This window comes from Schistocerca piceifrons, chromosome 3, assembly GCF_021461385.2.
Source record: "Schistocerca piceifrons isolate TAMUIC-IGC-003096 chromosome 3, iqSchPice1.1, whole genome shotgun sequence".
Classification (NCBI taxonomy): domain Eukaryota; kingdom Metazoa; phylum Arthropoda; class Insecta; order Orthoptera; family Acrididae; genus Schistocerca; species Schistocerca piceifrons.
This window is the reverse complement of record NC_060140.1, coordinates 930779192-931355907: the sequence shown is the minus strand read 5'-3', so window position 1 is coordinate 931355907 and position 576716 is coordinate 930779192. Positions and strand designations below refer to the sequence as shown.

Sequence of the window (576716 nt, the reverse complement as noted above, 5' to 3'; positions counted from 1 at the left end):
CATGCGTGGTTTTGCGTCAGGACTATGCTGCGTGCATCGTGTAATCGGGCGACGGAATCACTTTGCAGTTCGAAACTTGTACCTTGCGATGCTGCTACATAGGTGTATACCTTAGGTGTATCGTGTAATAGGGGGTTTATGGTACAGATATCGGTATCAGTTGCCTGATATCAAATCATACCCTTATTAATCTGTGCCGTAACGGAGCAGCACAGATGGTATGGGGGTGCCCCATGATCCGAAACAAGTAGGGGTTTGGTGCTTGACGACTGGACGCGTGCGAATGAGTCAGTCAGAGCTGTAATCTGATTCATGAAACATGACGGCTCACGCTTGAAGCAAAGACGGGGATTCCGATGTTGTCTGTACAAATAGACAGTTGCGGAACGCGCGTAAACGTTCTTTGCGCTTAAAGAAAGAGCGTATCCTGCAAATTATGTCTGACGCTTGCTTATGTAGAATTTGACGCTTACCACCATCATCATCGATGACAATTGGCAACAAATGGAATAAAAAAACAATAAATCACTCGCTGTGATCACTTTTAGTGCTCGCACTGGTTAAGACATTCACAGCAGAGCACTCATAATACCACTGAACGCTCATTGGCTGTCGGAGAGTGCATGACGCGGGTGCGCAAAACAAGTCCAAACTCCACAGCCGTCGTTAGAGAGTCCAACTACTGCCTAAATAGAGGTCACGGATGTGTGAGATTGTGCATCGAAATGAGCAGAGTTTTGCGAGAACATTAATGTCTGTGGATTCTCTACTAATCGGGACAAGGCGGAATATTTCATGCTGTTAGTAGCAGACAAGCAGTAGTCGTGTCAGTATGAGATACATGCGTGTAAAAGTCTATGACGTCACATCCAAACTATGTGTCGTCCGATGATAAACAGGTACATTCATTGATACATGCGGATACTGTCTGCAAACCGTGAAGCAACAAAGTCAGTAGAAAAAAATGGCTCTGAGCTCTATGGGACTTAACTTCTAAGGTCATCAGTCCCCTAGAACTTAGAACTACTTAAACCTAACTAACCTAAGGACATGACACACATCCATGCCCCAGACAGGATTCGAACCTGCCACCGTAGCGGTCACGCGGTTCCAGACTGTAGCGCCTTTAACCGCTTGGCCACACCGGCCGGCTAGTCAGTAGCAAAGAAGCAGTAGTAGACTAGAACGTCGCGTCTATTGCATGAACAGCGAAAAGTGTAGTAAGCAACATACTTTTTCCCTTTATCACTTTTTAGGGGGTATCAGCAAGAAAAACATTTCGAACAGGTTTGAAATTATGTGTAAAGTTTGTTGAAAGTCGCTATGAGTGTTCTCATTCTGAAATACTAGATTATTAAATTCCGGGTATTTGCACGCCATCAACACTTTTTCTAACTGTAATACATGTATTATTGTGTTAAACTTCACTTACAATTATGCCTCTTAATGAGTAAATTATGACAGCATTTTAAATTTTTAAATTCGATCAATAAGTACACGAATATTGTGAACCAAATTTTCCTTTCCTCAGGAATCTTATGATGTGCCTGTACTCTACGATATAAAGGCTTTTATTGTGACACATGTAGCTACTGTTCCGCTGTTAGTGGAAATAAGGCATCGAATACGGAGATGAATGCTCACCGACAAAATATGGGTACTTACTACCTGAACGTCAAAAATTGCAACAAATTAAAATCCCATTGTAGTTAGTCGCAATTCTGAACTCCATAATTTTATATGAATGGATTTAGATAGCAGAATAAAACTTTCCAGCTCAAAAGAAGACCACACGTTATTTGGTAAATGACTGTAATGACATTGAAATCACGTCAATATCAATTGGCAAAGACACAGCAGGAACTTCGCAAAATGAACATGTGCTACCTGATACGTAAAAAGACGCGTGTGCCATGGAAACAAAAGACATTAGTTTGGAACGAAATGGTGTTAATTACTTTAATGATCACCAATAACAGGCAATGACTAACAAAACTTTATGAAAAGTTTTCTGTGTTACCTAACACATAATAACGCTACTGATCGAAAAAAATGTCTAAACGTGACAAAGACTGTTTACCGTTCTTTACTTATTACTTTGCAAATGACTGAGTATCAGGAAATACCGTAATAGCTTTCATACATGACTACAATTATGTTTGGGTAGTAACGTTACGTAGACGTACACACATATTATGTACGAAATACAACATAAAATTCTAAAACTACTTTGACTGCTAGAAAGCCACGGTACTTTTGACATATAAAATAAATTTCAGTTAAATCACTTTTAATTGATTGTCTCCAGTAATAGTGCAGTACTATCTGAACCACTAAAGTTACTACTACTTTTAGACATAGTAAATATTTGATTCAAAATCAACTGTAAATTTAAGAGATCTGGCTCATTTTGACTATATCTTTCACTTGTGACTTTCCCGGAATTTATAATGAAAATAATGTTCCAAAAAGTTATTAAGACGCTGGAATACCTATTACACAGCTACAGAATACTGGCTGGATCTTACTTTGTGATGCGTTGCTTGTGGTGTGACGTACCGCCTATTGTGATATCCATTATTGGCAACACGCTCTTCTTGATTAGCGAGCAGCTTGAATATATTTGGGTCTTCATTACTTCCAAAATTTTCTTGCAGCCATATACTGTGCCCGTATACAAGGTCACTCATTTGTAATTTACCTGGCTACATATTACAACAAGATTTGCGACGGAAATTACTGTGGCATTTGCGCGGCTATATATCCGTTCCATATCACAGGCGCATCGGAAGTGCTTATCTGCCTTCATTTCTACGACCGCGCGCACTCACGCCAACGATGTTATTGTTTCACGGAAGATATTTTCTATGCTTCAAGTAATATGGCCAGCGTGTTTACAATGATGCGACGAAAGTAATCCTTACTTACGCTGTCAACAAGAATTACATTTTCATAAACACTAGCTGCTGACAAAATTCGTTAACACATAGCCTATTTTTTTCAAAAATGGTTATAAATTCGACAAAACAAGTAGCTGAAAAATACGTGAGGCACTGGGATTTAGTGTTACAAGCTGTTAGATAGGCAAGCTGCAACGGGTACAAAGTTCTGAGATACTCGATTAGTGGACTGCTTCAAAGGGGCATTGGAGGGGCGGGGAGAGGTAAGGCTGTGACGAAAATCAATATGCAGGACAACTTGGAAGACGCCGTCTTGGACGCAAATGTAAAAGGGATTATGTGACATATCAAATATAATTACTCGAGAAAAAATTGTGTCATTCATTTGAACATAGCTTTATTTTTTCTAGAGTTGTGTTGCGCTTTGCACAGCATAAGGAAAATGCTGGTAATAAAGACTAGTGGGTGCTCGCCGCATTATCCATCATGTGTTAATGTTTTTGTTATAACTTTGATCCACTGCTTGTCAACAACACCAAGCGCTAGCACGAACTGAGTGTTCGTCGTTTCTGATCATCACCACGTAAATAATTGCATTCGTACGTCCCCAAAGAGAGAAATGTGGCTACGGGACCTCTACGACATATCCATCTCCTGGGAAACTAGATATCCAGGAAACCCTGGCGATTAGCCCGTTATGGTGTGGGACATCGTCTTGCTGAAAAGAAGGTGACAAATATCTCGTCTTCCGGCAGCAGCAATGCAGCGGATCTTCGTCTAACAACTGCAAAAAAGAATTGCTGTTAGTATGCCCTGTATAAAGAACGGTTCAGCAATATGAGCATCCCTTATTCCACATCACTTTGGATGCGCCAACTTTCTTCGGTGGAGTCATCCACCGATGTTCGGCCTCTGACCAATATCTGTTATTCTGTGTATTTACCTCTCCGTAAACATAGAAGTTAACGTCATCTGTAAACAGTGGGTCATAGGGGAAACGGCAGTTTACGTCCAGCTTGCGTGTTGCCCATTCTCTGTGCTGAACCTCATGATCTGGATCGTCCATGCTGATATGTTTCAACTTTTGCATTTTGTAAGGGTACCATTTATGTGAGGCCAAAATTCTGATTATTGATGTATGGCTGACGCTAGTCTGGTATGAGACGCAGCACGTGCAGCACTCTAGACCTCACTGAACAATGTCAGAAGAGCAGTTGACGTTGCATCATCCGTAGGCGTTTTCGATCATCCACCCTTCAGTTTGTCTGCGGAAGAGCCAGTATGACGGAATTTTGCGAGTTCACTCACCGCCGTGCTGTAGGTAATGGGTGGTCTGTCTGGGTGATGTTGGCTGAAGTCTTCCGCGGTAACACTGGCGCTCTTCTCTCTCGATATCAAAACGATTTCAATGTGTTTACTTTATCAGTGATATTTCGAGAATGAATAAAACTATGCTCAAATAAAGGCACCATCATTTTTCCCGAGTAATTATCTGTTTGATATGTCAGATCAACAGGTTACCATCCAGAATACCCTCCAAGTTGGTAACACAGATTTACTGATTTTTGCCTTCTCCCCATCTTGTACTACTTGACTTCAAATTTCTGTTTACCCAGGTGTTTTTGTTTTAGGGAAGTGGGAAACACGTATGGACACCCTGTGTAATACTCTAGAACATCACTACCCTGTGATATGGAACACCTGTACAAGGTTTCGTCACAAAATTTAGTCATCACTTCGAAGAAAGTATGTTAAATAATTACTTTTAATAATTTTAACGTCTTTGTACAACACACTGATTCCACTTGATGTAGCAACTAAATGAAGTGCAGATCATAATAAATTATTTATTTTACTACTGGTATCCGGTTTGGGTCTATAAGGCCATCTTCAGACTAAAGTCTCCAAATAGCGGTAGGAGTTGGCTGACAGAGCCACTGTACAGTAGCTACTGGTACCTGTCACTGACTACGCAGTTCGTGACAGTTACCACTCTAAGCTTTTGGAAAGAGCTACAAGTCGCACTTTGTATTTTTATTGTCTGGTTTCGCTCTTCAAATAAACAGAAGTATCATCATATTTGTGTAAAAGATGCAAATTGAGATGATAAAGGAAAACTTACACTGACATTACGTATAGTACATATTCTACGTCCAATATGGTGAGTTAAGTTTAAAGATCGCCTTTAAAGTTGGCTGACAGTTCTGAAGATTAAACCGGCTGTGCTACAGTACTTAAACTTAGTATTGTAGTAAATTATGACACTGACAGCGCCAAAGATGAAATTGACTGTACAACAGTACTTGTAACGACCATGGTACAGTATATCCAAAGATAATTTACAACTACAGAAAACGAAATTTAAACTTTGATCGCCTCTCCCAAGAACCATGGACCTTGCCGTTGTAGGGGAGGCTTCGGTGCCACAGCGACACTGGTAGCCCTGGTACCGTAGATGCAACCAAAATAGAGGGGTATCTATTGAGAGGCCAGACAAACGTTTGGTTCCTGAAGAGTGGCAGCGGCCATTTTTAGTAGTTTCAGGGGCAACAGTTTGAATGATTGACTGATCTGGCGTTGTAACATTAACCGAAACGGCCTTGCTGTGCTGGAACTGCGAACGGTTGAAAGCAAGGGGAAACTACAGCCGTAATTTTTCCCGAGGGAGTACAGCTTTGCTGTATGGTTAGAGTCGAGGGACACGAAAGGGAAAAAGTGGTTGGGAAGGGAGTGAGACAAGGTTGTAGCCTATCTCCGATGTTGTTCAATATGTCTACCGAGCAAGCAGTGAAGGAAACAAAAGAAAAATTTGGAGTAGGAATTAAAATCGATGGAGAAATAAAAATGGCTCGGAGCACTATGGGACTTAACTTCTAAGGTCATCAGTCCCCTAGAACTTAGAACTACTTAAACATAACTAACCTAAGGACATCACACACATCCATGCCCGAGGCAGGATTCGAACCTGCGACCGTATCGGTCGCGCGGTTCCAGACTGTAGCGCCTTTAACCGCGTGGCCACCACGGCCGGCTCGATGGAGAACAAATAAAAACTTTGAGGTTTACCGACGACATTGTAATTCTGTCAGAGACAGTAAAGGACGTGGAAGAGCAGTTGAACGGAATGAACTGTGTTTTGAGAGGAGAATATAAGATGAACATAAACAAAAGCAAAACGAGGATAGTGGAGTGTAGCCGAATCAAATCAGGTGATTCTGAGGGAATAAGACTAGGAAATGAGACACTTCAAGTAATAGATGAGTTTCGCTGTTTGCGGAGCAAAATAGCTGGTGTTGGCCGAAGTAGAGAGGATATAAAACGTAGACTGTCTAACAACCCTACCACAACAAAGGTCAAAATTTTAATAACGATTGTGGTGTTGCTCACGCTGTTAAATACTGCATTTTCGGGCAACATCAGTCATATTATGTGGCAAGTGTCATTAGAGCATTGTTAATAGTCATTTCATGTAGTAATAAAAAAGTAGGCACTCATCTTTTTGTGTTTCCCACGCTGCTCTCGTATTATCATGGCTCAATCGTTGAAAATCTAGGTGATTATGATTCCAACCTCGGATGCAAAGAGGCCTAGGTTTTATTCTGCTATATTCAAAAGTTTTGTAGATGCGCTTCACAAACCATTCTTGGAGATTAAACCTTTCAAAGTTAGCACAATAGTGATGTAAAAATTTAAGTTACACTTCCTTTTAATTGCTTTTATTGCAATATCACGTGACACACAAACACCACTTCACAATGCAAAACATACTTGAAAACATCTTCCTCACAGTCACTGTTGAAGTTCACATTTTATAAGTTGACTACAATATGCGTCTTTCCTACATTACTTCCAAGAGGTACGACTCTCTAACAACTCAACAAGTAACTAACAATCGCTTACGCGCCCAGAAATCAGAGTTACAAGTACGTGGAAGATCATAGTGACAAAAGAAAGAATACACATAAGAATAATATCATTACAATATAAACATATCGATGTATCAAAAGTGAAATCAAATCTGAATGTTGTCTCAGAAATATGTTAAGTAGTTAACAGAAATACAGTAGAATATTACTGGTATCGAGAGGTTCAGGTGAGGTACCATAATGGTTACGTAATTCAAGTACCATTACAACTGGCAATGGCAAGGAAATCGTTTCTGAAGAAGAGAAATTTGTAAACATCGAGTATAGATTTAAGTGTCAGGAAGTCCTCTCTGAAAGTATTTGTATGGAGTGTAGCCATGTATGGAAGTGAAACATTGACGATAAATAGTTTAAACAACAAGAGAATAGAAGGCTTTATAAATGTGGTGCTACAGATCACGCAATTAATGAGGAGGTACTGAACAGAATTGGGGAGAAGAGGAGTTTGTTGCACAACTTGACTAGAAGAAGGGATCGGTTGGTAGGACACGTTCTGAGGCATCAAGGGATCATCAATTTAGTATTGGAGGGAAGCGCGGAGGGTAAAAATCGTAGAGTAAGGCCAAGGTTTTACACTAAACAGATAAACAGGAGATTGGTTGAAATAGTTACTCGGAGATGAAGAAACTTGCACAGTATAAAGTAGCATGGAGAGCTGCATCAAACTAGTCTCTGGACTGAAGACAATAAAACAACAACAATCGTCACTCTTCTGGCATGTGTGTAGACACCTCATATCTGTACATAGCTGCTTAACCTTAAAAAAATACCAGTACATCTGTAAAAATGGGAGACGGTCTAGCGATGGAAACAATTTATCCGGCAACGCATCAGAGAATTTTCTTAATGACTTGGAATCTAAATTCCCCGATATAAAGCAGAGAATACTGTACAGGGCTATTAAAAATGATTGAAGCGATTTCATAAATTCACTGTAGCTTCATTCATTGACATATGGTCACGACAAACTACAGATACGTAGAAAAACTCATAAAGTTTTGTTCGGCTGAAGCCGCACTTCAGGTTTCTGCCGCCAGAGCGCTCGAGAGCGCAGTGAGACAAAATGGCGACAGGAGCCGAGAAAGTGTATGTCGTGCTTGAATTGCACTCACATCAGTCAGTCATAACAGTGCAACGACACTTCAGCACGAAGTTCAACAAAGATCCACCAACTGCTAACTCCATTCGGCGATGGTATGCGCAGTTTAAAGCTTCTGTATGCCTCTGTAAGGGGAAATCAACGGGTCGGCCTGCAGTGAGCGAAGAAACGGTTGAACGCGTGCGGGCAAGTTTCACGCGTAGCCCGCGGAAAATTGGCTCATGCCACAACTGGAGACAGACAGCGCCGACTTCATCTATCAACAGGATGGTGTTCCACCGCACTTCCATCATGATGTTCGGTATTTCTTAAACAGGAGATTGGAAAACCGATGGATCGGTCGTGGTGGAGATCATGATCAGCAATTCATGTCATGGCCTCCACGCTCTCCCAACTTAACCCCATGCGATTTCTTTTTTGTGGGGTTATGTGAAAGATTCAGTGTTTAACCCTCCTCTACCAAGAAACGTGCCAGAACTGCGAGCTCGCATCAACGATGCTTTCGAACTCATTGATGGGGACATGCTGCGCCGAGTGTGGGAGGAACTTGATTATCGGCTTGATGTCTGCCGAATCACTAAAGGGGCACATATCGAACATTTGTAAATGCCTAAATAAACTTATTGAGTTTTTGTATGTGTGTGCAAAGCATTTTGAAAATATCTCAAATAATAAAGTTATTGTAGAGCTGTGAAATCGCTTCAATCATTTGTAATAACCCTGTATTATCACCGGCATGTTGATGACAGTATAGTTCTATTTAAAGGAACTAAGCAAAATTTAAATGAAGTAACAGACAAACTGAACCAAATACAACAAAAATTAAGTTCATATTTGAACCTGAAACTGATACTGGCATAAATTTTCTCGATTTGTCAGTTAGTATATCGAAAAGGAGACAAAATTTTAAAGTTTACAGGAAGCCTACACATTGATAGGTGTCATTTGAGTGTTAATCGATTGTACAATATTGTCACATCTTTCCTCTCGAGCAGTTACATGCGAGCGAGCAGCGATGTTGTAAGCTGTATCGCAGGGTTAGGTTATCATTTTTGGTGTGCGTGTAGGAGCAGCAGCACATAGTGGTTCACTGCGTTCAAGTGAGGAAGCAGCTGTAATGCGTAAAGAAATATTATAAGGTAAATTTTGTAAGTCACTCTTTTATTATTGAGCGCCATTTTTACCTACCTTTCTCTTACAATTTTTAATTGATCGTAGTTCTTTTTTTTTTTTTTTTCAAAAGTAGAAAAGGGACCAAGTGTGTTCCGAAAATTCTCCGATTTGCAACTGACAGAGAACTCATTGAACCTCATGAGTTCCTGTGTGTAGATATAGTAATTTCCAGCTTTAGCATAGAGGCGCGCAAGGCAGAGTAGTACTGCAACGCGTTATCCAGATTTCCGCAGATCAGACGTAAGGACTAAATATTTTGATTTGTCTTTTTTATTCAATCTGGGCCAACTTTTGTCATTCAGACATAAGAGGTTTTTCTGTGTTGTGTATCAGTTTTAGTTCTGGGATCTGTGATCAGTTTCGCAAAACTAATTACGCAGATTTTATGTCAAAGTTCATTATTCAGGCAGTTTATAGCGTTCAAAATTCTTGCTGTCCGATTGTTCACTTTACCAGCATTAAAAGGTTTGCCTTCTCATTACAACAGTTCAGTTTTCTATGATGAGTCAATATTATTTCTGTACAGCCCTTATTATTCAAAACAGAGTATGTCAGTCGTATTTTTATTATTTAAAGAGAACTTTCACTTGGTGATATCCTTGTACAGCACGGGCGACGTAGGAATATTTTGAGAAAAGGTCAGAAACTGAGTACTGCTCCGTCTTACTTATTATTATAATTTTGGCGCAACGCGAATTTCTCGACTAACATTGTACATCTGTTTTCAGATTTGACATCTATTGTTCTCGACGTTGTCTTTTATATTTGTGATTTGTCTTTACAAGTTGATTCAATAAAGCTGAAGCCTCATTTCGCACAAGTGGTCTTTCAAGCGTATTATTGGCATTATTATGATAAACTTTTTACCATTTTAATTCCTGATTTCATGAAAGAAAGAAGTTTATCCCAGTGCTGTATAGAAGCAGAGAAAAAATATAAAGGTTTGCACTAAACTGAAAAAGGAACATGCTTCCCGACAACATCTTGCAGCACTAGTGCCGACTAAATTCAAAGAATGTGCTGCATAAGGCACATAATGCGTTTCGGATTTCGTTCTTTAATGCGTGCCTCAAACCAGTGTAGGTTCCTGACTTATTGATTGCGTTGTCATATGACTGGCTTCTAGAGTAAGTAATGTCAATGGAATTTGTAGACAGGACATATAGTACGGCCTCAGCTAAGTTTTCGGACTTGTGTTCCGGGTTTACTAAAAACAGAAGGAAACGTTCAACAGGTTCACCATTCTCGTTCACATATCTTAATATGAAAGATAATTGATCAATGTGTGAAATGTCCACAGTAGAATCTACTATTATAGTGAAATATTTGGCCTGTTTTATTTCACTTACGAAAATTGTTTCTGTTTGTTCCGAAAGGAGCTCTATTATTTCATCACAGATTGTTGAAAATGAAATGATCGTATGGCATTTTTGGCCGGGATATCTCCTTCGGCCGCCGTATTCCAAGTCTTTTTAGCTGACGCCACCTCGGCGACTTTCGTGTTAATGATGGTGAAAATGATGATGGACACACAGCACCCGGTTCCCTGCCGGAAAATCGAACCCGGGCCCCTTGCATGGTAAGCGGTAACGCTACCGCTGTGCTTTGTAGGCGGATACAGATTGTTGAAGAAAGATAACTTGTATGTCCCTGCCATGGATTTCCATATCGTTCAATGTTCTCTGTGAGAAAAGTTTGAAACTCGGCTGTAAGTTCAAGAAACATAATGAATTGACCATTATGTAATGAATGGAATCTTTCAACGTGTCCACGTAGGGGGAGTCCACGACTTGTTAGCTTCTTCACTACTGCAAACGACCTTTTCAACACACTGAGCCTGTACATTTTTTCTGTATGAACATATGACTCGAAATAGTTAACTATTGTTTCAAGTGACTTTTTTCTTGTTCAGAGTGATAACTCAGAATTTTTGTGTCCAAGTGAATTCCCATGATGAGATAAAATATTAGACGTATTTTCCCAATGTAAAACACCATTAGTATCAATCGCGGCCTTACATCCGATCAATTTACGTGGTGCACCGGTGCTACAGAAGTATATTAGAAAATCACGCAAAGTTGATTCACCGTTTAAAAGTTTATGGTGAAATACATTTTTGTTCAAATATCTGGTTTTATCGCATATTGATCTTCTCGAATTAGAAAAATCACCGTTCTAATTTTGATTAATGCCACGTTGTAAGAGAATGTCGATTGTTGATTCATTGACGCACCATTCTGCAGGATCATCACTGACGAGATAATTTCTTTTTGTAATATCTGACTCGACACTTACTTTTTCGTGAAACTCAAAATCAGGAACAATTTGCTTTTCTTCATTTTTAACTTTTGTTTTGTCTGTATTTACTTCTTTTACAACAGCTGCAGTGCCAGAAGCGTCATCCGTGGTACTTGAACTCGAAGTTGAACCGGCAACATTTCTTGCGAAAAATTTATCTACCCTGCCAAGCGTTTTTAGAACATTGGTTTCTAATTCTCGCCTTTCCTTCAATAATTTCCGAAATGCCACCCCACTTAATATTGCACGTTTGCCTTTTTCACTGTTATTCAAATGTTCATGTTAAGGCACTTAACAAAATTGTCAACCAACTGTCGAAACAAAAGAAAAAAATTGTAAAAGGAAAGGAAGAAAGACTGTATCCAGTTCCACTCGTATTACACCACACAGGAGCACAAAGCTTTTTACTTTAAACACGGAACACGGGCACAAAGATTTTTTCTTTAAACACGGAGCGATGAACTCACCAACTCGGATTACTCGGAGTAATTGTGCTATGAAAGAAGAACAGTGCAGAATAATTTAATTTAATTGTCACCTTTTTCTCTGTTGTCAGTGAACAGTAGAAGCACACCTGCCGGCTGGAATTCGTCTCATAAAGAAAACAGGACAGTCCTTTTTTTGGCTTCTGTTTCCCGCATCGCCGGAATTTTACCTGGGGCGAAAATATGTTCCGAATATTCTTGACACTGTCTTACTAATTTAAAAAACAAATAACTTTTGAAATTTCTTGCATCTAGGTGTGCTAGATCGACTCTTATCCCATTTATCCTTGTAACATTTTAGAGGTTTCTTTGGGCGGAGAAGACTGACTACAAAGTTTAAGTAGTCTTGTTGGCAGTTGATGTGGTGTTTTGTCATTTGTGTGAACACTGCTGTTATGTCTACATGCAAATGCACCTTTTGTTCCAACATGAAATAAAAATAACCTTTCCTCGAAGATAAAAAGCTTAGTTAAGAAGTTTAATATTAAATTTGTTATGCCACGCACTATTTAATTGTACCGTGTGGGAACTCTGATATCGTGCAGGCTGCAGCACAATAAATGAGACAAACAAATGTTGGTTTCTTCTTATTTTTTCGCCAAATAAAGTAACTAAGTAAATAAATAAAAAAAATTTTTAACTTGTGTGAAGTGTGTTTTACACATTATTAGATATTCTGCTTACGTTCTTTTCGTATAAACATGTGTCTAAACATGTTTAAAAAAATGGTTCAAATGGCTCTGAGCACCATGGGACATAACTGCTGTGGTCATCAGTCCCCTAGAACTTAGAACTACTTAAACCTAACTAACCTAAGGACGTCACACACATCCATGCCCGAGGCAGGATTCGAACCTGCGACCGTAGCGGTCGCACGGTTCCAGACTGTAGCGCCTAGAACCGCTCGGCCACGCCGGCCGGCCTGTTTAAAAATGTAAAACATTTCCAGGATCAACATGTTTTTCATCAAACGGGTGTCATTAAATCAAAGCTCAGATACTGAAGACCACAGAGCTTTCACATTAATTACAGTAATGGGGGGCTGACATACTTGCCCGTAATTTCTACGAGAAATTTAAGTACAGCCGGGTTTTACATACTGAGTCCCACACATGTTACGGTATTTAAGAAAGTGCTGATTAGTTTATCACAGCTTTTCAGGGGTCCCGGTATTTTCACGGGGGAAATGTCGTAGGGGTAAGTAGAAGCCGACAACATTCCGGAATAATTTTTCAAACATATTCTCGGAATAATAACGTTTCAATCATTATATTATAGATTGCCGTCCTGACAGCTTACTTCATACTATTTTGAAGAATCGCGAAGCTGATACCGGACAAAAGCCCAATTCTAAATTTCCATTCAGTCACCAAGTAAACTATGTATATTTCCAAGCTTCTATTGTCGAATTTCGTTCTTAAGGCTTACGTAAACTAGCAATATTAAAAATTTTTTTCTTTTGTAAGCGCAGTTATTTTAAAACGTAAAAGGCTAAAATGAGTACAGAGCAAGAAATACCGCCCCCCTTAAGGTGCCGCTTATAGGCCCGTGCTTAGTGGGATTATACGTAAATCAGTCTTTTTCTCAAACAGATTTTGAACCTCCTGTTGCAAGCTATTAAGACATTATCTGACGAAAACAATAAACGTTTTGACGAATAATCCACTCGTTTTGCTGAGAAACTTAAAGAAAACAGCAAGACACTTATGAAACGTTTTCATGAACAATCCACTCGTTTTGACGAACTTAAAAATAGTAACTAGTCCCTACAAAGCAATTTCAAGAATTCAATGATACACATGCTAAAAACCATGAATCTCTTACAGAACGTTTTGTAGCACAGGCTGCTCATTTGGAAGAGCTTAATCAAAAATTCGAAGAGCATAAAAAATATTTAGATGCACCCCATGACAATCAGAAAGCACTCTCTGACGAATTAAAAGACAGCCAAAGAACTTTAACAGACCGTATAAACAATGTTTCAGCCGAGGTTATCAATGTCACAACTCGTTTAAGCGAACTAAATACAGCTCATGACAACTTTAAACAGCGTTTGTCAGACATAGAAGTAGACATTGATGAACAACTTAATACAATTTCTGAAACTCAGAGGCAAAACAAAGCCCTACTTATTGCTAAAATTAGAAAGTCGTTACCCAGTGAAATTGTTGCTACCCTGAAAGAGAAAATGCGTATTCGTGCTGTACAGTTACAGGCACTTAAAGCTGATATTAATAAAATCCACAACCAATACGACAAACTGAAAACGGAATATGATGAACTCACCGATACAGTAGCGCAATTAAAATTAAACGATGACAATCAGTCTGAAGGCACACAGCCGGTACACTTCACTGACACTGAAAAATATCAATCACTTGAAAACTTTCGACAGGAACAAATGCAAATTAATCGCCAAATAAAACAGGAACTTAATAAAATTAATGCTCTCCTTTCTATCAGAATGATTCCATTTCTCAGGACTGCTCACATAATTTTGCAACGCATTGTACCGATCAGAATGTAGAACATTCTCCGCAATCTCAGCTTACTAAACCGGACAGAGAAAGAGACGTTCTACAATCACGTGACAACTCGCTTACCTTTTCATCGCACACCTTTCCAACTGACAGCATTCTTTTAACAGTTTCAGAACTGGATTCGACTACCGGCATTTTTTATCTGTCAGGAAATTCAAAGTGTTTCGTACTAGTCCTGACTGTCTACATCCCTTGTACTGGATTCAGCAATTCACCTTTCCTTTGTCGCCAAACTGGCCTGTCTCTCATAGATTATTTGCAGTAGAGATGGGCTGTTTCGAAACAAATGAAACAGTACAATGTAATGTTTCGATACGCTGTTTCGAAACAGTGAAACAGTTTGTGTTTTGTAATCTAATAAACGTAGACATTTAATCATCTTGAATGTCTATTGTATAAGTATGTCCATATAAACACAAATGAGGTGCGAGAGCGCTAATCATTTCGCAGAAAGTATGAAACTATCACCTGGGCGTCTTGGCAGTTTCGTATTTCCTGCAGCAAACGCGCTGCTTTCGCGTCGTGTGACTTTCATACTCTTCAATTGGCTGAGGACAGCCATAGCTGAAGACAGAAGAACCACCACGAACGGAACTGGAGGTGGGAGCAAACTGCAGAAACAACGGATATGCTACTGGGATTCCCACATTCCGTTAGTATGGGTAATATACCCATCCTGCTAATTTCCATGCACTCAAAGGGAATCATTGTGGATAATAGGCACAGTGACTATAGACTCACAAATAACGCCAAAGAATTCGAATAAATAACAAAATATAACAGAAAAAGATTTTGTCTTTCAAGGTGTTTCGAAACTTTACTATAAAGTCACCATGCTTCCCAGCCCTTCCGTTCACCATTACACTATCAGTGATATTTCAAACAGATTGCTTGCAACTATACCTAGATCAAATTTATGTATATGTCTAATAACTGTCACTCTAAGCCTTTTTTTATTCCAAATGTTGTAGCTCACTTGCGTTTCTTAATACGATTACTGTACATGAAAACAGAAGCGTATGTTATAAAAAAAGTGTAAATTAATCGAATGATTTTCACATATTTATTATTTTGAATGGGAATAGTATGCGTCGTTTCATTGTTTGGTTAGTGTTTATAAAGCAGATGTTACGCCATTTCGTAATAGGACAGTCAGCTAGAAACGAAGCTTTATTTTCGGATATCTTAAACTTCATTCTATTGCTTGTCAAAAAGAATTCGACACTCTTGAAAGTGTTTCATGAAGTGTTATGTTGTGTTTCAATATCTGTGCCGAGCCCGAATCTCGCACGACACAGAGCGGAATGAAACATCACTGTTTCGATACAATTAGTCCGTTCCAAGCGCAGGTGGACTGAACAGCCTTATTTTGAAACAACGATACAGTTTCTGTGTCTGGCTCGAGATCGAATCTGGTGCGGTTATCCGAAACAAGGGCGGAATGAAACACCACTGTTTCGAAACAGTGAACCACAGCCGTTCCGAAACGCTGAAACAGTTCCACGTATCGATGCACTGTATCGAAACATAGAAACAGTGGCCAAGTCTAATTTGCAATTTTTTGGAGGGGGAACCGTCGAGGAGAATGCGACCAATCGCACGCCCATGTTTTTCGGTTGAGGAATTCCAGAGCACTTTCTTCGCAGCCTGCTGGTCAGAGACGACATAGCGTGCAGTAAAAGACAGACTAGTTAATGTCCCAAATTTCAACAATTCCTATTTTCAGACGTTAACATAATACTTTGAATGTGTGGTACAACAAAACCAGCATTTAATTGAGCCATTCGGCCCGTCAAGTTTGATTCACTTGTGCGTTTCAAATCTTCCACGAAGTGTTAAAAGTGCGTTAAGAGCAGGTCAACAATCATCTAACATACATATGTTTCGCGATGTTTTACAATTACTTGAAAGTGATCAGTCATTTTCTGAACAGAAGAATAATGATAACTTTTCTAACAACACTCGTAATTTTCACTACAGACACAACGGTGCTCATTCTGATACGTTTTTCAATCGCAATAAGGTTAACTGTTTTGGGAATGAAAGACAGTAATTTTGACAACAACAACAAGAATTTTAATGGTAATCAGCAGCGGCGAGTTCAGCAGGATCAAAGTTTTCCTAATGACTACAAACAACAGAATCACCATTTTCAACGGTTTAGTCAGCAGTATGGTAATTCAGGACAACAGCCGTCACAGCAGCAATCAATTTCGCAAAACGATTCTTGCAATAATTTTGTGCACAGGAACAACTTCCATAGCAACAGACAGCAGCCGTACCAGCAAAACTCCTATGGCAATGCCCAGCATTTCAAGGTCACAATGGGAATAAACCGGGAAATAGAAAATTTAATCATTAGTACAGGAATAAAGGGTACTTTAATAACAAACCTTCTTTATACTTAAATGAACAAGATTCACATTTTCATCCACAGCAAGGTAATCAAAACAATTCAGAACTCCAGCGGACTGTTGAAATCATTGAAGTCGCATCTGCAAACGCACCGAACGGTACAGACGCTACGTAACAATGACTAGCGGATCAGCCGTCAGATTATACCGACTGCAACTAAGTTTGCGCATTACACTGGATGAAATGGAATATTCCCATGCTGTTTGTGTGTACTGTGACATATTGTACTTTATGTATATTCTTTTCTTGCTGATGTTACTACACTGTTTTCATTTGCTTAGTTTTAGGCCATTTCTTTAGTGTTAAGAAAAAAATGGTTCAAATGGCTCTGAGCACTATGGGACTCAACTGCTGAGGTCATTAGTCCCCTAGAACTTAGAACTAGTTAAACCTAACTAACCTAAGGACATCACAAACATCCATGCCCGAGGCAGGATTCGAACCTGCGACCGTAGCGGTCTTGCGGTTCCAGACTGCAGCGTCTTTAACCGCACGGCCACTTCGGCCGGCTTAGTGTTAAGATGTACTATATTCTGATATTATTGCTCTTTAAGGTCAAAGATTCTTGTCACACAGCAACTAAGTTTACACATTACTCTGGCACGTGGGCTTTGTAAATACTTTTGAAAAACTGATTATTTGCTTAGATTAAAGCCTTTTCGTTAGTGTTAAGATGTACTGTATTCTGGTATTGTTTCCTCTTTAAGATAACGTCTTTCTCATTTCGTTTCTCAATATAACATGTATGGATTTTCACCATTGTATTTAATTGCCTGGACATACCCTCTTGTATTATATGAAGTGTTTTACTGTATTGGCACTCTGCGTAGATATTGAAATATTTTCATTGGGAGCAGCTGTTGGCTCTTGCATTTCATTTGATCAGATATGTAGACTCTTATACCTTGGTTGTGATTAGCCTGTACTGCACTTAAGGTTTTAAGTACTGTGAATGTTCTCATGGAGACATGTTTCTAATGAGTTCAGTTCGGATGGACTATCTCTTTAGCACATTTTGAGCTTGCTACCTCTTCATTACTCCGGAAAATTTAACATTAATGTCACACAACATAACTCGAAGGTTGAACATGAACCTTTCCGAAACAAAAGTAATATCCAACAAATGGGTCCCAGCTGGAGATGTGAAACTCAAGGACAGTCTACTAGAAGAGGTCAGTGAATATGTCTACCTTGGCCAGATTATAAATATGAAGGGAGACATAAGGCCAGAAATCTATCGACGCATCAAGCTTGGCTGGCAAGCAGTTGGGAAGAATTCAAAAGTATTCAGATCAAAAGTGCCAGTAAATCTGAAGAAAGCAGTATTTGATCAATGCATTCTTCCCGTGATGACGTATGGCTGCGAGACATGGACACTGAACTCATTAACAAAAGGGAAAATTAGGACATCACAGAGAGCCATGGAGAGATCAATGCTGGGCTATATAAGAAAGGAAAGGAAAAGGGCAGATGACATCCGGTCTGTGACGAAGGTTAAGGACATCTTAGAGACAGTAGGTTCCTCGAAATGGCAGTGGGCTGGCCACGTCGCAAGAAGGAAAGACAACAGATGGACGAAGCTAGTACTGGAGTGGAGTCCGAGAGAGCACCGGAGGCCTAGAGGAAGACCACCAGACAGATGGGACAAAGACTCAAGAAGATCGCTGGTAACACCTGGCAGAGAACTGCCCAAGACCGTCCCACTTGGAGAAGACTTTTGAAAGCCTACCGGAATCCACGACTTGAAGAGGCCACATCATCTAATGATTGAATTGGCTGATGATGATGATGATGATAACCTCTTCATTACTGCCACTACCAAATTTTTCTGATGTCAGTGCCAGTGGGACTGCAATTTGTCCTTCATTGGTCAAGTATAGCATATATTTCCGATGACTGTGCCAGTGGAACTGGAAGATTGTCTCATTGTGCTTTTCTAATAAAGCATAGGTCATTGTCTGTGGGAGTGAAAGACTTTCCCGCAAAGTGTCGTATATTCTTCCTATGCAGTTTTGGTTGGCAATTAAGTAAAAGTTATACTGTTCAGAGGACATTCTTTGTGCCATTTAGTTCACAGGTGTGGTGCAACCTATGGTGGTGATAAACACTTTCTTAGCATTTAGGACCTTATTATGTGCAGTACATATATGTAAGCTATCGCTTCTATTTTTCTCTCTGTAGTTAACAGTCTACACATTTAATGTAGTGTGCACTATGAAAGGTGGCTACACTGAGCCACAGCGCCAGAGATTGCGCCAAAGAGTATTATTCAGCCGCCTCCACTGGCAGTGCTTGGGGAGAACTCGTAGTAGTCAGTGCTTGTTCAGATGTGCTAGTGAAAAGTGCTTGCTGAGATGTCATACTGGAAGGTTCTTGTTGAGATGTGGTAGTAGCGAGTCGGTGTGGAGATATATTGTAATGATTAGAGTGATTTTCGTCAATATATGAAGGTAAAAGAAAAAAAAATTTCCTTTTCTTTTTATTATCTCAATGTCTTAAATAATGTAGCATTACAGGTTCAGTCAACAAAGCATCTGGCTTGTGTTCTTGTATTAGAGTGTAATTCTGCTTTCCTTACGCAATTATAGTATTTCTATTTTTTTAATTACTTCAGTATAAATGATATTTAAAATTTCTTGTCTTAGTGAAGAAGAACCGTGCCAGATGTGTACGTTGAATCACACTTCCATACACAGAACAGCTACACTTGTGCTTTGTTGGATTCGTAGGTTTTATAGTTGCTGGGGACTTAATTAATTAATTGTATTAACGAAAATTTTCATTTAATTCTTTGTTGTTGTTCCATGCAGTCAGATTGCGGACAAAAACTAGTCAGGGCCAACCGTTTACGAGACACAGCGTAATCGGACATACAGCTACGAAAAATAAAAATCATTTTCAAATTTATAAATAATTAAGCCCCCATGCACATGGCGACCGCTGCTTCGGATCGTCCCTTGGAATTCTTCTGATTGTAAAAATAGTAGACAGTAGTATTGTTGTAGTAATTTGTAGTTTAGTAATTGTAGTCTATTTTGCATGTGTAGATTTGGTAGTTGTCATTCTTCTAATGGTATTTTTTTGCAGAATTTAATTTTGTTGTCTTGTATACGCGTTTGACAATCTAGTGCAATTATTTCAATTGTTCGTTAATCGTGTTTGAGGGAAACATCTCGTGTGAATGGTATTGTTGAAGATGAGGAGTCATTGTGTGTAATTTTCGTACAGTGACGAATTTTTTATGTTTTGTAAATGATTACGCGGTCAATGAAACAGGCAAAAATGATGAATAGTCAGAATAACGTAATTGTTAACATGGCGAACTCGCCAACAGAGGAAAACAGTGTCATGAATAATGTAGTGGAAAACAATTTAATAAGTAGGGAAAATAGTCCGGAAACAGTTCAAAATTTTTCACAATCGAAAAATTCTCAGATTGCGTGGTTAACGACAGAAGAAATGGAGCAGTTGATGGATGCTATACTAAATTTGGGATCTGAATTAATAACATATAGGGGAACAATGGAGCAGTTACGATCTGAAATTAAAACAGAAATGAAAGCAATGACAACACGGTTATGCTCACAAATAGGATCAATTAAAACCGGGATGAAAGCAGTGGGATCACAGTTACGATCTGAATTAGAAACTGATATGGGAACAATGGAAATACAGTTAGGCTCACGAACAGGGACATGTTTCAAATACATGAAAGACGAATCAAATAAAGAAATTAGAGAAGAAGTACAACCGATTTTGAAGGCTCACAATAATAGTTTAATTTCAACAGAAATCAGACAAGAGGAACAGGGCAGGGAACAGGAAGAAAAAGATTGCGTGATAGTACAGAAATTTTCAGAGTTAAATTTACAATGTGCACACGATAAGGAAGAAATACTTGAGAGAATCGAGGAGTCTGTGTCAAATGACAGATTAAATAACCTAACACAACAGTATGAACAGTTAACTACTAAATGTGACAATACTGAAACCCGAGTCGCGACACTTACAGAAGACGTAAATAAACAGAGAGAACAAATAGGTGATTCATCGGAAAGAGTTGAGGAGATATCAGATAAATTGACAAGTGTTAGTTTAGCAGAAGGGTTTGAAGAAAATAATTTGTTTCATTTACGGGATGCAACAAGAGAGCGCCATGCGCGCGAACTTGATAATAATCGACATTGGGACTGGGACAGGCGCGGTAGGTCTTTGTCGCCACGAGGCGAAAACTTTGACTATAAACACTTTTTGACTGTTCGGAAATTTATGATCTTCCGCAACTCTAAGAATGACATACATCCATGTTCATGGTTAGATCAATTTACGTACGCACTTCCACTAAATTGGCCATTAAGTCATAAACTAGAAATTATGTGCGGTTATTAAAGTCCTCAGGGGATTCACTACTCTAAGTGAATATGTGCCGTAGCGAGCATAGGACCCCGAGCTGTAGTGGTGCTATTTCCCTTTTAGTTTTCTGCACCGCTGCCTACTCTTTTACTATTCTTTGCATCTGTCAAACCAACTCTTCGACTATCAATCTATCTAGAGAGTAAGTAAACATTAACCGGATATGACTATTTACCCAAAACTGATATCGGAAATTACCATGTGAAGTTACTGTACCTTCAGCAGCATTCATTCGTAGCTTAAACGAAATTTTACCTGTTTATCTTCGTGACAATATTACTTCATATGTTGACGATATTCTTGTTGTTAAACATTCTTGGAGTGAGCATAACAAAATTTTGGATTCATTATTACGTATTTTTGCAAGAGTTGCCATTACAGTGAACTTGGAAAAATCTGAATTTGGTCGTTCTCAGGTGAAATTTCTCGGTCACATTATTTCTACAGAAGGTATTCTTCCTGATCCAGAGAAATTAGACGCTATTTGTAATTATGCTGTTCCTACCACAAAACGTGAGGTTCGTAGTTTCCTTGGTGTCTGTAATTTTCTTAGACGCTTTGTTAGATTGGACGATTTGGCCACACCTCGTTTTTGCGAACTATCTGGAAAATTCTTTTTACACGAAAATCGGTCGACAACTCTGTTTGGTTAGTTTGTATTCCTGATGAGTGGGTTAATAAATTGATTTGGTAAACACATTTCAGTTATGCACACTTTGGTCCCAGAAAATGCTTTCATAAATTACGAGAAAATTGCTACTTCAGTAATATGGAAAAACGTATTCGATCTGTTCTGGCCTAATGCAAATTATGTCAAAAGGCTAAGCCGCCAACAATTTCTCACAGAGCACCGTTGTTTCCTATCATTCCAGCGAAATTAAAGGACATGGCTGCAGTCGATTTGTTCGGTCCAGTGGTTCGTTCTACTAATGATTTTGCGTACATTTTCGTAGCAGTGGAATTGACATCAAAATATGTGTGTTTTACACCTTTACGCAAAGCAACAGCTCGTTCAGTTTCTAGCGCTTTCATCAAACATTTTCTTAAAGAAGTGGGTCATGTTGATAAGGTTATATCAGATAATGGATCACAGTTTCGCTCTAAAATTTGGCTTCGTACTCTACGGCGTCGTAAAATTAAAGCAATTTTCATTTCACTCTTTCACCCTCAATCTAACGCTTCAGAGAGATGGATGAAGGAAATCAATAAATTGTGTCGTCTTTATTGTCATCAGAATCACAGAACGTGGGATCAGTATCTTCATATTTTTCAAAACATTCTGAATGAACTTCCTAATGACTCAACTTCTTTACCGCCACACTGATATTAAAAAACAAAGCACCGACAAACCGCATATCTGACATCGTTCCTTTTCCGCCTTCACGGAAACTGCGGCATTCTGAAGTTGTGAACATGGCTCTACAAAATATTGCATCTGCGGCTGCTAGAAGAGAGAAATCAGCTAAGCGCCCTGGTCGTTTAAAAATCTTGTCAGTTGGTCAAAAGGTGTTAATTAAGTCTCATAGTTTGTCTCACAAAGGAAAAGGCTTGTGTCGCAAATTTTTTCTGCTTTATAACGGTCCATATAGAATTCGCAAAATTATTCATGATAACACTGTTGAAGTAGAAACTCTTAAATCACGACGCTCTAAGGGAATACATCATATATCAAACGTTAAAATTTTTGTGGAATGACATACTTTTGAGAAACTAACAGCTACATGTAAACATGCAGAGAATACAAGGATACCGCGCTGTGTTTTGGCGGCGGCATATACTCAAAGCAACAGTCAAGTCTGCGCGCCGCACAAGGCAGTCGTTGACCGCAAACAATTACTTCCTACGTCACGCGCCTACAGCTGATCGAGCGCTCAGTGCGAATGCACTGACAGCCGTAAACAAATACACAGTTTAATTTCTCCGATTAAATTCAGTATAAAGTTATAGTGACTTGATGAATTATGTTATTAACATTCAGTATTTTTCAAGATACGGTTCTATAAAATATTTAAGAACTTCAGGTAAATTCTGTGCGTGTCCGACGTTAAGACGACTTGCTATGGAGAAAATTTCAGAAAGAATGTAATTTCCAAGAAGAAACTAATAAACTAAAAAGGTAACTATTAATTGAGTTTATGTTTTCAGGTAACATATTTCCACTTAGGTACGTACTTTAGACATAATTTGCTGCTCGCGATTACGTGATTCATACTTTGTGCTAAATTTTATTTTCTATGAAATTACTTGTGAAGCGACGTGCTTGCGTACGTTAACTGATTTTGACAGTGATTATTAATGAACTGGGTTGTAACTTGTGTATATTATACATCGCTTGGCTGCACTGCTTTTTCACTGATGTCATATTTTTCTATTATGTGCCTGTTGTGCTTATTTATTTAAATTATAATTGTAACCCTATTAATTGTGCTGACTGTGATTATGTATGTAAGTTATACTTTGTGATTTATCTGCTTGCGCCTTCATGTTCACTTATTAAGATGACATATGAACATTTATTTGCTTATGCTGATATGATGCTAATGACCTGTTTATTCTGTTAGATAACATATTTGCTGCCTTGCTTATGGATTGCATATTTACACATTTCTGTTTTGTTGTCATAACTACTCTTTAATTTGGTATATAGAAATGCTGATATACTATGTATGAACATATAGTTTAGGTCACACTATTGTATTAATTATAGATTATTCGCTTGGCAGAGCCTCGTTGTAAGAATTGTGCTGCATCCACTTATTGACATTCTGTTCTCTACTGGTATATTTACTCGCTATTGCTTGTTTTGCTTACACTCAGTGCCTTATATTTTTAAGATAAGAAAATGAACTGCTATAATCCGACGAACGACATTAGTGCAAGAAACTTCATAGAAGTCACATGAGCTGGAGGTTTTATGGAAGCTGTATAAATTTATGCCAATAGGAAGGAAGCTAACGACATGACGTACCAAAACTAGGTTTAGACCATTGACAGTTATTACACTGCATTTTTCGTGAACAATTGAAATAGGAAGTGACACTTGACACAAGAAATACTCCACATGTTTGCTTCTGTTTGCCATAATTCTTGAAGTGGTGTAGACACTGTGAAATATTATGATCATTCACACTCCGTAATCGTACTTAATTACTGAGAGTTATTCGAACTAAGTCTGTTAGAGGTCATGTATGCATTTCTTTTGTTTATAATTCATAATGAGTAGAAGATTTGGGTCAGATGGATTACACAGAGGTTGTGTGTTGACAATGTGTCTTCGGATTGTATGGGATGATGAGGTTTGCATTAGGATTTTATCTGTACTTGTTCGAGGAGACTGACTAGAGGAAAGAGTTGTTATGGAAGTGAAATGATATTGGTAATAAGGTTTATATGTATCGACGTATTGAAGAGGTATTATTGAGGCATTATTGAGATTATGTGAAGTTGATGATTATTGGAGTTTTTGTGGACAAGAGGTAAGGTAAATGATATTGATGATAGGATTTATATGTATCGACGTAAGAGGTATTATTGAAGTATTGAGATTATGTGTTGCTGATGATTATTGGAGTTTTGGTGTATAAGAGGTAAAGTAAGTGAGGTGCATATTTTTTTTTGTTGGTCTATATGGAACAAGGAGGATGAAGATAGCAGACTAGAACACTAAAGTGGAAGGAAGATTGTCTACACACACTTTGTTAAATCAATAAGCAGTACATATTTTTTTTTGGAGAGAGGAAGTAATTGCATATCTTGGCTCACTGACAGTTGTTCAGCAACCGTACATTTTGATCTGGCTTGGCAAACATTGGTCTTGACATGATGACTATGATGTTGACTTAACTATTTTTGACTGTTATACATTGCTGCCACTACTACTTGATACGCATGATGAACATCAAATTTTGACAGAATTGCATTTACACAGTTAACACTATTCAATTACACAGTAGTACTTAATGTGGATGAAAGATGAGTGAGTGTGTTTTGTGTGTTTTCCTTTCCTAATCCTACCCACCTATCTCCTAAATATTATTTTATTTGTTTGTAGTGGCTTGCACTGACACCCATAAATATTGTAGGTTTACTGGTATTTGAGTATTTGTAATAGTTAATATGACAATTACCTGATATCATTTGTGTGTTTATTAGAATTTGTATGTTTAGTGTAAAAGCATTTGTATGTGCATTCAAACTATTGTTCATGCCTGAACTGTCTGATTAGTGATGGTGAACATTATGGACTGTTATCTGCACTTCTTCAACATAATGGGTGCCACTTAGAAATGTTTAATTTCTGCTGATGAACTGTGCGATTAGGATAGTAAATATTATGGACTGTTACTTGTACTTTTTCTACATGATTGGTGCCACTAGGACACATTTAATTTCTGCTTATAAACTCTGATGAACAGTGTGATCAGTGATAGTGAATATCATGGACTGCTCTCTGGACCTGCTCATCATTGCTAGGTGCGGACTGCTTCTACTGACATAATGTCACTTGTTGGTGTCTGCACCTGCTCAACATTACTGGGTGCCACTGATGGACTGTTTTTTACTGAAATAATGTGACTTGTTGCTGTGTGTACCTGTTCAACATTGCTGGGTACCACTGATGAACTGCTTCTATTGAAATGATGTCACTTGTTGGTGTCTGCACCTGTTCAACATTACTGGGTGCCACTGATGGACTGCTTCTACTGAGATAATGTCACTTGTTGGTGTCTGCACCTGTTTAACAATGCTGGGTGCCACTGATGGACTGCTTCTACTGAAAAGGTGTCACCTGTTGGTGTCTGTACTTGCTCAACATTGCTGAGTGCCACTAATGGAACTGCTTCTACTAAAATGATGTCACTTGTTGGTATTTGCACCTGTTGACCATTGCTGGGTGCTACTGCTGGAACTATCAACTACTTGTTATTTTTTTAATCATTGAAAGCATTTTATGTGAACATTTACATAAACTGATTTTTTGTGTATTGTGTAAACTATTATGTAAAGTCACATGTATGAAAGAATTTGTACTGCTTACTGTATTTCATATATTAGGTTATTGAAAGGTCAGTGCAAAGCCAAAATTTTAACTAATTATGTGATATTTAGGTATTAATATTATGTTTTATTTTTGTCTGCATTTTTGTGGACGAATTTGGTGGTATTTTCACAACCAATGCTGGCAAAAATACCATCAAATTCTGGCCCGTGGAGGAGGGACATATGAAAGGTGGCTACACTGAGCCACAGCGCCAGAGATTGCGCCAAAGAGTATTATTCAGCCGCCTCCACTGGCAGTGCTTGGGGAGAACTCGTATTAGTCAGTGCTTGTTCAGATGTGCTAGTGAAAAGTGCTTGCTGAGATGTCATACTGGAAGGTTCTTGTTGAGATGTGGTAGTAGCGAGTCGGTGTGGAGATATATTGTAATGATTAGAGTGATTTTCGTCAATATATGAAGGTAAAAGAAAAAAAAAATTTCCTTTTCTTTTTATTATCTCAATGTCTTAAATAATGTAGCATTACAGGTTCAGTCAACAAAGCATCTGGCTTGTGTTCTTGTATTAGAGTGTAATTCTGCTTTCCTTACGCAATTATAGTATTTCTATTTTTTTAATTACTTCAGTATAAATGATATTTAAAATTTCTTGTCTTAGTGAAGAAGAACCGTGCCAGATGTGTACGTTGAATCACACTTCCATACACAGAACAGCTACACTTGTGCTTTGTTGGATTCGTAGGTTTTATAGTTGCTGGGGACTTAATTAATTAATTGTATTAACGAAAATTTTCATTTAATTCTTTATTGTTGTTCCATGCAGTCAGATTGCGGACAAAAACTAGTCAGGGCCAACCGTTTACGAGACACAGCGTAATCGGACATACAGCGACTGATAATTTAAATTATTTTCATTTATTTAATTAAGCCCCCATGCAACTATTGTGAGTGACCCTAATATTCAACAAATACTGTACTTGGAACAAAATGTTTATGTCCAGCAACAATATGCACTTATTTTCTGTCATGTTTACGTTTATTATTACCCGTGTACTCATCTGTGGTATCTTTAAACTTTTGCACTAACATTTGTACATGTTTTTATCAGAATATTGTTTTTGTAAAGTACAATTTTCCAGTCTCAGCAACGTCACTGACATCACCTCGTCTGTGAAATAATGGTCCGCCAGACCGAGGCGTAATGATAGGTGCTATTTGAGTATTTAACGATTGTACAATAGTGTCATATCTTTGCTCTCGTGCTGTTGCATGTGAGCGAGCAGCGATGTTGGAAGCTGTATCGCAGGGTTAGATTCTCATTTTTGGTGCTCACGTGGGCGCAGTAGCCGATACTGGTTAGCTGTGTTAAAGTAGAAAGCAGTTGTAATGTTATGTTTCAAATATGAAGTCTCAATTTATCGATGTGTTTAATTAAAATGATTATGTAATGATTTGAATTCACTCTTTTATTATTGCAGCGCCATGTTTTACGTACCTTTCTCTTACAATTTTTAATTGATAATGTTTTTTTTTCAAAAGTAGAAAAGGAACCAAGTGTGTTCCGAAAATAATCCGATGTGCAACTAACAGAGAACTCATTGCACCTCATGAGTTCCTGTGTGTAGATATAGTAATTTCCAGCTTTAGCATAGAGGCGCGCAAGGCAGAGTAGTACTGCAACTCGTTATCCAGATTTCCGCAGAATAGACGTAAGGACTAAATATTTTGAGGTTTTTTTTTATCTGGGCCAACTTATGTCATTTAGAGACAGATTTTTCTGTGTTGTGTATCAGTTTTAGTTCTGGGATCTGTGATCAGTTTTGCAAAACTAATTACGCAAGTTTTATGTCAAAGTTCATTATTTCAGGCAGTCTATACTGTTCAAAATTCTTGCAGTGAGATTATTCACTTTACCAGTATTAAAGGCTTGCCTTCTGATTACGACAGTTCTGTTTTCTATTACGTTTCATTCTTACTTCTGCACAGTTCTTATTATTCAAAGCAGAGTGCGCCAGTCATATTTTTATGTAATAAACAGAACTTTCAGTATCCTGGTATAGTTTTTGGAAGTAATTGAAATCATACAAGAGAGCACAAAAAGAGTATTTCTATTCAGCTTTGTACAGAATGTTACAGTTACCACTCACAGAGATTCAGAATTAAAGACAATCAGAAAGATGGCACTCAGGAACAATTTCAAAGAACGTGATATAGTGAAATTTTAACACACTATGCAGAAAATGTAAAGTGGAAAAAAAACTATAGTATAGGCAGGCCTGTAGAAGAAGAAAAGGTATAATACACTCACATACAAAGATTCTGTAACGGATCCTACTGCGAGATGTTTCCCAATACAAAGGTGAAAGCAGTATTTCGTGCTAGTAACTCCCTTAGGCACGCAAGGAGAATGTTCGTAGGGACAAATGCGGTAACTTATCAGGAGTGTGTAAAGTGATGTGCCAAAATTGTCAGAGAACATATATTAGCCAAAAAGTAAGAACGTTTAAAACACTTTATAAGAAATATTGCAATTTAAATTTAAATCGTACAGCACTGGGTGAACATTCGATAACAACTTAACGTCCATTAGGTTAAATACAAGATAGTATGAAAATTATCCACACTGCAGATAAAGATCCTCTTTTAAATATTGTGAAAGAACTAGAAAAAAGGAAAAACCCACAAAATTTATTAAACCAACAAAACGAATATAGTTTACATGTGTTCTTCCAGTTGTTTGATGAAGTTCTGCAGGTAATCGGCCAAAATATAATGCCTGCCGTATCATCCTAACAGAAATAGTTTTGAAAACGCATTTTTGTGTAGACATTTTTAAATACGTATTTTTGTGATATATTTTGAAAGAACGGAATGGACAGTGACTTGAAAGGAGGATATAAGATGAACATCAACAAAAGCAAAACGAGGATAATGGAATGTAGTCAAATTAAATCGGGTGATGCTGAGGGAATTAGATTAGGAAATGAGCCACTTAAAGTAGTAAAGGAGTTTTGCTATTTAGGGAGTAAAATAACTAATGATGGTCGAAGTAGAGAGGATATAAAATGTAGACTGGCAATGGCAAGGAAATCGTTTCTGAAGAAGGGAAATTTGTTAACATCGAGTATAGATTTAAGTGTCAGGAAGTCGTTTCTGAAAGTATTTTTATGGAGTGTAGCCATGTATGGACGTGAAACATGGACGATAACTAGTTTGGACAAGAAGAGAATAGAAGCTTCCGAAATGTGGTGCTACAGAAGAATGCTGAAGATAAGGTGAGTAGATCACGTAACTAATGAGGAGGTATTGAATAGGATTGGGGAGAAGAGAAGTTTGTGGCACAACTTGACTAGAAGAAGGGATCGGTTGGTAGGACATGTTCTGAGGCATCAAGGGATCACCAATTTAGTATTGGAGGGCAGCGTGGAGGGTAAAAATCGTAGAGGGAGCCCGAGAGATAAATACACTAAACAGATTCAGAAGGATGTAGGTTGCAGTAGGTACTGGGAGATGAAGAAGCTTGCACAGGATAGAGTATCATGGAGAGGTGCATCAAACCAGTCTCAGGACTGAAGACCACAACAACAACAACTACTTTTTGAAAGAGGTTTTTATTTTTACATATGTACTCGTATTTTTTTTTTAAAGATTAGGAGGTATGTACAGATATGAGATGCTGTACACATGCCTATAAACGAGACGATTAAAGCGTAAATTTCGTTTTCTGTAGTTGTACATTATGTTTGGAGAGAGTATACCATAGACGTTACAAATACTGTTCTACTATAAATTTCATCTTTGGCGCTGTCAATGTCATCATTTACTATTGTACGTTAAACGCACGTTAAACGCAAGTACAGTCAGTTTAATCTTTAAGAGTTGCCAGCCAGCTTTGAAGGCAATCTTTAATGCTGTCAGCCGATTTTAAAAGTAAGTCACCATACTGAAAGTAGGATATGTACTATACGTAATGTTAATGTAAGTTTTCTGCATTATCTCAATTTGTATCTTTTACAATGTATAATCTGATGCTCCTGTTGATTTGAAGAGCGAAACCGGTCAATAAAAGATACAAAGTGTAACTTGTGACTCTTTTCATAAAAAACTTGGTTTATACCCGCTTTTGGTAGGTATCACTCTGTTGTACACAGAGGCTCTGTGAACCAGCTCCTCGCCCCGTCTGGAAACTTGTAGGCCGAAACAAGTCACCAGCAGTGAATTAAATGAAATGAGCGCACGGCATCGTAGGTCGTGGGGTTCCATCCGGGGGAGTTCGTCCGCCAAGTGCAAGCTTTATTTCAGTCGACACCACATTGGGCGACTTGCGCGCCGGTGATGAGAATGAAATGATGATGAGGACAACACAAGTCCCCGAGCCGAGAAAATCTCCAACCCGGCCGGGAATCGAACCCGGGCTCGTTTGCATGGGAGGCGAGCACATTACCACCCAGCTAAGCAGGCGGACTCCAGCAGTAAAAATTCATTATTTGTTCCGATATAATCTGTATGAAATTTAAAATTTTTGTTTGTTTGTTAGTAGATACATTTCTGTAATCCTTGCAAACGATAGTGTAACCCATCACTACTTTATCAGTGACATGTCCCATTTTGTTTTCATTCTTCTAGCAGCGTGCTAGGGTATGTGGCTTGGGAGTTTCAGTGCTTTCCAAGACAGCAGACATGTACCTGAAACAAACAAAAAATTAGTTACATGTCTTTCTTTTTTCAGAGAGATACTTAAAGCTTTATGCCCACCATCGGTTTTATTCTAGAATGACTGGTGTGTTACAATCTGCACCATACTAACATTTACAACATACAAGCAACCCCGTAAGATTGTACACTTAAGACCCTCTGTTTTGCTACATAGTCAAAAATCTTATATTTATTATTTACCGAGACTCCAAATCAGATATAGTTATTTTATAAGCAACGATGTGCCTTTTCATGGTATTAATTAATGAGACTCTGAAAACTATATTAATGTACGAGCAACAGAAGACATTATTCACAAATAACATTTTCTCAAAGAATACCATGAAAAGTGCTGTAAGTGAGACCATTTCCCTCCAGACCAATTGAATTATTTTGGAAACGGACTCCCAGCGTGCTGGAATTATTGTAGGTCAGCAACTTCTGTTAATCAGTACAACAAGAAACCAGCCAGAGTTGCAAATTTAACTTTTTTTACTCACTCAGTGACTAGTTCCGCGGCGACACATTTTCATATCACCCTTCAGGGCAGCAAACAAAAATTACGTTCGTGTACAATACACGTGTAGCCAAATTTTATTAGTACAGATAATTTATTACTTACATTTTGGCCATTTTGCCTACTTGATTCTCCTTCCTCGTTCATCTTCATATTCCTTACGCTGTGTTTCCCTCAGGAAAGTGGGTGTCTTTGTGGTGCGTTGTGAAAGACAACTTTGTGGTATAATGTCTGTTTTACCTGGGCACGTTTTATCTTCATATATCTTGTAAAGCTTGTGATGGTAAAGTTTTTATGCCTGTAAAGGATTGGGAGTGATGAAGATTTGTTAATTTGTTATTATTTTGGTTTATTTTAATCCTAATGTTATCGTTCACGTTTAATGATTTTTACGTGGCAACAAAGCATATAGTTTTGTAATACGCGCCGTATGTGTCATTGCCGTGTTACTGTTCAATGATTTTAAGTATTTGACTGTTTTTGGTAAATATTGTAAAAGTATTAACTTGCACTGTTATTGTATTAACACCTGTATTTTTAACGGTTGGAGAACGATTTAGTAAATACAAAATGATTCCTTATCCTGATAGGGCATCCACTTTTAGAGGTTTCCTTACGGTAGCTGAAGGAGCAAACTGCCGGTTATCTGTTTGCGTTGTAACTGTTCGTTTGCAAATTTTTGACATGGTTTTTGAATTTTCGTAAATATCGTTTTTGACTATGTTACGTAAGTCTTCTGTGTGTTTGGCAAGTGTTGCAAAAATATGGTCATGGCCGTAGTGTACATTAGTGTGCACTTCCCTAGTGCTGCGGTAGTGCTAGCGGCTACCACGCAAGGAGGCCCGAGTTCGATTCGCAGCATTCCTGGGTATTGTGATATGTCCTTCATTGTCATTGACACGCAAGTCGCCGAAGTGGCGTCAACTAAAGAGACTTTCAACTTAGTGGCCGAACCGCGAATGGGATATCCCGGTCAATAAATGCCGTACGATCATTTCTTTTTGTACATGAGTGTATATTTTGTTTTCTGTCCTGTAGGATAATTTAAAAATGTATCCCAGCTCGAAACTAATCATCGAGTGAATAAAAAACGTGAAATTTGCAACTTTGGCTGCTTTTTCGTTTTACTGGATTCTTTAGGATCATCAGTCATCTGACTCGTTAGATGCAGTGCGTCACGACTTCGTTTCTTGTGCTAACTTCTTCATCTCAGAGTAACCTATTACACTACACATCAACGCTCATATGCACTTCTGAGGTGCTGTGGTTTCTGTTTTTAGCGTCAATATAGAACTGGTCCCGGGTGACAACCACCCCCTGCTCCTTTTCACCTGCAAGGTGGGTGACCTAGCGCCTTATCTATGGTGACTTAAACTGGAGTATGTTCGCATCAGTAGGCAGTTTGCACACAGTGCAGAGGTGCTGTATGTGTTCGTTCCTCGACTGCCATGTAGGGGTTTGTCACTGAGTGGCCCTCATGGCCTATATCTGCTTGCGTAAGATTCCCTTCGAAATGAGGTCAGACTGTGTCCAATTTCACGGTATGTCTTACGATAGAGACCTAATGCCTATATAATGAACCAGGCAACCGTTGAGACCTACTGTTGAACTTGTACACATGACACATCACTATTCTTTTTAATACTTGGGTTCTGCGAATTCCAATTAGACATCGACCGACGTATTCATGTAATGAGTATGCAATACGATAGCTGCGGGTGTCCCATATACATCATTAGCACCCTTCATTGTTCATGATGCTTATTTGTATATCAGATGTAAATGAATATAGTAATCGTATGTTTCTCTTGATTCAAATCATGTCATTGAACGACAAGGGAAACTTATGGCTCGATAAATATTTGAAATGATATAATATAGTAATTCTCGATTATTGATTTAGATTTACAAAGTATACAAATAATGTATTGTATGTACAAAATATATAAATAATGCTTGAGATCCTGCATTTTTGGGCGTCATCAATCTTCTGACTGGTTTTATGCGTCTGGCCCGGAATTTCTCCCCTCTTCATCTCAGAGGAGCGCTTGCAACCTACGCCCTCTATTATTTGCTGGATGTATTCCAATCTCTGTCATCCTCTACAGTTTTTGCTCTCTGCACTTCCCTCTAATATCATGGAAGTCATTCCCTCATGTCTTAACAGATGTCCTATCGCCCTGTCTCGTCTCCTTATTAGTGTTCCCCACAAATTCCTTTCGTCTCCGATTCAGCACAGAACCTCCTCATTCCTTTCCTGCCCGCCGCAGTGGCCAAGCGGTTCTAGGTGCTTCAGTCCGGAACAGCGCGACCGCTACGGTTGCAGGTTCGAATCCTGCCTCGGGCATGGATGTGTGTGATGTCCTTAGGTTAGTTAGGTTTAAGTACTTCTAAGTTCTAGGGGACTCATGACCTCAGATGTTAAGTCTCATAGTGCTCAGAGCCAGCCATTCCTTACCTTATCAGTCCACTTAATTTTCAACATTCATCTGCAGCACCACATCTCAAATGCATCCATTGAATTTTAATTTGTGGTTGTGATGTGTTGAGAAATTCTGCTGTATTGCTTAAGCATTGTCCGTGCATTTACAAGTGCTGAGTGTGCAGGCATGGATGTACGGATTTTATGTTGCAAACGCTACTGCTGCTCGCAGAGTACCAGTTTTAGAAGTGTTTGTTTGCTCGTGTTCTCAGTAAACTGCGTGAAACTCGTGCAGGAATCGAACGTGCAAATGAAGCAGTTGTGGATGAAGTAGAGGACATTTCTCAGCGTGTAGAATGTAGTTCTTCAACGAGCACGCGCACAGTTTTTACGCGTATCCGTGTTTCACACAGAAAAATGCGGCAGACATTATGTATGCAAAGGGACACGCCTGGAAAGCATGTCGTTGTTTAATTGCAGTTCGTGGAGATTTCCGACGAATGCTGTTTGCTGATGAAGCCAAATGGTTCAAATGGCTCTGAGCACTATGGGACTCAACTGCTGAGGTCATTAGTCCCCTAGAACTTAGAACTAGTTAAACCTAACTAACCTAAGGACATCACAAACATCCATGCCCGAGGCAGGATTCGAACCTGCGACCGTAGCGGTCTTGCGGTTCCAGACTGCAGCGCCTTTAACCGCACGGCCACTTCGGCCGGCCGCTGATGAAGCCACTTTCATTCGTGAGAGTATCAGTAACACACGTAGCTTACATAGGTGGTCTAACGAAACCGACATGCCTTTTTGGAGACACGTTTCCAACAACGCTTTCTTGTAAATGTGTGGAGTGGCACGATAGGCAATCAATTGACTGGGCCTCTTGTCTTACTGCATCGTCTCGCAGGAGTCCTTTATGAAGACTATCTCGACAACGGGCTTCTAGCATTATTGGACGAGGTTTCTGTGGCCACAAGGATGGCTATGTTCTTCCAGAATGGCGGAAGCTCTGCACATTCTAGTTATCACGCAAGACATCACCTAAACCTAACAGTCCCCTTTTGATGGATCGGCGAGATACGGTGTCGTTTCTTGGCCACCAGGGTCCCCGCACGTTACGCCTTCAGTTTTTATCGGTGGGGATGGTTGAAAAGGAAAGTCTACTGAAGACAAGTAAACATAAGGGACTAATCGGTCGTTCGGCTTATGAGCTGTGCTGCCTTCGTAAAATAGCACCAAGATGACCGCAGAAGAGCTACAGTTGTTGGTGTCAAGGGAATTCGAAAGTGCGTTGAAGTCAGAGATGGATTTAATGAAAATCAACTTTGAACCAATAGATTTGTCTGTGCTCAACTCTTTTCATGTGTAATTGTTTAGGTTACATTCTAACAGCTGTGTCTTTGCAACCAATAAAATTTTGACACATGTTATATGGATTGTTTTTCTTTCGAATTAGTCTACACTACCACTTTCTAAAATTTTTGCAATTTCTCCTCCAATACCCAGTATTTCGGGTGGCGTGTCTCAGTTGCCTCCTTGTGTGTAGGCAAACAGAGCTTGTTAGTGTGTTTCATCAGAAGTGCCAGCTGAAAGGAAAAGTTGTAGGGGACGTGATACACAGGGTCATTAAGGACTGGGAATTACATGTGCAGCTTGTATTTCCCTGGATGCATTTTTTAGATATATTCCAGCATAAAAAAGCTCTTGTATCATACTGTGTCTCAATCTATAGTTAGTGTTAGTACTCTGTTACTTGACTAACAGTAAGTATTGATACTGAAGGTATTTTTGGAATACAAAGGTGCTGTGATAGGTGAACAGATATGTACAGAAATCACCCAACGTGGTAGCGTAAATACACATCATGTGAGTCATTTTCCAATATCTTTCTCTCAGTCTTTATCCCTCTAAAAGAACCGATGAATCTGAGACCTACAGTGAAACTCTAGTTAGCCCTCATTGATTTTTTAATTTGTGCGGATTTGAGTGTGTTATATGGTGCTCGGTGAGGGTGTGTACTATAGGAACAATGTCGACATCTCTTGTCATTTAAGGTGGACTAACTCTAGCTGAGTTAACTTCGTTCCGGCCGCAGTGGCCGAACGGTTCTAGGCGCTTCAGTCTGGAACCGCACGAACGCTACGGTCGCAGGTTCGGATCCTGCCTCGGACATGGATGTATGTGATGTCCTTAGGTTATTTATGTTTAAGTAGTTCTAAGTTCTAGGGGACTGATGACCTCAGATGTTAAGTCCTATAGCGCTCAGAGCCATTTGAACCAGTTGACTTCAGTGAAGTAGCAAGTACTGTACTATTATTAAAACAAAATGTGTTATCGACAATACTGTCAGTATCACGTGAAGTTTGAGGAGTGTGTTTTGGAAAGTAAGCGATGAAAACGAGAAGTCAGTTCGAAATAAGCGATTTTAAACTGCCTTAATTAATTAATAAGTGAATGCCTCTCTTTCACGCTCGGAGAAAATATCAGGTACATTGGTTAGAGGTTACATTGCAGACAGACTTTAAATAAGCGATTTTCCTTTCCCATACTTATAAAGGGAATGGTCTAGTCTATGTACCTGCAATGTAGACTGCACTGTAAACAGAGGGATGAGAGTGCAAGTGTTGTGGTGTTACAACTCGCCTGAACACCACTGCCGCTAGCAAATGGCACCCAACGAAGGCGATGCCACACCGTATAGTCTCGGAAGCGTCTGACTCGATACTGCTTGCAGATGTGAATCAAACAGTTACTTTCAGAATGGATTAATCAATGATAGTTATGGAAATGCAGGTGAAGAGGAAGGGTAACCAAAATTTGACTCCATAATTGAGATACATTCAACATTCCAGGATTCCAAGGTGACACAAAAATATAAATTACCGACGTTGGGAGAAAAGAGTGTTCAGTATCAAGAAGACGTACTCAGTACCAAGTTCACAAGTTATCGAGCACCAGTTACAAAGGTCGTTACAAAATTCAATTAGTGAAGTACCTATAAAACGGGAAAACGAATAATCCACTGAATTACAGACCCATATCACTGACGTCGATTAGCAGTAGGATTTTGGAACATATACTGTGTTCGAAAATTATGAATTACCACGAAGAAAACGGTATATTGACACACAGTTAACACCGTTCAGAAAATGTTGTTCTTATGAAACACAAATAGCTCTTTAAATTCATATAGTAATGAGTGATATCGAGAGAGTATCTCAAATTGATTTCAAACTTCTAGATTTCCAGAATGCTTTTGATTCCGTTCCACACAAGAGACGTTTAATGAAATTGCGCGCCTGTGGATTATAGTCTCAGTTATGTGATTACTTTCGTCATCTCCTGTCAGAGAGGTTACAGTGCTCAGTAATCCACTGAAAGTCATCGAGTAAAACAGAAGTGATATCTGGTTTTTCCCAAGTAGGTGTTATTGCCCCTCTGCGCTTCCTAATCTGCACTATATGATCAAAAGTATCCGGACACCTGGCTGAAAATGACTTACAAGTTCGTGGCGCCCTCGATCCGTAATGCTGGAATTCAATATGGTGTTGGCCCAACTTAGCCTTGGTGCCGGGTTCCACTCCCGCAGGCATACATTCAATCAGGTGCTGGAAGGTTTCGTGGGGATTAGCAGCCTATTCTTCTCGGAGTGCTGCACTTAGGACAGGTACCGATGTCGGTCGGTGAGGCCTGGCACCAAGTCGGCGTTCCAAAATATCCCAAAGGTGTTCTATAGGATTCAGGTCAGGACTCTTCGCAGACCAGTCCATTACAGGGATGTTACTGTCGTGAACCACTCCGGAACAGGACGTGCATTATGAACAGGTGCTCTATCGTGTTGAGAGATGCAGTCGCCATCCCCGAATTGCTCTTCAACAGTGGGGAGCAAGAAGGTGCTTAAAACATCAATGTAGGCCTGTGCTGTGATAGTGCCACGCATACGCTGGCAGATGACGTTCACCGGGCATTCGCCATAGCCACACCCTGTCATCAGATCGCCATATTGTGTACTGTGATTCGTTACTACACACAACGTATATCCACTGTTAAATCGTCCAACGTTTGCGCTCCTTAGGCCAGGCGAGGCACCGTTTGGCATTTACCGGTTTGATGTGTGGCTCATGAGCAGCCGCTCGACCAAGAAATCCAAGATTTCTCACCTCCCGCCTAACTGACATGGTACTTGCAGTGGATTCCGATGCAGTTTGGAATTCCTGTGTGATGGTCTGGATAGATGTCTGCCAATTACACATTACCCAATCACCTGACCACGTTAGAAGTCCGTGAGTTCCGCGGAGCGCCCCATTCTGTTCGCTTACGATGTCTAATAACTACTGAGGTCGCTGATATGGAGAACCTGGCGGAAGGTGACAGTACAATGCACCTCATGCCAAAAACGTATGTTTTTGGGTGCGTCCGAGTACTTTTACTCACGTAGTGTATGTAAATGATTTAGGAGGCAATCTGAGCAGCCCTCTTAGATTGTTCGAAGATGATCCTGTCATTTACCGTCTAGTAAAAGCTTGCAGAAGATCAAAACCAATGGCAAAATTATTTAGACACTATACCTGTATTGTGCGAAATGTGGCAGTTTCCTCTAAACAGGGATAGGTGTCAGGTCATCCATATAAGTATCAAAATAAATCCGTTAAATTACGGTTACACAATAAATTACACAAATCTAAAGGTTGTCATTTCAACTAGATACCTAGGAATTGCAGTTATGAATAGCTTAAATTGGAACGATCAAATATATAACATTTTGGTGGAAGGCGAATCCAAGACTACGTTTTATTGGTAGAACATTTAAAGGATGCAAGAAATCCGAAAGGATACTGCCTACAACACGCTAGTCCGACCTCTGCTAGAGTATTGTTGTGCAGTGTGGGATTATTAACCAGATGAGATAGAGGGAGGACGTCAAAAAATTGACAGAAGGGCACCTCGTTTTGTATTATTCTCTAATAGTGGATAGCGTCACGGATATGATAAGCAAGCGGGCGTTTATCGTTGCGATGAGATATTTTCACGAAATTCCGGTCATAAATTTTCTATTTTGAGTGCGAAAATGTTTTAATGTTGCCTTTCTACACAGGGAGAAATAATCGTGCTAACAAATTATGAGCTCGTAAGAAGCGATTAGTGTTCATTTTTCCCATGCTCTGTTCGAGTGTAGAACGCAAGAGAAGACTCCGAAGGAGGTTCGATGAAGCCTTCGTCAGGTACTTTAGTGAGAATTGGAGAGTATTCATGCGGATGTCGACGTAGATAACGCTGAGATGAGCATGAGAGCTGAAACGTGGCAATAAGGAGCAACAGTGGAGTATGATTGGGCGTTACCCAGACTGTAGGCCGCAGTGCCTCTCCGTGTTGTGCCGGCAGCGGCTGTTAGAAGTCCACCAAGTCTTCGGTAGGACTGAGCGATCCTGCTGGGTCCTATTTAAAAACTCCTTTCCAGCAAGAAAACAGAAAACTGTCAGGGCAGGCACCGTATTCTACTACCAACCTAAACGGCCGCTACTACAAAAAACTACGTGTATTTCCAGCGAGACCTGATGGAACTTTCCAGATCTGTTAGGTTGTCATTCTCTGGCTGGTACCAACCGCTAACTGTATACCAGGACTATAACCTTACGCTTCTGGCCTCCTCCTTCAAACCAAGTAGCTTCTCTAACGGTCACCGCTGTCTTGTTGACCACCAATAACTACAGTTTGAAGGGCATTCCTTAAAATTAAGCTGGCCCAAAAATCACTGATGTACAGAGGGAATAATGTTAAATACTGTCTGTCATTCTCTCGTCTTGTGGACAGACAGAAAATCTGGAGGCAGGGTTTTCAATATTTTTATGTTAACTATCTGACATTTGTAACCTCCCCGTAAAAATATGAAAATGAAAAGAATTGAATAGAATTGCTAATAGTGCCAAATGTTAGCTTCCCACAGAAATAAAACTCAATGATAATAAAAATGTGCAAAAATATTAAGTCCCCACAAAGTTAACGTTAAGGTGAACCTGATAAATTTTATAAGGGCAGCTGCGCTGACCTTAGGTCCTGTGCAATAATTAATCTGATAAATTGATTCTGGGAGGAAAAGCATAGAAAATATTGTTTCAATTGGAATGATTCTTTTCTTAAAATCGATTGCTTTGAAAACAAAATTATTATTGGGGCATTTCTTGAACAAATTAATTACAATTAACAGATGTTATTGGCTGAGCGCAATGCTGCTTCTTTACCTTATTTAACAATATACCTCGTCCCGAATCGTGACCAGAGACCCATGTCGACGCCTGCCGACTCCTCACACACAACTCCGACCGAGTCCAACTCTCAACTGAACTCTCGCGCAGTCAAGCGCAGACTAGCAACGATAAACAACTCTCTGGTCAGAGATTCTGTCATGCCTCGCCATCGCTGGTAATGAAAACATATGAAACGTACGCGTTTCATAACCCTCCACTGGGGCGGGCAAAAATTTGGCAGCGATGGTGAGTCATTTGGACTTGCCATGAGCAACAAATTTTTTTTTTTTACTAATTAACTTTACAATCACAGAATATACAGATGTAGAACATGAAGTAAATGTGGTGCACATGCACCGAGTACAAAACATATTAGACAATAACAAAATGTGAGTATAAAACATATTAACAAGTGACATAAGTGCACATGCACTGAAAAACTCTTTAGCATTTTCACAACAAATAAACGTAATGGCAAAATGCATGTTGACAAGTGACATAAGTGCACATGCACTGTAGTTCAGAACATATCAGCAAATCAAAATGCACATACAATGAGTAGAAATCATGTTAGAAAAATGACAAAAGTGCACACGCACTGAAATTCAGATTATGTACCGAAAAAAATGTATAAGCCATGAATACAAATGATATTAGCAAAAAATGATTTTCAATATGTTACAAGAATTAGGATAGGAAAGGGAAGGCTTGCATCATGGTTGTAGCACTTTAGGTTGCACGCAGCTGCACTGAAAGTCCATATCTTTACACAGAAGTACAACACCAAATGAGACAATCTGAAGTTATTTTCCCAGAAGTATTTATCAGCGTACCCAAGACACTGAAATGTCGTAGTAATATTCCATGTCACCATTTTGGCAGTACATCAGGTACACCAAACAGTGGGACCATAATCACGTCTCCATCGCTCACGGTGGTGAACAGCATGTCGTGTCAACACCACGCTCTCACAAGGCACACCAACGTAGAATTAGTGCAAAAACCAAATATAGTGCTCCATGATCAAGAGGATATACAGGACAAATGGATATTGCAGTAATTCAGGGTAGTTAGGTCAGAAGGTAAATGACATTAAGTCACATACGAGTCTTCATTGGGAATTACATTAGTAGTTGCTGGCATTCAGTGCCCAGTTATTGAACATTTCTGTACCATGTATGTAGTATTACAGAAAAATGTTCATAAATTGTTTTACAGAGAACATTGGCATTCATTGCCTAATTACAAATCATCAGAAGTCATTCGTTTTACAGAGAACATTGAAATTCATTGCCTAGTTACAAATCATCAGAAGTCATTCATTTTACAGAGAACATTGAAATTCATTGCCTAGTTACAAATCATCAGAAATCATTCGTTTTACAGAGAACATTGAAATTCGTTGCCTAATTACAAATCATCAGAAGTCATTAGTTTTACAGAGAACATTTTACAGAGAACATTGGCATTCATTCCCTAATTACAAATCATCAGAAGTCATTAGTTTTACAGAGAACATGGAAATTCGTTGCCTAATTACAAATCATCAGAAGTCATTACTTAAAACAGGAGGTAGTCAATAACATAGTATTATAGAATAATGTTGATAATTAATCATTGGTCATCCCAATACAGTAATCAGTAGCATTCATTTCCCAGTTACAAAGCATTATTAATTAATCATTGGTCATCTCAATACAGTAATCAGTAGCATTCATTTCCCAGTTACAAAGCATTATTAATTAATCATTGGTCACCTCAATACAGTAATCAGTAGCATTCATTTCCCAGTTACAAAGCATTATTAATTAATCGTTGGTCATCTCAATACAGTAATCAGTATCATTCATTTCCCAGTTACGAAGCATTATTAATTAATCATTGGTCATCTCAATACAGTAATCAGTAGCATTCATTTCACAGTTACAAAGCATTATTAATTAATCATTGGTCATCTCAATACAGTAATAAGATTATGCGCATAGTATTTATGCATTCATTATTCAAGTGACATACTAAGTGTAACCTCCCCATAAAAATATGAAAATGAAAAGAATTGAATAGAATTGCTAATAGTGCCAAATGTTTGCTTCCCGCAGTAATAAAACTCAATGATAATAAATATGTGCAAAAATGTTAAGTCTCCACAAAGTTAACGTTAAGGTGAACCTGATAAATTTTATAAGGGCAGCTGCACTGACCTTAGGCCCTGTGCAATAATTAATCTGATAAATCGATTCTGGGAGGAAAAGCATAGAAAATATTGTTTCAATTGGAATGATTCTTTTCTTAAAAACGATTGCTTTGAAAACAAAATTATTATTGGGGCATTTCTTGAACAAATTAATTACAATTAACAGATGTTATTGGCTGAGCGCAATGCTGCTTCTTTACCTTATTTAACAATATACCTCGTCCCGAATCGTGACCAGAGACCCATGTCGACGCCTGCCGACTCCTCACACACAACTCCGACCGAGTCCAACTCTCAACTGAACTCTCGCGCAGTCAAGCGCAGACTAGCAACGATAAACAACTCTCTGGTCAGAGATTCTGTCATGCCTCGCCATCGCTGGTAATGAAAACATATGAAACGTACGCGTTTCATAACCCTCCACTGGGGCGGGCAAAAATTTGGCAGCGATGGTGAGTCATTTGGACTTGCCATGAGCAACAAATTTTTTTTTTTACTAATTAACTTTACAATCACAGAATATACAGATGTAGAACATGAAGTAAATGTGGTGCACATGCACCGAGTAAAAAACATATTAGACAATAACAAAATGTGAGTATAAAACATATTAACAAGTGACATAAGTGCACATGCACTGAAAAACTCTTTAGCATTTTCACAACAAATAAACGTAATGGCAAAATGCATGTTGACAAGTGACATAAGTGCACATGCACTGTAGTTCAGAACATATCAGCAAATCAAAATGCACATACAATGAGTAGAAATCATGTTAGAAAAATGACAAAAGTGCACACGCACTGAAATTCAGATTATGTACCGAAAAAAATGTATAAGCCATGAATACAAATGATATTAGCAAAAAATGATTTTCAATATGTTACAAGAATTAGGATAGGAAAGGGAAGGCTTGCATCATGGTTGTAGCACTTTAGGTTGCACGCAGCTGCACTGAAAGTCCATATCTTTACACAGAAGTACAACACCAAATGAGACAATCTGAAGTTATTTTCCCAGAAGTATTTATCAGCGTACCCAAGACACTGAAATGTCGTAGTAATATTCCATGTCACCATTTTGGCAGTACATCAGGTACACCAAACAGTGGGACCATAATCACGTCTCCATCGCTCACGGTGGTGAACAGCATGTCGTGCCAACACCACGCTCTCACAAGGCACACCAACGTAGAATTAGTGCAAAAACCAAATATAGTGCTCCATGATCAAGAGGATATACAGGACAAATGGATATTGCAGTAATTCAGGGTAGTTAGGTCAGAAGGTAAATGACATTAAGTCACATACGAGTCTTCATTGGGAATTACATTAGTAGTTGCTGGCATTCAGTGCCCAGTTATTGAACATTTCTGTACCATGTATGTAGTATTACAGAAAAATGTTCATAAATTGTTTTACAGAGAACATTGGCATTCATTGCCTAATTACAAATCATCAGAAGTCATTCGTTTTACAGAGAACATTGAAATTCATTGCCTAGTTACAAATCATCAGAAGTCATTCATTTTACAGAGAACATTGAAATTCATTGCCTAGTTACAAATCATCAGAAATCATTCGTTTTACAGAGAACATTGAAATTCGTTGCCTAATTACAAATCATCAGAAGTCATTAGTTTTACAGAGAACATTTTACAGAGAACATTGGCATTCATTCCCTAATTACAAATCATCAGAAGTCATTAGTTTTACAGAGAACATGGAAATTCGTTGCCTAATTACAAATCATCAGAAGTCATTACTTAAAACAGGAGGTAGTCAATAACATAGTATTATAGAATAATGTTGATAATTAATCATTGGTCATCCCAATACAGTAATCAGTAGCATTCATTTCCCAGTTACAAAGCATTATTAATTAATCATTGGTCATCTCAATACAGTAATCAGTAGCATTCATTTCCCAGTTACAAAGCATTATTAATTAATCATTGGTCACCTCAATACAGTAATCAGTAGCATTCATTTCCCAGTTACAAAGCATTATTAATTAATCGTTGGTCATCTCAATACAGTAATCAGTATCATTCATTTCCCAGTTACGAAGCATTATTAATTAATCATTGGTCATCTCAATACAGTAATCAGTAGCATTCATTTCACAGTTACAAAGCATTATTAATTAATCATTGGTCATCTCAATACAGTAATAAGATTATGCGCATAGTATTTATGCATTCATTATTCAAGTGACATACTAAGTGTAACCTCCCCATAAAAATATGAAAATGAAAAGAATTGAATAGAATTGCTAATAGTGCCAAATGTTTGCTTCCCGCAGTAATAAAACTCAATGATAATAAATATGTGCAAAAATGTTAAGTCTCCACAAAGTTAACGTTAAGGTGAACCTGATAAATTTTATAAGGGCAGCTGCACTGACCTTAAACCCTGTGCAATAATTAATCTGATAAATCGATTCTGGGAGGAAAAGCATAGAAAATATTGTTTCAATTGGAATGATTCTTTTCTTAAAAACGATTGCTTTGAAAACAAAATTATTATTGGGGCATTTCTTGAACAAATTAATTACAATTAACAGATGTTATTGGCTGAGCGCAATGCTGCTTCTTTACCTTATTTAACAATATACCTCGTCCCGAATCGTGACCAGAGACCCATGTCGACGCCTGCCGACTCCTCACACACAACTCCGACCGAGTCCAACTCTCAACTGAACTCTCGCGCAGTCAAGCGCAGACTAGCAACGATAAACAACTCTCTGGTCAGAGATTCTGTCATGCCTCGCCATCGCTGGTAATGAAAACATATGAAACGTACGCGTTTCATAACCCTCCACTGGGGCGGGCAAAAATTTGGCAGCGATGGTGAGTCATTTGGACTTGCCATGAGCAACAAATTTTTTTTTTTACTAATTAACTTTACAATCACAGAATATACAGATGTAGAACATGAAGTAAATGTGGTGCACATGCACCGAGTAAAAAACATATTAGACAATAACAAAATGTGAGTATAAAACATATTAACAAGTGACATAAGTGCACATGCACTGAAAAACTCTTTAGCATTTTCACAACAAATAAACGTAATGGCAAAATGCATGTTGACAAGTGACATAAGTGCACATGCACTGTAGTTCAGAACATATCAGCAAATCAAAATGCACATACAATGAGTAGAAATCATGTTAGAAAAATGACAAAAGTGCACACGCACTGAAATTCAGATTATGTACCGAAAAAAATGTATAAGCCATGAATACAAATGATATTAGCAAAAAATGATTTTCACTATGTTACAAGAATTAGGATAGGAAAGGGAAGGCTTGCATCATGGTTGTAGCACTTTAGGTTGCACGCAGCTGCACTGAAAGTCCATATCTTTACACAGAAGTACAACACCATGTGAGACAATCTGAAGTTATTTTCCCAGAAGTATTTATCAGCGTACCCAAGACACTGAAATGTCGTAGTAATATTCCATGTCACCATTTTGGCAGTACATCAGGTACACCAAACAGTGGGACCATAATCACGTCTCCATCGCTCACGGTGGTGAACAGCATGTCGTGTCAACACCACGCTCTTACAAGGCACACCAACGTAGAATTAGTGCAAAAACCAAATATAGTGCTCCATGATCAAGAGGATATACAGGACAAATGGATATTGCAGTAATTCAGGGTAGTTAGGTCAGAAGGTAAATGACATTAAGTCACATACGAGTCTTCATTGGGAATTACATTAGTAGTTGCTGGCATTCAGTGCCCAGTTATTGAACATTTCTGTACCATGTATGTAGTATTACAGAAAAATGTTCATAAATTGTTTTACAGAGAACATTGGCATTCATTGCCTAATTACAAATCATCAGAAGTCATTCGTTTTACAGAGAACATTGAAATTCATTGCCTAGTTACAAATCATCAGAAGTCATTCGTTTTACAGAGAACATTGAAATTCATTGCCTAGTTACAAATCATCAGAAATCATTCGTTTTACAGAGAACATTGAAATTCGTTGCCTAATTACAAATCATCAGAAGTCATTAGTTTTACAGAGAACATTTTACAGAGAACATTGGCATTCATTCCCTAATTACAAATCATCAGAAGTCATTAGTTTTACAGAGAACATGGAAATTCGTTGCCTAATTACAAATCATCAGAAGTCATTACTTAAAACAGGAGGTAGTCAATAACATAGTATTATAGAATAATGTTGATAATTAATCATTGGTCATCCCAATACAGTAATCAGTAGCATTCATTTCCCAGTTACAAAGCATTATTAATTAATCATTGGTCATCTCAATACAGTAATCAGTAGCATTCATTTCCCAGTTACAAAGCATTATTAATTAATCATTGGTCACCTCAATACAGTAATCAGTAGCATTCATTTCCCAGTTACAAAGGATTATTAATTAATCGTTGGTCATCTCAATACAGTAATCAGTATCATTCATTTCCCAGTTACGAAGCATTATTAATTAATCATTGGTCATCTCAATACAGTAATCAGTAGCATTCATTTCACAGTTACAAAGCATTATTAATTAATCATTGGTCATCTCAATACAGTAATAAGATTATGCGCATAGTATTTATGCATTCATTATTCAAGTGACATACTAAGTGTAACCTCCCCATAAAAATATGAAAATGAAAAGAATTGAATAGAATTGCTAATAGTGCCAAATGTTTGCTTCCCGCAGTAATAAAACTCAATGATAATAAATATGTGCAAAAATGTTAAGTCCCCACAAAGTTAACGTTAAGGTGAACCTGATAAATTTTATAAGGGCAGCTGCACTGACCTTAGGCCCTGTGCAATAATTAATCTGATAAATCGATTCTGGGAGGAAAAGCATAGAAAATATTGTTTCAATTGGAATGATTCTTTTCTTAAAAACGATTGCTTTGAAAACAAAATTATTATTGGGGCATTTCTTGAACAAATTAATTACAATTAACAGATGTTATTGGCTGAGCGCAATGCTGCTTCTTTACCTTATTTAACAATATACCTCGTCCCGAATCGTGACCAGAGACCCATGTCGACGCCTGCCGACTCCTCACACACAACTCCGACCGAGTCCAACTCTCAACTGAACTCTCGCGCAGTCAAGCGCAGACTAGCAACGATAAACAACTCTCTGGTCAGAGATTCTGTCATGCCTCGCCATCGCTGGTAATGAAAACATATGAAACGTACGCGTTTCATAACCCTCCACTGGGGCGGGCAAAAATTTGGCAGCGATGTTGAGTCATTTGGACTTGCCATGAGCAACAAATTTTTTTTTTTTTACTAATTAACTTTACAATCACAGAATATACAGATGTAGAACATGAAGTAAATGTGGTGCACATGCACCGAGTAAAAAACATATTAGACAATAACAAAATGTGAGTGTAAAACATATTAACAAGTGACATAAGTGCACATGCACTGAAAAACTCTTTAGCATTTTCACAACAAATAAACGTAATGGCAAAATGCATGTTGACAAGTGACATAAGTGCACATGCACTGTAGTTCAGAACATATCAGCAAATCAAAATGCACATACAATGAGTAGAAATCATGTTAGAAAAATGACAAAAGTGCACACGCACTGAAATTCAGATTATGTACCGAAAAAAATGTATAAGCCATGAATACAAATGATATTAGCAAAAAATGATTTTCAATATGTTACAAGAATTAGGATAGGAAAGGGAAGGCTTGCATCATGGTTGTAGCACTTTAGGTTGCACGCAGCTGCACTGAAAGTCCATATCTTTACACAGAAGTACAACACCAAATGAGACAATCTGAAGTTATTTTCCCAGAAGTATTTATCAGCGTACCCAAGACACTGAAATGTCGTAGTAATATTCCATGTCACCATTTTGGCAGTACATCAGGTACACCAAACAGTGGGACCATAATCACATCTCCATCGCTCACGGTGGTGAACAGCATGTCGTGTCAACACCACGCTCTTACAAGGCACACCAACGTAGAATTAGTGCAAAAACCAAATATAGTGCTCCATGATCAAGAGGATATACAGGACAAATGGATATTGCAGTAATTCAGGGTAGTTAGGTCAGAAGGTAAATGACATTAAGTCACATACGAGTCTTCATTGGGAATTACATTAGTAGTTGCTGGCACTCAGCGCCCAGTTATTGAACATTTCTGTACCATGTATGTAGTATTACAGAAAAATGTTCATAAATTGTTTTACAGAGAACATTGGCATTCATTGCCTAATTACAAATCATCAGAAGTCATTCGTTTTACAGAGAACATTGAAATTCATTGCCTAGTTACAAATCATCAGAAGTCATTCGTTTTACAGAGAACATTGAAATTCATTGCCTAGTTACAAATCATCAGAAATCATTCGTTTTACAGAGAACATTGAAATTCGTTGCCTAATTACAAATCATCAGAAGTCATTAGTTTTACAGAGAACATTTTACAGAGAACATTGGCATTCATTCCCTAATTACAAATCATCAGAAGTCATTAGTTTTACAGAGAACATGGAAATTCGTTGCCTAATTACAAATCATCAGAAGTCATTACTTAAAACAGGAGGTAGTCAATAACATAGTATTATAGAATAATGTTGATAATTAATCATTGGTCATCCCAATACAGTAATCAGTAGCATTCATTTCCCAGTTACAAAGCATTATTAATTAATCATTGGTCATCTCAATACAGTAATCAGTAGCATTCATTTCCCAGTTACAAAGCATTATTAATTAATCATTGGTCACCTCAATACAGTAATCAGTAGCATTCATTTCCCAGTTACAAAGGATTATTAATTAATCGTTGGTCATCTCAATACAGTAATCAGTATCATTCATTTCACAGTTACAAAGCATTATTAATTAATCATTGGTCATCTCAATACAGTAATAAAATTATGCGCATAGTATTTATGCATTCATTATTCAAGTGACATACGAAGTGTAACCTCCCCATAAAAATATGAAAATGAAAGGAATTGAATAGAATTGCTAATAGCGCCAAATGTTTGCTTCACGCAGTAATAAAACTCAATGATAATAAAAATGTGCAAAAATGTTAAGTCCCCACAAAGTTAACGTTAAGGTGAACCTGATAAATTTTATAAGGGCAGCTGCACTGACCTTAGGCCCTGTGCAATAATTAATCTGATAAATCGATTCTGGGAGGAAAAGCATAGAAAATATTGTTTCAATTGGAATGATTCTTTTCTTAAAAACGATTGCTTTGAAAACAAAATTGTTATTGGGGCATTTCTTGAACAAATTAATTACAATTAACAGATGTTATTGGCTGAGCGCAATGCTGCTTCATTACCTTATTTAACAATATACCTCGTCCCGAATCGTGACCAGAGACCCATGTCGACGCCTGCCGACTCCTCACACACAACTCCGACCGAGTCCAACTCTCAACTGAACTCTCGCGCAGTCAAGCGCAGACTAGCAACGATAAACAACTCTCTGGTCAGAGATTCTGTCATGCCTCGCCATAGCTGGTAATGAAAACATATGAAACGTACACGTTTCACATTACCTAGGCTTGATTTCGCCAATTTTCTATTAGAAACAAAAACAAAAAATGAACTGTTCTTGTATTATAATATGGAAAAAATTTCATTCTCATGCATTCGTGCAATCGCATTTGAAATAGTGCAATAGTCGTACCAGGAAATATGAATAATGAACATATGTGTAAGTACGGCACCCAAATTAAGGAACAAGGTATGCAAAATAAAAGTACTCTATATGCTTATTTAACTCAGAAATTGATTACAAAAATATTTCTGTTTACAAGCTTGGAAGTTACGATTAATGGAGTTAGTAGCAAAGAGGTAATAAATTTGAACATCATATCTTCCAGATCTGAACTATGGTAGGTACGTGGTTCTTATCTCCATACCGATTGTTGCCTGATAGTAAGGGATATGTGTACCAAGTTCGATTAAAAGCGGTTCTGTGATTTAGGGGGATTTGTGGAACAGAGCGCCGGCCGGTGTGGCCGAGCGGTTCTAGGCGCTTCAGTTTGAAACCGCGCAACTGCTACGGTCGCAGGTTCGAATCCTGCCTCGGGCATGGATGTGTGTGATGTCCTTACGTTAGTTAGGTTTACGTAGTTCTGTTCTAGGGGACTGATGACCTCAGAAGCTAAGTCCCATAGTGCTCGGAGACATTTGAACCATAACGTACTTTTGACGAAGTGGTCAAGAGACATGGAAGAGTGACAAGAAAATACAGAGAGGTTGGGGATGGAGCATATTGAAATAACCATCCAAACATTTACCCTGCATGATCTATGGAAAACACCTGTATCGTAATGAAGTTGCCTAACAGGGATAAGAAATCTGCTCCTTCCAAACGTGGTTTCTTGCTTTATTAAAATGATGCTTGAATTTATTAAAAGGTATTTAAAATTGCCTCCAACCCCAAACGCTACTGTTTCACATAAGCATATTGTTACACATTAAGAACGTAAGTGAACCAGACAGTTAAATTTCTAATTCTGAACAGAATGGCATAGTTCAAGCACACAGAAGTATTAGCACGAGCCACCTACCAGGTATAAACATTTCGACGGCAGTAATCAGTCGCCAGAGTGCGACATAAACACTTCTGTGGGTGAGTACGAGCGAGGTCAGCGGAAAAGGGTTAGACGAGTGTAGATCATAATGTCTCCATTACTCTTGTGACATTACGTAACAAGCGCTAGGGAAGACGCAACAACACTCTTCAGGAGTTTGACATACAGATATGACATGACGCAAATTGGTCAAGCAAATGTAGCAGAAGGGAGAACCACTGACAAATCTTAAAGAGCAGGACTGGGTCAGTCAAGATGAATGAAGTCAGAAAGCACAGCCTGTCCTCAGTGCTATGAATACCTCACAAGGCTAGAGTCGATTGATCAGCAGGATCGATGGGATTCATGTCGTTTGCAGGATCGATGGCATTCATGTCGTTCGCACTCGATTCTATGATAACTGTTCTGTATCATGTTGATTATGAGATTGTTCCAGTACCAGGCAGACTCCTGCTGTCTTATGAGATGACCACCAACTGCAGACATCGATGACAGACTCCAGTCTCCAGTACCAACTGCCACTGATGGTAGTGCAGGGGACTACCAATAGCGCTTTATTTGTTCATGAGACCCAGAAAATATTAGATACAGGCTCCCAGGTAGATGCTATTTTTCTTGACTTCCGGAAGGCGTTCGATACAGTTCCGCACTGTCGCCTGATAAACAAAGCAAGAGCCTACGGAATATCAGACCAGCTGTGTGGCTGGATTGAAGAGTTTTTAGCAAACAGAACACAGCATGTTGTTATCAATGGAGAGACGTCTACAGACGTTATAGTAACCTCTGGCGTGCCACAGGGGAGTGTTATGGAACCATTGCTTTTCACAGTATATATAAATGACTTAGTAGATAGTGTCGGAAGTTCCATACGGCTTTTCGCGGATGATGCTGTAGTATACAGAGAAGTTGCAGCATTAGAAAATTGTAGCGAAATGCAGGAAGATCTGCAGCGGATAGGCACTTGGTGCAGGGAGTGGCAACTGACCCTTAACATAGACAAATGTAATGTATTGCGAATACATAGAAAGAAGGATCCTTTATTGTATGATTATATGATAGCGGAACAAACACTGGTAGCAGTTACTTCTGTAAAATGTGTGGGAGTATGCGTGCGGAACGATTTAAAGTGGAATGATCATATAAAATTAATTGTTGGTAAGGCGGGTACCAGGTTGAGATTCATTGGGAGAGTGCTTAGAAAATGTAGTCCATCAACAAAGGAGGTGGCTTACAAAACACTCGTTCGACCTATACTTGATTATTGCTCATCAGTGTGGGATCCGTACCAGATCGGGTTGACGGAGGAGATAGAGAAGATCCAAAGAAGAGCGGCGCGTTTCGTCACAGGGTTATTTGGTAACCGTGATAGCGTTACGGAGATGTTTAATAAACTCAAGTGGCAGACTCTGCAAGAGAGGCGCTCTGCATCGCGGTGTAGCTTGCTCGCCAGGTTTCGAGAGGGTGCGTTTCTGGATGAGGTATCGAATATATTGCTTCCCCCTACTTATACCTCCCGAGGAGATCACGAATGTAAAATTAGAGAGATTAGAGCGCGCACAGAGGCTTTCAGACACTCGTTCTTCCCGCGAACCATACGCGACTGGAACAGGAAAGGGAGGTAATGACAGTGGCACGTAAAGTGCCCTCCGCCACACACCGTTGGGTGGCTTGCGGAGTATAAATGTAGATGTAGACACAAAATGCTCTAAACTGCAGCTTTGCTTGGGTCAGGCAGCCTGCCAAATTGGTGAGCCAGGATCAGCATCCAACGCGACATCATAGCATTCGACATTGGACTACATGGAGATTGACGTGGGAGGGGCAGAGTACTCCCAGAAAGGCGTGTGAGACACACCATACGCATGTGCGATGGTTATCACTATCTCTGAGCAGAGCTTCCGACTGGGCGCGCCTTCCACACCACGGATGGCAACAACTTACCCCAGAAGGCACTGGCATGAGCACAAGGCTGATACAGTGAGGTACGGTGGCCTGATCTGACCAATGGCTGCCAGCAGATTCCTCACTGACTTGCTAAGCCACCAGCTGCTGCCGACGATTCGGCTGTGACATGTATTTAGAGGAAAAGAATTAAGTAATATTTAATCCTGTTATATTTCATCTAGCGACGCCGCCACACGGGTTCCTCAGCCTTCCTCCTGACGAATGGTAGCGGTTTACAGCCTTGGAATGGGCGATAAATACAGTATGATTGTTTTATAACTGCGGCCTTCTGAGCCACCGCAATGACAGGTCTAAAATAAAAATGACCTACAGAATTTTTGTTACATTAGACTGTGTTGTAAATATTCCGCCGCCACTAAGGATACCTCTCATGAACAAATGAACACAAAATGAAAATAGAAGGAACAAACATTTGTCTCTGCTTCACTCAGTGGACTATAACTGTACGCGCCAAACTACCAAAAACAGAGTGTACGCTTTCATACAGTTTTAATCTGTGAATTGAACCATTGTCCACTGAAAAAAAAAAAAAAAAAAAAGAACAGGCACTGCACCTCACAGAAATAAGTTCCTAACAGGCTTTGAAAAATATCAGTGATAAATCCAATTATAAATCCCTCACTCCAGAATGAATACAATATGACAACTGACTTTTACAAGATCCAAATTGTCTTCCTTTCTTCGTGAAAACGGTTGTGGATGCCATGTCTCTTAAATCATTGTTCCACGTCACCGCCAATGGCTCAGACCTTCTTTGCAGATTACATGAAGCAATTTTTTTATTTATTTATTAATAATAAAATTTTTTTCCCATTTGTCTTTCTCCTTCCATTACTCATTAACAGATTGATATTCATTATGCTAGCTTTACACTGAAATTTAATATTTTAGTAAGGAGCAATAAACGTATGTAACTGTACCGTTATAAAAATACGAGTCAGGTGCTTCAGTCCTGCTCCATCTCCTTCGGTCGTGTTTCACTGTGGTCTGAGATAGAATCAAGAAAGAAGGGTGGTAATAAATAATGCAATTAACATTTTTTGCGAACACAGAAATCTGGGTCCCAAAAAAATTTCCGTAGAGTTTAAACAATTTAGAAAATGTAATTATTTTATTTGCTCAGAAAAATTCTGACTTTGCATAATATTCGTTTACGGCACTGGTCGTTTTCGGAACTTTATGTCATAATCTTTTATTTTCCATTTCAAGCTTTTTTCCTTTTCTTGTTCATTTTTGCTTCCCAGTGACCGTCCCAGTAAAGAGGTAATCTTGTTCGTTACTCCTTCAACTTACTATTCATATGTTCTAATGACAGTGTTTAATGTGATGTAGTTACCATTCCACACTTTTCCATATACTGAACCATGATGATACTCCGTGAGCCGTAAAACAACAAGCATAGCTGCTACCACTGACGAAACTTTTCTCCAGTTCTTCTCTGCACTTTAACTTTCGTCTCTTCATGGACTATAATATGGTTTCTGCTGTGTGATGCTGAATCCACGTTCCATCTGGAGCTGAACTACAGAGAAATTATTCTATTACGCCTCTACTTTCCAAAATCGTCTTTGAAATTTCCTTCCACAAGTGGTTTTGTGCGTGAAGTCTTTAAACTAGGTACCCGCGCTGTTTCATCTTTTACTCAAATGAGATACCTACCATCTTAAGGTTACCCATATAAAAAAAAAAATTATGAAAATTTCGCTTTTGGGGTTTTTGTGTAATACAGTAGCAGAGGTATTACACTTAAAATGATGTATGTCTTTTTAATTAGCATAATATTAGTATTTTCAATTTATTTTCTGGGAATATGATGACATAGTTCGTTGCGAAGTGTTCTCTGAAAAAACCTTATTCAAGCTCTTCAAAGCTCCACAGATAATTTATGTATGCAACATGTTCCCACAGTTGTATAACATGATACTGCAAGCAGTTCTTTAAGTTTCAAATGGCCAGTTACAAGAATAGTACTATTGTTGTTGCTTTGTGATTAGTAATGTTAGTTAAGTGCAAACACGATGCAATTCAGTATGCGAATCGTGAGTAACGTACTTCCTCTTGCGTTACGGCCTCTGTAGGACCACGGGTAGCCCCTTCGTGGGGTGCATTTTCCTCTTCTTCCCCCAGAACCCTTTCATTTTTTTGTGTTAGCAGAAGAGCCAACACCGTGTTACGAGTGGAGGCCGAAATGCACGCGTTTTAGCTCACGCAGGCTGGCGTGAGGAGGGAAGAACTATACTGACGTGGGGTGTGGAACATAACAAGGAATGAGAATTCAGGAAGCGGAAGTAATTAGTTTGATACTTAACTTTAATCCATTAATGATGAACGTTGCTCTTGACGGTACATAATTCACAATATTATCTGTTCAGAATACATTCTTGAAGTTATTATAGTAACTGAATATGGCGCCTTGCAAGGTCGTAGCAAATGACGTAGCTGAAGGCTATGCTAAACTGTCGTCTCTGCAAATGGGAGCGTATGTAGACAGTGAACCATCGCTAGCAAAGTAGGCTGTACAACTGGGGCGAGTGCTAGGGAGTCTCTCTAGACTAGACCTGCCGTGTGGCGGCGCTTGGTCTGCAATCACTGATAGTGACGACACGCGGGTCCGACGTATACTAACGGACCGCGGTCGATTTAAAGGCTACCACCTAGCAAGTGTGGTGTCTGGCGGTGACACCACACATTCTTTCTCTTCTTCTCTCCCGGTCTTCTTCCGAGATCTTCAGTTTCCGTTTCTCCTGTCGGCTCCACTGGTGACACTAATCTTTTCCTGTATTCTTCTCTGTCATTGATCTCCGGCATATTGGTCGGTGTATATTTGTTCCTCCAATTTTCCTTTCCTTCGACCTAGATCCCCAATTCCAACCAGTCGTTCCGAAGTTCAACAACCCACTTGGTTCCTGTCTTTCCCCTTGTCCTCCCTGTTGTTTCCCACACTCTCTTCGTCATTATGTCCATACTCATCCTAACTACATGTCCAGCAAACCTTGCCCTTTTGAGTCTGATTTCCCCAGATATTGTTCTCATGTTCCGGTACAATTCTTCCCTAGGTCTTCGCATCCACCTCTCTCCACCTCTTTTGGGACCTAGTATTTTTCTCAGTATTTTTCTCTCTTCTTTCTCTAGTTGTTCTGCCCCATTTCTTCCTAGTATCATCGTCTCATCAGCATATAATACGTCATTCCTCACCGTTGCCTTGTAGTGGCTTATCTTTGCCTCTGTGGATATATTCTTTTTATTGTATATCTCTCTCGTCATGCAGAAGGCTGACCTCATCTTATTTACCCTCGCTGTTATTCCCTCCATGCTCCTGTTCCTTCCTGTTATAAATTCTCTCAGATATTTAAATTTGTCCACCATTTGCACAGTGCCTTCCGGTGTTTCCCAGTCTGCAGTGGTATTTAATGCCTTTGTCTTGTTATAGGCGATCCTCAGTCCCACCTTTCTGGCTACCTTACTTAAGTTGTCGAGTTGTGTCTTTGCGTCTTCTTCCGTCTCACAATTGCTATGTCGTCTGCAAAGGCTAGACAGTCCACTTGAGCCCTGTTGTCCTTTTTGTCCCCCACATGGTTCTTTGGTATTCCCATTTCCTCGTTTATTGCTCTCCACTGCCTGATCACTTCGTCCAGTGCTATATTGAACAACAATGGTGACAATGTATCTCCCTGTTTAACACCAGTCTTGATCTCAAATTCTTCTGACCGTGCTCCTCGGAATCTTACCCTTGATTTTGTGTCTGTCAGAATTTCTTTTATGAGTTCTTGTGTAGTTCCATCAATTCGTTATTCGTGAATAACAAATATTATTCAAAACATTATTGACTTATTCGTCATCTGCGAAAAAAAAGTTTTAAGGGTAATTTATTGTGTCATATAAATATTAGAGTTTCTTGCCATCCCAGTCATGGATGGAACGTGCGAGAAATGATTACGTTAACGGCTCGCTGCGAACTGTTATTTCCTTAACAGTATGTGCATGAGTCATGGTTCAAATGGCTCTGAGCACTATGCGACTTAACTTCTGGGGTCATCAGTCGCCTAGAACTTAGAACTAATTAAACCTAACTAACCTAAGGACATCACACACATCCATGCCCGAGGCAGGATTCGAACCTGCGACCGTAGCGGTCGCCCGACTCCAGACTGTAGCGCCTAGAACCGCACGGCCACTCCGGCCGGCTGCATGAGTCATGCTAGGCAGATAAATATAGGGCTGAAAATTATTATTTTCTGTCCTGAAAGATGATTCTAGCAATTTTCAGAAATACCTCTAGCGTCTTCCTTAGAGTCTCCGAAATTTAATATTTTTCAGCGTTTCTGTTCTACTAAATTGCCGCTCAAGTCTGACGTTCCCACTGTCCCATTAGTGCGTACCCTCCTCTCCCCTGTTAGGGCGGGCAGATACGTAAGTGCAAGATTGACAAACATGTCCTACCAAGCACCTTGTGCAAGCATGCTTCACCAACAGTTGCGCGTTATGTCTGTTCAGGCTGTTTTGACACTTGAGCGATCTCCAATCCCGCAGGCTTGTGTAAGCACACCAAAGTACACATGCTGGAGTGTGTGTGCTCCGACAATGTGCAGGCTTGTACAAGCAAACGTCGGTAGTGAGGCAATTCTCACAGCGGCCTGTTGTCGAGCAACATGAATCAAACAAATAGCAAATTGATGCAAAAGCTTATTCGCGTTTATGAAAGCAATTTTCCTTTCAACTGCATTAAATCGAAAGCATACCATACTTACGCAAAAAGGGATGTTCTATATCTTATAACTTTAACGAAATGCAAAGCAATCAACCTTGTCACAAACAAACATGCCATTATTAAAACGATAAATTCGTCAAGAAACAGTTACAGGAGGGAAATAAAATCCAAAACATAGGAAATTTGTGGTAAGGACTATGGGTCCAAACTGCTGAGGTCGTCAGTCCCTAGGCATACGCAGTATTTATCTAACTTATGCTAAGGACAATACACACCCACACACACCCACACACACACACACACACACACACACACACACACACACACCCATGCCCGAGAGAGGACTCCAACCTCCGACGGGGGTAAGCCGCGCGAACCGTGACAAGATGCCTTAGACGGCACGGCTACCCCGGTCTGCTAAAATCGAACAAAGAGACGAAGTATACTCGTCAACGCTCATGTATTACAGTTTTGTGTAGATGCGTATCTGAACCTTTCGTAGCCTATTGTATGTTGGTACTTTCCGTAGTGGGTCGTTTTAATCCAACATATCACGTTTCCAGTTTCTTTTCTTTTCCGAATCACAAAGTCAAAGCCGGCTAAAACTATCATCTCGTCTTCGACGGAGCTCCACTTAGTGAAAGCACACACTACTGCTTGCATAAGTATGATCAGGCCGTGTAGAGACTAAGGATATACGTGTATGCTTGCACAAAACGCTTGATCATGTGTGCTTGTCGCCGGCCGCTGTGGCCCAGCGGTTCTAGGAGCTTCAGTCTGGAACCGCGCGATCGCTACGCAGTTTTTGTAGGGCCGCCTAAATTCCAACTTGATACGGGTCCCACACACATGGGCCGTACGAGTGTTCTGTATGCAGTATCAACTTCGCTCTGCTCGGTTGAGTCACAGTTCATTTAAAAAAAAAATGTTATGTCATCTTACGACAAGTTCCTTATTTATTTCTCCTAAACGTTTGAGACGGATCACTAGGGTGACCAGACGTCCGGATGAATCCCGACATGTCCTCCTTTTTAGCTCTTTGTCCGGGGTCCTCGAGGATTTTTAGTGTTGGCTTTTTCGCAAAGTTGAGCTAATACAGTTAAATTTACAATTCATCCCGTTCTATCGCTCTTTTCTTAAATATTTTAACTATTGGCACAGCCTTCGTGATCAACGCGCACGAAGGCGGTGGTAGTAGGTGGCACCAGGATCGTCGATGTTATCGTTGATCGACCTATAAAGCGAATGCAAATACCGATTATTTAAAATTTTGGTTTCGTATCTTCGCTTTGTATTGGCTTGGCTTCCTGTAGTGCACGTGTAATTTGTGAGTGTAATTTTTAACCGAGTGAGTTACGTAAAATATTTGGCTATGCCTAAACGAAAGCGTATATTTTCTGATGTCCTTTCCTGCAAATATCCAGCTTTCAAGAAAAGGAGAAATGAATTTGAAGCGGAATGTAAGATATGTGGAGCTGGAACGTACGTCTCAGTGGCCAATAAAGGTAAGAAATAACTAGACAGATTAACTGTCATGATTTTATTTCATTGTTTCATAGTCATTCAATTTATTTGTATTCGGAAGGTTAAAGTGCGGTTTACATGTCGTCAGCTGCTGCTTGAATTGTAGATGTTGATAGCGGTGCGTCGAATGAAGGGAGGTGAAGGTCTTACGTTTTTCGCTTTGTAAAAAATTCCGTGTTGTTGACGTAACAAAACAATTGACGCCACAGTGTCACCACAATCAATGTTTTTAATTTTCTTTATATTGCTTAGTTAACCACCACCTGACCATCAGTAACAATTAACTACTAGTTTTACCGGTAATTCCCGGCAGTCACGTGACTTGTCCAAAGCTGACGGGTGGTATCCTCATCTGCAGTTGACCATTTTGATGTGTCCTCTTTTTTCTTCCTTTGTCCTCCTTTTTGTAGCTGTTTGTCCTCCTTTTTAAACAATTGCATCTGGTCACCCTACGTATCACGTAAGATAGCTGTTAACAAAATCTGCAAGTTGTATCTGCGTGAAAGCTATCTTCTCACGTTAAACACCTATCATCATTCCACAACAGCAATACCAGATCGGATACGTCTAGCATCTTGGCTGTACCTTTACATAACACAAAATCTTTCTCCGTGAAATTCTCCATCTCAGCCATACGACTATGGAATGCGCTCCCCTGTGATCTGCGTCTTATCCAGAACCACTCAACATCCAAGAGGGAACTCAAGACTTACATATTAGGGACGGTATAGCCACCATTGTTGTGCCCCTCTCATCTCATTCTTTCTCCCCTCCATCATAGCTTCGAATTATTACCATTCTATTTCTCTTCCTCTAACCTATCTACCTCTTCTATATCTCTTTCACCCCATTCTATCTTCTTATGTCTCTGCTTGATGAGAATAACTCACAAGCTGCAAGAATATAACGAGAAAATTCCCAACTAGCAATAGGACTGACATTCATAAAAGAAAAATGTGTTTACTTTCATATACATAGTCATTACTACTATTATTATTATTATTCTTGATTGTTATAATTATTTTTGGATCGTTATAAATATCGTTGTACTACTTTTATAATCTCTATTTTTTTTCTTTAACATTAATACTGTATAGCATGTTATATGTTCTTAATGTTCCCGTAGAAACTGAAATTTGTTGAATCTGAGTATGCCTGGTTAGGTGTAAGAGAGGGCCTGAAGGCCCTAATCTTGCCAGGTAAAATAAATCCATAAATAAATTAAAGAATCACTCTTATCGACAGTAGTGAAATTTACAAAAATTTCCAGTTAATTACTAGAAACTACCTGGAGTTACTGATCCATTGTCATGGATGTGTTTAACAATCAAACTTCAGTTAAAACCATATTGAAAGTCTTTCCTACTTAAGTAACCCGTGTCAAATTGCTATTCTGTTATTTCCCAACGTGTACGGATTCACTGGATTCACTTTTTCTAAAAGGTTATACGTTTGACGTATAATATAACGTTTAACTGCATGAAAAAAAGCCTTCTAAAACGCTTGCATGTGTAGTCAAATCGTAAAAGGTAAGTGTTTTCTTAACATAACTGTGGTTAATAAGGGAAGTGCCAAATCTTGATTTTACATCAGAGTTTAATGGAGCCAGATTCTCAACAATAACACGCTATATTTTCGTGCTGTTCTTGTAACATTACGTAACAACCCAGTGTGTTTCCAATGCGATGTAATTCAGTTCACAGTAACTACTCGTATAGTTACGTCATTGTAGCACAACAGGCGACCGCATCAAGTAGTGATACAACAAATAATAGAACTAAATCATCAGTAGCTTAGACCACAGAAATAATAAAATTATATGCAAGGGAGTAACAGTAAACAACGTAAAACGTAAGAAATGTTGACGAGAATTGTCAGAAGAAAGAAAATGTGGAGAATATGAGACGCTGGAAATACAGAAAACAAAGAAAGAAAAGGAACTGAAACATTAGTGCAACTCTCGTTGATTATTACGGAAAAAATTGTGTAAAATAAATCTACGATTGTGGGTGTAGCAAACAGATGATCTGTCCTTAAGAAACCGCACAGTTTTGGTAACTTATATCGACTACAAATCTTACTGTACAGTGTTCGTTGCACAATCATTCTCTTGAACGCGTCTGGACGAACACATAAACATTTCTGCCGTCGTAAACTAATTTGCTGTCTGCAGCCCAGGTAGTAGCAGCATTTCTCATACTGGGGCTTTAAAGTATAAAATCGTTTAGAAACGTGATTACTTCTATTGTGGGAACTGTTGTGAGTGCTGACGTCTCTATTGTGGCGAGAGGATCGTTTATCGGCAAGTGAATTTCCATTAATTCAAGGATCTCTTTCACCAAACTGTAGCTGGAAATGAACACTCCACTGGCGGAAGAAAGCCAGTAGAAGAGTATTCATTCCCCGACGAATCCCTATTGCTCCACACATCAAAACGGTTTTCTTTCCCTAATTCGAACGTTCTGCGCCGTTTTATTGAGGTAGTTGAGTGGAAAAGTATAGAGCCATTTCTTCCCCTGTCGATCGTTGATTGAAAATCTGGAAGTGATTTTTGCCAACAAGCTCTCTGTTATCCTCCTTTGAAACCAGCAGCGCATTTAATATTACGCTGTACGCTTCCAGACGAAGGCAGATGGAAAAGCACGCAGTATGTACACGAGGGTCGACATTCCATCCCGTCGTGTTCGTGTTATAAATGATCTTATTCATTATATTGATATTGTGGATAAATGTTTCTTTTACAGGTGATGCAAGCACCATAAAGGAGCTATACACAGATGAATTATAGGAAACAATGACGAAATTCTCGGTAAAAATTATGAACTCATTATCTGGTAACTGTTACTAACTCGTATGCTTCAAAAACGTAAAAACTATACGCTTCTGTACGAGGCAAGAAGTGACGTCAGTTCATTAGTTTACGTTATAAAATGGATTTGTAAGGGGAAGCAATACGTAGCACAGAAAGTTCAAATTTCTGGCTCGCAAGTCTCAATTCGCGTACCGGTACGTTGGCTTGCGAGAGATTCATTACTTTGATAATCAATGTGTCATGACATTAGCTTACTTTGCCTGTCTCAAATCATTGCAGTCATGCTTCATATTGTAATCAGCTTCTTCCACGACCGTAGCGGTTCACTTTCTGTTTAGAGCGGCATGTTGCGATCTTCTTTCCGATCAAGGACGCTGTCACCGAGCGCATATATCGCTGCTACCTGTGTTTTCTTCATTTTCAGTTCGGATAAGATGAAGCTTTAAAGACGTTTCATTTAATTCACGCAATAAAATATTTCTCGAGCGTCGACATTTTCTCCTCCCATACTCCCGGAATCTGGAGGCGAGATCTTTGTTCATTACAGACTTCTCATAAACTTATAGGGATGATTTCCTACGATTCCGCCAAGCCTAGCCAGTTGTACCTATAGCCTTACGTGGATGATCACAGACAATACTGTGGCTTTAGCAATTCCTGAATAATAATGGTTTGGTTGTTATGATGTTTATGGAAAACTGTGCCATTTTTTCCGTCGTAGCTGGTTTTTGTGCTGACTTAAACTCACAACAAATACAGACCTTTTTGCAGGACAGTGATGAACTAGACTCGAAAATCTTTTTTCTGTCGATTCCTCATACCTGCGCTCGTCGTGGTACAGATAAGGCCCGTTAAAACAGATTTGCAAACATCTATTGATCACTGATATAATAGATGAACATACACAGTTTTTTCCTATTATAAAAAAGTCTCTATGAATAGCTCTTCCTGTGGCTCCAACTACATGCACAATTAAACGATCCTTCAGTATTTTACCAATAGACCACTCGTACAACCCCTTCCTGAGTACTGATTAAAGGAAGACATCGAAGCATTCCAGACACGTGCTGCTAGGTTTGTTTCAACTTCGATCAACACGCAGCGTAACAGAATTACTCCCTGAACTCAAATGGGAATTTTTGGAAAGAATCATTACTTGCATCAACAGCTGTACAATTTAGTTTACTCACTACCTGCTTCAGTGCTGGTTGCTATTTTCACAGGCGATTCTGCAAGGAACAAAACAGGATAATACAAGTATGTGATTTCCTGCTATCTTACAACATGAAAGTAGATGCAAACGTTTTTTTGAAGGCTCGGATACTGACAACCTGTATATCAGTTGGTAAAAAATACATCTCTGCCAAATACAGAAACATCAAAGGTAATATATAACGAATTATTACAATGAATGTTTCATTGAATTTCCACTGTAGTAGATCAATACACTCGCAGTGTGATTTTTTATATATATATACTTGATATTACCATCAAATAATCACTAACGTTCACTCACAGCGTGATCCGTTGAAGAAGACTCTATGTCGCCGATACATAGTACTCACGTCACAGTACAATCCAAAGATAAAATTGCGATATTAAAAAGAAGGAGATGTTCATACATATCAAAGAACTTTAATTAATGGTTCAAATAGCTCTGAGCACTATGGGACTTAACTTCTAAGGTCATCAGTCCCCTAGAACTTACAAGTACTTAAACCTAACTAACCTAAGGACATCACACACATCCATGCCCGAGGCAGGATTCGAACCTGCGACCGTAGCGGTCACGCGGTTCCAGACTGTAGCGCCTTGAACCGCTTGGCCACACCGGCCGGCTTTAATTAATGAGAGGGTCGGAAAGACAATATGATATTTATGATCGACCACTGTAGATTTTATGTAAAAAATGACACTGATTTCTTGTATGTCATTTTGTGAAGTTGACATAGTTATTAGTAATGTAATGAAATTCAGCGTTTACAGCAATATACGTTACTAATAGTGCAATACATAATGTGCTTCAACCTAGTTCCATTATATGCAAATAATCCCACGTCCTATACTTAACTATTTGATAGTGTAAACATAATGTACACTTGAAAGTAAATGTTTCTCTCCTTTGATTAGCAAATAGCTTGGTGGTTCTGTTTCATATACATCTGGTTATTATGTCAGGTTAGGGTAATAATATTAGAGTGTGCCAACAACAACAGAATACACTGGACTGTTTAGTTTTTCGATTTGTTGTAATATAAAGTTACATCTAAAATACTTTCCAGAGATCTAGCTTGTGGGTCAAAATTAGATAATAAGTTTTTCAAGGTATAATCTTAAATCAAACAATTTTTGATATGTTCCATTGAGGTTATGGATGACTTACATAAATTTTATGAATACGTTATTTGCTAATCGTTTTACTGTTATTATACATGAAACTTGTTATCATCACAATTTTTGCAGAATGCTGTATAACTTAGTAAACACATAATACATATAGAATATTTTATTACTGTAGTTTTCTGTAGCTTGGGAGTGAAAAATATCTATGGTGCAGGATTGAATTTTTTTTTTTAAATTTGGAAATTTGTGGTGAGGTCTTATGGGATCAAACTTCTGAGGTAATCGGTCTCTAAGCTTACGCACAGCTTAATCTAACTTAAGGGGCCCCGGAAAGGCTCAAAATTATGAAAAGTTCAATTTTTACTTTTTTGCGTTTTCTGAATCTGCAGACTATTACATTTTAATAGATATATAATTATTCAATTCCGAAGACTACAACTATTTTTAAATTTTTTTTGAAATGTGTTCTATATGGGCGTGACCCACTGTGGCGCTGTTAAACTGCTGTCAAATGGTGTTATTATTAACGTCCGTGTTCATCAGGTACATTTTAGTGATGTGAGATAAAGTATGTGTTGTGGCTAACCTGTGATGGTTCAATATATATCGCTGGTGTGATTGTCGATTGTTTCATGTTTATTTACTCTGTCGTCATCTCGAAAATATTCGTAATTAATTCTGTTTCTTGAGTCTCTGTTTTGTTGAAGTATAATAATGAGTAAACCATGCTCAGCTAAGGCTGATTTGTTGTGATAGCGTAGGCGATAAAACCCCCCTTTCTCCAAATGCGTTGTCCCAAACTGCCGGCTCCTCCCGCCGGAGGTTCGAGTCCTCCGTCGGGCATGCGTCTGTGTGTTGTCATTAGCATAGTTAGTTTAAGTAGTGTGTAAGTCTAGCGACCAATGACCTAAGCAGTTTCGTCCCTTAGGAATTCCCACACATTTGAACATCCCACTGCGGTGACGATACAGATGAATACACACAAGAGGTAGACAGGCACAAATAAAAAACACGGCGACAGTCTGTTTTCTGTTCGCACGAGATAAAAAACACAACTAGCGACAGTACGGCGGCTGTTCGCAACACTGACAGGGGACGCACAACACTGAACACTCACTTATAACAGCACTATACAGGCGACACGGCGGCAGATGGGGGGAGCAGCGTTGCCAACCCCAGAAGATAAAATTATGGCATTTTGTATTTAAAATTATCGTTTTTTATCTAAAATTATCATATATTGATAATCTTAAAAAAACAAAAACAATAATGCTGATAATATGACGTACACAATATTCGTTTTCAATCGCGAATGGCAAAGTCTTCTCATCTTTTAAAATTTTTATCCGTAAAACTTCCTAATTACGAACCAAAACGTCTCTAATCGCGATGCTAAGTACTAAAAATACGTTCAGAACCAGATAAACTCGGAAGTGTCCAAAGCATCACAGATTTTATGCAAGGAAAATTCGCTAACCCCGATCGACAAGTAGCACTGTGTACGTAATATAATTAAAAATAATAATATAATTAAACTCACCCTAATAAGCATCGTTGTCGAACTCCACATCGGCGAAATCGGCGTCACTATCCCGATGAGATTCCTTCTTCTTAGCATAAATGTTCGACGTGTTAATTGACGCAATCATTGCACTGGTTGATTCGAACTGTACACAATTCTTCACACGCTGGGAAGTGAGCATTACTGCGCTGACTGTACCCGAATGTAACTTATTTCTCAATGGTGTCTTCACTAGATTCATTTTTGAAAAGACCCGCTCACAATCAGCACTAGAATGTGGTAAAACTAATATATCTAGCACAAAGATTCCTATTTGGAGGAACTCTTGGTTACCATGAAGGTCCCTACCGTTCTGTATGAACACCCAAAATTCGTCCACCTCTTTAGACCGTAGATTTTCGGGAAATTCTGCATGTGGCAATGCTCTTCACTGATCATCAATCATTTGCATAAGCCTTTTGTCTTTTGGAGAAATTCTCTGAACCGACTTTATAAGTGGAACAAGCGTTGACGGCCTTGCAGAACTTTTTGACAGTGCTATTTCTGGTGTTAACCAACTCAACATTTTTAGAACAGAATTGTTGAAATCATACCGCTTTTTTGTCTCACAACAAGATACTATAAGAAACTGTTGCACTCTGTAGTAGAAATCAGTCACTTTAGATTTTTGTGAGATGTTTTCAGATTGGCTCATGATATCCATCACACCTACACCTAAATACATTTGCGGATAAGGCACAAGTTGGGCTGGCTTTGCTGGATCTATGTCTGTCAAATCAGTTTTATTGATATAATCAGGAGACATATAGCAGAGAAGGATTTCTTTGTACGTTTTGCACATTCTATCATGCAAAGAGCAAATTAATAATTTCTCGCTTTGAAAATATTGATTCAGAGACACAAATTTCGGTTGAATCCACTCGAGAAATATAAAAAATACACGTACGAAGTTGTCCCTGAATGCCTTTGCTAACTGTTCAGCTGCATACAGTCTTTCTTCTTCCCACTTGCAAGTGAAAAATAATTGCAATGCATTCCATTGTTCTAGAATACGTAAAACAACAGTTAACAAAGATAACCATCTTATTTGAGACGGATTCAGTATCTTGTGAGGTTCGAGATTACAAAACTGTTGGAATTCCACAAACTGGGCTATTCTTTTTAAACTATGCTTAAAGAATGAATATGTATCCCTTGCTGTGTCTTCACATAGTCTTGGTAATTGTTTGCAAGCCTCACTTGCACATAGGTGCAATGAATGACATATACATTTTTGTATAAAAATACCAGGAAAATCTCTAATTATTTGACTAGCAACAGAATTATCTTTCTCCATTATTGTGTTGCACCCATCCGAAGCAAATCCTACTAAATTTTTAGGAGGAATATTATGTACTGACAAGACTTTACGCACGAGATCGTAAAAACGATTAGCAGTGGCACCTTCATGAGCGGCCTCTGGATTTTTCTCGTCAAACAGCTGTAACAACTGCCAAAATTTGGTATGTATTTTGGAGCTATCTTCATCAAAATACCGCACACAAATACACCAATTTTTCGTAGCAGAAATGTCAGTAGATTCATCAATTATGAAACTGAACTTTTGTCTCCGTAAAACTTCATTCAGTTCATCCAAATGACATTTACCTAAGACATTCTTTATCACCCCTGCGGCTTTTGTTCTACCCAACTGCAAGTTCTCAACTGTTTTAGAATCTGGAAAGGCACTTTTAATTACAGCTGTTAAGTGATTGGCTATATTAATGGAGATGTTATGTTCTGCCAAAAATCCACATAGCAATGTTTCAGCCCTCTTGCCCTGCTTATCAAATGTATCAGACGATTTTGGAGTCAAGTTTCGTTTGTAGAGGCCCGACACGTTTTACGGCACCTAAGTATTTTTTCCCTTTAGCGTGATTTTTCACTACAGTCAACTCAGCACTGAATTCACATCTACAAACTTTACACCGAGGTTTATATGCATCATCATTAACAGGTTGTAGCCAATCTTCGAAAGATAAATCAGTCAACCATTCCTTTCGGAACTTTTGTTTGAAACGTTTTAATTTCAACTCACCACGCAGCCTCAATTCCTTCTGTGCGGTCCGCGGAGAATCTACAACACTGTTGTCACTTTCCATTATTTATATTTGAATACACTACTACAGTATTTATTTAAAGAACACCACACTTTAACTTCCCTTAAGAACAAAAAATTAATATTCTTTTAAGAGCACAAAGACAACTACCCGTGCATTGAAGTCCCAATTTCACCAGCAACTGATGACGATGGCCTAGTCCTAATAGCCCATATTGTTAGGCGGTAAGGGTATTCCCCGGAAGCGAATATACAGTGTTAAGAGTCGTTGGACTGTTGCGGGGAGTGGACGAGAGAAAAAGAGGAAATTGCTTATATTGAATGGAATATGGACTTAAATACAGGGTGATACAAAAAGATACGGCCAGACTTTCAGGAAACATTCCTCACACACAAATAAAGAAAAGATGTTATGTGGACATGTGTCCGGAAACGCTTAATTTCCATGTTAGAGCTCATTTTAGTTTCCTCAGTATGTGCTGTACTTCCTCGATTCACCGCCATGATTTCATACGGGATACTCTACCTGTGCTGCTAGAACATGTGCCTTTACAAGTACGACACAACATGTGGTTCATGCACGATGGAGCTCCTGCACATTTCAGTCGAAGTGTTCGTACGCTTCTCAACAACAGATTCGGTGACCGATGGATTGGTAGAGGCGGACCAATTCCATGGCCTCCGCGCTCTCCTGACCTCAACCCTCTTGACTTTCATTTATGGGGGCATTTGAAAGCTCTTGTCTACGCAACCCCGGTACCAAATGTAGAGACTCTTCGTGCTCGTATTGTGGACGGCTGTGATACAATACGCCATTCTCCAGGGGTGCATCAGTGCATCAGGGATTCCATGCGACGGAGGGTGGATGCATGTATCCTCGCTAACGGAGGACGTTTTGAACATTTCCTGTAACAAAGTGTTTGAAGTCACGCTGGTACGTTCTGTTGCTGCGTGTTTCCATTCCATTATTAATGTGATTTGAAGAGAAGTAATAAAATGAGCTCTAACGTGGAAGGTAAGCGTTTCCGGACACATGTCCACATAACATATTTTCTTTCTTTGTGTGTGAGGAATGTTTCCTGAAAGTTTGGCTGTACATTTTTGTAACACCCTGTATATGAAAACAGATTATTAACGTATGAAACTACTACAAGTATCAATTTATTTTCATTTTAAATCTTCACAAAAATTATCGTAGATTCCGCAATTATCATCAATGTATTATCGTATATCGTGTTCACGTTGTAATTATCGTATATCGCGATAATTTATATTTATCGTATGGCTGGCAACTGTGGGGGGGGGGGGGGGGGGGGAGGGAGTCTCCACTGCTGCTGTGGTGGCCTAATATAGCCCGTGGACGGCTTCTGATTGGACGGCTTGTGATTGGTCGGCGATTACGTACTGCTGTCGCAGATGGTGTCAATGTCTGCGCTGGTGGCGCCAACGCTTCCGTGGGAACGTAAACCTTAGGAGGACTGTCTCTGCTGCTTCTCTGTATCGACCACTCGTTTTTCACGCACCGCTCGGATAATATCCGCTATCACAGTTAAAGTCCTCCTCGTTCATTCTTATATCAACAGCGTCCTTAATAACATAATCACACTATGTGGGGGCATTGGACAAAATTTTTGTTTAATCAAACAGTATTTTATATTTGTTACTGATGCTGTGCTCCGCAATTGCTGATTCTCTAGTTCTCTATTTTCAATATGCTGTTGGTGTTCTGCACAGCGGTCGGAAACGGTACGAACGGTCTGACCTACATAATTACACTCCTGGAAATGGAAAAAAGAGCACATTGACACCGGTGTGTCAGACCCACCATACTTGCTCCGGACACTGCGAGAGGGCTGTACAAGCAATGATCACACGCACGGCACAGCGGACACACCAGGAACCGCGGTGTTGGCCGTTCGAATGGCGCTAGCTGCGCAGCATTTGTGCACCGCCGCCGTCAGTGTCAGCCAGTTTGCCCGTGGCATACGGAGCTCCATCGCAGTCTTTAACACTGGTAGCATGCCGCGACAGCGTGGACGTGAACCGTATGTGCAGTTGACGGACTTTGAGCGAGGGCGTATAGTGGGCATGCGGGAGGCCGGGTGGACGTACCGCCGAATTGCTCACACATCGATGTTGTCGCCAGTGGTCGGCGGAAGGTGCACGTGCCCGTCGACCTGGGACCGGACCGCAGCGACGCACGGATGCACGCCAAGACCGTAGGATCCTACGCAGTGCCGTAGGGGACCGCACCGCCACTTCCCAGCAAATTAGGGACACTGTTGCTCCTGGGGTATCGGCGAGGACCATTCGCAACCGTCTCCATGAAGCTGGGCTACGGTCCCGCACACCGTTAGGCCGTCTTCCGCTCACGCCCCAACATCGTGCAGCCCGCCTCCAGTGGTGTCGCGACAGGCGTGAATGGAGGGACGAATGGAGATGTGTCGTCTTCAGCGATGAGAGTCGCTTCTGCCTTAGTGCCAATGATGGTCGTATGCTTGTTTGGCGCCGTGCAGGTGAGCGCCACAATCAGGACTGCATACGACCGAGGCACACAGGGCCAACACCCGGCATCATGGTGTGGGGAGCGATCTCCTACACTGGCCGTACACCACTGGTGATCGTCGAGGGGACACTGAATAGTGCACGGTACATCCAAACCGTCATCGAACCCATCGTTCTACCATTCCTAGACCGGCAAGGGAACTTGCTGTTCCAACAGGACAATGCACGTCCGCATGTATCCCGTGCCACCCAACGTGCTCTAGAAGGTGTAAGTCAACTACCCTGGCCAGCAAGATCTCCGGATCTGTCCCCCCATTGAGCATGTTTGGGACTGGATGAAGCGTCGTCTCACGCGGTCTGCACGTCCAGCACGAACGCTGGTCCAACTGAGGCGCCAGGTGGAAATGGCATGGAAAGCCGTTCCAAAGGACTACATCCAGCATCTCTACGATCATCTCCATGGGAGAATAGCAGCCTGCATTGCTGCGAAAGGTGGATATACACTGTACTAGTGCCGACATTGTGCATGCTCTGTTGCCTGTGTCTATGTGCCTGTGGGTCTGTCAGTGTGATCATGTGATGTATCTGACCCCAGGAATGTGTCAATAAAGTTTCCCCTTCCTGGGACAATGAATTCACAGTGTTCTTATTTCAATTTCCAGGAGTGTACTTCCACACTCACAGGGGATATTATAAATTCCAGGGACCCTGAGGCCGAGACCTTAACAGGGCGCATCATCTCCTTAATTTTCTTAGAACGACGAAAACTTTACCCCGTCTGCCCAGGACTCTTTCTATTTTACCGGATATAGCACCACAAAAAGGAAGAACCGCAATCGGTGGTTCATCCTGCGAGTGTGCAGCATTTTTACGTTTCCTTTTCTTGGAGAACGGTGCCTTTATATCGCGTGCACCATAGCCATTTTTTCGGAACACGTACTTCAGATGGTTAATTCCTCGTCGAAAGAGTTTTTACTCTATATACCAGCGTGTTCAAAACTGCTCTCTTCTGACCAGGATGCTGGAAGATCTGTACATTAGAATATAAATTGTTATGTGTTCGCTTGCAGTTTATGGCTATCGTCGAAAGCTCGAGATTTTATCCCGAATTGGCGCGGCAAGAAAACACAGAATGATTTACATATAATTTTTTGTGTCGTATATAAAATTTAGTTCTTGCGGCATGCACGTTTCGAAGCTGACTGACTCACTTTAATCAAAAGTGGCGAACACAGAGTCTCTTCCCCCCCCCCCCCCCCCCCCCCCCCCATCCCAACCACACACACACTCACCCGGATAAATTTGACCGGACGATTATGATTAGTGTTCACCGTATTTAATGTAACGTTGGGGTTGCGAGATCGTTATTTAAATATTGAGTGCATGATGTTATATGTTGCAGTATTACTCTTCCCCTGTCTCATGTCCAAGGAGTTTAAATAAAAAAGATTACAAGGAAAATGAAAGTAAAGAGAGAGGCAAGATATGTTATAAACTGGTGAGGCAGTATAGTATAGCGACGTATAATTTTCAGATTGTCTATTAATTGGAAATCAGTTAATGACTTGGAGAATACGATCCTGTCTGTTAGAAAGAAGGGAGAAATGTAACACAGTGGCCTCAGTTATGGATGCAGGTTGCGTTCCATTGACAGTCATTCTCCTTTCCACATTTCCGAACACGTTGCTCTCCCAGGCAACAAAGGACGACGTAGGAAAGGAAACTTCCATTATTGCCTTTTCGCCATAGTTTTGTCAAGTTAGACGTAGAGATGGGCCGAACTCGTTCATTCCCGTGAACTACTTCATTCATTTCACTCTTTGCCGTGAAGCGTTCAAATGAAGTAGTAGTTCATTCATGAAGTACGGAAGCTTGGCGAAGTTGCCCAGTTCGCCGCTCAGCCGCGGCTGCGCTCGCTTCGCCTCGCTCGTACAATAAAGCTTCGTAATACTTCATAATTTTACCAACAGATGGTCGAACTATGCAGTAACGAGCACGCAACGTTTTACGCTTTTACAGCGTCTGAGTTAACTTAAATAGAGCATGGTCGAGGGGGACAAAGGAAAGATAAACAGATGAGCCTGTCACATATAAAGAAGGTATTACATTTAATCTTGCTCGACATTTTCTCATGAAGCGCCCAAAAAAGTCTTTATCTGCCAAATGAAACATTATTTGTTGTATTCGTGGACTGAAAACTAGGGCTACCAACGAAATGCAGTCCAATTTTATGTTCCTTTTAAAACTTAATCCAAAATAGAATGAGTATGTTTACCACTGTCACAAAGTCTATATACCTACGTTAAGTAATTATTCAGAAGTTTTCCTGTAGATTTTATTTTTGTTGAGAATAATAACCCTCCAGATTCAAAACGTAAACTGTCACCTGTAGTCATTGGTACGATTTCACGTAAAATCCCTCGTTCAATGTTACTAACATACCTCTTATTTTCATGTTGGCTGTACATGCTCACACAGCCAGCCTCTTTGTTTGTATCTTTAATATTCATTTGTCTGCAAGCGCTGCCAACGGTAGGCTACTCGTAGACGCGAAGTTTAACTGCACAAATAGTCACGGGTAATGATGTCAGCACTGCAGGAAGCAGCTGACGCTGCCTTCCTCTCGCCCCTCACCTCCCCATCCCCTCCTAAACCTATCGTTTCCCCACAAACACCGCGCGGTTCGTCGACAGGCAGTAGAGGGAGGACTGAAGTGAAGGGAGAATAAGTGACGTAGCGCCGATGTAGTGGGAGAGGGGGAGAGAGCGAGTGAACTAGAAAAAAGTGTGGAGTGTGCTATCTGTGAAGAGTTTGAAGTACCAGTTCATTGAAACTGAGTGGTTAGTTCACACTTCACTGGAGTGAAGCGTTCATTTGAACGACTCATTCACGAGCTCCCCACCACTAGTTAGACGTAGCCCGGCTGTTGTGCTAACCACAGTCTCTGTGTTTCGCTAAGTCATAATATGGAATACAGTCGGACTCTAAATTCTACATGCACCGCCATTGTGTATCATGTTGCGTACAGCCTAGATGCACATAGGTAGACGTGCAACTCTGTGCCTGCGTCCACGTCCACAATAACATACACCAATGTCTTCAGAAGCGTGATAGATGCAACAGTGTTTGTTCACTGTGGTACAGAAGTCAATATACGAGGGCAGTTCAATAAGTAATGCAACACATTTTTTTTCTGAAACAGGGGTTGTTTTATTCAGCATTGAAATACACCAGGTTATTCCCCAATCTTTTAGCTACACAACACTATTTTTCAACGTAATCTCCATTCAATGCTACGGCCTTACGCCACCTTGAAATGAGGGCCTGTATGCCTGCACGGTACCATTCCACTGGTCGATGTCGGAGCCAACGTCGTACTGCATCAATAACTTCTTCATCATCCGCGTAGTGCCTCCCACGGATTGCGTCCTTCATTGGGCCAAACATATGGAAATCCGACGGTGCGAGATCGGGGCTGTAGGGTGCATGAGGAAGAACAGTCCACTGAAGTTTTGTGAGCTCCTCTCGGGTGCGAAGACTTGTGTGAGGTCTTGCGTTGTCACGAAGAAGGAGAAGTTCGTTCAGATTTTTGTGCCTACGAACACGCTGAAGTCGTTTCTTCAATTTCTGAAGAGTAGCACAGTACACCTCAGAGTTGATCGTTTGACCATGGGGAAGGACATCGAACAGAATAACCCCTTCAGCGTCCCAGAAGGCTGTAACCATGACTTTACCGGCTGAGGGTATGGCTTTAAACTTTTTCTTGGTAGGGCAGTGGGTGTGGCGCCACTCCATTGATTGCCGTTTTGTTTCAGGTTCGAAGTGATGAACCCTTGTTTCATCGCCTGTAACAATCTTTGACAAGAAATTGTCACCCTCAGCCACATGACGAGCAAGCAATTCCGCACAAATGGTTCTCCTTTGCTCTTTATGGTGTTCGGTTAGACAACGAGGGACCCAACGGGAACAAACCTTTGAATATCCCAACTGGTGAACAACTGTGACAGCACTACCAACAGAGATGTCACGTTGAGCACTAAGTTGTTTGATGGTGATCCGTCCATCATCTCGAACGAGTGTGTTCGCACGCTCCGCCATTGCAGGAGTCACAGCTGTGCACGGCCGGCCCGCACATGGGAGAGCAGACAGTCTTGCTTGACCTTGCGGCGATGATGACACACGCTTTGCCCAACGACTCACCATGCTTTTGTCCACTGCCAGATCACCGTAGACATTCTGCAAGCGCCTATGAATATCTGAGATGCCCTGGTTTTCCGCCAAAAGAAACTCGATCACTGCCCGTTGTTTGCAACGCACATCCGTTACAGACGCCATTTTAACAGCTCCGTACAGCGCTGCTACCTGTCGGAAGTCAATGAAACTATACGAGACGAAGCGGGAATGTTTGAAAATATTCCACAAGAAATTTCCAGTTTTTTCAACCAAAATTGGCTGAGAAAAAAAAATGTGTTGCATTACTTATTGAACTGCCCTCGTACACTTCGAGTCTGTCGTTAGTTACAAGAGAGACCTTCCAGTGAACACAGAGCAAGATGACGTGGTTTGTTGATATAATAAACGTGTACTGCAATATACAATTCAATCGCGTTACGTGGATTCAAAAAGAAACGAAATACCAGTGGAGGCGAGGAAAAATATTATTGTGCTCCGTAAAAAGGGCGTTTCACTGCGGAAAATTGGGGAAATTGTTAGAAGGAACCATGCAAGTGTCCAAACCGTAATAAGAAATTACAGGGATCGTGAAAGTGTAGAAAACAAAGCTAGATGTGGACGAACACCAAAATTATCTAACAGGGAGCGCCGATACTTCATGAGAAAAGTGAATGAGGAGCCCAGAATTACAGCTACGGAGTTGGAATTGGATGTCGCAAATACTAGATTAGATTAGATTAGATTAGATTAGATTAATACTAGTTCCCTGGATCATGAATACAATATTTCGTAATGATGTGGAACGAGTCAAATTTTCTAATACATGACATAATTAGGTTAATTTAACAACATACTTAAGTTAATATAACAACTTTATTTTTTTGTGTTTTTTGTTTTTCTTTATTTTTTATTTCTATTATTTTTTTATTTTTTAAATATTTTTTTCTTTTTTTTCTTAATTTATATCTAAAAATTCCTCTATGGAGTAGAAGGAGTTGTCATTCAGAAATTCTTTTAATTTCTTCTTAAATACTTGTTGGTTATCTGTCAGACTTTTGATACTATTTGGTAAGTGAGCAAAGACTTTAGTGCCAGTATAATTCACCCCTTTCTGTGCCAGAGTTAGATTTAATCTTGAATAATGAAGATCGTCCTTCCTCCTAGTATTGTAGTTATGCACACTGCTATTACTTTTGAATTGGGTTTGGTTGTTAATAACAAATTTCATAAGAGAGTATATATACTGAGAAGCTACTGTGAATATCCCTAGATCCTTAAATAAATGTCTGCAGGATGATCTTGGGTGGACTCCAGCTATTATTCTGATTACACGCTTTTGTGCAATAAATACTTTATTCCTCAGTGATGAATTCCCCCAAAATATGATGCCATATGAAAGCAATGAGTGAAAATAGGCGTAGTAAGCTAATTTACTAAGATGTTTATCACCAAAATTTGCAATGACCCTTATTGCATAAGTAGCTGAACTCAAACGTTTCAGCAGATCATCAATGTGTTTCTTCCAATTAAATCTCTCATCAATGGACACACCTAAAAATTTGGAATATTCTACCTTAGCTATATGCTTCTGATTAAGGTCTATATTTATTAATGGCGTCATACCATTCCCTGTACGGAACTGTATGTACTGTGTCTTATCAAAATTCAGCGAGAGTCCGTTTACAAGGAACCACTTAGTAATTTTCCGAAAGACAGTATTGACAATTTCATCAGTTAATTCTTGTTTGTCAGGTGTGATTACTATACTTGTATCATCAGCAAAGAGAACTAACTTTGCCTCTTCATGAATATAGAATGGCAAGTCATTAATATATAATAAGAACAACAAAGGACCCAAGACTGACCCTTGTGGAACCCCATTCTTGATAGTTCCCCAGTTTGAGGAATGTGCTGATCTTTGCATGTTACGAGAACTACTTATTTCAACTTTCTGCACTCTTCCAGTTAGGTACGAATTAAACCATTTGTGCACTGTCCCACTCATGCCACAATACTTGAGCTTGTCTAGCAGAATTTCATGATTTACACAATCAAAAGCCTTTGAGAGATCACAAAAAATCCCAATGGGTGGTGTTCGGTTATTCAGATCATTCAAAATTTGACTGGTGAAAGCATATATGGCATTTTCTGTTGAAAAACCTTTCTGGAAACCAAACTGACATTTTGTTAGTACTTCATTTTTACAGATATGTGAAGCTACTCTTGAATACATTACTTTCTCAAAATTTTTGGATAAAGCTGTTAGAAGGAAGATTGGACGGTAATTGTTGACATCAGATCTATCCCCCTTTTTATGCAAAGGTATAACAATAGCATATTTCAGTCTATCAGGGAAAATGCCCTGTTCCAGAGAGCTATTACACAGGTGGCTGAGAATCTTACTTATCTGTTGAGAACAAGCTTTTAGTATTTTGCTGGAAATGCCATCAATTCCATGTGAGTTTTTGCTTTTAAGCAAGTTTATTATTTTCCTAATTTCAGAGGGAGAAGTGGGTGAGATTTCAATTGTATCAAATTGCATAGGTATGGCCTCTTCCATTAACAGCCTAGCATCTTCTAATGAACACCTGGATCCTACTATATCCACATCATTTAGAAAATGATTATTAAAAATATTTTCAACTTATGGCTTTTTGTTCGTAAAGTTTTCATTCAATTTGATGGTAATACACCTTCCTCTGCTCTTGGTTGACTTGTTTCTCTTTTAATAATATTCCAAATTGTTTTAATTTTATTATCAGAGTTGCTGATTTCAGACATGATACACATACTCCTGGATTTTTTAATAACTTTTCTTAATATAACACAGTAGTTTTTATAATTTTTGATAGTTTCTGGGTCACTACTCTTTCTTGCTGTCAGATACATTTCCCTTTTCCGGTTACAAGATATTTTTATACCCTTAGTAAGCCATGGTTTGTTACAAGGTTTTTTACGAGTATATTTAACTATTTTCTTGGGGAAGCAGTTTTCAAATGCATTTACAAAAATGTCATGAAATAAATTATATTTTAAATTGGCATCAGGTTCACGGTACACCTCATCCCAGTCTAACTGCTGTAGGCTTTCCCTGAAATTTGCAATTGTTAAATCGTTGACTGAGTGTACTACTTTGGAGGACTGTTTAGTATTGCTGAATGGAGCTATGTCATATATTGTAACTAGCTGTGCACCATGATCAGAAAGACCATTCTCAATAGGCTGAGCATTTATCTGGTTAAACTTATCTTGGTCTATAAAGAAGTTATCTATCAGTGAGCTGCTATCCTTTACCACCCGAGTAGGAAAATCAATAACGGGTGTCAAATTGAAAGAACCGAGTAATACTTCAAGGTCATTTTTCCTATTACCCTCTTTCAGAGAATCTACATTGAAGTCGCCACAAATAATAATTTGCTTCCCCCTGTCTGACAGATAGCACAACAAGGAGTCCAAATTTTTCAGAAATAGATGAAAATTTCCTAATGGGGACCTATATACAGTTACAATTATAAATGTGCCTTTATTTAATTTAAGCTCACAGGCACATGCTTCTATATGTTTCTCTACACAAAACTTTTTTGTTTCTATACTTTTTGCACAATGATAACTTTTGACATATATGGCAACTCCTCCTTTCTCCATATTTTCTCTCATTACATGTGCAGAGAGCTTATATCCACTTACATTTACCTTATCCATATCAGTAACAATGTGATACTCAGACAGGCATAGTATATCTATTTCATTCTCAGCTTCTAAATCTTCTAAACAAACCAGAAGCTCATCTACTTTATTCTTTAAACTCCCAATATTTTGATGAAATATACTTACATTATTTTTAATTATACTTTTATGAGAACCTTTCCTTATTCTAACATTTGCAGTACTCTCCTGTCTGAGTTTCTCATTGTGCTTAGGCCTAGTTCCTATACCAGTGGTCACATGGTGTTTAGAGAGGCAGATTATGTCAACTGGGTTGGGTGACTTTAATTCATCAATGCAATTACCTAGGACTGAGATACAACTTGGTGGAGATAAAATTTCTGGTGATTGGTGAAAATTTATAATTGATAGCTGTGATTGGTGATCAAATGTGCTAGAATTGTGCTGTTTAATTTCTTTCCTAAACTGAAGATTTGTTTCAATCCTGACCTCTTGTAGAACTTGACATCTTTCTGTCTTACCTATCCTAAAAAAGGTGCTGCTCCAACACCTGTAACCACTGGTATTTTACCATTCATGGCAGTGCCTCCCCCCCTTAAATTTCCTGCTATTACCCCAGCCAGTTTCCCCTTCCCTTTCCTGTTGAGATGTAGGTCATGCCTGGTATAGTCCCACCTACTGAGATAATCAACAGGAACCACACCAATATGAGCCCCCGCACCCAACCCAAGTAGCTGTTCCAACTCCAAATCAACTCTCCCAACAGAAGAGTTCAAATGAGGCCGGTCATGGCGTCTCAGGACAGATACAAATTCAACATTGGTGTGTCTTGATGTCGACGCAATCTTTACCAGGTCACACTCTATACTGTACCCAGGATCTCTGTCGATGCTGTTCCCTGGCCCTCCCACAATAACCACGGTGTCTTCCCTGGTAAATCCTTTACAGAGTGAACCTAAATCCTCTGTCACCTGATCCAGACTAGCACTTGGTTTGAAAAAAATTGTGACCTGGTATTCTGGTCCTAATTCCTCCTGCAGAAGTTGGCCTACACCTCTGGCATGAGAACTGCCTAACAACAAAACTTTCTTCCTTTTCGATGACTTTCCTACATTCTTTTTCAATTTCCTATTGAAAGTTTGTTGTGTCCTGTCTACACCTACCTCTGCTTGAGGCTCATCAGTTTCTAACTGAAGCAACAGGTCAAACTTATTTTTGACATCCACCACAAAACTCTCAGACTTAGTTCTAGGCCTGTTCCTTCTGCTACCTGTTGCCACTTCCCACCTCTCTTTGCCCTTCTCCCTCCTTAACCTGTCCAGATCTTCCCTAGCCTGATCTAGCTCAGCCTGAAGGGCACCAATTTTCCCCTCCTGTTCCACTATCTCCCTATCTCTGCTGCAAATCCTACATAACCACTGATGAGCCTGATCCACTTTCCCAACACCCACGCCACTGCAGTCCCCCCAGTGAAAAAAACTACTGCATCCATCACACCAAACCCCGGAACTAACAATTCTACGGCAAGTCAGGCACTTCCCACTCATGGCAAAAATAATACTTTAGCTAGAATAAATCAATTAAATTACCGAAAATCAAAAAAAGACGTTACAAGAATTAAGCCTATTCACAAATGTATATAAGCAAGTTTCTGATTTAAAATTCCGCTGTTTTTCTGAGATCTGTATTAAAACAATGAAGGTATATGCTATTTATTATATATTTAGCTCGATGGAATGAAAAAAAAGGACAATTAAACGAGATACTTTAACTTTGATTCTCCAAAAACGTTACGAGAACTAGTCGAAATAATGTTTATCCCATAACAGTTCGAAGACTGCTGCACAATAGTGGATTTGAAAGTAGAACAGCAAGGAAGAAAACATTCATAAGCAGGGTAAATGAATAGAAGCGCCTAGAATTTGCAACTCTGCACCGAAATAAATATTCCACGTTTTGGAATACAGTACTTTTCACGGATGAGAGTAAGTTTAACATATTCCAGTGTGATGCACAGCAAAAGGCGTGGTGAAAAAGGAATGAAAGTTGGAAGAAGAGGAATCTTGTCCCATCAGCGAAATATAGCGGTGGAAATATTCTTGTGTGGGGTTGCATGTCTGGAGCTGGAGTAGGAAATTTAATATTTATTAAATGTATTATGAGTTAATGGAAGAATCTCTCCATCTTAAAGGATCGTCTGAAGCGATCTGTGGAGAAACTGGGACTAAAAACAGACTGGGTGTTTCAGCAGGACAATGACCCCAAGCATACGGTCATGGTCATAAAAGAATGGCTACTTTACAATGTACCAAAACAGTAGCATTCACTTCCCCAATCAGCAGACATTAACCCAATTGAACATCTTTGGGGAGAGAACTAAAGCGTAGGGTAAAAAAATACAACATCAGAAGCAAAGATGATTTAAAAGCAGCCTTAGTGAAAGAATGGAATAACTTTCCACATGCGTACACAAAAAAGTGGTGCAATTTATGCCTCGATGTTTGGAAGCTGTGATCGAAGCAGGAGGTGGCAATATAAAATATTAAATTGGGACTGAAAGTGAAGAACATCACTGTGTATGTCTACATTTCCAACTGACCGCTGTTTCATTTGTATGCTCAAGATGTCAGGATATGGAACTGTTATTAATTATGCACTGTATATGTTGTTTTTCAGTTCCTAACAGGTCTGTTTGTGTCACAGAAGTATTATTTTTATTGTGTATGTAAACTTTAGTGTCCAACTGTATAATGCAGCCCCTTGTCCTACGAGTTTTTATAATGTATGAATTGATTGTTGTGCGCATATTATGTATGCAGTGTAGGAAGACACTCGGCGAAGTTGGTGATGGGTCTATATGAATCATCTTCATCTACATGTATGGTCCACTCTAAATGGTAACAACAGGATTTCACACGAACTGTGTGTTCTTGCCTCCAGGTCTTCTTATTTAGGATCCCTGATCATTTCAGTTAAGGGGCTCTCACACGCTGTTAATGCGGCAATGTTTTGACTTTCTGCGGATGAGTATTGGCGTATTGTCAATACCAGAAATATTGACAGAGCAGTATTGAAGGGCCGAAAAATATTCCCCAGTTTGACAATATTTGCTGTTGAGTTGTTTGCTGTGTTTTGCGAAACAGACGCAAGGCGCTAGCGTCTATCACAGAACTATTGTTTACTTTAGCACCTCCTGTCAATCTTGAATCCACGTTGAGAGCTAGGAAGAGAAACAAACAGTTTACAGTTTACTGAATATTACAGGAATAATCCTTGTACATGGAACCAAAAGTTTTTCGTTTTTGAGCATCAGCCTAAAAGTGATTATACCTTGCCCGGCCTGTTTTCTTTTATTGACAGAATAACGTCCAGAAATCATTATTTCATTTCAAAATTCGTGGCATTCAGTACAGCATCGTGATGTATCATTTACCAAAAGTCATGGTATTTAGTGCTGTGTCGTAATGCAGAAGATCAGCTGAACGCGATGAGAGTATCTTGAAAGGAGGATATAAGATGAATATCAACAAAAGGAAAACGAGGATAATGGAATGTAGTCGAAATAAATCAGGTGATGCTGAGGGAATTAGATTAGAAAATGAGACATTAAAGTAGTAGATGAGTTTTGCTATTTGGGTAGCAAAATAACTGACGATGGTCGAAGTTGAGAGGATATAAAATGCAGACTGGCAATGTCAAGAAAAGCGTTTCTGAAGAAGAGAAATTTATTAACATCAAGTATAGATTTGTCAGGTAGTCTTTTCTGAAAGTATTTGTTTGGAGCATTGTCATGCATGGAAGTGAAACATGGACGATAAACAGACGAGAATAGAAGCTTTTGAAATATGGTGCTACAGAAGAATGGCGAAGATTAGATGGGTAAATCATTTAACTAATGAGGAGATACTGAATAGAATTTGTGAGAAAAGAAACCTGTGGCATAACCTGACTAAAAGAAGGGACAGTTTTGTAGAATACGTTCTGAGACAACAAGGGATGACCAGTTTAGTTCTGGAGGGAAACCTGAAGGGTAAATATCGTGGAGGGAGACGAAGAGATGAGTACAGTAAGTTGATGCAGAAGGTTTTAGGTTGTAGTCGGAGATGAAGGGCCTCGCACAGGATAGAGTAGTATGGAGAGCTGCATCAAACCAGTCTTCGGACTGAAGACCATAGCAACAACAACGACGTAATCTAAGCATCGTGGCTAGGCACTTTCCTCTAATTAACAACATAACTTGCACAAATATTTATTTCACTTCTAAATTCATTACATTTGGTACGGTACAGTAATGCAAGCACCCGAAACCACATCCCCGTATGTGCCCTGCAGCCGTTTGAATAGGTTGAGACAAGGCTACTGTTCAGTTGTTTAACAGCGCCTGCCAATTCTTGACGAAAGAGGAACTGATGAAGACATTATTGTGGAATTTTGGGCATTAAAACTGAAAATATAAGATCAGATGATGTATGCCGAAAAACATATAACAGATATTTTGCTTGATGATCAGATGGCCACGTTATCCATTGTCTATGTACCATCCAAACAGGAGTAACACATAACACCTGCACAGAGTAGTGCTGTACGTACATCCCAGTGTCAAAATAGTTTATGTTCCATGTCAGTAACAGGTCACAGCAGCACACATGGTGAAGCCTAATTCTGCAGGTGCCCCCAGTGTGTGTGTGTGTGTGTGTGTGTGTGTGTGTGTGAGTAGTGAACGAGGATAACTGGGCCAATGCAAAAAGCTTGAGGACAGCTGGGCACACTGCGAAAGGCTTATGTACATTCAATGCTACTTCAACCTCAGGATTATGAAAAGAGTTCAACACCTGTACGTATTTCTGTTGGTAATCATGTGGAATCACTGCACAAGAAAACAGACCTTTAAAAATAAATAGCATTTTTAAAGTAAATGATATTCAGATTGTAAAAGTGCATTTGTTCCTGTTTCACCTCAACATATCCACGGAGTGGCCCTAGAAGTTCCATCGAGATATTTTACAGAAAAGCTTTATGTTCAATATTCTGGATGTGTTCAGTTATGTGTTGGATTGCAGGCAGTTCTTTGAACAAATCTGAATTTAATTTCCTTGTTGTTTAACTGAAGTTTTCTAACGAATTCGGCAACAAGCGGAACATTGCAAGAACTGAATTCTTCCCGAAATTATGTTTACTTTGTATTCCTACATACGCAAATTTATTTAAGTGGTATTTCATGCTCCCTGTGTATAATCATGTCTACTTGTAAGAGAGAAAAGTATCAGCCTAGCCATGGAATAGTACTGAATAGTGCAGCTAAAGAAATATGACTGTTACACTGTACAACTTCACCTTATGAAGTGAAGTTTTAACACACTACTTAGAGGACTAACTGAAAATACAATACAACACTTGGCAGCAATACAGCAAAGCCCCAGTGTCAAATGAACTGCAACATTAAAACAGTTTATATTTAGACAAATTTTTCGTTGCAGTTACACTGAAGGTGGCAGATGTAACATCTAATTATTCTTATTACAATGATGAATATCGTACATTGCCACATTTAATTACGTTTTCCGTATTATCTCATAAGAAATAAGCATTGGAGTTGCATGGCTATATGCGAGGAAAATGATATTTATGACTTTGGATGACTTACTTGGAGAATTCTGGTAACACTGAGTTTTACTTTCAAAACAATATTCGGTTATCAAATTTCCACGCAATACATTTGGGCTGCTTTTGCTTCGAAAATGACATTATAAAGCCTATACGCAACGACGTATACCAAAGCGGTAAATGTCTGCTGGTGGATTTTATAAGATGTACATTTCTTTTTTGAGGTTGAAAAAATATATTAGCTTGCAGAATTTCCACACAGTAACGTTGCAGACTGAAAGTGCGAAACTAAAATATTTCTACTTCGAAGAGTACAACATATGTACTCTATGCCTGCGAAATACATGTCACTCTCACTAAATTATCACACCATAATAGAAAAGGATATTTTTTGCTTTACATTGCCAAAAATCTTGAAGTTACTCCTAATCTTTCGTCGGCAGGATGTGCGGGTCTCATAAACGTCTTTTGTTTTTCGATTTTGTCTTGGGTCATCATAAGTAATTTGTCGTATAATTCAGGGCTCATCCGAAAATAGTTTAAGAAACCTTTTCGGTCAGTGGTTCGGATTTCCGTCAACAGATTCACATGTTATAAGTCACTCCTTTTCTTTAACAACTTACGAACCCCTCTCCCCTATTTGTTTTCGATTGCTTTTTGCCAGTGCTAGCATAATTGTGTCACACACTTTATCCTGGTTCTACATGTTGTCTTGACGAAATCGTATCGCCAACTAAAAATAATGACATTATTACTGACGGTGTAAGGATCACTCAAATGTATTGGGGGTCTGACATTACGTTGTTGACAGTATTACTGTCAGCAAATAATGAATATATGCGAGTCCCTTTCCACGTTCATGTCGGCTATACGGAACGGTTAGGATCTTAGCAGTTCATCTATAAATGTTTTCGAAATCGCTTGTCATGCTTCCTTCGTAAAGATTCTAAGCACTACAACAATAGAACTGATCGCACTAGCGTCTTGTACGCGAAATTCTTTAGTAGTGCACTGCGTTTTCCCAGAGTCCCACCCATAAAATGTAAGTCTTCCACTCGCCTTCCCTGTTACTGATTTTACGTGGCGATTTCGTATCACTTCTTGACTGAACTGCTCTTAATGCTGTATCGCGGCTTTTCAGATGGATGCTGCTGCAGGCAATTCGTTATCGTTGTTCATAGCCAATCAGTGATACTATATGTTAGTCGATGAGACTCTTTCAGTCTTATAATCTTTTTACAAATATCTCGCAGTTTTTTTCCGACGGTGTGGTTAGATTCTGACCTAACAGCCCAGCTTAAATTGCTGCGAGTGAAACAAAATAGTAGCTAATTTCATTTGCAAATCATAGGAAATTACGAACGAACTATGTGACTGGTAACTTTCAACCTTCATCGGACCCATGGTTTGTCGGGATCACTTCCAGTCATTCGTCTCACGAATCATTACCAACAGCAGCACGCAAAGGAAGAGTCGCGGTACGCCTTAAGTGCACTTTTACACAGAAATCTAAACACATACATAAACGTCTCTAGCTTAAAACGCATTCACGTCACATCTATGTTATGCATGCTTATGTCGTATTAGTGTCTTTATCTATCTCATCTTGTATTGCCATGAAATATCAATCCAATCGAGCTTTGTGTAAGCTTTGTCCACTTAACATTTGCTGTTTTCATCGACGGGACACAATGTGTGTGCGGGAAAATAGTTCTTGGATGTTTACATCATACCGTTTTACTAGTCCAGGCGGTTTATCAAAGATATCAGCATAGATGGGTTGGGGAGGGGGGGGGGGGTCCCGAATAGGCGAAGCGGTGAGAATATACCGGGTGATCAAAAAGTCAGTATAAATTTGAAAACTGAATAAATCACTGAATAATGTAGGTAGAGAGGTACAAATTGACACACATGCTTGGAATGACATGGGGTTTTATTAGAACCAAAAAAAATACAAAAGTTCAAAAATGTCCGACAGATGGCGCTTCATCTGATCAGAATAGCAATAATTAGCATAACAAAGTAAGACAAAGCAAAGACGATGTTCTTTACAGGAAATGCTCAATATGTCCACCATCATTCCTAAACAATAGCTGTAGTCGAGGAATAATGTTGTGAACAGCACTGTAAAGCATGTCCTGAGTTATGGTGAGGCATTGGCGTCGGATGTTGTCTTTCAGCATCCCTAGAGATTTCGGTCGATCACGATACACTTGCGACTTCAGGTAACCCCAAGGCCAATAATCGCACGCACTGAGGTCTGGGGACCTGGGAGGCCAAGCATGACGAAAGTGGCGGCTGAGTACACGATCATCACCAAACGACGCGCGCAAGAAATCTTTCACGCGCCTAGCAATATGGGGTGGAGCGCCATCCTGCATAAACATCGTACGTTCCAGCAGGTGTTTATCAGACAGGCTGGGGATGATGAGATTCTGTAACATATCGGCGTACCTCTCACCCGTCACGGTAGCAGTTTTGCTGTCCAGCGCCATCTGTCGGACATTTTGTGAACTTTGTTTTTTTTTTGTTCTAATAAAACACCATGTCATTCCAAGCATGTGTGTCTGTTTTTACCTCCCTATCTAAATTACCCCGTGGTTTAGTAAGTTTTCAAATTTATACTGACTTTTTGATCACCCGGTACTTCTAGAAGTGACTGTCTATGATTTCGCTAAACCGCACCAATTCTAGCACAGGGTGGATGATCACAATGAGAAACACTATGACCTTATGCGTGGCTTATTTTTGTTTATAGTTACACTGTTCAAGAGAAATAATTTCGTAGCTTTCGGAGCAGTTGCGTTTATGCTATGGCCTAACCTCAAAGCAATTCTGAACCTCTGAAGAACTGTGATCATTCTTATGTCGATTCCTCGCTGTTGTTTGGTACACACTGGGCTCCTGGTGACTATTCTGTTGTGAATGACAGGTCGTTAGACTAGCGACTGCTGTAGAATATGATAATGTTATTATGTAGGTGTACTTGTTTCCACCACAGCTAGGCCATTGTGGAAAATCGTCAGTCCTGTTTTCTTATACAATCATAAACACGTTATTATCTAGTTCACAGTCCATATTATACAAAAGCATTAATTTTTCCTGGTTTTCAGAAAAATGAGTCGTTTAGTACTTGCTTCATTACAGTTTTGTAGATTCTACCCCCCCCCCCCCCCCCCCCCTTCCCCAGTCGTTTTGCTCACAGCAACAAATTAGACACTCCGGGGTTTCGTTCACATTTTTTGAAGGTGTATAAGTGAGCTTGATACAACAGTTCCGACAAAAGAAGCACTCTTTATAACATAATACGTTATTTGAGTACTACAGTAGTATAGGGTGATCAGTGCTTAAGTCAACTACGAGGTGGCCAGTTTTTTGCTCCACCGGCAGCTAGGCGGCGACGGTACTGGCTGGGAGTATATTTCCCCTCAGCCACGAGACCGTCGTTAGTATAGAACTATTGCGCAGGTAGCACGTGTTTGTTAGGCGGTGGAATCCAGTGTACGGAGTGAAATTGCTTCAAGTGAAATGGCGAAATACAAGTATTCTAGTCGCCAAAGGATATTCATGTATGATTCATAAGTGCGTACATAACAGTTGTTCTGTAAGGAGATTAGTTCAAGAGGAATGTCCTGAAGTTCAGGTTCCTAATTTCGTGAGAGGGAAATGTTCTTGACACGGAACATAGACAAGCATGCACAGTAATCACAGCAGAAACACTCGATAATATTGGGCATGGTCCTGAAAGGTCTCCTAGAAAATCAGTTCGACGTCTTTCTCAACAAATGGTAATTTCCTATGGGTGAATACAAAAGGCTGCAATGTTACTGAAGTTACAGGTCTACAGATAACTGCAGTGCAATAGCTTAAACCGATTAAAGCTGAAAAAATTGCGGTTTGTTAATGGATTGTGAATGGAGTGCATGACAGAGAAATTACCTCTCACCTAATTTTATTTTCAGATGAATCATTGTTCTACCTAAGTGGGTACATAATGAACAAAATAACGGTTACTGGAGTTTTGAAAACCTAACGTAATACACGAGGCAACTCTGCGTGATCAGAAAATAGGAGTGTCGTGTGCTATTAGCGGCGAGAAAACAACAGGTCCTATTTTTTCCAGGAAACAGTTAACAGCGAGAGATACGTATGAAACATTTTGCGGCCTTTCTGGGCTAGTTAACTGTGAGAGAACGTGCTTTCGCGATCTTTTAGCAGGACTCTGCGACGGCAGATACAAGCAACTTCTCTTTACAGGAAATTCGTGGCTTGTTTGAAGATAGAGTTATCGCTAAGAACATATGGCCTTCTCGTTCCCCAGATTTAACCGCCTGCGATTTTTAACTCGGCGCCTGTTGCGGGAGGGGGGGGGGGAGGGGGGGGGGACGAGTAAAGAACTTCTGCACTCTGGCAGTTTCAAGTTACCTACAAGAGATTTTTGGTACACATCTACTAGTACTAATTGATCTGCTATTGCAGTAAATCGAGACTGTGATTACATACCTCTTTCAGTTTCTTTCACTTTGTATTTGGCAAGAAAACTGAACAAAGAGTCGAGTGTTACTTTTGGCAAATATTACTATGTTTCCTGCGCCGGTATTTTGAGCAAAGAAACATTGATGGCTTGTCTGTTGTATCCAAAAGTATTAGACAAACGTCCAGTTTTCGTGTGAAAAATCGTTTGTGGAAATTATTTGTCTTGGCTTTTTGGGATATAAGGAATGACGTTTTCCTTCAGCTGAAAGAACAAGTTTCAAATAATCCTCCTATCGATAATCACAGCCACCAATTGAAAACAGTTGTACTCAATGAGTATTTTAAAGTAAGGCTGCATCATGAAGCGAGACTCCACAGACAGAAACTGCAACATGCTCTGATTAGGAGTTCCCACACAAAAATAGTTTTGTTTGATAGCTGGTATCTTTATATTTGTTTTGAAAGCAGTAATGCGTACATATGTGGGAGCACCTACAGGAGCAGAAGTTCAGCCACCTGCAGCTGAACTGTAGTTTTTTTGTTTATTTGTGGGAATTAGATTAATGAACTTGAGTGTCATTCTTTAAACTTTCTCTGAATGTTTCTTAAACGCTATTGTTGAGAAGTGAGAAATTAATGACTTGTATTTGTTTCATTGTGTAAATCAAAGTATCAGTTTCCAAGATTCCTATGTTTTAAAATTGTGTTATCATCAGTTCTTAAGACGACAGAACTATTTTTCGTTCTTCCGTCTCATACAGTGTTGCCACAGCATCAAAGAATTGGATTAAATTAAAGTTGATTCTAAAAGGTCATGGTCAAATGATACAGTAATAAATTGTTACATTTCATGGATATAAGTTTGCATAAGCGCTGTTTTTCTGTGACGGCAGTAATGATAAATTTTAAAGGAGGAAGGGCTAGATAACAAAACTCTAACACTGATAAAAGAAATGTTAACTGACACTAGCTCTAAAGTTAAATTCATGGGAGAAATTTCTGAACTATTTGAGATAAAGACTGCTGTTAGACAGTGAGATGGACTCTCCCCATTACTGTTAAAGTGTGTTTTGGAAAAGGCGATTACAGAATGGCGAGAGCAGAAGTCGAGTCAAAATATAGATCAATCAATCATGTTAAGCAGAAGTAATATTAGAGTAGATTGCCTCGCCTTTGCAGATGATCTGACAATTTTAACTAGGGATATTACCACAGCTCAAAAACAAATTGAAATTCTTATATAAGTTGTGGAAGAATGTAGGATTAAAATCTGATTCGATGAAACGAAGTATATGACATGCAACAAACAAGTACCCAAGTTTTTGAACACAAAATATGAAAAAATAAAAAGGTTTTCTCTCAGTTTAAATACCTTGGGGAAACCATACAAGAAAACGGTCTGTAAAAACCTGAAAACGAAATTGCTGTCAAAATATGGCAAACTACATTCAGATTAACACAAAATATTTATAATAAAAAGTTAATTTCTGAATTCAATATACTTTGGCATTAAAGCACTGTGATCAAACCTGAATCTCTTTATGGAGCAGAAACTAATTTCAAATAGAAAAGAGGGAAGTTGAAGAAATTCAAAAGAAAGGAAGAAAGATTATAAGGAAAATATTAGACACCAAAATTGCTGATGGAGAAACATACAGACTGAGAAGTAATAATGAAATAGAAGAATACACAGACATACTTGATGACATGAGAAATCGAAGACTTAAATTTTAACTGAACATTAAAAGAATGGCACCCACTAGAAAGTAAAACCAAAACTGAGCCAATTAAATGGATCGCTGCGATTAAAGAGGATGTTAAAGTAGCAGGTACAACTTACGCAGACGCTGCAGATAGAAAAACATTCAGGCAAAGGATATTTGGTTGGAAAGTTGGTCAGATGGAAATTAGAAAATGGACTGGAACACAGTGGTCTGATGAAAGAAAGAGAATTCATTCTGAAAGGATGAAACAAATTTGCAAATTTGGGCACAAAGAAAGGCCAACGATCGAAAGTGACATTGATGAATAGTACTTCGCATAGTTCTACTGGGCCTATACGTGAATAATAATAAATTAGGTGCTTGTATAGCTACCATCAATTCTTTCATTTATTTGTTGTGTTCACTGCTGACCTAAGGAATCTGCTGAACTTCTCTGGCACTAGATCAGGAAGCGTAAAGTTTCAGTTACCAGATACCATTAGTACCTGACAACACACCACAAAAAAGCAGCAGTTGCATCCTATAACATATTATATAGCCCACTGCAGATCTAAATAAATTAATGTATTTCTATGACACCGATAATAATCCTGTTAAACACATGCTGTTTACCTAATAATGAATTGTCTTCGGTGGTAGGGCACTTACAATTAGTCACGTGCTCATTCACCAAGATTAGTACATAAAGCAGATAACCACAAATAATACGGAATGCTTCTTAAGGTACTTGTAATTGTTCACTTACTCCTCAATACTTGTACTCTATAATGGTTTTGTTATGGTCGGAAAAACAAGCTTCAGGTGAGCATGATGTACACACCGTAATGCAAGACATACAAAATAGATTTCATGTAAACTTTGCCTCTTTGTCCAGGGTTCAGAGTGGATTTATGGATTCTGCTGCAAAGGTGTGGTATTCAACAAGCTCTCATCTCATATAAAGCGAGAAATTGTGAATTCCTACCAATTGAAACGAAAAATTTATGTAATTAAGCACTCTTTTTAATAATTGAAGGGTTCAGAAAAATATGGTTCAACTGGCTCTAAGCACTATGGGTCCCCTAGAACTTAGAACTATTTAAACCTAACTAACCTAAAGACTTCACACACATCCATGCGCGAGGCAGGATTCGAAACTTCGACCGTAGGAGCAGTGCGGTTCCGGACTGAAGCGCCTAGAACCGCTCGGCCACAGCGGCCGGCTAAGGATTAAGAAGTTCTGTCTGTTAGATAGCCGGTTAAGGGGACATAAAATGACTGAAATATTCGAAAACATTTTTTGCCACCATCTGAAAGACAATTTTATCCCGTTTCAAAAAATGTATTTTTTATCTACTACCCAGTTGTTGATTTGGTCTTAAACGTTCTTTGAGCAAATGTCTGCAAACCAGCCACGCTAATGCGACAGTCAAGGAATAACACCATAAACACTTCTTGCCTGCCACAGTCATGGAAACAATAAAGCCAATATACAGGGACTTTGCGGATACAAAATTACTTGACAAATGTCTACATGGCCGTACACAAAACGCTAATGAGAGTTTCAACAGCTGCGTTTGGTAGCGAGTACCAAACACAGTGTTTGTTGGATGGACAGTACTCAAAATGGGTGTGATGGATGCTGTCATCCGTGTCAATGATGGCGTAATGAGCAGGAAAAAAGTAATTGGCAAATTAGACATCGAACCAAAAAAATATTTGATAGCTGCTCTGACTACCATAGATCGTCAGCGACTAGTTGAGGCTGAAAGGGATGTGGAAGCCACTAGTAAAGAGTCCAGAGTGAGGAAAACGCTCCTGAAGTATGTCTACATAGGATGAAGAAGCGGCTGGTCAGCAAGATTATGCTGCTGGAATGTTCTGAAAGAGGCATTCGGTGAGTCGAAAACACTGTGAACATTCTTTTCTCATTTTCTCGAAACTACATTTTTGGAACATTAGGTACATATAACTTCACAATACTTTTATCCATGTTCACCAAATTTATCTCAAGTGAAGAATGGTATAGTATCTTTGTATTATGCCTAATACATCGCAGAAATGATCTATGTTTGTCATTCTGTATATAATTTTAGCGGTATTGTTTTAGACAAACTAGCAATGTGGTATAGTAAGGGTTTTTCTGTTTCCTCATATATACTCCAAACTACAAAACGAGAGGCGTAATGTGTTCCTATGAATGTTGACAGCAGCCTGCCACAGTTTGAATGCTATTATACTGCTGATGGACCAGAAAATGGTACCACCATGGGAATGTGTATTATAAAAATATCTATTAGGGAAAATACTGTAATTGTTAAACTATAACAAATATTTCAATAAATTTCCTTTTACAGCTTGAGTCAATGTTCATTGTTGGTAAGAAAGCACAACTTCAAAAATGGTTCAAATGGCTCTAAGCGCTATCGGACTTAACATCTGAGGTCATCAGTCACCTAGAACTTAGAACTACTTAGACCTAACTAACCCAAGGACATCACACACATCCATGCTCGAGGCAGGATTCGAACCTGCGACTGTAGCCGCAGCGCGGTTCTGGACTGAAGCGCCTAGAACCGCTCGACCAAAGCGGTCGGCACCACAGCTTCCTCTGCAATGTAGATCAAGAGTAATGTGCACTGAGAGCGAAGTATAAAAATGCAGCCCGTTCACGTCGAGGTCCCCTTAAGGGCGCTCTTTGGTAACACTTCAGGTTGATCAGCCGCCAACGGGCAACTACTTTCAGACCGTGCGGGCGGCTGACGTGGCCGGCTGCTGTGCCCGCAGTGCCGCTGACACGAGGTCTGCAGTAAACACAGTACGGTTTGTCAAGTTGCTTCTGACATACATAACATAAACACTTCAAAAGGGAACTCAATTACTCGCGTTTATTAAGCAAGGAGGTACTGGAACTGCCCCCCTTTGTTGTTCAAACTGTTCTGACATCTGCTTATAAAACTGCGAGTAGACTCTGCAGTTCCCTCTGAGAAATGACAGCCATTTCTTGGCTAATGTTAGTTTTAAGTCCATCTAAAGCGAGTGGATTTGATTTGTACATTTCCTCTCTTAATGCCACCCAGAGATAAAAATGGCAGGGTGTTAAATCAGGGGAATGATGAGGCCATATATTGTTAGTAATAACTCTGTCTAGAAGCACGTCATGAATGTCCAGTAAAGAGAAGCTGGATGTGTTTGTCATGAGGACTCCAGCAGGAAGATCGCGAAGGTGCGTTCTCTCTCAATAAATTGGCCAAAAAATGCCGCAAAATGTTTTCCACATATCTCTCGCCGTTAACTCTTTCCTGGAAAAAACAGGACCTATTATTCTCTCATCGCTAATAGCGCTATAGTACTATTTTCTGATCACCCGGGGTGCCTCGTGTATTACGTTAGGTTTCAGAACTCCGGTAACGGTTACTTTGTCAATTAACTTGGGTGGAACCATGATTCATCTCAAAATAAAGTTAGATGATAATGAATTTGCCCGTCAAGCACCCTATTCAAAATCCATTCATAAACCCGCAACTTTCAGTTCTTGCAGTGCAGTAATTTTATACGGCTGTAACTTCAGTAACTCTGTGGCGGTATGAAGACAGCCATAGGTAATTTCCATTTCATGAGAAAGACTTGGAACTGATTTTCTAGGGGGACGTTTCTATAGTATCACGAGTTTCTTCTGTGAGTGTTGTCAAACGGCTCTGAACACTATGGGACTTAACTTCTAAGGTCATCAGTCCCCTAGAACTTAGAACTACTTAAACCTAACTAACCTAAGGACATCACACACATCCATGCCCGAGGCAGGATTCGAACCTGCGACCGTAGCGGTCACGCGGTTCCAGACTGTAGCGCCTTTAACCGCTTGGCCACACCGGCCGGCTGAGTGTTGTCCCTGGTTGTCCATGTTTCCTGTTGCTTTTCATGAAAATATTTATTTCAATCTATCAATCATACTCTGATTATGAACTCGAACGTCAGGTAACTCCTATCGAAATAATCTCCTTATACCATACGCTGATTCTGTACGCACATGTGAATCACACATGAATACTCGTTGATGACCAGAATACGTGTATTTCGCCAATTCACTTGGAACACTTTCACACAGTACATTATATGTTGCCGCCTAACAAATATGTACTACATGCACAACAATTCTACAAAAACAAAGGTCTCGTAGCAGAGGAGACGTACAGGGTGAAAAGTATTTAAACCGACAAGCTCTAGGAGGTTGTAGGGGGCATCAAAACAAATATTTTTCCCTAACGTCGTTTTTTCCTATGAGGAGTATACAAACCGGTAGAGGAAGATTTCTCTGGTGGCAAATTAATTAAACCAACAAACGCTTTTCCATTTTTTTCGGACAAAGAGACAACGCAATACACAACCCAATTTGAATTACAGTAGATTTTCAAAAATGCCTCCATTGACACGTAAACAATGGATACACCGTCGGATCATGCTCTGTCTGACACGGGCAAAAACCCCAGGAGTATCCTGAATTGTTCCTACTGCTGCTACTATCCGGGCAACCAGATTCTCTTCTGATGCAACAGGAGTTGCGTAAACAAGGTTGCGCATCTCTCCCCACACAGAACAGTCAAGAGGGGACGTATCTGGGGATCGAGCAGGCCAAGGTACAGGACCACCTCTGCCAATCCACGTTTATGGGAACCGTCGGTCCAGGAATCGACGCACACGACGACTGAAATGTGCCGGCGCCCCGTCATGTTGGAACCACATGCGTTGTCTTGTAGGGAGCGGGACGTCTTCCAGCAATTCTAGCAATGCTCTGGCGAGAAAATTGTCATAGTGCCTGCCATTTAATGGCCTAGGTAGCAGATACGCCCAAATTAAACAGTCCCCAACAACACCGACCCACACATTAATGAAGAACCGCACTTTATGAGCGCTAGTAACTGTAGCATGTGGGTTATGATCACTACAAACATGCGAATTGTGCATGTTGAAGACTCCATCACGCCCGAACGTTGCTTCATCGGTGAAAAACACAGAGGATGGAAATGTAGGATGCATTTCACACTGTTCCAGGTAGCACTGCGAAAACTGTGCTCTGGGTGGATAATCAACTGGTTCCAGGTTTTGGACACGCTCTAAGTGAAATGGAAAGAACAATTGCTCTCGAAGGACTGTTCTTACATTCGTCTGATTCGTCCCAATGTTACGCGCAGTTACGCGAGTGCTGATTGAAGGATCCCGCTCCACACGCTGCAAGACAGCTTCCTCAAATTGCAGCGTTCTTACCGTGCGACGGCGTCCCTGTCCAGGCAATCTGCTAAAAAAATGGCTCTGAGCACTATGGGACTTAACGTCTGAGGTCATCAGTCCCCTAGAACTTAGAAGTACTTAAACCTAACTAACCTAAGGACATCACACACATCCATGCCCGAGACAGGATTCGAACCTGCGACCATAGCATCAGCACGGTTCCGGACTGTAGCGCCTAGAACCGCTCGGCCACTCCGGTAATCTGCTACGTGACCCTGTCTCACGCAGATGTTGGTACACAGCGGCTAAGGTCGTATGATGCAGGATACGGCGATTAGGATATTGTTGTTGATAAACCCGCTGTGCAGCTCGTCCGTTGTGGTGCGCTACGTAGTACGCACCAACCATATCACTGTACTCACTCCAGGTGTATCGCTCCATTAGTAAACAGAGACAATGCACTACTACACTGGTGGACAGCAGTTGCCTACAACCGACGAGCGTAATTCGGCCTCCACCGGTTTAAATAATCCTCATAGGAAAAAATGGCGTTTGCGTTAAGGACCGATCACGCTGTATATGTCAAGCAGTAATGCACTGTAAACAAGACTCAGTATTTTCAGATGGAAGGAACGATCCTGTTTGATAAATGCTGGTGTAATTAAGTAAGTATTAAGCTATCAGTTGGATATAAACAGGTACGGTTTAGTATCACTGTGGAGCAGCAACTTTTCTCGAAGTAGCACCTCTTTTTCATTTCCTTGATTGCATTTAGCTGCTTTAAGAACGAATAATACTGAGCAATTTAGTGGTAGGTAAATTAATGTTAATACAGTGTAAAGTCTACAATTTTCTTGTCATTTGATGTTAATCTTCACTCATTCTGCACACTTGAAAGTTTTCCTTCTTGATGCAGTTTTCTCTCAGGGAGGATTTTGTGCGTTTTTCAGTAAACAGTGTGGCACGATAGCATTCAGACACTCTCAACCTCTTCGGTCGACATATAGCATATGCTACATCTAACTTTTCTAGCTTACAGAATAAGCTAAACTCGTTGTGGCTGATTCTAGTATATACTTATCTGCGCGTGTTTTCTGTACATGACTTGTTTTCGTTTCTGCATGTTCTCAGTACTGAGCAGCATCTGCCTGAGAAAAGCTGTTTATCGCATTGTCAGCATGGCTTCGGGAAATCTGTTTAGTAATTTTTGGACTAGAATGTGTTTGCAATACGCTGAAATTTGCTGACATGCCTTGCAGTATCGAATAAGTGATTGTTTATTTCGTCACAAAACTACAGTGATCCATTTTTTTCGATGTGGCTCTGGGTCAACATTTAGACACGCTCTACACTTTCGAATTCCAGTGACATTGTTCACATAATTTTTAGGTGTTTAATACTGCGTTTTCGGATCAGTTGAACACGTTCAAATTGTTTTCCAATGCAAATGTTATTTATATTGAACGTGTCCCAAAATTTTGATGAAACACATCATCTTGTGTTTTACTCTTCATTGTCCCAGATCAATGCATTATTCACCAGTATAAACTTTCTATTTATAAAATCTAAGCTCAGGGTTGAGGTCTTTAAGGGATGCAAGGTTTATGATAAAGCGTAGGGTACGTTAGGTTGAACAGTACTCTCTCTCGGAAACGGTCCAACGTAAAAATCACTCTGCTACCTCCCACGGGTCCGTTTCTTGTGTTTCGTTGGTCCTTTCGTTACAGAACGCATATGATTTTTCATTGTACTGATACTTGCGTGAGTTATATCTATAAGCCTGTACACTGCATGGCGTGTGAAAATTATTTGTAAAAATGTTGTTGATCTGCCGCGCCCGATGAAATTAATTTGCTGTACGTAATATCTGAGATGAATCCAGAAGCTAGTTAGCGACAGCTGGAGTCAGAAATATTGGCGAGAGAGTCGGAGACACGTTTTCAAAAGGGTACAACAGCCAAATCAAAAGTAATGGATTAAAACTACAAGAGTTTTTCAATGAATGAAACATAATTACTTTTCAGTTTCATACTTACTTTTGGTTACGAAGAAAGACCGGTGTGACTACCAATTATTCTAAAACAATTCTCAAGGCACATATTAGAAGAAAATGAGGAAAAAACAAATGAAAGTATCAAGGATGTTTACAATTAGCCATTGTGCAATAAAGGGACACTGGACACAAAAAGAACGCTGTAAATTTCAGTTAGAAGAAGGAAATGGCGCTGCTAATCAAATATAGATGGTAACAAACACAAAATTTGTAGGAGTGAATGTTGATTCTCAGTTAAAGTAGTGTCAACACAAAAAGGTACTTGCAAACAGAGTCTGCCCGCATCTCGTGCTCGTGCGGTAGCGTTCTCGTTTCCCACGCCCGGGTTCCCGGGTTCGATTCCCGGCGGGGTCAGGGATTTTCTCTGCCTCGTGATGGCTGGGTGTTGTGTGATGTCCTTAGGTTAGTTAGGTTTAAGTAGTTCTAAGTTCTAGGGGACTGATGACCATAGATGTTAAGTCCCATAGTGCTCAGAGCCATTTGAACCATTTTCTTGAGCAAACAGAGTCTCATCAGCCTGTTACGCCATTAGAGTCCTATAATCAGTGTGAAACCTCCAGTGTTTTTCAGTTACGTAACATTCATATGACAGTTTCTAGCTGTGACATTCTTTTCTGTGGAACGACTACACAAAAAATGAACACACAAAACGGCCATAAGAAAGCAAAGCCAGTTCAAGGGCAAGAAAACCCCGGCTGCTATAGCCCATTCGGGCGCTTAATTGCTACCGGCATCAACAGGTAAAGAAAAAACGGTAGAAAGACTTCCTATGATTCTGTGAGATTAGGTGCTTAACAACTTCTTGGAGTGCCTGGACTTCGATCTGCGACTGGAAAAGAAGCGTCTATGGCTGCCTATGGGTGTATTAACAAACTGACTCTGCAGTCCTATGTTATAGCGTTAGTTTATGACACGACATTATCCAATATGGGAACTTTTGAAGCTGCGCGCGTTTTTAATTGAAAACGTTTTAGAGAAAGAGCTGTTACATTTACTTTGCCGCCATCAAAAGTGTTTTTGAGGGAAATACATGACAGACTATAATAACCTTTAAAATGTCAAAACGCTTGGTTTGAAGTTGACATTAATAAATTCCAAACTGGAATTGACTACTGAAAGGGAAAGAAGTATTTGAATCGTGTGGATGGGTCCCGAATTCTCAATTTTGTCCGCGATACTTTGAGAGAACAGTAACCTAGAAAGGACTATGGGGAACTTTTACATTTAACTGCAATATTTTTTGGAACAGCTCTATCGAGTGGAATATCTCTCCGTGATTCAGGGATGACGTATCACACGAGGTGGATGGCAGAAGTTATTCATTGATGGAAAATATTTGTGTTCCGTGATGAATCTGAATTATCACAACAAGAAGTGAACGCAGTCTAAGATATTTGTATTTTTCTCGCCAACGTGTGTGACGTAGCGTTGCTGTCAGTGCCTTAAGCAGCCAAAATATCGTATACGAAATTGAACAAGTTTTATAAATAATATCAGGTTGTTGCTTGTGATGTCTTTCGAGTGATTTCACACAAACTGGAAAATCATCTATGGTAGCTGTTTCCTGATTCTACCATTTAATTCTTTGATCCTAATTTGTCTTCTGATTCAAAAATGAGTTGGTTCACGCACTGAATGGTGGAGCGGGTCCATCAAACGAAAATACTAAAATTATTCAGGTAGGAAGCGACCAAAACCCATAAATAGTCAGTAAAGGGGTCAAACAGATTGTTTATAGTGAAAAAGAGGCAATTTTTTACCAGATTTGACTCGAGTGACATGGTTCTTAACACAAATCCCTCCGAGTGGCGTGAGGATGCAGATTTCATCATCACTGTGGATCTGGCAGTAAACTAAAAGTTATGAATGATATGCAGAAAGAATATCAAGTTTATGAAGGACTCCAACAAATTAGTTGCAAATAAAAAGAGTAACAGTAGCAGTATCTATTTTCTGTAGTATCACAGCAAAGCCGAAGTTCCCAGGGAATAATAGACTACAAGTTTGCAACGAATGGAAAACAGCCTGTCAAAGAATAAGAATTTTTAAATGAAAACTTTAGTTTAACATCGCATTTGTCTCAGAAACAGCGTAGCTGTATTAAAGATGAAACTATTCTCAACTCCATATCAGTATTTCACAGCACTGGGGCACTTTAAATTGAAATTAAATTTCCTCTTCGTAGTACTGTACTTGTGATTTGTGCTGTTCTCCTGCCAGTCTGTGTAAACATACTTTCTGTACAGCAAAAGTATTCTGCTTTTTACACAGTTCTTTACACATCATTTATTTCCGAGATTTATAGATTTAGTTCGAAATCTTTCTATTTAATTTTGACAACCCTTCTGCAGCATCGCATTCCCATTGCTCATAGTGTTTCACAACTCGGTTCACCTACGGAGTATGATTCGTTTTCATATACCAGTGTGTTTCAGATATACATTTACAGGAATATCTTCACCCGTTTCATGTCAGTCACCAGTATTTCGTTGCAGAAATTTTTCTTCCTTGCTGTGACCTCATTGGAGAACTCATTTGCCAATCCCTATGGTCCCACCCAACTATGGGGTTTTCACAGTTCTCCAGACAATTGCGGACAGTTAGTTGTTTCGTAATGTTTACAACAGTTTTCGAATACATGCACTTGGAGAGGTTTCTGCCTGATTTCAGCTTCATCCGATTACAGAGCTTCGAAGGCTTTCTAGTAAAGTCTGGTTGTATTCGAAGTCACAGCGTACGGGTTGGAGCAGAAATTCACTCAAAGTGTCGACGGTGTCAGTATTGAGAGATTGGGATCAGTGATATTGATGCCATCATAGCGACGATGTTTACTTAAGTTAGTGAATCCCTCAAGGAGGCTAGGAAAGTATTCTTGCCAGAAGGATCAGATAAGCAGCTGCTGGCATCACACTCAGAAAATGAATGAACATCATTTACACTACTGGCCATTAAAATTGCTACACCACGAAGATGACGTGCTAGAGACGCGAAATTTAACCGACAGGAGGAAGAAGCTGTCATATGAAAATGATTAGCTTTTCAGAGCATTCACACAAGGTTGGCGCCGGTCGTGACACCTACAACGTGCTGACATGCGGAAAGTTTCCAATCGACTTCTCGTACGCAAACAGCAGTTGACCGGCGTTGCCTGGTGAAACGTTGTTGCGATGCCTCCTGTAAGGAGGAGAAATGCGTACCATCACGTTTCCGACTTTGGTAAAGATCGGATTGTAGCCTGTCGCGATTGCGGTTTATCGTATCGCGACATTGGTGCTCGCGTTGGTCGAGATCCAATGACTGTTAGCAGAATATGGAATCGATGGGTTCAGGAGGGTAATACGGAACGCCGTGCTGGATCCCAACGGCCTGGTATCACTATCAGTCGAGATGACAGGCATCTTATCCGCATGGCTGTAACGGATCGTGCATCCACTTCTCGATCCCAGAGTCAACAGATGGGGACGTTTGTAAGACAACAACCATCTGCACGAACAGTTCGACGACGTTTGCAGCAACATGGACCATCAGCTCGGAGACCGTGGCTGCGGTTACCCTTGACGCTGCATCACAGACAGGAGCACCTGCGATGGTGTACTCAACGACGAACCTGGGTGCACGAATGGCAAAACGTCATTTTTTCGGAAGAATCCAGGTTCCGTTTACAGCATCACTATGGTCGCATCCGTGTTTGGCGACATCGCTGTGAACGCACATTGGAAGCGTTTATTCATCGCCATACTGGCGTAGCACCCGGTGTGATGGTATGGGGTGCCATTGGTTACACGTGTCGGTCACCTCTTGTTCGCGTTGACGGCACTTTGAACAGTGGACGTTACATTTCAGATGTGTTACGGCCAGTGGCTCTACCCTTCATTCGATTCCTACGGAACCCTACATTTCAGCAGGATAATGCACGACCGCATATTGCAGGTCCTGTACGGGCCTTTCTGGATACAGAAAATGTTCGACTGCTGCCCTGGCCAGCACATTCTTCAGATCTCTCACCAACTGAAAACGTCTCGTCAATGGTGACCGAGCAACTGGCTCGTCACAATACGCCACCCACTACTCTTGATGAAGTGTGATAGCGTGTTGAAGCTGCATGGGCAGCTGTACCTGTACGCGCCATCCAAGCTCTGACTCAACACCCAGGCGTATCAAGGCCGTTATTACGGCCAGAGGTGTTTGTTCTGGGTACTCAGAATCTATGCACCCAAACTGCGTAAAAATGTAGTCATGTGTCAGTTCTAGTATAATATATTTGTCCAATGAATACCCGTTTATCATCTGTATTTCCTCTTGGTGTAACAATTTTAATGGCCAGCAGTGTAGTTCCAGTATGATGGACGTAGCGGAATTATGAGTAAAGATTAAATGGACAGTAAATCGCGCCCTGGAGGAGAATGTCCTGAATAAGTGGATTAAGGACGGAAAAGATACATTGTGGTTTAATAAAAGTAGGATATTGTTGAGGAAGCACAGACTGTTGCGCTCTCTGTTCAAGAAAGAACGCGAAATGACGACAGCCAAAAGTTGAAAGAAATTTTTGCGTTTGTAAGAAGCATACTACCTAGTATTGCTGTCCTGTGTGGATAGAAGCGTCCATGTTTAATAGGATCGATGTTCACTTGTACGATACAGTGAGATAAACACTCTTACCCTAGCTTCCAGATCTCACTAATATGACACCTCAGTCTCTTCGATGCCAACAGGCTGTGTTTCATAACTGGAGAAATTAAACAATCCAACTTTCCCAAACAACCAATTCACGAACTACTTCATACCTTACGACGAACTCATTTAAAGTCTCGGGAGCCAATGTGCGAGGGCACACCCGGAGCACAGCCGGCAGCCTTCACCCCACAAGAAGAATGGAAAAAAGCTGTAGAACTGCTAAACGCACACGAGCGAACTGCACAAATGGCTTCCCCTCCCACGAATGAACCTTCCAAAAAACGTATGGCAGGTTGAGTTTAACTCCCGTCGACATCGAGGTCATTAGAGGTGGAGCACAAGCTCGGGTGTGTCAAGGATGGGGAAAGAAATCAGCCGTGCCCTTTCAAAGGAACCATCCCGAGATTTGCCGGAGCGATTTAGGGAAATCACGGCAAAGGTAAAGCTGCATGGGTGGACGTGATTTTGAACCGTCTTCCTCCCGAATGCAAGTCGTGTGTGCTAACCACTGCGCCATCTCTCTCGGTGAAACATATGAAGTGCTCTCAATTATATCAGAAGCGGACACGCCCGATCCAAAGAAACTCTGTATAGGTGGAAAATGGTCGACGACCCCAATGCGACTGTGGAACCAAAGAACAATCAGCAACGCATATCATAGAGGAATGAAATTACAATGAAATCCTAGAGGTGTTAATAAATATCAGCGTGGGCAGTTGAAAATGTGTGTCCCCGACCGGGACGTGAACCGGGGATCTTCTGCTTACATGGGAGACGCTCTATCTGACTTCTTTTTTTTTCGTGTAACAGGAAGCCAGGGTAAACAAACAATCTTTATTGGTACAGCTGTGCTATCCTATGGACAAGAAAGGTATCGAGACAGAAAATACAATTTTGAAACCATGAAATCATTGTAAATGCCGCCCTTTTTTTCACATGAATAAAGTAAATGACAATCCTTGTCACGGGTGGGAGTGAAAACGGAGTAATCATCTGCATCACAATCCCCACAGCACGTTGTGTCGCATCATGAATCTGGCATCCAGCCGTATAATCTTCACTATATCTGTCATTGTTGACGGCAAGTTTTTCTTCTGCGTTGACCAATCTAAGGACCATTATCTGAGGCGGTTTCGGTGTTTACCATCGTCTTTTTTTTTTGACACGTTAACATAATCCACTCTTATCTGGCGCCAACAGGTGGCGGCCAAGTTGTCTTCTCAGTGTGCAATATGCCAATATATTTGAACCGTGCAGTACTGTTTCTAGTCGTTCTGCTGCAGGAGTCTTCTCAGTTCTGGGACATCCTAGCTGTCGGGCGGGTTGTGAAAAACACTTCCTAAGAAACTGGAAAAGTAAATCCTGTATTTAGTACGACTCCGTATGAGCTAGTGTCATTCTTCTAAGTACACTCCTGGAAATTGAAATAAGAACACCGTGAATTCATTGTCCCAGGAAGGGGAAACTTTATTGACACATTCCTGGGGTCAGATACATCACATGATCACACTGACAGAACCACAGGCACATAGACACAGGCAACACAGCATGCACAATGTCGGCACTAGTACAGTGTATATCCACCTTTCGCAGCAATGCAGGCTGCTATTCTCCCATGGAGACGATCGTAGAGATGCTGGATGTAGTCCTGTGCAACGGCTTGCCATGCCATTTCCACCTGGCGCCTCAGTTGGACCAGCGTTCGTGCTGGACGTGCAGACCGCGTGAGACGACGCTTCACCCAGTCCCAAACATGCTCAATGGGGGACAGATCCGGAGATCTTGCTGGCCAGGGTAGTTGACTTACACCTTCTAGAGCACGTTGGGTGGCACGGGATACATGCGGACGTGCATTGTCCTGTTGGAACAGCAAGTTCCCTTGCCGGTCTAGGAATGGTAGAACGATGGGTTCGATGACGGTTTGGATGTACCGTGCACTATTCAGTGTCCCCTCGACGATCACCAGTGGTGTACGGCCAGTGTAGGAGATCGCTCCCCACACCATGATGCCGGGTGTTGGCCCTGTGTGCCTCGGTCGTATGCAGTCCTGATTGTGGCGCTCACCTGCACGGCGCCAAACACGCATACGACCATCATTGGCACCAAGGCAGAAGCGACTCTCATCGCTGAAGACGACACGTCTCCATTCGTCCCTCCATTCACGCCTGTCGCGACACCACTGGAGGCGGGCTGCACGATGTTGGGGCGTGAGCGGAAGACGGCCTAACGGTGTGCGGGACCGTAGCCCAGCTTCATGGAGACGGTTGCGAATGGTCCTCGCCGATACCCCAGGAGCAACAGTGTCCCTAATTTGCTGGGAAGTGGCGGTGCGGTCCCCTACGGCACTGCGTAGGATCCTACGGTCTTGGCGTGCATCCGTGCGTCGCTGCGGTCCGGTCCCAGGTCGACGGGCACGTGCACCTTCCGCCGACCACTGGCGACAACATCGATGTACTGTGGAGACCTCACGCCCCACGTGTTGAGCAATTCGGCGGTACGTCCACCCGGCCTCCCGCATGCCCACTATACGCCCTCGCTCAAAGTCCGTCAACTGCACATACGGTTCACGTCCACGCTGTCGCGGCATGCTACCAGTGTTAAAGACTGCGATGGAGCTCCGTATGCCACGGCAAACTGGCTGACACTGACGGCGGCGGTGCACAAATGCTGCGCAGCTAGCGCCATTCGACGGCCAACACCGCGGTTCCTGGTGTGTCCGCTGTGCCGTGCGTGTGATCATTGCTTGTACAGCCCTCTCGCAGTGTCCGGAGCAAGTATGGTGGGTCTGACACACCGGTGTCAATGTGTTCTTTTTTCCATTTCCAGGAGTGTATATCCAATAATCCATCTTGGTGTGAATATCGTACGAAAACAAATATTTCGTCGCATGTCCAGCGATCCAGGTGTCCGCATACGTCTTTTGTTTTGGATAAAAAGTCTTGTCCGGTAGAAAAAGTACATCCGATGTGATTCCTGTGTAGTTAGTGCGCCGGAGGAAGGCCAGTATTCGACGCGTCAGCATCCAGACGTCTCTCGCTGCACCACACACTAAACCATGTTCTTCCGTTGCTAACAAACCACAGTTTGTGCAAAGAGGAGAATCGACCATTTAAACTGTATGTAATCGACGTCTGGTCACAAGTTTACGGTTTATGAGACTATACCACATCGATCTCGCTGCTGTTGAAAGTTCTCGTTGGTTATTTGAATTCCATTATGTTGCGGCTATGGTGATCCATCAAGCACCGACAGATCTCCAGAGTCGTGGGTACTCTCGTCGGAGGTACTTTCAGACGAGCATAACTATAATCAACAAGAAATGAGGCAACGTGTGCAAGAGAAGGCGAAATGTTGCCCACCGCTATCGGGGGTTCGTACGAAGGCGGAACAAGTACTTCTATCGGAGCTGATGTTATGGTATGCTTTCGTTGTTGCCAATTTCGTATCATCGCTCGCACGTAAAGCGCCAAAGCTTTATTTCGCACGTTTGTGAGGTTGAGCCCATCGTTTCGAAGCTGTAGGGTTAACGTGTCATATTTGATCTTAAATAACATCCCAGTACTAACAGGATCTGCGCTAAATGGGGCAGTCTTGATGCTATGTGAACGTTGGTGTATGCCACACGTTGAATCATGTCAAAGGCTCTCAGTGAGTTGTTGCGTATCGTCAGACGAACATTCTGCAGAAGCGGCCGAGATCTCGCGGCTGCCAAACGCCGTAGTAAACGGATAAATGTGATCCCCAGACATCTCAGCGATTCCACCGTCTGGAACGGTCCCGGTACATTTTCCAGACCTCGTCCAGTGTGCTTAATTTTGGATTTAGTCATGTTAACGACACTGCCGCTGTCCCGTAAGAGTCTAGATGTTCGACAGACTGACGCACTTCATGTCCTTATCTGACAAGAAGGATCAGGTCATCCGCATATGCGCGACAAACGACAGAGTTCTCATTAAGTGCCATCCCAGTAAGTGAGCGTCTCATAACACACATCAGCGGCTCGAGTCCTGTCGCAAATAGCATCATGGAGAGTGGGGACCCTTGTCGAACCGAGCTGTTAATGGGAATCGAGCTCGCTTCCCGACCGTTTGCAATTACCTTTGACGTAGCCCCTCGTATTAGCCTCATAACTATGGAGATGAAAACAGCTGGAAATGCCATTCGGCTCATGACTGACGCCAAGAACTCATGGTTTATCCTTTAGAACGCACCATCGAAGTCCACAGATATCATCGCTGCTCGCATTTCTACATGTTTCCGCAAGGGCGATAACGTTACGGTTTCGAAGGTAGGAGACAAGGTACTGGCGGAAGTAAAATTGTGAGGACGGGTCGTGAGTCGTTCTTGGGTAGCTCAGTTCGTAGAGAACCTTCCCGCGAAAAGCAAAGGTACCGATTTCGAGTCTCGGTCCGGCACACAGTTTTAATCACTCAGGAAGTTTCAACGTTACGGTATTCAGTTAACGCCGAAGAGACGTTAGTTACCCCTACGCAAGACTGATCAGGGGAAATTGTCCTGGATATCGCCATTTTGAGAAGAGACGCTAGTAGTCGTGCAAAGATTTTGTAGTCGGTGTTTAACATAGCGAGAGGCCGGTATTGATGAACACTGTGACTCTCCGCCATCTTCGTGATGGGAAGAAGAAAGCCCGTCACAAAATCCGACAGTAGGCGCATGTCAGAACGCATCATCTCATTGTACATCGACACCCACTGTGAACATCATCATGTCCGCGAATTCCCAATAAAACTCTAACGTAATCCCATCTAGCACTGGTGATTTATGGGGCGCTCCTTTTTTGAGCGCCACCTTTATACCGTCTTCTGTGAGTGGCTCCATAAGTGCTGCCTTAACCCGTCTCCGTCAATGTCGTTTGCAGATGTTGCAATATGTCTTCCCCCACTCGACGGTACGTCGGTGCTCCAGCATATAGGTGGCGGAAATGTTCCAATGTCCTGTTATGTTGTCAGTTGACGGCCATCTAAACCGTGGAGCACTGTGACCAATGTCCGGCGGTAACGTTGGTGTTCCAAAAATGGTTCAAATGACTCTGAGCACTATGGGACTTAACATCAATTGTCATCAGTCCCCTAGAACTTAGAACTACTTAAACGTAACTAACCTAAGGACAGCACACAACACCCAGTCATCACGAGGCAGAGAAAAATCCCTGGCCCCGCCGGGAATCGAACCCGGGAACCCGGGCGTAGGAAGCGAGAACGCTACCGCACGACCACGAGCTGCGGACCGTTGGTGTTTCCTCGACACATGGTGCATTGGGGTACGTTCCTCAGAGATGGTGTCGAGAGATCTTGCCACATAGTCGTCGTCACATGATCGACAGGATTTGTGCCTTGACACGATGAACTTCTGCATGGTGTTCTGCAGACGGCACCTGGAATGACAGTCATGAAGCATGGTGTAATAACCATCAAGAGTGTTTCTTTGCCATCTTGTCTTACCCCGACCGTACTGTATTAGAGCTCTTCTTATTGCTGGCTTAGTACACTCGAGCCACCATTGAAGCACGGAGGTATATGTTGGTAGACGGCGTTGACATGTGGCCCATACCTCCTCGAGTCTCTGACGACATTCGGGGACCGCCAAAAGTGACGAATTGAGCGTCCATGTCCCGCGGCTTCTCCACACACTTTGCCGAGGGAGTGATATGGTACAAATGTAAGCCAGATGACCAGTAAATGCCGCAGGCCATCGTTCCGCGTCGACCACCTTATCCGGTAGGCCAACCGAAACATATGTTCGATCAAGTCTGCTCGCAGAGTGACTGGTAAAAAAAGTATATCCCTCACAGTTCGCATGAATCCTGTTCCAGGTGTCGCACAGCTCCAGGTCGCGGCATAGAACTTGCATTTTACGACTGGTAATGTAATGTGGAGTCTGGTCTTTTTGGGCTAAAACAGAACTGAAATCACCACCAACAATGAAATGATCGAATCTGCCGGTAAATGAGGGCACCGTCTCTTCCGAATAATATCTCGCACGCGCCCGTCTGTTGTCTGTGCCGAAAGGGACGTAAACCTTGAGAATATGAATTCCAACAGTTATCGCCAGTCCGCATGCCGAAGGCAGATAAGCCAGGTCGCGAACCGGAATCCCGTCCCGGACCAATATCGCAGTTCCACTGTCGTTGTCTGAGTGAGGCGAGGTGTAGGAGATGTAGCCATGCACTTCATGGAACTCAGGAATGTAGATTTCCTGCACCATCAGTATATCCAAATCCGACGCGTATATCATGTCCCTAAACAATTGCTGTTTCACGGGCGATATAATGGTATTTACGTTCACTGTACCTATTCTGTATGCCTGGGTTCGATTAGCTGTCACCTCCGCATAACGTTGAAATGACGAATATTCAGTGGATCGATAGTCCCTTTGCACATCCACAGAGGGTCTTCCGACCGACGACTCCCTGCGGCATTAGGTTTCTTGAGATGCGGACGGATGCGAGTCCCCACCAATGGAAGGATCCGCATCGGTGATTTCTTCGTCCTGCGTATCCCAGCTGATATTACTGGGGTGCTCCAAACTGCCCTGTGCTGCACTGATGTGTGGCATCTGTGGATCTTTCGCAGCTTTAGACTCCGCCGTAGAATGGGTGTCGGGCCCCTGACACGACACGACACGACATCTTTTCACTGTCCGGATTCATATGTTCAGCGACATTCGAAGCTTGTGGTTCCACGTCAGACAGGTCCATAGTGTTAGACTCATCAGGGCTGCCAAGAAGCCGGTCGCTGTGGCAGAGCGGTTCTAGGTGCATCAGTCCGGAACTGCGCTGCTGCTACGGGCGCAGGTTCGAATCCTACCTCGGGCAGGTTAGTGTAAGTAGTTCTAAATCTTGGGGACTGATGACCTCAGATGTTAAGTCCCTTAGTGCTCAGAGTCATCTGAACTATTTTTGATCTCCCAAGAAGAGAAGGGAGCGTCTCGGCAGAATTTAGTCAGTGCTTCTTGCGGCGCTTCGGCGGGTCTTGCCTGCGGGTCCTAACCTCGGCCTCTAGTGTTGTCGAATATTGTATCTCCTCCTGTCTCGCCACCGCCACAACGCCCTGGGGCCGTTCCACTTCAGCGTCCATGCCTTGCATGATGCTGTCGTCCCCTTTCTCCACCACCTGCAGTGACTGAGATTGCAAGTTGGTCGGAGCCACTCCTTCTTCAATAGTATAGTCCGGCCTCGGCGTCACCTCCCCGCGAAGCGCCGTCACGTAAGTCAGCGGCAGAGAAGTTGGTGTAGCCGGATTCTGGAAGTCTCCGTTGGGGAGTTGCACGAGTGTCCTCTGCATACACGCAGATCGAAGATGTCCTTCACCACCACACCCGGAGCATGTCCGGGGCTGTCCATCATAGATGACAATAGCTCTACAGCCTTCGACGTTGATGTACGATGGCACATATTTCGTAAGGGCAATTCGCACCTGTAGGACACCATTGAGCACTGGATACGTGCTAAAACTTGCCCAACTTTCTGCCGTATGACTAATAACTCTGCCATATGGCTGGAGTGATTCAGTGACCAATGATTCGGGTACCTCGAAAGGCAGCTCGAAGATTCGAATCGTCCGCACGTCCAGGCCTTCCTGTTCCATGGAAAAAAAAGAAGTCAGACAGAGGGTCTGCCATGCAAGCAGAAGATCCCCGGTTCGAGTCCCGGTCGAGGGCACACATTTTCAACTGCCCACGCTGATATTTATTAACCCCTCTAGGATTTCATTGTAATTTCATCCCTCTATGCTGTGCGTTACTGGTTGTTCTTTGGTTCCACAGTCGCATTGGGATCCACCTATATAGAGTTTCTTTGGATCAGGCATGTCCGCTTCTGATATAATTGAGAACACTTCATATGTTTCACCGAGCGAGATGGTGCAGTGATTACCACACTGGACTTGCATTCGGGAGGACGACGGTTCAAAACCGCGTCCGGCCATACAGATTAGCTTTTCCGTGATTTCCCTAAATCGCTCGGGCAAATCTCGGGATGGTTCCTTTGAAAGGGCACGGCCGATTTCTTTCCCCATCCTTGACACACCGGAGCTTGTGCTCCACCTCTAATGACCTCGATATCGACGCGAGTTAAGCCCAATCTTCCTTCTATACGTATTTTGGGAGGTTCATTCTTCGGAGGGGAAGCCATTTGTACAGTTCGCTCGTGTGCATTTAGCAGTTCTACAGCTTTTATCCATTCTTCTTGTAGGGTGAAGGCTGCCGGCTGTGCTCCGGGTGTGCCCTCGCACATTGGCTCCCGAGACTTTAAATGAGTTCGTCGCAAGGTATGAAGTATTTCGTGAATTGGTTGTTTGGGAAAGTTGGATTGTTCAATTTCTCCAGTTATGAAACGCAGCCTGTTGGCATCGAAGACATTGAGGTGTCATATTAGTGAGAACTGGAAGCTAGGATAAGGGTGCTTATCTCACTGTCTCGTACAAGTGAACATCGATCCTATTAACATGGATGCTTCTACCCACACAGGACAGCAATACTCCGTAGTATGCTTCCTACAGACGCACAAATTTCTTTTAACTTTTGGCTGTCATTATTTCGCGTTCTTTTTTGAATCGAGAGCGTAACAGTCTGTGCTTCCTCAACAATATCCGAATTTTATTAAACCACAATGTGTCTTTTCCGTCCTTAATCCATATATTCACGACGTTCTACTCCAGAGCGCGATTTACTAACCATTTAATCTTTGCTCATAATTCCCCTACGCCCATCAAACTGCAACTAAATGATGTTCATTCATTTTCTGAGTGTGATGCCAGCATCTGCTTATCTGATCCTTCTGGCAAGAATACTTTCCTAGCCTGCTTGAGGGATGCACTAACTTAAGTAAACATCGTCGTTATGGTGCCATCAATATCGCTGATCCCTATCCCTCTATACTGATGCCGTCGACATTTTGAGTGAATTTCTGCTCCAACCCGTGCACAGTGATTTCGAATACAGCCAGACTTTACTAGAAAGTCTTCGAAGCTCTGTAAACGGATGATGCTGAAATCAGGCAGAAACCTATCCACGTGCATATGTTCCAAAACTGTTGTAAACATTACGAAACAACGAACTATCCGCAATTGTCTGGAGTACTGCGAAAACCCCATAGTTGTGTGGGACCATTGAGATTGGCAAATGCGTTCTCCAATGAGGTCACAGCAAGGAAGAAAAATTTCTGCAACGAAATACTGGTTACTGACATGAAACGGGTGAAGATATTCCTGTAAATGTATATCTGAAACACACTGGTATATGAAAACGAATCATACTCCGTAGGTGAACCGAGTTGTGAAACACTATGAGCAATGGGATTGCGGTGCTGCAGAAGGGTTGTCTAACCTTTTCAATGTTATGTGATTTTACATCTATGTGCAGTTTACAGCGTGAAGTTTAAAAATTTGTAATTAACTGTATATCTGTTAGTAACAAAAAAACGGGACATCCCCCTCTAGCATTACTTTTCCTCAACAGCAGCTGTCGATACCAGTATTATTATTCGAACTTTGGATTTTATAAAATATTTTAGTTTCGGTGCTATGATCGATAGGTACTAGTTTTGAATGTACAGTTAAAAGTATTTTTTCAGAAACATTTGAAATTACGAATTATTTGCACATTTAAAATTTGTATTATTAATTACGCAATCCTGTACTGTTTACTATGTTTATTTCTGGATTCATTTATGAAATAATAATCTAAATTAATACTTTAACGAAAACTAGTTGAAATTCATTTGTTAAGAAAAATTGTAAACCCTTTGGGACGTTGTTATTTCCGCAGAGTGTAATAGTCGCAAGCTTTCCTCTGATGTGATCGGACGTATTTTTGTATAATAGGTGCGAACAATGTAATTTCGGCATTTTTAATGTACAATGTACAATGTTAATGTACTAAAAATCGAAATAATGTATGATACACTATGATGTGACAAAATCAGTGGAAAACATACACTCCTGGAAATTGAAATAAGAACACCGTGAATTCATTGTCCCAGGAAGGGGAAACTTTATTGACACATTCCTGGGGTCAGATACATCACATGATCACACTGACAGAACCACAGGCACCTAGACACAGGCAACAGAGCATGCACAATGTCGGCACTAGTACAGTGTATATCCACCTTTCGCAGCAATGCAGGCTGCTATTCTCCCATGGAGACGATCGTAGAGATGCTGGATGTAGTCCTGTGGAACGGCTTGCCATGCCATTTCCACCTGGCGCCTCAGTTGGACCAGCGTTCGTGCTGGACGTGCAGACCGCGTGAGACGACGCTTCATCCAGTCCCAAACATGCTCAATGGGGGACAGATCCGGAGATCTTGCTGGCCAGGGTAGTTGACTTACACCTTCTAGAGAACGTTGGGTGGCACGGGATACATGCGGACGTGCATTGTCCTGTTGGAACAGCAAGTTCCCTTGCCGGTCTAGGAATGGTAGAACGATGGGTTCGATGACGGTTTGGATGTACCGTGCACTATTCAGTGTCCCCTCGACGATCACCAGTGGTGTACGGCCAGTGCAGGAGATCGCTCCCCACACCATGATGCCGGGTGTTGGCCCTGTGTGCCTCGGTCGTATGCAGTCCTGATTGTGGCGCTCACCTGCACGGCGCCAAACACGCATACGACCATCATTGGCACCAAGGCAGAAGCGACTCTCATCGCTGAAGACGACGCGTCTCCATTCGTCCCTCCATTCACGCCTGTCGCGACACCACTGGAGGCGGGCTGCACGATGTTGGGGCGTGAGCGGAAGACGGCCTAACGGTGTGCGGGACCGTAGCCCAGCTTCATGGAGACGGTTGCGAATGGTCCTCGCCGATACCCCAGGAGCAATAGTGTCCCTAATTTGCTGGGAAGTGGCGGTGCGGTCCCCTACGGCACTGCGTAGGATCCTACGGTCTTGGCGTGCATCCGTGCGTCGCTGCGGTCCGGTCCCAGGTCGACGGGCACGTGCACCTTCCGCCGACCACTGGCGACAACATCGATGTACTGTGGAGACCTCACGCCCCACGTGTTGAGCAATTCGGCGGTACGTCCACCCGGCCTCCCGCATGCCCACTATACGCCCTCGCTCAAAGTCCGTCAACTGCACATACGGTTCACGTCCACGCTGTCGCGGCATGCTACCAGTGTTAAAGACTGCGATGGAGCTCCGTATGCCACGGCAAACTGGCTGACACTGACGGCGGCGGTGCACAAATGCTGCGCAGCTAGCGCCATTCGACGGCCAACACCGCGGTTCCTGGTGTGTCCGCTGTGCCGTGCGTGTGATCATTGCTTGTACAGCCCTCACGCAGTGTCCGGAGCAAGTATGGTGGGTCTGACACACCGGTGTCAATGTGTTCTTTTTTCCATTTCCAGGAGTGTATTTACGTAAAAAAAAAAATCTGCAGCAACAAGCCTTAAATTTTTTAGTTCGAACCAACAGCGAGGACCTGATGTTAGATTCTCAGCTTCAAGAATCAGACCCCTAGACAAGTAGAACTTCAGCCATCTCCACATGGTAAGCTAAGTAAACTTAAAAGTTTATTCTAATCTTCGTTCCTCTCGGATCTTCATAAAAGATTTTGCTTATTAATGACATGGACTGAGCATTGTTTAATGTTGACAACAGATGCATGAAAGAAGGACGGGGAAGATTCCGAACATATGATTCTGTAGAGATGCCATACGCTAAATAAATAAAGTAATAAAAGCTACCACCATCGCACCTTAGCAAAAGATCTAGCCGAGAACCCATAAAATCGCTATGCGGATCGACGGTTTCTGTCTGGCCACTGATTGACCAGTGACAGCAAAGGGGAAGCCGAAGTTTTGATTCTCGTGCTTAAGAAATCGTTCTCGGTGGAGGATCGTACAAACACACTGTCATATGACCGTCGTACAGACTGCCGTGTGTAGGATATAGCAATATAATAGAAATCTTGGAATACAGAAACTCATATGATATCATTAAGACCATGGATGTGGGGCAAGCGGCAGGGTCCATATTCTTAGTTTTCCGGAAAGTGTTTGACAAGGTGCCCCACTGAAGACTGTTTGCGAAAATACGAGCACACAGAATGGATTCCCAAATATATGAGTGGCTCGAAGATTTCTTAAGTAATGGAACCCCGCACATTGTTCTGGATGTTGTAATATCCACGACACTATGTTCTAGCCACAAGATGTTAGAGTGAACTAAGTGTACAAACTTCGATCGATACTACGTACAAAAAAGACTGTATCGTGTAAAAATTACGATAATTATTTCATTATTTCTGTACTAATTTAATTTCTGAGTGACTTAAAATTCTTATCAGAGAACTACATTCATAGACAATTATCTGTGATAATTGTGGTTCAGTTGTTCTTCCTGTGCTAACCGATGAACTGTTCGGACGTGAGACGTGTGAGGTCTGTAAAGAGAAAACCTGTAACTATATTGTTAATTATTATTTGAAAAATAGAGTCGCTATTGTCTAGACGTGGATTTGTATTTATTTCAATTGTAATCTAATCTAATTAATGTTTTTAAGTGTTAATTTTCAGCTCCGCAAGTAGGAGCGCAGCCATTAGCCTTAGTTTACTAGTAGCTGGTATAAAAAAATATGAAACATTTTTCATTGAGAATAATTTTAAATACTAAAGAATAGAGAACAAAAGGATTAAAGACTTTTATCTGAATATATTAACTTGATTTAAGAGGAATCGAGAATAACAATAGACAAATTGACTATCGTCTGTCTGTCGCCATCATAGCAAAAATATCTCCGCGGTAGTTTTGAATCGAGAATTTTAACAAACATAAATGTTGTTAGAAATAAATGAATGGAAATAAATGTGCACCGGTGGTCCCGAATCTACTTTAAGAGACAGAATTCAACTCGGATTGAATCTTTAAAAATAGCGCTCACAGCACGTTACGTAATATCAATTTCTTATTTGCTGATGTACAAAGCCTAATTATTTCGGACGATTTACATGAAATATTTTAATAGGAGACATACGTCAGTGTTGTGTGCGGGTAGTATTTTGTGATTAAATGTTCCTTTTGCTAGAGAAAAGTGCTTCCATATTAAGTAATAGTTGTGTAAAATCTGATAAATGATATGCAATTTAGTGTCACTCGCACGATTTTACAGACAACATTTGTGCACAACGTCAAGTGGAGATTTATTTATCAGAGGGCACAAATATTAGCCGGGATAATCATTTTTGAGATCAAACGAATTGTTACGCTGACAGTAGATAACTGGTTTTATATTTTTTTGATCTACCTGAAATATCATTTATAAGCAATTAGTCACGAAATACTGTAAACCGGTCCCGCCACAATGGCGAGTGTTCATCAGAGACAAGAGCATCGTCAGGTGTGCACGAGGGAAGTGTGACAGGACCGCTCTTATTTTCTGTATACGTAAATGATGTGACGGGGAGGGTGAGCACCAGTCTCCGACTGTTTGCTGGTGATGCTGTGGTGTACAGTAAGGTGTCGTCCTTAAGTGACTGTAGGAGGATGCAAGATGACTTAGACGAAATTTCTAGTTGCTATGATGAATGGCACATAGCCGTAAATGTAAAAAAAAAAAAAAAATGGTGAGTTAATCCAATTGTGTAGGAAACACAATGCCGTAATGTTCGAATGCAACATTAGTAGCCCGCTACTTCACACAATCACGCCGATTAAATATCTAGGCATAGCGTAGCAAAGCGATATGAAACGGGACGAGCACGTTAGGGAAGGCGGGTGGTGTTATCGACAGCAGTTTAGGAAAGTGTGGTTCATCTGTATAGAACACCACTAACACTTACTCTTTAGTACTGCTCGAGTGCTTGGGATCCCCACCACGTCGAATTAAAGCAAGACGTCAGAGCAACTGAGAGGCGAGCTGCTAGATTTGTCACTGGTAGGTTCGATCAACACGTGAGTCCACGGGGACGCTTCCTGAGCTAAAGACGACTATCTTTTCGCGGAACACCGTTGATAAAATTTAGAAAAGCGGCATTTGAAGCTGACTGAAGAACGATTCAAGTGGCGCTAATCTATATTTCGCATGACGACCACGAAGATAAGAGAAATTACGATTCGCACAGAAGCATATAGGCTCTCGTTTTTCCCTCGCTCTATTTGCGGATGGATTAGGAAAGGAAATGACATTTAGTAGTGGTGCAAGGTACTCTCCACCATGCACCATACAGTGGCTTGCGGACCATGCATGTTGATGTACACTACTGGGCATTAAAATTGCTACACCAAGAAGAAATGCAGATGATAAACGGGTATTTATTGGACAAATATATTATACTAGAACTGACATTCATTACATTTGCACGCAATTTGGGTGCATAGATCCTGAGAAATCAGTACCCAGAACAACCACCTCTGGCCGTAATAACGGCCATGATACGCCTGGGCATTGAGTCAAACAGAGCTTGGATGGCGTGTACAGGTACCGCTATCCGTCCAGCTTCAACACCCGATACCACAGTTCATCAAGAGTAGTGACTGGCGTATTGTGACGAGCCAGTTGCTCGGCTACCATTGACCATTCAATTGGTAAGAGATCTGGAGAATGTGCTGGCCAGAGCAGCAGTCGAACATTTTATGTATCCAGAAAGGCCCGTACAGGACCTGCAACATGCGGTCGTGCATTATCCTGCTGAAATGTAGGGTTTCGCAGGGATCGAATGAAGGGAAGAGCCACGGCTCGTAACACATCTGAAATGTAACGTCTACTGTTCAAAGTTCCGTCAATGAGAACAAGAGGTGACCGAGACGTGTAACCAATGGCACCTCATAGCATCACGCCGGGTGATACGCCAGTATGGCGATGACGAATACACGCTTCCAATATGCGGTCACCGCGATGTCGCCAAACACGGATGAGACCATCATGATGCTGTAAACAGAACCTGGATTCATCCGAAAAAATGACGTTTTGCCATTCGTGCACCCAGGTTCATCGTTGAGTGCACCATCGCAGGCGCTCCTGTCTGTGATGCGGCGTCAAGGGTAACCGCAGCCACGGTCTCCGAGCTGATAGTCCACGTTGCTGCAAACGTCGTGGAACTGTTGGTGCAGATGGTTGTTGTCTTGCAAACGTCCCCATCTATTGACTCAGGGATCGAGACGTGGCTGCACCATCCGTTACAGCCATGCGGTTAAGATGCCTGTCATGTCAACTGCTAGTGATACGAGGCCGTTGGGATCCAGCAAAGCGTTCCGTTTTACCCTCTTGAACCCACCGATTCCATATTCTGCTAACAGTCATTGGATCTCGACCAACGCGAGCAGCAAAGTCGCGATACGATAGACCGCAGTCGCGATAGGCTACAATCCGACCTTTATCAAAGTCAGAAAGGTTATGGTACGCATTTCTCCTCCTTACACGAGGCATCACAACAACGTTTCACCAGGCAACGCCGGTCAACTGCTGTTTGCGTATGAGAAATCGGTTGAACACTTTCCTCATGACAGCGCGTTGTAGGTGTCGCCATCGGCGCCAACATTGTGTGAATGCACTGAAAAGCTAATCATTTGCATATGACAGCATCTTCTTCTTGTCGGTTATATTTCGCGTCAGTAGCGCGTCATCTTCGTGGTGTAGCAATTTTTATGGCCAGTAGTGTACATGTAGATGTAGAAAGTTGAATCCAGAATTTTTCAGTGTTGCACTGTTACGTTAATTCGCTGCCAACAGTTACAACAACATAGTCACTATCGCAGTGGTGACTACATTATGGATGATGAATAGTAGGATAGTCGGCAGGAACAGCAACAGGCCGTATACTACGCGAGGAGAATTGTTTCATTCGCCACGGTAGCTTGAAGGTACACGGCAATTAACCTCTTCCAGGATGCGTTAAATGGCCCATGCTGTTTCATGAAACTGCATGCGCGTAGATATATGCACACATTATAAACCACCCGCATACACACCCGCTCACGCCGGCACACGTACACTTGTGTTTCTACTGAGAAGCAAGAACTTCATAGTTTTCGTTTATAAAGAAAAATATTTTCACTCAGTGTCAGGAAAGGTGAATTTCATCTCGAAAATCTGACGTAGGTAATACTTTCATAAGCTGGTTTCACTCGCATAAACCTCTCATTAAATTACCTTAATGTTGACAACTGTGACTGCCTGCTTGCTAGTTATTATATGTATCAAGCGGCGCCGCTTGAACAGTTGCTTGCGTTATTCCATTTATGAGCATGGCTTAGTGGTAGAGATATTTACGATTTAAAATGGTATAAATTAACCTGTATGCTAGAGACTTTACAATAATGTAATCATATTATCTACGCGCGGATGTTTTGGACGAAAAACACTTCTCTTGTAGCTTTCTTACAGTTGCACCACCGACAATTTTTTTAACTGTTATTTAGTTTCACGCTAGTGGAAACTAGCTGATAGTGGCAAAACTGCAACAACGAAACAAACATACCAAATTTAACCAGACCCAAAATCCCCAAGATTGGCAATCCTTTACGGAAGCTCGAAACTTAGCGCGGAGTTCAATGATAGACGCCTATAACAGTTTCCACAACGAAACTTTGTCTCGAAACCTGGCAAAAAATCCAAAGAGATTCTCGTCGTATGTGACGTATGTTAGCGGCAAGAAACAATCAATGCCTTCTCTGCGCGATAACAATGGAGATACTATCGAAGACAGTGTTGCCAAAGCAGATTTACTAAATACAGCCTTCCGAAATACCTTCACAAAAGAAGACGAAGTAAATATCCCAGAATTCGAATCGAGAACAGCTGCCAACATGAGTAACGTAGAAGTAAATATCCTCTGAGTAGTGAAGCAACTCAAATCACTTAATAAAAGCAAGTCTTCTGGTCCAGACTGTCTACCAATTAGGTTCCTTTCGGAGAATGCTGATGCATTAGCTCCATACTTAACAATCATATACAACCGTTCGCTCGATGAAAGATCCGTACCCAAAGACTGGAAAGTTGCACAGGTCACACCAATAATCAAGAGACGTAGTAGGAGTAATCCACCAAATTACAGGCCCATATCGCTAACGTCGATATGCAGCAGGATTTCAGAACATATATTGTGTTCAAACATTATGAATCACCCCGAAGGAAATGGTCTATTGACACACAGTCAACATGGGTTTAGAAAACATCGTTCTTGTGAAACACAATCAGCTCTTTATTCACACGAAGTGTTGAGTGCTATTGACAAGGAGTTTCAGATCGATTCCGTATTCCTGGATTTCCAGAAGGCTTTTGTCACTGTACCACACAAGCGGCTCGTATTGAAATTGCGTGCTTATGGAATATCGTTTCAGTTATGTGACTGGATTAGCGATTTCCTGTCAGAGAGGTCACAGTTCGCAGTAATTGACGGAAAGTCATCGAGTAAAACAGAAGTGATTTCTGGCGTTCCCCAAGGTAGTGTTATAGGCTCTTTGCTGTTCCTTATATATATAAACGATTTTGGAGACAATCTGAGCAGTCGTCTTCGGTTGTTTGCAGATGACGCAGTCGTTATCGACTAATAAAGTCTTCAGAAGATCAAAACAAACTGCAAAACGATTTAGAAAAAAATATCTGAATGATGCGAAAAGTGGCAGTTGACACTAAATAACGAAATTTTTGAGGTCATCCACATGAGTGCGAAAAGGAATTCGTTAAACTTTGGTTACACGATAAATCAGTCTAATCTAAAAGCCGTAAATTCATCTAAATACCCAGGTATTACAATTACAAACAACTTAAATTGGAAAGAACATATAGAAAATGTTGTAGGGAAGGTTAAACAAAGGCTGCGTTTTATTGGCAGGATACTTAGAAAATGTAACAGACCTACTAGGGAGACTGCCTACACTACGCTTGTCCGTCCTCTTTTAGAATACTGCTGCACGGTGTGGGATCCTTACCAGGTAGGACTGACGGAGTACATCGAAAAAGTTCAAAGAAAGGCAGCACGTTTTGTATTATCGTGAAATATGGGAGAGAGTGTCACAGAAATGATACAGGATTTGGGCTGGAAATCATTTCTTTTAGAAAGGCGTTTTTCGTTGTGACGGAAACTTCGCACAAAATTCCGATCACCAACTTTCTCCTCTGAATGCGAAAATATTTTGTTGACACCGACCTACATAGAGAGAAACGATCACCACGATAAAATAAGGGAAATCAGAGCTCGTACGGAAAGATATAGGTGTTCATTCTTTACGCGCGCTATACGAGATTGGAATAATAGAGAATAGTGAAGGTGGTTCGATGAACCATCTGCCGGGCACTTAAATGTGATTTGCAGAGTATCCATGTAGATGTAAATGTTGATGTAGATTGGGTTGTATAGTTTACAATTCCAATATAAAAATTAAGAAGTGATATTTATGACAAGATGACGGAGATGCGGTGCACCTTTCTTCATTATTGGGGTGTATGATGAGAGATTCCGGGAGCAGGGATCGATATGTGCGGAGTATTGGAGAGCCTATTATATCGAAATGATGTGGAGATGTATATTTGGAAACGAACCGACAGGTGGGATTCAGTGTTAGGAGATGGCTGGAGTGCTGTCTTTTAACCAGTGTTGTGGATATGTAAGTTTAGCAGCGTCCAATATAAATATTTAAATATGTCTACAGTTCTAAATTGTCATTCAATTACTGCATTACCCCGCTAGAATATGACATGAGCATGAATGTGAGCTAAATTGAAACTCACAACCGTTTTCATATGTTGTCTGTAAACAAGTGTATCTGTTTGAAATTATTCAATTAGATTCGTGGACTACTTTCATACAAATTTAGTTCACTATTGAATATAACTTCACTTTTATCGCCGGCCGCGGTGGTCTAGCGGTTCTAGGCGCTCAGTCAGGAACCGCGCGACTGCTACGGTCGGAGGTTCGAATCCTGCCTCGGGCATGGATGTGTGTGATGTCCTTAGGTTAGTTAGGTTTAAGTAGTTCTAAGTTCTAGGGGACTTATGACCACAGATGTTGAGTCCCATAGTGCTCAGAGCCATTTGAACCATTTTTTCACTTTTATAACACGGACACACATAACACTGGAATTGGCGAATTTCACTGAAAAGATTTCTGAGCTTTAGCTGAGAAAGTTTCATGCTCCGACAGCATCAAAAAATGGTAGAATGGTTCAAATGGCTCTGAGCACTATGGCACTTTACGTCTAAGGTCATCAGACCCCTAGAACTTAGAACTACTTAAAACCTAACTAACTAAGGATATCACACATATCCATGCCCGAGACAGGATTCTAACCTGTGACCGTAGCGGTCACGCGGTTCCAGACTGTAGCGCCTAGAACCGCACGGCCACCCGGCCGGCTTTCATGAAATAGCGGCAGATAAATGAACATCGATGTATCACCGAATCGGTCTGTTCCGATTACATGAAAATAACTGACTGAATTCGATTTGAAAAAAAAAAAACATTAATCAGCATTAAATAATTGTTCTCAAGATTTTTAAGCTGAAATAAAAACTATAACTCTTGCCAATAGAATCTTATAAATATATTACCACTAAAGGCAGCGTTGCAGCTCATCCGAAGTGAAGCGAAGATGGTATGCAGAAGATCAAGATTAGTAATATTCTTACAGAGAATATGAGATAAACTTGAATAACATTGAAACTTCCTGGCAGATTATAACTGTGTGCCGGACCGAGACTCGAACTCGGGACCTTTGCGTTTCGTGGGCAAGTGCTCTACCAACTTTTTTTTAAAAAATCTTGTTTTGTTCGTTTTCGTTCGTTGGATGTGCTCGGGGCGGACGTCGTAAGACATCAGTTTAAGTTCGTCTGTTCGTCTTTGATCGGTTAATCTTGTTTTTTTTTTTTTTTTTTTTTTTTATTACAGAGGGCTGCTAACCCTCTGACCTAACACGCTTTATCTTTTTTTTTTTTGTAATTGGAAATTATTTTCGCTGCCAACCTTATATATATATATATATATATATATATATATATATATATATATATATATATATATATATACTCCTGGAAATGGAAAAAAGAACACATTGACACCGGTGTGTCAGACCCACCATACTTGCTCCGGACACTGCGAGCAATGATCACACGCACGGCACAGCGGACACACCAGGAACCGCGGTGTTGGCCGTCGAATGGCGCTAGCTGCGCAGCATTTGTGCACCGCCGCCGTCAGTGTCAGCCAGTTTGCCGTGGCATACGGAGCTCCATCGCAGTCTTTAACACTGGTAGCATGCCGCGACAGCGTGGACGTGAACCGTATGTGCAGTTGACGGACTTTGAGCGAGGGCGTATAGTGGGCATGAGGGAGGCCGGGTGGACGTACCGCCGAATTGCTCAACACGTGGGGCGTGAGGTCTCCACAGTACATCGATGCTGTCACCAGTGGTCGGCGGAAGGTGCACGTGCCCGTCGACCTGAGACCGGACCGCAGCGACGCACGGATGCACGCCAAGACCGTAGGATCCTACGCAGTGCCGTAGGGGACCGCACCGCCACTTACCAGCAAATTAGGGACACTGTTACTCCTGGGGTATCGGCGAGGACCATTCGCAACCGTCTCCATGAAGCTGGGCTACGGTCCCGCACACCGTTAGGCCGTCTTCCGCTCACGCCCCAACATCGTGCAGCCCGCCTCCAGTGGTGTCGCGACAGGCGTGAATGGAGGGACGAATGGAGACGTGTCGTCTTCAGCGATGAGAGTCGCTTCTGCCTTGGTGCCAATGATGGTCGTATGCGTGTTTGGCGCCGTGCAGGTGAGCGCCACAATCAGGACTGCATACGACCGAGGCACACAGGGCCAACACCCGGCATCATGGTGTGGGGAGCGATCTCCTACACTGGCCGTACACCACTGGTGATCGTCGAGGGGACACTGAATAGTGCACGGTACATCCAAACCGTCATCGAACCCATCGTTCTACCATTCCTAGACCGGCAAGGGAACTTGCCGTTCCAACAGGACAATGCACGTCCGCATGTATCCCGTGCCACCCAACGTGCTCTAGAAGGTGTAAGTCAACTACCCTGGCCAGCAAGATCTCCGGATCTGTCCCCCATTGAGCATGTTTGGGACTGGATGAAGCGTCGTCTCACGCGGTCTGCACGTCCAGCACGAACGCTGGTCCAACTGAGGCGCCAGGTGGAAATGGCATGGCAAGCCGTTCCACAGGACTACATCCAGCATCTCTACGATCGTCTCCATGGGAGAATAGCAGCCTGCATTGCTGCGAAAGGTGGATATACACTGTACTAGTGCCGACATTGTGCATGCTCTGTTGCCTGTGTCTATGTGCCTGTGGTTCTGTCAGTGTGACCATGTGATGTATCTGACCCCAGGAATGTGTCAATAAAGTTTCCCCTTCCTGGGACAATGAATTCACGGTGTTCTTATTTCAATTTCCAGGAGTATATATATATATATATATATATATATATATATATATATATATATATATATATCTATGGGCAAAAGGCGTCTTTCAGTTACGACAAACAAAATTAGAAAATTACAGCCATAGCAACAACAGAACAAGAGTTCCTTCTAAACTATGAAAAAGAATTTGAAACTAATAGTGTGATGATAGATAATAAAGAAAGAAAAATGTAACCAAATCCCGCATCCCATTCTATGTGCTTGTCCCATCTGCGTACAGATTCCATGTTCCAAATTGGTACAACATTTCGCGGCGTGTGGAGCCGCATGTCGGCGGCCATCCTCTGCCCGGTACTCCCCATCTGTGAGGTGTGTTATCGAAGACACTGCGCAAATAGTTCGCAAATAGTTGTCGGTATCGGGGTGTACACTCACGTGTGCTATGACTGTCCTGGAGAAATTGCCAGTAATCAGGTACCATCTTCTCATTATCTCGAAAGAGGTAGTATATGGACATGCCTTTAAACCATGTGAGAGCGTGAGTCTTCGCAGGTGTGAAATAAGTATCCTCTGGACAAAGGAGGAGCCGTGGCTCAATTGTGCGAGGCGCGATACGTAGGTAGCAGGCGAGGATCTTCTGCACTAGCAGCCATACCTCTAACGGCGATCCACATGTTAAGCGGTGTTCATCAGTATCCACGAGGTGGCAACGTGGGCAAAAGGGGGAATCCGTCATCCCAATAGCGTGCAGCCTTTGTCGTGTTACAACTTTCCCGTTCACCACCTGGTACCACGCGGCTCGTACCCGCGTGGGGAGGAACGGCTTCTGGACCGCTCTCCACACTGCAGGCCATAGGGTCGTAGGGCTCTTCCTCTCAATCACATTCCGAGGTATGGACCTTAGCAGCAGTCTGTAAACATCTCTCGCCTTGGGAGTGCGAGTGTTGGGAAGGTCTGGGCGCACGTAACTATACTCAAGAATAAATGCCGAGAGGTGCGAGAGTGAAGGTGTAATGTGCGCAACCGTGACAGGTGGCAGAAGAGACGCCGGCAGCAATTCCTCTAACAGACGTCCGGTAAGGGAAGCATCTTTGTGGGTCCACAATTTCATCATTGTGCACAAGTATAACGCTGGATCTCTCGCTCGTACATTTATAAGTCCCAGTCCGCCATCACGCGGAGGGAAGGTGAGTGTTTCGTAGCGGACTTTGAATAGGTGTCCGGCGGTAAGGTAATATCCAAACGCTGCTTGCAATCTGTGTGCCATCGCTGTCGATATCGGTAGGACCTGCGCCATGTGGATCATCTTAGACGCCACGTGAAGTTTGAGGTATTCCACACGCTGTAGGAGGTCCATCCGTCGAAGTAAGTTCCGGCGAACTTCTGTGCGTATGGCCTGTAGTAATCGTGCATAATTCATGGCAGCCGTGCGGCGCACATCCTGTGTAAATGTTATGCCCAAGAACCGGATCTTGTTAACTAGTGGGAGTGGGGCTAAAGCGTCCTCCTGTAGACCTCTCCCAATCGGCATCGCTGCCGACTTGGCCACATTCATGAGGCTGCCCGCTGCCAATCCATAGCGATTGATCCATTGTATCACCGATCGTACCTCGTCACCAGATCGGACAAGTAATGGACGGTCATCAGCATATACCCTGCAGTGAAAGGTGTGATCCCTCAATGACATTCCCGAGAGCCTGTTTTTCAACCCTCCGACAAGTGGTTCGAGTGCGATCGCGTAAAGGATCATGGAGAGTGGGCATCCTTGGCGAACTGACGGTCCGATCGGAAAGGGAGCCGCAATCCGTCCATTCACCAGTACACGGGATGCAGCTCCACGGAAAAGGTGCTGAAAGATGTCGAGAAAGCCAGGCGGGAAGCCCATGCGGGCCATAACGGACAGAAGGAACTTGTGGTGAACTCTGTCAAAGGAGTGGTCGAAATCAATGGAGATCAGAGCAGCTCGAAGGTGACAGCATGTGGCGATGGCTACTAAATCCCTGCATTCGCTGGTTGCCGTTTGCATGTTGGTCACTTCGGCCTGTGTCGTTTGCTCCATTGAGAGGAGTAGGAGCAGAACCTTCTTTATGCGGCTGGCGAGTAGTCAGGCGAAGACTTTATAGTCCGAGTTGAGCATTGTAATGGGCCTGTAGTCCACACGCTGTAGGAGGTCCATCCGTCGAAGTAAGTTCCGGCGAACTTCTGTGCGTATGGCCTGTAGTAATCGTGCATAATTCATGGCAGCCGTGCGGCGCACATCCTGTGTAAATGTTATGCCCAAGAACCGGATCTTGTTAACTAGTGGGAGTGGGGCTAAAGCGTCCTCCTGTAGACCTCTCCCAATCGGCATCGCTGCCGACTTGGCCACATTCATGAGGCTGCCCGCTGCCAATCCATAGCGATTGATCCATTGTATCACCGATCGTACCTCGTCACCAGATCGGACAAGTAATGGACGGTCATCAGCATATACCCTGCAGTGAAAGGTGTGATCCCTCAATGACATTCCCGAGAGCCTGTTTTTCAACCCTCCGACAAGTGGTTCGAGTGCGATCGCGTAAAGGATCATGGAGAGTGGGCATCCTTGGCGAACTGACGGTCCGATCGGAAAGGGAGCCGCAATCCGTCCATTCACCAGTACACGGGATGCAGCTCCACGGAAAAGGTGCTGAAAGATGTCGAGAAAGCCAGGCGGGAAGCCCATGCGGGCCATAACGGACAGAAGGAACTTGTGGTGAACTCTGTCAAAGGAGTGGTCGAAATCAATGGAGATCAGAGCAGCTCGAAGGTGACAGCATGTGGCGATGGCTACTAAATCCCTGCATTCGCTGGTTGCCGTTTGCATGTTGGTCACTTCGGCCTGTGTCGTTTGCTCCATTGAGAGGAGTAGGAGCAGAACCTTCTTTATGCGGCTGGCGAGTAGTCAGGCGAAGATTTTATAGTCCGAGTTGAGCATTGTAATGGGCCTGTAGTCCTCGACCGTCCGACCTCTGGAAGGCTTGTGTATCGGTATAAGGAGACCTTCCACGAATGCAGGTGGCACGTGGGAACCGGGGGTCATCAGTTCTTGGTACATGCTGATCCATCGGGGCATCATTAGATCGCGGAAAGTCCGATAAAACTCGAGCGGCAGTCCGTCTGGCCCGGGAGATTTGTTGAGTGCTCCCTTGTTAAGCGCGTCCTCGATATCGTCCCGTGTAAGTCCAGCTAACAGCGTCGCCGCTGCTGCATTGTCGAGGGTGTGCGACACGTGCTGCAGTATGTCGTGATCGTCCGCTCCCTCGTCCTCTGTATTCACCTCGTCGTAAAACCGGCAATAGTGATCTGCGAAGGCTTCTGTAACCGCCGCCTGAGTCATTACGACCCTACCACCTGGCAATACGAGGTCCGTGATCAGCTGCTGTCGGCATCGGCGGCTGTCGAGCACGATGTGATGCATAGACGGGTTTTCTCCTTCCGCTCGATCTTGACGTCGCGATCGCACGACGACCCCCTCCAAACGTTTCCTCGTAAGAGACAATATTTGACCTTTAATTCGGCGGCTTTCCATTTGTCGGTTTGGAGATGGTGGTTGGCTGTCGAGTTCGCGAAGCATCGTGTAATAAAAGTCCAATGTGTGACGATGCCAAGCTGCGATATCTTTACCGAATTGAGTTAGCACACGCCGAAACTCTGGTTTTGCACAGTCCACCCACCATGCTAGAGTCGAAGGGTATCGGGGAAGACGACGTTCGCAGTCCAGCCAAGTGTTGGCGATAATCCGACGGCATTTCGGGGCTTGAAGATGTGCCACATTCATCTTCCAGGGTCCCCGGCTGCGCCATATCCGCTGCTGTTGTAGAGTGAGTGTGCATATGAAAGCGCTATGATCGGAGAAGGCAAGCGGCCAGCGTTCGGCGTCCAATACTCCCGGCGCTAGAGCTCGTGAGACACAAATGCGGTCTAGGCGCCTGGCTGAGTGACTAGTAAGGTATGTCGGCCCGGGACGGTGACCGTGCACTGTCTCCCACGTGTCGGTGAGAAGCAGATCACGAACCAGGAGTCGAAGTTCTTGACAAGTCGAGAAGTGTGGGACTTGGTCTTTGGGGCACACAGTTAAAGTTGCCGCCGAAGATATATTGATCGAAGCGGCTGATAAAGAGGGGGGCGATATCCTCCGAGTAGAACAGCGATCGTTCGCGGCGTTGGTCAGTTCCTGATGGAGCGTAAATGTTAATGATGCGCGTGCACAGTGCTGTGATCGCCAGCCCCCTTCCTGACGGAAGGTAAGTCACTTCTTCGATGGCAATTCCGTCGCGCACTAGTATTGCCGTTCCGCTGCCATTCCGGTCCGCCGGTGACACATATGTCACATAACCGTGGAAAACGGGGAGCGCCGCTATATACACTTCTTGCAACAGGGCGATGTCAACATCCGAAGAACGAAGCATCTCACGCAGCAACTGGATCTTCACTGCCGTTCGTATCGTGTTGAGGTTAAGCGTGGCGATACGATAAGCGTGTTGCCGAACCGCAGGTGTTAAGTTATCCATTAAGACTGGAATTGCCTATGGCGCTTCTGACTCTATTGACACCTCCGCATCGCCACAAACCTCACCTGCCGTCCTTTCTAGAGAGCCGGCGCCAATGGCGTGAGCCCTGTTGGCGTAACTTGCATGGTTCCGTCGTCGTCGTGGTCATCAGCCAACGTCGGGGAACTCAAAGCAAGGTCGGCTTCCTTAGCTTCCTCAGGACTCGGCATGGGTGCTTGCACTCTAGAAGGTGGTGGGCAGCATCTGTCCTGCATGTCGGCATCCGATGTTGCCACTGTAGGTATATGTGGTTTGTCCTCAGTTCCGTTCGGTGGTGTCACACTGCAGCAAATGGCGGCTGCCTCTGTAGTAGCGTCGTCATCGAAGGTGGAGTCGTCGTCCTCTGGAGGCTGCGTCGCATCCCGTTCGGAAGTTGCTCTACGCCTCCGCTTCCGTCGCTTCGGGGAGCGTTGCTTCCTGGTGTGTCCTTCTGTGTCAGACGACGGCAAAGATTCCCGACGTTCCGGCACAAAGGCAGCTGTAGGCACAATAAGGGAGTCTACGGCCATGCTATCGTCATGTATGTTCTTATCCGTCGACGGGGCGGCGGCATCGGAATTGAATCCGTAGCTTGTGGAACGGGTGTGTCATCATCGCCCTGTATTGGAGGATGGAGCCGCGACCCAAACAGTGGATGTCGGCTGTCGTGGTGAAGTGGTAGCTGTCGTGAGGGCTGCTGCATAAGTCACGGGAAGCAGCGTCGGCTGCGATGGCGGGTCTGCGTCAGCCGGCGGCAGTTGAGTGATTCGACGTTGGAGACATTCTGATCTGAGGTGTCCCTCCTTCCCACAACCAGAGCAGGTCTTCGGTTGCCCATCGTAGATGACGATGGCACGGCAGCCACCGATATTCAGATATGAAGGTACATGTCTTTTAAGTTCTATTCGGACCTGGCGGACTCCGTTCAGCACAGGATATGTCTGGAATTGCGTCCATTTTTCCGCAATATGATCATGGATCGTGCCGTAGGGGCGCAGCGCTGTCATGACGTCCTCCGCCGGTAGTTCGAAAGGAAGTTCGAAAATTCTGATCGTGCGAAGTCCCACGCCAGAATAATCGACGTGCACAGTCCCCACATTGCCATCAGCATGGCAGAAACGGAGGCCCTGTTTCGTGTCCCGAAGGATCCGTTCACATGTTGCGTCGTTGATGATCTTGACATATACGATACTACTCACAATGGACAAGTGAATGCCGAGAATGTTGGTCGCCGGGATTTTAACTTCTTCTCGTAGAAATCGTTCGACTTCGAGTGCTTTGGGCCGTGCAAATTCGTTGCGGAACGTAAATTTGAGCTTCGATTTTCTGTATTGGTGCGCCATGGTGATCTACACTCCTGGAAATTGAAATAAGAACACCGTGAATTCATTGTACCAGGAAGGGGAAACTTTATTGACACATTCCTGGGGTCAGATAAATCACATGATCACACTGACAGAACCACAGGCACATAGACACAGGCAACAGAGCATGCACAATGTCGGCACTAGTACAGTGTATATCCACCTTTCGCAGCAATGCAGGCTGCTATTCTCCCATGGAGACGATCGTAGAGATTCTGGATGCAGTCCTGTGGAACGGCTTGCCATGCCATTTCCACCTGGCGCCTTAGTTGGACCAGCGTTCGTGCTGGACGTGCAGACCGCGTGAGACGACACTTCATCCAGTCCCAAACATGCTCAATGGGGGACAGATCCGGAGATCTTGCTGGCCAGGGTAGTTGACTTACACCTTCTAGAGCACGTTGGGTGGCACGGGATACATGCGGACGTGCATTGTCCTGTTGGAACAGCAAGTTCCCTTGCCGGTCTAGGAATGGTAGAACGATGGGTTCGATGACGGTTTGGATGTACCGTGCACTATTCAGTGTCCCCTCGACGATCACCAGTGGTGTACGGCCAGTGTAGGAGATCGCTCCCCACACCATGATGCCGGGTGTTGGCCCTGTGTGCCTCGGTCGTATGCAGTCCTGATTGTGGCGCTCACCTGCACGGCGCCAAACACGCATACGACCATCATTGGCACCAAGGAAGAAGCGACTCTCATCGCTGAAGACGACACGTCTCCATTCGTCCCTCCATTCACGCCTGTCGCGACACCACTGGAGGCGGGCTGCACGATGTTGGGGCGTGAGCGGAAGACGGCCTAACGGTGTGCGGGACCGTAGCCCAGCTTCATGGAGACGGTTGCGAATGGTCCTCGCCGATACCCCAGGAGCAACAGTGTCCCTAATTTGCTGGGAAGTGGCGGTGCGGTCCCCTACGGCACTGCGTAGGATCCTACGGTCTTGGCGTGCATCCGTGCGTCGCTGCGGTCCGGTCCCAGGTCGACGGGCACGTGCACCTTCCGCCGACCACTGGCGACAACATCGATGTACTGTGGAGACCTCACGCCCCACGTGTTGAGCAATTCGGCGGTACGTCCACCCGGCCTCCCGCATGCCCACTATACGCCCTCGCTCAAAGTCCGTCAACTGCACATACGGTTCACGTCCACGCTGTCGCGGCATGCTACCAGTGTTAAAGACTGCGATGGAGCTCCGTATGCCACGGCAAAGTGGCTGACACTGACGGCGGCGGTGCACAAATGCTGCGCAGCTAGCGCCATTCGACGGCCATCACCGCGGTTCCTGGTGTGTCCGCTGTGCCGTGCGTGTGATCATTGCTTGTACAGCCCTCTCGCAGTGTCCGGAGCAAGTATGGTGGGTCTGACACACCGGTGTCAATGTGTTCTTTTTTCCATTACCAGGAGTGTATATGCTGAGTACGGCACGCGCGAAACGGCCGAGTACGATGTAAACAAACACGAGCGCTCGCTCCGCAGCAGGAACACAAACAGCGCGTCCTCACCGCAGCACAGCCAAAGGCCAACTATCCACTCGGCTGCCGCCGCTTCAAGGTGAAAGTGGCCACGCACAGGTATATATTTGACGACCGAAATTATCTTGCGATTTTCTCAATAACGCTTGAGAAGTACGCGCTGCTGCTTACACGTTTTGTTGTCCTCATGGAGTACGACGAGTGTACGAAGTTTGCAGTAAATCCCCGTTCCAAACGTCGTGGCCTCCCCTTATGAGTGGAACGGCTTGGCACCCAACGTGAACAGTACTGCGGGTTGCATAGCTGTCAGGCTACCATCTATTCGCTTACTAGTGCTTTTGGCCGGTTAGAACAGGCGTCACGGGAGGGTATGGAGGAAGGGCAAATCCCAATGCACGAAAGATACATGATTTTGTCAGTCCGCTTAACGGGTACAGGAGGGGAACCGCTTCGCGCTGGTTTGTATGGACGCATTACCTTTGGAGCGTTAAAACGACGATGAATATGAAATGTCTTACTGGAATTTTGGTTACGGTTCGACTGTGTTGAAGGGGGAACAAATTCGTGCAGCTCTCGCGGATGCGTGTACGCGTTTTGTTGGTTAGTGCCCACTAAGGCAATTTCTGGTATTCTAGATCGTGTTGAAGAGGAACTGATTTACACTGGTTTGAGTGTGCGAGTGTACGCGTTTTTTTTATTAATCGCCATTAAGGAAATGTTCGGTATTTTTAGGCCGTGTTGAAAGCGGTGGAGGAGGGGGGGGGGACGATTTGTGCTGGTTTGAGTAGACGCATTTTGTTGGTCAGTCCTCATTAAGGGAATGTCCTTTACTTTTACGCCGCAGTGAAAGGGGGGGGGGGGGGGCAGACCAATTCGTGCTAGTCTGCGTGGGCCCAAACACGTTTGCGTTTCATTCCGTTAATCTCCGCTAGCAAGGTGAATGCACCGACGTTTATGAAATGCCTCATGAGGACTTTTGGTACATTTGGACGTGTAAAAGTGGCATACATTCTCGCGTTAATTGAGCTATCCGTTTTACACTGCAGTCGTGAAGCGCACAAGGATATGCCAGTCAGTCTGATGTTTTGATTCAAACTTAAGTCACCCCTCAACCATATGTGAGCTTTGAATGATTTGTGGGTGCAGAAGCACTGCACAAATCTGGGAAATGGGGAAATGGGCTAGGAAAAATGTGAAAATACATCATAAAAAGACTGCTTGGCATTAAAATGTAGACAACCCACATCACTGACGCCAGATGATCGGATTTTTGTTAAATATCTTGGGGCAGATAGCAAGGTGACTGATAAAATGATGGACAAACTTTTGTTCCGTTTCAGGGTCCTGTCCAATCTGTATGGTTCATCATTCATTTGACCTTACTCGTAACGGATCCAAAAAGTAAACTTTTTTACGGTCCATATCTGCCATACTAAGCCACATCCGGAGAGGCGACTTTTTCTCAATGCAACGAAGATTTTATCAGAGTGTTCTTATTGTACCGTATATATTCTTTCTTGATCATGCGCCGGAAAGTTTCTCTGTATTTATTGATACAGTTTTGTCAAATTAAGATCTCTTGTGTACTCATGTGTTTCCTTGTATAATCGCAAAGTTGTACTGGCTGTGTGCCTTATGGCAGCTTTTGATATTGGATGAACTTGCATATGCGAGTTTCCAGCCACAGTCCTTCTCCTGGGGCCTTGAGCTCTGTGCGGAGAGGATGTACCGACATTAGACGTCACATGTCCTCGGCAGTCCGAAGGGCAGCCCGAGTAGAGCTATGGCCGCGCCAACGCTGCAGTTCGAGGGCGCTGCTAGAGGGAGCTAGCCAACGTGGTAGACCGCTGTATACTACAGGGAGAGCGTCGAGTACCTCCACGGGGGTGAAACTCGTACAGGGACTTCTGGTAACACGCCCTTGGTTCTCTACCACGCCACTTGGAGAGCGGCAAGTTTATCAGTCCATCGTCTCGCTTTATTGTTGGTTGATTTTTAGTCCTCCACCTTTGTTTTCGTTTCGTAGTTGACAGACTTTTGAGTGATCACAGTGTGTTCCCGATTACGACTTATCATGTGTATTTGCACTGTTTGAATTGTGTTGTGAATATGTTACACGTATTCTGATTGAATTTGTCTCACATCCATAGTGTTGGGTGGGATAAATGATTCCAAATTTGGTTTTGTTTCAGGTAAAACAGAAGCTGCTTTCGTTGTTCGGTGTTCTGCAGGTTTATTTGTATCTATTATTGCTTACAAACTGAATTGTGAACCGCTCGATTTAAATGCATTGTACGTTCGTTGCTCGTATTCTATGCTATATTTGTTTACGTGGAGAACTCTACGCTGGCAGGTTTTGACAGTGTGGTGTCACCGCAAGGCACCACACTTGCCTGGTTGTAGGCTTCAAATCTGCCGCGGTCCGTCAGTACGCATCGGACCCGCGAGCCGCCACTGTCGACGCTAGCAGACCGAGCGCCGCCACTCAGCTGTTCTTACAAGCTAACGCTCTGGCCAGTTCTACAGCCGACTTTAATACGAATGGTCCACTCGTTATAGCTTCAGAGATCTCATTTGCAGAGACGCTAGTTAGCATAGCCTTCAGCTAAGTCAGTAGCTACGACCTAGCCAGGCGCCACATACACTTTTGTTGTTGTGGTCTTCAGCCCAGAGACTGGTTTGACGCAGCTCTCCATGCTACTCTATCCTGTGCAATCTTCTTCATCTCCCAGTACCTACTGCAACCTACATCCTTCTGAATCCGCTTAGTGTATTCATCTCTTGGTCTCCCTCTACGATTTTTACCCTCCAAGCTGCCCTCCAGTACTAAATTGGTGATCCCTTGATGCCTCAAAACATGTCCTACCAACCGATCCCTTCTTCTGGTCAAGTTGTGCCACAAAATCCTCTTCTCCCCAATTCTATTCAATACCTCTTCATTAGTTATGTGATCTACCGATCTAATCTACATACACTTTATGCACTGACAATTGATCTATATGTGTGAAGCAATCAGAATTGTAAAGAAGTATTCGCATTTCAGTCTATAACTGCACCTGTAAGTATTATTGTGCAAAGTCAAGATCAACGTTCACCACTGATGCTGAATTAAAGCTAAGCATTTAATTGTATTCCTGTCTATTAACTTTCTAATCACCTAAGATGTTCCAGATACAGCCCGTCAAGTATAGTTCATTGACCCTCACGTCAGCCTACGTGATCAACGCGTGCAGTTAATGGCCACACCTCGTGATCAGACTAAGAGTCAAATCGCGTGACTCGGGGGGGTCACCCTTTTTGCATGAGGCCCGTAGTTCCGCCCCATACATAACAGACAGTACTGATGTTAAACTTTATCATATACTGCCACGGAATGAGTATGTAATTCTGCTTTAGATGCTGTTGCTCCTTTCCACTAAGTGTCATGCATATCACAGTGCCTTGCAGAGTGTGGATGTAGATGTAGATGGAGATGAGTAGGCCCTACGCTTCGTAGTGTTGGTGACTAGAGCACCGTTACACGGAAATGATAATAATGTGACAATTTGATTCTTGAGTTTCTCCCGGCGTATTTGATAATCACAATATCCACGGGTATGCTGCCGGTCTATAGTGTCCAACGGGCACAATATTTCGGCGATCAAACATGTCGCCATCATCAGGTGAACTGACGCACTGAGCTCCTGTGAACGTGCCGGCACGGAGATCCGTACGCTATGGCTGCTCAGAGGGAACTGGGTTCGGTCGCGGCGGCGGCCGATTTAAATACCCTCCGCCCGCGGCGCGCTCCCGCCGCCGTCCGCGCCCAGCGCCACGGTCGCGCGGTGGAACAGATTGCAACGGCGTCTGAGATGACGTCGGTGTGATGGCTCTGTCTGCCGTGGTCGTCACAACTATACGTTTGCTCGATTTACTCTTGATTAACCCGATAGCTGGTTCCCAAGCCTTGCTAAGATTATAGCCACAGTCACGGTTTATGAGGTCGTCATTGGTGCGAATTTCGATGGCCTCTCTAACAACGCTGTCCCAGTATCTCGCCGTCTGTACCAGAATCCTCGTGCGGTCATACTCCATGGCGTGATTTTCCGACAAACAATGTTCAGCGACCGCCGACTTGCTCGGATACATCAGTCGAGTGTGCCTCTGGTGTTCACGGCATCGATCCTCGACGGTACGCATCGTCTGACCAATATACGACTTGCCACATTGACACGGAATCTGGTACACGCCGGCCTTCCTCAAACCGAGGTCATCTTTGGCGCTCCCCACCAGTGCACGAGTTTTATTTGGAGGACAAAACACAGTTCCGACCCGGTGTTTCTTCAGAATGCGGGCGATTTTCCCCGAGAGTGCGCCTGTGTATGGAATAAATGCAGTGCCTACCTTCTCCCTCGTGACTTCATCCATCTCAACAGGTTGTGCTGCAGTGGTTGGGCGGAGAGCACGTTGAATCTGCCACTCTGAGTACCCATTTTTTCGAAATACAGTTCTCAGATGTTCCAATTCCTGGGGTAGACTCTCTGCGTCAGAGATAGTGCGCGCCCTATGTTTTAGAGTTTTAAGTACCCCATTCCTCTGTGAAGGGTGGTGGCAGCTGTCTGCGTGCAAATACAGATCAGTGTGCGTAGCCTTCCGATACACCCCATGACCTAGGGTGCCGTCAGCCCTTCTCTTGACCAAGACGTCAAGGAAAGGTAATTTACCCTCCGTTTCAGTCTCCATAGTGACTATGGAACATCTGAGAACTGTATTTCGAAAAAATGGGTACTCAGAGTGGCAGATTCAACGTGCTCTCCGCCCAACCACTGCAGCACAACCTGTTGAGATGGATGAAGTCACGAGGGAGAAGGTACGCACTGCATTTATTCCATACACAGGCGCACTCTCGGGGAAAATCGCCCGCATTCTGAAGAAACACCGGGTCGGAACTATGTTCTGTCCTCCAAATAAAACTCGTGCACTGGTGGGGAGCGCCAAAGATGACCTCGGTTTGAGGAAGGCCGGCGTGTACCAGATTCCGTGTCAATGTGGCAAGTCGTATATTATTCAGACGATGCGTACCGTCGAGGATCGATGCCGTGAACACCAGAGGCACACTCGACTGATGTATCCGAGCAAGTCGGCGGTCGCTGAACATTGCTTGTCGGAAAATCACGCCATGGAGTATGACCGCATGAGGATTCTGGTACAGACGTCGAGATACTGGGACAGCGTTGTTAGAGAGGCCATCGAAATTCGCACCAATGACGACCTCATAAACCGTGACTGTGGCTATAATCTTAGCAAGGCTTGGGAACCAGCGATCGGGTTAATCAAGAGTAAATCGAGCAGACGTATAGTTGTGACGACCACGGCGGACAGAGCCATCACACCGACGTCATCTCAGACGCCGTCGCAATCTGTTCCACCGCGCGACCGTGGCGCTGGGCGCGGACGGCGGAGGGAGCGCGCCGCGGGCGGAGGGTATTTAAATCGGCCGCCGCCGCGACCGAACCCAGTTCCCTCTGAGCAGCCATAGCGTACGGATCTCCGTGCCGGCACGTTCACGGGAGCTGAGTCCGTCAGTTCACCTGATGATGGCGACATGTTTGATCGCCGAAATATTGTGCCCGTTGGACACTATAGACCGGCAGCATACCCGTGGATATTTTGAATGTGACAATAGGTACACGTCTGTTTTCACACGTTGTTAACAGGAACTACAAACACTACATTCTAGCAGAAGTCAAAGAGAATTTCGATGGCCTCCATTAAACGTCAGAGTATGAAAAACTGGTAGTAACAAAAGTAACGTAGGATACGAGCAATATACTTACAGTGCATTTAAATCGAGCAATTCACCCACGGATTCGTAAGCAGCAACAAATGGACGTGAGTCCCCAGAACATCATGTGACGCAACCAGTTCATATTTCATATGAAACAAAACAAATATGTAATCGTGTATCCCACCCAGTATTACGGATCAGAGAAAAAATTAAGCAGAATTCTAACAACATACTTACGTTGCAATTCAAACAGTCCAACACGCACGAGAAGGTCGTAATCAGGAATGTAATTTTTGCCTGCTAACAGCAACACGGTCCAAATTGCAAAATTGGCTTTTACTTAACCACCAGACTACCAGAACACCCATAAAGTATAAATGAAAAATATTGTCATATAGTACTCGAACTTCGAAAAATAGTAATACTGATTACTGTGCCGTATTTCTCGTATTCAAAGTTCAATGCAACGCCACTCGGAGCGCTGCTGTCGTTCTGTTTCCTTGTCGTAACACGGGCCTTGCATTTCTGATGTTTTGGTGTTCTGTGACGATCACAGAGAAAAGTCCGTTGTCCACCAGGAGGCAGAGCGGAACGGTCAAACAGAAAGCATTCAAAGGTACACTTGAATAGCAGTTGGCTTGCGGACGGATGGGTAGAAGAATATGTTGTTTGAAGGAAGCAATTACGGCACGTCCTATGTCATTTTCATGAAAGCAGCCTGTGCTGTGCGTTTACTGGAGTGTGTAAACTGAGGATTGAGGTGTGTGTGTGTGTGTGTGTGTGTGTGTGTGTGTGTGTGTGTGTGTGCTTGTGTGTGCGTGCGTGCGTAACTGTTTAGCATGTTGCTCTCTCTCCACGCTCAGACGCATATTGTGAACCTACCTGTGGAACAAACGATATCCTGTTTGCAGTAAATAAGAGGCAGAACTATGTGTGAGTTTGGCGATATATTAATGTACACTCCTGTTAAATATTTGCGGGACTGATTTAAGAGGCAGCTTTAAGCTATATTGTAAATTTACATGCCGATGATGAATGAGTTATATTGACTTTGCCTTACCGTTCCATATGCACCTGACGAATAGACTGTATGACATACGTGAGGCATAGTGGTAATTCTGATTAATTCACAATGTATAATTAATCAGGCTGCAGTCTATATTAAATTTAGCTGAACTTCTTGTGTATTCTACTAGCTAATTTCATTTGGCTCCGCTTTCATTTCCATTCACTGTAATAGTATAAATTTATTTTATGCTTTCAATATTTTAATTGTTACTGAATATTACACATTTTCTACAGTAGAATTCTGTCTGGCTTTCCGTTCTTTTTATAGTACGAACTCATTACCTGATTCTAATGTTTTTTTGATTATTAAAGATATTACTCTTTGTGGTTGCACAATCGCCGTGAATCTGAATTACTTGTTATTGTCTCTTGCTGTTGGTTTCTGTTGAGGAAACGTTATCTTCTCAATAAATTCTTGTTGTTTTGGCTAACCAGGTGATTAACTCTTAATTAAAAACGTGTTTGACGACATTTTGTAAACTAAGATTTTGTGTGTTCAGTTAATAAATGGTGAAAGGCGTACAGTCACTCACAGCTCAATCCAGCCCTACGACTCCCACTGTCACCATTACAAAGAAGATACTGAGTTAGTCTGGAGAAAAGTTACACAGATATGTACTCAAACCTTGAAATGATTTCAAGTTGGTGCAGAGAATGGTAATTTTATTTAAACGTTCAGAAATGTAAAATTTTGCACCTGAAGACTAAAAACACTTTAGTGTACTATGACTACAATACCAGTCAGTCATAGTTGGTAAAGACCAACCCATAAAAACACCTGGGGTGAGCAGTTTGTACAGATGTGAAATGGAATGTCGACATTTTGTCAGTTGTAAGCAAAGCAGGTAAGATTTTGGTTCACTGGTAGGGAACTTGGAAATGTAGTCAGTTTACAGAAGAGATAGCTCACAAATCCGTTGGACAATACTGTTCAAGTGTGTGGAACACACACCGAGTGGAACTATCAGAAGATTTTGAACGGATAGGGAGGAGGGTCTGTTCAGCATCGTGGATCGGCGCAGCCTGCTTTCTGGAAGTCCACCTCCCGTTCTGGAGTCTGAAGATTATCCTCAAGGACTGAAACCGGTCACTCCGATAAAAAGAAATTTGCGATAAAGACTGTTCTTTAATTAATAGAGCAGCGTGCCAAGAATGGTCGCAGGTTTGTTTGATCAAAGGGAGAACGTCACAGCTACCATGAAAAACCTGAACTGACAGACACTTGAAGATATCTACTATACCTATTCTCTAAATAAACACCGTGAAGGGCATGGCAGAAGGTACGTTCCACTGTAAGGCTTCTTCCCATTCCATTCCAGTATGGAGCGCTGGAGGAATAATTGCTTATTGGCCTCTGTGTGAGCTGTAATTAGTTTAATGCTCTCTTCGCATTCCCTACGGGAGCGATGCGACGTGAGCTGCAGTATTTTTGAGATTCTTAACGTAATGGAATGTAGTCGAATTAAGTCGGGTGATGCTGAGGGGATTAGATTAGGAAATGAGACACTTAAAGTAGTAAAGGAGTTTTGCTATTTGGGGAGCAAAATAACTGATGATGGTCGAAGTAGAGAGGATACAAAATGTAGACTGGCAATGGCAAGGAAAGCGTTTGTGAAGAAGAGAAATTTGTTAACATCGAGTATAGATTTAAGTGTCAGGAAGTCGATTCTAAAAGTATTTGTATGGAAGTGAAACATGGACGATAAATAGTTTGGACAAGAAGAGAATAGAAGCTTTCGAAATGTGGTGCTACAGACGAATGCTGAAGATTAGATGGGTAGATCACATAACAAATGAGGAAGTATTGAATAGGATTGGGGAGAAGAGAAGTTTGTGGCACAACTTGACCAGAAGAAGGGATCGGTTGGTAGGACATTTTCTGAGGCATCAAGGGATCACCAATTTAGTATTGGAGGGCAGCATGGAGGGTAAAGATCGTAGAGGGAGACCAGGAGATGAATACACTAAGCAGATTCAGAAGGATGTAGGTTGCAGTAGGTACTGGGAGATGAAGAAGCTTGCACAGGATAGAGTAGCATGGAGAGCTGCATCAAACCAGTCCCAGGACTGAAGACCACAACAACAACAACAACAACGTAATGCTGGTTAAAAAAAATTTGTCGTGTGACTAGGGCCTCCCATAGGGTAGACCGCTCGCCTGGTGCAAGTCTTTCGATTCGACGCCACTTCGGCGACTTGCGCGTCAATGGGGATGAAATGATGATGATTAGGAAAACACAACACCCAGTCCATGAGCGGAGAAAATCTCCGACCCAGCCGGGAATCGCACCCGGACCCTGAGGATTGACATTCCGTCGCGCTGACGTGGGGTGGCGGAGGCAAGGTGGGCAGGGGTCGCAACCCGAGGCCTGGCCACGATGTCTCCCCCCTCCCATCCTGGGGATGTGCTACAAAGGATGCAGTTGGTGTATTATTGTGAATTTTTTTGTTATTTTATTTATTCATTTATTTATTTTTAATTTTTTTTAATTTTTTATAACAGTAAGGAACTGAAAACTAGTAAGTGCACTCGTTGCGTCGAGTAGGGGACGTACATAACTAAAAACATGCTAATAGTTGTAGAAAAAAGCATAAAGAAAGACAGCAAAGTGCGGGGCTAAGCAAACCGTGAAACAAAACCGAAAGGTGGAATCCATACCACCATTAACCAGTGCTACATCTTGCACCGGATGGGAAACAAAAACTGTGAAGACCTTTTCGCACCGGGGACAAAAAGAGGAAATGGGGCAAATACTGCTACAGAGTGTGAGGGTTCACGACGAAACTCTCCATCTGCTGTATCATCCAGGTATGACTTCTCGTAATAACCAAGGCAGATCCCACGTTGTACCGTGTAGTGTTCTATCATCGTCTTGTATACACACACACACACACACACACACACACACACACACATACACAGACCCCGCCCCCCCCCCAAAAAAAAAAATAAAACAAAAAAACGTAACACCAAAATACAGACAGACACACACACACACAGCACAAAAAAGTATATATCACACCAAAACACACACACACACATACACAGGACAAAAACAAAAATAAATAAATAAATACAATAAAATAAAATTAAATTAAATTAATACCACACCAAAAAACACTCACACACACACACACACAAACGCACACACAAATGCATACACGAACAGACCACAGATACTTCAATAGTTACACTCATAAGTTTGGCAGTAATATTCGATCTTTGGCAAAAACATTTGACAGTCGGCAACAGAAACCAAAACATTGCATAAAAACAAACGTTCAGTGCATAGTGCTGTGGAATGTGGAAAAACAGCAAATTGGCGCTCATAGGAAGAAGAACAACACCAAAAATGCAACAGGAGCGTAATATGTAAGAAACTCTCTACGCAACCTGTAAGTACAGTTCAAAACATTACTACTTAATAGGAAATACCAACCACCAGAACTGTTTATAACCTATAGGCACATTGACAAAAATGTAAATAAAATAGCTAACATATGTACATATTCCAGGCCACTGATGATGCCTTGCAGAAAATAAAGGCGAAACGCGTATGGCACTAAAATTGTGTTTTATTCAGTTGCTGTCAGACGGTCCATAAGTGAAATTTATCAATATACCGTAGTATTACGCGCAGCTGAGGAGGACAGGACCACAAAAGTTGAAGACATCGTCTTGTAATTTTAGCTTCTCTTACCCGTGATGTTCCAGCTACGTGGTGGGTCGTGGAACACACTCCACAAATAATTGAAAAAATATTGTCGACAGTTTGGGTTACGGAGGATTTTGCAATGTCGAACAGCTACCAGGGACAGACATGCTGGTTCTTGAAACTTATTAAGTACGCTTTCACGGGAGAGTTGGCGTCTCCCGTGAAGCGTCTGACGGTTCGTCTATTTCAAGATCTGTGTGACACTCTCCCATGGGGTCAACAAACTGTTGACCATTTCTGCTGCTCTGCCTTATATGCATTCAGCATTCGATAACGCTCTTTTTTTATGAAGGCCCCACACACCTGAGAAACAAGCTAGAATGTGTCCACTGGCGTTTGTTAAGCCATCTTCTTTGTAGCGTAAGAGCACAGTGTCTGGACATTTGTGCTCTTCGGTTCAGTGTGCTTCAAACGGTGCTCCTTACCTTCCAGCACGTTTTGTTACGCGCCTCTTGAGGCGGCTGGAACGTTGTCGTGTCGTGCTGCAGTCAGTAGCGGTTTTGGATCAGATGAGTTAACATCGCGGGGAAATTGACACGAGAAAGTTAAATTAGGAAGTATTCAAACAGTTATAGTGAGTGTCATAATATTTCTTGCATGAAGGTTAATGAGAAGATGTGAATTTGATTGTATTTCGTGCTGAGCAGAACTACATTAAGGTACCAGAATACCAATTGTTAACGTGAATACAGACACTCGGAGCTTACGATACTTGTCACCACACTCATACTGAACGAACGGGAACAAATTGTGGCTTCTCTAGAGCAAGCGGACATTGATTAGTGAATTGTGAATGAGAAGGACATAGGCATGTTCTACTGTCTGCAGATTAATGAAATAATTCTCTGATTCTCTTGAAGTATAAAATAAAAAATAAAAAAGCAAAAGTTTAAGTATTAGAATTTACCTGTTTTTCAGGTAAGGTTATTTAAGATTTGTGATGATAAATCTAATTTTAATAAAACTTGAAATGTTTATTTCTTTTGTAAATAGTTTCATTGTGTTTCTCGATGTCAAGAAAACACTGATGTGACATACGTGCGTGACAACAAAAGAAATAATAACATCGGACTGGACTTAAACGCGGAGTGTAAAAATTGTAAACTGTGCTCTTAACCACTACACTACTCGCGTGTGAATGGATGAAGTAGCATCAAAACTTTGATCGTCATTTTCTTGGAAACTATTGAGTGTTGGCTCCTAAGACAAAAAGTGCCCCTCTATTTACGCCATTCTCTCACCAAGAGAAGTGTTGACTGTGCCAGACAATAATTTATAGCTGTTCCCCCTGTAAGACTTATTTTCAGGTATGTGCTGATGCAAGTCCAAGGCCATCCAAGGAACATGGAGTTCTTGTGCTAATTACGCACCAGAAACACAGCTCGGCCAGTCCCTTCAGGGCCCAAATGTCTGCCCTGAGAAACTAATGTACTATCGAAATTAATCACCACGCCCTGCATCCCTCAGGCCTACTATGATGGCTTAAGCTTTTTTCAAGTAAATTAAACCATACTGAGACAGTATAAAATGAAATGTTTCTTTTCCTGTGATTTGTGGACTTGCTTTATTCTCTCCTTTTGACTCGCTTCATCAACCTGTATCATTGCTGATCTTTTCCATGAAACTGTAGGGTGCTAGTTGCGGATTGCATCGCTCTGGGATTTGGATGACGACACTATCTGGTTACGTACACTCCCTACTGCCACCTTGAATTACCGAAGTGTTTAAAACAACATGCCAACATTTTCAGTGACTCGTATTTGGAATTTCTTTCCCGTGTAGGGCGATTTCAAAACGGGAATGCTTAGGGGAGCAATTGTAACGCTGCGCTAATGCACAAGATACTCTTTAAAGCCGATACTATGATAAGTTGACGAGCTTCACCTTAAGAGAAAGGATTTTTGTATAGATTTTGACCGCGTGTACCTGAATGGAGGCAAATCAGACGTACACCCTCTCAGTAATAACAATGATACGTCAAGCAATTCCGGAGTGCAACCACACGTTAGAACGGACAAGAAACAACACAGCAGATGCTACCAAATTGTTAATAATACGGTCGCCAGCCTAATTAGGCATTAACTGAGTTTCTCCCCTGTACAAATTGATGTACGTTGATACAAAACAACACGTAATAACACTGCATAATATGGTAAATTTTAGAACCAGAAAATCTACTGAACTGCTAATTTCACTTTCTGTACTAATATGGACAAGCTATAAATACACAACAATACACTATAATGTTTACTACAAACTTCGTACTGTCTATTGATCTGATTAAAATCGGGCATAGGTTACCCTAGAAATAGCACTTTCGAAACACACATACAATGTCAATTTTGAAAAAGGTAAAACACTGATAAATTTTGGTTTTGTGTTGACTTTAACTTCGCTGGTCAAATCAGTTCAGTACACTTCAGAATTCAAATGAATAGAAAAGAAGAAGGGGGGGGGGGGAGGGACCCTGAAACTGTTGTGATCACTGTATTGAAATTTTGATTATTGAAATCATTAAGCACTCAAGATTTCCAATATATGAGTTACTACTCTTTTTAGCTTATTTCCTGCTCATTTAATTACCATTATATCTGCCTCAAAATAATTAAACTTCATTATTAAACCAATTTCAACATTATCTTCCAACTTTGTCAGACCTCTATTATTTACCTATATATTCATTAACAACAAAGTTCTTTAAACATCATTCTAACATAGATAGGTCTGCAGGTAATTACTATTAACATAAACTTTAAATCTTCATTTCGGGACACTCGGATTGCACAACATGTGGAAAGGACCCTGTCTAGGTTAGTTGTGAGGATAATTAACTGATAGGACAGTTCTGGTAAAATTTTAGTTGTTATTGAACAGTATGGAACAATAGTAACACTGGTCCACACGAATACAGTACTAAAAGTTTCAACCTGTTTGTATCGATGCGGCAGTTGGTGGGCGGCGAGATGGCGAGGCACAGAGCACACATACAGTCCCAGCAATGGCTCTTGATGTATCGGCACTTTGCTTCTTCTTAGCGTCGCAATACTTTTCCATTTAGTGCCTATGGAATATTGCCATGCTGTATAGGCGTCGGAAACGGCACATCCGAGACTCAACGAAAACACGTTTTCCAGGAGAGCCTCCTCGATCCAGAACGTGTTTCTCAGACCGATGCCCAACTCCGACTACTACAGCTGAGCCCGTTGTGCCGTGCAGCGCCCGTGTGCATTTTCCCGCGCTCGCCTGCCATCCACCTTTTACCGCTCCCCTACAGACAGGGTAGTCACCCGAGGCTTTGCATTCTACATATCCTAATACATTGCCTACGTATGGACCAGACACACAATTACAACTTTAACATCTTACAACAATCTCGACATTTCTTACACACTTCAATTCTATTACAATATTGCTTGAAATTTGACATATATATTAATATTCACATCGAAAATTGTTTACAGTTTCTTTAACACAATGACAAGAAAAGAAAGAGAAATGAAATCAGAACATCGATTACACTAATTTATCGAAAATCAGAAGAAAAATTTATTATATGTACAATAGTAAAGCGTTGGTGTTGTTACACAATGACTTTGGTTTGATCTCTAAATGGTTAACTTGTTTCATCAATCTCATTTAATCTAGATTCGTTGCCTCACCAAAGCTCAAATTTTTCGAGTTAAGTGATGTAAAGAGTGAGGTGTCTAGTTTCGATGTGTATTTGTCCTTCTGGTTTTGCCCTACTGAAGTGACACTCTATTTTTTAGATAAGCAAGAGGCAATGAGCAATTTTATTATGAGACAAGTTGATGCAGGATATATTTTAAAAGTGTTATTAAGCTATTCCTATAGTTTCCAAGACGAAAATGTACAGTCTGCGTCGTCCAGTGAGTCAGATCTGGCCCACAGGTGCCTTAAAACATAACAGCCTCGTTTAATAGTTACACGACGATCATTCTCATGCAAGGGGAAATAAATAAACTATGAGAAAAGTGCACCAATTGCAGAAAGTGCATAGAAATACCGTCCGACGCTCACCTAGGGTAACCTCAACTTGTTATTTTGGTTCCTCCCTGTCTTTAAGGTGTCTGAAAAAATCTCATTCACCAGGCGCTTTTGGTTTTATTGACAAAACATCACCAGCAGTTATATTGTAATCTTTCCGAGCAGGCGATTCGTTTTGTCCGTGCGATTTTTATAGAAATAAAGACAGTTTTGCTTAAGAATGAAATATTCGACACATTATTGCCGGCATTTTTTGTTCCTTGTTTCACATTCACATCACAATTGCTTTCCTTTTATGTTATTGTAGGAGACCTATGTAGTAGACCTAAGCTTTATTGCAAAATCAACTAAGTAATAGAAAAAATATCATTTTTTTTTGTCCTTGGAGTTTAAGTTAGATTAAGTAGTGTTTAAGCCTAGGGACCAATGACTACAGCCTACTTGGTCCCATAGGAACGTACCACATTTAAAATAGCGTCTGGTGGTGCTAAATTTTTTAATCACTTCCGGTGAATGAGTTTCTTAGTTTGCACTTCGCTTAAGGTAGAAAATAAAAATGCTTATTACAGCTACCAAAGAGAAGAACCGCACAAGTAATTTTCTCTGCTCCTTATTTGTGATGGTCAAGGTGCATTCAGTGCATCTGGATGTTATCCGTAACTACGCTTGAGACCTAAATAATAGTTACAGAAACGCCTATACTAGATACTTCTGCCCACAGTCATTGTAATAGCAGCCAGAAACGATGCTTCTTCAGAGGGCGATCTTCCCCAGTACTCGCCAGCTCAAGAAACACATCGGCTGAGCAAACATACTTTGCCTGTCGCTAGTCTAGTGCAGAACTGGCAGCATTGTAGAATGCGTTTGCCAACTATGTGACCGTCGATTTACTTTCTGGAATGGATCAGGATTACCTTGGTAAACTCACTCGATATTTTCCTGTAATTTAGATTAAACATTCTGAAATATTTTCGCTTAAGGGAACAGCAATGGCTCTCGTGAATTCTGCCACCGACTGTATTTTGGCAACAATAGTTGCTAAAAACTCCTCATGATCAGCTATACGGATTTCAGTGTGATGTTCATTATTAGATCCAGTATATTTCCATCTTGAATGGTCATCTGAGCTCTTCTAGGTAGTTTATAGAGAAGGAGTTTGGTATTGTTTCGCAGGACGTCTTAAGGGTACAGGGTACTTACAAATGGTGGAAAAACCGATTTTTTTATGACTTTATTAAATTCTATAGTCTTTACATTGATATATACATTATAGGGTTTCAAATGAAAGATGGCCTATATATACCTAATTTTAAAGTTACGGTTGTGTATACCACTACGTCTCCTTTATTTCTGTTACAGAAGCCAGTATTACTTCGAAAAGAACTGTGAACTTTCTGTTTCCAGCGATTATACGTGTGATACATAGTATATGTTGGTAACAGTGCAGGTTTATTGTTTCTGTAAACGATTATCTTTGCTAGTATTTACTTGTTTTCACTGAAGCAGTTTGTTCTTGTGTTACTGAAGGTTTGTTGCCCAAGTGCTACATATATTTGTGCAAGAACATATCCTTTAGTGTGGAAATTCGATAAAAGGAAATTCCGTGGTAACCAGTTTACAAGCAAAGCAAGCCACACTGTTGTAGTAACCTATGTATCAGTTTCAGGGAAGAAACTCCCACATGGCACGCCTCCCAGTGATTCAAATTTCTGTGTTAACAGTGACGCTGTTTTTGTGGATTTGTTGTTGTTGACGTGGGCATCTTATCTTCTTTGATAAAGGAAATGGCGAGATGCAAACAACGTGATGGTGTAAGCTGTTTGGAAATAACTTAACAAAAACGTAGCAGGAAGGGCTTAGCGTCAAAATTAGTTGTTCTGTGTAGATTCTGCAATAAATCTACCTCGAAAATGACTTCGAACATTATGCATAATTCATATGATGTGCAAAAAAAATGGTTCAAATGGCTCTGAGCACTATGGGACTTAACATCTATGGTCATCAGTCCCCTAGAACATAGAACTACGTAAACCTAACTAACCTAAGGACATCACACACATCCATGCCCGAGGCAGGATTCGAAGCTGCGACCGTAGCAGTCGCGCGGTTCCAGACTGAGCGCCTAGAACCGCTAGATCACCGCGGCAGGAATATATGATGTGCATTTGAAGTTAGTGTATGCAATGCATACAAATCAAAGTTTCAACTAGTGCATATGGGAAAGATTACCCAAGAATGTTTCTGTAGGACTAAATACACTAAAAGTTGGTATACGAGTTGCAGCGATATGTTTGAATTATGGAGTGATAGGAAGGTTGGAAGTACTGAGAATTTTCGCATAAAATGTGGCTCTAATATGGAAGATTAATTGCTTGCATGTGACAGACTAAGGGTGCATGAAGCTGAAAGATTCGCTCTTCAAGTTACCAAAAAAGCAAGAAGTGCTAAAAGGAATGCCAAGAGGAAGCTTGAACGTAAAGATATGCTGCAGGATGAAGACTATGCTTCAGGAATGTTCTGAGGCACAGTGTAATTGGACTCATATCTTCATTCACAATTTCCCGCAAGTTGTATTTTTCAGAATTCAGGTACAAATATTTCCTAAAGTTTATAAAGCATTGCTCTAATTTTTTCCTGTAACTTGCAATAGTCCATACTTAAGTAGTAAACCTAAGCTTTATTGCAATATCAACTAAATTATAGAAAAAATAACATTTTTATTAGGAGAAAACTTATAAAACTTAAAATGTAATATACGACATTTTTTGTCCTTGTAATATACATAATAGGTGGAATTAAATAGGACTAGTACCTCAGCCATCATGTCATGAATATCTGGTAAAAATTCGGTCTCCTTCAAATGTATAACGTTGGATTAAATGGTACCTCAATTTGAGGAAGAATTTGTAATTTTTTTTTATAATCCTAAGCAGGTTCAAAAATATTCAAAATACCTCTGATTTGTTTAGAAAGTGTGCTACATTACCTGATATCAACAAAAAAATCTGTAACACATATACATTATAAACAGTGCCTGACAGAAATAGGTGTTGATTTTTACATAATATTGAGCTGGAAAAGTAACCTGTATCCTTAAGATGAAACCAGTTATAAAACTGTAACTATCCCAGTTGATTGTTGAATGACTTAAGTCTCCTCTTATAACTGTAGCATGGCCGAGGAACATATGTACAAGCGATCTGGAGACGAGTCGGGTTGCCCAGGGAAAGATGAGATTATAGGCTTCACCACCCTACTGAGTGTTGCCTAAACAAACAGGGATAAAGGGTCAGTTTCCGTCTTGGTGGATCTTAATTTCTTGTCCACTGCAACAAATACATCATCTCCATTCCTTCATTACCGTGTCGGTATACACTTCTACCTCACTGTCATTAGTTTTAGGATTTCAGGCAACTGAGCACTAAGATTATATTAGCCTCATCTGTAGGGCCAAATATATGAATCTTACACTATTAATAAGTCACAGCTGCAAAATACTAACACGAATTCTTTACAGACGAATGGAAAAACTGGTAGAAGCGGATCTCGGGGAAGATCAGTTTGGATTCCGTAGAAATGTTGGAACACGTGAGGCAATACTAACCTTACGACTTATCTTAGAAGAAAGATTAAGAAAAGGCAAACCTACGTTTCTATCATTTGTAGACTTAGAGAAAGCTTTTGACGACGTTAACTGGAATACTCTCTTTCAAATTCTGAAGATGGCAGGGGTAAAATACAGGGAGCGAAAGGCTATTTACAATTTGTACAGAAACCAGATGGCAGTTATAAGAGTCGAGGGGCATGAAAGGGATGCAGCGGTTGGGAAAGGAGTGAGACAGGGTTGTAGCCTCTCCCCGATGTTGTTCAATCTGTATATTGAGCAAGCAGTAAAGGAAACAAAAGAAAAATTCGGAGTAGGTATTAAAATCCATGGAGAAGAAATAAAAACTTTGAGGTTCGCCGATGACATTGTAATTCTGTCAGAGACAGCAAAGGACTTGGAAGAGCAGTTGAACGGAATGGACAGTGTCTTGAAAGGAGGATATAAGATGAACATCAACAAAAGCAAAACAAGGATAATGGAATGTAGTCAAATTAAATCGGGTGATGCTGAGGGGATTAGATTAGGAAATGAGACACCTAAAGTAGTAAAGGAGTTTTGCTATTTAGGGAGTAAAATAACTGATGATGGTCGAAGTAGAGAGGATATAAAACGTAGGCTGGCAATGGCAAGGAAAGCGTTTCTGAAGAAGAGAAATTTGTTAACATCGAGTATAGATTTAAGTGTCAGGAAGTCGTTTCTGAAAGTATTTGTATGGAGTGTAGCCATGTATGGAAGTGAAACATGGACGATAACCAGTTTGGACAAGAAGAGAATAGAAACTTTCGAAATGTGATGTTACAGAAGAATGCTGAAGATAAGGTGGGTAGATCACGTAACTAATGAGGAGGTATTGAATAGGATTGGGGAGAAGAGAAGTTTGTGGCACAACTTGACTAGAAGAAGGGATCGGTTGGTAGGACATGTTTTGAGGCATCAAGGGATCACAAATTTAGCATTGGAGGGCAGTGTGGAGGGTAAAAATCGTAGAGGGAGACCAAGAGATGAATACACGAAGCAGATTCAGAAGGATGTAGGTTGCAGTAGGTACTGGGAGATGAAGAAGCTTGCACAGGATAGAGTAGCATGGAGAGCTGCATCAAACCAGTCTCAGGACTGAAGACCACCACACACACACTATTAATTCGTGGTCTCCTACAGACGTTATCTGTACTGCATGTATAGTCGCCTAATTTGTCTATATTCCGTGAGTAAGGCTGATTTCTTCAGTCTTTCTGGCAGTCCTTAGAACGAACCAGGTATGACCTCAGAACCTAGTCAATAGGCATCTCTTGTTCCAACGTGCGCCACTCTCGGGTGCTAATCGCATCATGATTCCTCAACATCTGCTGGAACAGCCTCTTCAGCATGTTGAATGGGGCCTCTGGACACACCCACTGAGCCGCACGTGTTGATACTCTCCATCCCTATCCGTCATTTCCCTAAGAGGTACTGTTTTTAGCTGTATACATGAATTGACGATTATTAACCAGTGCATAGCTACCCTGTGCATTTGCTTCACCATGACACTGGTGGCAGCAGGCTTCCCGAAGGGTGAAGTGCGTCTCACTGGCTCAGCTTCTGCATCAGTGGAAGACAGGACGCACAGCTATTTGGTTATGGGTGTGGGTGTAATTCCGTGTTCCCTCCCTAGCCCCTGTCACCTCTTTACAGGGAACCTACTCCTGCCAATTACATGCCATTCAAAGTGAAATGAGTGTATGGAGATTTATCATGTGATTTCTGTAGAGGTTATGGCATTCACACGAGAGCATAGTACTTGAGGAGGTTTGGTATCTCTAGTATGTTTCTCGATAGCCCTCCCTGCACATTTATAGACACCAATCATATGGCAAAAGCTTCTTCATCTTCTTCACGCGATCAGGCCCAGAGGACCGCGCGCCACCACAGTTAGAGCTGTCCATCCGTCTCTGTCTTCTGCTATCTGTTCCAGTTTTCCGTGACTCCCAGCTGCAACAGGTCTTCTCTCACTCCATCGATCCACCTCTTTCTAGGTCTTCCCACTGGTCTGCTGCCTGACGGGATCCAGTCCATTGTGATTTTGGGCCATCTTGTTGCCTCCATTCTAACAACATGTCCAGCCCATTGCAGTCTTTTGCTTCTCATCACTCCCAAGATGTTAGGCTCCTTGTACAGCTCTTCTAATTCAGTGTTATGGCGTCTTCTCCATTCTCCAGTAGTCTGATCTCTGACTGGTCCAAATATTTTCCTGAGGACTTTCCTTTCAAATGTTAGCAGTCGCTTAAGGTCTTGTTTTCGAGTGCTCCAGGTTTGAGAACCATAAAGTACAACTGGCATTACAGGATATATGGCAAAAGCTTGCTAACTTAAGCTAATTGCGGAGGCATTCAAGGATTCACTCTTCGCTCACTCCATAAGAGAAGGGAACGGGAAGAAATCTTAATATGTGTGACAATGAAAAGCGCCGCTGCTATGCACTTTACAGTGGTTTACAGAATGCAGATGTGAATATAGATATACGCTTGCTTCTAGACCAGCGTTACAAAGTTCTAAGCAATTTCATGGTGCAAATTTCTGTTAAAGACATGGAAAGATGTGGACACCTTAGCGCTATGTTGTCTGCTGTACAGTACATCATACTAAACATTATTTTTAATTAACAAGTGTAAGAACTTATTTTTGTATGGTTAGTGATCTAAATGCTATGCTCGAACTGACATCGCAAAATTTTTCTGACCAACGTCTGTGCTAATAATATGCTTTACGAATGCAGACAGTTTACCTTAGTGTTATGAAAATAAATAAAGCAAGCAAGGTTTCAGATTTCACTGTCGGTGAATGAGTATATTGTTCTCACAGCGAGGAGGGCAGCATTCACAGTCTGCACGATGGTGCCATAAAGTTCGAAGAAGTCATACAACTGTCGCTTCATACCTAGAAATTGAAAATGTCGCAGTTATTTGGTGGGCGCAGCAACAGGAGATCACAGCCGTGTGACCAGTCTTCCACGCTCGGCGTCCCTGAAGATGAGAGTATACGGTGTGGCACGTAATTTGTTCGCAGTAACACGTGTTGTAAGTGGGCTTGTAAAGCCGGAAATGCATATCCTCCTATTTCCATCTATTGCACTGCAAATTTTTTTCCTTATCTTGTTACCTGAAGATATAACATTTCTGTGTCTTTGTATATTGTAATTGTTTTACTATTTGTATATATATGCATTTATGTCGATGTATAATTGGTTTGTTTTGTAAATATTATTTGTATTTTTACGCTGGGTCTTGCCTAGGGAAAACTATTCTATCGAACGAATGCATCGATAGGTCGTGTGGAGAACCAAAATGTTTAGGATCTTTGGTAGTGTGAACTCGGCCGCGTGGAGCGCGGGCAGACGGGAGTCTGGCTGGAGTAGTGCGGTCGAGCAGGTGTGTTGTGCGACGCTCCCGCGAATTGCCGCATGTTTGGCAGCATGTAATTGCGCTCGAATTGCTATGATAGTTTCCGACACGGTGTCGCGGACGGGAAGCATTAGCTGGCCCACATCAAGAGCCCGTTTCGCCTGGTGACCGTGTCGAGAAGAAGGCGCGCCAACATCCAGCTTCTGCAACAGCGACGGCCGACAATGAGTGACTGTCGCCACCTCCTCGATCGACGGCTTCAAACCTTCAATCAACCAACAAGGAAGACTGGTAGCACGTAAAGTTTTAGAACTGTATGGCAGAGCTCAGCTTTTCAAACTCTTAAATTTTTCTCACTAAATTACAGCAACGTAGCATGAACCTTTGTTGCTCATTGTCCCAATTGCATTACCAAGCAGGGTCCCTTCCTTTTCCGAAATGAACCCGAGTGTCGTTGAAATTCAGACGCCAGCATTAAAGTAATACCAGTCCATTTCACTGCTTTAATTTCAAAGTTCAATTAAGGTATTCATAGCTGGCTACAATATTTAGATTACACAAGCACAAATTAAGAGTGCAAGTTTTGTTACCGTATTTCAGCTTACCTGTGACTGCAGCTCAGCTTGGTACGTACTAAATTTTACTATTGTTAATTGTTCAGAATTATTTAATTCAAGTTCAAAGTTAAATCTCTTATTTCTAAATTGCGTAGATTCAAGTAGCTTTTGAAATGACTGTTGAGGTAGCCCAAGACTAACCGTATTTTACTGAATTTCGATGTGCTTCAAAAACAAAGCTCACTATTAACTAATTAACTAATTAACTTTCAATTTTCCGGTTTTATTAATTCTTTTGCTAAATTAAGTCAGAGTGTAGCGAAATTTATTACTTCTGACAAACATTCAGTTTTCACACAACACGTGTCAACCTTCAGTTGCCACGTTTCTAGTGCTAATTATATGTGTAATAACCTTTCTTTTTCAGTTACTATAGTAATTGTCCTTAGGACTGGCGACCGTAATTTCCCTCAAATATCTAATTACAGCTAGTTAATTGTTAACGTAACGACCGCACATTTACTTTCTTTATTAACTTTACCCTTTTTCAAAATTAATTTCCACCAGTTTCATTTGCATTTTTCCTTTCACTTAGATGTAACCCTTTCCTCCCTCTTTACCGACAGATTAACTTCGGTGACGATTGCTTTTTCCCAAATTTCCATTAGGTACACGCAGTTTAATTTTTCACTGTCATTAAGGTCGATAAGTGAGGGGGAGATTACAGGCTGTTTAGGTTTTTATGTTGATAAAGCCACGTAGCGCTCTGTATGAAAATCACTGACTGTGCTGTGTCCAGTCTGTGGCTGGTTGGACTCATTGTTGGAATATTCGCTATTGTAGTGTTGGGCAATTGGATGTGAACAGCGCATAGCGTTGGGCAGTTGGAGGTGAGCCGCCAGCAGTGGTGGATGTGGGGAGAGAGATTGCAGAATTTTAAGAGCGGACGATCTGGACGTGTGTCCGCCAGAAAGAGTAAATTTGTAATACTGGATGTCATGAACTGATATATATTAACTTTTGAACACTATTAAGATAAATACATGGTTTGTTCTCTATCAAAATCTTTCATTTGCTAAGTATGCCTATCGGTAGCTAGTGCCTGCAGTAGTTTGAATATTTTACTTAGCTGTCAGTAGTGGCGTTCGCTGTATTGCAGTAGTTCGAGTAACGAAGATCTTTGTGAGGTAAGTGATTTATGAAATGTATAGGTTATTGTTAGTCAGGGCCATTCTTTTGTAGGGATTATTGAAAGTCAGATTGCGTTGCGCGAAAAATATTGTGTGTCAGTTTAGTGTTGATCAGAATAAGTAAACAGAGTAATGTCTGAGTACGTTCAGTTTTGCTCAGTTGTTTGAAAATCAAATAACGTAGAGGTTTATCAGCACAGTAATTCATATATTTTTCACAGGGGATGTTTCAGTGTGTGTGTTAGCCTTTTACAACCTCTGTCACACTCGGCTCAGTAAGAGGTATCGCTGCGTTCACCAGCCTTCTCTGACAACATCAAGACACTTTTGACAAGGCGGTGAACCTCTGTGTTAATTTTCCTGACGAGATTAATTTGCTCTGAGAGGCGAATTTTTATAAGGTACATTCGGAAATGGACATGGTAAAGGAATCTAGGAAAACGCACAACTACAGAACACATTCTACACATTTAATCATTCAACACAGAATACATTATAGTGACAATGGAATTATTAAGAATGTTTTAATAAACTCTTTAGAAGAAATTTAGAGAGCGAGATAGATAGAGAGAGAGAGAGAGTGAACACAAGAGATCCGTTGTTGCAGACGACGAAGGCTGACTGGCGGCTCACTTCCGCCGGAAGCACGTGACGGCGTTAAAGTAGCAGCGCCAATACTGGCCCGTCTTCTGCCCGCGGCGCTGCAGCGCCATCTGCAAAACGAGAGAGAACGGCAGCTGTGAGCAGGCAGTGAAACACACTGACACAAAGAGATGGCAACACGAAAAAATAAATAATGTACAGTGTGAAATTTCGGGGATACATTTGTCCAGGTAACATACAGTATTTACACTACTGGCCATTAAAATTGCTACATCAAGAAGAAATGCAGATGGTAAACGGGTATTCATTGAACAAATATACTCTACTAGAACTGACATGTGATTACATTTTCACGCAATTTGGGTGCATAGATCCTGAGAAATCAGTGCCCAGAACAACCACCTCTGGCCGTAATAACGGCTTTGATACGCCTGGTCATTGAGTCAAACAGAGCTTGGCTGGCGTGTACAGGTACAGATGCCCGTGCAGCCTCAACACGATACCACAGTTAATCAAGAGTAGTGACTGGCGTATTGTGACGAGCAAGTTGCTCGTCCGCCATTGACCAGACGTTTTCACTTGGTGAGAGATCTGGAGAATATGCTGGCCAGGGGAGCAGTCTAACATTTTCTGTATCCAGAAATGCCCGTACACGACCTGCAACATGCGGTCGTGCATTATCCTGCTGAAATGTAGGGTTTCGCAGGGATCGAATGAAGGGTAGAGCCACGGGTCGTAACACATCTGAAATGTAACGTCCACTGTTCAAAGTGCCGTCAATGCGAACAAGAGGTGACCGAGACGTGTAACCAATGGCACCCCATACCATCGCGCCGGATGATACGCCAGTACGGGGTTGACTAATACACGCTTCCAATGTGCGTTCACTGCGATGTCGCCAAACACGGATGCGACCATCATGATGCTGTAAACAGAACCTGGATTCATCCGAAAAAATGACGTTTTGCCATCGTGCACCCAGGTTCGTCGTTGAGTACACCATCGCAGGCGCTCCTGTCTGTGATGCAGCATCAAGGGTAACCGCAGCCATGGTCTCCGAGCCGATATTCCATGCTGCTGCAAACGTTGTCGAACTGTTCGTGCAGATGGTTGTTCTCTTGCAAACGTCCCCATCTGCTGACTCAGGGATCGAGACGTGGCTGCACGGTCCGTTACAGCCATGCGGATAAGATGCCTGTCATCTCAACTGCTAGTGATACGAGGCCGTTGGGATCCAGCACGGCGTTCCGTATTACCCTCTCGAACCCACCGATTCCATATTCTGCTAACAGTCATTGGATCTAGACCGAAGGGAGCAGCAATGTCGCGATACGATAAACCGCAATCGCAATAGGCTACAATCCGACCTTTATCGAAGTCGGAAACGTGATGGTACACATTCCTGCTCCTTGCACAACGCATCACAACAACGTTGGACCAGGCAACGCCGGTCAACTGCTGTTTGTGTATGAGAGATCGGTTGGAAATTTTCCTGATGGCAGCACGTTGTGGGTGTCGCCGCGGCGCCAACCTTGTGTGAATGCTCTGAAAAGCTATTCTTTTGCATATCGCAGCATCTTCTTCCTGTCGGTTACATTTCGCGTCTGTAGCACGTCATCTTCGTGGTGTAGCAATTTTAATGGCCAGTAGTGTAAGTGAGTACCATCCAAGATAACAGGTTAATGTAAGTGCGAGATATGCCACTACAAATGTGAAATGCTGGTATATTGATAACCGGTGTAACAGCCACAATGTTGAATGCAAGCTTGCAATCGTGCATGCGTTGTGTTGTAGAGGTGCCGGATGCCAGTTTTTTGGGAGAGACTTCCATGCCTGTTCCACTTGGTCGGTCAGTACAGGGACGCTTTATGATGTTTATGGATGACCTGAAGTTGTCGTCCAGTGATGTTCCAAATGTGCTCGATTCCAGAGACATCTGGTGATCGGGCAGGCCAAGGGTCATGTTGACACTCTAGAGCCGTGCTCTATCCCAACTATGCGTTTTCGTGAACTTCGCTGTCTGCCTGTCTTTGGTTTCCCGCGCTTGTCGCGGTTACATCGTGGTTCTTCTTCCTTCTACGTGTCGCAGCAGTGATGTGTATCGATATTTGCGCCGTGTACCATTTTTCGTTTGGTGCATATAGTTTCCGGCAAGGGGGTCTGGAGCTTCGACCATAGATATAATAGACTGGCCCTGACGTCATTTTCGTGGCTCCATCATCTCTGGACTGAAGTCACGTAAATGTTGGCAAAACATGGTTGTTTCATGTTGCGCTTATGGCGGTACTCAAGCGTTTTGTCGGGGCAAATGGCATTACATTTCACGTGTAAGTGTTTCTATGATAGTGCAGATGCGTTTATTGAAATCTGCTGAAGTGACTTTTATATGTTTTGACACTTGAAATAGAGTATCACGTAAATCAAAGTGTTGAAAGTGATGCCTGTAAAGACAGACTCATATTACATTTTGGAAAGTATCTGTGATAATTCGGTTGCAGAAGTAAGTATAACAGTTCCTCGTTCCTACTCGTAGGTTCCCTAAGGATGAAAACCGAAGGCAGCTTTGGATACAGGCCCTGAAGGATTTGTATATACAAGTGAAATTATAATAAGGTAAGAGCACATGAAGAGAATTTTTTTCTACCTTTTAATACTATTAAATAAATGTAGGCTCCAAAATTATTTTCTGAAACTTCAAAGTCTCACCTTTCATCTAAAATATCATTTTTTTAAAATGATAGTTTAAGCTTTTCTAAAAATAGTGGGAACTGAACCTTTGGAGAGCACCTAAAATTGATACTCTAAATTGGACCTGCTCCTAAAGTCGACAATTTTGGCACCCATAGTTGACATAATTCCCATATCCCATTTTCTTTTATAAGTGACTAGAGCTCAAAACGCGGCGAATTGTTTAAAGATTTGACACGAGCCCACTCTTACTGTTTAAAAGAATTTTAACGACATTTTACTTTAATTGATAGTTTATAGTAATTTCGTCCCCCTGCCCATCAGAGTGGCGTTCGATGTATTTGTTAGATTTTATAAATGGTACTGTGAACAAATCCAGGTCAAATGTAGTACTGCCATAATTTTCCGCAAATAAAAAAGTTATTTTTGTTGGAAGCGTTTGGCAGTCAATTGAGAAATGTGGGGAAAATACGATACAAACGTAGGATAGCAGATCGCTGATTTGAAATCACGACACATTTTGCCAACAGTCACGTGGTTTATGTTGGAGCCACACCAGTCCTATTGCTTCTGCACAGCAAGGCCACGCCGGCCGAAGTGGCCGTGCGGTTAAATGCGCTGCAGTCTGGAACCGCAAGACCGCTACGGTCGCAGGTTCGAATCCTGCCTCGGGCATGGATGTTTGTGATGTCCTTAGGTTAGTTAGGTTTAACTAGTTCTAAGTTCTAGGGGACTAATGACCTCAGCAGTTGAGTCCCATAGTGCTCAGAGCCAGAGCCAGCAAGGCCAGCCTACTAGTATCTGTGGTCGAAGGTCTGGAGTCAGTCTGTCGGTTGTTGCGGACGGGGGATGTTATGTCGGCTGGGGCGGCTGGCAGCCCCTGCGCAGTGCCGGAGCGTGTGTGGAGCTGTCCGATCACTACGAGCTTCGTTGTTCACCGACTCAGGACGTCAAAGCTGAATAGTGGTTTCAGTTACACAAGCCACGTCTATTCATGTTATGGTGGCTCGCTTCGGTGGTTTCCTGTTGGGGAGGTTTTCCGGTGAGCAAGACCGAGTGGTTCTTCTGCTGAGATTTAGCCGCCATGCGGTGCAATTAACTACACTACTGGTTATTAAAATTTCTACACCACGAAGATGACGTGCTACGGACGCGAAATATAACCGACAGGAAGAAGATGCTGTGATATGCAAATGATTAGCTTTTCAGAGCATTCACACTAGGTTGGCGCCAGTGGCGACACCTACAACGTGCTGACATGAGGAAAGTTTCCAACCGATTTCTCATACACAAACAGCAGCTGACCGGCGTTGCCTGCTGAAACGTTGTTGTGATGCCTCGTGTAAGGAGGAGAAATGTGTACCATCACGTTTCCGAATTTGATAAAGGACGGATTGCAGCCTATCGCGATTGCGGTTTATCGTATCGCGACATTGCTGCTCGATTTGGTCGAGATCCAATGACTGTCAGCAGAATATGGAATCGGTGGGTTCGGGAGGGTAATACGGAACGCCGTACTGGATCTCAACGGCCTCGTATCACTAGCAGTCGAGATGACAGGCATCGTATCTGCATGGCTGTAACGGATCGTGCAGCCACGTCTCGATCCCTGAGTCAACAAATGGGGACGTTTGCAAGACAACAACCATTTGCACGAACAGTTCGACGACGTTTGCAGCAGCATGGACTATCAGCTCGGAGACCATGGTTGCGGTTACCCTTGGCGCTGCATCACAGAGAGGAGCACCTGGGATGGTGTACTCAACGACGAACTTGGGTGCACGAATGGCATTACATTTTTTCGGATGAATCCAGGTTCTGTATACAGCATCATGATGGTCGCATCCGTGTTTGGCGACATTTCGGTGAACGCACATTGGAAGCGTGTATTCGTCATCGCCATACTGGCGTATCACCCGGCATGATGGTATGGGGCGCCATTGGTTACACGTCTCGGTCACCTCTTGTTCGCACTGACGGCACTTTGTACAGTGGACGTTACATTTCAGATGTATTACGAGCCATGGCTCTACCCTTCATTCGATCCCTGTGAAACCCGACATTTCAGCAGGATAGTGCACGACTGCATGTTGCCGGTCCTGTACGTGCCTTTCTGGATACAGAAAATGTTCGACTGCTGCCCTGGCCAGCACAATCTCCAGATGTCTCACCAATTGAAAACGTCTGGTCAATGGTGGCCGAGCAACTGGCTCGTCACAATACGTCAGTCACTACTCTTGATGAACTGTGGTAACGTGTTGAAGTTGCATGGGCAGCTGTACCTGTACACACCATCCAAGCTCTGTTTGACTCAAAGCCCAGGCGTATGAAGGGCGTTATTACGGCCAGAGGTCGTTGTTCTGGGTAATGATTTCTCAGGATCTACGCACCAAAATTGCGTGAAAATGTAATCACATGTCAGTTCCAGTATAATATATTTGTCCCATGAATACCCGTTTATGATCTGCATTTCTTCTTGGTGTAGCAATTTTAATGGCCAGTAGTTTATTTTGGTCGACTACGATTCGAGTGCACCAGTGGAATTTTCTGTCTTGTGGCCGTCAGTGCTCTGGTTACGTGCCCTGAGCACTGAAGTAAATTCAGGCAGTGTTCTTTTGAGCTAAGTTAACTATTACCGTGTTAAAAATTCAAGTGTACCAGCGGAATTTTCTGCCTTGTGACCGTTAGTGTTCGCGTTACCTGCCCTGGTCACTAACGTAATTTGAGGCAGCGTCCTTTCCTCACCTGTTGTCGCTGTCCAACAAGGCGTGCAATTTTGACAGCTAATTCGTACTCCATTGTGGATTATCACGTTTGTAACATTGCCGGTTTGAGTTGTCGTGTACCGACTGATGGGAAGCAAGTCAATGTGTCGGTCGGTCCGTGGCTGTCCCCTGGTTGGATTCCGACGGATCAAGTATAGTTGGGCTCACCACCTGTCTCACCTAAGTGAACGAGGGCAGACCGACCTCCCTGGAGGCCTTCTGAGTGCCACCGGTGTTTAATTAACTGTTGTCAGCTATTTTAAATTTTAGGCTTATGGTTATTTGTTTGTTTTCTTAAAATTTTGCAAGATTAATATTTAAATTTATCTTTCAAGCTTAAACACTCCGGCCTTCTGGCTTTAAAGATTATGGTAATATATTTTAAAATTTTGAAGCTTAATTGTGGCTCTCAGCCATTGGTATTGCACCTTGCATACGTTGCTTCTTTAAATTACTTTATTGCTATCTTAATTTCATTTTTATCTTGTTGATTTTTAAGATTTCTTGTTGTTAAACATGCTGGCCTTCCGCCTTTAAAGGTCTATAGTAATAGATTCTGAAGTTCTGAAATTTAATTGTCGCCCTCAGCCATTTGTGTTGCACCTTGCATATGTTGCCTTTTGGGTTTTTAATTATTTTATTGCTATCTTAATTGAATTTAGGTTTTTTAAAGATTGCTTGTTCACCTTCTGCCTTTAAAGGTCTGTGGCAATATATTCTAAAATTTTGGAATTTAATCGTTGCCCTCAGCCATTTGTATTGCTCTTTGCGTATGTTGTTTTTTGAATTATTTTATTGCTGTCTTAATTCGGTTTTTATCTTGTTAAGATTTCTTGTTGGAGGCCTTCAGCCCTGAAAGAGTGGCAGTCGGTAAGGATTCGGCAACGTGCCGCTTTGCTTGTAAAGGTTTTTAAATTACAATAAATGACAATTAGAAGCAGAAACTGACCTCAACCTGTAACGCCGGAAATGCATATCCTCCTATTTCCATCTATTGTACTATAATTTGTTTTCCTTATTTTTGTTACCTGAATATATGACATTTCTGTCTCTTTATATATTGTAATTGTTTTACTGTTTGTATATATACATATTTATGCATTTATGTCGATGTATAATTGGTTTGTTTCGTAAATATCATTTGTATTTTTACGCTGGGTCTTTCCTAGGGAAAACTGCTATCGAACGATTACATCGATAGGTCGTGTGAAGAATCAAAGTGTGTAGGATCTTTGGTAGTGTTAACTCTGCCGCGTGGAGCGCGGGCAGTGAGAGTCTGGCTGGAGTAGCGAGTGGAGCAGGTGTGTTGTGTGACGCTCCCGCGAGTTGCCGCGCTTTCGGGGTTTGGCAGCATGTAATTGCGCTCGACTCGCGATGATAGTTTCTGACATGGTGTCGCGGACGGGAAGCATTAGCTGGCGCACATCAAGAGCCCGTTTCGCCTGGTGACCGTGTCGAGAAGAAGGCGCGCCAACATCCAGCCTCTGCAACAGCGACGGCCGACAATGAGTGACTGTCGCCACCTCCTCGATCGACGGCTTCAAACCTTCAATCAACCAACAAGGAAGACTAAAAGCACGTAAAGTTTCAGAACTGTATGGCAGACCTCAGCTTTTCAAACTGATCCATTTGCCTCGCAAAATTACAGCAACTTAGCATGAACCGTTGTTGCTCATTGTCCCAATTGCATTGCCAAGCAGGGTCCCTTCCTTTTCCGAAATGAACCCGAGTGTCGTTGAAATTCAAACACCAGCATTAAAATAATATAATTAGATTTCACTGCTTTAATTTCAAAGTTCAGTAGCTGGCTACAATATTTAGGTTACACGAGCACAAATTTAGAGTGCGAGTTTTGTTAGCATATTTTAGCTTACCTGTGACTGCAGCTCAGCTTGGTACGTACTAAATTTTACTATTGTTAATAGTTCAGAATCATTTAATTCAAGTTCAGAGTTAAATCTCTTGTTTCTAAATTGCGTAGAGTCAAGTTGCTTTTGAAATGATTGTTGAGGTAGTCCAAGACTAACCGTATTTTACTGGATTTCGATGTCCTTCAGAAAGAAAGCTCACTATTAACTTCAGTCACTAAATTAACTTTCGATTTTCCGGTTTTATTAATTCTTTTGCTAAATTAAGTCAGAGTGTAGCGAAATTTATTACTTCTGACAAACTTTCAGTTTTCACACTACACGTGTCAACCTTCAGTTGCCACGCTTCTAGTGTTAATTATATGTGTAATAACCTTTCTTTTTCAGTTACTATAGTAATTGTCCTTAGGACTGGCGACCGTGATTTCCCCCAAATCTCAAATACCTAATTACCGCTAGTTAATTGTTAACGTAACGGCCGCACATTTACTTTCTTTATTAACTTTACCCCTTCTCAAAATTAATTTCCCCCAGTTTCATTTGCATTTTTCCTTTCATTTAGATGTAACCCTTTCCTCCCTCTTTACCGATAGATTAACTTCGGTGACGATTGCTTTTCCAAAATTTCCATTAGGTACACGCGGTTTAATTTTTCACTGTCATTAAGGTCGATAAGTGAGGGGGGAGGTTACACGTGGCGACCTGGTGACAGGACAATCTTCAAATTTGAGGTTGTTCTGGACACGAATTTTGCATTGTGCAAATCTCGTAACAAAGTACTGGTTACGAAATGGTCGATACGTCAGCGAGAATATTCGTGTGAGGAATCCTAATTAGAGTTGAGATTTTGCATTTATATTGAAAATTATTAAAATGAGTGAAGGCAACAATTACCAAAATTTGGTAGACTTGGATACGGAACAATCGGTCGAACAGTGGGGAACGCGCACAGCGGTACCCATTGATCCGGGGCAGGCGGCTAATATGAAAGATGCGACCGCCGAAACGCAACAAAGAGCAGAAATGGAATTCCAGACTTTAGAAAATGTTTCGGAATCGGAAGTGAAAATCAAATCTGAATGCCTAGATGACGAATACGGGGGGACAATGAAAGAGGAAGCCGCTACGGAAGTAAAACCGGTGGTTTCCGGGAATTTACCTGATTTATTGAATGTTTTGATTAACGAAATCAAGAGTCAATCGGCAGAAATTAAAGATCAGGCTGCCAAGCAAGAAGCTCTGGCTGCCGAGCAAGCAGCTCAGGCTGCCAAGCAAGTAGCTCAGTCTGAAAAAATTGAACGAATGCTAGACAATCAGAACAAAGCTATTAATGTTGTTAACAACAATGTTGAAGTTGTTAACACAAAAGTTGATAAAATCAAAGACGATATTGTCGTGATTAATACCGAAATCGGTAACCTTAAACAGGAAATGATAGGCGTTCAGGCGGAAATTGCGAGCATAAATACTCGTTTTGATTCCGAAATTAGCAGAATCGAGAAAAGTGTAGGAGACGCAGTTGCTCCGATCATCGAGAATAAGGTGACGGAACAAATTCAATTAGTGAGAAAAGAGGATCAACAGAAGGTGGAAACTTTAAAGGCTTTAGTATCCGAAATAGATACCAAAGTGACGAAGCAGGCTAACACCTGCGAAGAGAAAAAGAGGGAAGTGGAAACGCTTGCGACAACCACTTGCCAAGTGATTACGAGGGTGTCGGAATTAGAAAGGAAACTTGACGAAAAACAGAGCTATGTGCCAATCTGTGCACATAGTTCGGAGTTGTTGACGAAAGAGGAGCGGTTCGACCCCTTGAAAAAAGGCGGTATACACCCGGCTGATTTCATTAAAAATTGTGAAAGAGTTTTACCCAGATCATGGACTAATGAGAGAAAAATTAATGCGGTTATTGATGTGTTGGCTGGTGATGCCAAGCGTTGGGGCCTAAACCTCAACATTACGAACCTGACTTTTGACGAGTTTAAAAATTTGATTCTGACTGAATACTGGTCAGAGCAAAAACAGCAAAGTGTCTGGCGCGAATTTGTCGTATCGAGGCCTTTCGATGCGAATTCGCGCGGCTCGATGAAGGAGTTTTGTGAGGGCTGGATCCGCAAGTTGGAATATTTGCGTGATCGCCGCACGGAATCCGAAATAGTCTGGGAACTCTACAAAAAGCTTCCAGATGATACAAAACGCTACGTAGGAAGCAATTACAGGACAATAAATGATTTCCTGGAAAGAGTGGAGGACGAGGACAATTGGCGCAATAATCGCGACAGTGGTAGAGGCCGTGGTAACAACAACGGGAACCACAACAACGATAACCATGGGAATAATGCATACCGCAATCTTGGCAGCAATAACAATAATGGTTCGGGCCGTAATGACAATCGGTACAATGCAAATAATAACCGGAATGATGGAAACCAGTATCATACTAGCGTGATACGGGCTGCGCAGAATAGTAATAACGCCAGAGGGTGTGGCCAGCCGCCTCAGCAGTATCCGGGGAGCGTATCTGCTGGGACGAGACAGGGAAACCATTAGCCGCGCCGGTGAGGGGCCGACCGGGCGTGGAGAAATTTTGGCGGCCCAATAACAGGAGAAAACCCAGGTGTCGTCGTTATGAAAATTCCGTATGGAATAATCAACGGCGGGAGAGTGTGCCAGTGTTAGGAGAAGGAGTGCGCCCACAAGTAGTAGATCAGCTGTAGACACGGCAGTAGGAAGTACATTCACTGTCAGTGAGAACAATTTAAGTAGTGTTCCGGAAATCGATTATAAAGTGGCAGCTGTAATACCCACAGCGGAACTGGAGATTGAGTTTAAGAATGATTCGCAAGTGTTCAAAGAAGATCAGATGTCGGATAAAACGTCCGTCATCGAGCGAGGAGATGCAGAGAGGGATGAGGTCTGGTTAAGGCAGTTCGGTCGCTTATACGACGAACTAAGAGATTATAGGGGCCTGTACGGGAGAAGTGTTTATGGGGAGCGCGGGCAGGATTTGCCGCGTCTCGTCCCGCAGGAAGATAGTGATTGTGAAGTGATAGAAAGTTCTGGCCCTAACCGGCAGACTTTACTAGAAATAGTTGATGTTAATGGGGAGCACGAGCAAGATGCGTCGTGTTTCGTCCCGCAGGAGTTGAATGTTGAAGTAGTAACGGAAAGTTCTGGCCCTAACCGGCAGACTTTACCGAAAGTTGTAATGGTAGAAGTAGCCGACCCATCCGACGCGAACATCCAGTTTAAACATTGCGAGAGTATTAAGGAGAAAGATTACGAAAATTTTAGTGATAGCCGAACACGATTGGTAGAAAAGCACGTAGATTACAGCGTGTATGAGGTTAGAGCTGACATTATACGGTCAGAAGATAACAGTGTGGGTTGCGCAGATCTAGAGGAAGTAATTGCAGATACTACTGGGCACATGTCTCCAGGTAGATTGGCAGATGAGATCAATCTGGTTAAAGAGGAATCAACGAAGGTGACAATTAGTGAATTGATAGCAAAGCAACACTCACTAGTTGACGAGTTGCAGGAAAAGGTTTCGGTATTGGAGGCGACGCTACAGACTAAGCCTCAGGACAAACGTGTTGAAATTAAAACTGTATGTGAACAGAGGCTGAAAAAGCCGCCAGATAAACCGGATTTAGGATCAAAGCCGGATGGTTTTTTCTGGAATGACCTGGATATAGACGAGGATTTACTGTAGGAAAATAAAGAAACAGTCGAGGACAAGTGTAGACAGATAGTAGTGTCTGTTAATATGCACGACCTACAACTAAACGTGTTGATTGACACCGGTGCAGAACTGAGTGCTGTATCTGGGAAAATATTTGAGTTACTGAAAGACAGACCTGGCATCGTAGTTATGCCAGTAACAGGGGTGAAAATTATCGGTGCTACTGGGAAGGCCAGTAAACCGGTCACAAAACAAATTTTTGTCAACTTCGAGATATGTGGGGCACGATTTGAACAAGAGTTTGTCGTCGTGCCAGACTTAACTACGGAAGTAATTATCGGGTTAGATTGGCTATTAAAGTACCGTGCAGTGATTAATTGCGAAAGCAAAACTTTGACATGTACGTCACTAGATAAAGCAATAGTAGTTAGTTTTGACGAGGCAGGAGACGGTGTGCATAGGCAATACCAGCCTATACACATTGTTAACTGGCCGGATGACATTGACGTAGGAATGAGTTTGAACTACTGTAATGTGAGGAATTTCGGCATTGACAAAAGTGTAGAAAGTGAATTGGAAGAGATAATCAAATTCCCTCCACGGATTGACATTAGTATTGGTGTCAAAAAAGATCGTTTGCGAGAAGTAATGAAGCTAAAAGCCGATGCTCGCATACGTCGTCATGACGCTAAAGCGCGTTTTGCTAAGTTTGCAATCGGAGACGTAGTACTTGTAAAAGCTCATGAGAAATCGAGCGAGATAGACCATGAAATCTCTAAATTTAAGTTTGTTTATAATGGACCATATAAAGTCATTGGTATACCTCACACAAATGCTTATTGCTTAGAGTATCCAAGCTCTGGAAAACGATTAGGTATACGGAATATAGTAGACTTGAAATTGTACCAACCTAGGATCGATTAATACCACACAATGCGTAATTTGTACAATACGTAAATATAGAGTGTAAGATTTAAGGTTTGCTAGATTGCCATGCTTTTGCCTGACCAAGAGGACATTAAAGAAGTTGTAATTAATAAGTAATTAATTTTGACTAAATGATTTAAGAGAAAGTGATTATTTATCAATTGAAAAATCCAAGCTGCTAGTTTAAGTTTTCAGCTGAGTCACAGTAGATTAAGCAATGTAAATATAATTTTGTAACTAGCTGTAAGATTTCATGAATATGTGTTTTACTAGTCATTGCCGATGCACTTAGACGGTGTTTTAAGTTTCAGGCTAGTACATGCGTGTGATGATGGACAGTGTTGAGTTATCCACTGTGATAGTGTTAATGGACTCCTTGAGATTACTCGGGAGTGAGTTTTCCCCAAAGAATTCAGTGAAGCGGACGTTCTGGAAATGCCGTTAGACAGGCGAGTGAGATCAAGCGTGCCGCACCGGCGGGCGCAACATTACTGACGAGGCGGAGCCGCTGTCGGCTCTTGTGCCGCCGTAGGCTCTCCGTGCCGCTCTCGGCATTCTTTGTACTTGCGGGTACGAAAGGCGGAATAGTTTTTCTTCCCGGACAGCTGATGTGAAAGAATTCTGCTGTCAATATTTATGTTTTTTTCGATCTACTGAATATTATTTTCTTGTTTAGCGTTAAGTAGATTCTCGTGACGAGAATATTAATTATGAAAAGGTTATATAAAATGTGTAGTCTATTTAATTATTTATTTGCGTATTTTGATCTACCTGTTTTTATGACCATGCAATCTAATTAATTTTGCAAATAGTATTCCATTTCTCATAGTGTTACGCATTTTAATGATTTTGGAATAGCTAAACCATTTTCTATATTTTCTATGAATTTTAATATGTTGTCAACCTGTTTTTTTTTGTGCAAGGTGACAGAGTGGAATAAGATTAGGAGTGTCTCCACTCAATTATTATGGTCTAAAAATTGATTTATGGTTAATTAGACGAATGCTAACTTTTGTTGACGTTTTGAGCATATGCATTTCCGCTGTTTCTTTTTTTGGGACATTTTCTGAGTCTGTTTACGTTACACTAACATCCTCAGACAATGTGGGGCACGTGTAACGCCGGAAATGCATATCCTCCTATTTCCATCTATTGTACTATAATTTGTTTTCCTTATTTTTGTTACCTGAATATATGACATTTCTGTCTCTTTATATATTGTAATTGTTTTACTGTTTGTATATATATATTTATGCATTTATGTCGATGTATAATTGGTTTGTTTCGTAAATATGATTTGTATTTTTACGCTGGGTCTTGCCTAGGGAAAACTGCTATCGAACGATTACATCGACGGGTCGTGTGAAGAATCAAAGTGTGTAGGATCTTTGGTAGTGTTAACTCTGCCGCGTGGAGCGCGGGCAGTGAGAGTCTGGCTGGAGTAGCGAGTGGAGCAGGTGTGTTGTGTGACGCTCCCGCGAGTTGCCGCGCTTTCGGGGTTTGGCAGCATGTAATTGCGCTCAACTCGCGATGATAGTTTCTGACATGGTGTCGCGGACGGGAAGCATTAGCTGGCGCACATCAAGAGCCCGTTTCGCCTGGTGACCGTGTCGAGAGGAAGGCGCGCCAACATCCAGCCTCTGCAACAGCGACGGCCGACAATGAGTGACTGTCGCCACCTCCTCGATCGACGGCTTCAAACCTTCAATCAACCAACAAGAAAGACTAAAAGCACGTAAAGTTTCAGAACTGTATGGCAGACCTCAGCTTTTCAAACTGATCCATTTGCCTCGCAAAATTACAGCAACTTAGCATGAACCGTTGTTGCTCATTGTCCCAATTGCATTGCCAAGCAGGGCCCCTTCCTTTTCCGAAATGAACCCGAGTGTCGTTGAAATTCAAACACCAGCATTAAAATAATATAATTAGATTTCACTGCTTTAATTTCAAAGTTCAGTAGCTGGCTACAATATTTAGGTTACACGAGCACAAATTTAGAGTGCGAGTTTTGTTAGCATATTTTAGCTTACCTGTGACTGCAGCTCAGCTTGGTACGTACTAAATTTTACTATTGTTAATAGTTCAGAATCATTTAATTCAAGTTCAGAGTTAAATCTCTTGTTTCTAAATTGCGTAGAGTCAAGTTGCTTTTGAAATGATTGTTGAGGTAGTCCAAGACTAACCGTATTTTACTGGATTTCGATGTCCTTCAGAAAGAAAGCTCACTATTAACTTCAGTCACTAAATTAACTTTCGATTTTCCGGTTTTATTAATTCTTTTGCTAAATTAAGTCAGAGTGTAGCGAAATTTATTACTTCTGACAAACTTTCAGTTTTCACACTACACGTGTCAACCTTCAGTTGCCACGCTTCTAGTGTTAATTATATGTGTAATAACCTTTCTTTTTCAGTTACTATAGTAATTGTCCTTAGGACTGGCGACCGTGATTTCCCCCAAATCTCAAATATCTAATTACCGCTAGTTAATTGTTAACGTAACGGCCGCACATTTACTTTCTTTATTAACTTTACCCCTTCTCAAAATTAATTTCCACCAGTTTCATTTGCATTTTTCCTTTCATTTAGATGTAACCCTTTCCTCCCTCTTTACCGATAGATTAACTTCGGTGACGATTGCTTTTCCCAAATTTCCATTAGGTACACGCGGTTTAATTTTTCACTGTCATTAAGGTCGATAAGTGAGTGGGGAGGTTACAAACCCTTGGCCCCTTCCACAATCCTATTACCTGTTCTGCCCAACCGGTTTAGGTGGAGTATCAGCTCTGTTGAGCATGTTGGTATACAACAGCAGTGTGTGGGCGGGCGGTAACCTGTTGGAAAACACCCCCTGGAATACTGCTCATGAATGGTATCACAACAGGTCGAATAGAGGAAAGTCCACTGGACCTGACGGGATACCAATTCGATTCTACACAGAGTACGCGAAAGAACTTGCCCCCATTCTAACAGCCGTGTACCGCAAGTCTCTAGAGGAACGGAGGGTTCCAAATGATTGGAAAAGAGCACAGGTAGTCCCAGTCTTCAAGAAGGGTCGTCGAGCAGATGCGCAAAACTATAGACCTATATCTCTGACGTCGATCTGTTGTAGAATTTTAGAACATGTTTTTTGCTCGAGTATCATGTCGTTTTTGGAAACCCAGAATCTGCTATGTAGGAATCAACATGGATTCCGGAAACAGCGATCGTGTGAGACCCAACTCGCTTTATTTGTTCATGAGACCCAGAAAATATTAGATACAGGCTCCCAGGTAGATGCTATTTTTCTTGGCGTTCGATACAGTTCCGCACTGTCGCCTGATAAACAAAGTAAGAGCCTACGGAATATCAGACCAGCTGTGTGGCTGGATTGAAGAGTTTTTAGCAAACAGAACACAGCATGTTGTTATCAATGGAGAGACGTCTACAGACGTTAAAGTAACCTCTGGCGTGCCACAGGGGAGTGTTATGGGACCATTGCTTTTCACAATATATATAAATGACCTAGTAGATAGTGTCGGAAGTTCCATGCGGCTTTTCGCGGATGATGCTGTAGTATACAGAGAAGTTGCAGCATTAGAAAATTGTAGCGAAATGCAGGAAGATCTGCAGCGGATAGGCACTTGGTGCAGGGAGTGGCAACTGTCCCTTAACATAGACAAATGTAATGTATTGCGAATACATAGAAAGAAGGATCCTTTATTGTATGATTATATGATAGCGGAACAAACACTGGTAGCAGTTACTTCTGTAAAATATCTGGGAGTATGCGTGCGGAACGATTTGAAGTGGAACGATCATATAAAATTAATTCTTGGTAAGGCGGGTACCAGGTTGAAATTCATTTGAAGAGTGCTTAGAAAATGTAGTCCATCAACAAAGGAGGTGGCTTACAAAACACTCGTTCGACCTATACTTGAGTATTGCTCATCAGTGTCGGATCCGTACCAGATTGGTTTGACGGAGGAGATAGAGAAGATCCAAAGAAGAGAGGCGCGTTTCGTCACAGGGTTATTTGGTAAGCGTGATAGCGTTACGGAGATGTTTAATAAACTCAAGTGGCAGACTCTGCAAGAGAGGCGCTCTGCATCGCGGTGTAGATTGCTCGCCAGGTTTCGAGAGGGTGCGTTTCTGGATGAGGTATCGAATATATTGCTTCCCCCTACTTATACCACCCGAGGAGATCACGAATGTAAAATTAGAGAGATTCGAGCGCGCACGGAGGCTTTCAGACAGTCGTTCTTCCCGCGAACCATACGCGACTGGAACAGGAAAGGGAGGTAATGGCAGTGGCACGTAAAGTGCCCTTTGCCACACACCGTTGGGTGGCTTGCGGAGTATAAATGTAGATGTAGATGTAGATTACCAGAGTGACGAACAGTTTTGCAGTCAGGGCTTGTGGGATAACCACTGGCGTGTTCCTCTTGTCATACAAAATCGCTCCCGTGGTCTTAACTCGAGGAGCAGGTTCACTGTGTCTATTACGCGGACTGCTTGGCTGCAGGTCCTCAACGGGCCTCTTTCTAACCGGTACAAGGCCATCACTCCCACTGAGGCAGAAACAGCGTTCATCAGAAGACACAAAAGGTCTACACTCTGCCCTCCAATGACCTTTCGCTTCACACCACTGAAGTCGCAAGTTGCGGTGGTTTGAGGTCAGTGGAATGCGCGCTACAGGGCGTCTAGCTCGGAGCGGTCCTTGAGCTAACCTGTTGTAACCGCGACCGGAACGGTTGCTGGGTTGGCCTTGAACGAAAGCTGGTGGGACCGAATGGGAGCAAACAATCAAATCGGCCGATCGGAAATGGAAGGACACGAACGACGACTGACGACCGAGCAAGACACTGAGAACAACAACATGCAAGATGGAATGGGGTCACAAGCGAAAACCTCACGAAATCAACAACGTCCACTCGTACACGGAAATAAGCAAAGTAACACGCTGTGTGCAGGCGAGATATCAGACACTCATGCTAATATCAGACTGCCTCGCTGAGTTTCTTTTTTTCCTTTATTGTATTTCGATTCCCCCCGAAGGGGGCGGGCTGGCAGCAGCTTATTACGCTGCTCTGCAGCCTACAGACTTTTTAAAATGTAAGGAGAAGTTAAGAAACAATAAAAGGAGGCGATAAAATGGGGACTTAAATTGCAAAATGGCGGAAAATTAGGGGAAAGTTAAAACATAAAGCAAAGGGTTGGCAAAGCGAATAAAAATACACAGGATGCAGACAGGAAACATAGTAGACAGACAATTAAAAAACATGGCGACAGTCTGGTTTCTGTTCGCAAGAGATATAAAATCACACCCAGCGACAGTATGATGGCCGTTCGCAACACTTCGGAAAAGACACGCAACACTGAACACTCACTGTAAACACTGCACTAAAATGTCAGCACAAAGAGGACACACCATAGCCTAGGGCAGATGGGGGGAGGGGGGGAGGTGGACCTGGACAGATGAGGGGGAAAACAAGGAGAGGAAAAACGAAAGGGGGAACCAAAGGAGGGAGATGACTCATAATGGGGGGGGGGGAGGGGCAGGGCAGACGCGAGAGGGAATGGGAAAAGGCAGAGGAGGGAAATGCAAAAGGACTCGGAGGAGAGAAGGGGGGCAGAGAGAGGATAGGTGGGGAAAAAAGAGGATGGAAGGGGGGGGGGCGGAGAGGGAGCCCAAGAAAAGGATGGAGAGGAAAGGAGGGGGCTCGCTGAGTGAGAGGCAGGCGCATAAATACATGATAGGGCACGTCACTATCGGCCTATGGGATCACATGCTCCACAGTGGCGCCCTCACATTATACCCGAGCAGGAGTGCGCGCAGCCACGGCTTATAGCGAGACGGTTGCAGAGGCCTCTAGTGGTAACCGAGGTCCATGCTGTCTGGCGCGGATTCGAAAGCCGCGGCGCTCAGTACCAGATAACCGATTAGTAACAGTTCGTTGTTTTACTGTGGAGCCAACTGCTATTCAAATTGCTGCTGCTGATGCAATGTGATATGCCAGAGCCATACACCGAACACGATCGACTTCCCTCTCGATAGTGCCACGTCGCCATCCAGAACTTGTCTACCTGTGACCGTGTATTATTGTGACCTCCGCTGCCAGCAGCCATGTACAGTGTCTACATACCTGTCGTGTCTTTCTGCGGTATCGCAGAAGCAACATCCAGCTTCTCGTAGCCCTACTACACGACCTCATTCAGACTCAGTGAGGTGATGATAATGGCGTCTTTGTTGTCTCAAAGGTTTTCTACACAAACATTAACTCATCATGTCCAAGCTCAAAGATAACTGACGTTCCCGACGGTTACAGGACGTATTTAAAGCAAACCTGATTTGCATCCTCATACCGGCGCTACTAAAACCGCTCTTAAGCGACTGGCGCGAAATTGGAATACAGTTGTTGTTGTTGTGATCTTCAGTCCTGAGACTGGTTTGATGCAGCTCTCCATGCTACTCTATCCTGTGCAAGCTTCTTCATCTCCCATTACCTACTGCAACCTACATCCTTCTGAATCTGCTTAGTGTATTCATCTCTTGGTCTCCCTCTACGATTTTTACCCTCCACGCTGCCCTCCAATGCTAAATTTGTGTTCCCTTGATGCCTCAAAACATGTCCTACCAACCGATCCCTTCTTCTAGTCAAGTTGTGCCACAAGCTTCTCTTCTCCCCAATCCTATTCAATACCTCCTCATTAGTTACGTGATCTACCCACCTTATCTTCAGCATTCTTCTGTAGCAACACATTTCGAAAGCTTCTATTCTCTTCTTGTCCAAACTAGTTATCGTCCATGTTTCACTTCCATACGTAGCTACACTCCATACAAATACTTTCAGAAATGACTTCCTGACACTTAAATCTATACTCGGTGTTAACAAATTTCTCTTCTTGAGAAACGCTTTCCTTGCCATTGCCAGTCTACATTTTATATCCTCTCTACTTCGACCATCATCAGTTATTTTACTCCCTAAATAGCAAAACTCCTTTACTACTTTAAGTGTCTCATTTCCTAATCTAATTCCCGCAGCATCACCCGACATAATTTGACTACATTCCATTATCCTCGTTTTGCTTTTGTTGATGTTCATCTTATATCCTCCTTTCAAGACACTGTCCATTCCGTTCAACTGCTCTTCCAAGTTCTTTGCTGTCTCTGACAGAATTACAATGTCATCGGCCAACCTCAAAGTTTTTACTTCTTCTCCATGAATTTTAATACCTACTCCGAATTTTTCTTTTGTTTCCTTTACTGCTTGCTCAAGATACAGATTGAATAACATCGGGGAGAGGCTACAACCCTGTCTCACTCCTTTCCCAACCACTTCTTCCCTTTCATGCCCCTCGACTCTTATAACTGCCATCTGGTTTCTGTACAAATTGTAAATAGCCTTTCGCTCCCTGTATTTTACCCCTGCCACCTTCAGAATTTGAAAGAGAGTATTCCAGTTAACATTGTCAAAAGCTTTCTCTAAGTCTACAAATGCTAGAAATGTAGGTTTGCCTTTTCTTAATCTTTCTTCTAAGATAAGTCGTAAGGTCAGTATTGCCTCACGTGCTCCAACATTTCTACGGAATCCAAACTGATCTTCCCCGAGGTCGGCTTCTACCAGTTTTTCCATTCGTCTGTAAAGAATTCGCGTTAGTATTTTGCAGCTGTGACTTATTAAACTGATAGTTCGGTAATTTTCACATCTGTCAACACCTGCTTTCTTTGGGATTGGAATTATTATATTCTTTTTGAAGTCTGAGGGTATTTCGCCTGTCTCAAACATCGTGGTCACCAGATGGTAGAGTTTTGTCATGACTGGCTCTCCCGAGGCCATCAGTAGTTCTAATGGAATGTTGTCTACTAATATCTAATGGAATACAGATTATCTTTCAAATGTAGAAAAACGCCTACCAACTTTCGTTTACGTCCCACAACCCCTTCTTGGTGTTGAGACTTTTTTCCATCTGTGTACGTGGGTGAAAGCACTTCTGTAACGTCAGCGGTTTCGGTGTTCGTACATTCTTCACTGAGCGTCCGTACGTTCATCCGATGTTGATTAGGAAAGGCGTCTCTACCGAACCACCTCGCAAGTAGAGTGACCATCTGCTGTGTTGAGAGGTGTCAGAAGTTCAACCTCCTAATCGGCCAAATGCTAATGACAGAGAATTTCCAAAAAGAGACATGTGAGTGACGTAAATATTTAAGTAAGACATAGAAGACAACAGTACATGGAGTCTGCAGGAACAGGACAACTTGTAACTTCCTGGCAGTTTAAAACTGTGCGGACCGAGACTCGAACTCGGGACCTTTGCCTTTCGCGGGCAAGTCCTCTACCATTTGAGCTACCCAAGCACGACTCACGCCCCTTCCTCACAGCTCTACTTCTGCCAGTACCTCAGATGGTAGAGCACTTACCCGCGAAAGGCAAAGGTCCCGAGTTCGAGTCTCGGTCCAGCACACAGTTTTAATCTGCCAGGAAGTTTCGTATCAGAGCACACTCCACTGCAGACTGAAAATCTCATTCTGGAAACATCCTCCAGGCTGTGGCTAAGCCATGTCGCCGCAATATCCTTTCTTTCAGGAGTGCTAGTTCTGCAAGGTTTGCAAGAGAACTTCTGTGAAGTTTGGAAGGTAGGAGACGATGTACTGGCAGAAGTAAAGCTGTGAGGACGGCACGTCAGTCGTGCTTGGGTAGCTCAGTTGGCAGAACACTTGCCCGCGAAAGGCAAAGGTCCCGAGTTCAAGTCTCGGTCCGACACACAGTTTTAATCTGCCAGGAAGTTTCATATCAGCGCACACTCCTCTGCAGAGTGAAAATCTCATTCAGGAGAACTTGTTTTCGGTGGTGTGCAGGTACACACAAATCAGACTGTAGTTATAAATGTCGAAAGACATGAAAGGGCAACAGTGATTGAGAAGGGAGAGAGGCAAGGTTGTTGTCCATCCCCAATTTTATTCAGTCAGGAAAGGAAACTAAAAAGAAATTTAGAAAGGGTATGGCAATGCACGGAGAAGAATTAAAAACTTTGAGGTTTGCCGACGATATTGTAATTGTTTTAGAGACACCTGTTCTACTAAATTACATTCTCCATAGCTGAATAGCAGCTCTGTCTTTTATTCGTTGGTGTACATTATACTCACACACTCTGAAGACGTTGACTGAAACACCGGTATGCATTTACCTTGTGATACCATTTGTTTCATCTACATCTACATTTATACTCCGCAAGCCACCCAACGGTGTGTGGCGGAGGGCACTTTACGTGCCACTGTCATTACCTCCCTTTCCTGTTCCAGTCGCGTATGGTTCGCGGGAAGAACGACTGTCTGAAAGTCTCCGTGCGCGCTCGAATCTCCCTAATTTTACGTTCGTGATCTCCTCGGGAGGTATAAGTAGGGGGAAGCAATATATTCGATACCTCATCCAGAAACGCACCCTCTCGAAACCTGGCGAGCAATCTACACCGCGATGCAGAGCGCCTCTCTTGCAGAGTCTGCCACTTGAGTTTATTAAACATCTCCGTAACGCTATCACGGTTACCAAATAACCCTGTGACGAAACGCGCCGCTCTTCTTTGGATCTTCTCTATCTTCTCCGTCAACCCGATCTGGTACGGATCGCACACTGATGAGCAATACTCAAGTATAGGTCGAACGAGTGTTTTGTAAGCCACCTACTTTGTTGATGGACTACATTTTCTAAGCACTCTCCCAATGAATCTCAACCTGGTACCTGCCTTACCAAGAATTAATTTTATATGATCATTCCACTTCAAATCGTTCCGCACGCATACTCCCAGATATTTAACAGAAGTAACTCCTACCAGTGTTTGTTACGCTATCATATAATCATACAATAAAGGATCCTTCTTTCTATGTATTCGCAATACATTACATTTGTCTATGTTAAGGGTCAGTTTCCACTCCCTGCACCAAGTGCCTATTCGCTACAATTTTCTAATGCTGCAACTTATCTGTATACTACAGCATCATCCGCGAAAAGCCGCATGGAACTTCCGACACTATCTCGCATCTACCTGGGAGCCTGTATCTAATATTTTCTGGGTCTCATGAACAAATAAAGCGAGTTGGGGCTCACACGATCGCTGTTTCCGGAATCCATGTTGATTCCTACATAGTAGATTTTTGGTTTCCAAAAACGACATGATACTCGAGAAAAAAACATGTTCTAAAATTCTACAACAGATCGACGTCAGAGATATAGGTCTATAGTTTTGCGCATCTGCTCGACGACCCTTCTTGAAGACTGGGACTACCTGTGCTCTTTTCCAATCATTTGGAATTCTCCGTTCCTCTAGAGTCTTGCAGTACACGGCTGTTAGAAGGGGGGCCAGTTCTTTTGCGTACTCTGTTTAGAATCGAATTGCTATCCCGTCAGGTCCAGTGGACTTTCCTCTGTTGAGTGATTCCAGTTGCTTTCCTATTCCTTGCACACTTATTTCGATGTCAGCCATTTTTTCATTTGTGCGAGGATTTAGAGAAGGAAATGCAGTGCGGTCTTCCTCTGAGAAACAGCTTTGGAAAAAGGTGTTTAGTATTTCAGCTTTGCGCGTGTCATCCTTTGTTTCAGTGCCATCATCATCCCGGAGGGTCTGGATATGCTGTTTCGAGCCACTTACTGATTTAACGTAAGACCAGAACTTTCTAGGATTTTCTGTCAAGTCGGTACATAGAATTTTACTGCCAACTCCTGCAGGTGGGTGGGTTACGTTGCCCCGGGTACCTCGAGACCTACTAGAAAAACGGGCCGCCGCGCTTACGTACAGCACGTGACACAGCAGGGTCATGCGAGTGCCGGGAGCCACCTCCGGTGGGGAGCGAGTGACTATTTCAGACGAGCTGAATAATTCTTGACTGCACCTTTAAAGGTATGCAAGCTCTTCACAGCACACGACAAAGTTAAGACAACTTTTCAATGACATATTGATTTCCAGTGGGCCCTGTACAGAGCCGAGCGTGTGGCGAACCAGCGTTACGTCACAAGTCGTCGCAAGGCCAGTATCTTTCGTGGGCCTAGGATACCTGCACTGTGTGCTAGTGTAAGAGAGTCAAAGCCAATTGTGTGCTACATTTTCAGTAACACCATGCTCGCATGAATAGTACACTGTGATACATTTTTGAACAGCACGTGAGGAACGGAAGTGGATTATCATAAAATAGTTTAGGGTATTATTTAAAATGATTTACTTTCTTAAAGAGCAAGGCAGTCATAACTGTTAATTTCACTCTGGTGGTTAAACAACATTTGCCTGATAATTTTTTTATTTTGTTTCTGGACAAAAAACTTACATGGGGAGGTAAAGATAAATTGGACAGCTTGTTTATTCTTTGGTACAATCACATTCTGTCGTTTCATTACGCCGTAGCAGAATCTCGTGTGTCTTATGCGAGACTTCTGGCAGTCTGTATTTTCGCTTATATCACTACACAAGCTGCCACAGTAGCTAACGTTCTGGGCTCTATTCCAGAGGACCAGGTTTGGAATCGGCGTTCAGCCATCCGGACAGAGGTTTGCTGTGATTATTCTAAATCGATTAGTGGGATTGACGTACTGGTCGGCCAATTTCCTCCCCTTTCCTTGTTCAGTCCCGAGGTTGCGGTTTGTCTCTAGTGTTCTCGCTGGGATGGTAAAGTGGGTATTCCTAATCATCAATCATTTCTATTGTCACCTATTTATTCTTACTCGTTTTTAAAAAATCTTGTCTTAATGTGCGAACGTTGTGTTCGTTAGCACTCGCCCAACTAGGACGGAAGGTAATAAACTATTTCTTAGCAAATTACGATTTTATGAGGATGGGTTGATGCAAAATGGAAGCATAAGAGAGTGATGAGCTACCAAAACGTTGGCCAGTGGGTTTTACTGAAGAAAGACGGAGGAAAGGAGATGATCTGAACTGGTTTTCACCAGCGCTATGTCTATTTTATATGCATTTACCAGTTTTGTATCGGAATTTAATACGCCTTGTTATAGTGCAATATTTTCTTCTGTTAAACGAATAAAATCAAGGCAACTTAAGAGGGCTAATAGTATCAAAAAAAGAGGCGGATGTCTTTGCTGAATAAAAATAATCTGAATTGTGCAAACTGGGATGAAGGTGTTGAGAAGAGCGACAGAAAACCAAGAATTTAGCAAAACGAGAAAATTGAAACCTTTCTGATATACAGAAACCGTGATTACTTAGTGTGATTACTTAGTGTGTAAAGGGTTCAGTACGAAGAGAGCAATCTCGAACGTACATTAGGTACCACCCAGTAACTGAAGAAGGCACTTCTAATGGTGTTGTTGTTGTTGTTGTGGTCTTCAGTCCTGAGACTGGTTTGATGCAGCTCTCCATGCTACTCTATCCTGTGCAAGCTTTTTCATCTCCCAGTACCTACTGCAACCTACATCCTTCTGAGTCTGCTTAGTGTATTCATCTCTTGGTCTCCCTCTACGATTTTTACCCTCCACGCTGCCCTCCAATACTAAATTGGTGATCCCTTGATGCCTCAGAACATGTCCTACCAAACGATCCCTTCTTCTGGTCAAGTTGTGCCACAAACTTCTCTTCTCCCCAATCCTATTCAATACTTCCTCATTAGTTATGTGATCTACCCATCTAATCTTCAGCATTCTTCTGTAGCAACACATTTCTAAAGCTTCTATTCTCTTCTTGTCCAAACTATTTATCGTCCATGTTTCACTTCCATACATGGCTACACTCCATACGAATACTTTCAGAAATGACTTCCTGACACTTAAATCAATACTGGATGTTAACAAATTTCTCTTCTTCAGAAACGCTTTCCTTGCCATTGCCAGCCTACATTTTATATCCTCTCTACTTCGACCATCATCAGTTATTTTGCTCCGCAAATAGCAAAACTCCTTTACTACTTTAAGTGCCTCATTTCCTAATCGAAGTTTTTATTTCTTCTCCATGAATTTTAATGCCTACTCCGAAATCTTCTTTTGTTTCCTTTACTGCTTGCTCAATATACAGATTGAACAACATCGGGGAGAGGCTACAACCCTGTCTTACTCCCTTCCCAACCACTGCTTCCCTTTCATGTCCCTCGACTCTTATAACTGCCATCTGGTTTCTGTACAAATTGTAAATAGCCTTTCGCTCCCTGTATTTTACCCCTGCCACCTTTAGAATTTGAAAGAGAGTATTCCAGTCAACATTGTCAAAAGCTTTCTCTAAGTCTACAAATGCTAGAAACGTAGGTTTGCCTTTCCTTCATCTTTCTTCTAAGATAAGTCGTAAGGTCAGTATTGCCTCACGTGTTCCAGTGTTTCTACGGAATCCAAACTGATCTTCCCCGAGGTTGGCTTCTACCAGTTTTTCCATTCGTCTGTAAAGAATTCGTGTTAGTATTTTGCAGCTGTGACTTATTAAGCTGATAGTTCGGTAATTTTCACATCTGTCAACACCCGCTTCCTTTGGGATTGGAATTATTATATTCTTCTTGAAGTCTGAGGGTATTTCGCCTGTTTCATACATCTTGCTCACCAGATGGTAGAGTTTTGTCAGGACTGGCTCTCCCACGGCCGTCAGTAGTTCCAATGGAATATTGTCTACTCCGGGGGCCTTGTTTCGACTCAGGTCTTTCAGTGCTCTGTCAAACTCTTCACGCAGTATCGTATCTCCCATTTCATCTTCATCTACATCCTCTTCCATTTCCATAATATTGTCCTCAAATACATTGCCATTGTATAGAACCTCTATATACTCCTTCCACCTTTCTGCTTTCCCTTCTTTGCTTAGAACTGGGTTTCCATCTGAGCTCTTGATATTCATACAAGTCGTTCTCTTATCTCCAAATGTCTCTTTAATTTTCCTGTAGGCGGTATCTATCTTACCCCTAGTGAGATAGGCCTCTACATCCTTACATTTGTCCTCTAGCCATCCCTGCTTAGCCATTTTGCACTTCCTGTCGATCTCATTTTTGAGACGTTTGTATTCCTTTTTGCCTGTTTCACTTACTGCATTTTTATATTTTCTCCTTTCATCAATTAAATTCAATATTTCTTCTGTTACCCAAGGATTTCTACTAGCCCTCGTCTTTTTACCTACTTGATCCTCTGCTGCATTCACTACTTCATCCCTCAAAGCTACCCATTCTTCTTCTACTGTATTTATTTCCCCCATTCCTGTCAATTGCTCCCTTATGCTCGCCCTGAATCTCTGTACAACCTCTGGTTCTTTTAGTTTATCCAGGTCCCATCTCCTTAAATTCCCACCTTTTTGCAGTTTCTTCAGTTTTAAACTACAGATCATAACCAATAGATTGTGGTCAGAGTCCACATCTGCCCCTGGAAATGTCTTACAATTTAAAACCTGGTTGCTAAATCTCTGTCTTACCATTATATAATCTATCTGATACCTTTTAGTATCTCCAGGGTTCTTCCATGTATACAACCTTCTTTCATGATTCTTAAACCAAGTGTTAGTTATGATTATGTTGTGCTCTGTGCAAAATTCTACCAGGCGGCTTCCTCTTTCATTTCTGTCCCCCATTTCTGTCCATATTCACCTACTATGTTTCCTTCTCTCCCTTTTCCTACACTCGAATTCCAGTCACCCATGACTATTAAATTTTCGTCTCCCTTCACAATCTGAATAATTTCTTTTATTTCATCATACATTTCTTCAATTTCTCCGTCATCTGCAGAGCTAGTTGGCATATAAACTTGTACTACTGTAGTAGGTGTGGGCTTCGTATCTATCTTGGCCACAATAATGCGTTCACTATGCTGTTTGTAGTAGCGTACCCACATTCCTATTTTCCTATTCATTATTAAACCTACTCCTGCATTACCCCTATTTGATTTTGTGTTTATAACCCTGTAGTCACCTGACCAGAAGTCTTGTTCCTCCTGCCACCGAATTTCACTGATTCCCACTATATCTAACTTTAAACTATCCATTTCCTTTTTTACATTTTCTAACCTACCTGCCCGATTAAGGGATCTGACATTCCACGCTCCGATCCGTAGAACGCCAGTTTTCTTTCTCCTGATAACGACATCTTCTTGAGTAGTCCCCGCCCGGAGATCCGAATGGGGGACTATTTTACCTCCGGAATATTTTACCCAAGAGGACGCCATCATCATGTAATCATACAGTAAAGCTGCATGCCCTCGGGAAATATTACGGCTGTAGTTTCCCCTTGCTTTCAGCCGTTCGCAGTACCAGCACAGCAAGGCAGTTTTGGTTATTGTTACAAGGCCAGATCAGTCAATCATCCAGACTGTTGCCCTTGCAACTACTGAAAAGGCTGCTGCCCCTCTTCAGGAACCACACGTTTGTCTGGCCTCTCAACAGATACCCCTCCGTTGTGGTTGCACCTACGGTGTGGCTATCTGTATCGCTGAGGCACGCAAGCCTCCCCACCAACGGCAAGGTCCATGGTTCATGGGGGGTTCTAATGGTGTATCGTAAAAAAAAAAAAAATGGGTGATAGGAAAACTGAAAAATAAGAAACTATAAATACTCAAACTGTAATTCTAGCAAAGTTGGTTTACCATACAGAAAACAAGAAATAAGACTGCAGACCAGAGAAGGTAATACTTCTGTGAGCTATGTTCTAACCCGTAATATTAAACTTGGCACAGAGGGTGTGGCAGAGATCCCATCCTCGGGGATGACAATGACTGGAGTCTGTAGTCCTTGCGTTTCAGCTTCTTCTATGAACAAGTGTGCGGATAAAGAGAGCTTGCGTTTCAGCGAGTATGTTAATTGGACATGTTCTTCTGGTTTGGATAAGTCCTAATCAAACAATGCGACTTTCAGGAGAGGTATTTGCACCCATGGAAAATTTGGTTTTACTGGCATTAGGTGGTGGTATAAGGCATATTTCTGTGACTGACGTTGCCTCTCCTAATGCTGGAGACATCATCGGCGCCTATAAAGACATAGATAGCATTTCTAAACTTAAAGTAGGTGGAATTTAAAATTCCTTTAAACAAACTCAGGAGTTGTCGCCTGGGAAACACGGGTAAATCTGCAGTAGCAGATGATGTGCTGGCGCCAGGAAAACACCGATTTCGTTTCTCTGTCAAGATCCAATCATTCTGCATCGATATATTTACATATGTACTCCGCTAGCCACCAAGCGGTGTGTGGCGGAGGGTACAACTCGCTCCAAAGTCATATTTGATATTTGATATTTGCCCCTCCCCCCCTTCTCTGTTCCACTTCCGGATCGCACGATGTAAAAACGACTGTCTTATCGCCTCAGTACAAGCTCTAATTTCCCTTATCATTGCGCGATTTGAAAGTTGGTGGTAACAATATATGCTCTACATTCTCTGCGAAGATCGGATTTCGGACTTTAGTGAGCAGCCCCTTCCGTTTAGTGCGTCGTCTATGTGCAAGTGTATCGTACTTACGACGCTGGGGTACAGAGAGGGCATAGAAATTCAGAAGCATAAAAACAAATTTCACAGGGAAGTTGAAGGGCAGATTCTGGAACTTAGAGATAAATGAAGCAAACGGCACCCACTTTTTCCCACTACAAGCTACATGACACGTTCAGTGCGACTCCACACTCTTAGGCGTGTGATGCCGTCACGATGTGACCGTTGCCTGGTTGTGAATAAACAGTTGGTTTGCTTAGCTTGATGTGATTTGAAGCTGATCTCTGAGTCTTTGTAGCCTCTTATGATGACTCAAGCATTAGGAGACGAAACGTTAGGGACAAAAAATATGACGTGGACTGCGGCTTCGATAAGTACTACCGCAGACAATATCAATAGACATTTTCCTTAATTGTGTAATGGATAGTCGGACCAACTTTGGGCTGTAACGTTCTTAGCAGTTCGTGGTCAGCAGAAATGACGAAAATGCAAGATGCACCTCGCTAGGGTACCTACGCTCGCGAACAAAGCCTTACGTGGACCAAGGGCGCTTTCGCAGTGTGTCAGTAGCTGGGTACAGCGCAGGAACCTCGTAAACTAGTAACCCGATTACCCCGCTCTGGAAGGCCAATTAACGACATTTTATTGGTCTCCACGCGACGAGAGTTTCTTTTGTCACGCCGTGAATTAACTACAGCAACTGCCCCGGCTCGCCCGATGGTGCCGGCAGTCGGGGCTGCGGCTTCCGCAGAGTGCGAGCGACGTTGGCGGGTTTCTGGCGAGGTGCGGGACTGACGTAGCACGGGAATTTTACTCTGCTTCAATGCCACGAGCCAGTGCAGCGTAGTTACCGACTTATTATCTCGAAGGACTCGGAGTGTTCTCACGATAGTCAACTGCCGTAGAATTACGCGCAGCTGTGTGTTACAGAGAGTTTTGGCGATAAACAGAAATGGTTTACCCGGCGTCATGCTATGTACCATCTACATCAACATCCATACTCCGCAAGCCGGTGTGTGGCGGAGGGTACCTTGAGTACCTCTATCGGTTCTCCCTTCTATTCCAGTCTCGTATTGTTCGTGGAAAGAAGGATTGTCGGTATGCCTCTGTGTGGGCTCTAATCTCTCTGATTTTATCCTCATGGTCTCTTCACGAGATATACGTAGGAGGGAGCAATAGACTGCTCGACTCCTAGGTGAAGGTATGTTCTCGAAACTTCAACAAAAGCCCGTACCGAGCTACTGAGCGTCTCTCTTGCAGAGTCTTCCACTGGAGTTTATCTGTCGTCTCCGTAACGCTTTCGCGATTGCTAAATGATCCTGTAACGAAGCGCGCTGCTCTCCGTTGGATCTTCTTTATATCTTCTATCAACCCTGCTCATCCGCAGCTCGTGGTCGTGCGGTAGCGTTCTCGCTTCCCGCGCCCGGGATCCCGGGTTCGATTCCCGGCGGGGTCAGGGATTTTCTCTGCCTCGTGATGACTGGGTGTTGTGTGATGTCTTTAGGTTAGTTAGGTTTAAGTAGTTCTAAGTTATAGGGGACTGATGACCATAGATGTTGTCCCATAGTGCTCAGAGCTATTTCAACCATTTTTTTGGTACGGATCCCACATCGGTGAGCAGTACTCAAGCAGTGGGAGAACAAGTGTACTGTAACTTACTTACTTTGTTTTGGGACTGCATTTCCTTAGGATTCTTCCAATGAATCTGTCTCGCATGTGCTTTACCGACGATTAATTTTGTATGGTCATTCCAATTTAAATCACTCCTAATGCCTACTCCCAGATAATTTATGGAATTAACTGCTTCCAGTTGCTGACCTGCTATAATGTAGCTAACAAATTATACAGCAGGTAGTCTTTCTGGCAGGTCGTGCATATGCAGTGACCAGCCAGCACATTATGACCACCGACCCACTATCGATTAGAAACCCGTCCAGGCTGTAGCAGCGGCACCTGACAAGGAATGTTTGCTAGTAAGAAACACCCATGGTGCATCTAGTATCAATGAGCGTAATAACATACCTGAGGAAACCCGTAATCTTTCCTACAGTAAAATTTTCACTTCTCATTTTGTATTGTAGTCGTCTTATGTAACTATTCCTCCACCGTCAACAGGTCAGTAAACCCCCATTCACCCTTACCCGGCCAACGGATGAGCCCTTGTCATATAGACTGCTTACTCGTTTTTCACGGTGCTGGGACAGAAACCGAGTTCTTACTGAGCAGTTTGTATTGAGGTGCTTTCACGTGAGTAACCTTCCCGCATCACTTACCCGGCCAATGGATGATCCGCTGTCGATGGGGTTCTGTGCCTCGCCGCGGTCCTTGTCCATGAGGTGCTTCAGGTCGACCATCAGGCGGTCCAGCAGCAGCGCCGTCCGCTTGGGAACCACCACCTGCAACACAGACGCCACCGCGTTACTGGCTGCAGAGTAGCAGGTGAGGGGCTTCTCACCGTAAACCTCCCACCGGTCGCAGCACGCCAATGCTATCAACCGCTCCTTAGGGCTATCAATTACTTAATGGCAGTATTAATAACGTAAATTTTAAGCGTCTGTAAACAGAGTCTAACAAAGTTGGCTGGGGGTAAGTCGGTAGGCTAATGTCTGTTGGAGCCGCTACTATGTACAGAAGTAGCTGGAAATTCATAGTATGAAGGCTTTCACGACCGGATCACATATCTTCTGGTAAACCTTCCGGGATGTAAGGTCGTGGTCCATGAAACTCTTCAGCTCCTAACGTTTCGTCCAGAGCTGCGCTGGACATCTTCAGAGGGGTGTTTCTCCTCCGGTGAGTCGGCAAGACTCACCGGAGGAGAAACACCCCTCTGAAGATGTCCAGCGCAGCTCTGGACAAAACATTAGGAGCTGAAGAGTTTCATGGACCACGACCTTACATCCCGGAAGGTTTACCAGAAGATAGCTGGAAATTGTAGCTAAATTTTCCAAATAAGGCATTTTTGATTTTCACTGTGGTTTCCATTTCGCGACCGATCGGAGGTTCAAAAAAAAAAAAAAAAAAAAAAAAAAAAAGAAAGAAATCACTTGTCATTTTCATTTCAAGCAAGCCACTAACTTTACTAACATTATTATTTATTTTAAAACGCACTAGGACTTCATATTTTTGCTTAGGATCTACTGTCGCAGAAATTACTTGGATGTAACTCAAATATGTCTTGCTTTTAACGCAAATACCAAATAGAGTAATTGCCTCGTATGTTCAATTGAGAATCTGTGTGCCTCATCTCTGTGTACGAAGAGAGGACAACATTTTACCGTAGGGAAGTGGAGATGCATTACCTGACCGCACGAATCACATGTCTATCTGTACTTGCAGACGTGTTCACAGTAGACTTCAGGTAAGCTTTATAGAACTGTGTGCGACGTTTGGGACACACACAGGAGCGCTTTCTAAGGCGTTCCCAGAATACTGTCACTGCAGATAAATTTCCTGGCTGATTGCGTTGTCAGGTGCATTGTGTAAAAATGATTACTACTACTCTTTGCCACGTTCCGTTAGGTGGCAAGCGGCTAATATGAGTGTCAAAAAAATGGCTCTGAGCACTATGGGACTTAACTTCTGAGGTCATCAGTCCCCTAGAACTTAGAACTACTTAAACGTAACTAACCTAAGGACATCACACACATCCATGCCCGAGGCAGGATTCGAACCTGCGACCGTAGCGGTCAAGCGGTTCCAGACTGAAGCGCCTAGAACCGCACGGCCACACCTGCCGGCAATGTGAGTGTCGATTAAGATCAGTGTATTGTCGCAATTTCTGGTTATCAGATATGGTGCTCAGGAAATACATGTCATCACCTCTGCTCCACTCATCGAGCAAATATTGGTGTTCCGTCGCCAAGAGTCGCCTTTATTCCAAAGACCAAAACATTAGCACAGCCTACGAGGAACACTCGCGAAAGTTCATAGCACAACAAAATGCAATTCAACCTTTTAACAGGTGCAGCGATGGTAATGCTCCAAGCTACTAGCCTGTAGTAACAGAAGAATAGGATGACATAAGCACAGAAATAGCTATATTTATTATTTTGCTTCCATTACGGTGCAGTGATTTTACCGATACGAATAGGAAAGATTAATTAAACTAGCCCTCGTCCTACCAATGTCAACTTATCATAATAAAATCTGAGTGCAGTGTAATACAAATCTAATTAAATATATCTGAACGCCTATTAGTGTACTTTAATACGGGGTGTGTCCATCCTTGACCTTTGTGACGACTTGAATTCTGCTGGCAATACATTAAATGAGGTGTCTGAATGTATTTGAAGTAATGGTAGCCCTTTGTTCCTCAAATGCTGAAATCGAGAAAGGTGGGGATCTGAAGCGAATTGACTCTAAGTTGCGCAACAGGGGTTCCATTGGGTAGAGGTAGGAACTCTGGAGGCGCAAGTCCATTTCAGGAATGTAACCGTCCACAAACCGTTGCCTCACAGATTCTGCTTCATGCCTGGGTGCATTTTCATTCTGATACAAACAATCATCGTCTCTGAACTGTTCCTCTACTGTGCGTACAACACAATGCTGTAAAATTTGTTCGTATCCTTCCGTATTTAGTTTCTTCTGAAGCGAAATAAAGGGACCACGCCCTGTCTATCAAGAACACCCACATACCCTAATACAACACCCTCCGTATTTCACTGTCGGCTTTACACATGATAGCAGGTAACGTTCTCCGCGTTTCCACCAAATTCACCCGTCGGACAGCCACAGGTCACTCGCTTGCAGTCATTCACTCTGCAGTGGCGTCGCTTTTTACACCAACTCGAGCTTCGCTTAGCATTGACAACAGGAATGCCTGGCTCATGAGGAACTGCTCGACAACTGTACCCCATTATACAGGGTGATTCAAAAAGAATACCACAACTTTACGAATTCAAAACTCTGCAACGACAAAAGGCAGAGCTAAGCACTATCTGTCGGCGAATTAAGGGGGCTATAAAGTTTCATTTAGTTGTACATTTGTTCGCTTGAGGCGCTGTTGACTAGGCGTCAGCGTCAGTTGATGCTAAGATGGCGACCGCTCAAGAGAATGCTTTTTGTGTTATTGAGTACGGCAGAAATGAATCGACGACAGTTGTTCAGCGTGCATTTCGAACGAAGTATGGTGTTAAACCTCCTGATAGGTGGTGTATTAAACGTTGGTATAAACAGTTTACAGAGAATGGGTGTTTGTGCAAAGGGAAAAGTTCTGGACGGCCGAGAACGAGTGATGAAAATGTAGCACGCATCCAGCAAGCATTTGCTCGCAGCCCAGGAAAATCGACTCGCAGAGCTAGCAGAGAGCTGCAAATTCCACAATCAACTGTATGGAGAGTCCTACGAAAAAGGTTAGTTATGAAACCTTATCGTCTGAAATTGGTTCAAGCACTGTCTGCAGCTGATAAGATTAGAAGAATCGATTTCTGTGATTTTATCCTTGCTCAAATGGAAACAGATGAATCTTTAGTTTCAAAGATTGTGTTTAGTGATGAAGCAACTTTCCACACTAACGGGAAAGTCAACCGTCACAATGTCTGTATATGGGGCACTGAGAATCCGCGGGAAACAACTCAGTATGAACGTGACTCGCCTAAGGTGAACGTTTTCTGTGCCATTTCAGCCAATAAAGTTTTTGGTCCCTTTTTCTTCGAAGGTGCTACTGTAACTGGACTACAGTATCTGGAGATGTTAGAGAATTGGCTGTTCCCTCAGCTCGAACAAGAAGCACAACAATTCATATTTCAGCAGGATGGAGCGCCACCACATTGGCACTTATCTGTCCGTAACTACCTGAACGTCAACTACCCGAGGCGATGGATCGGCCGCCAGGCAGCCCGTGACAGAGCACTTCATCACTGGCCTCCAAGAAGCCCTGATCTTACCCCCTGCGATTTTTTCTTATGGGGGTATGTTAAGGATATGGTGTTTCGGCCACCTCTCCCAACCACCATTGATGATTTGAAACGAGAAATAACAGCAGCTATCCAAACTGTTACGCCTGATATGCTACAGAGAGTGTGGAACGAGTTGGAGTATCGGGTTGATATTGCTCGTGTATCTGGAGGGGGCCATATTGAACATCTCTGAACTTGTTTTTGAGTGAAAAAAAACCTTTTTAAATACTATTTGTAATGATGTATAACAGAAGGTTATATTATGTTTCTTTCATTAAATACACATTTTTAAAGTTGTGGTATTCTTTTTGAATCACCCTGTATTTAACGTCCTATGCATTTTGTGCCAGCTGGACTATTGGTAACACTTCGGATCTCACGGGTGATTCCTTTCGCTCATTTCATGCGACATTTCTACAAGTTCTATCCGCACTGACCGGGGGTCCCTTCCGTCAACATACGAGATCTGCCTGGTCTTGGTACGAGGGTTTTCCAGATGGTGAGTTCCGATCGGTCGCGAAATGGAAACCACAGTGAAAACCAGAATCGCTTTATTTGCAACAGTTAGGTACGTCTTCCACCTGCTTCTCTACATAGTCGCCTCTCCAACTTAAGAGTTTTGTCGTAGTGTTGTATCAACTTCCCAATATGCTCGTCATAGAAAGCAGCCGCCTGTGCCTTCGGCAAGTTATCTGCACTGGTCTGCAGCTCGTTGTCTGCGGAAAATTTTTGTCTTCATAGCCAGTGGTTCTTGTGAGCAGAGATGAGACACAGGGGGAGCCAGTTACGGACTGTACTGTGGGTGATCAAACACTTCTCATCGGAAACGCTGCAGGAGCGTCTTCATTGCTCCTCCAGTGTGAGGCCAAGAATTGGCACGAAGAAGGAACTGCTCTATAGTTGTGTTATGTGGGCTGCATGACAAAGGCGAAATCTCTAACCAGGCCCTCATACTTGGCGGGAGACGCTATTCCCTACGCATCTTTACGTGCTCACTGTTCACTCAAAACTGAAAAGAGCGACGCGACACGATCGACGGGAATACTAGAGACACTGCCCAACACATCTGTGCAAAGTTTTATCGGATTTTCCCAGTGGTTTCCATTTCGCGCCCGATCGAAACTACATTTCTGCACAACCCTCGTATAGCTGCGGTTGTTCCTCCGCCTTTCCGTGTCACATTCATATCACTCTGTTTTTGATAGCACAGTGTCTAAAAGAGGCGTTTTATTTCATCTCACGGTATAAAACGACATTCGATATTTGTAGCACAACAATAAGCTCCGAAATACATCATCTGCATTTTGGAGCCGGCCGGAATGGCCGAGCGGTTCTGGGCGCTACAGTCTGGAACCGCGCGATCGCTACGGTCGCAGGTTCGAATCCTGCCTCGGGCTTGGATGTGTGTGATGTCTTTAGGTTAGTTAGGTTTAAGTAGTTCTAAGTTCTAGGGGACTTATGACCACAGCAGTTGAGTCCCATAGTGCTCAGAGCCATTTGAACTATTTGCATTTTGGAAGTACTTATCCAGTACATGTATAAGGCTCTTGCATCAGTCTGTAGCATTTTTTTTTTTTTTGCGTGTTGGTATTCCTGTTACTATGCGTTTATTTATCGACTGTCATTTTTTTATTTGTAGTTACCTGTTATTTGTGTTTACATATTGTCAGTTTGTCATTTGGAGACACTGAGTGGATATATGAATGCTAGAAAATGGGGTTCCAAATGAGACATCGGAGCATTTCCGACATATTCTTCTGTTTGACTTCAGCATAGTGGTGACAGCAGGGTAGGCAGCCAGAAACATCTACGCCATCTAAGGAGATAATGTAGATCCCGGCAGGAAAATGGTTTTCTCGTATTAAGGAGGATCTTTTTGACATTAGTGACTCTCTACGTTCAAGAAGCTCTACCTGGTTTGATGAAGATCGTTTCAGTTCATTAATCCAGGATGATCCACGTCTGTGTACTCGAGAACTTGCAAATCTGACGAACTGTGATCATTACACCATCGAGCGACATGTGCGTGCAAGGTGATGGTTGAAAAATAGGGTGTATGGGTACCGCATACTCGAAGCCAAAATCACAAAAATCAGCAGGAGGCCATATGTGCATCTCAGCTTGCTCGTCATCAATTGGCAAGTTAACAACACCTACAGTTCCTATCTCGGTGGTGACAAATGGTGTCTTTATGCTGACATAAGGAAGAGTAAGGAATGGCTGAGCCCAAACAAAGCTTTCTCTGCCTCGTGATGACTGGGTGTTGTGTGCTGTCCTTAGGTTAGTTAGGTTTAAGTAGTTCGAAGTTCTAGGGGACTGATGACCATATGTGTTAAGTCCCGTAGTGCTCAGAGCCATTTGAGCCAAACAAAGCAGAAACTCTTCCTACGAAGAACTGTGCGCATCCACAAGAGATAGTGCTATGCATCTGCTGGAACAGCGACAGTGCGGTGTACTACGAATTGCTTCCTCGATGTTACTGTCGTTTATTGTCAACAATTGAGACACCTACCAGAAAAACGAACAGGAAAACTACGTGAAGCGGTGCTACTCCACGACACTCCTGCCCGCCGTATGTTAGACTGACAAAGAACTCTATACGGGAGCTGGGTTGGGAAGTCATTCCGCACAAGCCTTATTCACCTGATTTTGCGCCCTCAGATTTTCATATTTACCACTCTCTGTTGAGCAATATTTAAGGAAATTCCTTTCTGGATGAGAATGTGCTCCGAACATGGCTCGATGACTTCTTCGCCTCAGAACCAAGTGATTTCTCCTGTCGCGGAGCCGACCGCTGTGGTCGAGCGGTTCTAGGCGCTTCAGTGTGGAACCGCGCTGCTGCTACGGTCGCAGGTTCGAATCCCGCCTCGGACATGGATGTGTGTGATGTCCTTAGGTTAGTTAGGTTTAAGTAGTTCTAAGTTCTAGGGGACTGATGACTTCAGATGTTATGTCCCATAGTGCTCAGAGCCATTTGAACCATTTTCTAATTTCCATTTGACCAACTTTCCAAGCAAATATCCTTTGCCTGAATGTTTTTCTATCTGTAACGCCGCATAGTGCCTTAGAGCCATTTGAACCATCCAGTCGCGGAATCAAAAAGTTACCGGAACGTTGACGTTGTAAAGAGTGAAGAAGAATATACTATTTATGACTATGGTCTCTGTTATGTGTGTCTGTTATGTTTATTAAACTTATAAAAGAAAAACACGATGAACTTATGCACTAACCCAATAAAAAGCAGATAATTGAAAAAAAAATGCTAACACAAGAGCATGTTTTGAGTTATTGTAGCCGGCCGAAGTGGCCGTGCGGTTCTAGGCGCTGCAGTCTGGAACCGCGGGACCGCTACGGTCGCAGGTTCGAATCCTGCCTCGGGCAGGGATGTGTGTGATGTCCTTAGGTTAGTTAGGTTTAAGTAGTTCTAAGCTCTAGGGGACTGATGACCTCAGAAGTTGAGTCCCATAGTGCTCAGAGCCATTTGAACCATTTGAACCATTAAATTTAAGGACAACAACATAAGTACAAGAAGACAAAGTAACTTGCGTAGCAGAGTATGTTGTCGAGCGGCACGTTTGGAACCACTTGTTATCAGCAAGTGACACATTCGAAAATAGAAGAGACGTGCGATCAGGCTAAGCCTTATTAAACTGAGCGTTTAGCACTTTCTCCCGCTGAACCCGTCATTCACACAGTCTAGCCACTTGGTAGCGCTGCAGTAGCCAAGTTGTAGAAACACTGTGGCTGATTGTCTCGAGCTGTGGTATTGTCGACCTCGGCAACAGGCAGGGGCGTGTGTCTGTGTTGGGAATGACTATTTTACACGATGCAGCGACAAAGCGAAAGGCTGCCGGCAGCCGCCGTGTGGGGGCTGGCGGGGCTAACGACAGGTGGAGCCGCTAACAAGCACGAGGAGCGAGCAGCGGCGAGCGCAGCCAGCAGCGGCGGCGGCCCGCCGCCCGACGCGGAAGGCGCCCTCTGCCAGCCGCCTTTGTCTGCAGGCGCTGCGGCTAACGAGTGGCGCTGGAAATGTCTGCACGGCTGCCGGCCACATTAAGAACGTCTGCCGGAGAGTCCTCGAGCCCCGCCACATGTTTACGGTAAGAAAAACTCAGCGCGCGGGGCAACGACCTACTCAGCAGTTCTTCCTTTCAAAAGGTACCGCCATTGCTAATTGTTGTTGACACAAACTCTGGCGCATGAAGCTCTGTAGTCGCATCTGGCTTCTTACAGAACTGGTAGACACTTCAAGCAAACACACAGACACACACACACACACACACAATATACTGGTCATTACAATTGCAACATGAAAATAGCAAGCAACGACGTGAAACTGATATGAATGCTAGTATACGCAAACGATCAGCATTTCAGTGCAAGATCTCAAACTAGATTGGCATTGCGCCATCTGCGTTCTGTATATGAGCAAGCATACACAGCGGCTTTCTTTCTTTGGCCCGGGTCCGTAAGTGTGATGCTAATGTGGATTCGATGGTTTCATGAGAGGCATACTCATCGCATTGCCGGATCTCAGTGGCCCTGTGCAAGTAGCGCCCGAGAGGGCAAAAATATTGTTTCCAGAATGATATTTGCACTCTGCAGTGGAGTGTGCGCTGATATGAAACTTCCTGGCAGATTAAAACTGTGTGCCCGACCGAGACTCGAACTCGGGACCTCTGCCATTCGCGGGCAAGTGCTCTACCGTCTGAACTACCGAAGCACGACTCACGCCCGGTCCTCACAGCTTTACTTCTGCCAGTATCTCGTCTCCTACCTTCCAAACTTTACAGAAGCTCTCCTGCGAACCTTGCAGAACTAGCACTCCTGAAAGAAAGGATACTGCGGACACTTGGCCTAGCCACAGCCTGGGGGATGTTTACAGAATGAGATTTTCACTCTGCAGCGGAGTGTGCGCTGATATGAAACTTCCTGGAAGATTAAAACTGTGTGCCCGACCGAGACTCGAACTCGGGACCTTTGCCTTTCGCGGGAAAGTACTCTACCATCTGAGCTACCGAAGCACGACTCAGCTGTCTACCCAGGACTTCTAATTCCATTAACAATTTGTCGAATAGGCTGGTTTTTTACGAATCTTAATTTGAGAACATAGAGCTGGTGTCTGGGGATTCATGCTCAGCAATCTAGCATGGTCTTTGGGGAGGGAAGAGAGAGTATCTGGCCTCACTCTTAAGAAATACATTACTGTCACATTTCTAGGTGACCTTTTATATCGTATAGCTGATTTGTTTAAAACATATGACATCACTGTGCCATTACCACCAATAAAGCCTCCAAGTTACTCTTTATACACAAAGAGAACCCTCCATCTGACAGATTTCTCAAATCTGGGGCATCTGAAACACAATGTAATTATGAAACTTCCTGAAGATTAAAACTGTGTGCCGGACCGAGACTCCAACTCGGGACCTTTGCCTTTCGCGGGCAAATGCTCTCCCATCTGTTTTTTTTTGTCTTATTTTGTTCTACATTGTTCCTTGAATTTCTTGGGGGGGGGGGGGGGGGGCGGACGTCCGATAACAGCCGTTCAGGGTTCTTCGTTAATCCATTCACTCGGTTTTTTTTATTACAGAGGGGAACTAACCCGCTGACTGAACACGCTGAGCTACCGTGTCGACCCACGTGGGCTACCCAAGCAACACTCACTGCCCGTCCTCACAGCTTTACTTTCGCCAGTACCTCGTCTCCTACTTTCCAAATTTCACACAAGCTCTCCTGCGAACCTTGCAGGACTAGCACTCCTGGAAGAAAGGATATCGCGGAGACATCGCTTTGCCACAGCCTGAGGGATGTTTTCCAGAATGTGATTTTCACTCTGCAGCCGAGTGTGCGCTTATATGAAACTTACCGGCAGATTAAAGCTTTAAGGACACGCATGAGTCGTCTTTGTGTAATTTAGAAGTTAGAGCACTTGCCCGCGAAAGGCAAAGGTCCCGACTTCGAGTCTCGTTCAGGCATAAAGTTTTTATCTGCCAGGAAATTTCATATCATTGCACACTCCTGCTGCAGAGTGTAAATTTCATTCTGGAAATCAATTTAATTATGTATACATGTAGACTGACGTGAGAAAGAAAATTTATACCAATGCCGGGATTCGAACGCGGTAAAAATATTCATTTACTGATTCAATCTGCATATATACATCATAGATGTCTGAGACTTGAAAAGGTCTCTGGAACCACATAGTTTCATTTGATTAATGTGTAATATGTCCGAGTTTTTATATACAGATGGGGCCGATAGAATGAGTATTTAAGTCACACTTTCGTGAGCACTACTCAACAAAGACTGTGAGGGTATATATAAGTGAACTTTTGCAGAATATTTCAAAATGGAGATACACACTCTTCCTCCTCCAACCTTGCTTAACATGGAAATTTTGCATATAGTTGACAAGGGCTCCAAATGAGCCTTTTTAGAAGAATTCCACCTAAATTCGAAAGATTTGTGGAATGATCAACTTACATTAAAAACAGAAACTACTTTGATTGCGTAGCATCTCTTATAAAATGTGAAAATTAGATCATTCCATTTATATGTTAGAACTAGGTAACATGGTTTTCAACTGCGTTAAATGTAGCTTCTTTATACATCTTGTTATAATTCTTATATCCTTTTATATGTGTTGTTTGCTGCTAGCACAACAGCTTGATACGTTCATAGGTGTGATTCAGTAACAGTAAATTGACAATCTGTGTTTGCAGTAATCACATACAATATGTACATTTTTGGACACATCATGGCATTGTGCTTCTATGCAGAAAATTATTGACATCTGCTAAACCAATACTAATTAAGTTTCGGTTAGACACTTCTCATATTTTACGAAAGAGTGCAGCCAATATCTAGAGATTCATAGTAGCACTAATTTTGTAGGCTTCTGAAGATGACAAATTAATTTATCGAAACCGGTAAAGCGAAATAAAAATATATTTCCAACTGACAACTAACTTTTATTCTGAAAAATTTAATTACTTTGGTACTCAGTTAGGGGTATATCAACATTTATTTCATATCAATTAATTTTACAAAATATATTGTCCACAATGTTAATTGTTTCTTTTTTTTCCATTCTTATTTTAAAATCTGTTGAGTCTTGACTTGCTGTCAATAGCTTGATTACGGAAAGAAGTCCCCTGTCACGTAGTACGCATCGTGTAACGTCGGCACAAGTCGGAACACTTCGTGTCGCCTGTGTTTGTTTACGATTGCTGTCAACATTAGCGTCCTAACAGAAGTTTTTGAGTCATCGCGCCCGCCGCGAATGCTGCCAACCTTTTCATCTCACAGTACCATTTCCAGCCTACGTCCTCCATAATTTGCTGGATGCATTATAATCTCTGTCTTCCTCTGTAGTTTTTGCCCTCTACATCTAACTCTAGTAACATGGAAGTTGTTCCTTTCCTCGATGATTTTGCAGAAAATCTCCTCATTCCTTACTTTATCAGTCTACCTAATTTTCAACTTTCCTCTGTAGCACCACATCTCAAATGCACCGATTATCTTCTTTTCCGGTAACCTAACAGTAATGGCTCTTTAAGTGGCGTGACGAAGTCTTGCGGGCCCCGCAAAATGGAACTCGAAATTTTTAATGCGTTAATGTTTCATTTCTTTCTAGGATTTAGTGAACTTTGGTTTGCTGAAGCAACCTGGAGATCCAAATGTGGTCAGTGGTTAACAAACTTCAGTTATAGAAGAAGCCGTTACACTTTTGCAACCCTTATGCGAAGTAACCGAAGAAATTATTTGTGGAAATTATGTAGCAGGAAGCAAAGTAATACCATGTTTGTCTCTTGTAAAGAAAGTTAATGGACACAAATATTTTAACACCAGAATGTAAATGTCCTACAGAGAATCTTCAGAGAGAATAGCAAAGATGTTTTGAGAACGGAGAGAAGACCAAACCAACTACCGTTAGCACCTGAAACGCCATTGTTCAGAAGAACCAGACACTGAAAGTAACAGAAGTCGAAGAATCAGAAGTACAGTTACCGATTACGGCAGAAAATGGTTTGTGGAACATTCACAAGACATCACTTTCAATATAGCAGGAGCAAACATTTACCAGGATTTAGTCTCTGTTTACATCAATTGTAATCAACCGAAAATCACTCCTCTGTCCGCAAATAGTAGGAAACAGTGGCTTCCTCTGTTCCTTCTGAAAGGCTGTTTTCTAAGGCAAGGGAAACAGCAACATCCTGTCGTTCGAGACTCAGTCGATAAAGATTACATAAATTAGTGTTCCTCAGTTCTCTTCCTAAAAGATTTTGGTGCCTGCTAGCATCTTCATAACAGTGTCTAGGTCGAAAACAACTACACTCCTGGAAATTGAAATAAGAACACCGTGAATTCATTGTCCCAGGAAGGGGAAACTTTATTGACACATTCCTGGGGTCAGATACATCACATGATCACACTGACAGAACCACAGGCACATAGACACAGGCAACAGAGCATGCACAATGTCGGCACTAGTACAGTGTATATCCACCTTTCGCAGGAATGCAGGCTGCTATTCTCCCATGGAGACGATCGTAGAGATGCTGGATGTAGTCCTGTGGAACGGCTTGCCATGCCATTTCCACCTGGCGCCTCAGTTGGACCAGCGTTCGTGCTGGACGTGCAGACCGCGTGAGACGACGCTTCATCCAGTCCCAAACATGCTCAATGGGGGACAGATCCGGAGATCTTGCTGGCCAGGGTAGTTGACTTACACCTTCTAGAGCACGTTGGGTGGCACGGGATACATGCGGACGTGCATTGTCCTGTTGGAACAGCAAGTTCCCTTGCCGGTCTAGGAATGGTAGAACGATGGGTTCGATGACGGTTTGGATGTACCGTGCACTATTCAGTGTCCCCTCGACGATCACCAGTGGTGTACGGCCAGTGTAGGAGATCGCTCCCCACACCATGATGCCGGGTGTTGGCCCTGTGTGCCTCGGTCGTATGAAGTCCTGATTGTGGCGCTCACCTGCACGGCGCCAAACACGCATACGACCATCATTGGCACCAAGGCAGAAGCGACTCTCATCGCTGAAGACGACACGTCTCCATTCGTCCCTCCATTCACGCCTGTCGCGACACCACTGGAGGCGGGCTGCACGATGTTGGGGCGTGAGCGGAAGACGGCCTAACGGTGTGCGGGACCGTAGCCCAGCTTCATGGAGACGGTTGCGAATGGTCCTCACCGATACCCCAGGAGCAACAGTGCCCCTAATTTGCTGGGAAGTGGCGGTGCGGTCCCCTACGGCACTGCGTAGGATCCTACGGTCTTGGCGTGCATCCGTGCGTCGCTGCGGTCCGGTCCCAGGTCGACGGGCACGTGCACCTTCCGCCGACCACTGGCGACAACATCGATGTACTGTGGAGACCTCACGCCCCACGTGTTGAGCAAATCGGCGGTACGTCCACCCGGCCTCCCGCATGCCCACTATACGCCCTCGCTCAAAGTCCGTCAACTGCACATACGGTTCACGTCCACGCTGTCGCGGCATGCTACCAGTGTTAAAGACTGCGATGGAGCTCCGTATGCCACGGCAAACTGGCTGACACTGACGGCGGCGGTGCACAAATGCTGCGCAGCTAGCGCCATTCGACGGCCAACACCGCGGTTCCTGGTGTGTCCGCTGCGCCGTGCGTGTGATCATTGCTTGTACAGCCCTCTCGCAGTGTCCGGAGCAAGTATGGTGGGTCTGACACACCGGTGTCAATGTGTTCTTTTTTCCATTTCCAGGAGTGTATATTAATTAGCTTTAGTAATGAATGTTAAATAAGTACACATCTGTGCTAAATAAATAATAGGTTCCACTTACATATTTCATGAAAATGAGCAATTGTTAGTTAATAACAAACGAAAATATAAGTGAAATTGCATCGGTTTATTTTATATACAACAGAAGATTTTCTCACAAAAAGTAATTTTTGGGGAATGCGTTATAGACCGAAAAATAAAGTAACATGACAATTCGCTGAAATGTGGTGAAACGTACAGCGTTTTATAAAAAAGTTCTCCCTGCCCCGCTGGATAGGGAGTGAAAGATCGAAATCAATAGTGGGAAAACATTACGTGAAAAGTTGTCTTTAACAGCTGCGTGGGCGCACCACAAAAATAAATTTTTATTTTTGTATGCTGTCAGCTCAGTTTAATTCATATGCTCGGATAAATAAAACAGTAGTTCAGGTAGGGTATAAATTAATATGTTGATACGTATTCGCTTTGTTTACTGCGTTAAATTGCTACGAAAATACGTAATAAAGAATGGTTAGGGTTTAACGTTCTGTCGACCGTTAGATCCATAGAGAACGGTCACACACCCGGACAAAGACGGGAAAGTAACTGAGCAGAATCCTTTGCAAAGGACCATCCCGGCATTTCCTTTAATAGTTTTAGGGAAACCATGGAAAAGAGAATTAGATGGCCGGTCTGTAATTTGAAACCCATTGATCCAGTGTTCCGTATTAAATTTGTAGGTACCGATCTAATTTGATGTGTTTAGACAGACTACGTGGAAAATTTGTCGTTTAAATGAAGGCGGCCAAAAAAGTGTGCTTTCTCATTGAACAGGAGCACTGCCCGTCATAGAAAATGCACCAATACGTTGCTGTCACCCATCTACACATGCACATTTCCTGCACTGTGTAATTACGTTCGAGTGAGCGAGAGCAGAAGTTGTATTTAGCGACCATCTGAATGCTACGAAAACCAGTGCTCATGACAAAACAGCGCGTGTTCATTGTCGTGTGCTACGCGAAGCACAATTCGTGGAAAACTAGCGGAGAACTGTCTGCGCGAGAGTTGAAACAAAGTCTGAAATGCAGAACGTAATGTGAAAATGACGCGAAAGGGCTCTGTAGCGAATAAAATCAGTAAGTGTCTGAAAAGGGTTCAAGTAAAGGGAAGTCCGGAACAAGGTTCGACGAAATCTGAGCTAGTAGGAATTAAGAGATCTTCGTGTTGAAACATTGTCAAAAAGGAACTGCATCAGTATCCTTACAAAGTTACTGTTGCGCGTGAGTTAAAGTGTTGAGACAAACTTTCCTGTGTTGAGTTCGGGGCTGGCTTCTGAGTAAGTACAATCAATACTTTTGAATCCTCATTGCTGTTGATATACTTTCCGGGATGTGAGGTCGTGGTCCAAGAACTTTTCTGCTCCTTACGTTTCGTCCAGAACTGCGCTGGACTTCCTCAGAGGCGCTGCTCCGCTGAGTCTTGCCGACTGACTGGTCGGGTGTCTGAGAGCGACTTATATATTGTGAGAAAGGGGGGAGTGGTTCAGGGGACACGTGATGAGAAGTGATAATCCATAGCAAAGATAAGGTTGACTATCGATTACCACCTTGTCAAAGATAAAAATTGTTAGCAATTTTGTAGAGCCACTGTCCATATATCGCTAAGTTTCATAGCCTCCTCTTTCCTATTAAAATTATCGTGATGTTTATTGTCCATATATCGCTAAGTTTCATAGCCTCCTCTTTCCTATTAAAATTATCGTGATGTTTATAAATTTCGATAGCTTCTCTATATAGCCGTGGATAGTAATTTAACGTTGTAGATAAAACTTCGGTATCCGAAAACTTCACTTGGTGGTTGCCTGGTTGAAGAGCATGTTCCTGTGGTAAAGTTTACATTGGTACTACCAAAAGAAGCGTAAACACGCGACTGAAAGAGCATAAAATTCTTTGTCGACTTGGAAAAATAGAAAAGTCAGCTGTAGCGGAACATGCTCTTCAACCAGGCAACCACCAAGTGAAGTTTTCCGATACCGAAGTTTTATCTACAACGTTAAATTACTATCCACGGCTATATAGAGAAGCTATCGAAATTTATAAACATCACGATCATTTTAATAGGAAAGAGGAGGCTATGAAACTTAGCGATATATGGACAGTGGGTCTACAAAATTGCTAACAATTTTTGTCTTGGACAAGGTGGTACTCGATAGTCAACCTTATCTTTGCTATGGATTATCAGTGGCTCTACAAAATTGCTAACAATTTTTATCTTTGACAAGGTGGTACTCGATAGTCAACCTTATCTTTGCTATGGATTATCACTGCTCATCACGTGTCCCCTGAACCACTCCCCCCTTTCTCACAATATATAAGTCGCTCTCAGACACCCGACCAGTCAGTCGGCAAGACTCAGCGGAGCAGCGCCTCTGAGGAAGTCCAGCGCAGTTCTGGACGAAACGTAAGGAGCAGAAAAGTTCTTGGACCACGACCTCACATCCCGGAAAGTACATCAACAGCCATGTCACCCGGTCGTGAAAGCCTTCATTTTGAATCCTCAGTTTTTCATTTCATCTGATAAGGCCTGGTTCAGCCTGCCTTGGTATCTTATCTTACGGAGCGTGCATCATTATGCATCAGAAAATCCACTTCGAACACCCGATGCATAATATCAAGAACGGTCTTTGATGCGCATCGTCTGATGTCCGAATCGTAACACGATTCTTTCACCAAAGTGTTTATGCTAACCGACATGTCCGGAAACTGTTTAATCCATATAAAGATTAAGTCATGGAATATGAACAACTGTAAGTATATTAGCAGCAAGACGGAGGAACAGCAGACACCGTCTTGACAACCTTGTCACGAGTGCATGAGATGTTCGGTGACGAGAGGACAATCAGCAGTCGGCCGGTGTGGCCGTGCGGTTCTAGGTGCTTCAGTCTGGAACCCCGTGACCGCTACGGTCGCAGGTTCGAATCCTGCCTCGGGCATGGATGTGTGCTATGTCCTTAGGTTAGTTAGGTTTAAGTGGTTCTAAGTTCTAGGGGACTGATGACGACAGATGTTAAGTCCCATAGTCCTCAGAGCCATTTGAACCATTTTTGACAAACAGCAGAGGCAGTGCAATTCTTCTGGCCATCTCGATTGCCTGATCTCTCTCCCTGTGACTGTTACCTAAGAGGCAAGCTGGAAGTTTAGGCGTACTCAAAGAAGACTCACACACAGGAAGTTCTACAGCAGAAAACGGAAAACGCTATTTCTGCTGTCTCTCAGGCAAAGCTGCTATACGTGTCTTACAGGTTGATAAATCAAGCACAGCGCTGCATCGATGTCAACAGTGGCCATTTCCACCACCTTCAGTGATGTTCGTTAACAAAGATCAATTCCGTAACAGTGTTACTGAAACATATTTCCGTTCAGTTTTATTATACCCACCCTGAATATGGAATGAGTACAAAAATTCAGTGCCCGAATTGTTAATAATGACAAGGATAGGTAATATCCAGGATGTCCCAGATATATTGCGACAAAATTCGAGGGGTTGCACAGGGTGTATTGAGAAACAAATCGAGGACAGGAGCCCATGTCCAGAAATGCCATCCAATGGCGACGCAGAGCATTGAAGTCACAGGCGCCGGTGCCTACCAGTAGGCAACCCTTCAGCAGGAAATGTTACCCTGTAGATTGACAGACCGTAGATGGAACGTCTCGCAACGTTTTTTTATTATTCAGTTGAGAGAATGGAGCTATCTGCTGCGTAGAAAGGCCTTGTCGTCAACGTATGTGATGCGCTCTTGCCTCGGTGGATGACCGGCCGCGGTGGCCGAGCGGTTCTAGGCGCTACAGTCTGGAACCGCGCGACCGCTAAGGTCGCAGGTTCGAATCCTGCCTTGGGCATCGATGTGTGTGATGTCCTTAGGTTAGTTAGGTTTAAGTAGTTCTAAGTTCTAGGGGACTGATGACCTCAGAAGTTAAGTCCCATAGTGCTCACAGCCATTTGAACCATTTGAACCTCGGTGGATGACTGTTTATGAGATGGGTCTCCACATGCAGTTCGTTATTCTCCTGGAACCCTCTAAAATCTCCAATGTTTTTTTTTCGGTTGTTGTTGTTGTGGTCTTCAGTCCTGAGACTGGTTTGATGCAGCTCTCCATGCTACTCTATCCTATGCAAGCTTCTTCATCTCCCAGTACCTACTGCAACCTACATCCTTCTGAATCTGCTTAGTGTATTCATCTCTTGGTCTCCCTCTACGATTTTTACCCTCCACGCTGCCCTCCAATGCTAAATTTGTGATCCCTTGATGCCTCAAAACATGTCCTACAACCGATCCCTTCTTCTAGTCAAGTTGTGCCACAAACTTCTCCCCAATCCTATTCAATACCTCCTCATTAGTTACGTGATCTAGCCACCTTATCTTCAGCATTCTTCTGTAGTACCACATTTCGAAAGCTTCTATTCTCTTCTTGTCCAAACTGTTTATCGTCCATGTTTCACTTCCATACATGGCTACACTCCATACAAATACTTTCAGAAACGACTTCCTGACACTTAAATCTATACTCGATGTTAACAAATTTCTCTTCTTCAGAAACGATTTCCTTGCCATTGCCAGTCTACATTTTATATCCTCTCTGCTTCGACCATCATCAGTTATTTTACTCCCTAAATAGCAAAACTCCTTTACTACTTTAAGTGTCTCATTTCCTAATCTAATCCCCTCAGCATCACCCGACTTAATTTGACTACATTCCATTATCCTCGTTTTGCTTTTGTTGATGTTCATCTTATATCCTCCTTTCAAGACACTGTCCATTCCGTTCAACTGCTCTTCCAAGTCCTTTGCTGTCTCTGACAGAATTACAATGTCATCGGCAAACCTCAAAGTTTTTACTTCTTCTCCATGAATTTTAATACCTACTCCGAATTTTTCTTTTGTTGCCTTTACTGCTTGCTCAATATACAGATTGAATAACATCGGGGAGAGGCTACAACCCTGACTCACTCCTTTCCCAACCACTGCTTCCCTTTCATGCCCCTCGACTCTTATAACTGCCATCTGGTTTCTGTACAAATTGTAAATAGCCTTTCGCTCCCTGTATTTTACCCCTGCCACCTTCAGAATTTGAAAGAGAGTATTCGGTATACAGGAGAAAAATAAACTGTAGATGGAAACCCAAGTTCGAAACCGTTTTCCACCAAGGGAACAGAGCATCGGATCCACAGGAGACAAGACCAGTCTACGCATCAGCTGACTCCATCATCTCGACTCGCGATCGTGGCAATGAGTCGCGATCATTGAATAACAAACTACATTGTGAGACGTTCCGTCTACGGACCGTCACGCAGAAAGCCACCTTCTCTGCCGAAAGGGTGGCCTAGTGGTGGAAGCCTGCACCTGTAACTTCTACGGTCTGTAGTGTCGTTGGATGACGTTTCCAGACACCCTCTACAACCCCTCTAAGTCCGTCGCAACATTTTTGAAACATCCTGCATTTCGTTGACAAACCACTTATCGGAATGATAAGCTGAACGAATACGGAGTGTCCTGGTGTCTTTGGGTGTGACTGATAATAAATCAGTGTTAAGTGTTTTACAGTCCTTCTAATACCGCAACTAAGTAAATTGCATTTCGGGTGGCAAAATGAGAGCTGATTCATTTGAAAAATATCCACTGCCGCAGACTCTGTTGCTGAGTTTAATCGCACTAAACTCCACATCAGCATTATTGCATATATACTTTCCAGTGACAAGTTTTGCTACTTAGTTACTGTCCAGTCACGTTAATGCGACCATCTGTCAAACGCCTGAGTAACTACCTTTTGCAGTGAGGACCGCTGTAAGGCGTGAACGTAGAGAGTCAGTCAGGTTCTGGAAGGCAGCGACAGGGATGTGGAACCATGCCGACTCCTGTGCTGTGGCCAGTTGCGCTACGTTTCTCCGTGGTCCCGCAGTCCATGGGTGGAGCAGCCCGATCGAGGTGGTACCACAGGTTCTCGATTGGGTTTTAATCTGGTGAGTCGCGGCCAGCGAAGTATGGTAAATTCAGTCTGCTAGTCTTCGAACTACGCAGGTACACTGTGAGCAGTGTGACACGTTTCATTGTCCTGCTGGTAGATGCCATCGTGCCGAGGAAAAAGAAAGATAGGTGCATACTTCTGCTGATCCATTATGACCACTTAGGGAATGCCACTACAGTATTGCCTGGACCATAACGCTCACCCTTCCGGACTGGGCCCTTCCGACAATTGTTGCAAAGTGTTTGATTTCTGTCCGATGGAGCATAAAACGTGATTAATCTGAGAAGTTGAGCTGTCGTCACTCAGTGGAAGCCCAGCTGCAGTAATGGCGCGCAGCTTCCAGCCTTTGTCACCGACGAACAGCACTAGGCGTGAGTGACTGAAAAAGCCACCTGCTGTGAAGGCCGTTACGCAGCAGCGTTCACTGTACGTTCGTTGAGGAGACACTGTCGGTAGCCCATTGGTTCATCCGGGCTATCACCTGCTCAGCAGTTACACGTCTGTTCGTCCATACACATCTCCACAGCCGTCGTTCAACGATGTCATCTAAGCCCCGTGGTGCTCCATTTTGTCATGCGTGGTATTCTTTGACCACGGCGGCACGAGAACGGTTTAGAAACATAGCTATTTCAGAATTGCTTCCACCCTTGTCCCAAACGGAACTGTTCATGTCATTTTATGCACCGGAAAATCGTTCCGTTTCCGGATTCTGACAATGACTGCACCGTTTTCCGCGCACCCTCGACACGCTTTATATTCTCTCCATTTCTGGTGCTGCCATCTGTCAATGGTTACTGCACTTTGGCGCCGAACGTAGGCGGTGGTTACGTTAATGTGACTAGGACCTGTTTTGAGAGAACACAAATTTCTCTTTTCCAATCGTGTTTCGGTGAACTTTCACCGTCGTCTATGCGTTTTCCACTTTGCTAGTGTTAAACTATGGAGCTGCCATTGTCTTATGTTGTCATATATATATATATATATATATATATATATATAAGAACAAACACGGACAAAAAGTCAGCTCCAACCACAAGATCAATACAGTTGCGTATGTTTATCCAAAGAAGATGAGGAGGTAAAACTAATCAAGAGGGATTGCGTAGTTACTGAAATCAAAGAGACCGAATGTGAAATTGCGCTGCAGTCTGTAACAAAAGAGCTTTCAAATGTCCAATTATTTTCCTGACGTTGAAGCCAGAATGACAGGTCGGATGAAAAAAGCCAACAAAACTTCGACAACAGCTTTTCATTTTTGGACGCAAACGCAATCAGCCGACACAGTTTTCCAACGCTGTCAGAAAGAGGTTTAGCGTCATAGTACGCTTGATGGGGCATATTCTATTCCTAGATGAGTTAAAAAATAACCTGATACGTAGAGAATCAAACTGTGTTTAATGTTATAAAAGAATAATACAGCTTCTGTCGCAATGACAATTTAAATCTGTTGAAGAAGGAAATAACAAGCCTTATAAATGGACTTCTTGTCAACATCAATATAATTAGCGACAGAGCATTAGCGTTGTATTACAACGATGAGGAAACGGTTTGAGGAAGGCTTTACTGAAAGAACTGTCCTGGCATTCACCTGAAATGACTGAAGCAGCACGTGTAACTACGTCCTACGTGGGGCCCTGTCGTAGAGCGGAAATACGCCCATAGACATCATACACTACTGGCCATCAAAATTACTACACTAAAAAGAAATGCAGATGATAAATGGGTATTCATTGGGCAAGTATATTATACTAGAACTGACATGTGACTACATTTTCACGCAATTTGGGTGCATAAATCCTGAAGAATCTGTACCCAAAATAACCACCTCTGGCCGTAATAAGTGCCTTGATACGCCTGGGCATTGAGTCAAACAGAGCTTGGATGGCGTGTACAGGTACAGCTAGCTGCCCATGCAGCTTCAACGCGATACCACAGTTCATCAAGAGTAGTGACTGGCGTATTGTGACGAGCCAGTTGCTCGGCCACCATTGACCAGACGTTTTCAGTTGGTGAGAGATCTGGAGAATGTGCTGGCCAGGGCAGCAGTCGAATGTTTTCTGTATCCAGAAAGGTCCGTACAGGATCTGCAACATGCGGTCGTGCATTATCCTGCTGAAATGTAGGGTTTCACAGGGATCGAATGAAGGGTAGAGCCACGGCTCGTAATACATCTGAAATGTAATGTCCACTGTACAAAGTGCCGTCAGTGCGAACAAGAGGTGACAGAGACGTGTAACCAATGGCACCCCATACCATCACGCCGGGTGTATGGCGATGACGAATACACGCTTCCAATGTGCGTTAACCGCGATGTCGACAACACGGATGTGACCATCATGATGCTGTAAACAGAACCCGGATTCATCCGAAAAAATGACGTTTTGCCATTCGTGCACCCAGGTTCGTCGTTGAGTACACCATCGCAGGCGCTTCTGTCTGTGATTCAGCTTCAAGGGTAACCGCAGCCACGGTCTACGATCTGATACTCCATGCCGCTGCAAACGTCGTCGAACTATTCGTGCAGATGGTTGTTGTCTTGCAAACGTCCCCATCTGTTGACTCAGGGATCGAGACGTGGCTGCACGATCTTTTACAGCCATGCGGATAGGATGCCTGTCATCTCGACTGCTAGTGATACGAGGCCGTTGAGATCCAGTACGGCGTTCCGTATTACCCTCCGGAATCCACCGATTCCAGATTCTGCCAACAGTCATTGGATGTCGACCAACACGAGCAGCAATGTCGTGATATGATAAACCGCAATCGCGATAGGCTACAATCCGACCTTTATCAAAGTCGGAAACGTGATGGTACGCATTTCTGCTCCTTACACAAGGCATCACAACAACGTTTCACCAGGTAGCGCCGGTCAAGTGCTGTTTGTGTATGAGAAATGGTCTGGAAACTTTCCTCATGTCAGCACGTTGTAGGTGTCACCACCGGCGCCATTCTTGTGTGAATGCTCTGAAAAGCTAATCATTTGCATATCACAGTATGTTCTTGCTGTCGGTTAAATTTCGCGTCTGTAGCACGTCATCTTCGTGGTGTAGCAATTTGATGGCCAGTAGTGTACATCTTATCGCGACACATCGACTTGGCAGCCTCTGCCGTCAGGAGGGTTCCATAATATCCTCCTCTGAGTGAGTATTGAGCTTAATCTGTTAACACCAAGTCATGACAGTCCCAGAAACAGTCGGCAGCACCATGTCCGGTGATGGTTGGTCCTATCCATTTCTGGTAATGATGAAAACGAATGTTTCCAATGCTGACTTTGCTTTTTTGTCTCGTGGTTACATTGGTACACCCAGCACTCGTCCATGTGGTTTAGGCGGTTAAAGAAGTCATCTGGACAGGCCTCAGACTGCTATAATATTTCCAATGGAAACTGACGTGAGCAGCGGTGGAACCCATTGGGCGGCGACCTGTGTCGCGTTCAAAATGTCGTGCATGATGCTGAAAACTGGTACATGACTTGTCTCTTTTCTCTGTCGCCTCAGTTATGATACACCGGCCTTCGGGCACCAAGGCCCACGTTTCTTTTATAATTTCCAATTTTTCACAAGGAGATAACATCTACATCTACATCTACATTTATACTCCGCAAGCCACCCAACATCGTTCATTTTCTTCTCGATTTACTTGATCACACTGGACGCGTCTGCATATTAACATATGATCTAAAATTCTTTGAACATCCTGAGTAATTGAATTTGACTATACGACAAGTGCCTCACCAATCTGAGCAAAAATATTGTCGCAGCCAGTTTTTCATGTAAAATGCACTGTAATCGTTATCCTGATAACTATATGGAGTCAGATATTTCATCCACCCGTAATCTTCGATTGGCCAACACCATACCACTCAAGACAAGTACAATCAAGTCTGAATTCAGTAGCCTATTTCTTAACAGCTTACAGTGACTGGCTAGACCTCTTATAGTAAACATCCACCGACTGTGGTTGAAATTATCAAATGGATTGTCGTTCGGCACAGTGCCATAAAATTAGAAAAGGAAAATTACTAGTTTTCGGTGTTACCAACCTTTGCTCGTACGCACACTGAGAAAACCACATTATCAGTGAAAAGAGGTTTTCTCACTGCGTTTAGGAGTGAACTACTACTTCCCTACATCACCTGAAGACGGCAAGTGACGATAATTTCCTGTATCTGACTGTGACATTCTAAAAAGTATCTGAAAGTTAGCAGACGCCTCCATCACGACCGAAATACGCTCCTGGAAATGGAAAAAAGAACACATTGACACCGGTGTGTCAGACCCACCATACTTGCTCCGGACACTGCGAGAGGGCTGTACAAGCAATGATCACACGCACGGCACAGCGGACACACCAGGAACCGCGGTGTTGGCCGTCGAATGGCGCTAGCTGCGCAGCATTTGTGCACCGCCGCCGTCAGTGTCAGCCAGTTTGCCGTGGCATACGGAGCTCCATCGCAGTCTTTAACACTGGTAGCATGCCGCGACAGCGTGGACGTGAACCGTATGTGCAGTTGACGGACTTTGAGCGAGGGCGTATAGTGGGCATGCGGGAGGCCGGGTGGACGTACCGCCGAATTGCTCAACACGTGGGGCGTGAGGTCTCCACGGTACATCGATGTTGTCGCCAGTGGTCGGCGGAAGCTGCACGTGCCTGTCGACCTGGGACCGGATCGCAGCGACGCACGGATGCACGCCAAGACCGTAGGATCCTACGCAGTGCCGTAGGGGACCGCACCGCCACTTCCCAGCAAATTAGGGACACTGTTGCTCCTGGGGTATCGGCGAGGACCATTCGCAACCGTCTCCATGAAGCTGGGCTACGGTCCCGCACACCGTTAGGCCGTCTTCCGCTCACGCCCCAACATCGTGCAGCCCGTCTCCAGTGGTGTTGCGACAGGCGTGAATGGAGGGACGAATGGAGACGTGTCGTCTTCAGCGATGAGAGTCGCTTCTGCCTTGGTGCCAATAATGGTCGTATGCGTGTTTGGCGCCGTGCAGGTGAGCGCCACAATCAGGACTGCATACGACCGAGGCACACAGGGCCAACACCCGGCATCATGGTGTGGGGAGCGATCTTCTACACTGGCCGTACACCACTGGTAATCGTCGAGGGGACACTGAATAGTGCACGGTACATCCAAACCGTCATCGAACCCATCGTTCTACCATTCCTAGACCGGCAAGGGAACTTGGTGTTCCAACGGGACAATGCACGTCCGCATGTATCCCGTGCCACCCAACGTGCTCTAGAAGGTGTAAGTCAACTACCCTGGCCAGCAAGATCTCCGGATCTGTCCCCCATTGAGCATGTTTGGGACTGGATGAAGCGTCGTCTCACGCGGTCTGCACGTCCAGCACGAACGCTGGTCCAACTGAGGTGCCAGGTGGAAATGGCATGGCAAGCCGTTCCACAGGACTACATCCAGCATCTCTACGATCGTCTCCATGGGAGAATAGCAGCCTGCATTGCTGCGAAAGGTGGATATACGCTGTACTAGTGCCGACATTGTGCATGCTCTGTTGCCTGTGTCTATGTGCCTGTGGTTCTGTCAGTGTGATCATGTGATGTATCTGACCCCAGGAATGTGTCAATAAAGTTTCCCCTTCCTGGGACAATGAATTCACGGTGTTCTTATTTCAATTTCCAGGAGTGTATTACCTAGCGAGGTGGCACTGTGGTTAGCACGCTAGATCGCATTCAGGAGGACGACGGTTCAAACCCGCGTCTGGGCATCCTGATTTAAGTTTCGCATGATTTCCCTAAATCGCTGAAGGCAAATGCCGGGATGTTTCCTTTGGAAGGGCACAGCTGATTTCCTTCCCCAGCCTTGATACCATCCGAGCTTGTGCTCCGTCCCTAATGATCTCGATGTCGACGGGACGTTAAACCTAGTCGTCCTCCTCTTACAAAATATCGTTCTTCCCAAGTAATTTTACGACAGCATGTTACTCCATTGTAGCGAATCGAACCAAATACTCGCAACACAATAATACATAAAGTGTGATGAACGGGTGGCGTTGATACTAATTTTGTTTACCGCGCAACATGTAGCAGCGTGAGAAAATAAATTTTCATTTCTGTCAACATTGTCTTCACAGTAGGTAAATAGTCTTTCACAGCCCTTCCTATGAAACAGAACAGATGTCATTTGTAACGCGGGAAAATCTTCAAACGTAAACGTAACTTTAAGTCGTTATGCCAGAATATTGTACTACGCAGTTGACGTTAACACAAGTAAATATAGAGTTCTGCACACAAACAGGCGCAAAGATCCTTTACTGTATAATTACACTATTGCTGTCCGCCTGCTTAGGTGGGTGGGAACATGCTTGCTTTCCATGCAGTGGGCACACGTTCGATTCCCGGCAGGGTTGGGGATTTTCTCCACTCGTGTAGTAGGTGTTGTGTTGTCTTCATCATAATTTCATCCTTATCACCGGCACGCAAGTCGACCAATGTGGTCTCGACTGAAGTAAGACTTGCACTCCGCCGCTGAACTTCCTACGATGGGAACTCCCGGCCAACAATGCCATACGATATTTCATTTTTACACTATTGCTGAACACTCACTGGAAGTAGTCACAACCAATAAATGTCTGGTAGGACACATGCGGAACTATTTAAAGTGGAACGACCACGTCAAACTCATCGCAGACTGCAATTCATTAGGAGAATCGTTAATAAATGTAGTCCCTCCCCCGCAAAGGAGGTTGTTACACCTCGGTTCAGTTTACAGTGATAAAAGCTATAGAAAAAATAATTTAAAATTAAGAATAGAATTTTTAGAGGGGAAAATAGTGCAGAATCAGAGTTCGGTAGTTGCAGATCAAAATTGTAGTATATCAGCAAGTAGTTTAACGTCTAAGTACAGCAAAGCCACGGAAGCTCCGTCATGGAGAAGGCAGTGACGTTAAACTCTTGTGATGAAAAACCTATAAAAGGGCCTGATCGTCATTATTGCCGCCTTTTTTCCTTGATTGTTTCGTTAAGGGGCGGGGAACCCGTGTCAGTCAGCGAGACAATAATTAGATTGGACTTTATCGTGTTAAGATTCACGATAAACTATTAGAATATTACGGAGATTAAAAGTGATGTAGTGTACGATCTCTGACTGTTGGTAGCAACGGAGAATTAAGGGGATTTTAGGACGTTAGTGCTAGATTGGAACTTTACGGACATATAGACGACAGAAACTCAAATTATTTACTGATACGAGTGAATTCAGAGTTACCGGTATTCAGATATTAACGTGTGGACCTTTGAAAGTGTCGTGTGCCGTTAGTTGCGAATCTGGACGTAGAGCGCGTGCATATCGGCATTGCGGACTATTTAGATTCCTCCAGGCTAGAAACCTTTTAAATAGACCATCATCCATCACCATCTTACTCCTCGAATATAGAGTGTAAGTGAAATACAAGAGTGTTGTACTTATTTCATTTACCTAGTACTAATCAGTGTAGGTTTTACGGAACCGAAGCTATTCAGCAGTAAGTCAGCACCATCTAGCGGAAAGCGTAGGCATTAACTAACACGCTAACTGAAGTGAACGTTTACGTGTTTTACGCACTGCTTAATATGAACTTTTGTGACTGTTTGATGTCCCTACTCCCTCCGAAAGGTGGCGCAGGCTGTCTTAATCATAAAAGGGGAGAGTTTTATCCGGGCAAATTACTAAATAAAAGCGATATTTACAAGACTCGCAGTAACAGCAAAACACAAAGCCCGCACCTCATCGGAGAGTCGTCGCTGTCACGTCGGGAAGTAAAGCCGGAAAACCTACCGACGATACGTATCTACGAGCAGACGTCGACGTGGAGTACCTAAAACGGGAACCACAAGAGAGTTGGGGATGCTTCAAGGTATCTTACGAAACCTTTGTTCGCCCAATGCTTAAGTATTGCTCGTCAGTCTGGGATCTGTACTAGACAGCATTGATTGAGGAGGAAGATTAGATCCAAAGAAGAGTAGCGCGTTTCCTCACAGGTTCGTTTAGTAAGTGCGAAAGGTTCGCGGTGATGCTCATCCAGGGGCATACGCTACGTGAGAGGCATCGTGCATCACGGCGTGGTCTATTGTTACAATTCAGAGAGCGTACAACCCTAGAAGCGTCAACGAATTTATTGCCGTCTCCTACAAGTGTCTCGCGAAAAGTTTACAACACCCTCATTGGCATTGTAGCGAGAAGGAAGTGCTTCTCTGGGCGGTATCTCCAACCCGGTGTCTTGCTGCTTCGGTAAGTCTCTCGTCGTACAGTGGTAGCGCTCAGTCGCCAGGTTCCATGTAGGTGGTGATCCTGCTGAATTGGAGTGTTTAGGGATGCCAGTTGTTAACTGTCAGCAACGTTTTTACTATACTTCTTTTAATACGGAGATTGTTTTGTCACTCACGTCACAGAATCAGCATCTGCAATATGGCAGCTCTGGACTACGCGGTTATTCGACCCTTTACACACATTAACACAGTTTTCTGACTTTACATAATGGTAGACCTTGCTGCGTTCTTATAACTAATAACTTAACTTTGTATCTTATTTAACATCTGAAATATGTAGTCGGGACCGTTCTTTTAGAGCCGCCCCGGTTACTGGGCCGTGCGTTGAGAGACCACCCCAGGTTTCTCCCTCAGCCAATAAGGACCCTTCTCTCGTTCCCTATATATAACTTTCAGCCAATGGGCGTTCAGATCGCTGTTGCTAGGTGGATCTGACGTCACGTTTGCGGACATTGTGACGGAAGTTTGTTTCGGAAAACTGTCTCAGATTGTAAGATCCTACACTCAAATAGTCAGATCTTGTCCCTAATAAGGTTGCACAACATTGCCTCCTATGGTTTCATCTGTAATGCTCTTGCTGACGCTTAATTGTTAAATGTAAATGGAGCCTGGCTGCTACTGAGCACTCCAGATCGCATAAATGTGCGTAATACTTGGCTTAAACACGTGAAGGGAATGCATATATGCATTAGAAGATCATGCAGTACACGTTAGAGAGATTCGAGCACACACGGAGGCCTACCAACATCATTCTTCCCGTGCACCTTTCGCTACTGGAACAGGAAATTGGAAGTTGACAACGGTACACAAAGTTCTCTATGTCACATTGATGTAGATATACTAAGCTAGTCGCGCACCTTTCAATTAGAGGTACTATCTCGATATCGCGTTGATTTTGTTTGAGTTCCATCGTTATACAGGGTGTTGCAAAAACGTATGGCCAAACTTTCAGGAAACATTCCTCAGACACAAACAAAGAAAAGATGTTATGTGGACATGTGACCGGAAACGCTTACTTTCCGTGTTAGAGCTCATTTTATTACTTCTCTTCAAATCACATTAATCATGGAATGGAAACGCACAGCAACGGAACGTACCAGCGTGACTCCAAACACTTTGTTACAGGAAATGTTCAAAATGTCCTCCGTTAGCGAGGGTACATGCATCCACCCTCCGTCGCATGGAATCCCTGATGCGCTGATGCAGCCCTGGAGAATGGCGTATTGTATCACAACCGTCCACAATACGAGCACGAAGAGTCTCTATATTTGGTACCGGGGTTGCGTAGACAAGAGCTTTCAAATGCCCCCATGAATGAAAGTCAAGAGGGTTGAGGTCAGGAGGGCGTGGAGGTCATGGAATTGGTCCGCCTCTACCAATCCATCAGTCACCGAATCTGTTGTTAAGCGTACGAACATTTCGACTGAAATGTCCAGGAGCTCCATCGCGCATGAACCACATGTTGTGTCGTACTTGTAAAGGCACATGTTTTAGCAGCACTGGTAGAGTATCCCGTATGAAATCATGATAACGTGCTCCATTGATCGTAGGTGGAAGAACATGGGGCCCAATCAAGACATCACCAACAATGCCTGCCCAAACGTTCACAGAAAATCTGTGTTGATGACGTGATTGCACAATTGCGTGCGGATTCTCGTCAGCCCACACATGTTGACTGTGAAAATTTACAATTTGATCACGTTGGAATGAAGCCTCATCCGTAAAGAGAACATTTGCATTGAAATGAGGATTGACACATTGTTGGATGAACCATTCGCAGAAGTGTACCCGTGGAGGCCAATCAGCTGCTGATAGTGCCTGCACACGCTGTACATGGTACGGAATCAACTGGTTCCCCCGTAGCACTCTCCATACAGGGACGTGGTCAACGTTACCTTGTACAGCAGCAACTTCTCTGACGCTGACATTAGGGTTATCGTCAACTGCACGAAGAATTGCCTCGTCCATTGCAGGCGTCCTCGTCGTTCTAGGTCTTCCCCAGTCGCGAGTCATAGGCTGGAATGTTCCGTGCTCCGTAAGACGCCGATCAATTGCTTCGAACATCTTCCTGTCGGGGCACCTTCGTTCTGGAAAGCTGTCTCGATACAAATGTACCGCGCCACGGCTATTGCCCCGAGCTAATCCATACATCAAATGGGCAACTGCCAACTCCGCACTTGTAAACATTGCACTGACTGCAAAACCACGTTCGTGATGAGCGCTAACATGTTGATGCTACGTACTGATGTGCTTGATGCTAGTACTGTAGAGCAATGAGTCGCATTTCAACACAAGCACCGAAGTCAACATTATCTTCCTTCAATTGGGCCAACTGACGGTGAATGGAGGAAGTACAGTACATACTGACGAAACTAAAATGAGCTCTAACATGGAAATTAAGCGTTTCCGGACACATGTTCATATAACATCTTTTCTTTATTTGTGTGTGAGGAATGTTTCCTGAAATTTTGGCCGTAACTTTTTGTAACACCCTGTATGTGTGTATAGAAGAGAGTGTACGAATGCTGGAACTTTAAGGAGGGCGGCGAAAGAGAGCGCGAAAGTGAGGCGGCGCTGTGTAGGGTGCTCCAGTGGAGAGGGCGGCCCTCTCTGACGCCGCACAGGAAGCAGGGTGGGGGAGGGGGGGGGGGGGGGAGGTCGCCAAGTCAGACGGAGTCGTGCCAAGCGCGACACGGCTCTGCCGAGGGAAAGGTTGCCTAATAGCTGGCAGCCGGCGTTACACGGGCAGCTGTGCCTCTAGCTATTGCGAGGTGCCGCGAAGCGGCGAAAGCGTTTAATCCCTCATCGGTTAAGCTTGGTTTCCACGTATTTTCGTATGGACATTTCTACTCCTTGTTCTACTTTCGTCTTTAACATAAGCAAGCAATTAGAATAAAGTCGTGGTTGGGACATCCAGAAGGGTAGACCCAGCAGCCTAAGAAAATTTTCCTTCATGGATGTTGGCTCTTGTCTTTTGCGAAGTACAACTGCTGTGGTGATGCTTTAGGGGGAGGGTAAGGGTAGGGGCAATAGGGGCAAGCACAGCTGTTCCCCCTCCCATAGCAAAGAAAATTTGAAGGTGTCGGGGGTAGAAATTGCTAACTTCCAGTTTAACAGTACACTGTTCTCGTTACCTGTCGTATTCTCGTATTCATTACTTGCTGGTAACAAGTCGCTTCATATGTAATGCCGAAGTGCATTTCCTTCTTATGTAAATTGTTCTGTGTCATTGTATTTATGTTCTTGTCTTCGAAATTAATCAAACATATAGAAAGCAATATTTCAGAATATGCCCTCGGGGGTTAGTATTTTCTTCCGCCGAATCCTACATTTTACAAGAATTATTTGCATTTTATGTAAAATGAAAGATTTTTGATATGAAACAGAGGTGATCGGAATATTTTTTCCCGCTAGAAAAATTCGTCTTAAGCGAATGTGATATACATACTCTTCTTGCTATCGTTAAAATGTTCACTCAGCTGTCACAAAGCTATAAATGATAGAGCATAGCAATCAGTCGAGCTCTTTTTTTTTTTTTTTTTTTACAGATTTTAGGTTTTATTACCCAAATCTAGATTTCGGCTAATGCCTATTCATTATGAATGCACCGTTTTTAAATCTCGATGCATGTTAGCTCCCTGTTGTTAGAGCGTCAGTCACATTTCTTTGAATGATTAGCATTCAAAGAACTGTGACTGACGCCCGAACAACAGCGATCTAACATGCATCGAGATGAAAAAATAGTGCATTCATAATGGCTAGGCACTAGCCGAAGTCTGGATTTGCGTAATGAAACCCGCAAAAAAAAAAACGGTACGACTTATTGCTGCGCTCTATCATTTATAAATTACATAACAGTCGCTGAGTGCACCCACTTTCCTAATGGAAGGTAACCTGATGTCACAAATTTAATTGAGACCATCGAAACTCATTTTGTTGAAAGCCTGAACAAAGGAAGGTGAAGCAGGAGCTGTGACTGTGGGCCTGTTACCAACCATGTTTCGATCTTTTGATATAATTCGCAACATTTTACAGTGAAATATGCTGGATAATAAGTCCTTCTTTAGAATAAGCAATTTTCCGCCTCCGTAGCTGTGTGGTCTGTGAGGCTGACTGCCACGCGGAGGAGCCGGGTTCGATCTCAGGAACCGCCATGGATTTATCCTTGTTGAGGGGAATGGTAAGGGGTGAACTCAACTTGTGAGACCAACAGAGAAGCTGCTCAACTGATTAATAGCGGCTGTAAGGTCAAGAAATGCGATACCAACCGGGAGGGCATAAAGTAACAACATTGCAGAACCCGAAATGACCCGTCTAGGGTCAGAACAGGTAACTTCATCTTTCTTACGGTTTATAATTAATATGAACTACTCATGTAGACTTAGAGAAAGCTTTTGACAATGTTGAATACTCTCTTTCAAGTTCTGAAGGTGGCAGGGGTAAAATGCAGGGAGCGAAAGGCTATTTACAATTTTTGCAGAAACCAGATGGCAGTTATAAGAGCCGAGGGAGATGAAAGGGAAGCAGTGGTTGGGAAGGGAGTGAGACAGGGTTGTAACCTCTCCCCGATGCTATTCAATCTGTATATTGAGCAAGCAGTAAAGGAAACAAAAGAAAAGTTCGGAGTAGGCATTAAAATCCATGGAGAAGAAATAAAAACTTTGAGGTTCACCGATGACATTGTAATTCTGTCAGACACAGCAAGGGACTTGGAAGAGCAGTTGAATGGAATGGACAGTGTCTTGAAAGGAGGCTATAAGATGAACATCAACAAAAGCAAAACGAGGATAATGGAATGTAGCCGAGTTAAGTCGGGTGATGCTGAGGGAATTAGATTAGGAAATGAGACACTTAAAATAGTAAAGGAGTTTTGCTATTTGGGGAGCAAAATAACTGATGATGGTCGAAGTAGAGAGGATATAAAATGTAGATTAGCAATGGCAAGGAAAGCGTTTCTGAAGAAGAGAAATTTGATAACATCGAGTATTGATTTAAGTGTCAGGAAGTAGTGTCTGAAAGTATTTGTATGGAGTGTGGCCATGTACGGAAGTGAAACATGGACCATAAATAGTTTGGACAAGAAGAGAATAGAAGCTTTCGAAATGTGGTGCTACAGAAGAATGCTGAAAATTAAATGGGTAGATCACATAACTAATGAGGGGGTATTGAGTAGAATTGGGGAGAAGACGAGTTTGTGGCACAACTTGATAAGAAGAAGGGATCGGTAGGTAGGACATGTTCTGAGGCATCGAGGGATCACCAATTTAGTAATGGAGGGCAGCGTGGAGGGTAAAAATCGTAGAGGGAGACCAAGAGATGGATACACTAAGCAGATTCAGAAGGATGTAGGCTGCAGTAGGTACTGGGAGATGAAGAAGCTTGCATAGGATAGAGTAGCATAGAGAGCTGCATCAAACCAGTCTCAGGACTGAAGACCACAACAACAACAACAACAACAACAGCAACTCACAACTAAAGTCACTGTTTCTTACCGAATTTCAACCTGACAACCTTCAGGTTCGCACTCACACTCGCCATTGTCTTTAGAACCATAGAGTGGGCCAATATTCCTTATGTTTAGTACGAAACCGCACGCCCCCTGATTCTTTAAAGGCTCAGACAAAGAACGTTTTCCGTGTATGGTGTTAAAATGCCGCTAGTCCAACAAAGCAGCGCCGATGGAGGGTAGGGTCCTACTCTTATAGATATAGTTAACCAGAAAACTGTCTTTGATACCTGCACTTTTTATTTCACAGTTAACTTGTTAATTTTTTGCAATATTTCGCTCTTAAAAACAAAATGTAAACGCGGTAAGACGTACCGAGTTTCGTAATTTTTTTTTCAAAAAATAAATGAATATATGACTTTGAACTACTTAAAATAAAACAATTTACTATTTAGTCACTGATTTCATTTTATTATAGCTCTTCACAAACATTCATATGTTCCTATAATTAGTAACATTTCAGTGATCGTCACTCTGGAATATTTTCCAGTAAGTTTGCGAAATCCTATATCAAACACCGTTTCAGGCAGGTACCATTCCTCGTCATAAAAGTGCGATTGCTTACATTAAGTACCCGAGTCATCAACCTTCCGACACGTGTTCGTAGATAATTTCGCATTACATTAGTTTTCCCTGAATTATTTAATCAATGAGTTTCCTTTCATCGCACTTCCACTTCGTATCTTCCGATTTGTTTCGTGCAAGATTCTTTTTACTTCCGGTCCACTCTCGGCTTGTGGCCTTCGGCTACTACTACAAAATCACTTGTGCGCTCATTTCGTAAAAATCTATTTGTCTCCGGCCGGTGTGGCCGAGCGGTTCTAGGCGCTACAGTCTGGAACCGCGCGACCGCTACGGTCGCAGGTTCGAATCCTGCCTCAGGCATGGGTGTGTGATGTCCTTAGGTTACTTAGGTTTAAGTAGTTCTAAGTTCTAGGGGACTGTTGACCTCAGAAGTTAAGTCCCATAGTGCTCAGAGCCATTTGAACCATTTGAATCTATTTGTCGAGACAACAATGCCTAAGAAGTGTCCGTCTCCCCACGAAATCACCACTCTAGTGGATATGGTACACTTCGAAGAAGCGTGCGAGGAAACCAAGAAGCTGTATTCTCGTTATCGTCAAACTGTATTCCAGTACAACAATTAGATTTGTTGCACAAAGCTGTACGCTGTTAGTACAGATAAAGAATATCATTATTTTTGAAAAACTTCTGTTGTTGTATGCTGCAGTGTCTTACTAAGCATAAAATTTTCGTCTAATTTTTCGACATCATCTATCTAAATAAGAGCGCAGAATTTTCATGATGTTCCACAGTCCTGGCGCAGCGAGAACAGATGCTACAATGTTGACTCCAGTTTCCAATTTGTCCTCGTCATCTACATCTGTGGGATCTCTTGAGCTTTGAATGATTTCCACAATGTCATGATGGCTTACTCACTTTAACAGCCGGTCATTCTGTAGGACAGGCTTATACTGTAGTATCTTCAGCCATCTTAGAATTAAAGACGTTTTCTGTCGATAGTCAAGCTTGTAAGTTTCGCTGTAATGTTTGGACAACTAAATAAAGTGTTATATTTAGGGTGTAACTGACAGCCGCTCACTCTGGCCCCCTTCCATAATTCCTACCACTTGTCCTGTCCTGCGGGTTTAGCAGGGTGTATCACAGCCAATGGTTCTGTGTTACATTGATAACAGCGTCAAAAAAATAATTTTCTCATCATCCTAACCTTAAATACTTTCCGACTTTTCACTAAGTTTTAGTTATATTTGATACATGTAAACCGGGTAATTAACGTGGGAGGTCTGCTAAAAGAGAAATAAGGCTGGCTGCGCATTAGTAAATTACCAATAAGAGTTGCGAACTGTTCAGGGGCCTTTTTTTACGGCTATGATCTTCTGGCAAGTTTGGAGCGGCCCCCACGAACGCTCTTACAGTCAAAATCGTCGATAATTTGTCCGTTACCCACTGCCCCTCTAGAACCACGGATGTTACTTTCACCATCCTGTCGCTTCCTGTAGTCAGTGTCTGTCATATATTATTCCCCTTTCGGTTTATGCGGGGAACCTCCTGATTTCTTATCTGTCCACTTAGCTTTCAGCATTCATCTGTAACCCCACACCTTAATCTGTGCGATTTTCCTCTGTTCCGGTCCTGCTCCCCAAACCGTGATTCACTTCCATACAGCGCTGTGCTGCTCTCTTCCTCAAATTAAGGTCTATATTTGATACAAGTAGACTTTCTTGTCTGTCATAGTCTGCTTCTTATGTCCAAGCTAGTAGAATTTCTTCACGTCATTTACTTCATGGACCGCAACTTCGATGTTACGTTTACCACTAATATCATTTCTGCAGCTTATCATTACTTGCATCTCTCTTTGGTTGGCCCTCGGTCCATATTAGAGTGTTAATTCTAGTGAACAGGCCCCATAACTCTCTTTACTTTCACTGCAGATAGCAATTACATCAGCAAATATTTCACCATGAATTTAAATTCCGCTCTTGAACGCTGCTCTTAGTTCAGTCATTGGGTATTCTCTCTCTTTATACGCTGCAATAGGTTTAGTCGAAAGCAATCAACTCAGTGTTTGTTTACGAGACCGATGCTACAGAGTTGCATGCTTACAACAAAGGCTCGGTCAATTTCAGTCGCCTACTCAATCAGAACCAAATGACTACACGCGTCTCCAATAGTTCCTTCCACAGCTTGAAACATTTCTGTATATCGCTTTTGGTGAGGCTTGCGGTGTTACCTATGCTTTGGGTCCATAAAAATAGAGTTCGCGGCTCCATTTAATATAGGATGGCAGCACAGAATTTCATGAAAATAATGTCACGAATCTGATGGCTCCAGGCCTCTGGTTCCGAAGTTCACTTGTGCTGTAGCATTACTGTAACGTTGTTCAACGGTGTTTAGAAAGGATAGATTGCATGCAACCGGTGGTGGAGTGTTCGTCGCTGTTACTAGTAGTTTATCCTGTAGTGAAGTAGAAGTGGATAGGTCCTGTGAATTATTATGGGTGGAGGCTACACTCAACAACCGAACTAGGTTAATAGTTGGTTCCTTTTACCGACCTCTCGACTCAGCAGCATTAGTGGCAGAACAACTGAGAGAAAATTTGGAATTCATTTCACATAAATTTTCTCAGCATGTTATAGTCTTAGGTGGAGATTTCAATTTACCAGATATAGACTGGGACACTCAGATGTTTAGGACGGGTGGTAGGGACAGAGCATCGAGTGACATTAAACTGAGTGCACTATCCGAAAATTACCTCGACCAATTAAACAGAGAATCGACTCGTGGAGATAACATCTTGGACCTACTGATAACAAGCAGACCCGAACTTTTCGAATCTGTATGTACAGAACAGGGAATCAGTGATCATAAGGCCGTTGCAGCATCCCTGAATATGGAAGTTAATAGGAATATAAAAAAAGGGAGGAAGGTTTATCTGTTTAGCAAGAGTAATAGAAGGCAGATTTCAGTCTACCTAACAGATCAAAACCAAAATTTTTGTTCCGACACTGACAATGTTGAGTGTTTATGGAAAAAGTTCAAGGGAATCGTAAAATGCGTTTTAGATAGGTACGTGTCGAGTAAAACTGTGAGGGACGGGAAAAACCCACCGTGGTTCAACAACAAAGTTAGGAAACTACTGCGAAAGCAAAGAGAGCTTCACTCGAAGTGTAAACGCAGCCAAAACCTCTCAGACAAACAGAAGCTAAACGATGTCAAAGTTAGCGTAAGGAGGGCTATGCGTGACGCATTCAGTGAATTCGAAAGTAAAATTCTATGTACCGACTTGACAGAAAGTCCTAGGAAGTTCTGGTCTTACGTTAAATCAGTAAGTGGCTCGAAACAGCATATCCAGACACTCCGGGGTGATTATGGCATTGAAGCAGAGGATGACACGCGTAAAGCTGAAATACTAAACACCTTTTTCCAAAGCTGTTTCACAGAGGAAGATCGCACTACAGTTCCTTCTCTAAATCCTCGCATAAACGAAAAAATGGCTGACATCGAAATAAGTGTCCAAGGAATAGAAAAGCAACTGGAATCACTCAAAAGAGGAAAGTCCACTGGACCTGACGGGGTATCAATTCGATTCTACACAGAGTACGCGAAAGAACTTGCCCCCCTTCTAACAGCCGTGTACCGCAAGTCTCTAGAGGAACGGAAGGTTCCAAATGATTGGAAAAGAGCACAGGTAGTCCCAGTCTTCAAGAAAGGTCGTCGAGCAGATGCGCAAAACTATAGACCTATATCTCTGGCGTCGATCTGTTGCAGAATTTTAGAACATGTTTTTTGCTCGCGTATCATGTCGTTCTTGGAAACCCAGAATCTACTCTGTAGGAATCAACATGGATTCCGGAAACAGCGATCGTGTGAGACCCAACTCGCTTTATTTGTTCATGAGACCCAGAAAATATTAGATACAGGCTCCCAGGTAGATGATATTTTCTTTGACTTCCGGAAGGCGTTCGATACAGTTCCGCACTGTCGCCTGATAAACAAAGTAAGAGCCTACGAAATATCAGACCAGCCGTGTGGCTGGATTGAAGAGTTTTTAGCAAACAGAACACAGCATGTTGTTATCAATGGAGAGATGTCTACAGACGTTAAAGTAACCTCTGGCGTGCCACAGGGGAGTTTTATGGGACCATTGCTTTTCACAATATATATAAATGACCTAGTAGATAGTGTCGGAAGTTCCATGCGGCTTTTCGCGGATGATGCTGTAGTATACAGAGAAGTTGCAGCATTAGAAAATTGTAGCAAAATGCAGGAAGATCTGCAGCGGATAGGCACTTGGTGCAGGGAGTGGCAACCGACCCTTAATTAACATAGACAAATCTAATGTGTTGCGAATACATAGAAAGAAGGATGCTTTATTGTATGATTATATGATAGCGGAACAAACACTGGTAGCAGTTACTTCTGTACCAGATCGGGTTGACGGAGGAGATAGAGAAGATCCAAAGAAGAGCGGCGCGTTTCGTCACAGGGTTATTTCGTAACCGTGATAGCGTTACGGAGATGTTTAGCAAACTCAAGTGGCAGACTCTGCAAGAGAGGCGCTCTGCATCGCGGTGTAGCTTGCTCGCCAGGTTTCGAGAGGGTGCGTTTCTGGATGAGGTATCGAATATATTGCTTCCCCCTACTTATACCTCCCGAGGAGATCACGAATGTAAGATTAGAGAGATTCGAGTGCGCACGGAGGCTTTCAGTCAGTCGTTCTTCCCGCGAACCATACGTGACTGGAACAGAAATGGGAGGTAATGACGCTGGCACGTAAAGTGCCCTCCGCCACACACCGTTGGGTGGCTTGCGGAGTATAAATGTAGATGTAGATGTAATTATTGCTAGATAAAGTGTGTCTTCAAAACTCATCATTTATTTTGTAAAAGACTCACTGAAGTCGAAGATTCTGACTTGTTTGTGTACTGTTGCCAATCTACATTTGGATGGCATTCACAATAATGAAGAGTATTGCCGGTCTACCGCAGGTTCAGCTGACTCTCATGTGACACTTGGCGTCTACGCAAAATATGTTTCAAGACATCCCGCTCCCTCCCCCTCACCACCCCCTCCACGGCCGCCTCTCACCCTTCATGTGTCAGGAACGTGATGTCACAAACTTATGTGTTAAAATGTATTTAACAATAGAATGGAACTAGCTGAAGGCTAGCTCTATTTTCACTCACATTAGTTTGCACTTAAAGGGGATTTTTGTTGCATGACTGTATATTAAACACTTTATTCTAATTTATACCAGCAGCATGTCTGTCATCTTAGCGAAATAAAATAAGTGAAATTTTCAAGAAATGTAATAAGACAGAGAATTTATGCCCAAAATGCCTCATGTTAAAGGAGATTTTGTGCCGATTCCGTAACTGCTCTCAAATTTTGCGAGTGTATAATATTTCGAAATTTGTGGAGGATTTAATATCCTGATTTCAGTTTCAGTAATATTAGCTGAGCCGATGCATTCTGATTACATTTTAATGTATTGAAACATGGTGTTCTGCCCTCCAGCGTACGCTGAATAAATGTTTCTTTTCAAAACAGCCTTCTGATTGAATCCCAATATTACGTAACGTATATTTAAGGTAATTTTGTTTATTTGTGGTACAATTTTGGAATGAGACAAATGAGGTGGTCCCACTTGATAGCTATTGGTAGCAAAATATGGGGCAATGAATTAAACTGCTTTCAACATTAAACGTATGATGTCCCACTGAAGCTGTAAAACACAGTTTCGGAAGGATTGTATGGTACGAATTGAATCAGCGGGTAATGTTGCACTGTTGTCATAAAAATATCTTAATCGTTAGGAAAAATGGAATTCACGTGACATAATTTTTTTAGTAAGGCGTCAAGATCGACTTTGATTTGATAACCGATAATGAAGTTATATCAGTGCTACGCACGAGATCCTTTCTTTTTGCCTTCCGTTGGGGCGCGAGAAGACGTATCAAGTTCTGAGGATTGTGGACAAATTACATAGCTCACCATTAAATTTGTAAATAGAAAAAATAATAATTACTTTTTCTCATTACGCACGTAACAGGTTAGTAGAAAGAGTGCATGATTAAATTTGTAGGTGATTTGGATGTGCACAAGGTTGATATTTAGTACAAAGAGCTGCCACATCTGGTAGCATCATGGCTCGCCATCGAGTAGAACTAAGCTTGGAGGAACGATACGGATATGTCATTCCATACTCCTTCGAATGTATGCCAGGTTTGTCAACCGCAGGGGCTGGAGACTGGTGGCTTGCTGAACTCTCGGCACCCCATGACCAGATGTTTTGAAGGAATGAAAGATGTGGAGAACGGGCTGACCAGAACAGTCTCTGTATACATGTAGGTCGGTAGAGCTGTGGCAGAATGCGGTGTTGCGCTATCTTGTTGAAAGATAATATCACCGAGACCTTGAAAGTCTACCGGCACGGTCCTTAAGCCACACATGTGACGCCCTACTACACAAATTAGGCCACCACAGGCTTTTGTACTGTTTAGCCAATGGCAGCCCATACCGTCAGATCAGATGGGGGGCTGTGTGATGACAACAAAAACTCGCAGCATCCACACGTAGATGCGGCCATCCTGATGGTATACTGAGAATCATGGCCCATCTGAAAAGACACCACGGTGTCTCTGCTACGTCCGGTGTTGTCGCTGCGCCGACATTGCAACAGCCGCGTCACGGGGAGACGCAAGAATAGTCTCCTTGCTGACCATCCCTCGTTCTGGATGCTTGCCTTCCCGCTGCCTTCGGTCGTTAAGTGAACCACTTCGGCCACTGCTTTGTCGGTGGTGAGAGGTAATGTCTGAAGTTTAGTATTATTGTCACGCTCTTGGCACTGCGGATCTCGAAATATGGAATTCCCTAACGACTTCAGAAACGGAATGTCTCAAGCGTCTAGCTCCAAATACCATTCCGCGTTCAGAGTCTGTTGATTCTCGTTGTGCGGCCATGGTCATATCAGAAACGTTTTCACATGAAGCACCTCAGTATACAAATGACAGTTTGCCGATGCACTGCCCTTTTATACGTTATGTGCGCGATACTACCGCCATTTGTATTACACTACCGGCGATTAAAAATGCTACTCCAAGAAGAAATGCAGATGATAAACGGGTATTCATTGGACAAATATATTATACTGGAACTGACATGTGATTACATTTTCACGCAGTTTGGGTGCATAGATCCTGAGAAATCAGTACCCAGAACAACCACCTCTGGCCGTAATAACGGCCCTGATACGCCTGGGCATTGAGTCAACCAGAGCTTGCATGGCGTGTACAGGTACAGCTGCCCGTGCAGCTTCAACACGATACCACAGTTTGTCAAGAGTAGTGACTGGCGTATTGTGACGAGCCGGTTGCTCAGCCACCATCGACCAGACGTTTTCAATTGGTGAGAGATCTGGAGAATACGCTGGCCAGGGCAGCAGTCGAACATTTTCTGTATCCAGATGGCCCGTACAGGACCTGCAACATGCGGTCGTGCATTATCCTGCTGAAATGTAGCGTTTCGCAGGGATCGAATGAAGGGTAGAGCCACGGGTCGTAACACATCTGAAATGTAATGTCCACTGTTTAAAGTGCCGTCAATGCGAACAAGAGGTGACAGAGACGTGTAACCAATGGCACCCTATACCATCACGCCGGGTGTATGGCGATGACGAATACACGCTTCCAATGTGCGTTCACCGCGATGTCGCCAAACACGGATGCGACCATCATGATGCTGTAAACAGAACCTCGATTCATCCGAAAAAATGACCTTTTTCCATTCGTGCACCCACGTTCGTCGTTGAGTACACCATCGCAGACGCTCCTGTCTGTGATGGAGGGTGAAGGGTAACCACAGCCATGGTCTCCGAGCTGATAGTCCATGATGCTGCAAACGTCGTAGAACTGTTCGTGGAGATGGTTGTCGTCTTGCAAGCGTCCCCATCTGTTGACTCAGGGATCGAGACGTGGCTGCACGATCAGTTACAGCCATGCGGATAAGACGCCTGTCATCTCGACTGCTAGTGATACAAGGCCGTTGGGATCCAGCACGGCGTTCCGTATTACCCTCCTGAACCAACCGATTCAATATGCTGCTAACAGTAATTTTATCTCGACCAACGAGAGCACCAATGTCGCAATACGATGAACCGCAATCGCTGTAGGCTACAATTCGACCTTTATCAAAGTCGGAAACTTGATGGTACGCATTTCTCCTCCTTACACGAGGCATCACAACAACGTTTCACCAGGCAACGCCGGCGCAAACCTTCTGTGAATGCTCTGAAAAGCTAATCATTTGCATATCACAGCATCTTCTTCCTGTCGGTTAAATTTCGCGTCTGTAGCACGTCATCTTCGTGGTGTCGAAATTTTAATGGCCAGTAGTGAATGTTCATCTCACTATCCCACTACTTTTTGTCACCTCATTGTAACAGCAATCATTTTTGAAAATATTACTTAAACTAACTCCACTGTTGAAAAATACTACACTTCATGGTAAAAAATTAATTATCAGTTTCATAAAATTTCTAAAAGAAATTAAATTCTTGTTTTTTACGGTAGATGCTGCACATCGGTCATAGTAACATGCATAATAAAGAACAGAGTTTATTTCCTTTTCATAAATTGTTAGTAGTCGTCAGTCGGCAGAACTCGTCCAAAATAGAAGTCTTTGATCAAATAGCATATTTGCTTCAGTAACCATTCGCCGATCTTTGACGACCTTCCAATACCACAGCAATGCGTAGAACTCCGTTGCTGAACATAAGCGGGCTCTGGAAGCGGCGGATGTATAAAGCAAGCGCACTATTGCCACATAGACGTCCACTCAGTAGTTTTTGTTTTGGTGGCTGGATAAGCTGACACTGTGGCGATGACACCTTGGCCGAGGGCGGGCGGTTAGTCACTGACCACAGAAAAGAAATATTCTCGCAAGCAGTAGATTGGAACTCAAGGGGTTGAAATGGTTCAATAGGCTCTGAGCACTATGGGACTTAACTTCTGAGGACATCAGTCCCCTTGAACTTAGAACTACTTAAACCTAACTAACTTAAAGACATCACACACATCCATGCCCGAGGCAGGATTCGAACCTGCGACCGTAGCAGTCGCGCGGCTCCAGACTGTAGCGCCTAGAACCGCTCGGCCACTCCGGCCGACGAACTCAAGCGGTAGGAAGACTCACGTGCCTCTACCGATTAATTTGCAACCTCTTTCTTTTTTTTCGTCTCGCTCTTTCTATACCTGCGTCCATTACGCGTCCTGTCTCGCCATCCTTTCGGTCCAGTCCTCTATGGACCTCCTGAATCCATTGATTTCAAATTCGCATGACAGCCGCGGCTGCCCGAAAAGTGCAGCAGCATCGCAGAACGATATACTGGAATCCCGATACACCATAATCCTGAAGCTGCCCTATTCCGATACCCGCTGATGTTTGTCTTTCTTACATGATTCATAACACGATCCAATCAAGTAAATAGGACAGTGTACGTTCCGCACCGCATCCTTTCCATACTCCGATAGCCGGACCTTTGAAATCCGCTGACGGATCACGGCTGTTCTGAAATCGACTTCTTAGCTCGATAGGAGCTGGTACACTTTCCTTCAGGGAAGAAGGGATAGCCTGGCGTGATTGGTGGGTCGGCGGTTGCGTATCTCACGGCGGCAGGCTGGGATCCGCAGGGCTCAGCGCCACGAGCTACGGCCGGCGCAGCCCATCACTCAACCACGCCATCCCTAGTCTCCCGTCCCTTGCAGGTGTCGCCACGGTAACCCGCAAACTCCGTGTTCTTTGCTAGCGAAGTAGCATGTTTAATGTCTCTTGCAGCGGTCTCTCTGCGATATTTTCAGAAATTTTATAAATTATATAACTCAGTACATATCTCGAAATATCTCTTCTTATCTTACCGATTATCAATGCAAAGTAGTTTCAAGCCCAATTATTCCTTGGAGCGTCCATTTACTCCATGGAATAGCTTCTCTGCTATCTATGTTTTCTCTTATGAAAAGAATGAAGGAATGCTTGCCGATTAGTCGTGAAAGAAGGATGTATTTGTGTGTATTGTTGAGCTAGTCGCCATCTTGATGAGATTCTGTATGAGAAGGAATTTAATACATGAACTAAACTGAAGTAAGTGTGTTCGCGTATTATTTAAGTGATTATTATTGACAGTGTCTGATTACTACGCTGTGTTGCACGGGATCAGTGGGGAACGTCTGATTTACACTGGACGAACCTGCCGTTTTGTATGCTCAAGATATACAGTTACTTCAAATAAATAGGCTAACACGGTCTTACCAGCAGATCTCCGGTCTTCCCCATGTGATCACCGAAAGTTAATAATTATGACAAATGTTTTCAGGAGATCGACTGACAATTTTCGTCACACCGAGACTTCGAAATTGCTTCACTGCCTTATGGAATTTAAGTTAAAGTCAATTTAATCAGAACAGTATTGAACTGTGTGAATGTGATAAGCCTGCTTTGTGAGTTCCCTTACCATACGCATGTTTTTACTATCCTGATCAGTGAAGCTAAATCAGGCCGGTGTGAGAGAGGTTTTTAAATTTTAAATCCCAAAAAAAAAAAAAAAAAAATTAAACATGCTTTAGTCCGATGTATCCACCACCTAACAAGGTAGTAAGGCAATACGGGCTATAGACCCTTTACTACAGTCTTATCCCAACAGCATAAACATTTCTGAGAACAAAAATTTCCGCATACCATTCAGTACTTTTCTGTTAGACGAACACAATTCACTACTCAACGGCATGCCTTCTCAGTATAATTTGTTCGACAAAAGCTGTTGTTGTCTCCTCGATGTTTCTTTTTGTTAGAATTTTCCGTCGTGCCGACATCTTAAGCAATAAATTTAAGGGTGGTAGGACGTCAAACGGGCCGACTTGGAGCAGGAGAGGCATCTCAGGACATTTTAATTTCCAGTGTCTACACTTTTACAAATACATTCATTAAACTTTGTCAGTATCACCAGGAAGGATTCACGATTCACACTCATTGCAGTGGAAGTTCGAAAACATAACAAAATAAATTTCTTTTACGTGCGAAATTTTATCATTTTTTCACTTACTAATGGCTGTATTTGTTGCTGTAGATAAACTTTTCTTCATAAGTTAGAGAGATTCTTCGATGAATTTTGCACAGCATACATACCATACTCACAGGTGTATGAAACTCTAGAATTTATTTAATTTATGAAAAAACGAATGAACTGTTATATTTTAAACTTCATGTTTAGAAAAAACACAAATTTTATAGTTAATTACCTCAATTTTTACCACAGTTTTTAGTAGATTTGGAAAATTCTAGAGTTTCATACACCTTTAGGTATGGTTTGTATGCTGTGCAAAATTCATCGAAGAATCTCTCTTCCTCATGAAGAAATGTGTACCTATAGCAACAAATGCTGCCATTAGTAAGTGTAAATAATGATGAAATTTCACACGTCAAAAACAATTAGTTCATTATGTTTTAGAACTTCCACTGCTATAAGGGTAAATTCTGAATTCTTCCTGGTCATATTTATGTAATTCCGTACAAAATATATAAATTTAAACAAGAATGAATTATTACTAGAAGACCTGTATAACAGATCTGGAGATATTATTCTCATTGCAGAATCGCCAAATACCAGCATCGAGCGTCATCCACGCCGCACTCTCTCCGAATCCCGCAAAGTGGAAATTTTTGGAACTATCAACTATCGGCCCTAAGTTATAAAAATTTTATGTTGTTATCTCTTTCAAATAAAAGGTAGTTCCAGTTCTCATATTGTAATTCGTCGATTTACATCAACATTTTCACTGAAACAGTATCGACATAAAGAACCTAGTGCTTGCTACACATTCGTCCCTACAGTTTTTCTGTTTGAAGTAATACTCACAAGCTCCAGTGCGTTCCGTGCATTTGCTATTTTTCGAAGATTGTAATTTCTCATGTAATAAATAAATAATTTTCTGAAGTAAGCCATTATATAGCATGCGCGTGAACCTATCGTAACTGTCCTTTTCTCTAATTGGCTGGAAACTGCAGCCCGTGCTGTATTCAAATCTGGCAGCTAGTGTGAACGTGTTTGGATGATGATGTCCCATATTTCGAGGAGCGTAGGGGACGTTGCGGGAGACCCGCACCGCCGCACTAGGCAAAGTCCTAGCGGAGGTGGTTTGCTATTGCCTTCCTCCGAATGACGATGATGAAGACGACACAACAACACACAGTCATCTCGAGGCAGGGAAAATCCCCGACCCCGCCGGGAATCGCACCCAGGACACCATGCGCGGGAAGTGAGAACGCTACCGCAGGACCACGAGCTGCAGACACGTCTTTGGAGCTGATATGTTAAAAATGTTACTTAAGTTACGTGGGTTGTCAGCGAGGAACTGAGTGCATTTCTGGGAGCATGCGTACTTACTAATGAACAACATTGATACTTTTTGTAGCAAGTCTATCTGGTGCCAAGGAATGATGACTATTTAATTTTCTGGATCCTGTTATTAGCGTGTTTGAGTAAAATTATACTGCGGGTATGTAAAGAGAGATTTATGGATTTTGAGTTGCACAGTAAATTCAGTGATACACGTGTATAGCGCCAGCAAAAGGTGTTGCAATTAGCGTTTGTAGCAAATCGTAATAAATTAAAACTTTGTACCTGATGCTTAAGTTGCATGAACAACTAAAATGTAGTAAGCGACAAGCTTTGTCCTTCTCACTATTTTGTGGGGGTTTCAGCGAGAAAAAGTTTTGAGAAGGGTTGATATTATGTGTAAAGTTTGTTGGAAGTCGCTAAGTGCTCAAATACTGGGTGAATATACTCTGGGTAATCTTCATGCCTTGAGTTACCCTGACGCAAGACATATACGCAGTGTCTAACTTTAACGCTTTACTTATTGTGTTAATCTTTTAATGAACAGATCGTGTGAGCATTTTAAATTTGTTACATCCGTCAATGTTTATATGAGGTACTGGAAATTTTTGCGCGTGGAAGCTACGTGATAGGCAACCTACAAGTGCGACCGAGTGACCGCGTGACCGCCTTAGCCGTTATTAATACAGATGACGTTTCTGGTGAACCAGCGCACCAGCATTCCTCTACAGCTGAAGAATTTATGAGAGCGACGTCAAAGGGTCTGGACAGACGTAGTGGGTAGATGACGTCGCATATGAGTGAGGAATTAAGTATCCGCTACGCGTCTCACAGGCGTGCCACTTTGCTGGGGCCAATATCGTGGTGCGGTAGGGCAGGAGGCGTGCCAGCTCGCCAGAGTGGCGCCAGCCGAGCGTTCTGCTTGAAACACGAGTCCCTGCCGGCAACGGCACCGACGTTCATAACCAAACATAGTGGAAAACGTTACTCGACGCTGATAAACCTAGAACCCCGCCGTAGTTCCGTCACTTAACTTGCTCACGTGTCTAGGTACAGTTACGTTCCAATTCAAAGCAGTGCGTGTATCTAGCGGCCAGACCAAGCACTGCAGGGACCGTGAAATATATCTTGCTGCCAACGCGATTAAATTACGGTAGGAAGGGCACGATACTGACCAGAATGGAATTAACTATCTGTCACGATGAATAAGAAGGAAAACGCACACGACAGACGCCTCACTGACGACAAGGATATTATTAGGCAGCAACATCTGCGATATTACCAGTAATCTAAATACACTACTGACCATTAAAATTGCTACACCAAGAAGAAATGCAGATGATAAACGGGAACTCATTGGACAAATATATTATACTACAACTTACATGTGATTACATTTTCACGCAATTTGGGTGCTTATATCCTGAGAAATCAGTACCCAGAACAACCACCTCTGGCCGTAATAACGGCCTTGATACGCCTGGCCATTCAGTCAAACAGAGCTTGGATGGCGTGAACAGGTACAGCTGCCCATGCAGCTTCAACACGATACCACAGTTCATCAAGAGTAGTGACTGGCGTATTGTGGCCAGCCAGTTGCTCGGCCACCATTGACCAGACGCTTTCAAGTGGCGAGAGATCTGGAGAATGTGCTGGCCAGGGCAGCAGTCGGACATTTTCTGTGTCCAGAAAGCCCCGTACAGGACCTGCAACATGCGGTCGTGCATTATCCTGCTGAAATGTAGCGTTTCGCAGGGAACGAATGAAGGGTGGCGCCACGGGTCGTAACACATCTGAAATGTAACGTCCACTGTTCAAAGTACCGTCAATGCGAACAAGAGGTGACCGGGACATGTAACCAATAGCACCCCATACCATCACACCGGGTGATATGCCAGTATGGCAATGACGAATACATGCTTCCAAAGTGCGTTCACCGCGATGTCGCCAAACACGGATGCGACCATCATGACGCTTTAACAGAACCTGGATTCATCCGAAAAAATGACGTTTTGCCATTCGCATATCCACGTTCGTCCTTGAGTACACCATCGCAGCCGCTCCTGTCTGTGATGCAGCGTCAAGCCATGGTCTCCTAGCTGATAGTCCCAACGTCGTCGAACTGTTCGTGCAGATGGTTGTTGTCTTGCAAACGTCCCCATCTGTTGACTCAGGGATCGAGACGTGGCTGCACGATCCGTTATAGCCACGCGGATTAGATGCCTGTCATCTCGACTGCTAGTGATACGAGGCCGTTGGGATCCAGCACGGCGTTCCGTATTACCCTCCTGAACCCACCGATTCAATATTCTGCTGACAGTCATTGGATCTCGACCAACGCGAGCAGCAATGTCGCGATACGATAAACCGCAATCGCTATAGGCTACAATCCAACCTTTATCAAAGTCGGAAACGTGATGGTACGCATATCTCCTCCTTACACGAGGCATCACAACAACGTTTCACCAGGCAACGCCGGTCAACTGCAGTTTGTGTATGAGAAATCGGCTGGACACTTTCCTCATGTGAGCACATTGTAGGTGTCGCCACCGGCGCCAACCCTGTGTGAATGCTCTGAAAAGCTAATCATTTGCATATCACAGCATCTTCATCCTGTCGGCTAAATCTCGCGTCTGTAGCACATCGTTTTCGTGGTGTAGCAATTTTAATGCGAATGGAAAGAGGAATGGTTGAGGACATCTAAAATCAAAGGCAGTCACTACGCACTAATTCATTCCACAGTCCCAAGAACACCCTGGTGTAATAAGACGCAAACATGGAGTAACTTCACACAGCTATAGCACGGCCGAAATTTAATCACTGGATGCTCAAGAAACACCTCTAGCGACTCAACATCATTATGTGTTTGTGGAGAGGGAGAAGATCCAAACCATTTCTTCCTACAGTGTCCTCGGAACACGTATCACATCAGTGTCCCTGCAAGTAATCTTCGGGAGCTTGGTCACCACTTACCAAGCATCCTCCAGAACTTGTTAGCATCCAACGATACAGGAACGTACAGTATTCTGTCCGACATCAACAACAGTGCCAGCATAGACTACAAGTATGCGTCTGAGTATTGGCGTAGCTACGGTTGTAACACCCAAATCTGGTTATTGTATATTGTTCTCTTGTTCTGTCTACATCGTACGTGCAGACCTGCAAAACTATTCAGTACTCTATCCGCACATTTGAGGCAATCCCTACAGGACATACGAAACAACATTTTTTTGTTAATTAGGTACATAGTTGTTATTATGGATTGAATTGGGGATATCCCAGATGCGTACCAACGGCGATTTATCATTTCTCATTGTGCTACCATTTGGATTTTTATAGCAACTTACCTCAGTGTATCGTGAGCTACTTTTTCACCTTGTTTACTGGTTTGAATATATTGTGGCTGTAAAACTCGTTTTATATCAGATTCCATCCTTTATTAAGCTTCTGTAATTTCGTACAAGGGTGCAACTTAAGCAATTGTATGCTACAACTTGTCAGAAACTGTAGCATAACATTTTCAGTGTTGTCATCGCTGTATGTACACATTCCGAAAGCTAATAAAAAAATAAAAATTTAACAGCGCTGGAAATCGTAAGTAGTACCGAACGATACATTCACAGTACGGAACGTGTGCTAAAAAAGTTGCTTCTAACCTAAAAGACAAGAGGAAAACACGACAAAACGTAACATAGCAGCATATTATATCTACCACATAATACGTTTATTGTATGTATAAAAGGAAACATGTATTTCAGGCCACTGATGATGCATCTCAAATAAAATAGCGAAACGTGTATGGCAATAAACAAACTGCCTTCATTTAGTTGCATAGACTTTACATACCTAGAGCAACTAAGAGAAGACGGAAAACAGGAAAAAAAAGTGATGAAAATGCTGTCATAATGAGAGTGTGCTAGGAGTAGTACCCGAACAAAGATATCGGCGAATGTCTAATTGTTGTGCTATTCACGATATTGACTTATAGAACTGTGAAATTTGCAGGTCATTCCGTTTTCAAGAAGCGTTGTCGGACAGCAGCACGTAACAGTAAGTCTGTACCACTAATGTCAGTCGATTTTAGAATTTCGGAACATGATTTACGCTCGCATGTAATTACATTTCTGAAGACCTAAAATCTTCCCTGTGGGAACCAAGATGGACTGCGCTAACAACAATCGGGCGATACGCAGTTCGCTCTATTCGTTGACGTGATCCAGAAGGCAGTAGGTAGCGACGTCCATATTGATACCGTTTTCCTTGACTTCAAGAAGCCGTTCGATACAGTTCTGCACTGTCGCCTTATGAATACCAGCTTTTTGGATTGAAAAGTTGCTAACAAACAGAACACAGCATGTCATTCTTAACGGACAGAAAACTTCGGGCATAACCCAGCTTATATACAGGGTGAGTCACCTAACATAACCGCTGGATATATTTCTTTAACCACATCAAATACTGACAAATCGATTCCACACACCGAACGTGAGGAGAGGGGCTAGTGTAACTGGTTAATACAAACCATAAAAAAATGCACGGAAGTATGTTTTTTAACACAAACCTACGTTTCTTTAAATGGAACCCCGTTAGTTTTGTTAGCACGTCTTAACATCTAAACAAGTACGTAATCAGTGCCGTTTGTTGCATTGTAAAATGTTAATTACATCCGGAGATATTGTAACCTAAAGTTAACGCTTGAGTACCACTCCTCCGCTGTTCGATCGTGTGTATCGGAGAGCACCGAATTACGTAGGGATCCAAAGGGAACGGTGATGGACCTTAGGTACAGAAGAGACTGGAACTGCACGTTACGTTCACATGCTAACACCTTTTTATTGGTCTTTTTCACTGACGCATATGTACATTACCATGAGGGGTGAGGTACACGTACACACGTGGTTTCCGTTTTCAATTACGGAGTGGAATAGAGTGTGTCCCGACATGTCAGGCCAATAGACGTTCAATGTGGTGGCCATCATTTGCTGCACACAATTGCAATCTCTGGCGTAATGAATGTCGTATACGCCGCAGTACAGCTGGTGTAATGTCGCCGCAGGCTGCCGCAATACGTTGTTTCATATCCTCTGGGGCTGTAGGCACATCACGGTACACATTCTCCTTTAACGTACCTCACAGAAAGAAGTCCAGAGGTGTAAGATCAGGAGAACTGGCTGGCCAATTTATGCATCCTCCACGTCCTATGAAACGCCCGTCGAACATCCTGTCAAGGGTCAGCCTAGTGTTAATTGCGGAATGTGCAGGTTCACCATCATCCTGATACGACATACGTCGACGCGTTTCCAGTGGGACACACTCTATTCCACTTCGTAATTGAAAACGGAAACCACTTGTGTACGTTTACCTCACCCCTCATGGTAATGTACATGTGCGTCAGTGAAAAAGACCAACAAAAAGGTGTTAGCATGTGGACGTAATGTGCTGTTCCAGTCTCTTCTGTACCTAAGGTCCATCACCGTTCCCTTTGGATCCCTACGTAATTCGGTGCTCTCCGATACACACGATCGAACAGCGGAGGAGTGGTACTCAAGCGTCAACTTTAGGTTACAATATCTCCGGATGTAATTAACATTTTACAATGCAACAAACGGCACTGATTACATATTTGTTTATATGTTCACATGTGCTAACAAAACTAACGGGGTTCCATTTTTAAAAAACGTAGGTTTGTGTTAAAAAACATACTTCCGTTACTTCCGTGCATTTTTGTATGGTTAGTATTAAACAATTACACTAGCCCCTCTACTCACGTTCGGTCTGTGGAATCGATTCGTCAGTATTTGATGTGGTTTACGAAATAAATCCAGCGGTAACGTTAGGTGACTCACCCTATATATATCTGTCAATGCGGAACTAAGGCATTACAACACACTAGTCCTACCAGAAGCACTATATGCTGCAGAAACTACAGTGATTCATGGTCGTACTAAGATCAGAGAGATTGAAAAGCAGGAAAAAAAATTCTGAGGAAAATACACTCCTGGAAATGGAAAAAAGAACACATTGACACCGGTGTGTCAGACCCACCATACTTGCTCCGGACACTGCGAGAGGGCTGTACAAGCAATGATCACACGCACGGCACAGCGGACACACCAGGAACCGCGGTGTTGGCCGTCGAATGGCGCTAGCTGCGCAGCATTTGTGCACCGCCGCCGTCAGTGTCAGCCAGTTTGCCGTGGCATACGGAGCTCCATCGCAGTCTTTAACACTGGTAGCATGCCGCGACAGCGTGGACGTGAACCGTATGTGCAGTTGACGGACTTTGAGCGAGGGCGTATAGTGGGCATGCGGGAGGCCGGGTGGACGTACCGCCGAATTGCTCAACACGTGGGGCGTGAGGTCTCCACAGTACATCGATGTTGTCCCGAGTGGTCGGCGGAAGGTGCACGTGCCCGTCGACCTGGGACCGGACCGCAGCGACGCACGGATGCACGCCAAGACCGTAGGATCCTGCGCAGTGCCGTAGGGGACCGCACCGCCACTTCCCAGCAAATTAGGGACACTGTTGCTCCTGGGGTATCGGCGAGGACCATTCGCAACCGTCTCCATGAAGCTGGGCTACGTTCCCGCACACCGTTAGGCCGTCTTCCGCTCACGCCCCAACATCGTGCAGCTCGCCTCCAGTGGTGTCGCGACAGGCGTGAATGGAGGGACGAATGGAGACGTGTCGTCTTCAGCGATGAGAGTCGCTTCTGCCTTGGTGCCAATGATGGTCGTATGCGTGTTTGGCGCCGTGCAGGTGAGCGCCACAATCAGGACTGCATACGACCGAGGCACACAGGGCCAACACCCGGCATCATGGTGTGGGGAGCGATCTCCTACACTGGCCGTACACCACTGGTGATCGTCGAGGGGACACTGAATAGTGCACGGTACATCCAAACCGTCATCGAACCCATCGTTCTACCATTCCTAGACCGGCAAGGGAACTTGCTGTTCCAACAGGACAATGCACGTCCGCATGTATCCCGTGCCACCCAACGTGCTCTAGAAGGTGTAAGTCAACTACCCTGGCCAGCAAGATCTCCGGATCTGTCCCCCATTGAGCATGTTTGGGACTGGATGAAGCGTCGTCTCACGCGGTCTGCACGTCCAGCACGAACGCTGGTCCAACTGAGGCGCCAGGTGGAAATGGCATGGCAAGCCGTTCCACAGGACTACATCCAGCATCTCTAAGATCGTCTCCATGGGAGAATAGCAGCCTGCATTGCTGCGAAAGGTGGATATACACTGTACTAGTGCCGACATTGTGCATGCTCTGTTGCCTGTGTCTATGTGCCTGTGGTTCTGTCAGTGTGATCATGTGATGTATCTGGCCCCAGGAATGTGTCAATAAAGTTTCCCCTTCCTGGGACAATGAATTCACGGTGTTCTTATTTCAATTTCCAGGAGTGTATATGGACGAGTGTTTCGGGAAGGAATTTGGATGAAGAGGCCAACTAGAGAGATTTACAAAGACATAGAAACAATAACAGACATCATCAGAAAGACAAGGATGAAATTTTATGGACATATCAGCAGGATGAATAAAAGCAGGCTCACAAGACAAATCTTTGAGACAGTAAACAAGAGCAAAAACAAGTGGATAACTAAAGCAGAAGAAGACATTTAAGAACTGTGGATCACACAAGAAAACATAAACAATAGAGAACAGTTTAGAAACATCATACAGAAACACACATTTAAACAAGAACATACGGAGAACAGAACGGGAAAAAGATGGCCGGAAGAATGCAAGAGAGAACACAGCGAACGTATGAAGAGAATCAGGGAAGAACGAAGAAAGAGGAAGAAACCATTACTACTCAAGTTCAATCGCTCTCTCAAAAGGGAATAATCGAAAATAATAATAATAATAATAATATATACATACGACCTAGTCGATGACGTAGGAAGTTCCCTGAGGCTTTTCGTGGATGATGCCAGATACACAGAGATGTCGCATAGCTAGAAAGCTGTAGTGAAAGGTAGAAAAATCTGCAGAGGATCTATACTTGGTGCAGGGAATGGCAGTTAACCTTCAACATAAACAAAAGTAAGGTAAAGAGGGAAATATGCGAAAGATCCACTGTTGTACGATTAAACGTTTGCATAACACTCAGTTGAAGCAGTCACAGCCATTAAATACCTCGTAGTATACGTTAGGAACGACTTAAAGAGCAATGACTACATAGGTTTAACCTCAGGTAAGGCACATGACGGAAGTGTAGTGCATACTCGAAGGTTATAGCTTACAACACCTTCGTCAGAGCAATACTTGAATATTGTTCCTTTGTCTGGGGCCCGTACCGGATAGGATAGATAGAAGATATAGAAAAGAGACAAGATCGAAGAAGAACAGCGCATTTCTTCAAACGTTCATCTAGCAAGCGCGAAATCGGCAGGGAGATGTTCACCCGAGTCCAATGGCAGACACTGCAAGAGACGTGTTGTGTATCACGGTGATGTTTGCTGCAGTCTGGAACCGCAAGACCGCTACGGTTGCAGGTTCGAATCCTGCCTCGGGCATGGATGTGTGTGATGTCCTTAGGTTAGTTAGGTTTAAGTAGTTCTAAGTTCTAGGCGACTGATGACCTCACAAGTTGAATCCCATAGTGCTCAGAGCCATTTGAACCATTTTTTTGTTGTTTGCTATTAAAATTCCGAGAGGGTACCTTTCCAAAAGAGTCAGCCGATATATTGCTTCTTCCTACGTATACATCGCGGGAAGAGCATGTAGGTAAAATTAGACCTCAGTTCTGCCAACAGCAGTTATGTTTCTGACGGACGAAGGAAATGGGCAAAGTTATAGTGGTATACAATGTACCCTCCACCACACGTCATAAGGCGTATAGATCTAAAACACTCCACTGGTCAGGTTACTGGAGTGAGCCTGAACGCGACGGTGTTGCCACTCTGGAGAAATTTCAGTTCGTTAAGGCATATTATAGCATATTTTTGCTGCATTCACAAAGACTAGCACAAACTGCTGATGGTCACATCAACATGAGCAGTCGAAACATTACAAACTGTTGGATTCTTAATACCAGAGCTATTAAATATCATCGTTGTTGTTGTTGTTGTGGTCTTCAGTCCTGAGACTGGTTTGATGCAGCTCTCCATGCTACTCTACCCTGTGCAAGCTTCTTCATCTCCCAGTACCTACTGCAACCTACATCCTTCTGAATCTGCTTAGTGTATTCATCTCTTGGTCTCCCTCTACGATTTTTACCCTCCATGCTGCCCTCCAATACTAAATTGGTGATCCCTTGATGCCTCAGAACATGTCCTACCAACCGATCCCTTCTTCTGGTCAAGTTGTGCCACAAACTTCTCTTCTCCCCAATCCTATTCAATACTTCCTCATTAGTTATGTGATCTACCCATCTAATCTTCAGCATTCTTCTGTAGCACCACATTTCGAAAGCTTCTGTTCTCTTCTTGTCAAAACTATTTATCGTCCATGTTTCACTTCCATACAAATACTTTCAGAAACGACTTCCTGACACTTAAATCTATACTCGATGTTAACAAATTTCTCTTCTTGAGAAACGATTTCCTTGCCATTGCCAGTCTACACTTTATATCCTCTCTACTTCGACCATCATCAGTTATTTTACTCCCTAAATAGCAAAACTCCTTTACTACTTTAATTGTCTCATTTCCTAATCTAATCCCCTCAGCATCAGCCGATTTAATTTGACTACATTCCATTATCCTCGTTTTGCTTTTGTTGATGTTCATCTTATATCCTCCTTTCAAGACACTGTTCATTCCGTTCAACTGCTCTTCCAAGTCCTCTGCTGTCTCTGACAGAATTACAATGTCATCGGCAAACCTCAAAGTTTTTACTTCTCCTCCATGAATTTTAATACCTACTCCGAATTTTTCTTTTGTTTCCTTGACTGCTTGCTCAATATACAGATTGAATAACATCGGGGAGAGGCTACAACCCTGTCTCACTCCTTTCCCAACCACTGCTACCCTTTCATGTGCCTCGACTCTTGTAACTGCCATATGGTTTCTGTACAAATTGTAAATAGCCTTTCGCTCCCTGTATTTTACCCCTGCCACCTTCAGAATTTGAAAGAGAGTATTCCAGTTAACGTTGTCAAAAGCTTTCTCTACGTCTACAAATGCTAGAAACGTAGGTTTGCCTTTTCTTAATGTTTCTTCTAAAATAAGTCGTAAGGTTAGTATTGCCTCACGTGTTCCAACATTTCTACGGAATCCAAACTGATCTTCCCCGAGTTCCGCTTCTACCAGTTTTTCCATTCGTCTGTAAAGAATTCGCGTTAGTATTTTGCAGCTGTGACTTATTAAACTGATAGTTCGGTAATTTTCACATCTGTCAACACCTGCTTTCTTTGGGATTGGAATTATTATATTCTTCTTGAAGTCTGTGGGTATTTCGCCTGTCTCATACATCTTGCTCACGAGATGGTAGAGTTTTGTCATGACTGGCTCTGCCAAGGCCATCAGTAGTTCTAATGGAATTTTTACGACAACATTCCAAATATCATCGTAAGAAGTCGTAAAGTCGTATCTATCAAATCTACGATCCCATTGTTGTTCGCAACTTTTAGCCTACGATTATTGTGGAAGTTGCAGTACGAAACGAAATGGCACAACAACGAAGTATCATATAAGAAGCACCCCGGGCCTGTTGTGCATTTGGCGTACATTAACGACTGTCTTGCCACCATTCCGTTGACGAACTTCCCAGCTGCCTTGTAGCGCTATGGCTGCATAAACAACTCTCTCATTCCATTTAATTTCCTTTATTTATCTTGTGGCGTACAAAGGGTGGTCAAAATTGTGCGAATTGGTCAAATTCAGGGCCTATCTTCTGGATGCAGAGTAGTTTCGGGCATTGTGGAGGAAAGTTTTGTTGCCAATAGCATTTCCATTCATCGAAAGCATTGACTTCATATTCAGTAAGACAAGTGGGATTTCTTGAACATAATCTTTTCCAATCCACAGGAAATACATACTTTGATGCAGCAATGTTGGGGGAGCTACCAACAGTCTTGTGGAATTCACGTAGTAGCGCACCCTCCTTGTAATATCAGGAGATTGAATGTTACTCAAGATAGCTAAGCAGTATTTGAGAGTAGATCGTATTGACCCTCTTACAACGGCCGTGGATTCAGTATGGACTATTAAAGGCCTGGCCAGACAGATTGCGGCCTGGCCATCCAGCCTGTAGCCTTGAACCGCAGCCGGCAGGCCGCACTGTTGAATCGCTCGTTACTGTATGGCGGCTGTCACACAGAGCGCGGCTTTGACGCACCGGCAGCCGAACTGCCGCATCGGCCGCCGCCGGGTTGTCACAGATTACAGATTCGCCGCAAGCCGGAGCGGCTGCTTGCCTCTGTTGGAGCATTCAACTGCTCTGCTGTCACACTAGAAGCAGCGGCGTGAGGCGGGTTTTGTCTTGCAGCTCGTAGTGCATGCACACAGAAAGACTTGTAGAGGAGGTGAGAGAATACAACTTCTTGTATGATACACGCGATCCTGATTTGGAGGTAGAATACATTTGTGCTCGATATACTCTTGATAGAAAGCTGAATAGTGTTGTCACGGTGACGTCCATAACTTCCAATATCAACTACTGTAAACTCGGTAGTATGGATCAACGATCGCCAGGAGAACTAGCGAAAAGAACTGTTTGTAACAGAAGAACTGGGATCCACTGTCCTTCGGGCATTTTAACCTGATAGCCTATCCGTCTATGCTTCCAAGGCAGTTCGGAAACCCCCAGTTCTACAAATCCCTCAGATGTCTTCCACATATCTGTTGTAGGAGTAGGAAAATACTTGGGCTGTAGAACAGTCCTTATTGCCTGGCACACTTGTTTCACCATATATGAGACTGTTGAACGTTCTAACCGAAAAGAAAAAGCTATGGTCTGGTGACTGTCGCCTGCAGTCAAGTATCTGGAAAAGATTAAAATCAATTATGCCGATAGAACGAATAGATAAGTTAACGACCAAAGATACGTTTGTTTAAATTCAATGACAATGTTATGAATACAATGAAACAAAACAATCTATTAAGTAGAAAGTTCTCTCTAGCGGAACATACGGAACTAGATGTTACTATCGTTTGCCGTATTCGTAAACACTGCAGACAAATTTATCACTCTACTCGTAACTACGTTGTGGGATAGCACTTTCTTCCGCCGAACCTTTCATATGATACAGCAAAACTGAAGTGGAATAATTTACATGACTTCTATTTCAAGCACAAACGGGCCACCAACGGTAAAACTTACCTCAAACAAACGGCTTGTCTGTGCCTTGTATCAAATGGCTTTCACCATTTCGTTGTGCACTTATCGGTGCTACCTTTTTATAAGGCGATGCATTTCCTCGAAACATTCTCGCGACATAAGCTTTCTCTCTTGCTATTGATGTCGTGCACCCAACATCTCTTCTTGGTGCCATTTCGTACCGCTAGTGCAAGCTACTCATTTCTGCAATTTAAAAAAAAAAAAAAAAAAAAAAAAAAAAAAAAAAAAAAAGAACTTGCACAAAGATAACGTGTCCCGCGTGAAGCTTCCAAATCGTCTAACGGCAAGACAAGCTTAATAATGGGTTTCGGCCCCTTCCACAGTGTTAACAGCTGACGCAACCAGAGTGGCTGCGGCCGGCCGTCCGGCTGTTGCCTGTGTGGCGTCCCTGGACGCTGACGGGCCCGGCCCACCGCTGCGCCGTCCGTCGCAGCGGCAGGCCGGATTCTGTCTGGCCAGGCCTTAAGTCAGACAGACGCACGACACGCCCCTATTCTGCTGTCGAGCGTACCAAACAACGCTCTACTCGTAAAGCGTCTGCTAATGTTCCCCAGCCACAGACACTGAAGTTACGGAGAATCTTATTTCTGGTTTTAACCTAGGAGATGTTCATTCCAATGATGGGATGGAAATTTTCGTGACGTTATTCAAGATTGCAAAGAAAATAAATTTTTGTGGAAGTTTTTGTAATCACTAATCGTCATCCAGCGTTTATCCAAAATATTGGAATAGTGGCTAAGTTTATGAATATAGGCTCCACTAAGAAATGTAATGTTCAGTAGCGTTGTCTAGGGACAACGCTTCAACTGCAGTTCGTTGTGATTTATTGTACCACACATACAACATAGTGTCTAGAATGAAATTTTCACTCTACGGCACTTGCCCGCGAAAGGGAAAGGTCCCGAGTTCGGGTCTCGGTCCGGCACACAGTTTTAATCTGCCAGGAAGTTTCATAACAAAGTTTGCTACGATTCGTTGTAGCTGAGGAATTAGACACTCCAGAAATAACCTCAATAACTTCCTGTAGGTGTAAAATAAGTTTGCTCTGGGAAGAGTCACATTCAGACTCACTAAAATTTTGTGTGGAGTCATCCACTCCAAACGCAAAATGCCCCACATAACTAAGAAACAGACGAAGCATTTTTTTTTGTCAAGCTGCAGCACACCCGTGTGATCTTGATGCTGCGGTAGCTATTGAATATACATAGCAGCTACTTAAATGTTCTGGGACTAAAGTTCTTTATTTTCTCGCTTCTAACGTTATCCCAACTGGCGGGTATGTTGTATTTCACCAAAGCTGTGGCTTCTACTATCTCCATATGTATAAAAAGGTTCTTAAAGCAGTGTTCCTCTGATGCCACATATCGAGCACTTCTCGCTTTCCTTGTTTCGACGATTGTTATGAGACGAGATACCATATGGTCAACTACGATTCAGCGCGATGTTGGTGTGGCGTCCTGCACAGAACATAAGTTTCGTTTGCTACTTCGCTTAATATTTACCAGAAGAGTTACCCACATCTCTATACTCAACAAAAAATTGCGTATGGATGTCCATAGGGCAGAACGGTGTTTCCAATTGACTAATCTGATATTTCTATAAATACAGGGCTATTACAAATGATTGAAGCGATTTCATAAATTCACTGTAGCTCCATTCATTGACATATGGTCACAACACACTACAGATACGTAGAAAAACTCATAAAGTTTTCTTCGGCTGAAGCCGCACTTCAGGTTTCTACCGTCAGAGCGCTCGAGAGCGCAGTGAGACATAATGGCGACAGCAGCCGAGAAAGCGTATGTCGTGCTTGAAATGCACTCACATCAGTCAGTCATAACAGTGCAACGACACTTGAGGACGAAGTTCAACAAAGATCCACCAACTGCTAACTCCATTCGGCGATGGTATGCGCAGTTTAAAGCTTCTGGGTGCCTCTGTAAGGGGAAATCAACGGGTCGGCCTGCAGTGAGCGAAGAAACGGTTGAACGCGTGCGGGCAAGTTTCACGCGTAGCCCGCGGAAGTCGACGAATAAAGCAAACAGGGAGCTAAACGTACCACAGCCGACGGTTTGGAAAATCTTACGTAAAAAGCTAAAACAGGAGCCTTACCGTTTACAATTGCTACAAGCCCTGACACCCGATGACAAAGTCAAACGCTTTGAATTTTCGGCGCGGTTGCAACAGCTCACGGAAGAGGATGCGTTCAGTGCGAAACATGTTTTCAGTGATGAAGCAACATTTTTTCTTAATGGTGAAGTGAACAGAAACAATGTGCGAATCTGGGCGGTAGAGAATCCTCACGCATTCGTGCAGCAAATTCGCAATTCACCAAAAGTTAACGTGTTTTGTGCATTCTCACGGTTTAAAGTTTACGGCCCCTTTTTCTTCTGCGAAAAAAACGTTACAGGACACGTGTATCTGGACATGCTGGAAAATTGGCTCATGCCACAACTGGAGACCGACAGCGCCGACTTCATCTTTCAACAGGATGGTGCTCCACCGCAGTTCCATCATGATGTTCGGCATTTCTTAAACAGGAGATTGGAAAACCGATGGATCGGTCGTGGTGGAGATCATGATCAGCAATTCATGTCATGGCCTCCACGCTCTCCCGACTTAACCCCATGCGATTTCTTTCTGTGGGGTTATGTGAAAGATTCAGTGTTTAAACCTCCTCTAGCAAGAAACGTGCCAGAACTGCGAGCTCGCATCAACGATGCTTTCGAACTCATTGATGGGGACATGCTGCGCCGAGTGTGGGAGGAACTTGATTATCGGCTTGATGTCTGCCGAATCACTAAAGTGGCACATATCGAACATTTGTGAACGCCTAAGAAAACTTTTTGAGTTTTTGTATGTGTGTGCGAAGGATTGTGAAAATATCTCAAATAATAAAGTTATTGTAGAGCTGTGAAAACGCTTCAATCATTTGTAATAACCCTGTAGAAGAATTTAAACAAAACAGTTGTAAAACATTTCCAGTGCCAGAACTGGACTACAAAGACATCAAATGTCATTTGTACATCTACAAAGGTACTCTGATTATTATACACAGACAGAGAAATAACCACAACACCAAAAAATAATTAATATAGAGTGATCAAATTTCGGATACATTTGCCTGGTTAACATATTTAAGTGATTAGTATTACAAGAGCACAGGTTAATGTAAATGCGAGATAATCTATTGCAAAATGCTGGTACATTAATAACAAGTGCGCAAACTTGCATGGATTATGCTTTGCGGGTGCCGGACTTCAGTTTGTGGGATAGAGTTCCATGCCTGTTGCACTTGGTCGGTCAATACAGTCACGGTTAATGCTCTTTGTGGATGATGCTGGAGTTATCGTCCGATGAAGTCCCATATGTGCTCGACTGGGGACAGATCTGGTGATCGAGCAGGCCAAGAAAACATTTCGTCGCTCTGTAGAGCATGTTGGGCTACAGCAGGGACATGTGGGCGAGCATTATCCTGTTGGAAAACACCCCCTGGAATGCTATTTATGAATAGCAGCACAACAGATCGAACCACCAGATTGACACACATAGTTGGTCAGGATGCTCCTGCTGTAACGAGGGCGTTCCTGCTGTCACACGAAATTATACCCTAGACAGAAACTCTGGGTTTAGGTCCAGTGCGTGTAGCACGCAGATTGTAGCAGGCTCTCAACTGACCTCTTTGGAACCAACACTCGGATATCGCTGGCACCGAGACACAACCAGCTTCCATCAAAAAGCACAACAGAACTCCACCCTGTTATGTAGACAAGCATTTAACCATTCATATTGCTCTTCTTCCTGCACGGTCGACGTGCTCCTTTAGTTACATCTTTGTGGGTCTGTATGTCTGAGTAGTATTTCAGTCATATAACAACCGCGATTTACTTATTTTCTACCAATAAATCGGACGCAAACATTTACTTTCAGCTACAAATCAGCAACACACAGCCCTACGCTTTCTTCCTCTAATATATATTTCTGACTACTTTGTTTCTGATTTGAAAATAGCGACATTTTCAGATTATTTCAGACTACTAAGGCAGAGGCCTGTGCAGCGCCCTTTGTAACAAAGGAAGCAGTGCGCCTTCTTCTGATAATCGACGCTTTTCGGAACGTCGATACTGTTCCCAGACCTTACTTAACCCTAGCTCCTACTCTTCTTTTTTACCTGCCGCGGTAATTGCAGTTTCTGCCGGCAAATTTCACATCGAGTTCCTCCCTCATCGATAATTCCTAGTCCCTGAGGTCCATACGAAACACGAAGCCACTCGGAATTTTGGCCTTCTCTGCTTCAATGACCTGAAAGTAGGAACGCAACTGAGAAAAACACTGCCACAAATGGTCCAGGAGTACCGCGACGCGACGTGGATATTTCATATATTGAGAAAATCTAAGCCGCTTCACTCTATAAAACCATATTTAAGCATAAATATGTGGAGACCAAGACGGGGAATACTGTCAAAACTTAATTGCCACTGTGGAATCTCCTCACAGGATCCAGAACGAAACTTTCACTCTGCAGCGGAGTGTGTGCTGATATGAAATTGACGGGCAGAGTAAAACTGTGTGCCGGACCGAGACCCGGAGACCTTTGTCACTAGAGGGGAAGTGCCCTATCGACTGAACTACCCAAGGACGACTCACAAGCCTCCCTCACAGCTCTCCTTCCGCTAGCACGTCGTCTCCTCATTCAGTAGATCACTTGCCCGCAGAAGGCAAAAGTCCCAAGTTCGAATCTCGGTTCGCCACATAATTTTAATCTGCAAGGAAGTTTCTCTTCGCAGGATGTGTGGAAAGCCAGGCAGCAGACATGACTACCAACCACTGCACGCTGGGTAGCTGAAACTTCATATCTCTTCTATTACCTTATATGTTTAACCTGCAGCTTAGTAGCTATAATAAAATATCGCTAGTTAGTATCTTTTTCATCTGACGGTGGCATGTGTTTGCGTAGATTATGCTGCCCTCTAAGGAAAACTTAAGTTTTGTGGAGTTATTGGCTTAAGAAACTTTTGATTTGAATTATGTTTAAGAGAATACAAAACGTGGTATTGAATAATTCAAGCAGTGTTGGAAGGAGAGAAAATTTTAGTAAGCGAGGTGACATCACGAAGGGGGACCCACAGGGTTCAACTTTAGATCCTTTCTTATCATTATGTTGATCAATGACCTTCCACTTAACATCAGTCAAGCAAATTTGGTATTTTTTTGCGGATAATAATAGAATTACAATGAATCCCATTAAAGAGAAAGCAACAGAATAAATTGCCAACGGTGTTTTTCAAAGAATTGTTAAGTGGTTCTCCAAAAATGGACTCTCCCTACGTTTAGAGAAAATATACCATACTAAGTTTGTGCAACAAATACTCGTGCTGAAGGATGTTCTATGAAACCTCTGCCAAGGACTTAAATGTGAGCTGCAGAGCAGTCATGTAGATGTAGGCCAGAAGATAAATGATTTGCACAAGACTAGCGTATGGCGCTAAAAGCAGCAGTTGTTCTTGAACGATAAAAAGTGTGATGTCTTCCATATGAGCGCTAAAAAATCCATTAAATTTCAGTTACATGATAAATCACAAAATTTTAAAGAAGTCAATCAAATACCCAAGGATTAGAATTATGAACAACTTATATTATGACCATCATACAGGAACTGTGGGGGATGTGAACAAATGACTGAGTTTTATAGGCAGAACACTCTGACGGTCCAGCAAATTAACTAAACTATGTGCGTAACTAGCTGGTCCGTTCTCTTCTGGAGTTCTGCTACGCGCTGTTGGATCCTTAGCAGATAGTATTGGCAGAGAAGATTGCAATAACTCAAAGAAAGGCAACTAGTTTTGTATTATCACGAAATATGGGAGAGAGTGTCACTTTTACGGTATGGAAGTTGGGGTGGCCACTATTAAAACAATGGCATTTTTCTTTGACACGAGATACTTTTTCTAAAGTCTAATCACCAACTTGGTGCTCTAATTGCAGAAACGTTTTGTTGAGTCCCCTGTATGTAAGGAGAAATGACCATTGTTATAAAACAAGAGAAATCAGAGCTCGCGCGGAAAGATCTAAGTATTTTTCCCGCTTGCTTTTCGAGAATGGAGCGGTCGATAAATAGGCTGAAAGTGGTTCTATCTACCCTCTTACTAGCACTGAAAGCATGAATGATAGAGTATGCGTGTCAATGTATGCCAGAAGGTCATACCAACAACTGATGTAGCACGTGAGCAAGAGTCAGTAAATGGGGTAGAATGTACCTGATGTTTGGGTGTACATATTGATGAGAATTTTAACTAGAAGGAGGATATCACTGAGCTTCTCAAAAAAGTAAGGTCAGCTACTTTTGGTCTTCGAAAAACTGTTAGTCTTGGAAACAAATGAATCAACCTCCTAGCATATAATGTCAAAAAGGAATAATTTTCTGGGGTAAGCTGTCCCTTAGAAAGAAGTGTTGATTGAGCATACGCAAACAATAAGGAATATAAGTGATGTTCACCAGCAGTCATATTGTATGTACCTCTATAAGGAGACAGACGTTTGAACTGTATCCGAGCGAACCGCTCGGGCTTCGCACGGCTAGCATTGTGTGTCTACCGGATAAATTGTCTGGCGCAGCAGAAATTTTTGTTTACGAGGCACTGCGTAGAGTTATGATGAAAAAAAAAAAGAGACAAAAATGTTAGGTAACTGAATATCCTCACTTTCATATAAATTAAAGCAATTAAGTAGCATACGTCACTTGCCGGCGTACTGCCGCGCTAAGGGCGTGAGTGGGGTGTCCGACCGCTGCCCCCTAACAACGCGCGGCACGCATCAAAGAGGACTCGCCTCGGCGGTCTCTCACAATAGATATCACTGTCGCGCCAGTCCGCCGCGAGAATAAAAATTCCTTACACCAGTTCCTGTCAGTAGCATTCACACAAGGACAGAAAAACACGACGGGGAATTGAAATTCGTCATAGTTGAGCCAATTAGCACCAAATATTTATAAATTATGTACACGAATGTTCCTCGTCAATCGATGAATATATAAATGAAAATCTTACCAAAATCCCTGCAGTAGTTCATGAGTGTAACCTTCATACAATGACAGAAAAAAACCTCACGGTACTTTAATTTAAAGCCTATGTAGAAGGAGAACCACTGGGGTAAGTGGCAACAAAAAGACCGCCTATTGGCTTCTATCTCGTGTTCTTCGGCCGACGTTCATCTGATGATTTCCCTGACGTTTCGCCAGTACGAGTGGCTGGCATTGTAAAAGCTCCACCCTCCACTGCCGGTGGTGAACTAGCAATGGAGGGTGAAGGAAGATTCCTACCTAGGCAACAAAATAACCAATGACGCACGTAGCGAAGAGTAAATAAAAGTGAGACGTGCATAGGCAAATAGTGCATTCCTGGCCAAGAGAAGTCTGCTGGTATCAAACGTAGATCTTAATTTGAGGAAGAAATTTCTGAAAATGCACATTTTGAGCACAGCATTGTATGGAAGTCAAACATGGACTGTGAAAAAACTGGAACATAAGAGAATCAAGGCATTTGAGACGGGGTACTGCAGAAGAATGTTGAAAATTAGTTGGGCTGATAATGTAAGAAATGAGGAAATTGTCCGTAGAATCGGCAAGGAAAGCAGTATATGGAAAACACTGACAAGAAGTAAGGACTGTATGACAGGATATGTGTTAAGAAATCAGGGGTTACCTTACGTGCTACTGGAGGAAGCTGCAGACGGTAAAAACTATAGAGGAAAACAGAGATGGGTTCAAATGTTCAGATGTATGTGAATTCATAAGGGACCAAACTGCTGAGGTCATCGGTCCCTAGACTTAAACACTACTTAAACTAACTTGTGCTAAGAACAACACACACACCCATGCCCGAGAGAGGACTCGAACCTCCGGCGCGAGTGGCCGCGCAATCCATGACATGGCTTCTCAAACAGTGCGGCCATTCCGCGCGGCGCAGGGATAGGGATAAATCCAACAAATAATTGTGGAAGTGGTACTCAGAGATGAGGACGTTGGCACATGAGAGGAATTCGTGGCGAGCTGCATCAAACCAGAGTACTGATGAGCCGAAGAAAAGGAGAATATATGTAGAGACTCTGGTAATAGTAATTTCGTGAGATTCAGTGACCTGTTGCAAGTCTTTCAATTGGGTGCCGCTTCGGCGACTTCCGTTCCCCTAACTTACAGCAATTATCCAACTGGGAAAGGGGGACCTTCAGTCAAATGTGGTATCCAAAACAAGTTTGGCTTATGGTGAATATGCATGTCATTGATAGGTGGCTGCTAGATTAAAGCACAGTGAAATATCCGTGGTTCGAGCAGGATTCGATGCCACGACCTTTCGGTTTTCAGGCACGCTAGACCACGAGCTGCACCCGGATTGTGTTCAAACTTTATTGCGGTCTGGAGCTGTGGCGGATGTACAGTTAGATAGAAATACCATCGTTTTCACAGCGGTGGAGGACTTGAGTTCATCATACTTCAGCCAGTTTCCACTAAATACTGGTGGATTATATAGACGAACCTTCGTCGTGAATCAATCTATCTGTTGTTTAAATCAAGATCAAAATCCCTACAGTAGTTAATGAGAGTGGCTCAGTTAGACAGACAGAATAGAGAACTTCGATTCATATATAAGCGGAGAAGACAAAAGAGGGGAAGAGGAAAAGAGATTCGCCATTGTAAAACTCGTCATAAATAATGGATCACAACCAGAGAAGATTAATGACGACTCTACGTACAATAATAACAAAATACTTAAAACGGAGCAAACCAAATTTTAAATCAACACTAAAGCTACTTCTTCTGGCCACCTTCTTTTCCATAGAAGAATTTTATTTAAACTCTGCTAGTGTGCAAAAAATAAGATTTTAAGAGTAGCATGAGTGGAATTAAAAAATAATATGTTCATTAACGGTAAAATTAATCATGAATATAGAGGGTGAATATTAATAAAACAGACAGAGTGCAGGGACGGATTGCTGCCTGGAAGTGGAGGGAAACAGTTCCTATGAACACGCGTCTGGAAAGGCATCTTTGCCACTGTTGACGGCGCTGACGAATGGAAGTTCCCCTACATCTACATCTACATTTATACTCCGCAAGCCACCCAACGGTGTGTGGCGGAGGGCACTTTACGTGCCACTGTCATTACCTCCCTTTCCTGTTCCAGTCGCGTATGGTTCGCGGGAAGAACGACTGTCTGAAAGCCTCCGTGCGCGCTCTAATCTCTCTAATTTTACATTAGTGATCTCCTCGGGAGGTATAAGTAGGGGGAAGCAATGTATTCGATACCTCATCCAGAAACGCACCCTCTCGAAACCTGGCGAGCAATCTACACCGCGATGCAGAGCGCCTCTCTTGCAGAGTCTGCCACTTGAGCTTATTAAATATCTCCGTAACGCTATCACGGTTACCAAATACCCCTGTGACGAAACGCGCCGCTCTTCTTTGGATCTTCTCTATCTCCTCCGTCAAACCGATCTGGTACGGATCCCACACTGATGAGCAATACTCAAGTATAGGTCGAACGAGTGTTTTGTAAGCCACCTCCTTTGTTCATGGACTACATTTCCTAAGGACTCTCGCAATGAATCTCTACCTGGTACCCGCCTTACCAACAATTAATTTTATATGATCATTCCACTTCAAATCGTTCCGCACGCATACTCCCAGATATTTTATAGAAGTAACTGCTACCAGTGTTTGTTCAGCTATCATATAATCATGCAATAAAGGATCCTTCTTTCTATGTATTCGCAATACATTACATTTGTCTATGTTAAGGGACAGTTGCCACTCCCTGCACCAAAGTGCCTATCCGCTGCAGATCTTCCTGCATTTCGCTACAATTTTCTAATGCTGCTACTTCTCTGTAAACTACAGCATCATCCGCGAAAAGCCGCATGGAACTTCCGACACTATCTACTAGGTCACTTGCAGTGTATTTCATGTGTATTGCAGGCTGTGTGATTGACGTAGCGTACTGTAAGTAACAAAATGGTCCGATATTCATGTCGGGAACAAGCCGAGATGGTGTTTGTACGCTGCCACGCAGATGTAAGCGCTCGGAAGGCAGCACCAAAAACGTACCCTCACACGCACCAACCACATCACACATTTCAATCTCTTTTTAGGCGTTTGTGTGATCATGGGCCCTTTCAGACAGACGAACGTGCAGGGCGGCGTCGGACTGTGCCTACACGAGATCTGGAGGACCGCTTTCTGCTACTCGTCCGTTTCCATCTGCTTGGCCGTACACGAACGCCATCATGGCTTGTTCCCGAACCATTCTGCTGCTTATAGTCCGCTGCGTCAATCACAACGCCTGCATCTTGTAAGGAACACACGGCACATGGCCAGAGGAACTCTGGTTCATCAGCGCCATCTACCGTGGCAACGTTGCATTTCCGGACACATGTTCGTAGGACCTTTTTTGCTTTAATTCCAATCAGGAACCCACTCTTGCAGTTTTTCGATTTTGTCAAAGTTTGCTCAGTATATCCTGCAAACTCGTTCCATAATTTTGGTAAAAAATATCTTCCAAACAATCTATGGAACATTAAATTTTGCGACAGCGCTTCTGATTCCATCATTCGTAGATTTTCGGGTGTTATATGAAGGGCTTATTTCACGAGCGCGCTAACGCGCTGCTTCCTGGACTCGGGTAGGCGCGCCGGCCCCAGATCGAATCCGCCCGGCGGATTAACGACGTGGGCCGGTGCGCCGGCCAGCCTGGATGTGGTTTTTAGGCGGTTTTACACATCCCGCTAGTGAATACCGGGCTGGTCCCACCGTTCCGCCTCAGTTACACGCGTCGCAGACATTTGAAAACGTCCGCACTATTTCACGATTTACACTAGATGCAGACAGTTGGGGTACTCTGATTCCGTCCTGGGGGGTACGGGCTGGCAGCAGGAAGGTCATCCGGCCACCACTAAAACTAACCTTGCCAAATCCGTTGTAACCACGGCGACCCTGCGAACGCTGCGGGACTATGGCGTAAGAGAAAGAAGAAGCAAGAAGAAGAAGAATATGAAGGGCTTATTTCAATAGTGGTAGAAGTCCATTTTTGTTCATTCTGAGATACAGAGTCGTAAAGTTAAATGAGCGCTGAAAAATCTGCAATTGAGATACTAGAAATATTCAAGGATATTGCTTCTTGCTAGATATGAACCTTTCTTTTCCGTTTGCCGCGCGGGATTAGCCGAGCGGTCAGGGGTGCTGCAGTCATAGACTGTGCGGCTGATCCCGGTGGAGGTTCGAGTCCTCCCTCGAACATGGGTGTGTGTGTGTTTGTCCTTAGGATAATTTAGGTTAAGTAGTGTGTAAGCTTAGGGACTGACGACCTTAGCAGTTAAGTCCCATAAGATTTCACACACATTTGAACATTTTTTTTTCTTTCTGTTTGTTTCGACCATTAATTTCAGAAGCAGTATAGACAGGAAAGTGGAGGTAATAGACTTGTACCACTATTGAAAGAAGTCCTTCATACGTGTGTGCGCATTTGAAAAAGAAACTTTTTCGTAGAAGTGCACATATAGACAGTCCACGATTTCTCTCGGCGCGTAGTATACCCGAAGGAACACACATACGCTCATGGCTCGCTTGAAAGCTGAGAGCTTCCGCAGCGAGTATACGTCGGAAGCTGCAGATAGGTGACCCAGTTAGTCTGGTGGCCTCGTTAGCTGCGCGGCTCCGAGCTGGTGTTCCGGTCAAAGGGCTGTCTGCCTTCTGTGCCCGCAGCGGCGAGGGACTCGCGCCGAGAGAGCGTTCGCCGTTACACCTTGCAAGAGCTACTAGTGACGTGACATTGTCGCGGCTTTTATTGACAAATAAATCGATGAGCTTACGTACATTGAAAGATCCTGATCTTCATCCACTTCCGTCCTTATTTTCATTATGTATTCTCTTTATCCGACTCTAAGCAATACGTACTCTACTGGCCATTAAAATTGCCACACCACGAAGATGACGTGCTACAGACGCGAAATTTAACCCACAGGAAGAGGATACTGTGATATGCAAATGATTAGCTTTTCAAAGCATTCACACAAGGTTGGCGCCCGTGGCAACACCTACAACGTGCTGACATGAGGAAAGTTTCCAACCGATTTCCCATACACAAACAGCAGCTGACCGGCGCTGCCTGGTGAAACGTCGTTGTGATGCCTCGTGTAAGGAGGAGATATGCGTACTATCACGTTTCCGACTTTTATAAAGGTCGGATTGTAGCCTATCGCGATTGCAGTTTATCGTATCGCGAAATTGCTGCTCGCGTTGGTCGGGATCCAATGACTGCTAGCAGAATATGGAATCGGTGGGTTCAGGAGGGTAATACGGAACACCGTGCTGGATCCCAACGGCCTCGTATCACTAGCAGTCGAGATGACAGGCATCTTATCCGCATGGCTGTAACGTATCGTGCAGCTACGTCTCGATCCCTGAGTCAACAGATGGGGACGTTTTCAAGACAACAACCATCTACGCGAGCAGTTCGATGACGTTTGCAACAGCATGGACTATCAGCTCGGAGATCGTGGCTGCGGTTACCCTTGACGCTGCACCACAGACAGGAGCGCTTGCGATGGTGTACTCAACGACGAACCTGGGTGCACGGACGGCAAGACGTCATTTTTTCGGATGAATCCAGGTTCTGTTTACAGCATCATGATGGTCGCATCCGTGTTTGGCGCCATCGCGGTGCCATACTGGCGTATCACCCAGCGTGATGGTATGGGGTGCCATTGGTTACGCATTGACGGCACTTTGAACAGTGGACGTTACATTTCAGATGTGGTACGACCCATGGCTCTACCCTTCATTCGATCCCTGCGAAACCTTACATTTCAGCAGGATAATGCGCGACCGCATGTTGCAGGTCCTGTACGGGCCTTTCTGGATACAGAAAATGTTCGACTGCTGCCCTGGCCAGCACGTTCTCCAGATCTCTCACCAACTGAAAACGTCTGGTCAGTGGTGGCCGAGCAACTGGCTCGTTACAATTCGCCAGTCACTACTCTTGATGAACTGTGGTATCGTGTTGAAGCTGCATGGGCAGCTGTACCTGTACACGCCATCCAAGCTCTGTTTGAGTCAATGCTCAGACGTATCAAGGCCGTTATTAGGGTCAGAAATGGTTGTTCTGGGTACTGATTTCTTAGGATCTATGCACCCAAATTGCGTGAAAATGTCAGGTCTAGTATAATATATTTGTCCAATGAATACCTGTTTATCATCTGCATTTCTTCTTGGTGTAGCAATTTTAATAGACAGTTGCGTATTTTCAAGAACGGACTTTTCATTCTGCTGCTAAGGGTATACTGTTTTTGAAACTTCCTAGCAGTTTAAAGCCTTTCGGGGGCAATGTTCTTAGCGAATACGTGATCAAGGCAGTTGCATAAACGTATCTGTTCTGTTCTGCTATCCCATACGAAGGGTATAGCTTGATTACATACGAGGTGCGACAGTAAAGTAATGAGACTGATGTGAAAAAAATGTTGCTTACCATTTTAGTCAAGATTGGTGTTGTCTCCTTCAAAGTAGTTCCCTTCTGATCGCACACACTTTTCCATGGCTTCTGCTATTGATGATAACACTTATGGAACTCATCTTCTGTAATATGCTCCAAGACCCTCGTCACAGCTTATTGGACATCTTGTGTTGTTTGAAAATGGTGTCTCTTGAGCGCCGTTTTGACTCTTGGAAATAGAAAAAAGTTGCACGGAGCGATATCTGGTGGCTGTGGTAGTACTGAAATTTGTTTTGAGGTTAAAAATTGCTGTACTGACAGAGCAGCATGGGATGGCGCATTATCGTGATGCAAATCCAATTATCAGCAATGTTGGCACGGACACGAAGAACTCTTTTAGGGAGGCTTTCTAAAATTTGTTTGTAGTAATATTGGTTTACTGTTTGTCCAGGAGGCGCCCACTCTTTATTAACAATTCCCTTGGAATCAAAGAAGCACACAGGGATGCACTTCACTTCTGACTGTGACATGCGAGTTTTTTTTGGTCTGGGTGATCCCTTTTAGCACCATTACGAACTTTGGCGTTTTGTGTCTGGATCGTACTGGAAAAAAAAACAACTTTCATCACCAGTGATAACACGGCTCAACAATTCTGGATGGATTCCGTTTGCTCTAACAGATCGGCTGCATCATTTTCCCGTGTTTCTTGCTGTTGTGATGTGACATTTTTGGGGACCATTTTTTGCACAAATCGTTTTCTCATACCAAGATCTTCAGTTATTATTAGACGAACCGTTTCTCGATTGATGTTCAATTCTTCTGCAATCATTTTCATGGATAATCTTCGATCAGATCGTACGAGTTCACGCACCTTGCCCAAGTTGACATCTGTCCGTGAGGTTGATGGTCGTCCACTGCGGTCTTCATCTTCAACATCCATTCTGCCTTCGCTAAACATTTTATGACAGCGAAAAACTTGAACTCTTGACATAACCTCCTCTCCAAAAGTCTTCTGAAGCTTACCCGTTAGTTGTCGTCGCGTTTTAGCCCAATTTAACGCAAAAAGAAATGGCGTACCGTTGCGCAATATCATGAGGTTCCATTTCCGTGACGAGAGACACAAACACGTGTTAACTTATTACAGCACAACTCACGACTGAGCGGTTCCATCAATGTGCCGCTTGGACTAGAAGCAGCTTATAGACCAAGGTCAAAGATATTGTGCCTACGCAAGCCTGCAGGGTTCCCACTTCTTGCAAAGATAATCAGTCTCCTCACTTTATTGTCGCACCTCTTAAAATATCAAGACAGTGGAATTGGATGTGACCTGGTAAGCACTACAAAAACATGCTCCATTAGAAAATTGAAAAATTATGATATACGTTATTGACTGTGCCACAGAACGATTGTAGTTTCTCGTTGATAAAGCCATACACTTCAGGAACAAAAGGGGTCACGAGAGACGGACCCCATCGGTCAGGAAAACTCAGTGACTTCGAACAAAGACCAATCACTGGATACCACTTGAGTGAGAAATCGATCAGGACATTTCAAACGTTCTGAAGTTGCCCAAGTTGACTGAGACTGTCGGTGATGTGATAGTTAAGCGAAAACGCAAAGGAACAATCACAACTAAACCAAGACCAGCCAGGTCTCATGTACTGACGGACTGGAACCGTCAAGCATTATGGAGGATGCTTGTAAAAAATTACATTATATCAGCTGAAGGAATCACTTATGATTTCAAACCTGCTACCAGCGGTCAGTCTAGCACAACGACTGTGTGTAGGGAGTTAAAAATAATGGAATACAGTGTTCGTTCATCTCCTCATTAGCCATACGTTTTTGTAGTCAGTGCTAATCGGAGCTTGAGGGCGTGTAAAGACGGACGCTATTTGACAGTAGATGGCTGAAAACTAATGATTTTCAGTGATGAAGCACTGTATACTCTGTGGCAATCGGATGGAAGGGTCTGGATTTGGCGAATTCCTGGAGAACGTTAACTACACTCCTGGAAATTGAAATAAGAACACCGTGAATCCATTGTCCCAGGAAGGGGAAACTTTATTGACACATTCCTGGGGTCAGATACATCACATGATCACACTGACAGACCGAGCGAGGTGGCGCAGTGGTTAGCACACTGGACTCGCATTCGGGAGGACGACGGTTCAATCCCGTCTCCGGCCATCCTGATTTAGGTTTTCCGTGATTTCCCTAAATCGTTTCAGGCAAATGCCGGGATGGTTCCTTTGAAAGGGCACGGCCGATTTCCTTCCCAATCCTTCCCTAACCCGAGCTTGCGCTCCGTCTCTAATGACCTCGTTGTCGACGGGACGTTCAACACTACCCACCACCACCACACTGACAGAACCACAGGCACATAGACACAGGCAACAGAGCATGCACAATGTCGGCACTAGTACAGTGTATATCCACCTTTCGCAGCAATGCAGGCTGCTATTCTCCCATGGAGACGATCGTAGAGATGCTGGATGTAGCCCTGTGGAACGGCTTGCCATGCCATTTCCACCTGGCGCCTCAGTCGGACCAGCGTTCGTGCTGGACGTGCAGACCGCGTGAGACGACGCTTCATCCAGTCCCAAACATGCTCAATGGGGGACAGATCCGGAGATCTTGCTGGCCAGGGTAGTTGACTTACACCTTCTAGAGCACGTTGGGTGGCACGGGATACATGCGGACGTGCATTGTCCTGTTGGAACAGCAAGTTCCCTTGCCGGTCTAGGAATGGTAGAACGATGGGTTCGATGACGGTTTGGATGTACCGTGCACTATTCAGTGTCCCCTCGACGATCACCAGTGGTGTACGGCCAGTGTAGGAGATCGCTCCCCACACCATGATGCCGGGTGTTGGCCCTGTGTGCCTCGGTCGTATGCAGTCCTGATTGTGGCGCTCACCTGCACGGCGCCAAACACGCATACGACCATCATTGGCACCAAGGCAGAAGCGACTCTCATCGCTGAAGACGACACGTCTCCATTCGTCCCTCCATTCACGCCTGTCGCGACACCACTGGAGGCGGGCTGCACGATGCTGGGGCGTGAGCGGAAGACGGCCTAACGGTGTGCGGGACCGTAGCCCAGCTTCATGGAGACGGTTGCGAATGGTCCTCGCCGATACCCCAGGAGCAACAGTGTCCCTAATTTGCTGGGAAGTGGCGGTGCGGTCCCCTACGGCACTGCGTAGGATCCTACGGTCCTGGCGTGCATCCGTGCGTCGCTGCGGTCCGGTCCCAGGTCGACGGGCACATGCACCTTCCGCCGACCACTGGCGACAACATCGATGTACTGTGGAGACCTCACGCCCCACGTGTTGAGCAATTCGGCGGTACGTCCACCCGGCCTCCCGCATGCCCACTATACGCCCTCGCTCAAAGTCCGTCAACTGCACATACGGTTCACGTCCACGCTGTCGCGGCATGCTACCAGTGTTAAAGACTGCGATGGAGCTCCGTATGCCACGGCAAACTCACGCCCCACGTGTTGAGCAATTCGGCGGTACGTCCACCCGGCCTCCCGCATGCCCACTATACGCCCTCGCTCAAAGTCCGTCAACTGCACATACGGTTCACGTCCACGCTGTCGCGGCATGCTACCAGTGTTAAAGACTGCGATGGAGCTCCGTATGCCACGGCAAACTGGCTGACACTGACGGCGGCGGTGCACAAATGCTGCGCAGCTAGCGCCATTCGACGGCCAACACCGCGGTTCCTGGTGTGTCCGCTTTGCCGTGCGTGTGATCATTGCTTGTACAGCCCTCTCGCAGTGTCCGGAGCAAGTATGGTGGGTCTGACACACCGGTGTCAATGTGTTCTTTTTTCCATTTCCAGGAGTGTATTATCATGTGTAGCGCCAACAGTGAAATATTGGGGAAATAGTGTTATGGTATGGGGGTTATTTTCGTGATTGCGATGTAGTCCCCTTATAGCATTTAAGAAAGTGCTAAATGTGGAAGGATATGAATATATTTTACAGTTCGGAGACGATGACTGTATTAGCATAACAATTCACCCTGTAATAAATCAGCATTGTAGGGCTATGTAAGACAGTGGTTTGCAGACAGTAACATTCATGAAATGAACTTGCCAGCATAGAACCCGATCTCAACCCAATGGGACATGTTTGGTATGAGCTAGAATGTCGACTTCACTGCAAACACCAGCCTCCTATATCACCTTTTCTGGTGTTGGCTCGTGAGAAAACTAGGATGCCATACCTCCACAGAAATTCAAACACCACATTGAATGTCTTCTAATGTTCTCAGCAGACTTCGTATCCCATAAGGCAAAGGATGGACACATCCCACAATAATTTCAGCTAATATGTGTCCCAATACTTTTGATCAGGTAGTGTCCATATATTATTGCGTTAATCTCATTTGAGTGTCATCGGTTCGTTCGTCATGATACAGTCATACCCGTAAGTTCCATTTGCTACTGCATATGATGCCCACACGAGATGTAGCAGTGATTAGCATGCCTTTACTAAATCAAATTTGTACGCCGACGTTTTGTGACCTCACTAAGGGCAGCAATAAGACCTGAAGGTAGCGAAACAGGTCATGCAGCCTCGATTATTAACAGCCAGATTCTTTCTGTTAAGCTCCTAATTACATATGAGTGTGATGATCGTGGGGTCCCGACCAGCGCGAGCAACAATATTTCAGAACGATGAACACCAGTCTAGATGGTCCTTACCCTCCTGCTGTCAAATGTAAGTGCTGGTAGATGTTTTCCACTCTTACACGAGGTGTAAAACGATGTTGTAGCAAACAACCTACGCTGGTGATCCACTTATAACCACCTCCTTAATACCTTGTTTGTCAGCCACGAAATACATCACTGATTCTGCGTAACAGGTATCCGACAGTTTGTTAGTAGGTTTGTGTAAGGGGTATGCGGCATTAGATGTCTGCGCACAGGTCACGTATTTCGCGTAAATAACGGGCACTGATTTGCGTACGCGGTAATGGTGACCGATAGCGACCCAGATGGGATTGGCATCAGGCGAATATGGTCGCGGAGACACTAACGTGAGATCAGTACAATGCTCCTCAAACCACTGTAGCACAGTTCTGGCTCCAACACTGGCCAATCATACTGCTAAAAGATGACAGCGCCGTCGGGAAAGACATTAAGCATGAAGGGCTGCAGATGGTTCGCAGCTGTCAGCGTGTCTTCGATTACTACTATAGGCCCCATGAGAAAGTAGGAAGTGTCTCCTATAGCATAATATTGCTCCTGCCAGCCTGCCTCCGTGGTGTGCTGCACGTTTCGAGCCGCCGTTCACCTCGATGATGGCGTTTTTGGAGACAACCATTGAATTATTGTAGCATAAATGTGATTCTGCCGAAGAGTCGACAGGTTTCCACTGATCGATGGTCGAATCCCGATGGTGTCGTGGCCACTGCAATCGTAATCGACGATGTCGTTGGGTCAACCTGTAAACTCGTAGCGGTGGTCTGCTGCGGAGCTCCATGTTGAACAACGTACGATGAACGGTGTGTTCCGAAACAGTGGTGAGTGCACCAGCATTGTGCTCTTCCTATAGAGATCCCGCAGATCATTGTCTATCCCACTTTCCAGAGTGGACAAGCCTGCGAACACCACATTCTGTGAAAAGTCGTGAGCGTCCAACCATTGAGCGCCTAGTGATAATCTCACAGTCCTTGTACCTCTTTCCATAGAAGCTCACGACTGAACCACAAAAACGTTCGACCAGCTTCGTCGTTATCCAGATACTCGTTCACAGGCTCTGCGTAATAACAATCTGCCCGTCGTCAAAGTTACTTAGCGGATTTCTCTATGTGCAGCCCATACCTTCGCTATGGTGATCCCCCGTCCGTGTCGGCTCCACTTACATACTTTTTTTTTTTTTAGCACGTCTCGTGCACGCAACGCCACAACGTGGCATCAACAGTCGCCGTGGGCAGTGGTCATAATGTTTTGACGTATCAGTGTACATCCTTATTCTCAAAAGCGTCCGCCCGCCTGCTATTTCTGCTTCCGGCCTAACACCCGTAATGAGCGGGTAGTCTGCTCCAGAGCAGCAGGCGCTCTTCCGGAGTTTATGGGCTTACTCGCCTTGTTTTGGAAACGTTATTGCTGACGGACGATAACATGCTCGTCCACACAGTAAGCTGCTGCAGACGCGCGAATCGGTGACAGTGGCGTTGCAATTACACGGACTATTTCGCACCCTTAAGTGACGTGTTCGCCGAGCGATGTGCGATATCCTTCCGTCTGAAGCCTACTTAGATGCGGTCGATCGCTAACAAGCAACTGAAGAAGCAATATCTACAACTGTTGACTACCTCTCCGAAAAGATACTAAAGGCGACTGAGGATTATGCATGACAGATTGCGACAAGAGGCTTTACCTCCATAATTACAGGAACTCAAGTAGCAGGAAAATGGAATTAGGAAGAGGTGGCAACAACTTCGAGACGCCAATAACAGACGGAACCTCAATATTGCAACACGAAGTAAGGGAGCAATTCTTGAAAAGGGAAAAAGACAACTGAGAAGACACGGTATCGAAATACGTGCTACAAACCAGAGATTGGTGGCAACTAGTCGGACAACGTAGATGTAGATGAGATGGAGAAAAAGAAAAGGAAACACCCGCTGGGCACAGGAAACGGACTTACAAACGAACATTTTAAAAAAAGCACAAGCCTTTCCTGAGACTTCTAAAGCACAAAATCGGCTAATACAGAGAGACGTAGTCAACCAGGAAAGAGAGTACGAAATAACAACCAACAAACCAGCACAACAGATAATCATACAAGTCACCAGGAATACACCTCTTCAAACAGTGAGGGCGAACTTAAAGAATCTAATGAACAACAAAGCAAGTCGGGCGAATGCAGTTACAGATCAACAACTCAAGAAACTAGTGAGGAATCCAATCGTCCTATTGATTAGAATTTATAGCATCTGCTTGCTCAACTACTGTTCCCCTTAAATATGGTTGATGGCACACGTCATTCCTATTCCAAAAGCACGGAAAGACTTAACTCAGCCCGTCAATCACAGACCGATCGGCTTACTGAGCAGAACTGAAAAAAGTTTCGAAAATATCATTATGAACAGGGTACAAGACATATTAACTCAAGATGAGACGATCTGACCAGAGCAATATGGATTCCAGAGGAAGATTTCGGTGGAGCTCCAAGTGTCGACAATTACGAACGTTCACGCAGAATGTCAATTCGACAGCCACGACCGCTGTCGTTTCTTTCTAAACGTGGAAAAGACTTACGAAAAGGTCAGGCCTGAGAACCTGTTACGGAATAAGACAGCAGACAACGATCCCAGTCAACTATATTAAACTCATAGCAAGCTTTCTCAGCGACAGAAAAATGCGAGTGCAATCTAAAAGCATCATATCGAAGATCAGACTCGTAGAGGTCGGAATTTCGCAGCCTCGGTCTTGTCGTTACTCTTGTTCACAATCTACGTAACGACGTGCCGACGACTGCAAACGTTCAACTGGCATAGTTCGCAGACGACAATGCGTGCTTTATCTTGTGGATGCCAACATAACGCGACATCAGAAGACTAAATACGTCACTGGACCTCACTACAGAATGGTGCAGACGTAACAAGTGTAAAATTAACCCAGCCAAAACAACAGCAATATACTTAAGCACAAAATGTTCACAGCTTGAGCACGAGCACAGCTGTCAAGTATTTGAGTGTCGCATTGGATCGATGCCGTTTTTTCCACAGACAGGTGCAAGACTTAAAAATAAAAGCCCCTGGCATCGTGAGGTAATGGATGCCACTATTCCGCAATACGGAGCTCAACGTATCAACGAAAGTTAAACTCCACAAGGTAACTCCACCAGCAAAAATCTTTTATTGGAGCACATAGTGGGGTCTCAAAAGCAAGACCCAAATACAGTATATCCAGACATTCATTGAAGTAATCAGCACCAACTGCACAAAAGAATTTCATTTTCTTAGCTCCTTTTGGGCACTTAGATCTCATCTTCAGAAAGTTGTAATTATCACAATATTTTGCGAGTGTCAACAATAAGATGTATGCAGCGTATTACCGTGATCAAGTGATTCATAGTAAATATACAAAAGTGGTATAAAGAAGCCAAAAACTTGTTGTTAATCGCCACATTGGGCCGTAGTTAATGCCTTCGTCGTTTGAAAGAGGGAAAACCATGACAGACCGGTCCACACCCCACGCCTACAGTCAGCTAACACCCAGTTTCTTGGTGGTTGGTCTACTGAAGCCGTACAGCTTTATAGATCGCAGTGAGAAATGTCCTTTTGCGAAGAGCCCGCGGAGTCTTTTGCTGTGGCATGGCTGAATAAAATCTTATCGGTTTCCAAGTAGCGTCTTTTCGAATGAAATACATAAGCATTCGATGGCTATCTCCGCCATCGTCGCCAGAAGTAAAAATCTCTGAATGCCGGGACTGGCACGGATTTCCGCTTATAATGGCGCGAATGCAGCCTATGACACCAATCACAGAGGACCGAAACGAAGATTGCGCGGAATGTGAGTAGCGCAGTTCGCAGCAGTTCGGGATCGCCGCGGGACGAGGCCCGCGAGAAATTATATGAAGTCGCGCACTGGACATCCGTCATGTAGTTCATCACAATTGCCAACGGCCACTGCTGATGCAAATAGAGGTGAGAAACAGTCCCGCGTCTCTCTTGAGGCTTGAAACTGCAGCACGATCAAAATCCAGTTCTTGAATTAAGACTCAATTTTAATGAAAAAAATCGTTTCAATTACAGTTAGACCCTGGCAGATAATGTCGCCAGTGTGAAGGTCTCTCTCTTGTACACTAAAGGCCAAAGAAGCTGGTACACCTGCCTAATATCCTGTAGGGTTCCCGAGAGCACGCAGAAGTGCCTCAACACAACGTTGCATGGACGCGACTAACATCTGAAGTAGTGCTGGAGCGAACTGACACCATGAATCCTGCAGGGTTGTCCATAAACCCATTAAGAGTACGAGGGGATGGAGATCTCTTCTGAACAGCACTTTGCACCGTATCCCAGATGTGCTCAATAATATTCATGTCTGGGGAGTCTGGCGGCCAGTGGAAGCGTTTAAACTCAGAAGAGTGTTCCTGGAACCACTCTGTAGCAATTCTGGACGTGTGGGGTGCCGCATTGTCCTGCTGGAATTGCCCCAGTCCGTCGGAATACACAATAGACATGAATGGATGCAGGTGATCAGACAGGATGCTTACGTACATGTCACCCATCATAGTCGTGTCTTAAGACGTATTGGGGGGTCTCATATCACTCCAACGGCGCACGGCTCGCACCATTTCAGAGCCTCCACCGGCTTGATCAGTCTCCTCTGACATGCAGGGTCCATGGATATGAGGTTGTCTCCATACCCGTACACGTTCATCCGCTCGATAGAATTTTAGACGAGACTCGTCTGATCAGGCAACATGTTTCCAGTCACCAACAGTCGAATGTCAGTGTTGGCGGGCCCAGGCGAGGCGTAAAGCTTCGTGTCGTGCAGTCATCAAGGGTATACGAGTCGGCCTTCGGCTGTGGAAGCCCATATCGACGATGTTTCGTTGAATGGTTCTTACGCTGACAATTGTTGATGGCCCAGCATTAAAATCTGGAGCGATTTGTGGAAATGCTGCACTTCTGTTACGTTGAACGATTGTCTTCAGTCGTCGTAGGTCCCCTTATTGCAGTATCCTTTTCCAACCGCTGCGCTGTCGGAGATTTGATGTTTTACCGGATTCCTGATATTCAGGGTGCACTCGTGAAATTGTCGTGCGGGAAAATCCGTACTTCATCGCTACGTCGTAGATTCTGTGTCCCAGCACTCGTGTGCCGACTATAACACCACGCTCAAACTCACTTAAATCTTGATATCCTGCCATTGTAGCAGCAGTAATCGATCTAACAACTTGCGCCAGACACTTGTCTTCTATAGGCGTCTCCGACTACGGCGTCGTATTCTGCCTGTTTACATATGTCTGTATTTGAATAAGCATGCCTATTTCAGTTTGTTTGGCGCTTCAGTTTATGTTCAAATGGTGAGATATCTGGTGATCTTGTTGGCCAGAACATTTGTAGTACACTACGAAGGGTACATTGCATTCCAGCAGCGATGTCTCGACGCTTAGTCTTCCGCTGAAGAAGCACATCACAATCCTGTCAAAGACATAGCAGGTTTAAGAGGACAACAAACTGTAAAATGCAGCAGGCTCTGGTTATTTTATCCTCGAGAACCACAATTGGTAACTGATGGTCTCCCATACCTTCAATCTTTTGAGTGGGATCTGTATCTCGGGGCGAATGCAGTCCGGAATAGGTCGCTCACCAAGTCTACACCTTACACTTACATAGGCATCATTCGCATACAGACAAAACCCACTCTCATCAATGAAGACAACAGAGCGCCATTCCACTCTGCAGGAAACTCTTGCACGAGACCAGAATAGCCTTCCTTGGCGGTGTCGTGGTGCCAGCGGTAGCCTGGCCAGAGACACACGACACGTTACTACTGCTTCAAGCAGACGATTCTGAATGGTTCTTGGTGGCACAGAAGTTGCAGTGTGTACTCGATATCTTCCCTGGGTGATGATCGGTGGGCCACCACTGCTCGTACAATGTGCGTGTATAACCTCGTCTACGTGTGGCACAATGTTCCACAGACCACTGCTGAAAGCAGCTGCATATCAGCATATCAGCTGCATATAAGCAGAAATCCGTTCATACGACCATCCAGCTTCCCGCAGACCCACATTGCGACCACGTTGTTCGCAGGAGTACGCACTCGTTGGCAAAGCTTGACTGTACCCTCAAATTGATGTTGGGAACATTCTTCGTCTATAACAGGGGTCTCCAAACTACGGCCCGCGGGCCGAAACCGGCCCGCGTTAGCTGGCCGGACATCCCCGGTATCCGGCCCGCCAAATATTTGAGGTGGTACCTATACAGCCAACAATTGAGTTTCGAGGCATATCGCGACCAATACACCGCGACATTGGCTCTGCTACTCGCTACAAGACTGCATAACTAAACTTATTGCTGCACCGCTTGAAATAACAATGCGTTGACATACTCTACCTCCGTTACGTCTTGCAGTAGTAGTGTTGCTAACAATGATTTTGAGATTTCGTTAACTTTGCAGGACGCTTTCGTGAAGAATAAAATACGCCAGAATTTCCGTCAGGTACGTCCACCAATCAAAATTATGTAATCAAATAAAAATCGTAGTTCGTTTCAGTGCTATTCCCACAATCTTAGATTTTTGCGATTTCATCTTTCCTTTAGCCTTACATTACGGTGATCATGGAGTGCTAGGGTGCTTTAATCACACTAGGTAGATCTTGGCTCTTATGACTTCGTGGAGGAGTCAATGTGGCCCGCGGACTAAAAAGTTTGGAGACCCCTGGTCTCTAAGCACAGTTACTGCCAGCAGAGTTTTAAAACGCGTTCAGATAGGCCTCTTTGATCTACAATGAATCACTAATACAACAATCCCTCAGTGCTTGACGGCGTTACACTTTTTCGGCAGTGTAGTTTTCTCATTGTACAACCATTTATGGTTGTGCCGACCGGTTACGTCGTGGTGCAGTTAAATATCGATAGATCCTTGTAGCTGGCAGCATCACTGGCGGTGATAGAGCCACATCGATTTTCCGCAGCCAGAGAGAAGCGCAGTTACTATGAAGTCAATTGAAGCGCGTCCGCGGGGACGGTAGGTCTGTCTCTGTGATCGAGTGTCTAATGGTTTGTGTGGCGACGGCGGGTGGTAACCCCCCGTGATGTCGTGACTGATAAGATCGTTACCCCGCTGCTGCATTTGAAATGTTCGTCAGGCGGATTAGCAGATATCCTGTCTCTGCCGGATCAGTGGAGATTACCCGACGTAGACGTTATTTCGGTGTACTGTTTGGGCGCTTACTTGTTTTTAGGTTTTGATTATTCCGAAGAAGCCAGTGTCGACTGTGGTGTCGGGTTGGTTTCCTGTCAGCCAGTTCCAAAGGACTGAACACGAGAAGACTGGTGGATATGCTCAACCGATTGCAGTAAGAGATCGGGTAGTTGTGATTTATGTTCATACTTCCTGGAAATTACGGTGAACATTCAGTTTAGTTACAACCGTTAAAGTTTACGTGTGAAAAGGTCAGTCTCTTACTTGTCATCCTCGTCGTCTGTGAAGCAGTCTTGTGGACTTGTGATGTGGTCTTGTTCAAGTCATTTTATTGTCTGCTTTTCACCATTAACCTGGTGATGTGGAAGCCTCTTCCTTGGATTTGGTCGCGCTAACTGACGTTATCTGATTAAGAAGTACATAATACGATTTCAGCGCACGGCCCGCTTTTTCTAAATTTTCTGCAGTGTCTCCTGGTGGTGTAATTTTTTCTAATATTGTTAAGTAGTAATTTATATATTACAGTATAACCTGAGTACACATGTGGTTTATATTGTGAGTTCCACTAAGGGGTCTTGAGTAAAATCTCAAAATGGTTGCTGTCTCTGTTAACCGTACTACAGCGAGAGCCTAAATGCTCAGCTGGCCGACAGGGTCGAGTGTTGTTTTGGTCCCACACGGGTACCTTCTCAGCACGGCCAACTGATTTTATTTTGTGTAAACTTGTCATCAGCCTATTTATTTGAATCGCTTGCTTTTCCTAACTATATGCGATCTGTCTTACTTGCCAATGAGTGTCGGATGTTAATTCCTTATCACATCTGTAGTTTTCTAAAGCTTAAATTTGGAATATATTGTTAAATTCAACATTGTTGATCTTATTAAACATCTGTATTAAGGTTTGAATTTAGTATCAATATTCCAGAAAATTTTTCTTAAGTTTCTTCTCTTAAATTTTTTTCTTAAATGTTATCACAGAGGCTTCGTAATTTCTGCCACCTCTTCCAAAAGGAAAAGTCAGCAGCAAATTAATTTCTGGTGGTAGTTGCTGAAATTTTTTTAGATATTTTTGATGTGGCAATAAAGTGGTTTATTTCTTACTACATTTTCTAATAAAATTATGGCCCAGTATCCAAACACTTAATGCCAGCTCCCTACCGCATTTCAATGGTTCAGCCGTACAACTCTTGATACTGTAATAAATATGTTGCAGGGAACAACCTACGATAATAGTACATTATTATTTACGCGAAATTCCACTGTCGTTATTTGAATTCAGACTAACTGTGTACTTTACACAAAACATTTCTGCTGCTTGTTTCGTCAATAGCAACATCATGATTAAGGAAACATGGGATCGTCATTAACTTGTTTTTAAGAGAACAAGCTTTTGTATCGATTTTGTAAATTGCCTCTTAGTACTTGCTGATTTCATGTTATTAACCAGCTCCCCATAATACTCGTTTGTAGAGGACTTAATCAGCTCTAACTCTGAGAGTTAGAGCAGTATTACCTAGGGGAGAATATGGGCTTCCCGTGGCGAGGTCGTGCAGATAACAACAGAGATCGCACTTTTGGATTATCAGCAGTGGTCTGTAGTACACAGGGCCTACGAAATAGGAGCGATGAGATAGTGGTGATCCCGTTGATGCCTCCTAATCCCGGCAGCTTGTTTTACAGAAAACATATTAGCGAGATGGGGCATCAGGGAACGGCTACAGCTGCCGCATATGCGAACTCTCCAGTTCCCTCTCGTAACGCTCTCAGAGTAGAGACCTATTTTCACAATACCTTGTACTATATTTATGTCATGGTACTCAGTGCTCAGGACAGGGACATATCATTGCCGTCCCACAGCAAATTCCGCTTTTTTTCAAACGAAAATGGCTGAGGAATGTGTTGCATTGCTTTTGGTAGTATTGTCGTACAATAGTGCACAGGCACTGCAAATAGTTTTTAATATGCATAATAGACTTTCGAACAGCCACTTTATTTCTCTCTTTCACGGCGCTGTATCTGTTGGAAAGAATTCGCGTTGAAAGTTATACAGCTGTAAATCCAGCATTTGAACCTTATCTGGATGAAAGCGGGAATGCGGGCCTGTGTGTGTGTGTGTGTGTGTGTGTGTGTGTGCGTGTGTGTGTGTGTGTGTGGCTGTAAAAGTTTGACTAGTGGAGCATCCATCTCTAGTTGTACATAACGCCAACGTTGAAAACGTTGAAAAATTCCGCCGGCCGGAGTGGCCGGCTACCGCTACGGTCGCAAGTTCGAATCCTGCCTCGGGCATGGATGTGTGTGATGTCCTTAGGTTAGTTAGGTTTAAGTAGTTCTAAGTTCTAGGGGACTGCTGACCTCAGAAGTTAAGTCCCATTGTGCTCGGGGCCATTTGAACCATTTTTTGGAAAAATTCCTGGTGAATCAGCAACCATTCACGGACGATATGCAGAAAGACCTTGATGCATTTATTGATAGTATGATAAATATTCTCTGGGAGAGCCAATAACTTGCCCTCTAGCGCCGCTAAGACACCCATGTGCTAAAAATAATAAAGTCATTTACTAGTAGCCACGCCAAGCCTTTTACTTGATGCTACATGTCTCAGCACAAGATACTTACAATAGAATTGCCACACGTTATGAACAGTATAGTTACGAGGGGCGTTCAGAAAGTAAGGTCCGATCGGTCGCGAAATGGAAACGACTATGAAAATCCGATAAAGCTTTGCACAGATGTGTTGGGTAGTGTCTCTAGTATAACCCCAGTTAGCATCACGTCGCTCTTCTCATTTCTGAGCTCGCAGTGAGTGCGTAAAGATGTCTAGAAAATAGTGTCTGCCGCCAAGTACGAGGGCCTGGTGAGAAATTTCGCCTGAAGCTATGCAGCTAACATTACATAACTGTCGTGCTGTTTCTTCTTCAAGACAATTCTCAGCCGCATTATGCAGGGGCAATGAAGATGCTCCTGCATCGTTTTCAAATGGAAATGTTAGATTACCCACAATACAGTCCGCAATTGTCTCCCCATGAGTTTCATCTCTGGTCACATGAACCGCTGTCTTTGAAGACAACATTTTGACACAGACAACGAGGTGTAGGCCAGCGTGGAGAATTGGCGGAAAGCACTGGCGGCTGCCTTCTATGATGAGGCTATTGAAAAGTTGGTACAACGCTATGACAAAAGTCTAAGTCAGAACGGCGACTACGTAGAGAAGTAGCTGAAAGGTGTAGCTAATTGTTACAAGTAAAACATTTCTGATGTTCACTGTGGTTTCAATTTGGCAATCAATCGGAGCTTACTTTCTGAACAGGCCTCGTAGTTCAGCACTATCTTAAATACCGCCATAAAACCTATGAAAACATTGTCTTATAATTATCTTAAATCCAGAAAATTACACAAATACCCAAAAGCGGTGTCACATACAATAGTATTAATACAAAATAAGTATTGTATGGGCAAACACGATATTGACTGTGTTATCTACTACTCATTTCGTTTAATTTTATTGTATGAGACGTTTATGGCTATTTTCGAGACACTTTAATAACATTTTTCTGATCAGAATTTATGTATGTGACTGTCATACTGTGGTGACAGTCAAGATGTTCGAAATTCTCAGGACAATAGATGTAAGCTATATGGGAAAGTCGCTAAAAAATAATATTTAGAAGACGCAAGAGTGAGAAATCGGAATGGAAGGCAAAGAACTAAGTGCATGAATAGAATTGTGTAAGACAGGGATAATGACATTCGCCACCAACCGTTCAATCTATACATCGGACATGCAATGATGGAAATAAATGAAATGTTCAGCAGTCGGATGAAATTTCAGTGTCAATAGATATCCTCAGTGAAAGCAAAGAAGAACTGCAGGACTTGATTTACGAAATGAGCAATGCGAACACAAGCTATAGATTGAGAGTAATCAGGAGAAAGCTGAAAGTAATGAGGAGTACCAGGAGTAACATTAAAGTTGGGGAAGTAACAGTAGACGAAGTGAAGGGATTCTGCTACCTCGGAAGCAAAATAACGCACACCGGACGGAGAAAGGAGAATATAAAAAACAGACAAGCAAAGGAAAAGATGGAATTTTTTGTCAATACAAGTCTAATAGTATCAAACATCGGTGTGAAAATGGACGTTCGGGGCACAGCACTGTGTTGGAAGAGAATTATGGACTTCGGAAAAACGGGAAAAGAAGAGAACTGAAGCGTTTGAGATGTGTCCTACAGAACAAAGTTGAAACTTAGGTGGACTGATAACGCAAAAAATGAGGAGGTTCTCAGTAGAATCAACAAGGGGAGGAACATTGACAAGAAGAAGGGACAGGATTATAGGGCATCTGTTAAGACATCATGGAATAATTTCCATGATACTTGAGGGAGATGTAGAGCGCAAAAACTCTAGGTGTAGGTAGCAATTGGAATAATTGGTTTTGAGTGATCAGTTTTCTGAGTGCTTCGTTAGGGTTCACCATGAATTCCTCTCTTGTGCCAGTACATCTAAGAGTAGCATTTGCGCCCTACGTCGTCAATTATTTGGGGGTTGTATTCCAACTTTGTCTTCCGTTATACATTTTGTCCTGTATGCTCCCTCTAGTAGCATGGAACGTCCTCTGTGCTGTCCTAATCCATGTTCTATCATACAGCTCTTTTCTTATCAGTGTTTCCCGCACGTCCCTCACCTCATTGATTCTGCAGAGAACCTCCTCACTTCTTGTCTTATGAGTTCACCTGATGTTCAGCATTCTTCTATAACACCGCATCTCAAACACTTCGATTCTCCTCTTTTACTGGTTTTCCACAGTCCATGATTCACTCCCATACAGTGCCGTGCTCCAGACGTATAATCTCAAAAATGTCTTCCTTAAATTAAAGCCCACATTGCATATTAGTGGACTTCGTTTGGCCTGGAATGTCCTGTTTTGCCAAGCCAGTCTGTTTTTACGTGGTCCTTGCTTCGTCCGTCATGTGTTATTTTGCTACCAAGGTAGCAGAATTTCTTGATGTGGTCTACATCGTCGTCACCATTTACGATGTTAAATTTATCGCTAGTACCACATCTGCTAGACCTGACTGCATTCATCTTTCTTCGGTTTACCCTCAATCCAAGTTCTCTAGTCATTAGACCATTCTACTCAAAATGTCCTGTAGTTTTTCTCACCTTCAATGAGGATAACAATGTCATCAGCGAATCTTACCGTTGATATCCTTTCGTAATGAATTTTTAACCAACTGTTGAAACTTTTCTTATATGCGTCATTTGAAGGGCTTATTTCAATAGTGGTACAAGTCCATTTTTGTTCATTCTGAGATATAGATTCGTAAAGTTAAATGAGCGCTGAAAAATCTGCAATTGAGATACCAGAAATATTGAACTATATATACTTGAATTTTTCAGCGCTCATTTAACTTTAGGACTCTGTATCTCAGAATGAACAAAAATGGACTTGTACCACTATCGAAATAAGCCCTTCATTTCTTTTTCAGTGTACGGACTGAACAGCCGAAGAACGGCTACATCCCCGTTTTACATCCTTTTGAATCCGAGTACATCAGTTCTGGTCATCCATTCTTATTGTACCACTCGGTTCCTGTACACATTGCACATTATCCGTATTTCGATTTAGCTTCCTTCTATTCTAACAATTTCGAACATATTGCACCGTTTTAGATTGTCCAACGCTTTTTCTAGGTCGTCAAATCCTTTGATCGTTTCTCTTTTTTCTGAGGTCTTGCTACGTCAGAATTTCCCCTCTGGTGTCCATATCTTGCCGAAGCGCAACTGATCGTCTAACAGTTCCTCAATTTTAGTTTCCGTTCTTTTCTATATTACTCCTCTCAACAACTTCATTGCGGGAGCTGTTTAGGTGATTGTGCGATTGTTTTTGCAGTTATCTTCCCTTGCTATCTTCGGGACTGCAGCGTATGCAACAAAATGTTGAGGTCGTTGGGTGCTACTGCTGCTTTGGAATGGAGGGTTGGCACTTGGCACAGGACAAGAATTAGTTGCGGGCTGCATACGGTTGAAGACGACTACAAAGAAATGTTTTTCAGTAACCGAAATCGGTAGTAATAAAGTAAATATTCATACTTGAATCTAATTAAATATTTAACAGCTGTTGACATACGCCAAATAAAAGCTCTTTCACCGAGTGACGTGGTGTGGTGTCTAGCACCGTGGTCTCGCATTCGGGAGGACAATGGTTCAAACTCGCGTCCGCCCATCCCTGATTTATATATGGAGATGCTATCTGTTCTTTCGGACATATGAGATTGTCTGCCGCGAGTAATGAGTGTAATGGGCAGGGGCACTGCGAATGTACACTACTCGCCATTAAAATTGCTACTCCACGAAGATGACGTGCTACAGACGCGAAATTTAATCGACAGGAAGAAGATACTGTGATATGCAAATGATTAGCTTTTCAGAGCATTCACACGAGGTTGACGCCGGCGGCGACACCTGCAACGTGCTAACATGAGGAAAGTTTCCAACCGATTTCTCATACACAAACGGCAGTTGGCCGGCGTTGCCTGGTGAAACGTTTTGTGATGCCTCGTTTCCGACTATGATAAAGGACGGATTGTAGCCTATCGCGATTGCGGTTTATCGTATCGCTTGCGTTGGTCGATATCCGATGACTGTTAGGAGAATATGGAATGGGGGGGTTCAGGAGGGTAATACGGAACGCCGTGTTGGATCCCAACAGCCTCGTATCACTAGCAGTCGAGATTACAGGCATCTTATCCGCGTGGCTGTAACGGATCGTGCAGCCACGTCTCGATCCCTGAGTCAACAGATGGGGACGTTTGCAAGACAACAACCATCTGCACGAACAGTTCGACGACGTTTGCAGCAGCATGGACTATCAGCTCGAAGACCATGGCTGCGGTTACCGTTGACGCTGCATCACAGACAGGAGCGCCTGCGATGGTGTACTCAACAACGAACCTGGGTGCACGAATAGCAAAACGTCATTTTTTCGGATGAATCCAGGTTCTGTTTACAGCATCACGATAGTCGCATCCGTGTTTGGCGACATCGCGGTGAACGCACATTGGAAGCGTGTATTCGTCATCGCCATACTGGCGTATCACCCGGAGTGATGGTATGGGGTGCCATTTGTTATACGTCTCGGTCACCTCTTGTTCGCATTGACGGCGCTTTGAACAGTGAACGTCACATTTCAGATGTGTCACGACCCGTGGCTCTACCCTTCATTCAATCCCTGCGAAACCCTACATTTCAGCAGGATAATCCACGCCTACATGTTGCAGCTCCTGTACGGGCCATTCTGGATACAGAAAATGTTCGACTGCTGCCCTGGCCAGCACAGTCTCCAGATCTCTCACGAATTGAAAACGTCTGGTCAATGGTGGCCGAGCAACTGGCTCGTCACAATACGCCATTCACTACTCTTGATGAACTGTGGTATCGTGTTGAAGCTGCATGGGCAGCTGTACCTGTACACGCCATCCAAGCTCTGTTTGACTGAATGCCCAGGCGTATCAAGGCCGTTGTTACGGCGAGAGATGGTTGTTCTGGGTACTGATGTCTCAGGATCTATGCACCCAAATTGCGTGAAAATGTAATCACATATCAGTTCTAGTACAACATATTTGTCCAATGAATACTCGTTTATCATCTGCGTTTGTTCTTGGTGTAGGAATTTTAATGGCCAGTAGTGTAGTTAGTGCATATTAAGTTGGGAATGTGGGTCTCAAGGGGAGCGCGGAAGGGATAAATCCCTGCAGTCGTACTATCCTCTGTGCGCTCCGTGGCTCGGATGGACAGAGCGTCTGCCATGTAAGGAAGAGATCTCGGGCACACATTTTCAAATGTATATCAACGTATGTCTACAGCTTAGGGTCTCGATTTAATTATCATTTCATCCTTGATTTAGGTCTTCCGTGATTACCCTTAATCGCTTCTGGGATGGTTCCTTTGAAAGGGCACGGCCAACTGCCTTCCCCATCCCTCCTTCATCCGATGGGACCGATGAGCTCTCTGTTTAGTCCCCTCAACATATAAAAAAATATATATATATCAAAAAACTCATTCGATGTGCCACAGGGAGGTTACTGTCCTTGGGTGACGTCGATGTTGTTCTGAATAAAATGCTTTTAGACAGTTCATTAACGCCAGTTCCTCGTCTTCCGTATCCACGACACCGAAGAGCGCCTTGCGCAGACACGTGTGACCCGGCCCATCCTTCTACTGCACCTTTCCGCGTGTCTTGGCGGCTGCACAGGACCGAGGCCAAGACCGCTCGCTGGCGCGACAGGGCCGCGGTGTCAGGGAGTGCGGCCCGGTCGTTAGGAGCGGCGGGACGTGGCTGTATTAGGGTCAAGGCGGGCTGGGTCGCGTGGTCACCATCCGTCAGGCAGGCAGCGGCGGCCGGCGTCGAGTGGCGCCGCCGTGGATGCAGCGGGCCCGAGCCCTAGCAGCCACCGCCCTAGCACGCACTGGCTCACCGACTCCCGTCTGCTCTGCACAGTGGGGCCTTCATATAGCCAGCGTCCTCTTCCCCCCGCCGCCAAACACTCTGGTATGGGGAGATAGTCACGTAATGTGGACGCCCCAGACAAATTTCATGAGAAAGCGAATCGTACACACTACCGTAGCGGGAACTTCCGTACTTGCTCATGTAAATAGCTACAGACGTCTACATTGTCATGCACAGTGGAAAATAATCACAGGAAATGCCTACGTGGTTAGCCACGATTCCTTGTTCCTCGTGTCATTAAATTTTCTGTCGACGACAAGGAGAGGGAAGTGAGAGTGCTGAAGGAAAACGTGACGGCGTGCAAGCAGTATGTTGAAGCTGAGTAAGTAAATGAAGTGAAAATTATGTAAGGAGCGATATTATGCTGAAGGAAGTGGGATTCTACACTGAAGCGCCAAAGAAACTGGTATAGGCGTGCGTATTCGAAAAAATGGTTCAAATGGCTCTGAGCACTATGGGACTCAACTGCTTAGGTCATCAGTCCCCTAGAACTTAGAACTAGTTAAACCTAACTAACCTAAGGACATCACACACACATCCATGCCCGAGGCAGGATTCGAACCTGCGACCGTAGTGGTCTCGCGGTTCCAGACTGCAGCGCCAGAACCGCGCGGCCACTTCGGCCGGCGTGCGTATCCGAATATAGAGATATGTAAACAGGCAGAATACGGCTGTCCGGTCAGCAACGCCTATACAACAGAATAAGATGAGGCGTAACGCCGTATAACGATCCTGCCTTGGAGGCGGTTAAGTGGGAGATGTGTCTCAGAGCTGTATAGTGACAGATTGTGACGCGAGACTGGACGCGCACTTATTTTATGTATCAGCCGATAGAGGACAGTATTGGATAGGGGGGACTGTGATTTTAGTCTCGATTGTGCCCACTAGAGTGCACTAAAGTAATAGAATGTTTTTCATAAACTGTTCTAGTATTTTCATAAAGTGTTATTGTGTCTTTTTGTGTAGGAAAAATGTTATAAATGTGTTTTAGTAGTATGAATGATGCGTGAGTGTGGTTTAAGGTTAATATGAAGATAATTGTTTAACGAGTTCTGTAGTGGGATTTAGTGTGGGAACATTTCGAAGAAGTATGGATATGAACAAAGGGGATTTTTGTGGAATAGATTTGTAAACTAAGTTTATGGTAAAGGGAAAGTTAATTCAGGTATAAATAACAATAGTAAATAATTTTATGCATAAACAGAACTTCAGCATATTAGATAATTACGTCGGTAAAAAGTGCAGTCTTTAGCTTTACTATTTTGCGATTGGTTATGGATGAAAAGTGCGGACTGACGCGGGAGAATGTTGTTTTGCTATTGGCTGTTAAGTAAACTGACCAATGGTAAAGCAATATTCTTCGCGCGCCTTTCTCTGCAGCTAGAGAAGACTTAGAGTGTTCTAGGGAAGAGTCGAAGCCTAGACATGAAACAGATCGGACGTGTGAAGTAGTAGTTCCGATGGAAATGATAAGTTGCCGGATCTAGCAGTGTTTCATACATCGAAATTGTTGGAACGTGACGGCATAATTATTCCGAAGTGTGTGTAGAAATTTCGGAATTTTTAAGTGAATTTTGTGACGAGAAAATACATATATTCCGCGTGGCGTATTGAGCAGGTCGGTGGCTAAAAAACTGTGACTGCATTTGGTACCGACAGACTTAATATTTTTGTAGCTTAGTATTTTTGTAGCTATTACGTTTTCGGGAAATGCAACACCATAAACTTGCTAACGTGAGTGAAAGGGATTGTGAGTGACTGTGTTAAGACCAGCACGGGCTTGGCAGTGATACTTGTTCACGTAAGTTTCGGAATATACTAATTGAGGACAAAATTTCCAACCTTTCATTTGTGTGGAAACTTTCTCCCGAAACGTAGATTAGTGACTTAAATTGCAGCCTGGTTCACGTCGAAGTACAGTAGGTATTACTCTGATTTCCTACTGATGATCTGCTGAGACAACGTTCACAGGTAGGTAGAGGTCCGTCGTAAAGGGACGGAAAGAACCGCGCCGCCGCAAAGTGTCTGGCGCAGTTGCTAGATCGGTTACTGCTGCTACAACGGCAGGTTATCAACATTTAAGTGAGTCTGAACTTGGTGCTACAGTCGGTGCAGTAGCGATGGGACACAGCATGTCCGAGGTAGCGATGAAGTGGGGATTTTCCCGTACGACTATTTGACGAGTGTACCGTGAATATCAGGCATCCGGTAAAACATCACATCTGCTACATTGCTGAGGCCGGGAAAAGATTCCACAAGAACGGGACCAACGGCGACTGAAGAGAATCGTTCAACGTGACGGAAGTGCAACCCTCTGCAAATTGCTGCGGATTTCAATACTGGGCCATAACAAGTGTCAGAGTGCGAACCCTCCAACGAAACATCATCCATACGGGCTTTCCGAGCCGAAGGCTCACTCATGTACCCTTGATGACTGCACGACACAAAGCTTTACGCCTCGCCTGGGACCGTCAACACCGACGTTGGACTATTGATGGCTGGAAACATGTTGCCTAGTCGGACGAATCTTGTTCCAGATTGTATCTAGAGGATGGACGCGAATGGGTTTGGAGGCAGTCTCATGAATCCATGGACGCTGCATGTCAGCAGGGCTGGTGGAGGTCTGTACTAGTGTGGGGCGCGGGCAGTTGGAGTGATATGGGATCCCTGATAAGTCTACTTACGACTTTGACGGGTGTCTGTGGAGAAATTCAGCCCGTTCTTCATCAAGAACCTAAACGAAACAAGGTAATAATGTTCCGCGCTGGACTATGGGGGAAGGTCGATGTTCCAATAAATCGCCATTGGGTTCAGTGCGGGATTTTCTGAAGGCCAGCCCATTTCAGGAATTGAAATTTATTGTTGAAATTCATCTTAAATGTAATAGGTAAAGATGTAGTTCCTAAAGCGACATACCAAAATTTGTTTTGCGCACCCTGAGGGATCTACGCCGAATCGCCATTGAGGAGTGGGACAATCTGGACCAACAGTGCTTTGATGAACTTATGGATAGTATGTCACGACGAATAAAGGCACGCTTCAATGCAAGAGGACGTGCTACTGGGTATAAGAGGTACCGGTGTGTACAGAAATCTGGACAACTACCTCTGAAGGTCTCGCTGTATGGTGGTACAACATGCAATGGGTGGTTTCGTGAGCAATAAAAAGCGCGGAAATGATATTTATGTTGATCTCTATTCCAATTTTCTGTAAAGGTTCCAGAACTCTCGGAACCGAGGTGATACAAAACTTTTGTGAATGTGTGTATTAGGAAGACATACGGACTGTACTTTGTGAAGTCAGGTGCCAGGACAAGCCCTGGGCTCCTCGTGTATGTTGCATATCTTGTGTCTCGAGTCTTCATTCCTGTTTGAATCGTAAAAGATCTTCCATAGGCTTTGATATATCCATGATCTAGCGAATCTGTGAATGATCGTTACTTCTGCATGACAACTCCGTTAAGAAGAAAATGTCTTCCTTGACATATCCTAACAGACCGTTGTCCATGCGAACAGTGCCTCACGGAGACGCACAGCCTGTTCCTGTCCCATCTGTCTGTGATACTGAAGAGCGCACTGGTGAAACTAATGCTGCGCCATCACCTACAAAACAAGGTTCTTCGAAAGAGTCTGAGTTTGTTTGTAACAATGAGTGTACAAGGATTCACAAGATAACACAATGTGAACGTGATCTACTGATAGATCTGGAATTGACGAATGGTAAAGGTGAGCTGTTGGCGGCAAGACTACATCAGTGGAATTGCCTTGATAAGACGGTAAACGTGATTGCTTTCCTTTACCGTCATATACCATTGCTTCCATTTTTATAAGACGAAAAGAACTTGGTATTTTGTAGTGATGGACAGGAACTGATGGTAGCTATGGGCGTTGACTAAAAAAGTGATCAATTGAGGTTCTTCATCGACTCCTCCAAAGTAGATCTCAAGTGTGTGCTAATGCATAATCGATTATGACTGAGTGTGCACCTTACAGAAAAGAAACATATGATAACACAAATCAGTTCGATTGAATTATGACAAGTTTAAATGTCAAATTTCTGGGGACTGACAGTCATAGACATATTACGGCTACACCAAATTTTGTTGCTTCCTGTGCTTCTCAGATAGGCACGCCAAAGCGTCTCATTACAAAAACGAAGACTGGCGTAAGCTTCAGTCACTTGAACCAGGATTTCAAAATCTTATGCACGAAGCCCATTCCTATCCAAGAACGTAATTCTCGCTGCTCTTTACATAAAATTGAGTCTTATGAGCTGCAACCTAGGTTGTGCAGTAACGATTATAAAATATGTGAAATGAGGCAAAAAAACAATATTTGTTTAGTTAAGTTAATGTATTTCTTTACTTCTGACCAGGAAGCCAAATACCAGTTTTTGTACGTCTAGCTTCAAAAGTGCCTTAATAGCGATATTAAAAAAAACGTCATCTCATATTTCACCCCATTAGATTAGAATTTCGAAAAATCCCTTCTTAAACGACGCCTACACTATGTCAGTCAATCGGTCAGTCAGTTAGTCAGTCACGACATGGTGTTTTACATATAGAGATGGAACCAGCACAAATCTCATTCATTCTTCACAGTTTTGGCACGTCATAGTACAACAACGAACGAATCTGAAAGTAGGTTAAGAAGCTTCAGTGGTAGTAGATTATGTAGTTGCTATGATAACCTCTTGGACTCTTCTTTCTTATTTGTAGCGAATCGTTTGCTAACACTCCAGCTATACTTTAGTATCATTCAGTGCAGGTCATTAATACACTGGCTATTCTCATACTAGAGATAGGTTTCATTCGAAATACTGTAATAAATGCGGAAAATTTGTAACTGAGCATATACATCCCACGAAAGTGGAAACTTGCACTATACTCGACGAAGGCAGAAGAAAAATGAATTGACAAGCTTATGAACTATGATCAAATAATTTATGTAAACACGAAGGCCATCACTTACTTTGACATGTTAAAAGAATAGTGGATCAGAATATGAGAAGACGAAGATGAAGAGGAAGCTGAGACATTCCGAGATGAAACAGACACGTAACAGACAAGCACTACCCGATTAAACAGTATTGTATAACAATACACTCAATGAATTTAACTTAACTGTATAGTGTCAATACAGTTGTGCAGATGTATCTTTAACATGAAATAAATGTTCCTTTTTCGGTAAAATCTCAAAACAGTTGTTACTCACTACAAACGCAACGTACCATCATGAAGTGCGTCAGTATGTAGACGGCCTGACAAAAAAAAAAAGTGAAGCAGCCAAAACACAAGGTCGGATGTGAATGTAATTCCTTTCACGTACATATCATCGACTGATATGTAAATGATTAGAGCTACAATTCTCTGCGGCAGGCACAAAAGCCAGAAGAGCGCATTAGTTTTGTTAGTGATTACTGTTGTTACCAGGCGTGGTATGGTATATGTATAAGGAGCGCCAACAGCGTCACATGGTGAGTGATCACCGTGATGCTGCGTACTCGTGTGAGACAGCGTTAGCAGCACTGGCAGAGCTGGAGAGGAGTCACACTGTGGGTATCATTTGGCCAGTTCGTCGAATCGTGCGGTATCCAGGTTTTTAGGGTATTCGAATGTGACAGTGGCGCGATGCTGGACTGCAGGTGAATGTGAGGGGAGGCTACTGGTGGTCAGTGGTCCGATCGACTACAAAATGGTTCAAATGGCTCTGGCACTATGGGACTTAACATCTGTGGTCATCAATCCCCTAGAACTGAGAACTACTTAAACCTAACTAACCTAAGTACAGCACACACATCCACGCCCGAGGCAGGATTCGAACCTGCGAGCGTAGCAGTCGCGCGGCTCCCGACTGAGCGCTGATCGACTACATTTAACCACTTCATCGTAACCACTTCTCGTGTATGCCTGCCATCCGAGAAAACGTAAAGGACTCCCTGCAACAATGTGTGTCATCCAGATCCATCGATCAGAGGCCGGGAGCAGACGGACTGGAGAATTACCGGCCAATGTGCAGGCTGCCGTTGACATCGCAGCACAAACGGCTCCGTTTGGAGTGCTGCCGTCACCAGGAATCATGAGCTCCTGATGAATGGTGTCACATGTATTCAGCGATGTATCGTGGTTCTGTGGTACCTCAAACCACTATCGTCAGCATGTATGGTGTCGACCTGGGGAGAAGTCACGTTTTTTCGTTGTTTTGGAGAGGCACAGTGCTGTTACTCCTGCTATCATGGTGTGGAGATCAAAGCCATACGACTTGAGTTCACGGCCAGTAGTGATGGACGGAACTGTGACGAGGCAGTGGTACCTCAGGTTTATCCTGTGAGCTTACATGTAACACCTCTCATGCGACAGTATGTTCGTGTCATTCTCCAACAGAACAATGTTCTTCCTCGCTTGCCACATGTCTCTATGAACTGCCTGCGTGATGCTCATGTAATGGCTAGCAGCAACCCCTGGTTTGTTCCCGACAGAACATGTGTGGGACCAGCTCGGAAGTCAAATGTGTCCCAGCCCCAGGGCCCACGATACCAAGGACCAGCTACCACAGTTGTAAGTCGCTGTGTGATGGAACGTCACATAAATTGACATTTCGAGAAAAATTAAAAGGTTTTTTTTGTGTGTTAAAAACAGTGACGTGTGAACTACACTCCTGGAAATGGAAAAAAGAACACATTGACACCGGTGTGTCAGACCCACCATACTTGCTCCGGACACTGCGAGAGGGCTGTACAAGCAATGATCACACGCACGGCACAGCGGACACACCAGGAACCGCGGTGTTGGCCGTCGAATGACGCTAGCTGCGCAGCATTTGTGCACCGCCGCCGTCAGTGTCAGCCAGTTTGCCGTGGCATACGGAGCTCCATCGCAGTCTTTAACACTGGTAGCATGCCGCGACAGCGTGGACGTGAACCGTATGTGCAGTTGACGGACTTTGAGCGAGGGCGTATAGTGGGCATGCGGGAGGCCGGGTGGACGTACCGCCGAATTGCTCAACACATGGGGCGTGAGGTCTCCACAGTACATCGATGTTGTCGCCAGTGGTCGGCGGAAGGTGCACGTGCCCGTCGACCTGGGACCGGACCGCAGCGACGCAAGGATGCACGCCAAGACCGTAGGATCCTACGCAGTGCCGTAGGGGACCGCACCGCCACTTCCCAGCAAATTAGGGACACTGTTGCTCCTGGGGTATCGGCGAGGACCATTCGCAACCGTCTGCATGAAGCTGGGCTACGGTCCCGCACACCGTTAGGTCGTCTTCCGCTCACGCCCCAACATCGTGCAGCCTGCCTCCAGTGGTGTCCCGACAGGCGTGAATGGAGGGACGAATGGAGACGTGTCGTCTTCAGCGATTAGAGTCGCTTCTGCCTTGGTGCCAATGATGGTCGTATCCGTGTTTGGCGCCGTGCAGGTGAGCGCCACAATCAGGACTGCATACGACCGAGGCACACAGGGCCAACACCCGGCATCATGGTGTGGGGAGCGATCTCCTACACTGGCCGTACACCACTGGTGATCGTCGAGGGGACACTGAATAGTGCACGGTACATCCAAACCGTCATCGAACCCATCGTTCTACCATTCCTAGACCGGCAAGGGAACTTGCTGTTCCAACAGGACAATGCACGTCCGCATGTATCCCGTGCCACCCAACGTGCTCTAGAAGGTGTAAGTCAACTACCCTGGCCAGCAAGATCTCCGGATCTGTCCCCCATTGAGCATGTTTGGGACTGGATGAAGCGTCGTCTCACGCGGTCTGCACGTCCAGCACGAACGCTGGTCCAACCGAGGCGCCAGGTGGAAATGGCATGGCAAGCCGTTCCACAGGACTACATCCAGCATCTCTACAATCGTCTCCATGGGAGAATAGCAGCCTGCATTGCTGCGAAAGGTGGATATACACTGTACTAGTGCCGACATTGTGCATGCTCTGTTGCCTGTGTCTATGTGCCTGTGGTTCTGTCAGTGTGATCATGTGATGTATCTGACCCCAGTAATGTGTCAATAAAGTTTCCCCTTCCTGGGACAATGAATTCACGGTGTTCTTATTTCAATTTCCAGGAGTGTATAAATTATTGAAAGACTGCGTCCGTGTGCACGATGAATATCAAATATTAAAAAGTGTAGTTTATTATCTGTAAAGCTCACAAACAGCGATGCGTTTAGCAAATAGCTTTTTGTTTATACTATCTGTGTAATGTAGATGAAGAATAACAAAGATCACTTTTTTGGGTAAGATTTTTTTTCTAGCTTGTTTCGTCTAGCGGAAGGCCGCCATTGTATCACAGTCTGTTATTTAATGTAAATCTGGCTGTAAGTTATCAGATACGTCCAATTGTTATTATAAAGTGTTGGTTATTGAAGTAGTGAGCACCACCCATAACAGTCACCATTAATTGTAATTAATAACTCTATTTCAGAACTTCGTGTTGCGGAGAGCTCTCTTTCCCTAGCAGCATTTGGTCGGCCATTACGCAGACGATATATTTTAGTTAGAAATTCAATCTGTAATATTAAATGTATATACGGGAGACTTCTCTGTTTTGATCTTTTAACAGTTCAAAGCTAGTAAAGTAAAGACAAATTCCATTCATTAATGATGAATGAGTTCAGAACGCTTAAGATTGGCCGCTTAACAGCAGACAAGATTCTCCTCAGTTTGTGCCGTGCAGATAACGAATAGTAATTACAGAAAAATATTCCGTTTAATAAGCATAAAAAATATCTCAGTGTCTTTGTGAAGGAGTACATAAATGACCAGTAACCCCTGAGAACCAAATTAATCGTTACCGTTTGTGTTAAAAGCACGCATATCTTCTCTCCATAATAGCAGTGCTCACGCGAACTATCTGTTAGAAGGCGGTGAGTCGCTCGCTGGGTATAAAATATTATTTCGTGTGTACTTCGAAATAGCCGATGTCCGTACGTGTGTTATCGTGATATTGGGTTATTTCAGAGTCACATGCTAGCCCACAATATTTAACAGAGTAAATAATATTGTAGTACAGACTCAATAATATTGCAGTATTCAGTATTTATTTTTTGATTAATCGCTGCATATTTAGTATTTAACAAGACTCCCAATCCAAAGTACCGTGACACCTCGTTTCACGACAGAGACGCAACGGCTTTATGACACCCTTCCCGACCGAACCAGTGCTTGCATGCATGCCAGAGGCAGTGCAATGTGGTGATAAGTGGGCTCATACAGTCAAGGTCGTGAATGTGACTCGATTTTTTTACCAGTGAAATAACTTCAATACTCTTTTACTCTGTGAAGTCTTATATTGTTTCCTTCCCCTCTCCTCTCTACCTTGCGGATACTTCACATTTTTGTGAAGTCGTGTAGATTGAAGGACGAGAAGCAAATGAGAAAAAGAAACTTTTGCCAGATTGAAACTGTGTGCTGGACTGAGACTCGAATTCCGAATGTATGACTTTCGGGCCGAGTACTCCACCACCTTTTTCCCACCTCACTCCCTTCCTTCGTTTTGATCGTCATGACCTCGGCATTTGGCCAGGGTGGAAGCCACATGACACCTCTTCAAGCTGATTGTAGAATACTTCAGTCAGTTTTCTTTTTTGTTACACAAAGCAGCTAGCCATTTGAGAGAACACGTTGAGCTACCGTGACGGCGGCCCTACCCAAGCACAACTCGCGACCCGTTCTGTCAGCTTTACTTCGGCTAAACCCACCTCTCCTACCTTAATACGAGGTACTGTGAGGAGGCCGCCGGCACGGTAGCTCAAAAGAGCTGACTGCCCTCTCTCATAAAAAAATATGAGTGAAGTATCCAATGATGATATTAAAGGGGTGTCCTATGACGTCCGCTCATACCAAACGAAGAGAAGGAAGGCGAACAAAATGTCAGAATTTTTTTTTTTAACAAGGAAATTGATAGAGCACCTGCCAGCAAAAGGCAGAGGTCCTGAGTTCGAGTCGCGGCCCAGCACAGTTTTAATCCGCCAGGAAGTTTCCTATCAGCGCACACGCCGCTGAGAAGCTAAAATTTCATTCTGGGAGAGAAAGAAACTTTCATGCTGACTTGGTTCATTTATTTTTGCAGTTGACTGAACTTCAGTTCATACGTTACAATAGTATTAATAGTACCTGCACTGACATACTGGAGAATGGGTAAGTCCTTTAGGAGAGCGAGCCGCGTCGCGCTTCGGCCGACATTAACTGCTCGAGGTAAGAAGGCGACTTGGCAACAGGTGTCGGCACCGAGGCGAACTTCTCATCAGTATTCGGGGCCACGGGAACCATTAACGGAGATGCTTACCCAGTCGATAGCGCCGAACGCAGTCTTCCGCATACATCACCCAGTTCATTCCTCCCACGTGCTCCACATCAGGCAATCGCTTCCGTACGAAGCTCGCGGTTATTAATATCTGCGGTCTCCATCGCCATATTAACTAGTGTGATAGTGAGGAAGAAGCCCTAACCAGTCACTAATTTTCACGCTCTTAATTCATGACGACGCGTTTCTGAGTTATTGATGGGGAATTTGCTCCGGAGGAGGTTGTGATGAAATAAAAATTATATGACAGTGATAAACTGAACGTTATGCAACTGCAGGTAGCACCAAGATCTTTCACTCAAATTAAATTCCAAAAACGAAAACTCCTTTGATACTGACAGAATTTCAACCATACTGCTGAAGAGTGGTTGTAACTTAATGACTTACAACATTTTTAGAATAATATTGTAACAAATAAGCACTCGGTCACAAATATTAAGTCAAAATTGACCTGGTTTCGACGCTACAATGAGTGTCGTCTTCAGAATTAGACTAAATGTACTAAAACATTAGGTGTATAGTACATTAATAAAATCAAAGTTTGTACTGACTCGAAAAGATGCAGTACTCACAAGTCACATATTAAAAAAGATCTCAGCCGGAAAGGCGACGTCATGAACACTTGCCAGATGGCGAGCCGCTAAGGGCTGCTCGTACTGTGGACAAGGGTTGCAATAAGACTGAGGTGCCCACTTTAGGAAGTGTGGGCAAGTAAACATGGTGTTGCTACGAGCGCCATCTAGTAGCCGCAGAAACAACCAGGCTACTGTACATTCAAAATTAGACACGTGAAATTGTGATGCAGCTGATTCAGGCATAACGTAAGCATTAATAATAACAGGATGAAGTTACATATTTATCTGCTTTAAATAGAGATACATTTTGTAACGTAAAAACATTAGTTATGACATACAAGACTTGTGAGTACTGCATCTTTTCGAGTCAGTACAAACTTTAATTTTATTAATGTACTACATACCTAATGTTTTAGTACAGTTAGTCTAATTCTGAAGACGACGTTCATAGTAGCGTCAAAACCAGGTCAATTTTGACTTAATATTTGTGACGGAGGGCTTATTTGTTACAATATAATTCTGACACGGTGACTGAACCTTAGCAGCTATGTTCAAAGTTTTTATTTTTAGAATACTTTTTGCAGGCGAAACTAGTGTTATAATGAAACCAATTAGAGAGAAAGCAGTAGTGGAAGGTGTTTATAATATGAATTACTAGGCGACTCTCTGAAAATGAACTCTTCCTATATTTTGCTATTGATGTATCACATGAACAGGAGTCAGTAAACAGGCTAGGATGCTCCAAATTTTTGGCAGTACATATTGATGAAAAGTTGCACTAAAATACTTATCTGCCCATACAGTTATGTTTAGGCAATTTTGCTCTTAGTACAGTTACTTGACTTGGAAACAAACTAGTCAAGCTCCTAACTTATGTAGTAATTTTTTGGATTAACTCATCACTAAGAAATAAATAACTGATTGCACAAAAGCGAGCAGTAAGTATAATGTATGATGTTCACCTACAGCCGTCATGTAAATAACTTTCAGGAGTTAGGCATTTTAACTGTACCTTCACAATATATGTATTCCATAACGAAATTCGTAATATCATAATTTAAAAGAAATAGTGATGTCCATACATACAACACTAGAAGAAACATGACCTCTGCTGCCCAATATGAAAGTTGTCAGTGGCTCAGAAAGGAGTTTCAAATTTTAATCATTTATCCAGAAACGTAAATTTTCTGACAGGTATCAAATCAAGTTTTAAATGTAGCCTACTATTATTCTTACGGACAATTCCAATTCTCTAATGACCAATTTCTAATTAAAAACTGGTAGCCAGCAAAATAATGCAGGTGCATGAGTAGTACTGAAAACTACACTTATGAGTCAAAAAATTATGACCACTGCCCACCGCTGGTGCACGCAGAAGTGTTTCGGAGCACACAGTTCTTAGTACATTGTTGACCATGGGATTACGCAGCAGGCTAGCTCACGGTGCTCACATGCTGACCCAACGAAATCGTCATTTATGATTGCAGTGGCCACGGTACCATCGGGATTCGACCGTTAATAAGTGGAGACGTGTCGGCTCTTCGGTAATCACATTTTTGCTACACTGGGTCGATGGTCTGTTGTGACTTGGCAAGACAGCCAAGTCACAATGAGAGGAAGCCGAAAGGCACGCGTTAAGCTCACGCAGATTGGCGTGAGGTCTGGAACAGTTGAAGGAATTAATAGTAGCAAATAAATTACGTAGTTGATGTAATACTTAACTTTAATCCACAATTGTAGAACATCTCTCTTGACGGTACATGTTATAACCACAATATAAAATAATATCAAATGCTATGGCGCCTTGCTAGGTCGTAGCAAATGACGTAGCTGAAGGCTATGCTAACTATCGTCTCGGCAAATGAGAACGTAGTTGTCAGTGATCCATCTCTGGCTAAGTCGGTTGTACAACTGGGGCGAGTGCCAGGACGTCTCTCTAGACCTGCCGTGTGGCGGCGCTCGGTCTGCAATCACTGACAGTGGCGACACGCGGGTCCGGCGTATACTAATGGACCGCGGCCGATTTAAAGGCTACCACCTAGCAAGTGTGGTGTCTGGCGGTGACACCACATGGTCATCACCAGAAACGCCGTCACCGAGGCGAAAGACGGCTCGAAACGTGCAGCGCACCACGGACGCAGGGAAATATTACGCTATGGGAGACATTCAGCTGCGCTTGCATGGGGCCTGTCGTAGTAATCGAAGACACACTGACAGCTGCGAACCACCCGCATCCCTTCGTGCTTGATGTCTTCCCTGACGGCGATGTTATCTTTCAGCAATATAGCTGACCGTGTCTCAGAACCAGACCGATGCGACAGTGGTTTCAGGAGCATTATAGTGAACTCACGCCTGATGTAAATCCTATGGAACCTATCTGGGTAGCTGTCGGGCGCCATCATTTCATACATAAATCAGCGGCCTGTTGTTTAAGTGAATTACTTGACCTGTGCGTAGACATGCGATGCCGCATGTCGTGTCACCGCCAGACACCACACTTGCTAGGTGGTAGCCTTTAAATCGGACGCGGTCCGTTAGTATACGTCGGACCCACGTGTCGCCACTATCAGTGATTGCAGACCGAGCACCGCCACACGGCAGGTCTAGTCTAGAGACACTCCCTAGCACTCGCCCCCAGTTGTACAGCCGACTTTGCTAGCGATGGTTCACTGTCTACATACGCTCTTATTTGCAAAGACGATAGTTTAGAATAGCCTTCAACTACGTCATTTGCTACGACCTAGCAAGGCGCCATATTCAGTTACTAAGAATTTATTCTGAAGAGATAATATTGTGAATCACGTACCGTCAAGAGTGAAGTACATCATTAATGGACTGAAATTAAGTATCAAACTAATTACGTCCGCTTTCTGAATTCTCATTCCTTGTCATGTTCCAGACCTCACGTCAGTATAGTTCTTCCCTCCTCACGCTAGCCTGCTAGAGCTAAAACGCGTGTATTTCGGACTCCACTCGTAACACGGTGTTGGCTCTTCTGATAACACGAAACCGCATACCTGCAAAAACCTAGCAACAAATTGTCGGATCCCTGATACGCAGAATGAGTGATGTACACTCCTGGAAATGGAAAAAAGAACACATTGACACCGGTGTGCCAGACCCACCATACTTGCTCCGGACACTGCGAGAGGGCTGTACAAGCAATGATCACACGCACGGCACAGCGGACACACCAGGAACCGCGGTGTTGGCCGTCGAATGGCGCTAGCTGCGCAGCATTTGTGTACCGCCGCCGTCAGTGTCAGCCAGTTTGCCGTGGCATACGGAGCTCCATCGCAGTCTTTAACACTGGTAGCATGCCGCGACAGCGTGGACGTGAACCCTGTGTGCAGTTGACGGACTTTGAGCGAGGGCGTATAGTGGGCATGCGGGAGGCCGGGTGGACGTACCGCCGAATTGCTCAACACGTGGGGCGTGAGGTCTCCACAGTACATCGATGTTGTCGCCAGTGGTCGGCGGAAGGTGCACGTGCCCGTCGACCTGGGACCGGACCGCAGCGACGCACGGATGCACGCCAAGACCGTAGGATCCTACGCAGTGCCGTAGGGGACTGCACCGCCACTTCCCAGCAAATTAGGGACACTGTTGCTCCTGGGGTATCGGCGAGGACCATTCGAAACCGTCTCCATGAAGCTGGGCTACGGTCCCGCACACCGTTAGGCCGTCTTCCGCTCACGCCCCAACATCGTGCAGCCCGCCTCCAGTGGTGTCGCGACAGGCGTGAATGGAGGGTCGAATGGAGACGTGTCGTCTTCAGCGATGAGAGTCGCTTCTGCCTTGGTGCCAATGATGGTCGTATGCGTGTTTGGCGCCGTGCAGGTGCGCGCCACAATCAGGACTGCATGCGACCGAGGCACACAGGGCCAACACCCGGCATCATGGTGTGGGGAGCGATCTCCCACACTGGCCGTACACCACTGGTGATCGTCGAGGGGACACTGAATAGTGCACGGTACATCCAAACCGTTATCGAACCCATCGTTCTACCATTCCTAGACCGGCAAGGGAACTTGCTGTTCCAACAGGATAATGCACGTCCGCATGTATCCCGTGCCACCCAACGTGCTCTAGAAGGTGTAAGTCAACTACCCTGGCCAGCAAGGTCTCCAGATCTGTCCCCCATTGAGCATGTTTGGGACTGGATGAAGCGTCGTCTCACGCGGTCTGCACGCCCAGCACGAACGCTGGTCCAACTGAGGCGCCAGGTGGAAATGGCATGGCAAGCCGTTCCACAGGACAACATCCAGCATCTCTACGATCGTCTCCATGCGAGAATAGCAGCCTGCATTGCTGCGAAAGGTGGATATACACTGTACTAGTGCCGACATTGTGCATGCTCTATTGCCTGTGTCTATGTGCCTGTGGTTCTGTCAGTGTGATCATGTGATGTATCTGACCCCAGGAATGTGTCAATAAAGTTTCCCCTTCCTGGGACAATGAATTCACGGTGTTCTTATTTCAATTTCCAGGAGTGTATTTCGTTCCAAAGACGGAAAAATAAGTTATAAGCAGGTGGTCGTAATGTTTTGGCTCGTCAGCATACATATATTCATTAATGTTAAAGTTCAAATACCCCGTAAAATGTCTCGGTTCACAACATATGTTAAAAACAAATGTTCAGATGATGTATAAAGGAACATATACACTCCTGGAAATTGAAATAAGAACACCGTGAATTCATTGTCCCAGGAAGGGGAAACTTTATTAACACATTCCTGGGGTCAGATACATCACATGATCACACTGACAGAACCACAGGCACATAGACACAGGCAACAGAGCATGCACAATGTCGGCACTAGTACAGTGTATATCCACCTTTCGCAGCAATGCAGGCTGCTATTCTCGCATGGAGACGATCGTAGAGATACTGGATGTTGTCCTGTGGAACGGCTTGCCATGCCATTTCCACCTGGCGCCTCAGTTGGACCAGCGTTCGTGCTGGGCGTGCAGACCGCGTGAGACGACGCTTCATCCAGTCCCAAACATGCTCAATGGGGGACAGATCTGGAGACCTTGCTGGCCAGGGTAGTTGACTTACACCTTCTAGAGCACGTTGGGTGGCACGGGATACATGCGGACGTGCATTATCCTGTTGGAACAGCAAGTTCCCTTGCCGGTCTAGGAATGGTAGAACGATGGGTTCGATAACGGTTTGGATGTACCGTGCACTATTCAGTGTCCCCTCGACGATCACCAGTGGTGTACGGCCAGTGTGGGAGATCGCTCCCCACACCATGATGCCGGGTGTTGGCCCTGTGTCCCTCGGTCGCATGCAGTCCTGATTGTGGCGCGCACCTGCACGGCGCCAAAAACGCATACGACCATCATTGGCACCAAGGCAGAAGCGACTCTCATCGCTGAAGACGACACGTCTCCATTCGTCCCTCCATTCACGCCTGTCGCGACACCACTGGAGGCGGGCTGCACGATGTTGGGGCGTGAGCGGAAGACGGCCTAACGGTGTGCGGGACCGTAGCCCAGCTTCATGGAGACGGTTTCGAATGGTCCTCGCCGATACCCCAGGAGCAACAGTGTCCCTAATTTGCTGGGAAGTGGCGGTGCGGTCCCCTACGGCACTGCGTAGGATCCTACGGTCTTGGCGTGCATCCGTGCGTCGCTGCGGTCCGGTCCCAGGTCGACGGGCACGTGCACCTTCCGCCGACCACTGGCGACAACATCGATGTACTGTGGAGACCTCACGCCCCACGTGTTGAGCAATTCGGCGGTACGTCCACCCGGCCTCCCGCATGCCCACTATACGCCCTCGCTCAAAGTCCGTCAACTGCACACAGGGTTCACGTCCACGCTGTCGCGGCATGCTACCAGTGTTAAAGACTGCGATGGAGCTCCGTATGCCACGGCAAACTGGCTGACACTGACGGCGGCGGTACACAAATGCTGCGCAGCTAGCGCCATTCGACGGCCAACACCGCGGTTCCTGGTGTGTCCGCTGTGCCGTGCGTGTGATCATTGCTTGTACAGCCCTCTCGCAGTGTCCGGAGCAAGTATGGTGGGTCTGGCACACCGGTGTCAATGTGTTCTTTATTCCATTTCCAGGAGTGTAACTAACTTACTAAACTGTCACGTGGAGGTTAATGTAGGTGTACATCACATCCGCATATTCATGCAATATAACTGAGTGCCAAACCACGGTAACACCGTGCGACCACAACTGTACTGCAGGGTGCAGCGGGATCCGTCTTCGCTTTGCCAAATAGCGAGTCAGGGATGCAAAAAAATTTGGAAATTTGTGGCAAGGTCTTATGGGATCAAACTGCTGCGGTCATCGGTCCCTAAGCTTACACACTACTTAATCTAACTTAAACTAACTTACGCTAAGGACAACAGACACACCCATGCCCGAGGGAGGACTCGAACCTCCGACGGGGGAGCCGCCCGGATCGTGAGAATGCGCCCAAGACCACGCAGCTACTTCGCGCGGCGTCAGTGATGCCTTCACCTTCTCATTGTTGTCTGGGGTGATAACTGTTTGTGGTCAACGCCATCCAAAGTATTAGTCTGTAGTATACAAACTTAACTCGCGACAAATGTTGTCAAAACTAAGACGTAGACGTCTGAAAAACGTTTCTGTGTTCTAGCGTCGACTGAACTTGAAAAGAAATTATGAGACGTATATAAATAAAACAAGGATACTTTAATGTAATCGAATTAAGTACGGTATTGTTGAAGGAAGTAGATTTTCAAAAGCAAAGTTAAAAGCAGTAGACCAGTTTAGCTACTTAGAAGGGAAATTATTGACAATGGTCGAAATAAAGAGGATGTAAAATACAGACTGACAATTCCAGGGAAATCTTATCTGTGAGAATGGAATATGTACATATCGAATATAAATTTAATAACTAGGAACTCTTTTGTGAAAATATCTGTGCCTGATATGGAATTAAATGTGGACGATCAAGAGTGCGGATAACAAGAGGGTAGAAACTGTTGAAATGTTGTGCTACACAACAAAGTTTGTCAGATGGGTAGATCGAGGAACTGACGAAGAGGTACTGGAAACTGTGGAGAAAAGATCTTCATGACTTCACTATAAGGAAAGATGGGTTGATAGAACATATCGTTACTTGTCAAGAGACAATTAATCGGGTAATGGAGGGAAATGGCTCGGTAAAAATAGTAGAGGGAGACCAAGACTTGATAGCAGTAAGCAGTTTTAAATAGATGTCAAATGTATTAACCAAGCGTATGTGTAAAGACTTGCGCAAAAGACAGAGTGGAGAACTGCATCAAACCTGCCCTCGTACTAAACACCTTAACAACAATATCGCTATAGAAACTTACAGTAACTACTTGCTCTGCTGAGTGTACTGGTGTGTTATAGTAGTGAACTACGATTTTGTACTAGAATGATCTATTACTTTCTATGTGAATTGACGTTTTCTTTTTGATTTCATCGATTCACTAATCTCAGTGTAGCACATGGCGTTAGGGATACAGAGATACAGTACGTATCGTACAAACAATTACCGAATTGCAGGCTGTGGTGGTAAACGTTACGCGGTACGTTTTTAGCAACCTTCAGTCGATTCATGTCAGTTCAGACGACATGTCACCTAAACACTGTGGAGGCGGAGTTCCATCTCATTCACCCTAGGAGAGCACATGTGTTTAGCATATAGATGAGGCTGTCACGTGACAGCGTGTTAATGTCTGAAAGCCCGCGTGGGATTTGCGTGGTGTACGCTCCGTATTTCCTCCTGACACACTCTCTATGCAGACATTACTCTGCACCGCCATTTCCAAATCATCAGGCCTCCGTAATTGCCATATAACCGCGCTTCCATCATCTCAATCACTCTTAATCTGGCTCCCTGTTCCTGATTGTGCGCTGCAAGTCTCTTCTTGGTGCTCGGAAGAAAAAACCGCCTTGTTGGACCGATCTAATCTCTGCAATAAAAAACTTGCGTCATAACTATACTCAGGGATGTGGACGTTAAGCTCTGTGACCCGCCTTAGGTTTTTTCGAGACGAGTACACTGTGCACTCGTATCAACGTCGAATTTCTCTCTTTTCATTCCGTTCCATGTGCATTCACAATAATACAAACGCAATATTGCGCTGTAGAAGCGTTCACCACAGTCGTACACACGATACAGACACAGGCTTGTGATTTCGTATTTCATTTATACATTCAAGGAAGGAACCGGAATATTGCCCTCGGTACGATAATATCAAAAAAATAAGATAAATAGAAAAAAACAATCATTCAATCTCGTTCTGCAGCGTTGAGGGGGGGATTGCCTTAGAATTGACGTACTGAGAACGCTAATGTTGCTAAAAGGGTGAACGGCATGACATAGAGAAAATAAACCAAAAATATAAAAATTAAATATTGAAAGAACGGAAATTAGCTTTGTAGATTATATGAGAGGTTTCGAAAGCATCGTAAATTAGTGATCAGTGTTATCAACGTACTGCAGCGACTACATAGGACAACATAAACAACATTGCAACTGGTATTACCTTCAACATCACAACACACTATAAATTATAAAACGTATGACTCGAGCCATAGGTCCGTCAGTGAAGATTGTCTCAAATTTGGGGGAAGCGCAATTTAAGCAGCTACAAATAGCTAAGGAAATATTGACCCGTGGTGAAGTGCCAAATGTTTCTCTATTACATATGAAGATGGCTAAATGTCCGAAATTATAACAGCAGATTTTATGAATAAGTCTTGTTATCAGTCAAAGGCGGCAACGATAACTACCAAAATAATCTGTACCGCTATACACCCTTACCAGCAGAAATTAAAGGTAACAAAGGAAATGAAAGAAAAGTTCAACTAGAACAGAGAGTGGCGGGGGAAGAGAAGCTTACAACGGTGGAATGGTTGGTCAACTTAGCAAAGAATTCCAACTCCTGACCGAGTGTACGTCGCAAAAGTGGAACAAGACTGTGGTTCCGTAATGATTTGGGAAACCGTACCGTGGTACTCCACATCCCCAAGGTGGCTCCGCAAGCTCGCTGTTCTGCCAAGTACTGTATGACCATTTTGGCTGATCATGTACGTCCCATAGTACAATGTTCATTCTGCAATGATGATGCCGGGTTGCAAGATGACTGGGTCCTTTTTGACACAGCTCACGTCGTCTAGGGCTGGTTCTGTGAGCAAGAGGATGAATTGTCATATTTACCCTGATCACCATCGTCACCAACTGTCAACATTATTGGCCTCTCTGGTCTACATTGGAGAGAAGGGTGCGTAATTGCTATCCAAGTTTATCATCGTTACCTGAACCAGCCATTATTTTGCTGGAAGAATGGAATAAGACTGCCCTGAAGACTGTACAGCTGGAAGCTGTTTAGAATGGTTCAAATGGCTCTGAGCACTATGGGACTTAACATCTGTGGTCATCAGTCCCCTAGAACTAAGAACTACTTAAACCTAACTAACCCAAGGACATCACACACATCCATGCCCGGGGCAGGATTCGAACCTGCAACCGTAGCGGTCACGCGGTTCCAGACTGAAGCGCCTAGAACCGCTCGGCCACGCTGTTTAGAATGCCAACGGTCTTTCTATACCGAACTGGACATTGTAATGTGTTTGTGGCGTTTCAAAATCTTTGTTCACCTCTGTATATCTCTCGTAGGGAGCATGAAGACAAATGGGAATCGGGGCTAATACGGAAGCATATACACAATCTTTTTCCTCTCGCTCCGTTTCCGAGTGGAACAGGAGAGGCAACGACAAGCAGTCGTAGAAGATTCCCTCAGACATACATCGATTGTTGGCTGGCAGAGTATGAACAGGGTGGTTCAAAATGGTTCAAATGGCTCTGAGCATTATGGGACTTTACATCTGAGGTCATCAGTCCCCTAGAACTTAGACCTACTTAAACCTAACTAACCTAAGGACATCACACACATCCATGACCGGGGCAGGATTCGAACCTGCGACCGTAGCGGTCGCGCGGTTCCACACAGAAGCGCCTAGATCTGCTCGGCCACAGCGGGCGGCCAACAGGATGGTGTACAGTAATATGGATACAACAAGACGCAACATATTACCATGTCTAAAATGGCGTAGTACACTCATTGGCATTAAGAACAGCTTCCAGTGTCTCGAAATGGATAAATACAGACTGTATATTTTTTTAAAGGAATCTTATACCACTGTTCCTAGAAAATGGTGGCAAGAAACGATGATGGAGGTAGATGGTGATCACGTAACATCCTCTACAAAGTAGGCCACAAAGACTCAATAACCATGAGATTTGCTGACTGTGATGGCCAGAGGAGATGCGAAAATTCATCCTCGGCGTCACAAAACCAGTCTTGGACGATGCGAGCTGTGCGACCAGGGACGCTGTCGCATTGGAACTCACCATCACCACTGGGGAGCAATTATTGCACCGAGGGACGGACCTGACCATCCAAAATGGTCTCACGATCCTTTCTCAGTAATGCTACCTTGCAGGGTAACTGTGAGTCCGATGCAATACCACGATACTGCTGCCCAAATCATCACTGAACATGCTGCACACTTGGGATGTAAACTCGATCAGAAGTTGGAAACAGCGTGCACCAAGACACATCCGACAAAATGACTTTCTTCCATTGCTCCATAGTCCAGGTAATACGACTTCGGCAGCATGTTTTGCAGTTAAGGGCATTGACATCACTGGGGGAGTGGTTTTGAAATTAAAGCTCGCCCTGCAAATCCCTGCTTCTGGAACACCGTTCGTGCTATATTGGTTGTGACAGTGTTCGCGAGTGCTATATTCAGGACTGCAGTGCATTTTGCAGCAGTCCTCCCATTAATTTTTGTCGCAATCCTCTATGCCAGGCGCTCTGTAGCGTGCATTCCACTGAGCCAAACCACCGCCATTTCCGACTTCAGTGGAACCAAGCGACAGCTCACTGGAGGGTAGAGTCGAGGTCTATTCCGTTTTCCGATGAAAGCTGGTTCTATATCGGTCCAGTCACGGTCGTGTGATGGTTAGAAGGAGACCAGCTGAGGGCCAGCAACCAACCAACCTGTCTGTGTGCTAGATGCACTGGACCACCTTCGTATGACAGCAGGAGAAATCTCGCGGTTGTCCCACGTACCCTCACTGCTAATTTGTACTTTAATCTGGTTATTCAATCGGTTGTGCAATCATTCATAAACAGCATTTCAGGGGATGTTTTCGAACAGGATAACTCTCGACCACATACCGCTGTTGTAACCCAACATGCTGTATAGAGTGTAGACATGTTGCCTTGACGTGCTCGATCATCATACCTGGCTCCAGCCGAGCACATATGGGACATCATAGAATGACAACTCCAGCATTATTCAGAACATCCCACAAACTGACATCTGGCAGCTATACAGTATAATGCAAGCACGTTGCATGTCTGCATATAATAGTAAGGTCAACGTAATTCATGTATTTTATAAAATGCATTTTAACCATCACCTGTTTATTTGTCCCATTAGTCATGTACCGTTTTCGGTTATTAACCATAATCCAGGATGTCCACCAACACCAACATTAAAAAAATATGAATATACGATGCATACAAACATAGCAAGAATCAACATATATATGGGTGCAAAATTCTATTTGTATGCTTACAGGGAACAACAGATTAGTTAAATGCATCCGATATTCCTTTGAAGCTGAACAGTATCGAAATTATCCAGCGAAATTGTACAAACACGTGACGTAGTTTGTCTTACAATATTGACAGTCATATCCCATGTCAAACATTCGGACATTACAGGAAAAACAAGACGAACAATTACTGGATGAGTTCTTCAGCAGTCATGTTATATCAAAGATTTGTACTGCATAGGTAAGATAACATACTTTTGCATCAACGGTAAAGTGAAGGAAGAAATCATGATTACCAACATCTATGACTGAACGTAAACAAAACAGAGAAAAATTAATTTTGAAGGTTACAGTAAAAACAGTTGCAAGACAAAAGTGGAACCACATGTCAGTGAAACCAGATATGTTAACAACAACAAAAGTGTACAGTTGGTTCCGGATGCCAAACATATTACATAATAAAAACAATAGTGATAAACTAAAGTGCAACATCGAATTTCCTGTGGTACTCCACTTGGAGCGACATCCTTTATGCAATAACACATATCAAACATGGTATAAATTAAGAAACATCTAGTCTCATTTTTAACTAGAAAATATTTTTCAAAAGAAGCTGTATCTAACGTATTAAATTAAAATATGATGATGATGTTTGGTTTGTGGGGCGCTCAATTGCACGCTCATCAGCGACCCTAAAAAGTTGCAATTTTTACACAGTCCAATTTTTCTCCAAATCTAATCCAGCAACTGTCACGAATGGTGATGATGAAATGATGAGAACAACACAAACATCCAGTTTCCGGGCAGAGAAATTCCCCACTCCGGCCAGAAATCGAACCTGGGACCCAGTGATCCAGAGGCAGCAACGCTAGCGACTAGACCACGAGATGCAGACTTAAACATACAGTGGAATACAACTGAACACAGTTTCAAGTAGATCACTTATATATTTCCAGGTAATGTAATAACAATGTATGTTGTTATGTTACCTATTCAGTACAAAATCTTTGATATAACTTGACTGCTGAGGAATTCCCTCCAGTAACGGTTCGTCTAGTTTTTCCGGTAATGTCTTTCTATTTGACATGAGATGTGACTGTCAGTATTCCAAGACAAATTATGTCATCTGTTTGTACAATTTCACTGGATAATTCCGATATTGTTCAGCTTAAAAGTATTATGGGATGCTTTTAACTAGTCTGTTGTTCCCTGTAAGTATACAAATAAAGTTTTGCACCCATATATTTGTTGATTTTTGCTATTTTTGTATGCTTTGTACTTTCGTAAATCTTTAAATTTTAGTGTTGATAGACATCCTGGATGATGGTTCACAACCGAAATCCGTAGGTGACTAATGGGACAAATAAACAGCAGATGGTTAAATGTATTTTATAAAATACAGCTGTTGAATCTCACCTTATGGAAACATTATAACTCATGTAGATGTTACTTAAAACTCACAGTTACAATCAGTAGTCTCATCTGTTGCTGCAAGGAAGTCGTGAGCGATCGATTTGGATATTCTTCCACTGTATGTCGGGTTGTTTGTTTTTCGACACCACAGTGACATCTTTCCCACTTCATGGCGGGCGTCAGCAACACTAGCGTGGCCAATGCATATTCGGTTGAATGTCGTCCGCCGTACGAAGCGAGGGATTTGTCTACATGTTAGGACACGCCTGCCTCCTGACGCCGCGCCCTGCAAGTATGCCACGACGCACATTACCTGTATGTACCAAAACTCGGTGAGACACTCTACCCAGGTCCCACTTTTATGTATCTTTCGTAGCCTTCGCGTAGTCATATTCTGAAATATCGGAGGTATTTACGAGCAACCATTCTACACTCCTGGAAATGGAAAAAAGAACACATTGACACCGGTGTGTCAGACCCACCATACTTGCTCCGGACACTGCGAGAGGGCTGTACAAGCAATGATCACACGCACGGCACAGCGGACACACCAGGAACCGCGGTGTTGGCCGTCGATAGGCGCTAGCTGCGCAGCATTTGTGCACCGCCGCCGTCAGTGTCAGCCAGTTTGCCGTGGCATACGGAGCTCCATCGCAGTCTTTAACACTGGTAGCATGCCGCGACAGCGTGGACGTGAACCCTGTGTGCAGTTGACGGACTTTGAGCGAGGGCGTATAGTGGGCATGCGGGAGGCCGGGTGGACGTACTGCCGAATTGCTCAACACGTGGGGCGTGAGGTCTCCACAGTACATCGATGTTGTCGCCAGTGGTCGGCGGAAGGTGCACGTGCCCGTCGACCTGGGACCGGACCGCAGCGACGCACGGATGCACGCCAAGACCGTAGGATCCTACGCAGTGCCGTAGGGGACCGCACCGCCACTTCCCAGCAAATTAGGGACACTGTTGCTCCTGGGGTATCGGCGAGGACCATTCGCAACCGTCTCCACGAAGCTGGGCTACGGTCCCGCACACCGTTAGGCCGTCTTCCGCTCACGCCCCAACATCGTGCAGCCCGCCTCCAGTGGTGTCGCGACAGGCGTGAATGGAGGGACGAATGGAGACGTGTCGTCTTCAGCGATGAGAGTCGCTTCTGCCTTGGTGCCAATGATGGTCGTATGCGTGTTTGGCGCCGTGCAGGTGAGCGCCACAATCAGGACTGCATACGACCGAGGCACACAGGGCCAACACCCGGCATCATGGTGTGGGGAGCGATCTCCTACACTGGCCGTACACCACTGGTGATCGTCGAGGGGACACTGAATAGTGCACGGTACATCCAAACCGTCATCGAACCCATCGTTCTACCATTCCTAGACCGGCAAGGGAACTTGCTGTTCCAACAGGACAATGCACGTCCGCATGTATCCCGTGCCACCCAACGTGCTCTAGAAGGTGTAAGTCAACTACCCTGGCCAGCAAGATCTCCGGATCTGTCCCCCATTGAGCATGTTTGGGACTGGATGAAGCGTCGTCTCACGCGGTCTGCACGTCCAGCACGAACGCTGGTCCAACTGAGGCGCCAGGTGGAAATGGCATGGCAAGCCGTTCCACAGGACAACATCCAGCATCTCTACGATCGTCTCCATGGGAGAATAGCAGCCTGCATTGCTGCGAAAAGTGGATATACACTGTACTAGTGCCGACATTGTGCATGCTCTGTTGCCTGTGTCTATGTGCCTGTGGTTCTGTCAGTGTGATCATGTGATGTATCTGACCCCAGGAATGTGTCAATAAAGTTTCCCCTTCCTGGGACAATGAATTCACGGTGTTCTTATTTCAATTTCCAGGAGTGTATATTGATAACAAGTGCATTTTTACTAAAGGAAATAAATAATAAATAAACATCGTGTGGCGTCACTACGGCGGCTTGTGTATCAATTTTGCGCTTACTGCACCAAGCTTCATGAGGCTCAATGACCCCCATGCCACAACAGAAAAGTCTGAGTTGGACCCGTGAACCGAAATCGGAACCTCCACGTTGGAAGACACAGACGCTAACCACTAGACCACGGATGTAGCCTCAAAAACCACAGTTTTTCTCTTCCAGTATGAAATATTCTAATTGATACGATAACATATCAACGAAGTTAATCAAAGAGTCCTTATGGGAGTCGAGTTATATCCTAAGTTATTTGCGTAATCAATCACTTATCAGCAGAGCAGTTCCAGAGTGGCTAAAATATGCTGAAGTCTCTTTACAAGAAGGGGATAAAGCGATACCATCAAACTATCGACCAATTTAACTTTTTCCGGCTTTCTCAAAAATATTTGTAAAGATTCTGTTCAAGTGTCTCCTTAAGCATCTGACTGCAAATAACGTATTGTCCAAGTCACAGTTTGGATTTCTTAAGGGTATACAGAGAAAGCTATTTACACTTACAGTGAGAATGTACTTAATTGATTAGATAATAAATTAGGGGCTACTGTAATTTTCTGCGACCCGTCAAAAGCGTTTGACTGTCTGAACCACAGCATTCTCTTAAGTAAATTAGAATATTATGGTGTAACCGGCAATGTTGCGAAATGGTCTGAGTTTTATCTAACTAACAGGAAACAAAGGGTGTCGTTGTGAAATATCTGTGCAGTAAGCAGTCAGTCTTCACCTGACGGGGAATTAATTACATGTTGTGTTCCTCAAGGTTCAGTCTTGGGTCCATTGCTTCTCCTTGTGCACATTAATGGTTCTCATATGTTACACTGCCAGATGCAAAGCTTTTTTTTTTTTTTTTTTTGTAGGTGATACAAAAATTGCAATAAATAGGAAGTCAAGTGCAGATTTAGAAATAGGTGCTAATCAAATTTTCACTGACATCAGCAAATGGTTTAAAGCTAGTTAACTGTCACTGAACTTTGAAAAGAACCACTTTATGCAGTCCTGAACGTGTAAGAGATTTCCTTCCAGCATGTGTATAACATATGAAGAGATGCAGATGGAAGAGATTGACAGTGTTAAATTAGTGGGATTACAACTCGATAATAAATTCAGTTGGGAAAGGCATACCACACAATTGCTTAAGCACCTAAATAAGTTTGTATTTGCGATGAGAATGATGTTAGATGCAGGAGATATAAATATAAAAAAAAATGCTTACTTTCATTCTGTTCTGTCATACGGGATCATATTCTGGCGTAACTCATCAAACAGAGCAAAAGTTTTTGGTGTGAAAAAAACGTGTAATAAAGAATCATTTGTGGTGTAAACTCAAGAACGTCATGTAGAAACCTGTTCGAGGAACTTTGTATTCCAACCGCTGCTTCTCAGTACATTTATTCTTTAATGGAATTTATTGCAAGTAATACATCTCCGTTTCCAACCAAGAGCTCAGTACAACAACAAAAATCTACGTAAAGACCTTAAAATCACTTATCTTGGTCCAAAAAGAGTTCCAATATTCAGGAACACACATTTTCGATAAATTGCTAGCAACCATTAAATACTTGGTTTAAACAGAGTTTCAAAGACTTTTTACTGGCAACTCCTCCTACTCTATAGATGAATATCTTAAAAGAGACTGTTAGGCCAGCTTAAGTAAAAATGGCTGTTAGAGTTGACAGCACTTGGTCACAACGGTCAAGATTAGGTATTTTCTGTATGATAAATTTTTTAATAGTGCATAACAGTGTTTCATTGTGACAGCATAATAATTTTGAGGATATTAACTGTTCCACTTTACTGTATTGTATTCACCTAATTTCACGATCTCCTGACAAATGGTCATGATAGTAAGCATTATGTTCAAATGTTTAATGTTTTTTTTATGTTATTCCTTCTGAGATGTTCCACACCCACGAGAATCATCTGGTTTTTTGGGCCTATGGAACTAAAACTGAATTTAATGTTATCAGTTGCCTTCATTATTTCTTCATACAGGGTAAGTCAATAGGTTTGGTATGGCCCGTATATCGCGCAATATAGGGGAGTAACTGAGACCTCCTCTACCCCATTCGGCAATGAGGCAGAGTACCTCGAATCCAGTTGATAATGGCAGCCAGTACTCTCTCACGTATGCAAAACAGTGCCCTTCAGAGAACGCAACTTGATGCGGCGTTTAAGGTACGCTTAGTGGAATTTATTTGTTTCCAATTACCGTAGCGTCGATTTGGGAGAGGTGCGGACCTATCTTTTTGCCCCCGCGCCGGATGCGCAGTCGGCGAGTCGCGTGATTTTTCCAGGCGACACCTGCGCCGGCAACCGGACCCGCCGGCCGCCCCAGATTGGAGGGCAGGGCGGCGCGCGCCGCTAACTAGACAAATGAAACGCGAGCGTCGCAAATTGGCCGGTGATTGGCGCCACGGCGCACCTGCACCGACACTCTTCCGCCTGTGTGCCCGCGTGCATACCGCTCTGACGCGGAGATCGCGCGGAATTCGGAGATTTTTGCATCCATGGCACGCAAAGTTCAGGACTCACATATATCAGTTCCATACAGCTCTCAAAAATTCTCGAGAAAATCGACTTTGAGCTTTCCGACGCTCTTTGATATGATAAATTAAGATCTGTTTTCTCGACAGGCAGCTAGGGTAGACGGCAGAATGTTCACCTGTAGTACATGATTGATTGACGAATTCATACAGTACAACAGGTGTTTAAACAGTCGTCACAACTATTAAAATATAAAACTGACTGAAAAGTCCAATAGCCCGCTGTAGCTGTACTTATCTGAGTCGATTAGAGACCCAAACAACTGGTTTCGCAAGTTTAAAGTTACATCTTATGGTCTATATTTGTACAGATTTGATAATGGAGCAATGAAATTATCTGAAATATCATAAAAGACTGATGGATAGACTTAAACAAGAAAGAAATTATTACGCAGCTTGTTAGGAAACTAGGTATGGATCACATACGCACCACAAAGAAAGGGTCTACACGTATTTAATAAATAAGATATGTGATATCATACCAAAAGAAGCTTTCTTACAAAAGCTATGTCATATGCCATAGGGATGGCTAGAGGAGAAATGTAAGGATGTAGAGGCTTATCTCACCAGGGGTAAGATAGATACTGCCTACAGGAAAATCAGAGAGACCTTTGGAGAAAAGAGAGCCACTTGCATGAATATCAAGAGCTCAGATGGAAACCCAGTTCTAAGCAAAGAAGGGAAAGCAGAAAGGTGGAAGGAGCATATAGAGGGTTTATACAAGGGCGATGTACTTGAGGACAATATTATGGAAATGGAAGAGGATGTAGAAGAAGATCAAATGGGAGATATGATACTGCGTGATGAGTCTGACAGAGCAGTGAAAGACCTGAACCGAAACAAGGCCCCGGGAGTAGACAACATTCCATTAGAACTACTGACAGCCTTGGGAGACCCAGTCCTGACAAACCTCTACCATCTGGTGAGCAAGATGTATGAGACAGGCGAAATACCCTCAGACTTCAAGAAGAATATAATAATTCCAATACCAAAGTAAGCAGGTGTTGACAGATGCGAAAAAGACCGAACTATGAGTATAATAAGTCACGGGTGCAAAATACTAACGCAAATTCTTTACAGACGAATGCAAAAACTAGTAGAATCCGACCTCGGGGATGATCAGCTAGGATTCCGTAGAAATATTGGAATACGTGAGGCAATACTGACCCTACGACTTATCTTAGAAGGTAGATTAAGGAAAGGCAAACCTACGTTTCTAGCATTTGTAGACTTTGAGAAAGCTTTTGACAATGTTGACTCGAATACTCTCTTTCAAATTCTGAAGGTGGCAGGGGTAAAATACAGGTTGCGAAAGGCTATTTACAATTTGTACAGAAACCAGATGGCAGTTATAAGAGTCGAGGGATACGAAAGGGAAGCAGTGGTTGCGAAGGGAGTGAGACAGGGTTGTAGCCTCTCCCCGATGTTATTCAATCTGTATATTGAGCAAGCAGTGAAGGAAACAAAAGAAAAATTTGGAGTAGGTATTAAAATCCATGGAGAAGAAATAAAAATTTTGTGGTTCGCCGATGACATTGTAATTCTGTCAGAGACAGCAAAGGACTTGGAAGAGCAGTGTCTTGAAAGGAGGATATAAGACGAACATCAACAAAAGCAAAACGAGGATAATGGAATGTAGTCGAATTAAATCGGGTGATGCTGAGGGAATTAGATTAGGAAATGAGACACTTAAAGTAGTAAAGGAGTTTTGCTATTTGGGGAGCAAAATAACTGATGATGGTCGAAGTAGAGAGGATATAAAATGTAGACTGGCAATGGGATGGAAAGCCTTTCTGAAGAAGAAAAATTTGTTAACATCGAGTATAGATGTAAGTGTCAGGAAGTCGTTTCTGAAAGTATTTGTGTGGAGTGTGGCCATGTATGGAAGTGAAACATGGCCAATAAATAGTTTGGACAAGAAGAGAATAGAAGCTTTTGAAATGTGGTGCTACAGAAGAATGCTGAAGATTAGATGGGTAGATTACGTAACTAATGAGGAGGTATCGAATAGGATTGGGGAGAAGAGAAGTTTGTGGCACAACTTGACCAGAAGAAGGGATCGGTTGGTAGGACATGTTCTGAGGCATCAAGGGATCACAACTTTAGCATTGGAGGGCAGCGTGGAGGGTAAAAATCGTAGAGGGAGACCAAGAGATGAATTCAATAAGCAGATTCAGAAGAATGTAGGTTGCAGTAGTTACTGGGAGATGAAGGAGCTTGCACAGGATAGAGTAGCATGGAGAGCTGCATCAAACCAGTTTCAGGACTGAAGACCACAACAACATGCCATAGGGAGTTATTACAGAATGCCGCAGAATAATAACTGTCGTGGCGAGGCAAAGTTCCTTGTATTGCTTGATATAGGCCCACAGGAACATATTTTAGTCGCTAAAGTGATGACAGTTCGTTATTTTAACAAAGGTCAGTCCCGTTTTTGGCAGTTGTTACAGGTTATACGCGGACTATCCCCATTTCTTTTCCATTGTAATTACCGCCTCTCTATTTCTTAATCAGGGATCTGATCTTGATTTCTAATTCTGTTTCTTCATTTTTTTAGGCTGTTCATTCTTTATTGATGATGGTTTTCATCAGTTGACAAAGGCTGTGAACTGTGCCTAGCCATGCCAACTTTTGCTGTCCTAATTTCCTCAATAGATGCGTAACATTTCCTACTTTGTTTACATCTGTTCATCAGTACTTTAAGATATGTGACACACTTCATATCCCCCTTATCAGAGCATTAATTTAAAAAAAATTATTCTGTTGAGTTTGTAAGGTGTCCGCATTTTTTGAACCTTACCTAAGTTTCATACATACGTTACAGAGCAAATCCCCAGAAACCAACTCTATATTATCAACGGGAAGTAATTATGGCAATCTCATGTACCAAATAACAAAACAATATCCATCCTTATAACGACAGGGGCATACGTAAATGAGATAAAAGTGAGCGCAGTGTGAAGGCAGACCAGCGCACTTGGGTAATGGCAATTAACATTAACAAAAGAAGGCCCAGCTGCAGCTCAGAAAGAAATAAGGCGAGTACAATATACAATAAACACAGCCAAGACCGTGGGTAAATGGTGATACTACATTAACGAGGCTAGCGGTGACCTGGGCAACAAAAATAAGAATTCACCTATAACGAGGAAGCAGTTGGCCGAACCCATACTGTGTGACATAGTAGAATCACGGTGGGAAGAGTAACGTCATATAAAAGCATTTTGGGAATTAAATTGACACACAGAGAGCTCTCGTTTCGTGGCAGGCCACACACATACGTGTGGTAAAATTAGCGAAGATATTGAGACTGAAACTTCACGTTTGCGAAGTGAGGAGTGTACGCTTCACGTATCGTGACGACAAACGTAAAGCGGTAGTTCACATTCCTGTGGGAATTTTTGTCGGCTGTGATTTGTGCACGTCTCTCCATCCAATAGCGAGTGTGCAATTGCCATTAATTTCGACTAGGTTTAATTTAACGTTCTACGGAACGCACGAAAGTTACGACTGATTGAACTGAGTCTAGGCCAGAGTGGGGAATTAGCATTTCAGATCCAGCACAGAGACAATGTCGCCGCAGTTCCCAATTGGTAATGTACCAACGTGCTTTAGGTGAGATTACATGTTGCATCGAGATTTTGTTTACTCCAACCTGCATACGCTTTGAATATAGAAATTCAAGAGCTAATTACTAACATACCCTCCACTGAGTATATAAGAGTTTTGTTTAGTTCAATAGATTAAGTTTGTGTTCCATCAACTTAGCCCATTGCTCAGCTACGACAACGTACCTGTAGATGTAAATATCATAGATAAAGGTTTAATTGTTTCATTTGTCATAATACATTCATATATAGAGATAAAGTTTTAATAATCACATATTCAATGTCTAAATGTTAATTAATTTGTTGAGAGTTGAAGGCAATTAAACCCTTTTGTTGTTTATGACTTGAACCTTGAAAACTTTGGTAAATTATATGTAGAATGAGAAAGGGAGAGGTCGTTTTATAATTTTAGGATAAATCCCAAACTTGTCATTTATATTAATTTAAGTATTCTCGTAATGTCACAGCGGCATTTTAATTGATTTGAGACAGGGCCAAAATTTATAGCTATGTGGAACGCCTGGGCTTGAAACGACAGTTGAGGTACATTATAAATTGGCGCGTAAAATACGTTATCCACTTGCATAAAGACCATAAGATGCGTCGCCCAGCGTACAAGATATACACCAGAAGATACAACTTAAAAGTTGCGAAACCGATTGTGTGGGTCTCTAATCGACTCAAATAAATACAGCTCTAGCGAACTTTTGGGCTTTTCATTTGGTTTCATAGTTTAACAGCCTTAGCACCTGTGTTTAAACCTGTTGTACTGTAGGAATTGATCACTCAGTCTTGTATAATTATTTTAACTGTTGTTGCCCCAGTTTTAAAATTATCTGTTCATATTTAGGGTTGGAAACAATCATAGACTATCACAAGCAAGCTTAGGGTACGGTAGTTTTCCTAGTAGGTTTGGTGAGTTAACCTGTAACCATAATATCTATATGTTAGGTCTGTTGCGCACCTATCGAGTGTAACCTCATTTTGCTCGCTTTGTTTGCATATGCAATCAGTGTCGCACTAGATTCCCCTACAAACCGGAAGCAGTGTAGCGTCTAGAAACTGAGTGGGAGCATATGAAGCACCACGTAACGAACGGAACATAGTATAATTGTCCTTATGTCTGTTACTAAAAAATAAACAGAGTTTATAGAAAAACTGTAATTGCCAATTCAGGTCGTATTCCAAAATAGTTGGTTAGTAAAATGAAACAGAGGGGTCTTAGCAAAAACGAAAAACAATAATATGGCTCTAGGAAACAAAAATTTCTCAAAACAGGTAAAATTAAAAAACCGCAAAATAAAAATGTATCAAACATCGCTACAATACTTTGTGGAGCCTACATAAAACATATTTCTGTTATTCATAAAAATCTTTGTCACTTGTCAAAAATAACAGGAAACTCTTGCCTTTGATCATGATGAAGAAAATTCTGTTGAGTACGAAAATCAACAACAATAATACAGACTTTTTTTGTTTGTAAATGGAAACTGTACTTGCAACAAAAGTAATAGCTTTGGTGCATTACTTATAAAATGCAATTTATATTTTTTAAGGTATAGAATACATTATCGGCTAATACTAACCCATACGCAGTTCTAATTATGTGCAAAGCAAACAAAAATAAAAATAAGTCGTCGGATCCAAGTTTCCGTCTCACACATTCGTTTATGTTTTTGTCCCTACCAGTGCTGCTAGTCGGTAATTGTACCATTTACTACCTAATTTACATTGACCTAGCCAAAACATAATGATCATTGCCCACCGCGACGTTGGATGCTGCCTTATGGGGTTCCGGGTACGTGACGTGATAACAAGAGTATGTAAGCGGAGCAGACACTGAAGGGAGCTCACCTTAGCGAAGATATGGGCTGCAAATGGGGAAATGCATTGAGATCAGCGACTTTGACAAATGGAAGATTATTATTACGCAGGCCGGTGAACGGCTATCTCGGAAAAGGCGATACTGGTCGAATGTTCACTTGCTACTGTCGTGAGCGTCTACGGAGAGAGGGAGAAGGACAGTGGAACCACCACTATGCGCTAAGTGGTTGGACGACCACGAACCTTCACAGAACGTGGGGATCGGAGGCTTGTCTGCTCTTTCAAGTAAGATAGATGGTGATCTGTAGCATCTCTGCCGAAAGATCACAAGTGTTTTGGAGCTCACCATTCATCGTACATCGTTTTACAGTGAGTTGCACAGTGGACCACCCCTCCGCATTTACACGTTGACCCAACGGCATCATCAGTTACGATGGCAGTACGCACGGGGCCATCGGGATTCGACGGTCAATCTGTGGAAAAGAGGCAGCTCTTTGGATGAATCACATTGTTGCTATATTATATCGTTGATCGTCTCCACAAACGCCATTATCGAGATGTACGGCGGCGCGAAACGTGCAGCGCGCCGCGGACGCAGGCTGGTGGGAGCAGTGTTATGCTACGGGATACATTCTCCTGCGTTTGCATGGGCCCTCTGGGAGTAATGGAAGACACGCTACAGCTGCTAACCACCTGCATTCCTTCTTACTTAACGACTTCCCCGACGTCGAGGTCATTTTTCAGCAGTGTAATTGTCCTCGTCTCGCCGCCAGAACCGTGCTACAGTAGCTTGAGAAGCATTATACAGGGTTATTACAAATGTTTGAAGCGATTTCACAGCTCTACAATAACTTTATTATTTGAGATATTTTCACAATGCTTTGCACACACATGCAAAAACTCAAAAAGTCTTTTTTAGGCATTCACAAATGTTCGATATGTGCCCCTTTAGTGATTCGGCAGACATCAAGCCGATAATCAAGTTCCTCCCACACTCGGCGCAGCATGTCCCCATCAATGAGTTCGAAAGCATCGTTGATGCGAGCTCGCAGTTCTGGCACGTTTCTTGGTAGAGGAGGTTTAAACACTGAATCTTTCACATAACCCCACAGAAAGAAATCGCATGGGGTTAAGTCGGGAGAGCGTGGAAGCCATGACATGAATTGCTGATCATGATCTCCACCACGACCGATCCTTCGGTTTTCCAATCTCCTGTTTAAGAAATGCCGAACATCATGATGGAAGTGCGGTGGAGCACCATCCCGTTGAAAGATGAAGTCGGCGCTGTCGGTCTCCAGTTGTGGCATGAGCCAATTTTCCAGCATGTCCAGATACACGTGTCTTCTAACCTTTTTTTCGCAGAAGAAAAAGGGGCCGTTAACTTTAAACCGTAAGATTGCACAAAACACGTTAACTTTTGGTGAATTGCGAATTTGCTGCACGAATGCGTGAGGATTCTCTACCGCCCAGATTCGCACATTGTGTCACCACTTCACCATTAAGAAAAAATGTTGCTTCATCACTGAAAACAAGTTTCGCACTGAACGCATCCTCTTCCATGAGCTGTTGCAACCGCGCCGAAAATTCAAAGTGTTTGACTTTGTCATCGGGTGTCAGGGATTGTAGCAATTGTAAACGGTAAGGCTTCTGCTTTAGCCTTTTCCGTAAGATTTTCCAAACCGTCGGCTGTGGTACGTTTAGATCCCTGCTTGCTTTATTCGTCGACTTCCGCGAGCTACGCGTGAAACTTGCACGAACGCGTTGAACTGTTTCTTCGCTCACTGCAGGCCGACCCGTTGATTTCCCCTTACAGAGGCATCCAGAAGCTTTAAACTGCGCATACCATCGCCGAATGGAGTTAGCAGTTGGTGGATCTTTGTTGAACTTCGTCCTGAAGTGTTGTTGCACTGTTATGACTGACTGATGTGAGTGCATTTCAAGCACGACATACACTTTCTCGGCTCCTGTCGCCATTTTGTCTCACTGCGCTCTCGAGCACTCTGGCGACAGAAACCTGAAGTGCGGCTTCAGCCGAAGAAAACTTTATGAGTTTTTCTACGTATCTGTAGTGTGTCGTGACCATATATCAATGAATGGAGCTACAGTGAATTTATGAAATCGCTTCAATCATTTGTAATAGCCCTGTAGTGATCTCACGTAGATGTCTCGGCCTTAAATTTGCCTAATGAAAATCCTATGGAATCCATGTGGGTCGCTACCAGGAGCCATCACCGCTTACTCAGATCAGCGAATTACACAATCTGTTACCTCCACAAAGAGTAGCTCATCAGAAGATTATCTTGGGAATTTGTCACCGTATAGAGTAGGGTAAACATAGTCATGTGTAGGGACTGTGGTTGTTGTGAGCGGACGCAAGGAGAATTGGCCACTCTTCGGGGGCAGGTGGAGGCTTTGTCTGTTAGGCTCATCGAGCTCGAGGCGCAGGCGTCGGCTCGTAGTGGCGTTGGGGCAACTGTGGTGAGACCTATGCCTACTTCGGTGGCCTTGGAATCACATGGAACCCCTGATGTCGCTGCGTCTTCCGGCAGTGAGCATCTTACCGGTCAGCCATCACTCCAGGGTGAATGGCGGACAGTGGTGGGCTCGCGCGTGCCTGGCCGAAAGGCGAAGGTGGGATCTGGCCGCGTGGCAGCTGCCTTACCCCTTTCCAACAGGTACGGGGTGCTTCCTAGTGGTGATGACATCGTTTCCGAGCCACCACAGGATGCCTCGCCTGTTGGGCCAGTGGCCGATTCTCCGGCAAGGTCCCGACAGTCACAGAGGGCGGGCCTATTAGTTATAGGGAGCTCCAACGTTAGGCGGGTTATGGAGCCCCTCAGGAAAATAGCGGGTAGGTCGGGGAAGAATGCCAGTGTGCACTCGGTGTGCTTGCCGGGGGGTCTCGTCCGTAATGTGGAGGAGGCCCTTCCGGCAGCTATTGAACGCACTGGGTGTGACCGGCTGCAGATAGTAGCACATGTCGGAACGAATGACGCCTGCCGCTTGGGTTCTGAGGCCATCCTTGGTTCCTTCCGGCGGCTGGCTGATTTGGTGAAGACAACCAGCATCGCACGCGGAGTGCAAGCTGAGCTTAATATCTGCAGCATAGTGCCCAGAGTCGATCGCGGTCCTCTGGTTTGGAGCCGTGTGGAGGGTCTAAACCAGAGGCTCAGACGACTCTGCGACTATAATGGTTGCAAATTCATCGACCTCCGTTATTGGGTGGAGAACTGTAGGGCCCCCCTAGACAGGTCAGGCGTGCACTACACACCGGAAGCAGCTACTAGGGTAGCAGAGTACGTGTGGCGTGCACACGGGGGTTTTTTAGGTTAGAGGGACCCCCCCTTGGGCGAAACGATAAAATACCTGACGGCTTACCAGAGAGGACATTATCATCGTTGATAAAGAACGTCCGTCCTCAGAGACCAAAAACAGGAAAAGTTAACGTAATATTGGTAAACTGCAGGAGTATCCAGGGCAAGGTTCCTGAATTAGTATCTCTTATTGAAGGAAATAGTGCGCATATAGTATTAGGAACGGAAAGTTGGTTAAAACCGGAAGTGAACAGTAACGAAATCCTAGACACAGAATGGAATATATACCGCAAGGATAGGATAAACGCCAATGGTGGAGGAGTATTTATAGCAGTAAAGAATTCAATAATATCCAGTGAAGTTATTAGCGAATGCGAATGTGAAATAATCTGGGTTAAATTAAGTATCAAAGGTGGGTCAGATATGATAGTCGGATGCTTCTATAGACCACCTGCATCAGCAACCGTAGTAGTTGAGCGCCTCAGAGAGAACCTGCAGAACGTCGTGAAGAAGTTTCGTGATCATACTATTGTAATAGGGGGAGACTTCAATCTACCAGGTATAGAATGGGATAGTCACACAATCAGAACTGGAGCCAGGGACAGAGACTCTTGTGACATTATCCTGACTGCCTTGTCCGAGAATTACTTCGAGCAGATAGTTAGAGAACCAACTCGTGAAGCTAACGTTTTAGACCTCATAGCAACAAATAGACCGGAACTTTTCGACTCCGTGAATGTAGAAGAGGGTATCAGTGATCACAAGTCAGTGGTTGCATCAATGACTACAAGTGTAATAAGAAATGCCAAGAAAGGAAGGAAAATATATTTGCTTAACAAGAGTGATAGGGCACAAATCGCAGAATATCTGAGTGACCACCATCAAACGTTCATTTCTGATGAAGAGGATGCGGAACAAAGATGGAAAAAATTCAGAAACATCGTCCAGTACGCCTTAGATAAGTTCGTACCGACTAAGGTCCATAGCGAGGGGAAAGATCCACCGTGGTATAACAATCATGTACGAAAGGTACTACGGAAACAAAGAAAGCTTCATCATAGGTTTAAGAGTAGTCGAATCATAGCTGATAAGGAAAAGCTGAACGAAGCGAAAAAGAGCGTAAAGAGAGCAATGAGAGAAGCATTCAACGAATTCGAGCATAAAACATTGGCAAACAATCTAAACAAGAACCCTAAAAAGTTTTGGTCATATGTAAAATCGGTAAGCGGATCTAAATCCCCTATTCTGTCACTCGTTGACCACGATGGCACCGAAACAGAGGACGACCGAAGAAAGGCAGAAATACTGAATTCAGTGTTCCGAAACTGTTTCACTGCGGAAAACCGTAACACGGTCCCTGACTTCAGCCGTCGCACGGACGCCAAAATGGAAAATATTGAAATAAACGATATCGGAATTGAAAAACAACTGCTATCACTTAGTAGCGGAAAAGCATCCGGACCAGACGAGATACCCTTAAGATTCTACAGTGATTATGCTAAAGAACTTGCCCCCTTTCTATCAGCAATTTATCGTAGATCGCTGGAAGAACGTAAAGTACCTAGCGACTGGAAGAAAGCGCAGGTCGTTTCCATTTTCAAGAAGGGTCATAAATCAGATGCGAATAATTATAGGCCTATTTCGCTTACGTCAATCTGTTGTAGAATAATGGAACATGTTTTGTGTTCTCGTATTATGACGTTCTTAGATAATACAAATCTCCTTCATCATAACCAACATGGATTCCGCAAACAGAGATCATGTGAAACTCAGCTCGCCCTATTTGCCCAAGAAATTCACAGTGCCGTAGACACTGGCGAGCAGATTGATGCCGTATTCCTGGACTTCAGGAAGGCATTTGATACGGTTCCGCACTTACGTTTAGTGAAAAAAATACGAGCTTACGGAATATCGGACCAGGTTTGTGATTGGATTCAGGATTTCCTAGAAGAAAGAACACAACATGTCATTCTTAACGGTTCAAAATCTGCAGATGTAGAGGTAATTTCGGGAGTACCGCAGGGAAGCGTGATAGGACCTTTATTGTTTACAATATACATAAATGACTTAGTTGACAACATCGGTAGCTCCGTGAGGCTATTTGCAGATGACACGGTTGTCTACAAGAAAGTAGCAACATCAGAAGACTCGTACGTACTCCAGGAGGACCTGCAGAGGATTAATGCATGGCGCGACAGCTGGCAGCTTTCCCTAAACGTAGATAAATGTAATACAGGGTGGTCCCGAATTCATGGTACAAACTTTAATGGTAGGTGCAGGACATTGTAACAAGGATATATTGTATAGGAATGTGTAGTCCCAGGTGACGCGGTGAGGCGTAAACAGGGGAAATAACGGCCGAAAGGAAAACGAAAGATTTTATTGAAATCGTTGTTGACAAGTGTCATGTTTACAGTAAGTGTTCAAAGTTGCGTCCACCATGAGCGATACATGCTTGACAGCGTCGGTGCAGCGATTGGCGTACACGTTCAAAGATGCCTGGTATTTCACGCACACATGCAGCAGCTACAGATATGCGAGCAACGAGATCCTCATCTGAGTCAACTGGAGTCTCATAAACAAGACTCTTAAGATGTCCCCATAAAAAGTAATCGAGGCAAGAGAAATCAGGAGATCGGGGTGGCCAAGGGACTGGTCCACCACGCCCAATCCATCTAGCACCAAACGTGGCATTCAGGTAATTCCGTACAGCAGTGCTGAAGTGTGCTGGCGCTCTATCGTGCTGAAACCACATGCGGTTACGAATGGCGAGCGGAACATCTTGCAGCAGTTCTGGTAACACTTCTTGCAGAAAAATAAGATAGCTTTCGCCACAGAGTCGCGTGGGTAGTAAGTATGGCCCAATCAAAAAGTCGTTCACAATACCAGCCCACACATTAATACCGAAACGTTGTTGATACGCATGTGGACGCGTTGCATGTGGATTATCTGTTGCCCACACATGGGAATTGTGCGCATTAAAGACACCCTTGCGTGAAAATGTCGCTTCATCTGTAAATAGCACATGACCTACGAAATCCGGCTGCAACGCACATTGCTGCAACAACCACTGGCAGAAGTTCACGCGAAGAGGATAATCTGCCGGATTCAATGCTTGTACTTTTTGAAAATGGAAGGGGTGTAAGCGATTTTCATTTAACACTCTGCATACAGTCTGATGACTCACATGTACGTCACGCGCAACAGTTCTTGTGCTTGACTCGGGTCTATCAGCCACTATGTTCAAGATGCGTTCTTCCAGTCTTGGAGTGCGTACAGCTCTTAATCGACCAGCGTCATGTCTGTTGACGTCGAACGTACCTGTTTCACAAAGTTGACGATGTAACCGTTGAAAAATTCTATGATCCGGCATTCGTCGATTAGGATACTCCGCGCGATACATTCGTAACGCAGCTCTGGCGTTACCATTTGCACGGCCGTACATGTAATGCATGTCTGCTTTTTCTGCATACGTAAAGTCACCCATCGTCTACGGCAGCACAATTGTGAATGGCGCTTGTCCCTACTGCGATACATCATGTTCATCTACTGCCCTCTACCGGCAGTGACACCAACCGATCACTCCATTTCTCTTTCCCCTGTTTACGCCTCACCGCGTCACCTGCGACTATACATTCCTATACAATAAATCCTTGTTACAATGTCCTGTACCTACCATTAAAGTTTGTACCATGAATTCGGGACCACCCTGTATAATGCGCATACATAGGGGCAGAAATCCATTCCAGTACGATTATGCCATAGGTGGTAAATCATTCGAAGCAGTAACGACCGTAAAATACTTAGGAGTTACTATCCGGAGCGATCTGAAGTGGAATGATCACATAAGACAAATAGTGGGAAAAGCAGGCGCCAGGTTGAGATTCATAGGAAGAATTCTAAGAAAATGTGACTCATCGACGAAAGAAGTAGCTTACAAAACGCTTGTTCGTCCGATTCTTGAGTATTGCTCATCAGTATGGGACCCTTACCAGGTTGGATTGATAGAAGAGATAGACATGATCCAGCGAAAAGCAGCGCGATTCGTCATGGGGACATTTAGTCAGCGCGAGAGCGTTACGGAGATGCTGAACAAGCTCCAGTGGCGGACACTTCAAGAAAGGCGTTACGCAATACGGAGAGGTTTATTATCGAAATTACGAGAGAGCACATTCCGGGAAGAGATGGGCAACATATTACTACCGCCCACATATATCTCGCGTAATGATCACAACGAAAAGATCCGAGAAATTAGAGCAAATACGGAGACTTACAAGCAGTCGTTCTTCCCACGCACAATTCGTGAGTGGAACAGGGAAGGGGGGATCAGATAGTGGCACAATAAGTACCCTCCGCCACACACCGTAAGGTGGCTCGCGGAGTATAGATGTAGATGTAGAAATGTACCAACAAACTGTCGGGTCCCTGATTCGCTTAATCAATTATGTTTTTTGTTCCAAAGGCGGAAAAACGAGCTATTAAGCAGGTGGTCTTAAAGTTTTGGCTCATCAGTGTATGTATTGTAACAAAACGGCTGAACCGTAATTTTGAAAGACCCTAACTCTATTTGCCTGACATGCAGAAGTCTTTGGTTCGATTGCTGGTCGATGCAAGTTTTTAAACAGTGAGATGTTCACTTATTTTAATTACGGTTTTATTGATTGACGCCATCTTGCAGTGATAATTTTCGCCAGTGTCTTGAACCAGATGGATATTTGTTAGACAATAAACTGAGTCATTCAGTAGATATAACAGAACGTTATTTGTCATTTAAAACTACATTATAACAAGCAACTGAATCAATATTTTTGTGTTTCAAAACAAAATTTTTATTGATGCCGCATAGTGTTGCCATCTGCTGGTCTTCTTCACCTACTACTTGGATGTGTGTAGTGAGGCAATTTGCATTCAAGTGTCAGCTAATGTAAGCCGAATACTTTGTATCCATATTTGACAAATTCATTTTCGTTTTATCTCAGACTGTTACAGATATTTTGGGGAGTTTTTCCTGACTTCGCTTATTACGAGGAGCGTTTCATGTCCTTTATCAATGTTTTCACTGAATGCTTGATTCTTCCGCTTGCGCGAAGTACGTTTTAAGTACCAAAGTATTTTTCACAGATACCCTTTTATGTATTTCTCTTGTACAGCCTTTGACAATGGCGTAAGACCGAAACGCGTACGACAGTATAAGATTAATAAATACAGTGTTGGGCAAGACCACTGCATTTTGAGCGCAATAAAAATGACTGCAACATCTCACAAAGTATTTATGCATTTTGCTGCTGATAGCAAGTATTCTATTTTTGCTCTCAGTAATTTTACCCTCTGTGAGTTTGTTAAATCGCTGCTTGAAGCTGGGACAAAACTTTACTTTGTGAGCTAGCATTTTGTGTTCAGCGATTTTATGGGAGTCATCCGTAGCGGCGCAACATTTTTTGACGCAGTCAGATGCGAATTGTAGGACCACAGTAATTATTATTTTATGATAGCTTAAATTTTCCGTGAGATTGATATTTTAGGCCCCGTATCGCGGTGGTTCATAAAAAGGAACATCGCTTAAGCGAACTAGAAGCGCTAGGGACTAAATAACATTTGGAATACATCCAAAGCGTCAATTTTAAGATAGGGCGCCGCCATAGAGATTTATTCGAGTGACTGGAGCTGTCCGAATTCTGCGTACTGCAGTGTCTGGCCTACCGTTGTGGTATTCACCGACGACGCCTGCCCTTTCAGGCAACACCTGCTGGAGAGACGTGATTGGATAGATCCGCTGGTAATCGGGGTTCGGTCGTTCGTGCTGCTCGTGCTCACACTGGATTTCGTCCCTTTTCAGTACCAGCACACCGTTGGTCAACGCGACAGTTACGAATAAGCGCAGTGTCGGACTGCTGTGAGAAACGCAGGGCCGTAGAGGATAATCCACAGGACACTGGACAGGGTGCGCTGTGGGTGATAGCAGATGCAAGCGCTGTTCACTCCTGGTCACCGGTGTGGCGTATTCGTCTGCACGTCCGACTGCCTCCTTGTGAACCTAGCAGTGCGAAGCTCTCAGCAGCGAGTGCGGTGGTATTGTACTTGGCCGTCACCGCGAATACCGGTACAGGTGCGTATCTCGCGTAGTCGCAAACGTTGCGTTCAGATCCTTCAAATGTCCTCCGGTATGGAAACTGGACAGCTCCGCTCTGTTTCTGATACGAGCTACTCGCCTTGTGGCTTTACATTTGCATCTACATACATCCTCCGCAAACCTCCGCAGGCTTGCCTTGCCAAGTTGCTAAGCCATTTCCTTCAGGCTCCACTCGTAACCACAAAGAGAGGGAAAAACGACTGTCTATATGCTTCCATACATGCCCTAGTTTCTCCTATCTTACCTTCGTAGTCTTCCCGCGAAATGTATGTTAGTGGCACTAGAATCGTTCTGCAGTCAACTTCCAATTCCGGTTCTCTAAATGTTCTCAGTAGCACTCGTCGAAAAGAACGTCGAGTTTCCGCAAGGTAGCTCCGTTTCAGTTAACGCAGAACAGGGAATCAGCGATCATAAAGCGGTTACGGCATCGATGATTTCAGCCGTAAATAGGAATATTAAAAAGGGTAGGAAGATTTTTCTGTTTAGAAAAAGTGACAAAAAGCAGATTTCAGAGTACCTGTTGCCTCAACACAAAAGTTTTGTCTCAAGTACAGATAGTGTTGAGGCTTAGTGGACAAAGTTCAAAACCGTCGTACATAATGCGTTAGATGAGTATGTGCCAAGCAAGATCGTAAGAGATGGAAAAGAGCCACCGTGGTACAACAATCGAGTTAGAAAACTGCTGCGTAAGCAAAGGGAACTTCACAGCAAACATAAACATAGCCAAAGCCTTGCAGACAAACAAAAATTACGCGAAGCGAAACGTAGTGTGAGGAGGGCTATGCGAGAGGCGTCCAATGAATTCGAAAGTAAAGTTCTATGTACTGACTTGGCAGAAAATCCTAAGAAATTTTGGTCTTATGTCAAAGCGGTAGGTGGATCAAAACAAAATGTCCAGACACTCTGTGACCAAAATGGTACTGAAACAGAGGAAGACAGACTAAAGGTCGAAATACTAAATGTCTTCTTCCAAAGCTGTTTCACAGAGGAAGACTGCACTGTAGTTCCTTCTCTAGATTGTCGTACAGATGACAAAATGGTAGATATCGAAATAGCCGACAGAGGGATAGAGAAACAATTAAAATCGCTCAAAAGAGGAAAGGCCGCTGGACCTGATATGATACCAGTTCGATTTTACACAGAGTACGCGGAGAAACTTCTTGCAGCAGTGTACCGTAGGTCTCTAGAAGAGCGTAGCGTTCCAAAGGATTGGAAAAGGGCACAGCTCATCCCCGTTTTCAAGAAGGGACGTCGAATAGATGTGCAGAACTATGGACCTATACCTCTAACGTCGATCAGTTGTAGAATTTTGGAACACGTATTGTGTTCGAGTATAATGACTTTTCTGGAGACTAGAAATCTACTCTGTAGGAATCAGCATGGGTTTCGAAAAAGACGCTCATGTGAAACCCAGCTCGCGCTATTCGTCCACGAGACTCAGAGGGCCATAGATACGGGTTCACAGGTAGATGCCGTGTTTCTTGACTTCCGCAAGGCGTTCGATACAGTTCCCCACAGTCGTTTAATGAACAAAGTAAGAGCATATGGACTATCAGACCAATTGTGTGATTGGATTGAGGAGTTCCTAGATAACAGGACGCAGCATGTCATTCTCAATGGAGAGAAGTCTTCCGAAGTAAGAGTGATTTCAGGTGTGCCGCAGGGGAGTGTCATAGGACTGTTGCTATTCACAATATACATAAATGACCTTGTGGATGACATCGGAAGTTCACTGAGGCTTTTTGCGGATGATGCTGTGGTGTATCGAGAGGTTGTAACAATGGAAAATTGTACTGAAATGCAGGATGATCTGCAGCGAATTGACGAGTGGTGCAGGGAATGGCAATTGAATCTCAATGTAGACAAATGTAATGTGCTGCGAATACACAGAAAGATAGATCCTTTATCATTTAGCTACAAAATAGCAGGTCAGCAACTGGAAGCAGTTAATACCATAAATTATCTGGGAGTACGCATTAGGAGTGATTTAAAATGGAATGATCATATAATGTTGATCGTCGATAAAGCAGATGCCAGACTGAGATTCATTGGAAGAATCCTAAGGAAATGCAATCCGAAAACAAAGGAAGTAGGTTACAGTACGCTTGTTCGCCCACTGCTTGAATACTGCTCAGCAGTGTGGGATCCGTACCAGATAGGGTTAATAGAAGATATAGAGAAGATCCAACGGAGAGCAGCGCGCTTCGTTACAGGATCATTTAGTAATCGCGAAAGCGTTACGGAGATGATAGATAAACTCCAGTGGAAGACTCTGCAGGAGAGACGCTCAGTAGCTCTGTACGGGCTTTTGTCAAAGTTTCGAGAACATACCTTCACCGAAGAGTCAAGCAGTATATTGCTCCCTCCTACGTATATCTCGCGAAGAGACCATGAGGATAAAAACAGAGAGATTAGAGCCCACACAGAGGCATACCGACAATCCTTCTTTCCACGAACAATACGAGAATGGAATAGAAGGGAGAACCGATAGAGGTACTCAAGGTACCCTCCGCCACACACCGTCAGGTGGCTTGCGGAGTATGGATGTAGATGTAGATGTAGATGTAGACGAGGCATCTCCATAATACTCACATGTTGATCGAACCTACAGGATAACAAATCTAGCAGCACGCCTCTGAATTGCTTCTTGGCGGGGATAGAAAACGTAACTGACGACTCCTTATTACCTGGGGATCTATGCTATCAACTGATCCCTTCTTTATGGTCAACTTGCGCTACAAATATTTCTCTCTCCGATTCCATGCAGAAGCGTTGCATTAGTTACGCATCTACCCCTACAATCTTAAGCGTTCTTCTCCAACAGTACGTCTCAAACTCTTCTGTCCTCCTCTTGTCCGTACTGTTTATCGTCCATGTTTCGCTTTCACGTGGGGCCATATTCCAGACAGATGCTTACAGAAAAGAATTCTAGCACCAAATTAATATTCCCAAATTAATATTCATTGTTAACAAAGTTTTCTAGTTTTGCTATTGCCGGACTGCGTTTTGTATCCCCTGTAATTCGGTCAACACCACTCATTTCACTCCTCAAATAAGAAATCTCATCTACTACTTTTAATGTCTCATTTACTAATCAAATCCTCTCAGGATCGTCGGATTTAATTTGACTACTCTGCATTAGCCCTGTTTTACCCAAGTTGATTTTGGTCCTATAACATTTTCCGAAGATACTATCCATTCCATTTAACCTTCAAGTACTTTGAATTCTCTGACGAAGTTACAAAGATCAGCAAACGTCAACTTTTTTATTTCTTCACTGTTTTAAATAATTTCTTGTTCCTCTTTACTGCTCGCTCATTGTACGTATTGATGGACATATCGGATAGGCTACAATACTGTGTCAGTCTCTTCTCAATTTCTGCCTTAGTTTCATGTCCTTGGATTCGTATAACTGCGGCCTGGTTGCTGTACAAGTCATAGATAGCCTTTCGCTCCATATAATTTCGAAACATACAGGGCTATTACAAATGATTGAAGCGATTTCATAAATTCACTGTAGCTCCATTCATTGACATATGGTCACGACACACTACAGATACGTAGAAAAACTCATAAAGTTTTGTTCGGCTGAAGCCGCGTTTCAGGTTTCTGCCGCCAGAGCGCTCGAGAGCGCAGTGAGACAAAATGGCGACAGGAGCCGAGAAAGCGTATGTCGTGCTTGAAATGCACTCACATCAGTCAGTCATAACAGTGCAACGACACTTCAGGACGAAGTTCAACAAAGATCCACCAACTGCTAACTCCATTCGGAGATGGTATGCGCAGTTTGAAGGATCTGGATGCCTCTGTAAGGGGAATTCAACGGGTCGGCCTGCAGTGAGCGAAGAAACGGTTGAACGCATGCGGGCAAGTTTCACGCGTAGCCCGCGGAAGTCGACGAATAAAGCAAGCAGGGATCTAAACGTACCACAGCCGACGGTTTGGAAAATCTTACGGAAAAGGCTAAAGCAGAAGCCTTACCGTTTAAAATTGCTACAATCCCTGACACCCGATGACAAAGTCAAACACTTTGAATTTTCGGCGCGGTTGCAACAGCTCATGGAAGAGGATGCGTTCAGTGCGAAACTTGTTTTCAGTGATGAAGCAAAATTTTTTCTTAATGGTGAAGTGAACAGTCACAATGTACGAATCTGGGCGGTAGAGAATCCTCACGCATTCGTGCCGCAAATTCACAATTCACCAAAAGTTAACGTGTTTTGTGCAATCTTACGGTTTAAAGTTAACGGCCATTTTTTCTTCTGCGAAAAAAACGTTACAGGACACGTGTATCTGTACATGCTGGAAAATTGGCTCATGCCACAATTGGAGACCGACAGCGCCGACTTCATCTTTCAACAGGATGGTGCTCCACCGCACTTGCATCATGATGTTCGGCATTTCTTAAACAGGAGATTGGAAAACCGATGGATCGGTCGTGGTGGAGATCATGATCAGTAATTCATGTCATGGCCTCCACGCTCTCCCGACTTAACCCCATGCGATTTCTTTCTGTGCGGTTATGTGAAAGATTCAGTGCTTAAACCTCCTCTACCAAGAAACGTGCCAGAACTGCGAGCTCGCATCAACGATGCTTTCGATCTCATTGATGGGGACATGCTGCGCTGAGTGTGGAAGGAACTTGATTATCGGCTTGATGCCTCCCGAATCACTAAAGGGGCACATATCGAACATTTGTGAATGCCTAAAAAAACTTTTTGAGTTTATGTATGTGTGTGCAGAGCATTGTGAAAATATCTCAAATAGTAGAGTTATTGTAGAGCTGTGAAATCGCTTCAATCATTTGTAATAACCCTGTATACCCTGGCAACACTCTCAAACTTTCTTTAAATTACACAGGAGCTTGCAAAAAGTAAGTTAGATGTGTCGTACCAATTTAAGGCAAATACGCAACAAGAGACACGCATAAAAGAGATTACATGTTCTGGGTTTCGTACAGACACAATTTTGCTTAGGTACAGAAAACAGGTGCGTCACAGTGTGTTAGTGAAATGTTGCAGGTACTGGAAACGTACTTCAAAGGTGAAGTGCGTGGTATAGTACATATACATAAACATGGAAACTCTGTAAATCATATATAAGTGACTAGCACAAGCTTCATCGCATGACATTTACACTAATTATCTATCATCATCCCCCTCGAATAGCGCGGGGAAAGAAAGAACAACTATATCGTTCCGTATGAGTTCTGATTTCCTTTATTTTACTATGAAGTCCGTTTCTCCCTATGTAGGTCAGCGACAACAAAATATTTTCGCATTCGAAAGAGACACTTGATGATTGAAATGTCGTGAGAAGCTTCCACCGCATCGGGAAAGGTGATGTCGTCTCCAAATGTTGCAAAGTCCTGGTGCGTGTCGACGTTAATGATGTGGACCTGTAATTTAGTGGCTTACACGTATTCGCTTTCTTAAATATTGGTGAGATCTGTGCAACTTTCCATTCTTTGGATACGGATCTTTCGTCGAGTGAGCTGTTGTATATGATGGAACCTAATTAGTATACAAATGTAATATGATCCTTGTGGGCGAAATGTGTAAATGTCACACAGATTCACCTAGAAATTCCAGCAGTACATGGACTAAATGCAATGTTGCATCCAGCCGTAGTGAAATGGTACCAACAATATGGCCAAGGCCACACAGATGTGCATAATCTGCCAACAGTCCACATACTGCATCAATTCGTTAAGCTGAAAGGACTTTTGGGGGGGAAAGAGATTATCCAACCATGAGAACGTTCATCCAATTAGTCTGGAATGGTTCCGTTGATCAAGGAGTGGGTTTCTGTCGCCAAGGAATTGAACCACTGGTGGACCATACAGACCGTTGTTTACAGATACTTGCTGAAGATGTTGAAAAATAGTGCCATGTAATTGTGTCACATTGAAGAGTAGCGCAATAATGAGTAACTTATTTTTTCAAGTTCCCTTGCATAAATGTCATAAATATAGGTTTGTCTTTCTTGAGTCCATCTTCTACTGTATGTCTTTGAGTCAGCACTGTCTGGGGAGTATCTATAATTCTCTGGAACATAAACTGATCTTCTCCCAGGCTACCTTATACGAGTGGTTTCACCCTTATGTAGTTGATTCGTGTTGGTATTCTTCAAACTTGGCGTTCAACTGACGGTTCGGTAACACTCACGCCCTGTCGGTACCTTCCTTCTCTGATGTTGGAATTGTTACACTCTTCTTGAAATCTGAGGCTATTTCAATTATTTCATAAATTATGTCCTACGTACGAAGCGGATGAGTTTTGTCGAGGTTAGTATCGTCGAGGATTTTAACAATTCTGACAATGTGTCATTGAGTCAAGATCCGTTTCCCTGCTTCGGTCTACTAGTGATCTGTCAAATTTACTTTGCAGTAACGTGTTCCCCATCTCATCGTTATCCACTTCCTTATCCTTTTCTGTAATATTGTCTTCAGGTCTAAACAAAAAAGAATTAACGTCACGGATAATTGGAGGGTATTTTACAACAAAAAGGATATGGCATGCGCCGGGTAAAAGTCATTATGAAAGGCTAATGATGTAATGTTATTTAGGCTTTATCTACGGTCATGATGATCAATTTTCATTTGACAGTGTAACACATGCAGCAATGATGGCGATCCGAAGCTAGTAAGTTTTTCATTTTCATTGCCACAATGTGTCCCACAAAGACAAGGTCGCTAGGATCTGCTCCGATAACCTAGATTCCTTTCTCCTACAGGTAGTGATAAGCTTTCCTCCTTTGTGCTATTCTACTTTTGGCTCGGGGTATGATACGTGCCGAGATACGATTCCACCATCTGCTGCTTATTTCATTTCCAGAATCATCGTTAGAGCAGAAACAGGACATTACGCAGGGGAACACATCCTACAGTACATTAGATTAGATTAGATTAATACTTGTTCCATAGATCATGAATACGACACTTCATAGTGATGTGGAACGTGTCAGGTTAATGAAAGGTGTCTATACAAGATATGACATTACACAAAATATTACATGACACTTAATATTTTTAATTTTAATTTTTTTGTGGGGATTGGGGAAATTGCCATTTACTATATCTAAAAATTCATCTAATGAGTAGAAGGAGTTGCCATTAAGAAATTCTTTTAATTTCCTTTTAAATGCTATATGGCTATCTGTCAGACTTTTGATACTATTAGGTAAATGACCAAAGACTTTTGTGGCAGCATAATTTACCCCCTTCTGAGCCAAAGTTAGATTTAACCTTGAGTAGTGAAGATCATCCTTTCTTCTAGTGTTGTAGCCATGTACACTGCTACTACATTTGAATTCGTTCGGATTGTTAATAACAAATTTCATAAGAGAATATATATATATTGTAAGGCTACAGTGAAGATCTCTAGCTCTTTAAATAAGTGTCTGCAGGATGATCTTGGATGAGCTCCAGCAATTATTCTGATTACACGCTTTTGTGAAATGAACACTCTTTTACTCAATGATGAGTTACTCCAGAATATGATGCCATACGAAAGCAGAGAATGAAAATAGGCGTGGTAAGCTAATTTACTGAGATGTATATCGCCAAAATTTGCAATGACCCTAATAGCATAAGTAGCTGAACTCAAACGTTTCAGCAGATCCTCAGTGTGTTTTTTCCAGTTCAACCCCTCATCAATGCATACACGTAGAAATTTTGAATATTCTACCTTAGCTACCGATTTCTGATCGAAGTCTATATTTATTAATGGTGTCATTCCATTTACTGTGTGGAACTGTATATACTGCGTTTTGTCGATGTTTAATGAGAGCCCATTTGCAGAGGACCACTTAATGATTTTCTGAAAAACATCGTTTACAATTTCACCAGTTAATTCTTGTCTGTCGGGTATGATAGCTGTACTTGTATCATCGGCAAAAAGTACCAGCTTTGCATCTTCGTGAATATAGAATGGCAAGTCATTAGTATATATTAAGAACAGCAGAGGACCCAAGACCGAACCTTGCGCCCCCCATTCTTGATTGTTCCCCAGTTTGAGAAATCACCAGTTTTTTGCAAACGACAACTAAGTATCTGACAGACTATGCCAAGAAGAGGACGAGATTCATGTTACAGCACTTGCCACTTAACGACTTGGTACGTCCGTAAGAGGTTCAAGGAACTACCACGGATACCGGAAGTATGTAGGGGATCGATTACGAGGGACCCAATCCGTAACAACGATTTCATTACGACTCGACCTCAGTTGGCATTTCTCTACAAAACTCGTGAGCTTTGGTATGTGTCCCGTTCACTTGCAAAAATTAATAGTACTGATAGATCACATCCAGTATGTGATGCCAGCTGTGCGCCGACTTGTGCAAGTTGTAGTCGCTTTCGCTACCACTTGCTCCTCAAGCTTCCTAATGGCCTCTTCTCAGCGACAATTTGCACGTTAAGAGCTTCCTGTGATCAAAGCGCCCCCGGAAGGAAGTACACAACGTCACGAGTGTGAAGAGTGGCGCTAGGGGAGGAGCCGTGGACGCGGGGGCGTTAACAAGTGCTTAATTCCCCGACGACGCCTGCTGTGCGCTGCAGACCCAAAGTGTCAAAGGAGCGTGTCACACAGAGCACTGAGCTAAACTCTCTGAAACACCCTGTTTACTTTTACGTGATTAACTCTACGACTTTTCTACTGTGTCTCTATTTAGTTTACTTTTTTGATATAATTTTTTCCAGGTGACGCTCAGCACACAAATTAATATTTATTACTTCCTTATTTTTCTGTCTCAGTTGCACGGCCAGTTTGGTTTAATGGTGCCTAGTTTAGGACGTGTGCGTTCATTATCCAACCAATACCTGAGTCGTTCTCGGTAAGTGACCACTTTGCACTGAGTCGGTAAGGAAGAATACGCAATAGTCGAAGTTGAACGATTATGAATAGCTAAAAATGTACAATTGTTATTTCAATAGCCATTTAGAACCACTTAGATAACGGTTCGATAATGAAAATGAAGGAACAATAAGAATGAATACTGTTACTGATCCTTCTCCCAACGCAATGTATAAATATACATTATCCTAAGTATTACTGTTGTAATACAAAGTCTGTTCGCAGGCAAACTGAGACAGCATTACTTATCTACATGAAATCAAGTGCAACATGTAATGTCTGAGGTAAAGGATGGAAGATTAAGCCAAAATGCTACCTAATGCTGACGAAAGTGTCTTCCATGTGGATGAATGTAAGAAAAAGCACTGTGTATTAACTCAGAGGATGCAGGAAGATGACATAGTCAAAGCCAAATGCCTTACCTGTACGACGAAAATTTCATGAACGTGTACTAGAATGGCATGGACGATTTCGTAAAAAGCTGCATGTTATTAAAGCTTTCGTCTGGAAAACTGACACTGGTAGAACGGCGTATTTAATACGATATACGTCTCGGAATTGGTGCAATGGAATTTTGAACTATAACGCTTCCTATCATGATGATTTCTGTCAAATTTCCTTCACCTTAACGATCCAGGTGCGAAAATCTCAACATCCAACCCGATTTTCACAACAATGAAGGGACGCCATATGCCTGAAACGTTTAAATTGGCCTATAACGAATTTACAGCGCTGAATTGTTAAGTAATAATGTTTCAGCTCTTTCTCTACCAAAAGAAAAACATTGCCATCATTTATTAACGAAATCTAGTTCACTTTTCAACTAGCAGTGTGTGAGCGGAAGAGGTTGCAGAAAGTACAACAAGGGAATTCCTTTTCCACTTTGCATTTTCCTACAGAGAGCCATTCCATTATACTGAAAATCTATTACTGCATGTATCAAACTCTCCTGCGAATGTGACAGGGGAGCAACGTAGTATGAAATAATATGACCTTGACTTTGAGTAGGTGATTATTTATAGTGCAAAAATAATTCTCAAAAATCACTGTTTGGCACAGTAGCAGTAAATCATTACTGTTTTGAAAGACTGTATGTTTTGGTCCGAAACTGTCATGTTTAGATGCATCATTTATAAGTAATATCGTTCTCAAAGCCTGACGATAATGTGTTGCTAGACATAAAGTGGTTATGTTAAGTAAAGAAGCCAGACATGTATTGTGAGACTTGTATTGTACCAAATTATGTTTATTTAAAAATAATAATCATTGTTGGTTGGTAGGACATGTTTTGAGGCATCAAGGGATCACAAATTTAGCATTGGAGGGCAGCGTGGAGGGTAAAAATCGTAGAGGGAGACCAAGAGATGAATACACTAAGCAGATTCAGAAGGATGTAGGTTGCAGTAGGTACTGGGAGATGAAGAAGCTTGCACAGGATAGAGTAGCATGGAGAGCTGCATCAAACCAGTCTCAGGACTGAAGACCACAACAACAACAACAACAACAAATCATTGTTGTACTTCTATGTAAAGTCTTCGTGACAGTAACATCCTAATGGCATTACCCTGATGGTAACACTCAGATGGCCACCCCCAGCTGGTAACAGCCAGCTGGTGACACCCTGATGATAACATACGATGGTAACACATTGATGGTAACACCAAAACTGTAAAACCTTGACAGTAAGAATCTGATAGTGATGGTGAAATGGTAGCCCTACTAGTGTGCCAGTAACTAGACCTGAAAAATAGTCACCAATGTCTGTTTCTTTAGACATTATTAACACATTGATTACATATATTAACAATGTCTGAAGAAACAGACGTTGGTGACAATTTTGCAGCTGTAGAAGTTTTATGGGAGTTTGAGTTGGTCCTGGAAGCATGCTCGAATAGCCGAAGTCGTTAGTGCTACCGCTCACGACAAGTGGGATATCTAGATTCGAGTCCTGCTACCGACAGGTAATATCTTTATATCTAATGCAGCTAATGTCAGAAACATTCTGCAATTGTAAATAAATTCCATCAACAATGTAGCCAAATAGTCTGTTCTACGTTATGATCCGTTTACTAAGACAAAATAATTTTAGTAAATGAATCATGTGTTATTAAATGGGCGTCAGTCACTTATTTGACAATTTTGAAGAAAGGAAGGAAGATGAGAGTTCCATGACCCGTTGACAATGAGGTTACTAGAGATGAAAAACAAACTCGGATTGTTCAAGGATGGGAAAGGACATCAGCTGTGGCCTTTCAAAGGAATGATCGTGGCATTTGCCTGGAACTATTTAGAGAAACCATAGAAAACGTAAATCTGGTGGGCCAGATGCGGATCTGAAGTGTCGTTCTCCAGAATGCGAGTCCTGTGTTGTGACCAACGCACCACCTCACTCGATGGTGATTATGAGTTTGCTGATGTTCCAAATATAATATTTTTACGCCACAAACTGACTTTAAACGGGTATTTGTCCTTCAGTTGGTGTACATTCTATACCGCTCCGGAAAGCAAAGTAATTTTTGTAGGGGCATCAGTGAAAGAGCGTTCAGTTGTGACTCGTGCCCCTTTCAAAATAAAGCTTAGACAGCAGCTCCGATAATGCTGCAAATCATTTCATACTTTCTTTTCACACCCCTAGATAGCAATACTAGTAAAATTCACAGGAAAATAATATGCTACAACTGTTTTGACGGTGGTACATTGCTGTTTCAGAAATTCATGCAGTTTGGCATACATTTAATTATAGGTTGGAAGTAATTTTTGCTGATTATTTGTAATACAATGAGTCCTTCCAAGACTATGCCACAAGATTATACAGAACTTTATATTGTCTCAGACGACTGCCCAATTCATAATAAAAATCACACTCTCAGCACATTTCCATTGAACCAACATGAATCTAGGAAATTCAACAAAATTCAGCATTAGTTTACAGTGAGAGGCCAGAGTATTTTACCTTTGATAGGGTTTTTTGGCTTTATAAAAAGGAAGTTAAGGAAACAAAACAGACTGTTTACTGTGCGTGACATCACAGAGACGATTCTTACATATTCTAAATTAGGTGAATTCTTGTCAGAGAGGTTATTATGATATCGTCCAATCAGTAGCTACTCTGTCAGTGTCGTGGATTGCTAAGTGAAGGGGCCTAGGTTCTATTCCCGAGATTTTCACCGCTCATGGACTGGGTGTTGTGTTGCCCTTAAGTTCGTATCGTCATAATTGATATTCCACTATTGAATTCGCTGAATAGGCAAGTCCCCAAAAGCCAATAAACTGGAAAAAAAATTTATTATATAAATTAATGTATTTTGCTCAGTTTCCCACAACATTATGTCAGTTGACGCAAGCCTTTTTAAAAATATACAATTCAGATATATTCCAGAGGTCAAAACATTAGACTCTTACGCTGTTACATTGCCTGAGACTTGATTTCCTGTAAAAATAAGTGAACAAGATGGGATAGCTGTTAAGTCATGTGACGGTACGTCACATAAATATTGACATTTTTATCGGCTGTAAACCGTAGTTAACGTATTTTATGAATATAATTAGTATAAAAGATACAGCTAATGCTCTTGAAACAACTTATATGCAGCGATGATTTAAGAGTAACATCTTTATTTAAAAGATGTCTATGAAAATAAAAAAGGATCGTACAGAGACGCGATTGTACGGCCGAGGAGGAAGGACGTACTTCATGGTATACACACTGTTTTGTTTCGCGATACGGAAGGCAGCCATTGAGCGGCTAAACATATTTTATATAAGTTATTCTGTATTCTGCTAAAATAAACTAATTATTGTTATCACAAAGTAAATTTCTTTGTAATAGTTGTCACCTCAAATGCTCGCGGTGGCTAATTACTTTTAATAAGCATTTTTTCAGTAATTTGCCTCGCGGGAAGCTCATCTTCCGATGCAGCTTCTGGTTGGCCACTACGCGCAGAAGTATTAATTTATTTTTCAAAGTGTTAACAGTAACTGTAAATTCGAGAGATTTCGTTGTAAGAACCTTTCTAAATTGCAACAGATAATTAATTTACGTTAAAGTTCATGTTTTTAAATTATACAGATTCCATGAGTTCAGTAAGTTTTATCTTGGCCGCTACACGGCAACAATCGAAATTCTCTCGACCCTTGCTTTGCAATCAATAAATAGAAATTAACAAAATTACATTCAACTCAGTTAACGGCAACTATATTTTCGTCATCACGTTCAAAATCTAAAGTTGGTACGTGAATAACTGAGGCCCTTCAAGAACCCGTTTCATATTTACTTATGCACGTAAGTAAAAGTGATAAAAAAAGACAATATCCCTGAGAGAAAGAATCATGCAGTAACAAAAGAAAAATTCATGCTGATAAATTATATATATATATATATATATATATATATATATATATATATATATATATATACAGGGTGAGTCACCTAACGCTACCGCTGGATACATTTCGTAAACCACATCAAATACTGACGAACCGATTCCACAGACCGAACGTGAGGAGAGGGGCTAGTGTAATTGTTTAATACAAACCATACAAAAATGCACGGAAGTATGTTTTTTAACACAAATCTACGTTTTTTAAATGGAACCCCGTTAGTTTTGTTAGCACATATGAACATATAAACAAATACGTAATCAGTGCTGTTTGTTGCATTGTAAAATGTTAATTACATCCGGAGATATTGTAACCTAAAGTTGACGCTGGAAACATTGTCCTCACTTCATTGCAGGGGCCCAAACAGCTGCAACATACATCGCGTTTCTACAGAATGATGTGCCAACGTTGCTCGAAAATGTCCCACTGGAAACGCGTCGACGTATGTGGTATCAGCATGATGGTGCACCTGCACATTCCGCAATTAACACTAGGCTGACCCTTGACAGGATGTTCGACGGGCGTTTCATAGGACGTGGAGGACGCATAAATTGGCCAGCCCGTTCTCCTGATCTTACACCTCTGGACTTCTTTCTGTGGGGTACGTTAAAGGAGGATGTGTACCGTGATGTGCCTACAACCCCAGAGGATATGAAACAACGTATTGTGGCAGCCTGCGGCAACATTACACCAGATATACTGCGGCGTGTACGACATTCATTGCGTTGAACATCTACTGGCCTGACATGCCGCAACACACTCTATTCCACTCCGTAATTGAAAACGGAAACCACGTGTGTACGTGTACCTCACCCCTCATGGTAATGTACATGTGCGTCAGTGAAAAAGACCAATAAAGAGGTGTTAGCATGTGGACGTAATGTGCTGTTCCAGTCTCTTCTGTAGCTAAGGACCATCACCGTTCCCTTTGGATCCCTACGTAATTCGGTGCTCTCCGATACACACGTTCGAACAGCAGAGAAGTGGTACTCAAGCGTCAACTTTAGGTTACAATATCTCCGGATGTAATTAACATTTTACAATGCAACAAACGGCACTGATTACGTATTTGTTTATATGTTCAGATGTGCTGACGAAACTAACGGGGTTCCATTTAAAAAAACGTAGGTTTGTGTTAAAAAACATACTTCCGTGCATTTTTGTACGGTATGTAGTAACCAATTAAACTAGCCCCTCTCCTCACGTTCGGTCTGTCGAATCGATTCGTCAGTATTTGATGTGGTTTACGGAATATATCCGGCGGTAATGCTATGTGACTCACCCTGTATATATATATATATATATATATATATATATATATATATATATATATATATATATATATAATTTTTGGCACCAACGTAACAGTCACTTGGCTCATACTCGATACAAGTGCCATCAAGTGCCATCAAGTACTTGTCTGGTCGTTCAGAATCAGGTTTTCCTACTTATTGTACATCAGTTAACACGAACACAAGGACAATATGTTTGAAAGAGGACACGAAAGACACCCTTCTCCATCTTTGTTCAATGTACTACGAGCTCCGACATAACAGATTCGTCACTGATGAGACGTTTAAACCTAATGTTCCTTCTTTCGTGTTAGTAGGAAAAACCACACTTTACAGCAGTAGGAAGCAAGTGTTCGGATACGCTTTTACCAGGCGAAGTGGTAGCACTGGTAGGAGTGTGTGTGGGGGGGGGGGGGGGGGGGGTGAGTAGGAGCTGCGCTGCGAGGCAGGTAGCAGAGAGTGGTGCCGACTAGCAGCAGCCTTTCACGTAATGAGCTCTGGACGCTGTTAAGGGGAGTTGGAATGCCCTATCTCGCCAATGTTAAATTTGCTAACTTTGTGTACCTTTTTCTTTGGAACTATTATCTTCAGAACTTTGAAATTCTGGCAGAGGTTTTCAGCATATATTGTGAGCCCACTGAACTAGAACCAATGTTTTCTTTTTGTTGGTATAGTATTTATGAATTTTTTACCATTAAGCCATTTTTTATTGGAAAAAGTATAACATAAACTTCCCTAGTTCAGAGAATAAGCCAGTTCTTGTCATGATTCTAGTTCAGTGGCCTCTTTGAACTGTTTTGCAGCATTTCTGAAAATTTGAATGTTGTTGGTTGAGTGGTTTATGAGATAAAGGTACATGTAACACTAAAAATGTCAAATGCCAGAAAATGCGATTAAAGTAATTTATTATGAAAATTCACAAATACCTTTTATTCTATTATCAAAAGTGTCCAGCAGAGTAATCAGGGTCATCTTCTAGTTCTTCTTCTTCACCTAGAAGCTTTCTTCTCCTTGCTGCCCTTGCTTTTTTTGTATTAAATTCAGCTGCATACTGAGCCTTCCTTACTCGCACGCTGTCCAGAAGCTGAAGACCTCTGATGGTGTTGATACCAGGAGCAATGCCGAGCCTTGCCATGACCTTTAGCCTACCCATATGACCATCATTGAATGAAATAACAGCATCACTGACTCCCCATTTCAATGTTTTTATCCCAACAAATACATTCTTAGGTACACGAGTCCAAATGAGGTTGTTGAACGACTCGTTTTGATTCTGGGTACAACCATGAAGACATTTTCGCAGAAGATCAGGATGCCCCAAGTCTCTATATATTGGTTTAATTACTTCCATAACAGCCAATGGAATATAATTTTTATGGTGATAAGGATCCCCAGTAGCTTGAGATTTTCTATAATTGCACCATGACTGAGGACCATCTGGACAAGCAAAATGTTGAGGATTATCATCAGTTGATGATCGATGTAAATATGTGGCCCATACAGCTTGTCTCATTTCCTGCAAATTATTTGCATTATTTCTTATTGCCATACCATAGTATTGTTGTAATTCATTTATAATTTTATCTGACAGGCGACCTCTAATGGTTTTACCATCTGACAAAATTTTGTCCTTCAGATTCTGTTTCAGTTTCCTTAGACGAGTGCCCATTCGTTTCTGAACATGACCGACACATTCTAGTTTAGTTATTGTCTTATTGACATATGGCATGGATTCTGTAACACTTTTGTATGCCTTGGAGTCCCCATCTCCAAGGAATTTTGTGTAAAATACTCCCCGTTCTTTTTCTGATCTGCTAAACATTTTCACAGCAGCGGCAGCCTCCATGCCTCCACTCGTACCTTCATAATTCTTGCTACATATGTGAGCTGCTTCTATCTTACCAGATGCACAATGGTAACAATGTTTAGTGAGCACTTCATAGTCCAAAACTTTACCGCTGTCCACACTAGTAACAGTAGCAACAGCATTTTTGGATGTGTGACCCCTTTTCTGCCAGGTTCCATCAAAAGCAACAGGGATATCTGGGTTTCCTTCATTTATATATTTTGCTTCACTGGCAGCAGCTTTCATTGATAAATCTGCTACAGACTGAACAGCATCTCCTATCACTTCAGTGTAATTGTCAATTTTAGCAGGTGGAGGTGGAAGATTCATTATGGCACAAAATGTTTGAGCAGCAGTATGTCCTTTACCAATTGCTCTCATTGCATACATTAGCCTGATATTACTCTCAAACAAATTGCTACTGCATGTTTTAGAGCTCCAAAAACAGGTCTCATTTTCACAACTGGCACAAACTATAGCAATTTTGCAGGAAAGTCCTATAGATTTTGTTATGTTCATATCAAAAGAACCTCCACAAAGATTACAACACAAACATTTCTTCATAAACTCAGTAAAAACAGGAAAGTCGACTAAAACATATTGTTCATTAGAAGCTTCATCTGTAATTTCACTTGCACAGTTTGATAACTTCTTTTTTGATGCACTGGTGGGCGTGTCTCCTTCACACATCTCAGCTGTACAAACGTCAGAACTTTCACCAGCATCAACAGGTGCTGAAGCAGAATCACTTGAACAAACGTTATTTGTAAATCTATTACCGCGAAACTTTCGCTTTTTAAATAATGATGCACTCCTAGGCATCGTAGAAACTACGCACTCACCACTGAAAGTCAAAACAAGACAGATAACAAACTCCAAATGAGCGACAAACTAAACTCGAGGCTCAAAACAAACACTCACAGATCAAAAACTGAACAATAAACACAGCTAGTCGTAAAAACAATGGTACCTATGGAAGGATCAAAGATTCTACAACTGAAGAGTGAAATCCACAGCCTTCTATATGTAATGTTTTCGGAAATGCGAAGATTTAAATGTGTACAAATCACAAGATGGGTAACTTTGCTGGGCGCACATGTAATTTTGAAAAATTAAATAAAAATACTTCCAATTGGAATTTCTTAACAAATTTTGCACCATTTTAAGCAGAAAATTTCAAATTAAGTTATAAGGTTAAAAACTGAAAATGTGAATTTTTTCCATTTTCCGGCATTCCAACTCCCCTTAAGGCGGTAGGGGCGGCGCTGGCTTTCAGCACCACAGCCGCCGTCTGGGCCAGCCAGCCGTCGACCACACCCTCAGCCACTCACTCCGTCTGGCAACCCGCAGCGCCCGTTGCTAGCTGGACAGGCACATAACCGTCGCTTTTGACTGCCATCTGTGAAGCTGACACTGACTTATCTAACACACATTTTCAAAGGAGATTCTTCTGCTTGTGTGGCATTATGAGGCAGACTGGCTTGTTTAATGATTCGCTTTTGCATCGGTTTCGACAAGTTCTCTGTCGAGCGACGATATACAGTGGCCGACCGTGCACTATCATATACCACGCAAGTCGGCACGAGGTACCATTTAGGGTGGCAACTTTGTGAAATTTTGAATTGTTGGGTGGTTCTCACATGGAGATACATTCCTGTGGGACCAGACATGTACGCAACAGAAATGCAGATATCTTTCTAAAGACATGAGTGTGAGAAAAGATGCGTATTTTGTCACATACCTAAAGTCGGACAGTGAAATGTTCATCATCGTTAGCGGCAAGAGAGTGGTACAACAACCTGAACTATCATTTCTTAAAGCTTGATTTAGTAAAGCAGACAGGTACGTGGCGAGTAAAACTGCGAGGGACGGGGAAAAACCCACCGTTGTTCAACAACAAAGTTAGGAAACTACTGCGAAAGCAAAGAGAGTTTCACTACAAGTTTAAACGCAGCGAAAACCTCTCAGACAAACAGAAGCTTAACGTAGTCAAGGTTAGCGTAAGGAAGGCTATGCGTGAAGCGTTGAGTGAATTTGAAAGTAAAATTATATGTACCGACTTCACAGAAAATCCTAGGAAGTTCTGGTGCCGGCCGCGGTGGTCTAGCGGTTCTAGGCGCTCAATCCGGAACCGCGCGACTGCTACGGTCGCAAGTTCGAATCCTGCCTCGGGCATGGATGTGTGTGATGTCCTTAGGTTAGTTAGGTTTAAGTAGTTCTAAGTTCTAGGGGACTGATGACCAGAGATGTTAAGTCCCATAGTGCTCAGAGCCATTTTTTTTCTAAGTTCTGGTCTTACGTTAAATCAGTAAGTGGATCGAAACAGCATATCCAGACACTGTGGGATCATAATGGCATTGGAACAGAGGATGACACGCGTAAAGCTGAAATACTAAATACCTTTTTCCAAAGCTGTTTCACAGAGGAAGACTGCAGTTATAACAACCCTACCACGACAAAGGTCAAAATTTAATAATGATTGTGGTGTTGCTCACGCTGCTAAATACTGCATTTTTGGGCAACAACAAAGTTATTATGTGGCAGGTGTCATTAGAGCACAGTTAATAAAGTCATTTCACGTAATAATGAATAAACTAGGCACTCATCTTTTCGTGTTTCCCACGCTGGTCTCGTTGTAAAATCATGGCTCAATCGTCGAAAATCTAGGTGGTGATGATTCCAAGCCTGGATGCAAAGAGGCGTAGGTTTTATTCTGCTGCCGGCCGCGGCGGCCGAGCGGTTCTAGACGCTTCAGTCCGGAACCGCGTGACTGCTACGGTCGCAGGTTCGAATCCTGCCTCGGGCGTGTATGTGTGTGATGTCTTTAGGTTAGTTAGGTTTAAGTAGTTCTAAGATCTAGGGGACTGATGACCTCCGATGTTAAGTCCCATAGTGCTCAGAGCCGTTTGAACCATTTTATTCTGCTATATTCAAAAGTTTTGTAGAAGCGCTTCACAAACCATTCTTGAAGATTAAACCTTTCAAAGTTTGCACAATGGTGATGTAAAAAAAAAAAAAAAAACCAGCACTCCGAATTTAAGTTACACTTCCATTTTATTGCTTTTGTTGCAATATCACGTAACACAAAAAAATCACTTCACAATACAAAACATACTTGAAAACATCTTCCTCACTGTTAAATTTCACATTTTATAAACTGGCTACGTTACGCGTCTTTCCAACATGACGTCCAAGACTTGACTTTTTCAAGGTCCGACTCTCTAACAAACTAATAATCGCTTACGCGCCCAAAAATCAGAGTTACAAGTACGTCAAAGATCATAGTGACAAAAGAAAGAATACACATAAGAATATCGTTGCAACATAAACATATCGATGCATCAAAGTACCTCTACATTAATGAAATCAAATTTGAATGTTGTCTCAGAAATATGTCAACTACTTTACAGAAACACAGTAAAATATTGCTGGTATCGATAGGTTCAGGTGAGATGCCGTAATGGTTACGTAATTCAAGTACCATTACACACTGCAGTTCCTACTCTAAAACCTCGCACGAACGAAAAAATGGCTGACATCGAAATAAGTGTCCAAAGAATAGAAAAACAGCTGAAATCACTCAACAGAGGAAAGTCCACTGGACCTGACAGGATACCAATTCGATTCTACATAGAGTCCGCGAAAGATCTTGACCCCCTTCTAACAGCCATGTACCGCACGGAGGCTTTCCGGCAGTCGTTCTTCCCGCGAACCATACGCGACCGGAACAGGAAAGGGAGGTAATGACAGAGGCGTGTAAAGTGCCCTCCACCACACACCGTTGGGTGGCATGCGGAGTATAAATGTTGATGTGGATGTAGATTAAACAGTGAATGTGTTAATATTTGAGGTTGACTTACTGTGATCACAACAAATTCAGCACTCATAGAAACTATTTTCTTTACAAATAATCAGCCAGTTGTTACGAATGCTAAACTGAAGCAGTTTAGGAATCACAATTAATCATGAAAACTGACAGGGATGGAAGCAGACGATAATAGAAAACTTCCTGTAAACGTGCCTCCACAAACGATATAATTTCGAGTGTGTAATTACCGAGACACAAATGCCTTCAGTATGAAATATAGTCCTCGTTAGTCGAACTTATCTGAAAGGTAAACTTGTCGATAAAGCCTCCATCTAATCAGGCACAAATTTCTTACCTTAACAAGAATACTGCTTCAGCTGGTTATATGTTACAATTTACCATACTCTCGCACGCTTAGAGTGATTCGTGTGTAGTCCTCGTATGTGGAACGAATACTGTGCTCGTCTTTGCCCTGAATTATGAATTATTTCAAACAGCCACCGGCCATTTCTTAAATCTTGGTAAGACTGCAATTCGCGGCTTGAATTTTTCAACCTATGAAAGCAGGAGCTGTACACACTTTTCGTATGATCCAGACAGAAATATCCAGAGCAATGAGGTCAGGTGGTGTGGAAGGGCAAAGTACAGCCTGGATTCGATCTACCTATCTTGATCCATATTGATCCACTAGAGTCTTACGTCAGCGATAACTGTACCACCAGTTCCCCAGAATGTATCTACTGCGTTCCCCAAAAATGCTTTCCCTTCCATTTTTTTGGGGAGGGGGGGGGAGGGGGTCATCAGTCTTTTGAGTAGTTTCAAACATCCAACCACCAATTCCTCTCAGAGTAGCAATTGCAACTTGTGTCCTCAATTATTTGCTGTAGTATTCCAGTTCCTGTCTTCCTCTAGTTTTTTTTACCCTCTACGATTCCCTCTACTATCATAGAAGTTATTTCCTAATGTCTTAACACATGTCCTATACTACTGTTCCTTCTTCTTGTCAATGTTCTCCGCATATTACTTCTCTTGCCGCTTTTGCGAAGAACCTCCTCATTCATTATCTTAAGTATGGTCTATAACTGAAATTTAGGCCCACTTGGGTGAGAGTTTAAACGAGAACATTAAGTTTCAAATCGGATTATACAAACTAGGACAATATTTCATAATGAAGTTAATGGCAGCTCATGGTCACACATTGTTAAACACCAGGCAAACGGCTCACTCGCTAACTCTTCTTTAGTGGAAAGTTTTTATTTTCGCCATTAATTGCGGTGTTTTTGCTACAGTCTTCAGACCAAAAAACTACTTTGATGAAGTTCTCCATGATACGATATTCTGTGCAAGTTTCTTCGTCTCTTTTTAACTACCACAGCCGACATACACTTCAACCACCTTACTGTGCTCAAGGCTTGGGATTCCTCTAATTTACTTCTTTGAAATTCCTCTATTGGCTAACAGGCCATTCATTGATACCGCAGGACCCTACAACCAATTTCTTAGCTTAGTCCCGTTCCGCCATAAATATATTTTTTTCTCGGGAGGGAACATTCCCATGTGTCAATAAAATATCTTGATGAAACTTGGTGGGGGCACAGAAGGGGAAAATTAGTGCAATGCATACTTTTTTGTTTGTGCCCATTTCACTTTTAAGATGTAAAAAACATCCCCAAAGGTAATTTGGCATCTTAGGCTTAGAGGAAATGTCTTCGAAACTATGATATATAACAAAAAAATTTTATATAGTAGTTGATACGTAAGTAATTTTCTAGATAACTGTATAATCAACTTTCGTAATAATTTGAAATTTTTCAAAGTACCCCACCACCACTAACTAATTTTGAAAAATGAAAACTTTTGTTACAACATAAATTGAAGAAGCTTTCAAGCCACATACACCCCTGTGTAATAAAGGTGGTTTCTGAAACACCATTATTGTAAAGTAAGTTGTACAAAATGTGCAGTCGGAGTTCAACCCACCTAATTAAAACATCTAAACATTTGTTACTGTTCCATTTTTTTGATTTACTTATATTTGTTTTATGTTTTAAAATGTTATTTTACGTTTTACATTTATGATTTTTCTTCTTTTTGTTTTTTAGCTTTCTGTTTCACATACATGCACTTTGTTAATTGAAAATAATAATTCATTATTAAGACAATAACGATTGTCTGTAAAGAAATGCTTAAAATTTAATCTCTTATACATCATGCACAAACAACGAGCGAAATTTCTTCACGTAATATACACGATAGAGAAGACAATATAAAAGAAAAATCAGCAGGTTTTCAAAGTTTCAAAGGTGATCCTCTATATATCCTGATTGTTTCAGGCATTTTGCAGTACATTTGGAAGGCAAGACTCAGGTAATTGATTATTTACTAATGACTGCCGCTTAATTGTTTCTCAAGTGGAATTTGACATCATTATCATTCAACAGATCTAGATCTTAAAGTAAACTCAGAAAGTTTTTTCCAACCTATAGATATATACTTCTAAGAGTGCACCTGTGCCGTCAAGCCATATGGGATCACCGGAAATTTGGAAATTTGTGGTAAAGTCTTATGGAAACAAACTGCTGAGGTCATCGGCCCCTAAGTTTACACATTAATTAATCTAACTTAAACCCACTTACGCTAAGGACGACACAGACACCCAATGATTATGAGAATCGTATTAACTTCTGTACATGGGCATCAAGACAGGATACTCCAGATGTATCATGTATCTTGTTTAGTGATGAAACCACATTCACCAACGATGGCCACGTAAACCGCCGTAACATGCACTATTGGTCTGTTGACAAATTTTATTGGCTTCGTCAGGTGGAGCGTCAGAGCCCATGGACTGTAAGCGTGGGATAGTGAACCTTCAGCTCATAGGGCTGTTTTTCATATACAGAACAGCAAACGAACATAAGGATCGCATCCTCTACCAGAAGATGTTCCTCTGGAGACCAGGCGGAACCTGCGGTACCAGCATCATTGCTGTCCAGCCAGCCCACTGTGCAACATGTCTTGACGATCAGTTTCCAGATCGCTGGATTGGACGCAGAGGACCCGTACCTTGGCCAGCCCGTCCCCCGCATTTGACACCTGTAGACTTTTCTCTGTGAGGAAAGGTGAAAGACGCTGCCTACGAGGACATAACAACTACACTCGACGATATGCAACGACGTATTACTGCAGCCTGCTCCGACATCTCCACTGAAATGTTGGACGTGTGCAGCAGTCGTTCCATACCAGACTGGAAGCCTGTATTGCTGCTGCCCGTGTTTATTTTGAACACAACCTCTCATGGTTAATTGTCTCGTTACTGGTAAGAATCCACCTACCTGATATATGCACTGGTGTTGTACTTCAGTGTGTACTACGACATATATTGTACAAGTGCTGATGAGGGAACTTTTGAAAATATGATATCTCTGAAAGGACTCGCGCTAGAATCCTGCAACAAACACCAATGAGATTCTGCACTACTGGCCATTAAAATTGCTACACCAAGAAGAAATGCAGATGAAAAACCGGTATTCATTGGACAAATATGTTATACCAGAACACATGTGATTACATTTTTACGCAATTTGGGTGCATAGATCCTGAGAAATCAGTACCCAGAACAACCACCTCTGGTCGTAATAACGGCCTTGATACGCCTGGGCATTAAGTCGAACAGAGCTTGGATGGCGTGTACAGGTACCGCTGCCCATCAGCTTCAACACGTTACCACAGTTCATCAAGGGTAGTGACTGGCGTTTTGTGACGAGCCATTTGCTCGGCCACCATTGAACAGACGTTTTCTATTGGTGAGAGATCTAGAGAATGTGCTGGCCAGGGCAGCAGTCGAACATTTTGTGTATCCAGAAAGGCCCGTACAGGACCTGCAACATGCGGTCGTGCATTATCCTGCTGAAATGTAGGGTTTCGCAGGGATCGAATGAAGGGTAGAGCCACGGGTCGTAACACATCTGAAATGTAGCATCCACTGTTCAAAGTGCCGTGAATGCGGGCAAGAGGTGACTGAGACATGTAACGAATGGCAACCCATACCATCACGCCGGGTGATACGCTGGTATGGCGATGACGAATACACGCTTCCAATGTGCGTTCACAGCGATGTCGCCAAATACGGATGCGACCATCATGATGCTGTAAACAGAACCTAGATTCATCCGAAAAAATGACGTTTTTCCATTCGTGCACCCAGGTTCGTCGTTGAGAACACCATCGCAGGCGCTCCTGTTTGTGATGCAGCGTCAAGGGTAACCGCAGCCAAGGTCTCCGAGCTGATAGTCCATGCTGGTGCAAACGTCGTCGAACTGTTCGTGCTGATGGTTGTCATGCAAACGTCCCCATCTGTTGACTCAGGGATCGAGACATGGCTGCACGATCCGTTACAGCCATGCGGATTTGATGCCTGTCATCTCGACTGCTAGTGATACGAGGCCGTTGGGATCCAGCACGGCATTCCGTATTATCCTGCTGAACCCACCGATTCCATATTCTGCTAACAGTCATTGGATCTCGACCGACGCGAGCAGCAATGTCGCGATACGATAAACCGCAATCGCGATAGGCTACAATCCGACCTTTATCAAAGTCGGAAACGTGATGGTACGCATTTCTCTTCCTAACACGAGGCATCACAACAACGTTTCAGCAGGCAACCCCGGTCAGCTGCTCTTTGTGTATGGGAAATCGGTTGGAAACGTTCCTCATGTCAGCACGTTGTGTGAATGCTCTGAAAAGCTAATCATTTGCATATCACAGAATCTTCTTCCTGTCGGTTAAATTTCGCGTCTGTAGCACGTCATCTTCTTGGTGTAGCAATTTTAATGGCGAGTAGTGTAACATGACCTGCTTTTATTTATGTTAGTTTCAACAGACATTGTTCCATTTAAAAAGTGTATGACTGCACAAAAATACACTTTCTATGTATTATTACAGTCTGTTGAATGCCTAAGAATAAGAGCCCGTGAGTACCAATCCATTCTGTGAAAATCGCACATTAGTAGCTCTCTCGATATTTGCGGTGCAAGTTTTAGGTGATTCACCTTGTATATGTGGAGGATCAGTTCGAATCTAGTGTCGTTATCGAGTAACAAAGCCCAAAAGTTTGTCGAACATTAGTGGCTGATTGATGTACATAGTAACCAGCCCAACGGAAAACAGACTCAAATATGCATTGCATGCCACTATCGTTTAATGTAAACATTCTGTTTCTTCTTGTGTTGACAACAAGTCTATTACCGCACTGGTGTCTTCAGGTATGATCTGTAATAATTTGCCGTAATGTAATGCCTACGGAAGAAGTGATGTCAAGGTTGACCACGCACCAACAGTGTGGCTAGAACAGAGATCATACTGAATATATTTAGTTAAATATACTGTTTCTGCCGTATTTATGTGTCAAAAATACGGCACTCAGCTGAAGTGTGAACACACAGAAAACAAAACAATTTTGAAAGGAATGGATCTCACTACTGAAGTGAAATAAAGTTACATTTAAAATAAAAATGTGACCCCGTACTACAGCCATAAAGAAATGGAACTAAAGTCACAGATGCAGACAGTGAAGTGCAGGAATCTGCAACGTCATTCCCATCCGTTCATCACATCGTATTTGGCTGATATAAATGAAAATATAAATTTATCAGTTGCACCCTATTCTTTAAACGAGGTCAGAGTTCGCTTCTGAGGAAGAATTCAATGCTTATTTCCATCAAGCGGTGTTTTAACGGCACTATAACTGTACCAAAACGCACCTCACCTAGTTGAAAAATAGGCCAATCAATGCAAATGTTAGTTGTTGCTTGTTGTCAGTTTTTATCTCTCATAGTGCACTTCGGATGATAGCTGTTATCGTTTTTGCCGTTTCAGCTGCCAATATGCAGCATTTCGCAGTCCAACTCAATATGAGGGGTGTAGGGGTGTATGCGGTTAGTCGATTGTGATTCGTTTTGCATAGCCAACATCTGCGTGCCGCATCTGTGTCACTGAGTCGTTACTTTAGTACCAAAATTTATCATTTACGGCGGAAATCTAATTTTTCTGCTGTGTACATCTACAGTACTTGTATGTCAGAAGGAGACAGGAGACCATATAAGTTGGATTTGAATATTTCGTTTGCGTAATGAGTTTCCGATTCACTTGAACTTTAAGTTGTTTCAAGATTGAAGAGCTGATTAATGCGGGAGAATGTGTTTCTGCAATTGTATCCTGTTTGATGGAATGTCCTGAAAGTATTCTGTAATGTATGTATGTACGTAATGAGAGTAAAGTGTAAACCAAATATCGGTCATCTTTAAAATTCTACCATGAAACTGAAACGAAAATTACATAAGTCAATGTACTGAAGTGTCCAGGTCATCCAGCATTTGTGTGTGTGTGTGTGTGTGTGTGTGTGTGTGTGTGTGTGTGCGTGCGTGCGTGCACCATTCAATCTCTATCATGTACCTAGCGCATAAACGAGGAGAACCCGATACTCCTACACCTGCCATCATAGTAAATTAAAGAACATTTTCTCCCACATCACATATATTGTAAAGATGTCCTTTTTGTTGTGTGGTGGATATGTTTGTCGTCTTTTGTCAAACGTATTTCAGTACATTGGTATTTACTTATCAGAAAATTTGTTAGCTGGAAAAATTAAAACAACTTTTTCACCAAATTCTGTTGGTACTAATTTTCTTTTACTTGTTATGAAAAGGTTATGATAAATGTATAAATTTATATATTAAAAATTTTATATCATTTCCTCTAATAATTTACCTGAAAATCTTCTTTATTTGGCAATAAAGCACTTTTGCAACGAAGATCAGTGTAACGAAAGGATTTTACGAATCAGCGGATACACCTATCAAGTAAGTTCCCTTAAGTAAGTTTCGTTCTCTGTTTTAGTTGCCTTGCAAATATTCCTCTACCTGTCTTTGGTTGTGAATGCCATAGCAATGATCATATATTTTTTCAGAGCGTATCACAATAACTTACTGTCCACAGATCTTGAAATTTTCATCGCTTAAGTCCAAAGGGACCAGGTACAAATACATTAGCTACCAAAGACTGTTAATTCACGTAAGCACATTTTACCCTATAAAGCCGTTTACCAGACATCTCTCCGTTGCTGGGCTATTGAAAAAATGTCTCCGGTTGTTCACAGAAAAATACGATAGGGTAAACAATGTGATTTGAACCAAAATTCTTGTGCTGATGTAAATGAAGTTTTCTGTTGCACCTCTTTAGTGCGAGTAGCTTTGTTCCATTATCTCAAGGGACAATCGTTGTTCTTTTACACGTGAATCTTCCTGGAGGTTTCTTTTCAAAGACGTGTCTACTTAGCCGCGCCATGTTTACGCGGAACTAACAACAAAATTCTCAAAGCAGGGCTTAATTTCGGCACCCCCCCAGGAGAAGTTTTGTCAGCTCACTGGAACACGTCGGCACCATAAATTTAAAATAGTACACGTGTATTAAACCGCAAGATAGTAGTAATTTGCCGCTGTCTCGACACCACTGAGTGTGAAAATGGTTGACGTCTTATAGTGACGTTGAAATGTGTGGCTTATTTGTGGTAACGAATACGAACATAGATCAACTCAGTTGTAATATAATTCAACATGTAGGAGGTAAAAGTAACTTAAGGCATTTAATAAGCATCTAATTCCGTTTCCCGCGTCACATCATGGTTTTTCTTTCTCCTAACTAATCGGGAAGTCGGAAATGTACGTGTCCACAATGGGATAGGATTATCTTCATCTTCATTCATCGTTAAATTTTTTATTGGTTAACACTTGGTCGTAGGTGTCTGCAGGAATCTTTCCAGAGAGGGCGCGGGGGGGGGGGGGGGGGGGGGAGCAGTTGTCTTTGTAATATAAATTACAAAATTACAGAGAACTGAAGCTTATCCATTCACTGTTTATGTTTGTTGTAGATAGATTACTTAAAAGGCAAGTATGACTCATGATTACCTTCAAAGTAAATCTTTTTGTATTATTAAAAAGCTTACGGATGTGACCTGGGTTGCCAGGTGTTCGATTTGTACCAAACTACTCGGTACCGAAGGACGTGTGGTTCCATATTTTTTGCCTGATCATACCACTAATTTATGTATTAATTTGCAAAATCAGGTCAATTAAAATTTGATGTACTGTTGGCCACCGGAGGTTGTTGCATTCTTGACCATGATTAATGGCTGTCCACCCCTTCCCTCTTTGCATCCGACTGCTGCCGCCCACACCAGCCAATCTATGCCTAGCACCGGTTAATCAGTTGAATCTCCGAGCTCAATACAGTTGCGTTTTGACTTCAGTGTGTCAGTGTTTACTGTGAATATCTAACCTATTTGTGAATTAATCAAACATAATGGAAAGGAAGATTCCTCCTGATTTGGTAGGCTAGTATTAGTGTATTACACTGTAATGGTATAAATGTTACAACTAAATAAGGTTGAACGAAGTAAAATCAGGCATGAAGTTCTCGTAAGAAGCTGACCAAACAGCCGAAGATTATTTTAAAAAGTGGCTTGACTACAAAGAACTCTTGTTTTAAGACTTAATTACTTGGATGTAGGAAAAGTAAATCCTGCATATTAGAAACATTCGCAAGCATCAAAGATGGTGGGAACTGGAGGAGACATAATTAGTTTATACGAAGAGATTCATACACAATAAAAATACTTTGGAACAATTGTAGAGACGAGCTTTTACGCCCACAAACGTGGACGCTTTTAATCGGAGAAGAATCACCTAAAATAAAAAATAAGAATAATGGCGGTTCCACGCAGCAGTGCCTATGTGGAAAGAATGTTAAGTCACATGAATCATTTATGGACCGATACTAGAAACAAACAGTGTCAATATGGTAAAATCAGAATTTTGCATTCGTTGTAATTTGAAGCTTGCAACATGCAACAACTATTAAACATTAAAGTCAACAAAAATCTGTTGAAAGCTGTACCTAGCGACAATAAATATATATTTTATAGTTTATGAAGTGTTTTAATGTGCTCACCATGAGTCCTCAGCACGGTAAATCCTTTCGCCGGGCAATGTTCGGTAATATTGTCAATTAAATCTCTTAACCCAAGATGTGACACATTTTCGAAGCTGACAATCTAAAATTTTATCCTTTTATAATTTTTGCAACAAAAAGATGAATAAGTTAGGAAATATATCAACAAAATATTTAGAAACGATACTTTTATTCATATACCATTAACGCTTATTGAACTGAGAGTGAAAAGCGTGAATCAGGAAATATCCAGTAATGATAATACTCTCGGTTATAAACAAATAAAACCAGTAATAAAGAGACTTCTGCTGTACTCCGGTTAAAATTTCTTTGTAGCTGACTTCTCAGCGGGCGTGGTACGAGCCAGCCGCCATCCAATCAAAATGGTTCAAATGGCTCTGAGCACTATGGGACTTAACATCTGAGGTCATCAGTACCCTAGAACTTAGAACTACTTAAACCTAACTAACCTAAGGACATCACACACATTCATGCCCGAGGCAGGATTCGAACCTGCGACCGTAGCGGTCGCGCAATTCCAGACTCAAGCGCCTAGAACCGCTAGGCCACTACGGCCGGCGCCATCCAATCGCAGTTCCTTCTCGAACGCTACGTCGTTGCCGCTTTGCCTGATCTCTAAGTACGTGTAGCGCCTTGTGAAGCGTGGCTGGCTGCACCCTGACAAAATTGCTCCCTGCCACTGCGTTCTGTCAATTACAAAGTAATTTTAATCGGGGCATAATCTTCCTCGAAAGCGTTAAGCGGAATGCCCACGTTACCGCACATTGGCCTTCTGTGAAACCAGCTCCCTATCTTACTTTATCCTGTGCAAGCCCCATCATCTCTGAATAACTGCTGCAACTTACCTCTGTCTGAATCCGTTTACTGAATTCATCTCCTGCTCTTCCTCTTCGATTTTTAACTCTCACACTTCCCTCCAATACTAAATTGGTGATCCCTTGATGTCTCCTATAAACGGATCCTTTTAAATCAAGCTGTGGCACGAATTTCTTGTCTCCCCAATTCTCGTTCAGTATCTTCCAATTAGTTATATGGTGTACTTGATATCTCAGCATTCTTCTGTAGCACTACATTTCAAAATTTTCTGTTCTCTTCTTGTCTAGACTATTTATCGTCCATGTTTCACTTCCATACATGGCTACACATCAGATACCTTCAGAAAAGGCTTCATACCAATTAGGTCTATATTCGAAATTAATAAATTTATCTTCTTCAGAAACTCATTTCTTGCCATTGCCATTTTATACTCTCTCTAATTCGGCCATCATCAACTATTCTTCTGCCCAAATACCAAAATTCATCTACTACTTTAAGTGTCTCGTTTCTAATCTAATTTTCTCAGCATCAACCGACTTAATTTGACTAATCTCCATTATCCTTGTTTTGATATTTTATGTTCATCTTCAATCCTCCTCTCAAGTCACAATCCATTCCGTTCAACTGCTCTTTCAAGTCCTTTGTTGTCTCTGGCAGAATTCCAATGTTATCTGCAACCCAAACGTTTTTATTTCTTCTCCCTCAACTTTAATTTCTACTCCAAATTTATCTTTTTCTTTCCTTTACTGCTTGCTCAGTGTACACACTGAAAAACATAGCCTGCAACCCTGTTTCACTCCCATCTCAACCACTGTTTCCCTTTCACACCCTTCGACTCTTGTAGCTGGTATCTAGCCACTACACTAGTTGTAAATAGCCTTTTGCTCCCTGCACTTTACTCCTGCAGCTTTCAAAATTTCAAACAGACTTTTCAAATCAACATTCCCAAAAGATTTCTCTGTGACTACAAATGCTATACAACATGGGTTTGCCTTTCCTTAACCTGTCTTCTAATATAAGTCGTAGAATCAGTATTGCATGATGTGTTCCAACATTTCTACGGAATCCAAACTGATCTTACCCGTGGTCGTCTTCTATCAGTTTTCCACTCTTCTGTAGACAATTCATGTTAGTATTTCGCAGTCATGACTTATTAAACTGATAGTTCGGTAATTTTCACACCTGTCGGGAACGGCTTTTTTTGGAATTGGAATTATTACACTCTTCTTGAAGTCTCAGCGCCTTTCCACAGTCTCATGCATGTTATATGAAACAGTTTGAGAACAGTATTTTGTAGACAATAATTTCTCATTATAAATTTTATCCCAAGTTTTCAAAAATCGAAAACTGTGATTTTTATAGCTGTCAAGGGGTGAGGGGGTAAGGTTGGTTGATTGAAGAGGTGCGTTCCTGCACCTAAAACTTCAGAAATTAAGCACTGTTTCCAAGCAACGGCAAAGATATTCTTCAGATTCGTCGTCTGAAACGAAAACCGTGCCTGTAATTTCTTGTTACCCAACTGTGGGACATGTTCTAAGGAGATGCCGTCTGAAAAGTTTCTGAAAAGTCTGAATGATATGTTGTCGCAGAATGCGTTGCACGACAGATCTATGTCAGCATATTTATAGAAAATGAATAAAAAATACTATAGCTAAATGCAGAATACGCACGTCATTTTAAAGAGAAAAGTTTAAACTAATTTATTATAAAAAAGTCTCAAATTGAAATTTTCGTCATTTTCTGGGTGTCTGTACCGTCAATATTACTATTTCAAGGTATAAATATTTTGACACTGTACCAGTTACGTATTTTTTCGTGCACAGCACGAAGCGCTTCGGGAATTTATTCTCATTATCAGTGTAAATATTTATATTGGTAATTCAAGTGATGTTTGAGTGTGTGTTGTTCCTTCTCCCCTGCCCTGCAGTCATCTGTCTGAGCTATTACTGCAAACGTAAAATGAAATTGTGATTTTTTACATGGTAATGTGAGAAAATAGTATTTCCGAGGAGTTTGAACATATGCAGAGATGTTCCGATTTTCGTCGATTACATTATTTACAACAAATTCTCATTTATAACTTCCAACACCACTGACTATTACAATTATCTGTTATGATTTATGTTGTATTTTAGACTATTTTGTACACCAGACAAAAGAAAGAAGAAAAATTCTCGATGACACAGTAAAAACTTAAATTTTTCAAAAGTTTTCCTATATAACCACAGTAAATTCATAAAAATGTTAAGTCTTTCATACATTTTATTCCATATTTGCGACAAAATGGCATAAAATAGAATATAAAGCGCAAAGTTAATTTAAACAGCCTTAGGGTAGAAGTTATTTCACAAAAACAAAGAGTGTCAGCGATAGTTTACATGGATGTTGATTTCTGCTTCATGACTGAGGCACAGTACCTGAAAATAGGCAGACAAAAAATACTATTTTATGACATTCAGACATACAAAAATCGCAATATTTATGATTTCCGATTGCATTAAAACCACAAAAAGACGGCTGGAGAGCAAGAGAGGCAGAAAAACACACATGCTGACATCATACAAACTACCAATGTAAGGAGTTGCACTTGCTGACGAGAATAAATGCTCGAAACAAGTCGTACTGTCCATGAAAAACTACGTAACTGATGCAGTGTTTTATTAGTTAAATCATGAATGATAGAGCAGCAGACTATCTAAGAACATCGCCGGCCGAAGTGGCCGTGCGGTTAAAGGCGCTGCAGTCTGGAACCGCAAGACCGCTACGGTCGCAGGTTCGAATGCTTCCTCGGGCATGGTTGTTTGTGATGTCCTTAGGTTAGTTAGGTTTAGTTCTAAGTTCTAGGGGACTAATGACCTCAGCAGTTGAGTCCCATAGTGCTCAGAGCCATGTGAACCATTTTTGAACATCGAATTACTACGTTAGCAGTGGTTCCACCGAGGGGGGGGGGGGGGGGGGGGGGGTTGCGGCGGCATTTACCCCTTAAGATATAAAATGTAATTTTCTGAGGGGTAAGAACAAGAATTCAATTGAATTTCAGTCACGAAACTAAATAAGTTTTAAAATATTCTTACTATTTCGTAAGACTGTAATACATCAGTTACAAATAATCATCCTTTTTCAAATTACATTCTAGTGCAAGTTACCGTTTGTGAAATGAAAGTATGAACAATATCATCGTCACATATTCCACACACCACACACAGGGATATTCAGTGATATACCACTACGCGATGTTTGATTGGTTTCCAATTGTCTGTAGACCCTATTTCTTAACTATGCTGGAGGAGAGTCCGCGGTTTGTTAGCTCAGGACTACAGCGTGTAATTGTCTTAACGGAGACGAGCGAATCCAGGCGTCCACTTCTGCTCTTGGTAGCGTGCAGCAGGGTTCTCTGTGTACGAGAAATAGCTTCCCAAGGGACAGCGGTTTGTGGTAATCGGCGAGCCCAGGGCAACTATTTGCTTTTAACGCCACAGGTGGCGTTTGCCTTTGTAGTATGTGCTAAGCCAGCGCTTGTTCCTAGAGAGTCATTGCACAAGACTAAATATACATTTCTGTAAGCATTTGGAAGTCTGCAAGAACACTCCGCTGGAGCTACGTCGTGCGCCGTGAGAGAATTATGTGACTTTTTTCCAGACTTCTATCCAATCAAAGAAGTCGGTTCGCCTCTGCACCGTGGCGCGAAGCGCACGACCAGTGGGTGGGACACTGCTATCAGCCATTGGAAACTGCTACACTTATTCTTCTTCTTCTTATTATTATTATTAGAAGCAGTAGTAGTAATAATAGTGCTAATATTATTATTATTATTAATATTATTACTATTTGCAGTGCTCAGACCCAAAGCATTGGCTGCATGACGTCTTCCAATTTCTGTCACTTCAAAAGTAAAGAGCCCAGTAATCAAGTGATTTACGAACGGTAGGCCTAAGTATAGTGCGCATATTTCAGTTTTGTTGATTTTTAAGTGGGGGGTGTAGGATACGTGTAAAGCAAGTGTCGCTAGGGTGAGGAGTGGTGCAGAGGAATTGGGTTTTGCAATAAGTGTCTACGTTCAATGTGGAGAGTTAACTTTCTTTTCTGAGAAGTTTCCGATAACACTCGCAGTGCGCAGACAATTGCTCAGTTTTCTATAGAAAAAGGTGTTAGAAATAAGAAGTACCAAATGTCTCACTCACTCGTGTAGTTCGTTGTTTAACAAAACACCTACAAAAACGAAATATTGTTTTTCATCAGTTTAAAAGTTAAAGCTTTCAAACGAAAACTATTTTCTATTCTGAAGTTTAGTGAGGTTTTAAAGTTGATATGTTGATGGTCGGGGTGGGGCAGAGAATAGCTAATTTCTGATTGAACTCTATTAGTAATGGTATGAGAAAGGTTGGGAGCCACTGTAATGAAGGCTACCCGAAATTTTTAAGGTCGAAAATTTTACAGATGTTAGACGATCCTAAAAAGAATACTTTGAAATAAGGAACTAAGTGCAATTTCCTGGCAGATTAAAACAGTATGCCGGACCGAGAGTGGAACTCGTGACCTTTGCCTTTCGCAGGCAAGTGCTCTACCGACCGAGCTGCCCAAACACTACTCAGGACCCCTCCTCAGAGCTGTACTTCCGCCTGTACCTCATCTCCTACCTCCCAAACTTCACAGAAGCTCTCCTGCGGCACACAGTTTTAATCTGCCAGGAAGTTTCGTATCAGCGCACACTCCACTGCAGAGTGGAAGTTTCATTCTGGAAGCATCCACCACGCAGTCGGTAAGCCATCTCTCCGCAATGTTCTTTCTTCCAGAGTGTTAGGCTTGCAAGGTTCGCAGGAGAGCTTCTGTGAACTATGGAAGGTAAGAGACGAGATAATGGTGGAATTACAGCCGCGAGTGGGTCGTGCTAGGGTAGCTATTTCCCACGAAACGCAAAGATCACCAGTTCGAGTTTCGACCCGGCAAACAGTTGTCACCTACCAGGAAGTTTCAAATCAGCCCACACTCTGCTGGAGGGTGAAAGTTTCATTCAGAAGCAGCTAAGTGTCGGAAACGAGTACTTCGTTTCTTACTGACATAAACAACCTACGCCTTCCAGCAACAGCTTACGTTCTTAGCAGCTGTTCCAAGTGAGTGTTCCAGTGCCACAACACTTGTTACAATGACGTATCAAATTCCGCCGCGTCTCTTCCAGATATCCCTGTGGTTTTCAGCACAATGAGACGGGCGACAACAACACTACCTACACATTATTCAGTTTCCACTTTGGTTTCATACTACAGCAACTTCACGTAACCACACAGGGAATGCCGGTCGCTGTGGCCGAGTCGGTTCTAGGCGTTTCAGTTCCGAACCGCGCTGCTGCTACAGTCGCAGGTTCGAATTCTGCCTCGGTCATGGATGTGTGTGATGTCCTTAGGTTAGTTAGGTTTAAGTAGTTCTAAGTCTAGGGACCTCATGACCTCAGATGTTAAGTCCCATAGTGCTTAGAGCCATTTGAACCATAGGGGAAAAAATGCGTTGTGTGCGATCGAAACAATCGCACTGGCCGTGGGACAGGGCTTTTCTAAGTTTACGTCCAAGAGAAGACTTAACTTTCTCATCTGCTTTCACAATTACGCCCCGCAGGTATACCTGACGATGTGTGGCGGAGGGTACTTAATGTATCACTATGTAATCGCCTATTCTCCACTCATTTGCGATTGGCTTGTGGAAAGACTAATTGTCGGTAAACCTCCGTGTTAGCTCCAATTTCTCGAATTTTCTCGTTGTGGTCATTTCGCGAAAGGTATGTGGTAGGAAGTACTATGTTGTCCGGATCTTCCCGGAACATACTCGAAATTTCAATAGCAAACCTCTCCTTGATGCACAACGCATCTCGTGTAGCGTCTGCCATTCGAGTTTTTTGAACACCTCTGTAACGGTCTGCGCCGACTAAACGATCCCGTGTCGAAACGCACCACTCTTTGTTGGATCTTCTCTGTCGCTTCTATCAGTACCTACCTGGTAAGTGTCGCAGACTGATGAGCAATACTCAATAATCGGTCGAACAAGCGCCTTATAATCCACCTTCTTCGTGGATGACTCACATTTCCATAAGATTCATCCTATGAATCTGTCTGGCATCTACTTTTCCTATTATTTGTTTTATGTGGTCATTCCACTCTGGACAATTACTCCTAGATATTTTAGAACAGATACTGCTTCCAGCGATTTGTCATCAATAGTTCAGTTCTACGGTAGTGGAATCATTTCTTATATGTATGCGCATTATGTGACATTTACTTACCTTTAGAGTCAACTGCCAGTCCCTGCACCAATTATCGATTTTCTGCAGGTCTTTCTACAGTTTTCTGTTGTCTTCTGCTGTTGCTACCTTCTTAGAGGCAATGACATCGTCTGCAGACAGCCTCATGAAGCTTCAGACGTTACCACTAGACCATATATATACACTCCTGGAAATGGAAAAAAGAACACATTGACACCGGTGTGTCAGACCCACCATACTTGCTCCGGACACTGCGAGAGGGCTGTACAAGCAATGATCACACGCACGGCACAGCGGACACACCAGAAACCGCGGTGTTGGCCGTCGAATGGCGCTAGCTGCGCAGTATTTGTGCACCGCCGCCGTCAGTGTCAGCCAGTTTGCCGTGGCATACGGAGCTCCATCGCAGTCTTTAACACTGGTAGCATGCCGCGACAGCGTGGACGTGAACCGTATGTGCAGTTGACGGACTTTGAGCGAGGGCGTATAGTGGGCATGCGGGAGGCCGGGTGGACGTACCGCCGAATTGCTCAACACGTGGGGCGTGAGGTCTCCAGAGTACATCGATGTTGTCGCCAGTGGTCGGCGGAAGGTGCACGTGCCCGTCGACCTGGGACCGGACCGCAGCGACGCACGGATGCACGCCAAGACCGTAGGATCCTACGCAGTGCCGTAGGGGACCGCACCGCCACTTCCCAGCAAATTAGGGACACTGTTGCTCCTGGGGTATCGGCGAGGACCATTCGCAACCGTCTCCATGAAGCTGGGCTACGGTCCCGCACACCGTTAGGCCGTCTTCCGCTCACGCCCCAACATCGTGCAGCCCGCCTCCAGTGGTGTCGCGACAGGCGTGAATGGAGGGACGAATGGAGACGTGTCGTCTTCAGCGATGAGAGTCGCTTCTGCCTTGGTGCCAATGATGGTCGTATGCGTGTTTGGCGCCGTGCAAGTGAGCGCCACAATCAGGACTGCATACGACCGAGGCACACAGGGCCAACACCCGGCATCATGGTGTGGGGAGCGATCTCCTACACTGGCCGTACATCACTGGTGATCGTCGAGGGGACACTGAATAGCGCACGGTACATCCAAACCGTCATCGAACCCATCGTTCTACCATTCCTAGACCGGCAAGGGAACTTGCTGTTCCAACAGGACAATGCACGTCCGCATGTATCCCGTGCCACCCAACGTGCTCTAGAAGGTGTAAGTCAACTACCCTGGCCAGCAAGATCTCCGGATCTGTCCCCCATTGAGCATGTTTGGGACTGGATGAAGCGTCGTCTCACGCGGTCTGCACGTCCAGCACGAACCCTGGTCCAACTGAGGCGCCAGGTGGAAATGGCATGGCAAGCCGTTCCACAGGACTACATCCAGCATGCCATAGGGCAATGCTTTAACTTCCGTGGACTGATATCACACCTAGCACCAATTGCTGGCCGCGCGGAGTGACCGCGCGGTCACAGGCGCCAGGTCACTGATTGCGCGGCCTCTGCCGTCCGAGGTTCGAGTCCTCCCTCGGGCATGGGTGTGTGTGCATTGTGCTTCGCATAAGTTAGTTTAAGCAGTATGTAAGTCTAGGAACCGATGACCTCAGCAGTTTCGTCCCTTAGGAATTCACACACATTTGAACATTTGAACAAACTGCTGGTTTATCCAGAGCGTCTCTCTGGTACTACTCCAATATCTACTGTTTGTTGTTATCGTTTGTCTTTCCTATACTGGCTGGTGCTAGACTCTAATTCTTGGCTTATCATACCCCGTCTACTCGCGTGTATGTTAAATTAAGTCATTCACGGTGTTTCTTTGGCCAGAGAGCTGCCATTTATGCAGAAGTCAATTTTTTATTTCTTGTTTCGTTGTTACAGGTCTTTTTATTTATTTAAAAATGTTTATTTTTTACATAGTTACACTAAGATTTCCTTCCCCCTCTGGCCGTCTGTCTTCTTCACTCAGCACCCGCTTCCCGAATTTGTTAGTCTGTTGGTGAGATTCCAAAAATTGTTAGGAGCGTTCCATTCGACGTAGTCCAGTGCGCTCATGTATACCGAAGAACCAGGCTCTGCGCACTATGGGACTCAACTTCTGAGGTCATCAGTCCCCTAGAACTTAGAACTACTTAAACCTAACTAACCTAGGGACTTCACACACAGCCATGCCCGAGGCAGGATTCGAACCTGCGACCACAGCGGTCTCGCGGTTCCAGACTGTAGCGCCTAGAACCGCTCGGCCACTCCGGCCGGCAACCAAGCTTCGTCGCACCCGTAAAGAGACCTGCTGATTACAGCAGTTGCGCGTTATGAGCCCACACGTCCTAATATGCGATAGCTGCAAGAGTAGCCCCATGAAATATTGTGGTTGTTTGTAACTGGTGTCCTAACGTATTTTATCCTATGAATATCCGCTGATTCGTTCTTCAGCGAAAGTACTCCTATTTTCATAATTATTGGATCCGGGGGAAAATTTTTGTCACTCGCCTGCGAGCAACTCCAGATATCTGATAGCTCTTGTATTTTTGGTTGTTCTTTATTATTTATTATTGTGCTTCTCGAGAGCTTCTCTTTACGTACTAGGCGAGCGGACTTACGTGTGACTATAAATAGTGTATTTTATCTACACCATTCTTGCAGAGTTTTTCGAAGAAGTTTTACTTGCCTTCTAGTTTGCGTGTCAAATTGCCTATAGTAGGCCGTCTGTGTGAGCAATACACCCCCTTACTTTCCTCATGGCACCTAGTTTTTTAAGCAGTGACTTCAGAGCAAAGTCCTAAAAGAAAGAACTGCAAGCAGAGTTTTGTGGACATCCTTTGGTTTTTTTTTTTTTTCTTCATAAAATTTTTCCTGCAAGATATCAGTTTGGCTCTTCTGTCAAAGCAGTAACCTCCTAGAAGGGTCTAGGAACTCTGATGTCCCTTAGTCAGAAGAGTTAGGTGGGGTATCGTAACTTGGAATATGCCAAAACCAAGAACTTCCAAGACGTATTTTTCTTTTAAGGTGCTGTCGACCTCCTAGCGCAGCTTTTCGGCATCTTCTGTTATTTTCCCGCCAACCAAATCTATACTGTTCTGAGTTTAAGTCCGAAATAATCGCCGGCCGAGATGGCCGAGCTGTTCCACGCGCTTCAGTCCGGAACCGCGCGACTACTACGGTCGCAGGTTCGAATCCTGCCTCGGGCATGGAAGTGTGTGATATTCTTCGGTTACTTATGTTTAAGCAGTTCTATGTTCTAGGGGACTGATGACCTCAGATGTTAAGTCCCACAGTGCTCAGAGCCATTTTAACAATTTTTTTAAAATAATCGTATAAGATTCCAATTCCCTACACATAAGTTTTCCTAGGAGCGCTTGCATAGCGTTTCGTCGGCAGGATATGCACAACTTCACTGTTGTCGGATCCTTATTTCTCCCTTTTTTCCCAGTTTGATATCCTTGGTTGGCTTCCAAAGATCGCGGGCCGCTGTGGCCGAGCGGTTCTAGGCGCTTCAGTCTGGAACAGCGCGATCGCTACGGTCGCATGTTCGAATCCTGCCTTGGGCATGGTTGTGTGTGATGTCCTTAGGTTAGTTAGGTCTAAGTTCTAGGGGACTGATGACCTCAGATGTTAACTCCCATAGTGCTCAGAGCCATTTCTTCCAAAGATCTGGTATTCTTCCTTGAAGTAGGCATTCGTTGTTTACACCGATCAGCCAGAAAATTGTGACAACCGGCGTAGTATCGGTACAAACCTATCAAGGCGATAGCAGCGTCACCTGTCAAGGAATGGCTGCTGGTCAGACACACGCCCGGTGAGTGTAGTATCAACGAGCGTGCTGTCCTTGGGTAGAATGGGAAAGGCGCGTGCTCTATCTGAGTTTGTAAGAGGGCAGATTGTGACGAAGCGGGGGCTTGCACGAGCATTTCGGACACCGCACGACTTGTCCGGTGTTCGAGGTGTGCTGTAGCGAGTGTCTTCAACACAAACCGAGGTGACACCACGTCCAGACGTTGTGAGTATGGGCGGCTACCGCTCATTACAGATGGCGGACGTCGAAGACTGAGAAGACTGGTAAAACAGGACAAATGGAAAACTGTGGCGGAACCCTAACATAAAACTTTAATGCTAGGGAGAGTACAAGTGTGTGTGAACACACAGTGCACCGTACACTCCTAACGATTGGCCTTCACAACCGACGACCGATGCGTGTGCCAATGTCAACAAAACGACATCAGCCACTACGTTTGACATGGGCACATGAATATCGGCACTTGACGTTGGCACAGGGGCAGAGCGTTGCATGGTCTGACGAATCCCGGTACCTTCCTCATCATGTCTAACCTATCATATAAGCAAGAGAGGAATGAGAAGCAGTCTGACGCCATCTGATGATCACTTTTTCAATGAATGGGCTGTATGCTAAGATGTATTGTTGTTGTTGTGGTCTTCGGTCGAAAGACATATCATACAGCTCTTCATGCTAGAGTGTTCTGCGCAAGGCTCTTCATCTCTGCATAGATACTGCAAGCTACAACGATTTGAATCTACTTGTTGTAGTCAAGTTTTTGTCTCCGCCGACATTTTTTCCTCACCACACTTCCGTCCATAACTGACGATTCCTTGACGCCCATGAATGCGTCCTGCCAACCGATCCTTTTATTTAGTTAAGGGGAGGTTTACTATGAAGTGAAAAAAAGCATGATCTTTGAGAATTTTTTTTCCTCGGGCTGTGTTATAGATATCAATGTCAAATTTGATCAAAATGTTTATCGATATTTCCTCTACAAATTGGAATTTTTTCGACCGGAAATGTCCAAGAGCAAAGGCGGAAGTGCCGTCGGAACGAAACAAAATTTCGATGTAGACCACCACGCGCGGTATGTCACAGGTCAGCCGGCTCGTATGAAATCAAAATTGAGTTGACGTTAGCGAGATATATAAGATTCTTTAAGAGTTGTACCTCGCTTAAGTTATTTCGACCATAGGAAACAAAATGGCGGCCATTTGAAACAAAGCAGGATTTTTTCATCGATTTTTTCGACTTCGTCGTCCAAGTAAAAATATTTATAGTTGATGGATCGAAATAAAAGTGGTAAAACTCCTAAACAATTTAGTTAGCTTCGTCGGAAACAAGGAATCATGCCAATCGGTCAGTAGATTTGAAGTTCCCATAACGAGCGATGAAAAAAAGGTCATATCGAGAAAAACGCGTTTGAGGTTTTGATTACATATAAATGCAATATTATGCAACGTACGTTCAATCTTTTATTCCGGGTTCATAAAATAGTCCTTCCTCTTCCTCGTAGAGGGCGTTCTGCTCGATCTGCTCGGGTGCTCCAGAGCCGCTCGTACGGCCGGTGACAGGCGGTTTTCGGCTGCTTGAATCCGGTGGTGGTCCGAATGCTTGGCGAACTGCGTCGAATAGAGTCCCAGGGTGACTTCCACCGTTGTCATGGTCTTCAGAATTGCTAAATACTATTCGTTGAAGCTGCTCACTGCAAGTAAAGTCGCAATCTCTACAGTCTTTGCACCAGAATGCAAATGCTTGGGAGCTAACTTCCAAACACACGCGTTCAAACTTTCATTTGAATTTTGTGTGTTTCCTCCCAAAAACCGGTACAATAACTCGGCCTCCGAAAGAAAAAAAAACTGGTGGGTGAAAAAGGTCGACTTCAGGCAAGTGAATTTTTTGTTGAACCGCGAATAACAAACATTTCCGTTAAGTATTCGTAAAAATCGTTTCAGGGGTGGATTCTAAACACTTTTATGGATCAAAAAATGCAATTTAAAAAAAGTCGATTTTTTGAATCAAAAGATAGTAAACCTCCCCTTAAAGTGCGTCACAAATTTATTTTTCCTCCAGTTGGACTCAGTGGCTCTTCATTAGTTATTCGATATACCTACGTAATCTTCAACGGTTCTTCTTCAGCATCATATTTCAAAAGTTTCTAACCTCTTCTTGTCTGAGCTGCTTATCGTCCACGTCTCGCTTCCGTACAAGGCTACACACCACACAAACACCATTACATAAGATTTCCTAATGTTTCAATACGTATTAGATGTTCACCAAATCCTCTGTTTCAGAAACTTTCCCTTGCTGCTTCGGTCATCGTGTTATTTTGCTACCCAAATAGCGAACCTCATCGGCTACTTTTAATGTCTCATTTCGTAATCTAATTCCCTCAGCATCGCATGATTTAATTCACCTATATTCATCATCCTTGCTTTAATTTAGTTGCTAACGCTCTTATAACGTCTTTTAGAGACATCGTCCATTTCCTTCAACCGCTCTTTCAAGTCGATTGCCATCTCTGACAGAACTGAAAAGCTATCGCAAACGACAAACTTTTTACTACTTCCTGTTGAACTTTAATTCCCTTTCCCAATTTTTGGCAGATTTCGCTTGATACCATGCTCGTATTGTAGTGCACTTAAATTGAGGAAAACGTATCGGAAAAGCTATCTTTGAGGCATGGCAGTGTACGGTAACTAGAAAGGTATAAACTAAGGAAGTGAGAGAATTATCGGGGTAATCGTAAAATACTACAATAAAAGTAAGGTTTGAAATATAGGTGTATCTGGGAGAGCAGGATTTGACGAAGGAAGCATACAGAAATCTCTTACCAAGAGCAGTTTCAGGCTACTGGTGTGCTTTCCGAAGCATCAGGGACTGTTTAACTTGACTCTCTAAAATGTTAACAGAGAGGAAAAACTATTGGTGCGGCCAAGGAACGTAAATATCTATTAAGATTATTCATTGCTCTAGGTCAAAGAATCAAAAAGATATTCGGAAAAATAATCCGTGAGCATGGTCCTAGGCTGCACATTTGTGATGTTACTCCACGTTATCAGAAACTTAAATCTTTGTGAGACCATGTCATACTTGAGAAGAAATCAATAGCTCTACTTTTTTCTCAGTTTGGGTAACTAATAAAATATTTTTTCCTGGTCTGTTAATGTTTCAAGACATTTCAGCAGACAAAAAGTTGACTATAAAGTTCATAATCACATGCATCAACATCTACATCTACATTTATACTCCGCAAGCCACCCAACGGTGTGTGGCGGAGGGCACTTTACGTGCCACTGTCATTACCTCCCTTTTCTGTTCCAGTTGCGTAAGGTTCGCGGGAAGAACGACTGTCTGAAAGCCTCCGTGCGCGCTCGAATCTCTCTAATTTTACATTCGTGATCTCCTCTGGAGGTATAAGTAGGGGAAGCAATATATTCGATACCTCATCCAGAAACGTACCCTCTCGAAACCTGGCGAGCAAGCTACACCGCGTTGCAGAGCGCCTCTCTTGCAGAGTCTGCCACTTGAGTTTGCTAAACATCGCCGTAACGCTATCACGGATACCAAATAATCCTGTGACGAAACGCGCCGCTCTTCTTTGGATCTTGTCTATCTCCTCCGTCAACCCGATCTGGTACGGATCCCACACTGATGAGCAATACTCAAGTATAGGTCGAACGAGTGTTTTGTAAGCCACCTCCTTTGTTGATGGACTACATTTTCTAAGGACTCTCCCAATGAATCTCAACCTGGTACCCGCCTTACCAACAATTGATTTTATATGAGCGTTCCACTTCAAATCGTTCCCCACGCATACTCCCAGATATTTTACAGAAGTAACTGCTACCAGTGTTTGTTCCGCTATCATATAATCATACAATAAATGATCCTTCTTTATATGTATTCGCAATACATTACATTTGTCTATGTTAAGGGTCAGTTGCAACTCCCTGCACCAAGTGCCTATCCGCTGCAGATCTTCCTGCATTTCGCTACAATTTTCTAATGCTGCAACTTCTCTCTATACTACAGCATCATCCGCGAAAAGCCGCATGGAACTTCCGACACTATCTACCACGTCATTTATGTATCTTCATTGTCATGAAGATACTAACCACGGAATAAAATTGTCTGCGAAATTCATCGTTGATACAGGGAAGATAATATCTGCTCCGGTTAAAATGGTAATGACGTAGTATTTTGCCGATGAACTGCAAGATTGGTCGGAAACAAAGCAGTTAATCGCGCTATTTAGGTCACGATGATGATTACTGAGGCTGTTGAACGCAGTAAGTGGCAAAGAGGATAATGGACTGTGTCAATAACTGAAATGCAGAAATATGACAATTTGACACTTCTGCAGCTGTACCAGTAATCGCTTTAGTTATGGCGAGATTAAAAAAGGTCGCATTGACAGCTATCCCGTTTGTGCTGGGAGGGGATTTGAAAAACGACCCATTTGCAAAAGCTATCACCGTATTTGTATGGAGCTTTGCGGCTGTGAAAACGGCACGTAATAGATCAAAGCGGCTACATTTGGCGAGTTTTCCTTTACGCGTCATCAATATTAGCAGCCATGGTCTTTTCCCCCATAAGGCTAAATGATTTAACTATATGATTTATGGTCGAGACAGTTCATCAAGTGGTCGACGTGGTGAGTCAATAGTTGGCAAGTGTACGGAGAAAGAGGTTCCAGTTTCAAGAAATGGTGACAAATTATTGAAATACAAGTGGCTAATGAGCCCCTATACTTATTCACCAGATTTCATGAAAATGCTAACTAACTTTCTAGCTATATAGTTTTCTAAATTTATAGCGCCACCTGTTGAAAGTCTGTTAGTTAACGGTGTAGGAAAAGATGAGAGCTCAGTTTCAGAATGAAAACTGAATTTTCTCAGACATTAGATGCGTATTCTATCAAATTTAAACGGGTGTGACAGATCTGGAGACTTTTGTACACAACTTCGCTGTACACAACATGACTGTTGAGTCCAGCAATGTTTATTAATGCGTAAAAGACTTTTCACTAAAATGTTACACAAAGAGAATGTAGCTCGGGTAAATATCTTAATTGTTTATGAATTTTTTTTCTAGTGCCGTTGCAGGGAATAGTTAATAGTTTATTTTCCGCAAAAGCCTAGAATAACTGTGTCAAAATTATAATAGCGCCTTCTATGTTAATATTAGTGTTCATTATTTTTCTTCATTAAAAGACTCCGAAGAGGTTAAAACTTTTTAAACCTGGGAAGGGCTACTCCAAAAATATAAAGGGCTAAGGTCTACTTTATTAAAAGCCAGGGTCCCGGTTATTAGCCACAGAAGTCAGTCACTGCTGCTGGCCATGGAGTCCCCGCTCACCAGGGTTGTCCATCACAGGGAAGAGGCGGCCACGCGGCTGATGAAGAGGCCGCCCGAACCTCTTGCGCAGGTGGTCGCGTGTGGCGGCCTGTGACGTAATGCAGAGGGCCGGCCACGCCGAGAGGCCCTAATTTGGGACGCCCTTACATAATTACGGCGGGGGTCTGACGCACCGCGGCCATAGTCGGCTCCCCAACAGGAATCCAAGTTTGTGTCCGTCCTCTGACAATCACACTTCATACTTTCATTTTACATACATACATACATTAATCCTCGTTCCATAGATCATGAATACGACATTTCGTAAATATGTGGAACGCCTCACTTTATCATAAGTTTTCTTTACACAAAATAATTAATTAATTTATTTTTTTTATTTTTTTTTACAGTTACTACACTACTGGCCATTAAAACTGCTACACCACCAAGATGCCGTGCTACAGACGCGAAATTTAACCGACAGGAAGAAGATGCTGTGATATGCAAATGATTAGCTTTTCAGAGCATTCACACAAGGTTGGCGCCGGTGGCGACACCTACAACGTGCTGACAAGAGGAAAGTTTCCAACCGATTTCTCATACACAAACATACCGGCGTTGCCTGGTTAAATGTTGTTGTGATGCCTCGTGTAAGGAGGAGAAATGCGTACCATCACGTTTCTGACTTTGATAAAGGTCGGATTGTAGCCTATCGCGATTGCTGCTCGCGTTGGTCGAGATCCAATGACTGTTAGCGGAATATAGAATTGGTGGGTTCAGGAGGGTAATACGGAACGCCGTGCTGGATCCCAACGGCCTCGCATCACTAGCAGTAGATGGCTGGTTCAAATGGCTCTGAGCACTATGGGACTTAACATCTATGGTCATCAGTCGCCTAGAACTTAGAACTACTTAAACCTAACTAACCTAAGGACATCACATAACACCCAGCCATCATGAGGCAGAGAAAATCCCCGACCCCGCCGGGAATCGAACCCGGGAACCCGGGCGTGGGAAGCGAGAACGCTACCGCACGACCACGAGATGCGGGCCTAGCAGTAGAAATGACAGGCATCTTATCCGCATGGCTGTAACGGATCGTGCAGCCATGTCTCGATCCCTGAGTCAAAAGATGGGGATATTTGCAAGACAACAACCATCTGCACGAACAGTTCGACGACGTTTGCGGCAGCATGGACTATCAGCTCGGAGACCATGGCTGCGGTTACCTATGGCGCTGCATCACAGACAGGAGCGCCTGCGATGGTGTACTCAATGACGAACATGGGTGCACGAATGGCTAAACGTCATATTTCGGATGAATCCAGATTCTGTTTGCGGCATCATGATGCTCGCATCCGTGTTTGGCGACATCGCGTTGAACGCACATTGGAAGCTTGTATTCGTCATCGCCATACTGGCTTATCACCCGGCGTGATGGTATGGGATGCCATTGGTTAAACGTCTCGATCACCTCTTGTTCACATTGACGGCACTTTGAACAGTGGACGTCACATTTCAGATGTGTTACGACCCGTGGCTCTACCCTTCATTCGGTCCCTGTGAAACCCTACATTTCAGCAGGATAATGCACGAACGCGTGTTGCAGGTCCTGTACGGGGCTTTCTGGATACAGAAAATGTTCGACTGCTGCCCTGTCCAGCACATTCTCCAGATCTCTCACCAACTGAAAATGTCTGGTCAATGGTGGCCGAGCAGCTGGCTCGTCACAATACGCCATTCACTACTCTTGATGAACTGTGGTATCGTGTTGAAGCTGCATGGGCAGCTGTACCTGTACACGCCATCCAAGCTCTGTTTCACTCCATGCCCAGGCGTATCAAGGCCATTATTACGGTAGAGGCGCTTGTTCTGGGTACTGATTTCTCACGATCTATGCACCCAAATTGCGTTAAAATGTAATCACATGTCAGTTCCAGTATAAGATATTTGTCCGATGAATACCCGTTTATCAACTGCATTTCTTCTTGGTGTATCAATTTTATGGCCAATAGTGTACTTCATATCTAAAAACTCATCTATTGACTAGAAGCAGTTGTTATTCAAAAATCCTTTTAATTTGGTTTTTAAATGTTGTTTGGCTATCTGTCAGACTTTTTAGTACTATTTGGCAAATGACCCCTTTCTGTGCCAAGGTGAGATTTAATCCAGAATAGTGAATGTTATCCTTTCTTCTAGTGTTGTAGCTATGCACTTCGCTGTTATTTTTGAATTGGGATGGGTTATTAATGACAAATTTCATAAGTGAATATACGTATTGCGAAGGTTTTCACGTACCAATTTACAGCGGATACGTCTCGTAGTTAAAAGCACTGAGGCGGATTCACACCAAAAGACATGTTAAAATACAGTTTGAAGTAATATGACAGAATATAAATTATCAGGAACCATTTCGAATATTTCGCAGTCGGATTTACGTAATGACGTTCAACGTTTTTAGATTTGTTGATGTAGATTGATAATTAGGCTGGGTCTTGAAATGTCGATGAGCTTCACCTAGCACATCTTTGGAGGAGTGGCTTTTATGGTTTCCATAAAGTTAAAAAAAGGGGACTCCAACCGACGTGTACCAACCTGCACATTTTCGTATCCCGCTGCTTACAACGAAGGACGGCTGAACATTCACTCTAGAATAAATATCTTTGCTCTCACTACTGTGATCAGATGTGTGACTACTCGAAGTTTAATATTAATGTAATGATAGTACATATGAAAGACACGTTTTTGTTTCTGACATTGGCATGAAATAAAATCGCGCTAATTTTGCAGAAGTCCCGCTAGACTGCACTAGAATACGGTAGCACAGGCGTCACCACCTAGCAAACTTGTGAGGAACGATTAGATGTGTATGAAATAACGGCGCGAAACATGTGTCGTGACTATGGAGACATAATAAGGGGAGATGGCGATACGGACTTAACGATGTACGTTGCTTTCAAACCGACACCACCAGGCTAGATGCCGCAGAATACTAGACTACTGCATACGATTTCATCTTGATCTGAATTTCCGTCGTGTGAACACAGCAGTTGCTTCAAATACTAACTGTTACAGTGTTTTCGTGAATAACACAGTGCCACAAAGGTATTTCCGTACGTCTACCTCGTTATAAATGCGTATTTGATCCAATAATATAACGCTTATGACCTCATTAATGTAACCTTTTTCCTTTTCTGCATATCGAATTACCAAGAAAAGAAATATGTGATGTGAAAAGGCTGCTTTCATAACTCAGTCCGACGAAACTGAACTCCTCTTCCCGAAAATGCTTAGAATATATTTTACTATGCTTGGCCGGTTTCCAATCTTTCCTTCACACAGAGTTTACCTAGAGAGCTCTCGAGTTGGACTGTTATGATCTATAATCATGTGGCACAAATAAAACCACTGTGGTAAAAGTAGGGACTTAACTGCTAAGGTCATCAGTCCCTAAGTTTACACACTACTTAACCTAAATTATCCTAAGGACAAACACACACACCCATGCCCGAGGGAGGACTCGAACCTTCGCCGGGACCAGCCGCACAGTCCATGACTGCAGCGCCTGAGACCGCTCGGCTAATCCCGCGAGGCGAACGAGTCCACTTACGAATGAAATGTAATTCTTTTACACTTGACACTATAATCAGAACGGTTAGTATATCCGTAAAAGACGCAAACTGACATTTTGTACCGAGACATTCCCACCAGAAGTTAATTCTTGGGGCAGCTGACGTGCCGGTCGTCGGTGTCAAGCTTCTGGCGTCATGACAACTCCCACTGTTATACTTCCATGGTCGTTACTTTCTGGTACTTATAAGTACCTTGCCTCCTTCCGGCGTTTGTTAGGCAAGGTGCGTTCCTTCCTAGAAGTCTTCTGTTACTTTAAATGCATTTTGACAGTTTTCGCAACGTTTCATTCCTGTTTTCAAGAAGCGTCGTGGAAGTGATACACATAACTATAGGACTATATCGCTCGCACCAATCTGTTGTGTAATTATGGAACATGTTCTAAACTCCCCTACAAAAATCAAATATTCCGTTAACAAATGGTTCAAATGGCTCTGAGAACTATGGGACTTACCTGCTGAGGTCATCAGTCCCCTAGAACTGAGAACTACTTAAACCTAACTAACCTAAGGACATCACACACATCCATGCCCGAGGCAGGATTCGATCCTGCGACCGTAGCGGTCGCGCGGTTACAGACTATAGCGCCTAGAACCGCTCGGCCAGTACGGCCGGCTTCCGTTAACATATACCTTGCGTAACACAGCTCTGTTTGTACACAACAGCAAGAGTTTAACTACTGCCTGAAGGCATTAGATGCGCATTAAATACATTAAATGTATTCGCAGTTGTGATATGGACAACCATCATGAAAATTTGTGCCGGAACGGGTCACGAACCCGGAATTCCCGCTTATCTCAAACGGTCGCCTTACCATTTGGCTATCCGGGGACCCAGACTTCCATATGTCGTCAACCATGTGCCTATAGCTTGTACATCCATTATCTGTATTCTCATATAGCGGAGATACTTTACCTGAAAATCGCTTGCCCGATGTCGGCGGATAAATATAACACTGTAGTGCCTGTGTTATTCCATTTAAGAAGCAACGTTCCTTCGGACATACATGCATGTCCGAAGAAACGGAACAGGCGCTGCGGCGACAACAGACCTAATGGCTCTGAGCACTATTGGACTTAACATCTATGGTCATCAGTCCCCTAGAACTTAGAACGACTTAAACCTAACTAACCTAAGGACAGCACACAACACCCAGCCATCACGAGGCAGAGAAAATCCCTGACCTCGCCGGGAATCGAACCCGGGAACCCGGGCGTGGGAAGCGAGAACGCTACCGCACGACCACGAGATGTGGGCAGACCTAATGAAGTACATAAAATATATTCGCAGTTCCGAATATGGACAACCATCATTGTATAATGGAATGACGACAATAATTGTCAATTTTTTTTTGTGCCTAACCGGGCACAGATTTTCATTGTCGTCACTACACTACGCAGCTGATGATTTTCCATATTCATAGGTGCGAATACATTCAATGTAGAATGAAATTTTCACTCTGCAGCGGAGTGTGCGTTGATATTTAATTTCCTGGCAGATTAAAACTGTGTGCCCGACCGAGACTCGAACTCGGGACCTTTGCCTTTCGCGGGCAAGTGCTCTACCATCTGAGCTACCGAAGCACGACTCACGCCCGGTGCTCACAGCTTTACTTCTGGCAGTATCTCGTCTCCTACGTTCCAAACTTTACAGAAGCTCTCCTGCGAAACTTGCAGAACTAGCGCTCCTGAAAGGTAGGAGACGAGATACTGGCAGAAGTACAGCTGTGAGCACCGGGCGTCAGTCGTGCTTCGGTAGCTCAGATGGTAGAGCACTTGCCCGCGAAAGGCAAAGGTCCCGAGTTCGAGTCTCGGTCAGGCACACAGTTTTAATCTGCCAGGAAGTTTCACATTCAATGTAATTCATAACGGCTGCAGTGTACCGCAGTGCCTGTTGAAGGATCTTTGAATCGCAAGTTGGAGTAACACGGGTAATGCAGTATCGACTTAGTTGCATTTCTGCACAGCCGTGTAGTGAGCAGAAAATGATTTTATCGAGTGGCGGATCAGATTTGTGACTAGATTAGTTGCTCTTAACGAGCCGGAATTGACTGATGTAAAGATAATTTCTGAAGTAACACAAGGGAGTGATTGAGTACAGTCACTGTTTACACTGTACATAAATGATCAATTCATTTATAGGAACGTTGCAATGGTAGAAGACTACAGCAAAGTGCAAAAGTGCAAGAAGATCCAAGAAGGGTGGAAAATTAGTACAATGACTGGTAGTTGACACTGGACGTAAAGGGTGAGAGTATATTGTGCGTGAATTAGCGAAGAAACCCATCACTCTTCGATTACACTATTGCTGTAAACCCTAGGAAACAGAAACATTTGTTGAATATCTTGGAGTAACCATCTGGAGCACCCGACCAAGTAAAACAAATGCTAGGAAAGTATATGCGAGACTGAGATACATTGGAAGAATATCAAGGAAATATAATCGATTCACGAAGAAAGTTATGAAGTCCCCTGGCCCAGGCCGGCCGAAGTGGCCGTGCGGTTAAAGGCGCTGCAGTCTGCAACCGCAAGACCGCTACGGTCGCAGGTTCGAATCCTGCCTCGGGCATGGATGTTTGTGATGTCCTTAGGTTCGTTAGGTTTAACTAGTTCTAAGTTCTAGGGGACTAATGACCTCAGCAGTTGAGTCCCATAGTGCTCAGAGCCATTTGAACCCCTGGCCCAGATTACGTGAACCATAAATGATTTACATATTTTCCACGATATTAAGCAATTATATTTGTCATATGTAAAAGATACTCTACTGAAAGTCAAGGAATAATGCGATTATGAAGGGAAAGTATTATATATACCGTAAGTATTATTATTATCTTTCTCCTTTTTGGTATCGGCGAGAAACAAAAAGCGCCGGACACTATCTTGCTTTGTCTTGTTCGAACTGCACGCCATTGTGCAGAATCCACATAATAAGATGTGTACATGTTTTATTATTTGAGCAGTGAGCTCTAATTTATATGTAAAGTATTGCTGTTGTTAGTTTTAACTGTAACCTGCACCACATATCCCTTTGCTTGTCACATCATTTTTAAAAGAATTTCAGACGCCGCGCCGGAAACAAGCTGAATATCGCTGGACGGCGACAATTGGCTGCCACCATCGGCAGTTTAAAATTATCGTAATTATTATCCCGTTCTTTTCACAGGCGATGCTGGAGATCCGTGATATTATTTCTTTCATTCATGATCTACGTCTACATCTACATCCATACTCCGCAAGCCACCTGACGGTGTGTGGCGGAGGGTACCTTGAGTACCTCTGTCGGTTCTCCCTTCTATTCCAGTCTCGTGTTGTTCGCGGAAAGAAGGATTGTCGGTATGCCCCTGTGTGGGCTCTAATCTCTCTGATTTTATCCTCGTGGTCTCTCCACGAGATATAGATAGGAGGGAGCAATACACTGCTGGACTCTTCGGTGAAGGTATGTTCACGAAACTTTAACAAAAGCCCGAACCGAGCTACTGAGCGTCTCTCCTGCAGAGTCTTCCACTGATCTATCATCTCCGTAACGCTTTCGCGATTACTAAATGATCCTGTAACGAAGCGCGCTGCTCTCCGTTGGATCTTCTCTATCTCTTCTATCAACCCTATCTGGTACGGATCCCACACTGCTGAGCAGTATTCAAGCAGTGGGCGAACAAGTGTACTGTAACCCACTTCCTTTGTTTTCGGATTGCATTTCCTTAAGGTTCTTCCAATGAATCTCAGTCTGGCATCTGCTTTACCGACGATCAACTTTATATGATCATTCCATTTTAAATCACTCCTAATGCGTACTCCCAGATAATTTATGGAATTAACTGCTTCCAGTTGCTGACCTGCTATATTGTAGCTAAATGATAAGGGATCTTTCTTTCTATGTATTCGCAGCACATTACACTTGTCTACATTGAGATTCAATTGCCATTCCCTGCACCATACGTCAATTCGCTGCAGATCCTCCTGCATTTCAGTACAATTTTCCATTGTTACAACCTCTCGATATACCACAGCATCATCCGCAAAAAGCCTCAGTGAACTTCCGATGTCATCCACAAGTTCATTTATGTATATTGTGAATAGCAACGGTCCTACGACACTCCGCTGCGGCACACCCGAAATCACTCTTACATCGGAAGACTTCTCTCCATTGAGAATGACATGCTGCGTTCTGTTATCTAGGAACTCTTCAATCCAATCACACAATTCGTCTGGTAGTCCATACGCTCTTACTTTGTTCATTAAACGACTGTGGGGAACTGTATCGAACGCCTTGAGGAAGTCAAGAAACACGGCATCTACCTGGGAACCCGTGTCTATGGCCCTCTGAGTCTCGTGGACTAATAGCGCGAGCTGGGTTTCACACCATCGTCGTTTTCGAAACCCATGCTGATTCCTAAAATGTAGATTTCTAGTCTCCAGAAAAGTCATTATACTCGAACATAATACGTGTTCCAAAATTCTACAACTGATCGACATTAGAGATATAGGTCTATAGTTCTGCACATCTGTTCGACGTCCCTTTTTGAAAACGGGGATGACCTGTGCCCTTTTCCAATCCTTTGGAACGCTACGCTCTTATAGAGACCTACGGTACACCGCTGCAAGAAGGGGGGCAAGTTCCCTCGCGTACTCTGTGTAAAATCGAACTGGTATCCCATCAGGTCCAGCGGCCTTTCCTCTTTTGAGCGCTTTTAATTGTTTCTCTATCCCTCTGTCGGCTATTTCGATATCTACCATTTTGTCATTTGTACGACGATCTAGAGAAGGAACTACAGTGCAGTCATCCTCTGTGAAACAGCTTTGGAAAAAGACATGTTGTATTTCGGCCTTTAGTCTGCCATCCTCTGTTTCAGTACCATTTTGGTCACAGAGTGTCTGGAGATTTTGTTTTGATCCACCTACCGCTTTGACATAAGACCAAAATTTCTTAGGGTTTTCTGCCAAGTCAGTACATACAACTTTACTTTCGAATTCATTGAACGCCTCTCGCATAGCCCTCCTCACACTACATTTCGCTTCGCGTAATTTTTGTTTGTCTGCAAGGCTTTGGCTATGTTTATGTTTGCTGTGAAGTTCCCTCTTGCTTCCGCAGCAGTTTTCTAACTTGGTTGTTGTACCACGGTGGCTCTTTTCCATCTCTTACGACCTTGCTTGGCACATATGGTTTTTAACTTTGTCCACTGATCCTCAACACTATCTGTACTTGAGACAAAACTTTTGTGTTGAGCCATCAAGTACTCTGAAATCTGCCTTTTGTCACTTTTGCTAAACAGAAAATCCTCCTACCTTTTTTAATACGACACCGACATTTTCAAAGTACTTAACGACTTATTCAGACGATTTAGGTTACGTGCAATAGGTCACAGACTTGGCCTCTACTAAGACGCAATTAAATTACACGGATTTGTCTAAGTAACTTCACGAATTATACAGGATCCCACGCTACACACACACACACACACACACACACACACACACACACAGGCAGACACACTATATATATCACAAAGTGGCTTACACATCTCTTGTTCACCCTGTTTTGACTGCTGCTCGTAGGTGTGAAACAGTTACGAAATAGGATTAACCCTCTACTTCCACCATTATGAAAAACTGTACCAAATGATTTAATATTTGTAGCGGAACCAAAGCAACTAAAAACAGACTAGCGCAGCGTAATACATATACTTTTCTTCATATTTATGTGCAAAGCATAACCCGGATTCCTAAGTACCATCAGGACGTAATCATCGTATCTGATCCGATTTTTTACTTAATGCCATAGTAATATCAGTTTAGATAACTAAACAGTATGACACCAGATAGTAGACATCGAAACACCCACGATATTGTCCTACCACGACAGCAGGGCCCGTAAACTCCTGTGACAAAATGTACAACAATGCAGCCCTGCCGTACGAAAATCTGTCCTTAACTGTATTCTATGGGCAAAGATATTGAACTGTGGCAACCAAAGAGGTCTGTCATGGAGTAGAAACATCTCCGGAGTTAACAGTCAGATTTTTTGTTGTCAACATTTTTGACACCGTGATCAACTCATCTCGGGACGGCATAGGTTTGTCCGTAATGCGTCCTATAAAATTTTAATGTCATTATATCGCTAGTACAGAGCGAGTCTGTAGGTGCTATTGATATGGACTAGCCGTTTTGTAGACACCATAAAAACTGGCGTTATAGAAACTGTAATAAAGTGGGCTGTTAGCTTTGAAGAGCAAAATGAACGAGCATCATGTCACGGCACCGTCACGTCAGCATACATTTACACCGTTCGTCACGTCAGCTTACATTTACATCGTTCGTCACGTCACATCAGTTCGCTTAGACCAGTACCTAAAAGCAAAAACGAGGATATGAATCTCCACCCGTGATACAAAGAATCAGGGTATTGTATCGCAATTGAGGAATTAAAGAGAACAGAGTTCACTAATGTACAAAGAAAACTTCATAACATACGTTTTTGCTGAATGTGTGTTTTTTTAAAGTGCTGAGAAGTGTTACATTACCAAACATTTACATTTATTTACTAGGGAAACTGTATGCATACAGACACCACAAACAATACGCATATAAGAATAAATGGAATCTATTTACTTTATGCACTATGTTCTTTTCTTACGTAACTAATTAACATTATAAGTACTTGCATTTTTCTCCTTCATTAAAGCAAACCTTTTCACTTCAAAAGTTATTTATTGGAAATTGCTAATTTTTCTGAACTACATCAAAGTCGTTATGGAACGTTTGTAATTTGTCATAAAAACAAAGCATAAGAATAAAATAAAGACTAAGAATATACATTACTGCGAAATCCACAACTGTAACATAAGTGAGCGCGACGAAAACAGGTTAACTTGCGTTGTTAGCAAACAACGATACCGTCAAAACTTTCTTCCGGAAACTTTTAGGATCCTTGACGTGTAGTGGTGTGGTGTAATGGTACGTTGACGGCCTGTGTAATGCCGCCGCTTGAAATACGTAGTGAAACATTTTGACGTGACATGAACTGACGTGACATAACAGCCAATGTGAACTGGCCTTAAACAAACAACGCCGTGCCGAGATCACATGAGAATTCCAGCTTAACGTTCACAACCTGTGCACAACGCAATGATCGCTCCAGAGGTATTTCTGCTCTATGTGTACTATAGCAGATGTACATACAGGGTGTTTCAAAAATGACCGGTATATTTGAAACGGCAATAAAAACTAAACGAGCAGCGATAGAAATACACCGTTTGTTGCAATATGCTTGGGACAACAGTACATTTTCAGGCGGACAAACTTTCGAAATTACAGTAGTTACAATTTTCAACAACAGATGGCGCTGCAAGTGATGTGAAAGATATAGAAGACAACGCAGTCTGTGGGTGCGCCATTCTGTACGTAGTCTTTCTGCTGTAAGCGTGTGCTGTTCACAACGTGCAAGTGTGCTGTAGACAACATGGTTTATTCCTTAGAACAGAGGATTTTTCTGGTGTTGGAATTCCACCGCCTAGAACACAGTGTTGTTGCAACAAGACGAAGTTTTCAACGGAGGTTTAATGTAACCAAATGACCGAAAAGCGATACAATAAAGGATCTGTTCGAAAAATTTCAACGGACTGGGAACGTGACGGATGAACGTGCTGGAAAGGTAGGGCGACCGCGTACGCCAACCACAGAGGGCAACGCGCAGCTAGTGCAGCAGGTGATCCGACAGCGGCCTCGGGTTTCCGTTCGCCGTGTTGCAGCTGCGGTCCAAATGACGCCAACGTCCACGTATCGTCTCATGCGCCAGAGTTTACGCCTCTATCCATACAAAATTCAAACGCGGCAACCCCTCAGCGCCGCTACCATTGCTGCACGAGAGACATTCGCTAACGATATAGTGCACAGGATTGATGATGGCGGTATGCATGTGGGCAGCATTTGGTTTACTGACGAAGCTTATTTTTACCTGGACGGCTTCGTCAGTAAACAGAACTGGCGCATATGGGGAACCGAAAAGCCCCATGTTGCAGTCCCATCGTCCCTGCATCCTCAAAAAGTACTGGTCTGGGCCGCCATTTCTTCCAAAGGAATCATCGGCCCATTTTTCAGATCCGAAACGATTACTGCATCACGCTACCTGGACATTCTTCGTGAATTTGTGGCGGTACAAACTGCCTTAGACGACACTGCGAACACCTCGTGGTTTATGCAAGATGGTGCCCGTCCACATCGCACGGCCGACGTCTTTAATGTCCTGAATGAATATTTCGATGATCGTGTGATTGCTTTGGGCTATCCGAAACATGCAGGAGGTGGCGTGGATTGGCCTCCCTATTCGCCAGACATGAACCCCTGTGACTTCTTTCTGTGGGGACACTTGAAAGAGCAGGTGTACCGCCAGAATCCAGAAACAATTGAACAGCTGAAGCAGTACATCTCATCTGCATGTGAAGCCATTCCGCCAGACACGTTGTCAAAGGTTTCGGGTAATTTCATTCAGAGACTACGCCATATTATTGCTACGCATGGTGGATATGTGGAAAATATCGTACTATAGAGTTTCCCAGACCGCAGCGCCATCTGTTGTTGAAAATTGTAACTACTGAAATTTCGAAAGTTTGTCCGCCTGAAAATGTACTGTTGTCCCAAAAATATTGCAACAAACGGTGTATTTCTATCGCTGCTCGTTTAGTTTTTATTGCCGTTTCAAATATACCGGTCATTTTTGAAACACCCTGTAGATGTCCGAATAGGACGCCTTTGCATGAGTTCAACTCCATATTGTTTTATGACTTTAGAAAGCGTTCAGGACTTTTAAGTCCCATCGGGAAGGAAAGACTTGAAAGTGGAGGCAGAGGGGAACAAACGTAGCACGGCAGTTTTATCACGGAATGGTTTGGCAAGGATGACGGGCTGAGAGCGTTTCAGAGATGGTAAAGAAATTCCACTGGCAGTCGCTACAAGGGAGCGTTGTGTACCACGGGGGATGTTCCTGTTGAAAGTCGAAGAGCTTATGTTCGAAGAAGAGTTGGGCAACATATAACTACTTCTCATATGCGCTGAAGCGCCAAAGAAACTGGTATAGACATGCGTATTCATATACAGAGATACCTAAACAGGTATAACACGGCGCTGCCGTCTGGATGCAGTCGTTAGATCTGTTACTACTGCTTTATTGGCAGGTTATCAAGATTTAACTGAATTTCAACGTGGTGTTACAGTCAGCGCAAGAGCGACGGGACAACGCATCTCCGAGATAACGATTAAGTGGGGATTTTCCCGTACGACCATTTCACGAATGTACTGTCAATATCATCGCTGTGGCCGGGAAAAGATCCTGCAAGAACGGAACCAACAACGACTGATTCGTTCAACGTGACAGAGTTGCAGCCCCTCCACATATTGCTGCAAATTTCAATGCTGGGCAAACCATCCAACGAAACATCATCAGTACGGGCTTTTGGAGCCAAACGCACACTCGTGTACCCTTCGTGACTCCAGGACACAAAGCTTTTCGCCTCGCCTGGGTCCGTCAACACCGACATTAGACTGTTGATGACTGGAAACACGTTGCCTGGTCGGACGAGTCTCGTTTCAACTTGTATCGAGCGGATGGACGTGTACGGGTATGGAGATAACCTCTTGAATCCATGGACCCTGCATGTCAGCAGGGGACTGTTCAATCTGGTGGACGCTCTGTAATGGTGTGGGACGTGTGCAGTTGGGGTGCTACAGGACCCCTGGTACGTCTAGATACGTCTCTGACAGGTGACAGGTACGCAAGCAACCTGTCTGATCACCTACATATATTCATGTCTACTGTGCATACCGACAGACAGGCAATTCCAGCAGGACAATGCGACATTCCACACTTCCAGAATTGCTGCAGAGTGGCTCCAGGAACGCTCTTTTGAGCTCAAACACTTTCGCTGGCCACCAAACTCCCCAGACATGAACATTATTCAGCATATCTGGGATGCCTTGTAACGTGCTGTTCATAAGAGATCTCCACCCCCTCGCACTATTACGGATTTAGGGAGAGGCCTGAAGGACTCATAGTGTCAGTTTCGTCCAGCAATACTTGAGACATTAGTCGAGTTCATGCCACGTCGTATTGCGACTCTTACTCGTGCTCGCTGGGGCCATACACTATTTTACGCAGGTGTACCAGTTTCTTTAGCTCTTCAGTGTATGCCTCGTGAATGACCAAGATGGAAAAAAAGATACGGAAGTTTATCGACATTCGTTCTTCCTTGCCACCATTCGCGAATGGAACAGAGACGGTGGGAGGGGGGGGGGGGGGATGTGACCTCTCAGATTTTTTGGCGCGATTGATCAATAGCGTCCTTTCGTGGGTTGTGCTGAGGAAACTCGGCAGAATACCCGGAAGCACACTATTAAAGGGGAAACATGTTAGCTGGATCAGAGGTACCCTCCGGCACACACCGTAAGGTGGATTACGGAGTATAGATGTAGATGTAAACATGTGCGATATATAGAACTGCCAAAAAGACGTACACTGCCGAAAGAAAACACGAAAAAGTAATTCGTGTAGCGTAATGAAATTTCGAGAATACCTGTGTCTAGGTAACATAATTATGTGATTAACTTTGCAAGACCACAGGTTAATGCAAGCAAGAGATAAGTCATTGCAAAAGTGAAAAAAAATGGCTCTGAGCACTATGGGACTTAACTTCTGAGGTCATCAGTCCCCTAGAACTTAGAACTACTTAAACCTAACTAACGTAAGGACATGACACACATCCATGCCCGAGGCAGGATTCGAACCTGTGACCGTAGCGGTCACGCGGGTCCAGACTGTAGCGCCTAGAACCGCTCCGCCACTCCGGCCGGCCGTTGCCTACCTCTATTTTACCCAGACACGAGTCTGTATAATTTCTGCGTGCAACCAAGTCACCTCGTAAGTTACTTCAGTGGTAGGGAGTCCTCTTTCTGCTACATTTATATGTAAAAAAGGGGGAAACCACAGATGTCAATAATTACCGGCCAGTATCCTTGCTTACAGCATTCTCAAAAATCTTTGAGAAAGTAATGTACTCAAGAATGGATAGCCATCTCAACAGTAATGGGATACGTAGTAAATCAGAGTCCGGATTTCAGAAATTCTGTTCCACTGAGACAGAAATATACAATTTCACTGTCCACATAACTGAGTCTTTAAATAGTAAAAAGTCACCACTAGGAATATTCTGTGACTTATCCAAAGCATTTGATTGTGTGAATCATGACATTATGTTAGAGAAATTACAATTTTATGGTATAAATGGAACAGCATATGAGTGGTTTAAGTCATATCTACAGAACAAGAAGCAAAAAGTCTCTATATATGCGTCAAGTGATTCGAAGGAGTTTGCCACTTGATCTAACTGGGGTGAAATTACGCTAGGTTCGATCATGGGTCCCCTCCTGTTCTTGATATATGTGAATGACCTCACTTCGTATGTGAAACAATATACTGAACTGACACTGTTTGCTGATGATACAAGCATCCAGTAAAAGGAAGTCCGACAGAAAATGATAAAAATAAGGTCTTTCGAAAAGTTATTAATTGGTTTTCTTCGAATGGGCTTGCTCTGAACTTTGAAAAAACACAGTACATCCAAGTTTCTGCTGCAAAAAGTGTAATTCCTTCAATAAACATAACACATCAAAAGAAGTCAGTAGCCAGGGTAGAGCATGCTAAGTTTTTGGATGTACATATAGATGAGAATCGTAATTGAAAAAGTCATATTTTGGATCTCCTAAAGCGACTAGGTTCAGAAACTTTTGCAATCAGAATAATGGCCAATTTTGAGGATGTAGAAATTAGTAAGCTAACATACTTTGCATACTTCCACTCTCTGATGTCATACGGAATAATATTCTGGGGCAACTCAGCACTTATGCTAAAGGTATTCACTGCTCAAAACAAAGTCGTTAGAATAATGTGTGGGGTTCATAGTCGCACATCTTGTAGGCATCTGTTTAAAAGGTAAGGAATTCTTACAACTGCTTCACAGTACATTTAGTCGTAATGAAATTTTTTCTCAACATCATGGACCAGTTTAAAATCAACAGCGACATTCATGATTACAATACCAGAAAAAAGAAACACCTACACCATCCTTTACTTAACCTATCTTTGACACAGAAAGAGGTAAAATATGCAGTTATAAAACTTTTTGATAAATTACCAGATGAAATAAAATGTCTGACAGACAGCAATAATAGTTTCAAAAACAAATTGAAATCATATCTCCTTGACAACTCCTTCAAATGGTTCAAATGGCTCTGAGCACTATGGGACTCAACTGCTGTGGTCATAAGTCCCCTAGAACTTAGAACTACTTAAACCTAACTAACCTAAGGACATCACACACATCCATGCCCGAGGCAGGATTCGAACCTGCGACCGGAGCGGTCGTGCGGTTCCAGACTGTAGCGCCTTTAACCGCTCGGCCACTTCGGCCGGCACAACTCCTTCCATACCATAGATGAATTCTTGAATATGAGTAAATAAATCTGGAGATATAATATATGCATTTTGTGCCATTTAAGGGAATGGGATAGATAATAGTAATATTTAGGTATAACACCTTTAAAAAACTTGTTTCCTTTGCGCATTTCTTGTGCATTTGACACGTTCCACATCATAACGGTTTTTCCGTGCTATTGATCAATGGAACACGTAACTAACTAACTAACTAACTAACTTTGCACAAAGTGCATTTCGTGAACACAACACTACGCACAAAGTGTGTTGGTAGTAATGGAATAGTAACAGTCTTTCCGAAACCATTATTTGAAGTCATTGAACAGCGCATCGAAAAAGACCGTCTTGTTCACAAATATTATTATAAAGAGAGAGATGAATATTATCGTAGCACTCTTTCACGGACTGAATAGCAGCGCGGGAGATTAAAACTTTAGCAGCGAGGGAGCATCACGGCCGAATTACTGGAAACGTGTCGCCTGGTGAGATGGATCACGTTTCTTATTACGCCAGGACGATGATCATGTCCAGATAAGACTTCATCCAGGTGAACGGCTACTCGAAAAAGATACCGAGCCACGGACGCAGGGCGGTGGGAGCAGTACTACGGTAGGGGGAGGACCACATCAACATTAATCGGATCATCCGTATTATTCCGTGTTTGATGCCCTCCGTCGGAGACGGCAGCAGTCACAAGACCAGAATCACATTTCAGTGGTGTTAGCAGAGGTATAGCGGACACGTGTTTGCTTGGCCACCAAATTTATCTGATCTGAACCGGATGGAATGAATCTGGGACGCTATTGCACTCTGGCTTCGCGTCCACAAACCAGCGACCACTAATTTATGGCAAATACGGGACCTGTGCCACATATCTCCGGAAACCTACCAAGAAATTGCCGAATGTGTGCTAAGCGGAATCACTATTATATCGCGTTTCAAAAGTGGACCGACATGCTCTTACGTAGGTGGTCATAATATTCTAGCTCATCAACGTATTTCTCATCAATGTATTTCATTCGTAGTAATTACCATACATCTACATCTACATCTACATTGATACTCTGCAAATCACATTTAAGTGCCTGGCAGAGGGTTCATCGAACCACCTTCACTATTCTGTATTATTACAATCTCGCATAGCGCGCGGGAAGAATGAACACCTATATCTTTGCGTACGACCTCTGATTTCCCTTATTTTATCTTTGTAATCGTTCCTCCCTATGTAAGTCGGTGTCAACAAAATATATTCGCATTCGCAGGAGAAAGCTGGTGATTGGAATTTCGTGAGAAGATTCCGTCGCAACGAAAAACGCCTTTCTTTTAATGATGTCCATCACAAATCCTGTATCATTTCTGTGACACTCTCTCCCATATTTCTCGATAACACAATACGTGCTGCCTTTCTTTGAACTTTTTCGATGTACTCCGTCAGTGCTATATGGTAAGGATCCCACACCGCGCAACAGTATTCTAAAAGATGACGGACAAGCCTAGTGTAGGCAGTCTCCTTAGTAGGCCTGTTACATTTTCTAAGTGTGCTGCCAATGAAACGCAGTCTTGGGTTATCCTTCCCCACAACATTTTCTATGTGTTCCTTCCAATTTAAATTGTTCGTCATTGTAATTCCTAGGTATTTAGTTGAATTTACCGCTTTTAGATTAGACTGATTTATCGTGTAACCGAAGTTAACCGCGTTCTTTTTAGCACTCATGTGGACGGCCTCACACTTTTCGTTATTTAAGGTCAGCTGCCACTTTATGTATCATTTCGATATTTCTTCTAAATCGTTTAGCAGTTTGTTTTGATCTTCTGATGACTTTATTAGTCGATAAACGACAGCGTCATCTGCAAACAACCGAAGACGGCTGCTCAGATTGTCTCCCAAATCGTTTATATAGATACGGAACAGCAAAGGGCCTTTAACACTACCTTGGGGAACGCCTGAAATCACTTCTGTTTCACTCGATGACTTTCCGTCAATTACAATGAACTGTGACCTCTCTGACAAGAAATCACAGATCCAGTCACATAACTGAGACGAAATTCCATATGCACGCAATTTCACAACGAGCCGCTTGTATGGTACAGTGTCAAAAGCCTTCCGGAAATCCAGAAATACGGAATTGATCTGAAATCCCTTGTCAATAGCACTCACCACTTCATGTGAATAAAGAGCTAGTTGTGTTTCACAAGAACGATGTTTTCTAAACCCATGTTGACTGTGTGTCAACAGACCGTTTCCTTCGAGATAATTCATAATGTTCCATCACAATATACGTTCTAAAATCCTGCTGCATATCGACGTTAACGATATGGGCCTGTAATTTAGTGGATTACTCCTACTACCTTTCTTGAATATTGGTGTGACCTGTGCAACTTTCCAGTCTTTGGGTACGGATCTTTCGCCGAACTAACGGTTGTATATGATTGTTAAGTATGGAGCTAATGCATCAGCATACTCCCAAAGGAACCTAATTGCTATACGGTCTGGACCAGAAGACTTGCTTTTATTAAGAGATTTGAGTTGCTTCTTTACTTAGAGCCGCTACGGTCGCAGGTTCGAATCCTGCGTCGGGCATGGATGTGTGTGCTGTCCTTAGGTTAGTTAGTTTTAAGTAGTTCTAAGTTCTAGGGGACTGATGTCCACAGCAGTTGAGTCCCATAGTGTTCAGAGCCATTTGAACCATTTTACTTAGAGGATATTTACGTCTACGTTATTCATGTTGGCAGCTGTTGTCGGTTCGAATTCTGGAATATTTACTTCGTCTTCTTTTGTGAAGGCATTTCTGAAGGCTGTGTTTAGTAATACTACTCCAACACCAAACTGCGAACATATCGTCTTGCCATTACTAAGAAACGTAAGTTCTCTCATTCTCAGCAACGCTAATTTCGATGTGTAGTAATTACTACTCTTATAATGTAAGAGAAAACTAGTTTCTAAAAAAGATGTTCCTCTTTCTTAACGATATTTTTCTTCAAATTTACACTGTCTTGAGGTTTGTACGTTATCTGAGAATGAAGATTAAACACAGTTAAAAATAATTAAACATATAACAATACCTAGCAAGTGGTAGCCAAAGATTACATTAAAATGAAACTTTATGTTGAATAAAAGACGTAAGTATAATCGAACTGAGCGATACTGTTTACGTTCGTGCATAAGTAATCCAGCAAAACCTCTATGAGTCGGTGTAAAGAGCAAAGTTAACTTTGCTTGTTTCAGCTCTAACCCTCTGCGATCGTTTACATTCTCTATTACAGCTATCCGCATTCTTAATACTTTTGAAAGTGGGTTCATTATTTATTTAGTTGCAATCAAACTTTGTTCTCAGGTCTCAGTTTGAGTCAACTTCGGAAAATATTCACCTACAACGTCGCATTTTGTATAATTCTGTTACCTGCATTTGTCACAGAAAATCGGCAAGTTCTCGGGTCTTAGTTTCAGTTACCTTCGGGAAATATTCACATACTATGTAGCATTTTTTTATAGTTCAGTTACCTGCTTTTGGCATAGAAAATCGGTGAGTTCGATATCCAGACAGTTGCGAACCATGAATTAGGATGACATTTTCCGCGCTTCTGAGTTTATACTAAGGAAGAAATTCCATTGCCAAATGTTGTTACTGCAGTGAAATTAAAAATGCTGAAGTCGAGGGATTCCACTCCCATCGACCACATCTTAGTTCCTTGTTCATATTTGCCACGTTAGTATCAGAGAGTATGAGTGAGTATATTTTTATTGACTACAAAATGTAGTTTGTACATTACTGGACTACTTGTCAACAACTTCCTTTCTTATCAGTGTTCTGACTGGCGTGATGGGGCCCGCCATGCTCCCTTCAATTCAGAATTGCAATTGCTTTGAACATACTCAATTATTTGTCGGGTGCATTGCAATCTCCGTCTTCGCGTACGGTTCTTAGCCTCTATAGCTCTATCAACACAGAACTAAGAAATGAACCACGCGAGCGGTATCCGTCGACAACATCTTTTGCAGTTTCAGTCCAGCAATAAGTATATAACACGTTCCTTGACGGTTGAATTTCTTGAGTGCTGTTAACTCAGCAGCACGAAATACGAGATTTTGATCCATGATTCGTAGCTGCCTGTGGTCTGAACTAGCCACTTTTCTGTGGCAAAAAAATGGTTCAAATGGCTCTGAGCACTATGGGACTTAGCTACTGTGGTCATCAGTCCCCTAGAACTTAGAACTACTTAAACCTAACTAACCTAAGGACATCACACACATCCATGCCCGAGGCAGGATTCGAACCTGCGACCGTAGCAGTCGCGCGGTTCCGGACTGCGCGCCTAGAACCGCTAGACCACCGCGGCCGGCCTATACAGAGAGAAGCACAGAGTTGTAGGTGAATATTTCTAAATGGAGAACGATGCTCTTTGAACAAAGTTTGGCTGCAAGTCCTATAAACCTGTCCCTCCTTCTTATCAGTATTTACACATAGAGGGGGGAGACAGAATTGCGGAAACACCGCAAGCACAACACATTTTCATGTTTTTAGACGGTATAGGAAACACGTTGGCATTCAAAACAGCTTCCAGCTGTCTCGGAATTGGTAAATGCAGATGCTGTATGGCTACCAAGATAATGTTATATCATTCGTCGTACAAAATAGTGGGAAAAGTTCGGGTAAAAATGATGGATAGCGATCACGCACTCTCTTTCCACGCCTCCCACGCCCGGGTTCCCGGGTTCGATTCCCGGCGGGGTCAGGGATTTTCTCTGCCTCGTGATGACTGGGTGTTGAGTGACGTCCTTAGGTTAGTTAGGTTTAAGTAGCTCTAAGTTCTAGGGGACTGATGACCATAGCTGTTAAGTTCCATAGTGCTCAGAGCGATTTGAACCAACCAACCCTCCTTTCCTAAGTCGACCACGAACACTGTATAATATCGAGATCTGGTGATTGTGGTGGCCAGGGGAGATGCAGCAATTCATCCTCGTGCTCACGAAACCAATCCTGAACGACGCGACGTTGCTGAATTCTGAACGTATTGTCCTACGGCAATTGCCCAAATTCGTCGGAATGCACACTGGACATGTGTGGATGCAGGTGATCAGAAAGGGTGCTTACATACGTGTCACCTGTCAGAATCGTATCTAGACGTGTCAGGGTCCCACATCACTCAATCACTCAAACTGCACACGCCCCAACTTTTACAGAGGCTCCACCAGCTTGAACAGCTCCCTGCTGACATGCAGGGTCCATGGATTCATGAGGTTGTCTCCATACCCGTACACGACCATCCGCTCAGTACAATTTGAAACGAGACTCGTCCGACCAGGCAACATGTTTCCAGTCATCAACAGTCCAATGTCGGTGTTGACGGGCCCAGGCGACGTATAAAGCTTTGTGCAGTGTGGTCAACGATATACGAATGGGCCTTCGGCTCCAAAAGCCCATACCGATGGCGTTTCGTTGAATGTTTAGCACGCTGACACTTCTTGATGGCCCAGCACTGAAATCTGCAGCCATTTGCGAAAGCATTGCACTTCCGACATGTTGAACGATTCTCTTCAGTCGTCGTTGGCCATGTTCTTGCAGGATCTATTTCCGGCGACAGTGGTGTCGGAGATCTGATGCTTTACGTGGTTTCCTAATATGCATGGTACACGTATGAAATGGTCTTACGGAAAGAACCCCACTTCATCGCTACCTCGGGAATGCTGTGTCCCATCGCTCGTGCGTCGACTATAACACCACGTTCAAACTCACTTAAATCTTGATAACGTGCATTGTAGCAGCAGTAACCAATCTAACAACTGCGCCAGACACTTGTTGGGCCATGTAAGCATTGCCGACCGTATCGCCGTATTCTGCCTGTTTACATACCTCTGTATTTTGATACGCATGCCTATACCTGTTTCTTTGGCGCTTCATTGTCTAGAGTCACCAGTTTTCCGACTGGTTTGTTTCGGCCCACAACGAATTTCTCTCCTGTGCCAACCTTTTCGTCTAAGAGTAGCTCTTGAAACCTACGTCCTCAATTATTTATTGGACGTATTCCCATCTCTGGCTTACCCTACAGTTTTTACCCTCGACACCTCCCTCTAGTATCATGGAAGCTATTCCCTGATGTCTTCACACCTGTCCCATCATCCTGACCCTTCATCTTGTCAGTGTTTTCCATATATTCCTTTTCTCGCCGATCCTGAGGAGAACCTCTTCATACCTTCCCGTTATCATTCGACCTTTTATGCGACTTTCTTCTGTAGTAGTACATTTCAAGTGCTTCGATTTTCTTCATAACCACTAAATTGTGGACAGAGTCTATTACTAGCTGAAATTTATAGCAGAACTCCATTAATCTCTCTCTCATTCTTGCTACCAAGCTCATATTCTCCGGTAACCATTTCTTCTGCTTTTCCCCTACAACAACATTCCAACCTGCGATGACTATTAGAGTTTCGTTTCCTTTTACGTGCTGAATTCCCAGTTAAATATCCAAAAATACTTTCTCTCTCTCTCTTCGTTTTCTGCTTGCGACATCGACATCTACACATGAAGTATTGTTGTCAGTGTTGGTTTGCTGTTGTTTCTAATGAGAGCAACCGTGTTACTGAACTGGTTACAGCAACACACTCTCTGCCCTACCTTCCTATCAATAATGAATCCTACTCCCGTTACACTATTTACTGCTGCTGTTGATGTTACCCTGACCTGACCAGAAATCCTTGTCTTCTTTACGGTTCACTGCGCTGGCCCCCACTGTATCTACATTGAATCTTTGCATCTCTCTTGTTAGATTTTCTAGCTTCCATACCACGTTCAAACTTTTAACGTCCCACGCCCCGATCCGCTGCAAGTTATACTTTCGTTGGTTATTCGATGGTCACTTCTCTGTTGGCAGTCCCCTGCCGGAGATCCGAATGGAGGACCAGTTCGGAATGTTTTGTCAGCAGAGACATCGTCATAATACTTTTCCAGTTACAATCTACATTTAATGTGGATACACATTACGTATCTTTAATGCAGTGGTTACCTTTGCCTTCTGCATCCTCATGCCGTTAATCATTGCTGATTCTTCCGTCTCTGTGGTGCAGTTTCCCACGCCAAGGGCAAGAGAATGTTCCGAACTTCTGACCGCCCTTCCGCGCTCTCTGACAAGGCCGTTCACAAATGGCTTCTTATGTCGGATGTCTTCGTCCACTGTTGCTCATCATTTTTACTGAAAATTTAAGCTGTGGTGAGATCTGAACCCGGGACCGAGGACAGTTTGATTAGTTGTCAAAGACGCTACCGCTGGACGACTGGTCCCTGTTTTACAACCCTTTTACTGTGAGTACCACTTCATTAACAATAGCTCATTAATATTTCTTGGCTGGTGGATACATCAACCTTTGAAACTTCCTGGCAGATTAAAACTGTGTGCCGGACCGAGACTCGAACTCGGGACCTTTGCCTTTCGCGGGCAAGTGCTCTACCGCCTGAGCTACCCAAGCACGACTCACGACCCGTCCTCACAACTTTAATTCCGCCAGTGCCTCGTCTCTTACCTTCGGAACTTGACAGAAGCGAAAAGAAAGGTCCCGAGTTCGAGTCTCGGTCCGGGACACAGTTTTAATCTGCCAGGAAGTTTCATATCAGCGCACACTTCGCTGCAGAGTGTGTAAATACATTGTTTTCCCCGAAAGTCGATAATATATTTTTTTTTCTTATGTGCATGACCTTGTCATACTACGTATGTATCATTTACTTCAACTGTTCTTTATTTTTTAATACCTCACATTGTTTCTTCATTCATTTTGCTACTGTTTTATATTTTATATTGTGCGAATATGTATTTTCTGGTTCTATATACTTTGTAAATCTTTGGTTAGGCTAGGAGAAGTACTGTGTCAGAGAGAGAGCGAACGACTACCGATAGAGAGCGTGCGAGTTGTGGTATCGTGGCCAGTTCGCGCGTGGAGAAACGTTGCAAAGTTCGGCGTGAAAGACGGTGATACGCGGAGGAACAATTAATTACAGTGCGTCCGCTGTGTTATTAGGAGATTGTGCATTATTAAGTGAACAGTAAAACCTGAAAAGTATATCGAGTGTTTGCGGTGACGATTTTACATACTGTGTGAACTCGTGACAATTAGCCGTGAACCAGACACCATTGTCGTATGGAGACATTAGAATTGCGTGGAAGTGGACCGAACTAAAATGTTAAGTAAAAGAACAGTGCTGTAATTTGATCAAGAAACATTTATTATATCGTCCAAACTGTCTTAAAGACGACGACGTAATTGAACTGATGTTTAACGGACTCTTATAGTGAAAAAGACATGTGACTGTTTTCCTGTGGCAACACGGTTAAAGAACTGTACGAAGTATTGGCATTAATCGGATATATATCTTAAATGTTAAAGACGTTGCATAATTCCGGCCTACCCGCACCGCGTGATTAATAAACTATTAATAAAAAAACGTCGCTCGCGTAACGACAACGCACACACTGAAACTATTACTATCGCGCCAGTGCTGGCAGCTGATTCGACTACAACGGAGACGTGGACCACCGCCGTAACTGGAATATTAATGAAACAGGAGGATCCATCATTATCTTCACGCCACGAACCAGGGTTAACTTCACACATCGTCCGCGTGGACCACCACTGACATCGCACTGCCTGCAGCAACAGTTAAGACATTAAAAGAAAATTATTACGCTCTCTCTCATTTCATAATTAAAGACAATTGCAGTTAATTGACTATTTTAAAAATACTGTCACAATGTCTCAATTTGTTTAGTCCCAATAAATATTCTTTCCAGTATTTCGTCTTGTTGACAGTGTTGAAAACCCGCCAATTTATTAAATTAGTAATTGCCTTTCAAAATTCTTGTCAGACATTTTGCTGCTCATTATAATTTTATTTTCATGTTTGTTTGTAACTTCTTTTCGAGGGAGTACATATTTTAATTTTGTGTAGTAAAATTAGCTACCATAAAATTACGTATGTTACCAGCTGATGCTGTCCGGCATTACTGCTTGAAAACTGCACCTATTTTCTCATTAGCTGTCAGCTTCAAAACAAAATTACGTATTTCGTGGGCATCTAGCAGATGCGCGATGTCTATGTAGGCCCCTACAATAATTTGTTTTTACTTTTGCAGGTTTACTGGAATTATACTGACTTTGATTGTTAATTTGGCCCCGTTAAAGTGATTTATCGCATCTACATAATAATTGTACTGAATTACGTAATTTATTTTTTTGTTATGTAAACCTTGTCATACCATATTTAGATTAAAATTGACGTCTTACTGGTCTCACATAACATTTTGCACACTCTGACAAAGACTATTCCAATTTTTTTTTTTTTTCGTCCATGACGAACAGGGGTAATCAGATTTCTTGTACAGGTCATGTTTTATTATTTAAAAGTTTTTTTTAAGTAGAGAACCAGTTTCTTTACAAGTGACAACCTCATTCTCGAAACATCAACGTTTACCTGGACTATACATTTAGAATAGGTTTCTCCTAGCGTATCGCAGCAGAGAACTTATAACGCGAATATACAGGGTGATTCAAAAATAATACCACAACTTTAGGAATTTAAAACTCTGCAACGACAAAAGGCAGAGCTAAGCATTATCTGTCGGCGAATTAAGGGAGCTGTAAAGTTTCATTTAGTTGTACATTTGTTCGCTTGAGGCGCTGTTGACTAGGCGTCAGCGTCAGTTGATGCTAAGATGGCGACCACTCAACAGAAAGCTTTTTGTGTTATTGAGTACGGCAGAAGTGAATCGACGACAGTTGTTCAGCGCGCATTTCGAACGAAGTATGGTGTTAAACCTCCTGATAAGTGGTGTATTAAACGTTGGTATAAACAGTTTACAGAGAATGGGTGTTTGTGCAAAGGGAAAAGTTCTGGACGGCCGAGAACGAGTGATGAAAATGTAGCACGCATCCAGCAAGCATTTGTTCGCAGCCCAGGAAAATCGACTCGCAGAGCTATTCAATTACAGTTACAATTCATATTTCAGCAGGATGGAGCGCCACCACATTGGCACTTATCTGTCCGTAACTACCTGAACGTCAACTACCCGAGGCGATGGATCGGCCGCCAGGCAGCCCGTGAAAGAGCACTTCATCACTGGCCTCCAAGAAGCCCTGATCTTACCCCCTGCGATTTTTTCTTATGGGGGTATGTTAAGGATATGGTGTTTCGGCCACCTCTCCCAGCCACCATTGATGATTTGAAACGAGAAATAACAGCAGCTATCCAAACTGTTACGCCTGATATGCTACAGAGAGTGTGGAACGAGTTGGAGTATCGGGTTGATATTGCTCGTGTGTCTGGAGGGGGCCATATTGAACATCTCTGAACTTGTTTTTGAGTGAAAAAAAAACCTTTTTAAATACTCTTTGTAATGATGTATAACAGAAGGTTATATTATGTTTCTTTCATTAAATACACATTTTTAAAGTTGTGGTATTCTTTTTGAATCACCCTGTATACTCCGTCCACGGGGCAAGGCAGGCCCATCGGCACCGAGTGCCTATCGGTACTGAGTGCATCCGGTTCTAGTCCTCAAACAAAAGAAATGTCCATAGTGGTGGTGGTGGTGGTTAGTGTTTAACGTCCCGTCGACAACGAGGTCATTAGAGACGGAGCGCAAGCTCGGGTTAGGAAAGGATTGGGAAGAAAATCGGCCGCGCCCTTTCAAAGGAACCATCCCGCCATTTGCCTGACCGGATTTTAGGGAAATCACGGAAAACCTAAATCAGGATGGCCGGACGCGGGATTGAACCGTCGTCCTCCCGAATGCGAGTCCAGTGTGCTAACCACTGCGCCACCTCGCTCGGTGTGTCCATAGTAGTATCGGAGCCCAACCGGGTTCCTCCTCATGGCTGTCAGCTACGGAGGAGGACGGAAAATTTATTGGTAACTTTTTATGGGCCTTTATCGCTGGCCCAGTTTGTCAGTGCACTGCGAGACCCGAAAACATTCCCCTCCAAACTACTAAATTCGACTTACTATTTTTCACCCCATTAAGAAGGACATGTTGAGTCCCATCTACTAACAAAGCTGCTTTGATGTTCGGTAAGGTCGTATTTTGTTCACTGACAGCGCCGAACTCTATCAAATACCTTACGAATTAATTTTGATAAAGTAATGTATACTGCAAAGAGAAGGTTTCAGTTTTAATAAACTGCCGTGGACATGTGTTGCATTGTTTGTACAGGGTGTTTCAAAAATGACCAGTATATTTGAAACGTCAACAAAAACTAAACGAGCAGCGATAGAAATACACCGTTTGTTGCAATATGCTTGGGACAACAGTACATTTTCAGGCGGATAAACTTTCGAAATTACAGTAGTTACAATTTTCAACAACAGATGGCGCTGCATGTGATGTGAAAGATATAGAAGACAACGCAGTCTGTGGGTGCGCCATTCTGTACGTCGTCTTTCTGCTGTAAGCGTGTGCTGTTCACAACGTGCAAGTGTGCTGTAGACAACACGGTTTATCCCTTAGAACAGAGGATTTTTCTGGTGTTGGAATTCCACCGCCTAGAACACAGTGTTGTTGCAACAAGACGAAGTTTTCAACGGAGGTTTAATGTAACCAAGGGACCGAAAAGCGATACAATAAAGGATCTGTTTGAAAAATTTCAACGGACTGGGAACGTGACGGATGAACGTGCTGGAAAGGTAGGGCGACCGCGTACGGCAACCACAGAGGGCAACGCGCAGCTAGTGCAGCAGGTGATCCGACAGCGGCCTCGGGTTTCCGTTCACCGTGTTGCAGCTGCGGTCCAAATGACGCCAACGTCCGCGTATCGTCTCATGCGCCAGAGTTTACACCTCTATCCATACAAAATTCAAACGCGGCAACCCCTCAGCGCCGCTACCATTGCTGCACGAGAGACATTCGCTAACGATATAGTGCACAGGATTGATGACGGCGATATGCATGTGGGCAGCATTTGGTTTACTGATGAAGCTTATTTTTACCTGGACGGCTTCGTTAATAAACAGAACTGGCGCATATGGGGAACCGAAAAGCCCCATGTTGCAGTCCCATCGTCCCTGCATCCTCAAAAAGTACTGGTCTGGGCCGCCATTTCTTCCAAAGGAATCATTGGCCCATTTTTCAGATCCGAAACGATTACTGCATCACGCTATCTGGACATTCTTCGTGAATTTGTGGGGGTACAAACTGCCTTAGACGACACTGCGAACACCTCGTGGTTTATGCAAGATGGTGCCCGGCCACATCGCACGGCCGACGTCTTTAATTTCCTGAATGAATATTTCGATGATCGTGTGATTGCTTTGGGCTATCCGAAACATACTGGAGGCGGCGTGGATTGGCCTCCCTATTCGCCAGACATGAACCCCTGTAACTTCTTTCTGTGGGGACACTTGAAAGAGCAGGTGTACCGCCAGAATCCAGAAACAATTGAACAGCTGAAGCAGTCCATCTCATCTGCATGTGAAGCCATTCCGCCAGACACGTTGTCAAAGGTTTCGGGTAATTTCATTCAGAGACTACGCCATATTATTGCTACGCATGGTGGATATGTGGAAAATATCGTACTATAGAGTTTCCCAGACCGCAGCGCCATCTGTTGTTGAAAATTGTAACTAGTGTAATTTCGAAAGTTTGTCCGCCTGAAAATGTACTGTTGTCCCAAGCATATTGCAACAAACGGTGTATTTCTATCGCTGCTCGTTTAGTTTTTATTGCCGTTTCAAATATACCGGTCATTTTTGAAACACCCTGTACGTGGTATTACTGTTGACGTCGGGTTAGTATGCTCCACGGTTGACCTCGGTTGCTACAAATGACACGACCATTCCGGGAACGCCGAATAACAGGCGAGCGCAGTTGTAAACAGCGGACCATAGCTTCACACCGGTGCGTGACGCCGGATAACTTTGTTAATTGCGCGCTGGCTGTCACGGGTCAATAGCCGACCTGCCGGCTCGCAGTGGCGGTGTCGCGGACAAGATAGCACGTGTCCGTGTCGCTGCTCGCCGGTGAGAGCGGTCCAAGTGGGGGCGGCAGCACGCTGCGAGTCGGTAGGCGATGACTCCGGCGTCGACTGGCGAAGACTCGTCATTCTTAATCATATTACGATAGCCTTTGCCTGTTTTGTATGTGTTTACTTCTGCTGCAAACGTTCTGCATGTCCATTTCAATATCTTCATTCCCTCCTTCCTAGTCTTATTAATCTTGTCATTTAAGAGTTCTTTCAACCAGTTTATTTTTATTCAGTGTCTTCTGTTTATCTTTTACAAATTCCCGACTTTTTCGACACCTCTTGCCGATAAATAAATAGAGACGTCTCACAAGTCTGTCTGACAGTTAGTACATGATGGCTAGGGAGGTATGGCTACATGACAAATGCAAGGCTATACACTGAAGAGCCAAAGAAACTGGTGTAGGCATACGTATTCAAATACACGGATATGTAAACAGGCTGAGCACAGCTCCGCGGTCGGCAACGCCTATATAATACAACAAATGTCTGGCGCAGGTGCTGGATCTGTTACTGCTGCTACAATGGCAGGTTATCAAGATTTAAGTGAGTTTAACGTGGTGTTATAGTCGGCGCACGAGTGATGGGAAACACTCCTAGGTGGGGATTTTCCTGTACGATCATTTCTCGAGTGGACCGTGAATTTCAGGAGGCCTCTAAAACATCGAAACTCCATCATCGCTGCGGCCGGAAAATGATCCTGCAAGAACGGGACCACCGACAGCTGAGAGAATCGTTTAACGTGACAGAAGTGCAATCCTTACGCAAACTGCTGCTTCAACGCTGGGCCATCAATAAGTGTCAGCATGCGAACTATTCAAGGAAACATCATCGATATTGGCTTTAGGAACCGAAGGCCCACTCGTGTAGCATTGATGACTGCACGACACAAAGCTTTACGCCTCTGGTTCAAGTGGTTCAAATGGCTCTGAGCACTATGGGACTCAACTGCTGTGGTCATCAGTCCCCTAGAACTTAGAACTACTTAAACCTAACTAACCTAAGGACATCACACACGTCCATGTCCGAGGCAGGATTCGAACCTGCGACCGTAGCAGTCGCACGGTTCCGGACTGCGCGCCTAGAACCGCGAGACCACCGCGGCTTTACGCCTCTCCTGGGCCCGTCAACGCCGACATTGGACGGTTGATGACTGGAAACATGTTGCCTGGTCGGACGAGTCTCGTTTTAAATTGTACCGAGTGGATGGACGTGAACGGGTATGGAGACAACCTCATGAATCCATGGACCCTGCATGTCAGCAGGAGACTGTTCAAGCTGGTGGCGGCTCTGTAATGGTGGGGGTGTGTGCAGTTGGAGTGATGTGTGCCTCCTGCTACGTCTAGATATGACTCTGATAGGTTACACGTACGTAAGCGTCCTTTCTTATCACCTGCATCCATTCATCTCCAGTGTGCATTCCGACGCATTTGGGAAATTCCATTAGGACAATACGATAGCCGACACGTCCAGGATTTCTACAGAGTGGCTCGAGGAACACTCTTCTGAGTTTAAACATTTCAGATGGCCACCAAACTCCGCAGACATGAACATTATTGATCATATCTGGGATGCCTAGCAACGTACTGTTCAGAAGAGATCTCTAACCCTACTCTTACGCATTTATGGATTTGTGGTGTCAGTTCCCTCCAGCACTAATTTAGACATTAGTCGAGTCCATGACACGTCGTGTTACGGCACTTACGGGTGCTCACGCGGGCCCTACACGATATTAGATAGTGTACCAGTTTCTTTTTCTCTTCAGTGTAGAAGTTGGCATAACTAGGGGAAAGATTGATGCTACCTACAGGAAAAGTAAAGAGACTTCCGGAGAAAAAAGAAACAGTTGTATCAATATCAGAAGCTCATATAGTCGCCCGGTATTTTTTTAGTTTATAAACATTTTGTGGTTAGTAAACAACGGAAAGCAGAAAGAAATATATATAGAAAGACTATGGAAGGAAATTGAACACAGTATCATAGATATTAAAAGAAGGGGAAAGGGGAAATACGATATTGCGAGAAGAGTTTGACATAGGACTGAAAGTTGAAACAAGGTCCCAGGAGTACGCGACATTCCCTCAGAATTACTGAGATCTTTGGGAAATATAGCGATGACAACTATTCCACCTAATGAGTAAGATGAACGAGGCAGGCGGAATAGCGGAAGTGGAAGCCGAGCGGTTCTAGGCGCTTCAATCCGTAACCGCGCGACTGCTACGGTCGCAGGTTCGAATCCTGCCTTGGGCATGGATGTGTGTGATGTTCTTAGGTTATTTAGATTTAAGTAGTTCTAAGTTCTAGGGAACTGATGTCCTCAGATGTTAAGTCCCATAGTGCTCAGCGCCATTTGATTTGAATACCGGAAATTTCAAGAAGAATGTACAAATTCCTGTTTCAAAGTAGGTGTGTCCTAACAGAAGTTAACATTATCGGAGTGTCGATTTAATAAGACATGGGTGCAAAATACTGATACCAATTATTTGCAGAAGAGTGAGAAAACTGGTAGACGCCGATATCAGGGAATATTAGTTTGGGTTCTGAAAAATTTAGGAACACGACTTATCTCAGAAGACTGATTCAAGAAAGGTTAACCTACCTTTATAGAATTTGAAGATCTAGAGAAAGCTTTTGACGATGTTGACTCGAATATACTCTTTGAAATTATAAATGTAGCGGGAATTAAAAACAGGAAGCTAATGGTTGTTTACAATTTATAGAGAAACCAGACAGCAGTTATAAGAGTTGAAGGACATGAAAGAGAAGCCATAGATGATAAGTTAGTGGGACAGTGCTGTAGCTTCTCCCGAATGTTATTGGATCCGTACATTGGCCAGTAAAGGAAACCAAGGAGAGATTTTGAAACGGAATTACAGTTCAGCAGAAGAAATAAAACTTTTGACATTTGCCATGTCATTGCAATTTTATCAGAGACAGGAAAGGACTTTTGTTAACAATTGAGTGGTATAGATAATTTGACGTTCATCTTGTAACCTTTTTTTAAAGGTTACAAGATAAACGTCAAAAAATAAGACAAGGGTAATGTAATGAAGTCGAATTAAATCAGATGATACTGAAGAAATTATATTAGATGGTTCAAATGGCTCTGAGCACTATGGGACCTAAAATCTGAAGTCATCAGTCCCCTAGAACTTAGAAGCACTTTAACCTAACTAACCTAAGGACATCACACACATCCATGCCCGAGGCAGGATTCGAACCTGCGACCGTAGCGGTCGCGCGGTTCCAGGCTGAAGCGCCTAGAACTGCTCGGCCACTGCGGCCGGCAATTATATTAGAAAATGAGACGTTAAAAGTAGTAGATAATTTTTGCCATTGGGGCAGTAAAATAATAAATGATGTCCGAGGTAGACATGACATAAAATGCAGACTGCCTGTTGTACGAAGGCCGTGCATGCTAGCCGCGCAGTCTCAGGCGCCTCGTGACGGTCCGCGCGGCTTCCCCGTCGGAGGTTCGAGTCCTCCCTCGGGCAAGTTTGTGTGTGTTGTCCTTAGCGTAAGTTAGTTTAAGATAGATTAAGTAGTGTGTAATCTTAGGGACCGATGATATCACCGTTTGGTTCCATAGGATCTTACTACTAAGCGCAGTGGTTAGACACTGGACTCGCAATCGGGAGGACGACGGTTCAATCCCGCGTCCGGCCATCCTGATTTAGGTTTTCTGTGATTTCCCTAAATCGCTCCAGGCAAATGCCGGGATGGTTCCTTTCAAAGGGCACGGCCGACTTCCTTCCCCGTCCTTCCCTAATCCGATGAGACCGATGACCTCCCTGTCTGGTCTAATGGTTCAAATGGCTCTGAGCACTATGGGACTCAACTGCTGTGGTCATAAGTCCCCTAGAACTTAGAACTACTTAAACCTAACTAACCTAAGGACAGCACACAACACCCAGCCATCACGAGGCAGAGAAAATCCCTGACCCCGCCGGGAATCGAACCCGGGAACCCGGGCGTGGGAAGCAAGAACGCTACCGCACGACCACGAGATGCGGGCGCTGTCTGGTCTCCTTCGCCGAAACAACCACCCAACCAACCTTACTACTAATTTCCAAATTATGCACGAAAAGCATTTCTGAAAAAGATGAATTTTAACACATGTGATAAATGTGTCAGGAAGTCTTTTCTGGAGGAATTTTTCTAGAGTGTAGCCTTATACGAAAGTGAAATGTAGACGATATGTAGCTCAGACAAAAAGGGGACGGAAGATTTAGAAGCCAGAAGATGACTTGGTTAGATCGAGTAACTAATAAGAGGGTATTCAGTAGAAATGGCAAATAAAGGTTATGGCACAGTTTGATCCAACGAGGGAATTTGTTGATAGGCCACATTCTATGACATCAAAGAGTCGTTAATTTGGTTACGAAAGGAAGTGGAGGTGTGGGTAAAAACTGTAGATGGAGAACGAGTCTCGACACAATAAGTAGGGTTCAAACGGATGAGATGGATGTGGGTTGCGGCAGTCATGCAGAAATGAAGAGAAATGCACAGGATTTTTTTAAGATAATGGTTAGACCTTCAGTTTCATGTTCGTAATCTCATTGCCACAGGATCCATCACACCGCATGTTCATTTCCCTACTTTCTTTTTACAATGTTTCACACATAACGTATGTGTATTAGTACTGCCTAAGCCACCAGGGTACTACTTGAAATTTTAGTAAGCGGAATCAAAAACGGCGATTTTTCTCTCTACCATATTCTTTGTTTCTTGGATTCTTCCACAGCCTATGTTGAATGGCAGTAACACTGTGATCAAACCGACTCGCACTTTTCTATACCTCACACTTCACAAAACTTATATTTTTTACGATATGAATTTTGGATCACTAACACATATTTTGTTACAATGAGACTGCAGCGTAAGCTGTTAATGTAGCACTCTGATATGTTAGTACATAAAAATTGAGCAAACTTAGCTCGTAAGCAACTTCTCACAGGGACGGAATAGTTTTTTTAGCATCAGTTCTTTATTACAATTCTGTTATGGTCCTCTCATTGCGTTTTACATAGTTTAATCTCGTTTACAAGTGATTCATGCTTTCTATCTTATATTTGACTGGCAATAAATGCGTTTCTTCAAACGGATTTACTTATCGCTAAGCAGGTTTGAAGGTGTAAGCGTGAAAAACACTTGAGGAAGAGAACAAACTATCTAAAGCACAATAAAGCATTAAATGAAAGGTTATAGGCAACGGAAATCATGTTCTCTTATTCATTACGTTAGAGAGGCCACCAAACTAGGTATGAAATCTACTTTACATATGTATTTCAGTATAGTAACGTAACCAAAGATTAAAAAGTTCATGTAATTTTTTTCTAATATCTGGACATCAGTGAGTAAACGTAGGAACAGATTTTAGAACTGTCCTGTTTCTTTGGGCCTCTTTGGGCTCGTAAGGACTGATCAGTGTTGCCAAGTGTCCCGATTTGCGAGGAATTTCCTGTTTTCTAAGGCTGTCATGCATCTCGAGTAAGCCCGAAGCGGTACGCCCAAACTGCCGACGTTTGGGCACTCCTGACGATTCGAAATGAAATGCGTATTCATTTCAAACGTGGTCGAGTACGTTGAAGTTCTGAAATGAGCTTCTGAAAGTGTCGATGGCGTTTCGAAAGCACTCAGCCACCTGGCTTCCATTGTTGTATTATTACCGCAACACAGTTTTCCGAACGGAGTGACAACCTCTCCACAGCTCTCGTGCAGTGGCTGCCCACGACTTCTCTTGGTTCGCCTTTTAGTACCATACATCCATTTCATGGCAAAGACTACCCTTCACGTCACACTTCGTTTCGTACTTCCGTTTGCTGTGAGAAACTAAATGCATAAGGCATGTGACTTTTAGGTACGTGTACAACACAAATTGACGTTCTCAATTGCTGCAGTCAGTGGAAATACGACCGGTAAGTAATTTAGGCCTATGCTTGATACTAGTTGGCTTCTCTTGGGGATTCCCGGCCAACAGAAGTCTACTAATATCAAACATAGGCCTTAATTTGAGGAAGATATTTCTGAGACTGTACGTTCGGAGCAAAACATTATGCTGTAGCTAAATACGGACTGCGGGAAAATCGGAACCTAAGAGGATCGAAGCATTTGAGATGTGATGCTACAATTACGTGGACTCATAAGGTAATGAATGAGGAGGTTCCCCGCAGAATCGGCGAGGAAAGGAATGTATGGAAAACACAATCAAGAGGAAAGCACAGGACGACTGGAAATCCGCCAAGACACCAGGGATTAACTTCCATGGTGATAGAGAGAGCTGTAGAGGATAAAAACTGTAGGGGAAGACACAGCCTGGAATACATCCAGGAAATAACGGAGTACGTAGGTTGCAATAGTTACTTTGAGATGAAAAGGTTGGTAATCACATGGGTTATGATTGCTAGATATAGTAACGCCCTGCTGTAAGCATCTTGTAGTTCCGGCGTGCCTTTTTCTTTGAACATTTAAAGTTGCACGCCCACACAGCTGGACACTATCGCCACCATTTTTTATTTTTCATTTTTTTTAGCTAATTGGTGCCAGAGTTCTGGGTCAGAGTGAGCTGGTATACATGTAGTGTGGATGGGCGGGCAAAGCAAGTGGCTTGGCCTAACTATAGTGCAAAGTACGATTTCATTGTGGTGTTACTAGTATAAGTGGTTTTTTCTTTTTTGTTGACAAGCGTACTCTAATAATCTAATGAAACATGGTGAATAGAAAGAAACTTTTTGTAGGAGAAATGTAGACGCACTCATGTGACACTCAGATAAACCAACAAAAACTTGTGTTCAACAGCATCCGCACTAAACTAAATACGTGTGGGACATCTTATAACTGCCGCGGAACATATAGGGCTTATAATTCCGATAGTCTTCTTCCAGTTCTTCTTTATCTTGTCCACTTTGTCTACGGGCTCGGCACAAAGAGAACTGAAGCTAGGTTAATAACAGTTGGTGACCGGATGTTCATCCTGCCACCGCCAAACACCCACTCCCACTCCGCCCCCCTCCCCCCCCCCCCCCCCTACCGGTCGGAATCTGGGTACCCCAACTGCCTGCGTCTCTAGGAAATCCCATAAATCCCATGTCCAAGCGTGTGAACGTTTTCTAAATGTTCGCTTAGCGGGTATTTAAGGCACCACATGGGTACCAGCCCGGCATTTACCTACATGAATGTGGAAAACCGCATAAAAAGCACGTCCAGGCTGGCCGGCTTACCAGTCCCCGTCGTTAACCCGAAAGGTGTAATCGATACGAGACAGTCTCGCCTTCCCGAACCCCATATGCGGCGCGCTAACGCGCCTGTGAGTATATAATTCCAATTAGCCATCCGTCAGTAATCTGCCCTAACAACTGGTAAGTCAAATTATATAGAACTGTCTAAAGCGTGTTTCGAGTAGATGACTTTGGACTTTCGGAATATACGCAATTGTTTACGTAAGTCGTGGAACATTATTTAGCACACCATCCACTGGTGTAGCGTAGTGAAATTACACCTGATGTCCGGAGAAGGGGTAGGCGTGTGGCTGAAATGTGAACGAACACAAGGGTGAATGACTTTGATTTACTGTGTTAAAGTGACATTTAGGTGCGTAGTCAAGAACAGTTCATTAACGTATCAGCAGGGGTAGGACCCGCCAACCGCGGGCGATTTCCAGCAGTTAGGAGACCTGCAACTTTCTTTCGTTGTGGTTTCTGCTTGAGGGCACTGTCACTGAAGGTAGAACAATAAACGTTGTTCTGCATATCTTGGTCGAAATGTTAATCTGAACTTAAAACTGATGGAGCATTAATTGAAATGCAACATGTATATGTATTTCTGACACTAGATGCATAGATGTAGTTGATATACAGCTGGTACAGACTGTGAAACTAATGACGACGATATCCACCCTTGTATTGTAAACCACCCTCTCTCGTGCTATTAATTAGTAATGCCACACCGTCAAAGGATGGGAAACTGTTATCGCCACATTAGAATTAGATTGCTTGGATTAAAATACCTTTGAGGTTAGCAATGACATTCCTGTAAGAATTCATTCATTCATGGTTTTACGTGCGTTGCCAGGGCGGAAGAGAGATTGAAGATAGTGAAAATGCGCTAGTACAGAATTATTGTACAAGTACAAATTTCTTGCTGAAGAAACTGAAACGAGTTTCCGGTTCCTTAAGAATGTGGACACTGCAGTAAGAAATAACACAGTAGGCAACCCACATCGCAAAGTGTGGACGTTTCTAAAAGGCCAATCAGAGATTTTAGATAGTAAGACATACGTACTATGCAAGGAAAGTGACTCCGAAAAAAACCTTGGACAACAGAAGAAATACTTCAACGGTCGACGAGAGGAGTAAGTACAAAAATGTTCAGGGAAAGAAAGGAATACAACAATATAAATTAGTTAGGGATGATATACACTGAAGAACCAGAGACGTTGGTACACATGCCTAATATCGTGTAGACCTGTCCATAAATCCGTAAGAGTACGAGGGGGTGGAGATCTCTTCTGAACAGCACGCTGCAATGCATCCCAGATATGCTCAATAATGTTCATGTCTGAGGAGTTTGGTGGCCAGCGGAAGTAATTAAATTCAGAAGAATGTTCCTGGAGCCACTCTGTAGCAATTCGGCACGTGTGGGGTATCACATTGTCCTGCTGGAATTGCCCAAATGCACAATGCACATGAATGAATGCAGGTGATCAGACAGGACGCTTACGTACGTGTCACCCGTCAGAGTCGTAAGTAGACCTATCAGGGATCCCACATCACTCCAAGTGCACACACACCACACTATTACAGAGCGTCCACCAGGTTGAACGCTCCCCTGCTGACATGCAGGGTCCATGGACTCATGAGGTTGTCTCCATATCCGTACACGTCCATCCGCTCGATACAATTTAAAACGAGACTCATCCGAGCAGGCAACATGTTTCCAGTCATCGACAGTCCAATGTCGGTGTTTACGGGCCCAGGCGTAAATCTATGTGTCGTGCAGTCATCAAGGGTACCTGAGCGGGCCTTCGGCTGCGAAAGCCCATATCGATGATGTTTCGTTGAATGACTGGCACGTTGACACTTGTTGGTGACCCAGCATTGAAATCTGCAACAGTTTGCGGAAGGATTGCACTTCTGTCACGCTGAACGATGCTCTTCAGTCTCGTTGGTCCACTACCTTTCATAGCGAACGTGTGTTCATTTGTACTGTTGTGGGTAGGCCGCTTAGTTAAGTTAGTTAGCCGTACGCTGACTTCGTCAGAACTTTTCTTTGGCACCTCTCTGTCAGCGCAAAGGACATGTCAAACTTACCACAGACAGCACTCGTACAACGGAAAATGCCATCTCGCCGAAAATTAGCAATTTTTGAATTAACTGCAATTTTTTTGAGTCATGAGTCTTCTGACTGGTTTGATGCCGACGCCTACGAATTCCCCTCGTGCGCCAAACTCTTCATTTCAGACTACCTCTTGCACTCTACGTTCTACATTATTTGCTTCTTCCGCTATGGTTTTTGCCCTCTACAGTTCACTCCAGTATATGATGCCTTAACACATGTCCTATCATACTGTACCTTCTTCTTGTCATTGTTTTCCATAACTTCTATTCTTTGCCGTTTCTGACGAGAACCTCCTCATTCCTTACCTTATCAGTCCACCTTATATTCAACTTTCTTCTGCAGCACCACATCTCAATCGCTCCGATTCTCTCATTTCCGGTTTTACCGCTGTCGTTGATTCACTACCATATACAGCTCCCAAGGTACATTCTCAGAAATTTCTTTCTCAAATTAAGGCCGTTGTTTGATACCAGGAGACTTCTCTTGATCAGGAGATCCCCATTTGCATGTTTTAATCTGATTTTTAGGTCCTCCTGCTTCGTCCGTCATCTTGCTTCCAAGACAGAACAATTCTTTAACCTCATCCACTGGCCGAAATACTAAATGTCTTTTTCCAAAGCTGTTTCACAGAGGAAGACTGCACTGTAGTTCCTTCTCTAGATTGTCGCACAGATGACATAATGGTAGATATCGAAATAGACGACAGAGGGATAGAGAAACAGTTAAAAGCGCTCAAAAGAGGAAAGGCTGCTGGACCTGATGGGATACCAGCTCAATTTTACACAGAGTACGCGAAGGAACTTGCCCCCCCTTCTTGCAGCGGTGTACCGTAGGTCTCTAGAAGAGCGTAGCGTTCCAAAGGATTGGAAAAGGGCACAGGTCATCCCCGTTTTCAAGAAGGGGCGTCGAACAGATGTACAGAACTATAGGCCTATATCTCTAACGTCGATCAGTTGTAGAATTTTGGAACACGTATTGTGTTCGAGTATAATGACTTTTCTGGGGACTAGAAATCTACTCTGTAGGAATCAGCATGGGTTTCGAAAAAGACGGTCGTGTGAAATCCAGCTCGCGCTATTCGTCCACGAGACTCAGAGAGCCATAGACACCGGTTCACAGGTAGATGCCGTTTCTTGACTTCCGCAAGGCGTTCGATACAGTTCCCCACAGTCGTTTAATGAACAAAGTAAGAGCATATGGACTATCAGACCAATTGTGTGATTGGATTGAAGAGTTCCTAGATAACAGAACGCAGCATGTCATTCTCAATGGAGAGAAGTCTTCCGAAGTAAGAGTGATTTCAGGTGTGCCGCAGGGGAGTGTCATAAGACCGATGCTATTCACAATATACATAAATGACCTTGTGGATCACATCGGAAGTTCACTGCAGATGATGCTGTGGTGTATCGAGAGGTTGTAATAATGGAAAATTGTACTGAAATGCAGGAGGATCTGCAGCGAATTGACGCATGGTGCAGAGAATGGCAATTGAATCTTAATGTAGACAAGTGTAATGTGCTGCGAATACATAGAAAGATAGATCCCTTATCATTTAGCTACAAAATAGCAGGTCAGCAACTGGAAGCAGTTAATTCCATAAATTACCTGGGAGTACGCATTAGGAGTGATTTAAAATGGAATGAACATATAAAGTTGATCGTCGGTAAAGCAGATGCCAGACTGAGATTCATTGGACGAATCCTAAGGAAAAGCAATCCGAAAACAAAGGAAGTAAGTTACAGTACGCTTGTTCGCCCACTGCTTGAATACTGCTCAGCAGTGTGGGATCCGTACCAGATAGGGTTGATAGAAGAGATAGTGAAGATCCAACGGAGAGCAGCGTGCTTCGTTACAGGATCATTTAGCAATCGCGAAAGCGTTACGGAGATGATAGATAAACTCCAGTGGAAGACTCTGCAGGAGAGACGCTCAGTAGCTCGGTTCGGGCTTTTGTTAAAGTTTCGAGAACATACCTTCACCGAAGAGTCCAGCAGTATATTGCTCCCTCCTACGTATATCTCGCGAAGAGACCATGAGGATGAAATCAGAGAGATTAGAGCCCACACAGATGCATACCGACAATCCTTCTTTCCACGAACAATACGAGACTGGAATAGAAGGGAGAACCGATAGAGGTACTGAGGGTACCCTCCGCCTCACACCGTCAGGTGGCTTCCGAAGTATGGGTGTAGATGTAGATGTAATCATCATTTTTGATGTTAAGTTTCTCGCTATTCTCATTTCTGCCACATCTTTGGTCTGTTCTTCGAAACCCGAGATTTTAAACAATCCCCACATCAAGAGTTCTGCGTTACCGTTCGCACCAATGACGACCTCATAGACCGTGACTGTGGCTATAATCTTAGCAAGGCTTGGGAACCAGCGATCGGGTTAATCAAGAGTAAATCGAGCAAACGTATAGTTGTGACGGCCACGGCGGACAGAGCCATCACACCGACGTCATCTCAGACCAGCGATCGGGTTAATCAAGAGTAAATCGAGCAAACGTATAGTTGTGACGGCCACGGCGGACAGAGCCATCACACCGACGTCATCTCAGACGCCGTCGCAATCTGTTCCACCGCGCGACCGTGGCGGAGAGAGCGCGCCGCGGGCGGAGGGTATTTAAGTCGGCCGCCGCCGCGACCGAACCCAGTCCCCTCTGAGCAGCCATGGCGTACGGATCTCCGTGCCGGCACGTTCACAGGAGCTCAGTCCGTCAGTTCACCTGATGATGGCGACATGTATGATCGCCGAAATATTGTGCCCGTTGGACACTATAGACCGGCAGCACACCCGTGGATATTTTGATTATCTACATCTACATCTACATTTATACTCCGCAAGCCACCCAACGGTGTGTGGCGGAGGGCACTTTACGTGCCACTGTCATTACCTCCCTTTCCTGTTCCAGTCGCGTATGGTTCGCGGGAAGAACGACTGTCTGAAAGCCTCCGTGCGCGCTCTAATCTCTCTAATTTTACATTCGTGATCTCCTCGGGAGGTATAAGTAGGGGGAGGCAATATATTCGATACCTCTTCCAGAAACGCACCCTCTCGAAACCTGGCGAGCAAGCTACACCGCGATGCAGAGCGCCTCTCTTGCAGAGTCTGCCACTTGAGTTTATTAAACATCTCCGTAACGCTATCACGGTTACCAAATAACCCTGTGACGAAACGCGCCGCTCTTCTTTGGATCTTCTCTATCTCCTCCGTCAGACCGATCTGGTACGGATCCCACACTGATGAGCAATACTCAAGTATAGGTCGAACGAGTGTTTTGTAAGCCACCTCCTTTGTTGATGGACTACATTTTCTAAGCACTCTCCCAATGAATCTCAACCTGGTGCCCGCCTTACCAACAATTAATTTTATATGATCATTCCACTTCAAATCGTTCCGCACGCATACTCCCAGATATTTTACAGAAGTAACTGCTACCAGTGTTTGTTCCGCTATCATATAATCATACAATAAAGGATCCTTCTTTCTATGTATTCGCAATACATTACATTTGTCTATGTTAAGGGTCAGTTGCCACTCCCTGCACCAAGTGCCTATCCGTTGCAGATCTTCCTGCATTTCACTACAATTTTCTAATGCTGCAACTTCTCTGTATACTTCAGCATCATCCGCGAAAAGCCGCATGGAACTTCCGACACTATCTACTAGGTCATTTATATATATTGTGAAAAGCAATGGTCCCATAACACTCCCCTGTGGCACGCCAGAGGTTACTTTAACGTCTGTAGACGTCTCTCGATTGAGAACAACATGGTGTGTTCTGTTTGCTAAAAACTCTTCAATCCAGTCACACAGCTGGTCTGATATTCCGTAGGCTCTTACTTTGTTTATCAAACGACAGTGCGGAACTGTATCGAACGCCTTCCGGAAGTCAAGAAAAATAGCATCTACCTATGAGCCAGTATCTAATATTTTCTGGGTCTCATGAACAAATAACGCGAGTTGGGTCTCACCCGATCGCTGTTTCCGGAATCCATGTTGATTCCTACATAGTAGATTCTGGGTTTCCAAAAACGACATTATACGCGAGCAAAAAACATGTTCTAAAATTCTACAAGAGATCGACGTCAGTGATATAGGTCTATAGTTTTGCGCATCTGCTCGACGACTCTTACGCCGGGAGAAACTCAAGAATCACAACTTTAGTTGTGTTTGTAATCGATCGCTATTACAGCAGAGGAGATCTAGCCCTCTCTATCCTCATCATCACACCCGGTCTATTCCATTGTGATTGTGAAGACACAGTCGAATCACGTGAAAAAGTAGAACATGAATTTATTACTTTATGCACGTTCAGTACAGTGAGTAGGCAAGAGAGAGCTCGTTCCGGAACTATACATTCTCACAAAGTCTGTTGAACAGGTCTTCCATTATCACAATTTAAGCTAATTTACGTATAGCAGGAACGCTAGTGGTAAATCAGTGACTGGACGTGAACACCAGTCACCACTTTTGTTCACGTGGCTATATAACATTTTGACCAGCTGTCGCAGAACTGCCTGAGCTGATTACTAAAGTAATTGCGCAGAGTACTCTTTCCTCGCTGACTGGAAGCTAGCCAGCCATTAAGGAGGCGTTATTGGGTCGAGCTGTTCCCAGTCGCTAAAGTGCAGTCACCCGTAATAACATTAGCCGCGCCCCTCCAGGTGTGGGCGGCACAAAGATGTGAACATAACACGACAAGCAAAAAATCGAATATAAAACACGTGCAGCTTTTAAGATGATACTTACCTCAAATGCATTTATCGACCTAAAAGCGTCTGTAACCTGTGAAATTGCTGCAAATGTTTCCTCTTTTTCTATTAACTTTTCCAAATCTTCATTATTACTTGCTCCGCAACACAGTTTCGTACTCCATTGCGTTATTTAGAGAACAATGTTATACAATAATGAGCCTTAAACAGTTGTGACCACTACCCAACACGAGACTGAATGGCAACTGAGGCGCTGCGAGTATGTAACACTCTAGGGAAAGTACTGGGTGTCTAAAATTGAAGTGCATCTACTCACAGAGGCTGGAGTTATCGTATGGTGACGAAACTTGATACTCGTAGGTATTGTAATGTGTTAATGCGGAAAAAAATTAGTTCCAATTTTGGCCACCAGGTGCAAATCCAGCGCTGTGACTTCAAGACAGACGTATAGAAGTTATTTCATGTGTAATGGATTACGAATCGAACTTAGGCAGGAACGGTCAAACAAGTGATAAAGGCATAATAGTGATATTGTTATTAATCGCCACTTAAAAAATTTGTACAATACGAACACCAGAAACGTCGACGATTGCCGTATGCGTAAAACGACGTGGCCAAATGCTGCTCGCAGCAGTTCAGATGGAATCTGAGCAACGTTTCCCTGTGTACTGGCCTTCAAATCAGGTAGAGCTCGTACGTGTCCCCTGTAAACGCGTTCTTTTAGATATCCCCCAGAGCCAAGAGTCACATGAATTCAGATCACGTGACCTTGCAGCCCATGTTTCTGGATAATCTCTAGAGATAAAACGCTCGTGCAAGGTTGCTTTAAACAGATCTTTCACTGTGTGGACAGCATGAGGAGTTGCCTCATCTTGCATGAAAGAAGAGGTTTCCACACAGTTGAGCTCTTTCGAAGTATGAATCACGTGCTGTACAAGGAAGTCTCGATAACGTGTGCACATCTCGGAACACCCCGCAGGTCCATGAATTTAATGTCTCCAAAGAAGAACGGACCGAGAATAAAAGCGCTTGTCAATTCACACCACATAGTTACATAAAGCGAGTGCAGTGGCTCTTGGTACACAATACGCAGTTTAAAATGTAACTGCCGGCCGAAGTGGCCGTGGGGTTAAAGGCGCTGCAGTCTGGAACAGCAAGACCGCTACGGTCGCAGGTTCGAATCCTGCCTCGGGCATGGATGTTTGTGATGTCCTTAGGTTAGTTAGGTTTAACTAGTTCTAAGTTCTACGGGACTATTGACCTCACCAGTTGAGTCCCATAGTGCTCAGAGCCATTTGAACCATTTTCTTAAACGGTAACTCAAATTCGGCAGGTCAGTGTACTCACTACACCTGCCTCGTCAGTCCGTAGAATATTGCCTGGTCACATGTCACCAACTTCAATGCGTGCCAAGCACCAAAGAGGGAATTGCTTCAGATCATGAGGTTTCAGTTGCTGCACCGTCTGGATCTTTTACGGGTACCTGTATAAAATAGACCACAGGTAGTTCGGTACTGTTGACCGTGGTATGGACAATTCTCGTGACATTCCACGAGCACTGGCACTACCATCCTCCAAGTGACACACCAAGTTCGCCCGTGTTCTCTAATTTCGTTGCCATCTTCTTTAAAGAATTTAATGACATCGAGATTCTCCTCAGACCTTTGAGAGGCGATGTTCTCTCAATACAACACTTTAATTGCTACTGTGCACATGAAACAGCTTCACTAATACCGCACAGTCCACTTGTGGCTAGCCATACTGTTGCCTAAAGACTCGTCAAATGACAGCGTGAATGTCATACCGTCATACAAACAGCGTCCAGCGCCAGATTTGCATTTTGTGGCCACAGTTGGAACTAATCTGTGTTGCAGCTTAAATCGGAGCCGCACGCAACGCATTAGCATATCTACCAATATTCGCCGCCATACGATAATTATAGCCCACACTGGGCCTTCGGGAGTAGCTACACTTTAATTATAGCCACCCGATATATAAGTGATACGGAGACTAATGGGGAATCATTCAAGTGACGGCAAATGAGGAATCGGACACACGTAAGCGATTTTAACGAAGGGCAGATCATTATACCCAACGCATGGGGACGACCATCTCGGAAACGACGAAGGTGATCGGATGTTCGCCTGGTGCTGTCGTTAGCATCTATGGAAAGAGGATGATGGATGGTGAAAACACAAGTGTGCGACAAGGAATGATATAAAATGTATTATTCAGTCTTTGTTTCGTATTCATTATTGATTGATGTATGTGAATTTTGTGCCAAGCCAGGGCTATTTCAGTTAATGTCAATCATTTTTAAAGCTAGTTCACACACGATTATAACATGGAGTACGGATCTTTTTATTCTTATTAGTATATATGTTATCTGTTGTCAGTAGTTCATCGATTTCTTTACAAATGAGATGACGTGAAAGGAGATTACTTTATTTTCAGTTGAGTGCAGAGTAACTTCTTTTTTATTCTCAATTTTTATAGGCAGGACTTTCTGGAAGTCAGTCACACGTGTATCAAAGGGACTTGGTTATTCTTACGTATTCAGATTCATTCTATCGCACACTGAAGCGCCAAAGAAACTGGTATAGGCATACATATTAAAATACAGGGATATGTAAACAGGCAGAATACGACGCTGTGGTCGGCAACGCCTATATAAGGCAACAAGTGTCTGGTGCAGGTGATAGATCGGTTACTGATGCTACAAAGGCAGGTTATCAAGGTTTAAGTGAGTTTGCACGTGGTGTTATAGTGGACGCAGGAGCGATGGGATATACCATCACCGAGGTAGCGATGAAGTGGGAATTTTCCCTACGACCATTTCACGAGTGTACCGCAAATATCAGGAATCCCGTAACGATGGCTGAAGAGAATCGTTCAAAGTGACAGAAGTGAAACCCTTCCGCAAACTGCTGCAGATTTCAATACTGGGCTATCAACAAGTGCCAGCGTGCAAACCATTCAACGAAACATCATAGATATGGGCTTTCGTAACCGAAGGCCCACTCGTATACCCTTAATGACTGCACGACATAAAGCTTTACGCCTCGCCTGCGCCCGTCAACACCGACATTGGACTGTTGATGACTAGAAAGATGTTGCCTGGACGCACGAGTCTCGTTTCAAACTGTACGGATATGGAGACAACCTCATGAATCCATGGACCCTGCATGTCAGCAGGTATCTGTTCAAGCTGGTCAAGGCTCTGTAATGGTGCGTCCGTGTGCCGTTGGAGTAATAATATGGGACCCCGAATTCGTCTAGATATGACTCTGAGAGGTGACACGTACGTAAGCATCCTGTCTGATCACCTGCATCCATTCATGTCCATTGTGCATTCCGACGGACCTGATCAATTCGAGCAGGACAATGCGACACCCCACACGTCCACAATTGCTGCAGAGTGGCTACAGGAACATTCTCCTGAGTTTAAACACTTCCCCTGGCCACCAAACTCCCCAGACATGAACACTGTTGAGCATATCTGGAATGCCTTGCAACGTACTGTTCAGAAGAGATCTCTACCCCCTCGTACTCTTACGGATTTATGGACAGCCCTGCAAGATTCATGGCGTCAATTCGTCAATTCCCTCCAGCACTACTTCAGACATTAGCCGAATCCATGCCACATCGTGTTGCGGCAACTCTGCGTGCTCTCGGGGACCCTATCCGATATTAGGCAGGTGTACCAGTTTATTTGGCCTTTGGTGTATAAGAGAGGGACCTTCACACTGGCGACATTATCTGCCAGGGTCTAACTGTAATTGAAAAGATTTTTTTCGTGAATAGTGAGTCTTAGTTCAAGAAAGTTCTGGATTTTGATCGTGCTGCAGTTTCGAGCCGCATCAGAGACGCGGGACTGTTTCTCATCTCTACTCGCATCAGCGGCGGCCCATGGTAACTGTGATGAACTACATGACGAATGTGCAGTGGTCGACTTGATATAATTAGAGGCGGCCATGGGCAGAACAAGCGTTACGTGTTCAGAACTGGCTGTATGCTCATAGGTTGATCGCATTGATGTGACGTGAGGGTTTTCGTGTTGTCACACGGGATGTTGATCTTTTAACTGGCTAGGAACGGGCGTTACATTGCCTCCCCCACACATCGATGCGAGACACTGACAACTAGAGCTGCGCCTTACCAAACAGTCGCCAGTTTTGATACAGTACGTAAATGACGTAGTATGGTAGGGTTACCGTAGCATCGGTTGGAAAAGAAACGTAAATGAATGTGTAAAAGAGAAAGTGGGAGTCGACGACTTCCCTGTTTTTTTTATGTATTTTATTTGTGCACTATCAATACCGCGCATGGTACAGTGGCAATCCGTTGCGTATTTTATATTCTAACAAATTTAAATTGCATTTTATAAGTAATAAAAATTAGTTGATCGTCTAACTTCTGCGCTTTTATGTAACCAAAGCAAGTGCTGTTCATGCACAAGCATAAAAACTGTGTAATAGTTGTTATTTAGCACACACTAGAACATTCTTCATCATGATTAAAGGCAAGAGTGTCCCCTTATCAGTGACAAGTGCGAAAGTTATTCATGAACGATAGGTACTTCTTTATACAAACTTTACGAAGTATAGAAGTGGTAATCAAAATATCCACGGGTGTGCTGCCGGTCTATAGTGTCCAACGGGCACAATATTTCGGCGATCATACATGTCGCCATCATCAGGTGAACTGACGGACTGAGCTCCTGTGAACGTGCCGGCACGGAGATCCGTCCGCTATGGCTGCTCAGGGGGAACTGGGTTCGGTCGCGGCGGCGGCCGATTTAAATACCCTCCACCCGCGGCGCACTCCCTCCGCCGTCCGCGCCTCGCGCCACGGTCGCGCGGTGGAACAGATTGCGACGGCGTCTGAGATGACGTCGGTGTGATAGCTCTGTCCGCCGTGGTCGTCACAACTATACGTTTGCTCGATTTACTCTTGATTAACCCAAGCGCTGGTTCCCAAGCCTTGCTAAGATTATAGCCACAGTCACGGTCTATGAGGTCGTCATTGGTGCGAATTTCGATGGCCTCTCTAACAACGCTGTCCCAGTATCTCGACGTCTGTACCAGAATCCTAGTGCGGTCATACTCCATGGCGTGATTTTCCGACAAACAATGTTCAGCGACCGCCGACTTGCTCGGATACATCAGTCGAGTGTGCCTCTGGTGTTCACGGCATCGATCCTCGACGGTACGCATCGTCTGACCGATATACGACTTGCCACATTGACATGGAATCTGGTACATGCCGGCCTTCCTCAAACCGAGGTCATCTTGGCACTCCCCACCAGTGCACGAGTTTTATTTGGAGGACAAAACACAGTTCCGACCCGGTGTTTCTTCAGAATGCGGGCGATTTTCCCCGAGAGTGCGCCTGTGTATGGAATAAATGCAGTGCCTACCTCCTCCCTCGTGACTTCATCCATCTCAACAGGTTGTGCTGCAGTGGTTGGGCGGAGAGCACGTTGAATCTGCCACTCTGAGTACCCATTTTTTCGAAATACAGTTCTCAGATGTTCCAATTCCTGGGGTAGACTCTCTGCGTCAGAGACAGTGCGCGCCCTATTTACTAGAGTTTTAAGTACCCCATTCCTCTGTGAAGGATGGTGGCAGCTGTCTGCGTGCAAATACAGATCAGTGTGCGTTGTCTTCCGATACACCCCATGACCTAGGGTGCCGTCAGCCCTTCTCTTGACCAAGACGTCAAGGAAAGGTAATTTACCCTCCGTTTCAGTCTCCATAGTGAATTTGATGTTGGGGTGTATGGAGTTTAGATGTGTAAGGAAGTCAAGGAGTTTATCCATACCATGTGGCCAGATGACGAACGTGTCGTCCACGTAACGGAAAAAGCAAGTAGGTTTCCATACGGATGACGACAGGGCTTCCTCCTCGAAGTTCTCCATGTACAAATTCGCTACCACCGGTGAGAGTGGGCTACCCATGGCGACTCCCTCCGTTTGTTCGTAGTATTCTCCATTAAAAAGAAAATACGTGGAAGTCAAGACATGCCTAAAAAGTTCAGTGGTCTTCTCGTCAAACTTCTCACTAATCAATTCCAGTGACTCTCGCTCGGGTACCCTCGTAAACAAGGAAACGACGTCAAAACTCACCATGATATCTGACTCATCCAACCTGAAGCTATCAAGACGTTTAACAAAATCCTCGGAATTACGGATGTGATGAGGGCATTTACCCACATAAGGACTTAATATTCCCGTCAGGTATTTGGCCAACAAATATGTAGGTGCCCTGATGTTGCTGACAATGGGGCGTAATGGTACCCCCTCTTTGTGAACCTTCGGGAGTCCATATAGTCTAGGCGGTACCGGACCTTGGGGTAACAATTTCTTAGCGTCACCCACCGGTAAATCTGCGTCCTTGAGAAGTTGTGTTTGAAACTTTTTGGTTTTTCGGTCTTTTTTATATTTTACCTCTGTTTTGGAGGAATTGCGTTTTCTAGGGCAAAATGATAGGTCTGCATTGTTTTTTTGTTTTTCTACAACATCTCTCTGTTTGATATTACAAAATGCAAGGCCTCCCCGAGAGAAGCTCACGAAATTTTATTAGACTGTTCTTCGTCATTCACGCTACAGCACGGATCTCGCGCCTTCCGACTTCCCTCTGTTTGGCGCAGCGAAAGATGCACTCCAGTGGGGGGAGGGGGGGGGGTATACTGACACAGCAAGACGTTCGCACATAAAGACGTCGCACTGAACAGAGACTATGTTGAAAAATTGGGTTTTGTAGCCAAAAGAGTGGGGAATAACGTGGTGAGTTGCAATCCTGAACAAAATCAACCTTCTTTCAGAAAAAAAAGTTTTGCTTTGCTTATTGAACACTCCTCGTAAATGTTCATATAAGGTCTATCTTCCCAGTTAGAAACTATTAGCAGAGAAATATCTCTTAACCACAGAGAAATTATTTTGGAAATAAATCACTGTTCAAGTAAACAAGGTCTTGTGACATTTAATTACGAAACGACCTTGAAAAAACTAGGCAGCCGGATTCGTATTCGAGGGCCGCAGTCACGATTTTTGTCTTATTAAGTAATATTTCCATGAGATTCTTATTTTATGCCTCTGGCCGTACCGGATCACTCGACATAAATTTTAATCTTTTTACCACACGCCTGGGAACTGAAGGCTGAAACACTTTCGATCAAGTTCAGTCATTCGTATGGAAAGGAACCGCCACATACTGAAGCTAAGTTGGTGACAAAATGTCGTTTTTCCATGCCGGGGGCCACGAAGGCGGGGAAATTAGATCAGGTGTAATCGCGTTACGGGGGCGGCCGGCGGTCTTTGCCCACGCTTAACAGCTTCCGGCCAGCGGCCAGCACGTCAGATCGCGTCTGAGCCCGATAGCCCTACCTGTCCAGGCGCTACCCCAGCGTCCGAGGGCGACCACGCAGAGAGAGCTACTTCCGCGTTATGTCGGTACTAAGCCGCCAAAGCGAACCAGAGACCTGCCGGGGAGGCAGCACCGTCACGCTACGGTCGCGACACAGGGATGGACGCAGAGACAACGTACACTCTGGCAGTATTCTTAGAAGCGGAAAGCTGACGTTCGCTCCACTTCTGAACGTTGTTCGTTGACCTCCGGAAGACGTTCGAATGCCGCCCAATGAACAGAATTCGAGGGTGCAGAATATTATACCGGTTATGTGACTGGAGAAAAGAATTCCTACTAAAAATATACAGGGTGTTATTCTTTACGCTGGGGAATCTTTTGATGTAAGAGTAATGTCGGACATACACTGAGTGTTATAGGCCCATTGCTTGTCACAGTTAACACAAATTACCTAGTGGATAATGTTATGGATTAGATGAGGGCAGTAAGCAAGAAGACGCAGTTTCGAGTCCCGGCTGCAGCACAGATTTTAATTCACTTCTTCAGCTTCCAACGTCACCGTAGATAAATTAGAGACTTAAATGTCTCAGGGAAAATTCAATTTAAGATCTATACGATCACATTTACCTAATATGTCCAATGCTGGGGTGCTATACCAACGTCGGAGAGCCCTCGTAATAGTCACAACATAAGGGGAGATGTGAACTGGAGTTTGTCTTTTGGAGGGCATTTGACTTGTGCAGTTCGTGCAGCTATATTCATCACAATGGTGTGGCGGTGTAATGGTGTGCACATTCGTCATTCTGTCTTCATTTTCAATACTTGACTCGTTTCCACCCGATTAGTTGGGCTAAATTTCAGACGTCTTTCCTGTTTCTCATGTAGAAAAACATTGCGACACTGTTGATGGCTATCGTTTTCTCAGGTAGGGATGTTAACCACAGCCACCACCCTGTTGGCAACGAGACTGATAGATAACATGCTCTGCTGGGTTGCTGGCTCTCGCTTTTTCCTCAGCACCATGAACAACACAGCACCACTCTCCACACGTCGTTATCAATCACTGCCGCTAAGTAGATACGGATCTGATGGGCAAACGACCAACATGGCACCCAGTACAAAGGCTTGCCCCATTCAGAGACCCGTGTGGAACGAAAGTTATTTGCATTCACTACAAGGTAATTCATATGTCCTCTTCAAACTTGTTCACATTGCAATGAGACCATTAGTAGTGGGACAAAGTATGTATGAGCTCAGTTTGTTATTGAAGGTTGCCTACATCAGGGGCAGGTATCCCCTCAGGGGCAAACCCGTTAAGTGCTTTTCTATGTCAGCCTATTGTTCTCCTTTGATTGGCAGGTACTTAACCTATTGTTGTGCTAAATGCTTTTCCATGTCACACCAATTTCCCTTTGATTGACAGGCCCTTAACCTACTGTTGCCCCACCACCACCCCCTCCCCCGCCCCTCTCCCCCTCACCCCTTGCTGCTACAGGCACACTTTCAGGTCTGAGTTATTCAAATAGGCGCCCCTCTCACTCTTACCAATTTCACTGACTACTTCATTAAATTTACCCTACTGCCCCCCACCCCCTCCCCCTCCCACAACCCTCCACCTCCCCCTCGTTGCTACAAGTACACTTTCAGGTCTGAGTTATTTGAATAGGCCCCACTCTCATTCTTATCAATTTGATTGACTACTTAATTAAATTGATTAATTACTTAACCTCTGTGGTGAGAGGGGGTTGTGGGAGGGGAAGGGGGTAGGGTGGGGGACAATAGGTTAAGTTCAGGGATATGGAAAAGCACTTAGCAGAACAATAGGTTAAGTAGCTGTCACTCAAAGGAGAACAATAGGCTGACACGGAAAAGCTCTTAACAGGTTTGCCCCTGAGGGCATACCTGCCCCTGATGTAGGCAACCCTCACTAACAAACTGTGCTCATACATACTTTGTCCCACTACTACCATTTTTACCAGAAGTGCCACAGAATAAAGTGCACTTCCAAAACTCAGATTGTGCATGTAAAACCTTCCTGATACTCTTAGCACAATGAGCGAAATGTCTGTTGGCGATCGACATACTAAAAAGCATTAACTTCACGTTCAGAGGTGTAACGCTCGAGCCTATAGACAGCAATAGAACCGAGTAACGTGGAGTTTCCATAACGGTCGCGTTGTTAATGAGGTGGTATTCACAGAGAGGAAAAAATAATAATCCGGTCCTCTGGAATCGATTGCTCGCAGTTAAAATCTCGGCAGCGGTCTCCGTCCATAGAAAAAAGGCCGCAATCAAAGTCATGGCGCCAGTAGAAGGACGTCGTGGGGAGCTTCCACTGTCTGGGAACACCAGGGGCAGGACTGACGCAGAAGTACACAGAAACAGAAGGCAGAACTCAAAAAGTGCAGCTGTCGTGAACAAATGGTGTTTGGTTGACAGGATGGGCATTAAACAGCACGAATGCCTTTCACATAACTTTTTTCATTGTAAATATATGCACAGAATTACGTCTGTTTTGAATCACACCCTGTATTTATTATTCACTTGTCCACTTCCTCTGTTCAAAAACGTATCACAGTGTACCATTCACGTAAACATGGAGTTAATGAAAATGTAAAGCAAAAATGACTTTGACTCTCCTGTATGGGCAGACAGTGCAGGTACGCCCGGTACAGTAACTCGTCCATTCGGTGACGGTAACAGTAAACAAATGGAAACACAAAATGTTGGATTTGAATGTTGCGATATTCAGTCTCCCAACAACTACCTAGCGGTAACTTATTCCTGTATCCACCACGACGCTGTTCCCTCAGCACCTTATGTCCCTAAGAGACCTAGTATGTCGTTACTACCAATTGCACTTCGTGTGAGTTCCTGAATTGATTCCTCAAAATAATAGACAACCGGCCGCGGTGGTCTCGCGGTTCTAGGCGCTCTGTCCGGAGCCGCGCGACTGCTACGGTCGCAGGTTCGAATCCTGCCTCGGGAATGGATGTGTGTGATGTCCTTAGGTTAGTTAGGTTTAAGTAGTTCTAAGTTCTAGGGGACTGATGACCTAAGATGTTAAGTCCCATAGTGCTCAGAGCATTTAGTGTGGTTTCGGACGATATTTTATGCCTAACAACGACTTTAATCATCTATTTTCACCAACATGTCGATAGCAGACTGAAGTCTCCTGCTTCTTTATCTTACGCAGGGTCGGCATGATTGCTATTGGACTTGGCGCGGTTAATGTTAAGGGATGGTCATGATGCCTTTCCTGTCGCAAACGCATTAACCTTCAGGACGAATACGTATACACCAACTGTCTGCCTGTTGTCCATGTGAAAGACAGCTAATGTGTCCTAAATGTTTCTGCATCGTGTAACTGGGGCGGGACTTGAGTACCATCCCGGTATTCACCTAGTGGGATGTGGAAAACCGCCTGAAACCCACATCCAAGTTGGCCGACACGCAGAGCCTCGTCGATCATCACCGGGTGGATTTGATCCGGGGAAGGAGCAGCTTTCGGTCCCGGTAGCGGCGCTTTAACACGCACGATTTTCCGTGCGGGTCGTAAATTGAAGTCTGCTCAAAACATAATTCAGCGAGTCGGGTATCCTTACTGCGAGAGACTCGTATTTTCCTCGAACTGTGAGGAATTACATCAGCTGAGTCGAGGAATCGGTAAAAAGAACCAATTACTAGCTTATTTCGGTCAGCAAACCATCAGCTTCAATTTCGCTACAAGACAAACAAAGTCTTGCAGCAACAGACGTGCCACCACTAGCATGACTTAATACATCCTTTTTGTACACCGTTACGCCCTTGGTAAAAGCTTCAACTTTATCTACGGTCTTAGCCAGGTTTCAGTACCTATAACGATTCCTACCTTCTATGAGCGCTTGGATCTTTGCTTTCTTCCCAACACAGCTACGATTATTTACAGTTAAATTACTGATTGTTACTATGTCTACCGTCGACCTGTATTTGTCCTATACCCTTTGAGAATAAAGCTCTTTGTGTACTTACCCGAGACACTCTCATCTAAAAAACAGCACAGTCTATTCGCTACGGCCCTCTCTACCCGTGCAGCTGCCTCGTGTCTGTTGTGGTCTCCTCAACTACATTACTAGTCATTAAAATTACTACACCACGAAAATGACGTGCTACACGAATTTTAAGCGACAGGAAGAAGATTCTGTGATGCGCAAATGATTAGCTTTCCAGAGCATTCACACAAGGTTGACGCTGGTGGCGACACCTACAACGTGCTGACATGAGGAAAGTTTCCAACCGATTTCTCATGCACAAACAGCAGTTGACCGGCGTTGCCTCGTGAAACGTTGTTGTGATGCCTCGTGTAAGGAGGACAAATGTGTACCATCACGTTTCCGACTTTGATAAAGGTCGGATTGTAGCGTATAGCGATTGCGATTTATCGTATCGTGACATTCCTACTCGCGTTGGTCGAGATCCAATGATTGTTAGCAAAATATGGAATCGGTGCATTCAGGAGGGTACTACGGAACGCCGTGCTGGATCCCAACGGCCTCGTATCACTAGCAGTCGAGATGACAGGCACACTGGAAGCGTGTATTCGTCATCGCCATACTGGCGTATCACCGGGCGTGATGGTATGGGGTGCCATTGGTTACACGTCCCGGTCACCTCTTGTTCGCATTGACGACACTTTGAACAGTGGACGTTACATTTCAGATGTGTTACGACCCGTGGCTCTACCTTTCATTCGATCCCTGCGAAACCATACATTTCAGCAGGATAATGCACGACCGCATGTTGCAGGTCCTGTACGGGCCTTTCTGGATACAGAAAATGTTCGACTGCTGCCCTGGCCAGCATATTCTCCAGATCTCTCGCCAATTGAAAACATCTGGTCAATGGTGGCCGAGTAACTGGCTCGCCACAATACGCCAGTCACTACTCTTGATGAACTGTGGTATCGTGTTGAAGCTGCATGGGCAGCTGTACCTGTACACGCCATCCAAGCTCTGTTTGACTCAATGCCTAGGCGTATCGAGGCCGTTATTACGGCCAGAGGTGGTTCGTCTGGATATTGATTTCTCAGCATCTATGCACCCAAATTGCGTGAAAATGTAATCACATGTCAGTTTTGGTATAATGTATTTGTCCAATGAATACCCTTTTATCATCTGCATTTCTTCTTGGTGTAGCAATTTTAATGGCCAGTTGTGTATTAAGCGGAACCCGACACCTCTCCTCCCTATGGGGCAAGTTAAGGAATGTTCTGTTCCAGAGGCTCCACTCGGCTCTATAGGCACTCGGTCTTGTCAGTGGCGTTCAGACGGTGCGCTCCACCTTCTTCTTGCTAGAATCTTTGATACAAAACGACACACATCGTTAGTACCGACTTGACACACCAACTGCAGTCCGCTACCACCTTTGCTCTTCATGGCACGGACTCATTTTACATTTGGAATGACTGCTCTTGGAATGGATATAGAGTGCGCACTGGATATCGTTTTCTCACTGGCAACTATATCCCTAAGGATCTCCATCACGCTCCTAACATTGTAGCTCCCAACCATCAGTAACCTAACCATGTATGAATGCCTAGCCCTTGACGACCGAGAGGCTTCCTCTGAAGCACTGAAGCAGGAAAACGACTGCAGCTGGCTCAGGATCTTTGTCAGCCACAGACAGCGCCCAAAAGACCGGGGAGGCCTTTCGATCCGTTCCCCGCAAAGACATTTTTTGCTGTCTGTCACACCTTGAAACGAACTACCATTCGAACACAGGGGATGAGTCAACCTCAGTGAGGCCAGTAACCGTACCAACCACAGCAGTGGACCGATCCAAAGACTCGTGAGACATGATGGACGTACCTTGGAACCCCACGTCCGGCCTCAGATAGATACCGCGTTCTTTGACTTTCGAAATGTCTTTATGCAGTTCAGCATGTCGGCCTAATGAAATAATACCAGCGCATGGAATATCACGTCAAATGTGTGACTGTATTGAAGAGTTTCTAGCAAACTGAACATATCATGTCATTCTGAACGGAAAGAAGTCTTCAGACTTAAAAGTAGCTTCCAACGTGCCTCAGGGGAGTGGTGTAGGACCACTAATTTTCATGATATGTGTAAATGACCTCGTAGATAAGATCGTAAATTCCATGAGACTTTTCGCGAGTAATGCTGTTGTATACGGAGAAGTAACAACGCTAGAAAAATTGTCACGAACTGCAGGAAGACCTGAAGCGGATAGAATTTATCTCATTACGTGCCCGAAATGCCCAAAATCTACTGCAACAGTGGTTTTCAGGGGCTGGGTGCGTGGACAAACTGAAGAGATTATTCGACATCATTGCACATATTGCAGCAGTGCATGTTTTAAATCCTCTTAGGTCATCGATACTCGTGCACTGATTTTGTTCTTTAATTTACCACAAGGAAACAGGTGCCGTCGCATCAAATCAAGCGAACATGCAGGTCAACTGGTAACGCCTTTCCACCCTATCTAGCATCTTGAAAGAGCTGCGAGATTCCATTCCTAGCCTCAAGCGAGTGGTGACGAAGGCACCACTGTGCTGGTACCGCATACATTTGCGTATTTCACTCTGCAGCGGAGTGTGCGCTGATATGAAACTTCCTGGCAGATTAAAACTGTGTGCCGGACCGAGACTCGAACTCGGGAGTTTGGAAGGTAGGAGACGAGGTACTGGCTGTGAGGACGGGTCGTGAGTGGTGCTTTGGTACATCAGTTAGAGCACTTGCCCGCGAAAGACAAAGGTCCCGAGTTCGAGTCTAGGTCTGGCACACAGTTTAAATCTGCCAGGAAGCTTCAAAGTAAGGACGAGTCACGTAGTCTCTAACAATTACGCATCAAACTTCCACAGTTCAGTGTCTCTGATGTCCATCATGCCTTAGCCAGTACAGATTCTCAGCTACCGAACAATACAAATTTCTTGCGTGTAGCTTCCCATGGTATGCAAAGGTAGCGTCATCGGCAAAGACAGTTCTTTGAAGAACCAGGACCATGCGACATAATTCATGCGACTTTTGCAGTCCTGCTGGTTAAGCTGCCAGCGAATAAACGCGTGATACAGTTAGCAGCTCGCGCGCAAAATGCGGACAACGAGTGGGTGACTTATTCTCTAGAGTTAAGGAGGGGATTGTGAGCAACTGCCACCAGAACGTCTATTTTGTTCGTTCTTATCTGAATTGTTATTCTTGTCAAATACCATTCGGTCAAGATGCCTTTTGCGTACAACGCAACTGTTCGCGTTCCTTCTGCTTTCTTCGCAAAGAAATAGCATTTCTAGCTTCTCTTGGTTCGTGAAAGTCATTAATTTTTTTGATGTCCGCCACCGGTAGCTGAGTGATCAGCGCGACAGAATGTCAATCCTACGGGCCCGGGTTCGATTCCCGGCTGGGTCGGAAATTTTCTCCTCTCAGGGACTAGATGTTGTATTGTCCTAATCGTCACCATTTCATCCCCATCGATGCGCAAGTCGCCGAAGTGGCGTCAAATCGAAAAACTTGCCCCCGGCGAACGGTCTACCCAACGGGAGGCCATAGTCACACGACATTTATTTATTTATTTTTTCACATTCACCACGTGCAGACACATGTGAACGACACAGACAAACTAAAAGCTATATTTCCTTTGTGTCCCTTTTGTATCGGAATCACTGCAGTACAACACTCTCTTTCCACCTTATTCCACGTGAAGTATTTCCATACTTGGGTACGAAATCACGAAATCCCACGGAAGACAGCTGACGTCATATCCAAAATAGATAAATCCTAAATTTTAAATACACTGGCTGATGAAAACAGTGAAGTAATCAAAATCATTAGAAGGAAATGAAATGAAACTTCACTTGTTGAGAGGGCAAGTGATGTTATTTCAGTGATTTTAAAATCGACACAAACTAGAAACAACTTGGCAGTATAAGCTTACTCTCTCTGGTCTAGAGATATGCTCCTCATTTGGGAAATGTGTCGTAAGGTTATTGAATTTTCTTGTGGGGGAAGATGGCTCAAAAATGTTGGAACTCGTCTATGGTATCCTGGATGCTGGCACTAGAATAGATGTCCAAGTCAGTCCCACAAACGTTCTGTCCGGCAGATATCTGGGAATCTTGCTGGCCAAGGCAATACGTCATTACAGAAATAAGCGCCTTGTGTGGACGAGCATTACCGCGTTGAAAACTGCCATAAAGATACTCCCGTCCGGCAGTTTAACGGGGTGGTAACGTGCTTGCCTCCCGCGCAACGTCCCGGGTTCGACTCCAGGCCGGGTTGCAGATTTTCTCCGCTCGTGGACTGGGTGTTGTGTTGTCCTCATCATCATTTCATTCTCATCACCGGCACGCAAGTCGCCTAATGTGGTGTCGACTGAAACAAGACTTGCACTCGACGCCCGAACTTCCCCGGATGGGCCTCCCCGCCAACAATGCCATATGCTCATTTCATTTCAAGATACTCTCGTGTGACAGATAATACATGAGGATGGAGGATGAATGCAACGTACCGCTGGGCTGCCGGATATCCCCTTAGCTACATTCAGGCGTAGGTATATGTCAACGGGGACACTGGAAAATGTGTGCCCTGACTGAGACTCGAACCCAGTATCTTCTGCATACATGGCAGACACTCTGTCCATCTGAGCCACCGAGGACACAGACAGTAATGCGACTGCAGGGGCTTATCTCTGGCACTCCTCCCGTGAGACCCACATTCTCAACGTATTGTCCCGCACTATGTTCATACTGCCCCTGCCCATTATATTCATTACTCGCGGCTTTACTGCCGATTCCCGTAAGAGTTCGGGCACTGTTTGTGCATCCGCACAGAAGAAGATGGTCGAATGGCTGGTGAGCCTTAACTATATATATATGAAGATGGTATCTGTTCTTTCGGACATGTCGGAAAGAACAGATACCATCTTCATATCTATACATTAATTATATGGCGGACAGCGTCAAAAGCTGTATGAGGCTCTTTGCAGGAAACGTTGTTTTCTATAGGAAGAGTGCAGCGCCAGAAGACTGTAGTGAAACGCAGAAGGATGTGTAGAGGATCACTAATGGGTGCAGGGACTGGAATTTGACTCTGAACGTAGGTAAATGTACGAGGATTGGAACTTAAATAGTGGCAACTATTTATTCACAACCGATACAAAAGAGTTACATGTTTGCACCTGTTACTGTCCTTCAAAGTAGTCACCAGCGTTGCGTAGAACTCGTTGCCAGCGGTGTGGAAGGCGTAGTATACCGTTAGCAGAGCCTGTTCTGTTGATGGTGGGAATGGAGCGGTCTACTGCCTGTCGAATCTTTGAACAGTTCTGAAGCGAATGCCATGAAGTGGTTCCTTCATCTTCAGAATCAAGTCAAAGTCACAAGGACTTAAGTCCGGGGAGTATGGTGGATGGTACAGTACTTCCCAGTCCCATCGACCGAACAGAGCAGCCACAGCTTGCGCTGTATGTGCCCGAGCATTGTCGTGCAAAATGATGGTTGGGTTGCGGAGAAAGTGTCGCCGCGTCTTTCGCAAAGCCAGTCGCAGGTGATGCTCCAAAAACGAACAGTAATACCACTTAAGTTAAAAAAATGGTTCAAATAGCTCTGAGCACTATGCGACTTAACTTCTGAGGTCATCAGTCGCCTAGAACTTAGAACTAATTAAACCTAACTAGCCTAAGGACATCACACACATCCATGCCCGAGACAGGATTCGAACCTGCGACCGTAGCGGTTGCTCCGCTCCAGACTGTAGCGCCTAGAACCGCACAGCCACTCCGGCCGGCTACGACTTAAGCCCTTGTGACTTTGATTTGATTCCGAAGATGAAGGAACCACTTCGTGGCATTCGCTTCAGAACTGTTCCAGTGATTTGACAGGCAGAAGACCGCTCCATTCGCACTGCTAACGGTATACTACGCCTTCCACATCGCTGGCAACGGGTTCTAAACAACGTTGGTGACTACACTGGAGGACAGTAACAGGTGAAAACACGTAACTATTTAGTAACGGTTGTGAATAAATAGTTGCCACTATTTATGTTCGAACCCTCGTAACATCTAGTGCTTAAATAGGAGACGTGATGCATTACTGTTCGATTACGCTATTGACAAAAAAAAAAAAAACACAGAAAATGGAAGCAATCGTAAAATACCCAGGAGTAACCGTCTAGAGTGAGCTGAATTGGAATGGCCGCAGAAAACTAATTGTGGGAGATGCAGATAACAGGTTGAGTTCATTGAAAAAAATCTTGAGGAAATGTTATTCATCCACGAAAGAAGGACCTACAGAAGACTTTTGCGACCGATTGTTGGGTATTGTTCATCACTATGAGACCCTTACCAAGTAGGATTAACTACAAGAGATATGGATGATCCAACGAAGAACGGTACTTTTCGTCACAGGTTCGTTTAGTAATCGCAAAGGCGCTGCGGGGACACTCAACAAACTACAGTGGGTGTCGCTATAAGAGAAGCGTTGCGTAGTACGGAGAAGGTCAGCGTTGAAATTCCACTGGGGGACATTCGAAGAAGAGGCGGGCAACATATTACGTCCTCCCACGTGCGCCTCGCGAAATAACGACGAAGAAAAAAAACAGGGAAATTAGACTCTATATATATGAAGATAGCAACTGTTCTAGAAAGAACAGATATCATTAATGACCGTGCAGCTTTTCTAGAATAAATGATAATTAATGTTTTTTGATAATCTCATTTTGTTCGTTTTCTTTCATTGCATCTGCTCGGGGCGGATATCGCAAGACATCTGTTTCAGTTCGTCGTCGATCCATTAAGTTAGTTTTTTTTTTATTACAGATGGCAGCTACCCCTCTGACCCAACACTCTGAGCTACAGTGCCGGCTTCCATCTGAACCACGGAGGACACAGATGAATAGCGCGAGTGCACCCACATTCCCAACTGTCCACAATCTACATGCGTAATGTACCTCATAGATATTTGCCCATCCACTCATTACTCGCGCACACTAAGGTGACGGTTCTAGAGAGGCTGCACAGTCAATCAGTTGTATCTTCTTTCGAGAACAGTTACTATCTTCATATATATAGTTAAAGGGTACCCAGCCATTGACCTTCGTCTGTGCGAATGCGCACAGGTTGCCCGAAGTCTTACGGGAATCGTCACCTTAGTGTGGGCGAGTAATGAGTGAATGGGCAAATATCTATTAGATACATTACGTATATAGATTGTGGACAGTTGGGAATGTGGGTCTCACGGGAAGCGTGCAAGGGGCCGCGCGGGGTAGCCGAGTGGTCTAGTGCGCCTTGGGTGTGTCGTCCTTAGCTTAGGTTAGTTTAAGTTAGATTAAGTAGAAAGGTCCTGCGGGAATATTGATCAATATATGACACACTGCGACCTATCCCACTCCGCCAGGGCGTGGACTGGCCAATCGCCGTAACGGTAGGAATCCGCCACGTCTTGGAACAGGGGGAAGGTGCGCAAATATCTTGGACTTGACAACCGCAATTTTTAAGTAGAAAGTAGTTTAGGATACCCTTAAACAGCACCTGGAGCGATTTTCTGTAAAGGCCAGCCCGGTGACAGGGGCACGCCCACTGGGAGTAGCTCGGTGGGTATGGCCAAAAAAGTGGGTTTATAAATTCACTGGCGCTCCTGTAACGCTGCAGGAGGTAGCTTCTTAGAATAGTTAGATTAGAGTAAAGAGATTATAGTTCTTACCCAGTGAAAAACTAACATCTCACATCCCGTGCCGTGCGGTTCTAGGCGCTACAGTCTGGAACCGAGCGACCGCTACGGTCGCAGGTTCGAATCCTGCCTCGGGCATGGATGTGTGTGATGTCCTTCGGTTAGTTAGGTTTGATTAGTTCTAAGTTGTAGGCGACTGATGACCTCAGAAGTTAAGTCGCATAGTGCTCAGAGCCATCACATCCCGTAGCATGTAAGAAAGTTAAAACTATAATTAGTAAATGCTGGTAAATATCATTGAATGTATTGTAGGTCTTAAGACCCACTAATGTATGAGGTGGTGGGTTGTTATGTGTGATATTATTGGCTGAATAAATATTTTTTTTAATAAGTAGTGTGTAAGCCTAGGGACCGATGACCTCAGCAGTTTGGTTCCATCGAACTTTCCGCAAATTTCCAAAATTTCTCCTATGAATGGAACGCATTGTTGCCTCGGTGAATGATGGTTTAGGACACAGGTTTCCATCCCGAGTTTATTTTTCTCTTGTACACTAAGACACAATGGAGATTTTGTGGGATTCCAGGAGGAATACAAATTGTGGATTGAAGAACGTGCCCGAAACCGTCATCCACCGCGGTAACAGACCATCGCACTCATAGAAGACAAGACACAACATTACGAGACGTTCCGCCTACGGTCCGTCAGAATACAGTCACATTAACCGCTGAAGGGGTTGCCTAGCGGCAGGCGCTAGCCCCTGTAACTTCGACGCCCTGTAGCGTCATTGGCTGACGTTTCTGGACACAGGTTCCCATCCTCAATTTATTCCTCAATACATCCTCTACAGCCCACTACAGTTTCTCGGTATCGTTTCGTATCACCATGAATATGTAAGTGTAGATTTACATGACAGGGAGGCGCACTGATGACTCCTCGTGATGAAGCTTGTGAAGAGGTAGCGGCAGAGGAGCTCAGCAGCTGCAGTGGACATTGGTCATGCCTCATGGCCATTAGTAAATAACGTCAGACTCAAGATCGAACCGGGATAATTAGAGGCCGCTCTTTTGATGTGGCACGTTAAGTCAAACATAATCTTGTTAATAATGTAAGCCAAAAGAATTTCCCGCTCACAACAGGCGTCGTATCATCAGGACGCATGCAGCAGTAACCGAAACGTCTTGTGGCGTTAACACATTACGCCGCAGTCACACTCCCAGAAGAATCTTTTGATCTCTCACGTTTTCTCGGTGTGACCGTTTTACGGTGTGCCTCCGTGTGTACAGCTGAATTGTCGTTTTCATTTTATGCACAACATTTCAGCGAGCGACCCACTCGTCCTCTTCAGTTGCTGCGTGTTGTGCTGTCACCGTGTACTCGCTGCCTGGGGTATCACCAGCCCTTGAACTATGTTTGATCTCGCGCCGTTCGAGTTCGATTCGCAACACCCACTACCACGTTTGATGCTTTTTTGTTTTTCAGAGCCCGCTCTCATATTCCGTGAAACACAAGTTCTTCCAGCGTTTGCCAGCACTGGTGTACCTGACGACCTGGAGGATCTTAATAAATCGAGTGCTGGACTCCAAGCCTGTCCAAAATGAAACATCCATCCCTATTTATTAAGTTTTCCAACATCTTTACTTCAAATGACTGCCTGTTTACGTTGTCCCTGTAACTTGACATTTGCACCACGGTATTACCTCGTTCGTATCCGCCCCCGGTAGCTGAGTGGTCAGCGCGACAAAATGTCAATCTTAAGCGCCCAGGTTCGATTCCTGGCTGGGTCGGAGATTTTCTCCGCTCAGGGACTGGATGTTGTCTTGTCCTAGTCATCATCATTTCATCCCCATCCACGAGCAAGTCGCCTAAGTGGCGTCAAATAGAAAGATTTGCACTCGGCGAACAGTCTACCCGACGGGAGTCCCTAGTCACACGACATGTATAAACCTCGTTCGTAATCATGAAATGAAATATGATGAGAGCAGTATCGCTGTGCAAATGCCAAATTTCTGGGACATCGCAATTAAGGAGTTTGTCAAAAGAAAATTTTCTGATAACTAATACCGCATACAAATTACGCTATTGGCAGAGGATGACACGGCAGTCAGTCGGTCCCAATTGACTCGTGTAGTCCACAGCGCGGAGCATTTCTTGCAGTAGTCTGTAATAAAGCACCGTTTGAAAAAGCTGCAGAAGTATCCTTGAGCTACGTGACTGTGGATTACATTAATATAAGAAATGCAGCAACCAGCCATTTCTTACATGTTTTTACTTATTCCAATATGCGTTCGGGCTTCCACCCATCATCAATTGGCGTAATACATGCTTAAATCATCAATTACAACATCATTAAAGACATCGACTGCAATTTGGATGCTGCAATTGCCCACTGCAAAAAAATATTTTATTCAAGTACTACATATCGCGAGCTGCATTTTTACACCTTGTTGCTCATTAGACGCACACACAACAACAAACAAAATAGGACGTAAGTACATGTAACGACTAATACAAGACAACTCACCAAATACAATACTTAAGTTGACATTGTTATTTTGCATACGACGGCTAGGTGTCCTAATTGCAGACGATGTTTTTAACGATGTACTAACTGCAGATTTAAAAATGTATGATGCCAGCTGACGACGGGTGAAAGGTCGAAACGCTTGTTGGTATAAATAAAAAAAAATATAAAAGTGGCTGACTGCTGTATTTTTAAAGTAATAGGTCTTGTTAAGTTTTCGATATGGTGCAAAGACTTACAGCTTATTTTGAATATTCAGAAATGTGTAACTGTACTTTTCGCAAAACGAAGACTACATACTATTCCACGACTACATTGTCAGTGAATGGCAAATGGAATCAGCCAACTCATACAAACATCCCAATAATATGGCAATTTGTAAAGACATGAATTAAGATATTTAACATGCGTTTACGTAGACACATTCATGGGTAAAGCAGGTGGCAGACTTGATTTCTTTGGTAGGGTACTGGGTTAGTAACAGCCAGTGTACAAAGGAGACTGCTTATAAAGTACAGGTGCAACCCATTCTAGGCCCGCGGAAATACGCCGCGGAGATACTGAAAAACCTTCATTTGCGGACGGTTGAAGACAGAAGGCATCAGTCGGCGACAGCCTGCATACAAAGTGTATTAAATGCAGAATCTAGGAATATATAGAGCAGGCCACCACGTGCCGCTCTTCTTGGGACCAAGAAGGCAGTATTAGAATAATTATTGCGCGCAAAGAGGCATTTAAGCAATCAATCTACCAGTGGCACATACGTGAATAGAACAACGGAAAGAAGCCTTAACCCCTTTTGTGATTGATGGGTTACATATGTCCCACTAAAGTGCACTACTGGCAATTAAAATTGCTACACCAACAAGAAATGCAGATGATAAACGGGTGCTCATTACATAAATATATTATACTAGAACTGACATGTGATTACATTTTCACGCAATTTAGCTGCATAGATCCTGAGAAATTCCTACCTAGGACAACCACCTATTGCCGTAATAACGGCCTTGATACGCCTGAGCATTGAGTCAAACAGAGCTTGGATGTACAGGTACAGCTGCCCATGCAGCCTCTACACGATACCACAGTTCATCAAGAGTAGTGACTGGCGTATTGTGACGAGCCAGTTGCTCGGCCGCCATTGACCAGACGTTTTCAATTGATGAGAGATCTGGATAATGTGTTGGCCAGGGCAGCAGTCGAACATTTTCTGTATCCAGAAAGGCCCTTACAGGACCTGAAACATGCGGTCGTGCATTATCCTGCTGAAATGTAGGGTTTCGCAGAGATCGAGTGAAGGGTAGAGCCGCGGGTCGTAACACATCTGAAATGTAGCGTCCACTGTTCAAAGTGCCGTCAATGCGAACAAGAGGTGACCGAGACGTGTAACCAATGGCACCCCATACCATCACGCCGGATGATACGCCAGTATGGCGATGACGAATATACGCTTCCAATGTGCGTTCACCGCGATGTCGCCGAACACGGATGCGACCATCATGATGCTGTAAACAGAACCTGTATTCATCCGAAAAAATGACGTTTTGCCATTCGAGCACCCAGGATCGTCGTTGAGTACACCATCTCAGGCACTCCTGTCTGTGATGCAGCGTCAAGGGTAACCTCAGGCACGATCTCCGAGCTAATAGTCCATGCTGCTGCAAATGTCGTCGAACCGTTCGTGTAGATGTTTGTTGTCTTGGAAACGTCCCCATCTGTTGACTCAGGGATCGAGACGTGGCTACACGATCCGTTACAGCCATGCGGATAAGATGCCTGTCATCTCGACTGCTAGTGATACGAGGCCGTTGGGATCCAGCACGGCGTTTCGTATTATTCTCCTGAGCCCACCGATTCCATATTCTGCTAACAATCATTGGATCTCGACCAACGCGAGCAGCAATGTCGCGATACGATAAACCGCAATCGCGATAGGCTACAATCCGACCTTTATCAAAGTCGGAAACGTGATGGTACGCATTTCTCCTCCTTACACGAGGCATCACAACAACGTTTCACCAGGCAACGCCGGTCAACTGCTGTTTGTGTATCAGAAATCGGTTGGAAATTTTCGTCATGTCAGCACGTTGTATGTGTCGCCACCGGCTCCAACCTTGTGTGAATGCTCTGAAAAGCTAATCATTTGCATATCACAGCGTCTTCTTCCTGTCGGTTAAATTTCGCGTCTGTAGCACGTCATCTTCGTGGTGTAGCAATTATAATGGCCAGTAGTGTACATCTTACCTTGACAAATCATCTTGGCAGCCTCTGTCGTCAGCAGGATTCAATAATATCCTCCTGTAACTGAGTATTGAGCTTAATCTGTTATCACAAAGTCACGACAGTCCCAAAAACGGCCGGCCGGAGTGGACGAGCGGTTCTAGGCGCTACAGTCTGGAACCGCGCGACGCTACGCTCGCAGGTTCGAATCCTGCCTCGGGCATGGATGTGTGTGATGTCCTTAGGTTAGTTAAGTTCAAGTAGTTCTAAGTTCTAGGGGACTGATGACCTGAGAAGTTAAGTCCCATAGTACTCAGGCTGTGAGCGATCAAATGGGGCAACGTGTGTTTCCAGGTGGCACAGTGCCTTTGTTTCACGAAAATCATATCAAACCACAATCTCCATTCCAATTCTACTTGTTTGTGCGTAATTTGTATGCAGTGAGACATATATGCCCCAGAAAACTTCCTAGAATGTAAAAAACATTGGTGTGCGGTATCTCAAATCCATCTTCCAATATTGCGTTGTAACTTGTGTGGTATATTTCATGTTTTTTAGTTGTCAGGTTACTAAACGGGTTTTGAAGGTGATTTCTTATCATTTTTCCGCTATTGCCATCCTGATAAATGCATTCTAAAATTAAAAATTTACATCTGAAAATCCTAGGCTGACATGAAAACATGGGACACATTGCGTTCCACTTCATCGATTTTCAGCATCGGTCAGCTTAAGATTTTTTTTTTTTCGGTAGTGGGAGTGTATTTCTTAACGAAAACAGTTTTTGACGTTTTATTTTTCAAATATATGAGAGATAAATTTTAACCTTGTTAGGATTAGTAGAAGATACAATGAGAAGTGCCATCTATCAAGGACTTTAGAGTAGTTTGCAGAGTAAGAGTGTGGTTGTAGAAGAGGGACTGATTGCTTTCCAATAACGTAACCATAACGACTGTGATTTATTACCAGTAGTTGAGAAGCCTTGCGTTTACATTGATTAACATGACGAAAGCACCAAGTGATCAGTATTCTATTAATTTAGTTGTCAGACAGTCGCCAACTGTCATTTTTAATTTAACGGTTTTTTGTGAGCGCGTTGATTACATTGGTTTCAAAACTGGGATGGACGGCTTCTTTAGCTTCAAGCTAGTATTTATTAAAAAAAAATACTTAAATGTGGCCAAAGAAAGGCATAGCTAATGGAAGAATGTGCGATTGATTGATGTGTGTATCCTGTTCAACTCAAATAAAACTTTTCGTCACAATAAAAACACTCGTTTCGTATATTCATATGGACATAACAAGACGCAAATCTCTGTAGTCATTTGTAATCGACATGATCATCTGGTATTGGTTTTAGTTCTTTGTTGCAGTCAGTAGTTTCCAGCTCGTAGTTGTCTTTCACGCTCAGATAAATTAACAACGAACTTATATACCAGAAATTGTAGTACTTTTATTTATGTCAGTCTTTGATCGCGAGAGTCGTACATAAAAACAATAATCTGGAGCATTTGGATTGTTGTACGTTCATTCTGACGATTCTTCTCTTCAGGGCATTTGTGAACTGTTCACCAGATTCCGTGAATACCCGTCAAACTGAATGTCACACATCGCGTTTCGATGACCGATTTTGACAAAGCATCACATTCTGATGCAGACCGAATGCAAGTGTCTCGTACTGACGGAAACCTGGTGCCGTGAACTGCCGACAAGGCCGAGACTGAAATATAATCACCCTTCATTTTCCGTAAGAAGTTAACTTCCAAAGACGATCTTCACAGGCTTCTCCCTCTTTCATGAGATGCATAGACCAGAGCAGCTTCGTCGGGAATACCTTCTATTAATCGAAACTTGGCTCCGTCAGAGAATACCTTTTATTAATCGAAAATCGCTCTGGTGTGCTAAATATACTCTTCGCATTAGTTTTCATTAACTTTTAACGAAACCCGCACAAGAATGAGTACACCTTACTCTCACTAACGCGTATTAAAGACAGAAGAATTTAATATCACAACTATTCCGTATTTGTCAAAAAGAAAAAAATTAAAGAAAACACGAAAAGTAAGAGTAACGCTTTCTATATCAAATACGGAGGGGAAATTGTTAAAGTGACTCCAGTGAATACACAGTTTTCACTATTAACTGCTACCGCATTCAGTGTAAGGTAGTCCTGCAATGGTGATCATTCAAATTTCTTACCTCCTGCATCAACTACATATGTTCCTTTGTGATTTTTAATACGATTTCAGATGCAATTGTCCTCGGATATTTATAGTCGCCTGTCCATCAAGGCTTGTTCAGAAATCTGATTTTCGTGATCGCAGAAGATTCAGCTGCATACAGCAATGTAGGTAAAGCTGTGTTTTCCTCAAGTTTCATACTTGTTTTTGAGTTCACTTAATTTTTGAATTTCTGATGATTCTGGTAGATACTTTCTGAATGTGAATCTGACTCGCAACACGTTTGTTGACAGCAGTATTCCGGTACTCTAATGTTGACAAGTCAGTTAGTTATGATAATAAAAGTATCAGTCGTCAGATCACTGTTAGAATATGGATTATGTGTAAAGTACGCTTACTGAAGTGGAGCCGCAGTACGTTACTCACTAAATTACAGGCATTAAGACACTGCGCCAAAGTTTGTTTTGGGGAGTAGCAAGCGGAAGCTGTGCTTATAGTCGATTATAGCCCATTATTAAAACTTCATGTATTGTTTATACAAATATTTCTGAAAAAAGTGGCAATCGAATAGAAATAGTTACCATTAAATTATCACTAACGATACCGGTTGCTGCTCTCTAGCCGACTTCATAGTTATGCAATAATGATAAAGAAAATAAGTATCTTCCAGTAAAGCATTGTAATACCATGGAACGCATTGTTCTGTATGGTAAATGGAAACAAAAGCTGTCTTGTTGAAATATTTACTTTCTCAAGCGCGCAGAAAATCGAGAATTGTGTCTGGTTTTAAGAATATGACAGTATGTTGAAAACTTACGATTCACATTTGCAGCATGAATGTACACATGCAGTAATACTGTCTTATGTAGTTCTTAACCCTCCAATGCTTGAATAAAACGTATAATCCATTTATTAATTTTACTTTTCCTGCCAAGGTTACGTCTTTCAGGTGAGTTTTATCACATCTGCACACATGGCTGTAAACAATGATATAAAATACTTCTTTCAATTATGGTTACTTAGCAACCCTCATTCTATGTGAATCAGTGTTAAGGGCTTCCATTTATATCGTAAAACATATCACGTACTAAGAATGTCCATAAAGAATCTTCAACAAAGAAATATCTTAAATTTTATTTATGGATATGTTGGTTTGGATGCACGATGTGTATGGAACGACAAAACGTGTGATCTTTTAAATACCATGAAGACGTTCTTGTAATAAAAGGTAATTCATACACGTGCGTTGTCAAATCGACTTTCTACTGGTACAATTACACATTCGTTACTGCTTCGATACGTACTACTGCCTCTCAAAACAAGAGTCCTCTAAAACCAATTTCAGTGTCAGTTTACTACACAGAGCGGCACAATTTTCTGTCTATGAATAAGATTTCATTATTCAATTCCAAGAAACATCTTTCTGTCTCGAGAACGTGAACTTTAACTAACAGAAAATGATTCGGCAAGCTCGAACTGTCGGAATGTGCCTTTGCAGCGATCGGAAACACTGACCATTTATCATAATTTACGACTGGATGCTCTTTCCTGTATTTTTCTGAAGTGCTATTAGTAAACACAACTTCTATTAGCAATAATCATGAATTCACTTAAATAAATTTGTATCTTTCGAAGTATTACCACGAACTATCTCTATTAAACAGAACATTAAGGTACTGTTTTCTGATACGAATGCAGTTGACGTCAGGACACCTATAGAAACGCATGCGTAATTCCTGAGGAATGCAGGATGATCCGTTATCAGGCCTTGAAGATGAGAATTATTCGCAGTGGTTGTTACGTCTGGCAGTTAAACTACAACTTCGGTCTCGTTCGTGGTGGTTGGTTGATTGGTTGATTTGGGGAAACGGATCAAACAGCGAGGTCGTGGGTCCCATCCGATTAGGGGAGGATGCTGAAGGTAGTCGGTGGTGCCCCTTCAAAGGGACCACCCCAGCATTTGCCTGAAGCAGTTTAGGGATATCACTCATCGTAGTGGTAATGCGGGTGGAGCAGAAATGCATACAACGGACACGTGTCCAAGAGGACCGACACTGAAGGTTGATCGAAAATTATCTACGGCTCTCTTTCTTCACTTAACAAGGTATACAAAAAAATTCATACCTCAAGCGTTATCCCGAAACTAAACAAGACGAAACCAAAGTTACTACTGGCATCTGTTCCGTTCCCCTCATCATAATCTACTTTTCAGTTCTACATTTTAGTAACATTAAAACAATAAACGGTTGATTTTGTTTTCTGATTTTGTCGAAGGCTGCGTTAATACGTTCACTATAAATGTAATACTGTCACCTTTCGCTGAAATCATGTCACTTCACCGATCAGACACAGCCATTCAGAATTCATTTTTATAAGCGAGGTTTGCGGCTGTGGGAAAAATCAAAGAATGCTCACTCGTCAGAAGCCCAACTTTTGGAACTTAAATAATGCATTCATATACATAGGTAATATCGGTAATTACACAATGGTGCAGTTCCCTGACCCTCATTTCAAAGCTGAAAATGATGTACCTTATAGTTATCCTTAAAAATTACACTTTTCATAAAAGGGGGATAGCAGTTTTTTCAGTTGTTTCTTCACAGCCTTTCCTACTTTCCTCTGCTTTGTTAATTACTTTGAGCAGAGTACACGATGTGTAACATGTTTACACATTAATAAGCGTATCCAATGGTTGATGCCTATGTGGATCTTCCTATAATGTCAAACTGATTAAGTTATAATAGATCTACTGGTATTATATTAATACTGTTGCCCGTTCGACTTACTTTTATCGAAATTTATCTCTGAACTATAAATTTTAACAATATTAAAACAAAAAACATTAATTCTAAAATCTCTTTAAAATAGTGTTTCTCATTTTAACAGATACTCTAGATGTTTTTCTGGGTTATGGTCAAATACAACGCGACACAACGGGGTAATCTACGAAAATCCATATTTTAGTGTATGTCAACTGCGTTCCTGAAACTTAAGAAAAAGCTTACCTACTAATAAGCTTCAAGCCTCGCTAAATTTTCTTGCTCAGTTTTCATTTTCTTTCCGTCCAACATTTCGTAAATAATTTTTAATTTGCAATACTGCGATTTACGTGTTATAAACTTACTTAACATCTGTAACGCACAAACTTCCAAAGATATGCAGTAACACCACCATACGAAACAGAAATTAAAATAGAAGCGATTGCCCCACAATTTGCAAAATTTTCAGATTGTGTACTAGAATTATCCAGGAGACGCAGCACGTTTTAATGTAGTCTTTGAGAGTTAGTTCCATAAATGAGAAACTATGGATTTGTTACGTCAGTGTTACGTGACTAGCTTGCAGATTCGCGTAAGATTCCGTTATATCGATTAATTTTTTTAGAGAGGTATGTAAGGAATAGTAACACGATTCACCATCTGGATGAATCCTGAGAATTTGCTGTTACAGAAGGCTTCGACAGTACGAAGGAGAACGAAATCAGATAACTATGACCGCACGAGAGCGTAGTTTTTCACGGCTACGTTCTTGGGCAAACCTTTCTCGTTTACCTTGCGCCATCACTTTTGTTTGTATCAAATTTACAGTGACCTTCTCTATCATCATCATCATCATCAAGGGTTATCTGTCATACTAATAGGCGGTACAGTACTTACGGTATTTCGCTTGCAACTAACCAACCTATTTCACGGATATGTTGAGGAACTTCCATATCTCTTGTGAATGCGGTAGCAGGCCCATTGGTCACACCGTATGTACGATTTCAAAACTCGACACAGAACGCCCACCCGCATTAAATGTTGTGATTTTGACATATCTTCTGTTGCCAAACGCAGCCTCACATGTAACTGTATTGGGTGAAATGAGAATCTAATGGCATACATCTTCCTAGTGGGATTCAGTCACCAAAGAAGCAGATGGGATCAGAATTTGGAACAATTACTTTGACTGAAACAGCAGCTATACCTTCAGTAATGCATGAAAACTGGCGCTCTATGCCGAAGAGCTACAGAAAAATAATCTGAGTTATCTGACATAATCAACATCGCTACTACTGTTCCTCCATCGGCATAGTCTCTGGCAGCAAATGGAAGTTACGTGACATGCGCCACAGTTCCTCGCACAGTAGATCAAATCTTTGTCATCTCATCGTAATCTAAGCACAAGATCTCACTTACTGACTTATCTAGTTTACTAGCCGTGCCAATCCATAAAAGAGAAACATACTTAAACAACTCCTCTGTTTCTGCTTTCCGCTTCCATAACAGACTATTGTGCACTCTATGTGGAATTCCATACACTGTTGCATTATAGAAGAAGTTGAAGCACCTTATTCTGTCACCCTCAAAACACTTTACCAAAAGTGACGTATATGACGAGTTTCCCCTCTGTCAAAAAGTGAAGCAAATGCTCCCATCTTCTGCCAGCTATGCTTCTTTCCCTTTTGCATTTCGAAGTCACGTCACTTTGTTCTTCCATTTCTCCATTACTGGTTTTTTTTATTGTATTTCTCTTTGCCTCCCTCACCCATCCACTCCTTGTCACCCACCCACTACTGCTAGTACCCATAGCACAAATGTACCTGCTTTAACTTATTTCGTGTACTTGTCATGAACGAATATAAACTCTGACGATTTTTTCTGCATTAGTTATGTCATAGTAATTTCCAGTTGAAGTCTATACTGGATATAACTAATAACACATTTGTCGTCATGAATATAATCTAAAACATGTAGAATGCCAGCTATATGGGAGAGAGCGATGGTCTTAGTATTTCCAAATAAACAAATCAACTAGTGAAATAAAAATAATTTGGAGTTCAAATGGTTCAAATGGCTCTGAGCACTACGGGACTTAACTGCTGAGGTCATCAGTCCCCTAGAACTTAGAACTACTTAAGCCTAACTAACCTAAGGACATCACACACATCCATGCCCGAGGCAAGATTCGAACCTGCGACTGTAGCAGTCGCGCGGTTCCGGACTGAAGCGCGTAGAACCGCTCGGCCACGGCGGCCGACTAATTTGGAGTACTACATTCCAAAATGTTACACCACCTATTAACACAATACTTAACTACTTACCATACCTTCGGAGAAAGTAATCGAAAACTTAAAAATACAAATACATCATACACCAGAAAAATAGAAAAAAAAATTACCCAAAGTTTTAAGAATGTCACCGTTCCTACCACGCTTTTCTGTTAACATCGTACTCTATTAAGCATTACTAGTTAGTTTCAAAGTTTAGTCATTCTCAGGTACTCAACAGATGCAGAAACGTCTTTTTCGTAAATTGTATATAACAAAAGGCGCTTTCTATGCATAGTTCCTATATAGCATGGTTATCAGTGTATACGACATCGTATAGATTTACACAAATATACACGCAGTTACTTGTAGCTTGACCACTTCTGGACAAGTGTCATGGGAAAACTTATTACTATGTAAGCCCGAAGCCAGACAAGAGTAACGCTTTCTTCTCGAGAACAGTTTTGAGAACATTGCTGTACTAGAACTGTAAGGATTATAATCTAAATATAGTAACCAGTCGCAAATGCCACTGTAGCTCTTTATTCACTTTTAAACGTTACCACTTTCAGAGATTTAAAAATACATCGTCAGATGGCTCTTACACGCTGCCATGCAGGGACGTGTTGTGCTCTTTCAATACTCTGGCGATGTGGTGTACGCTGCCGAGTCACGCATTTGTAGAATATTTCATTGCACCTTTTTTAAAAATTTGTCTGTTGCACATGCAGAAAGTTTTTACTGCACATTTCACTAATAATTAGTTTAATTACCATCATTATGGTTTGACCACACTAAAAACTATGTTTAGCTCTCAAATAACGTGGTCCAGCTTGACATGGGTAATAATTAAGAAAAACTATGTCGAGCGTAATGAATGAGTTCTTTGAAACTTTGGTGGTTGTTAAACTAATCATTAGTGAATTTTATAACTTACACATAGTGCATATGCAGCACAGAGAAATTAAAAAGGAAGTACGTACAACTGGTGTTATGCGTCGTTCAGATGCATACACCACATCACCAAACACTTAAAGATCACAAAGTGAAGCCCTAATGTGGAAGCCTGTAAGAACCATCTGCTGGTGGTTTTAAAAAAATATGTCCGAAATCAAAATGGTTTGGTGCGAATAAACTTTTTTGCCGCACTTGTTGCAGGTGTAAGTTGTAATCGTTAGAACTCTAGCCAAATCACGTTCCTTAAAATGTCTCTTTTCGACAAGATAGCATGACTAAGATTATTTTCGAACTTCGCACAGTTCCAGATCATTCCACGACACCTGTAGACAAGTGGCGAAACTTCAAATAGCTGTGTGTCTAATTTATTGATACCTATTCCAGTGTCGTGTGCACTGAAGACCTTGGAATGCATGAAATGTGCGTGGACTGTGCTTTTTGTTTTATACAGTTTACGAGGCTGATGTATCCACACATATTACTCATTTGAGGTGGAGCTGTGATGGTAACTAGCTAGTTTATAAAGTTCAACATTCTGAGTTCTTCTGGGCTTGTAGTGTTACAGACATTTTGTAAGGACATTATAGGTTTAGTAAGCCAAAACGCTGCTATATTCAAAGAACTTTTAATACGATGTTATTTTTTTGGTTCTATAAACTTATTTCGACTCCTTGGCCGTTAACAAAGTCTCTGCGAAAATACTGAATTTTTAGTGTCTATATCTGTTTCTTTTTGTAATTAATAACAATTTTGTATATACCTTTTACACTAACGAAAAATGTTAAATGTGTCTTAACATACAGATTACACTGCTCAGACATTACCTACAATTTCGTCTGTGCTACTCCTACAATACCCAGCGGTACACGGTATTACATAGCGACAGCGTTAACGATGTATTACGGAAGTAAGTACAATGTCAGGCATCCAGGGTGCCTCTGCTAAGAGTAATCAGGCGCTTTTTCCCTAGTGTTTCGGCAGATATTCGCAATTTCATTTTTGCTCTGTGTAGCCGGAATCATCCCAAACAAATAACGCTCGTCACGACTTTCTTGCAGCTCCCAGTACGGACGGAAAGTTTCGCTTTGTTTCCCGTTACAAACAAAACGAGTGTGAAGCGAAATTTTGCGCGCTCATTCGATAGAGGGGTTGCCAAATTAGTCTAGTGCGACGTTCGTGTTACCGATATGTATTAACAGGGAGAGTGAAAACATGAAGAATAAAGAGTACTCCGGTAGCGACTGAGTAGCTCTGCTACTGCATGGCTGTAGCAATCAGTGCGGCCAGGGCGCTGTTGGAATAGCGGTTATTCTTCGTGTTTTACTGTTACTTTCAACACATATCGACAGCACAAATTTAGCACAAAACTAATTTGGCACCGCTCTATCGAATGGGCACGTAAAATTTCGCTTTAAAACTCATTTTGATTGTAACGGGAAACAAATCGACGGCGGTTGTCGCATAAATGACGTGATGAGCTGTACTTGTTCGGGATGACAGCAGCTACACACAGCAAAAACGAAACTGCGAATATCTGCCGAAACACCAGAGAAAAAGCGCCTGACGACTCTTAGGAGAGACACACTGTATACAAAATTGTTATTAGTTACAAATAGACACAGATATATGCATTAATATCTCCATAACTTTGCATATAGTTTGATAATGACAATGGGGCCGAAAGAAGCTTATAACACCAAAAAATAGCACCGTAATATGAAGTCTCTGAATACATCAATGTTTTTGCTTACTAAATTTCTTTATATGTAAATTACGATTTTAAAGTAGTAACCTGTTGGAAACGATATCTTTCTTCAAACGTATCGAAACTGCGGCGGCTATTCAGAACGAGTCACTTATATTTGTGTGCAGCGTGTTCGGAAATTCCCGTTACGAACTTCTGGGGTTAGTCCGTAGTATTCTGAATAGGAAAACTTGTCTGCAAACGTACCGTTTCCATTCTACGACGGTTTCCGTTCAGATGCTTAACTTACCCACTTATGCTCCAGGAACTGAATTAGACATGACGCAGCACAGTTATTAGGTAACAACTGTGAAGCCGGCCGGAGTGGACGAGCGGTTCTAGGCGCTCCAGTCTGGAACCGCGCGACCGCTACGGTCGCAGGTTCGAATCCTGCCTCGGGCATGGATTTGTGTGATGTCCTTACGTTGGTTAGGTTTAAGTAGTTCTGAGTTCTAGGGTACTGATGACCTCAAAAGTTAAGTCGCATAGTGCTCAGAGACATTTGAACAACTATAAAGGAAGCATAACGAAACATCCATTTATCGTTTATGCACATCTGTTTGTATTAACATTTAAACATAAAGTGTCTACATTATTCCAAAACAAAGAAAAAATAGCATACTGTGCGCACCGAACAGTACTGATGCATCACAACAGTGGCTCGATGTGGCAACCACTAACGTTGTTACAGACATTGTACCTACGAAGCATGTTCAGGTTGAGACAATCCATCTCAACTGGTGTCTTCAGTTTCTAGTGCAGCGGCCAGAACTTGTGGCAGCAGATATTCCTCTGTCTCTACAGCAGTCTCGCAGAAAGGGTTGGTAAGTTTGGGGGAGGAGACCAAACAGCGAGGTTATCGGTCTCAGCGGACTAGGGAAGGAGGGGGAAGGAAGTCGGCCGTGCCCTTTCAAAAGGAACCATCCCGGCATTAGCCTGATTTAGGGAAATCACTGAAAACCTAAATCAGGATGGCCGGACGCGGGACCGAACCGTCGTCCTCCCGAAAGCGAGTCCAGTGTGGTAACCACTCCGCCACCTCGCTCGGTCTGCAGCAAGGCAGCAAGGCAGACGTGAAGCGAAATCAGGTAAAGGTCTGACTTTGTACACGTAACTCTGCCCATCCCATTGCATACCAGAACAAGCAACTTTTCCCTTTCCCTCAACAGAAGTGGATGAGTTAAATGGCTACATCTACATCTACGTGGATACTCTGCAAATCACATTTAAGTGCCTGGCAGAGGGTTCATCGAACTAACTTCACAATTCTCTATTATTCCAATCTCGTATAGCGGACGAAAAGAATGAACACCTATATCTTTCCGTACGAGCTCTGATTTCCCTTATTTTATCGTGGTGATCGATCCGCCCTATGTAGGTCGGTTCAACAAAATATTTCCGCATTCGGAGGAGAAAGTTGGTGATTGCAATTTCGTGAGAAGATTCCGTCGCAACAAAAAACGCGCCGTTCTCTTAATGATTTCGAGCTCAAATCCTGCATCATTTCTGTTACACTCTCTCCCATATTTCGCGATAATGCAAAACGTGCTGCTTTTCTTCGAACTTTTTCGATGTACTCCGTCAGTCCTATCTGGTAAGGATCCCACATATCGCAGCAGTATTCTAAAAGAGGACGGACAAGCGTAGTGTAGGCAGTCTCCTTAGTAGGTCTGTTACATTTCCTAAGTGCCCTGCGAATAAAACGCAGCCTTTGGTTAGCCTTCCACAGAACATTTTCTGTGTGTTCTTTCCAATTTAAGTGGTTCGTAATTGTAATACGTAGTTATTTAGTTGAATTTACGGCTTTTAGATTAGACTGATTTATCGTGTAACCGAAGTTTAACGAACTTCTCTTAGCACTCATGTGGATGACGTCACACTTTTCGTTATTTAGGGTCAACTGCCACTTTTCGCACCTTTCAGATATCTTTTGTAAATAGTTTTGAAGTTTGTTTCGATCTTCTGATGACTTTATTAGTCGATAAACGACAGCGTCACTGCAAACAACCGAAGACGGCTGCTCAGATTGGCTCCAGAATCGTTTATATACCGGGTGATCAAAATGTCAGTATAAAATTTGAAAACTGAATAAACCACGGAATAATGTAGATAGAGAGTTACAAATTGACACACATGCTTGGATTGACATGGGGTTTTATTAGAAGCAAAAAAATGCAAACGTTCAAAAAATGTCCGACAGATGGCGCTGCATCTGATCAGAATAGGAATAATTAGCATAACAAAATAAGACAAAGCAAAGATGATGTTCTTTACAGGAAATGCTCAATATGTCCACTATCATTACTCAACAATAGCTGTAGTCGAGGAATAATGTTGTGAACAACACTGTAAAGCATGTCGGAGTTATGGTGAGGCATTGGCGTCGGATGTTGTCTTTCATCATCCCTAGAGATGTCGGTCGATCACGATACACTTGCGACTTCAGGTAACCCCAAAGCCAATAATCCCACGGACTGAGGTCTGGAGACCTGGAAGACCTAGCATGACGAAAGTGGCGGCTGAGCATACGATCGTCACCAAACGACGCGCGCAAGAGATCTTCCTCGCGTCTAGCAATATGGGGAGGTTTTTTTTTTTTTTTTTTTTTTTTTGCTCTGATAAAACCCCCTATGATTCCAAGCATGTGTGTCAATTTTTACCTCTCTATCTACATTATTCCGTGGTTTATTAAGTTTTCAAATTTATACTGACTTTTTGATCACCCGGTAGATAAGGAACAGCAAACGGTCTGTAAAACTACCTTGGGGAACGCTCAGGCGTTCTGTTTTACTCGATGTCTGAAGTGAAACCGTCGTAGAACGGAAAAGGTTGATTTACGGACAAGGCTTCCTATTGAAAATATTACGCACTCACTGCCCTCTACATGTTAGTAGCGGGAATTTCCGAACGTCCTGTACGACATACATACGTAGGAAGTGAGCTCGGTGACTGCACGCCTGGGGTAACCTGATGATGGTACTTGGTACCGAAACCGGTAGTTATTTGACAAGATAAAGATTGAAGAAAATAATTTTTCAGAAATCAATTTAGGCAAAAATATGCGCCGTTTACCATTGCAGTGAATAAGCGCCAAAGACATAGAGAGAGTGGCGAAATACTCACGGGGTACTCGTCGTATCGGACAGCGGACTGGTAGTCCTGGTAGTCGGGCGGCTGGGGGATGGGCGGCCGGATGGCCCTGGACTCGATGCTGATGGCGTCGACAGCGGGCGGTGCGGGCGCGGGGGCGGCGCCGGCCACGGACAGCAGCGCCGGCAGGGTCAGCAGCAGCAGCAGAGGCGGCAGCGCGGCAGACTCTGACTGCGCGGGGGCGGAGGACCTGTGGCGGGCCATGCTGTGCTGTGCTGTGCTGTGGAGTGGACTGGAGGTCGCGCGCCGTGTAGCAGCGCGTCCGCCGCAGCGGCCCTTATAAACAGGCGGCGGCGCCGCGGCGCTGCCCCCGCCGGCGCTCGGCGACGCCTGCGCCGCGCGCCGACGCCGCCTCCGCAGCGCCACCGCCGCGGACCCGTCCACAACCGGACACCACTCCGTGGCCGGCGGAGGCAGCCAGGGCCCGTCAGATGAGCCCACTGTTTGCATTCAGTTGCCTGCGTAGTGTCGGAGGATACACAGGGTGAAAAGTATTTAAACCGACAAACTCTGGGAGGTTGTAGGGGACATCAAAAAAAAAAAAAAAAAATTGCCTAATGTAATTTTTTCCTATGGCGAGTATTTAAACCGGTAGAGGAACTGTGCTCTGGGTCGATGATCAACTGGTTCCAGGTTGTGGAGACACTGTAAGTGAAATCGACCTAACAATTGCCCTCGAAGGACTGTTCTTACATTCGTCTGATTCGTCCTCATATTACGTGCAATTGCACGAGGGCTGATTTAAGTATACCGCTCCGCATGCTGCAAGACAGCTTCCTCAAATTGCAGCGCTCTTACCGTGAACCGTGTCCCTGTTCAGGTAGTCTGCTAAATGACCCGGTCTCACGCAGACGTTGGTACACAGCAGCAAAGGTCGTATGATGCGGGATGCTGAGATTAGGATACTGTTGTTGACAAACCCACTGTGCAGCTCGTCCGTTGTGGTGCGCTACGGAGTACGCGCCAACCATATCAGTCTACTCACTCCAAGGGCGCATAGTTTTTAACGCCGGCGGGAGGACCCCCCAATCTGCAGTGCTTGTGGCGTCCATATTACTGTCCGCCTTATTTTACTTGACTGTCTTTTATTCTATGACCAGAGGGCGGTGGTTTCCTTGCCACCGGATTTGCCCTCTATTTTGCAAGACGACGCAACGACTGTGGTTAAGGTCTTACGGTTTTGTGTCCTGTACAATTTGTCGCCTCAGGTTTTAGGGAAAGGATTTTAACGTGCCTGCTGGGTGACTGGCTCACCCAGGTTTTAGGTACGAAGTCCTCCAGTCACGATTACCTACTTGCTTGACTTCGATTTCTGTTCTCTTTTCCTTGTGTTTCTTCTCCTCATGTTTTGCCTCTGTATGTGAGGTTTTGGAACTGCATCAGGTCTGAGTCTTTTAGCCGTTCTCCTTGTTCGCTGTCCGTCTTCGTCCCTTCACCGCATGTGTTCCTGTTTCTATGCGTTTGGGCGCTGATGACCATGCTGTTTAGCGCCCGAAACCTCAAACCACACACACACACTGCATCGCTCCATTAGTAAAAGGAGACAATCCACTACGACATTGGTGGACAGCAGTTGCCTACAACTGAAGAGCGTAATACGCCCTCTAACAACTGAAGAGCGTAATACGCTCTCCACCGGTTTAAATAATCCTCATAGGAAAAAATGACATTAGGGAAAAATATTTGTTTTGATGTCCCCTGCAACCTCCCAGAGTTTGTCGGTTTAAATACTTTTCACACTGTATTAATTTCAGCATTACAGTCGTAGTATCATCACCGTCATCATCATCATCATTCTCATCTTCATCACCATCCTCATCTGATAGCTCAAATACATCGTTTGGTGTTGGGAGTGCCTATATTGTTGGCGACATCCTTAATCGATTTGGGCTTCCCGACCAGTGTTCCGTTTTTACTGCGGAGCTTTACGCTGTTCTCCAGGCTGTCCAATACATCCGTCGCCATCGGCGGATACAGTACATTATATGTTCAGATTCGCTCAGCTCTCTCCTCGGTCTCCAAGCTCTCTACCTTGTCCACCCTCTGGTACACCGGATTCAGGACTGCCTCCACTTGCTCTCTGTGGCGTTCCTCTGGATCGCAGAGATTTGATCATCACACGATTGTTGCGGAAATGCTTCAGGAACTCGGGTAGGAGTCTCTAAAGGAAAGGAGGCGTTCTTTTCGTGAATCGCTACTGAGGAAATTTAGAGAACCAGAATTTGAGGCTGACTGCAGTGCAATTTTACTGCCGCTAACTTACATTTCGCGGAAAGACCACAAAGATAAGATAAGAGAGATTAGGGCTCGTACAGAGGCTTATAGGCAGCCATTTTTCCCTCGTTCTGTTTGGGAGTGGAACAGGGAGAGAAGATGCTAGTTGTGGTGTGAGGTACGCTCCGCCACGCACCGTATGGTGGATTGCGGAGTATGAAAGTATATGTAGACGTAGGTGTTGGTACCTATGGAAACGAGGCTGCCGATATAGCGGCCAAGGCTGCAGTCTCTCTTCTTCAGCCTGCTGTTTGCATGGTTCCCTTCGCCGATCTACGGAGTGTTTTATGTCGTCGTGTTGCTCTTTTATGGCACATACATTGGTCGACACTTCCCAATAGTAAATTGCGGGACGTGGAAGCTCTTCCCTGTGCTTGGACCTCTTCCTCCCGAACTCGTCGTCGGGAGGAGGTAATTTTAACTAGACTCCGGACAGGGCACTGTCTTTTTAGCCATCGACATCTTTTAAGTGGCCATCCTCCACCGCTTTGTCCCCACTGCTCTCAACTGTCGACGGTGAGACACCATTTACTTGAGTGCCCCTACTTCACTCCGTTACGCGCCCGTCTACAGCTGTCGCCCGATATATCTGCCATTTTAGCAGATGATACTCGCTCAGCAGATCGCATTCTCGAGCTTATTACTATCAGTGAGATGACGTCAGTCATTTGAAGCTCTTTTTGGGAACAAACAACCCCCTTCTATAGTGGGTTTTTAAACTTTCCTTCTGTTTTTAGTTTCCCCACTGCCGCGAATCCTGCCTCGCGCATGGATGTGTGTGATGTCCTTAGGTTAGTTAGGTTTAAGTAGTTCTAAGTTCTAGGGGACGGATGACCTCAGAAGTTAAGTCCTATAGTACTCAGAGCCATTTGAACCATTTAGTTTCCCCACTTTTTTTTTTTTAGTTTCGCTCCCATTGCTGCTGGTTTCCACTTTGGTTTTTTACCTTTTCCTAAGTCACAGACCGGGCTCTAATGACCTTAGCAGTTTTGCGCCCCAAAACCATAACAAAAAAAAACTATCCTCATCATCGTATTCATTTCCGTCATCATCATCATCATTAACGTTATAATTGTTGTCATCATCATCGTCATGGTCGTCGTCACCGTTATCGTAACTTCTATTATAGTGGTGATCGTCTTCATCACTGTCAGCGTCTTCGTCATTTTTTCCTGCTGTAGGGCGTAAATAGCTGAGGTCATGAGCGTCCATATCGTGATTTGGTTCAAATGGCTCTGAGCACCATGGGACTCAACATCTGGGGTCATCAGTCCCATAGAACTTAGAACTACTTAAACCTAACTAACCTAAGGACATCGCACACATCCATTCCCGAGGCAGGATTCGAACCTACGACCGCAGCGGTCGCTCTGTTCCAGACTGAAGCACCTAGAACCGCGCGGCCACAGCGGCCGGCCATATCGTGATTCGACCGAGCGAGGTGGCGCAGTGGTTAGCACACTGGACTCGCATTCGGGAGGTCGGCGGATCAAACCCGCTTCCAGCCGTCCTGATTTAGGTTTTTCCTTGATCTCCCTAAGTCGCTCCAGGTAAGTGCCGAGATGGTTCTTTTGAGAGGGCACTGTCGACTTACTTCTCCATCCTTCCCTAATCCAATGCCCGTTTGGTCTCCTCCGTCGAATCAACCAACCAACGCGACTTGAAATAGCGTTGAAGCGCCCGTTAAAAGGCAATGAACAGAATATTTTTTTTTTTTTTTTTTTTTTTTTTTTGCCAGTCCACGATTGGATCTTACAGCCTGTTCCTCACTATCTCTTCCTCGGCCTTCCCGCACTGCTACTCGCAATGGGACTGCACTCCATCGCTTGTATTCCTCCGCCGATATTTTCTAGTCCTGCTTTCGATGAATGACTTTTTTCGGTTAATGGCTATGCCTTTGGCGCTGATTGACTGCAATGGTAAATAGCGCATATTTTTGCATAAATTCGTTTCCGAAAAATACTGCATTCCAAAGTGCTACTCCATCTATTATCACAATACTTAGCTATTTACCATACCTTCAGAGAAATGGCTTTCATTATTCCTTCATGCCTTGTTTTGTCTTTTCCTCTGCAGCCTTTCAGTCAATTACTGAACTTCACTTCTGCAGTGTAAACCTTCCAACATTTGAGGATCATCTAAAACAGGAATACCACAGAGCAAGTAATACTGAAAACGTATATGAACATGACAATAATCGGTAAAGACAGACTGTAAGTAGGCTGTTTAGGTTTTTTTATTGGTAACGCCACCTCTGTATGAAAATCATTGGCTGTGCTGTGTGCAGTCTGTGGCTGCCTTGCATTGTTGTAATACTCGCCATTGTAGTGTTAGGCAGTTGGCTGTTAACAGGGCGTAGCGTTGCGCAGTTGGAGGTGAGCCGCCAGCAGTGGTGGATGTGGGGAGAGAGATGGCGGAGTTTTGAAATTTGTCATGAACTGCTATATTTATATATGATGATATCAAGGTAAATACATTGTTTGTTCTCTATTAATATCTTTCATTTGCTAACTATCCCTATCAGTAGTTAGTGCCTTCCATAGTTTGAATCTTTTATTTAGCTGGCAGTAGTGGCGCTCGCTGTATTGCAGTAGCTTGAGCAGCGAAGATTATTGTGAGGTAAGTGATTTAGTGATTTGTGAAAGGTATAGTTGAATGTTAGTCAGGGCCATTCTTTTGTAGGGCTTTTTGAAAGTTAGATTGCGTTGAGCTAAAAATATTGTGTGTCAGTTTAAGCACAGTCGTGTATAATTTGTTCAAAGGGGACGTTTCATATGTCGACCCTTAGCCGAGGATATCTCACTGGAATCTTCTGATTTTTTTTTCTTGTAGTTTGTGTATTTAGTGTAGCTTTTGTTTATTGCTAGCGCGTAATTGTAGAGAGAATCTCCTTTGTAGTTGTAGCCTTTCACTGTTGTACAGTAAAACAGTTGTGGCATGCATATAGATTTGCACCAAGTATTTCGCAGCTGCAATTAACTAGATATTATTTTCAGTGCTATGTTAATGTGTTCTCCTATTGTTGCACTTCAAATTGTGCTTTTCTGTGTTATCGTGTGAAATATTGTGACAATTATGGCGTGTGAAAAACGTAACACTAGGCTCCAAACTAAACTGAGAAATAATAGTGACGAAGAGCGTAGCTTATCAGCGCCGCCGAGTAATGAATTAACTGATGTTCAAAGTAGTAATTTGGTAACTGTGCACAGGGAAATGGAGCGGGCGTCAAACAATGGCATGGACAGTGAAACAATTAGCGAAGAGGGAAGCATTATCGATCGATCGGTCGGCAATAGCTCGCCTCAGGAAGCCGAAATGACACGACACGATCTCGCAAATACTGTAGATTCAGGTTTTGGATCCTCACCGTTTTCTCAAATAAGTCAAGACACATTTTCTGCTGGTCAAAATGTGAATGTTTCCGGTGCAAATTCACTGCCGAAAAGCACTGAGGAACATGTTTCAGACACCAATGCATTGTTATTACAATTAATACAACAAATGGGACAAACACAGCAAAAGCTTCAAAAGTTAGACACAATGGAACAAAATCTTAAAAAGTTAGACTCATTGGAACAAACTCTTGAACAAACACGTGAAGATTTAACTATTGAGTTACATAACATTGAATCGAAATGTCAAAAAGTCTGTAATGACGTAAAAACACAAATTTGTGAGCATTTTCAAACTATTTTTTCGCGGCATGAAAATGCATTACAGAATCACGAAGCAGCCATAAAAAAACTGCAAACTATTGTTCATGAAAATCATGAGACCTTGCAAGCAAAATTTGACTCAGTTGCATCTACCGATTCGATTACGCAACTTGCAAAAACTCAGGAAAACTTAAAGGACACAGTAGATACTCTGAAACTTGGTTCAGAAAAACACACTGAGGAAGTAAGTACACTATCGGAGAAAGTAGCCGAACTTTCGGATCGGTTCACTAATTTATCTACAAAGGTAGATGATGATCTGAATGACACAACACCTGTAGCCTTCACGGACACTGAAGAGTATGAACAAATTAGAAAATTCAAACAAAATCAAAATCAAATCAATACACAGTACAAAAGAGAAATCCGGGAAGTGCCAGATCAGTTGGCACAAGTAGTACAAGAATTACGTGTTTCAGAGGACACTCGCGCCCCAATACGGGAAGAGGGACATAGAAATACGGAACAGACACAAAATAACAACACAGGGCACTTCGGAAATTGTGAAATAAGTTGGCAAGGTACGCCGAATTTTGAGATGGAACCGCCGAAACGACGTAACAATGACCGACATGCGACTTGCCGACATGATGATTTTGACTATAAGCTGTTCATTACTACACGTAAATTCAAAACATGTAAGAATTCTGGCAACGACAATCATCCACAAGCATGGCTCCATCAATTCTCTCATTGTTTTCCTCCCAACTGGTCGTTAGAACACAGATTAGAATTCATGTGTGGCTATTTAGAGAATGAACCAGCTGTAAGAATGCGATCGGTCATTCACGATTGCCACAGTGAAGGAGAATTTTACCATGCCTTCATCTCAGCATATTGGTCTCAAGCCACACAAGACCGAGTAAAACATGGCATCATAATGATGAAACATTTCGAACAATCTCCAGTCTTGTGAAATATTTTGAAGACATGTTGCACAAGAATCAGTACCTGTCAAACCCATACAGCCCCTCAGAACTCATCCGCATTTGCTTAATCAAATTACCTGAACATTTACGACATATTATTTTAGCAGGACGTTGCAAAGAAGACATTGAGGCTTTTCAGGGACTGTTACAAGAACTGGAAATTGACACTGACAATCGGGGAATGCGGGAACAGGAGCACAACAATTACAGGTCACATCTGTCACAATTCCGCGATGACAGAAATAATACACGACAAGGCTATTCTTATAACGTAAATCGTGACCAAAACAGACACCACCCGTATGACAACCGTTGCCAGAGTAGTAATAATTACAGGGAAAGATCACCTCTCCGCGGTAATGACTATTACAGAGACAATCAGAGAAACAGACAATATGGGAACCAAAATAATTATTATTACGGGAGACAGAATAACTTTAGACGCAACGGTCCAGTGCGCAGTTACGATTCAGGGAGAAATTTTCCACCACTTAACCGACAAGAAAGAAACTACAGGAACTACCGACATGACGACAGACGATGTGATCGTAACGACAGACCTGAATTGCATCAGAACTGGCGGAATTCTAACAGAGCTGGGCCCTCTCGGCAAGGCGAATTTGTAGAAGTTAGGTCTCCTAATCCCAATAACAACGCGCGCCAACAAAGAGACAGACAATGACTCGCGCCGCAGGCACCCACGTGCGCCAGGTGGCTCAGAGAAAAATAACATAGACGCTAACCTTGAGAAAAAATTCCAGTATTCTTTACCGACGTATACCGCCTGACAATTGCGTTCAAGCTGAAATTCTGAGTACTTTGAAGAGTAAAATATTGTACCACATTTCACATGTAAAACCGTTTATTGAAAGATAATCTGCTTTTTAACTTTGTCTTTGCCAAAAACGTTTCACTTCACGTTACTAGTATGCTTCAGAAACTGTTACCATGCAACAATGTTTGAAGTTAAATATCCAGTCAAGAACCAAGAGAACTTATTTAAACAGAAATTACGAATGCATTGTTATTGCGAACAGACGACACGGTGTAATTGTGTGTATACATTCTTGCTTGTTAGTTGCACGATTAGAACATTTACCAGTACTGCTAATGAGATTTTAATGCAACATTTTGGTTTACTTGAAAATACAGTCTGGGTTTAAAGTACTTTCTGTGAGATACCAGAGGACACAGTGGTTAGTTTACGTGACAGCTACACGATGTTATCACGACGCTACTAATGTGTGACAATTTACAATGTTGCTTTTGCGGTGTATCGGTTTTATATCTGCACAGTTTTCTGAATTCTTCTAGGAAGAAAAACATGTTTTAGTAGTAACTTTTGTGGTATAGCAACAATGAGACAGCCTTTTCCGTAGCACAACAATACGTTACAGCACAGTACTTTCCTCATCATGGCAATAAGCGTAATAACTAAGACATTTATATGCAAAGCATTTCACTTTTGTGTATTATGAGGTAAGTACATTGACTTCTGCAGAACTTAGCTTTCGGAGGACGTTAACTACGACACTTCCACAGAGATTATGTTGCGACAAGATGCACAGTTTAGCGCTACAGTACACGCATTTGAGTGATTAATCTTATACTTAAAACACTTATTTTTAAAGATTTTTTTAATTACAAAGAAAGTTTTCTGTGATACATTTCATTCAATTGCTGTAATTTGTAACACCTGGGAGTATAATTACATTAATCCTCAGGGGGGTACATGCTTACTTTGTGTACCATTTGTTTGGCAACCACAAGGAACCCTAGCTAATATGGTATTTGCTTATACAAATTTACACATCGGTACCATATTTCTCTAACACACAAATTACACAGCTATCTGATCATTTAACTGAGAGATAAACATTTTTTTTACTACATCAGTGACACATGTTTACGTAATTACACAGTTGGATAACTTCACACTTATGAAATTGTATTTTGTCTGTACTTTGTGAAATGCTCATATTTTTCCAGAACCATTGTGATACTATGAGAGCTTTGAATGATGTATTTGGTAAGGGAGCATGATTTTTAAAGTACGTTTGAGGTACATGACACTACTGACATGAGTAGAGAATTTTTTTTTAGGTTTTGACATTATTGCAGAAAGCTACGACGTTTTTGAGATTTGACTGAGGTGTTATGATGTTATTTTTACGACGACGATGTGTATTATGCTGCTGAGGTATGTTTATGATTAATAGGCTGAGGCTATATGAGTTATTTGATTATGCTTCATATTTATAATGACGAAATATTGAAGAAGTGTCGACGAATAAGGTAAGGAATAATGAGTAGTGTTTAGGGACTCTGGTTTGTGAAAAAGGTTGTTGGAAACCAAGAATCGTACTTTAAGAGTTATGAAGTGTGTGTATATGCGTGAATGTATCACAATGCTGGCGACAGTTTTTTGGACACTTATATTTATAGGATTTTCTTTCTACAGATTTGCAACGCAAATTCTTGACCTGTGAAATATTTTTAAGTGAGACTGTCACTGTAGCAGAAACTGCTGTCGTAAATATTTCTGTAAGAAAGTTAAGTGACCACCTGCACGTAATGCGTCGCGGGCACGCACCTGGGCGACAGCCGCCCGAAAAAAAAAAAAAAAAAAAAAAAAAAGGCCATTAGCCTTTCAGCGGCACAGGTAGAAAAAAAAAGGGGAGGCCATTGTCCGTGCTACTGACATTTCCTTGTTGAAAGCATACTGTGGAGCTCGTAATTTATGATATTTACTGAAATGCCTAATAAAATGACAAGAAATATTTTTACATCTGCACACCTGATTATGACAAGCGTCTTTCTATGAGAGTTGAGAGAATTTCTACTAACTTATGAAATGTCACATGACTACTGAATGATATTTTTATGCTTTGCTTTTCATAGTTGCTTATTTCATTTGATATCTGGTTTCCAGCTGTGTTGCAGCATTGCTTTTATAAAATGAAATGCATTTGCTAATGTGAACACTTTCTGTCAACAGATCAATTAAATAATTATTTTATGATCCACATTCTTTAAAAAAGGAGCACTTGGAAAGGAAAGAACAATAAGAAGGAACTAGTAACAGTAACACATAATTTTCTTTTCAAGTACATGGTAATATTTCTTTTTACAATCAGTTGTTGTGGTGCACCACTTTAATTACATAGATATTAAGATGCGAATATACATTTCCCTTATCTGCATTGTTGTTTTTAGTGTAATATTTTTTCTGCTTGAGCTATGTCATGTTTAGGTATAAGTTACTGCTGTTTGCCAGGCATAGTGTTACTGAATTTGACTTTGTGTTACTCTGCTAAGCCAATTTTACTACTCATTTATTTTTCTTGTTGCTGCTCATTGCCTTATATTAGTTGTAATTACGTGTAGCTTGCTTTGCCATTTGAATATTTTGTCATTGCTGTTTGTGTTAATTGTTTTGTGCTGCTGCATTGCCTCGTCCCTTAGTTTAGTATCTGAGCTCAGTAGATTTAAGTTAGCTTAAGAGGGGGTAGCCTATAAGAGAATGAGTTGCGATGAATTTGAAGAAATGCCCTGAGAGGCTATACGAGAAAAGTACAGAAAGCAGGTATAGATAGGACTTTTGTAAATAATGAGGAATGAAGGGAGATCTCCGAGAAGTAAAGAAAGTTTTGTTTGCAAAATACTGCAGTAAAACAAACCCTGTCCTTTCCTTGTATTATTCAACTATATGTTTGTGTACCCTTGTGTATTCATGTTTTTCCTGTATTTATATGTTTATCTGATAAGATTTATGTTGTAGAATTTTTCTAATACTAAGCTACATTCACTATGATGAGGAATACTGTTATCCTCAAATATAATTGGCATTAATAATATGTTATGTACCTTGTAAATATGCTTAGACATTATTTATTATGTTTTGTGTTAATGCTCATGTGTGAAGTTGATGTTTCGAAAGTTATTCTGATCTTTTATCTATGTACTCATGTCATAATTCCTGTAACACTGATATATATGTTTATTTCTATTCTTTTGTAAAGCCCCTATTACTACAAATGTTATCTGTATTACTATGTTTTTAATTATGTATTTTGTACCTTTGTAATTGTATTCTTATGTTATAAAATTGTAATTGTCACCAGTTCATGATATTATTAACTTGTTAGTTACATTTCACTGCACATGTTTCTGTTGGTCATAGTATATGGACAATATGTGAGAAGTAGGGACTGTTAGTGTTTGCACGTGTGTTAATAACTCAGCAAGGGACTGGATAACAGCATTGCTGGTTCTAAGGACAATTTCAAAAACTTTGTGAGTGCACAAGTGGTGGTTTATGGACTTGCTATATTATCCACAAGACTCTTCAATGGTGATTGTGCACCTGCACAGTCACAACAGATGGCTGCTGGCTATCTCTACAAGGACTACAGTGGGTCTGCATCTTTGACGACCCACCAGTACCATTATCTCTACAAGGACTACAGTGGGTCTACATCTTTGATGATCCATCAATACCATTATTTCTACAAGGACTGCAGTGGGTCTGCACCTCTGGTGGCCCACCAATACCGTAACCTCTACCAGGACTACAGTGGGTCTGCTCTGTGATGACCTACCTGCCAATACTCTTCAAAATTTCGACTGACTCTGCTGTGGGTTTGCTCTGTTGTGGCCCATTCCCTGTATGTATGTCAAGAGTCAGCACTGTCGTTCCGTTGGAAGGACAACACTACTTCTTCAAGACTGCATGGAAATCCACTACTTCTGTGTGCATTTTCCTTTACTGCTCAGACTTTGAGAAAAACACTGCAATTTTACTGTGACGAATGATGAGGACTGTCTTTATGGACTGTGAGAAAATTTTAGCTTTTGACCAACATTGTATCAATAAGTGTGTGCATTTGATTTCTTTGTTATTGTAATTATGAAAATTTTTTTTCAAATCTGTATTGGCCACTGCCGAATACAATTTGTAAAATTTTTTGTGGGGAGCATAGGGGCTATGTAAGTAGGCTGTTTAGGTTTTTTTATTGGTAACGCCACCTCTGTATGAAAATCACTGGCTGTGCTGTGTGCAGTCTGTGGCTGCTTTGCATTGTTGTAATACTCGCCATTGTAGTGTTAGGCAGCTGGCTGTGAACAGCGCGTAGCGTTGCGCAGTTGGAGGTGAGCCGCCAGCAGTGGTGGATGTGGGGAGAGAGATTGCGGAGTTTTGAAATTTGTCATGAACTGCTATATTTATATATGATGATATCAAGGTAAATACATTGTTTGTTCTCTATTAATATCTTTCATTTGCTAACTATCCCTATCAGTAGTTAGTGCCTTCCATAGTTTGAATCTTTTATTTAGCTGGCAGTAGTGGCGCTCGCTGTATTGCAGTAGCTTGAGCAGCAAAGATTATTGTGAGGTAAGTGATTTAGTGATTTGTGAAAGGTATAGTTGAATGTTAGTCAGGGCCATTCTTTTGTAGGGCTTTTTGAAAGTCAGATTGCGTTGCGCTAAAAATATTGTGTGTCAGTTTAAGCACAGTCGTGTATAATTTGTTCAAAGGGGACGTTTCAAGACACCTCCTCCCTTTCCAAGAAAATTTCCAAATACACAATGGCTTAACACAAAATAAACAATTGCTCAGTGACCAAATAAATATTGGAAACCAGACATTACATCAAAAACAAGTCACATGGAAAAGAAAACAGTCTTTTCCATCATTCACTCTCTCCAATCTAACCCCCGCCCCCTCCCCCCCTGCTTACTACGCACTTACGTCTATTAATCTTTACTTCTGCCTCCCATCTATCACCCAATCAGCTCCCTCTCCATCAGCACGAAAATGAACTCCATCACTATTCCTTCATTACTCTTACACCGTATATAAATGTGTAACAACCCAATTAAATAGAATAACACATATATTTAACAACAAAAAAGTGTAAATCGAAGACAAGCTCTTTGGCCGTGTTGAGAACACTACAAAACACAAAACATACTTATAAATCGAAAAATAAACAGTAAACAATGGTGTGCGAGAAAGTGTGCTGTATAAAAACAAAAACAACGCACAGTTCTCCAAAGCAACGAAAAATTAGACTACAAATATGAATGTCTAATCAGAGTAGACGGCAACGGCCTTACCGCAGCGGATACGCCGGTTCCCTTGAGATCACCGAAGTTAAGCGCTGTCGGGCGTGGTCGGCACTTGGATGGGTGACCATCGAGGCCGCCATGCGCTGTTGCCATTTTTCGGGGTGCACTCAGCCTCGTGATGCCAATTGACGAGCTACTCGACCGAATAGTAGCGGCTTCGTTCAAGAATACTATCATAACGACCGGGAGAGCTGTGTGCTGTCCACACACCCCTCCTATCTGCTTCCTCCACTGAGGATGACACGGCGGTCGGATGGTGCCGGTAGGTCGCTCGTTGCCTGAAGACGGAGTGCTAACGGAAGTAGACACCAAAGAAGTGATAGCAGACGGCATTTCATTTGTAACGACGTAACGAAAGTACCCTCAGGAACTGTAAAAAATCTACGGATAAATGGCCGCGCAAATGAAGAATTCAAATTACACATGCATTGTAAAACTGAACACGTTTTTTCTTTCATTTCATTTATTTCGACATTTAGGCTCCAAATTTCTTCAACGGTTGGCACTTATCAAAATGTTCACACGGATGGAGTTCTGGTTTTTATGAAAAATGTGTTGCAGTAGTAAACAGTTTTCTTTCTACCACCTTTTACCTTCCTGTTACTGAAACCTCTTACTGCTGCTCTTTTCACTGAAGTAAACGAGTGTGGCTGCTTTGATAGTTTCTCCTCCCCATCGATAGTAGATGTCCTTCCCTCCTTACTTCCGTTTGTGTTCCATACATTTCCAACAAGGGCTTTCGGTAATGCCGCTCTGTATCTCTTGAAGTTCCAATTGAGCTTCTGCTTGGAAGCACCATCCAGATTGTACAGAATGAAGCCACTGACTGCTCTTACTATTTTGTTATTGGTGTCAGCGCTCAAATACTCGTTTCACCCACACTTTCATGTAGTATATCCAATATTACTTTAGGATTATCTTGTAAATTCGCCATTATTGTTTTTATAGTTTCGAGTACCGCCTTCGGAATGAACTGGAAACGTGAAACAAAACTATAGCGGTATGCTTTCGACATATGAATTTTCTCGTAATTATATCGATTGCCGATAGATAGCGGAACACTTCAGGGTAAGACACACGGTGGTGCCAGTCTCGACACACGATTTATAGCGGAATAAAGTTGGTCTCGGGCGGTGTCAGATTTGCGAGTCTACTGCGATATTTATGCTGTCGGAGCTGCCAGTCGGTCGAGCGCTAAGGTTTAATATTCCTTACAGTTCTGGAGTAGTCCAATGCCTTTATAATATTTCATTTAATATGCTTCTTATCGTCCCGCATACATGGTGACAGATCTTAATTTTCTTATTTATGTCTTTCTTTTCCTAGATTGTAGAAATGAGACAGCCTTGCCATGACTTAGTGGTGACATAGTCTTTACCGGGTTGTGCCTAAAAGGGCCATTGGTTTTTGTTGTTGACATCTTCTGATTGTAGTCCTTGCCTATACTGTTTAAACCACATATCGCCGTTTGTATTTTGTCTTCACTGTTCTGTATAATTACCTTGTCGTTGGCAAAACCATCGTAATGTATTTTAAGAAGGTATTGCCTCACAGCTCGTAAATATTTGAAGAACATCATAATTTACCGCCAAGAGTTGCTGATAAAATGTCTTTACCGGACAACAAATTTTGGTCTACAGGCCAGGTTCGTAAACTTTTAAATTATAGCAAGAAATAAAATTAATAATAAAGTACATGAATTCGTCTGAATTAACAAATAAAAATATATTAATGCATTACTGTTTGACAAAAGTGGCGATTTTACGGGTTTATTATTGGATGCCATTGACATCACCGCCTAGAAAGACATTGTAAATTATTTATGAACTTCAAGATAGTCTGTGGACCGAAGCTTTCGTTCAGTAAAGATATTTTATCAGCAGCTCTTGGCGGTAAATCATGACGTCCTTCAAAACGCAGGTGTTTAGAAATTGATCTGTCCCAGGTCTTATATCTTGAGTTCGTCGATGTAGATGTTGAACAGTATTGGTGACATACTACAGAACTCCTTACTCACTGATTTATTTCTGTTTTTCGTGTTGTTCTTTAGCAGTAACTATTTTTATTTTGGTGTTTTTATTCATATATAGATCTTGGTGTATTTTTATCAGGTACTTGGGGAAACAACTTTTCTCCATTAGTGACCAGTTTTCTTTTGATAGAGTCAAATGCTTTTTCACGGTCGATAAAAGCTAAGTGTATTTCCAAATTAAACTCTCGTCTTTTTGTACGATTCGTTTCAGAATGAAAAAAGCAACAAACACACAGTTTAGCAAAAGTGACAAAAACCAGATTACAGAGTACCTGACGGCTCAACACAAAAGTTTTGTATCAAGTATACATAGTGTAGAGGATCAGTGGACAAAGTTCAAAACCATCGTACAACATGCGTTAGATGAGAATGTGCCAAGCAAGATCGTAAGAGATGGAAAAGAGCCACCGTGGTACAACAACCGAGTTAGAAAACTGCTGCGGAAGCAAAGGGAACTTCACAGCAAACATAAACATAGCCAAAGCTTTGCAGACAACCAAAAATTACCCGAAGCGAATTGTAGTGTGAGGAGGTCTATGCGAGAGTTCAATGAATTCGAAAGTAAAGTTCTATGTACTGACTTGGCAGAAAATCCTAAGAAATTTTGGTCTTATGCCAATGCGGTAGGTGGATCAAAACAAAATGTCCAGACACTCTGTGACCAAAATGGTACTGAAACAGAGGATGACAGACTAAAGGCCGAAATACTAAATGTCTTTTTCCAAAGCTGTTTCACAGAGGAAGACTGCACTGTAGTTCCTTCTCTAGATAGTCGCACAGATGACAAAATGGTAGATATCGAAATAGCCGACAGAGGGATAGAGAAACAATTAAAATCGCTCAAAAGAGGAAAGGCCGCTGGACCTGATGGGATACCAGTTCGATTTTACACAGAGAACGCGAAGGAACTTGCCCCCCTTCTTGCAGCGGTGTACCGTAGGTCTCTAGAAGAGCGTAGCGTTCCAAAGGATTGGAAAAGGGCACAGGTCATCCCCGTTTTCAAGAAGGGACGTCGAACAGATGTGCAGAACTATAGACCTATATCTCTAACGTCGATCAGTTGTAGAATTTTGGAACACGTATTATGTTCGAGTATAATGACTTTTCTGGAGACTAGAAATCTACTCTGTAGGAATCAGCATGGGTTTCGAGAAAGACGGTCGTGCGAAACCCAGCTCGCGCTATTCGTCCACGAGACTCAGAGTGCCATAGACACGGGTTCACAGGTAGATGCTGTGTTTCTTGACTTACGCAAGGCGTTCGATACAGTTCTCCACAGTCGTTTAATGAACAAAGTAAGAGCATATGGACTATCAGACCAATTGTGTGATTGGATTGAAGAGATCCTAGATAACAGAACGCAGCATGTCATTCTCAATGGAGAGAAGTCTTCCGAAGTAAGAGTGATTTCAGGTGTGCCGCAGGGTAGTGTCATAGGACCGTTGCTATTCACAATATACATAAATGACCTTGTGGATGACATCGGAAGTTCACTGAGGTTTTTTGCAGATGATGCTGTGGTGTATCGAGAGGTTGTAACAATGGAAAATTGTACTGAAATGCAGGAGGATCTGCAGCGAATTGACGCATGGTGCAGGGAATGGCAATTGAATCTCAATGTAGACAAGTGTAACGTGCTGCGAATACATAGGAAGATAGATCCCTTATCATTTAGCTACAAAATAGCAGGTCAGCAACTGGAAGCAGTTAATTCCATAAATTATCTGGAACTACGCATTAGGAGTGATTTAAAATGGAATGATCATATAAAGTCGATCGTCGGTAAAGCAGATGCCAGACTGAGATTCATTGGAAGAATCCTAAGGAAATGCAATCCGAAAACAAAGGAAGTAGGTTACAGTACACTTGTTCGCCCAGTGCTTGAATGCTGCTCAGCAGTGTGGGATCCGTACCAGATAGGGTTGATAGAAGAGATAGAGAAGATCCAACGGAGAGCAGCGCGCTTCGATACAGGATCATTTAGTAATCGCGAAAGCGTTACGGAGATGATAGATAAACTCCAGTGGAAGACTCTGCGGGAGAGATGCTCAGTAGCTCGTACGGGCTTTTGTTAAAGTTTCGAGAAAATACCTTCACCGAAGAGTCAAGCAGTATATTGCTCCCTCCTACGTATATCTCGCGAAGGGACCATGAGGTTAAAATCAGAGAGATTAGAGCCCACACGGAAGCATACCGACAATCCTTCTTTCCACGAACAATGCGCGACTGGAATAGAAGGGAGAACCGATAGTGGTACTCAGGGTACCCTCCGCCACACACCGTCAGGTGGCTTGCGGAGTATGGATGTAGATGTAGATGTAGAAAGGAAAGATTAACAATTACAATGACCACCCTGTTTTTTAAGAGAAGTTAAGTGCGAGTTTCTACGACAGCTGGTGTCAACAGTCGCAAATTGAACCACCTTCGCCGTATTTCTACGACGATTAAAGAGTACCACACATTTTACAATCTGTGCTGTATCTGCCTAAAGCCCCGTGTAGCTCGAATGACAAACACACATTAAAGTGTAAGGGGCTGAAAAACTGATGTTGGGATAGAAAGTGTGGCCGCGTCAGTAATGCGTTACAGTGAAAGCAAAGAGATGCGGGATCGTCGCTTAACACTTGACGACGGCTGAAAAACAAAGTGCTCAATCTGTAGTTTAGTTAAATCTCTTCGCCAAGAGATGGACGAGAGGAAGCCACCCAAGCCATAGGGAGGGGTTTTATGTCCTAGTTTGTTCTCACGGGGAAGCGACCAGACTTAGTGTCAGAGAGATAGAATGTTCTTACGTTTAGCAACCCTAGATCGTCTGAGGTTAAAGAATACCTGGAAGATCTGGGTAGCAGAGTTACAGCCTTGGTAGCAACATCAGCAACCATCGTCATCCTCGTCATAATCAACATCATCAACTGGAGAGGCTAGTTTCTGTTAACCATTTTCATAGATCTCACCCTTGACAGCTCATCTCATTGATATCTTCTTGCTTTTGTTGCATTCATCTTCGAAATATATTCATCAGTCCGAATTTTGCGTTGGTGCAGCTTTCCGTTACTCATTCTTATACAGGTCTATGCTATCTGTACCCTACATCTATTTGAATTTCCATACTGTATACACTACAATTTTGTCAGACACAGAAATGATATTGGAAGAGTATTTGAACGAAATGAATAAAGTTTTGTAAAGATACTACAAGGTTAGCAGCAACAAAAGTAAAACAAGAATAACTGAATGTAGTCGAACTAAATCATATGATGCTGAGTGAAATAGATTAGGAAATGAGACACTAAAGGTAGTAGATAAGGTCTGCTATTTGGGCAGCAGAATAACTAATATAACCGAAGCAGAGAGGATGTAAAATGTAGACTGACATTAACAAAAAGAGAAGATTTTTCAGAAAGTATTTGTCTACATCGTAGAGAATGTAGCGCTTATGAAATGCGATGCTACAGAAGAATGCTGAACATTAGGTGAATAAATCGAGTAACTAATTATGAGGTACTGATTCAAACTGGGAAAAAAAGACGCTTATACGATAACTAGACTAAAACAAGGGACTGGTCGATACAAGTAAGGAGGCATCCTCAAGGAATCACAATTTGGTATTGGAGGGAAGTGTGGGAAGTAAAATAAGTAGAAGAGACGAAGACGTGAATGTAGTAACTATGTTCAAATGACTGTAGGTTGCTATAGTTATGCAGTCATGAAGAGGCTTGTGCAGGAAACAGGGGCAACAAATCAATTTTCGGACTGAATACCTCAACAGCCACTGCTACTACTGAATACAAATCTTAGTCTCACTCTAATTAATATTCGGCCAGGCATCGTTTCGAATAACTTTTTCTGTGTGATTAAGTATGAAATGCAAGCGTAAATGCTCCGAATAATTAGACTAAAATAGCTGCTAAATAACAAAGCCTCGCTGATTCACTGTAGAATGGTAATAAATATATGGGAGCAAATTATTTAATAGGCGGGCACTTGCTAGCATGACTTGAGCTGAAAAATGCGTCTTGTGCGTAACATATTAGGATGTGTTCCTACCTGCCCATTGGTTTGTAATTTTCTAATCTGCCACGTGATTTAAAAAGTCGCTATTGGATGCAAGGTGGCTGACTTCGCTTACGTATAATGACAACTTTTCGTCCCTCAACGGCAAGACACGAGGTATCGCAGGTACGCAGAATGTATGCAGAAGTACGGTTGGGTATATCATAAGACGATTTGAGACGAAGGATTGCATATTATTTATCCTTCAAAAAAATGTAGCCAAGAAAGCCAAAACGGTTATCAGAGGCATAGGACACAGCGAAAGATTAACAAGCAAAAATCTATTCTTCGACAGACTGAACCAAGCAAAAGACTCCTGTTTACAACGTACAACGTTTTACAAAGGGTCAGAGTCATGGAATGATCCTTTATATGCTGAGAAGAGCGAAGTCAAAGTTTTGCAACGAATGTAATAACTGCAGAGTGATGAAAGCCAAATGGACGAGATGTGGGTTAGATATTTGCAACCTAGTATAAAACATGACGGGGGAAAGTTTGGCTGTATTTTAGAAAGAGAGTACTTCAATTGGCAACACGTTAAACAAGGAGAGATAGCTCACCATTCCGCTGAAAAATTTGTGTAGGAGCACTGAAAAATTGGGGATGAGATCTACTTTCAGATTAATTAATCATGACATTATCTCGTTAATGGCATGAATAATTAAGGCACTATCTCAGTTGCCTCCATATACACATAAGGGGAACGTAGAAGGTTCAGGAAAATTGCGATTAACTCAATAGAAGAGCTGAGAAAGACCGTGAAGAAAGAGTGAGGACTGTATTAGTAAGATACAAAAGTGTTTGAAAGCAAGCGTAAAATAGAAGGGATATCTTAAGAAGTACTTTGTTCCAATACTATTCCTTTATTCAAGAACAATTATGTTCTGACTGAATATTAAAGATGCTATATCGATCAGAAGTATTATTCAAACAAAAATATTGCATTAATATAATGAAGAAATTATATTCCACAGTGTACACTTCATTAAGAGAACACCTTTTTCATTTACTGAAATTTCGTTTGTTTTCAAATGTATATGCGAAAATAAAACACATACTATCAGGAATAGTGAAACGGCCGAGTAGTAATGACAGGTTCAACAATTTTGTAACTCACCATGCTTCTGTCGATTAAGAATTTACTCCTTAATGGCTAAGGATGTGTCCTATCAATCTATCCACCCGTTCAGCAAAGCCGTTTTTCCCCCTTTTCATTTAATACCTCTTTACTAGTAAAACTAAAAACGCAAAAAATTGTATATTTTCTAATCTATTTATTTATTTTGTTGATAAGTTTTGGGCTTAAAAGACCGTCAGGCAGTAACAGACTATCTTCATCAGACAAGGTTCAAATAGTGAACCTCACTGAAAAAGATGTTACAATCAAGGGTCAGGCACGAACATAGAGTAAATGTCATCTTTGACAGTGCAGTGTGGTACAATTAAAGTTTTAAACAATAAATGAGTATAAAGGAAACAAACCAGAAAACTTCTAACACAAAAACTCGAAATAACATTGTCCATTAAGAATTTAAACGAATAAGCCCAATAAAATGAAGATAGTATGTGACAAAAGTACTAAAGAACAGCTTGAAGAGAGCATAACATATAGAAGGTGGCACAGAAACATAATAAAAGATAGTTTTGACGCTTGTAACAACGGAACGTATGAAATTCATAGATAGTCACAATAAAATAAATAAATATAGGAAAAATCAAGGAATAGAACGGAATAGACTGTATGGAAAGCAGTGGAAAATAGTGAAGCTTAAGTGGGCCGTATTTTTACTATTGAAAATTCACTGGGCTGCGATGTTCTTCACTTAGTAGGAAATCCTATAGTTATAGGATTTCAACATTTGGATTTTATTGGGATTGCCTGTGGACCTCATAGATGCTGTGAAAACCAAAACAGTCTCTGATGGGAAGTATTCGTTTTACTCAACTGCCAGTTTCGATGTTCAGAATGACCTAAGAAAGAATGTGCATATTTACGACAATTCAGTGTCCTTGAAGTTAACAATAAGACAAATAAAACTCATAGCCATGATTTGTATCGACACGTGCTATAAAAACATGATAACATTGTATTTAAACTCTCGTGGCCGTATTTAGAACACTGTGATTACAGCTGCAGTACAAACAGGGTTGGGTTTTGCTCACAATGTGACGTCGACCGTAAGTACTGTTTACAATGGTGTGCTACAGAGCCAGAGATTTTATGTTTAACATTCTACATGAAATAAAGCAGGATAATCTAAAATGTAATTAAAAAGAGCTAGAGCTCAAACACTGGTCCACAGTAAAATATCAGTTAAAATTAAACATGTTAGCTCTCAAACAGGTGGCTGCGTCAAACCTAGAAAAAAGCACAAACACCAAAGTCCACATTATACAGGGAAACTTTTAGCAAAAAACGCTATTTTTACTGAATAAAGTTTTCGGCTGCTAACCCGTTTAAGCGTGATAGTTGCCAGTATTGCAAATGACATTTAACAAATTCACAACAACCTGAAATTTACGATAAAGCGTGCACAGAAGAGCACGAATATTCACGGCGGCGTCGCGGGAAGAGAGTGACAAGAAAACTTTATAATCATTAGTCGTTAGCATCGGAGTCTGCCTTTACCGGGTGGGGAATGCTGGACTAAACGAAGACGCTAAAAACAGAGTTGCGTAGTGACTGAAAATCGGATAACGTTAGAAAGAGTAGAAGGGCCGTTGCTCTACACCACACCAGGTTAATACATGTTTGGACAGGACTCAGGTAAAATTTGCACCACTTTACAAAAACGGAAAGAAACTTCTCTGACTTCTATCGGTATACATGAACACTCAATTCGTCACACATCCACACTCAACGAAGCACAAAAGCTGAGAGGTTGTGTAAGCAGGCTGTTTACGTTTTTATGTTGGTAACGCCACGTAGCGCTCAGTATGATAATCATTAACTGTGCTGAGTTCATTCTCTGGCTGGTTGGTCTCATTGTTGAAATATTCGCGGCAATTGGATGTGAACAGCACGTAGCGCTGGGTAGTTGGAGGTGAGCTAGCAGCAGTGGTGGTTGTGGTGAGAGAAATGCCAGAATTTTGAGAGGTCACTATAAGCGGATGATCTGGACGTGTTCCCGTCAGAAGAAGGAAATTTGTAAAGATGGATGTCATGATATATATATATATATACACTCCTGGAAATGGAAAAAAGAACACATTGACACCGGTGTGTCAGACCCACCATACTTGCTCCGGACACTGCGAGAGGGCTGTACAAGCAACGATCACACGCACGGCACAACGGACACACCAGGAACCGCCGTGTTGGCCGTCGAATGGCGCTAGCTGCGCAGCATTTGTGCACCGCCGCCGTCAGTGTCAGCCAGTTTGCCGTGGCATACGGAGCTCCATCGCAGTCTTTAACACTGGTAGCATGCTGCGACAGCGTGGACGTGAACCGTATGTGCAGTTGACGCACTTTGAGCGAGGGCGTATAGTGGGCATGCGGGAGGCCGGGTGGACGTACCGCCGAATTGCTCAACACGTGGGGCGTGAGGTCTCCACAGTACATCGATGTTGTCGCCAGTGGTCGGCGGAAGGTGCACGTGCCCGTCGACCTGGGACCGGACCGCAGCGACGCACGGATGCACGCCAAGACCGTAGGATCCTACGCAGTGCCGTAGGGGACCGCACCGCCACTTCCCAGCAAATTAGGGAAACTGTTGCTCCTGGGGTATCGGCGAGGACCATTCGCAACCGTCTCCATGAAGCTGGGCTACGGTCCCGCACACCGTTAGGCCGTCTTCCGCTCACACCCCAACATCGTGCAGCCCGCCTCCAGTGGTGTCGCGACAGGCGTGAATGGAGGGACGAATGGAGACGTGTCGTCTTCAGCGATGAGAGTCGCTTATGCCTTGGTGCCAATGATGGTCGTATGCGTGTTTGACGACGTGCGGGTGAGCGCCACAATCAGGTCTGCATACGACCGAGGCACATAGGGCCAACACCCGGCATCATGATGTGGGGAGCGATCTCCTACACTGGCCGTACACCACTGGTGATCTTCGAGGGGATACTGAATAGTGCACGGTACATCCAAACCGTCATCGAACCCATCGTTCTACCATTCCTAGACCGGCAAGGGAACTTGCTGTTCCAACAGGACAATGCACGTCCGCATGTATCCCGTGCCACCCAACGTGCTCTAGAAGGTGTAAGTCAACTACCCTGGCCAGCAAGATCTCCAGATCTGTCCCCCATTGAGCATGTTTGGGACTGGATGAAGCGTCGTCTCACGCGGTCTGCACGTCCAGCACGAACGCTGGTCCAACTGAGGCGCCAGGTGGAAATGGCATGGCAAGCCGTTCCACAGGACTACATCCAGCATCTCTACGATCGTCTCCATGGGAGAATAGCAGCCTGCATTGCTGCGAAAGGTGGATATACACTGTACTAGTGCCGACATTGTGCATGCTCTGTTGCCTGTGTCTATGTGCCTGTGGTTCTGTCAGTGTGATCATGTGATGTATCTGACCCCAGGAATGTGTCAATAAAGTTTCCTCTTCCTGGGACAATGAATTCACGGTGTTCTTATTTCAATTTCCAGGAGTGTATATATATATATATATATATATATATATATATGACTTTTGAACATTATTAAGGTAAGTACATTGTTTGTTCTCTATCAAAATCTTTCATTTGCTGACTGTGCCTATCAGTAGTTAGTGCCTTCAGATGTTAGAATCTTTTATTTAGCTGGCAGTATTGGCGCTGGCTGTATTTCAGTAGTTCGAGGAACGAAGATTTTTGTGAGGTAAGTGATTCATGAAAGGTATAGGTTAATGTTAGTCAGGGCCATTTTTTGTAGGGATAATTGGAAGTCAGATTGCGTTGCGCTAAAAATATTGTTTGTAAGTTTAGTGATGATCACAATAAGTAAAGAGAAAATTGTTTGAGTACGTTGAGTTTTGCTCAGCTGTTTTAAAATCAAATAACGTAGAAGTTTACCAGCACAGCCATTCACAATTTTTCTAAGGGGACGTTTCAGTTGGTTCAAATGGTTCAAATGGCTCTGAGCACTATAGGACTTAACGTCTGAGGTTACCAGTCCCCTAGACTTAGAACTACTTAAAACTAACTAACCTAAGGACATCACACACATCCATGCCCGAGGCAGGACTCGAACCTGCAACCGTAGCAGCCGCATGGTGCTGGACTAAAGCGCGTAGAACCCCTCGGCCGCAGCGGCCGGCCTGAGAGGTTGGTCATGTGAGTAACAAATAAACTAATTCATGACTACGAATTCTCTCTCTAAACGCATAATGAAAAGCATAATCTACATCTACATCTACATTTATACTCCGCAAGCCACCCAACGGTGTGTGGCGGAGGGCACTTTACGTGCCACTGTCATTACCTCCCTTTCCTGTTCCAGTCGCGTATGGTTCGCGGGAAGAACGACTGTCTGAAAGCCTCCGCGCGCTCTAATCTCTCTAATTTTACATTCGTGATCTCCTCGGGAGGTATAAGTAGGGGGAAGCAATATATTCGATACCTCATCCAGAAACGCACCCTCTCGAAACCTGGACGGCAAGCTACACCGCGATGCAGAGCGCCTCTCTTGCAGAGTCTGTCACTTGAGTTTATTAAGCATCTCCGTAACGCTATCACGGTTACCAAATAACCCTGTGACGAAACGCGCCGCTCTTCTTTGGATCTTCTCTATCTCCTCCGTCAGACCGATCTGGTACGGATCCCACACTGATGAGCAATACCTAAGTATAGGTCGAACGAGTGTTTTGTAAGCCACCTCCTTTATTGATGGACTACATTTTCTAAGCACTCTCCCAATGAATCTCAACCTGGTACCCGCCTTACCAACAATTGATTTTATATGATCATTCCACATCAAATCGTTCCACACGCATACTCCCAGATATTTTACAGAAGTAACTGCTACCAGTGTTTGTTGCGCTATCATATAATCATACAATAAAGGATCCTTCTTTCTATGTATTCGCAATACATTACATTTGTCTATGTTAAGGGTCAGTTGCCACTCCCTGCACCAAGTGCCTATCCGCTGCAGATCTTCCTGCATTTCGCTACAATTTTCTAATGCTGCAACTTCTCTGTATACGACAGCATCATCCGCGAAAAGCCGCATGGAACTTCTGACACTATCTACTAGGTCATTTATATATATATTGTGAAAAGCAATGGTCCCATAACACTCCCCTGTGGCACGCCAGAGGTTACTTTAACGTCTGTAGACGTCTCTCCATTGATAACAACATGCTGTGTTCTGTTTGCTAAAAACTCTTCAATCCAGCCACACAGCTGGTCTGATATTCCGTAGGCTCTTACTTTGTTTATCAGGTGACAGTGCGGAACTGTATCGAACGCCTTCCGGAAGTCAAGAATAATAGCATCTACCTGGGAGCCTGTATCTAATATTTTCTGGGTCTCATGAACAAATAAAGCGAGTTGGGTCTCACACGATCGCTGTTTCCGGAATCCATGTTGATTCCTACATAGTAGATTCTGGGTTTCCAAAACCGACATGATACTCGAGCATAAAACATGTTCTAAAATTCTACAACAGATCGACGTCAGAGATATAGGTCTATAGTTTTGCGCATCTGCTCGACGACCCTTCTTGAAGACTGGGACTATCTGTGCTCTTTTCCAATCATTTGGAACCCTCCGTTCCTCTAGAGACTTGCGGTACACGGCTGTTAGAAGGGGGGCAAGTTCTTTCGCGTACTCTGTGTAGAATCGAATTGGTATCCCGTCAGGTCCAGTGGACTTTCCTCTATTGAGTGATTCCAGTTGCTTTTCAATTCCTTGGACACTTATTTCGATGTCAGCCATTTTTTTGTTTGTGCGAGGATTTAGAGAAGGAACTGCAGTGCGGTCCTCCTCTGTGAAACAGCTTTGGAAAAAGGTGTTTACTATTTCAGCTTTACGCGTGTCATGCTCTGTTTCAATGCCATCATCATCCCGTAGTGTCTGGATATGCTGTTTCGAGCCACTTACTGATTTAACGTAAGACCAGAACTTCCTAGGATTTTCTGTCAAGTCGGTACATAGAATTTTACTTTCGAATTCACTGAACGCTTCAAGCATAGCCCTCCTTACGCTAACTTTGACATCTTTTAGCTTCTGTTTGTCTGAGAGGTTTTGGCTGCGTTTAAACTTAGAGTGAAGCTCTCTTTGCTTTCGCAGTAGTTTCCTAACTTTTCTGTTGTACCACGGTTGGTTTTTCCCGTCCCTCACAGTTTTACTCGGCACGTACCTGTCTAAAACGCATTTTACGATTGCCTTGAACTTTTTCCATAAACACTCAACATTGTCAGTGTCGGAACAGAAATTTTCGTTTTGATCTGTTAGGTAGTCTGAAATCTGCCTTCTATTACTCTTGCTAAACAGATAAACCTTCCTCCCTTTTTTTATATTCCTATTAACTTCCATATTCAGGGATGCTGCAACGGCCTTATGATCACTGATTCCCTGTTCTGTACATACAGAGTCGAAAAGTTCGGGTCTGTTTGTTATCAGTAGGTCCAAGATGTTATCTCCACGAGTCGGTTCTCTGTTCAATTGCTCGAGGTAATTTTCGGATAGTGCACTCAGTATAATGTCACTCGATGCTCTGTCCCTACCACCCGTCCTAAACATCTGAGTGTCCCAGTCTATATCTGGTAAATTGAAATCTCCACCTAAGACTATAACATGCTGAGAAAATTTATGTGAAATGTATTCCAAATTTTCTCTCAGTTGTTCTGCCACTAATGCTGCTGAGTCGGGAGGTCGGTAAAAGGAGCCAATTATTAACCTAGTTCGGTTGTTGAGTGTAACCTCCACCCATAATAATTCACATGAACTATCCACTTCTACTTCACTACAGGATAAACTACTACTAACAGCGACGAACACTCCACCACCGGTTGCGTGCAATCTATCCTTTCTAAACACCGTCTGTACCTTTGTAAAAATTTCGGCAGAATTTATCTCTGGCTTAAGCCAGCTTTCTGTACCTATAACGATTTCAGCTTCGGTGCTTTCTATCAGCGCTTGAAGTTCTGGTACTTTACCAACGCAGCTTCGACAGTTGACAATTACAATACCGATTGCTGCTTGGTCCCCGCATGTCCTGACTTTGCCCCGCACCCGTTGAGGCTGTTGCCCTTTCTGTACTTGCCCAAGGCCATCTATCCCAAAAAACCGCCCAGCCCACGCCTCACAACCCCTGCTACCCGTGTAGCCGCTTGTTGCGTGTAGTGGACTCCTGACCTATCCAGCGGAACCCGAAACCCCACCACCCTATGGCGCAAGTCGAGGAATCTGCAGCCCACACGGTCGCAGAACCGTCTCAGCCTCTGATTCAGACCCTCCACGCGGCTCTGTACCAAAGATCCGCAGTCAGTCCTGTCGACGATGCTGCAGATGGTGAGCTCTGCTTTCATCCCGCTAGCGAGACTGGCAGTCTTCACCAAATCAGATAGCCGCCGGAAGCCAGAGAGGATTTCCTCCGATCCATAGCGACACACATCATTGGTGCCGACATGAGCGACCACCTGCAAATGGGTGCACCCTGTACCCTTCATGGGATCCGGAAGGACCCTTTCCACATCTGGAATGACTCCCCCCGGTATGCACACGGAGTGCACATTGGTTTTCTTCCCCTCTCTTTCTGCCATTTCCCTAAGGGGCCCCATTACGCGCCTGACGTTGGAGCTCCCAACTACCAGTAAGCCCACCCTCTGCGACTGCCCGGATCTTGCAGACTGAGGGGCAGCCTCTGGAACAGGACAAGCAGCTATGTGAGGCCGAAGATCAGTATCAGCCTGAGACAGAGCCTGAAACCGGTTCGTCAGACAAACTGGAGAGGCTTTCCGTTCAGCCCTCCGGAATGTCTTTCGCCCCCTGCCACACCTTGAGACGACCTCCCACTCTACCACAGGTGAGGGATCAGCCTCAATGCGGGCAGTATCCCGGGCAACCACAGTCGTAGTCCGATCAGGGGATGCGTGGGACGAGCTGGCCGTCCCCGACAAACCCCCATCCGGACCCCCACAGTGATGCCCATTGGCAACAGCCTCAAGCTGTGTGACCGAAGCCAACACTGCCTGAAACTGGGAGCGAAGGTATGCCAACTCAGCCTGCATCCGAACACAGCAGTTGCAGTCCCTATCCATGCTAAAAACTGTTTTGCAAAGAACGTCTGAACTAATCTACAGAGAGCGCAAACAAATCAACAAAATTTAAACGGTTAATAAAATACAAGATTGCCTAGTAAATGCAGTAATGCTGCTACTTGCGCACTGCTGACACTGCTCGGCGGCGGAAGGAGACTACGCGAATTTACACTATTCAGGTACTAAAACGCGATGCTACACTCTCAAATACTATAATACGCCCGAAATTTATGAATTAAACAATGCAAGTACCAAAAACACGCAAAGAAATTAAGAATTAAACTATGTAACAAATGAGTGAGCTAGGAGTATACGACTTGCTGCTCAGCTGCTTATCCAACGGCGGCAGGGAGCACACTGACTGTGACCAACCGACACTGGCCGTTCAAAACAAAAACAGAAGACTAACGACTACGCGAATTTACACTATTCAGGTACTAAAACGCGATGCTACAACTCTCAAATACTATAATACGCCCGAAATTTATGAATTAAACAATGCAAGTACCAAAAACACGCAAATAAATTAAGAATTAAACTATGTAACAAATGAGTGAGCTAGGAGTATACGACTTGCTGCTCAGCTGCTTATCCAACGGCGGCAGGGAGATAGCAGAAAACTATGGTGCTAGACTGATAATAAAGCAATCACAATATAGTTAAAGTTCGATAATTGCCTTGTAAAAACTGGTACCAAGATAAATTAACGCTGTAGAACATACACAATTTTGTGATTTTCTTTTATTACTATGAAGTTGTTCTATTAAGAAGAGATGGAGAAATCAGCTTATTAGTTACTCGATGTACCCATCTAATCTCGTTCGTGTTTATGTAGCATGACATTTGAGAAACGTAAATTCTCTTCGTATCTGTACTGCTAAACTTCTACGTTTCACTTATACACATGGCTACAATCCAAACAAATACAAAAACAATCAATACAAAATTCAATCATTTTCACGGATAATCTTTGATCAGATCGTACGATTTCATGCACCCTGGGCAAGTTGACATCCGTCCGTACGGCTGATGGTCGTCCATTGCGGTCTTCATCTTCAGCATTCGTTCTGCCTTCCTAAACATTTTATGCCAACGAAAAACATGAGCAATTGACATAACCTCCTCTCCAAAAGCTTTCTGAAGGTTACCGAGTTGTAGTCGCGTTTCCACACAATTTAACGCAAAAAGAAATGGCATACCTTTGAGCAATATTATGCGGTTCCATTTCTGTGACGAGAGACACAAACACGTGTTAACTTATTACAGCACAACTCACGACTGAGCAGTTGCATCGATGTGGCGCTTGGACCAAAAGCAGCTTATAGACCAAGGTCTAAGATATTGTGCCTACGCAAGCCTGCAGGTTTGCCACATCTTGCAAAGAATATGAGTCTCATAATTTTATTGTCGCACCTCGTACTTCCACAATGCTTTCTAACGCCCAAAATCATATTTCTACATTATGATAGCGTTAAATAATGAATGCTACAATCTTTTTTATCCTCGGCCAATTTCGGCTGAAAAAATGAGCAATTTGCTGTGGCCATCATGGGATATGCCCACTTCAGCCCTTACAGTTTCGTACGTCGCCTTCAAAATGGCGTGTGTGACGGAGGTGTGCTCCTAGCAGAGAGGTGTCATTGAGTTTCTTTTGGCGGAAAACCAGGCCGTCTCAAAAATTCATAGCCGCTTGCATAAGTTCCACGGAGATCTGTCAGTGAAAAAAAGCATGTTTAGTCGCTGGGCGAGGCGTCTGTCACCATCAAAACAAAGACGCACAAACCTGTCCAATCTCCTGCCTGCCAGCCGGCAGCACACAGTTGTGACTCCTGGAGTGTTGGAAAGTGCGGACACTCTCATTCGGGATGAATGACAGATCACAATCGAACACCTCGCATCACAACTGGTCGTTTCTATTGGTACTGCTAACACACTCGTCTACTGTTGGGGTACAGACAGGTGTGTGGCTGCCGGGTTCCTTGCCCCCTAAAAGAACAATCTGTTTGGCCCAATGATTGACAGATCACAATCGAACAGCTCGCTTCACAACTGGTCGTATCTATTGGTAGTGCCGACACACTCGTCTACTGTTGGGGTACATACAGGTGTGTGGATGCTGGGTTCCTTGCCCCCTAAAAGAAGACTTCCATCTGTTTGGCCCAGTGACTGTCAGATCACAATCGAACACCTCGCTTCACAATTGGTCTTATCTATTGGTAGTGCTGACACACTCGTCTACTGTTGGGGTGGATACAGGTGTGTGGATGCTGGGTTCTTTCCCCCTAAAAGAAGACTTCCATCTGTTTGGGCCAGTGACTGACAGATCACAATCGAACACCAAGCTTCACAATTGGTCGTATCTATTGGTAGTGATGACACACTCATCTACTGTTGGGGTGCATACAGGTGTGTGGATGCTGGGTTCCTTGCCCCCTAAAAGAAGACTTCCATCTGTTTGACCCAATGACTGACAGATCACAATCGATCACCTCGCTTCACTACTGGTCAATTCTATTTATAGTGCTGACATACTTGTCCACCGTCGGGGTACGTAGACATGTGTGGCTGCCGGGTTCCTTGCCCCCTAAAAGAAAACTTCCATCCGTTTGGCCCAATGATTGACAGATCACAATCGAACACCTCGCTCCACAACTGGTCGTATCTATTGGTAGTGCTGACACACTCGTCTACTGTTGGGGTACATGCAGGTGTGTGGATGCTATGTTCCTTGCCCCCTAAAAGAAGACTTCCATGTGTTTGGCCCAGTGACTGACTGTTCACAATTGAACACCTCGCTTCACAACTGGTCATTTCTGTTTATAGTGCTGACATACTCGTCCACCATTGGGGTATGTAGACATGTGTGGCTGCCGGGTTCCTGGCCCACTAAAACAAGACTACCATTTGTTTGGCCCAATGATTGACACATCACAATCGAACACCTCACTTCACAACTGGTCGAATCTATTGGTAGTGCTGACACACTCGTCTCATGTTGGGGTACATACAGGTGTGTGGATGCTGGGTTCCTTGTCCCCTACAAGAAGACTTCCATCTGTTTGGCCCAGTGACTGACAGATCACAATCGAGCACCTCGCTTCACAACTGGTCATTTCTGTTGATAGTGCTGACATACTCGTCCACCTATGGGGCTGCCGGGTTCCTTGCCCCCTAAAAGATGACTTCCATCTGTTTGGCCCAATAATTGACACATCACAATCGAACACCTCGCTTTACAACTGGTCATTTCTGTTGGTAGTGCTGACACACTCGTCTACTGTTAGGGTACATACAGGTGTGTGCATGCTGGGTTCCTTGCCCCCTAAAAGAAGACTTCCATCTGTTTGGCCCAGTGACTGACAGATAACAATCGAACACCTCGCTTCACAACTGGTCATTTCTGTTGATAGTGCTGACATACTCGTCTACTGTTGGGGTACATACAGGTGTGCAGATGCTGGGTTCCTTGCCCCCTAAAAGAAGACTTCCATGTGTTTGGCCCAGTGACTGACAGTTCACAATTGAACACCTCGCTTAACAACTGGTCATTTCTGTTTATAGTGCTGACATACTCGTCCACTGTCGGGGTACGTAGACATGTGTGGCTGCCGGGTTCCTGGCCCACTAAAACAAGACTTCCATCTTTTTGGCCCAATGATTGACACATCACAATCGAACACCTCACTTCAGAACTGGTCGTATCTATTGGTAGTGCTGACACATTCGTCTCCTGTTGGGGTACATACAGGTGTGTGGATGCTGGGTTCCTTGCCCCCTAAAAGAAGACTTCCATCTGTTTGGCCCAATAATTGACACATCACAATCGAACACCTCGCTTCACAACTGGTCATTTATGTTGGTAATGCTGACATACTCGTCTACTGTTGGGGTACATACAGGTGTGTGCATGCTGGGTTCCTTGCCCCCTAAAAGAAGACTTCCATCTGTTTGGCCCAGTGACTGACAGATCACAATCGAGCACCTCGCTTCACAACTGGTCATTTCTGTTGATAGTGCTGACATACTCGTCTACTGTTGGGGTACATACAGGTGTGTGGATGCTGGGTTCCTTGCCCCCTAAAAGAAGACTTCCATCTGTTTGGCCCAATAATTGACACATCACAATCGAACACCTCGCTTCACAACTGGTCATTTATGTTGGTAATGCTGACATACTCGTCTACTGTTGGGGTACATACAGGTGTGTGCATGCTGGGTTCCTTGCCCCCTAAAAGAAGACTTCCATCTGTTTGGCCCAGTGACTGACAGATCACAATCGAGCACCTCGCTTCACAACTGGTCATTTCTGTTTATAGTGCTGACATACTCGTCCACCGTTGGGGTACATACAGGTGTTTTCTGCTGGATTCCTTGCTCCCTAAAAGAAGACTTCCATCTGTTTGGTCCAATGATGTTGATGCACTCCGTGGCAGGCAGTATGCAGATGGTGGTGATGTTATTGCTACAGCAAGATATTGGCTCCGATGTCGACCAGTAGAGTCGTTCCATGTGGGCGTACAGGCCTTCTCAGTATGGTGGCGTAAGGCTGTGGCATTGGACGGAGGTTGCAGAAAAGAAATATGTTACATTACTCATTGAACACCACTAGTACTTACATAAGGTAAGAGCAACACAGATGACGCGGGGTGGACAGACGCCTCACTTCCAAGAAATTCGGCAGCAAACATTGTTGTACGCGCGACGCTCATTGTTGTTGTAACCGCTGGTGAGGTCAGTTTACTCCCAAGTTTTTATACTTCAGGAGCGTAAAATAGAGGAGAAACTTAAGACAATAGCATTTCGAGACGAGGGTAAGTAAAGGAAATTTTTCATGGTTCCTTGTTAGTGGTATGTACTAGCAGATACGCGCCTAGTAGCTTATATCCTGTATTTAGATTGTGCTGTAGAAGCGTTGTATGTTCTGTTTGTCGAATAATGGCTTCCGATAACATCTTTGATGAAAATAGGGGTACGGCGTCTGTCCCTAAGAAAACGGACAGATGACGCACCATTACTGTGGGGCAGGTGCCACATTGCTTGCAATGCTAATAGGAATACATACGTGTTTGTTTTACAGAAAAATGCTGAGATAACGCTTTAGCACAACAGACAGGGGGAAATGGACTGCATAAGATATATTAGAGGCAGTGAAACTAGTCGAAGAGGAAGCTTATGCTAAGGAAAGCAGCTCGAATGAAAATTATACCAGAACGAACATTAAGGAGAAGTTCTGTTACGCACAATTCCAAGAAAGCAGGGTGTGGACCATCATCACACTTGGGTGAAGATGCAGAAAGGAAATTAGTTGCCCATATAAAGAAACTGCAGTCATGTGACTTTGCTCCCAAACCGTCAGACGTCAGGCAAGTAGCTTTCAATTTAGCTGATCAGATGGAACTGAAAAACAAATTCAACAAGGAAAAGAAACTTGCAGGGAAAGGTTGGTTTCTCTCATTTTTAGAACGCAATGAGGGCTTAAGCATCAGAAAAGCGCAAGGGCTTTCTGTAGCCAGAGCGATTAGAATGAACAGAGACGAAGTCAATTCTTAGTTTTATCTGTTAACACAAAGGTTGACCGAAAATGGGCTTTTGGATAAACCAGGGAGTATCTACAACGTAGACGAAACTTGTCTACAGTTAAACAACGAGCATGGGAAGGTTGTTGCGGCAAAATGAAGCAGAGATGTCCATGTCATTACTTCTGTTACTGCATTTAGAAAGGAGCGAATCAAAAAACAAGACGCTGAAGACAACATGCCTCCAGGGTCAGTTGTTGTTATCTGGAGAGAATCCGCATAATTCAACAGTGATATTTTCATGGATTGATTCAAAACCCATTTCCTTCCTAGAGAGGTGTCTGGCCCTGCTGTGCTTCTGTTAGATGGTCATGCCTTTCATATGAATTGTGTCACCCTTTCGGATATAGCTGTTGTTGAAAATGAAGTGTCGATAATTTGTTTGCCTAGCCACACAACACACTTTTTACAGCCACTAGACCGATCATTTTTCATGCTGCTGAAATCCTACTTTAAAGAGGCTTGTCATTCATGGATTGTAGGTAATGCAAGCAAAGGCGAAAGAATTACAGGGCAGCAATTTGGAGAGTAGCTCTTCAAAGCATCGACTCGTGCTGCCACTGTCCAGATTGATGTATCCGGATTTAGAGCTACTGGAAGTATCCCGCTTGACAGAGCAGTAATTCCAAACCGTGCCTTTGTTTCAGACATTAATAATACTGAACTCCCAACTACTGCAGATGTCTCTAATGATCTGACTCCAGATGAGCCATCAACATCAAGGTCTGAAACAAATGTGTTAAGATAACACCCTCCTACCTTCAAACTTTGCACAAATTTGGCTACTCGTCGACCAACTGATCAAGGCAACTGCAACCCAGAGACACCTCATGTAGAGACTCGATCTAAATTGATGGGAAAGATTTCACCTGTTCCTATACTGCCTCAGAGAAATCAATCCAAAAAAAAACAATCAGCAAGAAATATAACATCCGACGATTTTATAGCAACGAAAAGAAAGAAAATCACCGAAAGAAACAAGAGAGGAAAAGCTCTTGCCCAAAAAAATGTAGCTGCTATAAGAAATCAAATCCCCAAAACCAGAGGGAGAAAACCACGAAAGAGGCGTCTGCATGAAGACTCAGTTTCAGAAAAAGATGATGATATTTACCCACACGGTAGTTCCTCCGATGAATTAAATTTCAAAGGAAACGAATGTGTAGAATGCCTGGAACTTTATCAAGAAACAACGTCTACTTCTGACTGGATTCAATGTGTAGGATGTTCTAGGTGGCTTCATGAATAATGCACTCTCTGTGAGAATATGTGTCGTTTGTGAGGAAGACTTAAAAATAAACTTGAAAAACAAAAATTCAAAGTGAATGTAATTTTCAATGTATTTTGCCACTGGCCATCTGTCTCTCCCATCTACGGCATAAGAATGTTCCTTTATTATAAAGTTTTTTGTAATTCGATGGTATCTATAACAAAACACAATGTTCAAACCATCAATATTGCCTAATTTTATTGCGATTTAAGTGTTTATATATTGATAAAAATTAAGTTGAATAAATGTGCTACGTCTATCCCGCCTTCTCCTTCGGGTTCCGCTTAATACACAGCTGCCCATGCAGCTTCAACACGATACCACAGTTCATTAAGAGTAATGACTGGCGTATTGTGACGAGCCAGTTGCTCGGCCTCCATTGACCCGATGTTTTCAGTTGGCGAGAGATCTGGAGAATGTGCTGGCCAGGGTAGCAGTCGAACATTTTCTGTGTCCAAGAAGGCCCGTACAGGACCTGCAACATGCGGTCGTGCATTATCATGCTGAAATGTAGGGTTTCGCAAGGGATCGAATGAAGAGTAGAGCCACGGGTCGTAACACATCTGAAATGTAACGTCCACTGTTCAAAGTGCCGCCAGTGCGAACAAGAGGTGACCGAGACGTGTAACCAGTGGCACCGCATACCATTACGCCGGGTGATACGCCAGTATGGCGATGACGAATACACGCTTCCAATGTGCGACTACTGCGATGTCGCCAAACACGGATGCGACCATCATGATGCTGTAAACAGAACCTGGATTCATCCGAAAATAAGACGTTTTGCCATTCGTGCACCCAGGTTCGTCGTTGAGTACACCATCGTAGACGCTCCTGTCTGTGATGCAGCGTCAAGGGTAACCGCAGCCATGGACTCCGAGCTGATAGTCCATGCTGCTGCAAACGTCACCGAACTGTTCGTGCAGATGGTCGTCGTCTTGCAAACGTCCCCATCTGTTGACTCAAGGATCGAGACGTGGCTGCACGATCCGTTACAGCCATGTGGATAAGATGCCTGTCATCTCGACTGCTAGTGATACGAGGCCGTTGGGATCCAGCACGTCGTTCAGTATTACACTCCTAAATCCACAGATTCCATATTCTGCTAACAGTCATTGGATCTCGACCAACGCGAGGAGCAATGTCGCGATAGGCTACAATCCGACCTTTATCAAAGTCGGAAACGTGATGGTACGCATTTCTGATCCTTACACGAGGCATCACAACAACGTTTCACCAGGCAACGCCGGTCAACTGCTGTTTGTATACGAGAAATCGGTTGGAAACTTTCCTCATGTCAGCACGTTGTAGGTGTCGCCACCGGCGCCAACCTAGTGTGAATGCTCTGAAAAGCTAATCATTTGCATACCACAGCATCTTCTTACTGTCGGTTAAATTTCGCGTCTGTAGCACGTCATCTTCGTGGTGTAGCAATTTTAATGACCAGTAGTGTAATAACATACAGATATTCTAGACAAAATGTAGCTAAAGCTTTTCTCGTCTTGATGCCTGTGTGTTACTGCAAGGTACTGAATGAACTGTCCATGCTTGCCATTAGCGTATTGAGATTAGCATCACCAGTTTCCAAATTTGAAATCTCATTCTCAAACATTTCGAAGTGAATGAGACACGAAATCTCGAAGCGAGTCACGTGATATGTAAAGATCTTCTGCAGTGTTTCTAGCATTTTTCACAATCGTGTTGTAATGTATGAAACTTTGTTTATAGAATTACTCATTAGGAAATTTGTATTTTTCTCGTACGCGTAATTGCCAGAGCACTCAGATTATTTATAACTCAGGGGTCAGAATTACACAGACAGAAGAGGAATCTTAGCTCTCTTAAGATAAGGAACTAATGGACAGAAGTGAATGAGCGATGCTTGTGAAGAACACATTTGTGAACTGCTGATGTTACATAGCAAACAACTGCGAGTCGCAGCTATGTCGTAGGCACAACCTTGAAAAACAATATACAGTCATATCTGATGTAGAAAACGTCATAATTTACCTCCAAGAACTGACACTAAATAGATCTTTAATACGACCAGTCCTCAGACATTCTTCAGATATCATAAGATATTTAAAACAGCCTACATGCCTGTACAAAAAGTAGGGCGTTCGTTAGCATCTATTAATGCCAAACTCATGTAATATAATATATTATATTACATTGTCAATAATAAAATTTGTAAAGCATTGTAAGTTTTTTTCTGTATTATGGTCTCGTATTCAGGACGCTACACAATTCTTATTCAAGGCTTGTAACGGTTATAGAAGGACTTAGTAGATATAGTTTTGACCAGGAACTCACGTCCGGAAATACAGTGTTCGTATGCAAAGAAGGTTTGAAGAGCCAGTCACCTTACAATCTCTCATCTCGCGCTACGTACATATACCGAGAAACGGGCACTGTCGTCTGTACCTGTTGTAACAATAGCATCACATGTCATTTTTCTACCAGAGGCAAAGTACATTTGAAGATCAGATTGCTTTTTAATCTTCCGTTGAGGCGCAGCGCCTCGCTTCATGCCTGTTCAGTTGGGACATTACAGCAGTGATTCGACGCGCAGTGTAAGTCAGACGCAAGACATGTGGTGTCAGACGGTTCCGACGTATGTACACTCATGCTCATAAATGAAGGATAATGCTGATATGTCGTTAAACAATACTCTGGTGGGCGCTTTACGGGTTTAAATCACCTCGGGGTATGACCATGTGGTGCACTTGAACTGCGGTCGCCGCACGATGGTTCAAATGGCTCTGAGCACTATGGGACTCAACTTCTGAGGTCATTAGTCCCCTAGAACTTAGAAATACTTGAACCTAACTAACCTAAGAACATCACACACATCCATGCCCGAGGCAGGATTCGAACCTGCGACCGTAGCGGTCTCGCGGTTCCAGACTGCAGCGCCTAGAACCGCACGGCCACTTCGGCCGGCCGTCACACGGTGGCGCTGGCAGCAGTCCACATATGCAGAGGTGTGTTGGTGCATGTCAGAGTACGGTGCAGCGAGTAAGTGTGCAGACGTTTTCAGACGTGCTAAAAGTGACTGTGTGTGTTGAAAATGGCTCAAAGGACATATTGAGGACGTTGTGAGGGGTAGAATACTAGGGCGACTGGAGGCTGGTCAAACACAACAGGTCGTAGCACGGGCCCTCCGTGTGCCACAGAGTGTGATCTCAAGATTATGGCAGCGATTCCAGCAGACAGGAAACGTGTCCAGGCGCTACAGTACGGGACGTCCACAGTGTACAACACCACAAGATGCCTGATACCTACCATCAGTGCCTGCAGACGGCCACGGAGTACTGCAGTTAGCCTTGCTCGGGACCTTACCGCAGCCACTGGAACAGTTGTCTCCAGACACACATCCTACAGACGACTGAACAGACATGATTTATTCGCCCAGAGACCTGCAAGGTGCATTCCACTGACCCCTGGTCACAGGAGAGCCTGTAAAGCCTGGTGTCAAGAACACAGTACATGGTCAGTGGAACAATGGTCCCAGGTTATGTTCACCGACGAGTCCAGGTATAGTCTGAACAGTGATTCTCACCGGGTTTTCATCTGGCGTGAATCAGGAATCAGATACCAACCCCTTAATGTCCTTGAAAGGGACCTGTATGGAGGTCGTGGTTTGATGGTGTGGGGTGGGATTATGATTGGTGCACGTACACCCCCGCATGTCTTTGACAGAGGAACTGTAACAGGTAAGGTCTATCGGGACGTCATTTTGCACCAGTATGTCCGCCTTTTCAGGGGTGCATAGGGTCCCACCTTCCTCCTGATGGATGATAACGCACGGCCGCACAGAGCTGTCATCATGGAGGAGTACCTTGAACCAGAAGATATCAGGCGAATGGAGTGGCCTGCCTGTTCTCCAGATCTAAACCCCATCGAGCACGTCTGGGATGCTCTCGGTCGACGTATCGCTGCACGTCTTCAAACCCGTAGGACACTTCAGGAGATGTGACAGGTACTGGTGCAAGAATGGGAGGCTATACCCCAGCAGCTGCTCGACCACCTGATCCAGAGTATGCCAATCTGTTGTGCGGACTGTGTACGTGTGCATGGTGATCATATCCCATATTGATGTCAGGGTAAATGCGCGGGAAACAGTCGCGTTTTGTAGTACATGTGTTTCGAGGCGGTTTTTTCAACTATCACCAATGCCTTGGACTTACAGATCTGTGTCGTGTGTGTTCCCTATGTGCCTATGCTACTAGCGCCAGTTTTGTGTAGTGCCACGTTGTGTGGCACCACATTCTGCAATTATCCTTAATTTATGAGCAAGAGTTAGTTTCTGTGCGATATGATATAGGCGACTAGGTGACGGACACTGTTTGAGCTGCAGTCAGAATACTGTCAACTTTATTTCCGGTTTTGTTTGCTTAATTTTCTAATTCTTTATTAATTACTAATATAATTGTGTTCAGTTATGAGAGTGAAAGAAGGTGTCAATGTGAAATACTGTTTTACGTGAATTTTTATACTGCACAATGAAATAATTGGTCACGTAAGGAGTGTTCGAGAACGACGTGTATGTTAGTCATTCGTACCGGGGAATTTGTATAAATTACTTCGTCAGTTTGTGGTACTGCTGAATTGAGATTATGACTTCGGTAAATTAGTTTTGTTAAGAGGGAATTAATTTTATATTTGTGAATTTTCAGAGTTTATTTAGGGCAATTTACTCTTTTGATTCAGTGACAAATTTTGATTGGTTCTGTATACATGCGCGGTATTGAGCGTGTTTCATTATTAAGATTATTATATTTCGGTACCAAAATGTTTGAAAACTGCTGTAAAGTGTGGAAGAGAGTTCAAGTTAATGTAGGGTGAAATTCAGAACTTTTGGTGACGTTTAAAATAACCTAATTCTGCGTGGCATATTGCTTACTCACGAACTTGAAAATGTTGTTCCGTGAAGCTGATATTAGCAACATTTGAGCGAGTAATTCTAAAAGAAACACTCCGGTTGTAAAGTTTCTGTGAAGGATAGTTCATAATTACCGTAAATTGGCTACGGTCATGAACGATGTGTTCGGGCGAATTTCTCAGACTTTGCCCAGCTTAAAGTAAGGCTTGATAGTAACTTGTGTAGGCAAGTTTATCAAAATAGAGGGAAATATTTGGCACATAAATACTTTTATTTAACTATTTATTGTACCGAAAAAACAATTTTAGTGCGAGTTACGGTTGTGATGTGTATAGTTGTTTTTTCTGTAACTTTTTCCGGCTGAGAACTGCATGTCAGAGACTTCAAAGAGGCGTACGTGTGGGAAGAGATTCACCGGTAGGTGAGTGGAACTTTGCAACACAATGCGTCGTCACACCGTCTCACGGTATGTGCATGAACTGAGAAATGGGCCCTGTTGTCTGTCCCTGTTGTAATAACAGCATTACATATAATTTTTCCAACGATTACTACAATGACTTGGTATACGCCCACAACTTAGGAGGGTTGACAGTGGTGCTCCGCAAATACGCCACGCTCTCGACTTTGAAGAGTATGTCCGTAACGTATAAGGTACTCCCACAACAATTTTCTATTCGAAACGTTGCTCTTTCCACGGTCTGCTGATCTGCTCAGGGCTCATCCTCTCTGCTGTATGTGTAACGCGGTGCGTCAGATCTGAAAGTCATAAAAATCTTGAAATTTATTTTACATCGAAATGGTGCATTTCCGGGAATGGATTCCTTAAAACGGTATCTTTTAAGACCTTCTAGAACCTTTACAAGCATGTAATAAAAAAATGTGAAACATCTTGTCTACCAGATTGTGGTTGTTGGGTGAAACTTGATTCCGAGTGTGCATAAATTCTTTTAGCATATAACAAACATTTCAAATCTGGTCCTACCCTGCAGTGACTTCTCTAATGTCTTCTCTGTTGTTGAATCGGCCATAGTGCCGCTATGATCACTGCAGTGGCACTTTTTATACATGAGCTATCGCCTGTATTTGTCACACTTACGGATAGTTTGAATAGTCATCATCACAAAATAAAAAAAACATACCTCTCAATGCAACTTATGACGGACCTACAATCATTTATTTCAATTGTAAGACAAGTTGCGTGTCTATATTTCACCAGCACCTTACTGCAAGTTCGTTAATATAATGATAATCTCCGAAGCAGTTACTGAAGGGAAATAAATGAAGAAACAAAATCAGGTGCTCATTTTTCGAAAGCTATATTTGTGAAGGTACCAGTGTGATGGTGTAAGAGAGGATTAAAATCCTCTGCAAGAAAACTTCACAATGGGCCATGAAGTTCAAAGAAGCTGCACATCCAGCGGCATCCAGGACGTACCAACTTCTTCCCTTTAATATACAGGGCTCATGACTGATTTGACGCGGACCCCATGACTTACTCTCCTACGCTAAGCACTTAATTTCATAGTAGCAATGGCGCTCTACGTCTTCAGTGATTCGTAAGATGTACACCGAGCTCTATGTTTCTCTACAGTTTTTGCTTCTGCAGCTCCCTACAGTACCATGGAAGTTATTCCCAGAGGCATTAACACATGCCTTAGCATCATGTCCCTTCTCTTTGTCATTGTTTTCGAATATGATCCTTCCTTCACCTATTCTGCGGAGAACTTTCTCATTCCTTACTCTGTCAGTCCACCTAATTCTTAACATTCTCCTGCAGCACGCATCTGAAATGCTTAAATTCTTTTCTAGTTTTCAGACCATATTCACCACCATACAATACTATGTTCAAAACGTACGTTTCCAGAAATTTCTTCCTCAAATTAAGGCCTACATATGATCCTAGGAGACTTCTTGTAGCCAGGGATGCCTTTTTACTTGTGCTAGTCTTCTTCTTATGTCCTTCCTGCTTCGTCCGTCAACGACTTTTTTGCTTCCAAAATAGCAAAATTCCTCAACTTCGCGATTACAAATTTTGAAGCTAAATTTCTATTTTTATTTCTCCTATTTCTCCGTACTTTCGTCTTTCTTCGGTTTGCTCCCAAGCCACACTCTGTGCTCATTACAGTGTTCATTCAATTCAACAGAACCTGTAATTCTACTTTTCTCTCGCTGAAGACAACAATCTTATCACTGATATCCTTTCACCCTGAATTTTGCGCTATTTTAAATTGTCTAATGGGTCTTCCTTGTCGGCAAATTCTATGAACTTATCTCCATTTTTCTTCAGTCTTGCTTCCATGATCATCCGAAACGTAAGGACTGCCTCTCTGGTGTCTTTACTTCCCCTTTTAGTTTTTTAAACTTCCCCTAAAGATAAAATGATCACCATCTAACGTACCCACAATTTTCTTTTCCATTCTTCTGTTGTTATTCTTATCAGCAACTTGCTTCCATGAGCTGTTAAGCAGACTGTGCGTTACTTCTGGCACTTATCTGTCCCTGCTATCTTCGGGATTATTTGCATGATATGTATATATGTTTTCAGCTAGTTGAACATCGGAACAATAAATGCTCAAATAAATGGAGTACGATGCTTACAAAAGCCCACATGATCAAACGCACGTCAATTCCGAGGATATCACTCAGCTTGAAGGAGAAAGTAAAAGGTGTTGTACACATTTGAAAACTACCGACAACTAAAGAAGAAAATGAATCAAGAGAAAAAACAAGATGTCACTACTGACCTGAAACGAAAAACAGATTATTGTTCCGGCTCTATCTGTAAAGAACATACAGCATCGAGTGTTCTTATTTACCAGTAGCGTATGTCACAAAAAGCCATATCGGAATCTGACGAGTAAAAAGGAGTGTGGTTAACCTTAATTCGTCAGTTGCTATAAATATTACGAACTGATGATCACAAGTGTTGTAATAGTAATCAGAAAAGTTTGTGAAATCTTTGCATGCTGAAATATTTTTAAGCTTAGCAAATTACATGTTCCTTACTGTTGTTGTTGTTGTGGTCTACAGTCCTGAGCCTGGTTTGATGCAGCTCTCCATGCTACTCTATCCTGTGCAAGCTTTTTCATCTCCCAGTACCTACTGCAACCTACATCCTTCTGAATCTGCTTAGTGTATTCATCTCTTGGTCTCCCTCTACGATTTTTACCCTCCACGCTGCCCTCCAATACTAAATTGGTGATCCCTTGATGCCTCAGAACATGTCCTACCAACCGATCCCTTCTTCTGGTCAAGTTGTGCCACAAACTTCTCTTCTCCCCAATCCTATTCAATACTTCCTCATTAGTTATGTGATCTTCCCATCTAATCTTCAGCATTCTTCTGTAGCACCACATTTCGAAAGCTTCTATTCTCTTCTTGTCCAAACTATTTATCGTCCATGTTTCACTTCCATACATGGCTACACTCCATACAAATATTTTCAGAAATGACTTCCTGACACTTAAATCTATACTCGATGTTAACAAATTTCTCTTCTTCAGAAACGCTTTCCTTGCCATTGCCAGTCTACATTTTATATCCTCTCTACTTCGACCATCATCAGTTATTTTGCTCCCCAAATAGCAAAACTCCTTTACTACTTTAAGTGTCTCATTTCCTAATCTAATTCCCTCAGCATCACCCGACTTAATTAGACTACATTCCATTATCCTTGTTTTGCTTTTGTTGATGTTCATCTTATATCCTCCTTTCAAGACACTGTCCATTCCATTCAACTGCTCTTCCAAGTCCTTTGCTGTCTCTGACAGAATTACAATGTCATCGGCGAACCTCAAAGTTTTTATTTCTTCTCCATGTTCCTTACTACAATTATACTAATTTATGATGCTTTGGTAATAATAAATGATTTAGTGTATAAACGTGTCCTTGTCTGGCGTAAAGAGATGAAAAAGGTGCAAGATCTCACTGTCAGAAAAAAATCTAAGACGGGAGTCATCGCATGACAACAATGTACGCGAGCGACCGCGGGTTAAATTCCGATTCTATTACTGGATCCTCTATCTCTTCCATGTAGACTCTAGTTTCTTCTTCTACCACGTGATCAGACGTGTTCCCCTCTTATAGCGGCCATCAAATGTACTCTTTCTATCTATCCGCTCTTTCCTCCGCACTTAATATTGCGCTCTTAAAGTTACCACCCTTGGTTTTTATTTCACCGAAGGGTGTTTTTACTTTTCCATATGCTGAATGAGTCGTTCCGTCGATAGTTTTCCTGTAGACATTTCGCCTTTGCTTCCCTGCACTTCCTGCTCATTTCATTCCTAAGTGATTCATATTGCCAAGTTCCTATCTTTCCCTGAACATTTTCGTATTTCCTACTTTTGTCGATCAATTGAACTATTTCTTGTATTACCAAAGGTTTCTTCCGAGTTACCTTCCTAATACCTACGTGCCTGCGGTTTTTATCGATGTCCTCTCCTCTTGAGCTGAACTGCCTACCGTGGTATTTCTTACCGCGGTATCCACATCTTTGGTGAACTTTTTCGCGTCTCGTTACTCCTGCGTACTTCAGTATCCCACTTCCTTCTGCACCGATTCATCCACACGAATCTTTTAAACTTTAGTTCACTCTTCATTAAAACTGTATTGCGATCTGAGTCTATATCTGCTCTTCAGGATGCCTTAAAATCCATTACCTATTTCGGAATCTCCGATCTTGATTTAATCCAACTGGTATCTTCCCGTGTCTCCAGGCCTTTTTCAAATTTACCTCTTCCTCTTGTGTTTCTTGAACAGAGTATTCGCTGTTACCATCTGGAATGTGCTGTAAAATTCAATTAGTCTCTCCTGTTTCATTCCTACTGTGAAGCCGTATTCTGCCAAAACCCATTGCTCTGTTCCTTCCCCTACAACAGCATCCCAGTCCTCCATGACTATTAAATTACCATCTCCCTGTACATACTGAATTAAAAGTTGAATATCCTCACACATTTTCTCGTTCTCTTTACCTGTTATTTGCGACTTGACATGCATATCTGAAATGTTGTTGTCAGCGTTGGTTTGCTGTCGATTATGATGAGAACAACTCTATCACTGAACTGTTCACACTAATTAACTCCCCACCCTACCTTCCTATTCATAACGAATCCCACTCCGATTATACCATTTTCTGCTGCATTTGATATTATCCTACATTCGTTTGACCAGATATCCATGTCTTCTTTCCATTTCACTTCATTGACCCTCACTATATCTAGATCAAGCCTTAACATCTCCCTTTTAGGCTTCTCTAGTTTTTCTACCATGTACATACTTCTGACGTTATACGCTCCGACTCGCAAAATGTTACCATTTCGTAGCTTATTAGATCTTTTTCTCACGGTCATCTCCCCCTTTGTATTTCCCTCTCGGAGATACGAAAAGGTACTGGGTCGGAATCTTTTGCCAATGGAGAGGTCATCATGACACTTTTTTTTCAATTTCTGCCACATTTTCTGTGGATAACCATTGCGTGTCTTTAATGTACTGGTTTTGATTGCCTTCTGCATTCACATGGCGTTAATCATTGCTGATTTTTCCGCGTTTTAGGGGCAGTTTGCAACACTGAGGGAAAGAAAGTGCTCTGGACCTCTCACGGCTTCTGCGCCTTTTTCGACAAGGCTGTTCTCCCTGGGTGGCTTCTGATGCCGTACGCGGGACTGAGAACGTTCTGATTACTAGTACCTCTGGACCACGGGTCACAACTCCTACAAACAGCGTAATTTGTAAACTCTTCCGTCGAACCACGCAAGTACAGTGTGTAATGTTTATACTACACAATGATTTTGTTTAGCTAGTTCAACCTTTACAAGGTGTATCCTCTATAATGATCAGCTAACAAAAACAATTTCAGTCTCTGTTTCCTTGCCTCTCTGTCTCCTGCATTCCTGCTTCAACTGTAACGTGTGCCTTTCTGCTGTTATTTACCCCACGATCTTGTGGTCTGCGTCATGATCGTCTTCTTTCACTGGGACTCCACTCTACTACTGACACTGTCCATCTTCCCGTGACTTCTTCGTGCGATATGTCTTACCCATTTCCATTTTCTAAACTTTACCCATTCTACAACATCCTGAACTCCCGTTATTGCTTTTACGTCTTCACTTCTTTCCCTCTCGTTCTTGGTGAGACCTAGGAATGACCTCACCACAGCTCTCTGAGGTGTTCATACTTCTCTCATGAAAAACAATATTAAAATCCAAGTTTCGCAGCCGTATGCCAGTACAGTAAGAATACACTGTACGAAATGAACCGTTATCGTATTAGATTTAAACAGTTGCATTTCACACACAGACCTCAAACCTAGCTTTAATCGGCAAAAATATTCAGGTTTCAAGTCTCCTTCTGTAACGTATTTTTCCTTTCAGACATACAACGGTGACAGCAATAGAAGTATTCACATTTTGACAAAAATATTTCCCGACAGAAACCTTTATTCATGCACTGCAATCAGTGCGTGAATAAAGATTTGCCGGCCGTTGTGGCCGAGTGGTTCTAGGCGCTTCTGTCTGAAACTGTGCTGCTGCTACGGTCGCAGGCTTGAATCCTGCCTCGGGCATGGATGTGTGTGATGTCCTTAGGTTAGTTAGGTTTAAGTAGTTCTAAGTCTAGGGGACTGATGACCTCAGATGTTAAGTCCCGCAGTACTCAGAGCCAATACAGATTTCTCTCGGGAAAGACACAGCAAAGTGCGATGGTACGATGTCGTTAGTAGCATTAAACACATCGACATACTGCCAACTTTCTACCGTACTGAATTACCGTAATCTAAATTCGCGTGTCATCGCGCATCATGGTCTCTTGATGTATCAGGACCTGATGGTTACTGAACATCATCATTGTTTGAAGACTCGTTGACCGTAATAAATACAGTACTGACTTCCACGTAAAAATGGCAATAAATATTAATTCGTACTTAATAAAAATAGATATGCAGGTTTTACTTGTGGAGAATACAATGCAATCCGTCTTTCTGTCTTCAAAAAATGTGTGTACAATTTGCTAATACACCTACCTAGAGCACATGAGAGCATTAAATAAAATTAATATGGTAATTGCAAAGGTTTTAACAATAACTGCTGACACCAGCAATTAGCTTTTAAAATGATTGTTTTTCAATAAATCAGATATGATTAATAGCTAAGAACACGTAGCTCCTACTACATCAAGATCTGAAACATAAGTGAGTAGCCAGAAGAGGTTCAAATGGTTCAAATGGCTCTGGGCACTATGGGACTTAACATCTATGGTCATCAGTCCCCTAGAACTTAGAACTACATAAACCTAACTAACCTAAGGACATCACACAACACCCAGTCATCCCGAGGCAGAGAAAATCCCTAACCCCGCCGGGAATCGAACCTGGGAACCCGGGCGTGGTAAGCGAGAACGCTACCGCACGACCACGAGCTGCGAACGCCAGAAGAGGAAGTCTCGGCTTCCTAATACATGGTTTGTTAAAAAAAAAAAGAAAATGAGTGCAATGCAGAGATTACTTAATACGCCTTAGGCATACTGTCCCTTGTAGAGGATTGCAGTTCTGTCATATTGTTGGCTACGACTATTATATCGTCTGCAAATCTCAAGTTAGTGAGTCCTTCCCTATTCATTGTAATTCCACTTTCTTTTCACGTGTGTTTGGACATAGCCAGTTCAAGCACTTCTATAAATAGTGTCGGGGATATAGGGTCGTCCTGCTTCACTCGTCTTCCCATGGAAAATTCGAAAATTCCGTCGCGTGTTTGCCTATGTTCAGACGAGCGATCGAGGTGTCATAAGTGTCACATAGTATATTTAGGTACTTCGTTTCCACACCTTGTCTGGTCAGTGCTTCTGTAACTGCAGTATGACTGACAGAATAGAAGACTTTGCAAAGTCTACAAAAGCTTTCCGTCATGAAATTTCATTTTCATTGTTCTGGCTAATTACTTCACGCATGCCGTTTATGAGGCCAATTGTGCCATAACCACTACGGAATCTAGTTTGCACTATGGACTGTACGTTTTCCACAATAGAATTGACGTGGTTTTTCAAGACTTCATCGAAAACATTGCAGATAACAGACAGTAAACTAATGACACAGTAATTCTTCAAATCTTGAATATTTCCGTTTTTGGGTGAAAGGATTGATTATCTTTGCTTTGTTCCAGAACGTGAGGATGCTGCCTTTTTGTGTACGAGCAGTAAAAGCTTTAGCCAGATGTTTTTCTATTTATTCACCAATAAGCTTAAATATTTCAGTCGTCAGTCCACCCTGCGTCGCCATTCTGCATTTCATTTACAGCTTTTCTTATTTCTTTTAGGAGGAGTTTTAGTACATTTTCATTTGCATAAGGCGTTCTTACTGGTGCATGAGCACTTTCATAGAGTTTGCTGCAGAAATTGCCTATACGTCCTAGAATTTCTTCCTTATCTGTTATGCTCCCCTTATAAACGCCAGTTTCTATTCCTTATTTTTTTTTATTAGTAACGAACTTTTCTTTAACTTTTTTGCAGCTCCCTTTTTTCTCTAGTGTTAAGTTTATATCTTTTCGTTGTTTCTTTTTGTATCCGATTTTCTTGTCTCCTTTATGCTTTTACATAATTCTGAGTGTTCTACTTTGTCAACAGTTGTTTTAATTTTCATCTCTCTGCCCTCTGACACTAAGGCCCTGTTTTCGGCTGTCAACTTACCTGGTTTTTGAGCTAACTTTCATTGATCCGCCTACTTCTTTTACCGTTTTCATTATCTTTTCTCTTGTTTTTCGTGTGTTGGCTGTTCTAACCTCATAGGAAGAGTCTTCTGGAATTTTCTTTCTTTGCCACTTCATTTACCCATGTTGATAGTTTCTTTATTGCTTTTTTCCCCCCCACTAATATTAGTTCCTCCTTTCTTGTTGGTTTCAAAGTCTTTCCATGAAAGGTCTAGGGGTGACAGATGACGTCATGACGATCGATGATATGGAACAACTGCTGCACACATGCTAGCATTTCAGCGGTTATGTTCGAGCAGGCCGCATTAGTACGTCGTTGCATATCATTGGGTGTAGTTGGTATCTCTTTGAAAACAGAGTCTACAGGCCTCAAATCCGGGGAACAGGCTGGTCAAAGTACAGATTCTCCACGTCTAGTCCAACGATTTGGAAACAATTCGTAAAGACATGCTGTACTACTTCCGGTACTATGCACTGGGTAGCCATCATGTTGGTAGGACAGGCTCCTCCTAGTCTGTAGAGGAACATCTTCTAGCGTCCGTGGAAGATGGTCTTGTGCGAGCTCAGTTTTCCGTCTACGAAAATCAAGCCTATGAGCTGATGGTTCACTATCCCACGCCACACGTTTACTCTCCGTGGACGCTGACGTTCCACCTGACGAAGCCAACGGGGACTGTCAACAAACCAAAAGCGCATGTTTCGGCTGTTTACCAGGCAGTAGCTGTGGCTTCATCAGTATGTAACCTCCTCCTCACTTATCGACCTTAATGACTGATAAATTAAACCGCGTGTACCTAATGGAAATTTGGGAAAAGCAATCGTCACCGAAGTTAATCTGTCGATAAAGAGGGAGGAAAGGGTTACATCTAAATGAAAGGAAAAATGCAAATGAAACTGGTGGAAATTAATTTTGAAAAGGGATAAAGTTAATAAAGAAAGTAAATGTGCGGCCGTTACGTTAACAATTAATTGGCGTTAATTGGATATTTGAGATTTGGAAAAAATTACGGTCGCCAGTCCTATGAACAACTACTATAATGACTGAAAATGAAAGATTCCTGCACATATAATTAGCACTAAAAGCGTGGCAACTGAAGATTGATACGTGTTGTGTGAAAACTGAAAGTTTGTCAGAAGTATTAAATTTCGCTACACTCTCATTTAATTTAGCAAAAGAATTAATAAAACCGGAAAATTGAAAGTTAATTTAATGACTGAAATTAATAGTGAACTTTGTCTCTGAAGCACTACGTAATTCAGTAAAATAAGGTTAGTCTTGGGCTACCTCAACAATCATTTCAAAAATTACTTGAATCTACGCAATTTAGAAATAAGAGATTTAACTTTGAACTTGAATTAAATGATTCTGAACTATTAACAACAGTAAAATTTAGTACGTACCAAGCTGAGCTGCAGTCACAGGTAAGCTAAAATACGGTAACAAAAGTCTCACTCTTAATTTGTGCTCGTGTAATCTAAATATTGTAGCCAGTTATGAATACCTTAACTGAACTTGGAAATTAAAGCAGTGAAATCGAATGATATTACTTTAATGCTGGCGTTTGAATTTCAACGACACTCGGGTTCATTCCGGAAAAGGAAGGGACCCTGCTTGGTAATGCAATTGGGACAATGAGCAACAAAGGTTCATGCTACGTTGCTGTAATTTAGTGAGAAAAATTTAACAGTTTGAAAAGCTAAGGTCTGCCATACAGTTCTAAAACTTTACGTGCTACCAGTCTTCCTTGTTGGTTGATTGAAGGTTTGAAGTCGTCGATCGAGGAGGCGGCGACAGTCACTCATTGTCGGTCGTCGCTGTTGCAGAAGCTGGATGTTGGCGCGCCTTCTTTTCGACACGGTCTCCAGCCGAAACGGGCTCTTGACGTGCGCCAGCTAACGCTTCCCGTCCGCGACTCCATGTCAGAAACTATCATAGCCAGTCGAGCGCAATTACATGCTGCCAAACCCCGAAAGCGCGGCAACTCGCGGGAGCGTCACACAACACACCTGCTCAACCGCACTACTCCAGCCAGCCTCTCTCTGCCCGCGCTCTATGCGGCAGAGTTAACACTACCAAAGGTCCTAAACACTTTGGTTCTCCACACGACCTATCGATGTATTCGTTCGATAGCATAGTTTTCCCTAGGCAGGACCCAGCGTAAAAATACAAATAATATTTACAAAACAAACCAATTATAGATCGACATAAATGCATAAATAAATATATATATATACAAATAGTAAAACAATTACAATATGTAAAGACTCAGAAATTTCATATCTTCAGGTAACAAAATAAGGAAAAATATTTATAGTACAATAGATGGAAATAGGAGGATATGCATTTGCGGCGATACAAGTATACAACATAAATGTTACAATTGGAATATCCAGTGTTAATGCCCATGTATGGAAGTTAACACGATTCTCATTATCGTCTGCAAGCCTCTCTTGACAGAGAGAGATATGAAAGGAATGGAACCTATGTCGATGAAAAATTCATAGGATACTTGTCTGACTCATGCCACTTCCTCGTGCGATTGGACGAGGGCTAACGTGCAGATCAACTGCAACAGCGCAAGAACATTAATTTCTCCCTCTTCTGTCGTCAGTTGTTTCCTTGCATGATGTTGTCTATCGTGCTACACCACCACTGTCACGTAACTGGTTCAAGAGGTTCATAAATAATTGCCGAGGTGGTTGACGTTTACTGGGATGTCTTGCCGCATACACCATAAAGGACGAACTGCATTCTTCCTACGTAAGCTCTCCGTATATCATGAGCATGTCGGCTTTTTTGGCATCGGTAAATCCCATCGCCCACTCACGTCCTGCTGCTTGGACTGTCACACACTGACTGAGCAGCAAGTCACAATGCGCTCGAGGAATACACAAGCACACTGTAAGTAAACATAACAACATTGTACCCAGCAAATATGTGGGTTGAATGGCGTAAACAAGTGTCGGTGTGGAAACTCTTCAAAATACGAAGCGACTCGCATTATAATCCTGCAATAAACACTACTGACATTCTAATTTACCCCATTTTTAGTTCGTTAATGGCAATAGGCATTGTTCCACTTAAAAAGTGTCTGTTTGTACAAAACATACACTTATTAAATATTATTACGATCTGCTTATTAGCTAGCAATATGGGTCCCTGACTGGGAATCCATTCTGTGAAAACCGCACATCAATAGCACTTTCCATTTCTGTAATATTTGCGGAGCAAGTTTCAGGTGAGTCATTCTGTATCTGAAATTTGATGTTCAATCGACAGACGGTCGCAACGTATAACGTGCCCACGCTCTTTGGTGTGTTAATCATTTAATGAGCCGTGTTACCTAGTGTTCCTGACTTAATAATAAGGGCATCAATTCTGAAGAATAAAGTTAACAAGAAGATCACAGTTACGATTATAGCGGAACGATACCGCACAGCTGTCTACCTTGTACAACAACATAAAAAAGGAAAATTTTTAAGAAGTTAAATGAATTACTGTAGCTAGCTATAATTTTGAATACATAACTGATTGTATGAAATTTCAATTGCAGATTAATTAATTACGGTCGCCAGTCCACAAGAGGGCGTTAAGTTAAATTTATTACAGACTGAATTGAAACTGAAATTGCGTAATACTTCTAAGTGTGTAGGATGGCAGCAACGGGTCAAAAATGTGCGAGTTAGAACGTAAAAGTGACGTATGACCAAATTTTAAGTTAATTAGAAATTAATCAAAATTATGTACAATTAACGAAACCCAATAATGGTTACTACTTACTGGCAGCATTTCAAGCGAGATTTACTGAATGTACTATAGTGTAATGTTATCTGTCTTCAGGTTTTGTAAAGCAAATACCCACGACAAATCACTGTTTCTTGAGTCCATAAGAGAGAATAAGTTAGTAAGTATTAGTGACTGAACTGAATCTGACATACTGTTACCTCTGAAAAGTTTTATTGACTTCGTTAACTCTTTTACAATGGCAATGTTATGAAAGTCAAAACCACTTGAAGTATTTGCAAACAAACAACAATATTATAAAAATCAGTTCAGTGTAAATATCATATGCCCTTCACTTTACAGTTGCTGAAATAGTTACTGACTGGATGCAATAGAAGCACTATTCCGCACAAAGAACTTTAAGTACTACTGCATCTCGTGTCATGAACTACTTGATTTAAGTTAACGGCAAATTCACTGAATTAGTCATTTCTTTTTCAGTTTTGATTCTCTCGCTAATAATTATAAAAGGACAGGACTCTGCTGATGGTTAATGAATTAGATAATCAATTGCACTTACAATAAGTATGGTTCAACTAAAAACACTATAATGTGCAAATTTCTGAAGCTGCTACGTTGGCAAGCTGTGTAAATAACTAAAAGCAAACTGAATCACATTGGGTTTTAAGCTCTTTTTTTCGTGTTTGCTTTAACAATACGTATGTTCTTGGAGAGGGTCCACCTTTAGCAAAACACAATTTTGTTTCTTAACTCAAACATGTTTCACTCCAGTTGAAACATCTTCAGTGGGCTTTTATTTTATGGCTGTTAAAGATAAAGAATTTTCTTTACTGTTTGTATACATGCAACTATTTATTTTTAAATTGTAGTTACAGATATTTGAAAAAAACACATAAAATTATGAATTCGTACCTCTTTTGCCACATGGTGAGGTTTTTCTGATGTATTGTGTTTCTACAGTGACTGTTTTGTTCCACAGTTTGTCATCTGCAACAACTTACATCCTAAAGTAAATACATTGTTTAAGCCAAAATTGACTGATTTGATCTTCCTTTGTGACGAGTTGCATGTGACCGAGTAATTCATTTTATAACTTCCGTTATTGGCAACAGAATCTTCTTTAACAACGATCAATTTTTAGTAATTTTGGCCACACAGTACTCTTCTTCAATAACCAGTTCTTCTTATGTGCTTTGTACTGTACCCATATACATGCTGGTTCACCCATTCACAGTGCCCTGTTGTGCTTCAAATACCATTTCGAGAGCATTCTCCATTGCGCCCTCGAGCTCCGCCACTTCACGTCCCTGCTTCACCAAAGAAGAACACCAATCACAAGCACCTAAATATCAGATGTGCAGGGCCCATGTTACGATACGGAAACTCAGGCCTACAGTAGCGCTTCGAGTGGCCTGGCAGTGAACTTAGAATACGGAGAAATATGCCGCGATAATCTGTATTTTTGCTGTACGAAATTAGAGTACTAAATGACAATATTTGCCATTTATGCTTTATGAGTGACTCTGGTAGTAGAGTGTATTTACTTTTAAAACACAATATATCAATTTCGATCGTATGGCTGTCACAAAATGTAAATTATGTTCCTGATTACCATCTTCTCGTGTTTATTGCATTCTCTGAACTCTATTGTAACCATTTTGCTTGTATTCTGCTTCATTTTTACCCTCATTCGCAATACTGGATTGGAGTAAATGATTCCGTATTTGTTTTTGTTTCGTACGAAACAGAAGGTGGTTTCGTCGCATGGTATTCTGTGGATTCGCATCTGTTTGTTAGTGCTTACCAAATCACGGGCAAACTGTTCGATTTACGTGCACTGTAAGTATTTTGCTCGTATTCTACGTTATTTTTGTTCCCATCCTTTTTTTGTACTCTCGCATTTAATGGAGGCCACCACAAGTTCCATTGACTTCAGCAAAAATGTTGTGTTTGTTGAACCTGTTAACAACATACGAAAAAAATTAGGTAACTATTGTAGCATTTTTAGTATTTTCAAAAATGAATGCTCTAATCAACAAAACAACAAATCGTACTCACCTTCATCTACATCCATACTCTGCAAAATACAGAGAAATGCACGGCACTCAGAGGCAAGAAGGAAAACCTTTCAAAGCAGAATTACATACTCATTTCGTGACAAGATGTAATAAAGTTGAATACCGTAATTGTTAAAGCGAGAAATGATGGAAAACGGATGCAAAAAAAAGTAGAGTAAAGGAGCTATACTTACAATGCATTGAAATCGAGCAGTTCGCAGACATATTCCTAAGCAATAACAAATTCACATAGGTCCTCAGAACACCATGCAACGAAAGCTGCTTCTCTTTTACATAAAACGAAAGCAAATGTGAAATCATTTTACTCTACTCAATATTGTGAATGCGAGCAGAAAGCAATCAGAATACGAGCAACATTTTTACAATACACTTCAAAAAGCAAAGTACACAGAAATCGTAACCAGTTGCACAATATGATGAATTCCACTTCTGTAAACTTCGAAACGAAAAGAAACATGGAAGACAAAAATTAGCCAATAAAAAAGCGAGATATTGGATTGACAAACTTTCTGCGCTCCAAGTGGCGTGGTAACGAACCAAGGCGATATTACAGATTTCACCCCGTGATAGCAACTCTATCTTCGCTTCTGACTCTGCGCGCATCCTCCATCATAGATATTACTGTTAGCTTTTAAACAGATCATAGGATTCTATACAATAAGAACTTCTCTGACTTTGCTATTTCTGCTACGTAGTGTTTGCAGTATTATTTTTCAATAGTTTTTACATAGCTATGTTACAGTTTTTAAATAGTGAATACTGACGAGATTAATAAAGTACTATACACACAAGAAATTACTTTAAAATTCCAGAATTAATTAACTGAAAAACTATGAGGCACTCTGTTGTTGTGTTATAGCTTCTAGTATTCTATTATTTTTCCGTTATGGATATATACTGGATAAATTTGAAGCAAAATATGTTAAAATGTGTTACACAGAGAGCTTAATATATCAAGAAATTATGAAAAGTGACATGCATTGGCGATTTGACACTTCGAATTACCCCGACATCAACATTTATAACATTCCATTCGTCGATAAAAAGACGGTGGGTTTAATGAAAGGTGAATCATCGGGGAAAATTATTTTACGTTTTGTGGAACTGAGAGCAAAATTGTATGCTCTCGAAAATGAAACAACGTGTTATGCAAAGAGTGCAAGGTGCGAAACTCGTCTGCAAAGAAATTAAGCATTGATAGTCACCAAGAATGTGTATTAAATGCTGGTAGTAAAACGACTGTCCAATAATTGGGTCCAAGCTGCATACAGTTTCCACTACAAAACAATGTAAACTGACATTATCGGAAAAAGGAGGCCGCCTCATACTCAGTGACAAAGTAAGAAGTGCTGTGTAGGATCTTTTTCAAGAATATAAGGCTGGTCAGCAGTTGTATGCACCACAAGAGTTGATTTAAAATTAATGTAGAAGTAAAACACTGGTTGTTTATGTAATGTACTGAAATTTAACCTACATGTTGTAGACATAGAAATGATGTAAACCTGTATGTTGTAGGCACAGAAAAGGAATAATGATAGCAGCAACTGAAATTGTGACCTACATAACGTAGAGATATTATGACCAGAGGAAAAATGCTCCTGTCAGAGTGCAAAAAAGTCGAATATGTTCCTTTTCAACAGAATCTGGTAGAAAAGTGGGAAACCTGCTGTCTCAACGCTCATTCTCCCTTCCTCACCAATAACATTGTCGTGCGAGCATATTCACGCTCTTTTAAACAGTCTCGCTTAGTAGTTACTCCTTCGTACTCAACATTGCATCTACACGCATACTCCGTAAGCAACCGTACGGTGTGTGGCGGAAAGTATCCCGTACCACTGCTAGTCCCTGTTTACCTGTCCCACTCACAGATAGAGCGAAGGGAAAACGACTATCTACATCCCCCAGTACCAGCCCTAATTTCTCGTATCTTATCTTCGTGGTCCTTAAGCGAGAAGTATGCTGGTGGCAGACGGATCGTTCTGCAGCCAGTTTCAAACGCCAGTTCTCTACATTTTCTGTGTTGTCCCTCGTAAGGACCATCGCCTTCCCTCCAGGAATTCCGATTCAAGTTCCCGAAGCTCTCTGTAACACTTGCGTGTTGTTCGAACTGACCGGTAACAGATGTAGCAGTTCGCATCTGAATTGCTTCGATTCTTACTTTGTTCCGACCAGGTGCAAATGCTGAACACTCGAATGGTACTCAAGAAAAAGGTCGCACTAGCTTTCTATGTACAGTCTCACTTACAGGTGAACCACACTTTCCAAAATTCCTCCCAATAAACCGAAATCGAAATGAGGTGGAATGAAATATTGGTCCAGGAAAACAAAATCTAATAAAGTACAGAATTAAACTGTGAAATAATTACCAACACGCAGGGACTACAACATAGGGTGAGAGATGAGTGGCCCCACATCTAGGTCAATAGCATTTTTGTGATTAGTGTGGTGCAAAGTACTCTCCGTCATGCTCCAGACGGTGGCTTAAGGAGTATGTACGTGGTTGTAAACAAAAAATCTAATTTGGTTCGTGTTTAGTAACAAACACATTTCGTTACATTTCATGGGATAAAATTGTATTTGCTCTTCTACTGAATAGACCTATACTTTGTTCTTGTTCTTAATTTTGTATTCAGAACCACGAGCCCTTAGTTGAGCAAAATCCGAAATCGAACAGAAAATTTTCTGCTATTTGGCCAGTCAGACCAGTTCAATAAAAGCTAACACTTGTTTCAGTCCCTAACGAAAACATGCGTTTTTGGTATGGACAATATTTTTGGTTTGCTGATTTCCATTATACTTTTAATTTTATTCCCAACATATGGAGAGATACAACCCAGAACACATACTGTAAATGAAAACCATAAAGTACGGAGGTGAAATCTTGCTTATTGGGGTGAGTAATAGGTTGGGCTGGAGTCGGAAAAATGCATTTCACTCACAGAAAATCGGCAAAATTACTTGTTGCTACACTGAAGGTAAAAGTTGTTTGGATTTGAAATACTGATACATCAAATACTTTTCGCCACGCACTGAACGATGGCTTACGGAGTATATGCGTAGATGACAATTTTATCTTCCAAAATGACAATAATATACAGCATACTGCCACAAATACGGTGATGTCGTTTATGTCCTATACTCCAAAAGAGCTGAAGAAATGCCAGTCTCCTAATCTAGATTTGTTGAGTGTTTGGTGGGACACCTTAGAATCGTGCATAAAAACTATCAACCGCAAATAAGATATGAAGTCTGGATAGAAAATATCGGCATGAAAACATCGAAAGTGATAGGTTCTATTCATGATAGATTTTGTAAGGGCGACGTAGAGATTGCGCCTTTTTTTAAATTTTCTGTGTCAGTTTTTTTGGCGAATGAGTCACAATTTCGAATTTTCTTCTTCCCTGTACGTTGAACCCGTAGCAGTAATTCAAGGCAAGGAAACCTTGAACGTCAAATCGCTTTCGTGCCAGCAAAGTTTTTCACTTGATTTCGTCACAAGAACTATTGAAGGAAAAAAGAAACCCCCATTGTTGTTGTAGTTCTCACACCTTCATGCCTTAGGATGTGTCCTATTAACTGACCACTGCTTTTAGTCAAGTTTTACCATAAATTTATTTTCTTTCCAGCTCGATTGAGTACCTCTGCATTAATTATCTGTTCTACGCATCTAACGTTCAGCATTCTATTGCTGCAAGACATTTCAACAGCTATTAATCTTTTCTTATCGAAACTGTCCATCCTACGTATTACATTTCCGTATAGGCCCACTTTCCGAATAAATATCTTCAGTAAAGACGTCCTAACAGATAATATTACATTCGATGTCAACAACTTTCTCTTTCTCAGAAACTTTCTCTTGCTATTGTCAGTCTGTATATTACGCTATATTCGACCATCATCAATTATTTAGCTGCCTACGTACCTTATGTTTTTCTCTGCCTTTGCTATCTCATCTCCTAATCTAATCCCCTCGGCATCGGCTGATTTAATTCGATTATGTTCTGTTACCCAAATTTCACATTTTTTGACGCTCATCTTATAACCTCTTTTTAAGGCATTACAAATTACATTACTGCTCTTCCAAGTATCTGGCAGAATTACAACGGTATCGATAAACAAAGTTTTTGCTTGTTCCCTTCGAACTTAAATTCCATTTCCACATTTCTCCTTTTACTATTCACTCAGTGTACTGATGAATTAACATTGGGGATAGGTTACAGTTCTGCTTCACTCCCTTCTCAACTACTACTTTCCTTCCATGTCCTTCGGCTCTTATACGAGTAACTGCAGTCTGGTCTCTACACAAGGCGTAAATAATCTTTCGGTAGCTGTATTTTACCCTTATTTCCCTCAGAAATATTATAAATGTAGATTTAACCTGATTCAACATATCTTTTAAGGTAAGACTTGGGGTCAATACTGCCTCGCGTGTTTGTCCATTTCTCCGGAACACAAACTGATCTTCCCCGAAGTTAACTTTTTCAAGTCTTCTGTAAATAATTGGTGTCAGTATTTTTCGATCACGACTTATTCAACCGATAGTTCTGCAATATTGACACCTGTCAGGACCTGCCTTATTTGAAATTCCAGGTGTTGTATTACATTCTTATGTCACAAATATCTTGGATACTTGGTGGAATTGTTTTTTCAATTTATGGTGTTTCAGTTACCTCAGTAGTCTGAGAGAATGCTGTTTAATTCAGGTTTCTCGTTTGGACGTCAACTAACTGGAGGCTGCCGCTAGAGCTATACTCGACGGCGTTAACACATCAATTGCCGATTGCAATCGCTATGCCTTACCACTTCACCATACTGCTCGGGTAATTTTGCGGAAAAGCTTCAAACCCGATATTACCAAGCATTTTTCAAGAGTTTAGGAATGCCTGTAGATAAAGTAAACTGTCGTACTAAAAACATACTTGCTGTAATATCTCTGCTGACACTAATTTAAGAACAAAATCCGCTGCAGTTGTAATTACTACGATCCTTTATTTGGATAAAGACGTGTCCAGTACCCGGGTTTCAGGACACTAATCCCAGCGTCGGGTGCTACTTTATTGCGTACGACATAACCATATAAGGTACGCAGTTAATCGTACTGTTTTGTCATACGCAATTAAGGAGCGTCTAAACATGGGATTAGCGTCCCGAAACTCCGGTACTGTACATGCCTTTATCAAAATAAAGGAATCTTGTAATTACAACTGCAGTGGGTTTTGTTAACCATGAACAATTCAAGGAACAGTTGTGGAAGCACCATAAGAATGTGTTTTACAAGAAGAGAATAAAATGAATTAAATAATAAAATAAAAAGACGCGATCAGGCTCGGAACACCGTGAGATGGCGACCGTCACTGTGTCATCATACTCAGGCATGTGATGTCGTTCGGGTGCGGTATGATGGCGTATTCACATCGGTCTCCCAGTCGCTGCCGACTTTCCAGACCACGGAGCTGCTACTCCCCATTCACCATTTTGGAGCCCAAAAACGTGCAATACGAATTATTTTTGGTGTGAACTCAAGAATGTCCTGCAAAGTGCTGTTTAAGGAAAGCGGTATGCCAACTACTGCTTCCCAACATGTTCATTCCTTAACGAAATTTGTCATTAAAAATATGTCTTTTTTATTCAAACTAACAGCTGATTTCATGGTCCTCGATACCAAAAATTACAAAAACTTTCACAAAGATTTAAATCACTCACTCTGGTTCAAAAATATGTGCATTATTCAGCAATGTACATTTTTAAAACATGCCAGCAGCCATAAAAAGTTTAAGCAATAACAAAGTTGGGTTTGAGAAGAGTCAAAAGGATTTATTGGTGGCCAACTCCTACTCCATCGACTAATTTCTTATCAGAACAGATTGATGCGTGTATTTTATTAATAATATCACATAATATGAATAGTGAGTAAAATATAACCTCTGTACAAATTTTGTGCAGTACTGCGATCTCTATAAATAAGTACTGTAAAATGTTTTTTTGTTTTACTTTTTTTTATTTGATGATATGTGGATACAATAGACTCAGAATTATCATACGCACCTAAGTGAAATGGATATTTAATATTTGGTAACAAGTTTTACATCCTTTTAAATGTAAATATGCTTAAGAGTTTTTTTTACCGATTCCACACCCACAAGGGCAATTTGGGATCTATGGAAAGTACAGCGCCATATATGTTCTTATTCTGTAAATATTTATTGTATATTCTTGTTTCCTGACACATTCCCCATCCCAGAAGATCTTTTCACTACCGATCAACTGGAACAAAAGTACATCTAATCTAATATAATCTCAGTTGGCATCACAAGACTGATAGGTTGCCGTCCCAGTCATCGCAATAGTAATGGGAGGTGAAACCAAGTCTTCGGTAGGGTAGTCGAACGCGCTAACGACGTTGTAACTAGCTGCACAAAAGAATCACGAATACAACAAAATTAGATGTCGAGTCCGCTTATCATATGCTGAAAAGCTCGTTTTGGTGTATCTTGAACCGTTCTCGAAATAAAGAGGGCCTTCCGTCTTTATTTATTTGGCCTTCATCGTGAGTACACTATTTAGCCACTACCAGTGAAAAGCGGTATTTCTTCAACTTCTTCATAAACATGATTCACTCATATAAATAAACATTTATGTTTTTTTGTTTTACTTTTTTTTATTTGACGATATGTGGATACAATAGACTCAGAATTATCATACGCACCTAAGTGTAATGGATATTTAATATTTGGTAACAAGTTTTACATCCTTTTAAATGTAAATATGCTTAAGAGTTTTTTTACCGATTCCACACCCACAAGGGCAATTTGGGATCTGTGGAAAGTACAGCGCCATATATGTTCTTATTCTGTAAATATTTATTGTATATTCTTGTTTCCTGACACATTCCCCATCCCAGAAGATCTTTTCACTACCGATCAACTGGAACAAAAGTACATCTAATCTAATATAATCTCAGTTGGCATCACAAGACTGATAGGTTGCCGTCCAAGTCATCGCAATAGTAATGGGAAGTGAAACCAAGTCTTCGATAGGGTAGTCGAACGCGCTAACGACGTTGTAACTAGCTGCACAAAAGAATCACGAATACAACAAAATTAGATGTCGAGTCCGCTTATCATTTGCTGAAAGGCTCGTTTTGGTATATCTTGAACCGTTCTCGAAATAAAGAGGGCGTTCCGTCTTTATTTATTTGGCCTTCATCGTGAGTACACTATTTAGCCACTACCAGTGAAAAGCGGTATTTCTTCAACTTCTTCATATACATGATTCACTGATATAAATAAACATTTTTTCTTCCCTAATGCGTAAACAAAGGCAAACTTAATGCCTAAAAACTGGAGTTTTTTTTTAAAAAAAAAAAGGAAAAAAGTTGTATCTTGACTAAGATTCTCACTACAATAAACCTTTACAGACATCTAAGCACTGCTCTGTCATTCCCTATTAGAAGACTTATGGTACTTGTTGGGGGATAGAATCCCAAGACTGTTAAGGTGTGAAAGTAATTGTTCTTAATGCTGACCATACTTCTGGCAGACGAAAATTAAATGATTAGCGTCCCCCACATGTGAACTGTTGGAATCATAGCTGTCAGATTTCATTGTCGTCCGCGAAATAAATGGGAAGAAAAACTGCCGTGATTAAATATCATCCTCTTCATGTAGAGATAGCTCTGCGTCCTACAGACATGGTGTGAAACCACGGTAAGCTGGCTATATGGGGCTGTATCTATTTACAGCTTAAGTTTACTATTCCTCTTTTCACTGTGTTCTGAAATCCATTTAAATTTGATGTAACGAGTTGGTGTGAGGTAACTTCATATCTAAGACAGTCCCGGATATGGCAGCTTCCTTGCCCATCAGATCTATGGTTTCTTTATACAAAATGCTTACATGAGCTTTAATCCAAAGAAAATAAATATATTTGATACTCCGTGAACATTCCGTTACTTTGTTACCTATGTCAGTAACAGGTTTATTGATGTGTGTACCCCAATTTCTGCTCTCTACGGCATTAACGATGCTTCTAAAATCATAAATAACTACAATACTTTCGTCATTCTAGCTTGAAGATTACAATGGACTTCATGATCTGCAACGAACTGACGCATGGCGCAGGGAATGGCAATTGAATCTCAATGTAGACAGGTGTAATGTGCCGCGAATCCATAGAAAGAAAGATCCTTTATCATTTAGCTACAATATAGCAGGTCAGCAACTGGAAGTATTTACTTCCATAAATTATCTGGGAGTAGGCATTAGGAGTGACTTAAAATGGAATGACCATATAAAATTAATCGTCGGCAAGTGAGATGCCAGACTGAGATTCATTGGGAGAATCCTAAGGAAATGCAGTCCGAAAACAAAGGAAGTAGGTTACAGTACACTTGTTCGTCCACTGCTTGAATACTGCTCACCGGTGTGGGATAGGGTTGATAGAAGAGATGGAGAAGATCCAACGGAGAGCAGCGCGCTTCGTTACAGGATTATTTGGTAATCGCGAAAGCGTTACGGAGGTGACAGATAAACTCCAGTGGAAGACTCTGCAAAAAAGACGCTCAGAGCTCGGTACGGGCTTTTGTTGAAGTTTCGAGAACATACCTTCACCGAAGAGTCAAGCAGTATATTGCTCCCTCCTACATACATCTCGTGAAGAGACCATGAAGATAAAATCAGAGAGATTAGAGCCCACACAGAGGCATAACGACAATCCTGCTTTCCACGAGCAGTACAAGACTGGAATAGAAGGGAGAACCGAAAGAGGTACCCAAAGTACCCTCCGCCACACACTGTCAGGTGGTTTGCGGAGTATGGATGTAGCTGTAGATGATTGCTACTGCTTCGGCCGTAGGCCTGTGGGATGATGCTGACGAAGGAAGCTTATACTGTTCAAAGTGAATCATCCCTAGACATAAGGTAGCACACCCGACGTTACCTTCTGACACGATTCTTGAACCATTCGTGTAGATAAGTATAGCTTCACTCAATTTTTCACGGAGATATTATTGGTTATCACATTAATGTCACTGCGATGTATACACTCAGTTCCTCATAAGGCACTGGAGCAAATGAACGCAGAGGCGAAACGGCTCTTCATACTTAGGAAGTCTTCTTGTTGTTATAAAATTTTGTAGAGATGTTTCACACTCTGAAAATTTCTAAAAAATTCTGGAGGTCGATATATGTTCTGTTGTCCAAGATAGTGTGTAGCCTTTTACATTTTTTAATTACAAGATGAGTCGTATGTACGTGTTCCGTTTTACATGAGTCGTCCAGTAATATGACAGTAAATGCTTTTCAGATTTTAAGACTATATAATGTGTTATCACCATGGTACTTCTGTGATGTTACTCTGAAACTTCGAGAAGGAGTAAAAATGTGTGCCGGACCAAAACTCGAAAGGACCTTCGTATATTTGAATTCCTGACACACTGTTGTAATCCGTCGGTAGCGTTCATAAGAGTGTACAGTGCGTTAAAAGGTCGGGGGTCCATTGTGGAATACACTATGATGTTTCTTACGCATTACGTGTACACAAATAAGAATAAATCTAAAATATGCTCAGATAATGACTGATTGAGAAACACTACACAGACATGTAAAGAAAATTCTGATCCATAAATTTAATAATGACATGCGTAATCTCAACTGTAGATTGGATGCATAATATTTTTTTACTCTATACAAAAGAGAATATAATATGAGCGTCTTTGGAATCTGCCTTGTATATCGTACAATCTTATCGATTTCTTTGTGCCTTGTTCCAGTAACAGAATTCTCACTGGATATTCCAGTGGAAAGAAACAAATCATTTTGTTTTTGTTCATTAATTGCACATGAACTCAGATCGTGTCACAGTGTTTTTCTATTATTTTATTTTAATTTTGTTACAGATTACGAAAGATTCCAGCGAAAAATTGACTTTATTGCGTAATTCAATTCAATTTCAGTCATGGAACATTAATTTTGGTGATGGCCACAGTTGTGTGGAATTGTTTGGAATGGAAGCGAAGATATACCGTCAACAAACGTCAATCCCAGTTCCGAAACTGTCGTGCGCCCTGTTGCTCGGTAAGTGTAAGCGGATTATCCCACTTAATTCAATTGTCTCTCCATTACAGAGAGTGTGAGCAATTCACACGTTTCAGATATCGGCACACCAAAATGTTTGCGCGCTGCCAGGCTGCGATAAATTACAATTTCCACCGGCAAAGTAAAGCTTTCAGTGGATCAGTGATGCGTGATCGGATTGCTCAACTGGAACAGCATGGAATTTTGGCCTAAAACACGTTAAAAATGCATTAAAGAATTACAATAGCGAATACGAAAATATACAAAAAATTTAAACATGAAGTTCAAACTTTCTCGAAAGTCTTGGAATTTGCAGGATCGGTATTTCGTCGGTATCATTAATTGGCAAAAAATCGTCCAGATTCTCGATTTCAAGACCACATAGGTTACCTAGTTCCAGTAAATTCCAGGGGAAGAGGGGGGGGGGGGGGGTGGACTGACGATGATGTCTGCGCTGCATGCAATCACATTTATAACATTTTAGATGTGTTCGATCGGGTTCAGATCTGGCGAGCTGGGGGGGGGGGGGGGGCAGCAAAACAATTGCAGCTCGCTCTCTATGTTCCTCAAAACCAATCCATCACACTCCTGGACTTGAGAGATGGCGCGTTATCTTTTTGGAAAATGTCACTCCTGTCGGGAAATACACTCCTGGAAATGGAAAAAAGAACACATTGACACCGGTGAGTCAGACCCACCATACTGGCTCCGGACACTGCGAGAGGGCTGTACAAGCAATGATCACACGCACGGCACAGCGGACACACCAGGAACCGCGGTGTTGGCCGTCGAATGGCGCTAGCTGCGCAGCATTTGTGCACCGCCGCCGTCAGTGTCAGCCAGTTTGCCGTGGCATACGGAGCTCCATCGCAGTCTTTAACACTGGTAGCATGCCGCGACAGCGTGGACGTGAACCGTATGTGCAGTTGACGGACTTTGAGCGAGGGCGTATAGTGGGCATGCGGGAGGCCGGGTGGACGTACCGCCGAATTGCTCAACACGTGGGGCGTGAGGTCTCCACAGTACATCGATGTTGTCGCCAGTGGTCGGCGGAAGGTGCACGTGCCCGTCGACCTGGGACCGGACAGCAGCGACGCACGGATGCACGCCAAGACCGTAGGATCCTACGCAGTGCCGTAGGGGACCGCATCGCCACTTCCCAGCAAATTAGGGACACTGTTGCTCCTGGAGTATCGGCGAGGACCATTCGCAACCGTCTCCATGAAGCTGGGCTACGGTCCCGCACACCGTTAGGCCGTCTTCCGCTCACGCCCCAACATCGTGCAGCCCGCCTCCAGTGGCGTCGCGACAGGCGTGAATGGAGGGACGAATGGAGACGTGTCGTCTTCAGCGATGAGAGTCGCTTCTGCCTTGGTGCCAATGATGGTCGTATGCGTGTTTGGCGCCGTGCAGGTGAGCGCCACAATCAGGACTGCATACGACCGAGGCACACAGGGCCAACACCCGGCATCATGGTGTGGGGAGCGATCTCCTACACTGGCCGTACACCACTGGTGATCGTCGAGGGGACACTGAATAGTGCACGGTACATCCAAACCGTCATCGAACCCATCTTTCTACCATTCCTAGACCGGCAAGGGAACTTGCTGTTCCAACAGGACAATGCACGTCCGCATGTATCCCGTGCCACCCAGCGTGCTCTAGAAGGTGTAAGTCAACTACCCTGGCCAGCAAGATCTCCGGATCTGTCCCCCATTGAGCATGTTTGGGACTGGATGAAGCGTCGTCTCACGCGGTCTGCACGTCCAGCACGAACGCTGGTCCAACTGAGGCGCCAGGTGGAAATGGCATGGCAAGCCGTTCCACAGGACTACATCCAGCATCTCTACGATCGTCTCCATGGGAGAATAGCAGCCTGCATTGCTGCGAAAGGCGGATATACACTGTACTAGTGCCGACATTGTGCATGCTCTGTTGCTTGTGTCTATGTGCCTGTGGTTCTGTCAGTGTGATCATGTGATGTATCTGACCCCAGGAATGTCTCAATAAAGTTTCCCCTTCCTGGGACAATGAATTCACGGTGTTCTTATTTCAATTTCCAGGAGTGTATGATCGTCATGTCCACTGGACCCATGGATGCCCACGCGAATGTTCCCACAGCATCTAGGTCTACATTTACATGGATACTCTGCAAATCACATTTAAGTGCCTGGCAGAGGGTTCATCGAACCAGCTTCACAGTTATCCATTATTCCAATCTCGTATAGCGTGCGGAAACAATGAACACCTATATCTTTCCGTAAGAGCGCTGATTTCCCTTATTTTATAGTGGTGATCGTTCCTCCCTATGTAGGTTGGTGTCAACAAAATATTTTCGCATTCGGAGGAGAAAGCTGGTGATTGGAATTTCGCGAGAAGATTCCGTCGAAACGACAAACGCATTTCTTTTAATGATTTCCAGCCCAAATTCTGTACCATTTCTGAGACATTCTCTCCCATATTTCGCGATAATACAAAACGTGCTGCCTTTCTTTGAACTTTTTCGATGTTCTCCGCCATCTGGTAAGGATCCCACACCACGCAGCAGTATTCTAAAAGAGGACGGACAAGCGTAGTGTAGGTAGTCTCCTTAGTAGGTCTGTTACATTTTCTAACTGCACTGCCAATAAAACGCAGCCTTTGGTTAGCATTCCCCATAACATTTTCTGTGTGCTCTTTCCAATTTAAGTTGTTCATAATTGTAAAACCTAGGTATTTAGTTGAATTTACGGCTTTTAGATTAGACTGATTTATCGTGTAACGGAAGTTTAACGAGTTCCTTTCAGCACTCATGAGGATGACCTCACACTTTTCGTTATTTAGGGTCAACTGCCACTTTTCGCACCATTCAGATATCTCTTCTAAATCGCTTTGCAGTTTGTTTTGATCTTCTAATGACAGCGTCATCTGCAAACAACCGAATACGGCTACTCAGATTGTGTCTCAAATCTTTTATAAAGAGAAGGAACAGCAAAGGGCCTGTAACACTACCTTGGGGAACGCCTGAAATCACTTCTGTTTTACTCGATGATTTTACGTCAGTTACTACGAACTGTGACCTCTCTGACAGGAAATCGCAAATTCAGTCGCATAACTGAGACGATATTCCATAAGCACGTAATTTCACTACGAGCCGCTTGTGTGATATAGTGTCAAAAGCCTTCCGGAAATCCAAGAATACGGAATCGATCTGAAATCCCTTGTCAATAGCACTCAGCACTTCATGTGAATAAAGAGCTAGTTGTGTTTCACAGGAACGAATTTCTAAACCCACGTTGACTGTGTATCAATAGACCGTTTCCTTCGAGGTAATTCATAATGTTCGAACACAATAAAATGTTCTAAAATGCTGCTGCTTATCGACGTTAACGACATGGGCCTGTAATTTAGGGGATTACCCCTACTACCTTTCTTGAATATTGGTGTGACCTGTGCAACTTTCCAGTCTTTGGGTACGGATATTTCGTCGAGCGAGCAGTTGTATATGATTGTTAAGTATGGAGCTAATGCATCAGCATACTCGGTAAGGAACGTAATTGGTGTACAGTCTGGACCAGAAGAATTGCTTTTATAATGGAACCACCGCCATCTCTGTCCCACAGTGCAGGTGTTAAGCAGCTGTTCGTCGGGAAGACAACGAATTCGCGCCCGCCCATTGGCATGATGAGGAAGATACCGGGAACCATCAGACCGTGCAACGGTCTGCCACTGCCCCAGCGTCCAGTACATCTCCATCTACATTTATACTCCGCAAGCCACCCAACGGTGTGTGGCGGAGGGCACTTTACGTGCCACTGTCATTACCTCCCTTTTCTGTTCCAGTCGCGTGTGGTTCGCAGGAAGAACGACTGTCCGAAAGCCTCCGTGCGCGCTGGAATCTCTCTAACTTTACATTCGTGATCTCATCGGGAGGTATAAGTAGGGGGAAGCAATATATTCGATACCTCATCCAGAAACGCACCCTCTCGAAACCTGGACAGCAAGCTACACCGCGATGCAGAGCTCCTCTCTTGCAGAGTCTGCCACTTGAGTTTATTAAACATCTCCGTATCGCTGTCACGGTTACCAAATAATCCTGTGACGAAACGAACCGCTCTACTTTGGATCTTCTCTATCTCCGCCGTCAACCCGATCTGGTACGGATCCCACACTGATGAGCAATACTCAAGTATAGGTCGAACGAGTGTTTTGTAAGCCACCTCCTTTGCTGATGGACTACATTTTCTGAGCACTCTCCCAATGAATCTCAACCTGGCACCCGCGTTGCCAACAATTAGTTTTATATGATCATTCCACTTCAAATCGTTCAGCACGCATACTCCCAGATATTTTACAGAAGTAACTGCTACCAGTGTTTGTTCCGCTATCATATAATCATACCATAAAAGATCGTTCTTTCTATGTATTCGCAATACATTACATTTGTCTACCTTAAGGGTCAGTTTCCACTCCCTGCACCAAGTGCCTATCCGCTGCAGATCTTCCTGCATTTCGCTACAAGTTTCTAATGCTGCAACTTCTCTGTATACTACAGCATCATCCGCGAAAAGCCGCATGGAACTTCCGACACTATCTACTAGGTCATTTATATATACTGTGAAAAGCAATGGTCCCATAACACGCCCCTGTGGCACGCCAGAGGTTACTTTAACGCCTGTAGACGTCTCTCCATTGAAAACATGTTGTGTTCTGTTTGCTAAAAACTCTTCAATCCAGTCACACAGATGGTTTGATATTCCGTAGGCTCTTACTTTGTTTATCAGGCGACAGTGCGGAACTGTATCGAACGCCTTCCGGAAGTAAAGGAAAATAGCATCTACCTGGGAGCCTGTATCTAATATTTTCTGGGTCTCATGAACAAATAAAGCGAGTTGGGTCTCAAACAATCGCTGTTTCCGGAATCCATGTTGATTCCTACAGAGTAGATTCTGGATTTCCGAAAACGTCAGTTCTATAGTTTTGCGCATCTGCTCGACGACCCTTCTTGAAAACTGGGACTACCTGCGCTCTTTTCCAATCATTTGGAACCTTCCATTCCTCTAGAGACTTGCGGTACACGGCTCTTAGAAGGGGGGCTAGTTCTTGGCCACGTCCCCATTTTAGTCGTAGTTGCCGATGTCGTGGTGTTAAGAGTGGCACGTGCGTAGGTACTCGGCTGTGGAGGACCATAGTTGGTAGTGAACACACTTGCACTCTGCCCAGCATTAAATTCTGATGACAGTTCCAGCACAGTTCGTCCGCCTGTACTGTTTTCCCAGTCTGTCAAAAATGGTTCAAATGGCTCTGAGCACTATGGGACTTAACAGCTATGGTCATCAGTCCCCTAGAACTTAGAACTACTTAAACCTAACTAACCTAAGGACAGCACACAACACCCAGCCATCACGAGGCAGAGAAAATCCCTGACCCCGCCGGGAATCGAACCCGGGAACCGGGGCGTGGGAAGCGACCCAGTCTGTCCAGCCTTCAACGGCCGACAGGTGTAATGAGGGGTGGCCGCTCCACCCCACGTCGTCCGCACGTGGTTTCGTTTCGCTACGTGTCGAAGACACCACAGCACTCGTCGAACACCCAGCAAGCCGTGCAGTATCCGAAATGCTCGTTGCCGGGTCTCCGGACCATCACATTCTGCCGTCTGTCAAACTGAGATAGATCGCGCACTTTCCCCATTCTAGTCACATACAGCACGCTCATTGATACTAGATGCGCTGTCTGTGTCTCTGGCTAGCAGTCATTCCCATACAGGTGTCGCTGCTATCTCCTCCATGTGCTTATATCGGCAGTGGGACGGTGGTCATAGTGTTTTGGCTGATCAGTATACATAACTTGTAAGGAATCTCTCCGAAAGCTACTTCTATTCGCACTTGTCCGTTATTTTTCTTTTTTTTTTTTTTTTTGCTATCGATGATGACAACAACAAGTGCGAATAAATTTTGCACGTCACGTCCGAGCACGATAATGCAGATCGTATTTAACGCTGTGAGGATTCGCGCACTCTCGAAGCTATAGGTCTGAGCTGACGGCTGACGTCTGATGGATGTGGCGGACGGATGGCACTCGGAACTGCTCCAGTAGCTGACGGACTCTCCCTGCACTTCCGGTGGCGTTTAACGACGCGAGGCTCGCGTCCGGAGCCCAGTCAAGGTTTACGACCGAACTGTCCGCTCCCAGCCAGGCATTTACCGATGCTCGTCGCCCGGTGGTGCCACAGAAAACACTGGACTGGTGCCGAAACTTGCCACAAGGTTTCGACTGCAAGAAAAGACAGAATTGGAATAAAGAGTGTCCGGGTTAAGCACATAATACGAGGGCTATCCACAAAGTACATTACGTTTGGAATTAAAAATAAATAAAGTATTGGAAAATATTTTTACTGTATACAGATGAAAGCCACACTTCAATACTACTTTTCTACATAGTTGCCATTTAAATTAAGGCACTTATCGTAGCGATGGACGAGCTTGGAAATTCCTTCGTCGTAAAACTCGGCCGCCTGCGCCTTCAACCACGTGGCGACTGTCTTTTGGGACAGAAAAGGTGTGATTTTTGTGGATTTCCTGGAAATAGACACTACAATAAACACTCAAAGGTATTGCCAAACTCTGCACAACCTCAGAAGAGCAATACAAAACAAGCGCAGGGAAAAGTTCGGCTCAAAGATCTTGCTGATTCACGACAACGCCACTCGTGAAGTTCTCGAATCTTTTAAGTGGAGCCGGCCGAAATGGCCGTGCGGTTAAAGGCGCTGCAGTCTGGAACCGCAAGACCGCTACGGTCGCAGGTTCGAATCCTGCCTCGGGCATGGATGTTTGTGATGTCCTTAGGCTAGTTAGGTTTAACTAGTTCTAAGTTCTAGGCGACTAATGACCTCAGCAGTTGAGTCCCATAGTGCTCAGAGCCATTTTTTTTTTTTTTTAAGTGGGAGTTGTTTCCTCATCCGCCGTACAGTCCCGACCTGGCACCGAGCGACTTCCACTTATTCCCAGCAATGAAGAAGTGGTTGGCTATGCAGCGTTTTGATGACGACGCACAGCTTCAAGAAGAGGTAACCACGTGGTTGAAGGCGCAGGCGGCCGAATTTTACGACGAAGGAATTTCCAAGCTCGTCCATCGCTGCGATAAGTGCCTTAATTTAAACGGCAACTATGTAGAAAAGTAGTATTTAAGTGTGGTTTTCATCTGTATATAATAAAAACAATTTCCAATACTTTATTTATTTTTAATTCCAAAACGTAATGTACTTTGTGGATAGCCCTCGTAATATAAAATGTAATAATGTTTCTACAAGTATGGTAACTCAGAATGTATTTTAACACACCTAATACACCTCGAAATGCGCACAATTAATGTAGCGACAAACATCTAACCTCTATTTTACTGCTCTCCAAGTGTTTTGCGGCATTTCAGACGTAACATTTGCGATGGCTGCGCGAATTCGATTCTGCAGATCTATCACGAACTAGTGTCTAGTAAACTTGATTCTTGTTTAACACCTATAGAAGAAAATCAAGTGGTGCAAAGTCTGGGCCTCTAAGAGTCAAAGCAATCGATGCGTTACGTCACCAAATTCTGTGATCTGAGAACTGATGATCTAATAAATCCCTCACAATGTTCGCCTAAAGGCACGGTGCGACATGTTGTTGAAAGACGAAAAAGTCGCGGCACATTTCATTTCCAACATGCCTATGCACTTTGTTGCATTAACTGTAGGCTCCGCGAAGCAGAATGGACCTATAACCCTCAAATGACTTCCGTCGCGGCCTGTCCTCAGGCTTTAGTTCGTGACAAAGCTGCAGCGTGTGCAGCCTTAGGCGCAAATTCTCATGGGCGGTGGTGGTTAGTGTTTAGCGTCCTGTCGACAACGAGGTCATTAGAGACGGAGCGCAAGCTCGGGTTAGGGAAGGATTGGGAAGGAAATCATCCATGGCCTTTCAAAGGAACCATCTCGGCATTCACCTGAAACGATTTAGGGAAATCACGGAAAACCTAAATCAGGATGGCCGGAGACGGGATTGAACCGTCGTCCTCCCGAATGCGAGTCCAGTGTGCTAACCACTGCGCCACCTCGCTCGGTCTCATGGACGATATCGTGTAATATCGATTGACGTAACTGTAACTGCCCAGTCGCTTGTCGAGTTGACTTACGTGGGCTGCGCTGGAAGGACGTACAGCTTAATTTAAACAGTAGCTTACGGAACTGCCTGCTTGACGTGGTGGCCCGACATTAAAGGTAGACTCCCAGTTCTCCGGCGCAGTTTGTCCCTTTTCTTGATATTTACGTAATTGGGAACATGTTCACTTGGTCGCAGCCTATAATCGCGTTGTACCAGTGTAAGAGACTTTCGCCCCGCGAGAGAAAGCACACAGAGCACCTTCTGCTGTGGAGTCGACATGGTTAGAGACTCGCGTTTACGTGAACAAAGCAGTTACGCGCAAGTGATACCAACCGTCGCAAACACACATAACGTTTTGAGTTTGCTTCTAGAAGCAAACCGCCATTAAATATCTCAATTAAGTCTCAAGCTAATACATTTTATATTATTATATGTCTAACTCAGACACCCTGTAGGTTACGTTCAGGACCAGTAAATAGATAAAGCTAAGGTTATCCTTTAAGCTTTATTGCTCTCTTTAACTTTATGCTACCTTGAGATCCTTGGGAGAACCAACCACGACGAAAATTTCCACGCTGTAGTTAAGATATATCAGTCTACATGTAAATAAAAGGTGGAGAGGACAGAATGGAAAGGAAATGGAAGGGACCATTGATGTCAGCTGCACGCGGACTTTACGCGGAATCAGCAGCGACGAATGGAAAACGTGTGCTGCACCGGGATTCGAACCCGGTACCTCCTGCTCACTATGCGGTTACGTTAACCACTGCATCGCCGGGACACTGTTTTCCGCAACTGTGCGGATTATCTCGGCAAGTCTCTCGACCGACCCAGCATCACTTACCCTCATTCCGTGTACAGCCCCGATGCATTCGATATCAACAGTTCCTTCCCTTCCCTTCCCTTTCTCTGCCTTTCACTTCAGTTTACATGTAATGTTTGACAACTGCGGATTCCACGGGGTGTCTGTTCTTTCGGACACGCATTCATATAATATATCCGATTGCTAAAATACCTGATGCTAAGAAGGCAGATGCTGACAGGTGAATGTTTTCAAACCACCAACTTAATAAGTCATCTTTTTCAAAGTAGAGAAGAACGGAAAATTCAGTAGAAGCCCTCCCCCTCTCCCCTTGAATTTACTGGAACTAGGTAACCTATGCGGTCTTGAAATCTAGAATCTGGACGATTTTTTGCCAGTTAATGATACCGACGAAATACCGATCCTGCAAATTCCAAGACTTTCGAGAAAGTTTTAATTTCGTGTTTAAATTTTTTGTATATTTTCGTATTCACTATTGTAATTTTTCATTTATTTTTATAATTTTGGAGCTGTGAATCCCTTTCGCTGCTTTGGGTGTGTTTAAATGTCCTGATATGCCGTTTCCCGGTTATTGAAGATGTGTATACGCGCACCTTTTACGTTTTCGTACAGTGCTATGAGCATCTCAATGCGTCCTGATCCGCCGACCTCTCACTGCTGCGGACGAGTTGCTTCGATATCTCGGTGAATAAAAAAGCTTTTGAGTATTTATCATACGACATACGTGCCTCATTGCGTCCTAACATCTACAGAAAATCTCGTTTCGATGTCCTGAATCGTTTATGATATATGGCGGCTGCTATGACCGCACGACTCTCCGTGCGCAAGGGACGCGAATGAGAGCGTTGCGTGAGACCGTCCTTGGATATAAAACCCAATAACTCGAGAACGAAACGAGGTACAAAATTACGATATCTTATCTACATTTCATTACTTGCAATGTATCAGCTAAAATAACATATTCAAAATTTATTCAACGCGTTTTAACTAGGCAAACTCTTCACAATTATGTGCAGTGTTTTACTTAATTTGATGCAGCTCAGTAACAGTGGCATACAACTAAAAGAAATTCAGTTCTTTTCCAAGCGAAGATGTAACAATATAAGGCGTGCAAATTTTTTTTTTTACCTAGTAGTTTTCTTAAAATCGAATGATAAGTATTTCATCTTGTTGTTGTGCCCTGGTTTGACGCAGCTCTGCATTCTACTCTATCTTGTGGGAGCCTCTTCAAGTACCTACTGCAACCTACATCCTTCTGAATCTACTCGGTGTATTCGTCTCTTGGTCTCCCTCTACGACTTTTACCCCTCACGCTTCCTCAAATAGTAAATTTGTCAGCACCTGATGCCACAGAAAGTGTCTTACTAACCGATCCCTTCTTCTAGTCAAGTTGTGCCACAAATTCCTCTTCTCCCCAGTTCTATGCAGTACCTCCTCATAAGTTATGTGATCTACCTATCTAATCTTCAGCATTCTTCTGTAGCACCACGTTTCGAAAGCTACTGTTCTCTTCTTGTCTAAACTATTTATCGTCCATGTTCCACTTCCATACATAGCTACAAGTCATACAAATACTTTCAGAAAGGACTCCTTGGCACTTAAATCTATACTCGATGACAACAAATTTCTCTTCTTCAGAAAGGCTTTTCTTACCAAAGTCAGTCTACATTTTATCATTTCCTAATCTAATTCCTTCACCATCACCTGATTTAATTCGACTACGTTCCATTAACCTCGTTTTGCTTTTGTTGATATTCATCTTATATCCTCCTTTCAAGAGACCGTCCATTCCATTCAATTGCTCCTCCAAGTCCTTTGCTAATTCTGACAGAATTAAAGCGTCGTCGCCAAACTTCAAAGTTTTTATTTCTTCTCCGTGGATTTTAACTCCTACTCCAAATTTTTCTTTTGTTTCCTTTCCTGCTTGCTCAATATACAGATTGAATAACATTTGGGAGAGGCTACAACCCTGTCTCACTCCCTTCTCAATCACTGTTTCCCTTTCGTCCCTATCGACTCTCATAACTGCCATTGGTTTCTGCACAAGTTGTAAACAACCTTTCGCTCCCTGTATTTTGGTCCTGTCCCCTTCAGAATTTGAAAGAGAGTATTCCAGTCAACATTGTAAAAAGCTTTCTCTAAGTTTATAAATGCTAGAAACGTAGGTTTGCTTTTCCGTAACCTATCTTCCGAGATAAGTCGTAGAGTGAGTGTTGTCTCGTTTGTTCCCATATTTCTACGGAATCCAAACTGATCTTCACCTAGATCGGCTTCTACCAGTTTTTCCATTCGTCTCTAAAGAATTCGTGTTAATATTTTGCAGCCGTGACTTATTAAACTGATCTTTCGGCAATTTTCATACCTGTCAACAACTACTTTCTGTGGGGTTGGAATTATCATGTTATTCTTGAAGTCTGAGGGTATTTCGCCTGTCTTATACATTTTGCTCACCAAAGGGAATAGTTTTGTCATGCCTGGCTGACCCAAGGCTATCAGTAGTTCTAATGGAATGTTATCTTCTCCAGGGGTTTTGTTCCAACTTAGGTTTTTCAGTGCTCTGTCAAATTCTTCACGCAGTATCGTATCTCCCAGTTAATCTTCATCTACATCCTCTTCCACTTCCATAATATTCTCCTCAAGTACATCGCCCTTCTATAGACCCTCTGTATACTCCTTCAACCTTTCTGCTTTCCCCTTCTTTGCTTAGAACTGGGTTTTCATCTGAGCTCTTGATAGTCATACGAGTGGTTCTCTTTTCTCCAAAGGTCTCTTTAATTTTCCTGTAGGCAGTATCTATGTTACTCCTAGTGATATATGCTTCTGTATCCTTACATTTGATCTCTAGCCATCCCTGCTTAGCCATTTCGCACTCCCTGTCAATCTCATTTTTGAGACGTTTGTATTCCCTTTCGCTTGCTTCATTTACTGCATTTTTATAGTTTCTTCTTTCATCAATTAAATTCAATAACTCTTCTGTTACCCAAAGATTTCTACTAGCCCTCGTCTTTCCTTCACTACTTCATCTTTCAAAGCTACCGATTCTACTTCTATTTTTTTTCTTGCCCTGTTCTTCTCAGTCGTTTCCTAATGCTCTCTCTGAAACCTCCACAACCTCTGGGTCTTTCACGTCCCATCTTCTTACGTTTCTACCTTCTTGTAGCTTCTTTAATTTTAATCTACAATTCATAATCAATATATTGTGGTCAGATTCCATATCTGTCCCCTGAAAATATCTTACAATCTAAAACCCGATTCCTAAATCTCTGTCTTTCCATTATATAATCTATCTGAAACCTTCTAGTGTCTCCAGGCCTCTTCCATGTATACAACCTTCTTTCATGATCTCAAACCAAGTGTTAGCTATGATTAAGTTATACTCTGTGAATAATTCTACCAGGTGGCTTCCTCTTTCATTTCTTACCCCCAGTTCATAATCACCTACTACTTTTTCTTCTCTTCCTTTTCCTACTATCGAATTCCAGTCCCACATTGCTATTAAATTTGGGTCTCCCTTAACTATCTGAATAACTTGTTTTACGGCATCATCAGTCTCTTCATCATCTGCGGAACTAGTTGACATATAGACTTGTACTACTGTGGCAGGCGTGGGGTTCGTGTCTACCTAGGTTACTACAATAATGTGTTCACAATGCTGGTCGTAGTAGCTTATGCGTGTTCCTATTTTTTTATTCATTATTAAAACTACTCCTGCACTACTCATATTTGATTTTGTATTTACAACCCTGTATTCACCTGACCAGAACTTCACTAATTCTCACTATATCCATTTCCCTTTTTAAATTCTCTAACCTACCTGCCTGATTAACGGTTATGACATTCCACGCTCCGTAGAACGCCGATTTTGTTTCTCCTGAAGACTGCGTTCGGAGATCCGAATGAGACACTATCTTACCTCCGGAATATTTTACCCAAGAGGACGCCATCATCATTTAGTCACACTGTAAAGCTGTATGCGCTCGGGAAAAATCACGGCTGTAGTTTGCCTTTGCTTTCAGCCGTTCGCAGTACCAACAGAGCAAAGCTGTTTTGATTGATGTTACATGGTCAGATCAGTCAATCTTCAAGACTACTGCCGCTGAAACTACTGAAGATTCTGCTGCCGCTCTTCAGGAACCACACATTTGTCTGGACTCTCAACAGACAACACTCCGTTGTGGTTGCACCAACGGTAACCTCCATGGTTAGCAGCCGGAAATTCCGCATGGAAGAATCTGGACGAGCTGCGCCTGACCATCCATCACGACGGTTATAAGACCCAAAAAGTCGAGAACGAAATGAGATGTAGTTCTGCTCTAAACCTTAAATAAAATTTGGGGAGCTTATATACATATCATTAACAACAACGTATGAGCTAAAATCAACTACACACAATGTTTCAGGAATGCGTTTTTCCCTCTGTGTATTCTCCAAAATTTGATACGGCGCAGTAAGAATAAGCGGGTAAAGAAAAGAAATTCACTTCTTCATCGAGTGTATATGTCAGGCTGTAAGATGCGCGAAAATGAAATTTTTTCACCTAAAAGTTTTCGATACGTCGGATAAGTGATTTATATTGGTCGGAATGCCGACTCTCAGCACAGGAACCACATCTAGCGAGCGTCACAGCCTTAACAAAAGCCATCTCAGCACGGAATGCAAAGAGCGCGTCTGTAGCAACGAATGGCTTAACATGCTACGCTAAATGGCCATTGCAGATGCGTCGACTTCGTCTGCTGTCGTCCCTGTTGCGATTACTGGCGAAGATTTGATGGAACTCTTCAGAGCAACAACGGTACAGCTGACCCCATAGGGGTCTTGTTATTAAGCAAATGACGAACTGTTCTGTGGAATGCTTTGGCGAATATTTTGTGAGATATGAAACTCCTTCTAATTAATGGGAGTCCAGTGTTGTTTCAATTAACAGTATTATTTTGCTTTGAAACACTGCAGATGCTGTACGTGTTATAGATCGTCAGAGAATATTTGTATGTAGAATGATCAGTTCATAAAGGACCTACGAAGCTAGCGCCGGCGTGGCGCGACAGTAGGGCAGCTTTACGCCTATCACTCATAAAGGGCAAAGACATCATTTTGACTGTGGCAGGTGTTGTGTCTAGGAATCTTGCATCGAAGTGGGCTGCCACCGGCCCGGCACGGCGCTTATGTCGTCTTCACCTAGGGCCCCGATGCTGTCGTGTTGCCTTCCTAGTGGGAGGTCAGTTGGCATGCGATTGGCTGACCTCTTCTCACAGCCTTCTCTTCTCTGTCGTTCCCGACTGGCGTGCCGGCGCAGACTTTACGCCGTAACAGTAGGGGTCGTTCAGCAAAATAGCACAAAATATTTGTAAACTATACACATGAACCTTCCTCATGAATCATTCTACCTGTTACTGAAAACCATATATCCTGAGATTTTTGACAGATTAAGAGTGCAATGCAAGTTTGTGAGAGTAAAACAAAATTTTTTTGTGATACAATTACAAATTTTAGTTTGTGCCAAGTAAATTTGTCTTGCAAATTTCATGATTCTGGATCAATGGGAAGTAGTCTGTTGGCTTTGATCAGTGAGTTTGCAAATATCAGAAAATGGCAATTAACCTAGGAGCTTAAATGTTTTACATCGCTAAGGGACGATATATCTTAGTATGTGACATAAGTCTCAACTTTAATGACTTCAACATTTAGTGCCTCAGCAACGCGTCACTTACATTTCGAAGTGTGCAGCGACAGTGGCGGCTTGCGAAAGATCTTGTACCTGTGAACCTAATAAACACTATGCTGGCCTCTGACTGAATTAAAACGGTCGAAGACTTCCCTGAGTATCTGTGAAGGGGAAGAAAAAAAAATGGTTCAAATGGCTCTGAGCACTATGGGACTTAACTGCTGAGGTCATCAGTCCCCTAGAACTTAGAACTACTTGAACCTAACTAACCTAAGAACACCACACACATCAATGCCTGAGGCAGGATTCGAACCTGCGACAGTAGCGGTCGCGCGGTTCCAGACTGTAGCCACTAGAACCGCTCGGCCACCTCGGCCGGCTGAATGGGAAGACTGTATATCTCCCTAGGCTAAGACGAAATGTCTCTGTACACTCTCCAAGGCTAGGAGATGTGCACAATATTGCTCTCAAAGTTCTTGCAAGAACTTTAAGTTGGATGACTCGTCTCGTTTCTTCCAGTTGGGAGATCTACAAGGGATGCAGCACAAATATGGCTGAAACACAGCCAAGAATGTTCACAGAAAAAGCACTCTCCATGTCACCATAGAGCGTTAAGCAACTCGTGCATCACTCGACTGCTTTCGAGAAAAGCATCTGCAATTGACTACACTGTCATGTACTTCCCCCATTGTAGCGCGGCCTCGTCTCGCTCTGGTATTGGCCAATGGGAACGCTCGCTACGTTTTGTACCTGCTTATTCGAGCCAATCAGAATGTTCCCAGGAAACTTCTGCGTCGCAATAAATTCGCCTTCTCTCTCCTGACTCGTTTCAATCAACGTCTGAGGTTTTGTTACTTCGTTTAAGTTGCAGCAGGGCAGGTGTCTTCACATGTAAAGCCTACACGCTATTTACGACAGGATCACGTGATCCGAGTGTTCACTGAAACTGCGACACAGGGCGGTTTTTTTTTGTTCCACCCGCTTTAGAAGCGCTCAGAGGCGAGAACCCAGACCATTGCCGTCTTAAACTGGCTCTCTGTGCTAACGATCTGTTTGTTGTGCCGTGCTAGTGTTTCCTAAAGTGGAACCCCATGTTACGTCTGAGCGACTGGCCCCTTTCACTACAGTTCCACTTTTACATAAGTACACATTTCTCTGCATGCAAATTAGGAAGGACTATAAACAGCGTGTACACGAGAGCCAAAAGCCATGTATGTGTCCGCTGTTCATTACTCTCCTCATTATGCAAATCAAGCTAATTATGTCCAAAGTGTGGCATATGGCATATCAATTGAATCAGCGTGTCGTGAAGGCTAACATGGGGGATGCTAAAATACCCTGCCACCTTACAGTGACGTAAGTATCAATTTAATACTTGTTCCTGAGAAAAATATAACAGTAAGACATACAGACAGACAGACAGACAGACAGACAGACGGATGACAAAATGATCCTGACAACAAACTGATCCTATAATGATTCCATTTTTAATAATTGTGGCACCAAAACATAAAAATCACCATTACTCAGGGAGACTAAGTAGAAGCATATCGACTCCAAAAGCAAACGAAGTTATTTAGACACGGTTCATATTTGGTGGATGGATCATTTTAAGTACAAGTGAACTGTAATCTGTACTGATGGATTTCGTTATCAGTGTGGGCGCTATTCATCTTACAGTTGAGCATATACCTGGCACCTCAATTCTCTGTTGGAGGCATTCCAGTAACTGTCCTCCCTTACAATTTTTGCCCTTTACAGTTTCTAGTTGTGCAATGCAAGTGATGCCTTAAAAAAAGTTCTGTCATCCAGTAGCTGTTTCTTCTCAGTGTTTTACATATGTTCCTCACTTCGCCGATTCTGCAGAGAACTTACTCATTTATTTTGTTATCAGCCCATTTAATTTTCAACACCTTTCTGTATCGCCACATCTCTAACATTTCAATTCTCCTCTTATTCGTGTTTTCCATTCTTGCGGCCTGACAAGTCTTGGAATTGTGGTGTCACCGCCAGACACCACACTTGCTAGGTGGTAGCTTTTAAATCGGCCGCGGTCCGGTAGTATAAGTCGGACCCACCTGTCGCCACTGTCAGTGATTACAGACCGAGCGCCACCACACGGCAGGTCTAGAGAGACGTACTAGCACTCGCCCCAGTTGTACAGACGACTTTGCCAGAAGGGGATCACTGACAATTACGCTCTCAATTGCCGAGACGATAGTTAGCCTAGCCTTCAGCTACATTTGCTACGACCTAGCAAGGCGCCGTATTCAATTGCTAATTAATATTATGAAGCATGTATCATCAAGAGCGATGTTCTACAATTATGGATTAAAGTTAAGTGTTCTAGAAGCTACGTACTTTTCTTTATAGCATTCATTACGTATCCTGTTTCAGACCTCACGCCAGCCTGCGTGAGTTTAAGCGTGTGCCTTTCGGCTTCCTCTCATTGTGTCTAGGCTGTCTTGTCTAGACACAACATTTTTGGCGACGAGTCTCAAAAGAGGCTTTAGCGTTCGTATTGCCCTAATTTACTTGTGTCATGGCTTCGCCACAATCTCCAGATGTACTGTCCGAATTTTATCGCTTGCAGAATCAGCAGACGCAGGCCTTATTGGATGCCCTTGGACAGCTTGTCCAGGGTCAACGTGCAATGCAAAACGATGCGGCCGCCGCCGCTCCACCGCTACCGCGGCCACAACACGCAGTTGCACCACCTTTTCGTCAATTCGATGCGGCGATGGAAAGCTGGACGGAGTGGTCACGCCAATTTGGATTCCATCTCGCCGCCTACAGAATTCAAGGTAACGAGCGGCAGCCTCACTTATTATCCTGTGTCGGTGTGTCCACCTACCGTGTGATAGTGAAATTGTTTCCCCGACGCGACGTAGCAACTCTGTCCTACGACGAAATTTTGTCTGCATTAGATGCATATTTCAAGGAATCAGTCAATGTAGCTGCAAAACTGTATCCGTTCTTTCGTACAAAACGTACGGCCGGTCAAACTAATCGGGAGTGGGTTGCAACTTTGCAAGGCCTTACTAGGAATTGTGCTTTTGAGTGTGAATGTGGACTCCCTTATTCAGATACAATGGTCCGTGATGCAATTGCACAGAACGTTTCTGATGTTTGTATAAGGGAACAGATTTTGCAGCTAGTCAATCCCTCCCTTCAACAAGTGATGGACATATTGGATCGACAGGACACACTTGACTTTGCTCAGAAATCATTTGAAACTTCGCCAGCTGTGTGTCACATTAACCGGCCCGCCGGGTGAGCTGCACGGAACGGTAAACAGCCCTCGCGCACGTCCGCACAGCCACATGTGCCGCGCCAGCATGCAAATGCAGTGAAGTCATGCCCGCGGTGTGCTACTAGACATTCGCGTGAAAATTGCCCGTCACGCAAAGCCATTTGCTTCTTCTGTAATAAAAAAGGACATCTTCAGAGTGTTTGCCAGAAAAAGCTCCGAACGGACACTCACAACCATTCCAGGCCCTTTGCTTCGCGCCGGAATCGAACCAAGAATACTCAGGCTCGTGAACCTTCGCCCATGGACATTCATGTAGTTAATTCCACTCCGCCCAGTGCTACTCTCTCTAACAGTGACTGTGTTCGTCCCACAAAATGTGTGCGTCGACGTCGCCGGAAATCACGTCACTTAGCAAGTGATTCTGTACCAGTGTCTGTTCACGTTGCACGAGACAGTCGCTCTTGTTGTCAGCAGGACAATAAACTTTTTGTAGACTTGGACATTCTTGGCCACGTGATACCATTCCAGCTCGATACCGGAGCTGCAGTTTCATTGATCAATAAAGACACGTACAAACAACTGGGCACACCTCCGTTGCATGCCGCAAATGTTAAGCTAACTACATATTCAGGTCAGAATATCCCTGTGTTAGGACAGTGCAGCCTTCTTGCCACATACAAGGAACAAACAAAACTTGTGTCTTTTTACGTCCTTCGTTCTTCTTCTGCTGTGAACTTGTTTGGTTTAGATTTATTTCAGTTGTTTACGTTTTCTATAGTAAATCAGGTCCTCTCAGTGCACCAGACTGTGCCTTCCGCCGGTGTTTCTCGTCTATGTGAAGAGTTTGCAGACATTTTTGCACCGGGCCTTGGTTGCGCTAAGAACTATACAGCACATTTGGAACTGAAAGTAAACACGCAACCGAAATTTTTCACAGCGCGCAATGTTCCCCACGCATTGCGTGATGAGGTCGCAAGAACATTAAATGATTTGGAATCACAAGGTGTGATAGAACGTGTGCAGGCTTCTCTCTGGGCATCACCCTTAGTAATTTTGCCAAAACCTTCCAGTAAATTGAGACTTTGTGTGGACTTCAAGGCAACGGTGAATCCACAACTAGTGATTGTAACTTATCCTTTACCCCACCCGGAAGATCTTTTTGACAAACTGTGCCCGGGTAAATATTTTTTGAAGTTGGACCTGGCAGATGTGTACTTGCAAATACCTGTGGACGACGAATCTCAGCGCGTCTTGGTGGTTAACACGCATCTTGGTTTGTATCGCTTCAAAAGACTGCCATTTGGGTGTGCATCCGCCCCTGCATTGTTTCAGCAATATCTACAAACTGTTTGTGCCTCGGTCCCTACTGCAGCAAGCTATCTGGACGATATTGTGATTTCCAGAAAGACAGAAGAAGAACATTTATCCAATCTCAGAACATTATTTCAGGTTTTGCGACAAAATGGTCTTCGCTTGCGGAAGGACAAATGTGTGTTTTTTGCTCGTGACTTACCATATTTGGGACATGTAATCAATGCCCAAGGCATACATCCGAGTCCAGAGCACCTCCGCGCCATACAAGACTTGCCTTCGCCGCAGAATTTGAAGCAGCTACAGAGTGTGCTCGGTAAAATTAATTACTACCATAGATACATCCCTCATGCCTCTTCCATTTCAGCTCCGCTTCATCGCTTACGCCGTAAAGGTGTTCCGTTTGTCTGAACGACGGAATGCGAACGCGCCTTTCGCCAGTTGAAATCGGCGTTGCTTTCAAATATTTGCCTTACGCCATTCGATCCCCAGAAACCCCTTTTGTTGATGGTCGAGGCATCGGATTTCGGGATCGGTGCTGTGCTTGCGCACAAAGATGGCTCGCTTGATCGCCCTATTGCCTTTGCGTCGAAATTGCTCTCGTCTGCGCAAAGAAATTATTCACAGATTGGGAAAGAAGCTTTGGCTCTCGTATTTGGTGTTACAAAGTTTCATGATTTCTTGTATGGTCGTCACTTTACCCTCATGACAGACCACAAACTTTTGACATCGCTTTTTCATCCGAACAAGCCTGTACCTCCACGTACAGCGCAGAAATTCATTCGCTGGTCTATTTTCCTCTCGCAGTACCGCTACGATATCTTTTATCGGTCCACTGCTCAGCACGGAAACGCCGATGCGTTGTCCCGTTTACCTGTTGCTGAGGATAGAGCATTCGATTCTTCCGAACTTGCTTGCATGTTCATTGATGCGGAAACCGATGACGTGGTTGAATCGTTTCCGATTGATTTTCGTCGTGTAGCTACAGCCACAGCTGCTGACCCTGTCCTTGCTACCGTTTTGAGTTTTGTTACTACTCAATGGCCCTTGTCAAAGTCACGGATCGAGGATCCGTTGGTTCGCCGATTTTTTGCTCACAAGGAGAGACTTTTTGTTCGACGTGGTGTTTTGTTGTTGCGTTCTGATAATGATCAGTCCAGGGTCGTGGTCCCACGTTCGTTACAGTCCTCTGTCTTACGGCTTCTCCACCACGGACATTAGGGTATAGTGCGCACGAAACAACTTGCTCGTCAGCACTGTACTTGGTTCGGAATCGATGCTGCGATCACGAATGTGTGCTCTTCTTGCATGGCGTGTGCCGAACAACAATCCGCACCACCGCGGAAATTCTTTGCATGGCCGAAAGCCACTTCCCCTTGGCAACGCTTGCACGTAGATTTTGCTGGTCCATTTTGGAATGCTCGATGGTTGGTTGTTGTCGATTCATTCAGTCATTTTCCTTTTGTTGTTCGGATGTCTTCCACGACGTCATCTGCCACCATCCAAGCGTTATCCGCTATCTTTTGTATTGAAGGTCTTCCATAGACTATTGTTTCCGACAATGGCCCACAATTCATGTCCGCAGAATTTCAGTCATTCTGCAAGGCCAATGGTATTCAACATCTGACATCCGCGCCGTTTTCGCCTCAGTCAAACGGTGCCGCTGAACGATTGGTCCGGACTTTCAAGTCGCAGATGTTGAAGTTGAAAGAGTCGCATTCTCGGGAGGACGCGTTGTTGCTCTTTTTGTCTTCGTATCGCTCTCAGCCCCGAGATGGTCGCTCGCCGGCTGAGTTGCTCCACGGTCTTCCTTATCGGACCTTGATGTCTTTGCTGCATCCGCCGCATCAGGTTCCTGTGCAGCGGCAGCCACCTGCTTTTGCTCCAGGCGACGTTGTATATTATCGCAACTATCGCGGTTCACGGCATTGGCTCGCAGGGCGCATTCTTCGCTGCCTCGGCCGCGCTATGTATCTGGTTTTGGGGGCCTCTGGTGAGGTGCGTCGGCATCTCAATCAGCTGCGCCTCTGTCGTCGCACGGGTTCTGCCGCTCCCCGTCTGCTTTCAGCGACGGTGCCGTCCGGTCAGCGCCCTGGAGACCCATCTACTGGTTCGCCTCATCCCCAGGTGTTACCTACGCTGCCTTCCATTTTGCCCCATGCCGCCGCCGCCGCTGGCGCCGCCGCCTGTTCTCCCGCCGGCGACGCCCGCAGTGGACGTTTCCCTGCAACCGCCAAGCGCCTCCCTGGGTCACGCGCCGCCGATCGCTTCCCGTGACCAGCTGTCCTCCGACATGGACCTCTTGCCCGCTCCGGACCAGATGTCGTCTTCGCCCGTCGGGTACCCCGACGCGATGGAGGTCGACCCTTCGGCCCCTCCTGTCTCTTTACGGGCGCATACACCACATGTTGGCGTGCACACTGGACTAGGTTTTCTGGCGTTTCCTAGCTCCCCTCGGACCGAATGGCCGGGTGCGGGTGGCACAGCCTCGCCTGTTGTTAGGCTCCACACCTCGTCGCATACGTCAACATGGGGTCCTCCCCACGGCGGGCGGAAGCCTTATAACACAACCGTCCGCCGATTTGCGGGGGAGGAATGTGGTGTCACCTCCAGACACCACACTTGCTAGGTGGTAGCTTTTAAATCGGCCGCGGTCCGGTAGTATAAGTCGGACCCGCGTGTCGCCACTGTCAGTGATCACAGACCGAGCGCCACCACACGGCAGGTCTAAAGAGACGTACTAGCACTCGCCCCAGTTGTACAGACGACTTTGCCAGAAGGGGATCACTGTCAATTACGCTCTCAATTGCCGAGACGATAGTTAGCCTAGCCTTCAGCTACATTTGCTACGACCTAGCAAGGCGCCGTATTCAATTGCTAATTAATATTTTGAAGCATGTATCATCAAGAGCGATGTTCTACAATTATGGATTAAAGTTAAGTGTTCCAGAAGCTACGTACTTTTCTTTATAGCATTCATTACGTATCCTGTTTCAGACCTCACGCCAGCCTGCGTGAGTTTAAGCGCGTGCCTTTCGGCTTCCTCTCATTGTGTCTAGGCTGTCTTGTCTAGACACAACAGGAATCTCGTTGGTGCGCAGTAGTGGACGACCCCGGTAGTGAGAACGAATTTTCACATGCCATGGCATAACGTCATGCTGCCGTAGATACTTACATAACCCGAGGCGGCGTCCTGTCACTACCTTTGGGATTATGAAGATAATATTTTTCCGATTATCCGATAGTATGTCTCCAACTAGCTACATCAACATATCAACATGAATATTTTCCTTCTCATCAATCAATTTCAGAAACCCAGAAGTAACCTTATCTATCCCTTCTCCCTTATTTGATCGCTATCTTCCAAAGCTGTAGTATTAAATTCTAACTGCCCGCATCTCGTGGTCGTGCGGTAGCGTTCTCGCTTCCCACGCCCGGGTTCCCGGGTTCGATTCTCGGCGGGGTCAGGGATTTTCACTGCCTCGTGATGGCTGGGTCTTGTGTGCTGTCCTTAGGTTAGTTAGGTTTAAGTAGTTCCAAGTTCTAGGGGACTTATGACCACAGCAGTTGAGTCCCATAGTGCTCAGAGCCATTTGAACCATTTTTTTTTTAATTCTAACTCTAATACTGGATCACCTATGTCTTCTACGTCAACTGCCCTGTCTCCTTTAATGACGTCATCAGACAACTGCAGGTCTTTGTACTCTTTCTGCCTACATGCTTCCCCCTCTGCACTCTTAATGTTGACAACCCTGCTTTTAATTTCATGAAAAATTTTTGACTTTTCTATTGTTGATTTTTTTCTACAGCCTCTTCGCCTTAGCTTCCTTGTACTTCCAAATTATTTCATTCGTAGAAGACTTGTATTTCTGTATTCCTGAAGTTATCTGAACTTCATGTACTTCCTTCTATCGTCGACCGGTTGAAATATATCTTCCGTTACCCAAGTTTCGTTGCCGTTACCTTCCTTGTACCTTCAAACGTATCTGGTCAGTCCTCAGTTCTTACGTATCTCGCTTCTTTGCACATCGGTTGTTCCGCACGAGTCTGTTAAACTTGAGCCTGTTCTCCGTCATGACTAAAATAATTGTGATCCGAATCTGTGTCTGCTCCTGAGTATGCCTTACAATCCAATATCTGCTTTCACAAACTCTGTCTGACTATGATATAATCCAGCTGCAATATTTGCTTTTCTCTGAGATATTCCCAAGTGTTCCTTCTTTTCTTGAATTTTGAACATTGTGTCCTCTATTAATAACTGAAATTAACTACATAACTCATTTAATCTTCCTCCTCATTCATTCCCACTACTCAGTCCATATTATTCTGTAAATTTGTCTTCTGTTCCTTCCCCTATTACCAGCCTCCAAACCTGATGATTACTAGATTATCATCTCTTCTTAAATACCGAATTACGCTTTCAGTATCCTCACAAACTTTCTCTAGCTCTTCATCTTCTGCTTGTGCTGTAGGTAAGAACACCTGAAATGTTGATGTTGACACTGGTTTGATGTCGATTCTGGTGGGATCAACTCTATCACTGCGGTTTACAGTAACTCACCCTCTGCCCTACCTAACAAATCCTACCATCTTCATACCATTTTCTCCTGCTTTTGATAGTTCCCCATATTCATCAGAAATTTTTTCGTCTTTTCATTTCACTTCATTTACCCCTCCGTTTTCAAATTTTCTGCTTTCGCAATCACATTAAAACTACTGATATTCTACTGTCCAACTCGTACTATATTACCTTTTCATTGGTCTTTCGGTCTTTTTCTTGTGGTTACCTCCCCCTTGGCTGTACCCTTCCAAAGTTCTGAATGGGGGCCTAATCTGAAATATTTCGCCGATGCAGAGATCATCTTGACACTTTTTCAATTACGGGCCACATGTCCTGTCGATATACACTGTGTGTCTTTAATGCAGTGGTTTCCGTTGCCTTCTGCATCCTCATGCCGTTGGTCATTGCTGCTTCTTCCGCCTTTTAGAGGCAGTTTCCCACACCAGGGTCAAAAGGTTTTCCTGAAACTTGACAAGGCCGTTGACAAAATGAGTGTGACTGCTTGTACTGGGCGTGTTCTGCCGCCATTGCTCATGATTTTTATTGAAAATTTAAGCAGTTCTGTGTTCGAACCTGGGACCTACAGTGTTTTGACTACTACTTCGAGCGAAAGGTTTGGCCATCTAGATCACAGGACATGAATCCCCTCCAACATTTATGGGACGTAATCGATAGGTAATTTAGCACACAAAATACTGCACCGGCATCACTTTCTCAGTCACGGACCGCTATAGGGGCAGCATGGCTGAATATTTCTGCAGGGGATTTCCAACGAGTTGTTGAGTCCATGCCACGTCTAGTTGCTGCATTATGCCGGGCAAGAGAAGATCCTACAAAACATTAGTGGGTATTCTATGACATTTGTCGCCTCAGTGTACAAACCTCATTGTAAGACTTTATTATATGGACAATATCAGGACTTTATGCATTTTCTTTTTATTTTAGCTAGTAATTCGTCGTGTAATGTTTCGCTGGCTCTTATATTATTTGCTTTGTTTTACTATTACTCCCGTAACAACTCATATATTAAATGAAATATGTTACTACGAAAAGAGCCCCGAAATACCTTTTAGTGATGCTGTGCCGTGACTTTCTTGGGATCATTAATTTTCAACAAAAAGAAAAATATTATGTTCTTATTCTTCTGGATCTGGTTTTCTATTAAAGGAACATTTTTTCGTTACTGTAACTCACTATAAAAAATCAACATATCTTCCCCACTTTATTGTTATTGAAAAGGTTAATGAAAATTACTTTGTTATGAATACTGATGTTACAGTTCGCAATGATTGTTCAACATCAAAATTTTGCAGTGGATTTTTGTTAACAGTAAAACACCAATAAGTACCACGACTAGCACAAGAACATGAGACTATTATCGGAGAAAAAGACGTTTTTACTATAAGGTTTGCCAGACCAGAACTAAGCACAGCAAGAATTCTTTTATGTTATGAAGGTAAATTATCTTTTTTGTTCTGTTGGTAATATATTATCAGCAGCCCGCGTCAACCTGCAAAACACATCATAAAATCTGCTGCTCCGCTCTGCAAGTCCGAAAGCTGAAAGAAATAATTTTATTTCACTATTACCTTCCCGCTTCTTTGCAGTATGAGAGATTTCATTTAATGCAGTTTGAATGCGCCGCGGCAGCGGCTCGTTCGTTCGTAGCGCAGCTCTGCACTACAGATAATATTTAAATAACTGAGAATGTCTTAAAGGGATGGGATAATATACCAGGCAAGCTTATTACAAATCATAATGCAAGGTTTCACTAAGTAAATCTGTTCAAAACATTTAAACAAATCAATTAATTATTACACACCTTTACAATGAGTACGTAATGGCGTCCCTCACTCAATCTTGACAAAAGAATGCTACGCTAGCGTACAATATACCGTCACAGGCTATCCTACTCACGTAACTCCAAGAACACGACAGAGAAATTAATGTTCGTTCTGTATTATTTATACTAGTCACACATTCTCATCTTTGATATTTAATAAGTATCGTCTGTGGCAGTTTCAGTACTCGCCGACACAGATATTATCTAAAATAAATTTAAAAAAAAACAGTACATAATTTTATACAAGAACAAAACATGACACACAATGTTTTCTCTTTATTACATAATATGTCTTTTGCTAAGAGACGTTACAAATGGTAGAACGACATAAACTGTTTTGGACAACATGGTGACAGCCTTTCTTGGAATTTATCTTGACACGTCATTTGAGAGCAATAGGACTGACCGAAAGAATATTATTCGGGGCGAGATGCAAGATGAGATGAGTTGTCCACTGTGATATAACGACGCAGCACCATTTCCACGCCCTACTTGCTCAATATCAAGAGACATCAATGGCGGTATACAGCCCTTTGACAGTACTCACATTGACAGTACGATAGGAAAAACATGTGTGCAACATCCGCTGTAAAACAAGGTGTAAGCATGGGATTCAATTGACCTCAAAAAATTCAGCCGTGTCACTGTTAAAAGTATTTCGCGAGCTGCGGTTTGTAGATGGTGGAGGATGAGAATGGGCTGACTGCTCTGGTGCGCAGTTGGACGCAGCGTATCGATACGACACCATTTCACGGCTGCAACAGTCGCTTTGCCGCAGTCGAGAGAGCGACAGCGCAAACAAGTGACGAGCAAACACCAACATGGCGGACCATTATCGCGCAGTCCCCTGGCCGTCGCTCTTCTCCTGTCGTTTATTTCCGCCGTGCGCTGCTGACTGGCACGCCTGTTTGACGTTACGAAGATATGCTGTTTGTCCTTAGCGTTACCTGTGTTTTTATATACACCGCGTTTGCGACCAACACAGCAAAACAAAGTAAAGCAACGTTCCATTCGAGAAGAACGTTCAAGTAGCGATGTTAATCACTGTTACCGAAAACCATACACACTATTTATATGTTAACATGACAGTGTGTAATTTAAATAGTTTTTGTTTCGTATATCCAGTATCAATTATTTGTATTATTGTATATGTATAGGGTAAGGTGGGGTAAATCTGACCTAGTAATTTGCTGTGGCTACAAAACGCTTACCCAAGGTCGGATCTTAACATTAAATACGTAGCATTATGGGTAATAGACAGGAGCAACTGCTTTCAAAATATTTTTGTTATACCATCAATAGTTATTGAGGTATCTATATTTTAAGATACGTGCATTTTTGCCATTTGCAAAAATGGTGGGGTAAATCCGACCTCCTATTTGTTTGGCTGATTTTGCACAGAAATAATTATAAATGAACGGTTTTTTTTGGGAAATAAACTAAATGTACAGAAAGTTAACCGAATGTAACTTTTAATTGAAAAAAGATGATTTTATTGCACGGCGGTGCAACAACAATGTCAATCTCGGGATGTTAAAATCACGGTCGACAGGTCGTAAAGACATTCCCATCTGCATTGCAGCAACTGCTCGGCGAATATCGTTCTGATTGCGTTTTGTCGTTTTTCGTTCGTAATTTCGTACCATTTTCCTAAAAATAAACAAAAATTCGCTTTGTTTCCATAAATAAAAAATTCCATACACATAAACGATAAAAAATATGCGGTCGGATTTACCCCACGATTTAGCGGTCGAATTTACCCCACCATAGTATTTTTCATTTAACACACACAGATAAAATTTACATGAAATTTCCAACAAAAACAATACATACACTGAGTAGGTCACTAAATGCACTACAAAATCACTTACCGTTTGTTTTGCGATTGTTTTATTTTATAAGGTAAATCTAGTGATGCAATTAGCACAAAAATTAAATTGAAACAATCGAAACACACTTGTTGTCTTTTGAGCGTCTAAATATCAAATGCGACAAAGCTGTCAAAGTGACATTTTCGTTATTTCGAATGCTCTATATGGTAACACTAATGCGAAATCGCTCCGCTTTGCCGTTTCTCACAAATAGAGGGCGGTCGGGTTTAGCCACCCGGTCGGATTTATCCCATCTTACCCTATTTGTAAATTACGCATAGAGAAACCCAGTATCATTCTTGAGCTCGAAATACATACTTCCTAAATAAGCAGCGGCATTAGTTACTATGCCTGGACGTGGATACATGAATACAAACTGTTTTATTGAAAAAAATACTGCCGACAACTAGCGATGTGAAAGTGGGCAGCGAAACGATGTATAAAATTTTAAACGCAAGAAGTTGAATGGATGCAGGCTTTCCCCTTAGTTGTTTTGTGTCCATGGTGTTATGACATGCAGGTGTGGTCAATGGTTTATAACAAGAACTTTCATCGTAACATTTGCCTAAGAAAAAACTTAGTACAGTCACAGTAAAGTATTCACACACACACGTACTCGCGCACACTACGTTACTATTAAGCAAACACAAAAGTAGTAATACAAACATCGAAAACAGGATACTACTGAAATTACTGATAGTCTAATACAATACGGAGAAATGTCTGTGATGACTTTTTAGAAGGTAATGCTACCAAACCATTTCAAGTAGCGAAAATATGGTTCTTTAAAACAAATTTTATTCTCATATGGGATTAATGAAGTGGCCCTGATTGAAACTACCGGATCATATTAATACAAATATTATTTTTCTTAATGACTTTTTAATATTACAAGAGTTATTTTTTCATGATGATTAAGACAGTGATTAAAACTCTGAAACAACTGACGACAGTTTACTTTTCAAGTTAAAATTGTTCGAAAAATATCGGCAGCTTGAGCCATTTATCTGTGTTGCTGGACGTATGCATGTCAAAGTAGTTGTACTTTTAATAGCTGGCTGACTTCTTCTACCTTCTCGCACCGCCTCCATTGTAGTTTTGTGGCTACTACTCCGAGGTATTAAAAGGAATCCTCCTTTCCGCACAACTTCACCTGGTACTGGCTGGAAAGACCCACCCCTATATGTAGGGCAGAATCTAAGCAGCCTGTTCTACTCCTTGGAGTGGAAAATGAAAAGTGGAATAAAAAGAAAAACAAATAAATAAACAAAACTCCCAGAATACTTACCAAGTTAATTCACTACAGTCCACATTGTTTCGCAGAGCACACACACTTCTGGCTGGCCACTGACTGTCTGTTTGCTTCTTCACTCGATAACAAATAATGTTTCGCTCTACACAGTGTAGCTCCTTCTCTCAATCATTTATTAACAAATTGTTTGCAAATAAATATTGTCTTTCATGCTATACGTTGTACTATTTGCATATTATTTCAATATTTACCATAATTGTCTTCTATGAAATTTATTTTGAGGATCACTTCAGGAGCCCAGTCGAAGTGAAATGTTTGCGATGACGTATTTCACCTCTTAGCGACAAATAATGCTGATCAAATAGGGAGTATCACGAAGGATTTTTGTGATCACAATGATGTTGTAGCGTCACTAGATACCATAACATCAAAATCAACCAAAACTAACGCAAAATATATCTATTAGCAAAAGCAGATAAAAATGCATTTGACGCTTTCCTAAGAGACGGTCTCCATTGATTCCAAACTGTGTTAGCGTAGAAAAGATGTGGATTAAATACTAGGATATAGCATCGACAGCAGCTAAGAGATTTAAGGCAAATAAATTAATAACGTGCAGAACACGTCTTCAGTGGTACAAAAAACCGGCCAAAATACTGTTGCAAGAAAAAAAGGAGCATGGCAGATCTAAAATAAGTAAATCTCCAAGATCCTAAGAGGTAGTGGTCGTATGTTAAGCACACCAATGACAAGACGCAGTCAATAACTTCACTACGAGATGGCAATTGCAATGTTATCGACGACAACTAAACGTGATTTCCCGAAATGCCTTCACCAAAGAATACAAAGCAAACATTCCAGAACTCGTATCACGACCAGCTGACAACAGAAGTAATTCAGAAATAGATACCCTCCGTGTAGTGGAGCAACGTAAATTACTTAATAAAGGCAAGTCTTCAGGTCTAGGTTGTATACCAGCTAGGTTCCTTTCAGAATATACCCGTATAACATTTGCATACTTTGCAATCACATACCTGTACAATCACTCGCCCGTCGAGAGATCTAAAACAGACCAGGGAACATTTATAAGCGTTAATAAAAATTCTTGATGAAGCTTGGCGGGTGTGGGAAATGCAATAGATATTTTTCTGCTAGCGTTCAGTTTCACTTTTAAGTCGAAAAACATAACCCCCGAAACATAATTTGAAATTTTAGGTTTAGAGGAAATATCCTCGAAACGATGGTATAGAAAAAATGTTTTCAGATGAAAGTTGATATGTAATTAATGTACTTGAAAACTGTATAATCAACTTTTGTAATAATTTGGAATTTTGTTGGATGCCCCACTACTATTCATTAATGTTGAAAACTTAAAACTTTTATTGCAACGTAGATTAAATACGCTTTGAAGTCATACACATCCCTGTGCAATAAAGCTGGTTTCTGAAATAATATTTTTGGAAAAGTAACGTGTATACATTGTGCTGCCAGGGTATTTTCGATATACCTAATTAAAATATCTAAACTTTCATTGATATTCTAATAACTTATTTTGCTCGTAGTTCTTTAATGTTCAAAATTGTTATTTTCAGTTTCACGTTCTTTTTTGTTTTGTTTCTTATTTAGCGTTTCACATACGTGTATTTTGTTAATTGAAAATAAGTAACTCATTATTATGACAGAAAATAAATACACTAATGATAATTTGTAAAGAAAACCTTGAAGTATAAAGTTTATTTTTACACCGTGAACATAAAACGAATGAAATTCTTTCACGTAATATGCATGACAGGGAATACAATATAACACCAAATCTAGCAGGATTTCAAACTGTCACGGATGACTCTCTACATAACCTGATTTGTATCAGGTATATTTCAGTACATTGGTAAGGCGGGACGGAGAGAATTGATTGTGTACTAATGACTGCAACTCAATTATATTGTTTCTCAAGTGGAAACTGACTTGACATCAAGATCATTCAAAAGAAATAGACCTGAAAGTCTTCTCAAAAAGTTCTTCCAACATCGAAAGCTGTGTACGTCCGGCGGCTGTACCTGTACCATTGAACCCTTTGGGATCCCCAGATGACCAAGTTCCTTGTCCCCATGTACGATGCTCTAAACGGTTCTTTCACACGGACCACCGCAAGTATCTGACAGTAAGAAAGACACTTCTCCCTCAATGGGAAGAAAACATCTTTCAGATATCTTTTGACCTGGTCAGACGTTTGTTTACCAAGATTTCGATACTGTCACAGGGACATTATCGCACTTCAAAAAGAGATTCTCGAATTCTCGGTCCAGACTCAGGATTAGTTTCTTTTGACAGTACGAAAAGGGGAGTGGTTAGTGTGAAAAAAAAAGAAAAACGTTTTGAGCGTCGTACCAGAGAACAAGAAACGATGACACAGTTATCGCCATGGAACGTATATGGCTTTCGATGTTGGGAGAGCTTTCTGAGAAGATTTTCAGATCTAGTTCTGGTATCAATTCCACTTTATAAGCAATACAATCAAACAGCAGTCACCAGCACATAATCAATTCTCTTCGCCAAGGCTTACCCCAAGTGACATATTCCTGTCACAAATCATCATATATAGAGGACAAATAGCGACAATTTAAAATATTGCTGAATTTTGTTTTATATTACACCTCTGTGTGGACAGTACCTTTGTAGTATGGACTCTGTCTTCTCGGTGCACCTCGGTGGTATTAACCCAAAGATACAATTTACGATGGAGAAAGAGAGCAATGATCAACTTAATTTTTTGGGTTTATCTATAATTAAACGGGTGTACAGGACTCTGGGCCATAAGGTATACATTGATCCATACCCCCACAAATCATCATCCTAGACAAAAAAGAGATGTCATTAAAAACTTGGTGGATAGAGCCAACAAAATCTGCGAGCCCCTTTTACTTGCAGGGTGTATTAAATCACTTGCGGTAGGCCTTCAAGTAAGGAGATTGACCGAGCACTCCGTCAAAGAAGAGAAAATGCAGAAATTATTGAGCAACGACGGCCGCAATATGTACAATTTTTCTCACGGTACAATCGACCTAAGCTATTAATTGGATCGTTTTACCGACCCCCCGACTCAGAAGATGTAGTTACTGAACAGTTCAAAGAAAACTTGAGTCTCGTTTCAAATAAGTACCCCGCACATACAATTATAATCGGTGGTGACTTTAATCTACCCTCGATACGCTGGAAAAATTATGCGTTTAAAGCCGGCGGCAGGCATAAAACGTCATCCGAAATTGTACTGAATGCTTTCTCATAAAATTATTTTGGGCAATTAGTTCATGAGCCCACTCGAAGCGTAAATGGTTGCGAAAGCATACTTGCCCTTTTAGCAACAAACAATCCTGGACAAATAGTGAGTGTTGTGACGAATACAGGGATTAGCGACCACAAGGCAGTTGGTACTAGGCTGAATACCCTAATACCTACAACCATAAAAAACAAACGCAAAGTATATCTATTTAAAAAAGCTGATAAAATGCTCTTAACGCCTTTTTAAGAGACAGTCTTCACTCCTTCCGATCTGATCATGTAAGTGTAAAAAAGTTGTGGAATGTTTTCAAAGAGATAGTATCGACAGCAATGGAGAGATATATACCACATAAATTAATAAGTGATGGTACTGATCCCCCTTGGTACACAAAACGGCTCAGATCGCTGTTGCAGAAGCAGCGAAAAAAGCATACCAAATTTAAAAGAACACAAAATCCCCAAGATTGGCATAGTTTTACAGAAGTTCGGAATATGGCGCTTACTTCAGTGCGAGATGCTTTTAATAATTTCCACAACGAAATTCTGTCTCAAAATCTGACAGAAAACCCAAAGAGATTCTGGTAATACATAAAGCATACCAGTGGCCAGACGCAATCAATAACTTCACTGAGCGATAACACCGGTGAAGTCACTGATGACAGTGGCACTAAAGCAGAGTTATTAAACACGGTTTTCCGAAACTCCTTCACCAAAGAAGACGAAGAAAATAAACCTGAATTCCAATCAAGAACAACTGCCAAGTTGAGAAACATAGAAGTAGATATCCTCGGAGTAAAGAAGCAGCTTAAATCACTTAATAAAGGCAAGGCCTCCGGTCTAGATTGTATACCAGTCACGTTTCTCTCAGAGTATGCTGATAAAATAGCTCCATATTTAGCAGTTATATATAACCACTCGCTCACAGAAAGATCCGTACCTAAAGACTGGAAAATTGCTCAAGTCACAACAGTACCCAAAAAGGGAAGTAGGAGTAATTCGCTGAACTACAGGCCTAAATCACTAACGTCGATTTGCAATAGGGTTTTGGAACATATACTGTATTCGAACATTATGAAGTACCTCGAAGAAAACGATTTATTGACACATAGTCAGCGCGGTTTCAAAAAATATCGTTCTTGTGAATCACAACTAGCTCTTTATACTCATGAAGTAATAAGTGCTATCGACAGGGGGTGTCAAATCGATTCCATATTTTTAGATTTCCAGAAGGCTTTCAACACCGTTCCTCACAAGCGTCTTCTAACCAAACTGCGTGCCTACGGAGTATCTCCTCAGTTGTGCGACTGGATTCGTGATTTCCTGTCAGAAAGGTCACAATTCGTAGTAATGGAGGGAAAGTCATCGAGTAAAACAGAAGTAATATCCGGCGTTCGCCAAGGAAGTGTTAGGCCCTCCATTGTTCCTGATCTATATTAACGGGATAGAAGACAATCTGAGTAGCCGTCTTCGACTATTTGCAGATGATGCTGTCATTTACCGTCTTGTAAAGTCATCAGATGATCAAAACGACTTGCAAAATGATTTAGATAAGATATCTGTATGGTGCGAAAAGTAGCAATTGACCCTGAATAAAGAAAATATATTTATTCACATGAGTACTAAAAGAAATCAGCTAAATTTCGATTACGCGATAAGTCACACAAATCTGAAGGCTGTAAATTCAACTAAATACTTACGGATTACAATTACAAATAACCTACATTGGAACTATCACATAGATAATATTGTGGGTAGAGCAAACCAAAGACTGCGATTCATTGGCAGAACACTTAGAAGGTGCAACAGGTCTACTAAAGGGACTGCTTACACCACGCTTGTCCTCCCTATTCTGGAGTACTGCTGTGCGGTGTGGGATCCGCATCAGGTGGATCTGACGGATGACATCGAAAAAGTACAAAGAAGAGCAGCACGTTTTGTATTATCGCGAAATAGGGGAGATAGTTTCACAGACATGATACGTGAATTGGAGTGGCATTCATTAAAACAAAGGCGTTTTTCGTTGAGAAGGGATCTTCTCGTGAAATTTCAATCACCTGTTTTCTCCTCCGATTGCGAAAACATTCTGTTGGCACCCACCTACATAGGGAGAAATGATCATCGTGATAAAATAACAGAAATAGGGCTCGCACAGAAAAATTTGAGTGCTCGTTTTTCCCGCGTGTTGTTCGAGAGTGGAACGGTAGAGAGATAGCTTGGAGGTGGTACATTAAACCCTCTGTCAGGCACTTTATTGTAAATACCAGAGCAATCACGTAGATGCAAATGTAGATGTAATAAAATTACGAATCTCATCGGGAAAGTTTTGGCCAAATATTGGGTCGATACGATCTTTAGACCCATCAAGACGATTAAAGAAGATTTGAGAAAGTAAAACGGTGCACGGGTCCCTCTAGCAACACCTGGAGTATATAAAATTCCGTGAAGTTGCGGACAGGTGTATACTGTAACTCTGAAAGGTAGCGTCGACACCCGCACTGCCGAACACAAAAGGAACTGTCGTGTCGGACATACCGTAAAATTGGCCGTAGCAGAACAAATTTCCGAGATGGGAACCACGAAATGCAATTCAGTGAGACGAGCGTTTTAGCAAGGAGATCGCAATATCATGCACGCATATAGAGAAAAGTAAAGAGATTCATAAACATCATCATAATTTTAACAGAAAAGAAGGTGACTTAAAGTGAGATAAAATGTGGATGTTGACTTTGCGCCAACAGAATGTTTTAATAGAGAATGGCGACGCCGTTCAGAAGTAGCCATACAGTCGGCATCACGTGAGATATGGTGGTGCCTTCTATGCATTCTATAAATGCTAGATTACCTCAAGCTTAGTGGCAGTAGCTGTTTTACCTCGGAAGAAGTCGCCTGCAGTTGGAGACGAAACTTTAGAAAGCAATTTTATACATCGAACACGGCCTCTCAGCCCGGAAGTTTTAAGTGAACCTTTGTATTGTCTTGTACGGCGTGCATATAAACGCGAAGAAATTTCATTCATTTTGGTGTAAAAATCATTGTTTTAAACTTTTCTTCGCGGATTGTCATTATTGTAATTACTTTATATCATAATAATGAATTACTTATTATTTTCAGTTAACAAAATAAATGTATGTGAAACAGTGAAATAAAAAATAAAAAAATTGAATGTAAAACTTAATAAACAATTTAAAACATAAAACAAATACAAATAAAATAAATTATTAGAGTAATGATGAATCTGTAGATGTTTTAAATAGGTGTGATAAATAGAAAAACAGCCTCGATCGCAAATTTCTTTTAATCTGAGTGACCGGTTTCAATCCTTAAGGATCATCTTCCGACTGAAATAACACACGTACAGATAGAGGGATCCTTACAGTATCGTATATACACTGTAATACATTACAAACTACATATACCCAGAACGGCAGGTGGATTTTCACGGAGCAAGCTGCGCCGACCCCCGACGCTGAACTGATTGCTAAATGAATAGATAGGCAGGGAGTGGTCTTAAATAGCACTAATCTTGCTCACTCTTCTGTGTATGACATCGGTGCTAACCAGTCAGAAGTATAGTGTGTACTATTAGCGTAAAATGTATTACAACAGTCTATATTATTAAGGTTTCAAGGAAAGTTATAGTTAAAATACACTGTAAAGTTGCTATGAAATAGCTATTCGCCAGAAAATATAGACTGTAGTAAATAATTAGCTTAAAATAAACTAGTCTAGGCTGCCCTCTGTTACCCGTTCCGTAAAATACATGCTGTTGGCAAAGATATACGGAATAGCTGCCAAAAGTTGCTATAGCGATGGAGCGAAGCTACAAGCAAAGATAATCTGTATAGATGTTGAGGGTTGCCGTAGAAACGGCGTCCTCTATCGATACGACATTCTGAAAAGCTGGCACAAAATGCTGTAACGACAGCAAAGACGATCTATTTAGACGTTAAGGGTTGCCGTAAAGACGGCGTCCTCTATCGATGCGACACGTAAAAAATAAATAAATATAGTAGTGAATAGTAGTCGTTAAAGATTATTCATATTAATATGAATAGCAGAATAGCGAAAGACGGGGCATTAGTTAAAAAGCAATCTTGCCTAATATCTAGGAAGGAAACATAGATACAAAGGGCGGCATAAGGTTTTAGATATACAGAGCTCCGTTACATCTCGCGTTAAACACAAAATTGTTATAAATTCATATAACAGATAATATTATGTGAAGTAATGGTGATGAGGAAATAACGCATGTAACATTAAAGGATACAAACTCTGTTAACAGGAGAAATAATCCATGCAATATTAAAAGATACAAAATCCGCTAAAAGGTCTCCTTTGTATCCTTTAATGTTGCATGGGTTATTACCTGATCACCATTACTTTACATAATTTTATCTGTTCTATGAATTTATAACCATTTCTTGTTCAACACGAGATGTAACGGATCTCTGTGTGCTGCCCTTTGTATCTATGTTTCCTTCCTACATATTAGACAAGATTGCTTGTTAACTAACGCTCCATGTTTCGCTATTCTGCCGTTCATATTAATATGAATAATCTTTAACGACTATTGTATGCACTACTATATTTTCTGTTTACTTTTGACGTCTCACATTGATAGAGTGTGAGTTTACGGCAACCCTTAACGTCTAAATGGATCGTCTTTGCTGTCGCTACAGCATCCTGTGCCAGCTTTTCATAACGTCGCATCGATAGAGGACGCCGTTTCTACGGCAACCCTCAACGTCTATACAGATTATCTTTTCTAGTAGCTTCCCTCTATCGCTATAGCAACCTTTGACAGCTATTCCTTATATCTTAGCCAACAGCATGTATTTTACGGAACGGATAACAGAGGGCAGCCTAGATTAGTTTATTTTAAGCTAATTATTTACTACAGTTTATATTTTCTGACAAATAGCTGTTTCATAGCAACTTTACGATGTATTTTAACTATAACTTTCCTTCAGATCTTAGTAATATAGACTATTGTAATACATTTTATGCTAATAGTACACACTGTACGTCTGACTGGTTAACACTGATGTCATACACAGAAGGGTGAGTGGGATTAGTGTTGTTGAAGACCACTCCCTGCCTATCCATTTAGCAGTCAGTTCAGCGTCGTGGGTCGGCGCAGCTTGCTCCATAGAAATCCACCTACCGTTCTGGTTATATGTAGTTTGCATCGTATTTCAGTGTATATACGATACTGTAAGGATCCGTCTATCTGTTCGTATGTTATTTCAGAGTCTGAAGATGATGCTTGAGGACTGAAACCGGTCACTCCGATTAAAAGGAATCTGCGATCGAGACTGTTTTATTTTGTTTATCCTATTAATATAAGAACGCTGTGGCGGGAGGAGAGCAGATTTTGGTTCTCATGCTGGCACAACTGAAGCTGGCTACTAGGTCGAGCGAGCCATGTACTTGCCTAATGCTATGTGCAATACGTTACACACACCGTCTATGAATCTGAAGAAGTAGCATTAAATATTGATCGATCTTTGACACACTTAGTATACCAAATCCTATGGAAAACGCAAACATACTCTTAAAATTTCAAATCAATAACTTCAATACTTTTGGGGTTATAAAGTTTTGTCTAAAACGCATATTAACCGTTCTGGCATTGTGAAACTGAGACAGAGATTGTAATTTACTCATGTATAGTATCAATTGATACTACAGTCAAGAGTATAGGTTCATATAATTTAATTTTCTGGAATTTTCCTTAGTTTCATCAACACAGACTTCTGATTTAGTTAAAAGTATTTTGGAAAATTATTATTTCATTCTGTTTGTGTAAGTGTATTGGAGAGACTGAGAGAGTGACTGAAGGACATACATTAAGTGATAATGTGATACTTTATTAAAACTATGTAAATGTAACTGTGAGAAAGTTTTTGTGCAAAAGGGGAGTTTGTGATGTATGTCAGAGTGAACTTGATTCTGTAAAAGGCGGCCAGAAGAGGCGTTGAGTATTAAGTTTGTTAGTAATTTATTTTATGGAAAGAATTTGTATTTTGTTTTCATTAAATTTTATGTGGTTTCGGTATGACGAGATTTCTAGTCTACATTGATTGTGGTAACCTGATTAGCTGACATTAGGTATATCGTGATATAGAAGTGTTCGAGATGATCTGATTGGCTACTTAACATACTAACCAATAGGTATTCAGCATTTCCCGGGAGATTCTATAGGGCTTTGTGTCTCCGATCTATGAATCAAGATAGTCGCTTGGGAGGCGACTTCTGGTAAACACCCATGCTAAACCGCAATGATCAAATTTGTACCAAAGTAAGAAATTTGCGTGTTTGATTGGCACTCGTGTTGTTGACAAAAAGCGACTACAGTATTGATCATTTTCTGAAAGTCTGAGCTTTGGTCAGATGGCTCTGAGCACTATGGGACCTAACATCTGAGGTCATTAGTCCCCTAGAACATAGAACTACTTAAACCTAAATAACCTAAGAACATCACACACATCCATGCCCGAGGTAGGATTCGAACCTGCGACCGTAGTGGTTGCGCGGCTCCATACTGAAGCGCATCGAACCACTCGGCCACACCAACCGGCTTGAGCTTTGTGGGTGGTTTATTTTAGGAGATATTCGCTTACGAACATTGAACGTCGTACATAAACTCCGCATGGTTTGTTTTGTGCAGATTACGAGACATTATGGCTCGCAGTTCTTTACAAGAAGCCTACCGAAAGACTGACTGTGTTAACTTGAAGGCAGTCGTTGGTCGGTGACTGTTTAAGACATTCAAAATATCTGGTCAAACTAAACATCTTCTGGCTGCTTTCGGGTGTGAGCTTGTAACAGACACTGCCAGTAACATTACATAATTGATGTCGGGATATTAAATACGGACTTGATAGCCATTTTTCGTGGTTTAAAGACAGTAAACCAACTTAAAGGAAATTTGAGCATTTTTTCAAAGTAGTCATGCAAGAATCCCGATAGCTCGATAGTTTAACTAACTTTTAGCTACTGCTCAAGAACTGGAGTTATGTGGCCTTTGCATGGTAAGTATTTAGTCGAATTTCCGTCAACGTTTGTTTTATCAGCTAAACCAGTATTTACCATCACAGAGTGAAAGGACAACTATCTGAAACCTATCCAGGTAAGTAGATTGATTATTTAAAGGATAATGAGAGACCACCCCGCCCAGCGGCAAGCACACTGTGTACAGCTTATTTTCCGAAAATGGTATTTCAAAAATCAGTTTTATTGCGCAGGGTTGTATGTAGCTTGAAAACTTTTTTAATTTATTACGTAATAAGAACTTCATCTTTCAAAATTAATTAATGGTGGTGGGGTATTATGCAAAATTTCAAATTATTGCGAAGATTAACTGTACTGTTTTCAAGAACGTTAATTACATATCAACTTTTAAACGAAAAACATTGTTTATATATATCATCGTTTCGAAGATATTCCCTCTAAACATAAAATGTCAAGTTACCTTTCGGTGTGCGTTTTAACCCTTAAAAGTGAAACTGAGTCAAAAAAAAAAAGTAAAAATACGTACTGCACCATTTTGCCTCTTTTGCACAACCGCCAAATTACACATAGATTGTTCATTGAGATTTGAGAATGTTTCTTTATAAGTATTGGAAGGCTGCACAAGTTATATCAATACACTAGAAAGAAAATGGAAATAACCCATTGAATTACAGGCCCCTATCACTGACGTCGTATTGCAGTAGAATTTTGTAACATTTATGGTGTTGGCTCAAAGAAAATGATCTGTTTTGACACATAGTCAAAACGGATGAGAAAATATCATTCTTATGAAACATAAATAGCTCTTTATCCCCATGAAATGATGAGTGCTATCGACATTGTTTCCATATTTCAACATTTCCAGAAGGCTTTTGACGCCGTTCTTACAACCAGCTTCTAATCAGACTGCGTGCATGTGGAGTATTGTCTCAATTATGCGGCTGGGTGCATCATTTCCTGTCAGAAATGTCACACACGTAGTAACTAACGAAAAGTCACCGTGTTAAATATAAGTCCCCTGCTGCTTCTAATTTATATAAACGAGTTAGGAGGCAGTCTGAGTAGCCCTCTTAGTTTGCAGCAGATCCTGTCATTTAGCGTCTACTAAAGTCATCAGAAGTACATAATTCACTAAAGAGACTGTCAACACTACCATTGTTCGTCGTCCTCTGGAGTATTGACAGAGGACATCGAAAAAGTTCAGACAAGGATTGATCGTTTTGTATTATCACGAAGTATGAGAGAGAGCAGCGTTATGAGTATGATACGCGGCTACTGGTAGTATTCATTTTTGTTGCAGCGAGGTGTTTTCACGAAACTTCAATCACCATCTTTCTTCTCCGAATGCGAAAATAAATTGTTAACGCACACCTACATAGGGAGAAATGTTCTTTGTAATAAAACAGGAGAAATTAGAGCTTCTACGGAAAGACTAAAGTGTTCTTTTTTCCCGTTCTCTGTATGTGAAACGGTAGAGAAACAGAGTGATAGTGGTTGAAAGAACCCTCTGTCAATCACTTTAATGTAGACTGCAGAGTAGTCCTATAGATGTACATGTAAAAAGCCATTTAAACTGTAACACTGACAAATAACAACTGAGTTATAGTTTTTCACAGAATTCATTTTTCGATGCAAATCGCCATATAAACATTACTCATGGCGAAGCATTAAAGCACGTTCCATCTTCTTGTCACAGAGCCAGCAACCAGCGTTAAGTTTTGAAGTTGTCATGTAACCTCCTCTGCACCCTGAAGTGGTTCGAAAACCAGCTTATGGAATAAATAACTTTTTCAAAAAAGTCACTGGTTAAAGATTTATATTAAAAACTGTGGTAACAGCCACGAGACAGTCATCAACATCTTGTTAAGTTGTGCCTCAGAAGTTTTATGAAAGAAATAACCAATCTACTAAACATTTTTATCGTTTCTGAACGAGTTTCGACAGTATGCCGTCGTATGGCGGATTTTAAAATTTTAAAATGGTTTGCATCATAAGTTTATAATTTCAAAATATCTTAATATCTGTTTACATTCAGAGCTCTGAATATATACGAAATATATTTTAATACTGTAGACATGTCACGTACGCCATGGCCTATGGTATACAATTGATACTAGCTGCAAAACAGTAAGACATTCTAGAAGCTTACTGGCGGTCATAAGTAATAAATATCTTTCGCCGACACAATGGACAATTTATTGTCGTATAAGGTTAATGATTGTTCCACCCCCATGAGAACACAGAAGACAATGGAAACCAGTGCATTTCAGACCTGGATTAGTCCCCCATTCGAAGCTCCGGGAGGGGACTGCCAAGGGGGAGGTGACCATGAGAAAAAGACCGGACACAACAACAAACGGAATGATGATATTCTACGAGTCGGAGAGCGGACTGTCAAAAGTTCGAACGTGGTAGGGAGGCCAGAAAATCTGAAAAGGAAAATGCTAAGGCTTACTATAGACATAGTGGTGGACAGCGAAGTGAAACAAAAACAACATAAGGATTTCTGATCAGACGAGGATAGGGTAATATCAACAGCAGCATAAAATGGAGTAACAGGAGTAGGATTCGTTGTGAGCAGGAAGGTAGGGTGAGTGAGTTACTGTAATAGTTCAGAGGCAGGGCTCCTCTCACAAGATTCGACAGCAAACCAACACCGACAACAATTCTTCTGGTATAAATTCCGAAGTCGCAAGCAGAAGACGAAGAGACGAAGGACGTATATGAGGATACCGAACGGAAATTCATTATGTAAAGTGAAATGAATATTTACTAACAACGGAGGAATCGAATGCGGGTGAAGGGGAAGGAATAGGAGAAAGAGTTACGGGAGAATATAGCCTTGGTTGTAGGTATGAGAGAGAAGGCAGATTAATTAAGTTCTGCGATAAATTTCAGTTTTTAATAGCAAATACACTGTTCAAAAATCACAAGAGGAGCAGATGTACTTGAAAAGGCCTGAAGATAAGGAAAGATTCCAGTTGGTTTACAGAACGGTCAGACAGAAATCCCGAAATTAGATCTTGCATTGTAAGGCGTACCCTGGAGCAGATACAGATTTAGATCACTATTTAATCATGATGAACAGTCGACCGATACTTAAGAAAATTGTGCATAATAATCATTGTGGAAGGAAGTGGGATACTAAAGTACTAGGAACGATGAGACGCGTTTAAAGTTCGCTAGACATGGGATGCTGAGGTAAGATATACGACAGTAAGCAGATCAGTTCAAGATTAGTAGACGTCTCTAAAAGGAGCAGTTACAGATGAAAAGCCAATCATGATTAGGGGCAAGGTAACTGCGAAGAAAGTATGGATAGCAGAAGAAATACTTCATTAGACCGACGAAAAAAGGTAGTGGAAAATTTTTCAAGGAAAGACAGTAATACGGAAATATAAATCACTTACGAATGAAATAAATAGGAAGTGCAGGGACGACAAGGCGAAAGGCTGCAGGAACAATGTGAAGAAATATAAAAAGGAATGATCGTCGGCAAGGCTGACTAAGCATATAGAAATGTCAGACCAGCCTTCGGTGAAATTAAAAGCAAGGGCGGTACAATTTAGAGGGCAAGGTATCAAAAGCAGAGGAGAGAGCGTATAACTGGCAAGGGTACATCGAAGACTTCTGTGAGATGGGGTGGGGGGAATAACGTGATAGAAGAAGAAATTGGAATCGATACGGAAGAGATCGGAATCCATTATTAGAGGCAGAATTTAGAAGAGCTTTGGAAGACTTGCGATTAAATAAGGCAGAAGGGGTGACTATTGGAGGAAGTTGCAATCAAACGACTATTTAACATGGTGTGTACAATCTATGGGACTGGTGACATAGCGCCAGACTATCGGAAAAATATCTATTCATTTCCGAGGATAGCACGAGGAGATGAGTGCGAGAATTATTGCACAATCAGACTAACGTCTCATGCATCGAAGCTGCTGACAAGAGTAATACACAGTGCAATAGAAAAGAAAATTGAGGAACTGTTACATGACAATCAGTTTATCTTTAACAAAACAATGGAAAAGAAAATTAAGGAACTGTTACATGGCGAGCAGTTTAGTCTTAAGAAACGGTAAAGTTACCAGAGAGGCAGTCCCGATGTTGTGTTTGATAGTAGAAGCAAAACTAAAGAAAAATCAAGACACATTCCTATGATATGTCAATCTGGAAAAAGTATTCGTCAATATAAAGTCGCGCAAGGTGTTCAAAATTCTGAGAAAAATAGGAGTAAGCTTTAGAGAAAGACGGGTAGTATAAAATATGTAGAAGAAGCCAAGAAGAAACAATGAGGCTGGAAGACCTCGGACTAAAAAGGACTGCAGTCTTTCGTCCCTACTGTTCAATCTATATAAGAAGAAGCGATGACAGTAATGCTCAAGAGCCTGACTAGGGGTGGAAGGATGTCAACGGTAATTCACTGATGACACTCCTATCCTAAAAAGCACACTAGCAAAGGCCAAAAGGGCATTCCTGGCCAATAGTAGTCTACGTTGTCAAGCATGGGCTTAATTTGAGGAAGACATTTCTAAGAATGTACGCTTGTAGCCCAGCATTGTATGGTAGTGAAACATGGACTGTAGGCAGACCGTAACACAAGAGAATCGAAGCGTTTAGGATATTGAGCTACAGACGAACGTTGAAATTTAAGTTGACTGTTAAGGTAAGGAATGAGAAAGTTCTCCTCAGAATCGGCGAAGAAAGGGCCGAAAAGAAAACACTGACAACAAGAAGGTACAGGCTGATATGACATGCGTTATGGTGACAGGGAATGACTTCCACGGTAGTACAGAAAGCTGTGGATAGTAAAAGCTGTAGAAACAGAATGGAATACATCCAGCAGGTAGCTGAGAACGTAGGTTAGAAGTTCTTCTCTGAGGTGAAGTGGTTGGCATAGGGGACTGAGAACTTAATAGAACGTTAATGTTTGTGATGGAAACACGTCAAATATTTTCGTATTGATTTTTAATGATAACTGAAGTTAATAGCTATGGTAAATTGTTTCTGTGCATGTTACGAAACAATTACAGTAACTTAATTCCAAGACTGTATTGTAAGTGTGAATAACTTGAAATGACCAGAAGCACGTTTTCTTAACCTTGAATTTAGTGAAAATTAGATTCTAGAAAACACCGTGGCCTCAGTAAATAATTATGTTGTTTCTGATTAAAGCTGGTAAAGAAGGTATTGCTCGTTCCACTATAATACTCTGAATCAACCAAGTAATGTTCAGTTAACATTTCTTGAACCAGTTTGTTTAGAGAGAATTCTGCATTCTCGTATGAGAGCGACAAGAAGTTCTATCACTTCTGTTTCAGGAAGGCAGACTGAAATTGTTTTTTTTAAGTTCCAGACGTAATCGAATACTGTTACCTTGGCAATTCTGTATTCATCAGCTCTGCATAACTACACTGCATAAAGGATAAAACTGCGCTAAGATTGTTAGCAAAGGGCTTATGTTTGTATTTAATTGCTACATCTTGACACAGAAACAGGAAGTCCGCACATCTGTGGCGATAAGGAGTACTGCGTGAAGAGTAAATACGTTTTAACTTCGTTCTACCACAACATGCTGTTACGTTGATTAGAAAAGCACGCAGAACTGCAAGGACCGTGGAGCAGAATTCGACTAATCCGTCATCATTCACACATACCTGTAATTTATGTTGACAAAATTCGTTATGAATGAAACATGTGGTCAAGGAAGTATAAGAAAAATTCGTTATACGATCTTGAATATTATATACAAGGTGGTCGGAAATTCCCGTTGCAAACTTCTATGACATGTAGATGGTAGTGAGTACAGAACATTTTGAATAGGAACCCATGTCCCGAAACGTATCGCTTCCTTTCTACGAGTACTACGACAGTTTCGATTCAGATGTGTACCTCGTCAACCTCTGTCTAGAGCAAGAGAAACGTCTCAGAGTTCCCTGTCCTGGTATGCAACAGGGTAGACACGATAAGGTGTACTACGTCAAACGATCCCCAGATGTCACTTACTCTCTGCTTTACTGTGAGACCGAGTCAATACCTGTCAATTACCGATAGAGGAGACATGGTGCAGTACACCTTTGCGGAATGCACAGACATGCTCCTTGTGTATGACGCAGCTGGAGGTAACGGAAGAGCTGCTAGTCGGCTGTATCACGATCGTTTTCCACACCGTCACACTCCATCGCACAAACTGTTTGCCCAAGTTACACAACAGCTACGAGAAAAGGGTATCTTCACAGCGAGGAGGCAGGGCTGTGGTGCTCCACGGCAACGCCGCACTCCCGAATTTGAAGAAGGCGTACTGCGTCGCATTGAAGATAGTCCGTCAACGAGTTCGCGAACAACTGCGCGTGCAACGGCTGTTAGTCACAGTACCGTCTTGGACGCCCTGCATTAGCAACAATTACATCCGTACCACTTACAAAGGGTACAAGCTACGGGTCCAGCAGGCTTTCCACAACGCGTCGCCTTCTGCACACGGTTCCTGCACCGTTGCGTCGACGCGCCCCACTTTCCACGTCAAGTTCTCTTCACAAATGGATGTAGGTCCACAAGGGATTGTGTTCTGAATGCTCGAAGTAGCCACGCCTGGGCGGACGAAAACCCTCATGCCACGCATGCTCAGGGATTTCAAGACAGGTTTGGAATTAACGTGTGGGCAGGTATTCTGATCGGTCATGTGATTGGACCATACCTCCTTCCATCCAAGCTGACGGGTTCCACATACTTGGTCTTCCTACGACACGTAATGGACCCGTTCTTAGAAGCTGTGCCATTGAATGTCCGTTAGGAAATGTGGTTTCAGCATGATGGAGCACCATCTCACTTTTCACTGGCTGTCCGGAGACATCTCAACAGACGGTATGGTGAAAGATGGATAGGCCGTGGTGGTCCAACCGCGTGGCCGCCACAATCGCCGGATTTAACCCGTATGGACTACTTCTTGAGGAGTCGTATGAAGAGCCTGATTTATGAGACACTTGTAGAGACAGAGGAAGATCTGCTGGCACGCGAATTCTGGCCGCTACACAAGACATTGAAGAGACACCAGGTGGGATGGACAGAGTGCACCAGAACATGCATCGGAGGTACAATGTGTGTAACAACGTTGGTGGTCGCCACATCGAGCCGCTGTTGTAATGCATCGGTACGTTTCGCCTTGTGCCGTAGATGCTGGGTTCTTGTTGTTGTCGGCTAACGTAAGCCATAAGGTGTAAGCTGTAATGCAAATGCGTAAGTAATAAAGGAACGAGTCAGTATTCTTTTCAAATTGATTACAACAATTGTACTGGGTCACGCCTAAGTACATTCCTCACGTGGGTGTGGACGAGATAATCATCTGCATTGAAACTGTCGTAGAACGGAAACGATATGTTTCCGGACATGGGTTCCTATTCAAAATGTTGTGTACTCACTACCCTCTACATGTCCTAGAAGTTCGTAACGGGAATTTACGACCACCCTCTATATAGATATATTCTTTTATTTAACTGTCCACAATCACTAATAACTTCCTTCACTATCTTTGTCATAGATGCACCCGCATTGGACGAATTTCATTAAGTTACAATTTCCTGTAGAATAGCAGTCAAGACAGCATAGTACTAATATCAGTATCGTTAGTAATTTACTTTTTAGTACGTCTCATATCGAAGCTCAAAAAGAATCCCCCAAATAACGTCTTTCATATGCACATTTGCACTCCCAGGAATAGCCCTCGTTCATTGTGCAGAGATCGTAAAGCTCACGTTCCAAAATCAGTGTTGTAACGTAGATGAACAGTCTCTATAACATATGACCGGACATACATGAAACAAAGTTCACTGCAAGATTGGAATAGCATACGTCCAAACACATATTGTGAAAAATAAATGTTTGCAAAATGTTCTCAATTATATTTAGTAAATGTACGTTTGGAGCACAGCATTGTAGGGTAGCGAATAATGGACTGTGGTGTAATAGTTCGAAGATGCGAACACCATTAAATGCCAGGATGGTCTTTTCTGCCCCAGGATGGCGTGTGCAGGATGGCGGGTTGCGTTCTACCAGCACCACGGCGATCGTGGAATCAGAGAAGCTCAGTTATCAGTAACATTCTATGTTCTGTAAATCGTCCCTACAGAAGTTCATGTCGACGTCTTGATGGCATGCATGGCCACCGCAGGCACCAGTGAGCACATCAGAATAACACACAGTGTGAGATTCCCACGAGTACACCAAGCAGGAGTGCTGCCTCAGGAGGATAACAGCGGCTGTTGAGGCGCTGCTGTCGTCAGGAATTTGGCTACCAGTGTACACTGCATGGTTGTCCGCTCCCAGCAGCTGGTCAAATGCACAGAAACACTGGCGCAAACCGTCGACCACTACGAGGTACCCAGTGTGCCAGAAGGCACAGTAGAGGAGGTCTTTCTTGATAGTGTCAATTCAAGACCTCGAGTCATTAGGTCTAGTAATGGCACATAGGCCAGCGGCTGGATGGTGATGCTGCTAGACGTAGTTGAAGCTGAGTTAGCTATGTGGGACTGTTGCACTACAAAATGGAATTTGGAGTGAACGAAAAAATTTTGAAGCTTTTTCCTTGGCAAGCACAGATCAGGGCCGAGATTGGCCCAAGGGCAGTTCAAATGGTTCAAATGGCTCTGGGCACTATGGGACTTAACATCTGAGGTCATCAGTCCCCTAGAACTTAGAGCTACTTAAACCCAACTAACCTAAGGACATCACACACACCCATGCCCGAGGCAGGATTCAAACCTGCGCGTAGAACCGCTCGGCCACCGTGGCCGGCCCAAGCGCAGTGTCACAATCAAAATGTAGCCAGGAAGGGAAGCCAATGCAGCATATAGCGAAGCATGCAACTGGGGCATTGTCACACCACACTCTAGCACAGAGCGCAGAGTGCGACCACAGCAGAACGACCACATCATAACGACGTCTGACGGCACCACAAGGTGCCGTAACAACATGTAGACCATACACAAGAACGACTTCTAGCCTGTTGACATGGGAGAAAGCGCCAAGGCGATTAAATGAAAGCCACATTTGGGACATCACAATTCGGTGTAAAGCACTGATAAGCTAGAAAATTGTGCCAAATTCACTCATCGCCACGGCTCGGCTATGTAAGTGGCATAAGCCAAATAACATAAATACTAGGTCTTCGAAGCACACATTCTATTCTCCTCTATTCATTTGCCAGCAATTGTCTGCTCTTCTTGTTTACAGTCACACATTGGTGAACTGATCCAGCCCCATTTGTACCTGAAGTAGCTACAACAACCATGTCCAGTCCTTAACCTGTTGAGGCTGAAAGCTGGCTACACTGAGTCACAGTGCCAGAGATTGCGCCAAAGAGTATTATTCCGCCGCCTCCACTGGCGCAGTAGTTGTACAGGGAATGTCAAGGGCAGTAGTAGTTCAGAGGTTGGCGTGGGCAGAATGCTTGTTGAGAGAATGTCGAGAGCAGTACTAATTGAGAGCATGTCGTGTGCAGTTATTGTTCTGCTGGGCGAGAGAGTAGATGCTGTTCGGTTGGTGTAATGTATATATGGAAGATGTCAATACATATGGAGGTAACAAAATTTTTTTTAAAATTTCAAATCTCCTTAATAATAATGCCTCTTGGTCAGAGGTTCAGCCAACAAAGCATCTGGCTCGTGTTCGTGTATTTGACCTGTAATTTTGGTTTCTGTGTGCAATTATAGTATTTCCGGTTTTTTGTAATTAGTTCATTGTAAATGGTGTTAAAAATATCTTGTTGTATTGAGGAAGAACCGTGTCAGATACATGTACGTTGAGTCACACTACCACACACAGAACAGTTACACTCGTGATTTGTCGTTTCATAGCTTTTATAGTTGCAGGGGACTTAATTAATCAATTGTGTTAACGGAAATTTCCTTTCATTCTTTATTGGCATTTTATGCAGTCAGATTGCGTACTAATACTAGTCAGGGCCAACCGGTTACGAGACTTCGTAACCAGACACATAGCTACTAAAATTATATTTTCATTTTATAATTAAGCCCCCATGCAAGGCGGCACCAAAGTTTCCACGGTAGGTCAAAACCTTTTGGCTTCTTTGTGGGATCAAGGTGATAGGTTCTTGTTCCCAACTGAACATTTAGTCCAACGCTGTCCACTTCATTCATACCCTGGAATTCCCGATGACTTGTTCACTCTCACACCCAGCTTAATTAACTGGTTGAAAAACACGGACTTTAAGGTTTAATCTTGTCTTATATCATATGTATATTGTATAAAACCATTTGCCTTATATCAACTGTATATTGTATAAAATCATCATACGATTAAATAAATAAAAATTTGCCAGCACTCACTCATCAACCGGTGGCGCAGTCTTGTGAGTTAAGGTGAATCTACATCGAAATTCTCTCATGATAAGCTAATGTTCGCCTGATGACTTCAGGTACGAGCCTGATGCCCTCCGCTGCTGTGGAATGCCATTGCTGCCACTGATATCAAGACAAGAGCATCTTCGACCAGCATCCTGCTGGAGGTCACTCGACAGTGACCTGCTACCTGCCAGCCACACACACACACACTGTCCAGGTGGGGGTGTGTTCATGGTGGCCCCCTTGCTGTCCCTGTGAGCAGCTACCGGAGTCTTGGGTGTCTCTTGTTCGGAGGCCAGGTTATACGAGTGCGTGGCTACTGTCATTACGTCCAGACCTTTTGGTGGTTGATCTGACTGCGAGCTCTAATGTCTTGGAGAGCGCATCAGTAAAGCAGCATGCCACACCTCCAGAGTCCCGGCTGGGCAGGCAGCGCCTGCAGACCTCTGGTCGGCATCCTGCACGATGCCGCTCCTAGTGGAGGTGCGGTTTCCGCCTTTTGACATGCAATGTGGATGACGCTCAGCTGGACAACTCAGCAACTCCCAGCCGAACGCGCCGCTCAGTCGCCTTCACCCGCTGCCTCAGAGAAGCTATTTTCTTCGTATTAATCCCCAGAATAAATGTATTTACAACTGACACTGTAACACTCACGCCTGCAGGCGTTCCACTGGACCACACTCTTGAATACTGAGCTCAGCATACTGATCCCGAAGAGACTACAACTTCCCATGTCTCCACAGGACCAGTGTTTGGTGTGGAGAACGAAATGGCACCGTTCTGGTCGAAGATAAGGTGCTGCTGTTGGCTGATCTGATGCATTTACAGCCACTCTACCCAGCAGTATTGTGACAGGTCATGTGGGTGACAACAGCAAGTGGAAAATCAACCCACTGCTGTGGCAGGTTGGTGTCTTGCACCACCGTGTACTAGCAAAGCTCTAGCATCAAACAGCAGGATTTCGTGAGCACCTCGCCTGCCAGCTTCTCCGCGGGTTGCAAAGTCTGGACGTAACTGTTGCTGCAGCACTCCTAGTAATGTCATAACAATACCATTAATTATATTTTTAACTGTTCATACTAGTGTCCTTGTCATGTAAACTAACATGCTACATGGTGTCATGCCGTATAACATGACACTTGGCATTTGTCATGTCGTGAAATATGGCAAAATGTGTCATCAAAGCTTAGGATCCACTCATCCCCACTCTCGGACACTTTCTAAAATTGTTTACTGTGGACGGCATATCTTCTGGATTTTGGGCACAGGATCAGCCCACAAATTGCGAGATGCAGCAACACCTTGCAGGTAAGGGAGCTCACAGCGCCGGTGATGTAATGTTAACTCGTAAACAGAAAGCGAATATATCAAAAGTTTTTGATTTAAGTGTCTTTGGAGCTGGGCATCCTACTGCCTATGTGGAAAGTAACGGGAAACTACCACATTACATTCCCAAGCAGTACATGGTATGTCTCTCCATGTGAAAGATTCCGGAGTTAAAACTTCCCCTCATTCGGATCTCCGGGAGGGGAACACATTGAGAGTAGACATATTTGAAAGGAAGAAAGGGACAGTGAAGGGAGGAAAGATACGGATTGGAACATGGAATGTGAGGACACTTCTGCAAGCAGGAAAGCTTGAGAATGCCAAACATGAGATGAAAAGGAACAGATTAGATGCCCTCGGTTTGTGTGAAATGAGATGGGGAGAGAATGGGGAGATAGAAAGTGGATATTATAAACTCTTTTACTCAGGGGAAATCAAGAGTGGTGAAAATGAAGTAGGAATATTGATGGGGCAAAAGTTTAAAACTACGGTAATGAAGGTACAATATATTGATGGAAGACTGATGATGATACGACTGAAGGGTAGTTCAAAAGATTTGGTATTAATACAGGTATATATGCCAACCAGACAGCACAGAGATGAGGAAGTGGAAGGATATTATGAGAAAATACAAGAACTCATCGAGAAAGAAAATAGAAATGCCTGCATTATCATCATGGGAGTCTGGAATGCAGTGGTGGGTGAAGAAAGAGATGAAGATACAGTAGGAAAATTTGGATTAGGAATACGAAATGAGAGAGGCGAACGACTAATTAGTTTCTGTAAAGAAAATTCATTAGCAGTGGGTAACACATTATTTGAACACCACAAAAGGAGGCGTTACACATGGATATCAAATTTGAATAGGGAAAGATATCAGCTGGACTACATCCTGATACAAAAAAGGTTTAGGAACTGTTTGAAAAATGCTAAAGCTTATCCAGGAGCGGATATAAATTCAGACCACAACCTAGTGATGGGAGAAATACAAGTGAAGTTGAAAAAAGTCTGGAGAGGTAAAGCAAAGGAAAGACTAAACATAGAAAGACTCAAAGAGGTAGGAAAGGCATCAGATTTGGAGAACAGATTTATGGAAAAATGGCAAAGAGGTAGTGTTGATGAAAGTGTTAATGACAAGTGGATAAAAACGAGGGAAGGACTCATGGACTCTGCCAAAGAAGTACTAGGAATTAGAGTAACCCAAAGAACCAGGAAAGAATGGATAACAGAAAACATGTTGAAAAAGATGGAAGAGTGCAGAAAGTGGAAAAGTGTAGAAAGTGAAGAAGGCAAAAAGAGGTACAGGAAACTGAATAACGAATTAAGAAGAGAAACTGAAGAAGCAAAAGAAAAATGGATGAAACAGAAATGCGACGAAATAGAGAAAATGGAGAGAGAGGGAAAGTATGAAATGATGTATAGACTGGCTAGTGAGATAGTTTTTGAAAGTAAAAGAAAGAGGAATAACATGGAAATAGAAAGAGCGGATGGTACTCTAGCAGAAGAACCACAGGAGGTTTTGAACAGAGGGCAAGAATATATTGAATGTCTGTATAAGGGGGATGAAATGCAAAGCGAAATTAAGGTTGAAAAGGAGCAATGTGTACCGGAAGATGGAAAGGGATTTACCATCTTGGAAGCAGAAGTAGAAAAGGCGGCGAAGGAGATGAAGAATAGGAAGGCATGTGGAATAGATGATTTGCCAGCAGAACTGTTGAAGAGTCTGGGAAACAAGACAAGAAAAGAAATAGTCCACCTCTGTAACGAGATATATGACAAAGGGGAATGGCCTGAGGACTTCGCTGCAACAGTTATGATACCAATAGAGAAAAAGAGAAACACTAAAAAATGTGAAAAGCACCGGATCATCAGTCTAATTTCTCATGCAGCTAAAGCCTTGCTGAGAGTGTTGAACAGGAGGTTATATGGCAAGCTAGATAGAGGGATTGCAGAGGAGCAGTTCGCATTTAGAAGAGGAAAAGGAACAAGAGATGCTATTGGCCTGCTAAGAACTATAGCGGAAAGATATATGGAAAAGGGTAGAGAAATCTTTGCTGTTTTTATAATTTAGAAAAGGCTTTTGACCGAGTTCAGTGGAACAAGCTGATAGATATCTTGAAGAGGAAAGGAGTAGACTGGAAAGAGAGACGACTGATACAGAATCTATATTTACACCAGAAAGTAAGGATAAGGATTGGAAATGAAATGTCAGAAGGAAGCAGCATTGGACAAGGTATTAGACAACATTATTGACTTTCCCCACTGTTGTTTAATGCATACCTTGAAGAGATTATTGCGAAAGGCTTAGATAGGAAAAGAGGAATATGTATTGGTGGAAAGAGAATAGAATCTATCAGATTTGCTGATGACATGGTATTAGTGGCATAAAGTGAGCGGACAGTGAATAACATGCTCAAAGATCTGAATGAAGCTTGTGTGAAATATGGAATGCAAATAAACACAGCAAAAAGAAAGAGTATGGTCATCAATACAAGACGCAGGCTGTCCAATATTAAAATAGGAAAATCTAGCATTAGCCAAGTAAGTCAATTTAAATATCTCGGAAGCACAATAACTGAAGACTTGAGATGTCACCAGGAGATGAAAACCCGAATTGCCATAGCGAAGGAGGCATTCAACAGAAAGAGGAGACTCTTGTGTGGCAAATTAGATAAAGGAATAAGGAAAAGGCTTGGCAAATGTTTTGTCTTGAGTGTGGCACTATATGGGGCAGAAACATGGACACTGAGACGAGAGGATGAAAAAAGGTTAGAAGCATTTGAGATGTGGATGTGGAGGAGAATGGAGAGAATAAGCTGGATGGAAAGAGTGAGTAATGAAAGAGTATTGGAAAGGGTTGGTGAGAGAAGATGTCTGCTGATGGTTGTAAGAGAAAGGAAATAGAACTGGTTGGGACATTCATTGAGAAGGGAGTGCTTGCTAGTAGATGCTTTGGAAGGATTGGTTTGTGGGAGAAGACTGCGAGGAAGAAGGAGATACAAGGTGATAGACGACATAAAGGGAAGAGGAAATTATGCAGACCTGAAGAGGATGGCAGAAGACCGGACAGCCTGGAGAACTACCATGTGAAAACCTGCCTTTAAGCAGAACACTGATGATGATGATGGAGCTGCCAGACAATTCTAAAAGCCAATTCCTTACTTTTACACCCCTACCTCTGCCCAGGACATATTCGCTTATTTTGTGCTACGATAGCAGCATTTTTGATTCTGGTTCCCAACTTTTACTTTACTACAGTTTTGACCTTAGGCCGCTGTAGCCTGGCAACCGCCATAGATATTTGTTGACTCATGCGACAAGTGATCCGGTATATTTTTAAAATTGTCTTTCGAACCATGCTGCTTACATCTTTGCAATGGATAAAGCTTTCGCAAAACAACAGGAAGCCCATTATAACACAATAAACTGTTAGCCAACATCGCAGGAATTCTTTTTATTCCATGATTACCGGTTTCGGCGAAACTGGAGTCACCATCATCGGATCTTAGGATACATACAGGTTACAACATCAAGGCAAACGATGATGACATTAATAGTTGCCTATAATTCGCAGGCATTACAAAATTGTCATGAGCAGCACATAGGCGCCCAAGAGAGGAGACATAAATATTAACTGCCTCCATCACATACAAGTGCACGCTAGGTACTCCATATACATAGTATCTAGCGTGCGCTTGTATGTGATGGAAACAATATTTATGTCATCTCTCTTGGACGCCTATGTGCTACTCACGACAATTTCGTAAGGCCTGTGTGTTACAGGCAACTATTAATATCGTCATTGTTTGCCTTGATGTTGTAACTTGTATGTGTCCTAAGATCCGATGATGGCGGCTTTAGTTTCGGGGAAACCGGTAATCATGGAATAAAAAGAATTCCTGCGATTTGGCTAACAGTTTACTATGTTACAAGTAACTAGATAGCTCCCAAATGAGCACAATGTGCACCCTACAAAAAGGGAAGTCCATTAATTACGTGTATTTGTCTATCCTCTTACATAATCTGAACCGATTTGCACAGCCGGCCGCAGTGGCCGAGCGGTTCTAGGCGCTTCATTCCGGAACCGCGCGACTACTACGGTCGCAGGTTCGAATCCTGCCTCGGGCATGGATGTGTGTGATGTCCTTAGGTTAGTTGTGTTGTGGACTGGCAAGACAGCCAATCCATAGTCCTCAGAGCCATTTAAACCATTTGAACCGATTCGCACAAGTCTGAAACATATAAGTGATGCGCTTCAGAAAACTCACGAAAAACGTCTTTTTTGACCGTAAATTCTGAGTGGAACAAGATTTTTGAAAGCGAGTTTTCTATTTTATCGTATAAATGCATTTTTATTTACTTTATTCTCTTTAAACCGATTCCGCTCATTCGACTCACCTAAGAACGCATGTTACGAGCTACGCTTAGCTCGACTTTAAACCATCGTATCTCGACAACGGATAAAGGTTATTGGGAAAAAAATTCTTTTTGATTTAATCAATTTATCTATTCTCGAACTCTTACAACTTTAAAGTGTAGAAAAGGCTCGCTTGAAGAACCTCTCAGAAAAACGTGTTTTTGCACCTAAAATTCAAACGCAGTAAGATTTTTTTCAAACGGTTGTAACTTGTCTTAGACCAAGGTCCGATACACCGGTGGACCAAACCTGAACCATCAGTCTATCTCCAGTCCGGAGTTATTTTTAAGGGCGACTGTTTTTGCATGTAAAATCCGAACGGTGAAGATACTAATTGTGCCATTAGCTGCGCGTTAATTTCAGCCCAATTAAAATCTTCTGCAAAAGGAATTAATCGATTAGTAAAATTTACATCGGCGCCAGCTCCGGTTTGTCCTGCAAACCTTGTTTCTTTCGGCTCGTGATCTTTTCGTACATATTTGCTACATCGCTTCTCCGCTGTGACTATACGGGATTTGGGCTGCACCATTGTCCATTTTCCAGCTTCCACGATACACGGTCAAGTACGCTGTGTAACATGTTACAAGTGAATGTTAATGCTTATTGCAACAGTAACTGTGTAACGTAGCAGTACAAAGTTATTGTTTTATGTTTTTTCTTTGTTGCTTGAACGACGCAGAGTTCGGACGGGAACTGATTGTTGTTATTCGCGGGGCACAGGAATTTCAAGTCACGCGAATAAATCTTCACCTGGTCGACAGCCATCTACCGCAAGAAGCATCCCGAACCCGAGCCAAATCTCCTATGGCTTTCATTAGTAATAATAAAACAAAATGAATTTCTGGAACCTCTAATGTTGACGTTTTAATTAGTTTACATTAGCCGCGGTACAATACACATACTTTACGTGTTTTGCATTACTTTAAGTTTTAAAGAATGTGGCATTATTTTATACCCTTTGTTGGTAAATAAACCAGCTTGACGTACTTATGAAGATGAAATGTTGCTGGAGTTGTGAGAATGTCTGACAGTACATACAGGGCGTTCGACCTAACTCTGCCACCTCATATATTTCCGAAAAGAAATAGAATGTGAAAAATACAATTGGCCAGGCATGCACCTATGTCAGGGGATCATATAGTGTGCAGAAATGAACAATCCATGAAGGTCAATGAACACCACTTTCAACACAAAGTTATGGTTTTTTTCATTTTTTCAATGACGTATGTGTGTTTTTTCTACAGAAATGAAAACTTGGGGTACAACTAATGACGTCAGACTTGGTTTCACTATTCTAAACATCATACATTCTGAAATATTATAGTTTAAAGGATGGCAAATGCGCCGCGGCCTCTGTTGTAATGCGCAGGTCAAGGGCTGCCTGCCGTATCCTGCAAACTGCTGTTAACAGACCACAATCACTACGCGAGTTCTGCATACACTATTCAGACTACCAGTGTCTTCTGCTCGATCTTGCTGTACTGCTGCCTGTGTCAAACAGGACAATACACTGTGACACATTTAAACTTCTCGGACAGTACTTTCCCTCATTTGGTGTGGTTCAAATGGTTCAAATGGCTCTGAGCACTATGGGACTTAACAACTGAGGTCATCAGTCCCCTAGAACTACTTAAACCCAACTGACCTAAGGACATCACTCACATCCATGCCCGAGGCAGGATTCGAAACTGCGACCGTAGCGGTCGCGCGGTTCCAGACTATAGCGCCTAGAACTGCTCGGCCATAGCGGCCTGCCATTTGGTGTGACTTGTGATATTTCCAGTCTTCAGTAATGGATAAAACCGTGATATGATGTTAACTGACGGTGAACGTCACAGACATGCAATAACAGCTGCAGCAGTGTACGCTGGACGCTACCCAGGTCGATGGTGTCCTTCACGTCGTACCATCCCAGATCACGTAAGAAACAGATTGCCCAATCGCTTGGTCTAGCAGGCAACCCTTGTCAGGGAACGGGCACCAGGCGGCAACAGCGCCACACCCTCATTTGTGGCACCAACCACTAGATGGCACTCCGTTCTGTGAAATATGTGGCAACATCGTCCGAACGCATGCAGCTTTCCACCATTTGGCGTCTGTGAAGTACAGCTGTTTCTGACATACCAGTGGCAGTGGATCGAGTCGTCATGTCGAGGGCGTGCGAGAATACCAACTGTGGAAGGAGTAGACGGACAAATCCTGAACTAAAAATGTTCAGATTTCCCGTCAAAGATAAAGAAAGGTTACGGGAGTGGATTTTAAATTCAGATAAATCAATAAATTAGTTGCGAGTAAGAATTAATAAAGAGCCCTAAGCATTCGATCCTATCTAAATTTTGTCGATCTTATATTCTGATATAACGTGGCAGCCCTTCCTGTACAAGAATCATAGCATACAATTTTTAAATGAAATCTTTGCTGCGATTTGGACTTTTTTAAACTGTTTATCCACTGCACTATTGTAATTTTGGCTGTAGAGGCATTTTTGTGTGCAATGTGAAAACTGAAACAAATATAAGAAATGGATAACAAAATGCAAACCATAGTGTGGTAACATTTGGTAAACAATTTAAGAAGCATTGCCTTACAAGACCTTTCCCGTGGTACTTGAAAATGGCTCTACAGCTGAAATCGCAACAGTGAAATAAATGAATAATAGCCGTCGTCTAACTGCTAGGTCATCGGTCCCTCTAAATCCTGGTATATACTAGAGCGAACGAAGTGAACGAGTGTAAAACCTCGTTTACACTGCAGCAAACGAGTATTCATAGATAATTCGCCAATTTTCACTGCCATTCGTTTATACTTGTGAACAAGCGTTTATACTGGAATGAAGGGAGGAGAATAGACGCTGCCTGTTTTAATTTTTTTTTATCTGTGCGCTAATAATCCTCTCACTGCTTTCACTCGAAAACAACACTACTTATAGTAACAGGTCTGCGCGAGTGCGGATATCCCCAGTAATAACTGTGTTGCAGATAAAAGCGTACCTCTGTTGCGAATATTTGCGGGTTATCTTTAAACTGTACAAAGTAAATTTTTAACATAATTATGGTTTGCCGTCTGTGGCTCTTCAAAGTTGACACCGCCAAAATATGCTTGTATATTACCGCGTTTGCAGCCCCCTTTCAACAACAATCCAAAATTCATCGTTTTTGCCACTCTTATATCATTTACGATAAGTTACATGCAAAGTAAAAGAATTTAAATTTGAAATGACTGTCACTGAAATATGTCCAGCATTAATTCGCATCATAACGGAGTGCGGATTTTGAAAACTTTCTATTGTTAAACTGCACATGGAGATCTTTTTTACCACCATAATCCGTATGAGAAGAGCTGTATAGCAAAGAGGAAATAGACGGCATGGAAGGCGAATGTAAAACCTATGTGACTGCAATACAGTCGGCATTTAAACAGTAACTCGCGAGAAATGTTTGTGTGTTACGTTTCATTTATTTCATTTCGCATATGATTGTGAGAAATAAACTTGGTTTGTAGAATTACAGGAGCTAATCTACATTCTTAGATTGAAAACTCGGGAAAAACCATAGCCGATCATGGTCTACAGTCAGCTGTGTGACGAATGCATTTCGCGTGCAGCGCTCTAGCCGAACACAAGTCAGCGTCATTCACGTCACCGAAGATACAGCGTTGCCAATTCCGCGACATGGACAGGTCAGCTAGCATTGTAGCCGGCCGAAGTGGCCGTGCGGTTAAAGGCGCTGCAGTCTGGAACCGCAAGACCGCTACGGTCGCAGGTTCGAATCCTGCCTCGGCCATGGATGTTTGTGATGTCCTTAGGTTAGTTAGGTTTAAGTAGTTCTAAGTTCTAGGGGACTGATGACCTCAGAAGTTAAGTCCCATAGTACTCAGAGCCATTTGAACCCAGTTAGCATTGTAGCGTCGCCTGCGACATCTGTTGACCGACGGGAAAACTATTTTTTTGGTTGCCTGTTCTGCCGTAAGGACGGTCAATCTGTTTCTTACGTGATCTGGGGTACCATTTCCAACATCTGCACAAGTCTCGTGGAAACGGGCAACTGGCCACACGGAAAGTATCGACTACAAACACAGCAGTTAACAATAACAATGAAATTGCTGTTCTGACTGATGCAGCGCACAATTCTGAGATGAGTGTAAGACGGATTACATGGGGTTTCGGAGCAAGCCGTATTAGTGTGCAGAGAATTTTGCATAATCATACGTTTCACTCGCATCATATCTCATTTAACCAAGAACTGTACGGAAATAACTTTGAATCCCGCGCTGTATTCTGTTATTTTACACTTCAGCGGTTGCAAGGTCATCTTGAGAGCATACGTGATACGTTGTCTACCCATGAAGCTTCGTTCAAAAATAACAGTCTTGTGAATCTGCGTTACAAGTTAGTGCGAAATCCCTACTAGCTTCGCACTGTTATTCAGCAGGAACAGTGGGATGCCAATGTTAGGTGCGTCATCGTTGGCACGCATCCATGCCCGAGGCAGGATTCGAACCTGCGCGGACTGTAGCGCCTAGAACCGCTCGGCCACTCGGGCCGGCCTATCGATGTGGGTCCAGCATGGTGGATGCCCCGCACACCACGTACGTATTATGAGAGAAATTGTGGATGCAATGTTTCCACATAGGTGGAAAGGACAGGGAGATCCTTTGAGCTCCCCAGCCTGGTCCCGCAACGTGACGCCGTTACACTTATTTATGGTGTACAGTGGAAGAGTGTGTATGCCATGAACCCCTTGTGACACCAGAGGATATGGAATAACATATTACCGCTGCGTGTGTGACAATATCTGTGGAAACACTGCAATCTGCCAAAGCTCACTTCTTCACCGTCACCACAAGTGTACTGATGCACACGGTCGGCATTGCGAACATTTGTTGAGGTGGCGCAGATTCATCGCACGTGAAGTCACCGGTTATTTATGAATGCGTTTTCCGCGTTGGATGTCATACACAAATCTGAAGCTTCTTTGGGCTGTATGCAACTAATAATTGTGTTTCGACACGAGAACCACGTCTTATCACTAAATTGTACCTGTAGTTCTCATACCTCTAGAAAAAATATACGTAAGTCATTTTAAAAACGTAGCTTTGTGTTGAAAGTGATGTTTGTTTACTTTCGTGGACTGTGCATACCTGCCCGTTGTCTGAGCCCCTGACAGCAGGCTGCAGGGCAGTACAAGCATCCCTTGCCCTGCGCATTACGGCAGTAACCGCGGTGACGTTTCCATCCTTTGAAGTCCGAGATTTCAGAATGCTTGAGGATTAGAACAGTGAAACCCGGGCTGTCGTCACTAACTGTACCTCTAGTGTTCATTTTTTCACATGTTGCTTCTTTTCGGAGTTAGGTGGGACACTCTCTAAATGAAGAAACATTGATTTAAATTTGTGTTCAAATGGTTCAAATGGCTCTGAGCACTATGGGACTTAACATCTATGGTCATCAGTCCCCTAGAACTTAGAACTACTTAAACCTAACTAACCTAAGGACATCACACAACACCCAGCCATCACGAGGCAGAGAAAATCCCTGACCCCGCCGGGAATCGAACCCGGGAACCCGGGCGTGGGAAGCGAGAACGCTACCGCACGACCACGAGATGCGGGCTTAAATTTCTGTCTTCAAGAATATATAATGCAACTATTGTTCACTGTGAAAAGAAAATGGACTGGAATCCATACGTATTATAAAAATGTATTCATGTAAGTTCAAACTTTCGATATAATTTGCAGAATAACTTCCATACAAGGCGCTACATTCAGAATTTTCCTATCTTTTTCACAGTGCAACTACCTGCACGCTTACGGTCTAAGAATAACTGTGTCAGCTTCTATGCACTTCACACGGAAATCAGACTGCAAGCGTTCGATAAATAATCACTAGAAGTAAGTAACATTTCGTTAAGTCGCTGGTTGGAACTATCTGTAGTTACAAGTGTGTGTACTTGTGTGTATTATACAGGATGAGTCACTAACTATTGCCACGAAGAATAACTCCGAAACTATGATAGGAGCTGAAAAACTTATCGTACAAAAGTTGCATGGGACAACGGGAGCCGTAGAATGCGTTGGTTTTTCGTTGCTAGTTGGTATCGCTTCAGAGATATGAAGGACATCTTTGTTTTTTATGGGATACTATAGTTTGGTACTTATTTTCTCACAGTGGCTCTCGAGACGAATCCAGTGATGTGTAACATTAAGGTCTTTGAAGGTCAACGAAGGTCAAAAAGGTGGCATGCATGTCCATTTACAGAAGGTGTTCGAAGTGATGACCATTGGCAGCAATACAGTGCAGCAATCTTCTTAGCATGGACTGAGTGCTATTCCTTACCACATCGACACTTATCGGAGCACATCCTCTGACAATTCTCTCTCGTATATCGTGCAAATAATAAATATTCGCGGAATACGGCGTATCCATCTAACGTGCCATTGACATGTAAACACCGTTCGACCGTTTCGCAATACAGCACTAATAGGAAGGGTAAGACTAGTATCGTCGAATCAAACTAATGTGAATGATGTATCCCTTCGAAGAACAAGCCGATATGCTTCTCATTCACGGAGAATGCCAACGAAATTCAGTGAGAACTAGAGACTTATACGCTGAAAGATATCCTCAACGTACTCACCCTACACGTCGTACATTTAAATATGGGTACGATAAATTGAGAACAACTGGATCTCTAACGCATCGGAAACATATCCGGTATAGGAAAGTTACTAACGAGGAAACGGACATTGGTAGTCTTGTCAATGTGGTTAGAGATCCTTGTGTTAATTCGCGTAAAATCGCAAGGGAATCTGGAATGAGCCAGAATAGTATTGTTCGCGTTCAGCATCGTCACAAATGTCACCCTTACTACACCAGTCTCCACCAAGAATTAACTGGTACGGATTGTATGCGTCGCATTAAATTCTGCCGATGGGCTCAACTTCAGATTCAGAGGGATGGCACATTTAGTAAGTTGATTTTGTGTACTGACGAGTCTACATTCACGAACTATGGAAATGTTAATTTGCATAACATGCATTATTGGGCAACTGAAAATCCATGTTGGCTGCGGCACGTTGCACACTAAAAACCGTGGTCTGTGAACATATGGTGTGGGAATCTGGAGGACTGAATTATAGGCCCCTTTTTCATCGAAGCAAATCTTAATGGTAGGAAGTACACCACATTCCTGCAAGAAACATTAGGTCTGCTATTGCAAGAAATACCTTTAGGAACAAGGAACAGAATGTAATATCAACACAATTGGTGTCCGGCACGTTTTTCGCTGATGGCCAGAAATGATTTATAGAGACAATTCCCAAATCGTTGGATTGGGCGCGGAGTAGATGTGTCGTGGCTGGCTTGCTCGCGACACTTGACGCCCCTGGATTTTTTTTTTTTTTTGTGGGGATTCGTAAAAGACATGTTTATAAAGACGTTCCAACTACACCTAAAGATATGAGAGAGAGAATTGTCAGAGCATGTGCCGATGTGACAAGGAATACCACTCAATCCATGATAAGATGATTGCAGCACTGCATTGATACCAACGGTCATGACTTCGAACTCCTTCTGTAAATGGACGTTGTGACCTTCGTTGACCTCCAAAGACCTTACTGTAACACCTTATTTAAAAAAACAAAGTTGACTTTCATATCTCTGACGCGACCCCACGTAGCAACAAAAAACCAACGTCATATTATAGCCCACGTTGCCCCATGCAACATCTGATCCACAAACTTTTCAGCTACTGTCATACTTTCGGAGTTATTCTAGGTGGCAGTAGTTAGTGACTCACCCTGTATAATACAATTGCCGCTATCCCACCATAACTCCTGCGTTGTCTAAAACTGCAGGGTGTTTCAAAATGTTTTAACCACTTTCACAAGACTACTTATCCGATGAAAAGTATTCGAACATACGCATGTAACGCAGAACTGACCACTGGCTGCCAACAGAGGCGGAATTGCCAGTATAAAAGGAGGCGAAGAGTGTTGCGTTATCAGTACAGACGCAGCGGAGCTCTGTGACTTCAGACGTGGACTAGTCATTGGACGCCACCTCAGTAACAGATCCATCAGCGACATTTCAACCGTCCTAACGCTGCCCAAGTGGACCGCTGATGATGTGAATGTGAAGCGGAACCGTGAAGGAACGACCATAGCTAAACCAAGACCAGACAGATCTCATATACTGACAGACAGGAATCGTAGATCATTGCGGAGAGTGGCTGTAAACAGTCACATGAACTCAGCGGAAGTAATCACTCCTGAGTTCTAAAGCGCTATCAGTAGTACAGCTAGCACAATGATTGTGTGTAGGGAGTTGAAAAGAATGGGGTATGATGGCCAATCAGCACATCATAACCCATATATTTTTATATTCCTGACATACTGATAGTAGGAACAACGACCAACACAATTAGAACAAATATGTTTCAAAATATCGTCTCCGGTTTTTTTTATTTGCCTACTGGCTACTGGTTTCAGTACACCAGTGGTTCCCTACCTGGGGGTGATTACCCCTAGAGAAGGAAAAACTAAACGATTTGATTCAACTTTAAATGCGAACATTTTAGTTTAGCCTTTACCGTGACTGTTATTGACATTTAATGAAACAACAAGTTTACTTTAGCAGTCACTGTTTATCTATCTCCACAATGTGATTCAAAGGTTTAAACCTCCATCATCAGGTGGATTTACATTTGTTAGTATGAGTTGTGTGTGAGTGTGTGCGTTGTGTTACGATCTGTCTACTGGGAGAAAGAAACCACTATTTCAGAACATGGTTTTGGGTTTCTTTTGACAAAAACTAAACTTATAACTAACGATAAAAATAAAATAAATAAAATACCTAGTAGTTTCCGACGCCATATTTGTTTACAAAATATGACAGTATAGATACGGCAGTGAAAGGAACCTGTGGCCACTTCAGGTACTCTGTTTTACTAATATTATTTTTACCTTCGATATACATTTAGTTTTTGTCAACAAAAAAATACATGTTCTGAAATAGTGTTTTGTTTCCCCCAGTAGACACTGTCACAAGTTCCTCCAAAAAATAGTAACACAAATCACACACACACACACATACACACACACACAAACACATGCACACCCATATTATTATAACAAATGTAAGTCCACCTGGTGATGGAGGTTTAAATCTTTGAAACGCGTCGTGGAGATAAATAAACAGTCACTGGTAACAGTAAACCTGTTTCATTTCCGATTCGATTCTACTTCAATTACGAAATTGAACTATATTCAAAATATCATTACCATTTTGACAGCTTTATAAGACTCTAATACTGATTATATAAGTTATCAATAGTTACTTTTTCTGAATTAGTAGCATTAATGTGTTTGAGGTTACAAGTTATTCACATAGTACCCCCATTACACACATATGTTGTGTTTTGCCCCGTACGTCGCTGATGATAAAACTGGGACATATACGTAACAAATACTAAATATCTCAAGAAAATATCTTTTCCAAATTGTAGTAGCACCTGCAGTAGTCCAGAAATTGCTTCATTACTAGCTCCGAAACAGATGAATGAATTAATTGGCAGCACGACGCTGCAGTAGCTTGGTGAGCTAATTAAGGACTGCAACAGTTCTGTACAAAGTGTTGCTATTATTATTATTGTTATAAGAGTGATCAGACAAAAATCATTATCAGCTTGAAATTGTCCAATTTCTACCAGTTCAGAAGTAAGGAGCGCAGCAATGAAGTGACTTATGGACAGCAAGTATAGTGAGCAATCTGCACTTCTTCCTTTTTAAATCGGATTGCAGTGGGCAGGTCAAACAAGTGCCGCAATGGAGAGGAGTAATACAGGGAAAGCATGTTTTGTAGCAAGTGTGTGCGCCCACTGTGGATAGTTAGCATTCTTTTCTGAAAAGGAGCTGTGGGCAGCACTTACGATGCACCACGAAGGAGTTGTGGGTAGCATTTGCGATGTACCACTAATTCCTTCATCATTCATTGTAACACATACACAAACACACACACACCCACCCACACATACACGCGCGCACACACACACACACACACACACACACACACACACAAACTAAATATCATTCATCTTCCATCATTTTAAAAACAAAAGTGTTTCAAGAAAATTCATTCTACAGTTTATTTAGGTGCTAAAGTTGGCGATAATGTGGGGGGGGGGGGGGGACACAGCAGATGCCAGAGGGAGCGGGGAGTGTGGGAATGCTAACTACTATACAGTACCATAGTTAACTCGAGAAATTGTTTGTGACGTCCGGCCGCGGTGGTCTAGCGGTTCTAGGCGCTCAGTCAGGAACCGCGTGACTGCTACGGTCGCAGATTCGAATCCTGCCTCGGGCATGGATGTGTTTGATCTCCTTAGGTTAGTTAGGTTTAAGTAGTTCTAAGATCTAGGGGACTGATGACCACAGATGTTAAGTCCCATAGTGCTCAGAGCCATTTGAACCATTTGTTTGTGACGTCACGTAACATCCAAATTACCAATGAGATCACTGCACGGTGGGAGCCAACAATTAAGTGACATCAAGCACATGAAATCAAGCAGAAAAAGTTATGAGATTAATGGGTTGGGAACAGATTGCTTAGATCATTAAAAGATGAAAGAAATTTATTTATTTCAGTACCTTTTACGCAAACCAAAACAAAATTGCAAATCTCAGGACCAATTTGACTGGGTGCGGACACGGTTCGCTTATTAAGGGGAAGCAGGGATGCACGAATCATTTAACTATTATACGTGATCATTAGTCGTGTCCCGCTGCGTCGGTACAGCGCGTCGCCTTGGAGTTCTGCGACGCGAGTCAGCTGCTCTCCTTGGCACCCGCGGCTTTGCGGAGAGCCCCAGGTACGATCTCCATGTTGTCTGCCTGTTGTGGGCTGCGTGACCGAAGTTGCGATATCGCAGTGCCGGTAGGCGAATGTTGACGATGGATGG

The 576716-nt window shown here is 42.9% G+C and overlaps 1 protein-coding gene and 1 pseudogene across 1 annotated transcript; one reads left to right on the top strand and one right to left on the bottom strand.

The window, feature by feature from the left end:
• Positions 1-154458: 154458 nt before the first annotated feature.
• On the bottom strand, positions 154459-446262 carry LOC124790066. Its single transcript, XM_047257631.1, has 3 exons — positions 446004-446262; positions 185161-185283; positions 154459-154715 (listed from the first exon to the last, which is right to left on the bottom strand). Exons 1-3 carry the CDS (start codon positions 446232-446234, stop codon positions 154632-154634), a joined length of 438 nt encoding a protein of 145 aa, XP_047113587.1. The 5' UTR covers positions 446235-446262; the 3' UTR covers positions 154459-154631.
• A 12793-nt stretch (positions 446263-459055) lies between these two features.
• Positions 459056-459173, top strand: LOC124790690 (annotated as a pseudogene).
• Positions 459174-576716: the final 117543 nt, after the last annotated feature.

What these genes read in the sequence shown, in the direction of transcription:
- LOC124790066 (XM_047257631.1), bottom strand. Translation starts at nt 446,234, where the DNA reads ATGGCCCGCCACAGGTCCTCCGCCCCCGCGCAGTCAGAGTCTGCCGCG. An exon ending in TCCGATACGACGAGTACCCC is followed by an intron (nt 185,284 to 446,003) that starts GTGAGTATTTCG and finishes TCTGTGTTGCAG; the next exon opens with GTGGTGGTTCCCAAGCGGAC. An exon ending in GCGGATCATCCATTGGCCGG is followed by an intron (nt 154,716 to 185,160) that starts GTAAGTGATGCG and finishes CTCGTTTTGCAG; the next exon opens with ATGGCGCTGCAGCGCCGCGG.